This window comes from Lutjanus erythropterus, chromosome 14 (genome assembly GCF_056507025.1).
Source record: "Lutjanus erythropterus isolate fLutEry1 chromosome 14, fLutEry1.hap2, whole genome shotgun sequence".
NCBI lineage: Eukaryota > Metazoa > Chordata > Actinopteri > Lutjaniformes > Lutjanidae > Lutjanus > Lutjanus erythropterus.
The window spans coordinates 11,749,494-12,307,816 of NC_139330.1; the positions used below are offsets into that span (position 1 = coordinate 11,749,494).

At 40.6% G+C, this 558,323-nt stretch overlaps 13 protein-coding genes and 1 long non-coding RNA gene across 23 annotated transcripts; 9 read left to right on the forward strand and 5 right to left on the reverse strand.

Annotated features, from left to right (window-relative positions):
- Nucleotides 1–49,730: 49,730 nt before the first annotated feature.
- Nucleotides 49,731–113,372, reverse strand: plpp4 (phospholipid phosphatase 4). Its single transcript, XM_084735896.1, has 7 exons — nucleotides 112,818–113,372; nucleotides 78,415–78,523; nucleotides 70,182–70,272; nucleotides 64,396–64,459; nucleotides 64,082–64,206; nucleotides 52,471–52,641; nucleotides 49,731–50,871 (listed from the first exon to the last, which is right to left on the reverse strand). Exons 1-7 carry the CDS (start codon nucleotides 112,904–112,906, stop codon nucleotides 50,660–50,662), a joined length of 861 nt encoding a protein of 286 aa, XP_084592022.1. The 5' UTR covers nucleotides 112,907–113,372; the 3' UTR covers nucleotides 49,731–50,659.
- A 41,520-nt stretch (nucleotides 113,373–154,892) lies between these two features.
- LOC146315238 (cadherin-23-like) lies at nucleotides 154,893–304,772 on the forward strand. Its single transcript, XM_084736542.1, has 19 exons — nucleotides 154,893–154,987; nucleotides 160,762–160,836; nucleotides 198,646–198,788; nucleotides 199,088–199,135; nucleotides 199,528–199,620; nucleotides 235,274–235,468; nucleotides 236,884–237,012; nucleotides 239,579–239,617; nucleotides 242,663–242,741; nucleotides 261,774–261,886; nucleotides 265,201–265,389; nucleotides 274,035–274,184; nucleotides 274,922–275,080; nucleotides 291,972–292,036; nucleotides 294,836–295,073; nucleotides 298,220–298,325; nucleotides 299,205–299,332; nucleotides 304,177–304,249; nucleotides 304,687–304,772. Exons 1-19 carry the CDS (start codon nucleotides 154,903–154,905, stop codon nucleotides 304,770–304,772), a joined length of 2,193 nt encoding a protein of 730 aa, XP_084592668.1. The 5' UTR covers nucleotides 154,893–154,902.
- Nucleotides 304,773–304,995: 223 nt separating this feature from the next.
- On the forward strand, nucleotides 304,996–307,661 carry LOC146315239 (uncharacterized). Its single transcript, XR_014771831.1, has 2 exons — nucleotides 304,996–305,324; nucleotides 307,601–307,661. It is a non-coding gene; the product is annotated as an uncharacterized LOC146315239 (long non-coding RNA).
- A 210-nt stretch (nucleotides 307,662–307,871) lies between these two features.
- On the forward strand, nucleotides 307,872–316,253 carry LOC146315240 (cadherin-23-like). Its single transcript, XM_084736543.1, has 9 exons — nucleotides 307,872–307,880; nucleotides 308,458–308,565; nucleotides 311,672–311,861; nucleotides 312,176–312,321; nucleotides 313,542–313,761; nucleotides 314,770–314,922; nucleotides 315,167–315,280; nucleotides 315,820–315,968; nucleotides 316,221–316,253. The coding sequence occupies exons 1-9, from the start codon at nucleotides 307,872–307,874 to the stop codon at nucleotides 316,251–316,253; spliced, it is 1,122 nt and encodes a 373-aa protein (XP_084592669.1).
- A 553-nt stretch (nucleotides 316,254–316,806) lies between these two features.
- Nucleotides 316,807–322,216, reverse strand: LOC146315241 (uncharacterized). Of its 2 annotated transcripts, none has more exons than XM_084735935.1 (2): nucleotides 321,942–322,216; nucleotides 316,807–317,858 (listed from the first exon to the last, which is right to left on the reverse strand). In XM_084735935.1, the coding sequence occupies exons 1-2, from the start codon at nucleotides 321,970–321,972 to the stop codon at nucleotides 317,341–317,343; spliced, it is 549 nt and encodes a 182-aa protein (XP_084592061.1). In that variant the 5' UTR covers nucleotides 321,973–322,216; the 3' UTR covers nucleotides 316,807–317,340. The 2 variants fall into 2 exon arrangements, with proteins under 2 accessions (XP_084592061.1, XP_084592062.1); XM_084735936.1 differs by having other exon boundaries at nucleotides 322,025–322,206.
- A 2,760-nt stretch (nucleotides 322,217–324,976) lies between these two features.
- Nucleotides 324,977–355,677, forward strand: LOC146315242 (cadherin-23-like). The gene is made up of 12 exons (XM_084736544.1): nucleotides 324,977–325,135; nucleotides 325,385–325,520; nucleotides 326,621–327,009; nucleotides 327,396–327,497; nucleotides 327,793–327,942; nucleotides 329,555–329,683; nucleotides 330,966–331,094; nucleotides 331,272–331,499; nucleotides 353,605–353,826; nucleotides 353,926–354,045; nucleotides 355,404–355,588; nucleotides 355,674–355,677. The coding sequence occupies exons 1-12, from the start codon at nucleotides 324,977–324,979 to the stop codon at nucleotides 355,675–355,677; spliced, it is 1,953 nt and encodes a 650-aa protein (XP_084592670.1).
- Nucleotides 335,599–350,869, reverse strand: vsir (V-set immunoregulatory receptor). Its single transcript, XM_084736429.1, has 7 exons — nucleotides 350,663–350,869; nucleotides 342,350–342,763; nucleotides 341,178–341,228; nucleotides 340,980–341,090; nucleotides 340,708–340,735; nucleotides 339,736–339,911; nucleotides 335,599–336,090 (listed from the first exon to the last, which is right to left on the reverse strand). Exons 1-7 carry the CDS (start codon nucleotides 350,748–350,750, stop codon nucleotides 336,053–336,055), a joined length of 906 nt encoding a protein of 301 aa, XP_084592555.1. The 5' UTR covers nucleotides 350,751–350,869; the 3' UTR covers nucleotides 335,599–336,052.
- LOC146315244 (cadherin-23-like) lies at nucleotides 353,941–376,464 on the forward strand. Its single transcript, XM_084735360.1, has 31 exons — nucleotides 353,941–354,045; nucleotides 355,404–355,584; nucleotides 355,674–355,807; nucleotides 356,526–356,735; nucleotides 358,293–358,400; nucleotides 359,475–359,577; nucleotides 360,069–360,194; nucleotides 360,349–360,552; nucleotides 360,808–361,266; nucleotides 361,833–361,949; nucleotides 362,065–362,289; nucleotides 362,492–362,661; nucleotides 363,891–364,028; nucleotides 364,246–364,365; nucleotides 365,327–365,504; nucleotides 365,631–365,842; nucleotides 367,062–367,256; nucleotides 367,863–367,976; nucleotides 368,084–368,213; nucleotides 368,491–368,754; nucleotides 369,169–369,330; nucleotides 370,058–370,314; nucleotides 370,400–370,497; nucleotides 371,621–371,741; nucleotides 371,835–371,914; nucleotides 372,098–372,138; nucleotides 372,285–372,345; nucleotides 373,252–373,381; nucleotides 373,682–373,801; nucleotides 374,130–374,240; nucleotides 375,443–376,464. Exons 3-31 carry the CDS (start codon nucleotides 355,682–355,684, stop codon nucleotides 375,782–375,784), a joined length of 4,722 nt encoding a protein of 1,573 aa, XP_084591486.1. The 5' UTR covers nucleotides 353,941–354,045; nucleotides 355,404–355,584; nucleotides 355,674–355,681; the 3' UTR covers nucleotides 375,785–376,464.
- A 1,139-nt stretch (nucleotides 376,465–377,603) lies between these two features.
- Nucleotides 377,604–382,995, reverse strand: eif3l (eukaryotic translation initiation factor 3 subunit L). The gene is made up of 13 exons (XM_084735361.1): nucleotides 382,688–382,995; nucleotides 382,482–382,561; nucleotides 382,115–382,176; nucleotides 381,931–382,000; nucleotides 381,753–381,826; nucleotides 381,162–381,333; nucleotides 380,807–380,961; nucleotides 380,450–380,620; nucleotides 380,006–380,139; nucleotides 379,614–379,787; nucleotides 378,706–378,895; nucleotides 378,335–378,415; nucleotides 377,604–377,776 (listed from the first exon to the last, which is right to left on the reverse strand). Exons 1-13 carry the CDS (start codon nucleotides 382,978–382,980, stop codon nucleotides 377,699–377,701), a joined length of 1,734 nt encoding a protein of 577 aa, XP_084591487.1. The 5' UTR covers nucleotides 382,981–382,995; the 3' UTR covers nucleotides 377,604–377,698.
- Nucleotides 382,996–385,445: 2,450 nt separating this feature from the next.
- Nucleotides 385,446–416,577, forward strand: smoc2 (SPARC related modular calcium binding 2). Of its 3 annotated transcripts, none has more exons than XM_084736055.1 (13): nucleotides 385,446–386,077; nucleotides 395,436–395,598; nucleotides 398,598–398,704; nucleotides 398,934–399,033; nucleotides 401,129–401,173; nucleotides 403,364–403,444; nucleotides 404,280–404,354; nucleotides 405,854–406,040; nucleotides 407,380–407,462; nucleotides 414,061–414,160; nucleotides 414,424–414,671; nucleotides 414,905–414,942; nucleotides 416,045–416,577. In XM_084736055.1, exons 1-13 carry the CDS (start codon nucleotides 386,003–386,005, stop codon nucleotides 416,066–416,068), a joined length of 1,326 nt encoding a protein of 441 aa, XP_084592181.1. In that variant the 5' UTR covers nucleotides 385,446–386,002; the 3' UTR covers nucleotides 416,069–416,577. The 3 variants fall into 3 exon arrangements, with proteins under 3 accessions (XP_084592181.1, XP_084592184.1, XP_084592183.1); XM_084736058.1 differs by having other exon boundaries at nucleotides 385,447–386,077; nucleotides 401,129–401,164; nucleotides 403,397–403,444; XM_084736057.1 differs by having other exon boundaries at nucleotides 385,448–386,077; nucleotides 403,397–403,444.
- Nucleotides 416,578–456,394: 39,817 nt separating this feature from the next.
- Nucleotides 456,395–462,707, forward strand: dact2 (dishevelled-binding antagonist of beta-catenin 2). The gene is made up of 4 exons (XM_084736144.1): nucleotides 456,395–456,790; nucleotides 459,212–459,344; nucleotides 459,973–460,263; nucleotides 460,437–462,707. Exons 1-4 carry the CDS (start codon nucleotides 456,506–456,508, stop codon nucleotides 462,305–462,307), a joined length of 2,580 nt encoding a protein of 859 aa, XP_084592270.1. The 5' UTR covers nucleotides 456,395–456,505; the 3' UTR covers nucleotides 462,308–462,707.
- A 27,813-nt stretch (nucleotides 462,708–490,520) lies between these two features.
- lrrfip2 (leucine rich repeat (in FLII) interacting protein 2) lies at nucleotides 490,521–519,150 on the forward strand. 6 transcript variants are annotated; one of them, XM_084736269.1, is made up of 27 exons: nucleotides 490,521–490,719; nucleotides 492,663–492,823; nucleotides 500,306–500,392; nucleotides 500,867–500,926; nucleotides 501,579–501,638; nucleotides 501,782–501,820; nucleotides 502,069–502,134; nucleotides 502,909–502,956; nucleotides 503,068–503,136; nucleotides 503,797–503,886; nucleotides 504,443–504,499; nucleotides 504,885–504,938; nucleotides 505,053–505,109; nucleotides 507,029–507,100; nucleotides 508,190–508,303; nucleotides 508,761–508,802; nucleotides 509,620–509,751; nucleotides 510,163–510,234; nucleotides 512,002–512,172; nucleotides 513,478–513,570; nucleotides 513,981–514,073; nucleotides 515,861–515,962; nucleotides 517,171–517,303; nucleotides 517,586–517,756; nucleotides 517,855–517,934; nucleotides 518,140–518,244; nucleotides 518,327–519,150. In XM_084736269.1, the coding sequence occupies exons 2-27, from the start codon at nucleotides 492,734–492,736 to the stop codon at nucleotides 518,435–518,437; spliced, it is 2,268 nt and encodes a 755-aa protein (XP_084592395.1). In that variant the 5' UTR covers nucleotides 490,521–490,719; nucleotides 492,663–492,733; the 3' UTR covers nucleotides 518,438–519,150. The 6 variants fall into 6 exon arrangements, with proteins under 6 accessions (XP_084592395.1, XP_084592390.1, XP_084592392.1 ...); XM_084736264.1 differs by lacking the exons at nucleotides 502,909–502,956; nucleotides 503,068–503,136; XM_084736266.1 differs by lacking the exons at nucleotides 502,909–502,956; nucleotides 503,068–503,136; nucleotides 513,981–514,073.
- Nucleotides 519,151–519,592: 442 nt separating this feature from the next.
- On the reverse strand, nucleotides 519,593–531,280 carry mlh1 (mutL homolog 1, colon cancer, nonpolyposis type 2 (E. coli)). 2 transcript variants are annotated; one of them, XM_084736263.1, is made up of 20 exons: nucleotides 531,255–531,280; nucleotides 528,493–528,623; nucleotides 528,164–528,254; nucleotides 527,310–527,408; nucleotides 527,133–527,206; nucleotides 526,823–526,895; nucleotides 526,641–526,732; nucleotides 526,497–526,539; nucleotides 525,815–525,903; nucleotides 525,589–525,701; nucleotides 525,392–525,485; nucleotides 525,158–525,311; nucleotides 524,472–524,800; nucleotides 522,256–522,407; nucleotides 521,412–521,520; nucleotides 521,260–521,323; nucleotides 521,018–521,182; nucleotides 520,847–520,939; nucleotides 520,642–520,752; nucleotides 519,593–519,847 (listed from the first exon to the last, which is right to left on the reverse strand). In XM_084736263.1, exons 2-20 carry the CDS (start codon nucleotides 528,597–528,599, stop codon nucleotides 519,692–519,694), a joined length of 2,208 nt encoding a protein of 735 aa, XP_084592389.1. In that variant the 5' UTR covers nucleotides 528,600–528,623; nucleotides 531,255–531,280; the 3' UTR covers nucleotides 519,593–519,691. The 2 variants fall into 2 exon arrangements, with proteins under 2 accessions (XP_084592389.1, XP_084592388.1); XM_084736262.1 differs by lacking the exon at nucleotides 531,255–531,280 and having other exon boundaries at nucleotides 528,493–528,763.
- A 10,189-nt stretch (nucleotides 531,281–541,469) lies between these two features.
- sack1ha (scaffolding CK1 anchoring protein Ha) lies at nucleotides 541,470–555,333 on the forward strand. Its single transcript, XM_084735874.1, has 6 exons — nucleotides 541,470–541,758; nucleotides 544,725–545,176; nucleotides 545,286–545,450; nucleotides 548,614–548,738; nucleotides 549,361–553,345; nucleotides 554,085–555,333. The coding sequence occupies exons 2-6, from the start codon at nucleotides 544,733–544,735 to the stop codon at nucleotides 554,094–554,096; spliced, it is 4,731 nt and encodes a 1,576-aa protein (XP_084592000.1). The 5' UTR covers nucleotides 541,470–541,758; nucleotides 544,725–544,732; the 3' UTR covers nucleotides 554,097–555,333.
- Nucleotides 555,334–558,323: the final 2,990 nt, after the last annotated feature.

The following is a 558,323-nucleotide window of genomic DNA, read 5'->3' on the forward strand; positions in this document are numbered from 1 at the left end:
TAACTAATGTTTGATTAAAAAATATAACTGTCAGTGATAACTTACTGTCTCATTGTATGTACTGGTATGGTGACAATTTGTACTTATAATAAAGAAGACAAGTTGGCAGCACTTACTTGTGGAAATAAATTGTTTAACATCTCCTTCTGTCAATTCAGAAGTTGCCTTTTAGTTTTAAACTGAAATAAATCCAAAGTATGATTAAATAAAATAAACCAAATATCTATTTGTTTTTTAAATATTGTGTGAACCATTTCATTTTCAAAGGTACTATTTAATGTGCTAAAATCAGTGACTTCAGTAATGCATTTTATCACCAGAAATTTCTTATTCACTCAAATAGTGTCATTTCTTCCATAATTTGAAATTGCATAATAGCTTATTATATTCATTACAATTTGCCCCCTGTGTGGATGAACACTGATGAGCTCATGCCCACAGGGTGCATAAGAGTCTGAAACACTAGAGAGACCTCACGCGGTTTGCAGTGGGTATGCTGTTAGGAGCAGCGTCCTGCAGGAAGCGGATCTAAACTAACTCATAGTCTAGTCTGATGAGCCTGGAAGCAACACACACACAGGTTTCTGGCCACCACGGCTACGCAACTTAAATCTAAAAACCCTCAAATAACTGTTTAATTTTCATTTATCAGGATCCCCATTAGCTGCAGCCGAAGCAGCAGCTATTCTTCCTGGGGTCCACATGTTGGCAGTTCAGAATGTCAAAATTTTTCTGCTTTTCATTGGTGGCACATCCTCCCTGTAGTGAGCCAAGCTGGCACACTGGTTGATGCAGAACACACGACTCTGGGGAATACAGAAGAGAGTTAGGGCCAGGCAGAAGGGGGAAAAAAGAGGACTATAAAATGTGCATTTTGAGAATAAAGTCAAAATGTCAAGAATAAATTCAGAGAATAACTTCAGGGAATTATTCTCAACATTTCAACTTTTTACTTGACATTTCTACTTTATTCTCAACATGTAAAATTTTAAAAATCTTTTTCCTTTAATTTTTTCCCCAGCATGCCTAGCCCTAATACTCTTCAAATCATGTACCCTGGATGATCTATATAAGGGAGATGGACCCTGAACTTGCAGGTTTTACTGACAACCAATACACTTCATTAACAGTTTGAACAAACACAAAAAAAATCTGTAACCCCTGGCATATTCTCTTGTCCAACTCCCAACTCTGGACCCTCTGATTTCAAGTTTTCAAGTCCTCTAGTTGTCTCTGATTTGTTGAACAGCTTGTGCCAACAGCAACAATCAAACGTCTCCCACACAGCCCATATCACGCATATTTAAACTTATTATTTCAGTCCAATTCTCACTTGAGTTCTGTAATGCTACTTATTTCTGTGTAACATGCCCTCAAGTCACAGATAACAGGAGTAACTTCCACTATTTAACAAAAATTATAGACCAAATTTCAGTGGAGAAAAATGTTGCCATGAACTCTTTTTTCTAGATAATGTCAGACGATGACATTCTGGCAGAAGTTAGCCTTCAAATTTGTGATTCTTCCTTCTGGGGAAGTAGAATTGAGGCACAATGTGTGGCGCAACACACAGAAAACATATATAGTCAAACAACACATGTTAGAATGAGGAACTGAAAGTACAGAAAGAAAAAATAGCTGAAGCATGAACAAACAACATATCTATTATATCTTAGTGTATCTAGTGTAGTAGTGTAGTATCTGTTCAGTTAACTGGTAGATGACAGCATTTGATTGACGCTCATGAAACCTTGAGGTGAACTTTGAGACAGATTTTTCTGTTTTACCCCCGCTGACAGTTACATATTCAACAAGACACGTTTGTTTCTAACAATGAAGGACATTTTTCTCATTTGTGGAGTCGGTGTAGTAGAGACACTGGCTTGGGATGTGAAACAAATATTTTATATAGTCACAAGCTTTTATAATCGGAAAATGTTCAGGTTAACAGGTTCTTCTCTCATGGTTCACTGGTTGTAAATGCAGCTCTGTTAATGGTGTTTTCATAACACAAAAGAACTGCATTGTTATTTTGGGGCTGTTTTGCTCTGAGCATTCATCCTTTGCATTTTGATTATTCCGCATACTGCATTTACATACTTTATTATTTGGTAAAAACACAACAAAAATCTAATCTTTAAAAATAATTTTTGTTCTCTAGATATATTGTGAACTAAGTCCACTACACGCATTCAGCTACAAGGAAAAAGAAATCCCAGTGTTCTTGTATTTCCTTTGTTGCAGACTGAAAAAATGAACAAATGAAGCTCAGCATGACTTAAATTAGGAAGACTATCTTTATGCCTCATTCATTCCTAACTCTCTTTCTCCCCCGTTCTCTCTTTACCCATTTATTCTCAATCAGCTACCCATGGGCATTCACTCTTTTAAGTCAACCAACCAGATTTAGCCACAGTCTCCATCAGCCGATCATGTCATTGTGTCAAAACTTTGAATCTGTTCTCCTCTCTGCTGCTTTCAGCTGTCATTTCTGCTCCAAACTGTTGCAACCCTCCTCCACCCCATTTTCCCCCAGTTCTTCTAATCCAGTCCTCATGTCATCCAGGTCATCAGCCATCCCTTCACCACCATCACCAGTGTCTAGACTCCGTCAGGGGGTTTCCTTTATTAAGCCTGACTAAAGATTGTATCTCCCTTCCCTATCCTGGACGTTTGACTTTGTGTCAAAATCATCTTGTGGTAAGTCAGAGTGTTGAAGTCATGTTCATGTTGTTTGAACTTTGCAAGTCTCCGCTGGTTGCATCTGTGGCTGTCATGGCATTGCAGGAGGTGTTTCACCGTCTGTTGCCTGGCAGGGATCTGCACTCTAATGAGTGCACTCTTCTTATTATACTAGTTCTCACTCTTCCCTGGCTTTAGGCTTGAGAATGTCAGACCTTATGTGGTTTGCAGTGTAAGGGGAAAAGTGTCCAATAGATCTAATTTAATAATTTCTCATTCAGATTTTTTCTCCCCACTTGAACTGATACATTTGGAATTATGGAGGTAAAAATCCCTCTATAGGATTATATTTTTCAACTACTCGTTTGATGAATGTGAAACCTTTTCTGTCTTTGAAAACTCGGGAGGAACATTAGCCAGTGGATGCACAGAAATGAAATTTTTATTGATCCTCTCATCTGAATGCATGAGACCACAGCCAAGCATATTTCCCAAAATGTCAAAGTGTCCCCCTAAGAATGATCGGTCTGGGTTATCCTGGTCGGCTAATGTTGGTAAAACATGGACATTATAAGGAAAGCCTGGTTCTTTTCTGTCCAGGGATCCGTGCGAGCCCATGCTTTTTTCTCGCCTTTTACTTTGTACAATCTATTCTCCATTGTTAAACTACCACTTGATGTGCTTCTATTATTTAAATTAAACAGATGATGTTTGTGCCGTCACATCCATCTGCTGCTGTGAGCCTGTTGTTCACTATAGGAAACAGGTTTTCAGCTGTTACCTCATTCAGACTGCAAGCCTCTTTCCCACTTATAGTAATTTAACCTGCTATTCAGACCTCTTGTGCATTCCATTTTATCTTGACATAAACATACTGTACATATTTTATTTGCATGTTGCAAAGTCGTGGATAAGGTTCATTTTACATTAAATTGCTCAGTCGTTTTTGACCAATAGGGAGTTGAAAAACTGCAAAACAAACCTACAACAACACAGGCATGGCATTACATTGTGATATTAAGTTGTAAAGACCAACTTGTTTATGGAGCACAAATCCCATCAGCGTCATGGTTCTGGCACAGTAAATCAAATAATAAACAAAATTTCCCTCCAGAATGACACATAGAGAATTACCTGTCAGTGCCTTCCAAATCCCTCTCAAATCACATCTGCAAAACAGAAAACCGCTTTCACAAACCCAGTGTTTAAGGTTTGGCTTGGCATTGTGTTTCAGACATTTTGGGAACATGTGCTTATTTGCTCTCTAACAGAGAGATAGATAAAAAAGATTGACACCACGCTCATTCCTGAACGCGAGTGGTTCAGCGCAATGTGAGGCTACAGCCAGCAGCCGCTTAGCTTAGCTTAGCTTAGCATCAAGATGAGAAGCAGGGGGCAACAGCTGCTCCGGCCCTATAGGGGTGCACGACATGGATTTTTTTTTACTGTTTTTACCAATTATTTATCATTTTCAACTTTTTTAGTATTTTAAAACAGAAGCTCATATAGTCTGCAGTTCATATACACTTGAGGGTAAGAAAGGGTCAGTTATTATGAACAAAGATGGATGATTTAATGTTCTAAATCTATCCGATATCGCTATTACATTAAAAACAAAGAACAGCTCTGACTCTTCAAATGTTCATACTGGAGTTTTTATAAAGCATTTTACCAAAGAATCAAAATTAAATGCTTCAGCAATCTGCCCAGATATGATTATCGCTGATAAATATCAATATAGCCTGGATAGCATGCATCCCTACTATTCAAAAGTTAAAAAAAGAGACAAATTAGCACACTCTAAAGGTCACTGATTAATATGTTAAATCCTGTTTATTGAATCTGTACAAAAAGAGCATTGTGCCAAAATGATAATTCATTTTTGGACATTTGATGAAAGGACTGAGGCATTTTCTTGAGAGGACACTTCTGGCTGCTATTCACCTCCGTTTCAGATCTATTTTGGTAAATCCTGAGGAAAGAAAAATGGGTCCTGCACTTGCTAGATGCACAATTTTCTCCACCAGTTTACTCATTTACCTCAGCTCCCCCGTATTTGATTCTGAAAGGCAGTGTTTAGTCAGGTTACCCTTTCAGGACAAGCATTATTTGACAGGGCGAAAGCTAATAAATCAGTCTTTTATTTCTCTTTCTTGTTTTTCTTCCTAGAGCCTTTAAGTTTCTGTGGCAGTGTTGACCAAAGGGACCCAGGCAGCGATGTGTAATGAAGGTTCTATAATGAAAATGGAGAGCAAGGATAATCACACTTTGGGTCACGTAAAAACCCAATTAGAGCCTGAGTGCTCTGAGTGCACTTGACTGCTTGCCGCCAGGGCACCAGCCATGTAAAATGTCCCCATTATTTCCACCACCCATCTGTACGTTCAGCCTCGAAATCCACCCATATTTTAAATGTGTTTATACGCACGCTGAAATATTTTATTGATGTGCTGCATGCATTGTTTATTCACACAAACTCTGTTGACTTTCACTTCCCCTCTATGATGTTCCTTACAGGGAATAATGTACAATTATTTGCTCAAGACAAATATAAGATGTTGAGGTAAATGTTGGCAGTTTTTGGGGGATTCCCATGGTTTACTTTCACTTCAAGCCGTGGTTCCCAAGCTGTGTGCTGAGGCTCAGTGGCATGCTGTGAGGAAACTCCAAGTATGCCTTGGGATTTAATGTACTATCTCAGTACTCTTACAACTTACAACACTCTTTTCCCAATACAGAAGCAAATTCTACACCCTGAAAAAAAAAATATTGAAAAGCCATCCTTCAAAATGAACCCTAGTTTCCGCTTGTTCATGCAGTTGCAGAACAGTATGAATTATTAGTGAATTTCTGTACCTTCTTTCAGTTCCATGACCTAATTTTTTAAAGGTTTTTAAAGTTTCAGTTTAAAAAAAAAATATATTTCATGATTAATAGCTGTTTGTCAAATTTGATTTGGCATTAAAAAATGAAAATAAAAGCTTTCATCATATGAGTGATAATAAGTTATAAAGGCTATTTTGCAAGGATGTGAATATGAAACAAAGAATGATGTATTCCTTTGAAGGGTAGACGTATTAAATAAGAAAACATACAGGGATTTTGTTGCTCCAGGCTTACTTGTTCCGAATGACCATCCGCTTAAACCTGTATGTAATTTTTGTCTCCTGCTTCTGGCAGTGAAATGATCGAACTCTGTCGATGTGTGCTCATGATGTATGCAGTAATCCACCATGATGTCGCATCGCTGTGGCTGCTCTCTCCTTCAGCTATGGCAAACCAGTCATTACTGTACTGTAAATACTAACATCAAGTTTAATTACAAATACTGAGTTCACCTAACTCAGTTTTTATCAACTTGTTATTAACACTTATTTTAAATAAGTTACTTGTACTCTGAGTTCTAAAAAGCTGCCAAACTCAGTTTAGTTGAGTTGGGTTCACTTAAACAAACCAAGTACTTAGATGCTTGGCCAGGTCTTCATTTCCCCTTTTTTCTGTTTATTTTCTTCTTTCACAGACTTTTGGTGTTTTCTGTTTGAGCATAGACCAAAGAACTGACACTTGTCCAGAGATCTCTAATTAACTTTGTTGGCGAGTTGATTTACTCTTTTTACTCTTTACTAAACTGAAACGCTAAAACTTTCCCACAGATTCTAATTTGATTTGTTTCGGTGAAGAGAGTTCTTTTTGCTGTTTATTCCTGAAGACCTGAAAAGTTGTGTTTTTATGTTGAACTCTGAAGAGTTTCAGGGACTATTTATTTTAGACTTGATTGAAAATGACTTTCTCTCTCTTTTCTCTTGTGTCTCTCTGGTTAAATGTGTTTTTTCATTGTCTCATCAATACGCTGATTTATACTGAACTGACTTGTGCTGCATTGTCACCATGATTATTTGTGTGCTGTTGTTCAGGTGGTTCACTTTTATGAAAAGTGGGTTTATGACAGAGTGTATTCATGCATCCATGTGGGGGAATGACCTTTTAAGATTTCAAACAGGAAATTGTTAAATGAACTCTGGCTGCACCATAAAAACAATGCTGAAATATTTTGCTGACAATCTGCATCATAGTGATTTTTTGTAAAATGTTGAGCAGGGGGAAGCAATGAATGACAACTACTCAAACTGCCATGATCTAAACCTCTTTTAATAGATTAGGCCTCATTCAACAGAGTTTTTCCCACAGTTTTAAATGTAGTTACCCACATCCATCTTTTTAAACATGTTTTCTTATCATTCCAGTCTACTGACCTACATTTTCTATTCCTTCAGATGATCTGTGCTGCAGACTGTCGTCACTAACATGGAATCAACCGGCTCACTCCAGGATCTTTCGGGCCTCATGACTTCCAGCAGCTGTCACAGTTAGCCTATTTTTAAAACAGTGAAACACAAGGTTATGAGACATTTCTGAAAATAATTAATATTATTGTGGTTGGCATTATTTTTAAACCCTTATGTGCATTCTGTGTATAGTCGATCCTTATTTCTTAATGTTGTATACATGTTTAGCTCTATTCTGTATTTTTTAATGCATAGTTATTAAAAACACTGGTTAAAGTTTATGGTTTCATCACCTTTTCTTTTGTTACAATAAAGTAAACTAATGCCTCCATTACTTGTCACAAATGTTAATCACTTTTAAGGGATTATCACAAAAGTGTGTGTGTACATACATACACACACGCAGTACTGTGCAAAGGTGTAAAGAAATGCTGTAAAGTAAGAATGCTTTCAAAAATATAAAATGTAATGGTTTATTTATTTATTTATTTATATTTATGAAAAGAAAAATCTAAATCAAATCAATATTTGTTGTGACCACCCTTTTCCTTCAAAACATCAGAGAGCATCAGTTCTTCTAGGGACACTTGCACACAGTTTTTAAAGGAACTCTGCAGGAAGCTTGTTCCAAACATCTCGCCACAACAAGTTTTTTGGGGGGCATGGCCATGGCGTGGAATTGTGATATTTCGCCATGAAGCATGAGATGGCTCAGCAGGCACCTCCTGTTTCCAGCTGGCGTCTGACAGGTGCCTGAACTCGCGACATTTTTTGTTGGGGCGTGGCCTGCCCTGTAATTTTTATGTCTTGCCATGAAACATGTGATTACTCAGCTGCTGCTTTATTTTATTTTATTTTAGTTGTAAGAAATCATTTGCATTGTTAGATGTATTGTACCAGAGTTAGCATAAAGACAGTTTTTATGTGCAGTAACTTGTCAGGTCACAATTGTAACATACACACAGCAACAGAAAGGAAATGAGCAACCAAGACGGGACACATAATACAAAATAATGCTCAGCTGTACATCACACACCATGTCAGTGATTGTGATACTGTTACACTAATTTCAGGCACTCACAGTACCATTACCTGTCACTCTCAATTACTGCTGTCAGACAGAAAACACATAGTGCCCTTTAAGGGTTGAGATATTTCAGCCATCCTTGTAACCATTTCAAAATCCATCAGATCCAAGAGATAAAACATTCCTGTCATGTTAAAAAAAAAAAAAAAAACAAGGCTGGACAGAAAGATATTTCTACAAAATATAACTCAGTTTCAACTCTAAATCCCGTGAACTGCACAATGTGTAATATATTTTGCACAATATCAAAAAAGTAAAAAGAAAACATTAAAAAGTCACAGAAAGGAAAATCCTAATGGGTTAGAGCGCAATGAAAGAGTCACACAGTTACAACAGATGTACTGTCAGAGCCTAAATCGCCAAGAGGCTTATCATGTGGCTCTCCTTATCATCATCATCTGTCCTCCAAACTTTTAAGTGACACACAACAAAATCCAGCCCCGTCACGTCTGTTTTTATGTTTCCCAGAAAACAGAGAATTAATGACAAGCTGAAGCTTCCCCCCCGCCCGAGTCTGTGTGCTCTCATTTCTGCCATCCCGCCCGCATCCTCTTGATCTTCCCCACATCGGCAGAATTCCCTCTGCGAGCACAGTGGGCATAAGGAAGATGAAACGGAGGCAACAGGGCCATGAAATTCTCAGTGATTTCTCTAAAACCATAGCAGTCTATACAGCAGGTTGAAGTTAATGTTTTACTATGTCACGTCTTGGTTCGCATGAAAAGTTTGAGGTGGCTTAAAAAAAGCCAAAATGTTTCTCTTTCAAAGTTCTCATCACCTTCTGTTGCTCATGAAGCATGTCAGATCCCCATGAATAGACGGGCCCTCCAGAATGTGTTAACAGCTCCCTTCCATATTTCAAACAGTCTCGCTGGAGGGTTACAGCACGAGATGTCAGAATGAGTTATGGTATCACACTTTGAGAGGAGAGACCCCCATAAAATATCCCTGATTTACTTTTATCATCAGGCAATTGAACATCTGCCACATGTATATTAATGAAAGGCTGAATGAGTCGTACAGTGAGGACATTGTCATCTGTGTAATTGGCAGCACTGTTTCTATTACTTCTACGGGCATGAAATTGACTCTAAATTGCTGGCTTGTAGCTGCAAAATGAGTCACCGTTTTATGCTCAGGGTGAAATTCCTTCATACTGGATAAATTATACATAATTTATTTATTATAAATACATCAGAATGAGACGTGACAGGCAGGACATAAATGACATAAAGGCATAAATGACAAGGGTTATAATATACTCTAAATATACTCTGACTTTGCACCTATACAAGGGTGTGAATTGATAACCTCAGGGAATGTGAACAAGCCTGGGAAGTGATGGATTACACGCCTCAAGTGTCCAGTACAAATTCTTTGGGCATTTTTGTTAATGAGAGTTTGAATTGGTGGGAACAAACTGACTGGGTTAGTAGAAAAATCCATAAATCGCTTGGTATAATGATGAAGGTCAGTCATCTTGTTACCACAAACTGTCTCCTAACTCTTTATTACAGTCTGATTTATCCCTATCCTTTGTATTGTAATATAGTTTGGAATACTTTTCCGACTGCTCTCCATAAAATTTTGCTCCTCCAGAAACGTTTTGTTAGGATCGCAACCCGATCAGAGTCACACCTGCCCCCCACATCTGCCCCTTTATTTCAGAGACTTCAAATTATTACTTTTTATGACGTTAATATTTTTCAAATATGTGTTTATATTTACAAAATACTTTTGGGAAATATTCTCGAGCAGTTCAAGACTTATTTTTAATCTAATTCACAGTTACGTTCATATTCAACTCGCAAATCATCGGATCTTCATCTTCCTACATTTCTTACTTGTAGAAATCAATTTTCAATAAGATTTAGGGGAACTAAACTATGGAATGATTTTTTTCCACCTAGCAAAAGTGTTACAAAAGATGTCTAAGAAAGCATTTAACTGCTGTTTTGTAATGGATTTCCTCATGTATTATTGTCCATGTTTTAATTTGTTTTACTCATTGTCATGCATTTTTACAATTGCTCAAGGGTCAATACAGTATAAACTAATATCCCCCTCACACACACACACACACGCACGCCTAACACACTAACACACACTCCCTTATACATCACATACTTACATTTTCTGCTCTTAAATGGGAAATATCCCACCCAACCCTGCATGTGAATACTCAACATGCATTTCACCCTCAATACAGAGGAGCAGACTCTAGCAGAGCTTTTGGCTGAAAATATATATGTTTACTGTTTTCTCTGTTGAAAAGAGAGGCTGTGCCCCCTGTGTTGTGCATGCATAGATGTTTTTCACACTCAGAATTGTCCAAAATGACCCACACTGCAAGGTAATTTTCAACTGAGTGCAAATGAAGGCCACGTATTTGTACAATCTTTCTGCGGAACAATAAAAGTGTCTGAACCACATCAGGGTGCAAAGTAGAAGGTGAAAATGGGAGTGCTTTTGTGGGATGGTGGCAATGGATTAAAATGATGTGTTTTTTTTGCTCTGGTAATAAACATGCATTCAGAATACACATTTGAAAGTTCACACATGTTCATTGTTGACCTTAAAACACAGTCACACTCAAAGGTCTATTGAAAAGCCATCCTTGAGCTTTTAAGTATGTCACATGATATTCATCAGCAAATTGTGTCTGTCCAGTTGTCATGGAAATGTAGAGTAGATGCTTTTTTGCCTGGGAACCAGATGAATCTGCTGAGCTCATGTTTTCATTCACTCCAGCAGATACACATTTGTGAATTAGTCTGGCACAGGCAGGCTTTTAACTTTTAAGTCAACATGGAGTAAAAGTCAGGAGAGCATGTATAGCAGAAATAATGAATATTGAACATCCACATTTCCATGACAATTGAGCAGACTGCATTTGTCTGTTTTAGTTTGCATGTTTCACATTAATTTGTTATAATTAATGCTGAAGTTCGCTGATGAGTCTGTATATGGTCTGTAAGAAATCATGAATTGTCTTTTAGAAGGCATAGATGTTTATAACAGTTAAATTAGGCAATATATTAATGGGGTCTGGCAAGCAGTGAGACTCAAGCTCACAGCTCACTTCTTCCTATATTATATAGGAATTCAGCTTATTTAATGTCCTCTATATGGCTCCAACTCGCTATTTGGCTTGCAGTACTCATTTTTGCATGCTCTATAGCTACATATTGCTCTTTAAGTATCCATTAGACTATGCATTATACTTCTCACAATTCAGTCATTTGAATTAATATCCAATCCTTTCTTCTGCATTTCTGTTGCCAATACAGCTGTCCCATTACAAACAGGCCAATGAAAACCACAGCACACAGATGAAAAAACTGCAGCATTCACAGTTTGGAGAGGCGATTGTGACCACTGAGCAAACAGTTTAAAAGTAACTAATACATGTTCTCAAAAGGAATATTTTGTACTTTTATTTAAGTATTTTTAACACCAGTGGTTTTGCTTGCAGCTGAATAATATTTCAGTTATATAACAGTAGAGGTACTTGAGCACAGATTTTCAGGACTTTTTCCACCACTGTCTGCATCTGTCGATGATTATCATTAATAGACACTTGAGAAGCCTTCATATTTTTGAATGCACACATTCTCTTCCCTAATAGTGCAGATATGAGTGGGATGAAGCTTAGTTAAACTATCCATAATACTGTTCATTAAGGCCTTGCAGAACCATTATCTACAGACTCAAACCGTTCAGACATTAGAGGGAATGAGCCAATAAACCACTGAGCACTCAACAAAGAGAGCAATGAGAAACTATATGATGAAAATGAATTCACATAAATTGAAAGCACCAAGAAAAACAGACAATTAATGATAATGTGTTGCAGTTATATTTACCTTAAGCCGAGATCATTTTCCAGTGACTCTGAAAGGAACATTTAATGTGGTGGAAACACAGTGTCACAAAAACCTGACCCCGAGAGAACCATAAGTGGTGCTTTCAGTCTCGCAGCCACGCTCGATGCCTCATCAACACAAACCACATATATGCTGATGTATCTGTCAGCATAACTTATGACTCGTTCTCGCTGTGGCCTCCTTTTTGATGCTTTATTAACATCTAATAAATGACGAGGTGACGGACGGTCAGACATGAAATGCGGTTAAAGAAAACGAGCCGCTCCCAAGAGGAGTATAAACAAAATGAATTAGACCTTGGGTGTGTGATGTTTCAATAAAACAGTAAGACTATATTCAACATGCAGGGCAGACGAGGCTTCACGGCCTATTAGCTGCGCAGAGGAAGAGCCGCGTGGGAATGGTATAAAGGCCGAGAGAGCAGTTCTGAAAGTATTTCAGCAGCTTAATGTGATGAAGCCTATAAATCTCCAACAACATGATAAGCTTTAGATGTCTCACAGTCATGCAAATCATTTTTGTTAATCACTTGAATATTTTTCTGTGATCTGAACCATGCACGCTGAGTTTTATAAGGCAGAGTGCACAGCTGTGATCAGATGTGGCAAAAATACACACATTCTTTACTCAAGTAGTGCAGGTACTTGTGTAAAAAAAGACCGGTTGAAGTAGAAGTATTAATTCAACTTATTTATTCAAGTAAAAGTCTCCCTCTCAGTCTGTTTCTTCTTGTTTTGTTGATTATGTTGCTTTTGTCTTTTTCAAGGATGCAAGGACATTTATTATCATTAAACACAGGGTTATACAACAATTTATAGTTAACAAATAATTGAAATTTAACAATTTAGTCTTTGAGAATTTAGTTTTTTATGTAATTTTGTCTTGTTACGACTTGTTATATCTTTTAGGGCATTTTTTGTATTGCCATCTCTTTCATTGTGTTTAACTTTGTTTTTACGTTGTTTGTCTTTTTCTATGTCTTTTTCATATTGTTACATCTTGTCTGTCATTTTGGTCTTGTTACATTTTTTACCTCGATGTTTTGTTTTATTGTCTCTTTCTTGATTAATCTCTTACATTGTTTTCATCTTGTCTTTTTCATCTTGTAATATCTTTTATATAGTTTGTCATTTTATGTCTTTTTGTCTTGTTACATCTTTTACATATTATTGTATTTTTTAAGTTGTCTTCCTCTTGTTACGTCTGGCTACGTGGTTTTCATCTTCATTCTTCTTTTATGTCGTTTTTTTCTTGCTACATCTTTCATTCATAATATGCTCTGACGGATACACAAAGGAATTGTCTTCTCTGTGTGTTATTTAGATTTAAATCAGTCTTGATGTTGGGAAGCTGGCGGGCACTGATGCTCAATAGAATTAATCAATAATTACCCTCTAAAGCATTAAGACTAAAGTAATGAGCCTGTTTTGAAAATGTGAGGAGTAGAAACTACAGATATTTGTGTTTAAATGTAGGGAGTAAAAGTAAAGATTTGTCAGAAAAGTAAATACTCAGGTAACGCTTGAAAAATCTACTTGCATCTCTGGCTATGATACATTCAGTTACTGCCTTGGGTGCACACACATTCTTGATCCATACACTGACACTAATATGAGCTTATCTAACCCCCTAACAATGCAGTTTGGCTCTTTGCTCTGTACTCAGTATAAATGGCATTTTATAGAGTTAGTTTCTGTTATACACCTGAGATAAAGTGGATAAGTTTGTCCCTGGCAACCATACAGTTGTTGGTAATGGCAACAATAAAGATCCAGTTGCCAGGGATACACTTAAATCATGGCCAGATACGGTGGCCTAGAAAGACAAAGAGAGCGTAGAGAATAGAGGAGTAATATTTTTCTTTGTCTCAGTGACATCTCACAGCGTTCAAACACTTTGGCAGTATTGATCACGCAGGCTTTATAATAATAGAGAATATCGATTTGACGCAAAATTGAATAGAGATTGAATATAGAGGAGAGGGTGAAAGTGAGACGGTAGGGAAAAAGTCAAGGAGAAGCAGACAGTGAATAAAGAAAGCTCAAGGTTGATGCCTGCAAAAGAGGAAAAAAACGCCCGAAGTCCTTGGTGAGCTCAGACACTCATTATCACAACTTAGCTGCACAGCAAGAAACTGCTGCACTCTCCAGACTCCACTCTCCTCCTCTGCGAACGTAAATTTACCCGAAGAATTACACTGGAGCCACCTTTCCACCTCTTAATTGTGTGCATATCTGTGTCTATGCACATGTACACACGTTATGTGCACTCACATGTTCACTGGTTCACTGGGTTTGAATTAGAGGCACTCCATCTTGGACCAAGGACGAGTTATGTGCTAATTATCCCAGTTTCAATTAAGCTAGATTACTTTCCAAAAGCAAGGGTGCATGACAGCTCAATATTAATTGACCACCGCCTCGGTACCAGTGTGATTATGTGTGCCAGTGAGTGAGTGACTGAGTGAGCCAGAAGAGGGAACAATATGTTGGGCAAAGACAGGCAGAGGCCACCAAAAATAAACAGTTTAAGACAGAAAAAATAGCAGTAAAGAAGTTAGTTTGTTCGCAGTGAAGTAAATCTTCACCTCAGGCAGTTTATGTAACTCCTCTGTCTTATGCTCCCCCCTGTCAGAGCAACAGTCTCGTCTCTGTCAGGTCAAATCTAGATGAAAAGAGCTGGAAGGCTAACTGAATGCACTGCGGTATGGACAGATAGAAAATGGAAGATGTTTCAAACTCTTCTTGACTATTGTTCATTTGACCCCTGACCAGATGAGACCTCAGTACAGTCTGTTAATCTCGATATACCGATGTCACAATCATTATTTTCTCTGACTGAAGTGTTGATGTTATTGATATTAAACCTTTGTTTTAACCTCTGTGCTTTTCATGACTGGCAGCAACAGAATCATCGAAACATTCGTTCAAAAAAACTGCTGAACTGTACAATTATACAATTATATTACGTTGGTATTCATCAGTGTCATCTACATGTCAAGTCCAAACTTACAAAGAAGTTCAAGAAACTGCACAAGTTCAGCCCTGCCTCCAAGAAATTATATCTATATACAACTAATTTCCAACAGAAAATACATATGAGGGAAATGTAATGCTGACTGAATTTAATTTTCTATTAACATAATGAGGAAATTTTGTTAATTAACATACCTGGCAAGTTGCAAAAATGCAAAAGATGCCGAACTTATCAGAAAAATGTTAACTGACAACGTATTACATTGGTTTTCTGCCAAAATATGCAATCTTAGACGATTTTATTCTAACTCAAACCAGAGTATTTTATTCCCTAAGCCCACTCTAAATCACAATATTGACTTAAAACAAAGCCAACAAACCAGCTCTGATCAGAGCCAAATGACCACGCACCCCTGTAAGTGAGGATAGCGGAGTGTTAACTACTCAACAACACAACCCAGAGCTTGGCCAGAGCTCACTGGCACTTCACCCAAACAGATATCAAGCAGGTTTGATATCTGGTCATGTAAGGGACAACTTGAGGAGCCATGAAACAGCAAAAGCCAATGAGAGCAAAAAGGCTGAGAGCTGCAGACATCAGGCAGGGTGAGGAGAGGCGAGACCCAGAGACAGAGAGGGCAGAGCGCCAGAGCAGCAGCCAGAAAAGACCAAATATATAACTCCTGCAACTTTCACATAAATTTATATCTAAAATGAGCAAAAGCTAATCATACGGTTGCAGCAGTGGCTATAAAGTTACGAAGTAGTTCAAGCAAGCACCACCTCCAGCAGCTCTGTGGAGGCAGACAAGTCTGACTGCAAGACAACGCTGTAACATGCTGCATATTGATGCTTGAGTCTTAATGATCTAATGTTACTTCTAATGGATTTTCATGACAAAACATGATTTCAGTGTTTCCCCGCTATATGCAACAGGAAGCAACAGTGCTGCTGCTAGAATTATATATCTTTTCAATGAGACCAGAGGTGAGGGCTGCATATAAAAACAGAGCAGAAAGAAGCTCCGTCTTCACTTAAGAAACTTTATTTTGCTGCATGGATGCTTCATAATCCAGGTCGTATAGATCGGACTGATGCCAGATGACACAGTAACATGCTTCAGTATTAAATGTCACTCCTAGCACGTGTTAGTTTAGAGGAGATTTCTCAGGTGAATGATCTTGTAATGAGTGACTGCCTGTCTCTGATCACTTATGTAGTGTACAAAGAACAACAACCTCGAGACAGAGAGTTGCACTGTGTGACCAGCACAGTGATCAGACAACTTAGAAAGTTATTAAAAATAAAATTATGATATTGATTTTTAACCAAATACATTTTAAATCTTCCTTTTAACCTTTTAAAAAATATTCTTATGGTTGAATGAGCTGCACAGTGTTAAAATAACCATTTTAAACCTTACAAAACAAACAAAGAATGAATATAACAGCGTGTGGTGGAAATGTAAACAGTGGCGAGGCCATGCCAGCAAAAAAACCCCACAGTGAAACCTCTTACAGCCATGTATGAATAAGTTCAAAGTGCTTGGTGTATAGTAATTACCTTAAATAAAGGGGAATAGTGAAGAAGAAGAATGATGAAGGAGGACCACATGCAGCTCTCGCCCTCACCCTCACGAGCTGAGTGAGGGAAAGGAGTGCGACCCCCCTACAGGAGCCCCGAGGCTTCACCAACAGGTCGACGAATAATCGACCCACACGCAAGAATGTGTATCTGTGTTCCCCCTTTTATATCACTGGCTGCTTTAACAGTGTTTTAACAGTGACCAGTACCAATACACACGATACTAATAAAATGTAGAACCAAGTATGAAATGTTCATGTTCTGAAGATAGAAGAACTAATAGCTGTAATATGAAAAGAATTAAGTTAGCTTTTCAAATGAATTTCTTTTGCCTGAAAAGGAATTACTCTTTATAACAAACTACTTGTCACTTTGGCATTTCATTGAATGTAAGACTTCGCTAAATCGTCAATCACACTCTCTACAATCTCCTTTCCCCCCTTCTCAATTCATCTTTTACTACCATATAAATCACTGTGCCATTGCTGAGGCTTTACAATAGAGCTTCCCAGATTAATGTCAAACACCCTTTCTCTGCCCACCATTGTGTTACTCTATCGCAGCATAATGCCTCGATCCTCCACAGTTACACCAATAACGCAGTCATCAAACTTTCCATTCAGCTCCAAAAAGCCACTTCCAGCACAACAAAAAGAATCCTCCCTCAAGCATCCAGCAGTCACGCGAGGAGATCTGTATCGTTTCATTGCTAATTTCTCCCTCCTACACGTCAGTATTACACACAAACAACTCCATCTTCAGGGACACTGGGTGAAGTTATTCATCTTACACCACCTGTCACACACATGCCCATCTTCTGACTCTGACGTGTTATTGGTCATGATGTTTATTTGGTGTTTTTTATTGTTCTTTTGTCTTGAGTTCAACTCATACTCTTATATATGATATTCTATATTATTTATAGACTCCATTTTTCGCTGTATTGTTTATCTACACTGTTGTTATTTATTATTATACTTTTTTTCTTACACATTTCTTATTTTCTATTTGGTTTGGTTGCATTTTATTGTACAGTACTCTAATAAGAACATTGCAAGCTGTACTTTGTATCAAATTAGACAAAAACTACAAATCATATGTTCTTTATCAGACAGTAATTACAACTTAATTAAACACCGTATACCCAAGGATACACTAATAAGTCTTAACAAGACATAGCTTGTAAATAATAACATAAATTCATATTAAATTTATATTAAAAAAGACAAAGTGATAGAAAATATGGCTCATTACATTTAATTAGTGTATTGTTAGATGTAGGGTGCATAATTACAGTATAATTGTGTCTGTTTACACATTATTTATAGTTTTTGTCTAATTTGATACAAAGTGCAGCTTGTTATATCTTCTCAGTGAACTGTAAAAAAGGCGCAACTTTTGTTTCTACATATAATGCACATATTCTTGCTGTGCTCTATTTGAATTATAATTTTCTATGCTTATATGTATTTCTACTCTTCAGTGGAAGCAACAGCCCAATTTTCCCCGTGGGATCAATAAAGTATTTTTGATTCTGTTTGTGCAGAATGAGGAAATCTGCTGGAAAATGTGTTTACAATGTTTGTTATGAAATTCCAGAAACAACAATGATAGTGAGTACTGTCAAAAGAAACAGAATACTCGATTAAACCATACTTCAGTAGAGTCAATGCAGAGGTGAACTTTCAGTTGCATAAGACAATGTGATGCAGTCATGACTAAAAGATGACTTACTTGCTTTTTATAGAAGAGGAGGAGTGACTTTGATATTTGTAACTGAAGTGTGAAGGTCAGTCAACTCTTGGGGAGCCAAACGTTTAAATTAGTCAGTGTAACGCCAGAGATTAGAGGATTTTTATAACTCTGGACTGGAATCAAAGTCAGTCACACCCTTGTTTTTGGCTCTGACCAAAGCTGGACCTTAAAAAAAAAAAAAGACCAGCGACAGCAGTGCAGCAGTGATGGTAAGAGTAGATGAGCCTGGGTGCTGATGGGTAATCAATCACACTCACTGTCAAGATGAGAGCAGGTTCCACTGCAGTGATCCTGAGGCAGTGACAAGGAGGGAGGAGAGGGGAAGAAGCACCAGGGTGGCAGGAGAGAGGAGGTTAGTGAGATAAAGTGCAACAGAGTGGAAAAGACAAAGTTTGATCACGTCCCTACCAGGCACAGAGCCGAGGCCTGACCCACAGACGGGGAGCGCTGAGGGGACGAGGAGCTCGGCAGCGCAGAAGATCTCGGGTTGAACTTCAACCTCAAACTTTAAACCTCAACACTGTCTCAAACTTTAATGGAAAATGTAATAAAAAAGAGTTGTGAGGATCCTTGAGGTACAAAAAGACATCATTATCTGTATCTGTACCTGTTCAACCAACAAAATTATCTGTCTCTGGATCTGTATTTGGATAAAATACTTGAAGTGGGTGTGGTTTATACTCAAAAACTAGGATTTTGTTTGTTTGTTTCACACACGTGAATAGAAAAAGAAAAACATGATGAACATATAAAAGTAGATGTGAGGGAAGATACAAGATATGCAAAAGTTAAAATATAAACAATACAATATCACGATACATATTCAATGTTAAAGTTGAAAATTGCATATATAAAATTGCATATAAAAATAGTTGAAAAATACATTTGTTATAAATACAAAGAATACAAAGAGATAGGAGCAGTGGCCATGTTTACACATTGAGTAACAGCTTCTCAGAGCGGCCATATTTGTCCAAATCAAATAGTTTTGACAGCAGAGCTTTTGTGTACATAAACCACAACACAGAAGAATCTATTAAATGTTCATGGTCGTTCCACACAATAACTGAACGTGGGATTTTTCGTACAATGGAGGATGACTATTCTTTGCCCGCTGAGTTGAATAATGATGGAATTGTTGATTATTAACAAAATAATATCTAACACTATGAGAAAAATCTGTGTTCAGAGTAGTACTTTTAACATTACTGTGTTACATTTTGGAAATTATTTTTCCCAAATAATAATGAGTGACTTAAGGCAGAAGAAATATCTGTTTCCACTGGATTATTTTTTGCTGCAAATAACACATTTGGATTTGGGTGCATCCCGTAGCGCATCCCCAAATGTGCTGTGCAGGTTACTCCACAGTATTAAACATCCGGACCATTTTGAAGGATTTGTTAAGGATTTCTAGGCTTTCCATTTTTCCATTAACAAAGCTGTGTTTTCATCAGATGTGAAGGAAATAGGATTGGGTGTTATTCTCTGCACAGGTGGTGGATTTATTTTGCTTTGCAAACAGTTTGATTACAGCTTATGTCAGTTACAGCCATTTAGGAAGCGATTTGTGCCCTGCAGCTATTCATCACCTGTCAGCGGCTTGATGACTTTGTGATCAGGTGGGAGTTAAAATGACAAATGAATGCAAACTTATAAATAAGGGGTAGGCTGTGTATTTTCTGTAAGTGGCCTTTGATTGTATAGCTGGCGAGGTGTTTGTGTGAAAGCTGCCTACATGCAGTAAATCTATAAATGGGTAGAGCACGCATTCTTATATAAATCTGTGCCTATAGGCAGTGATCATTTGGACCAACTGAACATTTTTATTCTTATCTTATAATTCATTAGACACTTGTAAGACTTAATTAAAGGATAATTCAAAAGACATTACACAAGAACTGTTCTGTAAACTGTGTAAAAGTGCTTTATTTCCCACTATTAGATCTTTATTAGACTTCTTTAGGGACAGAACTGTCATTCTTGGTGGATCTGGTTCACAAATTGTTTTTAAACGGGGAAATATCAGGTATGTAATTTCATTTCTCATAGCCGACCCTTTATAATATATTGAGACCCGGGAAATGTCCAAAACATCAGAGCAGAAACTCTGATGTGAAAGAGGTCGCAGCAAAAATATGAAATAACTCAGTCTGTGGCCAAAAGCAACACTCTTGTAGAAAAGGAATGGACTGTCAATTTAACATACTGGCTTCCCTAAAGAAGTATATTGGACAACAAAGCAGAACAATTTGAGTACTTTGAGTTTGAACTCTGTGCTGTCAAAAAGAGGCAAATTTCTGCTGACTCCTCCTCCTCCCTCCTGCTTCCCCTGTCTCTCTCCTGACAAAACTGTTTTTATTCCAAGGTCTTTTCTTTCCAGAAAACTGTTGAATAAAACATGACACCCAACTCAGCTGCATTGTTGCTGATGCACTTTCAATACAGTTTTGCTGTATATTGGCGCTGAAGCACATTCAGATGTGGTCTCGCGTGCAACTCAAGAGGTCACCACCCGTCTGGTCTGTCAGAACTTGACTGTGAGGAAGATATTACCGGAATAAATAACGAGTCCCTCAAAGAAAAACATTTTGACTAATAAATCAGAACATATTAACCACAGTAGACTGCAGATTTGATTGGACTGTTTGTTCCTCTGAAGTTATGTTGTTTGTATAGGTGGTGAGTTAAAAATCAAGTGTGCAAAACACTCCAAAAGATGGTAAGCACATTAAGACAGAGTGTGGGTAGATACTGTCAGTAGAAATTAACTCAAACAAGCCTTATTTTTCCCCTGAATGTTTTGCTGCTGTTAGTAAATTCCACGATGCCCTAAAATATGGCCAAATAGCATTTTTACATGAATTATTCATTGCACAACCGCTGTCATTCAAAAAAAGTTTGCAATTTTAAAAAGCTGTCACAGCGAGATGGATAAATTGAACATTTAGACAGACAAACGTGAAGCGTTGCTGTTTAAATGTGCACGCTGAAAAGGATTGATGATAACCCTCTGAGCTGAAGAAAAGGAAACATTTTCCCCTATGCTGCTGCCGCTTACTGTATACATAAGCAAATCTGTGTTTGCCTTTCATCTCAGCAGAGCGCTTATTAAAGCGGACCTGGGAACTTATTAAGAGCCAGGTTGCAACAGGAAAACATTTCACAGCAGCGTGGTTCCGCGGTGACCCCGGCCGAGTCGGCTGTTTAACTGGTGTCGATGTGAGAAGCAGCGCTGACCTTTTAGCCGCTCAGTGGGGAAGGAGTCGTTAAAGTTCAGACGAGAAAAGGACCTCCTCCCTTCAGCTGGTAAAAAACAAATAAATAAATAAAAACATTAGTGAGATTATATGGTGCAAAAGAAAAATATTCTATTCCCCTTGAAAGTTGAAGATTTAAATCCTCAGTCAGAGACCTCTCAGTCAACTGAGATTCTTCAAGCTGAACAGTCATTTTTTGGCAGTCAGTGTGCAGTATGCATAAGAATAGTCATGAATATGGTTTCATATTAGGTGGCGCACTTATTAGATAAATCAATGTGACAGCATGCTCTGGTATTCAGCTGATGAGAGAAGGTGAAACGAGTGGTTTCAGCTCTTGTTTTTTAGCTATGACAGAGCAACGCAACGGCATAACAGGCTGTAAACTTTACAAAAAAAGGACTCAAAATAACAACAAGACACAAAAAAAAGAAAAGTGTGATAGAAACGGAGGACAGGTGATGCATTGTCAGCCACTGCATGATCTGTGCTGCACACTCTGAAGTGAACCTGAGCTATGAGCTGCAGAACGCACACTTTTACTTTCCCAGATTGTGTGACAGTCTGATGTTTTTACATCACAGAGGAAGAAGAAAGGCATTAAAGTGTTGGCAGGTTGATAAAGTGTCATTGAACTGAAAGAAAAGGAACAAATTGTTGAATCTTCATACTGAACAGTCAAATCTGATTCAGCTGACAAAATTCTGAGTCGTGCTAGCGGCGGAGCTCTATAGCAGTGGTTTTCAGACTTTTTGTGCCCAAGGCAATCCAAAGGGCAATCCAAAATCTCAAGGCTCACCTGTACTCATATCCAAAACAGCCTCTATAACAATCCTAACCTCCTGGAGTGGGGAAACTAAATAAGGCGTCAATCAATCAGGACCTTTGATGTGTCACTAATGTCATTAATAAGTCCCACCATCTGGCAACTGGCCAAATGGCTAAAATTGGACTTCACTTTGATGGGAGGTTTTTAAAGGATAAAGGGTAAAGAATTTGCCCCTGTATTTAGAAATAAGTGTGTACAAAGTACTGATACAGTAAATTAAAGTCCTAGATTTTTGTATAGTTGTCTGTTACAGTAATAATGCATAGTTATCACAAAATTCCAAGGCAGTCCATCATCAGCCTAACAAGTTGTCCTCTATGTAAGTTTATGACCAAATATAATGCACAAATATAATTAGTTTATGATGGCAAAAATAATGAAATTTCCACCAGCCTCATCTGTGCTTCATGTTTATTACTAATAAGCAAAAGTTACCAGGCTAACATGCTGAATTAAGAGGATGAACATGGTAAAAATATAGAATACTCAAAGTTACTACAGGGAACCTCAATATTCTGTTGATTCTGGAGGCCCCTGTGGAAAAAAACAGAAGTGTTTCCATTGCCATAACCACAAAATATAACAGCAAAAATAAAATTAGCTAAATAAAAATCACCCCCTGCTTCATTTTAACTGGCTAACGTACCACTCACTGTAACTTTGTCCAGGAAAATGTAAACTCAGGCTTGATTTTACTTGATTTTACTGTGAAGTCTGACCTGGTGGCTGATGTTGAGAATAAGTATAGAAACAGCCAGTCTTCTCTGGATGGTCTCTTTCTTCAAACTGAGACAGTTTCATAACTCTCTGTAGTAGCTTTAACATCAGAATATTAGCACTGCCGTTCAGCTCAAAGCACAGTCACTAGCATTACAGTTTTTTTCTCATTTATTAAGCCAGTGTCAGACTAAAAATGGCCCTTTTTTTGTTATCTGTGCACATCATTACTTTACAGTAGGAGTCCAATGTGTCAGTGTCATGGGGTGCAATAATTGCCAGCTCAACATCCCAGCACCTCAAATTTAATGACATTTCTTTACTGTTCTGTGCTGCTTCTGCTCTAATTGTCGCTATAAAACAAAGTCACATTTTTGTGTCATCACTCACACATATGGTGAAGTCCTTATTTTTGAGTACCAATGCCAGAACTTTGTGTTTGTGATGCAGCCGGTGTCCACTAGTGGCTAACAGTAAATTCCATTATCCAGATGCTAAAGAGAATAATATAATGCAGAAACGCTCTATCTCCCTCTGCCAGAATGTGTGGTGCTATTTTTGCTTTTTATGTCACCACTGTACGCTCACTAATGGGCACTCTTAATGCTTCTCCTCTCGATAGCGGAGTCGTTACCTTTACATAGGGGAACAGCATGAACCCAGGACAATGTGTGGCTGCATCTCTTCTAATGAGCGACAATTTAGCCACTGTGCCAACTAGAGCAGAAAAAAAGAAAATGAACAAAAAAACATTTTGTTTTACAGTTGCTGGGTTGAAAGTCAAAGCTCTGCATTTTCAGGGATGACGCTATATGCACAGGGAGATGAAAGAGCAAGGCCAGCATGTTTCTGCACGTGTGTAAAAGTGGATGCATTGACATTTGGATGTAAGACAGGAGAGCAAAAAATGAGAGGAAGGCTGGGAGAAACACGTCCCAGGGTCACTGACTACGGCGACTGATGAAGGGCTGAATGTGTCCTTGCGAGAACATCACAGCATACAACACACTCTGAGACCAATGTTCTCCATCAGACACAAAGACAGAGCAGATTTAAGAGTTTCCGATAATTAACACTACAAGGTTGCGGTGACCAGAAATTATGCAACTATTCAAAATTATGCATGCATGCTTAATTTAAAGAACAAACAAACACAGCAGTGTGCGTGATTGTTATGCATTATCAGTTTTTGCAGGAATGTTTCGCTCAATAGATAAGCAAACAAAGCTTCTAGCAGACAAGAAAAAGACCAGAACATGTCTGTGAATGTCTTCAGATAGTATAAGGCGGGTATCAGATGGAATCCATGGATATGGTGCAATTTGTGCTGCCAGCTGCAACTAAATGATTACTGACTGCATCTTCTGCCTGGACACACTCACGAGATGAGAGAGCTTGAGGGATGACGGAGAGGGAAAACACACCAAGGTTTATTCAACATATCAGCAGTCAGGTAATCCGACTGGCAGTGGAATAAGAAGATTAGCATTACACACTGATGAGTGTGAACTCATAAGAAATATTGCTGAGGTGTCTGTGCTGAGTTTAGCTGTGATCTTGGACAGGTTCTGCACCGGCATCCATATCAGGGACTTAATATTGCAGGATGGAAAGGTGGCAGCCGGGGAGTTAGCGTTTACGCGTTTCCTGACTCCTTATTCACCTTGACATGTTTTGCATGTCGTTAAGGCACATTTGAAAAACATGCATCAGTAAAACACCACCTTTTGCTGCTCTTCTGACTCCAAGCTGCTTTTATCGAATAGCTCCTTTTAAAAGACCTTTTTTCGCTGCAGCCGTTTGGACACGAAATGTAAGAGGTGTTAACAGTGATACTAATTAAAGTTTTAATCTGTCCAGATCAAAGAGTCAAGGTGCTGCTGTTGTGCCTGTTGGCTCAGTGCAAAATCTTCATCTTACCGAACATTTTTCTCAAGTACAAATTAATGAATATCAAGTTTATTTGTTTTGAATCATTATAAAATTACCTCAACTTGTCCTTTCAGATTAAAAAAAAACAGAACAAGTGTTAGGAATGATACTAAATGGAATTAGTATCATTGCTAATGTCTGCGTTTACCCTACACTGTGTGAAAAAAAACTTTTCAACTTTCAAAAGTTAGTGTTTGGGCTGCTGTAATTTTTTTTATATTAATTCAGCTGCAAATGAGAAAACACGTTCACATACTTGCCAACGCTCTGCCAGTTTCCTCCTGGGGTCAAAATTCTCCCGTGTTTCTCCTGCTTTATGACAATTTTTTTTTCAACCTTTTTACTTCTTTTGGTTATCACAACCTGTTTCTGGCATGGTACAGCATGCGTAAGCCCTGAAACTGTAAAACTTCTCGTTAATCCATGCTCGCGTCTCATCCTCCTCAGTGAATGAGATATGGAGAGAGAAACGGAGAGTGCTAAGAGAAACAAAATACTCAAGCAAATTTAAGATGTCTTTTACATAAATATTCCAGTTTCTTAGAGAAACTTTTAAAGGACGGGGCGCGTTTTTCTTTGAGCAGCCTAACTAACATAGTAAAAACATTTATAAAATAGTCTTTTTCTGTGTTATAACAACATTACAAAATAATGGAATTTGAAATAGGACCAAGTGAGGCTAAATGCAGTGATCTCATTGTGTTTGTGTCACTTACAGGTCATCTGCAGGCATCTGTTTGCCGAAACATGTGTATTTTTTTGTTGTTGTTGTTGGTTTCATTCTTTAAACTTCACCAGGATGTAGGAGACAGTCTATGAAATTCATTTTTTTCTGGGAGAGGACACCTAACTCCTGTTTTGCCTTAAAGTCCTTCCTATTTTTGAGGTTTCAAGGTTGGCAAGTCTGCATGTTCAGTAAGGTTAAATTATTAAGGTGAACCAACAACTCTGCAGTCACACTGACAAAAATGTTAAACATTTAACATTTCTTACAATTTATTAAGTTTTGATAAAATAATTCATTTCTAAACTCCATCATGGTTTGCAGTGTTCATTATGATGAAAACAGCCATGACTTATCTTAAAGTGTATGACACAACAAGCTTCACTTTTCTCGTTCAAATAACTCTGGGATGTTTGCTTATTTGCTGAGTTGATTGAACTCTGCACAGAACATTCATTCACTTCGTCATTTCAAGTCAGAAGAACTCACCTTTATAAGTTCTGAAGAGAAATATTTTATGTGTAATTATCTTGAACAAACAAAACTTGTTTCTTAACATTAAGTTTTTTTTTTTCAACAGTGATACTACTTCATATCAAGTAGTGAATGTGCTTCAGGCAAATGCAGTATCTTTTGCAGCTGCATCTTGATTGTCATCAAGACTATATTCGCCATGTTTGCCACAGGCCACCCTGCTGTTAACTGGTGCTGCGATGCATCAAAGATGTGTTTATATCAATGCAGCCATACAGTCTGGTATGTAATTGGCTTCAATTAACGATAATGACACTGAGTTGGAGCAACTTTAGTGGCTCTTTAATTACAAAATAAATGCAGATGTAGGATTCATACATTATTTCATTATTTAAGTAAGACCGACTAAAATAAACACAAAAAAAACTTGATTTGACATCTGAGCTTGCAGAAATATCTCCCACATTCCTAGACAGACACCTCCGAGGAAGCTTATGAGCACGTGGGATGTGACAAAGAAGACAGTGAGGCTACAGGGTGCTGAAAAAAGTAACATGTTTGTCATACTGATTAGCAGCGAGTTGTATCACTTGCCAGATGACATAGTACAAAGCATTAAAGATTCATGTACAGGAAATCATCTGTAAATCACTGTAATGATTCATGCATATTTAATGGAGTCTCGTAAGCTGTAAAAACCCTGAGCCAGAGTCGAGAGCCAATACGTCTTCTGCTTTATATGATAATGAACATAGGTGCTCTCAGCAGCCAGCTCCTCATCGACCAGCCTGAAGGCATCATCTTTCACTCATTCTTCACAAAACCCCTCTGAAGTATGAGAGGCATGTCGGCCTAAATGGAAATGCCTGGATAAACAAACCCATCTCTTCATGTGTGCATCCTTCTGGATTCTTCTGCAGCTAACGAAGCCCTATCCATTTGGAAATGGACTGAGGGAAAGCAAATTAAGAAATTAATTCAGAGCAGGTTTGACGTCTCATAGCCTATTACTCTACAGTAACCATTTTAAATGCTAAGTGCAGTGGAGATGGTCTTTTTTCTAAACACTATTGTAAGGAATACCATTACTGTAGAGTAACAACAGGGAAGTCGATGGTGTGGAACTGCATCTCATTACCCCTGATACAGTAGTAACCAAGGCAACAAGTAGACATCCTGTCCTCCACAATTAATGCACAATTAATCAGCTAGAATAACACAGCTCTCCATTTTTGTAGAAGTACTGTATGTGTAGAAAAACTGAAAAAGCTGAATAAGAACTTTTTCGTAACAGGGATTAAATCAGTCTTATGTGAATAACTGGTCTCTGAGGCACATTTGTTGAGCAAATGCAGCTTGTTATGAGTACCAGGTTTCATGCCAATTGACCTCACTGCGTGGGAGTCATAGCTTGTTAAGCCTTTTTATTTGGATGTAGAGGATGATCGTAGCAGTCAGGGTCCTCTAACTTTGCAAATCAACAGCAATATGTTTTATGCCCCTGGGGACATAGAGAGGGGTCAGATCCAGCAATGGAAAGAATTATTTTCTGACTTTCTAACCTTTCCAGGAGAACATAAACATATCAACTGAAAAGGTGATAATATCAGTGTTATGTTTATCCTGCTGTTCCCAAACGGACAAAAAAAAAAATCTGTGCAGGTTCAGAATGAAAACTTGCACGCTCCCGACTAATGCGGTTTCACGAGCTGTTGTGAGCCGCCAGGCAAGTAAAAAAGGGGATCGCTGATGTTGGGACTTGCATCGTCCCAGAGCCATAGTCTATTATCATCCAAGCGAGGGTCCTGAAGAGCCTCAATTCTGCAAGTACCTTTGAGTGTATATAAGCAATAAAATGGACAGGAATGATGGCACTGCAGGAGCAGAAGAAAAAAAAATAGATGAATCCAGTTGCAGTGGCAGGCATATTGCTTTAATGGGCAAGAGGATATCGGCAGTGCAAAGAGTACCCAGATGCACCACAAATGCCGCAGCAGATGACAGAACATTCAAAATTCTAATTAACTTGGGAAATGAACCACATCACACACAACAAGTGTTTACAAAACTGGTTTTCAGATGCACATCTGTTCACACTAAATGCATAGGCAACATAAAGTAACTTTTTTATGATTAAGAGTATTCTGCTGGGTTCTGTTACATTCACATTCTTTAATCCTTTGCACTGTTGAACATGCCTGGTATCCAACAAAAACAGCTCGATTCACCTCACAGTGAACTCTCTCTCATTAGCTTTTTTCCATTCTTGGCATACGTCTGTGATCCCCACACACCACTTGAGTTGATCTCAGTGTTGAGTCGATATTAGACAGAATCAGATTGGCTCAGATATCTGCTGAGTCGGTTAAGTTTCAATCTTTAAACCTCCTTGCTATAACAAGAACATATTTGTTGACCAAATTGTTGATCTTAATAAGGTTTCAAAAGAAGCATCTTATTAATTCCATCTTATTCTTTCGTATCTGACAGAGTAAAAGACAACAGCAGCATCAGCATCCTACAAGTGTCCCTGCATGGCCCCCGTGTTCCCACTCCCACTGAAGCCAGGTTGCTGTCGGTCTTGATGGGGAATCTTATCCAGGCCAGCTGTAGCCCCTTCTTCTGCCGGGCACCTCGTGGGTTTGGCAGAGTGGCGATGCCAATGCCCATCAGTGCTGAACATCAGTCACTGCATGCCCCAGATTCACACATCATCTCCACTTCAGAGGCCTGGCCGACTGTTTGAATGTCTGCGTGTGTGGAGGTCTGCGTGTGTCTGTGTGCATAAAATTAACAAACCGAGGCAATTAGAGATTTCATGAATAACATTTTTGCGTGAAAAAGACCCAACCCAAACAAACTTGATACAGCCATGCCACCTGAATAGTGCAGAGGAGATGAAGTTATCTTTTTAGAGGAGCAACAAGCAGGATTTAGTGACATCTGGCAGCGAGGTTTTAGATTGCAACCGACTGAATAACTCACCTCACCCTCCCCTTCCAACCCTGTACAGGAACCACCAAACAGAAAACACCAAAACTAATCATTTAATCATGAAAAACCAAAAGGCCGTATCTAGAGGTAGTATTTGATTTGTCTGATCTGGGCTACTGTAAAAACATGGTGGTGCCATTGTGACTGTACAAGGATCAGAACATACTCATAAATATTATGTTACATTTCTGTTGATGTCTGCCAATAGATCAATGTTTGATCAAATTCTATGAGGGTCCAGAAGCATGCATAACACCCTCAAATTAATATTTTGCATCCTCAGTTGAAATCTTAATAATAAATGCTGAGCACAAGGTAGTAGGTGACACATTTCTGTGTCCACAGTTGTCCATTTACATGTCTGTTTATTGGGAGGATATATTCAGGGTGCACGGACTGTGAGTCTCCATACACACCTTTGATTTCAGTCATGTTTGTGCTGCAATGTGCAAAAGTGATGGTTGAAGTTAAATATAGATCGGCAGGTGTTGTAATTATGAATTAAATACTGCCTCAGCCGTTCACATCACTGGCTGCATAGCTCTGAAACAGCTGTGCCAATCACAGTTAAATGTGATAACAACAGCACACGGAAAGCTTTGCCTCAGGAAATGTATGTATGCTTCAAAGTGTCAAGACTTGAATACAAAATCACCAAAAAAAAGCACCCAAATAGAGACAGACTATGTTTTCTGTGAGGTAGTTACTATAATAACCACAGACATAAAAAAAAATAAGGAAATTGATTTGGTGATGATTACATCTGGCCGACGTTATAATTCTAACCTATCCTCGTCACATACTTTATTAACTGATGTTACACAACAGTGTTCACAATGTAGTGTAGTGTCCTGATTAAACCCTCATTTGTGGTGTGTGTGTGTGTGATGTTCTGGTAATAGTGATTGTTATTGAAGTTATTTTGAGACATACACGTCACGAGTGTGTAAGTTAAAGATTTTCTTCTCATAACTTACTTAAGCAAGATTTTTAATGCACAGTGTCATTTATGAATCTTAAAACTAAGACTAAGTTCAAATTCAAATCTAAATCTAACATTTTGTAAAAGAGACCCCTGGTGTCATTTTCAGGAGGTCTAAAGAGGGTAAGCACAATAAACTAGTGTGGCATTGCCTCATAAAGCGATAGAAAAGCTGTTGCTGCAAAAAGGAACAACTCGCTGTATTCACAAGACTGTTTTCAACTTTCTAGTTGTGTTGCAGCATAATCTTTTATCAGATGCCACACTTGGACCTGTAACACCTACGCTGTTTTTCATTGCTTGCACTGTAGATATTAGTGCACCCCTGGTCATTTTGTTCTGGAGCTGGTCCTGCTGAATACATCTCCTTAAATCTTACTGGACCTTTAAGGTGAGAGGATAATTCAATCTGTGAATGCCTGCTCATACTGTAGCTGGCCCATAAACATCCACCTGCTTATCTCAGCTGGCAAATGAAATAAACAAATTACAGGGAGCAAAATGACGTCCCTGCCAGTTCTGACAAAACCTCCAGGAAATCATTTCTATCACACAGAGATAAATAATGGGAAAGAGATTGATGCAAGTTGTTATTGTGAAAGAACAACAGTTATTTAATAGTGAAAATCACAGACTGAGACCCGCAATATCTGCTCACAAAAAGACTTGAAAGTCTTTTCAAAAGTTTTTGAAAAATATCCCCAAACAATTGGAGAAATGATGGCCTCCTTAGTGAAAAAAAATTCTTTGACAAATTCACCTTCACAAACTCTTCAGAGAAAAAAAATAACACAGGCTGCGGTGCGTCTGCGATTCATCAAGCGGAACGAGGCAAAGGGACTGAAAGCCAATTAAACAGATAAAATGAATAAATAAGGAAAGAATGCAGACAGTTTAAATATTTATCCTATGTGTTGAGGCTCTGCTCAACACGTCCCTGTTCAGAGCTGATGTGTAGCTTCTGCCACTGATCTTCAAATATATTTTTTGAATATCATCTTTTCTTTTCTCTTTTGTTTTGAGAGGTACACATCAGCAGTACCACCCACCACAAAAACAAACACTGCGTATCTATAATTCATCATTAAAATACTGAAATACTAATGAAATGTGTGATGTTTACCTTAACCTGTTTAGTCTGATAGAAAGACAACGCGCGAGAGACAGAGCTTTGGGGCGCCTTGGGGCAGTGGAGCTGCCAGGCTGAGATGAGGCGTTTTTCTTTCAGGGACAGATATTTTTGAGACAGTTTTTTTGCCTCAGGCACGCTGCGGCTTTGTAGTAAGCAAAAGATTTTTTGCTTTATTATGATACAGCACAAATCAAAAGAAATCTCTTTTAAGGCTCTTTCTTGCAATGCAGTGTGAGAGTGGACCTTTATATACACAGCAGATTCTCCATCATGGTGGCTTTTTTAACCTCTGAGCTCAACTGCCTCTTAGACTGAATGAAGTTATGACTGACGTCTGCAGCAGGGTCTCATCCTTGAAGAAATCTGCGTGGATGAAGTACTGACATCAACTCACCGTAATGTTACAGATGCCTATATTTATTTCTGCTACCTCATTTAGCAGCTTTACACACAGAGAGTTTATCTATCAAAGCAGTTTGGAATGAACCAAGGCATTGTTGAAGTCGTGTCACCTTTTCACCTTTATGCTATCAGTTCTGATACAGTCTCAATCCATGGGTGCAGGGGTAAACTAGTTTTAGTGTTTTTTAGCACTGAACATGTACTGTGTCAAATCTCTAAATCTTTAGGACAGTTTTTTTTTAAGTTTGGAAAATACACTTCAGACCTTCGTTGGCCATGGAAAACAGAAAAACGCAAAAGGCCTATCTAGAGCCAGTGTTTACTTTACTTTAGAAACATGTTGGCCTCCATGGTAGAGGACCTGTCCTCCCTCTACATAAACAGCTCATTCTAAGGTTACAAGAGCACACTAACTCTTATTCTCAGGGGATTATACACAAATGAAAACATACTTATCAACTATATTCTACCAATAAATCCCTGTAAATGTCACACTGGACCTTGAACTGGATACTGCGTTGGAGGCAGGCCACCATTCATTTCTATAAAAGCTTCTCAGTGACGCATGAAACCGTCTTTTTTGGCATAAAATTACTTTGATCTTCTGTATCGTGCAGACCTTGGAGCAAGCATACTAGAGACTTCTGCCGGCCGAGCTAGCTAAGTCCTGGTTTAGTCCTCAGAAGATGATTGGCTTAGCGTAGCATAACTACAAAAAACAGGAGTAAATCAGCTTGCAAGAGTCTTGTCATCATCCTGAGGTTGCCAGGATACCCTAGACTCCAGGAACAAATAATTTAACCCTCTTAAAACCACACCATAATTTTTACACTTCAGTTTTGGTATGGCTTAAACAATATAACTTGTCAATTGGTGAGTTTAGGAGATGCTGACAGGCTAGCTGTTCCCACTCTCCACTTATTAAAGCTAAGCTAACCGGCTGCATATTTAACACACAGAAATGAGAACCATACCAATCCCCTCATCTAACTCTCAGCAAGAAATTAACATCTTTCCCCAAATGTCAAACTATTCTTATAAAATGTCGCAGATGGTCATAGCACCAAAGTGAAATGGTCACCTTTATAATAAAATGTGTAAACCAACAGTGAAGCAGCCAAACAAGCATTTAGAGGAAGGCTAAAAAAGTATCTCTGAAGTGTTCAATAAACTGAGATCAATATCTTTGAACAATCAAAGTACATGAAATGAAAAGCTAGACTGTATTTCAGTTGTTGAATTTCCATGAAGTGCATTTTAAAATACCTATAATCTTCATAGGCTGCATGACTGGTATTTTCAGGTAAATTTCAGTATAAATCAAACACCCAGTCATTATGTTGAGTAGCAGTAAGCAGTAGGAGGTGACAGCATCCATCACATAAGTTGTGACTAAGGTTATGATGCAGGAAAAGATATGCACAGGTATTTGGTCACAGTTTCTTGTTAGTCAGGGTGCAGGATGTTTAGATGTCTGCAAGCTCAGCGTGACAGTGCGAAACACAGAGGCAGGATGTTGTAAAGAAGAGATATAACCAGACTCACAGGTTTGTAACCCGCGATGAGCTATTGTATCTGTTGAATTATTGATGTTTCTCTGCTTTTAAGAGGCAGGTGGTGCTACTCATGACAAACTAGTTTTTCTTTACAGCTTCATCTTCTCATTCGGCAGTCGGTCTCTCCTGTTCACAGGCAGACCGGCAGGTGGACGGGAAGGCACAAAGGCATGCATGAGTGCATGCTCACCCAAGTATATGCATATGTGTGAGCTTGTACAGAGACATGCATGCTGGATCCCCAGACTGAGTGTGTCTGTAAATAGGATGACAGGTAATCCTGTGGTTTCTAATGTTCCTAGACTCAGCCAGTTGGAACAGATTGAATTTCAGGGTTTTTGCCACACACTTTCCCATGGACGAGCACCTGTGTGTTTTAGTGGATTTGCAATTTTGCTTTGCACTCTGCTTGTCATAGATGAATAAATGGAAAACTCAGATGCGTTGTAAATGTTCCATGAATATATAAGTTGATGTATGACAATAGATAAGACTATATCAGGTGAGCACAAGAATTTTCAGACGGTGAGAAATGATAGATTCACATAAGATTCACATTTTGTACGTGTTCTATGAATAGGTTATTGTTGCTGTATTTTTTCTGCTGTTCACAGTCCTTCCTAACACAAATTCACTGTAAGAGATGGAAGAAAAAATCAGTACAGACAGTACGCACACAGAGAGAACACACATTGTTCGAGGCAGCACCATTGTCCTGTACACTTGAGACCAACCTGTAGCCTGAGACCAGCCTTGGCCCTGTATCTCCAATCCGGTCAAAAGACAAATCTTTATTGTCAGTTGTCAAAAGATGGAAACCAGTGGGTTGTTTGATCATCTATTTTCCAGACTATATTGTTAGCACTCAGATCGTGGCTTGACAATCTGTGTAGTGGGAGCAAATAAATCATGAACTTTGGCTTTACATCACAGACAGTTTACTTGTACAGTAGGCGTTGGAATTAAACTACATTTTAAAAAATCGTGCAGTGTATGCCCAGCTTAAGTCAGACTGCTGACATCTGAATTTAAGAAAGTATTTTTACACAGCAGAAGATTTTGTTCCCCATCAGTAACATTGCAATCATGTTAGTAAGGGATGTGCATATGGGAACATGAATATATTGTTTTAAGACAGACTTTAAGATGTGTGAGCGTATCCTGCCCCGCGAACATCAACCCAAATAAGCACATACTTTTCACAACATTAACTTGTGGCACAGAGAAAATCCAATTCTTTCATTTCAAGCTGATATTGGAAAGGTAATTCTTGTTCCAATTTCTCCACAATGAAGGTAGCAAAATATGGACGACTGCAGATGTTGTCTCAGCAGGTGTACTGAATGTAAAAGAGACACATTTGACAACCAGTTCTGCTATCTTGTGCCTGATGATTTGAATTTTAATTCGGCACACAATATCTTCACAATCACTATTGATGTTTGGGATTGGATTTCCTGGATGGGTTTGTATGGACTCCAGAATTCCTCTTCAGCATTTACAGTCAAGTCTACCAGCCTGCTTCATGTTGGTCTATAGCATCATGAAATATTTATATTTGTTCCACATGGGGCTTTTCTGTTGCTCGGTTCAGCTCTTTTTATTCCATGATGTACAGATGTACAAACACATGTTTGGAGATCTTAAAAGACCTGTCACATGACATCATTGTGACTGTGGAGTTTTCATATTTACATGAAAGCACAAAGCGCAGGCACCACAAACAGAGTCATCACAGAGAGGATTCATGCCAAGTGTCATCAGTTATGGTGTTCACATGGTTGAGTTTTGAGGGAGCCGAGATAAACCCCTCCATTCCTCCGTGGCACCTTCATCCCACAGGTCTGCAGATAGCAGATAAGTCAGTAATTCAGTGGTGTTTCACCCTGAATGCAGATTTAAAGACAATGATTTGGGAGAGATCATGTCCATAGAAATGACTCTTCTTACATCTGTTCTGAAAATAACTTACCAGATGTCTATCAGTCAGTATCTCCAAAACACACACGATCCAGCCAGTGAAAGTGCCACCCATGTGTCAACTGCAGATAGAAATTACCTCCTATCATTTTCTCCTCCTGGACTCATAATTTTCAATTTTGTGCTGTCGGCTGAGCTGGTATCATATTGGCAGATATGTCATTTTGAAATGTAGCTCCCTAAAATAAATCAACAGTGTTGGCAAAATGAATAGTTGTCAAAATGTATGTTTGTTTTTTTTTTCTTTTTAGCAAAATGTTGTTTTTCTTCCTGTATGAGGAACAGGAACAGAGAAAAATCTACAACTCAAAATTTATTTATGTTTATGTAGGTTAATGTAAGGATCTCAGTGTTCAAAACTATGGTCTATTTGCACATTTATTTTGTTGTAATCAGGTGTTTCACAGAACAGTCGACTAAAACTGCTGTTCACACTTTGCATCATTCTAGACTAATTATTCATCTGTGGTCAGCCATGATAAACAAACAAAATTTAAGAAATTTGTAGGAGGAAAAAGTGCATTACTCCAACTTAGGTGTGTTTATGTGTTTTTCTGTTGTAAAAGTGAAACAGCATGGATGCCACTGAAGGTAGAGTGGGGTACGGTATATTATAATAACTTTTCTAACTAATCTATGTGGACAGCAACTAACGGTTGCAGCCTAACCACCATATTTCTGGATATATGACATCAGCAGAGAAACAACCTGATGTGGCCCATAAATAATTTTTGTGATCATTCCTGCAGAACAATGCTGCACCAAAGGACTCCTGCCATCTGTTCAAGACAGCAGTACCGTTGCTACTGCACTACACTCAAACAGCAGGAAGTGACAGAAATATCAACATCCTTTTAGATCCATCTGTAGGCTACATGTAGTCTGCAGACCACTTTAAATCGTTATGGCTGAAGAAATAAAGCATGTGTCCTTGATCACTGATGAAGTTGAAGCAGGAGAGACCCTCCTACTGTTCTCTGATCCTCTGTTCTCTTCACGTCTGCCTTGTAGAGCACTTTGGCATTGCTCATTTTGATAAGTCTTAATAACTATTATTATTATTATCAATTATTATTATTATTTTGCAGCAGTTTCCAGATTGAACATGTTTCTTCAAAATGGTGTGCAACGGACTGACAGGTAGGGGTGGGGGAAATTTCCGATTCTTAGATGCATCGCGATTCGGACGTGGACGAATCTGAATCGATTCACAAACGCCCAAATTTCGATTATTTAAATCTGTTAATTAAAGTGATACAGAAGCTTCTAAATAATGTGGAACTAAGAAGCGCGGTACGCGTCATCGCCGGGACACTTTGGGACGCGCACCTGGAGCGACACGCGCACAGCGGAAAACAAACATGGCCGACCGGCAGCCACCTCGCCATGAGGTCCGAACAGCTCCTTCTAATTTAAAAGCAGCCGTGTGGAAACACTTCGGCTTCTACAACGTCGACGGCGGAAGCGAACTGGACAAGAGCCACGTTATATGTAAGCTGTGTCGAGCTAAAATAAAATACTTTGGCAACACAATAAACATGAGAAGCCGTAACTCGATTCCACCCGACGGAGGAGTCGGGGAGACGGCAGGCTGCTGTTGCTGCGGCTACTAGTGGCTACTGTTGGTACTTTCCAGTTTGCACATATTTCCAATAGTTTAATAAAATATAATCGAAATGAATTCTTATTACAAATGCGCCGAATGCTTATTCAGTGAGACAAAAAGAAATGTGTTTGTGAAAAAGTGCATCAATATACATAAAGATGCATCAATAATCGTTTTATAATCGAATCGTAGCCCCTGAATCGTAATCGTAATCGAATCGGCAGGTGCCCAAAGATTCCCACCCCTACTGACAGGTACAGTTTATTTCATTTGGTGGGTGTGACAGAGGCGTCACTCAATCAGCAGCGATGTCTATAGAAATACACCCATATTAAAAAGGCAGTGCAGTGTGCTTGCATACACAACAGGGGCTCAACGCACCACTGTTTCAGTTTTAAGACACATTTTGCTGTTTTTGTAGGACTGAATGTGGCCACGATGGTGCTGCCAAAATTAACAGGTCAATTGGAGCCAGTCGTTTCAGTGATCAGGCAACAGACCGGTGGTGTGACGTTGATCTTTGGATGTTATCATTGCTTACTTGTGCATGAGCAAGCTGGACACAAATCTGTCCACTGTACATTACTTAACCCTTTACTGGTTGAATCTGAGACCTTTTGGACAAGAACTGATCATCATTATTGGGTAAAAAAAAAAAAAAAAGATACATGTCCCATGACTTGTCGACTACTTTTTGGGTGAAGTCAATGACCACTAAAATGCAGTAGTTGTGACGCTTATCGAACATTTGAACCTTTAGTGACTTTTAGTTCCTACAATTCCACAAAAATTGCAAAGAATCTCAAAAAGTCCCCGTAGTTTTCAGTTGCAGTTAGTGTGTAACTGCTACTGAGAAAAATACAACTTCAGGTCAACATGACTGCTTTCTGTTCAGAGTCCCAGCAGGCTCAGCTACTCTTCCAGTCTCCCACTTCTTAGAAGTGCTCACAAGTAGGTCAGTAGCTGTTAGCATAATGCAGCTCACCTGTGGCAGCAGTACCTGGTGCAGAGCAGATAATTTGGGTAATCCTTTAGCTCTCCTCCAGGAAAGTTCCCAGTTGCCTCAGCTGTGGGAGAGATGATGTCTGTGGTGTTAGTGATGTTGGTTCACTGCAGCAGTGCATCAGTGTTGCCTCAGAGGATGTGCTTATTGATTTTTCACTATTTTTAATGACTGACTCCTCTTCTGGAACAGCCCTCTGCACACTGACATGTTTGTAGAGGAACCTGTGTCTTATGCTGTTTAAAAACTCATTTAAGTAGCTTATTTCCGGCAAGTTTACAGTGGATGGGTTATATTTCCATTATATCACCAGTTAATTAAAGGAGCAATATGTAACAGATGTGTATCTAAAAATGAGCACTGCAGTCCAAATAGCGAATATACAGTCTGTGGTTGAAGTGAGTTGTTTCACTTATTCATTTGGCAAACATTTAGCATTAATTTTAACTCTAATTAATGTGAGGAGAATAGAATAGAAATTTCAAAGGAGCCACTGCCACTGTTGTTGTCAGGGAAGCGAGCATTTCAATTCAACATGTTTCTTTCTACATCTCTGATGGACATATTGTGGTAATTTTATGATTTATTATAGTAAATATGTTTCATATTTTAAGTATTTCCTGCATGATGAAAATGTGAAAAGTTTTACACTTCTCAAAGTTTTTCGAAAGGTCAGAAGTGTCGAACACTAAAATTCAGCCGTGCTGACTTTGCAGACTGGGTTTGTTCTCTCCGTGTGTCACTTAGCTCTTCTCACACTTCAGCCATCAATAACGCCCATGAAACAGCAACAGTAAAGAAGAGGATATAACAGTGTCCTCAGTGAGCCTCAGCCTGCCAATTCAACAGGGAATACTTTGTAAAGCCGAGATTTAAACTTCTGTACTTCAGCAGCACTGTTTATATTGTAGACAGTTCACCATTAAAGATTACAAGCAACTTATGTATTCACTGTGGTATTGCAGTCTAAGGAAAACATAGCATAGCCTTATTAATTTTACATGCAAAGTCATTTCAACATTCACGTTTTCGCATTAACGCAGTTACAGGTCTGTGTTCCCTCAGACGGAAATATGTGGGAGTAAAGTCAACAACAGACGCAGTGGGAGTAGAACAGACAGGGAGGAATGTGAAAGTAATGGAATTAAATAGAATAAAAGTGTCGTCTGATAATAGTTTAGGAAGATTGCAATGTTAAAAGGGAAAGCAGATCCAAGGATTGGAATTTTAAGTAGGAGTTGTACAAGATATTATTCAGATCTTAACGTGGATTTATGTGTGGTAGGATAATTCAAAAACTTATTATCATAATGGTAAAACATCTCTCCAGCTTGTATCAGTCCAGACAGTTCTTAGCCCATAATAGTGATTGTAACAAAACAGAGTTCTAAGCTTCTTGGTTCCCCTGTTTTTTTAATTTTCTTTTTCATTTTAGTGGATCAGTCACAGATGCATCATTTCCATTCAAACCGGGAGGCATGTACCTGACCAGATTTTTGATATCTGAATTCTTTTTTATTTTCATTTTATGAAGTTGTAAGTCAAACATATTCTTGTAATCATGTCATAGATTCTCACACCCCCTTTACCTATAGTAGTCTCTTCCAAGGGGGTTGCAGGATAAAATCTCCATAACAGCATGAACATATGCACACAGTACTCAATGCTATATATAGGGCAGCGGTTCCAAAACTGGGAACCCGCTGCTCGGGAGGCGTGGATGAGAAATATCGAGTGAAACAAATTCCAGTGCACATGATTTATGTAGAGGGAAATGAACAAGAGTTTGCTGAAGCCATATGCTGACCTTTATTTAATTAAAATTCAAGTTCAATCAGTTGGTTCCCTAATTATTGTTAATGACTGATAACAATTGTTGGGTTGGGGGGTGCAAGATTTTTTGGCTTCTGAAGGGAGGCATGACAGAAAAAGGCTGGAAACCACTGCTGTAGAAGATATAGAGTACACAGCATAGATCTGTTTTTAAAAGTGGGAAAATAAAATTCAGTTAGTTACAGTGTACACAGCTGATTTGCAAGACAATTAGCTAATGCTATGTTATGTTATGTTGTGTTTCAAGGATTCTATGCTGAGTAGTTTTTTGGAAAATAGTAAACAGTAAAGCCTTTATTGGTAGTGAAGCAGCACAGTCTGATCTGTACCCATACTGTTTTGCATATTGCCTTTACTTTTTGACAGATATTGCAATTGCAGTATAATTCACAATTCATGGGAATGATAATGTTTGCATAATAATTTTCATTTTCACTGAAAAAACTATTAAAGTCATGATGATGTGACTTTGTTTCATCTGGAGAACAGAATTTGTAGGCCAGGACATCTATGCAGCACTGCAGTGCTTCATTATGATGCCGTTTTGTCACACAGTTTTAGATGTTGCTCTACTGCCATATTGCCATTTTGATGATATTTTAATTAATTGCCCCGCTGCTTCCTCTACATTGAGTTTGAAAATACAGTGATTAGCATGTTGGTTCCTTTCATCTGTGGCTTTATTATCTGTGTTCTCTAAATTAATTTGCATTGTGGATAAAGTTTATAGTTTAATGTTAATTTGTGCCTCTAAAATTTTGTTTTCAGAGGCACAAATCAGTGTAGAAGTGAATGTCATTTTCAGTAACCATAACAACAAATCTCTAAATAAATAAACAGTATTTACCCTAATATAAAGTGTGTAGTCGTCTCACTAACCAGCCTTTCATATGAAACTAAAGAACACAACTTTGAGTTTCTAGATTTAAAATTGTATCTCGACTGACATTTACAGGAAGTTGATATTTCTCAGTTGACGTATCGACCAATTGAACCTCACAGGAGAAGTATACATAACCAGCCAATACATTATCTATACAAAAGCTCCTTTTCAGTGCTGCTTAAAGCTGCCTGTGCACCAGAAAAGAGAAGTTCATAAAGTTTCTCAAACTCCTACTTATAATTATTTCATAAGATTCCCCTGTGGAAAAGCCTCCATTCTTCCTTTCAAGTGTGTTTGTCCTTTGCTGACTTTTTTGACTGTGCCATGTGTCTGAACGGTGTGGATCAATTTCTCCCCCTGAGCGAGCCAAACAAGAGCGCAATCAGTACTTAGCATTTAAGAAACAAGAGAGCAAGCCTGCCACTCACTTTGCCGACAAATTCCCCAGACCCTTCCTTGTGGGTTTATACTGAATGTTGCACTTTGACAGAATTGTGGTTTGTGTATTAATGAGGCAGACATGACAGAAATCATTGAGTTCTGCGATATAGCACAGTACCCTGAGGAATTTACAGGAGCATGAAAGGTACATCTACAGCTGTCTGCTCATTGCTATTGATCTATTATGAATGTCAGTTTCCACTTCTGCTGTGATTCAAGCTGAGCTGGAGATTTATCGTGCATGCTACCTTACATATACACAGTTTTTATGATAATATAAGATATTACACAGGGGGAGCATTCCAACCCAGATAATATTGACTACTATACATATCTATATATCTATAGATAGATAGATAGATAGATAGATAGATAGATAGATAGATAGATAGATAGATAGATAGATAGATAGATAGATATAGGTTTCTTAATGCTGTCAAAATGGATGGAAATGGAATGGAAATCTGCATACAGGATAATAGTTGATAATTTATTGATGGATAAAACCTGTAATTAATTCAGACCGAGTCATAAATTCATGGACACAAAAATACGTCAGTGTCCCAAAGCCACATTTCAAAAAGTGTCATTAAATTGGGGACAATAAATCAAATTTACAAGAATTTTTTGTCGTTACTTTTTGACTTCTATGGTGACCCGATGAGCTCAGCAGAAACGCTCTTTGCCTGTTTTTCCGATATCGGTTACAACTCGTCAGAAGAGACTTCTAACAGACGAGTCTCACATTCCTTGGGTGATCCATTAATTATGAGCCAATCTGATGACTCCTTTCTTTGCCACATGCTTCAGACTCCAGATCCATTCATTATTCAGAAATGTCATCCAAAAAAGAGAAAAAAAAAAAAGACCCCAATTTAGACGAGTGGGAGAGAAAAAAGTATTCATTATTTAAAACTTACGCTGTAATGAATTGGTTCCTTATAGTGGTTATCACTTGCTGCAGTAGTGAACTTTGTCTCGGTTTGGTCATGACAAGATTTATTAATCCCTAAAAATGATATTAAAGGAGCAATATGTAAAATAAGGCCACCAGTTGAAGATTACTCCAAATGCACTAAAGTTAGCTCAGTTAGCTGTGCAGCCAGGGCTGCTGGTGAGTTTTATTTTGTTTCTGTAAAGTCTGTGAAGTGTGTTTTACCAACAAGTTTACAGTTTATTACAGACGGTAGGTGTAGGGATATTTCCTTTCTTGGCATCTTGTGTTTATTTTGTTTGTTTATTAGAGTAAAAACACTAGAGAGCTTGTGAAAGAGAGCTCCCAGCTGATTAGGACTGGACTCTTGAGCCACAAAGTGGTATTATTATTATTATTATTATAAGTTCAAGAGGTGTCGTCTATGACATAATGTCCCAACAGTTACTTCTTCACATTCTAGTGATAATGTTGGTTCTTTTTTTGAACATTTTAAAATTCTGGCCATAATATCCATATTGCTATTTTCAAGTGCAACTTGCAGTACTGAAAAAAAAAAACTTTTAACAGCACGGTATTACACAAATAAACCCTCACAAAGAGAGAGAGAGTGAATGAGATTTCCTTTACTGCTCCAGCATTGAGAAAATTAACTCAAAGTCTTTTATGCAAAATGTAAACATACACTAATTTTACACACTGAGATAAGATTACTCATCCTGAGGAACTCTGCTCACCCCCTGAAAAAAAAAGTTAAAGAAATTATCCTCAGAATTCACTCCCTGTTTCAGTAATTCCCTTCTCCTTACATAACAGACGCTCAGCAGTTTACTCAATAGTGAACAGGCACTCATAAATCAACATAAATTTGAGTCATCACATATCCCAACTTTATGAAAGCACAATAGCTACAAAATTGCATTTACCAACAAAACATTTGTAAGCACAAATAAACAACTACAACAAAGCAACAGCGGAGAAAAGACTTCTAGCTCAGTTAATCTTTTAAGCTTCAGCTCTCCTGGTGAATAATACTGTGACATGAGAGAGGCAGTTTGCTTTGTTGCACTTATTGGTTCCAGTCTTACAGTTTGTTTCATGCAACCTCCTCTGCATGAATGCATTTAGGTAGCACTGTATAATAAGCATAATGAATAACTAAATAGTAAATCAATAGTTAATTTAACTTGAGTCATTATTTATCGTACTGTAGACAAAAAATAAAGTGTAACTGTTGTAATTGTGTTTACTTATTAGTAGGAAGTAAGTAAGGATATAATAAATGTTATTTCATCATGAGTTTCATATTGTTAATAATTAGTTTGTAAACCATCTATAAACATTATTTGGCTTTCTAATATAAAGTTGCAACTGATGATTGTAATAGCTTGAGCTTACATAAGAAACATACTCATTTTAACCCAAAGCAAAACTACCCAGGAAGTTTCTGTGCCTTTATTTTGATAGTCGACTTTGAGGATGTCCATAAAGAAAGTTGCAATTAATGTTTATAAAACTTTACAGTTGCTTAATAAATGGCTTACAAAGCATATATAAACAGAATTCGAATGTGAAATCATTATTAAATTAAAGTTTAATTAATTATTATTAAGTGTTACCCATGTTTGTTCTGTCCAGCAGTTTTCAAGTAGTGAAGACTGACTAGAGTTTTACACGATTAACTGACCAGCAGGTTCTTTTTGCGGCTCTGGACTTAATTAGATGTTTGCATAACAGGAGTTTTATCTGATACCAGATGCCCGATAAATGTCACAATTTGTCTTGATAAGGCTGAAATCCATCTGAATTATAATTACTTTTCACTGAGTGTCATTGTTATCGACTCTAGCGAGTGTTACTTGCATACCTTACTGATAAATTTGGTCTGATGTCTGGCACGGTTCAGTATTTTGTAAGCTTCAATAAAATCTAATTACCATGTTAACGATTTCCTCATGGTGTGGACTAATGTAGCCACAGGTTCATGAAATCCCTATTTAAAAACCCCTTTGAAACCACTGAGTGTGATGGAGTATTATGTGCAGCGTCTTGAAGGGTATTGCAATGTTAAGTGATATTAGATGCCAGCTGACTGTTGATGCATTAGATTCGGGCTGATTTGACTGCCATAATGGCACCGCTCATCCAGATGCAGGGAGCTGCCCTTGACAGGAAAACAATATGGATGTTTTGGCGGGGGGGTGACACACTTGTCTTTGATTGAGCACTGTAATCATTCACATACTGAAAGGAAACCTTCTCCTCTAATTCCAAGGCAAACAAACATGTAAGTGACTGGCAGCTATTTGCTGCTGTATCAAACGCTAATCTTCTGCAGGGCTAAACAAGAGCAGCATTTTGTGCATAATTTACTTCAAGAGCACACATAATCTCACAGCATGTGGTGTCGTATAAGGTTTCAATGTGAGAGTTGCTCAGGAGCAACAATGGCTGTCTGTGTAATTGCTGCTTCGTGGGTGTTTTACTCTTGTGTAAATGCTCAGTGTGCCTTGAAACTACAGTATCCACAACACCTAACAGGAGCGCAGTCAATGCTACACCACTTTAACAATTCACTGTCAACTTCATGTGAAGTAAACTGGGTGCAGGAAGACTTTGGGGCAACTACTTGGAAACATAGACCAAACCAAAACTCATGAATCCCAAAAGCTGTCAAAATGATATCACATACTTTAAGCTTATAACGGATTGGATGTTTGGAGCCATGCATTCTCAAGTGAGAGGTTAAACCAGGATTTCTGAGGTTGTGTGAGGCTGCCTCAGCAGGGAGACTTGTTACAAGTGGCTGATGCAGCACTCTTGGGTCTGATTGGATGGGTTGTTACCACACATCACTCAGAAATTTTCTATCAGCCGAAGAGGGCAGATGTCTGGAGCAACAGGCCTATTGATCTGTGGTTTCTTTGTCTTGTTATTCAGCAGGAGCCATTTTTGTGAATAACAAGGTTAACGAGGTTTTCAGCCTTTCAGAATAACTGAATTACTGAAGTCACGTCAAATGATATTATTTTCAGTTTTTTGAAAGTAGGCTAATGTACTGTGAGAGCAGGCACTGTTGTGTCAGCTTGCAATAAAGGTAACTGGTGGCGCTGCAACAATTAGCTAATTAATTGATTAGTCAGTCTAAAGAAAATTGCCAACTATTTTGATGATCAATAAAACGTCTCCGTCGTTTTTCAAGCAAAAATCTCATACATTTGAAAGGTCCAGCAACATGGAGGAACAATTTGGGGATCTCAATCATGGACCTTTGGCTCTTTTAGAGGAAACCTGTTTATTGGTTTATTCAGTTAACGTCTTTCATCTTTACTGGTTTATTAGTGTTTTCCTTGTAGTTAGTTGCCTGATTAGTATTTGAAGTTAATGTTCATTTGCTTTGTACATTTGCCTTGGCTTCCCTTCTTTCTTTTTGCCTGACTTACTTTAAATTATTGTTAGTCCCCTCATCCCCTGGACCAGCATTATGGGAACACAACACTGAGACTGATGGGAATGGTTTTAGTTTTGCATGTATTTAGTCATAAATTAAAGTCTTAGGCAAATTGAAATTTTGACCAGAGGTTGGAGCTAATCAGGGAATCACCAGTGTTGAATTTATTTTCCTGGGACACTGAATATCTGTGAAGAAATCAAAAAGACGAGCCACACCAAGGAGGTCCCAGACTGAGGGAGAGAACAAGAACGTATGTCCAGAACATCCAGTTGTTAAGATGATTCACTCAAAACAAAAAATGTCAAATGGTGCAAGATGAAAAGTCAGGGGATTGACAAAGACAGCAGGATGCATCATCTGGGGAATATGAATGTCTATTTTAAAACAAACAAAACACAATTAATGCAATCTATATAATAGTTTTTAAGATATTACAGTCTGGACCAAAGTGATGGACTGACTGATATACCAACATCACGAGCATGACAAAGAAAACTAATCTAAAAAGTAAAAGTTAAAAAAAAGTGAATGAAAAGGTAGGAATATTAAAGGCATAGTTCTGATTATTTGAAGTGGCGCTGTATGCAGCATTTATCATTAGTTACCTACAGCAGATGTCAGATGTCTTAAAAAAGGCTCACATAAAAAAAAAATTGGTTCAAGTGTACACTATATTTAGAGTATTTTCACCATGTTGCCTTGTTGTCATCAGGCAGCCTTTTCGGACAGAAAACCACTGTTATATAAACCAAATATCACTCCCTCTGTCTCCTCCTTTGGCAAGTGATTTTAGCTTGCAGAACATTGGAGCTGCTGGTCTACTGCTGCCGCGATCGCTTTCTGTTATTTAGTGACTTGGGTGAATCCAAACTATTCATTTGAAACTGCAAAGTCATACAATAACGCAAACAAACTAACAGATCAAGTCAACGGTAAACCAGTAGCTCCTGTGTTCTCCAGGGTAAAATGACTGATTCTGCCAATGGAGTCAGTGGTTTCCTGTTGGAAAAGGCTGTATGACAAGAGGGCAAAGCCATGAAAATATTCGAAATATTGCATACTCCTGAACTAATATAGATTTTTTTTTAGATGGCTAAAATACATTTTGCTACTGACCCCGTCCACAGCAGTGCACTGCTCAGCTTTCCTACACCAGCACTCCTGCTGCTTTTTGCCGCCATGAACTATAGGTAATACTGTTAATAAATATCTCATACAACCCCACTTCATATAATCTGAACTATCCCTTTAATACAAACACAACCTGGAAAAGAAAATTTCCCCAGGAGTTGCCCTTAAGAACAGCGCAATTAAATCCTACTGATATGAAAAGCAACAGGCCGTCTTAAGCATACACACATTTATTGGAAACTCCCTAAACAAGAGTGCAACACAACCGATGCAGAAAAGCACAACACACACTTAGAACAGAGTTACATTCACACACATACGCTCAACTGCCTCAGTAGCACTGCGCAATCCGACAGCAGGATCATCGAAGCATGAACTCATTGAACTGAACTTGGAATATAGCTCATTCAAACATCTGCTGCTGCATACCGTAAGATTGTTCTTTTGCATATAAAGAATAATTTAGTAAGACCTATGTTCTGGGCACAGGGAGGACATTTTCCATACAAACATCCTCAAACCTCGATTAGTTTCCACTGATGTGTTGAATCCATTGAAGCGGCAAGTTCCCATCACAGCAACAAAGCGTAGGCTCCAGCAATCACACTTTGACAAGATACGTTAGGCTCCTTTGTTTTCTTCATGGACAATTTTCACACAGCTGCAGTCCTTTATTGTACATAAAGTATATAAACAGCAAAACACAGCTCAAACAGTTCTCAAGGCCAGACATGCTTATTCATAGAAAACAGTCTTTTCTCACAAATGGAACTGGCATGCCATGGACAAAGATTCTTACACTCTTTTTTTCTTCAGACATCTATTCATTATAATCGATAATAATTTCATTGTTCTTTGATATTTTTTGTATGCTTGGCTCCCATCAGTCCGTGGGAAGGTGAAATGATTAAAAAAAAGTATCCAGCACTGGTTGCCCTTGTGCATCTGATTAAGACATATGTATTATAATCTTTTTTTTTCTTTCTCTGTAGAAAATTATTGAACTTTCGTTTCAAAATGACACTCACCATTTGAAAAAAGTGACACCTACTGCTACAAAACTATCTATAGCACCAAATTAAAACAAATCATGGAACGATTCGAAGGAAAGTGGGCAACTTAAGTCCTTTTTTGATCAAGCAAAAATACTCTTACAGACATGACTTCTGAACAACATTTTTTTCCAATATACACTGCACCATCTAATAGGAGAAAACTAAATGACAAAGTACAAACATCAGGCTGCCAAGTCAGGCGAATGCAGGTCTATAGAACATGATGAATCTGCGTAACAATCGTTTTCTCTCCAAATCTGCCTCAAGATGTCGAAATCTCACAGATCTCCAGGCCTGTGCTGGAAAAACTCCAGCGAGAAGGTTCAAGTTACTCTCCGGTCAGCTCTCGGAGTCTCAGCGAGTCCCGTCACAGAGTCTGATGTGCAGAGTCGAGCACCTTTTTCCTCCTCTGGTGAAAGGTCCGTTCTTCGTAAAGTTTGATTTTGTATTGCATCAGTGTGGGATAGGCCTTGTCAAAAACCTGCACGCTTACGCACACACACACAGTTTGAAGAAGCTGCCAATGGGTTGCATTAGTGATAGAGGCCTTATTGTGGCTGATTTGAAGGAATGGTGTTTAAAATAATTTTGAAGCTTTCTTGTCTATTCCTGCCAGCAGAGGCATTCAACACACAAAAAAATGCAGTCTTTTATCAGTGGGGACAAACAAATGCACATATAGGCTTGACTAACATTCGGACAAGTTCATAAAATTACAAAACAACCCTCTACATTTGGCTTGCTGCTCATTTCATATCATGCTGTTTTTGTGTGCTGTCTTCTGTTTTTCACCCTTCACTTTTCAGTGCAAATATAATAATCTTCACCTTTTTTTAACGGAGCTGGGTTGGGTAAGAGGTAAACTGAGATTGCACTTTCCCATTAATGTCACAGCAATGGCGAAAAAGACAGTAACCAAGGCAACAAAATTATCTATAATTTCTGACAAAAAGTTGTAAGAGGCTACAAATTGCTTTGTTGACGATCGGGACCCAGTAACCTGGCTATGTGTCATCTCTGTTAATAAAGCATAACAGGGTGCGGACAACCCAAGCAAGAAAAACAGCTACAAGTCTTTGGTGTATTCTTTGTTTCAACGCGCCGTCCCTAAATTAAGGCTGTAAATATTAATAAATAATGGAAGATTAATGGATGAATAATTCATCAGAATCACTGTCCCGAGCTCAGGCCCGTCATCTCCTGAATGCTAGATTGTCTATTTGTGGGGCTACAGTAGGGCTGAAAGCCATTTGCAATGCTTGGGCAGTCCGTGGGGCACCTCATATAGTCCTAATGTGCTCATAAGCAGCAGTGGCTGACCTCCCTTAACGAGGATTAATGCAGGATCAGATTAGAGCTTGTGCCTGTCCAGACACACTTCCCCCACACCATTCCCACCTGCCCGTTATTGATTGCACTCATTGAGCTACAATTCAGGTTCATGTCCCCATGTAACCTCTGGGAACATGTGTTAAATGCCGGGCTTGTGAAAAATAAAGTTTGATGGCGAGGAGAGGAAGAGAAATAGGGAAAAGGTGCGAGATTGCCTGGTAAATTATATGAGCCTAGGAGAATGGGCAAAAGTTTAATAATAAAAAATGGGCGAATGTAGAAGAGTAAGGTTGAAGAACACTGAATATTGTCCTTGGCATGGACCAGTGCTTTTCTCCCAAGACTGTATTGGCAATATATGTGTCATTATGTTGCCATGGACAACCAAAAAGTATTAAAAGTTGTGAATTTTCAGCAGTGCCTCAAGTCCTTGAGTTTTAAACACATTGGTGCCCTCTGAAACTGCAGGGGGCAACTAAAGGTCTAACTGAAACACACAAAGTGATGATGGATTTCTGGCACTGGTTGCTATCAAATCCCACAGTTCTTTTTTAGTGTGAAATATAACAGAATATTCAGTAACACTTTATTTTATGGGGGTCTGCATAAGACTGTCATTACACTGTAGTAAGGGTGTCATAACACTTGTCATGGACTTGAAGGAGTCTTTATGGATGTTTATGACTGTCCAAAGTCCAAATTGTAAAACCTTACTTGAAGTCCAGGAAATTATTCATGACACAAAAGCACTGAACAGCGTTATAAAACTGCTGTTTAAACTTTATGACAAGTTCAAAATGATTGTGTGTGACAGTGTCATTACAAAGACAGTGACAGGTTATGTTGCCTTGGTTAATGTCAAGTTGTCATATCAAAGACATAATTGACTGAATGATGCTTGATGACTTGTCATAAAGATGTAATTAAGTTTTATTATACTGTCAAATGCTTTTGTTATGATGTCATGAATAATTTCCTCGACTTCAACTGAAGTGGTACCATTTACACTTAGACTTACTTAGCTGTTATTAAATGTTATAAGGCCAGTTTGACAACAGAGCACAGTACCACGGCAGTTCAACTTACACTTAGTTACTTAATTACAACAGCTATAAACATTCATAAAGACTTCTTCATGTTCATGGCAGGTGTCATTGACATGGTTATAACAGTTTAACGACAGTCTAATGCATACCCCTCCAAATTAAGTGTTACCAAACATTCTAATAGCATAACTGGTTTGATTTCATGGTTTTAATTGCTGTGACATTTCATGGGATTTCTCTGGGTCTCCCAAGCTTGCTATCCCAATCCTTTAACAGCCAAACATTTAATAAACTCCAGCATTAAACAAACTGCCAACCACATGTCTCATTAAGCAAAAAAATCCAGCAAAAACTGGCAATATTTTCATCTTCCTTCACACCCATTAGTAAGACTGCTTTCCTCAGGTTTTCGACATGTTTTTCTCTCTTCCCTCTCAGCGGTGATGTCCCATATTCGTAGGTTCCTCTCATACATCACATCTAAATATAGACTTTCACGGTTGCTGAGCAAGAACCAGATATAAAAAAATAAACACAAAGGAATGTAGGTGTCACCGAGACGGGGAGCTAACAGTATGGGGATGGGCGAGGTGTGTTACTGTCCACTGGAATGTATACGAGTGCCAGTTAGTCACTGGGAAAGGGGGGGCGGGCTCGGAGGCTTGGTAAGGGTGTTGGGGGGCGTCTCGGTGGTGGCCACTAGTCATACTGGCCCTTCAGTCAAGCCCTCCAGGGGAAGAGTGGTGGCATTGTCAGTGGGCTGCGGGTCATCTTGGGGATGTGAGGGTGTGTGGTGGGTGGCGGCAGCCAGACTGGCATAAGGCAGGTGGCAGTCCATGTGCAGAAAGGGTGGGTAGTGCTGGCGATAGCAGATGTACGCAAAAAGCAATCCAATCACTCCTCCAACAAAGGCGTCTGAAAAAAAAAAAAACAAAAAAGCACATATATTTTAAGGTATGCATCTTGGTTAATTTTAGCCTTTGTGGAGGAAGAAAAATAACACCCGCTATTAGAATGAGCATAATTAGGCATTACTTTATGCGTAAGAGTGTTTGAGTGAGCATTCATTGTCCCTGGCTAGTTTAGAGGGTGATGAAAGTAAACCGAAAGGCAAAGCGATGAATCTGTTCCACTGAACACTGGGCTCACTTGCCTCTGGACAGGCTGTCTCTGTCACTTTGTCATCTATGCTGAGCAGTTTCAATATTATACCTGCTGCCCCTTTAAGCTATAATACATCATATAATACCACACTGCCGTGCTGAATATTAAGCCTATATTGCTGGGTATAGATCAAAATGACATGGCCAGCTGGTGGCTGGAGCAGCTGAAGCAGAGGTTTCCTTAATATCAAAATTACGTATTACTCCGTAGGTCTGACCAAACTCCCTTTATTTTCTCCTTCTGGGTGAAATGAAATATAATACAACATCGATTTCCACCATTCAGAAACTATACAACACATGAGCTTGCTCCGTGAATGTTTCATCGACTCCTGTCAACTGAATTTAATAGACTGTGACTTTGTGCAATATATTAGTTTGGTGGCCTCATTGAGACAGTGATTGGAAGCCCAGCCTTTCCCCCTCGAGGACAGAGCGCACCTCCAATGTGCAAAGGGATGGTGAGAATATTAGTATCCATCAAGCAAGGTGCAACAGCCAGGCTAATGGGGGGCTCCCAGCTTGTGTTTACACTGAGTGTATATTGGGGGCCCCTCAAGTTTAATGGGCTGCACCGTAGCTGCTTACTTACAGTCTGCTGAGGAAGAAGAAGAAAAGGTATGTAAGAGGACTCAGTGTGGAAGGCTTGCCTGTTTCTGTGCATCTGCTATGTCTGTGCATGTCAGTGTTTTGCTTTGGATGTAAATAAAAGCCGGTTGTTAAAAGACTTGTCTGTTTTGTAGTTGCCCTGCTCTCCAGGAACATATGGCTCTCTAAAACTAATTAACACCATATGACAGAGCTGTCATCATATTACCACATATTCTCTCCCACACCCTACCCACATATGAATTCCCTTCCCTCCAAGTCTCTCTCCAGCTTTTTCAGAACAGATATGAAAAACAGAAGCTTGTAATTGTAATTTTCCTCCCGGGCTGCTGAATTAAATGCTACCTCACTGTCATCTGAGGCATTATGTTATAGCTGAAAGAAAACTGCCTTATGAAGCTCAATTTTCAGTCTGGTTGGTAAATAAGCAAGCTGCTCAGCCTGAATTTTATTAATTTTTTTTTTGCCTTCCCTTGATTCGTCAGCCATACTGATTAATATAAAAATGTGATCACAGCAGTACAGCTGTTTGAAATGAGCATCACCCCCAGTTTGCCTTATAAATTAGCTGTATAATAATTATAAAACAGCCTTGAGTCAGGTGTGATTGAAGCAGACTCCCTCTCAGGCTGACAACAGCAGATTTAACACTATGTAAGTTCAGAAGACACAGCATTTAGCTGACAGTAATTCTGATTGATGCAGGATATTCACATTCATGTGTCTGAGCTGTTAGGCAGACCTTGCCAGTGGTGTTTGTAGTCACAGGTCCGGGACAATGCAATCATCATGGCGCTGTAGAGAGGCAGCACCATGGCACAGAGACGCCAGCTACGCCCTCGCCCCTGATCCGTGAAACACTGCAGCTTGCCCGCCAGGTAGAAGGAGGTGAAGCCAAGACCAGAGAAGGCAACTAGCAGGCAGAGAAGCGGGAAGACAAAAGAGAAACAAAAGAAGGCTGTCAACATTGAACATCAAGCATTCAGAATTTCACATCCGCTCGTCTGTGGCTGTGGAAATAAAATGAAAATGAAATAGAATCAAACTGTAAACATGTCTCAAAGGGCTGTTTTGTAAAAGTCATTTACACTGCAGGATGAACAAGTGTCATACAAAGGATTTTAAACAAAACTAGAATCACCACCTCACAGCTGTATGCCTCCATGAATCAATCAGAATATTGTGTTCACAACCCGAAAACACAATGCCACCACTGATGTGGAACCATAAAACACCCAAAAACAACACTATAAGATCTATAGATGTACTTTTTTAATCAATCTATTTTTTGAAAAACCTCTGTCCAGGTGTTCCTGAGACATCACGCTCATGAGAATGGGACAGATGTTCAATGTCACAGTGACCTTCACCATTGGCCTCCAAATTTGAATCAGTTCATCCTCAAGTTCAAGCGGACATTCGTGCCAAATTTGAAGAAATTCCATCAAGGCGTTTTTGAGATATTGCATTCACAAGAATAAGACCGACATTAGGTCACAGTGACCTTTACCTTTGACCACCAAAACTGAATGAGCTCATCCTCAAGTCCAATTGAACATTTGTGCCAAATCTGAAGAAATTCCGTAAAAGCGTTTCTGGGATATTGTGTTCACACACAAACACTCACAAACATAATGCCTCCGGCCACGTCTGTCACCGCTGCAGAGGCATAAAAAAACACAATAAAGATAGCAGATGGGAGATTTGCAGCTTGTCCGCTGCCACCCACTCGCGGCTGAGCTTACTGAGGGATATATCAGTCTGTTAGGCAAATACCTCTGCACTAAATCACTGTGTGTGACAGGTGCCTGAGAGCAAGAGAAGGCAAACAGACCAGCAGATCTACACAGCTGTACTGAGAACAGCCCACACAATAAAGACTGGAGACTCATTTAGCGATGTGCATACTCTTGCCTACTCCTGTATATGGCATCCGTGTGCATCCCTGAGCCAACACACAGCACAAAATTAGATTCTAAATGACTGGCTTCTATGCAAACACTGCCTAACTGAGATAAGAGAGAGACTATGTCAGCCCTCGATTTCACCACATGTCAAGATTAGCATGGAGCTGATACATTAATACAAAGTTGATGAAATATATTAATACAGTCCAGCGGGAGGCTGAGGTCACAACAAAAGCTAAAGCCCTGTATGAGAAACAAATGCGATTTAACTGCTGGCCATGCTGTGCTGAAGGGGATCTGTGTCTTAGTTGATGTTTGATAGTGAAAGAGAAACAGCGGCAGTCTAATTGTATGAATTAAAGGTTGTGTGATGGAGCAGTAAAAGGTGGCACTGAGACAGGGTCATTAGTTTACTGCTGCAGCGGGCCAAACAGCACCCATCAGCACCCATCAGCTGCCCATTTGTCACTCAGCCCACAAACTGGCCGAGAATACTAAGGACGCTCGGACACGTGTGTAGCCTGTAGAGAAAGAGGGAAGATGGTGGGAAAAAAGAGGCAGAAAGTCCAGCTGTCTCTGTGGCTGTCCTGCTGTCAAGGAAAAAGAAGTTGGCTCCATTAAGAACTCTGCATTTTTCCATCAGGCAATTTAGACCAATATAGGACAGCTGGTATAGGCTGATATTGGGTTTCATTAAAAAAGGGGGGGTATGGAAATGACCAGGAAGGATGGATTTAATGTTGCATGATTGCATTTCTACTTTAAAATGACTCATATATTGAACAGGACTGAATCCAATATGGGAGTTTGGCTGGATTACACAAAAGAATGTATGGTGTACTGAACGTTTTCTTGTTGCTGCTACGCAGTCACCATCTTCATCAAGGGTTATGCAGGTTAAATGTGAGAGGATACATGTAAACCTTTCTGCTTATCTACGCAGAGAATGGTGTTTTGGGTAACTATACAGTAGGTCAAAGGGCCTTGTCAAAGGACAAGTTTGAGCTCTGCACCTCTGATGACAATGCGAGGTTAAAATGCGTGGTATCATTTGAATTTATCCCGCATTGACCTTAAATATCCGTGCACATTTCAAGACATTTCATTCAAAACCAAAAATGTCATCCTGATGGTGATGTCAGATGAAAATTGAGTCAGTAGAGGTCATCCACTGACTGTTTCATGGCAAGACATCCAACTGAGACATTTTTATTCTGGACCAAAATGGAGGATAGTTCATAGAGCCTAAACAGTAGAAGTGGCCAAAAACAATACGCCAGTGTCTCTGAACGACACCTGTCCAGTTGACATGGTCTGAGCAGGCTACATCTGACGTTAATAAAATGAAACCTCTATGGCAAGCTCATATTTCTGACTGTATGGGCCTCCTGGGTGAACTATACAACCTCACCTATCAGAGACCATATGGTAGTTTAGGTTGCAACATTAAATTTGGCCTCTTTTAATAGACTAGGCTTTAAATTGGGCCAGTGGTTGATAGCCTTTTGGAAACTGAATTTATCAAGGGCTAGATTAATCAAACTAATAAATTCAGCCAGTTAAATATATCCATATGGGGAGCAGGAAAAATATAAAATATGGTAAAGAATAAATTGATACCTTGTGGTATATAAAATCCAGCGCATAGTCATCATCACCAGTTTTATCACATAGGTTTAACAGAAAACAACACTTTACTGCTCAGTTCATCAAACCAGTCCATCTGCTCAGAGGTCCTGAACAAGCCATCTGAGATCCTCAGCCTCAGCATCCCTCCCTGCCCATCCATCTCGCTTCTGGACGACCTCTCCACACTTCCAATCATACAGCAGCTCACACCATTCATTTTAATAGCTTTAAGCAAAGCTAAGATGATTACATTACTCATTTGGATAGACAGAACTAAATTATCCATGAGCCAGTGACTCAGTCTGCTGACTGAATATTTTAACTTGGGAGAACTCGCAGCAGTTTTACATAACAAAATTACACACTTCCAGAACACCTGATTTCCCGTCTTACAGCTTCTCTTGACCCGATCCACCGATTAACTGACATTTGGTGATGCAGAGATAAATACATATTAATACATTGCTTATTGTGATTTTCTTTGTTTCGTCTCTTGCTCCTTGTTGATAATCAAATTAAGCCCCCGAATTTAATTTCTGTGTGAGGACAGCACAGAAAACAAAGATCCAGCAGGGACCCAATTTATCATTATTACTTGTTATCATTATTCATTCAGAGTGATGAGGGTTGGAGCTTATCCAAGCATGCTTTGAGAGGAGGGCAGGGAAACACCACGGACAGGTCACCGAACCCTCAGAGGGTGAGGTAATTTACTAACCCAGACTCACAGTTTCAAGGTAGACCATTTAAAATCTACACTACGGCCCCCCTAACGTGTCTGCCTTTGGACTGAAGGAAACCAAAGAAACAGTAAAGACTAATGCTTGAAAGCAAGTGTATGTTAGGGCAACCACATGAGAATATATACTAAAAAATGGACAGCCATGAAGAATTTCACAAATATTCTTTTTTCTTTTTAAATATCTCAAAATGCATTTTTATATAAGATTATTTTTTTGTGGAGCAGTTGTCTATGAAACCCTGTATGTCAGGCACACATCACCCAATCCTGGTGACACCAGACTGTAGCTCTTAAAATGTGTTATTAAGATTATAAATCGTAGCAGCAGTGGTTAGCACTCTCGCCTAATCATAAAAAGGACCTGAGTTTCAATCGTAGCTGTGGCAGGGCCTTTCTTTGCATGTTCTCCACCTGCCTGAGTTTCCCAGGGTGCTCGAGTTTCCCCTCTTGCTCATTTTACCTTGCAGACTATGGAAGTTGCTGATGTACCACTGCCTTGATCTGTTAGTTTGCATGTGACTTCAGTGAATCCCTGTTAAAACATCACAATAACACAAGCACAAACAATAACACACATTATTGTTTTTGCCAATGGAGTCTGGTGGCGTTCAGTTCAGTTCACGTCAGTTCCCTGTTGGAAAAGTCTGTCTGACAGCAAAGTAAAGAGGTGAAAATGTTCTAAATATAGCGTACACTTAAGGTGACTAAAATACATTTGTATCAGTGTATCACACGCAGTGGTACACAGCTTCCATGTTGGGACTCCTGAGGGGGCTGTCAATCAAGCGTGATCTGCCACAATATTAATAAATGGTCTAAACAGCAAAATATGCTGTTTTTAAACTTGGTTTTCTAATAATTTTGCATGTTTATTTTCACTCAGATTGTTGTGGAAGCTTAATGACAAACTAAACTTTGACTTTTGACTATCTGGGCACTGACATTTAAATAGTAATCTATGCATTTTGCCGTTTGAAACAACATTTCCTGAGGCCTGAGACCTTGTGGCAGCAATCCAAAATACACAATAGTTCAGTGCAGGAATTTTCAATATTACTGTGTCACAAAGTCAATTCTCCATAGTATGTTTGCTTTCAGGGTTCAAGTGATGTTGAGCCTTATAACATATACACAGTACTCAGTTCAGCTTGTTCATGTTATCTGTTACTGTTCATTTTCTGGACAAACAGAACAGAATTTGCATTAGAAACTGTATCAGCTGCCCCTCTCCAATCATAGTTGGTAAACAAGACAGAAAATATGAAGTATCTGAAAGTGGAAACTGTACACAATATTAGTAGGCTTTTCTCTTGAATCATAACACAGAAATGTTACTTAAATTGCCAATTTAAGTAAGCAAAATCATTGTAGCAGGAAATATGCATGCTTTAATTCCATAGTGCATACAAAAAGTATGTTTGCAGACAGCGAGTAAACATCTTAAATATTACTCTCATAAAAGTGTTGGAGTGATATGCATAATACATGAGGGAAGACAGCAAGTATGTGTTGCTCATGCGTATCTACACATACAGAGACACACAAAAACATCTCCTCATTTAAGCAGCTTAATTAACTGAGACAATATATGTGCAGCAGCAGGGTGATACTATGAATATGAGGTGTACCCAATAACCACTGAAGGATGCTCCCCAAGAGGCAGCAGGAGCTCCCGAAAGGCCAGAGGACAGAGGGGAGCCCGACGGAGGGAAAAACATCTTGGTAATGAATCTGCTCGATGCATTTAAAAAGCCTTGACGCGTGATTCCCCGGAGACAAAACAAAGACGCCTAATGAGAGTGATGAGCACGGTGCGATTGTTTTTTTTCATCTTCAAAAAAGCACAAGGTCTGTTCGGAGGTTGCAAGTGAAGAAGTCTGAGCACACTTCTTAGAAGCAAATGGGGAGTGATTTCTCTAAAGGGGGCATAACTGAGACATAAAAATTTGAAAAGATGGAAAAAAGGAAGCTGGCTGTCAATTTTACTTGGGTAGAGCATCATGGTGAATTGAAATAGACATAATTTTAGTCGTCAGGAGTCATAAATACTTAAAGGTTTTTGCACAGTTCATTCTTATACCCATCTAACGTCCCCTGCACCCATTTGCGCTTCCCTCAGGATAAATTACAGTAACTTTGGAGATCCTCTGAATTTTCATTCTGTTCCTTCATCACATCAAAATTTAAATGTGTCCAATATTTTGGTTCGTGTAAAAAATCCCAAGCAGCAATCTCCAGGGATGAAAACTGAAACCAACGCGAAAGTGCCAAATACTGTAGTTGAGGCTGCACTGGAGGCAGAGTCAGTCCCCACAGACTCCATTATTAAAATGCCCAACTTAACAGCAGAAATAAATATGTTTACATCCTGGAACAAAAAGCAATTTTTGTCTCTATGGCTAACTTTTTATACTCTTCACTCACTTAAATTATATTGCAGCTAAAAGTTATGCATGATTAAGGGCACCGAGTGACAAGTGGGTGTCGTCACCGATGCCTCAGCTCCACCCACAATCCACCTCTTTACCCATTTTTCAATTAAGCAAGGCGGCCACTGCCAAGATGGAGACGGTCAGCAGCTCCTCACGTGAACGTGAAACGTGAATGTGTGTGACATCACAGACTACATCCGCTATTTATTATTCACTTCATGAGAAATCCTTGCAAAACTGCTGACTTTCCCATCAGCCTCAGCCGCTTTTTGCATGCTGCTAATGAGCAAATATTTTTTTTACAATCTATTTTAAGGCTATACAATAATGTCTCTGTTTTCAAGTTGTGACCATGATATGTCAACAGAGATTAAGGAAGCGTCTTAAGTTGAAACGCTCGGTTCTCTGACAACAACACCTCAGTCGTGGCGTCCTCCTTTGAAATTTCTTTTCTGGTCTATAAATTGTGCTACTGTTTGCCTGTTTCACATCGATTAAAGTTCAAATGAGTAAGTGTTTATGAGTTGTAAGAAATCCTTAACAACCTTTTAGAAGAAGTAGATATTTTCATCGTTAAATTGAGCAATATGTTAATGGAGTCTGGCAGGTAGAAGGCAGGCAGTCACTGAACTATTTTTAGAGCAGCGGGCTTTAACAGTACTGGGCTTAGCTTTACATTGACAGACAACTGACAGTTATAAACAGCTGAGCAACTCACAGAGCAGGACTCATCATCATCGCTTGTTATTGTCATATTCCTTGAGTCTGTGGAGGAGGAGGCGGCGGGAAAGCAGCTCACTTCAACAGCAGACTGTATGTTAAATAGGATTTTAACCTCTTTAATATACAGGCTATGACTCCAGCGTGCGATCTGGACTGCTGTACTCACGTTTGGACGCACAGCTGTTACATATTGCTCCTTTAAAAATTATTCTTGCTTGTCACTTTGTGCGACAAGTGTTTCTGTCAACACCACACTCAGTGTGTGAGTGTATAAATGCATATTAGCCATTCTAAGTAGACCCCATTTAGTAATTTTTCCACTGTGAAAGTACCTTTCTGAGAACCGCATGATTTAATACTGTGTGTGAATATGGTGGAGGTGGCAGGGTTCAGCTGGCTCGCTAACAACTGGGCAGATCTAATAATAAGAGATCTAAATTAGCTGAGTTATGAGGCATAAAGGAACGGGTGATGAGAGGAGAAGAGGCACGGACTGTATGTTAAAAAAGGAAAGCTATTCTGTTGAGCCTGGTGTGTTTTTTCACAAGTTAGGACACATTTTAAAGCAGGTAAGTGTTTTGGGTTTTTTTTTTCCAACTCCACACTTTGGTTGTGGATTCAAAGAGTGGAGTCATGCTCCGGTCAGAGCTTCTGTGAAGCCTAATGATTTAGGTAATAGTAGTCTCTTTACCTTTCTCCCCTTTATTTCTGTACAAATACCTATCCTTGAACTACCTGACCACACACAGACGAACTCAACCAATCACCGACAGTGGTGTTTTTTTAATCTCCCGGCCATCTCCCTTCTCTCTCATTTCTGTTTGACCTCTGACCCCTGCAGGGAACAGCGTGACACCGCTCTGCCTCCCGGCAGAAGCGATGCATATTAACCGACCACTTAGGCACTGAATCAGTTTCCACCACTGACATACAAAAGCCCAACAGGAACTCATTATTAGCTCTGCATAATTGCTGCCGCACTCCTACACAAACTGCTCTCCAACCTCTTCGGACTCTCTAGACAGAATGAAGTGTGCCTGAGCGAGTCACAGCAAACACATGAGAGCACATTTTTCAGAGCTGCAATTCTCTATAATTGAAATAATGTGATGGACATTCCAAACTATGGTTAATTTAATAAAGAAGAGGTGCGCATAAGTGGAAGAAGCAATGTGAAGATTCAAAGATGAGATTAGGTCCGTCTCACAGCATTCATTATTTTTTAAAAGTGCGTGTTAATTGATCATATCTAATGGCTTAACAGGTGCAAGGGGAGACGGCGAGATGAATATGGATAAGAGGGAGACAATTTAAAGCTAATCGTTTAGGGTCTGCTCGCTTTACCGCCGTGTATATTGGTGCAACGGGTTCAGGGGAGTTTGTATTTATCTGTTTGATTTTCTCCTTCTGGGACCTGCCTTCTCCAATTTCTGTTACCCTGCTACTTTGCTTTGAGGTGAGGAAAATAAATCAAATCACACGAGAACCTGAGCGGCTTTAAAAACTTTGAAATGCAATAATAGTTTGTGCACTTTAAAAAATAGCAGTCTTCAAACAGTGAGGCCTAGTGGATATTTATATTTTTGTCCTGGCTGATTTTGATGGATTAGTTTTGCTTTTATTTTTGCCATGCAGATTATGCGGCATCTTTTTCGTGAGAGCCAAGTGTCTCTGCATATTAAAGGGGCAGTTCACCTTAAAATCAAAAATACATATTTTTTCCCCTGGCTATACTATTTATCCATGCAGATTTTTTTGGGTGTGAGTTGCAGAGTTTTGGAGATATCAGCCTTAGAGATGTCACCTTCTCTCCCCTATAATGTGACTAAATGGAACTTGGGTTGTGGTGCTCAAAGCGCCAAAATATATTTCAGAAATCCAAAAATCATGACCCAGTTACTAAAGATAATCCACAGACCTTGTTGTGAGCAGTTTTGTGTGGGAACTACTTTCTTTCTACAGTAGAATCTACCAGAACTGCTTCAGAATCTACCAAACCAGAATAAAGACAGTTCCCACCTTAAACTGCTTACAACAAAGTCTGTGGATTATCTTGAGTAACCATTTTTGGAAAGAGAGAAAGTATTTTTTGGGGTGCTTTGAGCACTTCAAGCTGAGTACCATTTAGTCCCATTATACTGAGAGTAAGCAGAAAAGGCAGACATCTCTACAGCTGCTATCTTAAAAACTTTCCCACCAAAACTATCGAGATGGACAAATAACACAACAGGCCTTTAAATTGTGTCTTTTACCTCTAGTGTGTGTCTCAGGCTTAATACCAGCCAGAGGTGATGTTGTGTTATGTCAAGATGCCACTTTGAATATGGCTTACACTCACTCTCGCCATCTGCCTGGCCCTATTCCCTGTCCATTGCCACATTCGTCTGGATAAAAGCTCAGTAACTTATGCGTGGTTCAACAAGCGTTGTCCTGGTGAAAAGGGACACAGACAGGAAATTGGATTTCTTGTGCTCTCCTAGACGCGCTGGCATATGGGTGCTCCCTGTGTCCCTGTCGCACGGTTCTCTCAATCACTTTTTCACTCACAGTGCAACAACATAAGGCTATTAGAGCTGTCGCGCAGATGAATGTAATCCATACACAGTGCTGCAGTGAATTACAGAGCGATGTCCCTCTCTGCCATTTCTAATGGGACACAGCCAGCACTTCAAAGAATTTCCTTCTTAAAGCAGGTGTCGGAGAAGCTGTAAGTATGCAACTTTAATGTTACGCTAAAACATCAATTTGAAATCAGACTGGACCATGAAATTACAGCCGTGTTTAGCATCAAAAAGATTTTTCACTATCTACACGAGCTTATCCATTATAGTATCTTGCCGTGTTACTGGAACACTCAAAGAGCCGCTAATCCCACGTTTGATTTGAAGCCTTTTATAGAGCAGTTCAAGGCAGTCGCACTCACAGCAGGAACGCAATTAAACACATCCACGAACCACTTCTTCCCGTACTCACATGTAACATTTTCACTTAACGGAGAAAAAGCAAACAAACGTGTTCAAGATGTTCACAGCACCAAAGATTTCCCTTTTTCTTCAAACTCTCACATTACATGCTTTAGTTGGAAGTAACCGTTTGCTTATTTGCACATTCCTGAAGTGCTTTGAGTGTGCATCTAGAGTGAAAATGTAATAAGAATTTTGAACAAAAGCAAATAATATAAATATCAAGGGGTTACAGCTCACTGCATGATATTCAAATACATTTTGCATAGGTATCTACTTCTATGCTGATGATATTATGATGCACTGCCTCTCATCCACACCAAACGAGGCTCTTTGTCAGCTTCACTTTGCTTTTAATACTGCATACTGTGATATAAAACTCATTTTAAATGCAGAAAAAACTAAACTCAAGATGCTTTCAAATACAAAATCAGAGCTCGTCCAGTTATCACCACTGAGTCTGTATCACAGTGCAAGTATCTCAGGATTATAATCAATGACTCTCTCACTTTTAAGCCTCACATTCAGCAACTGGTTAAAAAAAAAAGCTGAAACTGAAATTGGGTTTTTATTCGTTGTCATGATCCTCCAAATCCGCAGTTGGATATGACTTTAAATTTTTTAGGCTACTTAAAACTCTCACTCACCACTGTTCATAGTGTGATGGATGGTCTGTCCTCTCCACCCACAGTTTCAGTCACTGGTACTTTCTTATTTACAAGCCTGTTCTTGGACTGCTTCCCTCTCATCTATGGATAGACATCCATCAAAAATTTATGCAAACTCATTGTGTTTCTTCCCAGGACTTATTTCTACTAACCGTCCCCAAAGTCCGTACTGACCTGGGAAAAAGGGCTTTTAAGTCTGCTGCTCCCTCGAGTTGGAGTCAATTGCAGAATCGCTTAAATCTTCTGGACATTTTTAAAGTATTTCTGTGAAAGTGAAGGAGGTACAGCTGGGTATAGAAGTTTTGAATGTTGAAAAATGCTTATAATTTTGTCTTTTTTTTTTGTTGTTTCTCATTTTATATCGTTTTATGTTTGTCTGCAACAGTGTTATCTGCTATCTCTGCAAGGTTACTGTTGAAAAAGAGATTCTGAATCTCAATGAGTCTTTTACTCCCGGTAACAGTTAAATGAAAAAAACATAAGATAGCAGGAGGTCTTGTGTAATTCCAGTGTAAGCAATTTAGTTTTCTGAGGCACACAGTAACAGGAGAAAAAGAGAAAAGACACTTCAAAGCCATACAGTCAAGTATGGTTTGTGCTCACTGGTGGCGAGATAATTAAGTAAGGTGTATCGTCATGAATGCAGTCTTTACATGCCCAATGCGCCATATAATGCAGAGGGCTTCGTCAACATCTGTGTGGCCCACAGAAAACCCTCCTTGCATACCACTGAACATTCATCTGCTGGACAACAGAAAAACATGTGAATTATTTAACACGCTGCTGAAGTGAAAACAGCTTGGGAAGCAATATGGTCGAAAAGATGTCCACTGTCCCACATTGGTCTGCACAGCTGAACGCAACGGGAAGTCTGATGAAGCTGAAACAGCAGGTGTGCATTCAACACATATCCGCCTGTACACCAGGTGAAGAAGATTGAATACGCTCGACTCAATCAGCCAAACCCACGAGAATCTCGACAAGCTGCCTCTGGATGTGCAAATTGAATGATACCTCATCGCGACATGCTGAAACACCTCTGAAGAGAGGCAGCAACAAAATCATCACTTTGAAATATGAAATGAAAACCTTGTACAGCACACACCCAATCAGCAGGCATGGACGTTTTCTACTTGGTGAAATGTTGCTCAGGGCATCGAGATCAAACTGAGTAAACAGCTACAGTCGCATGCAGTTTTAATGAGTCAGTGTGTGTGAGTTCTGATATCTTTTGGCATTGTGTTGCAAGCACTGGCAGTGATATGCTTGGACTGATAACTGGCACTCACAGGAGGAATGGCTGCTGGGGAAGCTCTTGCGTCCCTCGGAGACAAGGTCTGGCTCCCCGGTGCACAGCATCTTTGCGTTCACTTGTCCGTCCGGGAAACAACGCTGGAAATAATCAGGCCTGGGTCTGAAAATCAGACACAACCCAAAAGATAGTTACTGCGTCGTCAGTAGAGCGCATTCCATTTATTAGTCAAACTATTTATCGCCCATAAATCTAGAAAGTTAAAGCTTAAAACTGTGATCTTCAGAGCCTACAGATTAACATTTAGCATCGCCGACAGAGCCTGTAAAGGCTTCAGTTTGTTTTGCATACCTGCCAACAATCAGCTTGATAGTATTTGTGAAGACTCCATTCAGGGCGAGAGCCAGGGACACAGCTGGAGTAGGAAGATTGACACACACATTCAAATGAGCATCTTACAGGTTTTTTGTCGACGTGATACAGACGAGGGTGAAACAGCATTTTCAATCTGAATGACATTCACAAAAACAGAGATGCTGTCATAAAATAATTAATATCACTATCAGAGCAGTACAGGTTCTGGCACGTGGCCCACTCTTCTGACATAATGTACAAATAAAACAGTCAGTTGGATTCATGGGAATTTCCCCTGCAGCTGGACAGATGGTTGTCCGGATTTATGTGTGAAGCCTCTCGTAAATCCTAAACAGCAACAGCAGCAAGCAGGTTCTAAACACATTGCATCTTAACAAACACTAACACACACATAGAACCAGACGAACACATTAATGCACAAGAAGTCCTTTGTGCAGCCAAATGAAATGAAGCTCCTGTGGTGCATACACTCTATTTCTTCCCAGTAATAGATTCAGTTTAATGTGAATGATGATTAAACAAGGCTAACGCTGCAAGGCTACTTAGGCACAGTGGGGCTTTGAGCTAAATGCTAACATCGACATGAAAACGCACTAATAATGAAAAATGCTGAATGTTTAGTGGTTAGTAGTCCTATTTTTGCCACGTTAGTTATCAGAGCTTAGCATGTTAGCATGTAACAGTATAAATTGGCCATTTAGACACAAAGTAAAGCTGAGGCTGATGGGAATGGGAATGGAGTTTTGCACTTATCTGGTCATTACTGTAACCTGCACCGAACTTCATGACAATCTTCCAGTAGTTACTGACAGAAGTGGGAGGAAGTCACATGTGCAAGTCTCAAGTCTTAATCTTCTAGACTCAAACAAGTCTGATGCTACTTTGAAAAGAACTGAACAAATCAAGTCAAGTCATTGGGAGGGAGATTTATGAGCACATAGCTGTGTTTGCTACTAACATGCCTGCACAGTTTAACTGGTTATACAACTGGTTTGCTGTTCTCTTCTTACTAATGTCACTGACAACATAATCCTTTAATCCATGTTTTTTTCTAACCACCATGATAATTGCCTTGTACAATGGCCCCTGCTGACCTGCTGCATTCTAGTAGGTTGCCAGGTTTGCATGCATTGCACTTAAAATCATCAAATCATGCAGTCCTGTTGAGTCAAAAGTCTCAAGTCATGAATTCAAAGTCAAGGTCAAGTCTTTTATCAGTGTTAGTCAAGCAAGTCTTCAAATGTGTGACTTAATTCTGGGCCAGTGGTGCACCAGTGAACTGACAGGCACACTAACATTGCCATCCCCAGAGCCAAAAACAGTCATCAAAATCTACAAAAATCATCCATATTGTATACTTTAATGCTGGCAAACATCTATCAGATATTCAATTCACAGAAAAAAAAATCCAGACAGTGTCCCTGAAGTAGTGATAGTAAAATGATTGCACCTACTTAGAGCCTATCTGACTGCAAAGCAATTACCACTTCAGCTGAAATTTGGTAATGGGAAACAGGGGATTGCTGTTAGTTGACAGGTACAGCAGGCATTGCACTGTAACTGTACATTCATTTGATTAGCTATGAAGCAAACCACTGGGGCTCGTCGTTAGCCAGAGTGTCTGCCCACACAGGTTAATCCCAGTAGTCCACAGGTCAATTGAATTCACCCCTTGTCGCCAAAGCTCAAATGCATTATCTTCCTGAGCTGCTGAGACAAGCGCAGTGTCAATATTATTTAACAGCTTGTTAATTTGGGCAAACTCTGTGCAGATCAGATGAAAGCCCAAAATGAGACACGTTCCGTTTGACCAGTTGAAAAATGGGACATTAAATTGCAATATGTTCCCTTTGTCAGATCCCTCTCGGTATGCAGAGTCTGGGCATTTACTGTAAAAACCATTGCTCCAGCTGCATTTTCTCATATATAGTCTAGCTTTGGGAAGTTTGCTGATGGTCATTAAAGTAATAATTAATTTATGTGCTGGCTCAAAGCTGACAGCAGCACTGACATAGTTTTGGCAGTCCATTTATTTGCACTCATGCCTGTTTGTGAAACTCCTGCCATCAAGCGCCTTGCAACTTTTCGCCTCCAGTTTAGCTATGACTTGCCTCTGCTGCTACTTTTAAAAGAGTTTGAGAGGAAATGATGTGACTGGCCTTTTTTAAAGTTTGCCACAAGTGCACCTGCTGATACTGCATTCCTCCTCCTAAACAGTATATTCAGCCTCAGTTGCTTTAGTAATGCTTGGTCTGTGCTGCATTTGGACTGTGCTCTGGTCACCAAAGTTGGTCACATTCCCATGAGAAATTAGAGACCTATTTGAGTAAAGACAGTATTGCTGCTGCCATCACTTTTTTTTAGTTAATTAATTTATTTAACAGGGGCCAAGCACAACACATCCATTGAGCCAGAGTTAGATATTAATCTAATAGGAGTGGGCAGTTTACCAGTTTCATTAATGTCACTGTGGAAATGGATTTTGCAGAACCATCCTTACTGTGGTATTGAAACTAATGTGAGTTAATGCAACTGCAATAACATGCAAGTACAGGGCTGCGCACCTACTTATAGAACTGGAGTTACATCCAGTAATTACTATCTTCCTTACTAATCCAGACTTCAGGAGAACGTGCAGACTGTGTAGCACAAAAATGTGGAAAGCAACGTTACGAGCAAAGCGCACCAATTTTTGTTGTTGGCATCCGAGGACGTGAAGACCCAGTGGATTGACTGTTCGACGGGAATGTCCCTACGACAACTGGAAAACTCTGTGTTGCTAAGTTTACCATTTGACTTGGGATTTCCTTCTTAACCAGTACAAAGCAAGCAAGCTTCAAAAATAGAGTTAAATTCATTACAGTATTTCTTTGGACTTACAAAAAACTTATTAGTTGATGAAATTCCAGGCCTGAAAACATCTGCTTCTTTTTAAATAATTATAATAATAATTTTTCTTTCATAAGATATGGTCCCCTATCAGCATATCGCCAATAGAGTTAAAAGAGGTAGAATCATGTTTTGAGTGGAATATCCCTTATTATTTTTGTAATACAGCAAAGTAATACCATCACCATAAAAACAACAACAAAAAAAGAGATATAAATCATTTACATCTGCAGTCCCTGGGCAAGAAGATTGTAAGAACAACTAAGTAAAAACAAACAATGCAATACAAATAATTACCAGATTTGTTCTCATTCTGCAGTTGCATTTGGCAGCAGGATGGCCTGGTAGTGTAGTTATGGGATATTTAGAGTTAAACTCATTAGACCAAATTAGGAGGGACCACACAAACGCCTATTATTGAACCTGCAGTCATTGTCTCACTAACTGGGAGATTACTCCCTCTGCACACACCGAACAATAATGCCTCTGCGTGCTACAAGATCTCACATTCAGATGATGAATAACATCCTTCATGCTTTGTAACCAAAATTAAAAATAATCACTGCAGAATTGTCTCTGTATCATTCTCAGAGTGTAGTCTTTTGGAAAATGTAATCAAACTTCCAAAATGGCTGCATTATATCTTGACTGATAGATAATCACACAATTAAGCTGCAGGGGTTTGGGAACGATAACAAGTTATTAGACAACAAAACAAAGAAAATGTTGTCCTTTTTATGCCTGAAAAAAAAAAAGTAAAGAGGCAACGTGAGAGCAGAATGCAGCGTATCAAACAATAAATGCACAGTATTAGCAAGTCCCATTGGTATTCCAAGGGTAAAAATCTAACTCACACCCTTAATTTATTCCAGCTCAATTATATCTGTTTGAAATTTTGATTCATGAATTTGGAATTAGAGGACCCTCAGGGATAACTTTGAACTCAATAAATTAGGAATATAGGGACAGCTGCGTTTCTGTGAATTTAGCTTGGGATGGAAAATAAATAGGTATGTAGGTAGTTAAAAAGAAGCTGGGCTGCACATTCAGCTGAAAAAGCGCTTTCATGATCTTTCTTTCTCATTAGGTCTAGAGGTAGCACTGGTTCAAAGCCATGTTCAAATCTGTGATCATGCAGGAACTTGTCAGAATAATGGGCTTCTTTTTTTATTCTTTGTTCTTCTGAATGATGTTGTTTTCCTGTACGGCTATAACCCTCGTAGAAGTGCTTCACTGCAGGCGGTAATGGGCCTGTTAAATTCTACACAGCAGTGTAATCTCTACACTGATGCACTGAGCCACCCTCTCTCCACCCGATTCATCTCTGTGTGTCTGTTTAATTGGATTTGTGTTAAACTTCCCTAATGCTCTCTGATGTGCCAAAGCCTCTGCAGGCCTTTCGACCCTGGGGGGGAAACAGGGAAAAAAAACTGTGTGAGAGACATGCCCAGATGTTTGAGAATTAAACAAATAGCATGAAATCGTAAGTGGGTGTAAATACTTGCAGCTTCTGTGATTAAGATTAACTTCTGTGGTTGTTGACTGTAAGACAGAGTGGAAAGATCTAAGTACAAATATTTCAACTATTATTGTACTTTAAGTAGATTTTTCAGGTATATGTACTTTACTTGAGAATTTGTTTTTCTGACAACTCTTTGTAACAACTTTGTACTCTTTATATTTTCAAAACAGGCTTGTTAGTTTTAATGCATGTGAGAGGACTTATTGATTATTTTTATTCAGCATCATTTTTATTTAGCGTCATTATGCACCACTTTACCAACATCAAGACTGATTTCAGCCTTAATGGATGGAACAATAACATAAAAATGACAACCCCTTGGTGTATCCACCAGAAATGAAACAACGCAAAAGAATTAAAGATGAAAAAACATAACAAGAAGAAGACAAAACGAGACAAAAACAACTTAAAAGATGATACAATGTAACAAGATTAAAACAATGTAAGATGAAAAAGACATATCAAGACAAAAAAAACAATGTAAAAGGTGAAACAAAACTAAAAAGATGTACCAAGATGAAAAAAGGTAACAGAATTAAAATAACATAAAAGATAAAACAAGATAAAAAGAGATTCTGGACCATGTATAAGCTGTAACAACACAAAAATGATGGAACAAGACGAAAATGGCAGAACGAGATGAAAGAGATGTAACAAGATGAAAACAATGCAAAAGATTTAACAAGACAAAGGATGTAACAAGACGTAAAGAGACAAAAAATGATGTAACATGACGAAAACAACGTAACAAGACGAAAACAATGCAAAAGATTTAACAAGACAAAGGATGTAACAAGACGTAAAGAGACTAAAATGATGTAACAAGACGAAATCAGCAACAATCTGTAACAAGACAAAACAGAGTTGGTGCACTCTAAAAGTTGCAACAAGATGAAAACAACGTAAAAAAAAAAAAAAACAGGAAAAACATAACAAAATGCAAACAACATAACAAGCCAAAAAATTATGTAATATGACAGCGTAAAGATGAAAACAACATTAAAGACAGAAGAAGATGAAACAGACAAGAGAAGGAGACTCGATTATGGAGAAAAGGTGAGGTTCAGTTGGCTTTGGACAGAAGGAGCTGCGAGAAATGTCCTTCAGAGAGCAACTTTTCACTTTTACTTGCGAAAAGAAGTTGAATCAGCACATTTTCCAAAGGCTTTTTTTTTTTACATAATAATCTGTACTTGTATTTGAACAAAGAACATGTGTACTTTCTGAAAAATGCAACAAATGAGCATGCAGCAGCTATAACACATACGCTGTCATTTTAAGCCGTCTCACAGACGAGACTGTGACTTACAGCAACAAATTCATGACATTTCCAGTAATTGGCTCCACGTACCTAAACATGCCTCTTTGATCTCCGTCTTGTCCGTCCTCTGAATGATCTTCACCACAAATATCACAGCCAAAGGGGTAAGGAATGAAATTGCCTGTGATGAAATAAGAAGAAAAATGTAGAGTTATTGTGACATTAGAGGTGTGCCGCAGGATTCCACGGGGTCCGTTTTGTAGGTTAATCATAAAATGACTTAATCCTCAGGGAATGACATGAACCTTTCCATTATTCAGAATTAATTTTAACAAGACAAACTAAAGGGGCCAAACAAGCTTCTTTATTGTTCAGTGGGGTTTTCTTGCCTGCGCAGAGAGGAATTTTGCTCCTCACTTGATAAGAGATTTGAGCCCCCTCAGCAACTACCTAATTATTCATGCCTCAGACTGTGTTCATTACTTTTCGGGAAAATCCAATATATTTTCTTTGTAACAGAGGTAGTAAAAACAAAGGCAGAGTTTCAGTTCCATTATCACGACGCGCTGAATATTGAATTTCTCTTGAGTGCTGTTCATCAGTTCAGTCGTGTGCACGCCTGTGTAACTCTGCCAGTTATTAGCTAATTTTGTACCTCGCTATATTCTTTGAAGTAGGTGGATTTAAACTTGTAATCGCAAATGGATTCACACTTATGCTAATAATAACATTTGCTGCCTGAATTGCAAATGAAATCAATTTATTTATGTGATTGAGACATGGACACAAGTGCAGCCAAAATGTCATTTTACAACATACAGACATCCCAGACTGCTAAAAATGTTTCTGATGATAATTTATGTATGCTTTATAAACCATTTATTACAAGCATCAGTTGCAACATTATAATGGAAATCCGAAGTACTTTAAATATCAACAACAACCATCCAGACAACACATTCTCTCTCCCAACTCATCAAATACAGCAGTTTGGTCAGTGGCCCTATACTTCAGACTCTGACTCTGTAGATACCCCTCTAACATCAGTTTTGCACTCGCAGGGCTCTGCGTCATGTGCATCATGCCGCTACCTCAATGTCTGAGTAGCCTTTCAAAATAAATGTCTGTTTGGGGAGGTTCAGCCAACTTCTTTATTTGGTTTAGCAAAGAAAAATACTTTTAGGTTTGAGAAAAGATCAGCTGTGGGTTGAAATAAATACATCACTTATGTAAATGGGGGAGAGAGGGGCATCTTATTGCATGGGTAAGTTGTCACCCTGGTTATATCTGCAAACACAGAGGTGCTCATCTATATGTCACCGGAATCTGAAGTGAGAACAATCTTCATGTTCTTCAATCATAAAAGTAATAAAAATAAACAATTTATGTCATTATATTGTGTTTGCTGAGAATAGAGGAGAGAAAGGTGTATTTTGATGCCTAAATCAAAGTCCTGAACTAAAGCTAGCTTGTGTTTTAGTTGACAGTTTCCCCCAACATGCGTTCTTCATTTGCAGCCGACTTTTCTGCTCAAGTTGGTGGTTGTTATAAAACATGTAAACAACAGTGTGTGCGTTGATATACTGCTTCACACGGTCTTACTAACATTGTTAAATTTGGCCACAAAATGGTTGGTAAGTAAAAGTAAAAGCTCTCCCCCACATAAGATATTATAATCATCAGTTGCAACTTTATAATAGGTTAACACATCATTTAGTAATCATTAACAAATACTTCATATTTTTGGATAGAGAGAAATAACTATTAACTGAAGTTTAATCAACTATCAATTTACCATTTAAAGTGTAACCATGTCTTGCTCCACTGGGACTGAATTGTAAGAAACTTGTACCTCTGGTTAAATATGTGGACAGTGTTCAAAAGAAACAACAGCAACAACAACAACAACAAAAAAAGGTCATAGACAGATTCAAATACTGTTTCCTGGCAAAAATGAATTGAAGCAACAAAACTGTGGCAACTCAGCAGCTTGGGGCATCCGTCACTGTTTGCGATGTATCAGCACCCTTTCTGTCACAGAGGTTGCGAGGGAATCCAGTCGGGGAAAAATGCCTTTTTCTCTGTTCGGCGCAGACTTTCACATCTCATCTTTATGCAGGCTGAGAAAACTATCTTGAACAGCACCAGCATCAAAGAGGGCCTGATGCTGGTGGTTGATTTGGCAGCTTTGGCGTTTTCTTTCACAATTCCTGACACTGTTTTACTTACAGTAGCTCCTCATAACCTAAAATTACACATTGGCAACCCTGGGAGCCTAATGCACTTGTCAAAGATGTGAAGAGTCATATGTAGATGAGGGAAGAGGTACTTCTGAGGATTTGAGTTGCCATGGAAACACATTAAAGTGTCCAAAAAAAGAAAAAAACATCTTAAAGGGTTGACAACCTAAATGATCTTGTCTCATAATAGTTTGCAGTAATTTAAAGACATTTGGTGCACATTCAACAAAAATAGAAATGCAACCCTTTTGTTTTTCCATTTTTCATGAGTTGAAGTAGAAGATCTGAGACTTCTCCACTGTGCACACAAACGGTTTATTTCTCTCAAGTTTTGTTCATGATTGAGAAATCTCACTCTCTCTGTGTCCTTTGCACTGGCACCTCACATTATACTTTACTTATATATTAATGAATCACTGGGGGAAAAAAAACACTAATAAAGCTTGTACAAACATAAAAAATTTAATTAAGCTAAATAAATTCACCATATTTGCAAGGTAAATTAAGGTAATTCAAAACAGAAAGTAAGTTTTCAGACCTCTCTCCAGAGGGTCAGCACTGGAGGGAGGTCTAGACATTCTGCTACAGAAGAAAAAAAACGTTGCTGGCTGTTTGTTTTTCTTCAAACCAATCACAAACCTCTTGGGCGGCGCTACGTCCAGAATGCAGCGTCGGTGCTGCTGCAAAATAGTGTCGAGAGGGAACTTCTTTTGGTGGAACATTTGCACATTTACAGCTGCTGGCTTGTTTACGTTTGTACCATTAGCATCCCAGGTGCCAGTCTGCTGCTTTCAGCGCGTAGGCTGCAGCTCGGAGGTTGTTTTTGTTTCCCGGGGTCTTTGAAAACGTATATAGTGGACACCACGATGCCTCTTGACTTATACACACATCCAGTGAGTCAGGCCAGTGGATGGGTTATCTTGGCAAAGGAGAAATGCTCTCTAACAAGTATTTTAACAAATCAGTGAACCAAATTTGACAGAAATAAACCTCCTGTGGACAGATAGAAGATCATTTACTTCAACTAAAGAAAAATAAAAGAAAAAACAAGTGGTGCTTTTATATTTCCATTAACAAAGAGTTGCATTTTAGCACATCAAAATACTTTTCACATTTCTACGTCCTCCTGCATCTTCACTTGACACACCTCCTATGAAGGCGTCATACTGCATCTGTTTAACTGTGAAATCCTTGCTAAAATTATGTGTTGCTGGAAACACTTTTTTTTTTTCCCAAAGGTCATGTGTCTCTTGGTTCGTGAACAACTGTTAACAACATCTCTTTCGCACGGGTGAAGAAACGAAGCCGACATCTTTTCTTGTGTAAATCTCATTAAACAATTGATCTGTAGGTGTCACCGAGCGCCTGCCCAGAGGGTGGAGATAGCCCTGCCGATAATGTGCAGTTCAGTATAAATAAATATCAATCAATTTTCATTTGTCTTAACGCTAAGTTGCTTGCTGCGTATCTCTCCTGGAAATGAGCATTATTTGTTTTACCTGGAAACGGGAACAGCAAAGATTTCCTCAAAGATGAGATTTTCAGGCTGAATTCTACAGTATTAACCTGTTTACTCATTTTTCAGACAGAAATGTGAGCTTTGGCTGTACTGATCATTGGGCCCAGCAATAAATAAGATGCACTGGGAACATTCCTGCCCCTCCTATAATGAGAGAATCGAGGAGTGCCTCTTGAGGCTGCACACAGACTAATCCAGTATATATCTTAATGAAGGTCGCAGTGAGTCATAATGTAGCTCCATGTAAATCCCCTCTTTGGACTATTTTTAATGACCAGATAAATCCTCTGCACCTTCAAGGCTTCTGTCAGCCTGATGACATTGAAGAAGCCTGACTGTTGGGTGTCACCACCGGGAGCATTTTCCCTAACAGGCAAGAGGGTGGGGGTTCTTCCTCTTCCACTCATTATCTAGTGGCCTGCCATAAGCAAAGATCCATGGACGTTGAAGTTAATATAAACTGTCAACATTTTTTTTTATAACGGATGTTGAAGAAGGAAACAGAAATAATAGAGTGCAGATAAGCTGCAGATAAGCTTAAGGGTTTATCATTTGCTTTTTGCTGGACGTTCAGCACCACATGAACAGCGGAGGGAGTTTAATTGTAGGCGTTTAATGTGCCTGTGTGTGTGTGTGTGTGTGTGTGTGTGTGTGTGTGTGTGTGTGTGTGTGTGTGTGTGTGTGTGTGTGTGTGTGTGTTTTCTGCCAGATTGGTGGAGGCTTTCTATGACTAATGCACTTTTAAGTGCTTATAATAAATACCCGCAAAATGATTTGTTGATGAGTAATTTAAAGCTTTTTCATGAGCAAAACCACTTTTGTTAATGTGTTAAGCCCTTTTGTTAATCACTGGTTAAATTGTTCTGGTACAAAGTTTTCTAAACATCATTAAGTGGATCCAAGCTGATCCTCAACATACAGTACCTCCTGTCTATATTCAATCTATTCAGCCTTGTTTTTAGATGGGAGGGGGGAGCATTACACATACTACAGTTTATAGAACAGCGAGGTTTACTGCTGCCTTTATTTCTTGCTTGAAATGACTGACAGTCAGCACGCTCCACCTACTCTGCAGCTGCTTCTGCTCATAATGAGGTGATTGATGTGTGTGGAGGCGCATTGGACGGAGCGGAGTGCCAGTCAGTCAAACACTGTCAGTTCGCAGAGAGGTGAGCTAAACAAGCAATGGGCAGAAAAGTCTCTGCCTGTTAAGATGATATTTTGATCAAACAATGAGACAAGTTAGCATGCAGACAAAAGTATCCAGCTGTACACAAATTAACACATTGGTACATAAGAGAAATTGAACTGAAACTGTGGATTATTCAGCTAATTCACTAAATATGTTACATAAATTTCTGGTGAAATCACAATAAATTGCTTTGTAATGTACTATAGGTTTTTCTAATACTATTATGAAGCTTCATTTGTCACAAAAGCTGCGATTGAATAGTGCAAACCCTGAGGGCAGCAGCCTTAATCACTCTCGGTATAACAACTCAGTGTTAAACCTGTGAGAGATGGCTTGATCACAGTTTGATGTGGTGGAAAAAGAGTTTATTATAGAAAAGAATGGAGCGCATAATGCAATCATCACGAGGACCTGATATCTGCCCTTGAGCACCGGTATGAAAAGCACATTTACAAGGTATTCATATTATAGCAGCTTTAAAAAGCTGCTCTGCCTCATATGAACCATATGCTGCTGGGTGTTCAGGGTTTTCTGTTTAAAGTTACAGAACTGTTGCAACTGTTTTATGTGTTTCCTTTGGCTGATTGCTGTGACGTCCTGGTGTCTCTGCTGGTTGCGTGGCAACCTCACGGTGAAGACATGGCAGCAGAAAGTCACTGCGTCTGGCCTCTGTTCGTTAAGAAATAGTTCCAGAACATAACTCCCCGTATGAAAACAGCTTGTTTTTAGATTTCAAGTGAAGTGATGAAGTGTAACTGAACGTGCATAGTTTTGAAAAAATGCTTAAGGGGATAGTTCACCCACAAATGAAAATTCAGTCATTATCTACCCACCGTCATGCCGACTGAAGAGCAGGTTTAGTTTTTAGCCCACAAATCACTGCTGGAGTTTCACAGGAAAACAACGTTGTCAAACAATGTAAAGTGAATGGTGACCAGTTTTCAAAAGTAAAAAAACAAGAAAATAAAAACATAAAATGCCTCCATACTTCTTGTCTGGTGTAATCTAAGTCTCCTAAAGCCCGAACATGCCAAACTGACAAAATTATTAAGTTATTTACACCATATTTTTAGTCTGAATCTTCACTGTAAATCCTTAGCTTGGAGCCACATTCACGTGCACATGCACACTATCTGAAGTGCGTGTGAGTGTTGCAACAGTGTGCAAACAGTATATTGTTTTTACAATTGAAAACTGGTCACCATTCACTTACATTTTTTGGGACATTCTGCAATGCTGTTTTTCCTGTGAAACTCCAGCAGTGTTTTTGCAGATTAACAAATTAAACCCGATGCTCAATCGGCATGAGGGTGAGAAGACAGTGACTGTATTTTCATTTCTGGGTGAACTATCCCTTTAAAGAGTGGGCAGGGGACTGTGAAAGGGGACAGAGCTGAGGTGCACAAGACAACCACTGTCGGGAGCTGAGCCTCATGTCTACATAGTGTTTTATGGAAGGAGTAAGGAGGCACTGACCCATGTTCAGCGCAGCAGTAGAACCGGCAGTCTGAGCTAACTGGCAATGAGCAGCTGCTGTCAGACGCTCCATGTCAGCGCTGGAAACACGGAGAGTTTGCAGGAGACTTGACAGCTTGTAGAAGCACATTCTATTCGTGGCCCTTTGTAAATATTTCTGTGTAATATGTTATCTGTGTTGTAGCTGAGCTAGTGGCTCAGAGAGGCTGAGAGGCTCTCTAGTGTGTGTGTCTGCGGGAGGTGTCAGCGTGTAGCCGTAGCCCTTCTGCTTATCATGGGAGCATCATCCAGGGGGGGAAGGATGCAGTCTGATAGTGTTTCTACAGCCATCAAACGCACCAGAATGGAAAAGGAACTGGGGCTGGCAGGGCTGTCAGAGACAGGCCTTCCAACTCAGATTAGAGGGCACTACCAGTCTTTTTTCATACAAACTTCATGACATAGAGCAGACCCAAAGAACTCGGTCTCGTCCCAACTTGTCTCTCATCTATGAGATGCTGCCAGAAGGCCTATTTTAAGTTTGTGCAACAGGTTGCAGGTTTATGCATGAAACTGCTTGGGTAGGTTTAGAATAAGATCATGTTCGGAGGTTATAATAAGTATGTTTTGTTATGTGACTTCACTGAAGACGAACAACATTTTGCTTTTCACATGAGCCATAAACCCTCCTCTCTCCTGGGTGAAAGTCCCGTGATTGTTTCAGCTCTCCATCCACCCCACCTCCCCCAGACGCGGACCTCTTTCTCTTTATACTATGTCAAAAGCCTGGTGTGTCTCTTTCAGCAGCTAACGGGCACTGTGCATTTGTACGAGTCGCCGAGGGGCAGTGACAAATTGTCCTGATTGGGAATGAGAGTAGGCTGTCCTAAACGGTCGACTCTATGTCAACATTGGCCTTCAGGATGATATAAAACAGGACGTGGCATTTTGAGCCATCCATATTTTTATAAATATCTCCAGCACTGGTATATTTCATGACAATACAGTAATATAGTGATATAGTTGAAAAATATGTGCAGTACCTCTTTTTTTAGCATTGATTTAATGCCTCTGTTATTTTGTATGTTGTTTTATTTGGTTTCTTTCTGTGCTTGATTTGGGTCGGTGGTGGAGTTTTATTTGCCTCATAGGGCTGCCTAAGGTTTGGGTTTAACAGTATGAATCAACTTCATTTTTTATCAAATCTATGGTAAGAAAGCACGTGTGTTTCCTGAATTATAATTATGAACTGTTTTACTAAAATATTTCTCCAAAACGTTTCATGTCATTAGATGCTCTGGGTTGCTAGCAGATGGAAATCGTGCTTGTTTGTTTGGCCACCACTGTTGTCTACCATAATCATTTTGAAAACAGGACCATCTAGTCTCTGCCATCTGAGATTTGAAGCAAAGTATGACTCACAGCTGCATCACAATGAGCTCTGTAATGACCAGTGTGATGTATTATAAGTGTAAGCGATTGTCACAGAGAACAAAATCAGCACAGACGCTCCAATATGTGGTTGACAGAAGTGTTTGCCAAGAGAAGCGTTGGGTTATTTGCTCAGTGTTTACAGCATGAGCCAGAGGAAAAAATAATTTCAATCCTTGCTTGGTTAGAAATTCATCTTAACCCTACACCACCCACTTCTGTCCAAGAGGAGATGATATTTACATAGGAAGCGCTAATCACCACAGGTCCGTTAAAGCCCTTCTCATATCTATCAACACAATTCAGGCTGTATGGAAAGAGGAGGCTTTACAGTATTGATAGTCTTAAATGAAGGATTTCTGCACCACACAGATTACTAAGAATTAAGGAGAGGATGTAGTTCATGTGGACACAATAATGACCACGTATTTAGTGGCAATCAAGACTGTAATAAGAGGAATCCATAATTAGACAGCAGGTACTTACGAACATGACTCTCTTGGGAATGTGGTCTGACTCAACGAGAGGATTCTTGTAGAGCCAAAGCTCCTCTGGTTGAATCACTCTCTCAAAGGGCTCCAGAAACTCTGTGAATCTGTGGCAAAGAAGAAAACGGACACTAATAAGTTACTCATTTTTAGACATTTAGCAGAGGCATTTACACAGAGCATAACATGTACCGTGTGTTCAGGCGTGGGGAGTAACGGAGCACATGTGACAGGATTAGGACAGAAACAAAGGTAAATGCATTTCAACACCACTCTGATCTCAGTGGAACCGCTAATTTTACAGTCAGTTCATTATCATGGCCTCGGAAAAGAGGAACAACATCACAGTACAGTGACAGTTCTACCTTCAGCTGTGAAATGCTGTCAACATCCAAGAACTACCTCATTTAAAGATATATTTGCGAGTAAAATGAACTTCTAATGTTAGCTACACAGTAAAAGGTGACACGGGAGTGGATTTTCACTCTTGTCCCGTCTCAATCCCAGAGGAACGATTCCCTTCTCATCCTGTTTATGTCAATCCCCAGCCCATACACGACATTACACACGTTTTTATATATAAATGCTGATCTATTGTTATCATTATTCCCATTTCCACTGACTCTTTTTTCCTGCTCCATCCCAGTCCCATGATGAATAGTTCATTCGACTCCCATCCTGTGGGAACCCTGTGTCCTCTTGGATTTTACGAAAAAATGTCAGCCTATACAGACCAATACTAAGGTTAGCTACACGGACCACGGTTTGCTAATTAACCTGTTAGTACCACTACTACAGAGAAATAATTTGGGTCTGACAGGGATGGTGTGAAAAAGCTTACAGCAGTTTACCTGAAGTTTGAGTATTAAGTGTGAATAGCGTAATAAACAAACCAACAAACATTAAAATGCACATAATTGTAGCTAAACACATTAGGCTGAACAATTTCACCATATTTGGTAGGCTACTGTAATCCAAAAGTAATGGAAAGTAATCAAGTTACATTACTTTAATATTGTTCTAGTTGGATTAGGTTACTGGCTGCACTTTTAAGAGGTGTGTCCACAGTCTGGTCATTCTTACAATTCTCTAATTGCAGGGCACAGCAAAAGAGGACCTGTTGGTCTTTCCACTGAGGTCGTGTAAGCTGGGCGGCTTTATCCAAGATCACCTGCGCTGAAGAGCCTTGCCGTTTCCTTCTGTTTCACACTCTCACCGAGAGGGAACAAATTAGCATGCTCCAGCTTCCTCCAGCCCTCCCTGGCCACCCAGTGATCTGTCAGACGCGACCTTGTTCTCTGTCGTCTCAACAAAGCCTTTTTGTCACTGTGCTCTAAAACAATTCAATAGGCTGCTCTGTTCCGCAGTTGGGTTGTGAGATACTGTACTTCCTAGGGCCACAGACGGCTCCAAATATTTAAAACACTAAATTCACCAGATACAGGTTTTTAAAGGGTTGCTGGGACCGTGTTGCTGGAACATTGTCTTCAAGCAAAAAGAACAGAAAAAAACGATCACAGAAATTCTGTCATAAGGGAAATTTAGGACACATTAAAATAGTGGAATGGGAAAGTTATTATTACGGTCTTCCTATCTCACCCTGTGCATGCAATTTAGAGTGACCAACTAAGAAACTGCAACTTCAAATATATATCAAAAGTATAGCTGCACACAAAGGGCTGCTGCAAAAGATTCTGGGACTGACTTTTTCACACCCTTCAGCACCCCAGCCCACAACACATTAATTATAACAATATATAGGCCTAATATTTTTTTAAACTATTTATATCAGTGATTCTATTCATTAAAAGTAATGGAACAGTTTAAATAAGTAGCTAGGTCAGTAGTAATGGACACTTTTTTTTACCATCTAGATCACTTATTCCATTTATTTAGAATAAAGAAGCATTTGAAATACAATAGGTAGCTATTTTTTGGTCAGCTGTGTGTGCAAACCTTGAAAGCACAGCTCCACCACTGATCACTACTGTGGCTACACATGACTTCACCAGCACAAGATGGCAGCACCCATATCTGGGATATTTTGCTTCGGTTTTCTACAGTGGGAGGAAGCGGAGCTGCAGCGTCCATCTTTATGTATGTCAATGGATGAGACATCCAGCTGTGACGCAGCAAGAGGTTGTGATGCAAATGAAAACTTGACCAAATCAACCTAAATATTGAAAAAAAATACTGTCGCAATATCTACTTTCATACAATAAATATTGTTCAATCTGTTCGTGTCATTTGGGAACGACTGATGTTGATGAATGGCTTATATATTCCAAAAACCAAATGGATTATTAGGCTACTTGGCTTGCTAGTAAAGGTTAGCGGCTTGACATTTACATCTATTACATTCATTCATGGCTTCGTAGAAGTACTGCTTAAATGCATAATCTGTAAATTCTGGCTCTAAGGGTCTCTCTCACATTAAAACGAAAACAAAAGACATGGTTTGATGATGTTGTGAAGTGTGATTGTTACCTTCATTCACCAAAAATCAGATTCATGAACAAGAAAGTGCAATTAAGTTTAACTCACATTACATTTAATCCCCCGACTTCCTTCTTCATTTTCTGACGTATCCTGTGATTTCCTGGAAGTTATAGCAACTAGCTCACAACGACCAGTAAGGATAAAAGCAGTTACCTTAAATAAGTGTAAATACAGGTGTTACCAATAATTCTAATTAAAGTTACATTCAGGTCAAACAGAATCAGGGTGCTGCCGGAAAAGCTCTGCTACACTAAATGGAACAGGACCTTAATGAGTACCACTGGTGACACCTGAGTTTACCCTATAATTTCATGTCAATATGGCTATCATGAAAAATATATTATAAATTATAAACATATCTTAATTTTAAAATCTTTGGAAAAAAATAATTTTGTGGAAGGATTCTCTGGTCCAGCAGTTCATTCTCCAGATGAACTTCTTCACCCTAAATGGAAAAAGCAATTTCTCTTTCCCAAACAACTACATGCCCTTCGGCGGGGCATTTATCATGCATCTGCTCCACTAGAGCAGCTCCCCGGCCAGCGGCAGAAAGTGTGAGGATGTCCTGGATCCTGTGCTGCTCCTCAGTGTGAATCTAACTGTGGAAATGTTGGCTAAAAGGCATATGCATCTTCTGCAAAACCTCTCCTTGATAAAAAAAAAAAAAAAAATTGATTCGTGTACAACAAATTTTCTTATTTTCCCCTCTCTCCCCAAGCTACAGGAAAATCAATTATACGTTTTTAATCTCTCTAAAAGACATGCAGCGTATTACACACTGTGGAAAGTCTATTTGTTGGTCCGCTGATAACTATGTGTCATGATGCTTTCACAAGAGAGCAGCCTAATCAGTACTAGCTCATTTTACACCTTGCTGAGCCCGGGTGCATGATTCACTTCAGCCGCATTACATTTACGGTATGTGGTGCACAATAAATTACGCTGTGCTAATGACACACAATATGCTTTGTGAATTACACTGTTTTCCCTGCTTGTCCTCTCCTCAGCTCTCTTGTTCAGATATCAGTGACAGGGAACGTTATTTTAGTCCCAAGGGATTAAAAACAGAGAGATAAAGCAATGACAGATAGAGTCAGTCAAGACAGACCCCCACCTGAATCCACACACACACACACAGTGACACACCCTCCACCTCCCCTATTATTAACACACACACACACACACACACAGCTCTCAAGTCATTAAATACCTGTCACTCTGCAAGGCTTATCTTGCATCCAACCCCTAACGTCTTAATGAGTTTGAGGCACACACTCCCCCCCAGGTAACTACGGATAAAATTCATCTTCACAATATTTGTTTTCATGGGTTCACATTAGAATGCAGGTAGCATGCACAGATTTGCTGCAACAGGAAAAGAAACATGTCGATTATCAAAAGATGGGCCCTTCTATCAGATTTTCAATGATCTGTCACCATTTATGGATTATTATGGATCAATATCTGTATAGGGGTTTGAGTTTAGCCAGTTTTCACTTGAGGTATCTTTAAAGTAATGTCTTTAACTTAAATATGTACATATATTTCAGGATGCGGTGCATCCATGGGAATAATCACTTTAGATCTAAAATAAACAGTTTGCAAAATATGACTTTCCAAAAGCCAATGAGGGGTAAATTAAGCCTAAGGCGAGAGCGAGTCGAGCCACATGGGTGCTCCTCTATATGCTAGCGGCAAGGTGATGATGCAGGTTTCCAGGGGAAAATAATTATTAATATTGCCAGTTTTTATTATGCATACTTAGACTAACCTCTCTTGGAGGGACATCAGTGTCATTTCATTGTGCCAACTCAAATGCCAGTTCACGACATTTCAAGGCACTTAGACCATGAAACATTGCCACGTTTTTTTATATGGTCTGCAGGCTCTGTCTCACATTTTTCATTGGAGATTTGATGACTTGAGTCCCTGGTCTAATTCAAAATGTCAAATAATTTTGGTGATAATATGCAAGAATGCATTGTGGAATTACGGTAAAATAATACTTGAATAAAGATTATAAGTTGGGACGAGTTGAGCCGCTGGCTCGTCTCCCCACAGGCCTTTTGTCTCAGATTACCTCACCGCTGCCTTTTTAATAAACTCATATCATCCTAAAGTTTAGAGCTAACATCATGTTAACAGTAGAGCTTCATATTGTAACTTTCTAAAGCTCTAACACGTGTGAGATTTTTTCAGTCTTGTCTGTAATTGTTCAAACACAAGAATCATGACAACTTGGACATGTAAAAATCACTTTGAATGGCAAAACCTTTTTTTATTTATTTAAAAGTGGCATTTCTTCCTGAGAGCTCTCTCCATCACAGGGTGAGTAAAGCGGATGGCCCTTCAAAAATGTGTAATCACATGACCAATTTTGTTTCTGGTTGCAGGAAACAAAGGGTGGCTCAACTTCCCTGCATTCTCAAATAATCCCCGTCCCATGTTGTGTAATTACCTCTTGATATAGTAGTTTAAAAGGGACAGTTCACCCCAAAACCAAACATACATCTGTTTTGTTTTTTTTTTAGAATAGTTTTATGTGTGTTGTCAAGTTTTGGAGACATCAGTTGTAGAGATGTCTGCCTCCTCTCAAATATAATGAGGCAAAATGGCACTAGGCTTGTGGTGCTCAAAGCATAAAAATTCAGTGTGAAAAACTCAGAAATTATGATTCAAGATAATCCACAGATCTGCTGTCTTTCTGCAGTAGAATCTACCAAAACTACTTTATTTCTAATTTAAATCATGTTGTTCCTACATGAGTAACTAGGTCCTACAGTCTGGAAAAAGACACCAATGTTGATTTCTTTCAAATGTATTTTTTGGTCCTTTGAGCACCTCAAGCTGAATGACATTTAATTCAATTACATTTGCGACAAGGTAGACATCTCAATGGCCAATAGTTTCAAAACTCAGCAACTATGGATAATTAACACTACAAGCCAGAGGAAAAATATGCATTTTGATTTTGGGATGAAGTGTCCCTTTATCTGGTTCTGGTGGATTCTGCCATTTCTGTGCTCGGCTCAAATTTAACCTCCCCTCATACAGCCATAAATGTTGGGCAATAATTTCTAACTGTTCCTCACGTATCTAAAAACAGCATGAGAAAATATTTTGTACTGACAAAAGAAATTCAATAAACTGATGCAACTAAGGATAGCAAAGAACATCTCGAAATTTCATACGGCGCTGTATTTTCTACATCACCTTGTTTGCCGGGGATGATCACTTTCATAAGCTCAAAATTAAAATGCCTTTCGGACGTGTAATTATATTCCTCCTTTTGGAGAATTTGTATCCAATCTCATCCAACAAATCAATACCACCCTCAGAGGGTCTCCCTTGGCTCAAGATTCAGATTGAGTTTTGCCTCGTCTTCTCTTTCCCAACGATATACTTTATTAAAAGAAAGGCTCCAATATGGTTTGGGCGCGCTTTAAGGGCTCCAGGCTCCAAACGTCAAACACAGTTGGAATTAATCAAGACTTCATCCCTGATTCCATGGGTAGAGGAGCCTATCCTTCATGGAAATTAATTTCACTTTTATTGTAATTTACAGCCTGAGATGAAAGCAGTAGGAAGTGCATCATTTACAGGGTGATGACAGGGGATGCATTTGTCCCTGCGAGGGAGGAAGGACAATGCGGATAACAGTCACATAAGTAGGGCTAATGTCAGAGCCGGATGGGTAATGACATACGCAGCATGCACCCCAATTTATCCTGCTGGGAAATAATTGTAATCACACTGACTCAAAGAGAGAGGCAGAGAGCGAGCGGAAGGTGATGGTGGGCTGCATTACAGAAGAACTGGCACGTTCACACAGGCTAAATGCTTGGTTAGATGCCAAAAGAGTTATATTTTACAGGACACGTCATTTATGGCTTTGTTTGAGGCGTTTTCCTTTTACGTTTCTGCTCTTTTCCAGGCTTGTAGACCTGTGGGAAGAGTGCTCTAATGTAAATGACCGTGAGAGCAGGAGCTATAGAGGAGAGACAAAGAAATACTTTGAAAGACCAAGCATGAAGCAAAGTCTCTCCAGAAATCCCATCTTTCAAGCAGACTCATCACTGCTCCAATGAAACCCAAGGCCCTCTGACATGATCTCTGGCCCCAACAGAAGAGCTCTCTAAGCACCCATAAACACAAGGCACACAAAAGGCCCTGAACTCAGCACCGCCTGCTGGCTGCCTGGGGAGCACCTCCTTCTGTTTTATCAGCCTCTGTTTGCTCTGTGTAGACACATTATAATGGCCTCTATAGGGGCCAAACTACAGCTTATAAATTAACTCACAACTTGGGAAGTCTAAAGATGAATATGTTCAGTTCTTAAAGGGTAACTTTGGTATTGAACCTGGACCCCGTTTTTGTTTTTTGTCTCTGAGCGACTAATTGGGATCACAGTTTTTGAAATTGGTCCAGTATTGAGGGAGACCACTGCAGAAACTGAGCGAAACTGAGCTGCAGTGTGATCCCTCTGGACAACTTCACACTGTCAAAACACACTCAAAATGCTTGATAATATATATATATTTTTTTTTGTTTGTTTGTTTGTTTTAAGCAGTGTTGAGCAAATAATTCAAGAAGTGCAAGACGTTACTTTTTCTTATTACTCCTTTAAAAAGTAACAATGTTACTTTACTTATTACTTGGTGTCAAAAGTAACTGGTTATATTACTTATTATACTACTTTATTACATGGTTTTGTTAAATATTCCAGACAGATTGAGCGATTACAGCATTCTCCACTCTGTTATTTCTGTATGAAGAACAGACTGTTGATATGGATGCACTTCTAATCATAGACTCTGGAGGAGCAATACAATTCTTTTCAATTATCATTTTATTATCTCGATTTTAATTAGTTTTTTTGGTAAGTAATCATGTAATGAGCTGTATAATAGCAGGTGATTATTGCAAAATAAACCCCTCCAGGATGCATCACCCTGTTGGGGTGCCGTACCTTGATGGCCACCTTGTTGCACTTCAAAGTGTAATTGTGGATCCAGTGAACTATTAGCAGCCAGAAAGCTTTTGTTGTGGGCTGATGTCAGCTGTGGTGGCGACGCCTGCTGCGGACTCGGCACATGGACCACATCGGGGGGGCTTCGCCGGTGAGAAAGAGGGTGCGTCCCCCCACCAGAGAGACAAAGGCTGTGTGTGCGTTTACATACAGGGCTGCAACTTACTTAATTATTTAATTCCGTTTCCTCTGGAGAGTTTCCCATAACTCTAGTTTTCAGTTTTGCTGTTTGAATCTCTCACATATTTGCTGCAGTGACGTTACTCACCTGGAAAGCCTGTGTTGCTCAACATCATTTAAAAAGAGTAAAGTGTACAGGGATGGGCACAGGTGCGATTCTCTAAATAGGAGAAAAAAAATCATTTGGGTGGATGGCAGGTGGATCATTTATGCAGACATGCAGAGTTGGATGAACATCACTACCTAGGACAAAAATCAATTCATATAACACAGGGTTACTTTATCAGTAACTGTAGTATAATTACTGTTTTAAAAATTGTAACCCCTTACAATACTTGTTGCTTCTGGGTAAAGTAATAATATGGCAGCAATGATAATGTGCCGAAACTGCTCATGCATTTAATTACCTTTTTGTGAAGAGTGATATGCATTTTATTTAACTACAAATAGCTGTATTATTGCTTATTGTGAACAAACTTTAGCAAAATGTTTAGCAAAATCAAAATGTTTCAGTGTGTTTAATTTCATTTCTGTCACATTCGAATGGAAGGTAGTTAGACTATTTTGGCGAAAGCAATAACACAGATGTTTCTGCTTAAACAAAACATATATTACTCTTTAAAGTCTCTCTCTGTAGTGATCATTTCCATAATGTTGTCAGACACTAAGTGGCAAAAACAGGCACTTTCAGCTGACTTTGACAGTGCTTAGTTGCCCACAGGGACAGTGTTATAGTTTCACTTCTGCTGGCTGCAGCACTCTACTTCAAGTCTGGACCAATTTCAGAAATTGTCCCCATTAGTCACTTAGACACAAAAACATAAGTTGCCCTTTAAGATGTTTGCATCAAACTTTTGAAAAACTAAAAAAAAACTGCAGAGATTTATAATGGTGGAAATCATTTTTCTGCAAATAGTTTAATTGTACATTCATGCTCAGTGGACACAGGGAAAACCGCATACATCCACATTAATTTACACAAAGAGCAGACCATAAGCACCCTGTAGCCTTGGTTTTAAATCTTCACATCTGACCTTTCCCAACTCGGGAACTTCTCAGCTTTTTGCCTCTTCCCTGTTCCTCTTCATTAAAGCTTTGCAATTGGGGTAATTTATCATCAGCAATTCCTATCCTTCTCTGTTAGATGCATATTCTATGTAAATCTGACAAGCCCCAGCCACAGCCAAGGAAATAAAACTGAATTATTTCTCCAGATCTCTCTCTTTCTTCCCTCGCTGAAACGCCTGGGAGATTTAGCACACAACAGCATCAAGAACAATACAGAGCAGCTAATTTGAAAGCTCTTGATTTACAATGCACTGTGGGCAGAATCTGTGGCTATGGCCTCGGGAATACATATCTTCTGCCGTGCCACCTTGACAGAGAGTAAAAAAAAGTCAAGAAATTTCTCCTTAATTAGTTCGTTATTCTGTGAAGTAATGAGGCACACAGAAGAAGAGCGGAATAGCTTACTTGTATTAACTTCAGGCAAGCTTTCACAAAACTAAGTTTGAAAATAATCTTTTGGCTGATTGATGCGTGTGTGTGCGTGCGTGTGTTTTCGTGCATCAGCCTATCACAGATATATCCAAACAGAGGCTGAGCGTTTTCATCAATATTGATCGCATTATATCTGCTAGCAGGGGTTGGCTGAGATGGAGCCAAACGCCGAGAGCCATTATTAAACTACAGTCACTCAGCATTTATCTACAGGTGCAGGAGGCCACAGAGACGCTTTAACACTGCACAGCGACACTGCACAGCAGACAGAGTGTGTGACCTTCACCTCTCAAGAGAAATGGCAAATATCAGTGAGCTTTACAATGTCCACGACACAGAGGTGCACAGCCCCACACAGACAGGTCCGTTCGGGTGTCTTAGAGTTTGCTCAGGGCAAGTCTTGTCCTTCGTAAGTGCCGAGGGTTAAGCCATTTTCCGAACTTTGTCGCACTTTGCACCAGGGCTTTTCACAGGTATGACTGCAAGAGTGCCTGATGCAATCCAGAGACATACTCAAAAGGATGCGGGGCATTGTGTCCGTCCACATTTGATTGCTTCTGCACTCTCACAAGGTGCACATTTATGGCGAGCAGCTGAGCTAGGAGCCAGTTATGTCTGCGCAGTGACGGGAATGATGGGGGAAAAAATTGGAGCTGACCATCTGCTAGATCTGGAACAGAATTTAAAATGACATTTTCCACCGAATCAGAGGTGTGCAATCACCACCGCCTTCCTCTCAGTCTGATGGCACCCACATGTCCCCCTCTACTTATTACTGCAATCTTTTAATCATGAAGCAGGGAGCTATTGGAAAGTGACTGTTGAGATTTACAAGCTATTAGGATCAGAGGTTGTGTAAAAGCCCTGAGGGAAATTCCCATCCTTCTCTGTTCAATGCGTCTTCTGGTTCATTTACTACTGGTAAATTCCCATTCCTCTTCTCACACGCTATCAAATCCTACTGGGGAATTTGGCTGTTCAATAAAGCTAAATGGTCAGTGGTAAATGTTGAGAGCTTTGGCCTCAGTGTGGCTTATATCTAAAAATAGGGATTAAAATGGTGGAAGTGACACTGAGGTGGAGAATTTCAAGGAGAAAGAATAAGAGATACAGAATGAAGGGAGGGAATGTTGGAGCGGACTATTTCCTGGCTGTCTGATTCCTGGCCGAGTTTTGTCCCAGTGGTGGCTGGCACGCGGACAGGCTGTTCTGGAGTGGACAAATCACCAACATACTGCTTGGACAGCCACTCAACACCTCTAAGCTCTCTGACACAGGCCTTTAGTTGTTGTAAAGACCAGTTTCAAACTAAAAGGGCAATCATGCAATGGATCAAAACACTGTACGAATATATTAAAACGCACCTTTTCTTTTAAGCCTTTCAGTAAATGATGTGTTTTATCAAAGTGTTCGGTCTCAGTCTCTTAAGTCTGCGTTCTCTAATCATCTATTTTTGAACTGGTGAGGAGCGCTACAGAAAATGTTTGGTGTTAAAGGTGCTATTATTATAAAACTGATGACTTCACCTCACACACAGTGCGTATATTAGTCTTTTAATTTGCATGAAGAACCAGAGAGGCAAGATGCACATTGGGAGAGAAGGACTAAGTTGCTGTAAGTTGGCATTAGTATCATGTTAATATGGTAACTAAGCTAACCAGTTTCTGGCTGTAGCTCCATATTACTGAGCAGACGTGAGAGAAGTATTGATCTTCTGAAGTCTTCTGAGTCAGTGTTTCTCAAATTTCTAGTATCCCTAGGGGCACTTTGGAGTCTGGCAGTGGGTACTTGAGGTTTCTATAAAATGCTAATTCAAAAATATAAGTCATGTATAATTCTGAAAATGAGTATACTATAATAAGTTAAATAAAAAATTTAAAGGTAAGTTCGATTAATCCACATTTTATATTCAATATTCCTATTTTCAATGCAATCACACGAGAAGAAAGCAACAAATGTAGTCATGTTCACTGTGAGCAGGAAGGCTTTTGATAATGAATGACAGATGAAAATCAATAAAATCGATTTGTGGTTGAAACCAAGAAGTAAATAAGCGAGAAAGAAAGCAGAAACAGAGCCAGAAAATACTGTCAGTATCAGGAGGAGTATGTATGGATTTTACCTCAACAAGCTGACACCGATGACACCGTGCTGTGTTGTACCTCCTTCTACAGGGGTTTTTTTTCTACCAAAAAATGTTTTGCACCAGACAGGACGTACTGACCGGGCAGATAGGGGAGAGAGAAAAAAAAATTCAAAGCGGTACATTATTACAGTTCATTATTTTTTTATTTGATCATTATTTTATTGGCAATGGCTGCGCATGTAGATGAGCGTCAAGTAGCTCCTTCGAACTATATTTTTCTCAGCCTTTAATCTGTTTTCTTCCAGCTTTACTGGTGAAACACCAGAACACAGAGCGGCAGATCGTTAAAGGGTCAACAAATGCAGTCGGCATTTCAAACATGCAGTCAGATCAGCTGGACGCGCTGCTACGGAGGTGAGCGGGGATAAGAGCCACGCTACAGCTGTGACTTACGGCTGCTCCTGGATAACATCTGGTAAGAAAAATTAATTGGGATTCCAAGCCAGTGGGAAAACAGTGACTGTTGTGCAAGAAAGAAAATAAGCATATTCCCTGAAATGTTGAACTATTCCTTTGAATAGATGTTATGGTATGTACTGTGTTGCACTATTTGGCAAATCTTACAGTGTCGACAAAAACTGACCATTATAAGGATCACTAATGCAATATTAGAGGCCATTTTACTGTACTGGGTTGTATCATAATGTGTAACTGTACCTTAAACCTGGTAAAAATGAGTCAGAAGCACATTTTTACCCAAGTGTATTAGGCACATTATGGATATTTTCAGTTCACATCAGCTTTTCTAGGGTTGTGTATCTATGAAATGTGCTGTCACAATGTTTCAACCAACAAAGAACAGTTTCTAATGATTGGTGGATGAGAGTCACAGCAGGTGGGTTGTGGGTTACAGCAAATCCACAGCTTACACATCGAACACTGCTGGAAGGAAAAAGTACAGTACAGCACAGGTTTTGCTTAAGTTTCCATTTCTTATTCTGTGCAGGAAAAAAAAAAAAGCCCTGAGTTTGCTATCCCAGCAAAATCAAATCTGTCTCCTCTGGCACTGCTGGATTAAAATAAAGACAACTGGGTATCAGTGATTTAATAAAGCGCTGCTGCCGCAATTTGATTAGGGGTGGGTCAGAATGGGGAAGGAGGAGAGTCGACTGACAGACTGTGGATACATCCTTGATTTAATTATGTCGCTTTATTTCATTCATTATTGAACCCGTAGACCAGAGCACAGCGCTGCTGCCTTGACAACTAATGTGTGCGTATGAGTGCTGCTGATTGCAGAGGGCTGGCGGATGACTGCACTTTTTAGGAACGGAAGTTTCAAGCAGGCTAGCAGCAGCAGATCCCCACTGGATTCCCAAAACCTAAAATCATCGCATGAGAGGCTGCATTTTTTTTGTCTGAAAAGGGACCGGACTGCAGGGGAACGTGTGGAAACAGAAGGTATTAAGCCCGGAGGTGAAGCTGTGTGGCTGCATGGCGACGCTTTTAAAGGCGGAATTTTGGAGACAGAACTAAAGCATGCATGGGGACGGGCTTTGAGCTGAGGGAGTAATGTGCCTCTGATGAGAAGCATAGCAGTTTTTTTTTTTTTTTACCCCTTTCCAACATCATAGTCACAGCCGGAGTTTAAAAAAAGAGAGACACAGATGGGTAAATTATATTGTTAGCCAACAACTGAATCAGACACCTGCTCTGGGGAAAAATACACTCATAATAATAAAGGCACAAGATGTAGCAATTGCATGTGCAAAAATGAGTACAGTGGTCCAAATAATGTATATTAAATAGGTTGAAGTCATATGTAATGCGCAGTCTATGGTTGGAGCGAGTTGTTTCTCCCCAGACTCGAGGACGGGTGCAGGAATGCTGAAGGAACGCAAGATGAGCACATCATAAATTGACAATAACAAGCGATGACTAGTCCTGCACTGCCAGTTGTCTGTGGATGTAAAGCTACGCCTGTTATCCTGAAAACAAAAGCCCACCGCTCTGAAAAAAAACCTACTCTGGACTTTGAGTTCAGCGACTGCCTGTCTAACTATCTGCTAGACTCCACTCTACAAGATTATTAATGATTCCTTGATCTCTGATGATGTATCATGGTCATATTATGATTTATTACAGTAAACATATTACAGATTTCTCCTTTAATAAACTCACCTAAATTCCCAACACAATAAACTGTACAGCAAACATAATCATTCTTAATAAACATAATTACTGGGATTTATTAAAAAAACATTATGTATTTTCCTGGAGGCCTCTGATACTCGACTCTATGCAAGCCAGAATTCTGCGAGTGCAACAAATGTCACATCCCCCCCTCTCTGTCTCTGCTCATGTTAGTGGTTACAGTCGGGGCCTTGACCAAAACGTGTGAGGAATGCACAGCACCGGCCCTGTCACAGGCAGCCAAGAGGAGGGGAGCGGGATAGATGCTGAGTGACACTCTGCTCGCTCTGGCTTCCCTGGAGATATGCCTTCTCAAGTTGGCTAAAAGGGAGAGAAAAAAAAAAAAGAAAACACCATCCTTCGCTTGTCACGCAAAACCCTAGTGGGGGATACGGTGGAAAATGCAGGGTCATTCTTTTAATTTTAATTACCCACTCACACCGGCTCATTCAAGAAGGTGCATTAAAGAACCTGCAATATAATGAGAAGCAAAATGAGGGCTGGCTTGTTCAGACTACAGGTGTCTGTTCACGATAAAAGCCCCGCGGACACTTTGAGAAAGGTCAGAGGCCCGTATTTGAGACAGCATTAGGGAATGCGGTGGTCTGAAGCTGGCAGGACATGGCCAACGGGACACAGAGGGATTGGGGAATCAAGGAAGCATGGTGGGGGGGCACGGCGAGATAAGTTTCCGACCCACAGCGGGAAAGAAAGGAGCCGGGCCGCCACGCACAGATGATTTGCCAGCAGGCTTTGCAAATGCTCCACAGGTCCACGGCTTATATTCATTGAGCTTGCTGAGTAAATGCATCGACTTCACCGGCCCATTGGAGTCGGCTCATCAGATTTGTTGTGCTTTCTCTCTCTCTTTTGCACAGTATAGAGGAAGCTGTCACCCCCGAGTGCTCCGGCAGTACACAGTAGTGCAAAGGAGTTATTCTCTAATGAAGTGCTGCAGTGCACTTTTCTGTGTACCTGACTTTCCCTCTCATCTACTTTAACCCCACTCACTGCATTTCAGGATGTAATTTAACACTTTGCGAAATATGCTTATTTGCTTTCTTTCAAAGAGTTATGTGAGACGATCGATACCATTCTCATGTCTGTGAATGTTAAGCACAGAGCTGGGAGGCAATTAGCTCAGCTAAGCATTAAAGGCTGGAAACACATAGACACAGCTGACTTCGCTGTCTCCAAAGGTCAAAAAATACACTGCAAACACCACCAAAATCTCACTAATCAACACACTGTACATTTGTTTAAACACTGTGTAAAGGAAATTCAGTTATTTGTTTCTAAAAACACTATACATGTTGGAAAATAATTGCTGCTAGTGTGAAAAAACTGTGAACTAGTACTGAAGAAGTTAGACCTGTTTTTCTGTGTTCAGGATTTTTTGGACGAGCCTGAAATCATGGCCCCATGATGCACTGGAGGTAAAGGGAGACTAATTATACGCACATCACGTAGGTGCAAGGCTATTAGAAAAAGCGTCAAAGAAAAAAGCTAACACCTGCACACTTACTCCAGACCACAGAAGTTTAATGATGACAATATTTCGATCTCAAGTCAGAATGTTTGAACAATGGAAACCACACTTTTCCTGGATGAGCCATACATCCTCGATCACTATATAACTAGAGTGTAATAGCATCGGTTTAAGTGATGAGAAGACTGTTTATATAATTATTTTTTTCCAATTTAGTTTTTAAGTTTGTCCTGAATGGAAAGGAACCTTCATTGTTAACACCTGTGTTTGCCCTCCTATTTCATGTCCAAAGGACTGCTGTGAAAATTTTGTTCTTAAGTTGTCAAATAAGCCTTTTTCACAGACATTGTGACCTGTCACAATAGGAAAAGCTTAAGTGGTATGAATAACATTAACAACGGCTCAATGTCAAGAGTATATTCAAGTCATGACAGTTAAACAGTGAGCCAAGAGGCACAATACCAGGAGCCTGAAACTGAAGCTGCTAAAGGGAATCCATTCATTTTATTATTTACAGATGTGCTTCTGTGTCCTCTGTTTTGCAGACTTGTCAAAATGTCTTTTGTAAAAAAAACTCTGATTTAATTGTGTGTCTTCTTATCTGCTCGCTTGTGGTAAGACAAGATTTTGGAATGGGCTAACATTAAGCTAGCTGTTAATGGTAAACTACAGTGGAGTTTTTTTCTAATTTTACACATTAAATAGCTTTAGAGTCTTTTATAGGACTTTTGGTAGAGCTAGACTGAGTGAAGAAAATAATCTAAGGAGTGATGTGACTCTGTGTTGTGATTTTCGGAGTCAGTTTTCTATCACTGAATCATTTTATATTCATAAATTAGCTCCATTCTAACACACACTATAGAAATTAGCATCACAATTGTGATTATATATTTCTTTAAACTGGTCCACTTTACTTAACACGCTTAACATAAAATGACATTTGTGCTCATACTCTCAGGCACTTATTTCCAGTGCTCTGTTGAAGTTAACTAATAGCTGATGACTCTGCTACTCTGGCTTCAACACTCCACAAAGACGACCTACAGCAACCTCAAAGGATCAAAATTCATATGCATAAATCACTATAGAAATGATGCTGCTAAGAATAACTCAAAGACTGGCTGACATGTGATGTGCATTGCTTTCAGAAATAACAAAGGAAAGAACACTGCTGCCAATAGCACCAATAGGAAGCGTTGGTCTGCAGTGTGTCGACAGAACACAGTGTACCGCTCATGGCTTGGGATATTTCTCGCCCTCAACAACTCATCTCTCCTAATCCATTGTTCTACAACGCGAGAGACAGAGGTGAGGAGACGAGGTCCTGCTGCTATGAGAGCAGAGGAGAAGCTGGTAGCAGGGTTAGAGGCTACAGGCAGGGAAAAAGTCATTTCCACAGCTTAAAATGTCCCCTGTGTTATTCTCTTGAGGCTACCATTTATTAAGAAACTGTGTGATTTTGAAATAGCTGCTTAAAGAAGCCTAATTTCTATTTTAGATAGAAACTATAAACTCCACTCTTTCCAACAGAAGAGTTTATTAAGAGTGCTAATTTGTTTGGTGGAATTTAAATTAAACTATTTGAACCTATTTTACATTTAGGACTAGACTAGAATTTATTCACACCACAGACACCTCAGTGGTGTAATTATCCTTCAGTTAAACCACTGAAGCATAAATACCCATGGGACTTATGTATTTATCAGTTAACCTTGAAATATTTTAATCTATAGTTCAAAGATCATATTTGACTTTCACTCCATTCCTCTGCTTTAAAACAGATGAATGTCAAAAAAAAAAAAAAAAAAACAGGCCTGCTCAGGCGCAGATAATGAATTCTGCAGGCGGAATAACTGACATCTATGGTCACCTCAGAGGTTAAGGAATCTGTTTTCAGTTCAAAGCAAACAGATCTCAGCAGAAAGTGTGTAAAGACACACGGTGGGTGTGCATGTGCGATTCTGCTTGCGTGCGGAGTTTATTAAGTTAGGCATGAAGGTAACCATGCTCGGAGAAAAAAAAAAAAGAGGGAATGAGGTGGAAGGAATTAGACAGAGACACCCTGATCACTCACGCTGGCTGTGATGTTGGACACAGATATGGGACTGGGACACAAGGCTGACATTTATCAGTGTTGTCATGCTCGCTGTTCATCCTGGCAAATGTCAAAGTCGACAGCATCAAGAGAGAGATTCCGGCCTTGTGCGCTTTGTTCGTTTAAAGGAAGGGCGAACATGCACGCCCCCCAACAACACCCACGGAGTGTTAAAGCTGGTCATTAGCAGCCTCAGAAGCCAAAGTCCACTAATAGATACCCATGGACATAAACACACTTTACCATGTATGCTGGCAGACACACACACGGCTGAAATGCCAACCAAGACAAAGCAAAAGTGCACACAAAAAAATACACAAATGCTCTTACTTTTTTTTACAAACACAAACAAACACACTGTGATGCTATACTTTCCTGAATCTATAAAAGCATACTAAACATCTGCTGATCTGTAAAGTATATATACTGAATGTTTCACGCTGTGACACTCATTTTCATTGCCTCAGGCTATTTACATTTCATGGCTACAGTTTGAATTTATCTTATTTCCCCTTCAGGTTATTGTTTTGTTTTCTGCCTACCACTCTTCTCGAGGATGAGTTTTAATGTTATTTGGATTTTCTTTCCAGAAAACATGCACATCCAGTCAGTATCGATGGCAAATGTAGCCAGCTGAAGCAATACATACCTCAGTGTGTGCTATATTGACCAAGAAAATTAGTTTTCTTGCTTATAGCCATAAAGCAATGCCTACATGTACCAGGAGGCATTGCTGGTGAGCTTCTGTTGTCGTATTATGATCACCCGAGCCAATTACTACTGCTTTGTTGACCAAAACATAGCATTAGGTGACGAAAAATACTTGTCTAGCACACCCCCTGGCTACCCAGACTAGATATCTCAGCTGAAATAGCCTGTAGTTCTTCTTTACATTCACTGACATCACTAGATGCAGCAGAAAAACCCTTCAATAAAGCATGCACTGAGGAATTTATTGGTTCCACTGACTAGATTTTCGATCAGCACACACATGAAAAGTGCTGAATTTTCCCTTTAAGGGGGTGATGTTGTCTCAGAAACCTTGAGGGATTTGTTTGTTCCAGGTGCAAGACGATTAACTTATTTCCCTTTTTTTTTAGCGTCCTCAGTCAACTTGTGCAAATATCAGTACCTTCGGTTAGTCACAGAATAGCCACTGAGCATGCAACTAGCATACAGAGATGTGAGGATAAATCCCAGTCAGGGCACTGCAAAGTAAAACAGGGATTTTACTATATGCTGGTTGATTATGTTCTTTTAGGGAAAAGCTGAGTGTGACCACCCTGCCAGCTCAGGTGCTCCTCATGTCAATCATTCGGTGCAGAATATTGTCTCCTAGACAAACATTCAACTGACAAACGCGTTGGAAATGGCGGATCGGTTTAATGGTGAAGAGGCCCACTCGGGGCGCCAATTTCGCAAAGAGAAGAGAACGAGACAAAGAAACCAAAGAGGCAGCGTGCAGGTGTTCTGAAAACAATGGGAGGTTAGTTATTGTAGTTTAGCCTGCAGTTGTAGCTGCAGCAGAGGCTGTGACACCCAGCTCATGAGGGTACTTATAAGGTACTTCCAACCCTGAGTGCCCAATTTGCCCAATGTGAGTAAAGCATTGTACTCCCTCTTGGAGTTATAACTTAAATAAACATAGTGACAGGATACACATATTTTAAGACTCGGTGTGACTTATACTCAGGGTTTTAAGTTTTCTCTGTATCACAAAGTAATCCAGCTATAGTTGTCCGACATTTACGGGTACAGAACTGATAATAGTTAATTAAGCATTCTTGGTGGTGCTCATGTAATGGGGGTGGGAGTGACAAGGCACAGGGTCAGACTCTGAAAAACCTGTGCTTCTGTCTGACTATAAGTCAGCTCAGGTTGAAGGTGGGTGAAGCTATAGGCAGGAATACCGTGAGGTCACTGACCTCCATGCACTAATAAGGACGATAAAGGCAACAAAGTTAACAGGAGTGAGGGAGACATCAGTCAAGCCCACACAGTCTTGAGAGGAGCACTAATTAGCCAAAATAATTGAAATCACCTGTGTGGGTTTACTTTGGCGAGCAGAGCTTTTAACTGGTGTCACAACGGCTGCCTTACAGTAAAGCGAAACCATTAAACGAACTGTGGACAATTTCTCACAATGCCTGAACGAAAATCTTTGTACAATTAAGCACTGATGTAATTAGTAACAGCATCAATTTTTGTCTATTTCATTTAAGTTGCAGGGCGCTGTAAACACTGAGTTTACCAAACTCTATAAAGAATCACAAAGAACTAAGTTGTACCCAATCTTACAAACAACTAAAGTCAAGAACAATTCAATCAAGCAGACTTTAATTACATGGTCCTGAGACGAGGTCTACACAGGCTGACTGATTAAAGTGAAAACCCCCCTGTGAGCGCGGCATGAGAGTGTCTTAAAACCATATTTGCATTTGCAGAATAAAAATTTAAGTCAGACTGATCCCGCATTGATGTGGCGCCGGAATAATCAGAAAATTAGTTCCTGACTGGGGAAATTCACATGAATGCCCTCTCAAGTGGGAACAACAACTCAAAAAATCAGCAGTAATTTCAGAACATGACTTTCCGAGTAGTTGTCTGTTGACAACAAGGTGAATGAAAGTAAATGTTTGGTTTGGTTGATAACTTTTTATTTATTCACATATTGCATACTCACATAATGTCTACATGACCTTGATTAGTTAGAAAGACTGCTTATTAGCATTAACAAGTCTGGGAAGGCAATATATTAGTGGTTTTAGAGATTAGTCATTTAATTGTCAGTAGATTACAAACAATGGGCAAAACACTGGGACACCACTGTTTGTTCTGACAGTGATGTAGGCTAGCTGCTGGCTAAAATGAATGACTAAAGGCAAAACAGCCGGCGGAGGATACCAAATTACGGACATGACAAGGCCACGACAGATGTTTAGGAGAAATTTGGTGTGCTCAAAGAGAGTAACATTGCCAGTGGCTCCGCTGCTTCTAAAAAGTTTCAAAAAGTATTAGCTTTTGTTAGTTGCAAGCTAGGCGAACACATCGACAGCTGCAGAAGCACAGCTGATGCACCAGTTAGCAGGTGAGTGAAAAATGAGTGACTATGTGTGTTCAATCATGGGTGCAGAATTTAGAGATAATTACGGGTAACAGGTCATGTCTGGTTCTCAGCTTTGCATGTGCGGGCAGCGGCGGATTTGGCAAAACTGGACCCTTGCAGAACTCTGCCTCCAGGCTCATACGCTTAACAGAGATAATAAAATTTCAAACTGTTTCTGCAACATAAATCTCCGTAGCATCCATGTTGTTTCCTCATTACGACAACTTATTAAGATGATGAACAAGTCGGGGGAATGCCTTCCCAACTCGGGAAATGGGAGCCTCCGAGGTGATATGAATGCAGCGTGAGTCCATTTCAGTGTGGGTCGGTGTCTGTTGACAGTAGGAAGATAGGATCAGGAAGTGTGCAGTGTTTAATGATTGTAATTGTAAACCTGATCCAGTCGTTGTCAGTCTGTCCCATTATGATTATTGTTTGCTTAATCTTTATTACTTAAATATGGGCCGCTGACACCATAGTTGTAAGCTGGTGAAATAATTATGAGTCTGTCTGATAACAGTGAGCCAATTGGGTAAATAGCATTGTGTGCCCTGAGTGAGAGTATACTATTTCATAATTGTAGGGTTTCATCAGACGATCAGATTTCAGTGGAGGGCCACAGTTCAGCTGAAGTTCAACTCACAAACTTCATCCACCTCCAACTTTCTGAGCATTTTTACAGTTTGTGTTGCCTCCCTTGACAATATCATCCGATTTTACCTTTTTCATTCCTGTCTCCGCTAGTCTTGCAGCCTAAATGAGAAAGCTGAGTAGTTTTTGATATATTTTTATTTTTGATTCGGTCATTCAGTGTGGTGTCCAACGTTCAATTTGTGCTTCTTCCCGCTGTCAAGACTAAAAATCTGTGTATGTGGGCGGAAATATAATGAGTTTTTGCTTGTGGAGAGTCTCGTCTTTTTCAATAACACCCGTGTCTGCTCCTAGTTTTTAGCACACTTGCAGACTTCCAAACTTTTAGGAAACTTAACTCAATGGTAGTTTACCTTTAAGTTAAAAAAGTTGTCAGAGATGTGTCTCTACCTCTTTCCTCCCTTTGACATACAGTATACGCTGCATGTGATTCACCTTGCGGTGGCGGAAAGTGAGCTATCATTCTGCAGAGCATTGTCTAAAAGGAAACCACCAAGGAGTCATCAAGGAAAGAGTCCTGGCCTGACAGCAAAACCCAGGGGCCTGAGAGGGACATGTACGTACACACACACACACACACACACACACTCACACACACAGGCATGATGAAAGCTTCTCCAGAAGGAGAGGGGTTTGCTTGTTATATATTTTGAGATTTGGGCCAGGAGACTGGTGCATGTGTGCGTGTGTTGGAGGAGGGTTCTTTCATCTCCTCAGCCCCTCATCTGTCTTTGTACAGATAAGAGTATGAAGCTGGAAATGACAGTAATGGAGCAGATCTAAGAAAATACCTGAGAAGGGGGCAACGAAGGGAAGAAGTGACAGAAAGAGAAGGTGAGAAAGACAAAGGGTGTATAAGAATAGAAATATCACAATGGGAGAAAAGTGTAAAGCGGCGCCGAGATCTTTCTCTCGGCTCCGACAGAAACTGTCACTTCCACACTCTGTCCACAGCTCCGAGGTCTACAGCATTCCTCCTACTGAGCACCAGTCATGGTTCAAATATTTCATCATCTACTAGACTAATGGGGAAAGTTTTTACAGTTCCTCTCCGAATAAATGGAGTGACTACACCACATACCATACATATAAAATCATACAGTATGTCTCTAAAATGATGCAATTATTGTGATTTCATTTCATAATTCTTTCTTTTAATTTGAGTTTTAACTATTTATTTCCCCTTTTGTTAAAATGACAAACATCTAAAAAAGTTGATCAAGGCTTAAGAGGAGACGGCTGTTAACAGCATCAATAACAAAACATATTTTAGCCTCTTAAAAACTCCACCTAAAAAAAACAAATCCATAAGTTTTTAGTTATACTATACATAAAAATGGGAAAGTGCCAGAAGTAAACAAGCCACCATTGCTGCAGTAGCGTCTCCCTCCAGTCTACGCACACTTGAATGCAAGCTGTCATGAGAAGTGCACATTTTCTGCTTTTACCTTTACTTTTTGTGAAACGTTATTTTTGACAACGATGTCTAGGAAGTCAGGAAGAACCTGTGCAGTTCTCGGCTGCTCCAACGCTAATGTCAAACTTCAGCTTTGGGAAAAATGGAATGTAAAATACAGAAGCCTAGACTTCAGGAAGAGTGGCCCTGTCTGAGACCAGACACTCTGCAGACGTTCACTGGGCGTACACCGAGAACTGTGAATTCCTGAAAATTTTAATACCTCTTCATCTTTGTATGAAGAGACAGAGGATAACAGAGTATATAAATGTTATCGAAGATCTGCGCCCTCAATACAAACAGTATTGGAGGCATTTAAATATACGATTTAAGATTCAAAAGTGAGATGTTGGTTCTCAAGGCAGACCTGCAAAAAGTAAATGAAAATTCAGTTGTTACATACTCACCCTCAAGCCAATTGAAGGTCAGGTTTAGTTTTTTAATCCACAAAACACTGCTGGAGTTTCACAGAAAAACAGCGTTGCAGCATCTCCAAAACCCTGACCACAGCCCAGTTAACTAGTGAGTGAAAGTAAACGACATGTCGGGCTTTAGGAGACTTGGATTACGCCAGACAAGCAGGACGCGAGAATCTGCAACGCTCACGAGACTTTCACAAATCTTGGGTTCCCCTCTAGACACAGTTAGTGATCCTGCATGATGTGCCACCGTAATGACAACGCCGCTAGATGGCGCAACACACAAACTGGTTGCTGAATTTGCCTAAAATTTGAATATTTTCACCACTTCACCTTCACCTTGCCGTCAGACAGCCTTTTTCCGATGTGAAAGTGAGCGAGCATTGCTCTCTCCAAAACAACAAGACTCAAGAAAAACAGCAATTTTACTTTCATTTTTGTTTGTGTTATTGTGTGGCTTCTGTAGTTTAAGAGATTAGTTCCAAATCATTTCAGACTCCAGGCAGTCGTAAACCAGCAACACGCTGTGAGGTATAATTATTGTTTTTCCTTACGGAGTCTGGTTGTTTGGAGAGAGCGATCTTTCACGTATAAAAAGTGCTTAGAAACGACTTCAGTGCTGCCTGTTTCTTCAAAGTTGAGAGCGTGCCGACCACTGTCTACCATCATTAATACACCGACTTTCTTTAAGTATCTCATACAACCCAACCTGAACTATCCCTTTAACAGAATATTGTCTTGCAGAAAGAACTTCTTCACAAGGAGTATCAGTTAAGTTCCAGCACATAAATATCCAGCTGAAAAGTAAATTCATGCCCACAAGCATAAGAACAATCCTTACTGTGACAGTAATGACTGGATTCTTGATTAAATACCCCCTGTAAACATGGTGGCATCTGATTAATTTTCTTAATTTTACTGTGTAATAAGAGCTATAGGGGTGGGCTGGGAATTAAGTCAGATTCAGGAAGAAGCGACTGCAGCTCTACAAAATATGAATAAATTATTAATTCAACATGTTTTTAAATACATGTCACAAATTACTACGACATAAAGTAAAGAAAAGTGGTTCTGATTCCTCCCAAAACTCTTTCCGATACAAGTGCAGACCGGATGTAACAGAAGCGAGAGCACTTAAACCTTCTTCAGACGTGATGTAATGAATTTATGGCAAAATTATGCAAAAATGTCTGCTTTGATTAACTTCAAGTTGACCTGAATCTGTCTACTGAGCAAACGTGTTATTTTCGGTGCCTCTATATGCTTGGATTCCTGTTTATCAGGCACACCCAGGTAAAATTAATACAGTCTACACACCAGCTATACTGTCATCGAGGTTTAAAGTTCAGTGTTTGTTGAATTATTTTTTTTGAGAGGTTTTGATTCAACGTTACTGTCACTTCAGAGGTGCAAGTTTCTTGTGGTGTTGTTGGATTATACTGAGTTAAACAGAAAGCTGTGTCTAATACAATATGTGAGTATTATCGATATTATGGGGTGGGAAAAATAGTGTACCAAAAACAACTGACAGTTGTATCTAGTTGCAACTAGTCTTCAGTGGTCTCGCATATGTCCAGAGCGCTGTGTCCGCGCTGGACACATTATCCTTCTCTAAATAGGTAGCCTCGCATTCATTCGTATCATTACGTAGGTTAGGGTTATGGTAACCTGCCATTTCCAACATGTAGTTTTCTAGGTTTGAGATTGTTGTTTCCCGTAGCAATGGGATGTTGAAAACAGTAACACACAGATAGCAAAAATCGAGGACAATGACACCTGAAATAGGTGGTCAGTGGCAGGTTTATACCCACAGTCTACATCAGATGACTCAGACGTTTACAATGAAGTTGTACTTTGGTCAGTGATGCATTGAGCTATGCTAACACCAATAGGCTAACATGCTCACACTTACAATGCTAACATTGCTAATGTTTAGCAAGAACGCTGTTTATTATGTTCACCATCTTAATATAGGTTGCTAATCTGTTGAGGGGAATGTTACAAGTTTTGCAGATATTTAGATATCAACTAAAGTATTGGACAAATGTGTATCTAATGATGGGACACCACAGGGACATGGATGTCTAAACAAAATTCCAAGGCAATCCATCCAATACATGGTGGGACATTTCACATAAAAACAGAAATGTCAGCCTCATGGTGGCACTAGAAGATGACCAAAGTCATTAGGATTCATAGTCTGGGAGCCATGAAAATTCCATGATAATCCATCATACAGTTTTTGAGATATTTCTCAGTTTTTTCTTCTCCTTTCCTGTCATTTTCACGCCTACGTAAACTTTCATCATCTAATGGATAAGTTAACCCACAGGGCAATCGCCACAAAACCTGGCATATTCCTTTAAGAAGAATGGTGAAAAGGACACAGGGAGCGTAACCGAGGGATTTGATGCCTATGGAGGGATAAAGAGATGGGGTTGGATAGATGACAGCGGGGACAGCGAGCATAATGAGCTGATCAAACGATTGTGGGAGAATGAAATGCCAGAGTAGCTTAGAGCGGTGACAGACTGAGCTATCAGGGAATTCCTGGTCTTGGGTGTGATAGTCAGCTGCCTCTGCTCTCATTGGAATCAGTTAGGCCTATTTTTTGCCACAGCACCTGCACGGTTTGCTGATCCCCACATTTCTCCCTTTTTTGTTTTCTCTTTTATATCCCTCTGCTAAACATAAACAGCTCCATTCTGTCCATTCTCTCTCAAGCCTTTCTTTGCATAAATCTTATTCTGTCTACAGGCCGTTTCTGTCTGTCCATTTTCCATCAATCTGTCCTCCATTATTCCATCTTTTTCCCATGGTCACTAATCAAATTTGGACACTAATCCATTTAAAAAGCTCGTGCCTCTGGCATTTTGTCCCATCTTTGTACTTTCACTTATGCTTCCACCTGCACTTGTCGAATTATCTTTCTTTTGTTTGGTTTAATTGGATGTCCTTGAATAGGCTGCCACTTTCCAAAAGTTACCTCACGAGGAACTCAGTAATTAATCAGGTTGATTTTACATAATCAGGTACAACAATGGGTGTCCTCTCCATGTTATTTCAGACAAAGATCAATAAATGAACACCCCGAGAGGTCACACTCTTTCAGTCATTGTTTCTCCTCTGTCCCTAGTCAATTTGTGTCAACAGTGTGTGAAGTGTTTCCACGTCCCTCTTGCTACAGTCAGTTGTCAAGCCTGCAATCTCAATTTTTTCCTTCTTCTCCAAGATAATGAGGGTTACAGATTGGATGACCTGTGATTCAGTGCCTCAGATGGTGTCTGCCAAAATTAAGGCACGCAGCAAGAGAACACACTGCAACAGCAATTCAGGCAGCAAAATGTGGTAGGAACAAGAGATTACTCTGTTAAAGATGTGTCATAGTCTTGGTTTATGATCACGACAAAACAGAAATACCTGAAACAAACTAAAAGCAACAAAGGTGTGCATATGGGCAAACAATCGACCCATCCTAAGTCCCACCCCTTTTTGCTCTGTGCTCCAATAACAGTTGAGCAAAGCTTGCTAGCCAGTCACCTCAGTCAATTTTCTCCTTTCCTGTACTTACTGTAGATTAGTTACATGACATTACTCACGTGATATTACACATGTGATTTATATTGTAAATCAGTCAGTTTGGTTATGTTTAGGCACTAAAACTACTTTTCTACATTAACTAGGGCACATGATGTGACGGAAGTGACATCACTCACGCAACGACATGACTGAAGCAACATCTTTTAATTACATTCATATACATATGTGTATATAAGAACAGGTAACGGGAAATGAGAAAGTTGACCAAGGTTCTGAAAGGGGACGGGTCTTCGAACGGGTCAGTTGCCTCAACATATATCAGACACTTTGAGTCTGTTTACGTGCACATTCGTATCCTGGCTCTGATCAGGTTTTTGGAGTATCCTGGTTATGTTTTGCGCATTTAAACATCTTATTCCAGTTTCATGAACCTGGATAAGACCTTAACCCGGTTTTGAGACACCTCACACCGTCCTACCTGGATACTCTGACACGTAAAACACTTAATTTGGGCTGAGATGTTGAGAAATCAAGACACATCTGCAACTAGAAACTTGAAAACTGTATATGAATAACCAGGTTTTTCATGTTTCATGTAAACAACATATTCTCTGTACAATTTAAAACAGGATACTAATGCACATGTTAACACAGTCTATAATCCAGTGCCTCATGTCTAGTTTCTGAGAAAAGTACCTGGTTCTAAATGCTAGATTTTGAAATTTCTTTGTCAGCAGCTCTTTTACATCAGCTCTCTGCCATTACCCACCATGCAGGTATCATAAAATCAGCCTGAGTGAGCTTGTTTGTTTGGAGATTTTGCCCATGGGAACAGCCATTTGGACGGAACCATATAGCCTGGTGAAGTAAAACAAAGAGCTGCAGAGTGGACTGCCTAAACCCTTTCAGTTTACAGGATTAATATCAAACACCATGTAATATAACTTTAAAGTGGCACTCACACCTGCAGGCTTTGACCAAACGTTTTCTATCAGGAAATCTACATCCAATATTAATTTTTTGTCATTTTAATATATCTTATAATTGTCTACCTAAGCACTTGGGGTTTGGTAATCCAGCACAGTTTTATTTCACTGATAACAGCCTCACTGTTTACTGTAGGGTTCGCTGATTAAACAAACATGTTGGCTATCATGGGCAATTTTTGTCACTTTTGTCATTTATATTATATTAATTATACAAATTGAATAGCTCTTCCCCAGCAACAGACTCTCATTCAGCAAGTTATCCCAGTGGCACAAAGAGGCCAGCTTCAGCAGAGAGAGACAGCGGGGAAAAACAGCATGTGGAGGACTTCATGGCCCCAGTCAAACCCAAGGACCCGAGACCCGATCCGGGAAGAATACGGGTTCCATCCCAGGTCTGTTTAACATTATGTGTAATGCCCCAGTGGATTTGAGAAGACCTGGCTGTAATCACACAGGGTTGATCATGATTAAAGTGCTGTGTGTGGGATGTAACTTGCAAAATTTAGCATCCGCAAGCAAACTGCAAGTTGCATCTGTGGCCACAAGGTGGCGCCAAGTGACCTGTGCGCGTGGGTGCCCCTGCTCATGGGTCAGACTCACAGGGGAGAGCACAGATGATAGCTGTTAGCAACGTTAATGTTAGCTCCAACCAGCAAACAGTTGAAATTATCTTTGTTATGCTTGATGCAACAGAACTGCACAGCTCATTATAAATAAGTGACATTGGTGAGCTGTCACTATGACAGGAAGTGGACTTTTGAGCTGAAATAACAGGATTCAATCTTGCCGTTTCAATCAGCAAGACAGGAGTATCAGAAAACCTGGATGTGTTTTACTGTCTTTCTTGTTGAGGAGGACGCATTATATGTCACGTCCAGGTACAGGGGAGGTTTGGCTCCTGAATATCTCGGCTCTGCATGAGTCCAGTTCCCAGCTATCAAGTGATAGATGGGTCTGGTTCAGTTCCGGTCGTACATTCCAGAGACTTTTTGGGTTTTGGCAAATATTTTTGGACCCGTGAAGATGTGTGTAGAGCCAGAACATTACTCTCAGATTACTTTTGCCTTTTATTAGATATGACAAGCGAAGACAGACAGATAGCAAAGCTGGTAGACAAAGAGGGAACAACATGCAGCAACGGTACACGCGGTGGAATCAAACCCTAGCTGCTGTAACATCAACTCAGCCTCAATATTAATTATTTTCACGACCAAACCCGAGTTGGTGACAGATTGATGTAACAGTGGGAAGACTAACCAAGATGGCTTCAGTAGATTTTCATCAGCAAGTCATGTTTAATTTTGACATAAGTGCAGCAAATGGAGCAAGAAGCAGCAGCCACAGTGAATTGTTGATGAAGAGCTGCAGGCGACAGGCCGGACACCTCCACCTCAGAGGTGTAGTGCTATTTGTTTAAGCACTGGAGCACACCTATGACACACCTGCAATATTTCCTCACTTGAAGGAAAAAAAAGTGGCTTAACACCACTACACCTATGCTCCAACTCCTCAGCACAGTAACGGAGTCCATCATGCCCTGCGATGTGGAAAATTGCTTGCACCGTGTGCAGCATGAAATCAAATTGCAGTCATTTTTTTAGTAATTATTTTTGGCTGACTTCTTTATCAATACAATATGAGCTTGTCTGACTGGACTGTAAACAGACAGCAGTTGCTCTTACGCTGTATTTCTAACGAAGCAGCAACCCAACAAGTGTTTGTCGTACTATTAAACTACCAAGGGAACCAAATTACAATAAAAATACAGTTTTAGGTTTTTCATCATTAATCCAATAACCATAGCTGTAACATTCTCCTTGATTAAAAATATATTTTGTTTATATCAGCTACACAGAGATAATGTGTTCTGATGACACTGCAGCAAATCCTCCACAAAGAGATTTCCTCCTCAAAACCACAGCGCAAGAGCTCCCATCCTTAACATGCAAGCTAAACAATCCGCTTATTCTTAAACAGTCTAAGGCCTGACATTCTACTCTTCCCGATCTCACAAGGCTGTCTGAGACTTGCCAAGGCTCTGGGCTGTATCCCAGGGCTGCTCCTAAACCTTCCTCTGAGAAGAGAGGATGATATGCAGCGCCGAACACTGTTTGGGGGGATGACTGGTGTTGTTTTAGAGCATGTGTTGTTAACCTCCTTTGACAACAACTATATTATGATCCTCAAAACTCCAAGATTATATCAATGTCAGAGGGCGTTTAGCTGGTCTCATATCGGACATTCTGGCATGCTTTAATGCAAATATGTGTAATACACAAAATCCCACCACAATCACCATAATTCTCGGCTATAAAAGAGGCAGTTCTGCTTAAATCCAAATTGTTCCCTGTGGCAGAAACAAATCTTTTCATTTTTGTTGTGTACATTGGCCCACAAAAATGCCCTCTTCTCTGGCCAATTGCTCTATCACCAAGACTTTAGATTGCACAGATAGCGGTTCTCAGAGCCTTTCTATTTGAGGTGCCTTGGGTCTTAATCTGTAAAATCTCCAAACAATCTAGATCTTCCTAATTCCACATCCTCCATCTTATCTTTCACCTCAGTCTCTGTCTTTTTTGTCTCTGCGTCCTTCTCGCTTTGCCTCCTGTTCTCCTTCGAGCCAGTATTCTGATATTTACTGAAATTTATATGCTTATTCAAGTGTCCAACTATGAGCTGAGGAACAAACACACTGTGCTGATTGATTGAGGACATGAGCTCCACCACACAACCATTCAAGGAGGAAATAACTTCTTGGTATTTGTCTAAGCTCTCGCTTGTTTTGTTCCAGATTACAAGGAAAGTGAAATAGAACCAATCTCATTATCCTCTCCTTCTATGTTGAGTGGATAACCGCAGAATAAAAAAATGACTTTATCTTTTTTCTGATTCCGTTTTCAGCTTTTGTTTTTTCCACTTTGTTAAATGTCAAAGATCCATTTCCATTTAGATTGAACTTTTTGCCTTACACTCGGGAGATCTGTGACTCTGTGCTATGATGGCTGCATGGCATTAGCAGTTTGATGGCGCAGGGTCGACCTAACGTCACACACTTGGCCCATCGCTAAGGTCAGCGTACCTCCTGAGGCCTGGAACAGACAGGCAACTTGGTGAGCAAGGGCAAATAACATGTAATATTCCCTTAAAGACAGGTCAAAATTTGGATGTGAATAATGCAGAGAATTCAGGGATTTTAGGCTTCAAATCCACACAAATACAAAAAACAACCTTCAGAGAGAGAAGAGATGTGGTTTAGATTAAGTGTATGCTAGATTTACAATATTTTCACTGCTTTACTTTGCCATTAGAAAACCTTTTCTGACAGGAAACAAACCAAACCCCATAGGAGTCAGCAATTTTACCTCACAGAACATGAGAGCTGCTGATCTATCACCACCTCGATTAGATAGTTTGTGTTATTGTGTAAGAAATAAAAAGTAATAATCAAAATTTGGATGTGAATAATGCAGGGAATTCAGGCTCTTAGGTTTCAAATCCCCCCCAAATACAGAGACATCCCTCAGAGAGTGCAGAAAAACTGCAGTTTTTGTGGTGACCAGCACAGCACAGCATGAAAATAAAAGTCACATGTGTTTTGGTGTTCCAGTCAGAATTATTTAATCAGAATCAAAGATAAGAAGAATGACAGATCTTGCATGTGATCTCTGATTAAAGACGCCTCTCTGATGCGTTCATTTCTGCTTGTGAGCCCAAACTAAAGGATTAATTCATTCATTCTTCAGCCTCCCTTGGCACTTGTTCACAATTATGAAGGAATATGAACAGCAAATGAGAAAACCAGTTCTTTTTTTTTTTTTCTTCCAGTGAGTAATTTGATACTGAGCTGCAGATGTAGAAAACAATAAAATTTAATTCCGCTGGGATATGATTTTAACTAAGCAAAATGAAGCAAGGAAATACATGACTGCTAAATCTTATTGGTAAACATACACAGATACGGCTGCCATTTTCTTCCCAAGATAAAACTGTACCTACGCTGAGCCGCAGACACAAAAGGCAGCAGCTAGAGACTGTCCTTTACACCTCCAGTGAAGAAAACAACAGATTCCAGTTGACCCCAATTATCCTGCCTTCAACTCAGGCTTCGAGGTGAAACAAGAACAGCGAACTGCTGCTCCACGAGGCCAGAGGGCAGCTCTCTCTGATCTGCCACGTAAAGAAACAGTTCAATACAATTACTGCTGCTCCCAAAGAAAAAAATATATTAGAAGAAATGCTCCCGCTGTCAGAATGTATGATTAAGACTTGTTCTTTTGCAATCAGAAATCAAGGTGGTTAATCTTAAGAACAGAGCGAAACAATACTTTTTATGTCTGCTATCTTTAAAGAGATAGTTGGAATATTTGATGTCGGGCTGTATGAGGTACCACTGCACATCAAAATCAGTTCAAGTATTTGTTCTATTTAAAATATTTTCACCACTTTACTATCACAAAGACTTTTCTGCTGGTGAAACGACTGTTATATAAGCAAGAATATATTGCGCTCTTCAAACCAACCAAACTCCATAGGAAAAATCAGTAATTCTACCTCACAGAACACGGGGGTTGCTGGTCCACCGCCGCTTCAATTGGTTAGGATGTTGTGTGTTATTGTGTGAATTCTGTATTTCAAAAGGATAGTTTGGATTCACCGAAGTCACACAGTGACACAAACAACCTAAACGGTCGAGGCGGAGGTAGATGAGCAGCTCCCACTGTTCTGTGAGGTAAAATGACTGATTTTTCCTTAGAAGTTTGGTTGGTTTGGAGAGAGCGATATTTGGCTTATATAACGGCCATATTTATAGGAAAGGGCTGTCTGAGGGTAAGGTAAAGTAGTAAAAATACTGTAAATGATAGCACACACTGAAGCTGATAATAATTTTTCAGGTGGAACTTTTTTAAATGGCTGAAATACTCTTTTTTTACTGAACTTGTCCACAGCAGTTTATTGCTTAGATTCTGTGCTGCTACTCCTCTCTGCTTCTCAAACTTAGGGGTGTGTCGACTCGTTTCTACAGTAGGTCTATTGATAAGTACCCCATAAAAGAAAAATACAGATAACTACTGGAATTATGCTTGCATGGCTCCTCCCTATCCAATCACAGCTGCCCATGTGGTCATGCTAATAGCCCTCAAAAATGTGCACAATATCCAGTGCAGGTATGACGACAATGTGTGTTTAATAATTTGATGTTGCATGCCTGCGCCTGTGCATGGTCACAAAGAAGGACTAAACTTGGCCGTGTAGCCAAATTAATTTAATGTGTTGTGCCCAGTTCAGGGCCACTGCTGTAAGTACAAAGCAGATCAAGTTTACTGACAGGACCACCATTACAAACACAATTTATTTGCCTTGTTTTCTGTGTGGTGAAGAGGGAATGCGGCGGGGCAAAACTCAATTCATTACAGTGATCAAGGACTTTGTGAGTGGGGCTTTTGTGGTAGAATACAGCAGTTAGTTGATGATGATGATGATGATATTGTGCGAAATCATTTTTTATGTGGCCTTGAGCACTGACACACAATAACAAATCGGCCACAAACGTGAGTCTGGCAGACTCTCACACACACACACACACACACACACAAAGGGCTACATCAGGAGGCTTCAGTGTGAGTAGACTGACGCTTTCTTTCTGACATATTTCATTCTTCAGACTAGGGCTAGTCAATTAATCGATTAGATAGTGTTATTATCACCAGCGATTTTTGACTGATCGATTTAAGTCAGTTTTTAAGAAACAAATATCCTAATTCTCTGATTTCAGCTTCTCAAATATGAACATTTTCTGGTTTCTTCAGTCTTCTCTGACAGTAAACTGAAATCTTTGGGTTTGGGACAAACCAAGACATTTCAGAGCATTTAGGGAAAACTGATCAACTTTTTCACCATTTTCTGGGACTTTATGGACCAAACAACTACTTGATTAATTGATAAAATGACTGAAGGATTAATTGTGAATGAGAATAATCAGTTGCAGCCCTACTTTGGACTGATCCCTCCAGCCGAGATGTCAAACAGTGTGAACGGTGCAGCATCAGCCTCTACTTGGCGATATAATCCTTTTAGGTTGACAGCACACATACAGCTAGACCACTTAGCTCAAGGACAGATATTAATGATAATGTACACAGGCTGTGCAGGCAGTGTAGCTACACACTGCAGACCAGAGCAGCAGAATTTTTACTTATTTCTGTTTTCTTCCAGAGAAAAAAAAAGAAAGAAAGAAAGAAAAGCTGCAGTAAAGTCATTTCAGATAACAGGACCAGAGGCTTTTCTGTTTTTTTAGATCATATCAAGCACAAAATCAATGAATGACACAATCATGATGCAAACAATGCATAGTACCTCCAGGCAAGACAAATAATTAATAATTCATATTTATGTTAGTTTTGAAGGCTGCGCCTGTGAGACACAACCCTCCAACAAAGTGTCAGATAGAAACCAGTGTCAGACTTCCCGTCTATCACTGTCTAAAACTGCAACAGTTAGTTGCTTAATCAATTAACTGAAAAATATTTGATAATCGATTAATTGTTCTGTCATTTTTTTAAGAAAATCGCATTATTCTCTGATTTCAGTTCTTGAATGTGAATATTTTATGGTTTCTTTTGACTGTAAACTGAATTTTATGGACAAAGCAAGACATTTGTTTAACGGTGACCAACATCTGTCACCATTTTCTTACATATTAATTGATTAATCAAGAAAACGATCGGCAGATTAAATGAGAATGGAAAGGGTTGTTAGTTGCAGCCCTGTACTGTATTTCTTGTGGAGTGAAGTGGTGTGAGAAGCTGCCTCTGCCTCTGTCTAAACCTATATCTAAAGAAAATGGCACTAGTTTATTTCCCAAGTGTGATCAAAAATGATGGCACACTGATTCATGGCATGAAGTGAAATGCTGCCGGATACACAACTTGTTTTTGCAACCTGTTAACGCAGCGTCTGTCTTCTGTCCTAGTCATCTAACAGTGGTCTGTCCGTCCAGGGACCTGTCCGTCCAGCACCACACCGCGGCAAACAGACCTGATTACAGCAGTTCACAGTCTAAAGCGTGTAAATACACCTTGATAACGTCAGTCATGAAACTGGATATCACACAATAGCAGACTAGACGTCTCAGACAACAGAAAACTCGCCCGGTCGACGCTTTTACTTACACAAAAACTCCGAAAAGCAGAACTCGGATGCCAATCTCCAGAGCCAGTTCTCGCATGTTTTTCCTGCGGTCTGGGGGCGACACGTTCATGATTCTCAGATAATCCGTCAAGTGAAAACGAACAAAGGCAGGCGGCCCCGGTCAGTTCTGCAGGTTGCTCACTTTGTAATCCACCTTTAAACAAAGCGAGCGCTTCCAGACGGACGCGGTGCTCCTCAGTCACACACGCCGCGCGCCTCCATCGCTTCTCGGTCACCTGAAGCAGCCGCCTTCCCTCCTCTTCCCCCCTTCGCCTTCGTCCGTTTCCGCCGGCCACAGTCTGTTTCAGGCTCCTCGGGCGATTTTCTTTATTGCAACTCTGTTGCTGACAGCTGCTCCTCTGTCGAGCTCAGGTCTCCTTCTTCCACTCCATCAATTACTTAAACTGGGGTTGGAGTTTTGGGAGCGGAGGAAATGGCAAACGTAGGAGACCATTAGAGGTGTGGGGAGTACTGAGACTGAAAGTGATGGGAGACAGCAAAGTAAAGAGACTCTGAGCGTCACCGAGTGAGTGGAGTCAGAGTGGATCTCTCTCTCCTTCTGTGTGTGTGTGTGTGTGTGTGTGTGTGTGTGTGTCTCCCTCTCTCTCCCTCTTGGCTTCACTCTGGAGAATCAGATGGCTGGAGGTTTCTGGAACACCACTCAGGACTTCACTGTAGGCAGGCTGGTTGAATGAAAAAAGTGTGAATTAAAGTGCCTTTAATTTCACGGCATGGTCATGTTAGACCTTGAAGGGAAACTGGCACCATTCATGTGGATGTCCAGTCAGTGCCGATGGTAAATGTACTCAGTTGAAGCAATAAATTCATCAGTGTGTGCTATATTTATATGCAGAAACGCTGATTTTTTTCTGCTCACTGAGCTGTGTGACACTGCCCCACATGTACCAGGATGCACAGGTGGACTCAAGTCGGGGCAGGAGGTTGATCGCCTCCTCCGGTGTCCCAAGTCTGAAACAGTCCACTTGGATGCCCCTGTGGTAAATGAAACATGAATAGAGTGATGTAATGTCCAAGACTATGTGATTAGGTGTCTCTAGGGTGCCCTTCCAGTGGAGAAAATGCAGTTGAGTGTCCTCTTGGGTGCCCTCCAGTGGACAAATTATAATAAAATGCCCTCTAAGGTAACTTTCCAGTGGACACAACATGATGAGGTGCCCTCTAGGGTGCAATGTCAGTGGACTAAACGTAATAAGGCGCTTCTCTTTTGGCACGCCACGAACAGCCACTGCCAGGACGCACTGCAGAAGAGCTTATGACTCCCACACCCATGTTGCCATGTTATCACCCCCCTATAGCTATTTCAACTGTAGTTTTTTGGCCAAATAATAGCACCAGGTGGCAAAAAAAATACTTATCTAGCATGACCCCTGGCTACCCTGAGACAGAGAACACCAACAACATCACTGGATGCAGGAAGAACAACAGATTTAGTCTGCTCAGTCAATACAGCATGCAGTAGGGAATTTATTGCTTAAATTGACGACATTTACCATCAACATCGACTTGGACATTCACCTGAAAAGTGCTTAAGTCAAAGAAACGACTCCCTGACCAAGGCTTGATGCCAAAACACATCACAGTTTGTTTGTTTTGGGGTCTAACATGACCATGCCGTGACAGTTAAGGTATTTTAATTGTTTTAAAAGAGTGTTCCTAGAGCTTTTTGTGATTTTTGTGTACACAAATTACTTTTGACTGGGTTGCACCAACAAAGATTCATTTCTATCAGACAACTCACATCTAAGAATGTTTATTGCAGCAGCAGAACATAGTTAGAGTTTGGCATTTTGGCTCCAACCTCATCACTCCTCGAAGATTATGTTTACATAGAGATATATGAGAGTAATGAACACATATCTTGGACCCCCTGTCAGAGCCTGCAGGTGGATGTGTGTGTGTGTGTGTTTTGGTGCAACAGAATTAAATTTAACATTGATTTAGTAAAAACTAAACTGAGGTTTAAAGAGAGGTTTAAATTCTTTATTGATTTTGAGCTAGTTTAAAGTTTGGTACAACATATTTTAAAGCTAAACCATCATTTGAACGGGTTTAGAGATGAACTCAGCCTTTTAGTCCAGGAGGCGCTCCTACCCAAACATTTTTTGAACCGTTCTGGTCTGGAGGCATCGCTTCTGAACAAACATCTCCTCATAAATAATGAGGCACTCGCAGTAAATGTGACAAAGCAGCAGACCACTCAGGTGGTGTTCATGACCGGAACATTGTCACAACAGTTGAACGCCTGGTGGGAGGTATTAGGATCACCTCTCAGCCTGACATATGATATTATATTGTTGTGCCATGAGAAGGCTGGTTCAGCTGCTGCTCCTGTTGGCTCTTCACTGACTTTCCAATCATACCACTATGAAGGATCCTGCACCTCAGGGTGTATGCATCCAGACAGTGATAAAGGAGCACGGGGAGCAGCATACCTACGGGCCAGGAAACCTGGCCAACACTTCATAGACACACATGAATATTTGATGCCTTCTAAAACTGGCTCTCCCGCATTACCTGCCAGTCCAATATGTGCCTCTGTGTATATATGAATATGTGTGTGTGCATGAGAGAGGGAGGGAGAGACCATCGTGGAAAAAGCCCCTGACCCAAAAACTTTTCTGCTGCCTTTCTAGGTCACAAGCTTCACAAGCTGGAAACTGATTCTGCAGATGCAATTTGAAAATTGTGCATTCCTGTTGGTTAATAAGGCATCCAGTATGACTAAGATAAATGAGCATATACATGCACATGCACGCACTCAGGTACACAGTGGAGGTTTTGATCTATTCCTCTCATTCCTATTCCTTTCATACAGTATAGTTCTGGGTGATGTGCCTGAAGTCTCTGCCAGTTCGCTAATAAGAACAAAACAAAACAAGAGGAGACATAAAATGGTGGTAGGTTAGGAGGTGAGATCTAACTTCAAAGCTTCCTGGCAGCTATCAGACTTTTCGGCTTTTAGAGAGTGTGGCATGTTTATTACAAGCCATCAACATGGTTTTATCTCAGAGCATCACAGCACTCGTGATCCAGATGATTCACTCTGGTCAGGAGGGCTTTCCAGACCTTTCTGAGCAACAGCGCAGGACTACGTAAACACTCAATTATAGGGCAAGAAGAAAATTACTTTGCTCTTTCTGTTTAATACCATGCCCGCCTGTTCTTTATTGTCAAAAAGAAAGCAAACAGGAGCTACATGAAAAGACACATCTTTCCTTTTCATCTATTATTTTGTTTCAGTTAATTGCAGTCAGCATTTTAATGTTTCTTCTTCCTTGACCCACCTCTTGAGATCCTTTTCTTTCTCTGCAGTGCATCCTATGAGTCACATCCCCAGAGGCTGTGGATACACTGCAGAGTTAGACATATGGCAAATACTAAAATAGGTCGTACTTCCATAAATCAAAGTTGAATGCATCGTTACAAAGTGCTCCTAATCACCTCCATGTCTATGGGTGTACTGATCACCGTTAAGGAAAGCATCTGCGACAGCCTGACTCATCGCGCTACGCAGGGATTGGTCAATTGCTCCCTGGGTTCTTGGTTTCATTGGACATCTCTGCTCATTACACTTTGGGTGAGGTTTTATTGGAAAACATCTCTCATTCGTGGTTTATATACAGAGTTATATCAGTATGTGGGCTGCATTTTTACATGCTGATCCACCTAAGGGGGTGTAAAGTTTGATACTGTTGTATAATACTACTATGTGATAACATACTCCTTCGCTGAGCTGAGCAGTGTATCTGTGACTAAATAAGATGTGCATCTGGAAGAAAAGTGATATGTTTGAACATGGAAAATTAAGCAGCCCAGTTTTATTCTTGGAGTTCTATAATTATTCCCTAAAACTTTGAATCAGCTCTTGAGCTAGAATTGCCAATTGTGTCAGGTGATTCAACTTAGTCCCCAAAGTGGAGAGAGAGACAGATTCACCACTCAGAACAGTTGTTATCAAAGACAATATGGCATTGCCCATTAATGTAATTAGTCTTCCAGCAATTTTTGTTGTTATTTAACCTCCATGAACTTGGTGTTTTCTGTTCTTGGCAGTTTCAGCTAATGAGGCAAAAACTGACTGTTAAATGACTCCAGAAGCAGCATGATACAAGTGTTTTAAAGCCAAGCAACTGCTGCTAAGCAGTGCCAGGACTACCTAAACTGAGACCAACTCACGACCAAAACCAGAATTTATCGAGATTGAGACAAGACCAAGTAATGACCAACACCAAGGCAGGGCAAGACCTTGTAAAGACAGTGTCATTTCTCTCGTAGGTTTGGACAGTAAGGTATTAAGGTATACCAGAGTGTTAAGAAATGGTGTGATTTTAAATACCGTCCTAAATACAGATGCTGTTCTTTTTGTTAAACTGTACACTTTTTGTTGGGAGATGCTGTTTTGTAGTGTGCAGCACAACCCACCAGGACTTAGACTGCAGCACAGCGGAGCAGATAAACATGACATCTGGGATATAAAGATACAGGACTAATTAGTAAATAGAAGAACAATGCCTCTGCGTCTGTCTGGGAGTATTTTGGATTTTGATGCTTCCTGCTGATAGAAGTTTGAAATGGTCCCAGTCATCTCAGTGAGCATTGCATTGCAAAATGTACATAATGCTGTGCGTTTTCTTTTGGATGCTGCTTTGCAGAAGAAGTCTTGGTGGTCTAGGTAGCCAAATTTTATTACAGAAGACTTGGCTGATATCTCTTCCCAGACAGACGGCCAAAGCTTCTTCTCCTGTCTCCCACATTCACTTTCTTGGAGTGCGTAACGAGGGCAGAGGCGGAATTTGGAGATGAGATCAAGACATTCAGAAAGTGGTCTTGAGAGCGCTCTTAATACCAAGACCAATCTCAAGAGCTACAGCACTACTACTGAGCTCAGTAGTCATATTTACACCACTATTTGGGCATTTTTTTAAAAATGTTCCTACTGTAGGGACATTTTTATCATCTGGCTATAATGTTTACGTATCTTCTCCTGAACAGCTGCTAAAGGATCATGCTAAATGTTAATCTAAACATTTTAGCATTTGCCTAAAATGCTGCTCTATTGTGACAAAAGCACAAAAGTGTAGACCTTACAGTAAGTACAGTAAGTACCACATACACAGAAAATGCTGTTAGTTATATATACACTAAATAATTCTGCTAATAACATCATGCACTCTGAGTCAAGGAGTCAAAAGTAAACATTGCTTGATGTTAATAGATTACAATTTAAAAGGTTTGGATCACTGCTCCAAACGAAGAATGCTGAGCCACTGAGGTTGTTCTGAGGTAGACTGACGAGGAGCTGTGCCAGCTAATTTCAGCCAGAGTATATGTTAAATACAATTTATTTTGGCATCAGGCTCTGATTTAATCACAGCGCCTGTGAGTGGAATTTTTAACCACACAAAGCAAAGAGTGGATGGAGATCAATAGTCTATTTCACTGGGATCGCGCTGCTTCAAAACAGCTCGAGTCCAGGTTTGCTTCCTGTGAACTGTTGATACCAACAGTTTGACTGGGAAAAAATTCTAGTTTCAAGTGAATTATTGCTTTTATTAGGAGCTTGTTTGACCCAGCGTTAATGAATTCATTAGCATACTGTGCTGCCAATGGTAGGGATATTGGATTGATAGCATATAATAATCCAATTTATTTATAATATTTAACACACACAGGTAGAGTAGCTAATGTTTTTGACACAAATTACTCTTTACTTGTGTGGAACATCTGTGAATAAGAATGAGAGCAGTGACCTGCCCTGTTAAAATATCATTTTTCTGCCTTTTGTCTGACCGTAACGTATGATAGCCTCTAATGACAAAGTGGTTTAATTTATGATGAGAAACAGCTGCAGCGGACCAGACTGCACTGACATTAAATTGTCGGCTGTCAAACTTCGAACAGACCTCTCATAAATTGTGAAGCAAGCCACAGCCAGATATTTCTACGGGTCCAACACTCAAGTTAATTGATTGGCGGCAGGAAGACAAAAAACATGTTGAGTTCTTGACATATAACACATATACACATTGCTTTGTTTGATTCCTGCTCAGTGCACATTAAAGCATATTTTCAGTTGTTGTTTATTAAGTTGTACTGATTAGTTTGCGGCTGTCCTGGTGAACAAAACCACCGACTGGGATTTCGGCCTTCGGTTTTTTAGTGAGGATTCAAAGTGATGATACGCTGTTAGCTGCACATTGTAAAGGTTAACAAAAGTCACTGTTTACATCCCAGTGAAATATGGTTTAAATGTGAATGTTCAATCAACATCTTCAAAGAATTGGTGAAAAGACTTTCACTGTTGAACCGATTCTGAACATTTTTTGACCAAAGTCGTTTTTTAAGTGTTTCTTTTCACTGAAAAAAAGTCTGGTCAATCAATCATTTTAATCCATTACGGCCAGTTAGTACTGTGCTTCACAAAAGTTTTGAATCGCTTGATTCAAACGAAAGAACAGGCCTCCACTCCAACTCTGTCATCGTCGTTGCACAGCATATCAATTACATCGAGTGGCTGGAGAGAGTGACAACGTGTACAGACCTGTGGGTTTTGGCACAAATAATCAGTTCACCAACATCACAAAAACAGCCTTTTCCATTTACCCTTTATGCTATCTCCCAATGCACAGTCTCAACTTTCGCTGCAAAAGTAACTATAGGAGAGTGAGACACAAGTCACCAAGGAAACAGGGGAAGTCATTTTAAAAGTCTTTCACCTGTAATTTGTTCTCATGCGGTGCTGTTTCTCCCCTCTCTAGTCTGAACAGTGGGCCAGCAGTGTTTCCCACATTTGTCAAAGCATGTGTGTATTTAGCAGGCTTTGAAAGTAATGGATTACATAATTAGGATACAATCAAAGGTAACCCCATTACAGTTACAGAAAAAAATATGTAATTAGATTACTGATACATTTAGTAAAAATTTGGATTATTAGCAGGGTTGCAATTTTAAAACACATTTGAAAATAAAAAAAATTTACCATAGCCAATCTAAAATCATGGCCTCTAGTGAAAAAATGCTTCACTGGTTGATGGTTTCAACATTATTTTGTCTTTAAATCAAAAAGCGCAGTGACAGTTCTACCTTCAACTGTGAAAATACTGTCATCATCCAAGAACTCAACATCTAATTTAAAAAGACATTTATAGGTAAGACCAGCAGCTAACATTAGAGATCAGCTGCTAACACCAACTACACAGACTTTTCACGACCCAGAAATCCAGTAAGTTAGCTAACGTATTAATATTACTAAAAGTGTTATTTTGGGACTGTAGGTGGTGAGGATGGCGTGTGGGTAAGAACACAAGCCCCAGAATAAGTTTTATGTCAGTTTTCTGAAAGTTTGAGTGTGAAGTGTGAATCGCATGCTTAACAAAATAGATTTAAATGCACATAATTACTGTTTTTAATCTAATCATGCACGCAAGCAACAAAGGAAGGAACAGTTGGACAAACAATGAACAAGCCAAAGGTTAAATATATAACTTTGGGTCAAATTCAGTGCCTCTTGATGGATACAGAGGCAGTTACAGCTAAAAATAAGTGAAGAAGCTGTCAGTGTCAAGCTTGTGTTGAACATTGTGGGATGCTATGAATGGAGAAAAAGACAGAATTTAGTAAAAAGTCTCTCTCCTATCACTGCCCTCCATTCTTGTATACTCACGATCTTGCTCTGGGTCTTTAAGCATAATACAGCTTGACTAATCCGATCATCATCACACTTATCAGCGCTAATGCCATCAGTGAAATTAGTAATTAATGTCAGCAATTAGTTCTGCCTTTGACAATGACACACAGTGATGAAATATTAAACAGTGACAAGAATAGGAATATTCATGCAGCTCTTTTTTTTTTTTTTTTCGCCTGATCAGGGCCTACTGAGGTATTATTTGATTTGTAACTCTGTCACACTGCCATCCAATCGCCTTATTGGAGAGGAAGTTCTTGGATAGCTATTGCAAAAGGGGTTTAACCTCGGGATGGATTTATTGTTGGTCAGAGCTGGAATAACTCTGCCTTTCAGAATGGCCCTTTATAATGATGTTTATAATGAAAAAATGACAATAATGTGTGTATATATATATACAGTATATACATTTTTCACAGTGCCCCCTGTTACTGACTACATTTACACACAGCATGCATTCTGTATGCACATATTTACAGAGTGTGACTGTGAACTACTCCATCATCTCTGCCTGTAATTCTGTCAGATACCGTGGCTTCACAGATAAGCCAAAAAAAAAAAACTGCTCAGAATGAGAATCCTGTCATTGATAAATCTCTGACACACCTAAAGCAAAAAAAAAGTGATTGGGATTTCAGAGTGGATCCAGAAGTCTTTCTTAAAACAAGGAGAAGAAAATGAATATATTGATTCACCTCTGCAATGTGCTTTTTTTGTTGAGTAAGAAAATGTATTGATTTACCCAGGGCTATACTTAGTTGTTGAGTACACAGTCTCATATGTGGTGGTGATTCCTCACCTGTTCTCCATGACTCGATCCACCCCGCTGCCGCTCTCTGTGGGACTTACTGTCTTTTATCAGAGGTGGGAAGTACCCAAGTACAAATACTTTGTTACTGTGCTTAAGTAGATATTTCAGGTATCTGCACTTTGAGTATTTATTTTTCTGACCACACTTTATTTTTATTCCCTTTCAAATGAACGCAAATATCTGTTTTTTCTACCCCTTACATTTTCAAAACAGGCTTGTTCCTTTAGTTGTAATGCATTTGAGTGGATTTTTATTTTGAATCATTGTGCACCACCCTTCCATAATCAAGACTGATTTCAACATAAATGGATGGACAATAGCACATAACAGGACAAAAAATAACATATAAGACAACAAGACGAAAAACTTACAAGATGAAGAAGATGTAACAATCCTAAAAACTACTTAAAAGAGGTAAAAAGAAGAAAAGAGAGGAAGACTCAATAGGAGAACATGTGAAGTTCAGTTAAATTTGGTAGAAATGTCCTTCAGAAGGTAACTTTTCCTTTTGTACTTTGAGTACATTTCAGAGCCTCTACTTTTTCTCTTTTACTTGAGGAAAGAAGTTGAATCAGTACTTTTACTTTTACTTTTACTTTTACCAGAGTCTGTCCTTCTACTCAAGAACACAACGTGTGCACTTTTGCCACCTCTGTCTTATATACAACAAACACCTACATTCAGTGTACAACAGAGCCATACTTTGGATACATGAGGACAGCAGGATTATGCCTTATTGTCACCTAAATTGCTTAAAATGTGACAAATGAATCACCTGAAATGCTCCAAATTACAAACTCTCAAAATAATACAAAGGATATATTGTTCAAATAAATGCAAGAGTAGTGACGTCTGACGTGCGTTACCTAATAGGAATCAGCTGCTTCATGCTTCACTCATCACAGACTCATTCACCGGTGGCTTGGTTGCCACCTGACCATTACATCTGTTAAATCTCCAATCATATTCATGCAGGTGTAGAGGGATGCATTATAAATCACCGCGTTCGACTCGGCCCAGTCCTTGTCAGCACCCTTCACTACCCCCGTCTCCACCTTGTGTACAGTTTTTTTGTGTGATGGCTGCAGCCCCGCAGGGTAACAGCCATGAATGGTGAAATCATTCACACTCTCACCTCATTACTTTGTTACCCACACAGGTTCAGGTTACCTACAGGTCACATTACATAACTTTATTTGATTTGTAATCTGTCTGTTTGCTTTTAGCAGTTTAGATGGAGTGCACACGTTTTCACGCTGTAAGGTTAAACAAACAATTTCCTGTTAGATTAATCATTGTTGTTGGGGGAGGTTGCTTCTCGGAGGAACAAAAGCTGTGGCTGAGGACAGAGGACTTTTGTATCCTGCAGCCAGTCCACCAGAACAAACCTGCCAAGCTATAGGGGGAAACTGGGTTTAGTTATTTTGTTGTTTTGTATTAGTGGTTGTTTGGTTTGACCAAGCCGCTATATATGTTCCCTCGTCTGCATTGTGTAAAGTCAATTTGTTCAGTTACCACCTTGTTTAGCTGCTGTTGTTTTGCCTCACTGCTTGTTCCCTGACAATTTGATTTAATTAAGATTAATGTCCATGTATGTTTATTAAAGGAGGGTAGTTCTCACAGCAGTAAGACGATCAGAGCCTTTTCTGCCAACGCTTCCTGTACATATACATACATTTGCAAAAAGTGATCGATTCCTAAGTGTTTCTGACTGAACTCATACTATTTAATCCCTTTTGTCCAGTCATGATCCACCCAAGCATCTGGTTTCTTAATCTACGTGGTCAGCGCTCTTCTCCAGAGTGCTTTGGTGCGACTGAAATCTCTCTGACTAACCCTGTCTCCTATAAATTATGTTTATACATAACTTAATCATTTTTCCAATTACACTGTAGTGACAAATGCAATCTCTGGCAATAAATGTTCAAAGAGAATGTCTGCCGTTTGTTTGCCATTTACTCTCAGGATATGGCAGTTTTCGTCACCATCGTTTTTAAAAAGCATAATGCTCTGAAAAATAGCACGCACCAAGAAATGTTAACTGGCAAATGAGAATGTTTGCATGATGAGAAAACACACAAGTCACTATTGGTTGAGCTCGTCTCAGGAATTCCTGTGAGCTTGCTGTCTCTCTGATGATAAAGTCTGCAGCATCAAAACAACAAGACAGTTTAACTTAACATCTAATGCTAAGGTTGATTTATTATCTTTAGCTAAAGTGGATGGTGTTATTCCCTCAGTTGTTAATATTTTGTCATATTTCATTGGAGCGATATTGGATATTATTATTATTGTTCAGGCTGATTGACATGCACCGGAGCTTATCTACAGTAGATGTGGTATTGGCACTGGATTGATTGTTACAGTGCTGCAGCCGTGGACATGATGGATGACTGATGTGTTGTCGATGTTGTTCAGCATTTTATGCCGAGTACTTTCATTTTGCCCACTCTGTAGCTGTCCACACTATAAAATCTAATAAGTTGGGTGTACATTAAAAAATTATACAGATTTGAGTCCACAATACTTAGACTAACTTGTTTGTTTTCAGTCCACAGTACTTTTTTATTATTATTAGTTTTTAGTTTTTATATTATTTGGGGGGCTTTTGCCTATTGAACAAGACAGGTGAGGACAGACTGACAAGGTGAGAGAGACAAAGGAGACGACACACAAAAATAAAACATATACACATACAGCATAATTAACAATTTATATATTCTTTTTTAATTAAAGCTAGAAACATCTGGTGGGCCGAATCAAACGTTATGGTGGGCCAACTTTGGTCCGGGCGCCCCAGTTTGGGCAGCCCTGATCTAACAGACTCTGCAGAGGCCAGATGAGTCTGTTTTTTACTTTCAGTAACTGGATGGTTTGACACAATTTTTCATTCTCATTTATGTAAAGTGCCTCTAATTTGTTGGACACTTAAGTACAAGAGTAATGTACTTAGTTACATTTCACCACTGAAAAAAGCAGAACATCTAAGAACTTGGTTTGCTTAAGTGAACCCAACTCAAGTACACTGAGTTTTTAGACCTCAAAGTACAAGTAATTTATTTAAAATGTGTGTGTGAGTGAGTAACAAGGTGATAAAAACTGACTTGAGTTGGTGAACTCAGTATTTGTAATTAAACAGGATTTGCCCTTTTGATGCATTATGCTTTTTTTTTTTCTGCCATAATGATCTACTTTGACTTGCCTCTGATCCCCCCATTATTTTGCCTAAAACTGCATATTGAGGACTGTTTAAAAATGCTTTTTCATCTGAACCCTTATCCCCAACACTTTTCAACACAAAGTGGCATCCTTGGGTTGAATATTGAAAATGCCAGAAATGACTCTAGCACAACATCTTTATTTTGTTAATTTTTATAAATTAAAAACCTAACCACACAGGACTCAGGATGCAAATCTCAGTATCTAGTCCTGTGTCTTGTGCTTTCTGCACCCACCATCTACTCCGACTGTCCCTTTGATTTGTGCTCAGTGTATAAATGTAGCATTTCCTACACTGGAAAAACGTAGCCAGGGAACTTATCAAGGTGGCATTTACATAAGCATCAAAAAGTATTTAGGAAAACAAAGCCATTATCATTCTAATTGGTACATGGACCTAACATCAACCTAACCAGAGGTCTACCTGTGTGAGTGTGTGTAGGACCTTTAAAATGTGCTCGCACGTTCGTTATTTCACAGAGAGTGTGTAAAATTTTAATAGTTGCAGATTATATGTCATGTCTGCAGCCGCACACCCAAACTGAGCAGAAGTTCTGGAAATTAAACCTGTCTCGGTTTGTGTGATATTCTTGTCACTTCTTTCTTTCTGAATGCATAATGTTGGGGGGTAAGAAATAAAAGCATCCCATTAATGAGGAGAGACAGTATTTCTAAGAGCCAGGAGAGAGAAAAAAAAAGATTTGTGGGGTAGAAAAGAGAGGAGCATAAATTAAGAACACTGAAGTGAAGTGCTTCTAGAAAAGAGTGATTACATTTGGTACAACTGGGCCATTGTTTCGTGTTCTCACATTTAGTTATTCATGTGTACAGGGGGAGAACTGTTGTAGAGAAAAAAGATATGATTCTCTAATTAAGTGAACAACGTGAATACTAAATCCTATCTCAGTTCCCTTTGGTAAAGGTCACTGATGAAAGAGCCTCTAGCCAGTCAGATTGTTTCTTTAAGTTCTGACAGTTTATCTGTAAGCAGTCTGAGACTTTCTGCAGCAGGACTTAAAATGTTAGAGTTATCTGCACGGATCTGTGCATCACGGCGTGCATATAGCAGATGCCGTGGGCAGAGTGTGAACTTTATCAAGAAGATAAAGAAAGCTAACACATTTATATGACAGGAATAAATAACAATAGTACAGGCATCATACGACATGACCTCACACAAATGGCAACAGAAACTCTTTCAACTGTTTTAGTCTCACAAATTCACAAAGTCATTTATAACAAATCAAAAGTGGATTTTCTTATTGCCACCCATGCATGTCTTCCAGTCTGATACGGTTACGGGATACGGTTAATATCCAGAAGGAAATTTTAATTATTTGATGCATACATGGGTCAAAATGACCTTGTGGGTTCGTTTTCTTGCAATATCTTTGTAATTAAAACAAATTTTACTTAAAAGCTTATGTGATTAAGTTCTTGCTCATCATTGCCAACATTTATGTCAATTTGTGCCAAAACTGGCAGTCACGAATATTTTTGAAAGTAATATAAAAGTTCTACTTGAAGTGATATTTAAATTAATTTTGTGTTAAATTTATCTGAACAGTGTCAACATGTATATGAATTAGTGCCAGTTTATATTGGCTTGTATACCGTGGTGATGTTGATTTTAATTATTATTTAAGGAACTTTTTAGCTTTGAAACATTATTTGAATCTGTAAGAATATTTTTGCTTATAGGGCAATTTGTGTGAGTTTGACAGTTTTGGGTAAAATGTCTGGGCCATAAATAATGCTGTGCTTGGTGGTTTTATGTGCCTGTTTTGTTTTTGTTTTTTTATCATGGACCTCTTATTTGTGACTTTTGACTGTGTAATTAAAAAACCAAACTAAATTAAACTGATAAACAAACAAATGAAAGCATAGGGACAGAGAAAAAAAAATGCTAGACGAAAGAGCCAAACAAAAAGCAAATAAAAGCAGTATCGTGTTTACAGAGCTGTTTTTACAGAAGAGTGTGATTTAAACTCCCTGCTGAAAGTGAAACTACATAGAGAATGGCATGCCTGAGCACGTGTAATTAAGTAAAGGAGAAACAGAAGCAGGATGAATATCAAACACAGGCAGCTATCCCGCCTGTGCATGTGTCTTCTTTCCTCTGAGCAAATTACGCTCTCTCCTTTCATGCCAAACTGCTCCCGGTAATTTCGTTTTAATATGATTCTAAGAGAAACAAGCCGGGGTCTGCCGTGTGCTCCTTGTTATTCATGAGAACTCAACCTGCCATCTGTTAGCGCAACAAAGTCTGTCAAAAACCAACTTAGATGTATTACTCTCCATGCATGATGGTAGACGCTTCTGTTTCAAAGACGGTCACTGTAAACTGGCCTTCATGCTTTTTAAAGTGATTTATGCCCTGCATGCACACACAAGCTCCATCAATTACACATATTACAGACACTTAAAAATCTAAAGAGCTTTACGAGATGTGTGACATCAGACAGCATCGGTGCAATTAACAATAAAACATGGGAAGTTTTTTGATTATTCAATTTCTATTATGAGCTCTTTGATGTCTGATGTGCCCATACTGATATAGATCCCTTCCTATCCTGCTTCACCATCCTGCTAGCTGTCACGATTTCTTGCCAAAAGGTGGTTCACTGAAATCTGAGGTAAGAGCGTTTGAGGTACATTTCATCATTAAGGCAGCTTAGCTCACATGTGAGGTTGTCATAGCAAAGACAGCTTTTGAATTTGGCACATTAAAGAGCGCTTTGGTTTTACTTGCCTTTGGTTCTATCAGTGGATCTCAAACTGTGAGGTGGGCCTGATGGGGCAGATAGTGGGGCGTGGATCAGTGGTGCTTTTAATCTGTCTGAGGGGCAGGGACACCAGGGCACCTAACGCTGGACGCTTTAACATGTGTTGTCTAATGGAAATGCACCTTAGAGGACACTTTAGCATGTTTTGTCCACTGGAAGGGCACCTAGAAGACACTTTAACATGATTTGTCTAATGGAAGAGCTAGAACGCACTTTATTATGTTTCATCTATCATAGGGGCATCCAAGATGACATTTTTTGAAGCATTTTTGCCCCAAAATGGGGGCAACAGGTGTGATTGCCCCACCCTTGTCCAATATCACATATTTGAGCATTACTAGAAATGCAAACTGAACGGTAATAACATATAGAAAACCATACAGAAAGGTTTAAACTGTATTTCTGAATTCAACTTTCTGGATCTGTGAAGGGCTTTGCGACAGGGATACGGTCACACGATCATAAAAGTATAAAGTTTGGTATAACTTTGTAAAATCTCAGCCTCAGTCATGCTACATGACACACTTCTGCTGTGTCATTGTGTATCAGGGTGTTTTGCAAGGGTCATTGTCATGGTTCATCGCTGAAGCTGCCTTTGAGACAATAAGTTTTCCAGCTCTATTCGACTGTGCAGCCCAGTCTGCCTGGCCGCTGACTGTGTCTCCCAGAGGCAGCTTCTCCTCTCTCATCTTCTCACAGTCAGTCACCCCATCACATTTATCTATTCCCCAATTCAACCCTTTCTCTCTCTTTTTCTACAAAATGTCTTTTTCCCCAGACAGTCGTGATGCAGTCTTTTAAGACATGGGTGAGAGAATGTTTAAAACTAAATACAGCAGGACACATTACCAGGTTGTTTATTTCTGGTGAAAAAAAATAAAACTAATCTAATCTAATTGTTTTCCCTTCTCAGAAAGTAAATGACCCACAAAGAGCTCTCATCTTGCTGACTATGAATTAAAGCCGACCAACAGCCATCTTGACTTGTAATAAGAAAATCTCAGGTGTTACTAATAACATTAACGATGGCTCTGTTCTATTTTAAGGGCCAGTGTGGAGGATTGTCTCACATGCTGCATTCACATGTTCCTGAGATGGTCCCATTTCCTGAGTTCGGGGGTTGTTCTTCTGACTTTGGTGTGTTCGTGGATGTTCCAGACAGTAGGGTGGAATAAGCTTGTTGTCGTTGTTGTTGTTGCACTTGTTGTAGATTCTAGATGATGGGTTGGCTGAGACTGGAGCCCCAGTAAATTACATTGGATTAGATAAGATAGATTCATGTTGCTATCAAGTACAACTGTATGCTGAAAGAGTTTTAAACTTTATATTATATTCTCTAAAACCACTAAAATATTGCTTTACCTGACTTGCCATTGGGGTTAATTCAAATAAATAACTTTTCTAACTAATCTAGGTCACTCTGTGGACAGCAACTAACAGTTACAACCCAGTGCTGTATTAGAAATTACATGTAACCAATATATATGAAATACATGAATTAATAAAATTATCAACCAAACATTGACTTTTGCTTACCATCTTTCTGTATATACGATGCAGGAGCGGGTTACGGGTCACGGGTCCCCAGGACAAAATCATCTGTTTCAAATGTTATCATTTCTTTTTCAAAAGTCAATCGTGTGACGACAAAGAGAAAGAAAATGACCACAAAGAGATACAAAAGTAGTACAAGGAGACATAAAATGACTACAGAGACACAGAGGACCTACACAAAGGGGGATAAAGGTACCACAGAGACAAAAAACTATGTCAAAGAGACAAACAAACACCTACAAGGACTCACCGTGTCTCTTTTCTTCTGGGTTTGCTGCTATATAGGAGGGATGAGGGGATTTTTACATGTCTGTGGCCAAGGGATCGAAATCTAATCTTCTTTTTTTTTTTTTTTTTTTTTTTTCTCCGTATCTACTGTACTGCTATTTTTTCCCCTTGTGCTGCTGCATCAAATTGAATTTCCCCTACAGGAATTCAATGAAAGTATATCTTATCTTAACTTTTATTCAAAATGCTGCCTTGGAAATAATTTTATTAGTAATAATAATAATAATAATAATAATAATAATAATAATAATTTAAAATGCTTCTATTTACTGAAAATGTCTTCAAACACCTGTGGCCTCACGCCCTCTTTATATAAACAGCTTATTCTGAGGTAACGAAAACGCAGCAATTGTTATTTTCATGTGATTATACCCTAATGAAAACATACTTATGAATATTATATTCTGTCATTTTCTGCTGATAGATCCCCATAAATCTTTATACAATGGATCTTTAAAGGCAGTCAATGATCTAAATGTCAGATTTAGATCTGCTATCACTTCAAACTTGATTGATTGATTGATTTACATCAGTGGTGTTTCTAGTAAAACAGGCCTTTATTTTCAGTAATGATGATTTGAGCAGTATAAAAAAGCTAATTTTATCTTCATGCCTTCAAATATATTTTTGCTTTATCTTATTTTCAGGTGATTACACACAAATGAAAACATACTTATCATTATTATATTCCATGTCATCCATATTCTAGTGATATATCCCAGTAAATCTTGCACACTGGACCTTTAAGTGTCCCAATAAGCTGAGCCAGCGTGCACAATACCAGGATCCTGAAACTGAAGCAGCTAAATGGAATTCAATCATCACAGATTTAATTAATTTCATCTGTGCTTTTCCTGCTGTGACAGGTCAAAATGTCTCTAATGAAATAGGCCTGTTGTGCAGAAATCAATATTCTCACCATGTTAATGCTCAATGAACACAGTCTGTCTTTCTTCCTTTTTTCATCATGCGTCTTGATTCCCACGCATCAACACAGGAGACGTCTGTCTTCATGCTCTGTAACATCTCTTGCCACCAGAAATGCTTTTATTGTCTCTCACCAACAAGCCTTCATGCTATCTCTGGAAGTGGGCAGAAAAGAGCACAGCAGCGCCTCTGAGGTGCAGGAGCAGCTCCGTGGAGCGGACAGAGGACACGCCTTCAGCAGAGAAGAATAATGGGACACGGGGAGCAGCACTGGAACCCCCGGTGCTGCCTGGCACAATCCTGTGGCGAGTCCCTCCAAAGGTGTTAGGTAACTGTCACTAATAGGAGTGCACGTTAACCCAGGCCAGCAATTGTCTTGGTATTCATGACTGCCAGGGGAAGCTGCGGTGGCAGTGCCAGTGTAATAGGCTGAGCTTTCTTCATCCTCCTGCCCATTTTGGCACCAGCTTCTTCCAGATGACAGCTGGGAAGTCATTAGCAAACCACCACATTGCTCAAAACACAGAAGGACCTCTCTCACTCGGTGTGTAAAGATGCAACTGTTCGATGTCGCTACGGGTTTCAGGGGACAAATGCTGGCCTCTAAATAATATGAGAAATGATGAGGTATTTCTGCATGTCCATTCTAAGCCTTATAACCCTAAAGGGGAATGCTAATCAATTTAAGGGATGATGCAACAGTTTCAAAGGTCTGTGACTGTCCATATAATTTTTCACATCTGCAACTGTCTCACAAAGCCAGAAATGTGAAGAAACTGGTATCAGTTAAGATTTTTTGTCATAATTAAGTCTTCTTTATGATGATGATAAATAATAATTATAAACTTTAGAGACAGTTTACAAAGTACTTTGACCGGCAAAATAAAAGTAGGATAGCCAGGAGCAATATAACAGCAGAAAACCAAACACTGCAAGACAAAGGTAAAGTAAAATTGAGTTAAAATTAAGCACAATTTAAAAGATACAAAAACATACTGGAAGAAGACAGGATAATAAAAGAGATTTAAAAAAAAAGAAGAAGAAGGAGGGGGAGAAAAACAAGAAAATCATGTCAATATAAATAAATAGAAATAAAACAAATAAAAAAAAATAAGAATTAAAAAATTACACAAAGTTTCTGGTCCTGCCGTTGAGTTTCATAACAAGGTTTTGTAGACATGAGAACCAGTGTGTTTTCTTTTTGGGAACAAGACGTTTTAAAGAAAATGAGCACCATTTATGCATAATACAAATATGAAAACAAACAAGGGTTATACATATTATATGGACCAAAAAAAGAAAAAACAATATTGAGACTTTGTTACTGCAGTGTTTCATATAACAAATTTGAAGTCAGACTCATAACTATTATAGCTATTTAAATGTATTGTTATACTGTGTGAATAATGTGTCAGAATTTTCAGGGTCAGAGAAAAACAATGCAGGTCATTTAAACTGCATAGTTTCAGCAGGGCTTATTGACAGCAGACATGGTTTCATGAAGGCAGGAAAAACCACAGGTGCAGCTAATTGACAACATTTAAGTTATTATGGCTGCATCCAATTTGTGTTAGTTAGTTTCAGAGCCCCGGTGCTGTGAATGATGGCTCACCGGCATGATTTACTGAGACACCTAAACTGAACACAGCCGCCCATCATTAACGTTATTAATTACACCTGTGTATTTCCTGCCACGACAGAATGACTACCATGCAGACGGCGTAATGGATGGCGACTTTCAGAGGTTACGGCAGTCATATGTGCAGTCACAGGCTCACAAGAATTTGGCAGGCAAAAAAGGTAGGCCGCTTTTATAATTTTGGTGAAGACAAAAATGTTAAAAGGACGGCGCAGAGCAGTAGTGAGCTGAGAGTGTGGTTACAAAGGCTTTTGTGTGGACCAGCAAGGTTGCATTTATTGTGTGATTCAGTTTTGTTGAATGCTCAACCACATTAGCCCACATTCTGCCCTGAGTTCAGTATTCATCCCTGCACTTTACAAATTGAAGTAGGTAAGCTAATTGTTACACGTCTACACTCACCTTAAAATAAAGTGCATTCATTTTAAAGTGCTGCAGGTTTGGAGTGAATGTTTCAGACTGAAAATTCAGTATTTCCTGTTGCCTTTATTTTGACAGATACTGTGATGTGATTTATGGTGTTAGTGGGAGGGATTTTTGTATCACAACTCTCATTTGATTTCTGATGTTACATTTGTTGGTTTCTGTAACAAACAAACATGTTTTCTTACATCTGGAACAATTTGTAGGCCTGAGCATCTCTGCAGCACCACAGTGCTTCATCATATCGGCTTATTCTTCTGTGATTTGGATAATGCATTTGGTCATATTGCGATTTCAGTTATATTTTAATTAACTGTGCTGTCGGCTTCTTTATCCATCCATCCTTCATCCTTCCATCCGTCCATCAAACCTAAGAGGGTTTTGGTCGATACCAGTGTCTTCTTTCAAAACACCAGACACTGTCTACATGAACAAGTGCTTTGTGAAGGAGAACAAAAATATATTGTATTTCCTACCAGCAGTCAAGCAAAAAAAAAAAAAAAAAGATCAGCTAAGCCAAAGATCGAATAAACCACATCATGTAGGCTTAAATACCACTCTTGTGGTATATGTTGAATACACGAGGTGCATATACATTAGTCATCCAAGTATTTATGCAAAGCACAAAAAAAAAGACAGCCATGTTTGATACTGAGAAATGCAACTGTTTTACTTGAGCTGGATTTGTTCTCTTCTTTGTTTGTTTGTATTTCTTGTCTGTCTTGTTTGTATTTCTATTTAAACTTTAACTGGTTTGCTCGAAAAAATCTCTAAAAAGAGAATTCAATATCAAGGGACTTGCTGGTTTGTATTGGCTGCTATTGTATGTGCCCCTTACATTTAAATCTGTTGTTCTTCACACTATGATTTAAACTGCATGTCTGTGTGACTCTTTTCTTGGGGCTTAAAAAAAATAACTTGAATGCTTTTCTGAGAGGCACCTCAGTGTAAAACTCCTCTAAACTGCAGTTGATGAAAAGTTCCACAAGAGAGCAGCAAAACATAACTTTAAATCTTCATCATACTGCGTGTATCATAAATATAAGGAGGAAGGTGGTGACAGCTTGGCTTGATTTAGGAATAATGTTTTCACCATGAGTGATTTTCTGAATAAATAAGTGCAGCACAACATATATTAGAATACTATATTCTGCATTTATCATAATGAATATTACTACTGTAATTGAACTAAAGTATTTTGGCTGCAGTGGTGAAAAACTTTAGTAACAGTCTGTCAAAAAATTCTGTTTCTTAAAATCTAAATTGATGTTCTATGACAAAGACTAACTAAGTGGTACAGGACTTTTTTAAAAACTGCTTTTGTAGCCATCGGTTTTTTTGTTTCTGCTCTTAGGTTTTCAGCTGTACCACATGCATCTGGGAAGAAAAAAAATCACCAGAACAGCAGCTACCTGCAGCAGTGTCGTGAGTGAAATATACTTTTACTTTTTTACCTGAAAACAAGAAAATCCAAGACCGTCATACTTCAAGCTGGTTTTATCTGACAAAACGTTGTCGTCTTCACTCCACCACAGAGCTGCATTTGGCTCCAAATTAGTCCATTGTCTTTCTTTGATATCTCTCTTTACTCTCTCTTTGTGATGAAATTTGTAACAGGTGTCTCATTCTGAGCAAGTGATCAGTGGCAGGGGATCAATTAACTGAAGCTGAATGGCCTGGAGGACCAATAAAAGGACATGTTGCCATAACAATCTTTCTTATTAAAAGAAAGCTTTATATGATCGACAAGAATTTGACAACAGTGGAGTATTGTCCATAAACCAACCGTGAAAGCAGAAGATTAACAAACTATATTTTATATGTATGTGGAGTCCCTTAATTGCCTCAGCACATATACAGTGTCAACATCATGATGGAGACAAGTGCTTTTCCCTTTGTAATAAGGAAAGAAATAGTAAAAAGGGAGGCTATTACTGCCTTTGTCTTACGCAAATTAGAGACAAATTCCACTTTGGCAGCCATCTGTCATCCAGGCATAACTGAATTTGATGAGGTTAAACTCGTTTGTCTGCCACAAGTTTAGTTTCTGACCAGGCCAACAAGGAAGTTTAAGCAATTTTAAGGAGCAAGGAGGTTTTTCCTCGTAATCGGGAGGTTTTCTCAAAGCTCATGAGTGGTGGCGATGCATTTTAGACCGCTGAGAAAGGAAGGAATGTCTGTTTGCATGAATGAAAACAGAAGACAACTTACATCAGGAGTGTTGTCAAGGCTTGAAAGTGAATGTGGTTGCAAGGTTATAAAGCTGTGAACTGAGTGGAAAAAAACTTTAAAGCAGCACATCGACTTTACCTGCTGCAAAAAAAGGAAAGTTTTCTGTTCTTGTTGGTGTAAAAAAGGAGGGTCAAGATTCAAATGTCAGATTCCATAAGGATGAATTCTATTCCTGTTGTGTCATGTTAGACCTTGCCATGACAACAAAGGCATTTTAATTGTTTTAAAAGAGAGTGTCTCTGAGTTTTTTTTGTGGTTTTGGAGTACTCATGTGTCCCTGTCCAAAGAGTACCTGAAGCACACACATTTCCAGGAAGTGTTCCTATCCAAACATTGTTTACTGATATAGTAAATTAAAATTCATAATTTTTTCTGTATATGAGAATAATAATGTATGGTTGTCAGAAAATCCACCAGTACACCTGGATTTGCATCATGGCATATTTGTTTGGGAACCACTTGGTAGTTGATCAGTGGTTGACAGAATGTAGGGGTTTCATATATCAGTGTTTCTTCTGCATTCAGTCAGCGGTGGTCATCACCACAGCATGAAAATTACCGCAACTGCAGTATGAATAAACATTGTAATTTAGGCTTAATGTTATCCATAACTAAGCTAAATTTAGTCCGGATGCTTAATGATTATATGGTGTATATACTTAAGCACAACTTCTAACATCTAACAGCTAATTGCAAAAGTCTTATCAGATGGGAAAAAATCTTATCAAATGGGGCTCTGTTGTCTAATTTGTGTCACCATCATATTTGAATCCAAGTTGTATCTCTCTGGCTGGACCTGCCAATGAGTAATCAGTATGAGTATATACAGTCTGAATGAATGAATGACCACTGAGACGATGTCAAATCATTTCTGACGCAAGGATACACTTTTGTAAATCCTAGACATTTTTAGTCAAACGTAAACTATAAGATCATATATACAGTTATGAAACACTGCACAGGCTTAATGATTCAAGTGGCTTTTCAGAATTTAAAGTTGGTGAATTAGATCAGATCTACACAGGAGCATTCATCTCCCTACATGCATCTTTTAAAAGTTGACTCATTTAGATACTGTGGCAGGTGCTTTTGTTTGTAATTCTCATTTATTACACTAGGTGGCGCTTTAACACTGACTATTGCGCTTCACATCCGTGACCTCTGTGGTTAAATAATGGATTTCAAATTTAATCTGTGTAATATATTAGCTCATAAGCTTATTTAGGAGGCTCATAAATAGATCTCTTTAATCTCAGTGAATTCAGCTCTCTTCCGTGAAGCTCGCAAATGATTTGTGAACACATCCGAGCGTAATTATTTTACATTTTTCACTGACATAAACGCAGCAGGGCCATGCCTTATGTTTGCCATCTGCAAAAACACAGAGGCGATAATAAATTCAACCCACACCAAATGCAAAATATAGAAAGCATTTCAGATTGCATGCACGGGCATTTTGTGTGAGATCTTTTAATTGAGAAAGATATTAAATCCTATGGATCTGCACCCGCCAGTGCTGAAATTACTGGAGTGTATCCCTGGATAAGGAGGAGTGGGTGTAAATGTGAGACATTATGTAGGAGTTCCAAACAAGTGAAGGCTTATTTTGGAGGCTAGGTGGGTTTTGCAGTTGTAGTGGAAGTGGAATTTGTAGTGACCAGGGCGTTGGTGGTGACAGAGTAAAGCTAACGGGAGAAATAGAGGGAGACAGGAGGGAGGGAGGGAGAGGCGAGGGGAGGGAGAGAGGGAGAGAGAAGAGGGGGTAGCAGATACTTGGTAACGCATCACAGCAGGACAGGCAATCGAATCTAAAGGCGCTCAGCCAGCGACGGACACGGACGAGGAAGGTAGGACAATATGATAATGACATGATCATCCTGCTATGAGTTGATAGACACGAAAGAGTGTTAGAGGGGTGACTGCGGCACAGAAGAGCTTTTCACATAAAGGATAATGTTTTTTTCATCATGTAGTGTAACATGTCCTATCCACTGCTGTGCGTAATTCTCGACTTTTACGCGCACTAATAGTTCTCCTACTTTGGCATATGGTAATGAAATGCCTGTGGAAAGAGTTTGAGAAGTAGTTGATGGATAATGTAAGTGACGTTTTGATGAGCTATCAGTTAAATGTGAGGACCGGTTCGATTATTGGCGATAAAAAATAACGCATCTGCGGTCATTTCACTCAACTTAGGCTGTCTTTTGTCCACTCCAACTGTTGCTGTTGTGTCATGTCATCTCGGGGTTATTTTATCAGAGTGATTAAGCAGTCAGTAATTGTGAGGCAGCGTGCAGTGCGTGCTCACAGAGGTGTCAGGTGCACGGTGTTATCTCAGGTAGCCCTGGCGACTCTGAAAGTGGCGGCTGGGAAGCGCCTCGGTGCCCATTTATTTATTCATGTGTCACCTGAACGCGGCAGCGACGCAACACCAGGTTAAAGGGGAACACCACTCATTTCGAGAATCTAACTGTTAATCCTGCGGTCTGGGTCTGTGAGTTTTTTTTTCTTTCCCATTATATGTCCTTCTTCTGTCTATAGATAGAGCTGTACCAGTTGTTTTGTGTTTTATTTAATGAAGCAGTCTAGACTTCATTTAGGAATTGCTTCATAGACTGATGCTACAATGACTTTGGTGCAATGTAATGCAGATTTTGCCTTTTATTTTACCATCCTGGCCTGAGTTCTCACATTTTCAGCCAGTTGCTCAATGAAAAATAGCTTAAAGTACTGTATCTCTAAGTCTGTACGATATTATGTGGATTGTAAAGTTCAGTGTTTTATGGAAATGGTTAAAAAAAATGTTGATCACTGTTTTCCAAAGCCAAGATGTAATCCTTAAATAGCTTTTTTTTTTGTCCACAACCAAAGATATTCAGTTTATTCATTTAATAGTTGATTAATAAGTGATTGATTATTGCAGCTCTGGTGAAGTTTGTGATATTTTTCCCAGAAAGGCACATTTACTGCATGTGGACCACTGCTGATTTGCTCAGCAAAACACTTTAAAGTTCATCTAAACTTCTACACAGATGAATATTTAATCATCATTGTAATTTGGTCATTTAAAATCTGAAAATGTTTTCATACACTATTACTTTTTTTTATATGTCCACCAGTACTGCAGTCTATAAGGGGGCAAATGAGTAGTCATCACAGTTGCAAACTACAGGCATACATGAATCATATTCAAGAGCAGAAATTCACAAATAATTTATAATATTGGGTTATACAAAATTAGAATCACGTGACACAAAAGGGATGATCAAGCTTGTTCTGTCTGTTTCTGTTTCAACTCCTGCTGAAATGTGATGGAAATTGTGGCTTCAGTAATCCTGGTTGTAGGTTCACTCTCATCCTCACTGTGGTGAAGCGCTGCTGTATCACCTCTGCTACAAAGTACACCATTAAAACTGTGCTATTTTTATACAGTATGCATAAGAATCAGGCATCTTATAACACTGTATGTGTGTGATAAGCTGGTGAGAAAATGCTGCTGTTTTTCATGTATTATATGGGGGAAAGCATGCCTCTGACAGTTTCTTTTTCTGAGTGTCTGTCACTCTCCATGAATTCATTCAGGATACGAGAAGGAAGAAAAAAAAAAGTTAACTGGAGAGTCCGTATCTGACAGACACTTTGACTGACAGGCTCAAATGAAACCCAATATGAGGGATAGAGGAATGAATTGCAGATACAGTGACTCTACTGGGCTACCCTATGAGGTCTCAGACAGGGAGAGGAGCAAGGTATGAGGACAAGAAAGGATGGAAGTATTGTGAAATTGAAGAATGGTAAACTTGTAGAAGAGGACGGGGAGAGAAGGTGATGCATGGGAAAGTGGTAGATGTTAAAATGAAGCATCTAATGTTTTCCCGGGGTGTTGATATTACTCTTGTAGCTTAGCCAATCCATGGAAATTGTGAGTGGAGCCATTGGGGATGGTTTGGCATCGATTACCAAGCGTGAAAGCATCTGAATAGTCTGCATACCTGCTGCTCTAGTAGAGTAACTATTAGGTGATGGCTCATGGATGTATTGTTTTAAGTTTTTTTTTTTCCTTAATTACTTGCATATATTTAGGATATTAGCATCATTTTCTTTAGCACATTGAGCTCATAAGGTTGCAGTTGTCAGGAATTGATTTTTATTGCAACTGTATTCATACAGTGCTTTATTATTTTTGCTGTCAGACTAATGCACCGTTGTGGTTTAAGCACAGTAGTCTGTATATGACAGCTCTTGACACAACTCACAAACCTTAAATGTCAATTTTCAGCCTTTTCCCAGTTGCTTTTGGTGTCCACACAACATTCCTCGTACTTGCAATTATTGTACGCTTCCCACTTTTCTCATTTCTGCACCCTTCTCTCTGCTGGTCCAGCTGTGTGTGGTCATTAAATCAGCCAAGGCAGTCGGGCAGAACTGAAGAAAACAGGTTGAAAAAGAGGGGAGGGCTTTTGCTCAGCCAGTTATATTACAGGTGAAGCACCACTTCCCGCATGCAGTAGTCCTTAATTATTTATTTATATTTTTAGGCTATTTCAGGATATACAATATATATCTCGGAATACATTTTCAAAAATAACGATGGTAAATTCTCAAATAGTATAAACTAGGGTTGGGCTGAGATGATTAAAGGCCACCCGGGGTCAGGAGGTACAGGGTCTGAAATTAAAACCAGGAAAGAACCAAATGTGGATAGATTTTTGTGTTAGCGGAGTAAAACCTTGTCTCTAAAAGTGCAATAAAATCTTTGTGAGTAAAAGGCCAATAAGAGTTATTCAGCAAAAAATTTAGCACTTAGAACCGATGAATAAGGACCCTGAGGGTGCAAAAATGAAGGTTGGGTTTTTTATTCTAATTATTATCAGGCTATAGCTCTTTGCACCTGATTTACTAAAGGAAAAACAGCTATAACCACACTATTCACTGCCCAGTGAAAGCATGTTTGAATATAGGTGCAAACATAAGATGTATTTTTTAAATCTACTATCTTTTGTTAGCTTTATTGCAGAAATAAAACAATATCATTGTGGATCACAGTGCTTCACTGTGGACGTTGTCCTTTGGCAGACATTGCCCAACCCTACCACAAACATATGATGATCTTACAAAATATGATGCATTGATGATTAAACTATCCAACAGTATATAAAGTAGTTACAGTGAGCTCAGTCTTAAACATCTGGAGTAGTAAAATGCAACATGCAATAAAATTAATCCAAAACATCATATATTATAGTAAAAGATGACCAGGAACCAGGTAAATTTTGCTATAATTCATACTTTTATTAAGGTTTAGATCACAGAACTGGTGTCAAAGCTGAGCATATGGACAACATCTCACAAATCTCACAATATCTTTGACCAAATACCATATTGTGGCAGTATTATAGAGCTAACTGTTGGTGCTTTCAGAAAACATTAAGACAATAATATTTTTGATAAATGATTATCAGAATTGAAAATTTCTAAGTGGATGAATGCAAATAATAAAACATCTAGATCAGTCAGGTGAGTTTAGTTTAATGCAGCCTTTAAAACCAAGAAAACACAACACTTATGTCATTTCACAATACAACAATATCCAAAATCTAAAATAAAAAACATTAGCAATGAATTTGGAATTGAAATTTCCTGAAGGAAGGGATGGAGGCCTTTCATTTCTCACTGTTAACACGCTGGGGATTCACATCCAAGCCGGTAGCATTTACCATATCGAGTCATATTCTCTTCTGAAAATAAACCGTGCCATGTAAAACAAACAAAACAGCAATTTAATGGCAGCTTTGTTGTGTGACAAATCCTCGTTGTTGGTATTTACGCATGGAGTGCTGCCCTGAAGTGGCTCTGAAACAGCTCGGAGAGAGAGACGGGACGGGACGGGAGACAATGAGGATGGAGTAAGACGGGAGGCGGCGCTGAATGAGGAGAGAGGTGAAGTGTTGAGATGCAAAGGTCATCTGTGCTGGAGAGGAGCTACTAAATGGTGTGTTTTGATCTCTCGACCGGGATAGAAACAGTCAGCTGTTGGCGGGATGGAATGAGTGCGCTCTAACAAAGAGAGAGACAAAAGGAGATGAATGAGTCTCTACAGGCTATCGGCTGCCCTCCTGACACAGCTGTCTGTGTTTATGTTGTCTGATATACACACAGGCCTCTGCTGGGACAGCTGTGCCAAGCTCATTGCAGCAAATAATGGCCGAGTGAAAAGAAAGCCCGGCTAAGACACAGGCGTTTTAAAACTGACATGAAAATTTGGGGAAGAGGCAATCAGTTCACATTATGGAAGCGTTGAATTTGTTTACTGGCCTAACGTTTGAGTGAGGAGGAGAGAAAAATCACAGGCTAGTCGAGAGTTGAGGCACATAAACATTGAGATGAATAGCCTGCTAATGCCATGATTACAGTATAAAACAAGGGAAACTCATTAACAATACATCTCATTGTCTCATAAAAAAAACAGTTTTAGTGCTGAAACAGGTGTTGCCGAAAACATTGTGATTCTGGAGAATGAAAGTGGAGTGGAGGACAAGAGGGGCATGACAGCGTATTGATCTGTGCTGTTTTTATCAGTAGATGGATGAGAGGAAAAAGTCACCAAGTGTATCATTATGTTCTCACCACAATTTTTTCCACAAAACACTAAAAGCCTAAAATCAGAGAGCTAAGATTGTTATGTCAGTCTGCACTCAGGCAAAAAAAGGATGCGGCAGCAGCAGCAGACATGCTTTGCTTGCTTTGCTTCCTGCACACCTTTTTGTGGAACGTTTGGATTTTGGAACTTGTATCTTATGAGACAAATGGCTGTGCTGGTTTTTCAGTCCATTTATGAGTTGTTTCTGTGGACCAGTACAGTTTTCAGCATCAGTATTCATTTGATGAATGAATATCACTGTGGTAATGTGTTCTCTCAGATTTCTTAGCATATGAATATAAAATATTTTGCCAGAAAGATTCTCATCACAGTTAACTGTTATAGCAAATTCTGGTGTTATGGAGTCATAACAAATATCTTACCTGCTCCGTCATAATCTTTAGGTGAGCAGCAGGATGGAGGTACACAGAGATCAGTGTTGTCTGAGCATGCATGACAACATACAACATGGATTAGACATGCATAAATGACCACTGACCTGGAGATGAGCAGTTTTAGCAGAGAAACTGAGACAAGCAGGGTTGAACAGTACTTCATTATTATCACTTTTTGTCTCCTCATATTAGAGCTGCAACCAACAATTATTTTCTTGATTAAATGATCAGTTGTTTGGTCATGAAATGTCATAAAATGGTGAAAAATACTGATCACTGTTTTCAAAGCCCAATGTGACGTCCTTAAATATCTTGTTTTGTCCACAACTCAAAAATATTCAGTTTACTGTCATAGAGGAGTAAAGAAACCAGCAATTATTTACATTTGAGAAGCTGAAATCAGACAATAAGATTACAAGGTTAATTTAATTGTCACAGCTCTCCTCCATTTCATTCTCAAACCTGAAATTGAGATTTCATGGCCCACGATTTCCATATCTAAAGGAACACTGACATCTATCACAAAATGATATAATAAATAATTGAGAATTAGAATAATATTTGGAGTTTTGTTTCGCAAACTACAATCATTTAAACTAATATGTTGAACATGAATTTGGGTTAGATAGAGATCAAGTGAACATCAGCTGGATCAGGAGTGGGTGGATTGATCTCTGCTGCTGTGCTGAGCATGCAGGCAGTGATCATTCACTTAATGAACTTCTCCTCACTTTCTATTAAAAACTGTGTTGTGTTGAAACATGCATGCAAATAAGTAATTAACAGAATATCAAAAAAAGAGAAATGCCTCATATTTGGCAAATTATTTGGTGGTAATATATTCAGAAGCAGAATAGTGGTAAATTAGGACATATTCTGCTCCTTTACATCAGAGGTTCTCAATTTTTAAGACCCCTTCATCTATGTATGTGAATAATTTGATGTCGCTTATTTTTGACACTTCTACTTAGTTATGTTAAAGAATAACACAAGAAATATACAGAGAGGAAGTTTCTGCCATTAATCGGTGACGTGGGTGAGACACATGCTTGACTGGTGGGAGGAAGGTTTGTGGATTGTTAGAACAGAATGTAATCTATGAACTATTTTAGATTTAAAAATCAAAATATCGTTACTTGAACTATGAAGTCTTTTGTAAAAAAAAAAAAGATAATCATCAGGCCTGGAATAAGAATAAGTAAACTTTTAGTGCCATATTTGACAGATTTATTGGGACATCAAGTCAAAATGAAGGGCATCAAGGGCAATACCAAAGGTGCAATAAAAAAAAGTAATAATTACATTGTATGAAGACAAAGCAGTATCAGTACAACTAACTGATAAGATCATCCACAGTCAGTAATCAATGCACACACATTATTAGACCGTAAACCATTAAGCAAACAAATAACCACAGTCCATGTCAGAGGACAGCATTACAGCATTTTAACTAATATTTTAATGACACATTTAAATGTGTAGTATTTAAGTTTCTTCTTCATGTCCCTCTTGTCTGAGAGCTAATTAGTTCCTACCTGTCATTGTTTTGGGGGGACAGGTATGAGTGTGGGGCCATGTGTGCAACAGTTTTGTTGACCCCGCTGTGAACCTGAAGAGAGAAGTCGCGTGTCCTGAGCTGTCAGGCCGTTTTGGTGAAGAATAAGTTCACAAAGAGAAGTTGTAGCAGCTTATTACGGAGAAGAGATGGTTACAGACTGGTGGCGGCGGTGTTTTTTCTTCGTTTTCGGATTAATTTGCCGAGGCATCAGCTAGTTTTCGCCCGCCGGGACTTATTGGACAGCGGCTGGCTGCGGTCCACAGGTGGACTCTGTGTGTTTATTTCAGTTTTTCATGGACTTTTACGGACAGTTTCCAAAGTCTCTGCGGTCATTAGTGGATGATGTTGAGGACAGCGAGTCTCTCGATGATGACGGCGCGTCCAAAAAAAAAGAAGGTAAGCATCAGCAAACGTCTGAGTATGAGTACAAGTACGCGAGGACAGTATCGGACCGATGCTGGTATCGGCATCGGTGCATCCCTGACTAAATCTCTCTCTCATTGTTGGTAAGGCTGATCCTGGCCCTGGTATCACTTGGATGGATGGCGCAATTTACCTAGACTGCAACCTACAGCGCAAACGTACAGTATATTATGACACCTTTTTGCGCATCATTTAAGTATTTATTTTATGTTAACTAAATAGGAATTTGTCAGCTTGATTTATGATGTCTCTCTTCCACCATGTCGCCTGAGCAGTGCGCACAGACACTGCAGTAGAGTACAGTAGCTGACTTGTCTAGAAGATAGAGTGTCGTCATCAACATGTAACCTCCATCACTGCACCATCAGTCTGTAATCAGGTCTTAATGCTCGTTTTGCAGACGCAGCTCCTCAGCATTCACTTGACAAATGCAGCACACTGTCACCCAGCTGTGTCTCAGTGTGCAGCACAGGAGGAGGCTTCTCTCCCACTATTTATTCCAAGTGAACACTAATCAACCCCCACCACTCCATCAGCCCCCAAGTCACTCACACGCATGCACACACACACACACACACACACACACACACACACACACACACACACACACACACACACACACACATACACACACACACCATAGTGGTCAAAACAGGACAGTGTGTGTATGAGTTGCGCCCGCTGAAGCGTTTTGTGACAGGGTGCTGTAATGCGGCGCCTTGCAGCGCTCCCATCCTGTTCCTGATAATTACCATCATAGGTCCTGTGTAAGCTTCCCCCCGTCTCTCACATAGTGTTTAGCTTTACTGTCAGTCCATACGGGATCAAAGACGTCGCAGGCAGCGTCTCCAGTGAGAGAGCACAGTTTGGCTTGGCATGTGTCCGATAGTCCCCTGTCTTCTGTTTGCCTGGCAGGGAGTTAGTGATCTTTTATTGAGAGGAGGTTCCAGTCAAGTCAGGTCAGGTCAATTTTATTTATATTGGCCAATATCACAAATTTGCCTCAAGGGGCTTTACAATCTGTGCAGCATATGAGACCCTCTGTCCTTCGGCCCTCTATTCAGATAAGGAAAAACCCTTAAATTACCAGCTGCTTTCTGTAGGAACCTCCTTCAAATCAGTTTATGTAATGTTAAAATTCATTAACATCATTCATGTAGTGATTCTGAGTAATTCTGGAAAAATGTGTAAACATTTAAGTCTTTGTAAAGGAAATTCAAAGATTTTCTTTTAATCACACTACACGTGTTTGAAAATAATTGCTGAAAACATTCAGTTCAATTTATCTGTGCAGTGCAAATCATAACAAAGTTCTCTCAGGACACTTTACAAACACAGGTTTAGACTGTACTCTTAATAAACCCAATTGTTCCCACCAAGAGAAAACACTGAGAAAAGATGGAGAGCCATGTCTTACTGAATTGTAGAGTTAGACCATCAAAGTGTCTCTGTTCTCAGGAATTTTTGGCCAGACTGAAATCATGGCATGATGACACACTCAGACCAAACATCCTCTAATAGTGGTCTGTAAACTTTTTATGCCCAAGGCTTGCCAAAATCTCAAGGCACATCTGTGTGTATATCCATGCACAGTAGCCTCTATGTTGGGCACAGATGCCAGGGGAGATGGAGGAGACGTGTCCATCCCAAATTCTAGCCCCCCACCCCCCGTGAATTATTCTGAAAAAAATTATCAACATGAATCACCTAATTAAAGATATATATTTGATAGAAGCCGACTCCACACACATTTTCTGTAGATTATTTTGTCTCGCCACTCTGCTCGGCTTCAGCATTCCCTCCTCAGAAAACAGAGCAGATAACTGTCTGATAAATGTCCCCCAAGTTGTAATGAGATCTGCACCCTTAGCCTCTATAACCAAGTAGCCTACTAGCAAATCAGAGATAGAGTTCCTGGAGTGCAGGTGGGGGAAAAAAAAAAAAATAGCTGTCATTGTGCAAATGGCAAAACCCTGGGGTTAGCCAACAGGTCCCCTGACAGAAGGTTTTTAAAGTTTTTTTTTTCCAGTATAGAATGGGGAATGAGTGCATGCAAAATAGTTTTTGTATAGTTGTATATTGCAATAATTGTGTATGGTTGTTACAAAATACCAAGGCACACCTGGACTTGCTTCACGGCACACTAGTGTGTCTGCCCACACTGGTCTAAAGCTATAAACTAGAGCCCCTTAGCATTCAGCATTAGCAGTGCAAATGATGAGAAGAACATTTCCTTTAAGTAACCTGGTTTGTTTTGTTCAGCTGTTACAAACACACCAATTTATGAACGTTACCTCCTCCCCCTGCCGATCATGAGTGACAGTGGACATGACCTGAGCATCGCAGAGCAGAGAAAATTACTCATGTTTTTCATGATCCATGAACCTAATTTTACATTTGTTAATTTTTTAATTATTCAAATTTTTGTGATGTGGCAAATTCAGAAGAAATATTTGTTACCACACAGACTCATATGGTTCTAACTCTGTGGAAAACTAAATTTGGGTCACTAATGGAAATGGTGACCGCATGCTGAATATGCTAACCACTATGGTTGCTAAACTTAAGTGTTGCTGTCCAGGAAATCTCACTGTCTGCATGTTGTCTTGAACTTCTTTTCCAAAGACCCTGGCTGCTAATTTGCTAAGAAAGTGGAACATCAGCAGCAGCAGTTTCACATATGACCCGACCAACATTAACAGTTTACTCAGCCTCGATGTGCAATGCCAGCTTGATTATCATTTCTACTTGGGAGGCACTACATGCTCTGCAGTCCAAATGCCATCCCGTTTACATTGCACTCTTGTCATGTGAGTGAGGCTTGCTGACTAAGGCTTTCAGAAAGTCATGTCATGTTGGAGATGAAGAGATCAGGAGGGCGGGAAGGAAGACATTACTCAGCTCATCAGCGCACCGCTGTCCCTCCCTCCTCCAAATGTCTGCTAATCTGTCTGTGATCACTGTGCTAATGAGTGATGGCTTTTTCATGAGGACCGAGGGCGGGCACAAATCTGCCATTGATTTGCTGCGATAATCCAGATTTGGCCGCCGGCTGAGACCCACCCCTCCCTCCGAGAAGGGTGCCTTTGAGGTTAAGGCAAGTCAGACACAATTGCCATGTAATCAATAATATCGAGTGCTGTAAGCCAGGAGATGTAGCCATGTGGGCAGGCAGGCCTCTCTGGAGAGAGCACAGCGGGTCCAGATATTACTCTTCACTTTACACTGCCTTAATCACACATTACTGTCAGATAAGATATAGGACCACAACTCATTAAATAGACCTGGATCTCAGCCACCCTAAGCTTTGCCCAGTGGGAGCTGTATGTGTTCCTAATAGTCATCTAGGACTTAAAATAGTCTGCCTTTAAATCAGGATCCAGGGCAGGATCTCGGGCATGTTGGCAAGTATTACAGGTGTAAACACTGGACGTGATTTAATGGAGTCAAAATAGTTTCAGCTTTCAGATGGCTGCTGCATAACTATGAGAAACTGATGATTCCTTAATCACATGTGAATAATAAAAACAAACAAGCCGCGAGAGCAGTCAAAGGTTATCCTATGCTTTTTACAGAAAAATACTCAAAAATCATAAGATATACTTTTCATTACCCCTTGGGCACAAAGAAATGGTCGTCTTGGACCCACGCTGAACATGACGACACAACAGATACACAGCCCACAGAAGACGTGTGTTTGTTCTGTTGACATTTTACATCAGGACACGGGAGACACAATTATCTGCCAAAGCTTGGCACAACGAAGGACAATTTGAAATGACTACAGAATGCATAAATAATTGGACGAGCCAAGTTGTGTGGTAAATCAAAAAAGGAAGAGACACGGGTCAATGTAGATTAGACCAAGAGTAGGAAATAGAAAGCGAGAGATGACTAAAAAGAGCGGAAAACAAAGGAAAACAGACAGGGAAAGGCAGGCTTGGGGAGAGTGGGAGACTGGTACGAGATGTTGTTATGGGTGAGGGGGGTGAGCAGAAGATGAGCAGTCACTCTGACAGAGTGAAGGAGGGGGTGAAGAAAGTGAGGGATTGATAGATGGTGACAGTGCAGCCAGTGGAGTGGGACAACGCTGCAGCGAGGCCCGGCTTGCATCGAGGACTACGTCCCTGCTTAGCGCTGTCCTCTGCAGTGTAATCGTCCCACACATAACTGACTGACTGGAACACGTCTTACTGTCCCACTGTGCTCCACTAAATGCAAAGCTAATCACGCTTTTGCACTAATTACTAACTTAACTCCACCACAAAGGCCCCTGCGTTCCTTTAAAGGGACAGTTCAACCCAAAATCAGAAACACATATTACTTATTACTCTCGCCTGTAGCGCTTTTTGTCCGTTCTGGGCTACCATAGATAGCAGATCAAGCTGTGGTTGTACTGGGCAGCTTCCAGGTGTGAATGTGATCAGAAGATCCTGCCAAAAAAAAGAGGCTTTCTCTGACTGAACTATTCCTGAACTAAGATTGACAAAAATATCAATGTTTTCAATACCACAAGTTTCAAAGCAGTTAATACTAACATTTGATAGTGTTGAAAGTATCAAAGCTATTATAAAAATGATCTAAGTGCTCATTCAAAACCTCTATTCAGTTCAGTTGAGTGTTCTGTCTGATGTTTAGCTTGCAGCAAAACCCGACAGTCCTCAGTCACTTTTTCTGCACCAGCACTGTGTGCAGGCTGTTAATGAAAAAGAAGAAAGAAAAATCCTGTTTTATGTGCCAAGGACTTCTTTCTCCTGCGATATCAAAAGAAGTATCAAGTATCATTTTTTTTAGAAAGAGTATTATATCGAAGTTTAAAATTCTGTTATTGTGATAAGTCCACCCTGAATGGTTAAAGGTTTTACAAATGTATGGATTTCTGTTCTGAGGATTCTGTAGAAGAGGACCCGTTCATTCTAAAGAAATGGAAACACAAAAACATTTCTTTTTTATTTTCAGCTGACTGTAGATGAATGACAATATCTTATGAATATTATGTTCCATTCCTGCCATATTATGCCAGTCACCCTTTCTAAATCTTACACACTGGTCCTTTAAAGGCACAGTTTAGGATCAGATTTAGAGCTTTAGAACTGACTGACTGAATGATTTATGGACTAACACTATGTTCTTTAATGCCACAGAAGGATTACAGCCATGAAGTTTTTCATGTAGTCAAGCAAGTCTGTATTTTCAGTTATGATCAACACATAAAATGCTCGTATTTAATCTGTTTGTCTTCAGTTCTGTGTTTGACTTTACCTTGAATTTATGTGGTCAAAAAGTGACCTGAGTATTTTGAGAAAGTTTAAGCCCAGTTCATATAAAGTCCATGATCAGCACACTGGGTTTTAATGTTTGAGTATGGAGACCAGGGTCATGCATGGTGCTCCTGGTGCGCTTTGATTACCACCTCTCACTTTCCCACTCTGCCTCCACTACATTGTTACTGAAGTGATTACAGTGGCACACAATGCCTTATAAACTGCACATTTTATGCTCACACAATAGCCTGAGTCAGCCATGTAATAACTAAGAAACTGTTTACTGTTTTCAATAATGTCAGTTCAAGTGGTGCTACAACATAACAATAGTAGAATTAGGAATATCGTTTGGCATCGTTTCTTTTCAACAAATTGGTACACCGAGCATTTCGAGGGTCAGTTCACCCAACTCGCAAAGAATATATGTTTCTGTTTGTTTTTTCCCCCAGTGAATCACACCATGGAGATAGTTTCACTTTGATTTGCTTCTGACATATAATATCTGCAGCGGCATTTTCTGCTACTGAACACTAAGACAGCTGAGTTAAATGGAACTTTTTTCCTGCTGCTGAAAGTATTGTAAGATGACATTTAAATGCCTCAGCAGCAAAGTTTCTTTTTTACTAATAACGTCCTGCTTACTCTAGATAACCCACAGACCTGCTGGGAAAAGTGTTCGGTACTTTTTAACCTTCAAAATAGTTACAAGGTTCCAATAAAAACTGCTGACCAAGAGTTACGTGCAGTCTCTCTGGAAAGATGTGTTGCTGTTTGAATTTTTCAATACACTGAGCATCATAAATCGAACCAATTAAATTCAGAAATTATGTTAAATTATGTTGGTGTAGTGGCAGCAGTGGATATCTTAAAAAACCTGGGCAAAACTAATTTTATCTGCATACCAAAATACCCAGGAGTATGTTTTAAAATGACTGATTTGGATGAACCTTTAGAGTTCGGTAAAAAACTTCAGTGTTTCTCCGCCCCAAAAGCAACTGGTCAGCAGTTTAAAAATTAAAGTTGTGATTTTCAAGTGCGCAGAATAGAAACACAATATAAATAATATAAACATAAACAACATAAACACAATATATTAACCTCTTTTGCGTTTATGGCAATACAAGGTGAATATCGTAACATTTAAAACTTAATGGATATCACCATGACCACCATGACCATCACCAACTGATTACTTACTTTAAGATGGTAATTTTGTGTATTTCAACTTTTCTGAGATGTTAAATGTAATGTAGATCTAATTAAATGTATGCTAATTAGCTAATATCTGATAAATTCTTGTGATTCGTGTATATTATACACTATATATAGGGTAATCATAAACTGTATTTTAAATGTTTTCTTTCTAAAGTTATGGAAGCAAAATTCCCCAAAATTGACCAGTGCATGAAAAAACAATGTTTTGTCGGCTATGTCTGGCAGTGCGCTTTCAAACAGTATAACATGCATAAAGTATTAACCACATCAGTACATAAGTTATTATCTTTAACCTTCATGTTCGTAATTCGCTCAGAGCAGGGTCCATAGCAGCTGCTTACTTTGCCTCAGTCAGGTTGCTACAACAGCGTAGAGTAATACACACAATCCAAGTTATACATTTCACAAGACTGAAGATAGGTAGGTCAGTGTGACCATCTGATGCTCTATTCATAGTGCGGTGTGTCTGTAACTTTGCAGGGGTGCTGTCTTTGTGCGAATGTTTAATATTGAATCCTCCTGCATCCTGGCGAGAGCAGAGAGACGGATTCTGCTGCTGCTGCAGGAGGACTGCTTGTATTTTCCATGGCTGCCTCAGCACTCTCACACCCAACATGTCTGTCTCAACCAGTATCCATCACTCATCTTCAACCATTCGTCATCTCAGAAATGTCCTTTAGCATTTGGAGGAAGGATCAGTGAGGAGGCTGGATAAGGGTGTGTGTGTGTGTGAGGGAGATGTAGTGGAGAGCAAAGGGGGGCAGTTGTATGGCAGTTAAGATCACACATAAATCAACCACTTTCCTACATTATATGCTAGAGCAGGGAAATGAAAAATGATGGTACAGTATACTTAAGGTCTCCCTAAGCCTCCCAACTCTGGGAAACAGCCCGGGAGACCTTAAAATACAACTTACGGCGCACGTAGCGCTACAAAGGCTCTGGGAAACGGGGCCCAGATTGTTACCAGCACTAATTTCATTAGCCAGCATCTGTGATGGTATGGGTGTGTGTTTGTGCCCATGGCATCATGGGTAACTGTCACATCTGTGAAGGCCCTGTTAATGCTGAAAGGTGCATTCAGGTTTTGGAGCAACATATGCTGCCATCCAGACACGGTCTTTTTCAGAGATGTCCTGCTTACTTCAGCAAGACAATGGCAAAACACACTCTGCAAGATTTTGGTGACACAAATGTGTGGTGCATTATGAAGCAAAAAATACAACAATGGAGACCACAGACTATTGAGCAACCAAAGTTACAGCTTTTTGGAACGTGTTAGAGGCATTACATTCAAAATTAGTGAATATTTATAAAACTCAATTAAGTTTATCAGTTTAAATGTTTTGTCTTTGTATTGTAATTGATTGAATACAGGTCGAAAAGGATTTGCAAATCATTGCATTCTGTTTTTATTTAAGTTTTACAGAATGTATTTGTTCAGATGTTCAGTTTCTAAAAAAAATCAATAGAGCATTGACTCTGTTTAGAAAAGATAGCATATAGAAATGATACAGAGAAAACAACTTTTTCAGTGAAATGTTTTCATTGAGTGAAAGGGATTTAAAAACAACAAGACCAAAAAGAGACTCAAAGCTTTTTCGCTGCCCTGTGTACAATTTTATTTTTTTCAGTGTGGAGAGCTGGGAATGGGCTTTATTGATTGTCCTCATCCAGACTGATCAACCCTAACCAACCATCGAGGAGGAACACAGGAAACATTGAGATCTTGCCCTGAGGTCTTGTAGCATGCTGTGTTGTAGTTACGTGGTTTGATAAACTGTGCGTGTCAGTACATGAGGCTACTTAAAGTGCTCCAGGGTGTCTAAGTCCTGCTACCTCAGGTGTGTTTGTGATACAAACAGGCCGGAATGGTGGAAGTGACTTTTTGTGCAAGAAAGGACAAATTGTGTAAGTCTTTTTAGGCTGTTGTTGTCAGCTTTCTATCTCCCCCCTGAGTCGAGATAATATCCTTTACAAGAGAGAGGGAACCACGACTGTATCGGAGAGGACAAGGAGGAAGGAAAGGGTATATGGGGGGGGGGGGGGAGACGAGGTCTTCAGGGCGCATCGAGAGAGACGAATGAATGTGTATGAGCAAAGACGGAAGGGAAAAGGAAATGAGGAAGGAATGAAGCAAAAAAGGAGCAGACATAGCCACGCGGGTTGCATTGTTACTGAAAGTGAAATGCAATAATGCTGAGGAAACCGGAATCCAAATGAAAACAAATGTGGCTATTCAAACTGACACACATGCGCAGCTATTATAAGCATGCACACATACAACCACACACACATATATATAATATACACAATATGCAATGACAGCCTATTCTTTACCTTGTGTCTCTTTCTCACTCACCTGTAAATTTTAGCTGCTTTGTCTGAATTGAATCCACCACATACTGTGTGTCTCTAACAGCACCACAGCGACACGACAGCATGCATCTGCACAAAGCAGCATCTGTATTGTGTTTTATTGCTTCTCACGCTGGTTTCTAGCTTTTTTTTTTGCCATCAGATACCTGAAGGACAAGCAGCGCTGTCTGAACACAAGTTTTACTGTGAGCTGAAACACAGTGGGCTTTGGGGAGAGGGGGAATTTAGAAAGATAACCCTTCAAAATTAAATTGTTACTGAATGAGTTTGCCGACCAGTGAGGCCTTGCTGGGACAAGTGATGACAGTGTAAAGAGAGGGAACAAATGGGAGGGGGGGAGAGGGGCAGACGAGGGGAGGGAGGGGGAAGGAGGGAAGATGGTGAGGGGTACAACATCGCCTGAGTTGCTGCCTTACAGGAAGCCTCACGTAACAGAAGACCAGTACGTGATTTCTAATGATTCAGAGGAGGCTTTGTCAGAATCTGTAAGTTTAAGGTGTGGATCAGGAGTTTGCAAACTTACTACTCAAAGGTCTGCATCTGATTTTTATTGAAGGTCAGAAGTAGGGCTGGGTATCTCTCACAGATTTTCAATACTATTACAGATACCGACACCGTGGCTTTGGGTTTGTTCGGTTCCTGAACGATTCCTCTTTCGATACAAATAAATTTTTCCTGCAAGCCTTGACAACATGTTAAATTAGAAACCCAGCATTATTAGATCTTGGTACGAGCATGCTGTCTGCTTAAGCGCTCGCTGACACTGATGAGATTTACTCCTTAGCTCTTGAAATTCAATACCCAGCCTTAGTCAGAGGTCTGCAACAATTTGCAGTATTAAAATAAAATTTAATGAACTCTCATATAACTTTTAAGCAACAGAAACTCAAGTTCATGACAGCTGAGAGAATCAAAATACATCAGAGCCTTGTGTGAGAAATGGACATTTATAAGCTGATAGCAAATCCTCCAGTGTAAAGTTAATAATAATAATAATAATAACAATGATGATGATGATTAAGAGTAAATTATCTTCACCTACTCTATATATTCAATTTCACACAATTTATTGATTAATAGAAAATATAGTTCAACATAGAAAATCTTGTCTGGGTCTGTTTATATCTATACTTGTGGTATGGGAGGTCAATAATAAGACTGTGCAGTAATTTATAGGTAATTAGAGATGAGTCTGTGTTCTCTATTTAGCAACATTGTCAGTAAATCCCTTCCTTCAGGTGAAAATCCTTGAAAACACTTTAATTTTAACATAATTTTTTCAAACTTTGAAAATTGCTTGGATTTTGGATAAATGCTTGAAACTGCTTGAAATTTTAATTGCATTACTTTCATAATAAACTCACTGACTAAATAATTAACTTCAAATAAAGAGATGTAATAAGTCAGAGAGAGAATTGTTTGCTTTATTTGAGGATGCAAAGCCTAATTACAGACAGGTGGCACATTTAAAAAAGATAATTTTTGTTGTGATTTGTTACTCTTCAGTAGAATTCAACCATAAAGCATAAATTTGGTTGTTTATAGCACAATAACATCGGATTATGAAATGAAATGGGGCCTAATCATTTTGAGTATGTAAGCATATAAATATGTCTTTTCACACAGCTGTAAAGTGCTTGAAAGCTTGAAAATGCTCCTTGAACGTACTGGAAAAGTGCTGGAATTAGACTTGGAGTGCTGCTCTAAGCAAAAACCCTGACCATGAATGAGCTCTAGACTCTTCACAAGTTTTTATTATTCATCAATTTTGACCTAGTCTGACTCACTGGGTGTAGACTGTGGGTATAAGTCTGCCATGTACCACATATTTCATCTGATATCTGCATTTTCAAACGGCCTCTGAGCTTGCAACACACACACACACACACACATTAGCACCTAATGGTATGGATGTGAGCGAGCTAGCAGCTGTTACCTTTGATTTTGCTGGGATTTAGCCACTGGGCAAATGTTCCACCAAAACAAGTTCCCCAACGCTATTTTTCAGGGGCACCATCGCTGCATCCTGGGCTTTAAACCGTCAGCCAGCCTGCGTTTTTTTCCCCTATAGCGGATGATAACATGTTCAGCCAGACCTGTTTCTTGTGCTAACACAGGGCTGTGGAGACGGGTCTGGATACGTGAGACTGATCTTGACCCTACAACTGGTCCAGTGAAGCTGCGCCACGCCCATCTTGAACATGTCATTTACATTTTTCCTTTTTGCACAAGATGAATGTTTTCAGTTTTTTTGTTTTCGTCAGACAATTAACGGTGCAACGTCTTAATTATGGCTATTTAACAGTATACTGTAAATGAGCTGTTGCTGTGAATTTTCCTCTATCAACACCCAGCCCCTCTAGACACACACACACACACACACACACGAGCAACACACAGGATCTTTTTTTTTTTCTGTCCTCTAATTGCACTGCTCACATCTCCTACTCACTTACACGGTAATCACCCAACATAAAGGCGCTGAAATGTGTTTGGACATTATGTGGCTCGACAGAAACTGCAATGTGGATAATCAGCTCTACCAAATAATAGTCTGACTGTACAGTATTGTGTGTTTGTGTGTGTGCTCCATCAGGTGCAGGTGATGTCGTGGAGTGTGGGTTTAGGCGGCAGGATGACATTTGCCAAGCTCCTCCTTCCCTTCCTCATTCTCCACTCTTTCTGTGAAGGTGAGTCCTCTACACTATAAAGAAGAAGGATGAATATGTGTAAATCTGCAAAAACTGGTCTTATTTAAAGGCATTTATGCTGCATCATTTAAATAATGACCCCACATCCTTGGCACAGTGCATATATTTCAATTTAATGTAGCTTCTCAGTGGCAAAAAGGAGAGGACACTGGTTTTACTTGGCAGCTGTTTTTGTGACTATGTGCAACAGTGTGAATTTGAAGATGAATAATTGAGAAGGACTATGTTCAGTCAGTGTTTCCTGAATACAGGAATGAGGGTTTAAAAATACCACTGTGGCATCAACGTTTAACTATAAATCCACCTTTGTGGAAGTGGAAGTGTTTTTTTTTTTTCTCCGGACATGCGGCAAGTGCGGCAGGCGTGGAGAGCAAAAAAAAAGAAAAAGAAAAACATACAAGTTGCAGATTCGGTTTGATTCAATTCGATTTAATCATTGAAATTGAAAGCTCATGTTGGTCAGTTTTTAATTTACAGACTGTAACAACGGTTTGTGTCATGAAGTCATTTACTCACTCATACATGGCAGTAAACAGAAAGTATAAAACATTTTCAGTTTGCGACGCTTATAGAAAAGCTTACTTCTGCGTCTCTGTCTGAAATACTCCCACACTGTTGATGATTGTGGCGAGGTTTTTTTTAGCTGCAGCTCATTCTCCGGATGAATCTATGCCCTGACCAGGTGCAGCAGTTCATTGCGACATGTCGAAGCACGTTACGCAAAACGAGGTATTTTCGTAATCGATGACGTCGATTACGTCAATGAATCGGCCCAGACCTAGTCGTGTACCTTTACACATTTCCTTACCTTTTCTTGACTCGTCCACCTTATCTTTCTGCCCTGTACCTGGTCTATTTCTTTTTCATTTCATTTTTCATCATTCATATTTTTTTACTTCACTCTTTCTGCCCCTTTTCTGCTCCCTCCCCCCGTCCCTCGCTTGCATAATGTCTCACATCATTGTTCGGCTTAAGAACTACTTTAAAATGTTTGCCTCCTTGCTGAGTGTGTCTCTGTGAGAGAGAGACAGACATAGTGAGAGAGAGCTTCGATGCTGTGGAAAGACTCAGTAACTGTCTCACAGTGACAAGCAGGAGACACCTCCAATCACACACAGCGCTGAAGCAGCGGGGAAAGTTATTAAGTGAATGCCACAACCTCTTTCCATCAAGTGCAATGAGTTTATCAAGGCATTTTTTTTTTATATCTCTGGAGTCCTCAAGCTTCTCGCTGCTCGCATTTGTGAGGTGAGTGTGAGAGGCTGAGGGACCTTGTGTTTGCTCTCTGTGTTACCTCTGTCTTCCTCTCCTTTTCTCTTTCTAACTAACCCATTAGCACACTGACCCCACGCTCCTCTTGAGCATTGCCTCCCTGATCCAGCAAATTGGATTGATGATCATTGCTGTGATTATTCTGTGGCTGTAATTTATCTGCATTCCACTATCCGAGCTTGACGCAGTGCCTCGTAGTAATTATGCCACAGGTGTGGGCAGGAGCTTGTTAGCCCTCCTCCTATCCCGCGAAGCACGCTCCATGTTTTTGGCACCCACAAAGAGCCACAACGGCGAGCCAGAGATAAGCATCTTCTTCCGCACAGACGGGCACAAGACTGAACGTAAAGCTCCCGCTTTCAAAGCACCAATTCACTCTATCAAGCATTCTGACTTCAAACAGGCCGGTCTCCCCTTCTCTCCTTTCAGTGTCTCTGTGGTCTGCCGCCCAGCTCAGCTGATCAAAGACCATCAGCTTTGTTCCCTGATCTTCCCAACAAAACAGCTTGTATCGCACTGCCTTCTGACACCACAGAACCCTGCCCAAACACGGCAGGCTATTAACCCTTAAACACCACCTCAGAAGCGTGGTTTTGTAGTGGATACTGCCTCCTACACTCAGCAATCAATATGAGGTGTATCACATTTTGGCCCGATTACACTTCATATATATACTCAACAAAATATAAGCACAACAGTTTGGGTTTTGCTCCCATTTTTCATGAGTTCAGGTAAAAAATTAAAGTCTTCTACCTGACAAGTGTGACATAGAAAGCTGCTGATTAAACAGCAGGAAAACAGCAGTAATCCACTCTAAACTGTGCAGTTTTGTCTTATTTGGCACTGAACTATAGTTATTTCATACAAATACCACCTGTGCGTTCCAATACTCATACTATCATAGTATTTAGTATGCTGGAAAAAGTACATCCCAATACAGAGAATGTCAAATGCAATATGCCAAAAAATACCAAGATGTCCTACTGCATTCAGTAGCATTTTGCAGTAGAGCTGCAATGATAAATCAGTTTTTAATCAATTATTAAATTAATCTCCAACTATTTTAATAACCAAGCATTTTTTTAAAGAAAAAAGGCAAAATTCACTATAATATTTTTTTGTTTCTTTACTTCTCTATGACAGTAAACTGAATATCTTTGGGTTGTGAGTAAAAAAAGGCATTTGAGGACGTCATCTTGGGAAACACTGAAAAAACTATGAAAGTAATCGTTAGTTGCAGCCGTATTTTTGCAGTATGCAAGCCAGCATGCTTTTCTGGCTATTCTGACCCACAATGCTTTGTGAAGGGTGTATTAACAAGTCAGACTCAAGGTTCAGGGTGTAATATTATGAGGAAGTCCCATTTGTATGCATACTGCATGCAACTTTATAAGAACAGCTGCAGTACTTACTAAAGTAAAGAGAAAAAGTACATGATTTGGAAAGCGGGGCACTTTTTTTCCCAGGAGGGCAAAGTCATGACTAGCCCTACTCTGCCCCTGATTAGCTTAAACTAATATTCGTACCCTAACCCTAACCGGTCACACCCCTCATGCGCAAATTTTATCAGTCCAACTCACAAAGGCAACAAGTATGAGCCAGTCACCGGCAGAGAAGGGCAGGTCATGACTTTGCCCTCCAGTGGAAAAATTTTTTATCTATAGCCCTTTGTGAAATAGTCACAATTCAGTGCCTAATAAATGTCCTTTTTTAAAGATAAAACTACATATTTTAGAGTGGCCTTTTATTGTCACCACTCCAAAGAACACCTGTGCAATTATCATGCTGTTTTATCAGCGTCTCTATATGCCACACCTGTCAGGTGGATGGATTATCTTAGCAAAGGAAAAGTGCTCAGTCAGACAGACTTCTACTCGTGAAAATAGGAGCAAAAGTAAAAGTGCTGCATGTATATTTTTGTTCAGTTCTGTTGTTATGATAGAAAATACACTCGCACTTCCAACATGTGCAGGTAATGAGTATTCAACATTTTATCCCTTTTTATGACAGCTTTCACATATTTAAAGCTTTAATTTGTGAAAAGCTCACTTTTCATAAATGATAAAAAAGGCTGGTGCAGTGTTACAAATAGACCATGTTGTTGAAGGGTTTTCATGAACCCTGGAGGCATGAATGACTCTACAGACAGACCATGTAAACGTTTTATTCAAGTTAAAGCATGAAAATAATGACCAAAACTGACAGCAGTAAATGCTTTTGAAAGTGGTTATCTGTAAAACCTCTTTTTTTTTAAAGAGGCTGAGTTTGACTAGTCTATACCTGCAGGGGGGTTGTTATGGTTGTTGTTCAAGGTTAGTTTATGTATTTGTCCCTCTGCTGAGTGATGTACTGCAGAGGTTTGTCTGACATAGACAGAGTCGATACGCTCACATACAGACGTGAACAGACGAAAACAGCCAAAACTCTCAACTTGCTAGAAGGATCAAGAGAAACAATTATAGGAGAACAGTAAAAGACACCAGCCTACAAACTGGCTGTCTGCACGAAAACAACCTTGGGTGAACCCAGGAATGTTTTAGTGAACGGTGGAAAACTTCAAAAACTTGTAACCGAGGGCGGTAATTCAACCTTGAGGGGATGGAGTTGTTCTCCACCATCACCACCTGATGTGAGCAGCTGTATAATGGACAGCTGCTTTGCTTGATCTTATAATCTTACCACTCTTGTTGACTGTTCTTCCCGTTTGGTCCGTTTTTATACTTGACACTAAGGTTCCAAACTAACAGATTAAACAGAGAGTTAGGGCGGATTTGATGTATAGAGGAGAACAATCAGCTGCCTCTCAACCTAGGATTTAGCCAGTTTCCTGAGACAAAGACAAAACCATTGACCCATTTTACATCACAATGCCTGTATTACATTCAGAGATACACAGGCTGTACTAGGTACACACCAGCTTGAACGTCTGGCAGTATAGTGGAATTAAAGGATTGCCTGCATTTTCCAAAAGGCCGAGATCAATGGTTTCAAGCTGGGAAAATGTACTAAGCAAAGCATTCTTATTAAATGAAGTTTAACCAGCTTACGTTCCTTACTCCGAGCAAGACTCTTTAAACCTAATGCTATGTTTTGGTCAGATCTACAGCTCTTGTTCAATAAGATTTAGAGGCTGGGTGTATTTATCTGTGATAGAAATAGTTGGAATGGAGGTGGAGAACTGAAAATTAACAGGTTGTCATATCTTATGGTTATTTTAGTGGAAACACTGCCGCCTTTGTCCACAGAAGCCTCCAGATCAACAAAACATGAAAGTTCCTTGAAATAGTTTTAAGTGTTGATATTTTTGCCTTTGAAATAAAATTTAAATTGTGGTTTCTTTCGACAGATACTACAATTGCAAAACCATTCACGATTAGTGGCAATGGTCATTTTTCCATGACAATGTGACATTTGTTGGGGTCATTACCAAACAAACATGTTTTTTTTTACGTTTGGAGAAAGTGATTTGAAGCCCGGTGCATCTCTGCAGCACTACAGTACATCAATATAATGCTGTTTTGTTACAAATTTTCCCTTTATCAAAAAATTGCAGCTTCTGTGGTCTGAATTTTGCACTTGGCCATACTGCGATTTTGATAACACTGTGATGAATTCTGCAGCCCTGCTTCGAAAAGTTCCAAACTTGATACGGTCTCCTCAAAACGTCAGTACAAGTGCCCTGGTGTCATTCACTGTCTTACACTGAATACAATTACTCCGCTGCTTATACATTGTCACACGCTCAATATATCTGCCACAGCCTCCTGGAGGGAGGGGCCTTGCTTTTTTTAGGAGGCAGTGTGAAAACAGAAAATGAATTAAACATGAGAATAACGGTGTGTGCGCTGGCATCAGTTGCATCAATTTGATGCCAAGTTTTTCAGTTCAGCTGCTCATTGCAGTGGTGTTTCTGACCCCGTACTTTCTCCTGGGCTTTCTCCTTTCTCCAAATGTTTCCTTTTATTGACAATAAAAGTAGACTAGTAGTAGTGTAAGTAGTAAGTATCCAAAAATCTCTAACTGTGGTAATTGTACCACTGATGGTGTGTAAGCTCAGTATCAGCCAGCTGTGTAGTCACAATTACTCACGCAGTACATGCACACTGGATCTATGATTATGGTACTTTTGAAGCACTCATTTTCAAAATGGAACTGTTACAAAAAAAGTGCAGATTAAGAGGTGAATATTTTGAGTAGCCATGTTGGAAATTAAGTGGACTAAGAAGTGTCAGTGAAATGCAGCACCTGCTAGAAAAAAAAAGTGGTACATGGAGAGCTTAGTATTTTCTGAGGTGGTGTGCAGTGTAAAAGGTTGGAGAAACACTGCTGTAATTCAATTTACACAACTGCCATAATGGTTATTATTTATACAGAACAGTTTATCATGTATAAAACACAGTTTAAACATTAATCTTGATGGATTTTTATGTTTTTTGGACATAATTTGAATTACCATTCTCCTTTCTCTCTTTATATCACAGGCTCCAACCAGCCGCCACGCTTCCTGAACTACTTCTTCTCAACCTACCTTCTCATCTATGAAGATATGCCTGTCGGTGAGTCTCTGTGGAGTGCCAGCATGTTGTGTTTGATGTATCTACACCGTCTAAGGAAAGTACAGTAAAGCTGTCTTTGTGGATTTCTTTGTCTTGTTTACTGCACAGAAATGGTCTGTCCTCTGTGCCCCGTGAATATAAGCTGAGAGAGAAAACAACAAGCACGGAGAGTTGTCAGAAAAGACACTGACGGTGATGGCAAAGGATGTCCTTTATCAGGACACGTGTATGTTTTTGTATGTGTGATGAGAAGGACACTCCAGAGTCTGGTTGTATGAGTGATTCTCTATAATATATAGCTGCCACAAAAGAAACCTGCGCTGCTTTGGATATTTCACATCCAGGTGTTGATGTGTGGATGAAAGTGTTTGTCCATATTTGATATGTCCATGTTATTATAAGCTAGCTTGTGTGTTGTGTGCCACTCCTGTTGGGGGTTACGGCATAAACACCAGACACGGTTGAGTCTGATTCCTGCTGGATCTATTATTCCCCTTCTTATTTATTTTTTTGTCATTTTTGTTGGTTGCAGTGATTGACAGAGCAATTTGGAGATGTCTGGCTTTTCATCATCTCTGAGGGTGTCAGTGACTTGGAATTAAAATCCTTTATATTGGATTGATTTTCTGGAAGTTTTTTTTTTTTTATCACATGACCTTTACACTCTGCCAGTCTGTCAACACTCCTAGTCTGAGTCAGGGAGTGATCGCTTACCATGCCTACACACTTCAGAGTTGCTTTATATGAGGGGTTACGTGTTGCAGGCACAGACAACCTATCATTTTTTTTTCCTTTTTAATGTTTTTTTTTCTTGGGGTCATTAAAGTTCAAACACATCTCAAAGCCTCCATCATTATCACTATCCCAGTCACATAGACTCCAGCATCATCTCCATCATCATCATCTAAGTTGTGTGTTCTGTACTGCAGCCAGAGAAGGTTACAGTATCCCGCCGAGCCTACAGTAAATCATCATCACCGTGACCCTCACAGTTGCCTGATATGGCATCTTTGTCCAACGGTGCTAAGCAGTTTCTGGCTGCAGTCCATCTCTTCTTCCAGTCAGCTTGTGTTCTAACCAGTGAAGGGCATGGATGTATTGGTGGGTGGCGTTGCTAATTTCCCTAACCACTCTGTCCAGGTTGCCCTCTGGCCATGAATCATAGTGTCCTCTCCTCAGGCAGCTGGGCTTCGGTCCAGCAGCACCTTCCACTGGTCCAGAGAGCTGTCAGTCATGTCTCTGGCTCGGCCTGTGATGGCTTCTTCAGTGGTGTGATGATGAGGGCGGGCTGAGTGATCAGACAACGACAATTTGTCAAGATTATTGTTTATTAGCTCAGCAGATGTCCTCGTCTAGGAGGCCCTCCAATTCATAAGCACATGAACACACAGACACACACTCACACACAAGCCACTGAGTCAAGTGTGTGTGTGTTTTGTGAGTAGAAGTTGTCACGGACAGTTTTTACACCAAAAGTGTGTGTATATGCAGGTTTTTTAAGCTCTTAAAAAACTATAAATCCACCAAAAACAGGTGAATAACCCTTTTTCCTACTGCACTTATACAAGTTTGCCTTTCTGTTTTTATGATGTGCACCTGACAGCCAAGAATGAACTCACATCTGTGCACAGAGATGTCGCAGGTGGGTTGCGAAGCCCTGTGTGAACTTTATGCGTGAGGCCCTGACAACATGCATGCACATGGATCAAGGACAAACGCACATATTGTACTTCTACTGCATTATTGCATATGTAATGTCGGTGCAATTCATTTTCATCCAGATGTAATAGGAGCAATGTTGCAGCAGTGCAGTGAGTGATTTTTCCCTCTTTTTATTCATAACTACCATCATTTTCTGAGGTCAGTCTTGTTTCTGTATAGTTGGAGGACCGTTTGCTTACTTATACCTCCCAACAGCTCCCTGTTTTTCTTCCAAACCTTGTCCTTTTTGAGGATATCCCTATAAACAGGCTGCTGTGGATCATATAAAAGGTGCCTTTTCTCATTAATTAGCATCTCCTCCTCCCTGTTGACTGCCTTGATGACGGGAAATATTAACTTGAAGAATGTCAGCATCGATTTTGACAAAGTGTGCAAACCTGTGCTCAAATAGAGCTAATCGCTCAGCCTATTTACTAATGCATGGAGCAGATTAGGACATCCCCTTAAAAGAAACCGAAGCAATGTTCGCTCGCTCGCCTAGGAAGGTGCACTATCACAAGAAAGCGTCCGTTATGTATGAGCTGGGGCTGGGGTATACTAACTTTGATTTTACTGTTTCATGTTCACTTTCAGCTGATAGGAGCTGTATTAAGTTACTGCCAATGAAAACCCAACATTTCCAGATTTTGCTGCTTCATAATAAAAGCTTTAAGATAACAAAATAACCGGGGACTTGTGAAGAATTTCTTGGAAATGTTTATCCATCGTTTTGAGAGAAGTAAATACACGCTCAGGCCAAGCAGCACATGTGTATGAAAAAGGTGCAAAAGAGTCACAGAAGTTACCGACGGAGGTGACAAGCCTTCATTGCCTTTGCCAAAAAGGGGCAAAAATTATCATCACTGCCAACTGGAGCCATAGCCAATAAATACCCGTGACTACTGTAGAGTCATTTGACCCGGGACTGACTGCTGAGTGCTCCCTTTTCCACTGACAACAAAGGCCAGATGTTTGTGGGTGTTAATTGGTTTTTTGTCCAGTTTAAAAGCGGGTCTAGTGGAGACAAGCATAAGATCCTTTTTGCCACACACACCCACATGTTTCCTAACACACAAACTCAAGATTACTTATCATCCAGCACACTGGCGTAATAGAGTAGCCCGGCAGCAATTTCAATGCTGACATCGCTCTTACTCTTGATTTGAATAAAGGGTAGATTGAAAATACATATTTTCTCATCTCAAGGTTCAGTGGAAAGATTGTGCAAAGAATAAAGAATTGTTAAATTGGACTTTCAGGGCACAATGGAGGCGGTTTAATCATATTCAAACTTTTATACATTCCTCCATACTTCATTAGGCCATTATTTTTATCACACATTTGATGAACATAAATGAGCACCTGTCTGACTGAAGCCAAAGTGCATGACTTGAGCCCAGTGATCAGGTTTCCACAGCTACTCCAAATGGTTGCATTCAGTTACCATGGAGGTTGTCAGGCTTCTTGGTAATGATGTAACAGCACAGGGTTCATGTGAGCAGTTTGCCACATGCACAATAGCACCATTGATATGATATTATAGGGATTAGCAAAGCAGACTTTCTTCGGTTAAATCTTGTCTGCATGCCTGTGCACACACTCACCACTCTTTCTGGCCTTGTCTAGGCAGCAGATCAGTGACTTCAGCTCATGGCCAGTAGCCTCAGCTCCGTATGGCAAGCAGGAGCACATGATTATTTATCAGAGAGATGAAGGAACACATCCAAACGCCATGGATATTTGATCTGAGACTACACCCTCCTCTCCCCAGCAAGGGGTTTGGTTCAGGATCCAGCACAAGGTGTTTGAAAGATGATGCGCAGATACAGGTTGAGCTGTAGAGGCACGTGTAACACAATGGGGGAAGGCCCTCACTCAGTGTGAACTCACACCTCTGACATATACTCTCCTTGGCCTCTGTGTTGAGTTCAGTTTTCATTGTCTTTTATGCAGGCAAACACAAGACCTGCGGCTTGATACACGGCTGAGACTGAACCACAGAGGAATTTGCGTGATTAGGCTGCAGTAATGGTTTGCTGCACACTGCGGTGATACGATGCATCAGATGATTAATTTAAATATTTACAAGAGGAATATTTTATGGTGTTTAGAACAAAAATCCTCACACTATTCATGTTCATTCTCTGCATGTCAGTGTTGTGCATCTGCATGGCTGGCTCCAGAATTTTTATCTCCCGGTGCTGAAAGGGGGTTTGACTAATATGTGGCATGTTAAGGAAATAGTCAATAATCGTGACTTCCAAGTAACTTTATACAGAAGTTCTTGTTTTTTTGTTCAATAAAAGCAAATATGCACACAGCACATTCCATATGAAGTTTTTCATTGCATTTGGATCAAGACCATTCAACAGAATAGCTATATGTAAAATGTGTCATGTGCAAAGATGAAAGACTTTAGCGAGGGGCAGCGCCAATGTGGCCACACAATACATGAGCAAGATCGTCCACTTGGAGAAACTTAATTCAAAATTGCAGGAGAAAGTACAGTGTTTGATAAGGCATTTAAGGGGTGAGATGAATGATTGGCATTATTAATCCTGTAACAGTGGTAGCTGTGTGTGTGATAATTTGTTTTATACTTTTTTCTTTCCTTGTTTTTTTTCCTTGGTTTTCTGACTATATCTTCTTTTTACTGCACTATATCCTTATTGTTAGAAAAAGAATAACATTTCTTTTATGCTCCAAAGAGAAATGCATCCTCCTCCTCCTCCTCCTCCTCCTCCTCCTCCTCCTCCTCCTCCTCCTCCTCTTCCTCCTCCTCCTCCTCCTCCTCCTCCTCCTCCAACATTCAAACAGGTTGGAAACAATCCTCCAGGATAGCCAAACTTATTTAGAAGGGAAAACTAAGGCAAACAGTAAAATTAGTACTCAAAAGTGTCTGTTGTTGACATCCGTCATAATCTACTGATGACTTACTGCTTCAGTTGTCTTACCTCCAAAAATGGTGGTGTCGATTTAGATTAAATGTCTAACAAAACGCAATACAGAAGTGCATTTATTCCATATGTTTAAATGGACAACTGTGCATTGGAAATAATATTTCAAATGAAATGGCTATCACAAAGTTGGAAAATGAAATGAATGATTTTTAAAAGAGCAACCAGAACAAAGTGCAATGCATTTGCAAGTGCATGCTTATTTACAGTGCACACACTTGTAATATGAACTGCTCAACTACTCGTCTTAGTTGTCAGACTCTCAAAGCGGGTATAAGTCTGCTATTGGTTGCTTGTTTCAAGCGGCATTGAGGCATCCGCTATCTAACTTTTCAAAATCCCTGGGAAACAACAACAACCTCCAAGCTGCAACCTACTCACTAAAAATGGCAAATTAGCACCTGGGACACTAATGGTATGAATGTAAACAAGCTAACAGCTGTTACCTTTTCTTTTGCAGAGATGTAGTCATTTTAATGCCAGAGCTTGCCTCCCGATGTGCGAGTGCTCCACAAAAACAAGTTCCCCCTCGACACTATTCCGCTTCCTGGGCTCAGCTTTGCCCAAGACAGTTGTGATTGGTTTAAAGAAATGCAAACAACATATGGCTTTTTTTTCCCCCTATAGCTGAATGTGCATGTGTGGAGCGCTGAGCGCTGTGGAGGGAGGGCTGGCAATGTGATGTTTTGTGATCATAATCGTGATTATATTTCTTTTGCGAACAAACAAAACACAAGCAACCTCCACCCCCAAAATGAAACTTGATGGTGGAAGATATGTGTCCTGCTGTGCATTTATTAGAATTTTATAGATTAAATGTCTATAACAACATCAGAAATAAAAGGAGTGCAGCCACAACAAGAAGTGCATTTACCCCTATGCCTGTCCACTGTGCACGCATGCTATAAAGCGACGTGGGTGGTGATTAACTTTTACATATTTTCACAGTTAAAAATAAGAAAATGCTAAAGTGCTTGTGGGAACTTAACTGGGCCTACGCAGATTTGCGCCTTGGCTGTAGCAACACCTAGCCAGTCCATCCATTTAGTGTGAGTATTCATGTATGTGTTGATGTTTCATGCATTTATGTCACATTCAGGCACTGGGATCATTCGCTCTTAAGGGAGGGGGGGGGGGCAGTTAAACAGAGGAGCTGATGTTTAAATGCAGTGGCAGATAACAGTGTGTGTTGTGTCAGGAAATGGGATGTGTAATTAGACTGAGAGAACACTTTGATTAAACGCTCTCATCTCCTAATCCACTTTGCCCTGATTCGGCAGATTAAGCTCTCTACTGAGTAATTAACTTGTGGAAAGAACACAACATTTGTTCGAAATAAGAAACTTCCACACTCTGCTGGGATGGTTTGTGCACGTCTTGTAGTGTATGCCAATTGAGCAGAAGGCTTCAAATTTGGCTTAGGCTAACGTTATTAAAGCATGTGTTCATTTAAACGGGATGAGTTATTGTATAGATTCAAATTCAATTATTTTTTTCCGAGGAAGTGAGAAGCCTCAGAGGGCAGGGAGTAAAACAGCAGAGAAGCTTCTGGCACTATTCATTACATGAGTGAATGAATTGAATTGAAGGTCTCATTTTCAAACGACTATTTTAGTCATTGTGAGTCATTCATATCCATCAGCACACTTGTATCTTTTGTCATTAAACAAAAGAGCATGAAATCTTCAATAGAAAAGGGCTATAAAAAAACAAAATGATACTCCTTTTCAATTTCCCCGACATCACACAGTGGACAAATTAGACATCCAAATGGAGGTAGTACACCGGCTCTTATTTCAACCCAAATAGATCTTTTTTCTCGGTTATATATTTTCTTTTCTTTTACAGTGCCAGCAGGGAAACACTGCTCCAGAGCCAAGACTCTTCAGCCAAAGCTTTAGGACATTTTTTTATGTTTTAGTCCTGTGCATCAAAGATGTAGATCAGAGGTTTTCAAAGTGGGAGGTGGGCCTCCCCAGGCAGGGGGGCTCCAAACAGTTTCAGGGACGCTCAGTGAATGGAAGTGAAAAAAAAAAATTAGTTATCAAAAGGAGATCACATAGAATACCCTAAATCTATGTAATTTGGCTGGAGAGAAGCTTTTCAGAGATACAGTAGTTTCGGGGAATTTAACTTTTTCAGAAACTAAGAAATGCTTTTAATCAGACCTTTTTTATGTATTTGGTGTAGTCTGAAGTTAAGTTAAACAGCAATATTAGAGTAGATTGACTCAGCTGTTGAGTGTCTGACCGAATCTGGCCTGGCACCTCATTTTGTGCAGCCTGTGAGAGAGTGCAAAGAATATAATTCACACAATAGAATCCAGCGCTGCGTTACAGAAGTATGGTGTCCATAAACTACACATGTCAGAATATATGCCGTTGTGTGTCTGTTTATTCATGCACTGAAGTCATAAGAACTGTGAATAAAACCACCTACAGAGAACCAACCAACCCACCCTTTATCAAAATAAAAGACCTAAAATTTTAAGACCTGGTCCAACTTCAAAATGAATCAAATCATGTCATCATTGGTATCCAGAGGCTGTTTCAAATGAGAAAAAGTCAACATAATTTAAGTGGAAATTTTGTGTTTAAAAACAATCAGCGAGGACCAACACTAAAAGCCACTGCGTAACAATCAAAGGAGTTAATGAAATAACTGTAAAATACGAAATTAAAACATGTCCAACACTGAACAAATTTAAAAGAACATGTAACAAAAACAGACTGAATGCGTATGGGAGGGAGGATTGGAGAGAGGGGAACTACTGCGGGACAGAATGTCTCATTGATTTTGATTTGTACTGTTCTGTTCATTTTATTTTGCTTATTTGCTCTTGCTGTGTTATGAATGTCAGTGTTTGATTGAGTTGCGTTTGGTGAAAATTGATGCAAAAAGTGTGAATACTGAGGCATTTCAGATTACTGATGAACAAAAAAAAAGGTGGGTAGGACTTGATAAGTATCCATTTCTTCCTGACTCCTTTTCGTACATGAATTATTTATTTTTTCTGAATGTTCGCTGTTAAGTGCATTTCTTAATTTTGGTTGTTTGTTTTTTGGCATTGTATACTCTATTGAATCTTAAGTCAGACTTAAGTCACAAATTTGATTCTAACCACAGCAACTTTGGACTTGCTTGTGACTTGAAGGTTAAGACTTGAGACTTGCTTGTGACTTGCACATGTGTGACTTATTCCCACCTCTTGGTTATATGCTAGATAAGATCTTACTAGTATACAGCCACTCCCAGCAGTGGCACTCTCACCTGGTATTTGTATCTAGTAAATGTAACCTAACAACATGCTATCATCTCATTTTTAAGCAAATATAAATTCTGGATTTGAAATCTTGCCTGTAGGCTATCCAAAGTGAGGCAACCCTGATTATTGTTTTGACTTTATTCCCTCCTAGACTTAATTAATTAAGTTACTACTTAAACAAATAACAATTGAAGACAGAGGCAATTATGTGATATGATAGATATATATAATCTTACATTTAATACCCGGTCCTGTGAGGTCAACTATAATGCTGATGTGGCGCGGGATTAAATTGTGTGTGGCACCCCTGGTCTGTGGGATCAAATAACAAAATCATGATCCCAGGCATTCAGGAATTGAGCAAAACTAAGCAAGTAAACTAAAGAGGGGTGTCTTTTTCTAAGCTTTGTCTGGGGGGAGGCCCACAGTCTCTTTTATAAAAAAAAAAATCCTGTGTTGGATTTTAGCTGGATGCACCAGCGCTGACGCCTTTTCTTTCCCACTCGCTCTCCTCTGCTTGCCTCACATTCTTCTACTGCCACAGTAAATACCTTGCACTTTTAATTAGCTCCGTGGCATTCCTAATTCAATAATAATTAAGGAGCAGGAAGTAGCCTCAAGGAACGACTTATTAAAGCCTTCCCCTAAACGTGTTGATAATGTCTGTGTACTTTCTCCCCAGCCAATTCCCCACTGTCAGCTGCCTGGTGCACTCCACATTAACTATGGCTTGTCAACACTCCCTCCTCCGGACACCGTCTCTGTTTCTCTCTTTTGCAGCTGTCTGACTCACTATATTGACTGTGTTAGCTGCAGTGATAAATAAAGCAGTATTCAAAACTATTGCCAACTATTGCAGATTGCTGATTTTGTGGTGTGAATGTGCTTTTATCTTGTTTGGCTCAATGCTTTCTGATGTAGAGGCTTTATTGGAACCACTTTACATTACCCTTATAAATGAATTATAAATGGTTATACTGGAGGTTATTACTTAAGTTGTAAACACTTGGGGCACCCTGGTAGCTCAGCTGAAGAGGGTGCGCTCCATGTACTTTACTGAGTTCTCTGCAGTGGCCGTGGGTTTGATTCCAGCGATTCCAAAATTCTTTACATTTTAAAATTTTGAAAGAACCTCAAAATTTCATGGTTCTCAGTTTCCCATGCCTCTGCTAGCTTAGTATGCTGGAAAATATCATGTTTGCCCTGTGTCATGAACTGTTAGTAATTTCTATAACAGTGAAAAAATTGCTTTTAGACTTAATGACTGCAAGAAGAACATACATGCTGCTCTGAGGCTTAGGCTTTTCTTAGCCCCAAGACTGTCTGGTGTTTGGGAATTGGAAATCCATAAGTGACTCTGTGCCAATTGGCTGCAGAAAGTGCTCTGTTTTTTTTCTGCTGCTGCTGATCAAATGATTGTCCAGACCATTACCTGGGTAGAGAGAACGGCCTCCTTACCTGGCTGACTCTCAAGGTACTTTCCAATTGGCTGATTTACTTATTGTTACACTCAGTGTTACATCCTGTTGTATTTTGGTTTTTCCTGTTGATCCTGCTGCCGATCCCTCCAGGTTGATCATTGACACACACACCTGTGCTAACTAGGGAGTCTATTTAGCTGCAGCAGCACCTTTATGGTGCTAGGTTTTTCTTCTCAGTTCATTCATTTATTTCAAAAATTGTACTGTAGTAAACTTCACTCCTGGTTGTGTGTCAATTATTATGTTTGGTGTTGAGCCAGCTGAAAAAATATAACATTTTTCAGATAAACCACCCTCCCTTTTTCATTCTCATTCACATTTTCACCCATTTTGAGACCCTTACAAGATGTCTTTTATGGAACGACAAACTGTAATATTGAAAATGTTGCTTGTGAAAGTGTGTACCAGGGTCTGGATTTGAAAATTGTTATTGCCGTGTTTAGACTAAGCATCTGCTCCAGTATTCACTGTCGCTGTCTCAAGTGCCTGTTCACAACATGCTTTGGGATAACTAAGCAAGTGATGGTAGGCACTTCACACCCATTTGCTCAAGTGGTGCTGTTTAGTGACCACAAGATAAGATTTGTCCGTTTGTGGGTGTGAGTGTGTGCAGCTGCATGAGTGTGAGCAGGCTGTCCTTGCAAAGGTATTTCCAGTCCAGCAAACAAACCCTGAGTAAACCAATGTGAAAAAAAACAACAAAAAAGTGATGCAAACTTCCCTTAACACTATTTCAGAGCAGTGTTCAGAGCTGTACTCCAAAATTTATCACTCTTACTTCATTTGTTGGCAGTAAAGGTCTTCATGGTTCAAAAAATGGTCCAAAATCTCTGCCCTAACCCAAAAAGACTCGTAAATGTACATCACGGATACAAACCAGACCCGTCTCTGATTTGAAAGCTGGGACCCACATCCATGCAGTGCTGAGAAATGTTGGACCAGACCCAGCCGGGGGACACAGATCCAGTCTGGACCAATTTAACAGCTGATTGCTATTTAGAAGTTATTGTATATTTAAAAGTTAAATGGTGTCTTAAGTAATGTAACGTGCTCCCATGTGCCTGGCTGTGATGCATATAATCCATCATCCCCGCCAAGAAAATTGGTAAAATGCATCCAGTTTTTCTATTATTCTACTCGTGCTGATTGAAACAGCATGGTTAATTATTATTAATTAGTTATTACAACTTAATAGACCACTTGCTGTCATGGTGACACATAACAAATGTGACTTGTTTAGTCAGCTTTGCAGATTTGTCGCATCTAGCCAGTCCCTCCAGGAAACTGCCGTGTTACAGTTGCAACAGTTTTTGCAAATTCGACCAATTCCCATGGATTCAGCATGACCTTGCAAATTTGACCAATTGCGCAACTTTTCAGCAAATTTGGCCAATCATAGTAGCTTTCTATGAGTTCCACCAATCATAGAAGTCCCCTGCACAAACATCTACGTCTTAATGAACCGACTCATTGTTTTATTAACTATTTTTTGTATTTCTTTAAGTACTCAGAAGAACACAAAGTTTGTCATTGTTATTGACATTTATCAGTGCTCTGTGCACTTGTGCTTGTTCATTCTCATGGCTGCTAACATTTGCATTACAGATCTGTAATCATTTGTTTTCTCTGTGACTGATGAGTCTGACCTCTGCTGTCTGAACCTTCACCTCCTGAGCAGACACTTGTTTGCACAGGTCATATTTGGCACCACCTTGTGGCCACCTTGTGCGTTTTACAGTTTGCTTGCAGTTGCTGAAAGTTTCAAGTTACAAAACACACATATTCAGCACTTTCTGGTCTTTCCTGATCCACTCGATATAATATTTTCTAATGTTAAACAGACCTGAAATAGAATGGGAACCGACCCGGATCTGATTGACCATATAAAACGTGGATGCAAACCCGTACAGGTTCCATGTTGGGTCGTAGGGTTTGGGTGGAGCCCTGAACCAACATAATTAACCAACTTGAAGACACTGAAGTCCACAGGTTTCTTGACATGACAGATTCACATGAGGTTAGAACAAAACATTATTGGTTGGTAAAACTTTTTCAAAACTTATGAGGTTGAGTTGGGCTCAGAGCTCAAAAACCTATTGAGGTAAATTGCCTTGAAATTTTGTGTTTTTACAGTGAACAAAGCATAATTCAGCATTTTTAAGAAAAACAGGAATCCATAAAGTTTGGTAGTTCTCCATAAGAAATTAAGATTAATTTGCAAGAGTCTTCAAAGTAGTGACATCACTTAAAGCAAACAACATATCAAAAAAGAAATTAAAGGGTCCTCAAGCATCACATCTTTGACATGTGAAGAATAGAAAAACAAACATAAAGCACTGAGCAGAGGAGGAGAATTGCTGTGCTTCCAAAGCTTAAAGCTGAACCGCCTCTGTCCTCCCTCTAAACGTGTTATGTTTTCTTCATCAGAAAACCTAGTCTAAAATCCTTCGAGTAAGTGTGAACCCTTAATTTCTTTTTTGACATTTTAAACATCTGAAATTACCTCATCACACTGGCAGACTGTTTTGCAGAAGACTCAAAAGACACCCAAGAATATTTTCCCTGTCCTTTGCCTCTACAGACCAGATAATCCAGAGCCGAAACAGAAGCATAATAAAAAAAAAAGACGAGCGGTGGTAAAATGAAAGGGTAATCAGGGTATTGTCAGGAGAAGACGAGTGGGGCAGGTCCTCCGAGAGTTGATTCAGTGTTTTGGAGATGTTGGCTGGTATCCAGGACTGTCTCTGCTCGCAGGATACGTGTTTTAGACATTTGTTGCTGTTTGACTGTGAGCAGGGCAGTGCTCAGGTCTGTTTATGCTCCTGCTTTCAGCCCTCATTTAGCCAAATTGGAATGCGATGTGTGTGTCCTTTCTGCATCTCTGGCAACTGCCGCTATATCTGTCACTGTTAGTGAGTTTGAGTTGGCGGTTGCGCTACGTGCCTGAGAGTGACTGTGTGTCTGTTGGTGTGTGTGTGTGTGTGTCTTAGTTTTATAAATCCTATCTACCAGCTGCAGGAGTGAAGTATCCCTCCCTGTTGAGGTTTGAACCACCTGATCTCAGCAGGAGATGAGTCCCAACATGTCCGGGAGATATTCTTAATGACTGGAAGTTTTTCTCTCCACATGAAGATCCGTTCCCTACCTCACTCTCGGAAGGGGATACACTTGATCTTCTTACTTCCTGTGACAGCTCTCTGCTGTCATTGACTCCCACAATGGCTTCCCAATAATGCCGGCACACTGCCATCCATGAGGGACCTCTGTTTTGGTTTAGTCAATCATCCCTTATCTCTCCCCCGTGGTGCCCTGCTCCCCCTTCCTCCCCCAGGAAATAATGGGGTCCACGGTTCAGCGGTGTCTGCAAACACACCATCCATCATGACGCTGTGCTGCGCTATATTGTCTGCACTTACCCAGCACGTGATGTGTTAGTGTTATTACGGGCCATGCAAACACTCACAACACTGTGGTCTCTCATTGCAACATTGCCTGTGAGTTTCCACAAATCCTAAGCATCCTGCTCATACTCAGATAATTTTCATTTCACTTTTTCATGATCTTGTCTTCTAGCTATCTGACTTTCTTGCTTCTCTGCCGGCACTTCGGAAAACATTTAATATAACCCATTAACTTTTGCGTGTTTTAACAAATGATTTATCCCATCTATCATTTTGGCAGTGGTACGAGAACACGATGTGTATTTCCAATGCAGCTTCTCATCTTAAAGCAGAAAAAGTCAGGTCAATCATCTGCTAAAAGGAAAAGCATATTTTATCTTTTGTAACTGACATTTAAACAACTTGATTTGCATTTGATTCATTCCGGTGTCACATTATTGAGGTTACCAATAGTACACACAAACATCAGGGATTCATTCAGGGACAGAGATGAAAAACAGAGGTTAAAAAAGTTAATATACAGTATTTATAATTTTTTTCCTGGCCTGACATAAGGGGGTTCTAACAATTCATTGGTGCACAGCAAGGCATGTCATCAAGCTCTTTGACTAACCACTACACTTATGTAAAACTGATTACATGACAAGAAGAGTAGCAAAAGGTGTTTAATACTTTCAGACAAGGGACACACTGTTTAGGATTTTTGTGAATGTCTGACACGCCGATATTTCCCAAGTCATTTTGGCCGATTGGCAATTCTGATATGGATATATATGCACATATTTTTTCACACCTAATTGCAGAGGAGTCTCTCCTGTCTTGGAAATTAACATGAAATTAACAAATTATTCTGCCTGCTCTTATCGTGTTGGCCCACTGGCAGATGCAGATATTAAATACAATGCTTTTCAAAATGTGCACATTCACTGAGAAAAATAAGAAATCCACTGCTGACAGATTTTTTTTTTTTTCACCAAATGCCTGTTTCTCTTTGTTCTTTACAAATTTATCGTAATGAGCGGGATGACGGCTCTTAAGATGGACAATTTAATTTGCAGTGTTGAAGGAGTGTGATTTGGCTCGTACTCGCATCACCAACACTCAGCAATCATTGCAAAAAGCAACTTTGCACATTGCATGACATGCCAATATGATCATGTATCTCATGTATTTCAGACGAACATTGACCTCAGTTAAGATTTATTCACTTTATCTCCCTCCCCCACCCCCCTTCTATTAAGACACATACAACTAGCAGCATTATATTAAATATATAATCTTTACTATTCAAAAAATAAAGCTCTGCCAGATGAAAACAACTTTGAGCACAAAGGGACAGGTTGGTTGGCATTTAGCAGCATGTTAAAAAAAAAAAATCACACAATCCACCAACTTGAGGTACCAGACAAACACGCCAACCCAGTGCAAGGGGCTCACAATCACTGCACCAATTACAGCCGCATGGGGTGAGCGTGAAAGAGAGCGGCCAAAACAACAAAAAGGAAAACAAAAAAAAAACAAAAGCACCAAGGCAGTCGCTCACTAGCTGCAAATCAAACCAAACAAAACAAAATTAAATACTTGGAACTACTCCTCACAACAAAACAGACCAAAAAGAAAATATATCCAAAACCCACAGGCTATACAGCAAATCCCTGGTTGGATAGTCCCCGATTACTTCTGTACGCACAAAATACAAAATATACAGGCCCAGATTAGCCCCCATGGAGGCCCAACAGGTGTCTCTTATTTTCTGATCACTGCCCACAGATTCAATAACTGATCTGACCAAACCTTCCGCCCCACGATGTCTGTTCCAGCATTACTGTAGTGTAAAAATACACTGTTGAAAGTTAAAGTCTTGCATTAAAAAGTGGCATTTGATTAAAATTGCAGCTTCAGCAGCAAAATATTAAAAGTACTCACTATGCAGGTTGGCTCCCTATATATTGCTGGGTAGCTGAATTAATTATATTTAGATAATCCTATTTGATTTAAAATTTTAATCTGAAAAGTAGGTAGTAATTACAGCTGTCAAATAAATCTAGTGATGTTAAAAGTACTGTTAAGTGGCAAAAAATGGAAATACCTAAATATAATGTTGAGGTAATTGTACCTTAAGCACTTAGGTACAGTCCTTGAAAAGATACACTTAGTTTCTTTTCACTGCTGAATCCAAACGGTTCCTGCAGGTGTGTCGCAGTAAAACACACAGTCCTGTCTGACTGTCACGGTCAAAACAGAAAAAAAAAAGTTTTGGTATTTGAAAAGTTCACTTTTGAAACCTCAGTTGTCTCTAGTCTCCTTTCGTGTCATGCATCTTTGCTACCTCCACCATTCTGTGTTTGTTTTTGCTCATTCAGTTTGCACAAATCTTGAATGTTATTTATATTTTAAACTTTTGATCTATACTTTATAAGAATCAGTCAAAACCCAAGTTTCACTTCAAGTTTCCTTTCTTACCGTGGGCATACAAATTTCTGTATGTTGGAATGTAAAGTAAATGTTCTCAGCTTCTCATGTGGCCTGTTTTAGAACTATTTTTCTCCTTTGGAACATTTTCTGTGAGGTATCTCTTCATAAGATATTTAGATGAAGCAGAGCAGATGTTTAACTTTCTCTGTCTGTCTTTCAGATTTCCATTGTAAATTTGTATTTAACATTTTTGAAAACTGACTGTAAAGCTTTTAGTCTGTTTTTGTGCTAGTAGTAGTTCCTGTCATTATGTTTCTAAAGCTGATTTACTGAAGGCCTCTTCATGATTGGCCTACATAATATACCAGTGCCTTTGTTTTTACTATGATGTTTGATCATGATGATGATTTCCTGCACTCCTCCATGGACAGACGAGGAGTCACTGAGTTTGTGATGTTGGGTTTGAGGACAGTTTGCCTGTCTGCTGTCCTTTCAGGCCCTCAGGAGCTGAAAGGTGACAGCTGTGACATCAGCTTTGGTATGCTTTACACAAATGGTAACTTAAGTAGCGCTATCATGCCTCTGATGTGTCACTTTGGTGTGAATTACGGTTAAGACAAAAAAAGGCAGAGCTCGCCCGACCCTGACCTCACATCTTAACGTGACTGACTGATACAGTCACTTTACTGTCATTTACTGGTGTGCTGAGTCACTGTAAGTCCACCTTTAAAACAACACCTTGATGATGTGATGTATCAGTGTTCGGCTTGGTTTTAAGTTTCCAACATCTTATGTAAGACGCGTTTAGTATTTCTACAGAGACACTATCTTAGACACTTCACACTGTTGTGATCTCTCTTCGTCTCCTTTTAAAAAGACGTCCTGCTCCTGTAGTGTTGCCTCTTCCTCTCGAGTTTTCCCGTGTTATGACCAGACAGCGAGTGAGAATACAGAGAGATGGAGACAAAGATAGGGGAAGCGTGTTGAATAGCTGCAGGCTGTGTGTGTGATATTTCTCTGGCTTGTAAAAGTTAATTGAAATTGTCTGTGGGAATGTGGCGCGACACCAGGTTGAGCAGCACTGCCAGGGCGCCCGGCGCTGAGCTGACAGGCGTCGCTGTGATGGCGGCGGTGGTTAGATTACCTGACCAGCCGAGGTTAGGCTCTCACACACTATCTTTAGTGTGTAGCATTTAGACACACCGTCCTGTGTCAGTGGGCAGGACACTTAACTGTAATTGCTCTGGATCTGTGTGTGTGTGTGTGTGTGTGTGTGTGTGTGTGTGTGTGTGTGTGTGTGTGTGTGTGTGTGTGTGTGTGCGCGTGTGTGTGATCAAGTCAGACAAGCAGAATCATCAAAGAGGACACCGCAGTATTTGTGATGGTGATTCTAGCTATCCTTTTTTTTTTTTTTTTTATCATTTCCACAAATTATCAGCATCGTCACAGAGTTCAGTTTGTTGACATGTTTGTGTGTGTGTGTGTGTGTGTGTATTTGTGTGCAGAACTCCTATCTGTAACGCCCGAGGTTTAAACCCAGTTTAATCCCAGCGATCCCAGCAAGTCAAATGATCAAAGTATGAAGAGAGTGAACCCTCTACCAGTGCAGCGCTCTGCATTGTGTACGTGTGTATTTATGCTGGGGTGCGCAACCCCCCCCCCCCCCCAAAAAAAAAAAATTGGAAGAATTGGTGATTTTTAAACACCACATCATTAAATTATTGGAAATTTTATATTGCCATTTTTGTATTGCTGTTTTTCCATTTTTTCCCCCTCACTTTTAATTCATTGTTTCAGGTTTTAGTATTTGTTTACTTATGTTTATATGTGTGTCTGTGCGTGTGTGTTTGTGTGTGTGTGTGTGTGTGTGCGCAAGCATTACTCCATTCTCCAGTACTGAGAGGTGCATTGCTGGGTGGCAGATCAGCTTCTTGCAGCTGCTTATCTGGCCCAGGTGGGTCACGGCTGATACCTGCCTGAGCCACGCAGAGCAGCTAACCTGGAAATTGATGTTTCACATCAGCGACCACCTCTCCCTGCTCCATTGCAGGGAAGCTGTAGGAGTGAGGAGGGGAAATGCTTATGTATGTGTGTGTGTGTTTGTCCGTTTTGTTGCTTGCATGTGTGTTTGTGTGAATATATCTGTTTTTTTTCTGTCTCTCTGTGGCTCTTTGGAGATGTACACGGATGCAGCAGTTCGTGTTTTGAGTAAAGTTGCTGCTTGTATGTTACACAGTTCTCGAATTCCTCAAAGTGTTTTAATGCATATGAAAAAAGTCCACTTTTCCAATTACAGATAAAAGAAATTAGAAAAAATTAAATGTCATGGAAACCTCCTAATGGTCTTTGAAAATCAGAAGGTTACAGGTCTCAAAGACGACCAGAGATGATTTTAAAAAATCTCTTACTGGAGCGTGCATAATGTTCTGAATATTACTTTGAAAATGAGTTCCTGCTGAGAGAAGGAACCTGTGTTTAGAGCACTTAAATCAACATATTTCACTTGGCCTGTTGTCAACCGTTTGTGCTTCATATGCAGCCCATTTTCTAATTAACGTTAGACCACTGGTCAGACGAGATGAATGTGGTCCTTTTCGAGGTGTGCTGGAATAACTTGTGGCAATTTTAGTATGTTTTAGTTGCCACCAAACTAGGGCTTTCATGATATCAGATTTCAGCTACATATTCAATATGATTATGACAGTTAAGAAAAATAATACTCAAGCTGAGAAAATTATTTGTTTTTTTCCCCATTATTATTATTATTATTATTAAGTTGACAGCCACTGCCACGATTTTTTTTAGCAAATTCATTAATCCTCCGAGAACCCTAGAATATTTTGTTCTATGAATTTACAAATAGTGAATTTATCAAAAGAAAGAACCGAGCTTCAAATTTTATATTCTAGCTTCATTCATTAAGTTTCAATCAGCACTTGAATGTTGGTTGAAATGTTGTTGGTGATACTTTATCAAACACAAAACAATTAAGAGAAAAGTAAAAGAAAAGGCAAAAAGGGAAAAAAAGATTTTGTATTTATATTTTTGTTGTTTTGTATTTCACTTCCATATAGTCGCTTGAACCATTTATTTTTAAAAGTATAATAATAAACCTAATGAAGGATTAGATCCAGGCCTGGACTCCCCTAACTCCCCTGACTCCCTTGACTCAATTAATATCATGTCACAAAATGAGAGATAAATCATTTTTATTTCCTCTAATTATCACACAACTCACGTAACACCATCATACTAAATAAAACACTGTCTATATTATAGTGTCTTACCTGTATCACCTCTGGAAGGTGGGAATGAAGAAGTAGATGTGGGACTTTAATCACTCGACTCTGAAACCGTGTCTAAAATAACATCACAGTATAAATATTAAACTGTCAACTCAATAAAATAAATAAATGATTGTCTCTTACTTCTTGCACCTCTGGCGATGAAAACACAGATTGCTAAATTGTCTCGTCAATGGCGGGGAATCCTTCTGTCGTAAGTAAGGAAGTAAGTAATTAAAGTTTATTTATATAGTACGTTTCACAGATATAAAATTACAAATAACATGTTTACCGCTGTGTTGCATCACCTGTTTTGTTGAACAACACCCAGGAAGCGTGAAAAAGATGATGAAGTCTGGATGGCAGCATATGTTCATCCAAAACCTGCATGTACCTTCAGCATTAATGGGGCCTTCACAAATGTGCAAGTTGCCTGTGCCATGGGCACTAACCCACCCCCACACCATCACATCAGTCCATCTCAGATGAGCTCGGGCCCAGAGAAGTTGGCGGTGTTTCTGGATGTTGTTGATATATGGTTTGCATGGTAGCGTTTTAACCTGCATTCATAGATGCAGCAACTAACTGTGTTGACTGACAAAGTGTTCCCGAGCCATGTCGTGATTTCTTCTACTGAATAATGTTGGTTGTTAACGCAGTGCTGTCTGAGGTTTCGAAGGTCACAGGCATTCAGTGTTGGTTTTCTCTGGAGTCTCTGAATCTTTTAATGATATTTTGGATTGTAGATGGTGACGTGCATAAATTCCTTGCAACTGTGCGATGATCAGCATTGTTCATAAACTGTTAGACCATCTGCACATGCAGTTTTTCATAAAGTGAAACCTCGCCCCATTCTTCCAGGTGAATGACTGAGCCTTTGGAGGTTTAATACACACATCATAATACTGTCACTTGTTACCAGTTAACCGGTTTATCTTTTAAATGTTCAAATTGATGCTTTTTGAATATTCCACAACTTTCCCGGTCTTTTGTTGCCCCGTCCCAACTTTTTTTTGCAAAATTTTGCAGACATCAAATTCAGAATGAGTGTATATTAACAAAAAACAATTGAATCTAGGTTAAAAATAATCTTTGCATTCTGTTTTTTTTTTTTTTTTACATTTTACCATGCCCCAACTTTTTTGGACTTGTATATGTTGTATTATTAACATGATATCAGCATTTATTTTTTTTTAAATATCATGGTTGTTGTTAATACCGGTACATCGTGACACCCTCACACCAAACCTGATAATTTCCAAAATAGTAAATTTGGTGAACCCTCTGAATTATTATCAGATGACATGCTGGATCAGCTTATGTTAGACAGCTGCAGAGTAATATCAGCGTTGGTCGTCTGAGGCTGGTGTGCATTGTATGAAGAAAGGTTATATCGTCCTTGTCTTGAAAGCTGACATTTGTTCTCATAAAGGCCAGCATGCTGGTGCCAGATAGGATTAATTGACAAGTGGGGTGCCTGCACTCTATGCCCCCCATTTGCAGACCAGTCTCTGGCTCAAATCTGCTTGTTTTTGTTTACTGGTGTCTCCGTGTCTTTGTCTTCTACGCTGGTGGAGGATGATCCTGCTCACGTATTTACTCTCCCTCACCCTGTTTATGCACTCATTATGCTCCCGGTGTGTCACCATTCACTGCGAGGTGATGCAACTGCAGCTTTTAAAGTGCTGATGCAAAGATTGTCAATTTGGTGTTTGCACTTATTATCTTTTGATACCTAAAGTTTGTGCCAGTCTTCTAAATCTGTGCGTGTGAGAGGCACGAGTGTCTGTGTGTTGTGCGTACATTCATGTGTGTTTATGTGTGTGTGGGACGGAGAGAGTTCGGTATAATTGAACTCTTCTCTTATCTCACAGCCGAGAAGGTGTTTGACATTTAACAGGCCTCCTTAGAAGCAAGGATCTTCTTTTTTTAAGGCTTGTCTGTTTGTCTCTGCCCATCTCTCCCTCTGCCTAGCACACACTCTTGTTCTTTGTCTTTCTCTCCCCCCTATTTGTTTCTCTGCGCTGCAGTTTGTCTCCAGTGAGAAGTTCCAGTTGCTAACAAATCCCGGGCTTTTCTGCTGTCAGCTATTGTGTGTGTGAGATACTGTGGTTTTTCTAGCTGTTCATTCTCCACTGATTCCTGTGTTCACACCCACAAAAACTCACACAGTGAACATATAAAATGCCTAGTTAGCTACTTGAATTGCACCTAGACTTCTCATTTCTAACCCAAACCTGCTATGATTGTTTAGCGACAATGATGAGAGCTTTTTCTTTACATCTGCTGTCAGGTTGGATTCTCCCATTCTGCAAGGCAAAGTATGGCAGTGAGTAGTGTGTTAGCCAGCTGAAAAGAAGCCTAAGTGTTTTTTCATTTAGATCTTTTTTTTACATTATATTTTGATGTTATGACTGATACTGGAGCAGGATCAGCAAAGAGAAAAAGAACAGAATTGAACAGAGAAAGGCTAAATGGGACAGTGACAGAGCACAAGCAGGACAGGAGTCAATCTTGGTCAGACAGTCAACACATGGAGACAGTTGCAGGATTTGAAAGCGTTCAGAAATAAGCCTGAATTGTCTCTCTTCCTCCTAGACAAGTATATAATGTCTGTTTTCTACTGGGTTTTCTATGAAATACATTGCAAGCCGAGAGAGGTTGTTTTACATCAATATATGAATTCACACCAGTTGCTAAAACAGCTAGCTAACGCCGGGCTAATGTGACTTTAATGTAGCTAACATGAGCTTTGATTATATGCATCAGGCAGTCGAAAGTACCTTGTATAAAGTTAAGAACTGTTCATGAGTAGACTTCACCCCACCAGCATGTGTAGCACTTTTAGCATGTTTTGATTAACCTTTACTAGGTAATTGCTACAGGGACACTGCATGCATATTGCACTTTTGTTATCACAAAGTAGACATCTAGTAGAAACTAATGCAATGATAAGTCATAAAAACAACACTATATTGGAGTGTGGAGGATGAATTGAGCAGTCTGACAGCCTGAGGCAGGAACCTGTCCTGTCGTCTGGTGGTACAGCAGTGGACATTTCCTTATCACTCGCCAGACAGCAGCACAACAACCGGTTTATAATGCAGCATTTTATGTTGGCCGTGCTACTGAGCTACCGCTGGTTGTTGGCTTATTATTATGAAGACATTACCAGGAAATGTTGATAACTTGAACTTTCTCATCAAAATTACTCTTAGTGAGCAATCAAATCTGTTAGTTGTAGACTTACAAGTAATCTACGTGTATGAAAGGTCAGTTTTTGGATACATTAGCCAAACCATAACCTAAAAAGGTGTTTATTAACTTAATCTTTGCCTTAAGCACAAGATTTAACCTGTAAGAGACCTCACACCTAATTGTAACTTCAAGCAGAGATTTTCTTTTTCTTTGTTGCAAATGTGACTAACATCAGACTTCCCTCATTCTCAAGACTGACTGTCAATGACTTCTCAAATTGCCATTTGTGACGTTATACTGGAAAATATAACTAAATAAGGGGTGTAGTGGTAATACAATATTTGTTTCCCCCATTGGTTGATGCAGTTGATCTGAAAATCAATGAGTAAACTGCCCCTCCCCATTACGGCCCTGAACTAAATAGTGCTAAAATATATTGACAAGATGGACTAAATTGTGTCCAACAACAACAAAATGGAAGTTCTTTGTATTTTCTCTGAGGAGCTGCTTTTTGGTGGGAGGAGTAGAGTTTGTGCAGGACACAGTAAGAGAGAAGGGGAGGGAAACTGATCAGCCGGAGCAGCTGTCATTGCCAAACTCTCCGTCTCACCTCCGCTGTTTTTACACTCTGTCCCTCTCTCCAGATTGACCAAGGAGGTCAATTGCCAATTTGCCAGTGCCAATGTCTTTGTCAGGAAACAATATTAATTTTGGCTAATTAGGACCTGAAGCTAATGAGCGCTACAGATAATGAGTTCATTTATAATCCATAAAACAAGTGTGGCGTGTTACAGGATGAAAAAGGCTGTAATGGCAGCAGCCGGACATCAGATTTAGGCAGCAGTGTAGCAAACAATCTGGACACACACTTTTAGAAACACACACACACACAGTAGACTCTGGCTTGTCTGCATTGCAGTCCTCTGCTGGTCAGCTTGAGCACATTTTCAGTCGAGCTTTTCGGACAGTGACAATCCCACGCCCTCTATCCCCCTTCTTAATGTATCCATCCTGTCTTCTTTCTCTTGTTATTCCTGTGTCTCATTGTCTCCCTTTCTCTCCCTGCCGTCACATGCACTTGTCTCAAGAGGAAAAAGTGGATTACTTCTGATAATGGCAGAAGAAAGACAAGTAGTAGTGTGGATGTAAAAGACAGGGATGAAGATAGGATAAGGAATGGGATGGGGAGGAAGAGGAGGAGGAAGGGGCACAGGGAATACAGCGGAAAGGTGAGGGAGAGAAGGTGGGAAGAAGCAGGATAAACGGATGGACAGCTGGCAGAGAACTGGATGTGAAAGTGGAAGGGATTCACACATGGAGAGATGGGAATAGATATTGGCAGAGGGGGAGATGAGGGTGAGAGGGGCTTCACAGCAGATGGACATGAGAGAGCGAGACTGAGATGAGGAAGATAGAGATGCACTAGTGAATCTGCTCATATAGATAAAGTCCAGCTGGCCTTGGCCTGTCCTGGCCGGGCCAGTCAGTCAGCTACACTGAGCTGAGCTGGACCAGACCAGGATCAGACATGCTAGTGTGGCATCTGGAGCACAGTGCAATTCTACAACTGTTACACCATATGGACTGGTGAGAAAACACTATTACAGATATGTTCCAATGGAGATCACCAAGCCTGCGCGCCACAAGTAAGTTATCTGTAAAAATGAAATGGGAAATAAAGTAGCAGCAGCAGCTTGATGCTAATCTGCATCCACTTGTCAGTGGCAAGTGGATCTTGCTGTGGGGCTACTGAACTTTGCCAAGGTGGAAAGTCATTTCAAAGCTAATAGAAGCTAAAATTTAACAGTATCAATATTTCACATGCCACAGAAATCAGATTGGACCTTCCATGTGGTGTCGTTCGCTCCACACGTGTGCTGCTTTAAAGCTGCAACATCTGCTACTTGAGAACTGGCTGCTGCAACAAGGGGCAAACAAGGGTTTTCCCTGTCAATTCAAATAAATCACAGCCGTCCAGTGTTTTCTTCCTTGTTTTGTATTTGCTTGTTTTTTTCACTTGCCTGAAAAGCACAGAGCAACACACTGCTGAAGTGAGAATGAAAGATTTAAGTAAATGACTTTTCCAATTTAAGCATGCTGGTGATGCAAATTCAGCACAGTATATAGCTGTTAACAGTAATATGTATATAGAAAGTCCTAATCTTGACATTGCTGCAAGTTATTCAAATTTATACTGTTCAAAGTGTTTGTTAAATTAAATCCACCCTACCACTAGCTGACAGGGATTGAAGTGGATACTTGATTTCAATATTAGCAGAGAAAACTACTTGCCTTTTACTACCACATGTTTATTACCTGTCTTATGTTAACTAGTACAAAAAGTCATACAGGTCTCCGTCAAGCTGCTTTTCATCAGTGCAGTGGAAAGACAGCTTTCTGGAAAAATTTAGCCCAGAACCCCTAAAGAAGGTTTAGTGAACTTTCAGTAGTCATTCATTATTTCGAGTCATGTGAAGTCATGTCAGATAAACTCGTAACAATTCTTGTAACTAAATGTAAGCTGACTTAAAAGTTAAAGGTCGGATCAGTTGGATTTGTCCGAGCTGTTTGTAAAAGCACCAGCATCATCAGTCCCAGGATGTCGGGTACAGATGTTTTGGGTTGGTAAGGCGTCCTGAGCACAGCGAAATAATGAGGAAAGAAAGGAAATGCAGGTAGAAGGCTGTGGGGTCTCTGCAGATAAACGCCACCATACACTCCCAGTGGGTCATAAGTGAGGACTGAAAGGGATTATAAATAAGTCAATACATTGTTTCTCAGGAAAATGTTGCATTTTGTGCTAATTATGCTCTTTCCCTCCTTATCATTAGTTGACTTCACAAAATAGTTTTTGACATTTTAAGCTCATTAGCACGTGGTGACGAGCCCTACTTCTTCCATTAGGCACACAGTGCTGAGAACCCACAGTTTTAAATTATTAAAACAACGTGGCAAAGTTGAGGTTTGGCTCTCAAAAAAAAAGAATTACGTAGAATGTCTGCCTTTCTCACGGTGGACATTTGGCCTTGTCAAACAAACTAACAATGACTGCATTCAGTGAACATATACCAGTGACAGGGCAGAGCCTTGATGTTGTGCTGGTTTAAACAACTAAATAGAATAGAATAGAGCACACTGTAAATGCTTCAGATGACCAGATTCCTCTCTCTCTCTTATTATTTCCATATTTTTTTCTTCTCTTGGATTCATTTTCTTGGATTCTTCACATGCAAGATACAAGGGATGCATGATAATATTGGCATGTCATCAGTATTGGTCGATAAAGGCTTTGAAATGAAATATACATAGAAGCCTGAAATGAACATTTCTGCCAGAATGACGGGCCGATAAGAGGATGCATTAATTATGCACACGTGACACGAGGATGTCTGCGGTATGGAGGTTTTTTAAAGTGATAGCAAAGCTGCTATTTGCAATGACTGGTCAGTGTAGGTCATTTGAGGAGGAGCTAAATTGCATTCCTTCAACACTACAAATATTCCATTCTCAGAGCTGTCATCCTGATCATTACAACAACTGAAATTACTAATTGTGATGAAGAGAAACAGGCACCAGCAAAAACCATTTACCAGCAGTATTTTTTTTTATTTTGCCCAGTGAAAGTGCACAGTTTGAAAAGCCTTGTATTTTACTCCTGGGTCTGCCAGTGGGCCATTATAACTTTAGGCATAATAATAATATGTTAATTCCATTACAGGAGAGACTTGATGTTCAGTTAGGTAGAAAATATGTGTGCACCTATCAGCATATGCAATCGGCCAAAATCGGCCAAAATCCAATATCGTGCATCCCTGCAGTTCTTATTTTCTCTTGTTGCTGTCTCAGTGTACAGACTAGTTTTTGTTTTATAGCTCTGTTAAAATGGCCCACCAGCTATAATACCTGACTAATAAATTGAATCTTTATGTCTTCTCTTTGGTATCCAGAAAGGGTGAGAACTTTTCTGTGATTGGTAGCTGCAGTAGAGTGAAATCGTACTGTACGTACAGGTAAAGAATAGGGTGATTAACATTTTATTAATTATCAAAGTGTGTGTGTTTTGAGAGCTGTGAGGGCTCTTGAATTTATTTTGACGTAACACCACCGGTAGCTGACAAGATGTTGGTCCGACACGAGGAGGTGTGGTGGACAAAAAATGATTGAGTGCAAGCAAATAAACTCTCCCTTTTTAAATACACAATAAATCCAAAGGTATAGTCGCGTCAACTTCCCTCAGTTCCTTACAGATACATCCCTGCCCTTTTCCTCTTTATGGATTCCTTGTCCAAAACAGAGAAACCGCTGTTCATTCTCAGAGATTTCACGTATTTGTTATAGCCATATTTGTCAAGAAAAGGAGCTCCTGTTTTCTGAGGCAATACTCCACACTCTCCTTTCCGATGACAGCCAGGGCTGGAGGTCAACTCCGAGTTCCAGCGGCTTCATTCTTGACCCCGGCTCCTGCCATTCCCCAACATCCCCATCTACATCCGCGGGGCTGACAGAAACAACATCAGCCTTATATTTCCGTAACACGCGGGCCAAATGATAAACATGTAAACGGCAGAGAAAAGGGGGAAAGGCCAAAAGTGAGAGGCTTTTGTTTCAGTGTGAGTGTGTTTACGTGTGTGTGTATGTGTGTGGGTGTGTGTGGCTTCACAATGAAGGTGGCATGTTCCATTACCCGACCATGATTTAGCTCACTCTCAGGTAATAGTCAGCCCCGGTGAGGTCAGCAGAGGGCCAGCGGAGGAGAGAGGGAGGGTGAAAGAGAGAGGCAAATAACAGAATAAAAACAGGATTAAAAACTGAGGTGAGCGGCAAAACTGGATGAAAAGAGCAAGACAGAAAGACAGAAAGAAAAGGAAAGAACTGGGCAGGCGTTACGAAATGCCAGCACTGATGGACATTTTGGCATGTTGGCGGGAGTGGTGCGGTTTGGGGTGGATGCGTGTGTGTTTTGGGGCGGGCGTTTTTACTTTTGTGACAACGACAGGCCAGACTGGCTCAGCCGTCACTCCAGAAGCCTCAGCAGCACACAGCCACCTGTCCACTCCTATCAGCGCTGCCTGTGTCCCTCTGTCTGGCCTCCACAAGCAGGACGGAGCGTGACGAGAGGATGACAAAAACGAAAAGAGAGGGAGTTGGGTGGGGGAACAGCGAGACTGTGATGGGATGGAATAGAAAATAGCAAGAGCAAAGAGCTTTCCCGTGTGATCGGAGAGCGAACGGAGCTGCGTGTGAATTTGCTGTGACAGGTCTGCCTCTCCTCACCAACGCGTGGGATGACTGTCCACTAATGTCCTTCACTGTCCCCCGACTTTCGCGATGTGATTGGTTAGTCACAGCCTTGTCACTCAGCGTTTTCATCATTTCACCATTTGGGTGTATTAGAAAGCCAATCCTGGACGTATAATCATACGCCTCGTCCTCCTCGGTTCGCTTTCGACTGAACTGGATCGCTCTCATTGTATGCGGGGCCAAATGAATGATTCATATCTGGACAGCAGAGTCAACTTCAAATATACTCTGATAACCAAATGTACTGATGTATTTCATGTAAAAAAAACAAAAAACATTTATTCTGCAATATTTCCCTAAGTGGATGGGAGTTGTTCTACCTTTAAAGGGATAGTTTGGATTATTTATTGTGGGATTTTATGAGGTACTTATTGATAGGCAGTGTAATATCTGCAGTAAATGCCTGCCAGCATGCTCACAGTTTGGAGACATGTTAAACAATGTACTGTTGTGGACAGGGTCATCAACAAAATGTATTTTAGCCATCCATCTAAAAAAATCAGTAACAGTTTAAGTGTAAGCTGTATTAAGAATATTTTCACCATTTTTCTTGCTGTTCAGCAGCCTTTTTTAGTGAAAGAAAGAAGCCAAATATTGCTCTCCACAAGCCAACCAAACTCCATAGGCAAAATCGGTCATTTTACCTCACAGAACACAGGAGTTGCTGTTCTACCATTGCCTTGATTGGTTAGTTTGTTTGTGTTATTGTAATTGTGTGTGAGTTGTTCGGATAGTTCAGATTCCCTGGAGTCACACAAAAACACAAACAAACTAACAGATTGAGGCAGCAGCAGACCAGCAACTCTAATAGTCTGCAAGGTAAAATTACTGTCTTCACCTAGTTTGGAGAGAATGATATTTGTCTTATATTTCGATTATTTTCCTTTCAGAATAGGTTTCTTACAGCAAAGAGAAATTGTAAAAATATTCTAAATGTAGGGTACACTTATATTATCATGGCTAAAATACATTTTGCCGCTGACTGTCCACAGCAGTTCATTGGTTAGCCTCGATGCTTCACCAAACTAGAGGCATCTGCTGAAGGTAATACACTGACTGTGGATAAATACCTCAAACAACCCTGCTTCAAATAATCTGAACTATCACTTTAAAATGATGGCATACATGATTGTGCATCTTGAGGAAATCCCCTGATGCCTCGTTCCTTTTTGGAAGTTTAGGAGAACCAAACAATACAGACTGCAACCTTTGCTCTTTTTTATTTTAAGCAACAGATACTGTACATAAAGCATTTGTTGTCGACGTTTTCCTCCTCCAGTTTCGGGGCTTTTTAAGTCGTACCATGAACCGTAGCCTAGTTTCTACTGAAGACGGCCATGTGTACACACACACAGTACATATACTATCCTGTACCCACACACTCACTCACAGTAACAAAAGCTCACTGAACAAAAGATTTGCCGCTCCCTTTGCTTTCCCCCAAGATGTTTCAACTTAACATTTCTACCAGATGACCTTCAGAAAATGTTTGTGTATGCTCAAGCCAACGTGTAACAGCATTTTTTGCACCTTTATAAATGCGTCCGTTCACTTAAAAGCTGTGTAGACACACACACGCACATTTCTGATGTGTGGTCTGGAAGGTGTGTATTTCTCTCAGGAATGGCTAAAGGAAAGGGAGAGGGTGTTCTCCTTCCATCCGTGACAGATTTAGTCATAAATCTGTTGGATTAATACACAGCCTCCCAAGGACTCTCGTGGTGTGTGTTGTTGAAACACAGGAGTCACTTAAAGCCAGACTCCTGGTACTATTTGTCTTCGGCTCTCTTCCCCATCACGGTTATTGATGTCACAAACACACACACATGCTCGCACACTCACACACAAACGCACACACACAAAGGAGAAAAAGCCAGTGAAAAATGGGGAAAGGGTAAATGAGAGGAAAATGAGATAGAATTTGGTAAATGTCTTGTTTCAAAGGAGCTATTAAAGTGTAAGGATTTCTGTGTGATAAATTAGCTTTTTCCAACGGACAAATCTAACCTCCTTTGAAGAACTCCAGTTGTAATTCATACACATTATTTAATATGTAAATTGTACTTATCTGCACCAGTTGTATCAATTTGAGAAGGTGCTGCATTTGTTTACTTGTGGCACAGAGGCTTGCAAACATAAGCAGCGAGCTTTTTCTTTCTTTCCAATTTTTTTTATTGCTAGCTGTCTAATTGACCTCCCTGGGGAAAAAGCTTTACTGTCACTCTCCATGGCTGTCTTCATCCTACAGGGAAATAAACTATCTGCATGCATCCTCCAATCCGCTATTAAAGATGCCCCCTGAACATATATGCCACTCTTTGTATGGAAATAGAGGTCCAAGCACCCCGTTTCTGGCCACCGCACTATTGTCATTCCAGGTAGATCTGCTTAGTTTATTTCCAACTGGCCTCCTAGAAGGAGCCTGAATCTCTAGACATTAACACAGCACACATAACCATAGGCAGGGGAAGCGGCGATGAGTTAATTTCAACTCATTTCCATATTATTTCTGAAGAAGAAGAAGAAGAGTTTAATTTATTGTGTGTTTGACTGGAGGTGAGGGTGCAAGTTAATGCATGTGCCCCCAAGAGATCTCTTAAAAGCATGAGCCTGAAACAATGACTTGCAGTAAATCCCCTGATGGTATCAGACTCCTAAATTACCCTCAAGCTGCTTCGTATGATTGACTGAAACTGTTGCAGTCATGCAGGTATGACTACAGAGGCTCTTGGCTCAGAAGTGCATTCTATTCAACACAACTACGCTGAATATTGTTCCCCTCGTCAGTCATCAATGACTGTAAAGTTCACACCCTCCTGTGTTTTAACAGTTGAAATACTTCTTTGTGCACAGTTAGTAGCTACACTCGACAAAAATCTGAATGAACGCTTTTGTTTTTGCTCTAATGTTTCTGACTATTTCACACAGGGCGACAGATGCCAGTTTTTTCCCAGAAGGACAAAGTCATGACCAGTCCTCTACCTCCGACTGGCTATTACTTGTTTCCTTTGTTGGTTGGGTTTGTAAGTTTAGTAGTGATTGTTTAGTGTTAGGGTAAGAATATCAGGGTAAGCCAATCAGAGGCAGAGTAGTGTGGGTCATGACTTGGCCCTTCAGGGAAAAAAATAGTATCTTTAGCTATATGTGAAATAGTCATAGTTCAGTGCCTAATAAACATCTTTTTTATAAGACAAAACTCCAAATTTTAGAGTGGCCTTTTGTTGTGACCAGTTCAGGGATTTCCTTGGATGTTTTTGAGACAAAAGTGGCAAAGAAGAAAGAGAATGTGGCGTGCACGGTGTGCACAGCGTGCATAAATGACAAAAACACAATTTGACAGTTGAAAATGTTTTAAATTTTATACCAAACTGGAATAATATGATAAAAAACAAAGATTGTGACATATGACACTGTTTATTTTGGCACAGGAATAAACATAGAAATCTTCAGCTGCAGGTTGTGCAGTTTTGTTGTGCTCATTTTACACTCCTGGCTCTATTTTTTGATAAAACAAGATGCCACAGAGCCTGATGGAAGAGTGAGGTAGGAAAAGAGTTTTCCAATGTGACCGGTGACCATGTATCGACAGGTGAGTCAAAATAAATGCTGATATTTGATAAAACATATAATAAAAATTAGAAATAAGCACCAAAATCCAATAAAAGCAGGTGCAACTTATTTGTCCAGTGTAGTAATAATGTTTGGTATTGATTTGGAGTCACTGAGTCACAAGCTATTGAATAAAACTGCAATTATTTTCAATTCAAATATTTATGTAAAATAAATCAATTACACCTCAGTAATCAACAAAGGTGTGCTACATGAGACCGGTCTAGTCTCATTTTTTTTAATTATAATGTTCACTAATTTGAGAAAATCAGCACAAAGGTATTGGTGTTAAAAATAAAACCTTTGCAGTTTTGTCAGAATTTTCAAAAAAAAGGTGGCGGCCAATAATACAAAGGTGGCCGACCTCTGAGTTAGACAGATAGAGAAAACCCTGCAGTCCACGGCTCGTGTGTCAGATGGATCATCTTGGCAAAGAACAAAATTTGAGAGAGATAAACCTTTTATGTGCACAGGAGAAGTCTCAGATCTTTTTTCTTCAACTTGTGAAGAATGGTTGACAAAAACAAAAGTTGTTTATGTTTGTTGACTGTTATATTCCTGTCTCATTTTAACAAGAGTAAAGTGGCATTTCTGCATGAGCGTGCCTCATTCAGGACCAGTTTAAGACTGTATACTGTAGATCTCTCAGTGCAGGGATTCAAAACAGATGCTGACACATGCTTGCTTTCTATAATAGTGATGTGCAAGAAACAGACCCATTTTGTTATAATGGCACACTAATTAGCAGGATGTGGTTTTGCTTTCTTCCTTCTTAGCGCTCTCCTTGTTATCCCAAACCTGATGCATCTGACACCGAAAAGTACGCAACATCGTGGCTTCGAGTCTCATACTCGCAACTGTGTGACAGATGTGAAGGTTTCTCTCCACAGACTATACTGTTCATTTTCTCTTCATAAAGTGGCAAATGCTGCATTATAAAGCAGGGAACAAAACACAGAGTGAACTGAATGAGCTCATGCTGCCAGTTAGCTGAAGACAGTATTTGCCTGCGTGAATTTCTGATGGCTTTGATTGATGTGAGGCAGCGTGGCTTCAGCTCGGTGTTGCTGATGTGTTTGAAGGCTCTCTTTGTCAGTGGATAGACAGTGTGGTAACATGAGTGGCATCATACTGACTCATCAGCCCACCGATTGTATGACTTCAACCCCGAGGCTCACTCATCCCGCCTCAAGACAATTCATCAAGTATTTATACAAAGCAGGTAAGATCAAGATTCTCCCTGGCCTGTCCTGCGCAGTCATCCCTCTGCTTTGTCTCGAGGTGGTTTCATCTTTTCTTTTGTTTGCTGCTGCTTTGCGAGATATCGTTCTGAACATTGGCCATATACCCATTAAGCCTCGGTGCACCACAAAATTCAAAGCTATAATTCACAACATGCCTGAAATTGCAGTCCTGACAGTGCCTGTCCCACTGAATCAGCGCTCAGATGAACGAGAGGTCTGGAGATGTCACCAACATAATAAACAGGGCTTTGGCCTATAGCCCCTTTTTCTTTCACAAGCCCGAGGCCCCAGGGCAGGGCCGAGCCTACACCCGTCCAACGCGCACGACTCCTATTGATCCAGCAGGGATTGATGTTCTCCAGCGGCTGATTTAGCGCCCCCATTGGCCCCCTTGCCTTTCCTAAAAGCCTGGGCTGAGTAAAACATGCTGCTGCTGCTGTGTATAGGTTAGCAAGTATTCCTACTTTCTTCTTCTTCTCCTCCTCCTCACTCTCAGTCTCGTGCCTCTTCAGGGTTTGTCATTGTGTATTTTATTGCAGTGTGTGTGCCACAGTGAAGCAACGATGCTTTGTCTTAAAGCACAAAGTCTTACTGGCCTGACTGTAACCTGGACCACTTTTAAAGAAAATGTAAAAGTTATTTAATAGTCAGTTTATTATGAACATCTGATTTAATTTTACATTCAAGAAAAGTTTCAAAAATGTTTGTGTATCCTGCCAATTATAGTTCTTAGACTGAAAATGTTGGTTTGTTTGTTTTGTTGGTTTGTTTATTTTTTAAATAAGGACAGATGGACAAGTGCAGCTGTGTAGAACGAGAGCTGTACTATTTTATTATTTTGTTTGTTTAAATTGTTTGTGCTTCAGCTTAATCTTTCACAAAACCAATGTACAACTAGAATTATTCAAATGAAACTGAGGAAAGAAAAACGTGTTTTGTTACTTATTAGTGATCAGTCGATTAACATGTTTAACTACCTGTTAAGGAAATTGCACATTTGCAGCTCTCACTGTAGCTTTAGATATATGATAATGGAGTCTATTTGTTACTTCAACAATTCTCACCTCTTTTGCACTTCACTCTTCCTGTTTTTGTTTATTCACTCGTTTACACGTTCTGGTGTACTTTCTTTCTCGCACACTTTTGGCTCAACCATTCTCTGCTTTTCACACCTAACCGTTTAAACCTAAATGCTTCCGATATTTAAATTTTCCCTATCATAGCTTCAAAGTTAAGCCACAGTGCAACATTTCATATCACATTTATTTATTTTTTATTATTAGAGCCCCATAAGTCCATCAGTCAAAAAATTCACTCATGCATTCTTTCACATGCTTTCAGTTAATATGGAAATATTTCATGTCAACACCTAGTTATTATAGTTTTGTAATTTTTATTTTTATTTTTGTTTTCTGTTTAGCTTCAGTTATTTTTGCAGAGTAGGATTGCTCATTTCTGTTTAGTTTTTATAGTTTGAAAAAGTTTAGTTTTTATGATATTGTGGGTGATATCAGTCTGGGGCAATATGTAAGAAATTCAGAAAAGGCATTACAATACAAACACTGACTCGAAGTCATGCAGACATCCCATTCTCAATAATCAAATGCATCAGTACCTCCTTATGCTTTTTTGACCAAACTGACGAATACATTGCCTGTATATTTTTTGTTTGTACATAATATCATTTCAGTTAGTTTTTGTTTGTTTTCTCATAAGTTTAGTTTTTATTTTTGTTTTACTTTACTTTTTTTTTCACACCTGGTTTTAGTTTTAGTTAACTGTAATAATCTTGACCACAGCTTGAGTCTGGAGTTTTAAGAGCCTGACTAAATCTGTGCATACTTGTATCCATCTTATCACAGAGCAGATATTGTTGGCTTTTTCTCACTTTAGTATCACAAAGAGAATACACGTATCTTTAAATCTACCAGGTCGGTGGACAGGGTTTCTGCTCTGACCCCCCGATGGTTTGTTGCATTTCGCTCAGCTTTGGTTGTTCTGCTTTGACCTCACTGTCTGAATTGGGCGTTTGAGTTTGCAGAGAGAGTGAGAGGTTCAGGGGACAATAGGGGAGAGAAAGGTGAGGCAGAGAGATGGTTCCTCCTGCCCATCGCTCTTGTCGAGAGAGCAGTGTTGCAGAGTAAAGGAGAAGGGGAGGGGCAATGTTAATGTGCACTGTATCATTCATAACAGTAATACTGGCATCACTTGCTGCTAAATAGCATCATTTGTCAGGGAAAGGGCTTGGTGCCACGGTGTTACAGATAAGCACCGGAAGGATACCTACACCACACACACACACACACACACACACACACCATACTTCATACTATACTTGTGAGGAATGTTTGTGATTACAGCAGTGCTCTAAACAAACTCTGAGCTTCACAGCCTTGTGTTCTTACCTTTATTCTAATCCTAAATCTTCCCTGAACCCAAAACCTAAAACAAAAATTTGCCTTAAATGGAAGATTCAGTATTCGGTATGTGGCTGTCCAGTCAGTGTTGATGGTGCACGTCGTCCGTCACAATGACCAAGACACTGAGTTCTCATGTTTGTGAAAAAATGCCAGAAGTGTCTATTAGGATTGTCAGATTTACCAGAACTTTAAACTTTGATGCAACACAAAAATCAACACTTGATACTGCTTTCAACACCATGGCAAAAAGAGAAAATAGGTTTCTTTTTCAAAGTTAACAACCTGCACACAGTGCTGGTGAAGAAAATGTCACTGAACCTGTCTGCTTTTTACTGTGCTGCAAGCCAAATTTCAGGCAGGAAACCTAATCTGATGTCTTAAATAAGCACATAGATCTTTTCTCTTTTTAGCTTTTGGACTTCAATACTATCAAATTTTAGTTTTGCGTTGTTTTAAAAAAATATGGCATTGAAAATTATTGAAGTATCGCTACTTTTGACAGTCTTAATGCTTACATTTACCAGTGCACAACAAAATATTAGATTTTCTTCAGCTTTATGTTATTCAACTGAGGAAAGTCAATAATTACCAAATAAACAAAGCAAAGTCACACAAGCATGCACAGATGATTTCACTACAAATCTTGTCAGAGTTGTTAAAGTTGTTCCATATCTCGATCTTTGAGGACAAACTTGAGTTCTGTTTTTTACATAAACCATCCATCCATTTTGCTTGCCAAAATATGTTATTCAGGGCAAACTTAAAGACAAGGAATAAGATTGAAACTGTACATAACGTGCAGTAACAAAACTTTATCTAAATATATACAGCTGCACATTGATTCAGTAGATATGGACATATTCTAGCCTGCAGTTCAACACATCCATTCTTAATCTGAGCAGAGAATCTAACCCACATGCCTAATGGAGTGGCCCTAGTTCGCCTCTTTTTTTTCCCGGAGTAGGAGTTAATCTTCCACAAGACTGTGACTCTCATACATAGTCTTAGTCTCAAATGATTTGTTATCATTCATTTGTTATCCTTCACTCGAGTGTGTGTCTACCCACATGGAGCAGACAATTCCTCCACAGTTGAGAGGGCTGCAAGGAAGGGGAAAAAAACGTTATTATTGATGACTATGAGGTAAAATGCTTAATTTGCACCGTCTTCAACCAAATTATAACTCATATTGAAAGCAGCTGAATTTGCATAAATCTCATTAGACGCAATGAGAGGGGTTCATAAATCGTTATATTAATTAGTCATTTTTGCCACCCTTTCATAGGAAAATGGGGTGTATTAATAAAACGAGAGGGGTGTGTGATTGTGAAGCCTAATTGGTCGTTGTGTTAAGCATTTTGGTGCACAAGTGACAGGCTTGATTTAGTTTGGCTTCACCTCTATTGTCTGACCGAGAACCTGCAGGGAGGGAGAGGGGATGAGTGTGTGTGTGTACATGCGCTCACTGCGTGTGTGTGTGATCTGTGTGTTTACTCATGCACTCATATTCAGCACCCTCTTTCTGTTAAGGGTGGAAGTGTGTGCTGAAGCCCATCTCAGCATGCATTGTGTGAGGTCAGCACAGGCGATATTGTGTGAAGTACATCTTTGGATCTCAATGAGGACGGACGTCTTAATGAGTTTTGGGTTCATTGTGGGAATTAATGGAACAGGAGAGAATGAGGATACAAGAGAGCTGCTACGGTTTTGGAGGAAGTTAAGTGATTTAGTTGTAAGTAGTAGGTGAAACTTTTTCAGCCCACCTCTGCAGGACTACGGTTCAGCACCATGGACAGCGTCTAATCCCTAGTGGGAGTCCCTGTTTCTGAAAAACCTCAAGCAAAGTTCAAGAACATCTGGTTCTGTTTGATTTCTACAACAAAGGGTTAGGGTTTAGTGATGAGTGCAGGTCATTTGAATGTCCTCAGAACTACAGTTTCTCTTTACTTGGATGTACACTCAACTGAAAGCTGAGCTAAGGTCAAATTAAGAAGTTTAAGACTTCTCCCATGCACACAAAAGGTTTATTTCTCTAGAATTGTGTTCTCTCTGTTCAAATCTGTTTTAAACAGCATGATTATTGCACAGGTGTGCTATGGACTGGTCACAACAGACACTGGAGCCACTGTAAAAACAGTTATATCCCAAATTTTTTGGCACAGAATTGCAGGTATTTCACATATGACTACACATACCTTTTTTTCCCAAGGAAGGCAAAGTCATGCCCTGCTCTGCTTCTGTTTGTACTCCTTGCCTGTTTGGCAATAATGCACCTACAGTATAAGACAGTTTACCAACCAACAAAATCAACCAACATGAAGACACTGAGATCCACAAGTTTCTTAACATGACAGATTCAGCATGAATTCAGTCAGATCTCCTGTCATTAGTGCAAATTTTAACACCATTTGTAACATGTATGTGCAGTGGTAAGCCAATCAGAAGTAGAATAGGATGGGTCGTCCTGTGTAAAATAGTAACTAATAAATGCCCTTTTTTCAAGGTAAAACTGCACATTTTAGAGTGGCCTTATATTGTGACCAGTCCAAGACACACCTGTGGAATAATCAGCATCTGCATTCCACATCTGTCAGGTGGATGGATTATCTCGATAACACAGTTGAACACAGATGAAGATTTTGGATTTTCAACTCTCTTGCAGCAAAAACAGAAGTGTTGCGTTTATATTTTTGTTGAGGGCACTTCTAAATATGTGCCCACATTTGAGCTGTGTGTGAATGTTCTGTGAATGGACAGAGAACGTAATGCATATTCATGGGGTTCATAGTGCGTGAAAGATATCAGCAAACCCTCCCCTTCGGCCCCTCATGATCCCCTGCCCGTGCAGTTTGACCCTGGACAGTAATGAGCCTTGTCCTTCTGGTTCGAGGGGTCCTGATGTTGTCATCCGTGCCCCTCCTAACCTCGGCCTTTTCCTTTCTTGATGCATCTGTCCAGCATGGTGGATTGGCCGACCTGATGGCGCTCAACCTCTGGGTTTGATTAGCCGTCCTGTCTGAGTCCTGGTGTCTGTGATGAATGAATCCTGTGAATCACTGCAGCTCCAATTAAAAACCCTTTACTCTTCTACTGTTACACATGCTAATGAGTTTGTACGTGCTCCGTGTGTGTGTTGTTATGCTATTTTTATCCTTAAAGCGATAATTCTGACCATCTGATGGGTTATATGAGGTATTTATCTACTTATCTCTAGATGGTAGCTGTAACACCCTCAGTGAGGCACCAGCATGGACGCTAAGCAATGTACTGCTGTGTGTAGTTTCCCATCAGAAAAGAACAATTGGACAGTGGGATTTAGACAGTTAACCATAATGTTAATATACAAGAACATAAAGATAAGAAATACATTTTTAAATACCAGTAACATCGTTTTATGTGGCTCAGCAGTAGGGGAAATACTAAATTTGAGTTTATTTCCAATGGTTGCATTAGATCTATTGCTCCTTAAATGAGCAAATACAAGGCCACATAACCAATTAAAACCATCTGACCTTTGAATCTCTGTCTGGCAGGTTCATCAGTGGCCCAGCTGAAGGCAACTGATCCCGAGGGGGAGCCCCTCATATATGGGGTATCAGGAGAAGAGGCCATGAGGTATTTTTCTGTGAACAAAGACACTGGCGTGGTCTGGCTTCGACAGCAGCTCGACCGTGAGGTACGAACGGCAAACAAACACACATACCGACCGACTGCTGCACGCACGCTCACACGTTACCAAAGCAAATAGCACTATATACGGGAAAAGACACTCAGAACAATTTTGAAAATAGGAGATGGAATGTAAATGATGGAATGATGAAAGAGCAGTGAAAAGTGCAATACTCTTTAGCGGGGAGGGATGAAAAAGAAAGGGTTGTGAGTTCAGAGTGCCATTTCTCTGCCTTGTTATGCTTTCGTGCACTACATGTCCATGCAGAGTTTATGCTGATGTCTGTCTCTGCCTGTCTCCACCAGACCAAGTCGGAGATGCAGGTTGAATTCTACGTGAGTGACATTCAAGAGGTAAGAGACAGATTTGCACTGTGATCACAGTTATGACACCTCCCGTCACACACTGACACCTGCATATAGCCTGACCACATGTCACGCAGAGACCTTCCCTCTCAATCCGTCTCCCTTTCAGTCTCTCGCTTCCATTCTCACCCTTATTTCTCTCTTTCTCACATGTAATCATTCTGACACCTGTCTCACTCAACGCAGTTTAGTTGCTGAAACATACTGACGTTCAACCTACTCTCCCCCGCGGGTAATTTATCACACACTTGTCCTGTTTTCTTTCGCTCTGAATCTTGGCTTGGTGTGGCTAATACACGTTTTCAGTGACTACAGTTCTCTGACAAGTAACGTGTGGAGGTGGCTTTGGAACCGTTTTACCAAGGTGTTTCCTCCCTCAGGTGGTGAAAGACACAGTAAACATCCAGATCGGAGACGTGAATGATAATTCACCAATTTTCCATGGGCAGCCTTACACCGTTCATATCCCAGAGGTAAGACTGGCAGAAAGCCATTTAACTTGTTAAATTATTGCATCCAAGGTAACAGTAAAATAAGATGTGAAGAACAATTTAGTTAGGGGAACCTGAGAGGAGCACCACCACGGAAGCCTAGCAATGTTTTGTTCAGCAGCCAAAGGTTTTTTTAAGGTCCACCTGAACAAAATCAATTTAAGTTTAAGTTTACACTCTTTTTAGAATATTTTCAACACTTTGCCTTTCCATCAGGCAGCCTTTTCCAATGGGAATCCACCATGAAATAAGCCAAATCTCCAAATCTCCAAACCAACCAAACTCCATGGGTGAAATCAGTCATTCTGTCCAGTAAAGTGGTGAAAGCAGTCTAAATATAATGCACACTTGAACTGATATCGATTTTTTTTTTTTAGGTGGACCTTTTTTAAAGGCTAGAATACCTTTTGATGCTCTCCTCTGTCTACAGCAGTTCATAGCCAACCTGTTTCTGCAGAAGATTTAAATAAAATGAACTTATTGTAGGACGATTGTTGCCTGATTTGCTGTTTTATGATCATCAAAACAATGAGGCAAGCAGAAAAACTTCTCCTCATAAATATCTGCTCCGAAGTGCTTTGACCGACAAAGCTTTCCTTCTGGAATTTAAGAAAAGGTAAGAAAACATGTATGAAATCACGGCAATGTTGGGAGCATTGTTACAGTGGTAACGGCATGGTGGCTGCATCCAGCTTATGGTGATCATCAACTATTCATAGTGTTTTTCGGTCTCTGCTGCCCTGGAAATAGCTGTGTTTATGCTGCACCTGTGATCTTCTCAAGATTTGAGGAGTTGTCCTCTAGCTCATGTTTAGAGAGTGTGCAAAGCCTCCTTTATAGGGAAGAAAAACACTCACTGCGGTGGAGACCTCAATCTCTCCTCTTCTCTCTCTGTGTCTCTCGCTTCTGTCCTCTCTCTGAATCTGCTACCTCCCTTCTCAGCTCTCACTTCTCTCCATCTCTCTTTCTCCTCTTTGCCCTCTCCCTCATCTAATCCTTGATAGAAGTAATTGCCAGAGTGGAGTGGAGGACTTCAAACAGGGGCTGAAATCCACACACGCAAACACACACACATCCACATATCTTGTTGTGTTGATATTGAGCACATACCCCTTTCTGAGTCTTCACCAAATCTTCAAAGCCAGTGGCTTTTTCTCTCTCCAATCCATAAAGTCAGGCAAATAAATAGGAGAAAGAAGCACTGTTTAGACGAGGCTGTTTAGACCACCCACCAGGGAAAGTTCTCTCAGGCCAATGGAACCACTGCTTAGTTGTGTGGGACTCACTTATAGTCCACAGACTTTCCGAGCTCTGCAAACAATAGGCTTCGGTTTAGCCTCCGGAAAGCCATTAAACAGAGCTGTGTTTGACCCTCAGCCGCTCAGATATTGTTCGTTCCCTTGCATCACTCAGTGAATTACTGCTTGTGTCAGTCCTGGCCTCCCGGTGCTTACAAAATGTACGTTTTTTTATTTGAGGCAATGGGATGTGGCAATAGATCAGATTCCTTAGAACACTCGACACATCCGTGAGTCTAATTCACTGGCACTTCTTTACATTGAAAATAGCTGAAGCCTGTAACAATGAGACATAACTTAGTCAGAATGAAATATGCAAAACTTGCATATGTGGGCACAGTGCGAGACTAATGCAGTTGGAATGTGTTTTATCACAAATCTCAATAAAAAAAAAAAACAAAGTGTTTGTGTGCCCTGCTTGATAAATGGGACACAGCAAATTGATTCACTGTTTTATGACTGTTGCTCTAAGCAGAGCCGTTCCTGACCTCCCTGGCGCCCTAAGCAAAATTCTGCTATGGGGCCGTCCTACCTGATCTGTGTGCCAGGTAAAACTTCTGCCACAGCCACACAGTCACTCCTGACACACCACGGCTCCCACTACAATCCTTCTTCCTTTAAAACAGTTTGCTCCATCTGTTGTTCTAAAAATAAGTAAACCTTTTCAGAATAGAATGAGGAATAATTCTGTTTATGCTCTGGCTTGGCTAAACACTTGGTTGTTATTATTTACTGAGTGATGTGGATCCATACTGTTGAGTCGGCCCAGCTAATCAGCATTTTACTAGTGTAAATCCAATAATAAATCAATAGTTAATGTCAATCCATTGCTGTCTATCTTGCATTAGTCCAGGGTTATAACTAAACCTTGACTGAGAGACTCCACAAGACGAGAGGTTGCTGCTTGAAAAGTGCAAGTTTAATTTTGTGCATATGAACGCAGACGCAGACAGACCAGGTGATGAACTGCCCAGCAAGGCAGACAGACTAGAGAGAGACGTTATTGTTACTTGCTGACATCAAAGTCGGAGAGAACACAAGTTTACCGGATCACTGCTGCCACAGTTCACGTCACTGGGTTTTTTCTCATTTTGTGACCAGAGGGACGGTTCAGCTTCACCCTGACATCGAAGTTATAAACACTGATATGCTCTCTTCATACATCCATGATCGACACCCGCTTTGACATGAGGGGGAGGCCCTACGCAATTTGCTCAGTGTAGGAGCATCTAGGGAATCCTAGCTTTGGCAAAAACAATGCAGCACACCGTCCAAGCTGTACACATAGATTCAACATTCATTAAAGCCTTCCAACTCCTCCACCTGGAGTTTTGGGAACTGTGCTCATTCAGGAGTGAGTTCCTTCCACATTGCTCCCTGTTCCCCCTTCCTCTGACCTTTTCTCCACCTTATCTTGTTGTGTTACCTGCATTTTTATGGCCTCATTACCTCTGGCACCCTAACTGACCTCTAGCGGGCGAAGCAAACATGCTGTGACATCGCTCCATCATGCTGTCACTCACCGGACATGCCAGAGTAACTGGGGGTGAGAGTACCATCAGCACTACTAGATAGTGCTGCTGAACTTTAGTACACAGAGAGAAAGATGAGGAAGGGTGATGGATGTGAAGGATGACAGTAGCAGCGATGACAGAAAGACAAAGGATTCAAATGATGAGATTTAACAGAAGTGAAGTGACACAGAAAACGAAACAGACTGACAGAAGCCAAGAGAAAATCACACAAAGCGCTTCAGGGCTGTTGAAACAGGAGACTAGTCGGGGAGGAGGTATATTGAGGTGGGCCTGACGCAGCTCAGCGGCGAGCAGATGAAGCAATGTGAGTGGCAAGGTGAGCAGTGCAGTAGGGAGAGCGGGGGAGAGTGTGTGTAAATGTCGTTTTAATTTGTAGTGCCATAAAGAGGGTGAAGGGGAGCAGGTGGGCTGCTAGCATTCCCTCTGTCAGTGCTAATGAGCTGGCCAGATTTACAGCATCCACACACTCAGGCAGCCAGCAGCAGAGACTGGATACAAGGAGCGACGACTATCACCAGAAATAATGTTTTGATAGAACAGCAGATGGGCCACAACCCAAATCCATTATTGGATGAGATGATGGAGTGAGCCCACAACATACTGAGAAGTGTTTTTCACATTCCCTAAGCGCGACAGGTAGTCCTCTATATAGCAAGCCCTCTATTGACAAACTCAAAATGTTTTGCCAAGTGTGCATCTGTGGAGTACAGAGCTGCCGTCTGAGCAACTCTGGGACCATCCATGTCTTAAAGAGCAACCCTCCCAAAAAAAAAAAAACACTCCCACACACACACACACACACCTCCCCCGACTTGCCTGACCCTCACACTCCCCCACTGGGAGTCGGTCTCTCCGTCAGTACCACTGTGATAATATCAAATGCCAACGCTAACAACTTCTCCCACTGTGCCCAGTGTGTGCCTCTTCTCCTGCGGTTCCATAAGCTGCCCCTGACACAAACATACTTTTCTCTTGTTCCTTTAGGCACTTGCACTCTTCTGCTCCTCTTCTGCTGCAGTCTTTTCTGTTTCTCAGACACTGGTCTGTCCTTCAGAAACAAATATGCACAAAACACATTTTTATCTTTATGCCGTTATTGGATCTTACAAATTAATCTCACATATATTTATTCATAGTTTAGAGATATTATCCGTACTTAGTTCCCGATGACCTCAAAAAGGTATAACCCCCTCTACTTATGCATCTCAGAATTTAAATACCATTCCTATTTCATCCTCTCGCCAATCCTCATATTATTCCCTGCCCACGGTAGATACGCAGTGCAGTGGAATCCCGCCTCCGATAACGCAGTAATGATGCACACAAGATTGTATAGCCGACATCAGACGAGCGCAGTAATGCAGCACACAGATGGATTAAATGTATTGGCAAAGAGGCAGACAAGCAAGAGGCTCCAGGTGATAGATATCCAAACTTTATCTGTTTACTGTCTCTCAGGTATGTCAGGCAGGTGAGCAAATCCCTCCTCAGCCTCTATTTTCTATCAGCCATATCTCAATGTCCCTCTCTAACCTACAGTAAGCTCTGATGAACTACGGCTGATGTTGTAGAACCCGGCCGGCCAAGGTGGAAACTCTTCAGGTGAAAGTCAGACATCTAAAGAAGGAAAAGCCCTTCAGTCTGATTTCTGTATTTGTTATGTTGTAACAGGAGTCGTCATCAGAAAACCGAGGCTAACTATTCCAAAAACAATTAAAACAAAGTAACCGGTGTTCAGTAAATTTATTTTTATTTTGTGGCATAGAGAAACGTAGATAAAGCATTCGCGATTTGACATACAACTGCCCGTCCACCATATTCACAGATTTCACAAAAAAATTGACTGTAACTTGCCGAATTCTGAAGTGATTTTCATGAAATTTTGTTTGTTATAAATGTGAAATACTGAGCATGATGGTGCTCATTGCAACTGGGGAGCTGGGGTCAACTTCCACTTCCACTCTGACGTAGATAAAGTAATTTGACACGTGTCTGCCCGGCTACTGCAAGTACACAATACAGTGTGTGTTGAGAGAGAAAATTATTAAGAATTTCAGCCTTTGTGACTTTCTCCAAAAAACCTGTATGTGTGTAAAGTGAAAAAATGAAGATGAAAATAAAACTTTTGAGATTTGCAATGTTTGTGACATTGTGTAGTGGCAACTGTCCAGTTACCATATGTGTTGTTTGGTTGCATGAATGAACTACATAGATGTTCTTCTCTTAATTGCAGTCTGGGAACAAAATTAGCCTTGTTAATTTCATTAATGAATTAATTTAATTATTACTGCAATAACAAGCAACCAGGCAGCTTTATAATAATGTAATAATATAATAGAAACAGAAATCTACAATGTTGGAGAAGCTCACAAAAGCTGAAATCCTAAATAATATTTGTAGATCAGAACTTGCATATCCCAGTGGAAAGTGTGCCTGTCTAGAAGGTTATTGTTTGTATGCAGCTGATTAGATTGGCCCCAGTAACTGGACTGAGTTCTAACAAGTTCAACAATTTCTCATGTTTGTACCAAACCAAATTTCATGAAAATCAGTGCAGAATTAAGCAAGTTACAGTTGATTTCATGGTGACTTGTCTTGACCTCTCCACCCAGCGAGGTACCTACATTTCCACATCTGTTAATACTGCCTAAAGCAAAAAAATTGGCCCCTGTTATTATATTTTTGGTCGGTTGGATAAATATTTGTTGGGAAAGCAGGTCCGCTGCTCAAAGGCAGTTTTGCAGAAGAAAGGAATTCAACCAGCATCATTTCTGTCCCCAACTTTTGGCTACTACTTCCTCCAAACAATTTTGAGTTGAATAGCATGACAGCATTTCATGCACGAAACACACAAACACACACGCACAAATGCACTCATATTTTAGATAATATTGGCAGAGGGTGTTTGAGAGCTCCTATTACGCCTGTGAATGAGCTGTTTAGTGCTTGATGTGGGCTCTGGCAGCAAAACAGAGGCACCTGTTATTTGATGTGCCCTCTGTCGCTGTCAGGTAGAACATAGATGAATCTGTTATATTCCTTTCTTCTTTGCCTTTGTTCACTTCTGAAAGCTAAAATTCAATCCCTAATCTTTTATCGCCTTCTGCCCTGTACCTCAGCAGGTTACGCCATCCAAAGGTAATTTGTTTACCAGGTTGCAAACAAATATTTCAGCTCTAAAGCAGCACCTACAGTATATGGATGACTAATGTCTTTGCAGTTGCAAGGTTGTCTGGGAACTTAAAAGAAACGGGTCTTATTTAGAGTGGAATACATTTATTTTGAAAATTAACCGTTATAAAATATGACTTAACGTCTGCACAGCCATCCTGTATACAGAATTCTCCCAAGCCAACAGCACATGGCATATTTATAAAGCGCAACACACACACAAACACACACGCTGCCTTCTAGAAGTTGGATTTAGCCCATAATGATTTCAGTATCATCGCTCCTGGTCTCTCCTGTAGTGTAATTGAATCTAGTGGTTACTGAGCTGAGTGGTGGCTGGTTGACAGGCGCAGGCCTCAAAGAGAATTCTGCCTGACACTAAGACCCTGAGCCCCGTAGGGAGGGATGGAGGGATTTAGGGAGAAAGAGAGAAAAAATGGATAAAGTGAGAAGGTTAAATGGGAAGCAGTCAATATTTTACTCACCTCGGGCTCAATTTATAACTTTCTCCCACATAGAATTGGTGCGTAGGACTCAGTTCTAAGCAAAAGTTGTGGTTTTTCGCAGCGTATCCTTACTCTGCTGTTCCTCTGCCTCATATCAATATATCAAGGTTATTTATTATCATTACGTAACACAGGGTTGTGAAATGAAATTAGAGTTGTAGTTCCTTCATGCCACACACAAATACTACATATATAAATAATTAAATTCAGAGAAGAATAGGATAAAGTCTAAAACAAAGTTGAATACTGTAATAATTATTGACATTTATACATGTACATGCACATATGGTCGACAGTGTCACATTAAAGATTCAACAACTGGGAAACATCGTCTGTCAACTTTGACTGTATAACTGTGGACACAAAGCTTTGATGTAAACACAGAGTCCTCCTCTCCTTGTCCTGCTGGAGTCTTGCGTGCTGCATCCTGTCAGCTCAGGACTGGTCCGGTCCCTCAACATGTGGTGGAGCAGGTCACTGTGAGATATGGGCACAGCAGTCCCTGGTTTCCCGTGGCTTGGCCAACCTGAGTCCCATTTTCATAGGCCTGGGCGATAAAATGACAGCAGCATAGACACGTCATCAATAGAAGTAAAAAAGTAGTTTGATAAAAATGTTCTATAGTTTCAATTAAAGAGTAGAACCGCTGCTCCTTTGTGTCGAAAGGAGCCTGCTGAGGTGGAGGAGCTTGAAAGCACAACTGAGGAAAGGGACGTCATGCTCGAACTGCTGCAACCGCGACCAGACCGCAGATAAGCGGATAATCAATGACCAATACTGGTAATACAACAAACTTATTTTAGCACCTCGGCCACTTCCAGACATTAGCATACACATGTAATCAGTCACAAGCTACATGATCGATCAATACATATCAATATGAAACTTCATTATGGTGACAGACTTTTCAGCTATATTAACCAGGCCTACCATGTCATCCATTTCATTTTCCTGACTGGATTTGATTAATCCAAACCCCACTCTTCATTTTTCAGTGGCTATGAGTGTATTTCTAACATAGGAGACACATATTTCAGCAATAAAGCAGCAAAAATGACAGATTAAAAGTTTGAAGGCGCTAGCGACCACAGCATCCACATGCGCCAATCTACAATCACCTCCTCTTCCTTTATGTTGAATAATGAAACCAGGGATACACTTACAAAGAAAGTGTTTTAGTAAGTGTTGAAACAGTAAACCGGTGGTTGTTCTGTTGAATATCTTTCTCCATCTGCCCGTATGATTATGTCTGACAGCACCGATTAGACCACAGCGCATGAACATCCTCTACAAACTAATCTAACTCCTACGCTAACTCCTCGTTTTTTATACAACACAAATACAGTACATATGGCCAGTTTATCTACAGGCCCAGGATGTTTTACCAGCTGTTTGCTCACATATTTCATGCAGAAGGAGTCCACTAATTTCAGTCTGCATTTCACTGATGGGGTTTGTTTAGGGTGTGTGTGTTGGGTTGCAATTTTCTATCTGCAGATATTCCCTCCATGTCGGCCCGTGTTCATGTGTGGATGCCACATTCTTCAAGGAGTGAGTGCAGTCATTCACTTCTATGAACGATGATTCATTTGTAGACTTCAGTAAGCCTTTCAGGGCAAATGGTTGCTTAAGTGAGTTGTCAAAGTGGATGTCGTTCCCGCAGAACAATTTTTCCGCGCATCCTTTCCAGTCCAGGGGTTAACGCAACAAATACTGCCTGGGCATCACATACGCTGCCACTCGTGAAGGTAAATCACCTCCTCTTCCTCTCTTTATCTTTCTGTCATTTACTTTATCCCGCTGAGCATGAAGAGCACCTTGATTTGCGTGCTATGCGGCGATGGGCGCAGATTTGTCTGTCAGGAAAAGGGAAGGCTTGTGTTTGTGAGTGACCATCGAAAAGTGCATTTCTGACAGAGACGGGGAGAGACAGAAGTATGGGAAGTAAGGTGCGAGCACACAAGGAAAGACTGAGTGAGAGGGGCAAGATTGAAGGGGGAGAGAGAACGGCTTTCACTCCCAAAAGCCATTAAAGTTTGATTCACCCACTCCTCACTCTTTGAATAAATCAACCTGTCGTTCCCTCTCTCCCTTTCTTTCAAGTGTGTGGGTCCCACCCTTCCATCCCCACCCCCACCCTGCCTTTGGCGCTCTGCTTCCCTCCAACACTCACTTGGCAGAATTGTGAATTCCGACAAGGTTTTGCTAACATGGCAGACAGTTGTGCATCTTGTCAGTCCCTCCATATTTTGCAGCTGCTCTTGTGTTTGTGTTTAAGTTTGTTTGTGTGGGAGAAGGAACGAAAGACGGAGCGCTCGCTCGCTTGCGGTGTGTATAATACCACGGTTATTGGAACAATACTCGGCTACAAGTCGTGCCTCCAACCTCACCAGGGCTCCATTTGGCATTATGCAAATTCCTCACTGATTTTTTTCCCCTCCGTCTTCCTCTGTGTCTCAATATGCACCTCCCTCCTCATTCGTCTGTTTTCTCCCGTCACTGTTCCTCCGACCGTGGCTAGATTTTCCTTAATAGAGCTTTATAGCCTTTCCAATTTGCTCAAATCTGTTTTGGCTGTCACTTCCACAATTGAGGTGGTAGGGAGAGAAGCATTAAAGAAAAATGATGCATTATGGAGAAGTATTGAAGAAAGGTGAAGAGAAAAACAGTTGCTTCCTACAGCTTCCCCTCTTACTTGTTTGCATTTTTATATGTGCAGTGCAGTATAATATTTTTTTTACTATAAAGTAGGACTGCACAATATGGAAATTTTGACTAACATTGTGATATGATTCATGATTACTGGGATAATATTTTCATCACAGTTTTCATTTTTGTTGCAAAAAATATTGTGTCATTTATCAGGTTCTCTAGAAAAACAAAAATATTTTCCTACATCTGGAGATCAAGGTTTGTCTCTGCTGCGCTTCATAGTAACACTGTTTTGTCACATATTTTTCCTTCATCAAAAATTTTGCCAAATTGCGATTTAGACAATATTTTGATTAGTTGTGCAGCCCTAGTATATAGTGAGACACATAAACAAAAGCTTGCCGTAGAATAAATATAATTAACTTGACTTATACCTTGTACACATGACTGACTTGGGCTCGTCTCATAATGCTTCTTGTTAAAAATAAAAACTTCTTTTACTGTTCAGTTTGCACCTCAGATTTCAGGGTTTACAGAGCCATGTTACAGCAGACATTCATGACAACCACAATATACTCCTCTCAAACTAATTAAGGTGACAAGCAGATGTTTCAGCTCCGACTTGCAACACATCTTTGTCTAATCTCTGCTGTGTTTTCAGGTTGTCATTCCAGTCGGTCTGACATTGTTTAGTATTGTGTTGTTTGGTTTGTTCCACAGTATCAGAGGCAGTGCCAGTTTCTTTGCCCCACTAGTTGAGGGGACTGAGGACGGAGATAGTCGGATTGTCGGTCTGTCAAACACCATGGTCTTTCAGAAGACATCACAACTACTGGCTGTGTTTTTGGCACTTTCTCTAGTGGCACCTCAAACAGATACACAAGAATCAAAAATATATGAAATCAACTTCACACCATTAATCAATTAAATTAATTTTCAATGAAATAATTATATACAGAAAAACTTACGCGACATATTACTAAAGAGCTCCTGTCTAACCAGCTATCTGAGCCATGCAGTGCTTCTTCTTCCATTATCATCAAATTTTACATTTTGGCCCCACTATTTGTGCGGCTAGAAAAGCAATTCATTTGTCATAAATTCAGTATATGGTCCAGCACTGCAGTGGCTTCAAGCAGGGCTTTCAACTTTCACTGTAGTTTCCTCTGAACTTTTGAACAATTACTGCAAGGACTTGGAGATATGTCCGAAAAAACAAACCTGTTTTTTACTGAATGTGGATAATGAATGTTCTGAAAGGTCCCCCATTAGCTGGAAAGACTTGCTTTTTCAATTAAAAGAAGTTTAAAGTTATTTAATCCATTGGCTTGGTTTTAATGAAAAAGGAATAACATATGAAAGTGTGTGTGGTAGCCTCTCCTTTCATCATGGAGAACAGCAGAACATACAAAGTTTGTAATCCTACTGTATGTTCAACTGCAGGTATTTGACTTTGTTCCACTATGACGCCCATGAAGTGAAAGAAAGTTGGGGAAATATAGAGATATTCTTTCTTTGATCACAGACTGTATGTAGAGATGGACACCACATCTCCACTTCCTCCTGCTGTACAAAAATGAAACCATAATATCGTGGACAGGAGCGCCGCCAGAGTCTGTGCAGTAGTAATCAGGGTTGGAGCAGCGGTCTGTTGGTCAGCAGGGTACCAGAAAACCCTCTGTCCCAGTTTCATGAAACTTGGTGGAGTGGCACAGCATGGGCCAAGGAAGAGTCCATTAAATTTTGGAGCGGATTCAAATCATGGGATGGGTACACAAATTATTTTTCCCTTTAGTTAACATAGCAATAAAGGGCATTTGGCCTCAGCAGAATAAATGTTATGGCCTAGATCTTAAGATCCGGTCAATAGTAGCAAAGTTCAGTAGTGAAAAAACTTTAATCAGTTGCAGCAGTACATAACTCTATATGATATTCTACACAACCCGCACATGTACAGGGGTTTCCATTTGGCTTTTTTTGGCTGCACTGAGTCGAACTACACTGGGTTGATTTGCATTTCCAAAACCAACTCACATCAGTGCAGGAGAGCCAAGAAAGACATTTTTAAAAGCCTCAGTACTTTTATAGCTTCTAATTGAATCTCTGTGGTTTGAAGTTTAGTTTCTCTCCTGCTTCCCTGCTTGTATTTTCAGATATCGTCATTATTTTACTGTTTCATGTTTCCATTCCTAATGTTAAGTTACTGCAGACGAGAAGCTGCTTCAGAATTAAAGCTTTTATATAACAAAACAACAAGGAATTCCTATTGAGAAGAATTTATAGAAGAATAGATTAAACTATTTTATCCACTATTTTATAGCTGCTTGACTTAAGCAAATAGTTAAGTTAGTTAGTAATAGATGTGCAAATCTTGCCGTGCTGGGCTGATGTGCCGAGTCAAGCCAAGTCAACCCACGCCAGCACGTGTCAGGAAATAATTAGGAATGCTTCACAAGAACATGTAACAGTATTTACCATGGAGTTTGCAGATGTCCATATCTTAAAAGACTGGACTGTTGGCCTTGGTGGAGGTCTGCGCTCTCTGAGTGCCCCTGTAGTTGGACATGTGTCAGAAATTAACAGAGAAATGACTATTTCTTCTACATATTTTCTCTTAAGTAAGTAAGGGCTCTTTTCCCAATAGTCACCAACTTACACTGATACCAGCAGCCGTCACCAAAGTCCCTTGTCATTGAAGTGAAACCCCTCTCGTACTCAACCGTCTTCCCCTCCACTTCCTTCTTGCCTCCTCCTTCTGTGGTGTCCCCAACATAAATGCTTTGATGTATAATTGAGTTGTGTGCTCTTTATCCTCTAGGACCCGGCTTATAGAAAAGGTAGGTTAAAAGGGAAGAGGAGAAAAAAGAAGGAAGCAAGAGAGGAAAGGAAATTGAGACATTGCTTATGAGGATTTGACGTGGGAGAGGCTATTGGATTGTAATGCAGTTACTTTATAAGAAAAGCGTGCGGCAGATAAGAGCTACCTTAGGCGAAATTTCAGGGGTCGCTACAAATGAATCAATAAAATGCTATTACAAAATGTTGTTGCTCGGGCAGAGGGGACTGAGACAGTCGAAGATGCAAACAGCACTCTTGTTGAGAGCTTCATAACTGGTGTCATGTCTCATCAACAAGATGTAAGTAAATTTGACAACGTCACATTATACTAATTGAGATGAAGAGAGAGATGAAAGGGGAATGAAATGATGGAAATAACAGGTTGGGATATTTGCTTTGTTGTAGGAAGTACCATGTTGCCATGTAATGATTGCTTTATACAGGAGATGATTATACACATTGCCATTCTACATTTGAGTGATTAGTGCTGCCAGTGTTTTTTTTTTATATATAAATCTGCCATCATACAATGTACAACCAGCCTAAACCTTGTAAACCTCGAGTACATTTAGGTCTAATAAACTGCAAGCATTTTTGTCTTGTTCATGTCCGTCTTCTTCCCACATGCGGTACTTTTCTTTGCTTGCTTGTCTCTGTCCCCACTCGTCTCTGCTGCAGAGCTACATGAAGTGATTGCAAACGGACCCCGGTGGTGCTGCGGTTTCTCCATACAGGCTGTCAGTCTGCTCAGATCTGTTTGTCTTTCATGAAATGAGACAAAATGCCATGGGTTTTGGATATCATGATATTGTGATGTGGCATAAGTGTTGTCTTTTCCTGGTTTTGAAGGGTACATTACAGTAAATTGATGTAATTTTCTGAACAGAATGTAATAGCTGCTCTATTATTTGCCTTTACCCTCTTAGATATTATATCCACATTACTGATAATTATTTATCAAAAATCTGACTGTCTTAATATTTTGTGGAAGCACCAAGACTCATCCCTACAATATATAAATTAAATTAAAATAATACTTAAAGCAGTCACAGAGAAATGGTCCCCGTCACTTCTACACCTAATATTTGTGTTTTTGGAATAATAGTACTGCTGCAATCATGTGTATTTTGTGTTTTACTTCTTTAGATGTTAAGGAACAGTTTATTATTTTAGACAGAATGTGTATATTGAGATATACATTGAATATTATATTATATTTTTGGCAGTATAGAAACTTGTTTCCTGACTGCATTTAGAAAAACATCCTATCTTAGGATAGGAATTTGTCAATTACAGAAGCATCTTCTCTGAAGAATATTATGATTGAAAGGCTTTTAGTAGCCTGTGATGAAGCTTCAGATTTCCCAGGCCACGTATAAATCAGTATATAATGAATTTGATTGACGTGCTCTGTCGTTTCATATCTTTAGATTGGGTCGATAATTGTCAGAAAACTTCCCAAATTTTTTTTCCCAACTTAGAAACTTTAATTAAAACTTAATGAGACCCCAGGGCTGAATTTCTTTACTGTCCTCCTCCCCTTGTAAGCCATATTGTCCAGCTGTATCTCTCGGATTCATCAATTGCCAGACTTCCGTCAATACTCTGGACCTAATTGTAAAGCTGAAACTAATGAGGAGATTTTCTTGCATTAGTGTTTAACTTGCTTTTTACATTGTGTCATGAAAAGACAAAAAAATATTCTGTTATATGTATTCAGTGCTGAGAGAGCAAATGTGTTACACAGAAATGCTTTTACTGGCATGTTTTCTGTGTTGCTAAAGCATGTTAGTACATCAGCTGAGGTAATACTAGTGACCACAACAGATGGTCAGTAAATGCTGTAAAGTAATACTTCCTCAGGAGTAGATTCAAACGTTTTTGGCAGATTGTTGTGTGGGGATTGAAATTAGAAGTTTCTATTCTAATTGCTCATAATTTCTACCAGGCTGAACTATCTGCATATCGTCTCTGCCTGTCCTTATTTTTCTCTCACGCTTACAGTTATTGAAAATAAAAAGCCTGCATACTAATGCATATTTCAGTGTTCCATGTTATTTGGCCCATCAAACATCCCGGTCCTATTAGCTGGTAAGCAGACGGAGGCATTTTAGAGCTATGACTGTGTGTTCCCTGCTGAGACAGTAGTGATGAGCATAACCGCGCTCACACATACTGTAACACAGAGTAACCACTGGCACTCTTAGAGCACTGGAATAATGCATAGGAAATTATAGGCTCCTGGGGTCAGAGTGCAGGAGAAAGGTTGTCTGAATATGTGTACTAAGATGTGTCTGCAATGGCTTGAAGTCAGTGAATTATGCATTGGATGGGAAGCATGTATATTTCTATGTGTTCGTGTGTGTGTGCATGCAAGTGTGTCTGAGGAGAGACACCTGAGACATTAAGACTCATGAAAGGAGAGCCCCATCTGCCCTCATGATACCCCATGCTCTAGGCTACAGATAGAAAGAGATGTTGATATAGACTGCAGTGTACCTATAGGACCAGACTGCAGGATGGAGAGATTCGGGGCTACAGAGTTCACAATGAAGTGAAAACACACAAAAGGCTTTAAAACAAGCACACACAGGGATACAAGGGCAGAGAGAGGAGAGAAAGGCAGTGAGCAGGATACCGATTGAAAAACAGTGGAGTGCACTGAATCCCATGTGATGTTGCAGAGATGAGATGGCCTCAGCAGCAACTTGGGCAGCATAGTTTGTCTGAGAATGTGCAGTGTAATGTGCAGCTTCTTTTGACCATTGGCCCTCAAACACATGGTGCTGCTACCAAAAGAACTAGCATGGTTAGCACTAGTCTAGTTATGTCAAGTCATGTTTTTTAGATTTTGCATTAAAGAAAAAATAGACGGACAAGAAAACTGAGATGTAAGGGAAATGACACAGTTACAGTTAAACAACAGTTTACCTGTCACATGATGTGCAAATACATTTTGAGGGAAAGTTAATTAATGTACCTGGCAAGTTTTGAAAATGTTGATACTGAACTTATCAGTAAACTGTTAACTGACAATACAGTATATTTCATTTGTTTTCTGCTAAAATGGGCAATTTTGCTGCACACTTTGTACTCACTGTGACTACAGCATTATAAGCAATGCAATGCAAACAGCTATGGAACCACATAGCGAATATGCCCCAGCTCATAAACAGCCGGACCCCCCAAATGACCCCAAACAGTGAAGAACAAATATGGACACAATGTCAGAAGTAAAAGCAAAAAGGCAATTCTGTGTCACTATCAGGCAAGGAGAAGACTGAGTCATTTCTAAAAGCTTTGCTCAATAAACTCTGAGGACAGTCTCCCAGCTTTTGATGCTAAAACTGGGTGGAAGCAATTAGAGAGTTTAAAAGAAATCCTCAGTGCCCAATCAATCCCATGTTTTTCAGATGGTCCTTCATAATGGGCCTGTGTGGTTACTACTGAGGAGAATGGGGACAGAGCATAGTTTCTGGTGAGGCATCTCCTTACAAAAACGTAATGAGGGTTAGATTTGTTAGTAGCTGTTCTTGCCCCCCATTCAAGCAACAATCTTGCATTTAGGAATCCCCAGATCTGCAATTGTGGCAAGACCAGAGCACCTAGAGGAAACCCATGGACACACGGCACCAGCCAGCAAATTCCACAGACTGGTGTTTTCAAATGTTCTTGCTGTGAGGCCACAGTGTGAACTAACAGATCATGTCGCGCCATACAAAACTCATAAGCACCGAAAGTGTAAAAAGATGTGTTCAGAGGGATTTTGCAGACAAAAAGACAGCAAACAGGAGCAACACGGTCTCTAATCTGGCCCCTGTGTTCTGGGACACTGCAAATGATGTTAGTTAAGTTGGTAAGAAAAAGGTGCATCAATGACACGGAAAAGCCTTGATGTCAGAAATGGTACATCTGAAGAAATCTGCTTGTCAAACCTCAAAGTTGATTAGCTGTTTTGGCTACAGTCTTTTGTTTCAAGTGAAATGTCAACCTCTCACAGGTTAATAAAAATATCATCAACCCTTCATTCAAGTATTGGCATCAAACACAAACTGCCCTTTTGGAAGTCTCTTTCCAGTTCTTATGTTGATTTTTTTTTTTCTGTGTTGCTCAGACTCTCTACTTTGTCTTTATCTAAATCTCTTCCTGCTACTTCACTTCATCTCTCCCCTCCATGTTAGTTCCGGGTAATTGCCTGAACAATGTTTCCCTCACTCCCATTGAATTCAAATCAGACCACTTCTCGTGGTGAGTGACTGGAAACATAATCCAGCTCCTATTAAAAAGCCTTTCCGCGGCTATGTAAAGTCACGGCTCAGGATTGGATTGTGGACCTTTATAACGCTGTTCCAGATGTGTACCTTTACAGGTGATTGCACTCAGTGTGAGCAGTAAAAAATTATGAACAGAGAGCAACAAGAGCGTGCAGCGCCCGGCTAATTGCACAATGTACAGCACCAGTTTACACAGCGCTAATGAAGCTGTGCAGGTGTATGGATTCTGCAGCAAGATCCCTCCGCCTCTTGCTCTGCTCTTGGTCACCTAACTCGCAAATGCACGCAAAAACACAAATACAAGCTGCCCACATACACAAACACATGCATCGCTTCAACCGGTCCCTGATTCCCCTATGTCTTTAAAAGAAAGTGTGGACTGATTAAAGTCAGAGTTTTATGGGGAGCTGTGAAAAATATGACAAAATAAATAAATAAAGCAAGAGTGTCTTGCCCCTCCAGGCAACAGCCGTTTATATGATAATCAGCTCTACTCTAATTTGCATTTAATTCTATTTTAAAAAATGACTTCTTAAAAAAGAGAAGAAGTCGAGACGAACAGGAAAAATATGTATGAGAACAAGATATTCTGTAGGAGGGAAAGCAAACAGGCTTTGTTATCATTTACCTTTCACTGTCTTTCATCAGGTATTTAATTTTCTTTGGTTTATTCTGACGTGACTTGCCCTCGAGGGCCACCCAGTTCATAATAAGAACACACATGCAGAAAATCATATGTATAATGATAAATCCCAGTTTGCTTCCTGAACAAAAGCACTCTGACTTTGGCACACCTTGTTTTGTTAAAAATACTGAATGTCCTTACTCATGTGAAAGTTCTGCTGAATAATTTATTCATATAAGAATTAAATTTTATCCGGCAGATTTAGATTAATGCTTATTGTCAATTAATGGAGTCAATAATAGAAATTTTCCTTTCACTGGTGCATGGCACATAAAAATATCAAATGCACATTGAAGTACATCACATTACTGACAGACTTCTGACTCTTGAAATGATGTGGAGCGATTAGCTCAGCTTACTTCACCCTAAGCAATTATCTCCATGACACCAAACCATAACCTATTAATCTAGCCTAAGTCAACTGTGGAGGGAAATGCTATTTGAGGGGAGGCAGACTTCAACACAAGAGCTGTTTTCAGAGAGTACACAAACCCGACAATAGCAGTTTCATTGGTGTGTCTTCAAGTTAGTCATGGAATCAACATTAGTTAGTGACGTTAAATAATCTTCGAATAAACGTTCATTTTTACTCTTTTGTGCAAAAGTGCTGCAGTGTGGAGGTCTGACTATGTTGAATTCCTGAACTATCTGAGAAAACAAAATGTAGGGGTTTGTGGCTTTCAGGTTTTGTAGTATCTGCTGTTGAGTCAGGCCAGAGCAGTGGTAGTGTTGTTCAGCTCCTAGTTGTAAGTGTGCAGTATAAAATGTCCTTGTCAGTGTAATCATTGTCACATACTGTATATTTAAAGCTAATTTATGCCCTTTTATGTCCCAAAATAGATACGTCTATTTCAAACCATGTAACCTGCATACTTCCTTGGCATGGATGTTAAGCAGTACATCCACTAGAGGGCGCGTCTAAGAGCCAAAAATTACTCCAACAAAGAAGAAGAAGAGTCAAAAATTTCTGATAACGACAAGCATGGTGACACTGGAGGAGGCTGTAATAATGTACCTCTTGAGAAAGAGGCAAAAGCCCAGGCAGTGGTGGTCTGTGCAGCCGTTAAATACATCCCCATAGGTGGACACTGACAGTAAATGTCATTTCCAATACTTTAAGATTTTTAAAACTTCTTTGTTGTTTCTTGCTTGAACTATTGGCTACACTGCAGCCATGTCTACCTGAGCTACTGCTCCATTTGCACAAACACAGTACAGATGAAATGAACGCAGAGTATGGATTGAAGGCTACATCCGTATCTTCATGGGTATCCAAAGTTTAGCATAAATAAGCTTTGACTGTAAAAAAAAAAACAAAAAAACAAGGCTGTTCTGAAAGGAGGTTGCTTTATGGCACTGAACATCAGGTTACAACATAGCTACAGGTACGCACTATAAATAAAGATTTAAAACAAATTGTTTACTTCCCCTTTCAGTATTCTCGATTGAGATGGATAACTTTCCTCAGTAGGTAGAAAGAAGGTGCCGGACTTGTCAATGTGGCCCGTCCTTGTACCCTTCCCCTGGGATCAACCCATCTGCCTCTCTCTGTCTCTCTCTGGCCCTGTGGATCCCTGCAGCATGCCGGACCTGATTACCTTTACATTTAAACAAACAGTCCCGGCTCTTTGGAGGCAGTCAGCCATGAGCTCTGACAGGGAGGCTGGAGTTAGGCAGCTGGGAGAGAAGACAGATCAGGAGATAAAGGCGTTATTTGTTTCTTTTCTCTACTGATAAAATACCCTGTCCATGCACACAAACACACACTGACACACACACACATCCTTGTACTAGTCTACCCACCATTGGATACACTGATTCCCTATTTCCTAACCTCTTACTTTAACCATCACTACTAACTCAAATTTCACCCTCAATTGAATTGTTTGTAACCTAAGTAATTCTGAAGGCACTAAACCACCTCCAAGCCTTGAGGCCATTAAAGAGGTGATTACCGGACAAAATGTCTTCCTCTTAACAAAATGTCCTAAATCTAAAGAGCTAAAGCTGAAAATACAGGAAGCCACCACATAATGCAAACACATACACAAGCACACACACACACACACACACACACACAAATTCATAGGCTGTCCTTGCGTTTCAAAAGTGGCTCCTCTCGCTGTCTGTTGGCGTGGAATCATTTTGTTCAGCTGAGTGCTTCTCTAGAAAATCGCCCATAGCTCAGCCAGGCCACAGAGTGGACACAGAGGAAAGCTGCGTAAGAGCAAGACGGAGTGCATGGAGAGGTTATAATGTGAGACATTTTTCGCCATCAGTTTTTGTACGGTACACAAAGACTTGTTCCATAATATGTGTTTTAGTATGAGCTCCTGACCAGTTTAACAGAAATTCATTGGGTACAGGAGGTCAAGTGAATTGCCGGAGAGAGGCTAACTGCTGTTAGAAAGGAAAGAAGAAAATGAATGGCTGCTATATGAGCGAAGTGCATACAAACGATATTGCCAGTCCATTCAGTGGAGCAATTGATTTTCTGACAAGACCAATCATAATCCAATAAAAAGAGCTCCTTCTTACTTACTGTCATGTATGTGGGGGGGGGGGGGGGGGGCATTTCTGTCGGTCTTTTAAGAGTGGGCGTAACTCTTTCACTTCATTTTGAGATCAGCTCTCCTCATTCTTCCATTCTTCCTTTGTTGCCATCACTGCAGGAATCCTCAGATGAGGGAATAAAAAAAAAAAAGTGGGTGAGTTTTGGTGCCACTGCTGCAGCACCACCGAATTTGCTTTTACCAAGGCTGTCTCGAAAAGAGACGCCGAAATACAAATAACAGCCCAGAAGCTCTGGGGGACAATCACAGTGAAAGAGACTCCCTGTCAACTGAGGGAGTCAAAAAAATAACATGATCAAATTGTGTTTACCAGGTGTTTGTGGTAGGATAGACAAGTTAGACAGAAGCAAACGCTGCTGATAAACAAAAGATATACGCATAGATCAACAGTTAATGTGTGGGTACAGGTAAAGGTAATTTATTTTTGGGCATCATTGGGCAAAAGTTCCATAACTTTTCCATGTTAACTACTGACTGGAGGAGTAATGTATATTAAAGTTACGTTGTGGACGTACAGAGAGGAGAGAGGAAAGAAGAGAGACAGGAGGGACAAAACAGAAAGAACCGTCTTTCAGAGGCTGACTCACAAACACACACACACACACACACACACACACACACACACACACACACACACACACACACAGCTGGTGCCTGCTGACCGGTGCTTGCTAGCTGTTAGCATGTTGCTCATTTGCTCACAGCTGCTTATTTGGGGTATATAAACACACTCGCGCGAGTACGCGAATAACAACAAATATTCCCAAAGTGATCCAACAATCAAACTTGAGTGAGTGATGTGAGGCGAATATTTACTTCCTGCTTCCAGTCTTGCATCCCTCATCACCTGTTGCTGATTGGCTGGAATAGTCTTGTGTCACTTGGTCTTAGGCCCGTTTATATCCCATTTACAGAGTCAGGACTGAGTTTTTTTTATTATTATTTCAGTGCGCATACAGAATAGGGAGCTGAATGTGATTTTAAAAAATACATTTAATTAGAACAGCTTGCCCCACTTTGAAGGTTTGTCATAGATTTAAGGGAACTTTGTTCTGACACACCTTTAGTTTTAGACTGTGAGACTAGACAGCTTTCATTGAGTCTGGATTCTTGGATTCATCACAGATTTTGAATAGCTTACTCATACACTCATCCCTCTGTTTATCTCAACTTGTACTGTATTTTGAGGATAGGCTTTTGCTTTTGTGCACTGAGACAAGCAGGGACCGAATACATGCAGGAATTCTCCACTTATCTTACTACATCGCTTGAAGTTTCATTAACCGACCTCAATTTGCAAGTACACAGACATGTTCTTACCGACTGTTTAACAGAAAATTTACTTTATACAAGACTGATCTCCATTTTAACTGGACCACTCGCACTTACAGACAACTAGCTTATCATTGCAAATTCAATGAGTCGTGCTTGCACAGCTGTCATCCCTCAGTTTCAGAGCAAAGCTCCCTAACAGCAATCTCTCCTCCAAGAAAGCATCATTCCTGGAATTGGACTAAAACTACTGATAGGCACACCTATCAGCAGATTGCGTGTTGTCACTCAGGCAGTCTGTCTCTTAGCTCAAACTGAGCTCAAGATACCACTCAACACTCAGGCTGCAATGATGGCATCAGCCACCTAGGCTTTACCACTGGGGCTGCTAAGATTAAAGGGCTTTATGAGGTGGGTTTCATACCTTCACCTCAGCCCCAAGCACAGTGTCCACCACGATATCTCAGGTACAGACACGAGGACTGCTGCCCGGTGCCACTGGGAAAGCATTGGCTTTAAAAGAACCCCTGTCACAACTGTTGCCATGAGTGGAATTGTAATGACAAATATCATTTTGTGGGTCTCATTGGGTTGTGGATGTTATCGCTATGATATATGATTTAAGGTTGTTACTACCTCTTTTACTACCCCCGGAGGGCTCATTTTACCAGGAACATGGATACATCAGGGAGCCGATTCCATGAGGTGTCTTTGCAAGAAATACTGTATGTTAAGCCACAAGCAGGGCTTCTGCACACGGTATACAGCACACTGGACTGGCTCAACTGTCCAGATGTTACTGAGATTCAGGTGGTACACTCAGTTCCACTGAGTCCTTTGGGTGTCAAATGAAAGAACAACCGAACAGCTCAATAATCTGACTTCTGCAATCTCTGGTATATCCTGAAGGCCATCTTGCAAGGATAAATTGGAAGAATAGGCATAAAGAAGTTATCATACAGTACGCAAACACAGATTATACGCATACTGTATGCATGTTTATTTGGAGAATTCAAACTGCTGAAAAGTCAGAGTGCGTTTTAGCTTCTTTTTGAAATGCAGTATAAATCATTTTTGTATAATTTTCCCCATTTACTGTAGGAGCCTTGCAGATGAAGGACACTTAGTCTTGTTTCAATAGCAGTGAATTATTGATAAGCTAATTTCAAATGTGAAATATAGCTTTGTGTGTCACCTCTATGATTAATTTAAGTGTTCTCGTGATTCACCTGCTTCAGCATCTCTGCCAAAGCTGCACACTGTGAAATCATTACCAGCACCCTGACCTGACCTATTAATATACTGGAGTCTGTGTTATAGTATATCCATCAAGTAGTTGAGGAGTTAATATATATTTTATGAATATATATACAGTGTATTGATAAATTCAGATGACCCTGGGGTATCTTTGTAATTCAGAGCTTTTTGACTTCTAGCATTATACTTAGGATCAACATTCTTCTTGTCAAAGGATCAATTGAAGTCCTCGCTTAAACATATAGGCCGACTCTCAAAGATGGGTGAAAACCTAGAGGCCTCTGCTGTGCACGGGGTTATGGTTATGTTTTTTTGATATGTTGGGGTTTACTTTGCTGTACATCAGGGTGCTCTGACATACAGAAGGGGAACTTGTGAGGCACTTGAGCATCATTCGGGAGTATCATTAGGTCAGTCATTGTTGTGAATCCAAATTCACGCTTTTTCTTCTGATGTTTTCTTCTAATGTTACTGCCCCCTCCACCCCGACATCAACCCTTGCGAAGCAATAGATTATCATTACTCAAAGTATGTTTTTATAATACAAAACACATCATTAAGGTAGCTTTCGATCTACCTCTTCGGTGAACCTGCTTCTTCCTTCTCTCTTATTTCCAAAGCGGTGTTGATAATTTCTTCACGGAGCGAGGCTCTGAGGAGATGCAAAGTGATCTGGTGTTGACTTTGTGACAGCGGCACAATCAATAATGTCACTTGGAAACTAGGGGTGGGAGGAAAAAAAAAGATTTTCTTTATCACGATTCTTTTTTTTTTTTCTTTTTTTTTACGATGAATTGATTTTTCTTTACTGCTGAATCAATTTTTTTTATCTGTATAAACAACTTGTGCTTAGTCCGTTAGCTTGATGCTAAAATATGATGGGAATTCCTACAGGCTTGCTAGCAGAAATTAGCATTGCATATGCTTAACATAAAACTACATCTGAGCTCATACTTTCAGGCATATATTTCCTCTGCTTTTGCTGACTTAATATTTCAGTGTATTACTTTGGCTTCAACACACTGACCAGCTACAACAAACTTAAACGGTAAAAACTCTAGCAGAAAAGTTCACAGTGTCAAAGTTCAGTTTCATATGTGAGTGTTAATTTCAGGGGGCTCTATTTATTTTAGCCCAATATCTTCTTTCATTTATTATTTTCTCATGGCACCAGCTGAATGAGCAGGAACAGCTAAAGATTACTTCAAAGCATTCTTTTTTTTTACTACTTTTCTAAACAGTATAGCAATGATGCTGCAGAAATAAAGCGTAGTAAGGCTCACTGCAGTGTGATGTGCATTGTTTTTAGAAACAAGACTCTGTTATACAGTCCCTAGAGGTGTATGATTCAACTTTTCCGTTGCTCAAGTGTTAGAAAAGCAAAAGCAAACAAAATTTGCGATAAATCATAAGACTTAAGAATCACATTACTTATTTAATCAGAAGATAAATGTATTGTCTTAGCCCTATTGGAAACACTAGGGGGAGAGTTAAAAAGTTGTCTGAATCCACTTTAAATGTCATAGTTGTATATAAAATATTTTATTGTTGTTTGTTTAGCTGCTTTTAAGCTTAAAAAAGCAATGATTTTTAGTTTTCAGGCAGTTTATACCAGATCCTTCAGTTAGAGTTTCAAGCTCTTTGCAGTCTTTCTTTCCTTCATTGACACATGTAAACAATAATAGTGTATATCAGAACAAAGCAGAGCGTATTGTGCTGTGTTCAAATCCTGCAAAGTTTGTTTCATTGGTTAGAACAATGGTTAGGTCTGATTCACCAGTGGCAGGTAGCTGATAACAGCTGCACTGTTTCTATTGTTATATACACAATAGAAATGGCACTACTGTCTTCTACCTTTCACACTGATTTAGAACAGCTGTTAAACTGTTGACTGGACCATTGCTTTAGGATTCCTCAGACATGATCTAATCAAAAACTAAAAAATGATGCATGCAAAAAGCCGTTTTAGTTAAGATCTTTTTTCTTCCTTTACCTCTCATTTCATTATTTTGCTTCTTTATGTCCTCATTTGCAGCACATTCTCTCACATAGGTCAGAATAATGCCAGCGGCAGTGTGACACGGCGCCACATGTGGGAGGCATTGATGGAGGGACAGAGGTTGTGAGAGGCAGGCAGTGAAAAGGTGAGCGTAGCTGGTACAATCACATGCCTGCTGGGTTGGAAGCGGAGAGCAGACAACCAGGGAGGAACTGAGAACCTTGCGAGCAGTGTAGGTGTAATCATGGCTCTATTGTAGTGAACAGCTGGGCCTCTGGAGCTGCGAGCAGCAGGGGGCCAAAGCCTGGGCACTGCCCCTGCAAATCACCATGTCTTTAACATTTCTGACAATATAAGAGCAGAACATTGTACTCAAAAAGATGTGGGTTTGCAATGGCTTTTACCAAGTAGAACAAAAAGTTGACTTCAAACAACAGAAATGGTATGCTAGAGACTGACTTTTGAGTGTCACTTCTCACTCAATTAACAGGGGGCAGGACAGAACGTAGGTGGAGTCTTGATCCAGCATATCTTTAAGTCCATTGCATTGTTATCCCCACCAGGCATAATGATCATTTGCATGTGTGCGTGTGTGTGCATGTGAGTGTGTGCATTAACACTGGACCTATTGCTTGTCATATTTGCTTAATATAACTTTAGCTCTCTATCAGTCTCTAAGTGAAAACAGCATGTTTCTCACTGGAATTTATTCACTTGAATCACACATGTATAGTGATAACTTACATTTTGCCAAAACAAATACCTTTGATTAAATTACCTCTGAGTTATAGGTGAAAATAGTGGTAAGTTCCATATTAAATTCCTTCAAATTCTTTACTAAACATTATGTGAGTCTGGACAGACAGAGATGTGGCAGAGACATACAACTGTGAGGCAGTATTTTATTTTTTGAATGCTCTGTTTTATATAACCATTGACAGCTAACTTCTCACCACAAGTGATAAACAGCTGCTTCAGTTTTAAGTCCTGCTCCAGTTAAGGACAAGGTATGTGGGGATCATGTAAATGTTGGCAGAATTTTGCAGATCTCCCCTGGTTGCATCTGCCAGCTGTGGTGGCATTGCAGTAGGTGCTTCGCCATCTTTTGCTTGGCGGGGAATCTGCACGCTAGTAAGTGCACTCTTCTGGTTGGTAAAGGAGCTCACTCTGTCACAGGAACAATCAATAGAACATTACAGTATTTAGCAGAACAGCATCTTTTGCTTATCGTCAATGATCTGTTTTGATTAGAAAATTTCAGCTTGAATACATGATATTTTCTGAGCACAAAATCAATGAAGTGTCTGTGCCGTTATAAATATCACAGATAAGCAAACCCTGAGTAAATTAAGCACTTAAGCATGAAGAGAAATGCTGGCATGGATCCGAAAAAGTACTTAGGGCTGTTTCAGGTCATTTTTTTTTTTTTTGTCGATGAATTAACTTAGTCAGAGTTTGATTGTCAAGAATGGTAATGAATGCATCCAGTATGCACTTAGCAGATGAACAGAAGAATATTAACCAGCTGTGATGGAACCGTGTTTATCCTCCACACTGCTCAAAAAATACAGGCATTATGGCATTAACACCATAGCTGATGGAGACCAATCTACATTTCCTTAGAGAGAAGGGAAAGTGCAGAGTAGAGGTGCTACTTTTGCAGTCCCCTTTTTTTAAATGAGTAACGGAGACATGCAACCATTATAAGATGTTTATAAATTCTTCCTATCTTTGAATTTCTATTTTTCATATCTTGCTGTCTTAGTAGTACTGTACTTAGTTCACCATTGCAAGAGTTTTGTTTGGGTGATTTGCATAATTTTTGGAACAAATCATACACTAATTTGGGGCTTTTAGCTTGTGCACCTGAAGAGCATAATTTGCCTTTTCACTGCAGTCTGAGCGGAATTGGCTTCAGTCCTTCCATCACTAGATTGATGTATAAATGAATTAAACTGAGTTGTTGTTGGACAGAACATTATCGTGTACTGTGGTGGTGACTACTCCCTCAAGGACTCCCGAGAGGAGAGGCAGCTGACATTTAACCACTGGAATCCATTATGCTTAAAGCTCCAGCCCTCAGTGGACTTCAGCCCCTGACATCCCTCAATGTCCCAGAGAGAAGCTGGGCCATGTAGTCCGCAAGTCTGGCTAGCCTCGACTCTCCAGGGCCCTGAAGGCTCCTTGTCATGTCGAACCTGAAATTTTGCCCGCAGGAGACAGGCGCTCGGCTGCTGCCTTAAACCAAGACAGCGACAGCAGGGCAAACACCACCATATTATACAGCAGAGGCACAGTTAAAAGCGAATAGGCTCTCCCTTCTTTATTAGAGATGTCTCATGGCTGTTAGTGACAGGCTTTGACTTTATATACTCATGTGCTCTCACTTTCTTTCTCTTCTCTCACCGCCTGTCTTCAGTCTTTGTTTTTCTCAATCTCCCTACAACTTGTAGTCTTTCATTTTCTTTCTTCTGACATTTTTTTTCTTTCTTTTGTGCCTGCAGTGAGTTTGGGAAGAAATCTGACTCAGTTTTTACTTTAAATATTACTTCCCCAAAATCACAACTACAAAGAAGGATGACTATATATCTACTGTGCTAAGTCATATGTCATAAAATGACTATGATATGTAATCAGACATCAAGAAATTTTAACAGTTTCCTCTTTGAATGATTGATTAGATTGGCCAAAAAGATCTTTTAAAAAGAGGATGAATTCGTCTTTTAGTATTCTTTGGGTTCTGTGTAGACACCTTACTTGCCCTTGCCCTGATGCTTGGTAGATGGGTACCGATGATGTTGTGGGTGGGTTTAATCACCCGCTGCAGAGTCCTTGTATCCTGGAGTGTTCACATCTTATGCCAGTTTATTTCTTTTCCAGCCAGAATGGTTCCTATTGCTCCTCTGGAAAAATAACAAATTAATAAATTAGCATGGGAATTTGGCTGTCTTAAGTGTCCTTAAGACATTCAGCTGTTTCTGAGCCTTCTTTACCAGTGTGATGTCCATGACAGATTTTCTGTGATGTTGGTTGCCTGGAACCTAAAACTGTTCACCTGCTCCACCTCAGCCAGTCAGTTTGACATTAAACAGTAGGTTGTTCAGTGTGCATCATTCTGCAAGATTGTTGATTTTGTATGACGTCATCTTCAAACTACTGGCTTCTCTAACACCAATGCTACAGCCAGCGCGTTCTCCCTTAAAATTTCCAGAACATCTGTTTTTGTTTGCCCTTTTCACATTTATCAGAGTTATGCCAAATGACTTGGTGTCTATGAGGCATAAGAAATTATTAATAATCTTTTAGAAGAAGTAGATGTTAATAACTGTTAAATTGAGCAATGTATTAACAGAGTCTTGTAGGCAGTTAAACAGGCAGTCAGTGAACTCCAGAGTGTGTATTTTTGGAGCAGTTGGCTTAGCCTTACATTTGACAGGCAATTGTCATTTATAAACAGCTGATCAAGTTACATTGTAGAACTTTTGCATCACTTGTCCTCGTCTGTGTCCGAATATAATGTAGTACCCGTCTTGCACTCCTGTAGATTCAGGGTGCCTGCAGCCTGCAGGTAACCTGCCTGAGCTTCAAGTCTCGGGGGAGAGGGTGGGGGGGGGGGGGGGACAGCTCGCTTCAACCATAGATCATGCTAATGCATGAAATAGGGATTCAGTCTATTTGATATACCATCTATGGCTCATTTTTGATCACTAGGGTTTTACACATCACTCCTTTAGCAATTCCAGCTTCTGTGTTGGTCTTTCTCCATATCCCTTTAGTGCCCCCCATTCTTCCTTGCAAATCCATCAATCTCTGTCAATGAGGACTGAGTGTATTAAGGGTGCAAAGATGTCTCCAGTATTGTCTGTACTGTGTTTCAAGAACTGAAATGTAATGTAATTGAGTGCATTTTGGAGCAGGTTTTCTTCAAGAATCTTCTACCTGTGTGAAGAATATGTCCTCATAGCACGCCATAAGCCACTGGTTCCCGAGATTAACTGGTGTGTTAGTCATAGAGGCTATTTTGCATGGATATGAATGCAGGTGTGCCTTGCCCTCTGGTGTGCCTTGGGCACAAAAAGTTTGAAAACCACTGCCATAAGCAACATACTTCACAGAAGTAATGTTGTATTAACCACTTCATAAAGTGTAGTGTGGCTTTCACCAGTGAGGACATGATGTGGCATTCAGGCCAGAAAATACATATTTTGTCTCATCAAATCAGAAAATCTTTTCTCTCATGCCATCAGTGTTTTAATTTCTGTTTGGCAAACATTGACTGTGTTGTCTGACTTCCATCCAGCCACACTACTGCAAAGATCTGATGGATGAAATGCTGCAAAGATGGCAGCCCCTCTGAAGCCATGTTAAAGCCACTGGGTCACTTGCCTGACCAATGCCCTCATTGTCCATTTACTGATTTTGGCTATAAGGCCAGCTCTCTGAAGAATCATGGCACTTCCAGACCTCTTGCTTTATACAATGATGCTCACCATGCTCCTGGGTGTGTTAATTGATTTAGCAATTTCTTACACTCCTCCATGGATCTGTGCCTCAACACCATTCTGCCTTGAACCTCTACTCCTTGGACTTCAGGGATTTCTTGCTTTAATGATGTACTGTGAACTGTGGGACCTTGTTTATAGTGGTGTGTGCCTGTAATTCATGTCCAGGCTACTGAATTTCTTGCAGGTGGCTTTTAATCAAGTTCTGGACACATTTCAATGGTGATCAAATAAAAGAGGATCATGAACAACAAAAAACAACTGGCACTGTAATAGCCAAGTTAAAATACTTGGGTAAATTAAGTACAAGGTGCTTTTGTATTTCAGTATCAACTAGAAGAGATCCTTACCAGGCAACAGATGGTGGAGCATCAACGGCAATGCCACCGTAAGTGCTAGGTGCTACCAGCAGAGAAGAATTACTGACTCACAGCTGTATGCAACCACCAACCAGCCACGTTTCAGTTTATGTACATGTCTGTACAAGACTTTGAAGGAATTAAAAAAAAAAAGTATTAGATATATTTTTGACTAAATGGGAGTTATCACTATATATGTGTGATTCCAGTGAATAATTTCCAGTGAGAAAACATGCTGCCTTCCCTTCGAGACTATTTTTACAGAGGAGTACAGAGGAGTGATGGAGAGCTGAACACTGTGATGTCACAGTGAAGTTGACCTTTGACCTTTTGGATATAAAATGTTATGTCTTCATCATTTTATCCTATTAGATATTTGTGTGTAAGTTTTAGCATATCAATCTTGAGTTATGGCCAAAAATGTGTTTAGTCAAAGCGTCTTTGTGACATTGTGTTCATAAGAATGAGATGAATAGAAAACATAATGCCTGTGGCCACAGCTGTCACTGCCATGTAGGCATAGAAAAAGGTTTTTTAAGGTTTTTCAAAAATTGTGAATCACAGAGCTCCCTCAGCATACAGTTATGAATGTGCACAAAAAAATTAGGCTGATCAGTCCTGTAGTATGTAAGATTAGTTGCGGATGAGCTGCAGGTCTGATGATCACACACACACACATGCAAGTGCATGCATGATCCAATCCAGGCTCAAATGAATTTGTGAAAATGATTATGAAGAATCAAGAGCAAATTAATGGCAACATATGAATGAATGCTCAATATAGTTTATAACACAACAAAACATCTGAATAGTCAATGTGCTCTTCCTTTTAAATCTCTCTGTATACTCTACAGTATGTCTCTCCTCCTCTCCATCCATAAGTAGTAGCTCTCAGATGGAGAAGAGGGCAATTCCTGCGGTGCACCTCAGATAAGACACAGCAGGGAACTCCCTTCATCCCTCTCTAACTGTCTCACATACTTAACATTCTGCTTCCCATAGGAAATATCCACCATTTATTTAAAAGCTACAAAGCACTGTCAAGGCACATATGCAGGAATATAAACCATAGCTAACCAAATGGCTTTTGCACTTAAATGAATAGGTCTCTGACACATATTGTGCATCTCAAGTGGCTTGTAGTGGGACCCAGTTGAGCAGCCACTGGTCTCGCCAGTGCTTGCTGGGCATTGTTTATTGTGTGACTTGTTCACGAAGAAGTAATTGGACTGTCTTATAGGATAATAAAGCAGAAGGAATCACTGCCTAGCATTTTGCGCCTGGTCACCCACATTGACTTCTAATCGGCATCACACTGGTCCAATCAATGGCCTGATAGCGAGGCTATTGAGACCCAGTGGAAGGTACAAAAGGCCAAGCAGAAGGCTATACATCTGATGGCTCTTTACTCTCCAATGAGCTCCACAGTGAGCTGCAAGGAGCAGATTACCAGACAGGTTGTAGTGCTCTCTGTATGCAGGCCACTTGAATGCAGATAAATTCATCACAAGTGGCTCATGATCGCAAAGCAACTACTTAAATAGGTTGTCTCATTGTTTTTTTCTTGGGAATGAAATGCACCGCTTATGCAAACGGCGCGTTTTGACCTTGAAAGCCTTCCAGGCAGGATAAGAGGAAAACAAGAAGATAAGAATGAGTAAGGTGAATGGGTAATGGTTATGCTGTGATTCTGTTAGCAGGCATCAGAGCCTCCAGAGTCTAATAGCTGCTCAAAGATGATCTTCACCTGCACACAGCCCAGCCTGCCAACCTCTGAAGTACCACACTGGCACACTGGCACATACCGTTGAGAGTTGGTCATCTGTGCTTCTCAGCAAAGCTTTGAACTGTTGTTGCTTGAACTGCTTTGAACACCGTGGCACTGTCAAATCTGGGAGATCAAAACTGGTGTTTGTGTGTGTGTGTGTGTGTGTGTGTGTGTGTGTGTGTGTGTGTGTGTGTGTGTGTGTGTGTGTGTGTGTTTACTTATTCAAGTGTGTGACTCTATTTACTGAACCTTGTGGCATTTGACACTGGGCGGTGTTAATGAGTCATTGTTTCACAGGCTGCTGTGTGGAGAGAGATAGAAACTGTCGAGCTTTAGGGGAGGAAAAGGATACGTCATATCACACACTTTATCCACACACATCCAGATCTCATCCGCACACACTCTTCCTCTTTGCAAAAAGAGGTACACACACACATTCACCTAATGCTCAACTGTCAAACTGCCTCCTTGACATCAAAGCAAAGTTGATAAAGCAGACACCCATGCCAGACACACATACAGGTATACAAGTGCACATGCACAAACAAGCACAAACAGGAATATTTAATTCATTCACCTAGAGTTTGATTTTGTGTATTTTTATCCATTTAATTTGTGCCTGTGCTCCGGTGTCATGCTGCAGGCTGTGGGGTACCTTTTACAGGTGTTTCCAGTTCTCTCGTATGCAGACAACTTGACAAGCATAATAAATATATCAGAGAAACGCAGCTTAGATGTTTATTCAAATGCAGTTATTGTTGCGGGGGAGTGGATTAGTAACTCTGTTCCTTCACTCACTAACTATCGATGAGGTTTACTTCAGTTTGACTTTGAAGTGCTGCACTGGAGCTTATGTGACCAGAGCAAAGGAATCTGTTCAGTCTGGTTACTGTTGTTCTGATAATTTCCCTTTTTTTTCCCCAAGAGAGATGTTTTACTTTGATAATAGACGTTTTCCACAGCAGGCATTTTGACATGAAATAGTAGGATAAACACAGTTGTTACCAATGATGCTAATTAAAGTTCTGTTTCTGTCAGGTCAAACAGATTCAGTGTGCTGCTGTTGTGCATCGTAAAACCTGTGTATACCCGACTATTTCGTATCAATATGCCTGATGTAAAAAAATGTCTGTAAGAGTGGCTCTTTATATATTTGTCTTCTTCTCTAACACTGATCCCCATAGTGCTTTTCCTTACGGTTGTAGCAACAGCACTGAAAAATTGTCGCCTAACTTAAAGCCAAACTATGCAGGATTTTCCCAAAAATCACACATTTAAACGTTATGATGTATAATATCCTGTTCTGGTTATAGATGACAACCTGACATATCTACAACACAAAGCTCAGGACTTTCTTTCCTCAATGTTTTAATGCAGTGGGAGTTATTTTAAAATAACAGGCGCTCCCAGGTGCTATAGTGAAATATAAAATGGACACCCTGAGGCACTATGGGTTCAACAGGGTTAAGTAGCAATTCTGACTTTCAAATTTGCCTATTTTAATCTAAAATACATAAACATTCAATAAATTAGTCACAGCAGTCACCTGCAACCTTGTCTGCATATATCAGAAGGGTTCCAACCAGGGCTGCACAATTTCCAAATCACCTGAACCGCAATTTTTTAATAAAGGTAAGATGTGTGACAGAACAGTATTGTAATGAAGTACTGTAGCGCTATAGAGATGCTCTTACCTACAAATCTTGTTCTCCAGATTAAATAAAACTTATTTATTTATTAAAGACCCAACAAATGTCACATTGTCATGATTTGAATTGTGACATTAAAGTTATGATGCAAAATATGATAATTCCCACAAATTGTGAATCAACTCCAAGTCTGGGAAACTGAGCCCTGTGATATCTGTTGCTCTCTCCAGCATCTGTTGCTCTCCTCGTCTTCCCCCTGCAGCTACACCATTCGGATCTCTCTGCTCTTTCTGTCCCTCAATCCCCATGTGGCAATCTGGCTTAATCTGGTTAGACGGACCAGTTTCCAGCGTTGCTCATGCATGTGTAGGGACCAATGGGGGAAGAAAGTTAAAGGAGGGAAATCGAGCGAGAAGGATGTCTGAAGCAGAGAGACTGGGGAAGTGTGTGTGCAACAGCGGCTGTAATGTAAAGTCATACAGACAGAGGCAGTTAGCCTTACCTTGCTGTTATGTTGTTGTGTTATCCGGGTGATGCCCCCGCGTCCTTCAGAGTAAGGCAGTGGGTCAACAGGTATAAGTCACACAACCACCCATTTTGCTACACAAATTGCAAATACATACACTCATATGTCCACAGACACAGTCTCACCCCGCAAACAAGCATACACATGTTCCAACTCAAGCATTCACACACAAACACACAGCGTTTTATAGACAGTGACACAGCAAGACAATAGCACAAGGTAGTATGTACACACACATACACACACACACATGCAAATACACCTTCACACTCCCCTGACACCCATGCAGACAGACTGTGGGGTCAACTGCTCTCTTACTGTGTCACTTTAGTTTTGGCTCAGGGCCCAGCTTGGTTCAACACCATGACCTCCCCATGTGGTCACACTCTCCCCTTGCAGTAAACAAGGCCACACACTCTCAACTGTGTGTTTGCATGCAGGTGAGTGTGTGAAATGACAAAGAGAGGGAGAGAACAGGGGCATTTCTTTCCAGTAATATACCTGGAATACCTCCTGCCGTCTTCTTGTATCTGTAGGCATTCTCATTTCTTATTAATTGTGTGTGTGGCTGTTTTAAGATAAAATTCCAATTAATGGGGATTTTCCTTAAACTTACAGAAAAGCTGCTCTGCAGTACCTGGGGATTGTGTTTCTTACCACTTTTTGCCAGGTTTGGACAATGACCATGACCAAGACAAACAGGACTCTGATACGGCGTCATGCAGCCTTTCTGCCCAGTCAATATTTCTTAGCTTTCAGGTTTTAGATACCCAAGGCAATTTTGGGGGGCAACGCTGATATGCAAGGCTTATCTTCACAGACAAGAAGGTGCGACAAATATTTTCTGACAATAGGATATCCCCATGCGATTGAAGCTGCACTTTAGTGGGAGTAAAATCTCTGAGGAAGTCGCAAAGTGAAGCAGACAACAACAGACAAGGGTGTTTCATTCTGCCTAAATGAGACGCCCAAATTAAACTCCGCTGCCAGCTTAGTATGGTCACTCTTCTGAAACTGTCTCCGTGCACAAAGAGTGATGAGAAAAGTTCAGCTTAAAATTCAAATTTAGGTCATTATCTTTTCCCACCCCTTATCAGTTGAGGTTCCAGTGAACTTTGTAGGACCCCACCACGCAGTGAGATAGCACCGTGGTTTCAGCTCAGCCTTTTTTTTAAACTTTTCAGTAGAAATGTCATGTTTTTTATAGCAGCATAAAACGTATTTCCCACAAATGGTGCAGCATGGTTCATTGGTTTTGTAGTAAAACAATCTCTGGATGACTCCCAACATTTGCATAATTATCTATAACGTTGCTGTTCTGACACACAACCCAACTCAAATACTGTCATCCAGGGGTTTCCTTAACTTTTTCAGCTCAAGACCCAAAAGAGAAATTCGATGTCTCTCGGGACCCAAACTTACAAAAATTACAGGTGTCTGTCTATATGTAGGCTCTGTATTGTCTTTGCATTTCAAAGCGTCCAGCAACACATGAACAGCCAATTTCTCTGTGCAGTATATGTGTGCATGTTCCTGATTTATTTTCCACCAACATGATGCATAAGCACTGCAGTGTGTGTGTGTGTGTGTGTGTGTGTGTGTGTCTGTGTGTGTGTATGAGAAAAAGAGAGATGGGAAAAAAAGAGCACTGCAGACAGGTGTTGGTGAGCAGAGCTTATCAGAGTGTATCAGTGAAGTTTTCTAGTGGCAGTAAATGTACAGTTTTCCCACAAAAACACTGCAGAAAAAGTCCAAGAAGTTTGAGTGTCTTGTTTACCAGCCGCTGGGTGAAATGAAGGGAGAGTCTGTGGGATTAAACCAGAGCAGAGTGAGCTTATCGCAGCCTGCGGAGCACAGTCTTCTCCGCCTGTGTTACAAAATGTGGATCAGATATGTTTCCAGTGCCTTTCTACAGAGCACCAGCCTCGCTGGACGTGAGACGCGCGGAGCTGATGCAGACCGCTGCACTGGTAAAAATGAAAGTGTTTCTGTTGTGTGAGATGTGTGAGTGAAAAACACATCTGACTTGCTTGCGGTGGAGATAGGAGGTAATACTGACGTGTAATGTTATCTAGCTCGCAACACACTAGTCACTAACTGACAGAGACACAAAGCAAACAAAACAGGTCTGTGACCCACTTTGGGTCCTGACCCTAAGTGTGGTAAAAGGCTGCTGCAGTCTTACAAACCTCACTGGATGTTTTGATGTGAGTGAATGATGACTGATGTGTCATTTTGTGGGAGTCTCTTCCTTTAAGGGAGAAGTACAGAACCCAGCGGCAGATGATTTCACCTTTTCCCTCTCTTGTCCGTTTGGTATCCAGTATGGTAAATAACAAAAACAGACCGCGTGTGCCGTTACCATCATCGCCTTTATTTATCCAGTTTGAACAAGAATGCGTTGCTATTTGCAGCCATGGTTCGGAGGAGTAGCTGCAGGGGAAGAATATACACATTCACTCTAATTCACATACTTTCCTCAACTAGGGCATTGTGTTCCAAAAATTATAACTGCATTGAATTGTCCTCTGTGGCTATGTATTTAGATAAGACTTCTGTGTAAACCACATATGAAGGTCATAAGTTCAGTCTCTACTTCAACAGTTGTCTATTAATCCTGAATATTTCTGTGTGGCTGTAATGCCAGAAAACATATTCTGCTCCAGAGTAAATCAGGGCATGTATTTAAATCATGTTTATCTTGCTGTTTGCCTATAGTCAGTGCTCAACACTTGTCTGTGTGTGTCTGTCTGCTCAACTGTGTCTTTCAGAACACACCGGTGGGCAGATCAGTGTTCATGGTGAACGCCACGGATCCAGACCAGGGCACCGGAGGCAGCGTGCTGTTTTCTTTCCAGCCGCCTTCCCCGTTCTTCGCCATCGACGGAGCCCGAGGCACCGTCACCGTCATCAGACCCCTGGATTATGAGACAACCTCAGCCTACCAGCTCACTGTCAACGCCACGGTCAGCGCACACATAACAGACACCAGGCCTCATGCAGCAGCATTTTCTTGAATTTCTCATATATTTTCTCTTAATTTTCTGTTAAGAGAAATCTTTTCCAAAGATATCATCTCCAGATGTGCTGAATGATGAATCCCACTTGATCATAAACTGGAGGGGCGTGGCCAATTGATTGTTTATAACATAGGCACGTGGAAATACTCTGGCACATGCCAACAAAAATGGTTGAGCAGTAGTGAAATCAATGTACTGTTAAATAAACTTGATTGTCCAGAGCATCAGTACTGCTCAAAAGAACCAGATTATTACTGATTAATGTATTTGGTTCTATTTTTAGTTCTATTTTTTACCTGTCTGATATCCTTTGATTACATTACGTCAGTTTTTGGGCTCCAGAGATGTCTTAAAATTACTTTTTTGGTCTGACCAGCAGCCTAAAACCTCTAAAATATTGAATTTAAATGATACAAAATAGATAGAAGCAGCAAATTTGTGAAGCTAGAAATAGATGTGAGAAGACCTGTAAAATATGACTCTTTTCAAATTCCTTGTGTGTGCACACCAGGGCAGGAGCTGCACGGTGGACACAATGACCACGTGATGGCTGCCGTGCCCTCTTAGTTTGCCCTTATGCCCCTCAAAAATTTCTATGCCCTGCGGCCAAAGTGGCTTTGATTCCCAACCCACACTGCCCCAGCTGTTTTCTCCTCTGCCTCTTTTCATGTCAGTATGGTTTTTAGACACCAGTGTCTTTTGTTGAAATTCTCATTGGCGAGGCAAGTTTATTTATATAGCAGCATTCAGACACAAGGCAATTCAAAGTGCTTTACAGGAGCATATAAGCCAATTCTGATTCTTTAACTGTTTGTTTGTTCAAGCCCTAATGTTCTGTAACTCTCCAAAGCAGTAATGTTTGGGGAAACGCTTAATATTTTTTGTTTAGCCTGTCAGGGCTCGGTCACCTAAACAACGAGAAACTGAGTATTTCCTTACAGCTCTGGCTCTAATTTGACACCAGTCACCCGGCCAGCTGACTCTCCTCAGTCTGTCACCGCTTTTCGCTGGTACTCCACTGACAGTTTTATAGACACAAATGACAATAAATACAATAAAGAATAAATTCAAATATTTTAAACTTACGTGTCCCTGCATTGGACAGTCAATTTGTGGACAGTGACAACATCAGTTTTTTGGGGGTTGTTTTTCTGATCATGGTAAGAGGGCTCTTGATCACTTTTTTTCTCTTACCTGAGGCCAAAAATAAGAAAACAGTAAGGATCTCAAAAATCAGTGGGTCCTAGCAAAAAAAGAGAAGAAACTGAAATAAGAGAAAATTTGTTTGCACCACTTTCTGCTTTAGCACAGTCAAATGAATGCACACACATATTCTGATCTCCTGTTTCTGTTTTGATCAGGATCAAGACAAACTGAGGCCTCTGTCCCGGCTCGCCAACTTAGCTATCAGCATCACCGATGTCCAGGACATGGACCCCATCTTCACCAATCTGCCCTACAGTACCAACATCGAGGAGGACGTTCCTCTGGTCAGTAATGCAATCCAGCTTGACATCACACTGTATCCTATTCATGCAGCTTTTATGTGAAACCCTGTAATTGGTCCATTTCTTCCTCTCCCATCCTTCTCTGTTGCCAGCATGTTCCACTTATCTTTCAGCGCATTGCTCATCCCCAGCTTCTCCTGTCCCATGTTCATACGCCTCTTTGATTATTCAGGAGGTATTTGGAACAGGTGCAAGAGAAATATGGTTAAAAAACTGGAGGCCTGAGTTATTATCAGGCCAGGATGCCTCACCTCTCATCCTCACGCCTGAGCCTTCCCCACCCCCCAAGGAACTCACACGCACACACCCAAACTGAGCCCGGGGCCCCCTACATACAGCACTGCAGGTGTTGGAGGCTGTAATTACTGCGTGAGATTTACAGTCCTGCTTCAGGGATGCAAGGCCTCCAGCAAAGGTCACTGGGGCTGGAGGATTTATCTCGCCATGCTAGTTCATGTGCTGCATGTGTGTGTGAAGTATGATTTCTGGGTATTGGTAGTCTCACCATGACCTTACTTTTGTCTTTATCATGCGTAGGTTTGTAATGGGTATCTAATACACTAAGTGTCTGTTTCCCTGTACACCATTATGTTCACTCCCCTGACTCAGCCTCTAAACTCGCCTCCCAGGTGGCTAATGGTCCAGCTATTGATGTTTCCACTCGTAGAGAGGGAATTACACACAGGGGCATAATACTGTCCGTCCTTATTTCTCTTCTCTCTCTCTCTATCACTTTTCATCCTGCCTCTCCCCAAGCCTCTCCCCCCGACTCACCCAACCCAGCCCTCTCCCACTCAAACACCCACCCAGCCGCACATCCCTCGTCCCCGGCACGCACGCGCCGTAGTAGAAATGTCAAGTGCTACATTTGCATGCATATTAACGGGGCGTGACGGAGTCGACGCCCGGTGTCTCCCCGACTCTCTGATTCATCAACTGTCACCAGGAAGGTCATAACAGGAGGAAGAGGAGGGTGTGTGTGTGTGTGTGTGGGGGGGGGGGTGTATGAAGAGAAAGAGAATGGGCCTGATTCACCAACCACTCTTAAAGCACCAGTGTGTAGGATTTAGTGGCATCTAGCGGGGAGTTTGTAGATTGCAACCAACTCAATACCGCTTTACTCCCCCTCCCCCACCAAACGTGTAGGAGAAGCTGCAATGACCACGAAAAGAGGTCGTAAAAGGCAGTATTTAGAGCAAGTGTTTGGTTTTTCTGTTCTGGACTATGGTAGGAACGGTTCAACATGGCGCCCTCCATTAGTATTTAGGGAGAGGTCTGCAGTATATTCATTGTAATAAATCATAAAATCAAAATCAATCAAAAATCAATATTGTTGATTTACGATGGTGTGCTCATCCTGTGCTCCTGCAGTAAACCATCTATAGTTCCAACTTGTTAATTGTACTTCTGTATTCATTTTTGCATGCTCTAATATTGCTCCTTTAATTTCTGGGGTTGTCTAGGACGGCATCTGAGATCAGAAGAGGGGTAGCTGCGCGGGGCCTGGGCGCACGCCTCCGTGTGTAGTTGCTGCATCTGTAAATAAATTACAAAAAATAATTATTGTATTGATTCTGGAAAAAAAACAGCTTACCTGATTCTGAGATAGGAGATGGCATCGGAGGCGAAACTGCTGACACAGCTCCACCGTCTTTAGTCTTTTATTTGGGGAATTTTTGACTTCTCTCTCAACTTTTCTGTGTGTCGACAGAAAAGTCCTTATATGGGCATTGGTGGAGCTTTAACCTATAGATCAGAGCAGCCACACGCCACTTCCCTTCACCGTACCGCATTTTGGGTGAAAAAATGATGATATTAGTGAATGAGGCCCAATGTTGTGTTGAGATGGAACAAAGGTGAAAGGAGAGAGGGGAAATTTTATGGATGGAATAAAGAGGAGACAGTTAAAAAGAGTGGCGTTACGTTGGATCACAAAGTTGACATTGGTGAGTGGCTTCCAGATTTCTCACAGCAGCTGAGCAGCGCTAAGCCTCGGTAATACTGCCTCGGAGTGTTGTAGCTCCTGCCTCTGACAGTAGGGGGCAGCGTATAATCCTGTTACTGCAACACTGTGGGAGGAGGTTAGGGCAGGCGTGCAAGCCAAAATCTGTTGCTGAGCCCCTTTGACCCCACAACAGATACAGACAGGATAACAACAGTGCTTCAAGTCAGACAGAGAAATGCAGGCCAACAGTGCACGCACACACACACACACATGTGCATGCACACACACTTCCAATGCCCTCATGCGCTATTCTAACAGGCATGTGTCATTTCCATTAGGCAGTGTTGGGCGGTGATAAGCCGAGGGCGTACAGTGACGGAGCGAGTGTCAACTGTTCTCAAGGCCCATGACATTTACACGTAAAGGGGAATCAAACTTGGATCCCTGTCATAGGTCATTTCTCAAAGGTGTGAGTGCACACGCTCACGCTCACACACACACGCGTACAGAAAAAAAAAAAAGAAAAAAGAAACCCTCTATTCTGCCTCTGTCTCTCTCAGTTCCTGTTTGTTTCTCTGTGTCTGTCTTTCTCTTTTTCTCCAGCCAATCAACCCGTCATCCGTAGAAAACTTTGACAAAGGAGTAGGAGAAAATATTTTTTTTTTTCAGATGAAATCACAGGGCAGGGTTTTCAGCTGTTATAGCTGTGAATCCATGCTGCTTGGACTGACGTTTAAGCTCCTTCTAGGACAAACACAATTTGGCTGTCAAATCAATGAGGAGAAAGAGAGAAAAGGAGAATGGGTTGGGGGGGTAATGCACTGTATAGCTAGAAATGAAAGGATGAAGAGCAAGAGAGGAGGCGGGGGTTGAGTTTGGTTTGGGGAGATGTACTGGTGTGTGTGTGTGTGTGTGTGTTTGCAGGAGTGGGGATTGTATCTTTGACGGTTGATTGAACATATTCCACTTGTGCGGACAGCCCGAGAATATTGCTCATATTACTTCAGCATCACTTGTTCTCCTCACTCGTTTTTTTCCCCCCGTCTCTTATTTCTCTCCCAGTCTGTCCCTAAATCTTCTGTGTGTATGTGTGTGTGTTTGTGTGTGTGTGTGTGTGTCTCCCTCTCAGCTAGTGATTGGTGTGAATCAGTCTCTCTAAAAGGCTTGTAATTGATTCTGCTGTAATTGGTCAATGACAGGAGATGCTTTGGCAGAAATGGAGCATAAACACGCCTTAGACACAATTTGCAGGATCAATGGGAGGCAGCTTGCTTGGGTGTGAGTGAGCGAGCTAAGAGGGAGGGAGGGAGGGAAGGAGGGGTGGGAGGAGGAGAGGAGGAAGGAAATTGGAAAGTAGGGAGGGTCTCACCATCTCTCTGTGCAGCACAGGGGTTTTTAAGTATCACCACCGTGTCTGATTGAGGCACGAAGGCTGAGAAAGCTCAGTGGATCAAAGACTTTTCAAACAGCTTTCTTTCTCTTTTTCTTTTTTTTTTTTCTCAACTGTCATACTGTGGTTTTGTTGCGGACTCACTGGCGCCGCTGGAGAGTTTTGAAACAATGAAAGGGTAAATAAACCCCAAATGAAAGGCTGAAAACACACTCTACAATGAAAAACAAATATTTGATTTGTGTGCCATGATGCTCTTAACCATTTTTTTTACATTGTTTATTGCTGTTCACTGTTTTGTTTTTCTTTCCAGCGTGGAAATACTCGTGTAAGTGCTCTTATGTTAGGAAATTTGGTGTGTTTTGTGGCAGAAAAGTGCTCATTCATTCAAAAGTGCCGGATCATGGGTATCTATGCTGGAAACGTTATTATACTTGCAAAACCCTGTTGATTTTCCCTGGGGACTGCTGTTTTCATTTCTCTTTCTTGGTTTCCTACCGGAGTCACAGTTAAGCCGTATTTTGACTCTAAGTCTACTGTTTCCACCTGGACAGAACAGCTACACCACGGGTTCACAGCCTTTTGTGATTGAAGGTCCATTTCTGCTTATGAAAAATTTCTGATGACCACGTTCACAAAAAAAGCAGAAAAAAAAAAAATAACTGGGCTGTGACCAGATTTGACCACATTAACACACTGAATGTACATATTTCTATATAAAAATAACTAGCTTTGGAAATTAACAACACAAACAAAACTTATAATTGTAATTTTATTTAACCACTGGGTGGTACCAGTGCCCCTGTACCCCACGAGCAGGCGCTGGCCTATAGGTTGAGAATAGTTGAGCTGCACCAGGCATCGTTTCGTGATGCAGAGAAGAGCTGCTGCTTCTCGCTGTGTGGCTGTGTCCAGTTAATACACCTGTGCTGGCTCTTCATCCTACTCTGCCTCCTCAGCGAGTGAAGGTTGTGTCTAGAAGATTTGCAAAACTCTTGTGAGATTTGTACACATTGTAGATCATTGTTTGGGTTAAAATTGTTTTACAGTACACTGTTTTACAAGAGAATAGAGAAAACACACAGGTAAAGGAAAATAGAAAAACAGTTAAAATATAATAAAATCCTTATTTCAATGATACTAGTAATACGAACAAGTAAATTACGATAAAATCAAGTTCCTAAGATATATATATATATATTTTTTTTTAAAAAAAGGTCAATTTAATTAAAAGTAAGTCCATAAAAGTTTGTTTAAAATTTTTGCATGTGCAGTGCAACTTCCACACGCCACAAAAGCTGATTCCTGTCAGGAATGCATTTTTGTAAACATGTTACCTACACACATGGTCAAGAGCTGTTTTCTTCATCAATACAATCAAGACTCCATCTCTAATTTGAAGAAGCACCATTTCGTAACTTTAAGTTCTCTTTTGTCACGCTAATGTGGTTCCAATGTTAAGGACAGAGAGTGTCATACGCTGTACAGATTGCAAAGCTTCTGAGGCATCGTGCGATTTGTGCATTTGAGGTATACATAAGTAAAATTTGACATAATTTGCTTGTTAGTTTGGTTACCTAGCTGGCTAATTAGCTTACCCAATTTACTGCTATGTTTTGCTAATCAGCCACAAATATAATCTGTTTATTCAACACAATTCACATGAGATTCGTTTGATAGATGTGACGTGTGTGAGCAGCTCTGTGTGACCTAGTGAGAACAGTAGATCTCTCCAGCAAAGTCATTTCTCAAAGTGTTAAAGTGTCGACTGCATTCTAGTCTATCCTTACTAGCTTAGATTTGCCCGTATTTCTATTCTTTAATTGTTCCTTATCTGTGTTTCATTCTCATTGCTTTCGCTGCTATGACACCTGAATTTCCCTTCAGGGTTTAATAAAGTCTTATCATAAACGAATGAAATATGTAACAAATTACATTTCAGTGGATAAATTCAGGAATCTGTAGTGGAACTTACTTACTTATATGTAGTATTATAGTATAGTATATAGTGGAATAACCCTCCCAACACTGTAATTTCTGCCATATTCTGCCAATAAATCCCTGTAAATCTTAAACTGGACCTTTAACATAATTTTGTGCACATACTGTGTTAGACGACAAAAACCATAAAATAGGAATCTGATTCAATTTGCTGATAGCAGTTTACTGTGATACAAGATGTCTTGTCTGTAGCAGGTCAGATTAAAGCAGAAACTACCGTAGAAAATGCTTAAAAATGCGACTGTGAAAGATTACATGCAGCTTATGCAGTATGTTTTGTGTGTGTCTCTCTGCAGGGATATGAAGTGCGGAAGATAACAGCCATTGACCAGGATCTCGGCCGACCGAGAGGCATCGGCTACACCATCATCTCAGGTCTGAGTCACATAATCAATCTGACATCCACAGCACAGAGAGGGGAATCGATCACTTCTTATCATAATCCCACAGCAATAATAGACAAGTCTCATCAAGCACAACAGTCAATAACAGCAGAGAGCAGCGCCTCAGAAATGGAGAATAGGCTCACCCGTAAGCACTTATTAATCACTGTTTGGTGCAGTTGTGCGGAAGTCAGCCGTCAGTTAGTGTTATCATTTACAAGTTGGCTCGTGCCATCAAAACAGGATTACGGTTCGTCAGAGTGACAAATTTCACCTTCGGCAGAAGAGGGTGATTTCATGATTTTCTTCTCGGTGCTTACTCTTGTTGTTACGATTGTTTTATTAGATGTGTCACACAAGCGGTTTGGGTCAAATCTGCTGAGATGAGAAGTGTTGGTGCTTAATGACCACTATGTTGAGCCTCCTCCTAAAAATCTTGTTGGTGTAACTATACCGGAGAGTTTGACTTTAAAGAAGGTGAGAGGAAGCTACAGTTTGCACGGCGCTGATAAGGCTATAGCAGTGATCCTGCTTTTAATACTCCTGAACTGAGTTTTCTTACCTCTGCCAAGGATGTGATGTTTGTGCCTGCCAGTTACTTTGTCTGTCTGTCTGCCAGGAGGATATCTCAGAAACTCATGAACAGATTTCCATGAAACTTGGTGGACAGATTTACCTTGGGGCAAGGAGCTCTAAGTTAGATTTTGGTGTTGGTCCATACCTTGGATTGTCGCTGTTCGACAAGTATCTTGTTATTTTGCCTTATCAGTATAATGATGTGAAAATACGTAAATGATTCCAAATCCCTTTGGTAAGTTTGCAGGATGAAGAAATCTATTTAGTACAAACTTTTAATGACAGAAATGATGCTTTGGGGAGTAACAGCCTGTCCGTTTCATGTTTACGCACAACCACACTGCACTTACTCTAAATCTTTGAGCAATGTTACTTGCTGAACATTTAGCGTTTTTGTTTAATGACACTTAAGTGACACTTAAGAGAGCATTCCTCGATAACTCTCAGATTGTCTCAAGTCTGGAAAAGTCTGGAAAGTCTGGAAAAACTTTGTAGAGCTTTTATTAAACATACCTTCAATAGTAGAAGGAGTACTTAGATCTTTTAAGTATAAAAAAGTAGTAATACCACAGTGTAACAAGAAAAACCCCAGCACTCAAACTCAGTACAGAAGTATTAGCATTAAAATATAACTAAAGTAACAAAAGTGAAAATACTCATTCTGCAGATCGACCCATTTCAGAATAATATATATTATATTCAGTGTTGGGCAAGCTACATGGAAAATGTAGTGAGCTCAGCTACAAGTTATTCTACATTCAGTGAAGCTTCACTACACTGAAGCTACCCACCAGAGAAATGTAGCAAGCTAAGCTACAATAAAATGACAAAAGTAGCTTAACTACATCAAAGCTATTTGATGAGTTTGAGTCAGAAAGCCATCAGCAGGAGGGCAGGTACCTGACGTCACATGGAAGAGATGCATTTAAGGTTTAGAAATGCGTGGGGAAATGTAGCTTCTGTGGACGCTACCACGTTATTTGATCACTAAAGTAGCTTCACTACTGAAAAGCTATTTGATGTAGAAAACAGCAACTTTACGACCAAGTTACTGAGAAATGTAGTTAAACTAGTAACGCCGCTACTGCCCAACACTGATTATATTACTGGATCATAATTAGTGATGCATTAATTTGTTTGTTTGACCATTACATGGCTGCCACACCAGTACATGTAGAATTAAAAGAGCATCAAAGATAACAAAAGAAAGTCACAGAACTTATTTGAATTGTAGTCCTAATTTAACATTCAAATATCTTGTATACACTTAAATGATTGGGAAATTATTTAGTTTGACCTCTTACCCAAATCTGGGTATTAACAGTATAGTTATTTGTGAAAGCTACCAAATGTGAGTTTATCATTGATATTAGTGTTGCAGGAAAATTACCTCTTGTTCAGCTGGTATTCACTTATTTAATCTGAATGTCTCCTGTTTGTTGTTGTCAACACATGATGTGTAGAGGCCTGTTTTTCTTTAAGAGTTAGCTCTCTTTTTTTTCTTGCTTCTCCTGGTAACCTCCATATTCCTATAAAGATAAAAAACACAAATGCTTTTGACTCCGCAGCCCGTGCGCTGATGTAATACGGCTTTAATACCCCCGTAGGGTGTTTATTTGCACCACAATCAACGTTTCGATCCTGAAGGACGAACAATCCCTCCAAGATCCTGCAGGTCTGAAACATTGATCTGCGTGGTGAAAATAAACACCAGTTGGGAGGATTACAGCCGTGTGTGCAGCGTATCCTTTAAACTCTGCGTGCCCCCTGTCGAGCCCAGAATGGTTGGGATGGAAGGACATTGGTGCCTCCAGTGTTGCCAGCTGGCTGATAAGGGCTGGCCCTGCTTGATAAACCTGGCGCATCATGGGAATTTTGGGTGATGAAGATATTCATTGTTCTGCCATCTGCTGAGTCACCGCCTGACCTCACAGCTGAACGGAGGAATTTGACCCCGTGTGTGTGTGCACGCATGTGAGCATGTGCGCACTCATGTATTATTTGCCAGTATCCGTGCTGTAATGCATGTGTGCACAGTCCACAGCCCAGCCCACTTCTCCATGGAGCTCTCCATAAACACTCTGCTCCCATTCAGTGCACACACCTACTCAGTCTTACTTACCGTCTGTTGCCACATGTTGTATTGTTGTGTGTGCTGTGTTTGTTGCAAAGTTGAAGGGCTGAGTTAAGCTCTAGAGGAGAAGAGCATTAAAAAGACATTAATTAGGTGGTGCGATGTATTCCCAGTCGTTGCAAAATCAAGAGTTATAGCGCCGCACTAAGCCCTTATGGAGATGGAGCCTGTAGGCTTGATAAAATCATTATAAGTTTGATAGATAATGGAAGTTGAAGGGTGATGCAGTGCCAGGAGATAAAGGTGGGAGGGTAAGGTTGTCAAATGAGGCATTTTCTAAGCGCGCGCGTGTGTGTACATGTGTACTTGCGCATATGTCTCTGTCTATCCGGGCTCATGTGCCCTGCTGCAGTCAGATTAGTGCGAGGGCGCGCTTGTTTGCAGACTTAAGTGCGACTCCGCGCAACACCTCCCTTGCCTTCCCGCTCCTCGCCCCGAGTGTCCTCAGAGAGTGCGGCTCACTCCTGCGGGACTCGTCTCATTAGTTCAGTAATTAAGATAAACGAGGTTTTAATTGCAGCTGTGATTTATGCTAATGATTGTGGGACTCAAGATGAGGATTTCCTCTCCCTCCTCCAATCAGAGGGCGAATCTGGGATTTGATTTTTGTAAGAGATACCATCACAGCCGTGTTCTGCCGCCAATGTTGCAGTTGTTATTGTTTGTCGTGATGGTGGAGATTCAGAGGGGCGGTTCTGATGCTAAATCTCTGGTCCACAGGGTGCGATGTATCACTTATTGGACCTTTGACCTACTGGTCTCATTAGATTTAAAAAGCTCTCACCAAAGAGCGACGTACAAATATTGTACTTAAGTAGATTTTTCAGGTATTTTTATTTATTTTTCTGACAACTTTTTACTTTTACTCCCTACATTTTAACAAATATATGCACTTTCTACTCCATACCCTTTCAAAATAGGCTTGTTACCTTAGTTTTAATGCATTTTAGGGTATTTTTATTTTATTATTTCGAGCATCAAGGCAGATTTCAACCTCTTAAGTTTAAAAAAAAAGTTTTACCAACTAATAATGCTTTGTTTCTTCTTTAGATAAACTTGAATCTTTGAGTTTTAGAAACACACACAAAAAAAAAAATCAAAGGTGCAACTTTGAACTGTAGATGAGCATAACTTATACATTCTTAATAATAAAAGTTATTTAGTTATTCAAAAGCTTTTATTATGAAGTAGCTAAATCAGAAACAACTCCTATACGGCTAAAAGTGACATGAAACAAAAATAAAGCCAAAACCTGATCGTACAAACAGTGAGGCAGAAAAGAAACTAAACTTCAAACCACAGAGATTCGGTTAGAAGCTACAGAGGCACCGAGAGCTGAACACACAGAGACTTTTAAAAACCTCTTCCTCTCTGCTCTCCTGCAGAGATATGAACTGAGTGTCAAAACACGCGGCACGTTAAAAGACGTAAAAGCCTCATATGTGTACTTTGCACCTCTGTTGTGCATTTCTGTCCCCTTTTTGTATTTTCTCACCCAAAATGCTCCAACAATAACAATGACTTCCACCACTGATAATGAAAATTAGGATTTTATTACATGCCTTTAGTGGTTGTTGCCCTAAACAAACTTAAACAGGCACACATTGGAGAGGTGATATTGATTAAATCACCTAAGACTCATCGATAGATGCTGCAATAACAGTGACATCCAAATGTGCATTTAATACTTAATGATGACGCTAGTCTCACTTGTGATTTACAGCATGATTATCAAAGACCAGCTTAAAAGCAGAATTAACCATGTGATGTGTGTTTGCAAAACCATTTAAACAAACAAGATAAAAAATAATAGTTTCCTCACTTCTAATCCGCCAGTAATCATGTTAGTAAGGCTCAGACTGCTGAGAGGCATGCTGGACTGAAATTAAATCATGGCTCTGAGAGATTGTAGTGATGAATGAATTTGTAATTTCTGCAAGCCCTTTTATGTGCGAAAGCTGTGCAGAGTCACTGACAAATCATTATTGATCGGACAGAAGTTATGGAGGTGCTCTGGCAATAATCATTATTACCCAGCTCTCTCCTGGTACTAATAATGTTTGGCCAAATATTTGATATGTGATAAAATCCAAATGCACTTCCCCTGATGTGAGACTCTCACCTAAAATGACTCCACATTTTCTTTGGAGCAAAAATGGGATGTGAGTCGGTCTAATTTGGCCACCGGCGAGATTATATCAAGAGATGCTTTTTACACTTGCTCTGTGTGATCTAAATGGGCATTTTAGTCCTGTTAAAAAATAAAAAATAAAAAATTTGTTCTAGGTTCATGCTGGTAATTGGTCCATTAGGGAATGCAGGGAGGACAGCCGAAGAATTCGCCAGGTGTTCTGGTGTCTGTTTTGAGTAGCAACCATGCACTCAGGGAATCAAATATCTGCTTGCTCAGTCTTGTTTCACTGGTTGCTATGTCTCCAGTCACTGATGGGAATATTAAATGACTTTTTTTTCTTAACGTGCCATTCATCTTATACCTGCATGATCTCCATTTTGAACCGGGTTGTCACATGTTTTTGAACAATTAACAGAGTCTGAAATAAACTCCCCAGCTCACCTGAGTGTAAAAAAAATTAGTGTAATATATAATAATATAATAAGATGCATTTTTTGTACAGATATATCAGCATGGTGAATGTTTAAGGAAAAAAAACACAAAAGTAAATGAGCTTTTCTTCACATATGCCTTGTGTTGCACTTTAGCTTTTGGCCAACAAGTCTAGCAGCCAAGAATCCCAAAACATCAGCCATTATTTCCAGTCAACCCCCGAGGACGACCAAGGCAGGAGCACAGACAGCTTCGGTCAGTCTCACTGATGCCAATGACCTGAGGGACTGACACTCCAGAGCCCAGATGGACGCACTCTGGCACAACGTCTGCACAATACACTCTTGTGTGTGCATACGTGGACACCACCCCCTTCGCACACACACAGAGGGATAAAGGAAGAAGTAAAAAAGGACAGCAAGACAGACTACGATTCTTTGAGAAATATGAAAATACTCAATATTTACCCCAGTGGATGTAAACTTTACCTCTGTGGTTTTTATCACAGAGACCTCGAGGCCAGCACGTCTTGTCTAAGAGTGCTGCTGTCTGTTCGGACATGAGTTAAACCCTCATGTAAAGTTTGTGTAGCCTCTCCACTGTGCTTTAATGATAGTGTAAGAACAAGCAGAATAAAAATCAGCCTAGCGTCTCACAGAATGAAAGGACATCCCCCAAGCCTTTCATATCAGCCTGTTGTTTATCTGTGTGCGCTTGTTTCTATCTCTTTTGTCACACGCAAGCACAACTAATCCCATCTTAAGCCCTTTTCCATCTCTACCCTTTTCTTTCCTTTTGGACGATTCCTCCTCTCTCATTGCACCGTCTCCGTGTTGGAAAACTGCAGCAAAGAAATTGTCACAATGCCAGCCAACTCCTAGTTCTCACATTCTCTTGCCTGACTGCATTGGATTTTAATTTGCAGCAACCCAAGCAGAATAATTGTCTAAATTGATAAAAGATGATAACTCAATTTTTCTATTTGCTAAAAAAAAAAATCTTACACTATTTTCAAGTTTGTCAGAGGCTGCGGAGTGAGACCGCAAACAGACACAGTGTAGCCACAGGCATTCACCGATTTCTGCGGCCTTTCTCTCGGGGAGCATATGAGCACCCCGTCTGCCCCTGCCACAGGAGTGAGACAGATGACCCCGTCCACTGCAGTGGGAAATGACTGGCCTTGTCTTCCAGCCTCCTTCTAAGCATACGGGTCAGACAGGTATGGCCACACCATTTCCCGCCTGGGCAGACTGATAAGTAGCAAAGGCGATTATTTCCCCTCGTCTGCCTTTCCACACGTATCTCTATCCTTCGGTACTGCTACACCCCGATGCTTTGATTCCATACTACCTAACTCGTATCAGCAGCCATGCTGTAATATGGACAAGGCTAATACCTGTTATTCTATGGGGAGGTCTTATTGTGACAGCCGCATCGCTGGGATTTCTTCGGGTTTTCAATTAGACGCTCTGAGGCTCTCCGCTGCCTGTTGCTATGTAATCTCTTAGAGAAGGCAGATAGTCTGCGGGACACTGATCACAACACAATCCGAAGTCTAGCTGACTCTTGTAGGGTCTAGCAGTCGTGTTCACAATCAAGTCCAAACCTCGCTGGGCTATGATACAGGTCTCATACAGTCAGTTTCCTCATTTGATCGCTTCTATCTTTATTCATTAAATTTAATCCAAAATAATAAAGGTTTCTTCTGTCAGCCCATGTCCCACAGTTACAAGCACTTAAAGGATAGTTTGGATTATCTGACATGGGGCTTTATGAGGCACTTATCAATAGTCACCGTATTAGATGCAGATTAGAGAAGCAGAGAGGTGCACCAGCATGGAAGCTAAGCAATGAACTGCTGTCAACAGGATCAGCAACAAAGAGTATTTTACACCCTTAGAAAAGGCCCACCCCAAAAAATTAGCATCAGTTTAAATGTTAGCTATATTTAGAAGATTTTCACCCCTTTACTTGCCACCAAACAGCCTTTCTGACAGGAAACTGCCCTTATACAAGCCAAATATCACTCTCTCCATATCAGTCAAACTCCATAGGCAAAGTCATTCACTTTTACCTCGCAGAACACGGAGTGATGGTATGGATTGTTTGTGACTGCAGTGAAAAAGCATAATCCTCCCAACTATGCTAAACACTGGCTTTACCATAGTGTAGCTCCTTTAAGGAACAGGGCAGTGCATAATATGCACGTGAGGGAGTGAATAAGCTGACAGTCTGGCGATAAATATACAGATCAGGTTATGGTGGATCAGTTAATAAATGCTGCAGCTTCTCAAGATCAAGAACAGTCTCGCCTGATGTTTCCCAACTGCGGGAGAAGAGAAGGGTTAGCCCTGAGGTAGGCTGAGCAGGAGAGGCTAACGAGCGAATGCTAATGTTAGCACTGTACTTTTACAATGCTGGTTCCAGTGTGATCATACTACTTTCAGAAGTTTTGTACTGTACTCAAACCATAAACTACAGTCTTTTTTTTTGGAGGTTAAGTAGAAGCATGTTGTTAGCATGTCTTTAGCTGCCTGCTGACAATCCCATGATGCCTTGGGTTCAATGTCAACCAATCAGAGGCTGTGTTTCTGACTCGTCCTGTGTTTAGCCCAACCCAGTGGTAGGCATCACATCACCACAGTAATTTAAATATGCATATATATATATATGTATATATATATATATATATATATATATATATTCAGACAGGTTCCTCTGTTCTGCCCTTTCTTACACATTGGTTGTTGTCCTCTCAAAATAAATTTTTTGAGCAACATTACATCCCTAACATATATATTTCAGCTTTATCTATTGGTGTTAGAGGTACTCCTTTATTTTCATTTATCTACGGGATAAAGGGGATGCTGCTGGCTTTGAGAAATGTTATCCTAAGCTATCTGCTTCTGAACAAGCACATTTCCAGATGTCAAACCCAATTTCCTCCGCTGCTGTCTTCCAGCCAGCTGTTGTTTTCTACAGAGTGTGCAGAAACAGAGTTTGTATCGTCTAGCAGACTGCAGAAAAATATCAGATAGGAAGGTAAATCCCGAGTACTGTAGTCTACTCTCCGAGACGCAGACAAAAATTCTCACACATGCTCTCTCTCACACACACACACACACACACACACACACACACACACAGAGGTGAAGAGATAAGACTACACTGCCAGCACAATGCTCGGTTGAAAAGAGAAAATGTGACACCTTGAGCTGACAGATCAAAGCCAGAAATCAATAGCGCTGAGTTTGATTATTTTCCATGAGACCTGAAGACTGTGGATCGATACTTTTGTCTGTGACCAGCTTGAGAATTAGTTTAGCCTTTACTGTGGTACCTGGAGCTGAAGTCAACGGAGGAAGCACTCAGGAATCTGTAGTGCGGTTCGTTCTAAGTAAGTACCATAATAAGTGGACCATTAGAGAGAATGGGTTAGATATTAAGTTGCATATTTGTGGCCCAAAACATAAACCTTCAAAATCGTTTCACCTCCCATGTGCAAATAGCGGACCTCTAGACTGGACTGGCGTTCTATTAAAGTGTGGATCCATTATTTTTTATATTTTGAAGTTTTTACATCCTCCTGTAGCTTTCCAATAGAACAATCATTATTTTCACTATTTTCCCAAGTCCCTCTGAAAACGTCTTTCCACACGACCTGATGTGTGTTTCTGCATGATAAGATTGATACTTATAAACCCCCCAGGCTGAGGGAGGGGAGGGCATCAGTGCTGCAACCTACATCACTGCTTTTTGCTGGAGTTGCCTGTAAACACAATTGGCCATGTTGGCTGATTCAAGGGTGGATATTACAGGGGGGGAACAGGGGTCTCTTGACCCCCCTCGTTCTGACAAACATATCATTGTGAACATAATCATTTTACATACTATAATTGTGCTACTTATAGATGAAAATCATGTGTTTGCAATTTTAGAAAGATTGCCTCCCCTATTATATGATGCACGGTGGTTTAGTCCACTGCCTGCCGTGCCCACACACATTAGCCCAAACAAACAAAGGATGTGTCAGATGTTTTTCTTTATTTCTTAATAATTTTCTTTCTTAAAACACATTCATAAACTGCAGTTTGTTTGCTCCATTACTTCTAAAGATATTGGACTGAAGTCTTTAGTCCCTGACCCAGTTCCATAGTGTGATGGTTTATTATGAATGTAGAATGATGCAATTTTAAGCATGTAACCAAAGTGTTATAGCACAACTTGTAATGTGTTAGGTTGTTGGTATCTGCAGATATCCAATTTCACTTATCGAAATGGATTAGTACTGGAAAAAAATGTATCTCAACAAAAAATTCTTCCCTATTCAGTTCCAATAAAATTCTTGCCATCATAACACCGGCCATCTGTCGTTGGACACATGTTTTTAAGATCATCGTATATGAAATAAAGTGTTGATGCCAGTTTGGAGAATCAGGGCACCGGGCACCATGATGACAACAGTCTCCACTGGAGCTGTGTTCCATGCAGTGACTCTCTTTGCTGGTATTTGAAAAAGCAGGCTCCGTTTTGTCACAAGGTGGAGGTAGCCGTTCTCTGTTCCAAGCTCAAGGGAAATGTAAGGGAGCCTGATCAAGAGGAACTCCTCAAGATGCAGCTGGTGGAGCTGCGAGTCAAAGCTGCGGCATCAGGACCTCGTAGAATCGCATTTAACCAGCTGCGTCAAACACACAGAGTGTGACACCTGAGCAAAAAAGGACGTTGCTTTCATCCACCATGCGTTGTATGATATTTGTCCTTGAACCTTATTTTTGAAGAAAAACTTTTGAAGAAACTGGTTCATTGAGTATTCATGAAATGCAGCTTGTCTGCCAATGGCAAGACACCCACAGGGCCATTATCACTCCGCATCACACACACAAAAACACGTACATATGCGCTGGTAGCTGTCACACACTGAGGGGTGTGTGTCACAGATGCGCACATGAGCATGTGCACAAGAAAGTCAGTGTATGTGAGAAGCTGTTCATTTAGATTTAGAAGTGAGAATAGTTTGAAGACAATAACTAAAACCTCATCATCAACATGATTTGCCTGTAGGCGTAATCCTTAAAAGTGACACTAATTTGTGTACATTTAGCAAAGTACACAAAATCTTAGCCCCAAGACACTGAGCACTGGCTGCATGCCATATCACATTACTAGAATGTTCCAGCGCCCCCATGGTGTTGTCACAAACTAGAGAAAACAGTTGTCACTGGCTTAGTCATGGTGATTACACTTGGAGAACTCCTGCTTTGGCTGTCCTCAAAAGCGTATTGCTTGGAGAAAGTCATTGTCATCCACTTGTCGCACATCCGATTGAACTCATCAGATCAAATGCCTTATTTCTTCTGTTCTCTTGGGCGATCCCCTCATAATAACTACACATGTATGTTTTTTACTTTTTGTAACTCAATACACTCTGTCTCTCCCGTCTCTAGCCTCCCTATTTTTCCCCCTCTGTCTCTGCACTCACCCTGGTGCTCTTTGTAAGTGGAGGAGAGAATTTCAATGAGGAAACTGTTCTCAGTAAATGAGCCTTCACTTCATTGTTCGTGACACAAGAATTCAAATGTGTTTGTCAATAGATGATATGAAATCCACACCCGTGCTTTGGTAATGCTGAGATTATTCAAAGTGGCAAATTACTTGAATTACTTTTATCTTGTAATTGTACAACTAGCTATTGAAGCTATTGCGCACATACTAAATTTGCACCACAAGGAAATAATGGCTGTTTGTGTGTGCGTGCACGCTCGTGGACATTTATTTAGGTGTGCGTGTGTGAGTGCATTTGAGTGTGTACTCCACACTAGACAAAATCATGGCATGGTTTCTCATTTTCCAGTCCAGTACTGTCGGTAATGTGAGAGCATGGCTAATCCCCCGGAGTCTCACATCATAGAATCAAACTCTGCCAGTTAGCACCACATGCACACACACAAACACACACTTTCACTACATCTACATAAGAATTCAGAGCTGAAACACCTATGCGTTAACACACACACGTGAAACACCAACACTCAATATGAATATGAAATGGAAATTGGAAGTGTGCATTTATTTGTGCTGAATTTGAGTGCGCGCATATTTGTGTGCAGCCATTTTCACCCCCTGGGGGTCTAATCACAGTGTCCTGGCAGATCACTGGAGAACACTTTCTATCAGCAATTAGAATATGATTATATTTTCCTCTCAGTGGGACCTGTGAGTCACTCTGTGTAATTTCAGTCTGTCTCTCTGGTCAAGCTCGACACACAGCGGGACTGAGGTGGAAGGCCGTTCTGTGGAACCCGAAGCAGTGAATCGGAGCCTCTTTACTGGATGCAAACAGAGAGTAGAACCGACGCTCTGCTGTTACTGTGCGCATGTACATTACTCCACACCACTTGTGTGCTTGTGCAGGTGTGTGTGTTTGTGTACAGCGCCAGCCTTTGCTTGGCCAGGTGAGTGCCCAGTCGTCCGGGTAAGGAGCGGCTGTCGGAGTGGATTGGCATGCAAGTCAGGCCACTGAAGCTGACAAACCAATTTAGAGGCATGATGCCCACACTGAGTGGGTCTGAGTCCCTGATGCACGTTACCTCCCACCACCACAAATTGTTATTAACATCATGCCTGCGCCTCCCATCCAGGCCAAAAAATATTTTGCAGTTTGTCAGCTTATTTTTGTTGGCGTATGTTTTTTTTTTCTCAAGTTCACTTTTACAACTGATACTCATAATAAGCAACTTCACCAAAGCAGTTACTGTAGGATTATTACATTGATTACATAGGGTCCTATTTTTGCAACATTCAATCTTATTGATCCCCTGTTTCATTATCTTCCTGTTTCTCGGAGTGTTCATTTTCTGCTACCCAAATTGTGAGACTGTCCTCCTATGAAAAATAGCATTAGAGGTTTCAGCAAATGGCCAAACAGAACATACAGTACATTCACATTCAAGCGGAAAAGCCTTCAAGCTGCTGCAGGAATAAATTCACAAAGTCAACAAAATGTCGGACTTCACTACAGTTCATTTCATGTTTCCTCCCAAAAGTTAACACTGGTTGCTTTTAACAATGGCTGTTCTCTAACCTTAAACAGGTGTTTATTATTGTAACTATGTCAACAAAGATCCCATAAATTTAACAAAGTACTAATTTTAGCAAATTTATGATCCTTTCCTAACCTTAAAAAAGTGCCATTTGAGCTTAAGCCTAACCAAACCTTAACCTTAGGTGTATATTCAGAAAATGAAACTGACTCGATGGCTTATGAGGCACAGTTGGTCCTGACCAATAATTATGCAGTACTTTTAATGCCATAATACACACCATTTTTCTTAAAAAATGTGTAGACTTTGATAAACATAATCCCTCTAATTCATGACCCACTAGAAGTGCATGGTGTCTGTATCTGCAGAGACCCTCTGCAGACCCTCTCCTCTGCCTGTGTTTCCATGTTTTCTCCTATTCCCCTGTGCTGAGGATGTTTCGGAGCTTCAGCCTGTTTGGCAGTGATGTGTAGCCCTCAGCCAGTACAGCGTGCAGGTTTTGAGGTTAGAATAAAAACCTAGCAAGCGCATTTTCCATCTCCTTTCTCTTCTGAGAGCTGCAGAAAGAGTTTTAAACACAAAAACCCCTTTGACTATCCAGAACTACCTGGAGGAGCTGCATGTGTGAATACAAAAGTCCACATTAATTGGCCCGGATTTAACCCTGCAGCTCCCTCATCCAAAGTCTGGGTGAGCCTCATGTGTGAACAGAGCAGCTCGGTGTCTGGAGCGAGCGGGTAGGCGTGTGGATGATGCTGCACGGTGTGCAGATGCTCGTCTGTATCCACTCGCATTCATTTCATTTGTTTTGTTTTCAAACAAACTATCTGCCTACAAGTCATATATTTTCACTTCACATTTTAATGTCTTCTTCTTTGTCATCTGTGATGTGAAAACACCAGATTACATTCAGAAATCACAAGATTACAGTCAGAAAAGTAAAAGTGTGAATTCTGCAAGTAGTGCACCACAAAGTGTCTGTCCTACAGATATGAGTCAGCTGATCTCTGCTTCTCTGAAAATGATTTTTTTTAGATTTGTTTTGTATTTGTCAACGCAAAAACATCATTATGGATGTGTCCTCCTCCTCCTCCTCCTGCACGCTCTGCAGGTGCCGCCCCTCACCTGAACCATGCAGAGTATTTCCAGTCAAGGCAGAGCAGACTGAGGATCGCTTTAGCTGCATGCACATAAAATCTGACGTTGTGCATAGATGTGGGCCTATTTTTTTGTGGTTTAGAATGTAACTGTTAAAGAATCAGAAAATAATGTATTTCTCTGAGTCATTTTGCTTTGCTCTCTCTATCACCAATCACTCTGTGATTATTTACACTCTTTTCTCAGGTCCCACAATTAAAGATATTATGTAACATGGATATAATCAGCAGTAGTTTTTCTCACTTCTACCTCCCTCCCTTCCTGCACCTTTTGGCCTCAATCCAGGCTAATTACCCAAGGGCTCTGCTCTCTCTGCTGGCCTGCCTCCTCTCCTCCACGCCCCCTCTGTGAGCTTTGTTCTGTAGCTTCCCTCCTCTCCATTCCAGACTAGGTACAGGGCAAGAACAGAGCAGCGAGCGGGGAACACAGGCACAGGTTAATCTGTTGACCTTAGCCGTTGTGTACTGTAGACTTACCATCTGACCATGTTTCTCTGGAGCCTAGACCTCAGCTATTACTAAAACTATCTGAAAGTGAGTGATTCTTAATCCCTCAAAGTGCAGCTCAAGGTTCATAGTGTGCTCTACTTACAAAGAAGTATTGTGAAATACACGTGTGAATCATGTTATCTGGAGGCATGTTGGATTTTGATATTGATATTGACTGATATTGAAAATGATCATTTTTAATTTGCAAATAAAATAAGAGGAACCTGCAAAAAACATTAATTCTGACTCCCATATCTCATAGGGTGCATGAACTTTATACTGACATTAAGCTTTATTCGGTTGAAAAGGCTTAGTAGTTGTTACACATTCCAATGCAGTAGCCTGTCTATTGAAAAAGAAGCAAAATAATTTTATGGTCAGCCATAAAAAGCTAATTGGTTGAATCTATGAAGACCAAGCTGTCAAGGAGTTACGCTTCAAGAGCTCAGAGAGAGATGTTAACTTTACAGGGGAAGTTTTGCCTCTCTGCCAGTAAATTTAGATCATTTCAGTCTAGTTTGTTTATTTTTTATTGAACAAATATGCACTTGTATAGTATGCGAGATTACTAACTAAGAACTCAGCGTGTGACTAACCTCCTCACATCAAACTAGATGAGTGCATTCAGTAGAGTGCAGATCCTCACCAGCCAACAGATGGTGAAGCACCTACTGCAATGCTACCACAACTGGTAGGTGCTGCCAGCAGAAGTTTCAGCCAACGTAAATATGATCCCCACATAAGTTTAAACTGAACTACTGAATCAAGGTTTCAGACTGAAGCAGCTGTTGATCACTCACAGCCCCTAGTGGCCGGTTAAGAAGAGCGAGAAGTCAGCTGGGAGCTGAAAATCCTATCCTATGAATATCCTGTTAGATATTTAGCGTATGTAGTCTTGAGGCCAGAAATGTGTTTAGTTAGGTCACTGTGATCTTGGTCTTTGGTCTTTGACCTTTGACTACCAAAATCTAATCAGTAAATCTTTGAATTCAAGTGAATATTTGTGTCAAGAAGAAATTCCCTCAAAATCTGTAAAGTACTGGTTTTCTGATGATTCAACTATTTGGTTCTACTGCCTGTGATATGAGCAACAGCATAAGGTATCAGACTGTAATCTGAGTGTGCACTTTCAGATGTTGGTGAGATGCTTTTATGATGCTTTAGCAATTTTATGACATTTTATTCTCTAGATATTACAGTAGGTTTCTCATGTATTTTATGGTTTCCTTTCAAAAACATCCCCCGTCTCTTGTTGGAGATTCAAGCACTGTATTCAACCTGGTATTTGTGGTGTGTATATACTAACACATTTTGCTGCTTTTACATGGATGGAGAATGATTTCACTGAGCATGTTTTTCATCCAGAGATTATCCTGTTAAACATATGGCAGCACAGAGAGTTGCTGTGCTGTCAGCGGGTAAGAGCTGTCTGTATTAACAAGGCATAAGTGAATTAGTTCCAGGTGGACTTGACTGAGCATCTGATAACATTCACATGTATGAAGTGCCTCTATCTAGACATCGCACAGGGGCTTCTTCGGGTTTTGTGCAGCACATGTGGCAGGCACAAAGAATCGCAGCGAAAGTGTGCAGAAATTTTTTGAATGAGTGATGATTCATCTGGGAATGTGTGTACAGTGGGTGGATGGGTGGGTGGGAGACACCGGCCAATGCAGAGCAGGGGCATTCACAGTGGAGAGGTGAGGGCGTTGGGGGGGGTATTTTCATTTGTTGTCTCCATCTGCTGGGTATAATTAGCAGGCAACAGCCACAACCACAAGATGCCTGAGAGAGAGCAAGACTGAGGGAGTCAAAGAGGAGTGTCAGAGAGGTGAGAAAGTTAATGAAAGGGACGGTAATTTGAAAAGCAAGAGAGGGAATAAGAAAATATGAGAGGAGGGCTCAAGTGGGTCTCAGTCTAATATTTTAACCTGTGTAATTGAAGTGAATAGAGAACACCAGGCACACTTGAACGTGTTAATGGGAACAGTGCAGCGCTCATAATTTGAAATGCCCCTCTTTGAAGGAGTGTACAGGCTATAACAAAGTCATTGCAATTCATCTGCCCGTGTGAAGTGTGGTAGTTCACATGAGAAATGTGCAGTCTGCTAACGTAGCACTCAGTCAGTCCTCTGTGCAGTCTTCTTGTCTTCAGCTTTAAATATGTGTCTTAAGTTTAAGAGTTTGGGGCGGAATTTTTTTTTTTCAGCAGGAGCTCGGCTTGTTTAAAGGTTGAATTTTATCCAAGTTTCACTACAAGTAAAACTACTTACTTAAACTACTTAAATAAAACCAAAAGAGGGTTATTATTCTCAGAGTTATAGTTAGTTTATCAATAGCAGGCATTCAATCACAGTGGCTTCTGTGTGTCCAAATCTTCAGTCTAAATTATTTACAACTCTTGCACTGTTCTGGTCAGTGGTCGTGGTCTCCTCTGCCTGTTGCTGAGCTTTTTTCTGTCCGTATGTCGTGGTTTTCATAGGCCTGTTTGTGATCAGATAGCCTTCATGGCTGCAGGAATGCAGATGAAAGGTTTGGATATTAATTCAAATTGTGGGCCTTGTCAAAAGTGATTTATGGTTTTAAAAGAAGTAAAGTGGTTTATGGAGTGTAATTTATACTTAAGAAAGACTATAATTACAAACTTGAAAAAAGTCCCCTAAAAAATTACTTAAGTACAGTGAGTTTCAAGTTCATCATTTATATAGCACTTTAAAGAGTAAGCAGGAAGCAAGCAGGATTTGCACCAAAGTCCTTCTCAAAAGATATAAGGACCCACATACATATGCATAAGGACTTGTACTGTATGTGCATAACAAATGTTATGTTATGTTGCAATTAAAAAAAATTCAAGGTAAGACGAAAATAGAGATTAGTTCAGCCACAGTGTAAAACCTAATAAATACATTAAAACAACTTAAACTCAATTAAAATCCAGAGAGTTAAAGTGGGTGTTAAGGTGCTTTTTTAGAACATCAACAGCCTCAGCCTGTCTAATGGTCTGATTGATTATTCCAGAGGAGCCACTACAGAAAAATCCCTGTCCCCTGCCTTTTTTTTTTAATGAATGGGACACCACCAGCATGCCATGGTTGGAGGATCTGAGGGGTCTGGTAGTGCTGTAAGGGGTGAGAAGTTCAGAGATATATGTAGGGATGAGACCATGGAGAGATTTGTAAACAAGCAGATGGATTTTGAAGTTTATCCCGAAGTGAACGGGGAGCCAGTGTAAAGATGCAAGGATGGGAGGGATGAGATGATGTTTCGTGGACCTTGTTAATAACCGGGCAGCAGCATTTTGAACAAGCTGTAAGCAGGAAATAAAAGCCTGGAAGATGCCTAGGTAGAGTTAGCTGCAGTAGTCCAGCCTGGATGATATTAGTGGCTGAATGAGTAAGTAAAAAAATATATCTGACTTTATCTTAATGAGGTATTACAACTAATATTGAGCTATATTTAACCAATAACATGCTACAACAATTGTTTGCATAAAATCCCAGCAGAGGAACAAGATTATTTTTCTTACATTAAGAGTAAGACCTTTTCCACATCTTCTCAATTTAATAACTTTATGAAATGACACCAATTACAGCTTGAATTAATCTATTTTTGTTCCCTGTCAGTGAGCGTGGGCGCATCAGACTCTACAGAGAACAGAACCTTCTGCTTCATATTTCACTTTATTAAGAGAACAGTGATCTGGTCTACACATCACACATACAGCAAAATAGAAATGGCAGTGCTAAACACAAACTGCATGGCTCATTAACATATTATAGTTGCATGGTCTATTTGAAAAATGCATGTAAGATAACAGATCTCACGGGAGTTTCTAGAGACATTTTCAGATCTGAATTCAAACTACAGAGTCACAGTGCAAGGATGCATTTGGTTCAGCAGGATCAGATATGAAGATATAAAAACCTTTCTTACTTCCAGAAAACTGTATGTCCAGCAAACTGTATGTCACCAAGTTTAACTCTCTCTCTGTTGTCTCTCACACATTCACTCCGTCCCTGAATGAAGGACTCATTTACTACAGTCATTTGTTTTATCTTGCCTTTTGAAGAAATTGTGTCTTTTTATAAGGTTTTTTTTTTTAGATTCTTTAAGTCAGCTCAGTGACAAAACCAAAATATTGAAGTTCAAGAAAAAGCATCTTGTTATAAGCTGTTTTGCAAACTGTAAATCTTAAATTAAGATAGAAGTCAGCTCTTTGAAGAGACCAAATTTCTCAGTTTTTCTTTAATAGGTGAAATATATTTTTCTAGTTTTAAGGCCCACTGCGGCATTTAACTTTCTATATTTATGAGCTAGTTTTAAGAATTCTAGCCGAGCAAAATTGTCTTACCCCATTAGCATTTTTTTCTTTAAAATGAGACAGTTTTAGTGTATTTAAGAATATTTGCTTCTCTCTAGTGGTGCTGTTTTTGCAGTGTGGATCTGACCAAGGAATTTACCTGCCTCAATTAAACAACACTTCTTAGCATGTGGTCTGATGTAAGCAGAAAGGTGATTGAGGCCCTGGGCGGGAACAGTGGTATGCTTTGCTAATGTATCATGAGTAATTTGTTTCTTCCACCCCTGCGATTAAGTTATGAGCTGATGTGTATGTATTTGCTGTCCTCTCATCAAACCTTATTGACAGAGTTATCATGTCGTGAATTAAAATTGAGCTGTAATAGATACACGATGCAACTTGAATTCAATGAGCGTGAACTGGCAATAACCCGAGCATACATCCAGTAAAGAAGTGAAGCTGATGAAGAAGCAGAAGCAGTGAAAGTCATGCAGACAGTGACAGATGAAACAAAGGGATGCAGGAGAGGCAGGCTGTGGACAGGTTGGAGGTGCTGGGTCAGCCTAAGGCAGGGTGAGAGACAAAAGCTGCATCCATATTGCATGAAACAGAAACATGCACATAGCTCATCCACCGCCTTCCCTCTCAGAGGCTCCTGGATGCATCCCAGAGGTTATGTTGAATTATCCACAACGCCAGTTGCGTTTGTCCCTCTGACTTTCTTATCTCTGTCTCTGTCTCTGCCTCTCTCTCACCTTCCAGGGAACACCAACAGTGTTTTCGCCCTGGACTACATCAGTGGGTCCCTGACAGTGAATGGGCAGCTGGACAGAGAAAACCCACTCTACTCAGCAGGATTCACTCTCACTGTCAAGGTGAGCTGCTGATCGGGAGGCATTTTGGGGGGGGGGGGGGGGGGTACTGTCGCAGCCCAGAGAAGGAATCGAAAGTCTTTTTCACCGGTGGATCAAGACAGAGCTTTGATATCATAGTATATTAAATCAATGAAGCGTCTGGGTTTGATATAGCCTCAAAAGACCAGCTAAATGCAGTACTTCACCCCGGCTTGTACTTCGGATGAGAGCAGCTATACATCATGTCCCCGTCGTGAGAACAACCACGCCACCCTTTGGGTGAAAACGAGCACTGTCACTGAGTAAATGACGCATGTGCTGATTGTGCCTGTAGATAGAAGTGAATCAAAAAAGAGTCTTAATAATGGTGTAACAAACGTTTTTGATGTGAAAAAGTGTGTTCCTTTCATAAAACACCTGTTTTTAGAATGGAGTTTGGTTCAGCAGTCTGTGCAGTCGAAAAACCACCAGGAGCAGAGGGTATTTTAATGTTATTAATTCACGTAAATTGAGCTGACCTACCTTCTAATAATGAACCTTGTGAACAGCATAAAGTAACCTAGGAAGTGAAGCTAAAAGCAAAATGTTTTCCTCTTCTGTTGACTCAAATAAGGCCGTATCTGGAGATGCAGGATATGTTTAATCTGCTGTCCACCGCTGCTGTATACTCTATGAAACACTTCTCCTTCAGTTCATGAAATTCCTGCCCAACTTGAAGGCAGCAGAATATGTTAATATCCTGGAAATTGCTGCACCAGAACGTAGTGCTGTTATGCACGACCAGCTACTACATTATAACCATACAGACCTCTACAAATGTCAGACTGGTCGGTTACTCAGTATTCTGCTTTTTTATGCAGGAGACGTTCAGATACCAGGGCTGTCATTCTATCCTTGAAACACATCGCAGTACAAACAGTGTTGTATAACATTAATTTCTCATCTATTTGACCATGTACAAGGTGATATACATTAGAATTATTGCTAAATAATGTGTTGGCACCATGCAAACATCACCAAATCCATTTATTTTTAATTCCCATTCTCATTCCCTGATGGAAATCATACTCCTCTGTCTTTGGGTGCAGATTTGTGGTCGTGTGTTCATGTCATGATTCTGTGAACCTGATTTCCTGAGATAAATCTTTTCTGTTTGCTGAGCGGTTATCACATTTGACTGTGATTGGCACAGTTGTTTCAGAGGTGTGCATGGAGACACGCAGTCCGTGCGCCGGACCTACCACCTCACTCTTGGGATTTATTATTTAAATCTCACCTGAGACTGCAAAATACTGAACTGAAGGTGTGACGCGTGCTTCTGCATCTTGAACGAGGCCTGTGTCAGACAAGCATACAAAACCTGTGCATCTGTTTGACAATTATTCATAATAAAGTTTGAGAGTCTTGGAAATTACAGGAGTTTTAAAAACAAAACGGGAGGGTGAAAGATTACCAAAACCACAAAATAAAGTGTCTTAACAATATAAAAAGTGACAGATGTCAGAGCGATATTCCCTGAAGATTAAATAAGATCGTTGTATATGTCAGGGTTGTCCATTGATGGGGGCAGACTGAAAGGACCCATATTTCTTTCTCTCTTTTTTTTCAGGATAATTGTTCACCTGACTGGCCACAGGATTTGGGCTCCTAATAGCTTAAAAACAATATGTTTTTTAAATTCTATTTTATGCATTTAATCTGGCAACAGCCTCGGAATTTGTATTTACTGCCAGTGGTTGTTTTCACCCAAGAACGAGCGAGGGCCTGACACATGAAGGAAATACACACAGCTGTAATTAGCAAAGATTTCAAGGTCAATACTTGACTTAACACTGACTAAACACAAGCTCCTGCAGCACCATATGTGTTTACAGATGCTTTGTCAATATGCCTCTGCGCAGATGTGACCCCAGCAAATTCAAGTACCATCATTGGGCTTGTCAGTGAAGGCATTTGTGTTTGTGATTCTGTGATAATGTCCCCTTCAGAGGCTTGTTCAGTGAACCACCAGTAGCCACGGAGGACAAGAGGAGCGGAGGAGGACAAGATAAAGGAACAGGATTTAGAGTCCTCAGTGCTGAAGGCTCCTTTGTTCTTCCCTCTTGTTCTTTTTTCTTCTGTTTGAAGCAGGTGCCGCCTCTGAATCCCTCCGTCCCTCCGCTGAGCCTAAAGTCTGTCTCGCTTGCCTTTTTAGAATGTTAGTCCTGCCCTCTCGCCCAACCCACGGCCTTCCCACCTTGTCCACTCCAATACTTTCTTTTTTTTGTCATCATTTCTTCTCTTCCAGTATTGTACACCGAGTGGCTCCCACAGGGTGTGAGGGAGTGCATGAAATGGATTTCCAAGTGCTCCTGAAAGTGGAAGGATTTGATGGCATGTCAAATCAAATCGGTTGCACCTGTGCAGCACAATAAATGGCCTTTAAGAGCACCTAATGGCCTCACGAGAACTCATGCAGCTGCAATTATCGCTCATAAAAAAAATGGGTTGCGTGACGTTTTTACATGAGAGACCAATTGAGATACAACTGTCTCTGAGGTTTAATACAAAAAAAGATTCTGGCTTACATATTCCAGTCTCAGTCTATCTGTTTAATTGAAATCAATAATTACATAGAAGAAAAGTAGAATAAGCGAAAGTGCTGAAAACGAAAAAATGTCGCCCAAAAATGTATTTATAAGATATGGATTTTTTCCCTCTGCATTTTCCCTCCCTCTCTCCTCTTGTGCTTTCTTAGGTGGTGCTACTATTGATTGCGGTGTGCCATAGTAATACAACTAATTTCTCAACTTCAGGCAGCTTAGATAGTGCTGAGTGTGGAGGTGGAGGTCAAATGATTCAGTGGCGTTGGGACGAGAGAGGCTAAACTACCTTGATTACCCAGAGACCAGCATGTTGTTCCTGGCCTCTTCTCCTATTGCCTTTGACACTCCTCCATCAATAAAAGACCACGGCTGCCCATTCCCATCTTGCTCACCTATTTTTTTCATTTCAGAGGTCTCACATCTTCGGGAGCCAGAAACAGAGCGAGTGTGTAATTGTGTCTTCTCAATGGGACTCCTTTCTCCTAAATCTCATTGTGTGTACGTGTGAATGTATGTGTATGTGTGGATGTACATGTGCTGGCCCTCTCTTGGCCTCACTTTGAGCCTATTTCTATGATTGCCTTGAGTCCGTCCCGCCACCTTTTGATCCAATAAATGAACAGCTGTAAATACCTGGCTGAGATTGCGTGCTGACCAAAATGACATTTTCGGTGCAATCAAATGCATCTCATGTCTCTCTTTTCCTCTCTCCCTCTGTGATGACCGCTTCCCTCCGCTGCTCTCTACAAGGCCACAGAGTTGAAAGATGATCGTAGTCCATCAGACGCAACAGTGATGACCACCTTTACCATCCTGCTAATTGACAAAAACGACAACGCCCCGAACTTCAACAGCTCTGAGTATCGGGTCCGCATCACTGAACTGGCGCAGGTGGGCTTTGCCCTTCCCCTCTTCATCCAGGCTGAAGACAAGGACGAGGTGGGTCCTCATGGCACAGTCACATTATTTTTCCCTTAAGACTGATACTCTTATCTTATTTTTACACCAAAATTATCTACGTATATGCTGTTTTTTTAAAATGTGGCTACACCCACTCTGCGCTGGAAAGCCAAGGCTGTCTGTGCAGGATAGCAAAGAAAAAGGTGTTTTTAAGTTTCTAACTGAATCTCTGTGGTTTGAAGTTTAGCTCGTCTCTGTCGCTGTTTGCACCTGCATGGATCTGCTTTACTTCACGTTTACGTTTGGATAACAACATTTTTCTGTGAAGAATCTATAGGAAATAAAATGTTTATCCACCATTTTGTCAGATGCTCTAAAGACAAGTGCGTACCAGTTAAATACACACCCTGAAGGTCAAACTGAATCAAGTCAAGCAGCACATGTGCACGAAAAACCAATGCAGGCGAAGCCTTCATCGAAAAGGGGCAAAATGTATGCAACGTTTCCATCACTGTTGGTCGTTTCAAAGGGCTGAACATGAAATAATGTATAAATATTTAAAAAATGTAAAAGGGAGACAACCTACATATAAAACATTGTAAGTAAAATATTTGAAACATTAAAAATATCTAAAAACGTAAAATACAACAATTCAATACATAGATAAGGTTGCAGTGGATCATAATGTTAATGGATCATTATCATATAAAATAACACTGAACAAAATCTGAATCTGTCTTTCTGCACTCTGTGGTTCTGACCGCCTCAGCCTTCTTACTGTCGCAGCACTGTTCTCCTTGACAACAGCCAGCCTCTACAGTGCATTTCTCCATATGCAAGGGAAAATTAAGAGTGTGTGAATGTGAACAATTATTCTGGCACACCGGTGACAGAGGATTCTCTAAGCTCCAGTGCTAACAAATCTGTTATCTCTCTTCTCTCTTTCTCATTAGCAAACGGCAGCATAAAAAAAACATTGAACTGGCTATTTCTAATTCTTAGCCAGCATTGTCTGTTGCTTTCTTCTGTAAAATGCTAAAACAGCCCAAAATGGGCCTTTTTCACATCGGAAATTTTGATATGAAACAGTAGGGTAAACACAGGTGTTATTTTGCATGTTGACTCACTTGAAAGACTCTGCTACACTAATTGGAACTGGACCCTAATTCGTATCATTTGTCTACTTCATCTACTTTATATCAATATGGCTGCCGTGAAAAAGGTCTGTTAAAATTGTTGACTGGCTCAAAGTGTTTTCTGCAGATGTGTCTGTACTTGTAATCGCTTGTGAGGAAAGAACCTCCACACTGAAACACCTCTTTACCCTGTAGACTGTTTCTGCAGTCCCAACAACTCCAACAGAGTGACAGAGTGAGACGTCCTCTCCAGTTTATCGCTTCATGTCAGTCTCAGGAGTCTCATTCCCCAGTTAATCTTTAAGGTTCCCATGAAGGCAAAGTTGATGTTTTTATCACATATGTACCTAACCTGTGCACAAGTATCCGGCCAAACAATAACAAAAAGTCATGTTTTAGGTATTCTCAGCAGTTTTAGTAGTATTTCAGAGTATGTCTTCCTGGAAAAAGATTTTAAAATGTTGACTCATCCTGCACTCGGGGACTTTACTAAATTTGCATCCAATGAAACACTTTCTCACTTATGACACAGCAAAGCATGAAAGAATATATCTGTTCCCTTGAGCGAGCAGAGTGGAGTGTTTCTGTGGGTCGGGCCTTACTGCACAAAACAACTGCACAACTTAATAACTTCATTCACTGATTTGGGTGAAACTGGATCATATTTTATGGAGAAAATATTTCCTCTCTGATGTCTTCCAGCTGCTCAGCTTTAACTCTCAGTCATTTAATTACAGAACTTTCTTGATGGACAGATGGCTTAAGCTCACTTGTTGCTAAAGTAGCAAACCGTAACTTTTAGCTGCTTTTAGCGGGCGGCTGACCTGGGCTCAGCAGCCTCCCTGTGAACACGACTGGTCACCTGGAAAAACTCAAACAGGGAATACAACATTGTTCTCGCTGGGTTTGACTTTCAGCACTGTGGAGCTAACTGAGCTAATGATAGTTAGCGTTTAGATGAGTAAGGGGTAATCAACGAGTAGATCTGCGTCAAATAGTTTGGAGGCACGACGTGGAGGCGAAGAACCACCTAGCTGATTTTGCTGCTTGCACCGCTGTAATTTGCCAGCAATATTTTGGTGAAAGTTTTGCCCTCAAAATCAAAAGTTTCTTGAACCACAGCACAAGGAACTGGCAACCACTTTTCCTGTAGCGTTTCAACATGATTTTAAAGACAGCATAGCTTGACTTGAACTCTGTATCACTTACTATATTGAAATGTGATGTACGGTAGTTTGTTCCAGCTGTAATGCTCATTAAAGTTGCCACACTCGCCGCCAGCCTTAGTGAACTGAAGCAAGGCATAAAATCCACATAAAGTATCATTAAACATGACCACAGTGTGTGCCTCCAAATCTGTGTTCTCTTGTTTATGGTTTAAAAAGTATTATCTAATAGTATATTAACTGACAATTTTGCTGCCTTTTTCATATAATTTCATCCTTCTCCTCATCTATCATTTTAACTCTTCGGGTGTCAGTTCAGCCAGCTAATAGGACCGCTCTTCCTCCTGGCGTTATATCCATGGACCACATGGATAACTGCATGGCGGGAGGAGCGTGACGCACAGCAGTACTGGCTACTGTAATCACCAATCAGTGTCTGCATTAGTCCCTTCCTAGCTCTCCATTTTACAGGACACATGTAACCAGTAAACACTCTGCTAGCCATTTCATGGGAGCTTTAATTCCTATTACAGCATTCATTTTACCGTATAAACGTTTGGACCAGGACCTTCAGTACTTCAGGATCAAGTGGCTTGTGATTAACTAGTCTAGACATGTTATTTCCATGTGTCAGATAAACATTCAATCAGCATTTAAGTAAATATAAGTATCGGGTCAGACTCTGTATCAGCAGATATCCACAAAACATTATTGGGACATCCTTAACTGTTCATACAAATTAAGTTATTATTACTATTAATGAACAATCTGGTGTTTGTGGGGACTAAAGGAGACACTTCAGAGTCTATCAGCTGGCTGTGACACAAGGCATCAATAAAGGGTTCATTAGTAAAAGCAGTCTCATTTGCAAGACGTTTTTCACTCTTGATTTGATCGGATAAGATCTTACATCAAAGATAGCCGAGACATTTGAGCAGTTTGTATTTTGTGTTTTCATTTCTAGGCTCAGATTTATCTTGTTTATAAATGCAGCAGCCAAAAAGCCACTCAGCCACTCTATGAAACTACTTCCATGGCAGCGTGTGTGCGTGTCTGTGCGTGTGTGCGTTCGGGCTGTCACCAGCCGTGTACAACAGCACACTTTAGTGTACTTTAGTGTGTCTGCCACTTCCCATTAGCTGTATCTATCAAGCTACTGTGGTGACACACAGACACACACACTCAGACACCCAACACACACACACCAAAAACTCAAACACTTTTTCACTTTACACTTGCTCCGCCACGCCGTCTCTCCCTCTCCTCCTCTCATATGTGCAAACGCTCGCTCACACCAGCGCATTGGACTCGACTACAATTTAATTTGCTCTGGAAGAGATGGGATAGAGCATCAAATTATACCTAACGAGGAAAATCAATCACCTAGGGTGCAGATAAGCCGAAAGCTAGTCAACTCTGATTGATTCAGGCACAGCAGCCGCCAGGGTGGAATTTGACAGATAACTGCAAGTCAAGTGGATAGAGAAAAAGGTAGAGAGCAAAGAGAGACAGACATACGCACAGGGAGAGGAGAGGAGGAAAATGGTTGAACAGAAAGTAGCCTGCAATAGAGCAAAACCAGAAGTCTGAATAATTGGTGGAGCAGGAAGAAACAGCAAGAACAGCAGCAAGGAGAGAAAAAGGGAGAGATAGCAGGAGTATTTAGTCTGTTTATTCATTCCAAGGATGGTGTGTTGCAATGGTGAGGCAGCGAGGGGAGTGAGTGTGTTTCTTCCTGCAGGTGGTGTGACGACCCAGACACCTGGCATGTGATAAGAGGTCCCTCTGTAGGTTATCACCCGACGTTTTACCACCACCAAAAGCAGCCGTTTAACATTTTAGTATCTCTAACTGAGATTGCTCAGCACAAGTGGGGGGATAAATATGGTAATTTTCAAGGTTTTAACCAGATTTACTAAAGATGGTGCATCAGAGAGCACTCGCTCAAAACTAGTCCATTAGCGGCCACATCTCACTTCTTATTCGTTGGCACATAACAAAACGAAACGCGTCAGGAGGAGCCTGAAGATGGAGAATCTCAAATAAAAATGTGCCACCCCAATTCCAAAACAGTTGGGACGTGATGTAAAATATAACCTCCTAAAGCCCAGTCATCCGCAAGCATGTATTGGATGAGATTCATCACTTTGTGAAAGATTTTGTGGGCAAATAGTCCAACAGTTTAAGAACAACATTTCTCAGTTCACAACTGCAGGGAATTTTCTACAATCCATATTATTGTTTTTAAAAACTTCAGAGAATCCGGAGAAATGTCTACATGTAAGAGGCTGAAAACCAACACTGACTGTCTGTGACCTTCGATGCCTTAGAATTGCATTATAACCTGGTATGATTCTGTAAAATATATCAATACACCTGGAAAACCAGTGTCAGTAAACACAGTGTGTTGTTGAATCTATGAATGCAATTTAAAACTTCCATGCAAAGTTAAAGCCATATATCACCAGCATCTAGAAACGCTGCAGAATTCTTTAGGCCCGACCTCATCTGAGGTTTTGGAAAGCATGTGCGTTTTGTCCTCTGAGCTAAAGAGGGAAAGGACCATCCAGATTCTTACCAGCCCAAAGTTCAAAAGCCAGTATCTGTGATGGTATGGGGGTGTGTTAGTTCCCGTTGCATCATTGGTAACCTGCACTTCTGTGAAGGCCCCCTTGATGCTAAAAGGTACATACAATGTCTTTTTCAGAGACATCTCTGCTTTTTTCAACAGGACAATGCCAAGATGCATTCTGCATGATTTACAACAGCATGGCTTCATAGTAAAAGAGTTCAGGTACTAGACTGACCGGACCTGCCTCCCACTGAAAGTGTGTGATGCATTATGAAGCGCAAAACACCAACAACAGAGACTCTGGAACCTAAAGTCGTGCATCAAGCCAGAATGGGAAAGAATTTCACTTTCAAAACTTCAACTATTAGTGTCCTCAGTTCCTAAGCGCTTACTGAATGTTGTTAAAAGAAAAGGTGAGGTATCACAGTGGTAAACATGCCACTGTCACAACTTTTTTGGAAGGTGTTGCAGATGTCAAATTCAGTGTGAGTGTATATTTACAAAAGAAAACAATAAAGGTTCTTAGTTTAGGTAAAAGGGTTTCCAAAGTATTGCATCTATTTTTATTTATGTTTTACACAACATCCTAACTTTTCTGGAATTGGGTTGTAAGAGGCAGTTGTGCTCTCAGGTTGTGTGCTGGAGACAGAAATTGCCTGCACTCTATACCACTCTTGCATTGTGACCCTGCCACCATAGTGCCACATATACATCCATCCCAAGGAGGAAAATCTGAGACATTTTTTTGTCTTGCAGTTTTGTATTGCTGTTTTGATCCTTTAAACCTGCATGTCAGTGCCGATACACACACTCATTCACACTCCGCTACACCTGTGCCGTAATCTCACTTTTTCCAAGTGTGAGGGATTATAGGCAGACGTTTCATTTCTTAGAATATGACACAAGTGGTAGTTACCTCCCGCTCTGTCTGTCGCTGCCTTCATATCCTCTTCTGCTCCGTTAGCATCTATAAAACTTTTGCTGCTGGAACTTGTCACTAAACTTTGTGGCAGTCGCGTCTGACAGGGTGCTTTTATTGGGGGCTTCTAAAGGCAGAAGCAAATGGACGGGCAATTACGTTTATGGGCAGTTTGAGGTGACATCCCTGCATATTGGATGGTCTTTTAAATAGGAGTCATCAGCCACAATGGTTCTCCCAGAGATGAAAACAAAAACAAGGGGGCTATTTCAACCGCCAGCATAATGCCAATCGACCACCGCACCCGTCTTCCTCTGTCTGCCACAATGGCTACATGATTGGCCGCCCTGCAGCTTTATATATCGAGACAGGAGGGATCTAGAGATGTGTTCTCAGCTCAAGACAGCCACAGGCTTCTCAGGGCTGTGGTGTCATTTTGACCCTGGCTTGGTTTTTATTTACCCGCGATGCCCTTGCACTTTGGGATTTATCTGAGAATGACAAGTAAGAGAAAGATTAAGTTTGTAGGTACTCTTCTCAGAGGTTATTGGGAATTTAATATACCAACTAATCAAATAATACTAACCACACAGACCCACAGCGCTTACTATTTTTAAGTCAGACTCCATGCTATTTAATGCAACATCTTGCCAACATACAGTACAGTGAGCTAGAGACCAAACCCAGACACGTGTATCTGTACTGAGGTAGATAGTCATGGTTGTCAGGAGGGATCATCATCTAGCATCTAAATTCACACCATGATGATTAAAGCACATGGTTTCAACCTTCGTCACTGGCTGGGTAATCCTCCCAGTCAGACACACTATACGCAGCTCTGTGGGCAGTATATGAGGACATGTTGCACTCAAATGACCATTTACATAATGTGAAACAGGACAGTGCAGCCTTCATGTAGTGGAGATAAAGAAGAATCAGATGAGGAGATGAGATGTAGTTATAGACTATAATTTGACTCTTTTATCTGTTTTACAGTCTAATCTTGTCATATTCATGTGTTATCACAAATTATTTCAGGCAGCAGGCTCTTTATATTTTTATTTTATTATATAAATCTTCAGCACTGTTCATAATGTATTGAACTTATGAACCATACCATCAGCTGGTTTCTTCCAGAACGGTTCACTGCAAAAACAGAGAAGCTGAGAAAACTCAAAATTTAAAGGCAGCTTGAATTAAAAAGATTTTTGAGGCCAACACAAACTTTTTACCAGCTAATAATGTTTTTTTCTAATAGACACAAATTGTTGAGTAAACTCATGAAGTGAGTAATGGTTAATAATTTAATATTTTCAGTTGCAGCCATTTTATTTACAAGCACCAAAATAATGACAAATCAAGTTACAGCTCACTGTGTACAATCTTTGCAATACAAATATTTAGGGATTCTTAAAAGTCCCGTCATCTTTAGGGTTTCTCATGAGAATTTCCTGTTTTATTTTATAGTTCTTGTCATCCCTCTTGTATCTGTCTTGACTTCCTGTCTTTGTCTGGCACGCGTTCAATCTGAAAACGTTGTGCACCGTTTTGCTATGGTTTCCAGATTGAACGCCATGTTTCCTCCAAACGGTGTGCAACGGTTTACATTTATGATACTTTTTCTCTCATGTAGTGGTTGTGCCACAGCGCTGTATTAACAAGGCGTTGCAGTGCAGCACAACAGGGTGCTCAGTGCAGCACCATCTCTGTTTAAACACGTTTTGCCACGTTTTTGTCGGGCTTGAACGCCTCCCTGGTTTCCCACCCCTCTGAGTTCTGGTTGTTTTCACCTGTCCTTGATTGTTTCCACCTGCCTCTAATTAGCTCCATGCAGTCAGTTTGTGTTTCCTCTTTCAGTTGTCTGCCTCTTAGTGTTTTCTGTGTTCCCATATTTGCCTGGATTAATCTTTGTAGTTTTTGGGCTCTTGTTGTTTTTTGCTGTCTGTTGGGCGGAGTTTGTTTTACACCTGGACTTTCCAGTTGAATTTTGTTATTTTGTCTTCTTTGCCTTCCTCCAGTAAGTCATTAAAGTTATCTTTTCATTCATCTACTCCTGCTTCTCTGCATTTTTGGCTCCACCTCAGGGCTGAATTGTGACAACTCGAAGATTCATCTTTATCTAAAGACAAAAGATTGTTGTTTGTGAAGATTGTGATGTTGGCAAAACATTTATTTTAAAACTTAGGAGCCTGAGATTGATTCAAAACACAAAAATCTAGTTAAGGCAGGTGCCTTGAAATTTAGTTTTTACCGTGTTTTTTTCGGGGGAGTTCCTTGTCCAAATAAGGGTTGAAGGCTCGACGGTGTTATATACTGTACACACTGAGAACTAGTACATAAAGTACCAGGTCAAGTATTGATATTAAGTACATCCTCACATTTTTACAATATAGTGGCAAAGACGAAGAAACTTTGAATGCCAAGATTACTTATATCATAATGTCATCAACAGGCTGACAAAAGTAAAAAATACAGTCGGGTTTTACAAACAATTGAAACCTAAACATATTTAATTTATCTCCCTTTAAAAGCTAAATGATAAGTTTACACAATATGATGATTGATTGTTTTGCTTGTGAAATGTGATTATTTTACTCTCTAGTGTCACAATCAATGTAAATAATGAGTACGACAATCATCTACATTTAAATGCTTGAAATTAATCTTCACATCTGCCTTTCTGTATGTTTATATACAGTATCTGTATCTTTGTTATGAATTATATCTTTTTTTAAAACAGTTATTCATAAAAACTCGATAGATAAAGCACAGCATAGATTTTATCGTCTACATTCATCACTGGTAGAGTATATATCAGCACCTTTCTCTTTCTCAATAACCCATATTTCTGTTTTTCTACTCTCACTTCTCTCTTATCCTTCCTGTGGCAGGGGGTGAACAGCATGTTCCAGGTGTTTCTGACAGGAAACAATTCAGAGTACTTCACCATCTCCCCCACGGCGGTGCAGGGGCGTGCCGACATCAGAATGAGGGTGGCCATGCCGCTGGACTACGAACACATCCGCAGCTACAGCTTCTCAGTGAGCTTTAAACCTATTATCAGTATTCTTACAGTGTGCTTCTGAACCCCGGGACACGGGGGAGTGAATTGCGGGATGGACTGGACTCCCTGAGACTCTGAAAAGAGTCAAATAATACACAGGACCAACACGAGGTACAGCTGTAGCTAATTTAAGCGCGAAGGAGTTCAACTTGCTGAATAAATTTCCAATCATTGTAAATCCAACAGAGATACAAAGTGGAATAAAAGAAGCCAGTCTCCTTTTGATGACCAAACATTGAGTAGTTGGACACAAAGCAGCTGCGTTGTCCTTCTATGAGAATGACCTTGAATGAACTCTGGACCAAGACTGATGTCTATGCAACAAGACTGAACGTAGCTTCATTATGTTTCCTGCAACTTGTTTTTATTTGTTCGGACACGAGGCTCAGTCGGACTCTGGCTATATCACTTTCTCAACACTGCAGACTTGTTTGAACAGTGAAATTGGTATTTTGTCACCTCAATTTGCCCCTGAGTCGTTTACAGAACCAGAGGGTGTCCTGCTCTGTATATAATCCAAGATCTCCAAATCCTAAACAAGTCACTTCTTTATGACAGTCACTATGGAACAGTGGCATTATAATTTTTAGCATGCCACCTCAAAATGTGAAATATTTTATATTGACTGTACCGTTTCTTCATTAATTTACCTGTAACTAGTAAGTTTACATTTAAATCTTTGGTGTAAACATACTCCTTGTTCTCTCTCCTCAGCTTTATGCGAATGAGTCCATGTCCGACCACGTGGGTTTTGCTCGTGTCTTCATTGAGTTAATCAATGAGAATGATAACCGGCCCATCTTCAGCAGACCGCTGTACAACATCAGCCTTCCTGAAAACACTCCCCCTGGTACCTCACTGCTACGCATCCTGGTGAGTCTCCTAAAGAAACACCGGCTACGTTTACATGCAGACTAACTTTCCACTGTTATTCAGAATATGAAAATATTCCAGATTTGATACAGATGCTGGTAACATTCGGGTTTTAGGAGCAAGGCTGGGGTCGAGATGCACACACAAAAGAAGTGCCCACATTTCCGGTTTGAAGGAGAAACACATCTGCTTTTAAATGTTATGAAAGACCTGGATATCAACAGGTTTTTGGATATAAGCAAGTAGCGCAACACAGACCTTTTCAAGAAGGGGTGCTAAAAAAATGAAATAGGGAGGCTGTGTTGATATCAACACAACACAAAAAAACATATTTTGGTGCACATAATGGGAACATGCATAACTGCATATAAACAGGAATATTACTGTATGGATCGTTTTCATTAGAAATGTTAACAGCTTAGTAGGAATACTGTCTTTTTCAGAATAAGGACAAAAACTAAATATTTTGTGCGTGTAAACGTAATGCAGGTGAACACAGCTGAGAATTTGATAGATTACTCACTGAGTGAATTCTTGTGATTCATTCCTGAGGAGAAATTTAACAGGAATCCAAATAGATTACAATAAAACCTGACTTTTACTAGTTAGTTTTATTGGGCTGTGTTTTTTTTTATTGGGAATGAAATCTTGGCTTGTTTGTGTACCCCATGTGACTCAGTACTCTGTTCACCATATGAGCTTTTTTTATTTACGGTGACTCGAGTTAGACTGCCTCAGACAAGATATCTTTTAGATGACAATCTGTGACTCAACTGTAGCTCCGTCTTAAACCCTGTTCTGTTGCTGAAAAACAGAATTAATTAATTAAAGGCCGAATAAACCACAGCATAGTCGAAAATCCTTCTATTCAAGCTACTTATAAAGTCCTTCAAGGGAAGTCCAGTCGTATAATTGCTTGGTGTGGAAGTCTAAAGAATCATTTCAGCAGGATTCAAGTGATTACCTTCAAATTGCTGCTTATAGCTCAGACAGTTTTATATTCTCCCCTTAAAATTATTTGCTTGTCGCAAAAAATTAAACATATTACAGCATTACGGAAATATCAGTTCAAACTGGATTACTATTATCAGAGGATCTTACAATGCAGTACTTTTATATTGGATTAATATTACAGATATCGATAATAATGTCAGGACCACCTCCATTAGAACTAATCCAATTAGAACACGGTTTAAGAATTATTATCAGAAATTATGTTGTATTATTCATCCCCTGCAGCTCTGTTAGCCTTTGTTCATTTTTTTTCCCACAGTCGAAGTGTCCTTGAGGCCCCTCCGCCTCATCTTCTCCGAGCACTGTCAGTTGTTGACCTGAGCAGCAGCCGATACTTTAACCAGATCCTCCCAAAAAAAAATTAAAAATCTCTGACCATCTCTCCAAAACTCTGCATTATTATTCATTACCAGTCATTCCTGTGACAGAACGCCCACAATCCACTAGATACAAGTGCAAAAAGCACAGTGTGAAAATCAATAGTGTTTATAGACTGGGTGCTCATGAAATGGAGATTGCAGGGGCAGTCTAATACCCGATAAGTCTGGCTGATGTCGGCCTCGTGCGGGAGCGTGCGGCCCGCCGTAGAATCCTGATTGCCGGCTGTAGAGAGTGAATGGGCTGTAAATAGAATGAGATGTGACGGCTGTCAGTGAGGACTGCACCGGCATGGATGGGAGCACCCCTATATATATATATATGTGTGTGTGTGTGTGCACTGCTAGATGAGGTTTTCAATATTCCAACCCGCCCACAGACACACAAACACACACATTCACACACACGTGCCAGTTGACGCCACTGGAGACAAAACACATACAGATTAAACAGGTGTTTCCAACACTTAGCTAACTTTGCTCTGAAGCTGAGAAATGGTAGTAGAAACACACACACACACACACACTCACACACACACACACACACACACATCCCCATATATACCACTCATTCTTGAGAACTGGGAAACAAAACTGTACTGGAGGGTGGGTTGTTTTTTACTCTTCGGTCATGCTGGGAAAATGTGTTTCAAAAGATCAAAGTATTCGCTATTAAGCGCTGTAACTCGCCAACCACCTAGTGATTAATGTTTTTTGTTATTAATTAGCATTTCTGGGGGGCTGGGGACTTGAATTTTGTCAACTCTGACACACAAAAATCATAGTGTTCTAATATATGACATGTAGGAAATATTTAATAGTTTTTGTTGCATTAAATACAAGATTATTTAATTAGCTTAACAATTTCCATTGATAATGTAATTTGTCTTTGTAATAAACAATGTATGATATCATTTATAACACAGAGAACATGCATTAGGTGTGCCATGAAATATTGTTTTTTTATGAACTATATAAAATAAATATATATATACATATATTTAATGAATATAGAAAAACTTTGCTATGACTCGTCTATGATGGACTTGGCAGCCAACTAACAGAATTAATGTCACGTACAGGGGCGTGTCCAGATGTTTACTGGGTGGCCTGAGTGTTTTTAAATTTATGCATTTATTTATTTTTATTAAATTGAAAAAGTACTCATTTCAAACACACTGTTTGATTGTTAAAAACAACTGATAGTTACGTCACCTGTCAGCAAAGAGGTCAAAACAATAAGACTGAAAATCTTCTGACAACAAAACAACAAAACATTCCATTTTTTTTTATTTCACTGCATAGTCGTAGTGAGTAGCCATTATATTTTTTAAAATTGCTGAGGATTTTTTTAATGGTTGAGACACATCTGACAGCAATATTATTTAGCGAATTTGTTTAAAAATAGAAAGTTTCCCAGTGCTTGAGCATTTTTCCCACCTTTTTTGAAACCAGGAAGTGAGACAGTGGAATTTAGGGTATAGCTAACTCTTTTTTATGCCTGATAAAATTGTGTTTTTATGATCACGAAAGTATGTTGATTTATATGACGTGCGTTGATGCGTCACATTGAGCTGCTCCGCCTGGTCAGCGCATCAATTCACTTGGAACAGAAGCTGCAGCGATCAAACCTCTCGCTCCAATCATCCAAAGTGTCAAATAATTAAGAAAATCTTTAGATTGATCAATAAAAAAATCCTTAGATTAATCAATTAAAAAAATAATGGGTGCAGCCCTAACAAAAAATCAAAACGAAGATGATTATAATATCACAGTTTTACGCATTAGTTATAAGTAGGTATCGTTTCAGGTTTTGAAGGCGTTTAACACATTTTTTAATCATCTAAAGTTGTGGATTCATGTCCAGGACAAGGGTGTGTTTCTGGTACAGTGGAAGTAGTAATAGTTTTATAGGTTTTTGGTAGGACATGATTTGCCCCAGTTCTCAAGAATAGATAAGCAAAACAATGTCCCTCGCACAAGGTCAACACATGGCTGAAAGCAGACGAGGTCACTGGTCATTTTAGGTGTTTTTCCCATTTGTTATCCCATAAGATTACCACTTAGTATGTATGTATGGTCGTGTGTGTGTGCGTGTGTTCAGTAATGTGTTTGCACAGACTTGTTTACATATGTGGGTCTGTCATAATTTAGTTCATTAGTAATTTAGACAATATGTTACGACGGCTGTGATCCAATGAAAATAGCTGAGACTGTTTATTTATGTGCTGCAGTCTGATCAAACAAGCCACGGCCGCCTCACTCGTGTTTGCGTGAATAATGAGGTATTTATTTTGGAATGGACATCGTACAAAGTAAGTTATAAAGTCTGAAGTGAAGCACAGACAGAAGTTAAATCCATCAGACTGCTTGTTCTCTGCCTCGTATTGTTCGGGCAGAAGTGGGAGTGGAAGAATGATGAAGGGGATGATGTCCCTCATGTAATTCATTCTTCTGCAAATGAATCACCTGCTCTCGCTGTATATTTTAAAGTATATCTTACAGAAATGTAAAACAAGCCCTGATTGCATTCAGCCGTGCGCTGGAACACTTCTCAACCCACTCCATGAGTCAGTACCAGGTAAAATAATAACTAAATCTGTCCATCACCCCGCTGTTAAGGACAAATAATTTCGCTCACCAACTGCAGAAAAGTACATTGAATTGAAGCGTTAATTATGACAAAATGAATGCATGAGACCCCCGACATTTGGTTCTGTTATTACAGAACGCTACATTTGTACTTCACTAAAGCACATTTTATTCTAAACCATATATTACGGCTCTCTGTACCTTTGCTTTCAAGTGTCGTTTGATTTGCTCACATGGCGGGCAGCTTTTCATTTTCCTGATACGCTGTGTACCTGTCTCACTCAATCTCTTCCAGCAGTTCAACCTGTCTGCTTGTCTAAGTGCAGCGAACAACTCGAGGCAGTACAATATAAGCAGATTGTTAGGCTGAGACTAGCCTCTCGGTGCTCTCAGTCAGATGGCTGTGAGGTGCAACAGATGGTGGCCAAATTATGTTTTACCACCAAAAGGGAGGACAACTCTTTCATTCTTAATCTCTCAAGGTGGCCTGGCCAGCCCTCCTCGATGTATAATAACACACGTACACACACAGGTTCATGCATTAAAGCAGGGATGTCAAACTCATTTTAGTTCATCGGCCACGTACAGCCCGATTTGATTTCGAGTGACCAGACAAGTAGAACCGCTGCATAATAACCAATGAATAACAATACCTTCAATTTTTCCCTCTTTTTTTAGTGTAAATAAAAAATAATGATTTGAAAACATTCACAAGGTTAGAGTTTACAAAACAAATGATGAGCAGCCTCAAATGGCTTCAGAAAAAATAAGGGCAATTTTACCCATATAAATCAGGAACAGCAGTGCATTTTATTGGAAAATTGGTATCAAAGACTTGTCTGCAATTTTCACACTTTGCAAAATGGGCCCCATTGGACCTTTTGGCAGGCTGGTTTTGGCCTGCAGGCTTTATCTTTGACACCCCTGCATTAAAGGAGTAGTTGTGCATTTTGGAAAATAGACTTGTAGAGACTTAGATTAGAAGATTAATACCACTGTCATCATTGACGTGTCTGTGATTTAATTAAGAAATTTTAACTAAGAAAGCAATCATGCCTGTTTCTTAAAATGTTGATCTGTGTTGTAATTGCTGTGAAAATGTGTCGGCCAAAATATTGTAGCACAGATTATAGCTTTTATGATTTTTAAAGGAATAGTTCAGATTATTTGACGCGGGTTTGTAGGAGCTACTTATCTTTAGTCGGTGTGTTACCTGCAGTAGATGGCGGTCAACACACCTCCAGTTTGGAGAAGCAGGAAGGAGTATCAGCATGGAGAGCATGTACTGCTGTGGACAGGGTCTGCCACAATACATATTTTAGCCACTTAAAAAGGCCCACCTAAAAAAAATCGACATCAGTTTAAGTGTACGTTATATTTAGAATATTTTTACCTCTTTACTTTGCTGTCAGAGAGCCTTTTCTGATAGAAAACCGCTGTTATAAAAGCCAAATATCACTCTCTCCAAACCAACCAAACTCCATAGGCGAAAGAAGTAATTTTAGCTCACAGACGATGGGAATTGCTGGGCTACCACTGCCTCAGTTGGTTAACTTGTTTGTGTTATTTTGTGCCTTTGGTGCTTTAAAAGGTTAGTTCAGATTCACCCAAGTCACACAATAACACTAGTAAATTAACACATCAAGGCAGCGGTAGACCAGCAACTGTTGTGTTCTGTGAGTTAAAATGACTGATTTCACCAACAGAGTTTGGTTGGTTTGAAGAGAGCGATATTTGGCTTATTTAACGGCACTTTCCCGTCAGAAAAGGCTGTCTGACGACACCCTAAATAATGATAATATTCTAAATATAATGTACACTTAAACTGGTAAAATATAATTTGTTGCTACTACTGTAAATAACACCAATAATTACCTTAGAGAATCTTACATTAAATAATCCAAACTATCCCTTTAAGTGATTGGCCGCTCAGGATCAGCTCTTTTCATTAATGATTTCATGACTGATGACAATGATAACAGGACATCATCATGGCCAATGAGTCAACAGTACTTAAAAGATGGGGTTGCATTACAGAACAATATAAGAAAAAAGCTTAAGTGTGCAATCATCTCATCTGTGGATTAGTTTTTGAGCTGAATTTGAGTCGGTCAAAAAAGGCCTCTTTGTTTGCTCACTGCTGTATTCAAGAACCTCTTCTCATCACAGCTTGATTTGAGAACATTTTCAGTGATGAAAACTCATCCATGTACCCACAGATCAAGTGACTGAAGTGCACACAAATGAGTTAATTACCCTTGTAAGGCAATCTGGACCTCTGTGTTTTTAGTACCAACAATAGCAGAGAGGATCATCAAATTAAGTTTTATCCCCCGCTATTGCAGTAACTATGAGACTGATAATAGTTTCGCTCACGATGATGTAGTTATTTTCAAGAGCTCGGGACATTGCAGCTTCCTGAGCATGAAAATGTTTGTGCAGTTGTGCAGTATATCAATGATGTGGTGGATGTGGTTTGTATGTAAAGAGGGTGGGATCTGCATGATGTTTATATAATACTTTATACCTATGCTAATTGAAATTATGCATGTTGGTTCCCAGTTGTTTTTAAAAAGTGCCCAACAAGCAAACTGATAATGTAATTGAAATGCTTTGTTTGGGTTAATATTCATAGCTCATCTGATCAAAGCTTATGTACAATGTATTACTCAGTGCCCGCTCCCTGCATCCCTGTGGACACTTGTGCTTAACATAGGACCACACACATACACAGAGAGAGAGAGAGAGAGAGAGAGGCAGTGGCTGTTTAATATTTATGGTCTGCAGCATTACTTATCATTATAAATATTTATTGTGATTTACTCTTTTGTCTGGGTCCTTTTCTTTCTCGCTCTCTCTTTCTGTCTCTTCTGTACCCTGGAGACTTTAGACACCAGCAGCTGCTCGTATCAGTGGAATCACTCTGATTTTCTCTCCTTGGGTTTCAGAGAATTTGCCTTCTTTCATTTCGTATTTATTGTATGCCCTCAGTTATTGTTGTTTTTCCCCCTTTCTCTGTTTTACCATTAGATTGCTAATGGTTTTCAGGTGTTGCATTGATTCACTCTATGGTTCCCTGCCTGCTTCTGCTTGGATTACACTCTCTCTACCTTTTCCTTACCCATCAGGCTCTACCTGAGGGGATATGTATATATGTGCTGAGGATATATGCAGTTCTAAAATGCATATAGAAATATAGTTTAGCTATATATTTATTATATATCACATGCAACAATCTTCTTGGGTCCAGGTCTTCTGTGTTTTCTACCGATGCGTTGCTGTGAGCTTTATGATGCTCTATGTTTGAGAGCTAAGGCACAATGATAAATGCTTCTAGCAGGAGGTTATAAATTACAGAGTGGAGGATGTTTCACTACCGCCACTGTTTAGACAGGCCTTTATAGGGTAATAGTCACAACAGTAATTATAATTCATTATTGTAATAAAAGAGTGCATGAGGCCTGGCTCTCTCCCGCATGTGGTAGCTCACACAGCGTCACTGTTAATAATTGGGCGCTTATCATGGGTGCGCTGACATTGTGAGATGGGGTGTGAATGGGCGTGCAGGACAGAGGAAGAACATGCGGGAGCGGAGAGCAGTAAAATGTCTGAACTTTCCCAGAGTTGGTTCACTATCAAAGTGCCAAATTTAGATGAGAAGTTGGAGAGCAAAGTGGAGCTAAAGGACTAGAAAACCAGCTGGTTGCATAAAACACCTTATGTTTTCTACTCAAAGGTTAAGTGTTTAACATTTAGGAGGATCTATTAGAAGAAATTGAATATGCATAATTATCTTTTCATGAGTGTAAAACACCTGAAAATAAGGATCATTGTGTTTTCATTAGCTTAGAACGAGTTTGGGTCCTCTTCCGTAGAGTCCGCCATGTTGTATCGCTATGTGTCTATAGTAGCCAATAACAGACAAATCAACATTGGCTCTAGTTGCAGCCCTTTGCGTATTTTGTGAGTTTTGTGGCCACTGTAGGTTCTGCTGACACAGTTGGCAGGCACTATTTCACCATTAGATGCCTCTAAATCCCACGCACTGGTCCTTTAAGTATGATAGTTGAGGTTTAATGTCTCCTTCGCTGATGGACTACACAGAATTCCTTAGGTTTTCTCAGTTAGGAAAAAAGGTTACGGCTTCATTGCAAGAAATTTCACGGTGCTGAAGTTCTGCAATATCCATGGAGACTGCTTGTCTGCTTGCAGTCATTATTGTGATACCTATTATTGCCTCACCTGTTACGACCTTGTGTTATCACCTCGTGTTGTGGGTCCCGTCTATCATCCCACACACTTTTGTAAAGCTGGCAACATAAATAAAGTGTGCCACTATCTCACCCTCCTCTTGTTTTGACGGGCTCTTCACCACAGTGTTCAGCAGATGAGTGAAAGAGTTTGAAACAAAGCGAAATGCCCTGCCTATTGCTGACTGGTATCCCATTTCATAAAACCATAGAGAAATCATTACTTGCAAAGGGCTAGAAGAGCACACGTGGAAATTAGAGCGGTCCAACTCTAGACTGCCAATCATATCCATCGGTTTCACCTGATCATGGAAGTACCTTACGTTGGTTGCTAAGGTCTTTTGTGCACCAAAGTAAAAGACTAAGATAAGTAGAAAACCTTAAATACATAAGTAAATATTTTAAGCAAACTCTAAGAATAAGACTTTTTATGTGGATGTCTAATCAGTGCCGATGGTATCATGCAGTAGTGCCTACATGTACCAGGATGCATTGCAGGTGAGCTTGAGACCACACTTATCTTGCCATGTTATCACCACCTTATTACTTTGTTGGCCAAAACCTACCATTAGGTGACAGAAATAGTCATCTAGCACATCCCCTGAGTACCCAGAGTTATTTAAAGAAAACTTTAACTCGGCCTTAAGGAAAAACTTAACTTGAGTTGTTTTGTTCGACCAGCCTGGTCTCCATCAGCTCCTTTCTCTGGTCATCTGTTAATCCATTTATCCATTTCATTCAGACAATACTGATAAAAATGAAACTTTTCACTTTACCACTGTGTTACAACATTTAAAAAAATAACATGAAAGGCCAAAAGGTTTGTTACAATAACATATTAACCAACTAGAGCTGCAACTAATGATGTCTATGCTGTAAAACAGAGCACAGTAAGCTGTAGCCTCAGCCTACACCTTTTTTGGACTGCAGAAATATTAACATTGTTTAATTGTATTCAACTGAGCTATTTAAGTAATTTACTGTTTTTGTACAGTTTCATGTATTTTTTCAGTTACTTTGATGAATCGTTTGGTCCATTAATTGTCTGACATAGTGAAAGATGTTTGTTGCAGTGTCCTAAAGCTCGAGGTTAGGTCTTCAAGTTGCTTAGTTAGTCTGATGAGAACTGCAGAACCCCAAAGATATCCAGCTTATTTTGATATAAAACACAGAAAACCACAATCGAGAAGCTACAATGAAGACATATAGGCATTTTTGCAAGTGTCCACTCTCTGAGATTGTTTCATTTCTTGCCCTCAGCCCTGCTCTCTCCACACATAACCACAGATACAGTGTACACACGTGCTCTCTTTTCCCTCCCCCTTATATCCAGTGTGTGTCTCTGTAGTATAGGCTTCACTCTTTATCATTCTCTACATCCTCCCTTTGCCCGTACTAATCTCATTCCTTCATCATCGAGGACGGAGACAGAGAGGGGAGGAGGGGGAGGACCGAGGCCTGTCGGCAAAGTGAAGCTGCCAGCCACAGAACTCTGCATTAAGCCTTTTCACTGGCAGCTCAAACTGTCTCCAGCTTATGCCCACAATGCAGTCCTCTCTCTTTCTCTCTCCCTCCCTCCACCTCTCTCCTTCTTATTCCAGAGGTAACAGCTGTTTTTTTCCAGTGGTTCACATGTGGTTGTAATCATTATATAGTAGCTGTGTGTATGCATGCAAACGGTACAATTTATCTCACAAGCTGTCACAGTATGCTGTGAGGACATCAGCTCCACTTTATCAGACTCTTCTTTTACAAGTATGCAATGTTTAAAAAAAAAAGTGTTAAAGTTGTCTCTCTGTCTCGCTGTTATCTGGGTGGTCAGGAGATAATAGAAACAGGCTGTTCAATCCTGTCGGCAGGCAGCAGTCGCTGTGAGCACCCCCACCTGCTCGTTAATGTTTTAGCGAAATAAAGCACTCGTAAACGTACGCTCGCCATCGCCATTACACTAAAGTGTCCGCAGTAAAAACACACACGGCTCCCATCAACCCCCGCAGGTGGACTAGGTCACAGCTGGGGGACTGGCGAGAAATGTGGTTGGCCTCGTTTGATCCGAGTAGGTGAGCCATTTTGCATCTTGTCTCTGCTGAAGAGGTTTGAGGGGTTTTTTTGTGTCACTTTCACACAATTTCAGGTATACATGCATGTGTCCGGTATGAAAATGAACAGGAATATATAAACTCCCTCATTAGTTTCCTGGTGTTGAGAGAGGCTGTTCAAGATGTGTGATCATTAATTGGACACAGTTCACCCCAGCACCCCACAGAGTTTTTTCCAGGTTACTGCTCTGTAGTATTGATCAGATACACAAACAGGCTCTGCACAGTCCCATGACAGTTTCATAGAAACAGAGACCCTGAAGGTAATTGAGATAAGGAGGAAGGCCAACATGCTGCAGTATGTGCAAGGCCTTAAAGTAAACCAAAACGGTGCACTTTTTTTTTTACCTTTTCTATTTGTATATTGTCATATGTAGAGTCTGTTTCTTGTTACCTGCCTATGACTACAAATGTAAAATAGCATTTTTGCACAAACTGAATAGAAGTGGCCAAATCAGTCCCTCATCTTTCTGAAAATGTCTCATATCAGATTTTGATTGTCTGTTGCATGAAACTAGTTTTACAAAGTTTAGGATTTTGCAACTGTTGCTGCTCAGTTTCAGCCAAGTTTCAAGTGTTTTGCAGTGGGCTTTACACCATGCAGCTTAGCTGCACATTAGATTCACCTCAGTTTCAACCAAGCAAAGTTGCAGTAAAGCTGTTAGAAATGCATTTCTTTGCAACCAGTAACAACAAGAGGTTTAATTACATCAAGCAATAGCTTTGTTAATGCATTGTTTTAAGACAGACTTGATAAATGTGAACCTGCTCTTTAAAACAAAGCTCTTTTCATTATTATTTCACTGTATACATCGATGTGAAGAAAGTGATTCTCTATACAAGAGTACTGTAAACTGTTGTGTGCAGTCTCATTTCTCACCCTGCACTGGATTCCCATGGTGCCTGAGAGTGCAGTGGGAGTCACAAAACTCCACACTTCACTGCTTAAATATGCAGAAGTGTACAGTGTGCAATGTGTCACACAACCAAGATGGTGCTTTGTGTGTCTTGCACATACATGCAGCACAGTATGTGAAATGTTAACACCAAAGAGTTGCTCATTTAAAGATAACAGTTCACTGTGTCCCACTTGTATAGCATTTGTGAAGATTGATCTATATGCTCTTGTCATGGAGACAGAACATGTGAGAAAGTGAGACTATGAAGTCTTTAGAGGAGACTGCATCAGTTGAGCTAACCAGAGCTGGGGAAGATAACCTGACAACCGTGTCTTCATCATTGTCTCTCCCACAATGATTGTCAGAAAACTGGACATCTTCACTGTGCTGGTGGTGGTAGTGTGTGCATGTGTGGGTATATGTTTGTTATCCAGTCTTTGTGGTTGTGTTTAGGTGTGCAACACTGAGACAGAAGAGGTTGTCTGTGTTTGGACTGGGGGTCATCTCTATTTTGACAGCAGGCTTTGACAGCCAGTAATTGGTTTCCTTTTCCATGCCTCTCAAAGCTCCTGCAGAAAAAGCAATTCTAGGAGCCAATCAATTCAAATTCCAGCTCACTCAAGATAGAAAAGCCTGTGCAGCTTTAACCTCCCTCGCTGTCCATGAGATAGCTGGGCTGATAATCTGCTCCTGTACCCCCTCCAACGCAACCCCAGTTTACACACACATGCACACACAGACACACACACACTACCCCTGTCTTTCTGTCGCTCATGTGGGGAGGCTCTCATTTCTGCTTTCTTTTGAAAGCAATTGAGTGTGATAATAGGAGTTTATACTGTAAATGTTTGGGGTGCATATTTAACCCAAGACTGAATGAACCTGGAAACACAGTGCTTCTCTGTCCATGTTTGTCCTTTTCACATGCAAACAAACATATGCACCCACACGCACACTATTCTTTGCATTCAGAAACACTTGCATCGCAGGCATGCAGACACACAAATGTGTTCCACAGGTACACCCGCACATACTAACACACAAACACACACAGACTTGAGTTTGCCTGCTGGCCTCGCCTCTCTGAAGGGAAGAAACACATCATTTAACCAAACTGGTCAACTGAGAACTAATTTCTCTTTTGTAGTTACTGCCTGAGGACCCAAGGGTTTGCAGAGTTTATATTGGCAATCAGCAGCGCACTGACTCTTTGTGCAGAAACTCCTTAACAACTTAGTTTGGATTTTGATCAGAACGCTGACTCTGATACCTCAGTGCCCCCCTCCTTAGCACAGGGCAGATTTTCATCACTGCAGTCTGGGCCCCACTATTCATCTACAACACATACTGCAGTCGTATCATTCCTGGGCAACTTGACAGTAAGAGAAGACGCACTCAAACAACAGATTATTATACCATCTTAGTCAATGGCAGGCATTTACAGCAATGTGCACCTCCATACCTCTTTCATCAGTCACATTTCATAATAATTAATAAATGGTAAATTCATAGTTAATATAGCTTTAGTTAATAGTTATTTCACTGTTAACAGTGAAATGCTAATTAATTATATTTGCTAATTATAAATAATGCTATAATTTATTACTTTATCATTGGTTTGTGTCATAAAATGATTAGCTTATAAATTATATATTGTATCATAGGTGATGAGAGATATCACAGTTACATTCTGATTAAATTCACTAATAGTTTGTTGTTGCACATATAACATTTTATTTACATATTAACTGTTTGTTAATATTACCAAATGCTTCTAAGCCTTGAAGAAATGCCTACATAACAAGATGCACCAGATTTCTGTAGTGCTTTATTAATTTTTAATAATTCTATTTTACGATCACTTAAGTTCCTTCATGTAAATGTGCCAGATTTAGCTAAACCTGCTGATTTTCATCTGAAGTCTCTGTCATGTTGATGGCATATAAAAACATTAAACATAACATGCAAAAGTGCAGAAGTACATACTGTAAGCACAGACAAAATCAGATTAATGACATGTAAAAAACATTAAATATAAACTGTACATTCAAGAGCACAAAACCACTTACAGAAAGCACAAAAGCACGATTAGTAAAACAATGACATAACATTCTGTACAAATTACATAAGCACAGGCAAAAAGTTTAATTAGCTGTTAATTAGTTTGTGACCATCTATAAATATAGAAGATTATATACATCTATAATATATTTGGATTGCTATTATAAAATGGCGCCTGATTATTAGAATACCTTGTCTTACTGGCTGATGTTTATAAAATTTTACAATTGCTTAATGAATGGGTAAGAAAGCATAGATAAGATATTTGAATGTTTATTAACAGAAAAGTAAAAATTAACTAAAGTTTAATTAACTTTTCTTTTTTGTTCTCATCTATGAGGGTTCCTAAAAATGTTTTATGACTCCATCAACATGAAAACTATTTATCCCTTTGACCCATTGTGGTACTTTAAAGGCTTGTTGTAATTGTCAGTGAGGTTATTAGGCACATTAGTTAGCCCAGCTTTATTTCCATGCCATTTCTCTCTTCATTAAATCTCACACTCACTCTCTCCCTGTGCACACCACCTCGCCAACTTTTCCATCGCCTCCAATTCCCCAACCAAAAAAAGTTTAAGCCACCATGGCAATGAGGGGCAAATGCATAATACCCTGGTGTCAAGGATTCAGACCCATGGTGTTTAAGTTACAGCAAATCCCTGCACAAGGCAATCTCCGCCATCCATCTGCTGCAGGCCTTCTGCGTCTGAAGTTAAAAGTCTTTGGCGAGCAGTTGGCAAAGTGACTGGGCCTTACAGTCATGGTGATTGTTTGGTAGGAGAAAGGGAACGGGTCGGTGAATGATGGAGGGGTGATGGCTATCGTATTTCTCGTCTCGCTGTCTGTCTCTCTCCCTTTCTGTCTGTCGTCATGGCGAGAGGGGCTCGGCCGCAGAGGCAGAGTTAGTATTAGCTCCCAGACTGAGCCCGGCTCCTGTCACCGCTGCGATAGCTGTCACGCTAACACCCCCACTGCTATCATTGGAGCACTTATGGGCCTGTCACTCACCTGGGAGAGAGGGAGCAAAGGAGGGGGGAGGGAGGCACCGAGGGGGCAAGAGTGTGCTAAGGGAGATATGTAGAGGAGAGAGGAGAGACTATAGAGATGGAGGCGGAGCTCGGGATGCAGGGAGGAAAGCGAGGTAAAGACAGAAAAGAAAAAAGGGAAAGATAAAGGAGGAGGAGGGAAGGATGGGTAGGAATGCAAAAAGAGAGAGGAGGAGAAGCAGTTGAGTGGCATTAAATGATGAGGTCATTGAGACACGACAGATGAAAACTCAAAGGTTAATATAGGAACCTGACTGGAGTCCCAAACACCTCACATGTGTTTAGCGTCCCAGTCTTTACTCTGTCGTTCAGCCGGATGTGCCTCGGTGCACTTGACAACAAAGCGAGGACCATCCGGACATTAAAAAAGACGCATCGACTCGCCGTCCAGGACGATGTGGCGGAAGCTCTCTGTGAAATTAGGGGCTCGAGCTAAACAGCATGGTGTAATTTTTAGAAGAAGGAGAAAAAGCACATTGATAGCTGCAGCCGTTGTTCCATCTGTGAGAGGCGTCATAGATGGGGCACTCAAGCACACAGACTCACACACACACACACACACACACACACATAAACATAAATGCATTCAATTTAAAAGGGACATATTTCCTAACACGTTTGAATTTGCACACATACATCCACATTCACAGCATTATCTAACACACACATTTTGGCCCATTTGCTTGTGCAGATGCCCTCACATCAGACTGGTATCATCCAACACACGTGAATACACTCTCTCATGAACTTGTACAGAGGTGGGAAGTAACTAAGTACAGATACTTTGTCACTGTACTTATTTTTCAGGTATCTGTATTTTCCCTGAGTATTTATTTTCCTCACCACTTTTAACATTTACCCCCATACATTATAACACAAAAATCTACTCCTTTACATTTTCAGTCTCATTACTTTAGTTTCAATCCATTTGAGGGGAATTATTGATTATTTTTATTTTGCATCATTAAGCACTGCCCTCTCAACATCAAGACTGATTTGAATCTACTAAATGAGTGGCACAATAACACATAGGAAAGTTTCTTGGTGTAGGTCAGAAGAACAAGATAAAAACAACATAAAAGACGTAACAAGTCAAAAAAGGCTTAACAAGACAAATACAACGTAAACAATGTAGCAAGACAAATATGACACCCAGACAAAAAAAAGACATTGCAAGACGAAAAAGACCTATCAAGATGAAAAGCGACATAAAAGACATATCAAGACAAAAATAACATAAAAGACGTAACGAGATGAAAAAAGGCATAACAGGACAAATACAAGATTTAACACCACAAAAACGAAACAGATGTAACAAGATGAAAAATAAGAAAATTAAACAGACTTGACTGTGGAGAAAAGGTGACATGCAGTTAGTTTTGCACAAAGACAGCTGCTAGAAATGTCCTTCAGAGGACGACTATTACTTTTATACTTTAACTTTGATACTTTATACATTTCAGAGCCTGTACTTATTTACTTTAACTCTTTTTTAACACAAGAATCTGTACTTCTACTCAAGTAAACGAGGTACATACTTTTTCCATCTTTGAATTTGTTTAGAGTAGTCCCCGCCACATGCAAAATGGCATGTGTCCTACACGCACACACACACACGCATGCACACACTCCTCCATAATAGGGTCGGTATCAGGGCATCAGTGAATCACAGTGACCAGCATCGTGGTTGACAGAGCAGGCTGCAGACACGTTCGAGTTTGGCCCTTCAACTGACTGCAGAGCCACTGAAGTGAAACTCTATTACAACAGCCTCTCCAGCCGCGATCCATCAGCACCGACACAACACCCTGTGTGTACGCGTCGGTGCATGCGCGCACATACACACGCCTGTGCTTACAAAGACGGATCATGTTAATGTGCCGTTTCATAAAGTACAAGATCCCTGAAAGTGTTGCTCTTTATGTTGCATTTCTTTGACACCCCTTTTATCTGCAAAACATATGACAGCAGTTGTTGCTGCTTTTGTGGCAGGGGTGGGTCATGTGGGTGAGGAAATGTATCAGCTCTCCCAGATTTAATCCAATCAACACCTCTGAGTGAAGCGTGGCTTGCATGTTTTAACATCAAGTCACAGACAGCTGTTGGGAGTGAGAAAAGTTGGAAAGTCACTGACAGATGATTTTGTGCATCATGTCATTTAAAACACAGTTGTTAACCTCAAGGATTAATATAACAGTTTCTTTAAGTGGCAACAAAAAACTGTATTTATTTATCTAGCTTTCTGCTTTAATGAACATGTCACAATCAGGAATTTCTGGTTGCAGTGTGTCTCTGGTGACTGACAGAACACCATGAACCTCCTCTAGTTAGTCCTCTAGCATTTAAAAGACAGCAACACATTCAAAACTTGCTTAAGAGTTTAGGAAGTGTTTTTTCCACATGACAACATATTTGCAAAATAATCCCGAAAGAGAACAGAAGATTTAACAGATACAAAAACCCAAAGAAGAAAACAAACAAACTGGAAAACTTTACATGGAAGTAAACGTGATTTTAAAAATAAATCCTTTTTTTCCTGTCTTTTCTATCCAGGCTACAGACGGAGATGCAGGCACGTTTGGGAGTGTGCGTTACTACTTCAGCGACGAGCCAGACCAGTAAGATACAGCTACACACACAAAAAAAAAAAACACGCCATCACATAAATTTTTCATTTATTTGGCCACTTGTGAAGGTTTCTGCCACACAGACAGCTGAGCAGCAATGATGCCTGGCGCTTTTCCTTACGTCTGCTCTCTTCAGGCCACAAATTTACAGAGTCGCACACAGAGAAAAACACACATTCACATAATCCATTCGTTCGTTCATTATCTTCACTATCAAAAGAACGCAATCAGCCACAGTGTTAAAATGTGAAAACGCCAGGAATCATGGTGCTGTTTAGCTCTGATAATAGGGTGTAGGATAACTCGCTGCCGCTGGAAAGCTGCCACTCCACTCCACTTTTAAAGGTACAGTTCACCCCAAAATCAAAAATACATATTTTCCCCCTGGCCAGAGTTTTATAGATATCAATCATAGCGATGTCTGCTTTCTCTCCAATAGAATGGGACTAAATAGCTTGTTGTGCAACCAGTGTTTCTTTCCAAAAATCACTACATGGTTAGAAAAATAATCCACAGACCTTGTTGTGAGCCAAGTGCCATTTAGTTCCTAGAGGCGGACATCTCTACGGCTGATATCTCCAAAATTCTGCAACCATCAACCACCAAAAAAAATCCAGATGGATAGCCTGGATTTGTTTTTTTGATTTTGTTTTTCATCAGCTGCTAAAAAAAGACTGTCTGGGTTACTGTTATGTTTGCATTAGAAAAAGGGAAGCCACGGGGCTTACTTCAGGCGCACTCGCGCAGATCCAAGGATGCAATTAAAAAGCCTTTATTAGTGCAGGCGTATCAAGGTTAGAAATCACAAAAGAACGGAGACAGATTTCAAACCACACTGGGTTTTGTTCAGGGCACGGCTGGAAAGAGGATTCAACCAGAGTGTAATGTTGTGATTCCTTACAAAGAGAACTTAAGTCACACCGAGTGGACAACCATGGGACCTAACATGAGGAAAAATATGAACTGTAGTCAGACTAATTATTTTTTTGATCCTGTTTGTTTCAAGTCAAGGCAGCAGCAGTTTGTCTTAAAACTGCTGAAGTATCAGACTGTGAAGATGCATAATTAGAAAGACTACAGTGACGTTGTGATTGTTTTCCCTAACATTAGCCGCTGAAGCTACAATGTTTATGTGTTTTCATACGGAGGCATAGTTTTACTTGTTCTTTCTCTTTATGGCTGATAAAAGAACCAGGAGTCACTGATAAACTTCAGGTAAGATAATGTTAGAAGGGACATCAAGACTGGTGCTGATGACGTATGAGGTAGTACAGCAAACTTTCCACAAACTGAGACTTTCTTCACTTGTAATATAGTGCTTTAAATTGGCAAACGTCACATTTGTAATTGTTTGTCTCTCACCATAGACTACTTTTCAGATTTTTTCCAAAGTAGGTCCAATGAGGCCCACTGAAAAGGGGCGTGACTTAGGCACTCTATAAACGATTGACTCTTCCTAAATCCCGCCCCTTTCTGCTATGTGCTCTAATAACAGTTGAGCAAACTTGGTACGTCGTTCAATCTTTTCCTTTTCCTGTAAAAGTGCCAAGTAAGTCAGCTAATGTTAGCAAAATAAGATTAGTTAGCTACATTTTGCTAAGATTAGCTAACTTAAGATGAACATATGTGGCGTTTGCAGCTCCCCCAGTAATTGTTCTCCTTATCATAGAAGAACCTAACACATAGTTTATAACACACAGAATAGGGTCAATTAGTGTCCATTAGCATATCACATAATAAACCTTCAGTAAGTAAGCTATGAGGCAAAACAGTTCATCTTCACAATTTAAATAAATAGATAAGTTATAAAGTTAAAGAAACAAGGGTTAAACAAGTTTACAAATAAGGTTTGAAATCTGTTTCCTGGATACACCATCAGTATTATTATTAATATTGTGTGTCTGTTACCCTCACTGAGCATCGTTTTTGTGTGTTTTTGCTCTGTTTGTTTTGTCATTTAGTCGCATTTGTTTAAAGAAGTTAACTATGTGAAAGTATTGCAGCAAACACGAAAAAGCATTTAGAATGAGAACAACTTACGCTTTAATTTTACATTGGTATTATTATTACAACATACAGACCCAAAGAGTTTTTTCTCTTTGTAAGAACAAATCATTTAGTGTAACAGTTTTTATCTTCAGTTAACTGGGACGACAGTCCTGAACAGCCATCATGAGAAACATTGTAATGTGCTTTTTACTAAGGCTCTAAGAAACCATTAACTATTTAGTATATCTCATTACTAGATAAAAAATGAACAAAAGACTCACAGTAGAACAAATGCCGATTAGTGAGCACCTCTTAACCACACACATATTTTTTGTCTGATATCCGTACAATGCCTACAATGTCTTTGATTTAAAGGAGGAATATGTAATATCTTTAGTGTAATAAATTCTCTGAGAATAATACAACAGCCACTATTCTGGGGTGGAATAACAGATTTAGTTTGCCTGTTTCGTGTTAATTAGAGTTCAAATTAATGCCAAATGAGTAAGTGTCCGTTTTTTGAGTTGTAAGAAATCATTAATAATCTTTTAGAAGGAGTAGGTGGAGTTAAACGGTTAAATTGAACAGTTTAATTGTTATTGGAGTCTGGTAGGAAGTTAAATTTAATATGTTTGCACATTTTAACAACACGCCAACTTATTTTCTTGAGCACTGGAAATAAATCTTGCAAAATTAAGCCCAAGTATTTAAGCATACATGATATGATTGCAATATCATAATATTAAAGTCATTATGACCCTTCTCAAACGTTTGGGAGTTTCACCTGTTTGTCTCTTGCAGGTTTACACTGGACGATGAGACAGGCTGGGTCAGTCTGCGAGCCAGTTTGGACTACGAGTTGATGCGGCGCTTCACGCTGACCGTGCTGGCGAGGGACGGCGGCGGGGAGGAGACAACGGGAAGGATCCGCGTCAATGTGCTGGATGTCAACGACAATGCGCCGCTGTTCCAGAAGGAAGCGTACGTGGGCTCGCTGAGGGAGAACGAACAGGCCGTCCAGCCGGTGGCACGAGTCAGGGTGAGATGGGTTTAAAACGCGCACGTGTGGAGTTTTCAAAGAGACAAATGAGGCCAAGAGTGTACTCTTGTTACAAGACAGTAAAGCTGTCCTGTTTATAGCTGCTGTAAAATACCCTGTAAACACACACCTGTGACCATCACTGGTGTTTAAATATTAATACGCTAAACCAAAATCAACTCTCGTAATGGTATTGTAGTGCTGCTTAGTGATTGTTTTGCTGCAGTAAATTAACCACATTGTGAGACCAAAAAAAAGAGTTTATTTATTATTGATTTCAAATTCAATTAAGATAAGATCTTAGTCCCCGAGGCTCCAAGATGGACAAGTGCAAATCATATGTGTGTGAGTGATAATGTTCCAACCATTCATGCAGTGCTGAGGAATTTTATGTATAAATGTATGAGTCAATTAATTGATTGGAAAAAAGCAAACTGTTATTGTGGATTGCCATGATTGTATTTCTATATTGTTGTCCTCATATTTTACTGTTTTTATTTTGGTATGGACCTATATGTAAGATAAAAATAGCTTATAATTGAAAGATATAAATTGAATCAAATTGAATACACAGATTTCATACATCTTTGACTTCCACAGATATAAAGATAATTATAACTGCACACATTGTAGCATTTTACTAAGAGAAAAAATATGAATAATGTTGCAGAGGTTTGATTTATTCCTCAAAAACTGAATTGTAAAGGTTGTCAGCAGTGAGTCACATTCGATTGGGGTGCGGTTCACGCACACACAAGCAGGTTTGGCAAACCAGTGTGCTCACACAAAGTTGTGTGTCATAGTACAGTGTGTGCACATGCACATGTTCAATCCATTCATATATGCTGTGTTCACACTGCAAGCCCTGGTGCTCAACTCCGATTTAAAGCTCAGACTTTATTTTTTTGTGAACTCAGCCTTATAAACTACACTTGCAACAGAGGATCTGACACAAATACCACCAGTCATCATCACACTCACAAGCCTTTGGTTCTGCCGCCCTCCTCCTCTTTCTTCCTTGTTTCCTCTGTGTTACTATAATCATGCAGTTATGTGTTTGTGTGCACCGTATCCAAGAAGAACAGGTCGGCCCGCTGTGTTCGCCATCAGTCACTGCCACACAAAAGGCAGAGGCACACAGGCACAATGGTAACTAATGGCTCAGCGTTTCCTTTGATTGCGCCCTCGAGAGAAAGACCATTACGTCCCTTGTGGCAGTGGGTGCAGCAGAGGCTCACCCCGCCACGGTGCACCGTGTGGCGCTGTGCCTTCATATTGTGGGAGTTGATCTGATGACTGGGCTCAACGCTTGGCTCGCTGTGTTTGATTAGTCTGAGCTAACCTTAAACGCTGCTGATATTAATACGCTGCCTGAGAGGAACAGGGAAGCCAGTCGCACAATTCTGTGTGTCAGCGTTTTGCCCCGAAACCCACTGCGCACACACACACAGACACACATACACACACATACACACATACACACATACACACACACACACACACACACACACACACACACACACACACACACACACACACACACACACACACACACACAGCTCCGGAAACCAGACGAGGAAAGAGGGAAAAGACTGAAATAGATTGAAGGAGCGGATGTGTTGAGAGACTGAGCAAAGAGAAGCTTTTCTACTGTTTGGAGGTTTGTGCCCCCTACACTCTCAGAAATAAGAACCATAGAGGGTTCTTCAGCTTGTCCAGGTAGAACCGCTTGTCCAGGTAGTGCTGCCTAGAACCCAGCATAAAGGATCATACCTCGAACCATCTGTGAAAGGTTCCACTCGCAACCTCCTATGAAAGGTTTTACAGAAAACCCTTCTGTGGTGTGATGGTTCCATCCAGAACCCTCTCTGGGTGTTCTATCCAGAGCTGTTCCACCTCCTACAGACACTTAAAAGAAGCCACCTGGGGGATTCTACCGAGAACATTTTTAGATTCCAAGGATTTCGTTTGTGAGACGTTCAGGGGGTTCTGCTGGGAACAAGGGTTTAATCTAGAACACGGTCGGGATTCCACTGAGAACCTTTTTTTTACTGCAAGGGTTTTATCTAGAACCCACCATGGGAGTTCTACTGAGAACCTTTTTAGGTTCCAAGGTTTGAATTTGAAACACAACCAGGAGGTTCTACCAAGAACACTGTATGGTACAATGAACCCTTGACAGAAGAGTTTTCAACAATCCTTTTTTTTCCAAAAATGTTAGGGTTCTTAATGGAATCTTACAAAGAACCCTTGACAAACCCTTTCTTCAATAAAGGAGGAGGAAAAAACGGTTCTGGATAGATCCTCAGCCCTTCAGGAAGAACCCTTTTTGAAACCCTTATTTCGAAGAGTGCACTACAGTCCGCATTCTTTCTAACAACTAAACCTTTTTAAGAATTTTCTCTACACTTCTTATTTTTTTTACTTCCTTTTCCACTCATCTATTTGATTTGCTGCCCCCAACTCCTCTTACCTTTGAGTGGTAAACGATCTAATATGAAACTGTTTGTCGAAATTTGATATAGGAAGACAGCCTGGAAGAGAAGAGCCACAGCTTAGGAAGTTGTGGGGGAAGAAAGGTATTGCTTACTCAACACTTTGGCATTAAATCAAAGAGTAGAGATATGCGTGGAGAGATACAAGTGAGTGTTTTTGACAACCTGTCCAGCCTCTAATGATGCCAGTGAGGCCTCGTAGAGTCTCCTCACAGCCGGAGGACTCATGTTTAAGTTGCTGCCAACTTGAGAATAATGAGGGGGTGTCATCATTGTTGTTGATGTTGTTGTGGATTAGCCCTGCAAAGTGTAGTTTCATCTGTCCCCTGCCTGATTGGCTTGTCTTGGCTCGGTTGGTGTTCATCCAGTATTGACGTCTGTGCCACTAATAGCCAGAATCAGCTTTAATCTGTCCAATAACATACCATCACTGACTGACAGCTTCCTGGCTGCACACATATGCACAGAATCACACGCACCCATGCTGCGCAAACATACACATGAAAATATTAGCACTGTCTACTGCAGCATCTGTCCTGTCGTCTTGTCTCACTCACTCAAAACTTCTTCTCTCTGTGGACTTTTGACTGTCACTGAGGCATATGTTAAAGGCACTCGCCGTCTCTCCCACCACTGTCTGCCCACCCACAGGCTACGGATGAGGATTCTCCTCCCAACAACTTCCTGACATACACCATCACTTCAGCCTCAGCCTTCCCCAGTTACTTCAGCATCATCATGGTGGAGGGATACGCAGGTACGCTCAGGCCAATGGACATGCCCGTTACTAGGCTGCTATCATCACACTGATGCTAATTCAATATATATGCAATTATTTATTGTTTTTTTTTAACACTAGACCATGGTAAAAAGTTGAGTCATACACTTCTAGAAACTGTATATCATGTTTCCTCTTTCCAGAAACAACGCACATCATGTCAGTCAGTCTCTCTCAGTTTTACTTCAGCTGAATCATTCCTATAATTACATATAGAAGTGGTAAATAAAATATTTTGAAGTGCCACATTGAGCTGTCACTGCTCGGCAAGCTGGTGCCATGTGAAAATAATAAATAAAGTAAGATGTCAGAACAAAACGAAACTGTATTTTTACACCCGTTGGGAATTGTGAGTTTGAATTTTGACCCTTTGAAGTTGCTGTAGCTCTTCACTGTGGAGCAGCAGATTGAATTAGCAGTGTGAAGTCAGCAGTTATTAGTTTGTTTCCACAGAGCAGGGGAAATAAATGCCGTAAAGTATGAGCGCACACGTTCTTTAATGTTAAGCGTCTGAAGTAAAACTGATCCATTTGTTTGTGAGATATTACCAGAATCACGATGCTTATTTTCATTAGAGCGTTAGTAGTTATTCCCACGATATCATGATCTTAAATTAATCAATTATTTTCTCCCACCCCTACCAATTACAGTATCGATTGGGATGCTGCTGGACTCATATTAAGTTATACAGTAGTTTCTGCATTTGTTTATGCTTATGTGATTTTGGTTTATTGTTTTGTAATTCGTCCCACAACTTTATGAAGCTTTAATGTTACAGCAGGTTCCAAATGAAAACAAATTTCGCACAAAACTCCACCTTTCTCCTTTTCTCTCCTCCTCCTCCTCTCCTTCCTTCAGTGATCAGTGTGACCAGACCTCTGGACTATGAGCAAGTTCCCAATGGGATGATCTACCTGACAGTGATGGCCAAAGATGGGGGAAATCCAGCCCTTAACAGCACCGTCGCTGTCACAGTGGAAGTGATTGTGAGTACAACCCACACACAAACGTTAACACTTAAATGGATGGTCATATCTAAAACACAATGTAAACTTTAAACGACACTGAACTCGTGTTCCTGACTCCTGCATGATATACAACCACAACAAAAAGTGCAGTATCTCTTCCAAATGTGGTGGCTGTCAGCAACCAGAGCAGCACTGCAGCTTGCAAGTACATTAGTTTTTTTGTTTTGTTTTGTTGTTGCGAAACATCTCTGTCATCTGCAGAACTCGATGAGCATTGCCCAAATAAAAACATTAGCAGTCTGCATTCATATTTTAGCTGGTTCTTTGTTTGTTAGAAACTCACTCTTCAGACTATGGTCAGAAGTGCACCCCACCTTAAAGGGGTAGTTTGGATTATTTAAAGTAGGGTTGTATGAGATACTTATTGATAGTCAGGTGTGTGTATATAGTGCAACCCCATTTCTTCCACAGAGGTCACTGAGGTCAGACCGAATCCAAAAGCCAGCAGAGCTTGTGTTTGTTTTAATTCATCATCTTGCATCTAATGCTGTACAGGATGCAAATGATCCTTTATATCTGACGGTGTCTTCTTCATGTAGACTGGGATCTTCTGCAGTTTTCTGTTTCCTGTTTTAGATTTCTTGTAAGCACTATAAGTGAGTCTACTGTTCAGAGTAAAGTTTTTGTGTTCAATCCTTGCCTCTGTCAGCGCCCTCCAGCTAAAAACCTTTGTGTCTTCCCTCCTTATGTGACAGTGTTTGTTTCTTGTTTGAGGTACTTGAATAGTTAAAAACTTGTTTGTCGATGACTCTTCGTCTTGGCTGAGAATATTTCCAATTCACACTTTTTTTAATATATCTTCAAGCGTGGTGTTGGGGTTTTTTTTTTGCAGAAAGTATTTAATGACTCTCTTGGTACTGCGGCAGACACACCCTGTGACAAATTCCTCGCAGTCTGCCCACGTTCAAAGGCACAATCTCCAAACTTTTACAGAAATCTTTTCATTTAAGTTCCCCTCAGATGTGACTCTGAGGAATTTGTGGGCCGAGGTTTGGGAGAGGAACTTATAGAGCAGGAATAACATGTGCACTGAATGAAGACTAAGCTGTCTTTTATTTATCTAAAAGTTGATCCGGTGTGTGACAGGTGTTGGATCGTTTTCATATGTCTCCGACTTCACTTACATATTGGATTCCAGTGTTTCCTCACTGTCTGAATTATTCTGAGTACCTTCTGATCCATGTCTGACTACAGCTTTGTTTGCAGTGTTATCGCCGTCTGTGCAGCTATCTGAGCTTCCAGTCCCGTTGCTTTTGTCAGTCTTATCGCTAAATGTCTTATTTTAAGGCACTGGAGAAAGTCACAGCCGTCTACTCGCACACACAATGGATCAGAGAGACTTGGAAAAAATATGATACTCTGCACAAGGTTCTGGGTCCTAATTCTACAAGATAATCCCACTGTTTCTGCTTCATGTACTCCTGCGACCTGATTTTATTCAATTGGGCTTATTTTATGAATGTTATGTGCCATTTCTCCTTTTTCGTGTGTTAAGACCATGTCATGATGTCATGCACCGGCAGTCTTTTGTTACTTGGCTTCATTTGTTTCTCACATAATGCTTTTCCATGTTTTTGGAGGTTTTATGCGCTCGCTGTGGCTTTCTGAACTCAGGTCTGACTGCGCTGTTTTTGTCAGAAGGCAGAGAGATTGTGTCTGTGTATTACGGATGTTAATCATTAATCATTAATCACATTAAGAATTTAACTGATTAAAAATGTATTAATAAATAATATATATAATAATAATCAATAGTCTAGAAGTGGCATTGATTTAGCCTCATCTGACATTTTATTTTCTGGCAGAGCCATTATTTGGATAAGGAATTTTGTATCTCCTTAATTATTAATAACTAATCAATTATAAGCATTTTCAGAAATCGGTGAAGGAAAATGCACAAAATGTGTAATCCATAATCATATGAAACATATTATACAAACAGTATACAGCAACTTATGTATATAGAGGCATCAGAAATAAATTGAAACTTTAGCATCACAGCTGGAACAATTAATAGATTATTAAACGACTGTTAGATTACTTAATAACTGATTACTCATTTTGAGTCATTTTCTAAGTAGAAAATTATCTAAATTCTCTGAATTTACATTTTAAAATGTAAATGTATTCTGGTTTCTTTAGTCTTCTACAACAGTATAGTGAATATCTTTGGGTTGCGGACAGAACAAGACGTTTTGGGACATCACAGTAGGCTTTTGGAAATGGTGCACAAATTTTCACCATTTTGTGACATTTTATGGACCAAATGGCTGATCGAATAATTGAGAAAATAATCACCAGATTAATCAATGATGAAAGTAATGATTAGCTGCAGCCCTAGTCTGCATACGACGAGGAATTGAAACTATCGTCTGAAAAGGTTTCAACTGCGTGCAGTTATCTATATGACACCTATCACTATTGGCAATAACATATAATCACTATAATGCATTGTTGATTTTGCCAGCCCAGTCATTCTCATCGAGAACTTTAATTTTAAGTCATTAGAAGAAGATCAGAAATTATTTATTCTAGAAACAACAGTAGGAGTGGTAAAAAAAAAAAATAGTTGTAGAATCTATACAGCATCTCATATCTCTGTTGCATAGTGAGTCTTACTCTGCATTTTCCAGAAGCTCCTGATGGAATTCATGTCAACCATTTGTAATGTAAAGGTGGTGTACACAGTGCAGTGCTGACTATTCTGTATAACAGACTGTGTCAGGGGTTATCTTTTCAATCTTTTTTTTTCTGTTTGTGTATTTTTCTCTCAACCTTTTTACGGTAAGCGTGCGTGTTGATCATAGCTAAGATACTATAAACACGGCAGTAAAAATATAATGAGCAACCTGAACTCATATCCTCATGTCCCTGCTGGCCCCTAAGCTCATTTCCCCTGATAGGCATCCATTATACGTGTAACTTTTCGTCATAAAAGAAGAAATGACAGAGTAGAATGGATGAATCCAGCTGGAATATTCTTGGATATGCGAGGACAGTAAGCATATCTATACACATCCTACACGAGGGAGAAATATTGTGTAGAAGAATGAGGGAATCTGTGCTGGAATGCAAAAAAAAACCAACGGGGATAGACGTGCACAATGCTGCGCTTCGTCTACGTCTCTCTGTCTCTCTCCCTCTCTGTCCTCCACAGTGTCGTGACTCACACCGCAGGGGTTTATCAGCAGCTGGCAGCATCACACACACACAATGCTCCGCACCAGTGTAACACAGAGCCCAGATAGATAATGGTGGCAGTGACTGTTGTTTAAAGTGTTAACATTTCTCGCCGGCTCACGCAGTGGGGAGCCTCTCTGCGAATAGCCACACAACTGGATGTGTTTGTGTGAAATGGAGTCTAATTCAATGAGTGGGAGGCTGAGAGGAAATATAAATTCTTTGGGAAAGTCCATGTGACGGTGGACGCGGTTCCATGTTGTAGTCATTCATTCCTGTCAAATTACTGGGCTTGATTACCCTTTATTTTAGGTAATCGCATTAGTAATAATGTTTTGAACGATTTTCTCGCCTCTCATCAGCAAATGTGTCGTCTTTTCAATATCCACCTACTTCAGCTTTCCCATAATTCCACTTCTTGTCCAGGTCTAGTTTTTCACACTCCTGCAGCACTAAAACAATCACACATGTACACTCTTAGAAATAAAGGTGCCAACTAGAGCCATCTAGAGGAGAACCCTTCTTGGTTCCTGATAGAACTTTTTCTAAAGGTTCCACTTGGAATCCTTTCAGAGAGTTCTACCTAGAACCCAACATGCAAGGTTGTACCTAGAACCATCTCTGAGAGGTTTCACCCAGAACCCACTTTGAGAGATTCTACTAAGAACCGTTCTGTGGTGCACGTGTTAGACTCAGAACCCTCTCTGGGGGTTCTATCCAGGGAGCTAACAAGAACACATCCAAGGGGCTGTACCAAGAACCTCCTTATATTCCAAGGGTTTATGTAGAACCCTCCCTGGGGGTTCTACTGAGAACCTTCTTATATTACAGCGGTTTCATCTTGAAACCACCAAGGGTGCTCTACTAAGACCTTTTTTAATATTCCAACGGTTTTGACTAGAACCCACCGAAGAGGTTCTACCAACAACATGTTTATATTCCACCAAGAACCTCTTTATATTCCAAGGGTTTTTTCTAGAATCCACCAAGGAGGTTCTCTCGGAAACCTTTTTATATTACAAGGGTTTTATCTAGAACGCCCTCAGGAGGTTCTGCTAAGAACCTTTTTATGTTACAAGGGTTTTATTGTGAACCTGCTTAGAGGGTTCTACCAAGAACCCTTTTATTTTATGGTACCCGTGACAAAGGAGTTTTTCAAGCATTTCAACAATCTTTGAAGAACTCTTTCTTCCTAAAGCGGTTCTTTGAGTGAAAAGGGTTCTTAACAGAGCCCATAGTCGTACAAAGAACCTAAGCTGGTGGTTCTAGGTAGAATCTGTCTTCAGGAAGAACTCTTATTTGTAAAAATGTATGATTAGATGACAGAAACAGAAGCCAGGATGATTAAAACAAGTTTTAAGCCATAAAACAAAGCGATATCTGAAGGTTTCAGTTTAATCAGCTGACTAGTCATCATCAAAATACTACTAGTACCTTTTTTCTATTTAAAAACATTTTGTGCTCCACACTGCCTTAATTCTCAAATATGTAAATCTCAGTGCTAATGTGTGATGACAGCTTCCAACCCATTTTAGTTGCTCTTTTTTTTAAGCACCATTTGCATTTTCTCATTGTTTAGCATGTTGATTTTGAGCTGTTGTTGATGTTTATACCTCCTCCAGGATGAAAATGACAACCCACCCGAGTTCAGCAAGCCGTCCTACATCGTCAAAATCCCCGAGAACATTATTGCCGGTGAGTCACATCATACATTTGGGGGTTACAGTTTAGTCGCTACAATGCATTTTCTGGTCTGCACAACCAACACAGCACTTAAACACTCCAAACAGCTCAAGCACTGTGTTTCACATACAGCCACCTCTTACTTGAATTGCCTTACTATTAGCATATTCAACAAATAGCTTTGCTTTCTTGGGGGTATGTTTTTTTTATGTTTGTATTTTATTTGCTTCCTCTGGCCTCTACTGTCTTATTTGTTTTGATTTTGCATAATGTTTTTAAATGCCCAGCCAGAATGCAGGATATTGACTATTCAAGGAAAAATCACTGGCTGCTATATTCATTGTCATGCATGCATTCAGAAGACTCTTTTATCCCAGACAATAGATTAGTTTCCAGTCGCTTGAGGGAAATGAGATGTCTGACCGCCCCGTTCTCTCTCTGAGCCGCAGCAGACGCTGGACACTTTTTTTTGTGTCTCGGACCCGGTTTGAAGGAGCACACAGATGAGCGGCTCGGGGCCAGGGCTGAGGTTTAGGGGACTATGTCTAAAGTGCTTGGCCCTGAGCTCGGGGCCTAAGGCTCGGGCTGTGAGGCTGAGCTCAGAGCTAGCCCTGCGGCTCTGGCTAGCCTCTCATCCCCCTGCCTGCCTGGGTATTGATCAGGCCTGTGCCAAGTATGGGCTGTGCCAAACAAGCTGATAATCCACTAATCCATAAACCCACTCACTGCCATGCCATCAGTTGAGCTGTGGATGGGGGCGGTGAAGAAATTAGCTCTCTGAATGCCATTTCAGTCTGTCTCTGCAGCTTGTCTCTCTATGTCTGCATTTCCTCTTTACTAGACTTCACATATTTTCCCCATAACTCTGTCTCTCTGCTCTTGTTTTTTTTTTTTTCCCTTCTTTCTCCCAGTCCATGAGTTGTAACTTTCTTTCTGTCTTACTCCCTTCATCCCTCCCTCTCCTCCACAGGGGCCACTGTGCTGCTTGTGAATGCTACTGATTTGGACGCCTCGAGGGAGTTTGGCCAGGCCTCGCTCATCTACTCCCTGGAGGGCTCCTCTCAGTTCCGTCTCAACTCGCGCTCAGGTGTGTGTGTGTGCATGCATGTGCAAGCCTGTGTATTTTCTGAAAGTATACTTGTAATTGAGACAGAATTTCTTTCTTTTTTTCTTTTTTTTTTTTACACCAATTGCATTTTTTATTCCAAATTTGAATTTTGTGGGACCATTCTGCTGTCGGTTCATACTCACCCTGAGAAAGATTTTTATGGATCTGTGCTTATTCAGTTCTCTGTCTGCAGTACCCTTCTCTGTTTCCTTCTTTGTTTACTACTTTTGCTTGTATGCTGGGTGAGAATTGTTGCAAGGAATTTCCCCCTTTCTGCTTTTGATATCTCCCCATGTGGTCATTTATTTATCTCCAGTGGGGGATACGTGGTATCCAGGGGCATGAAGTACATGTGTCTGTGCACATTAATTTACCTTTTGTTTTTTCTTCTCTAATAAAGTATGTTCTGGTTTCTTCCTGTGCTGAGAAATTTTATTTAGAAATATAACTAGTCCAACCCATTGCAGCACAATAGAGTGGCCCCATTCAAATATAATATAAAGCTTCCATACTCACTCTGTAAGTCCTCAAAAAGAAATCGTACCTCCATTCACCTCCACTCTTTCCTCAGGCTGCAGGACTTCTTAAAAATGTTTTATTTTTAATGATTTTCTTATTTATTCTCCCATTTGCTGTGTATTTTTTGTTTGTTTTTGGTTTTGAGTAGCATAAAACAATCATCTCATTATACAACCTTGTGTTGTGAAATGATCAATAAATTTAATAATCCTTGTAAAAAAAAAAAAAAAAAAACTAATTGCACATATTTTAAAATACTAATCAAACAGTTTGTTTAAACAAAGACTCCTGCCCCTTATTAGACAGACAGCTAATTATGCTTGAGGATAATGAGGATAATGGGGTGACACTTTGATGGGCGATCAGATTTCAGGGGTGGCCAGTGTCTCCCCTTTAAAAGAAACACTCCTATTGTTATTCCTGCTTCTGGCCAGACTGAGTAAATTTAATGCAGTTCTTCTACCCACCAGTAGATGGTGCAAAGCACCTTGAATTGCCTTGTGCATGAATGGTGCTATATAAATAAAATTGCCTTGCTTTGCCTTGCAAGTTGATAAGCCATACTAGCTGTTTTAAAAACATGTTACCCAGCAAGCAGTTTTGCATCTATACATAGACTTGGCGTCTAGGCTAAAACAGGGCTAAATTTGGGCTGCCGGTTAAAGTTAAGTTGATGTCATAACACAGGTATGACCTAGCCATCAGTTAAACGGCAACTGAATGACTATATATATCATCCTCAGCGTGTAAATAACAACTTATCATCACTTTGGACCCTCACTAAGACAAATTGCCACAAGCAGGCTCTCAAAACACAGATACTTGGATGAAAGTCCTGTGTTTAACCCGCTCATCCACTTACATCTTTAGTATAGTCCAGATATGACCTACCAGTGAAATAAGACTTTGAATGGTACGGTAATACTATTATAGGGGTGACACCATTTTGGCTAGAAGTGGGTTAAAAATAGCCGAAGTAACCCAGGGCTAATATGTAGCTGAGACACTGAAGTGATCTCTGTTGCTTGCTGGGTATGGACGCTCCTGAGCGATCAAGCGAGTGGCGATAAAGACTACGCCTCACACTTGGTCTAACACAACAAATCCGGTCCCACAGTTTGTCATTGCCATTGTCAAGTTTACTCTTGGCACATGAATATAAAGTAATTTCACAGACAGCTTCACTATTTTTCCATCACCAAGGCCCCTGCTCAAGGGGGCATTACGTGATTTTTCTGTCTCCACCACTAACAGACTGTTTCTCACCGTTTGAGTCGACTGCATGAGGTAACCTGAGGAACATTACGTTTCGTCGCTGAATCTCATTGGCTTGTTTTTGAGAGTCTGTCATAAGCCTTAAGGAGACTAAGTTTTTCACTGAGCAAATTACTTTCTTTTGCCGATCATGATTTCAGTTCACATCCACCGAAAGCCTACATGCTGTCATGTATGAAAAGACCCAAAATTAACACTGTAAGCAAAGTACTTAATTACCTGATCGAATCATTTAAGCAGTACTTGTATAGAGATGATTCTGTCTCAAGCTGTTTGATCCATATAAGAGGTTCTCACTGTATAAACAATAATAACTAGATTAGTATTGATGTTCGCTATCCATCGAAAGTGAATAATTTCAGTTGCCCCCCTCTGTTTTTTGTCTTGTCCGCCTATCGTATGACTTTTAGCTGAATTCATCCTGACGTTAGAAGCTGCTGTTGATTCCATGTGTGTTTCAGGAGAGATCACAACCACGGCGCTGCTGGACCGAGAGCTGAAGTCGGAGTACATCCTGATAGTCAGAGCTGTGGATGGAGGGGTGGGGCCTCAGCAGAAAACCGGCATCGCTACGGTAACCACTTTGCAGCCATCACCCTTCTGATCCCACCTGCAGCTGTCTGTGGTTACAACCGAATACCATGTTACAGTCAGGGTAGAAGTGAGCAAAAAAAGATGCAATACATGAATTAAATGGTTATGAAAACCTCAGTTTAATAAAGATGCTTCTGCATGAGCTACGTCAGCAAACAAGACCATCCACAAGAAGATATTTCTATTTCTACAATCATTTTTACTGCTTGTCACCAGGTTGGATTCTACTTGAAATCAGTGTTTTTAGATTTTCCCAGCTGAAGTTACTGTGAGTAGTACGTTAGCCAGTCAAGAAGAAGCAAGAATAGGTTTTTATTTAGATCATTTTATTTGTTGATGTTATATTTTGTGGTTATGGCAGAAGAAACAATTGTTCACAGAGGCCTCTAAAATCGATATGAACTTTTCTTGTAGTGCTTTAATAAAAATTTAGCAAGCAAATATTTACATTTGACCCCCATGTTTCTGTTCATATGACATGAACAGACTTGGCAAATTGTGTAATTTTCACCAACTTTCCAAATTGTTCTTCCAACTTAAGGGGGCATTTATGTGAATTTTCCCAGTTGGGAACTAATATTTCAGATTATTCCGATTTTCTGAGGCAGCGCACGATGTAGAAAGTTTGAGAAAGACTGTTCTAAACAATGACAGTCAAAGTTCTAGCTCTTATATAACTGACATCTTAACGTCATTTACTTTTCCTCAATCCCACTTTGTGCAGGTGAACATTACCATCCTGGACATCAATGACAACCCGCCTGTGTGGAGAGACGAGCCATACCATGCCAATGTAGTGGAGATGAGCCCAATAAACACTGATGTTATCTCTGTGAGTCCTAACTTCATACTTGAGTTGAAAGTTAATTAAATGGTAACGTGAACAGCACACTGGAATAACAATTCTGAGCATTTGTTTTTTTTTTAAGTGGGATGGGTGGTGTTTGAAGCAATAGAAATTCATTTAGTTGAAATGTTGGTCCCTGTTTTTTATGCATAAATGTGATGTAGAAAGAAAACAACTGTCCTTGAGTGGTGTTTTTTTTCTGTTTTGGTCATTATTTTTGTTTGTGGTTTCATTTACTTACTTTGAGTTTGCAAACTTGAATTAGGCAAAAGCTGTGTTTTATTATTCTTAAAAAACAAAACTTTAGTCAGAGAGCGGAGCGGTCAAAGACCTGAAGATTGTTGAATACAGCTGTCCTCATTGGAAGATCATTAAAGGGATAATTCAGATGATTTAAGTGGAGTTGTATGATTACCAGCATGGACACTAAGTAATGAAACACTGTTGATGGGGTCAGCAGCAAAACATATTTTAGCTACTAAAAGGCCCAACTAAAAAAAACAATATCAGTTGTTTATCTGGTGTACACTTAATTCAGAATGATTTCACCACTTTACTTTGCCATCAGACAAATATGGTTCTCTATCGTTCCACCAGACTCCACTGGCGAAATCTGTAGTTTTACTTTGCAGAACATGGGAGATGTTGGTCTACAGCTGCCTCGACTGGTTAATTAGTTTGTGTTTTTGACTGACTTTGGTGAATCTGAACTAACCTTTCAAATCATCAAAGTCACACAATGACACAGACTACTGATCAAGGCAGCAGTAGACCAGCAACTCCCATGTTCTGCAGGGTAAAATTACTGCCATGCAAAAGGAGATTGGTTGCTTTGAAAGGAGTGATATTTGCTGATCTTGTCCACAGCAGCTCATTGCTTAGCTTCTGTGCTGGTGCTCCTCCCTGCTTCTCCAGTCGCCATCCTACTGTAGCTAACACGCCAACTATCAGTAAGTAACTCTTACAACCCCACTTCAAAGACTCCAAACTATCCCTTTAAAATTGTCTGAATAACAGCATGAAAAACAGTACACATCTGCATTCATACTCCTTCACTGCTGATGGACAAATTGCCATCACTGCGTAGGTCATCACAAAGTAAACACTCTAATATTAGCCCAAACTCTCTCATTGTCCTGCTGGTGTCTTTGGCAGTGTGTTGTTGTTAATTAAGCCCTGATTGTCCATTAATTAAAGAGGCGTCAGTGAGTGTAATTAAGGGAGTCCGATTGCTAATTAAAATGTAGCCTGCAGTCATACGCATAGCAAATTATTCAGCTGCTAGGCAGAAAAGGAAGCGAGAACCCATCTTGCAGAGCAAGAGAGTGGAAAGGAGAAATAATAAGGAACGAGCAATGCAAGATACAAGCGTTGCACTGCTAAAATGTTGCTACATTTTCCACTTATTCCTGCTCTCTTGTAGCTATTCTTCAGTTGAGTTCATTCATGGTGCATCCAGCGATGCAATGCATACTGTATGTGACTCTGTGCTCAGTGGACAGACACTGTTACCCCTCTGACCATTTTTCAATAAATCGGACCACCCAGGCTTACAGTCCTGTAATTGGCCCCAATGTAGCCCTGGCCCGACCAGTGTTTCCATGGTGACAAGAGGCCACCTGCTGAGTCCTCCTGGAGGTGTCCAGCGAGCCGATGAATTTGGTTGCTTCGCCCGGTGCAAGGATCGGCCCACTCAAATCTCAGAGCACCCCAACATCACTCTGTAGCCTTTAACATTCAGCACCTATACACACACACACACACACACACACACATCGAGCCCCCCTCTAATATCTATTTCAAAACTATATTCTCTGTTCTGCCACTCTGCAGTCAGAGCAGAGCTGCAGCTCAATAGACAAGTCTAATATATTTGCTCACCATCATTTAATGTGCTCTGCTCAGGCCAGAATTGATTAGTTCAACTGGCCCCGACTTGGCACTTCCCCACATCTTATATCACCTACCTTTGTCTGTGCAGCTGCTAATCAATGGGCCTCTGAGATGCCTGCCTACCATGTCCCTTTAATAATTAAATACCTCCAAAACCTTTGTTCCTCTAATGACCAATTAACCAGTTTCTAGCGTTTTTAGTCAGCGTGCTGAATAATTGATCAGCTCTTTAAAAATCAGCCAGAGTGTTAGCCGGGCTCTCGGCTTCACGCATTCATCACCCATCGCCACTTTGTGTCAGAGGAGAGACGTTACCATTTTTCTTTTAGCTGACTGATGTGCTGGAGCAGCTGGAAGTGGCTGTGTGTGAAGATACTCAGGGGGTGGGATGAGGATGTTCTTATTACTATTAATATTACCATTACTGTTACAATTACTGTTATTCTTTTTCATTTTTTTTCCCCCATTCATTTCCTTATTCTCCCCCTCATTTCTCGCAATATTTCCTGTCTTCCTGGCCCCACGTCTTTAAAGGGACAGTTCACCCCAAAATCACAAATACATGTTTTTCCTCTTACCCTGTGGCGCTTTTCCATCTAGATTGTTTTGGTGTGAGTTTAAGACAGATCGGCCGTGGAGGTATCTGCCTTCTCTTCAATATATGCTTGTGATGCTCAAAGTGCCAAAAAATACACCAGTCTCTCTCATCAGAAGTTATGACCGGGTTACTCAAGATAATCCACAGACCTTATGAGCAGTTCTATGTAGGATCAACTTTCTAGTAGAAAGTAGTTCCAGCAAATTCTACTGCAGAAAGAAAGAGCTAACATTAAGGTCTGTGGGTGATCTTGAGTCATGATTTCTGAAAAGAGATATTCCTGTTTCAGTTTTTCAAACGTTTTTTTTTTAAGCTTTGAGCACCACAAGCCGAGTGCCATTTAGTTCCATTATATTTGAGAGATGGCAGACATCTCTACGGCTGCTTTCTCCAAACCTCTGCAACTCACACCAAAACAATCAAGACAGATAAATAGCTCTACAGGTAAGAGCAAAACTATGTCTTTTTGACTTGGGATGAACTGTCCCTTTAACTTACTTGAGGATTCTTTTATACAGGAAATATAGCTCCTGTTCAGCGGATTGTTGATTTAGTTCAGAAGATATAAAGAAAGGTTTTCCCTGTCTCTCCTCTGTCCAGGTGTTGGCAGTGGACCCAGACAACGGGGAAAATGGGACAGTGATGTACAGCATCAGTCCAGAAAACCCCTTCTACACCATCAACAGCAGCACAGGCAAGATCCGCACCAGTGGGGTAACCCTGGACAGGGAAAGCTCCAACCCCAGGGACGCTGTGCTCATGAGGACCATTATCATCTCAGCTGTAGACCGTGAGTAATGCAAGTGTGTGTAGTGGGATGTCAGTTTACGCCTGTGTTTGCCTTACGCTGTGTAAATGTGCCTGACTCATGAAACACCTAAACCATCTGTAAGCAAACTTAAAAAGCTTTATATCATTCTCAGCAGAGAGCTTTCAATTCTGAGCGATTAGCCTCTTTCTTCAAGCCTCATTCCTCAAGTTTTATGTTGACCATGAAACTTTTTACTGGGGCTAATAAACTCCTTTGACCATGAGATGTGGGGTGTGTGTGTGTGTGTGTGTGTGTGTGTGTAACGTTATATGTCCCGCTGGCGCCCTCTTTAGGTGGTACACCCCCACTGCGTGCATCAGCGAGCACCACAGTGTTTGTGAACCTGCTGGATCTCAATGACAACGACCCAACCTTCCTCAACTTGCCGTTTGTGGCTGAAGTGCCAGAGGGGCTGCCCATTGGATCCTCCGTTTTTAGGGTAAAATATACAACTATGTTAACTGCATTTTAAAAAAGAATAAAGTATGCCATGTTCTTGGGGTACTTTTCATTCAGAAAATTTGTCTCCTTCACTTGTTGCATGAGACACGAGGACGGAAAAGACGAAGCTGCCAAATGAGAAATCCTTGTTTCCTTAGTGTCAGTCTGAAGTAGTGTCAGTTACTGATGATGAGCTGCACAGCTGTAGTCAAACAGTCTGGAGCGAATGTCCATGGAAATCCTTATTTAAGAACAATCTCAAAACCTAAACTGTTTAATCTAGCTGAATATTAGTAGTATTCTTGCTGTTGTTGATTTAAATAATTTCCTTTCAAATCTTCTAATTTATATAATTATATATTTATATTTAGATATATCAGTGTTATTTGTTTAATTAGGCTATTTATTTACTTGTATTATTGTTATCAGCACAATAATTCACCCCATAGCTGTGTGAGAATGTGTGTCAACTTTATTGTGAAATAAAAGACAAACAAAAGAGAAAGTACTTCTTTGTGAGATGCCACACCTTGCAATTAAATTATCCTATCTATTATACAGTGTTAAATGTCTTACACACAAGGTGACGGCGCATCATGTCACATCTCCCAATCTAAGTGAGTTCTGTTATGTTATCTCTAAATCCCTGTACATGACACTACAATTAAGCACATCAGTGTGGGTATTTTCCCTGATTAGTCTAGTAAAAGGTGTGAGACTGTGATCCCACAGTAATAAGCTCTGAATCATTCTTGTACCAGATGTCTCATTTGTGTTTGTGTGTTATTCAGAACATGCAGCAATTTGCAGTCCCATAATTCTTATGATCGGTTATTTTTTCATGAGCAGTCTGTAACACCCAAGAACATGAATAGTATCATTAAAGTGTTGCATAAACAACTGTCAGTCACCAGAATTTAATTTCCACTTGTGGGTAATGATAACGCAGGATGACAGTCACTTAAACTGTCTTCTCTGCTCTTCCCTCTTGATAAAAGATTTCCGTGTGGGATACACCAATGTTTACTCTCTCTAAGGTCCTTTAGAAGCCTCCTCTCTCCATGCTCCTCGTCTCCTCCAGGAACCTGAAGATCCTTCATGATGGTGCAAGGGAACGACTTCTGGGTCGAGGGAGGAGAGAGGAGACAAGGAAGCATAATTCATCCATGGTCTTTTTCTCCCTCCCTCTGTATCGTCCCCTCCCTCTTTCTGCTCCAGGTCCAGGTGGAAGACCCAGATGAGGATAAGAACGGCTTGATTACGCTGGCGCTGCAGATGGGAATGCCTCGCCTCGACTTCTATCTTAACACCTCCACTGGCATTCTCACCTCCACGGCGGTCCTGGATCGTGAGCAGATTGGACAGTACCATCTGAGAATTATTGCGTATGATGCAGGGAAGTTCCCTCGCACCTCCACGTCAACCCTCACTGTCACAGGTGAGAGTCTGCAGATGTGGCTGATGATGAATAATCTGGATTTGATTTGACTCTGCTCTCTGTGACATGACAGTACATATGAAACTTACAAGCCACAGTATGATTGTATTCTTTGTGACATGAAGAGTTACTTCATTATGGCAGTTAGTTAACCACTGCTGAGACAGATGCTACCACCTGCTGGTGGGATGTGTAAAGTCCTAAAAGCAGACAAATGGTCTAAATGCTGGGAACTTGATAAAGACAATGGAAAAACTGAATAAGCTTTTCTGGCGTTACTCAAACGGATCAAATGAGTCAGAGGCATCAAAATATTTTGAACTGTTTCGAAGAGATCTTTTTTCATGTCGCTTAACTTGCAGCCTGCACCAGCTGTAGAGCAGCACACCCGAAAGTTTTACTTGACCCTGAATCTGACTTACAGGAATAGTTTGGATTATTTGATGTGGGGTTGTATGAGGTACTTTTGCAGAGTCAGCTACAGTAAATGTCAGTCAGCACGCCTCCAGTTTGGAGAAGCAGAGAGGACAAGAATGGAAGCTAAGCAGTTTATTGCAGAGGACAGGGTCAGCAACAGCTGGCATTTTAGCCACTTAAAGAGGATCCACCCTAAAAATCAGTTTCACTTTCAGTGTACGCTATATTTAGAGTGTTTTCACCTCTTAACTTTGCCAACAGATGCCTTTTCTGAGGGGAAATCTGCATTATATGAGCTGAATAGTGCTCTCTCCAAACCAACCAAGGTTAGGTGGGCCTTTTTTTAGGCTGCTAAAATTTGTTTTGCTGCCAACTCTGTCCACAGGAGTACATTGCTCAGCCATCTACTGTATGTAATAACAGTGACTATGCATAAATACCTCATACAACCCCACTTCAGATAATCCAAACTATCCCTTTAACAGCAAACTTTCTACTCACTGCACCACCCTGCAGCCTTATTTGTCCTCATGTACATCTATCTGTGTGTCCTCATGTCTTTCTGTCTGTGTGTTTGTGTGCGTGGGTCAGTTCTGGATGTAAATGATGAGACGCCCACCTTCAACCCTCGCGTGTACAATGTTTCCCTGAAGGAGAGTGTCCCTAGAGACCACATTGTAGCGCGCCTCAGCTGCTCTGACAACGACGCCGGCCTCAACGCCGAACTTAGCTACTTCATCACAGGTCAGAGGTCACAGTGGGGCTTGTGTTTGTGTGTCTGTGGGCTACAGTGTTGTACAGTTATGGGGACTATGTGCACGTACAGTACCTCTGTCCATCCATCCATCTATGTGTGACTTCGTGTATGAGGTGAGCTCCTCTTGTATGCATCTTTTAGTCTTATAGCTGTACTGTGTGTATGTTAATGAGTGTGTTTAGCTAATATTCTGTGAATTAATTTGGGTGTTTTTGTGTTCTGAATTTTTAGGTGGCAATCAGGATGGTAAATTCAGCGTGGGCTTCAGAGATGGGGTTGTTCGGACGGTTGTCGGGCTGGATAGAGAGACCCAGGCTGCGTACACTCTGGTCGTAGAAGCTATAGGTGTGTCATGAATTCATGCCTTATAGAAAACTTTTATCATCTTTTATCATTCTCATTACATAGTCTGTGTGTATGTTTGTTATAATAGGACTTGTTTTCTGACTTGTTTTGTTTGTGATCTTCAAAGCTGCTCCTTTGTACTTCTGTGCGACAATGATGGAGGGAAAAAAAAAGGCGATGCCTGCACATCTGCAGTGATTTCAGACTATTGCTCAACTGCCTTTGTTCCTGTTTGAAAAAAAAAAGAACAAAAACTCTGAGGTTTTCCTGTTTTGGAAACCAATGAGTCAGGCTGGCTTATCTGCAGAAGGGGCCAGAGACACAAGAGAGGGGAGAAGAGGCAGAGATAATGTAAAACTGTGCAAGAGAACAGAATTACACATATTGTCCTAATTCACAAGCGGCAGCTGAAAATGACCCAAGTTTTGATGAGCCGAGCCTATATCTATTTCAGTTGTTCTGGCATGAACCCTAAAATTAGCATTAACCTGAATGATTGCGGCTGATATGTCTGTGAATGTGTCTGTTTCTGCGTATAGACAACGGTCCAGCAGGCAGCCGGAGGACAGGCACAGCCACTGTATTTGTTGAGGTGCAGGATGTAAACGACAACAGACCCATCTTCCTTCAAAATAGCTATGAGACGAGCATATCAGAGAGTGTGCCCCGAGGGACCAGCATCCTCCAGGTAGAAAACACACACACATACACACACACACACTGCTAACAACAACCAGTAACAAACTGCACTTTCTGCAGTTAAACTTAAAACTTCACTTTATTTCTTAATGTAACAATAACAAAACATAAAACACAAAGAATCAGTTACAGTGTGGTCCCCTTTTGGCTCAGATTGCATTTGTCTTATTGGTAACTCATCAATGTTTTGGGACCTGCATGAAATTTTACTATAAAATAATATCTTGTATCTGTCTTAAAGGGATGGTATGGATCATTCAAAGTGGGGCTGTAAGAGGTACTTATCAATAGTCAATGTGTTACCTACAGTAAGTACACTTTACCGTCAGACAACCTCTTCTGATGGGAACCCACCATTATACAAGACAAATATTGCTTCCTGCACACCAACCAAACCCTATAGGTAAAATCATAAATTTTACATTGCAGAACAGGGGAGTTGCTGTTTTACCGCTGCCTTGATCTGTTAGTTTGTTAGTGTTATTGTGTGACTTTGGTAAATATAAGCTAACTTTTAATACACCAGAGTCACACAATGACACAAACAAACAAATACACTGAGGCGGCAGTAGATGTGCTCTGCAAGTTAAAATGACTGAACAATATTTGCCTTTTATAACGTTTTCTGGTCAGAAAAGGCTGTCTGATGACAAAGTAAAGTGGTGAAAACATTCTAAATATAGCGTATCCATCTGCCATCTACTGTAGGTAAATATACTGACAATAAGTACCTCATACGACTTTACATCAAGTCCAAACTCTGCCTTTAATGCATCGGTGTTCAGCATCAGAACAATTAGCAGTGAAACAGAGGGATGATAACCGTTGCCCACACTTTGAATGTGACTGAAAAGTACCTTAGTTTGGCCTCAAGAATAAGTCATTCTTTGAACAAGTGCCTTGATATAAGGTTTTTTTGAGTTTAATTACTGTTCACTGTGTCTGCTGTTATACGCCTTAGAAAAATTTGAATGTAATCAAATCAGATCCAATTTATTCCGGTGCAGAATGTGAAATTTGATGATGCATCATATCCTTTGCAGTCAAATTGAGTTGTTGCTGAATTAAATCACTTTCCTCTCTATTTAATATAGTGCAGAGCTGTGCTGAAAAAGAGCATCCATGCACTACAGTGTTACCTGCTATAGAGGGTGAGGTGATCAGTCCAAAAAATGCGTAAAACCTGCTACAGCGGCTTGTTGACAGCACTTGTTTTGTTGCAAATCTTATGCACTTAGCATTCAAAGCATGTTTTCATGTCCTCCCCATCTGTTATCAGTGATGTTCGCAGCACCAAGCATAACATATATAGTGTATCACTTGTTTTGGAGAGCGGTCAGTCAATTTCAGCCTGTCCTCCGTCAGATTTCAGTGACATAGTCAAATAGACAAGGCATAGTGAGGTGGGGCTCCACGCTGGCTTCTGGCTGGGGGGTCTGTCGGGCTGGTGATCGGGATGCGTGTGTGCTCTCACGCTCGTGCGGCCTGCGATGAGGCGGTCGTCTGAAGGAGAGGTTGTATGAACGCCGATATGAGCCCAGCCTCTTCCACACCTTGAGCTGGGGCTCACTGGACTGACTTCTCCCGCGGGTCAAGCTCTCCCCCGGGCTGCAACTCGCCTCCGAGTCCCCGTCCTGTTCTGAGGGCCGGCACACCGCCAGGAAGGCCGCTAGCCCTGCAAGCAGCAGTGATAAACCCAGCACCACCATGATGGTGAATTCTGGGTCATAGTTGCCTGAAGAATACGATGGAGTGTGTGAGATGGTGGGAGGGATAGTGGTGGTGGTGGCGGTGGTCAGGTCAGACAGAGTGACGTTTTCTGTGGTGGAGATAAAGGTGAAGTTGGAGCCCGGTTCACTGGTGTTCATGTTGACTTGCCCTGAGTGGAGAAAACAACATTAGATTGAAGCAGTGATGGAAAAAGTATTCAGATTCTTTCCAAGTAAAAGTCCTGTATGAAAAATCCAACTTAAGTAAAAGTACATACGTTCTAACAGTAAAATGTACTCGACTAGAAACTCTGCTGTAAAGATAAAAAAGTATATAAAAAAAATACTTCAGTTGAAAAGAATAATCTTGATGCATTAAATCAGTGATTGATTAAGGTAGATTCAACCTTTTTTATTATGCAGAGGTAATCATGGAGCAACTTTCTGCTTTCCCAAATGCAGAAAATCAGTTTTCAGGTTTTGGACATTTTTCTCTAATTTTTGATTATTTTTCAGGTAGTCATTTGAACCTTTATTGAAATGAAACCATATGAGAAGTTTAGAGGGAAAATCTTTATTTGGTAGAGCTGTTAACAACTCATACACATTTGAAATGTGGTAAATGTGGAAAAATGGATTAACCTTTAACAATGTGTTTTTAAAATGTGATTTTAAAAGCTTATGTTATCCATTATGCCAGATCCTCATTTGAAAAGTAACTCCAGCTGTAAAATAAATGGAAGTACATTATCTCCGTCTGAAATGTGGCAGAGTGGAAGTAAAAAGTGGCATAAAATGGAAATACCCAAGTTAAGCACAAGCACCTAAGTTGCTGGGGGCAATAAACCCTGTTGTCACAAAATGTCCCCACAAACCGAAGTAAAGGCTATCAGTCTCCTGGTGCGCAGTGTGAGGGGAGAGAGAGAGACGCTGTGCTGAGGACTGCTGACTAAGATTACAGCATTCTTGGGAGTAAATTCCAAAATAATAGATTGGTGTATATTTTTCACTAGACCCCTGGCTATATGTAGGCAGTGGACGAAACCACTGCAAGACATTTTAGGGGGGACTCAATCTTTCAAAACTTAAAAACACTTTGTTTTGCATCTGTAATAAGTATAGGTGATGTGTCACAATACTGAATCTCACTAATTATCATTAACTAGACCCTGAGAAACAATCAAAATTATTATCAAGGACAATTCAGTAGTCTCTGGACATTGATAGGGACATGTTTCTACTGTCCCTACCCAATTCTACACCCTTAGAATTGCGCCTTGAAACTGCTTGAGGTACTCAGTCATTTTTCACCACTGCAGGTCTGTGTCAGGCTGTTGTGTGGGTGTGTTTGTGAGTTTGTATGTGTGGTCAGCGTCTGCCAAAGTGCCACAGTAGCTCCCTGCCTCACTAACCACGCCTAACCAAGCTGAGTAGGTTCATTTTCACTTTATTGGGATCATACACTCAAGGGCTTATGATAAACATACACACACACACATACACAAATACGCACAGAAACGCCTGCATGCACATGCGGTGAGTGTTTGGCATTTGCGGCAATTATGTAGCTATTAAATCAAGGACTACAGAACAGTCAATGCTTGACAGGCTTTCTTCAATGTAAAACAAATTGGGTTTATTAAAATGCCCCTTGTAAAATGCAAGGCACCCACCTCTTCTACCCCGGTCTCCAATTATCCCCCCCTCTAATTCTGCGCGCCCCCATCTTCAGCATAGTAACATTTGTAAATGTCATCGTCCTTAATTCAGCGGAGACAAAGCATGGCTTATCGGTTTAAGGGAAACACATTGGGACGTGAAATTATTTTTAAGACCAAATGCCAGGAAAGCTGTGAAAAGGCCAGTGGAGCAGGATGGCTCGTTAGAGAGTCAGTTCATTAGTCAGCGCCTCCAAGCACATATGCCACACAGACACACACACACACACACACACACAACTATTCAAACACAAACTTTCTTTTTCACCCACACACTGCACATATTCGTGATTAGGCATGCTGCTCTTAAGCTTGGCAGCTTAGCTGTAAGGTGCTCTCCCTCTTGTTGCTCCTGCAGATCTGACTGCTCAGCTACTTTTCAAACAGTCATTTCTGAGCTTCTTTACGGGAAAGCTTTGTCTCACCTATTCACATTTGTAAAGTTTGACCAAGTTCTCCCCTCTCTTAGTAGCACACTTGCAAATGCTTATTAGATTTTTTTTCCTTTTGCGTTTTGATTTATGGTATTTTTCTCTGCATATTCTCTGTATTATCTGCATAGTAGAAGAACAAAATGAATGGGGAATACATTAACAGCTCTTAAATGTCAAATGTGCAGCCTCTATTCACTAATATTCAAATATAACCAGGTCTGGGGAGTAACAAATTACATGTAACAGGATTACATTATTTGGATACACAAAAAAGGTAACTGGATTCCATTACAGTTACAGATAAAAAAAAAAAAAAAAGATGTAATCAGATTAGAGTTTAGTTTCTGTGTTCACCACCTGTAGAGCAAACTTAGCTGAGGTCTGCTGAAACTGTCAGCTCATTTAAAACATTATTGTTTAATGCAGCTTTCAGATTAAGTCCATACATTATTTATTGTTCAAGTAATCTGTTGCTATTATTTTTATATTTGTTTGCCTTTTTTCATTGTCTTTTACATGCAATTTCTGTAATGTTTTAACTGTTCACCAGCTTGCTTTTGCCTTTTGTTTTTATGGTCTTTTAAATCTAATTTTAATGTTCTCTGAATGTTTTATTTTAATTTATTTCTATGCTCCTGTAAAGCACTTTGAATTGCCTTGTGCTGCTATGTAAATAAACTTGCCTTACAGATACATTTGGTAAAAAAGAGGGGGGGATTATTAGCAGGATTACAGTTTATAATACGTTTTAAAATAAAGAATAATTTACTACCATGCACTGTGCACGCACACAATACTTGATGAGTCTCACAACACCACTGGAGTGAAACCAGCTAATCTTACAGTTGCCAACTCATTATCATGGCCTCTAGTGAAAAGGGGCTTTCACTGGGTGGAAATTTCGCCATTATTTTGTCTTGAAATCACAAAATAGGTCCACAACATCACAGTACAGTGACTTCCAGCCAACCTGTCAATACCAGTACTGAAAAATATTTTGGAGACTGGGTGATGCTGGTGACTGGGATGGCGTGTGTATACTTCCCAACCTTCCCAGTTTTCCCAGGAGACTCCCATTTTTCATTTCCCTCTCTCGATTTCTTCCTCGGATCAAAATTCTCCTGTATTTCTATCCATTTTGACAAATTGTCACACCTTTTTTCCTATCATTATCACAACTTGTTTTCTGGTACTGCATGGCATGTACGACTCAAAGTCCACTGTTTCCACCCAGACACTAATACAGCTGCACGAAACCAGAATTGGGTACTGTAAAGAGGAATTCCCATTTCAGACAGGGGCATGCATTTTTCTTCTAGGGGCTGAACAAAAAAATAAGTGACTGAAAGAAAACTGATGAATATTAGTTTATGCCAGAGATTTATGCAAGTTAACGCCAGAGGGACGACTTATTCTGTGTTCTTTCCAGAGAATTAAAATTAAAAGCAATTAAAATAAAATGCTGTTGGAGTGTACATATTAATTTTTTTTAATTTTCATTCTTTTAAAGTCACCAAATTGCAGAGAGTGAAGTCTCTGAAACTAAACTTTTGGGGCTTTAAAATCCTCCCTATTTCTGGGGTGTGCCTGGACAGGATTAAGTTTATTTCAGTGTACTTGAAGTTTGAGTGTTAACAAGTATAAGTGAGATACGTTTGAATAGCATTCAGTTACTTAAAGTACATTTAAGAGGGCATTAATCAAAACATGCCTTCACACACAACAAAGGAAGTAATAGCTGGACAAATATTTAATAAACCTACAACAAACATAAAACGTGCATAAATCGCCATATTTGGTGTTGAGGTAATCCAAAACTGGATTAGATACTTGGATTAGATGACTGCATTATATCAGAAAAGATTTTTGAAGGAACCCTACCAGTTAGTCCTAATCATACTAAAACATATTCAGCAGGCTGCACATCCTCCCTTAGACAATGTGCAGTCACTCAAGCACATGTCAAGCAACTCACATGCTTTTTCAGACATTCACTCCAAAATGAGACGCCACAGCAGCCATTAAATATACATTATAAGAGACATGAGATTGTTAACAAGCTTAGGACTTTAAGATCTGAAAGAACAAAACTTATGTTTACCTCTAAAATGCTGAAAAAAAAAATTATTCATCAAATCGAACCTTTAGTAATTTGGAATAAACCCTTCAAAAATGTATACTCACACCCTCACTTTAGAAACTCTTTAAAACAGCACCTTCCTTAATTCCAGTAACTGAGGTCAGACCTGTTTCTTGGCTCCACACACTTGTTTTTCCCCCCTTAAACTGCTGCTTTCCCAGAGACGGAGGGGAAAACGCTGGCGAGGAAGAGGGGAACCAGGAGGAAACGGGGGTAAAATACGGGGAACAGTATTTACGATTAACATATCTCCCTGTTTTAATCCCAGGGAGCCAAAGACAATGGTGTGTCTTCTGAGCCACGCAGGGGCTTAGTGAATAATCTCTCAGTGGTTACACTCCACATGCTTACACTTACAACATCTGGCTCTGCAATGTAGTCTTACACTTTATACACCCCTTTTATGGCCTAAGTGGTGCAGTCCGCTGTGTAATACCCTATTCATCACTCACCAATCTGACCCCCCAGCCTCTTTTTTCTCCCGTCTCCCCCTCCCCTCTCCTCCTCTTTCTCCTCTTCTCTCCACATCTCTTTATAAAGCTAATGAGACTGAAGTTGGGCCCCTCTTCACAGGGGGAGCGAGTAAGAGCAAAGGAGGACACACGGGGCAACGGGGAGAGACTGTGAGAGTGTGCATCTGTATTTGTGCGTACCCGAGCGCACGTACATGTGCTCGAGTGTCTCTGTATGCTGTTGAATATGCACTTTGTGGACACCTCCACAAGGTTTTGACAGATCCACAGAGGAGCGGGGTGTGACATGAAGTCGGCCTCATCCAGTGCCAGCGGCTCTGTGCCTCTCTGGATTCAGAAGTCAGTCTTATGACATGGCCCATTCAGCAGCAGCCCAGCATGCTCCACTATTTATCTGTGTGCGCTGTGGAGCCGTGCTGTCTGTGCCGGGTTCGGGTTTTTGGCTGCTTTTGGCTATCTGCCTGTAACAGAGAGAAAAAGAGGGAGAGGTTCTGCCATTACACACTTGCTGCCAAGCCATGTTGGGGTTGTTGTGGCAACAAGACACTGGGCAACCAGTAGATGTGTGGTGAAAGAGGAAGAATACCGATTTATCCATCGGTTTGTGGAAAAAAAAACTGTATGAAATGAGCTGTCTGTCACAGATGTATGAATAGTCCAATCTGATCCCAAGCGGACTGGACCGGTAAAACCATGGTTGCATAATAACCTATAAATAACAACACCTCATTTTTTTTTCCCCTTTCCTTTAGTGTAAAAAAGTTAGGTGACTAACTCAGGGTAACTGCCCTCAGAGTAGGCCATGGCTTTGAAGCAAATTATTTATGCATTTGTTTGTGTATGTGTTGAAGTGGTAATTGTTGGGACATGAATGATTGATGGTTATTGGTTTCACAAATTATGTTTTTCTCTCTTTTAGTACCCATGTGTCCTGCATTTTGTGCCTGATGACTTTTCCGACGAGTTCACATTTTCTTTTGAACTGTTCATGATGGAAAAAAAATCTCAAGTGTAATGGTTCTACTAAAATCTGAATGTCTAAATGTTTCTTTTAGCCCTGCTAGAGGCAATTAAAGGCTGCTTAATGTGTTGTGTGCACTTATATTTCCTCGTATCTTAAATTAATATTTTTTGTTACGTTACAAAGAAAAAACATTCTGCATAATTTTTGTTCTGGGTCAGAGCTGAAAACTGTGAAATAAGGTAACAACAGGCAATAAAGCAGCTACTTTTCACAGCTGCATCTCTGATCTCTCAGCTACGACTAAAAACAGACTGCTGTCTCCTTCAATCTGCCAACAATTCATTTGTCTTCTCTGTTCTTAGTTGCCTTTGCAAGTTGTATTTTTCTCCGCAGTGAGTCTGATGGTGGCTCATAGTTTTGTTTTATATTACTTAAGAGGTTCTGTGAACACACTGATTTCCCATTTATTGCTGTGAAGAAATGGGAACTGGTCAATTTTTCTTGAAAAACCTGACACTCAACTTTTACAGTGGTTACTCCTGCATGATCAGTAGCCTGAGCTCGACAGTGTTGTGTCACATAGACTGTATGTTAGCTTTTGGGATCTATAATAGCATATAGGGACTCACAACCCCCAATGGACTGATCAGGAAAGGTGGTGCATTTTTTAAGAAGAAACTGTAATTAACTAAATGCTATGCAAAGTCATCCAGTGGGCCGGATAGGACACCCGGGCAGGTTCTGGCCCATGGGCCGTGTGTTTGACACCCCTGGTCCATCATGTCATGACCTCATGGGGATAAACACACACTGAACATTCAACTGAACAACAGAATCACTGATCATCTAATCCAATTGCTCAATTTTCACGTAATGATCGCTATATTGGCTATCATTAAAATAGGTTCAAGTATGCAATGATGTTAGTTAGTTAGTAGTTAGTAAGGGAGATTCGTGGCATTGCTGGGTGTTTTTTATTGACATATTGTCGATTTAGTTGTGTTTGGTGTCTCGGTGAAGTTTTCTTTTGTACGTACAGACTTTCTGCTTGGGTTTGTCCCAACAGGTTCAAGCTACGGATGCAGACCAGGGGGAGAATGGCAGAGTTCTGTACAGGATCCTGACTGGTAAGTGCTGCTCTACTTTTATTTAGATGGTGGGGCATGTGTGAAGAAAAGGCTCCCACGATGCACTAAATTTATGTGGTTAATCCAGTCATTCAAAATGAGACAGACAGAGTTCCCATAATTTTAGTGATTCAAGCTTGTTTTGTGATAAAATACTGCAAAATTGGCACTTATAATAATAATTCCAATGATGTTTCCAATGCAGTTCTCTAGACGCAGTGAAAATACCAGTAATGACAGGTTCTTTAAACATTAAATTGCAGTGGAAGAAACTGAAATTATCTAGATATATATAGACCCAGAGGCTGGATTAAATGTTTTGCTAAAATGTGCATTTTTGTAGAAGTCTCTTGCTCTGTCTCACTTTTTCCACCTTCTCTGTCTCTCTGTGTGTGTGTGTGTGTGTGTGTGTGTGCTCTTGATTGTGTATGCATGCATGCAGGGAACAGTAACAATCTGTTCAGCATAGACAGACAGACCGGCCTTGTGACAAGAGGCCTCAGGGCTCTGGACAGAGAAACCAGCAGCTCACATATGTTGGAAGTGGAGGCCTACAACAGTGACGAGGGCAGCATGAGGAGCTCTGTGAGGGTGAGGAAGAGGAGGGTAGCTGCAGCAGGAGGGAGGAAATGATGATTTCAAGAATTTCACGGGAAATGTGGCTACTGTTTTAAAAAAAATGGACAGTCTTGTTTACCTGTAACACATTTAGTCTCAAAAACATGGACTTCAGAGGATCCAGCCCCTAAAGTGGGACTTGGATATGTAATATTTATGTCTGTGGTCTCATTCCCCAAAAGTTAAAACGACCTTCCTCTAAGAGGATGTCTTCCCCTGCAGGTGATCATATATGTGGATGATGCCAATGACGAGGTGCCAGTGTTTACCCAGCAACAATACAACCGCCTGGGCCTCAGGGAGACTGCTGGCATCGGCACCTCTGTGATCGTGGTGCGCGCCACAGACCCTGACTCTGGTGAGTGCAGTCTTTTGATGTCACCTCTTGTTGTCAACCCTTCAGTCACAGGTTTTATCCTCCCCGTCCAGAACGCAGAGAGACATTTAGCTGACTGTGGCTTTAAACTTCCCCACTTCTGCTCTGCTGGCGCAGGCGTGAGTCAGTTGTTTGCAGGACACCAACCATTACACTAGTGGGTGCCATTCCAATGGGCAATATCAAATCACTTAACCAGCACAAAAGTGGCGTTCACTTTAACTACCATTTAAATCTCTACTTCTGCTCCACAGTGCAGACTTCCTCTATTCACTTCCCATGCTGTTAAGTGTTTCTTAAACGCATTGTGACGCAACTGGTGATGTGACATAAATTTTCCACAACATTAGAGCAGGATTGGAACTGAAATAAACACCACGTAGCCAACAGAGCAGGGCGTCGACAACTGTGTTAAATAAAACTCAGAATGAAGGAAGCTGTCTGTTATTGTAACTATAGCTTCACTGTAACTATGTTACAAGGTCTTCAGGTTGTTATTGTGTATTTATTGTACTAAATCATAAACTGGCCATGATGTGTCATCAGAGGAAACATGGTAAGTAGAAAGTTGAAATACAGCCACTTTGTTCCCCGTAGAGATTTCTGGGCCAGAACAACTGTTTGTTTGTCCATTTCACATTAAAAATTAATGCTGAATGATTGCCAAATGAGTACACGTCTGTTTATGAGTTGTAAGAAATCATTAATAATCTTTTAGAAGGAGTAGAGGTGTTATATTGAGCAATATGTTAATGGAGCCTATCAGACACTGAGACAGACAGTCACTGAGCTCCATCTCCAGTGTGTATTTTCAGAGCAGTGGGTTTTTGTTTTCAGGGTAATGGACTTAACTTTTCATCGACAGACAATACATTTATAAACAGCCGAACTTACAGTGTAGGACTTACTGAGGTCTTACAAATTGCTCCTTTAATTTTTGATGATATCGTGGTTATTTTATGATTTATTATATATTTCTCCTTTAAATATCTTAGTAACTATTTAAAACTCACACTAGCTGAAAAATTTTAAAGTTGCTGTTGTGACCTTTTCCCAACCAACCAACCCTTCTTCCTGCTCAGGTGATGGTGGAGCCGTTGCCTACGCCCTCATGTCCGGCTCAGACCGCAAGTTTGAGGTGGACGTGAGCACTGGCCTGGTAACCACTGTGGACTACCTGGACTATGAGACCAAGACCACCTATCTGATGAACGTCTCGGCCACTGACCAGGCCCCGCCTTTCCACCGAGGCTTCTGCACCGTCTATGTCACGCTACTCAATGAGCTGGATGAGGCCGTGGCCTTCTTCTCCGCCGGCTACGAGGCTTCGCTGCGTGAGAACATCGCCACGGGGACGGAGGTGGTCCAGGTGCAGGCCCAGTCGGCCGACAACTTGAACCAGCTGACTTACCGCTTCGACCCTGACACGTCACCTGCAGCTCTGGCCCTCTTCAAGATAGACAGCGTCACGGTGAGCTGGGGAGCAGTGGAGGAAAGGTCACCGATGATATGAGCACAGTGCACATGCCTCTTTTTTGTTCACTTCAAAGACTACACCCACCTTCTGTCGAATGTGTTCCATCCATTAACCACAGCCTGATTCAATAACACCTCTTCCTCTGTGATTTAAGCTAACGCTCTTGTAGCTGCATGACTGTAAGCTGATCAAAGAGCTTGTTTGCTTTGATGTCACTTGATTCCCTTTGATAGATGAGAAATGGGGATTTTTTTGTGTTGATTTTTATGATACACAGTCTTTCTTTATCTGTATCCCCATGTGTCACATTAAGGTGGTTTCTATCTTGTATCGAATCTTTATGGAGCTGGAGAGTCATGCTGATGTGTGTGATGTTTCAGGGCCGTATCACAGTGACAGGACTGCTGGACAGAGAGAAGGGGGACATGTACACCTTGACCGTTGTAGCTGATGATGGAGGACCTAAAAAGGACTCCACTGTGGTACGCTTCGTTCTGAATTCTGTTTATTTATTTATTTATTTCCATGCACAACTTTGTATTTATCACAGTATGTGTCATGTCTGTTCTATTGTAGAAAACTTAATGGCATTCCTCTTTTATTCATTGCATCTCTCATTGGAAGTGCAGAAGGTAAGACTCTGTTCTTTTTGAAGGCAACATGAAATTTATTTGTCTGCAGTGGCTTGTATTCTCAGGTTTTAGGTTCATCTCAAAGGTAAGTGTTGCATCAGTGTGGCGAGTTTTGGAGCCTACATTCGCTCTTATGTCTTGGCAGGTTTCAATCACCATTCTGGATGAGAATGACAACAGTCCAGAGTTTGACATCACATCGGATACTTCAGTGGACATCGCAGAAAACACACCCATGGGGAAAAAAGTGGCAGTTGTGCTGGGAAGGGACAGAGATGCTGGATTAAACGGACTGGTGAGAATAAAAAGGAGAGGTGGAGAAACATGGGCTCATGCAGACAGGTTAAAGAAATATCCAATTAAAGTTTAACTTGCGGCAATTAAAGTTCACATGAGACGGGGAAGGGAGCGTTTATTGCTTACATGCCTCCTGCAAAACAGACAGACTTGTCACAGACATTGATTGGATGTTTACAGCAGCCAGTAGCACTGTGTGTTATGCTCCCTGCCCACCATGCAGTCAAAGCGGTCCATGGATGTAACACTAGGAGGGAGAGTGGTCCTATTAGCTGACTGTTCCAGACTGAGAGCTTTAAGCAACAACACGGGGGCCACTTTGACAAGAGGGAATGGACTACAGTACTGAGCCTTGTTGAACTGCTGCATGTTCTCTCTCAAGGAGCCAAGCAAACTCGAAATAATGTCAGTACTTCCACCTGTGGAAAATACGTCTCTCTGGTCCAGATTCACCCAAACACGTGAATAAAGAATAATGAAGTTGTGCTTTTGTATGGTGAAGCGACGCCCTCAGACACATTACGGTCTGAATGGATGTATTATCCTTCCATGAGAAGATGTTTCATTGGATGCAGATTTAGTAATCGAGTGCAGGTTGAGTCAGCAACAGTTTCCAATCGTTTCGCAGGAAAATAAAAACCATTGAAAATACCAGAGAATATCTACAAAACAATTTTATTTCCACTGTTGTGCCAGATACTGGCTTATGGGTGGCATATAGAATATCACAGACAGAAAAACACTTTGAATTTTGACTTCATGGAACTGAAAACACCGATCGATCATTACCACCTATGCCTTACCAGGCCTCAGAACAGTGAATATGACATTTCCGAGTTACGTTTGACTCATTTCACTTTTTCATATGACGTGAGTGCCATAAATCTTCACTATCAGCAGACTATGAGCAGACTCAGCATACTGGTCCGCTAAAGTTGCCAGCAAAGCATATTTCTCCTCATTACTACCTACTATACAGGCTGCAGATTGCTACACATTGTTGTAAACAGCATGTTTTTTTTTTCACTCTGCTTGTGCTATTTTTTCTCTCCACTAACCCGACCCTCAACTGCCTCTCAAGTTATGATTCCTTTTCTTTTCATAAATTCAGGAGCATTTCTTGCCTGTTTGTTTGCTCTAAGTTCTGTTTAGAGCTGCCGTGCTTAATCGATGAATCAGTTAGTTGCTGACTATTAAATTAATCGCCCACTCTTTTGATAATTGATTAATCATTTTGAGGCAATTTTTGTTGAAATTCTCTGATTCCAGCTTCTTATATGGGAATATTTTCTGGTTTCTTTACTCTTTTTTGACCATAAACTTAACATCTTTGGGTTGTGGACAAAACAAGGACATCATCTTGGCCTTTGGGAAACACTGATTGGTATTTTTCATCATTTTCTGACATTTTATGGATTCTCCCTGTGATTCTTTAGCATGTGTTGTGATTCCCGTCGAGATTTAAAACCTGCAAGACCACACATAACTATTAGACTATTTAACTTCATGATTTGAGTTTCAGTCTGAGCCTAAGCTGATGTTATAGTGTACTATTTTCATTCTTTCACTCCTTTCTCCTTCTCTCATTCTGACTTATTGCTCTCTTTCAGGTCAATTTCACTCTGGTGGCAGGCAACATGGAGGATGTGTTCAAGATCAAGACAGTGAACCACACCTATGGGGAGGTTTATGTTAACGCTCCTCTCGACAGAGAGTCAGTAGACCGCTACCTGCTCAAGGTCAGGCAATAATTCACATGCAGTTATGACTTTTATGATGCAGTTATGATCTTTCACCACATATCTATATGGCCATATGACTCTTTTGCACTTTTTTAACACTTACACCACAACCCTGACTTGATTTCTAGCCTCAGCATAAAATAAACCATTTTGTTGTCATGCGTGTCACATGAGTGTCCGCACTGGACGATACAAATAACACGTGACCATTTTGTAGGTTTCGAATTCAGCCGATCGCATCAATATATTATTATAGGCTTACACCTGCAGAAAATCATGTATTGGGATGTGTGTGAGTGTGTGAGATGGAGCTGGGGGTGAACAGTTGTCTGTTCTGCCTAATATTTTTTATGCACATTTATGACTGTAGGTTCTAGGAATTCTCGTGGTTGAGGGGATTTTTGAAAAATGTATTTTATTGACCGTTCTGTTTTATAACCATCTGCTGACTCCTCGCTTCTCTTAACTGGCTGTGATCAACAACTGCTAGGCTAAAAACAAAGCTTGTCTATGAGTTTGTTGTAGGCCACATTTTGGCCTTTGTTGTGGCTCAAAAAGAAAAGACTGGTCTCATTTTAAACTGGTGCATCTGCAGATTAATTCCATACCCGACGTGTTATGATCCACTTAAGTTATTTCACCACCATTTTGCCTGTGCCTCATTAACCACTGCTGCACACCGCCACTGTGCGTCATATTGCATAGTCATATTGGAGTGTTTAAGATCAGCCAGAAGACAAACACATTGTGTACTGAAAGATGCAGACCTCACTATAAGATCGACTATAACTGCATTGACTCTGAACAGATTTTCATGAAATCTGGCTTGTTATAAATGTGGAAAATTGAACACGATGCTGGTTACTTGTTGGAATTAAATTCAGTTCCTAGATGCGATCTAATCAGCTCTTTGTTTCAAATTTCATCTTTTGTCAGTTTCTCCAAAAATGTAGATTTCTATATCTACTGTATTGTTGTAAAGCCACCTGTTTGCAAAACTTTGCACATCTCTGCTGGTTGCATCTGGAAGTTGTGGTGGCTCTGCAGAAGGTGTTTCACCACATGTTGCCTGGTGGAGATGTGCACTCTACTGGGTGTACTCTAATAGTTTAAGTCAATGTATTCACATAGAAGAAAGCACGCTGCATCTTGCTGTTGAACACATCAGAAGGAGATTAAGTGCGTACACTTTTTGTTTTTGTGATTTTATGCAATGGGTCCAAATACATGGGAAGACTTTTATTCTAGTACACACCAGTGCATGTGTTTGTTGTTACAGGTGCGTGCCATCGACAATGGCTCACCTCCCAGACACACAGACCACTCCCTCACCATCAACATCCTGGACGTCAATGACAACGCACCTGTTATTGAAAGCCAGAGGGGCTACAACGTCAGCATAAGCGAGGTAGGGACACATTTGCACATCACATGGCCTTTATCTTCTTTACCTTTCAGTCTTCAACTGAAACTATGAGCTGAGTCATAAGCACTGTTATTAAGTGGTAATAATCATTTTTAAATAGTCTGTCTCAGGTTTGTGATTGTTCTACCATAGCCAATAAATAATGAATGTAAATTTTAGAATGTTGGAGGTGGTACGTCAGTCCTCCGTGTCATGGCTACCGACCAAGACATCGGTCCCAACGCCATGCTGTTTTACTACATCACGGCCGGGAACCAGGACCTCACCTTCCGCATGGACCGCGTGACCGGAGAGATGGTGACACGGCCAGCGCCTCCTGACCGAGAGCGCCAGCAAGAGTACCGACTCACTGTCACTGTGGAAGACGACGGCACGCCACCACTGTCGGTAAGATACAAGGAACAGTCGCTGCTGTTGTTTTTTCAGTCTAGCAGTAAACCCTATTTTTTTTTAAAGGACCAGTGTGTAGCATTTCCTTAGCACATTAAGGAGCAATTCATCCTTGTGTTTATCAGAAACTTTCAAAATCAACAGATCAACTGCATAGAAAGTACAATATTTGCCTCTGAGATGTAGCGGAGTAGACCTATAAAGCTGCATGAAAAGGAAATACTTACACAGAGTATAAGCATCTTGACTTTGTACTTAAAGGACCAGGATGTAGGATTTAGTGGCATCTAGTAGTGATTCTGCGCTACTGTAAAGTCATGGTGGTGCAACATGATGGCCTTTATGGAAGAGGGTCATGTCTAGAAGGGAACCCTAGATTTGTGTACACCATTCCTCAGTCTGTAGATGCATCCAAAGTCTTACTGGCTCCACCAAAAAAATGTTTATTTACATAATTTTTGTTCTGTGAGTAGCATAAAGGAACTTCAACTAGCATTTTGTTGCAAAAGCATGTGTCATAAAATAAACCTCGTGTTATATGACATTTATTTATCCATTTATATGATTTTCATTCTACAAGGAGCATAAAGAGGTGATACTCAAGTGTATAAATATTTTCTTCCACCCCTCTAGTCTAAGAAGATATTAATACATATGTAAAGTACTTTAAAATAATTCAGAGATGGACAAAGACAGTAAAATTAGTCTTGGTGTTATCAGCACCATCAGCGAGACAAAGATATTTAGAAACAGCTCTGGGACTGTCTCCCAGTATATCTGCCATGGCTGAGTGTGCATGAGCATGAGAAGAGGAGCAATGCCCTCTGTTTATATAAATGATTATTATTTTCAGGTGATTATACATTACTACTATACATACTTAAAACATATTTATGCTTATTAGATTCTATTTCTGCCATATTCTGCCAATATATCCCCTTTAATCTTGCACACTGGACCTTTAATCCACTTATTACATGATATTATCTTATCAGTTCTTTATATAATGAAAAGTAATATATCTTTTAACGTCCCTCGTCGTGCAGTAACATCAACAAAAGGGTCTAAGTCTAATCTGATCTTTTCATGCTGACTTGATCTTGGCAGAGGGGGTCATTTGGGGGATTCAGTGTCACATTTTATTACAGAGCCCTCTTTTGGTCAGTCATTGTAATACAAACAGTCACACCTGAATGATGTGCTGGGGATTTCTACGTGCCTTAAGCTAAGATACAGTACAAATCAGACATGAATGTGGTTGTTTGATGTTCCGTGTGAGCTGATCAGCTGTGAAGGTACAGGAAACACCTTTGTAAACAGGAAAGCCACAATTCAAATTTCCATAAAGAGGAAGATGCGTTGTTGCTTTTCCTGTTTAGACGTGTCTGTAACATTTAAAAGGCTTCTTAAAATGTGGTTATGTGCTCAGAGTTATGCACTGTATTTGCATGAGTTGCGTGACAATTGTGTGTGTGGCCTGTATGTTTTGATTTTTTAGGTCACACAGTAAGATGCAGGCAGCACAAACTTGTAATAATGCAATTCCTGCTACTAGAGGATATAAGCAGCTAATAAAGGACTGCAGAAAATGCACTGGGGGGAGGAAATGGCCAGCAACAGGCAGCCCCTCCTCCCATCCAACTCTTCATCTCCTCTCATAACACAAGATACTAAGATTGTTCGATCATTTTCACTCCTCAATGCCAGTCTCCCTCTGGTGTGCACCATCTTAGAGGCACACAAGTGGAACAACCTTGCTCCGTCTGTAATGGCTCCCTAGGCAGCAAGTGCAGCACGTCCTTGTGTGGTGATAGTTTTGGAGACCTGCCAGTTCAAAGGAACAATGATTTCAAAGACTGGACACATTTACTTTAAGGTTTAAGAGCTCCACTTTATTATACAAGCTACACCTGGGACAATTTGAATGCAATATACAGAACAGCCTCTCTGGTTATGAGTAATGCAAGCCTTTTACACTTACACTTACAAAGATGCAAAATTGCATGCAAGTACACATGCACGTTTAAAACCACAGTTATTCTTGAAAGTACAACCCAATAAACACACACACACACACACACTCTCTCACACACACACACACTTGAAAACATTCAAACATAAGATCTTTGCTGAACAATCATAAAAGTATTCAAATCGTAGGAGAAGAAAAAAACAGATATATAATACCCTGTCCTATACACCTGCTACACATCTTTTTGACTTATCTCCACTGAGCAACTGCTGCACACATTTAACCTCGATATGGAAAAACCACCAGCGGTTTCTCACAATCACATATATACACAGACTAAGTAACAATATTATTGCAATCACTTCTCATGTTCTCATAGTCTACCTCGATATGATTTTGTCATCCACACATAGTATTTATGTACTAACATCCCATTGCACACATAAAAATACAAATGAATATTAATATACACATTGCAACAACAAATTGAGGCACATAAAAACAAAAAAAATCTGAAAAAACAGCATCTAGATGGCAGTTTTATAACAATGTATGGCTACATTCGGTAGAAAATCAATACACATTTTATTCTTAATTATTAAACAGTACACAAGCATGAATGCCATCATAAACGACTTTTATCAAAAACAACCAATATCTTCTGCACTTTTCAGAATGTATTTAAGGCCACTGTGAAGTGCTGCGATTCTGAGTTCAGGAAGGAAAGAGAGTATTTAGAGCAACAGAGCTGACAGTAACTGAGGTAGGAAAAAGAGAAGAGAAATGAAGCCGAGGCCAAGTGGAAACGACACAGAGGAACAGTGTAATGCCATAAAAACAAATTACTGTCAACTTGTACAAGAATATTAGGGCTTCTCTGACGATTGAGTCTCCTTTGGTATGAAGCTATTCGAGCACTTTGTTACAGTGACAGGGTTGACAGAGAGCCTCACGTTGCTTTCACACCTGTGGTTCAGTTCAAAAATGATATATTTATATATCTTTTAGTTACAGTTAATTCTGTGTCCCCACTGACTTAATACAGTTGAAGTGAGACGTGTTAACATGATGCCACGCTGACTGACAGATAACTCGCTCACTGGACATCCTTCATAATCAGCGCTACACGAACAAAGGAGAGAAAATCAGCACCAAGTTTACTCCAGTAACTGACGGCAACTGATAAATAATATTTATCACTTCTGTCATAAACATTGATGGAAACTGAGCAGAAACAAGGCGTCTTTCATTGTAATATAATAGGAGGGTTTGTTGCTGTTAGTGTGCCAACTATGCTATGAACTGCCAAATTATACAGAGTAGGACGCAAGCAGCACACACCAATGTTTAAAGGAGAAATATGTCATATATTTACTGCACTAAATCGCAAAATGACTATGATAGGTAATCGGAGATTAAGCTGAAATACCAGTTTCTGCAACAACAACACTACAGCCAGCATGTGTGGTTACAATTTCCATTCTGGACTGGAATAACTGTTTTTGTTTGCCCGAGAGTTCAAATCAATGCCGAATGCTCGCTGAATGAGTCAGGGTCTGTTTGAGTTGTGAGAAACTATCAATAACCTTTTAGTAGATGTTCAGAACAGTTAAATTGAGCAAAATGTTAATGGAGTCTGGCAGGCAGTCACTGAACTCAACTCCAGAGTGTGTGTTTTCAGAACTATGGGCTTTTATTTTCAGGATAATGAGTTTACCTTTACATTGAGGACAGCTGAGTATATCTGCAGGCAAAAGTGCCTGTGCTAAACTGTTCACAGCTCCCATTCACTATTTGGAATGCAGTACTTATTTTTAAGTGCTAGGATCTTAAAATATTTCTCCTTTAAAGCTCTTTTCACTTTCTGACGTGTAATGTTATGCCCCTACACTCGTGCGTTGAAGTGTATACCATGTTTTTATGGTTACCAAAGGATGGGAGATTGCTTCTTTGACAGTTCCATCAGTAAATGGATCGTGTCAATTTAAAAGTTTTAAATAGCATGATTGACATTACATCTCCATTACTTCAATAGAACTGACGCCAAGGTCTGGAGCACAGAATGTTCTATAGTGATGTGTCTTCCTTCTTTCTTAGTTTTCTTGACCAAACCAAACAAGTAAATGCACCATACATGAAAGGTGTGAAAGTAGCCACAGAGGCCACATAAGCTGTTTTTATTAGTCTTAAGGTGCTACCCACGCACATGGCGAGACCCCCACCCTCAACACTTGGGGTTCTTCTCAAACATCAGGCACCTGTTGGTCCATGAGTCATTGTCAGCGTTTAAAAGAGAACAGACGTCACACACAAGCCCAGCCCCCGCCACAACGCAAGTGCTCAGAAGCAAAAGTTCGCTTTTGGCCTCCAGCTGTTGTTGCAGGTGGAAATAGTTTTTGACTGAAAAACGTTCCCTCCTGCGGTCCAGACAATGTGCAGACGACAATCCCAGCAGAGGTTATTATGAGACAGCTCATAAGGGAAAACATCGATCCGGAGGCAGAGAGAAGAGGAAGAGAGTTGCGGGTCTGTCCTCCAGATCAGCAGTTAGAGGAGTGGATGAGGGTTCAACCCCCTTTTAAATTTGCACGAGCTCTGGAGACTCGAAGATTGTGTCTGCAATAGAGAACAGTGCAGGTCAGTGAGAGCATAGAAATGATAGCTGGAAATCCACGTGCATCAGTGCACTTTTCATGTCTGTGTGCTGGCACGTGGAAATGTAGATATTAAAGTTGTCAAAACTATCGAAGCATAGTGTCTAATTGCCCATTCAAGACCTCACCTCAGTCTTTATTTTCCTGCCTGAAATTTGTCCTGCAGCAAAATCTGTGACTTTTTCTGCACCAGCACTTAGTGCAGGTTATTATTAAAAGAAAAATAATAAAAGGAATAATAATATTTTGTCTGCCTAAGACTTTTGTTGACTCTTTTTGCTGTGGTATCGAAAGAGGTATCTTTTTTTTTTTTTTTCTAGTATTATATCAAAGATTGAAGTACATATGAGGGAGTTTGTATTTAAAATTGCACTGTCCAGCATGCAGACTAGGGATGGGAATCTCTTTGTACCTCATAATTCAATTTGATTCTGATTTAGAGGGCTACAACGTGTTTGGAAAATTACTGTTTTATTTCTATACATGATTTACACTGCAGGACTACTTTTAAAACATGGCGTATTTGTAACAATCCATAAAAAGTTTAGTTAAACACAACTTGCATAGAGTGTGACCTTGTCCAGGGTTAAGGTGACCTATTTTTTTTGGCTTCTAATGGGAGGGGGGCCTCCCAGAAAAAGTTGGGAACCACTGGGTTAGATGATTCATTCTGAATTTGATCAACGTTCTGCATCTGTTCAAATCTTTACCCTGGGCTAATAACTGGCAGAAAAACTTCTCAAAAAGGTGGTGACTGCTCTCTGATTCCGCACTGGCACGATTAATTCCTCCAAACTAAATTTTTAACTTTTCTTCATTGATTCATAATCTTTCAAAAGAGAATCACAATGCATCTAAGAATCTATTTTTCCCCACGCCTAACATGCAGATCTTATCAAGAGACACCGCTGCTTTCTTTTTCCGAACCTCCCACCCCACAGAGCGGTGTAAGCGCAAACTGTCTGATAGATTTTCTCAGAATAAGACGTGTTTCAGTGGAAACCCATTAAAAAGGGAACAATGAAGCCTCAAGTCTCAGTTGCGACATGTTTAAGATAAGAGGGAACTGCTGCTAGTTAGATTCCGCACGGCTGTAGGTCAGCGGGCCAAAAAACACGAAGAAGAAAGCTGAAGTGTGGCTTTTATCCACGTAACATGAAACCCTAAACCAGGCCGTGTATTCTGCATAGCTTCTGTCAAACATTGAGGGAAATGAGCCCAAGCAGAGAAAATCCACCTTGAGAAATTTATAAGATATGGTTTGGGGGTTTTTTTCTTGCATTTTTGATAGTTTTGTCAATATTTGTGACTCTCTCTAGAGGAGAAACGTGGCTGTAATCTGAGATACCATCAACCAACAGAAGTTTCCATCTGTCACTTCTTTCACACTATCAGCACTTTTAGCTGTTACCAGAAATCTATTTGGGCACATAGGGCAAAACTGCAGCATCTCAATTAGGACTCATTCAGTGAGGATGGCCTAGATTCACCTTATATTTATGCTTGTCACTTCTCACTGTGTGCTGTCAATGGACAAACTCCAGTGTGTCTTTCTGAGTGTGTTTAAGATGATAGAAAATGACATATGTGATGGTTTAGAGAAGATTTTCAGTAAGTCTGCTTCTGTCCTTCCCACTGTACCATCATCGACTGTGCTGCCAGGAAACGGGGCAATCCAGCTCAGTATGCCTGGAATGTCTGCAGGTGCCCCGGGAATCGGTAGAAAAACACTCAGGATTGAACCCCTTCACCGTAACTAATGTTTCAGTATTATTTCAAGTTGAGTCGCAGAGAACGGCTGAAGGGGCCATTAGTGTTAAATGAGAGTGCTGATGGGTGGAGAATGACTTGCGAGCGAGGCAAGAGAAGAATTCAGATGATGACAGCATAAGGAGCTGGTTTCGGTTGTGTGGGGGAGAGAAATTAAACTCCCTACGCTGAATACTTTTTTCACATCACAGACCCAAACCAGCTGTTTTGAGTGTGAGCGTGCAGGCTTTGCACAAGAATGTGAGCATCTTTCCGCCGGCACTACTCCTACACGCAGGATGTTTCAGCAGAAGTACAAAAAAGGCATAGTTATACTTTGATTGCATCAGTCTTTTTACCATACTGACTGTACATTTTGAAATATTCCCCGAACTATGTCCTTGTGCAATACTGTTTCGTGACACTACTCAAGTACTTTTGCACATAATTTGAGCATCACATGTGAATGAGAAGTGGGTCAGGTTTATGCATTCACAGTGTTGTCCATGAGGCATGACCTGACAATAGATACAGGACACACATTCCTTATCTGAAAATGTTCAGGTGAGATAGCTCGTACTCAGATTTCTTTGTGTTATGGTGCTGATTAGAGAGACGTTTGAGTCGGGCAAAGGGGCAAAAGCTGGACACCATGGAGAGTGAGTTAGATAATAGACATATATATACTGGATGAGGGGTTTGTACAGGTGCTGGAAATCCTTGGAAGCATCTTAAAATTCAAGTGTTTTCAGGGTGCTTGAATGGAAATCACTACCTGCCTGAATATCTTTAAAGATTTAGAAATACAGTGATATGGATATTGGCTCAACCAGGTTATTTAGGAAGTCTACTTATAGACAGGTGACACATTTTGAAACCTGAAACTCTGTCATGTTCTTTTACTTTGTCACCCTTCTGTATAATGCTGTCATGAATGAATTTTGGTTCGTTTAACCAACAGACGGTTTAATGTGATGAAGAGAAATAATCATTTTGAGTAAATGTATATAAATATGTAATTTACCACAGCTGTAAGGTGCTAAAAAAGCTTGAAAATGCACCTTGAAAATTCTTGAAAATATTTGAATTAGACTTTGGAAAAGCTGAATAAACCCTGTGCGCATAGATTCCACTCTGACGACCTCCGTCTGTCGCTGCAATACGTCAACGTTGGCACGTCTGGTCTGAAAACAAATACATGTAAACAGGGGAGCAGCATTTTCTGGATAAAATGCACCAAAGCATTTATATTTATCAACCAATTTCAATTAGTCTTTTTATTTTCACATAGACTAAGTTTTAAAAAAAACTTTTTTCATGTGCTATGTAGATAATAACCCTTTGAATATAACATGGCTCATTAATATTGGTTGAGAAATGTAAATGTTGTAGGGCTTTATGTCCAGGAAAATCACTGCACCCCAGTTTAATTGTATTTGTTGTAACACCAGGCTTGTCTGGACCAATATTACAGCGATGTTGACGTCCTGCAGCAAAAGGTTGAAGCCGTCAATGCAGCGTCCACGTATATACGTCTATGATCTAACCCAGGGGTTCTCAAACTTTTGTGACTGAAGGCCCAATTCTGAAATTTTTCCGAGGACCACATTCACAAATAAATGAGAAAAAAAACATTAACAACAAAAAAAAGGAGGAAAAATTTACTGGGCTGTGACAAGATTTGACAACATTCAACACACTGAATGTAAATTCTACAGCACAGATAAAAGTCTGTCCCAGTCTGAGCTGATAGATTCAGCATTTTTCTTCTTTTTTAGTGTGAGTTGCTGTTGTGTTGTCAGGATGTTCAGTTTTGTGTGTGTGTGTGTGTGTGTGTGTGTGTGTGTGTGTCTCCTACCTTCTACTGGAAAGAATACGTCCCCATGTGCAGGAGGGCTGAGGGGGGTTCCTGGCTCAGACAACAGGTGGCGTCCTGTCTCTGAGGCTTGCCTGGTCATGATCTGAGACACGGTGCGGGTCTTACTCTGTGGTGATCCGCCAAGAAACACGGGGTTCTCGTGGCCAAGAGCCTCGCTGGACACACACACGTACGCACGCACACAAGAAAGAGAAGAATCCAGATGAGTAAGATGTTACTGATATGACCGAGCAAACTGTTTCAACACTCATCTGTTACTCAAGATGTTTAAAAGCTTTATGTCCGTCACTCTTGTATTCTAGCAGTAATCAGGCCTTTATCACTTTAATGAACATTAAATATTACACTGTAATGGGGAGCAGTAGGCTGTGTGCACTTGATTTAATGACAGAGCCATAAAACTATCTCCCTTTGTGCCATAAAGCAATCCAACAGATTCCCCTCAAAATACATTCCAGGGGCGCACAACAGAGAAAATAATGATACCAGTACAGCAGGGGTGTCACAACTCTCCAAACTCATTCAATTTGACTTTGAATTTTAAGGTCACATTTTGATTTTTTTTTTATTTAAAACCTTTTTTTTTTTAACCATCACACAAGTGACATCAATGCACAGCCTTCACTGCGCCAGTTATTGAAATTGAAAGCTCAGTCTGATCAATTGAAATTGTCACACCCCTATTGTACAGTAATAAAGACCCCAAATGCATTTAGTCAAGACTTATCACCGTTTTAAAGCTCTCAGTAAATCTTTAGCAAACAAAAGTTCATAGGAATCATCCACAATGTTTTGGTTTGATCAGCTTGTTTGGCTGAAGGCATCTATTGTGTGAGAAATGTTGTGGTCATGCACAGTAGAATATCCATGCACGTGGTATTATTATTCTAAAGAGCAGCTGTGAAGCTGGTCTGTGTAACCAGCTGCCTGACAGACTGTGGGAAAACGTACCTGTCCATCCTCACCAGCTCTTGTGCACCTGGGAGAGAGGAAGCGGGAAATGGGCCATTGTAAGTGAATTGAAACAGAGCGGAACACTTCAGACAGAGTGTGAATGTGTTTCCTACTGTGTGAAATACAGTTAATCCACCTCGCTGACAGGAAATATGTGTCAGACAAAACACTACGGGGGACCCCCAGTGTGACAGATTTATATTTGACCCATAGCGTGGACATGGAAATGAACGTGTGCGCGCTTGTTTGTGCGTATCAGTGATACATACGTCTGCTCGACTGGGAGTTCTGCCTCTGTTTGTACACGAGCACCAGAATGAGAGGCAGAGACAGCAGAGCCAAGATGCAGGCCGCTACGGCCAGGGCCACTGGCACCGAGCCTGAGGAAGCAACAGACTGAGAGTTAAATAAACACCGTAACTGGCCAGTCATCCAATGGCTACGAAGGCTTGAATAAGGTGACATACCTCCAGGTGGCGCGGGATCCCAGACGGTACATTCTTGAGATCCATTTCTCCCTGAAAAGAGAGAACAAAGCACATGGTTTCTCACATATAATACATCATGACCTGCAACTGGTTTGGGTTTCTATCTGAGTGCAGCAGCTGCCATTCACCTCAACATTTGACATTTATGCACAGTCATAGACCGCAATGAGCACTCATAGACCACATTATGATCCTGTCCTACTTAGCAATTTTGCAAAAGACACAATGGATCTTGAAGTTACAATAGTTATCTCATACCTTTTCAATACCATATGCTCAAAAAGATACAATATCTGTTAATTAGAGTATTATATATATTGAATACCTTATTCAGGAAAACACAGATAATGTGCTGAAACAGATATTTCTTCTGTCCAAAGTTACTCATTATTATTAGGAAAAGGTCTGGTCCATGATTAAGTTGCATCTACCTAAATCAATCACAGACTTAATGCAAAGCAGTATCTTTCGATTTTATAAAACATTTTTTTCAGTTTCTGATTTTTCAATATCCTCCATTTAAAGGGGAGGTGGTGGACAGTTCATAATTAATTAAGCTAAAAAATAAAGAGAGAGATGAAAAGTATAGTGATGATTTGGTAAATATATTTCATAATTAATTATATATTAAATAATTTTGATCCTTTAGGCACAATTCCAATGCCAATGAATATTAGGTTAGAAAATACAAAATTTCCCCAATTCAATGTGACTTCTGGTATAAACCCACCCACTTCCCGTCTTCCATCTGAATACAAATACAGACTCAAATAATTTTTTTGGCTCAACAGATACAAATACTGATGTCTCTGTGCACTTTAAGCAACAAGTAGTGAAGCTATTTAAAAAATGACTGAAGTGCTCAATCACGACCTCTGTTCAGTGGTCAGTGATTTTATTCTGTACCAACTCTGTGAGAAAGCTGTTTTTATCCAGAATTTATCCTATTTTTAGGATTTGTGTGCCTAGAACTTTTTTCTTTTTGCCGTGGTATCAAAAGAGGTACCGAGTATATATATATTTTTAACTAGTATTGCATCAAAGTTTAAACTTCTGGTGTTGTGACAGCTCTATTCCCATGCCAGTTTACCATGTGCTAACATATGTGTTAGCTCACAGCACATTCACACCCATACATTTGATGTCCTTACGTGGTGTAACTTGGAGAACAATGTGGCTGTGGGGTCTCTGCACGAGGGTAGCGTGGTTATGATCCTTCTCGATGTCTAGGACCATACAGCAGTAGCGACCCTGGTCGGCGTGGGTCACGTTCTGTAGAACCACCCAGAATTCATGCTCAGCAGATCCGAATTGCAACCCTGGCTGCGTGCTGTGGTTGACATGGGGATGACCACCATGGGTAGCTTGGCGTGGGCCCATCCTTGGTGTGCAGTGCTGGTCGCTGTGGGGCGTGAAAAGCCAGCTGCGCCTCAAAACATCGGTGGGGTGCAAGGCAGCACCTCGCTGGTTACACACCAGTTTAGCAGTTGTTCCCTCGGGACAGGTGTAGTACAGGTGGGGGGCTGAAACGCTGATGGTGGAGTGGGAGTGGGACATCCCTTTAGCTAGAGAGAAAAGACAAGTACAATTGTAGTTAACATATGTAACTGGTTTTTTTTTTTTACCAACTTTAGTAATTCAGTGAACCTGATTTAGACCTTTCAGACAGCCCTTCCTCACTGGATGTAAACCTTCGCAAACAAGCTCTCCCAATCAAAGGCTGTAAATTACGATGATAAAGTTTTGGGTTTTGGCTGCGGTTAGGGTTTAAGTCTGCCAACCCAGGATTTGTATGCCATAGAAATCCCCTCTCTATATATTACAGATGACAAAGGAAAACCAGAGGAAAGAAGGGAGTATATTTAGTAGAACAGTCACATGTTTGTCACAAGTTTACTCTGGAGGCAATGGCACAAATCCAGGAGATTTATATTAAGAAACTTCATGAAACTTTACATCTAACAAGGACAAAAGGTTAAACAGCGAAAGCAAACATCAACATTTTAATAGTAATATTTAGATCCAGCTATCTTTAATTTGGATATGTGGTAAGGTTTTGTAAATGTATAGCCCTGATATCATAAGATAATATATTCAAAAAGGAAATTGTTTGCTAAGTCGCAGTTCACTAGACCTACAACAATGAACTGATTATTGATTAATTATTAAATTAATCACCAGTTGTCTGGATAGCTGATTTATAGTTCTGGGTAATTTTTAAAGAGTCAAAATTCTTTACTCATTTATGACAGTAAACTGAATATCTTTTTGGTTGTGTACAAAGACATTTGCTGACATGATCTTGGATTTTGGGAAACACTGATCATTATCATTATTTTTATTCACTGAACAACTAATCAGTTACTCGAGAAAATAACAGATTAATTGACAATGAAAATAACTGTTCATTGAAGTCTTATAGTTTAGCATGTAAGGGATAAAGCACAGTGATCAGATCATTATTATGAAATAAACCCTAAGAGGAACAGGATGATACATCCTGAAGGGCTCTATTTTAGAACGACGACATGCTCACTGAACATTATTCCACATATTACATGGTTTTTAAATTATTTTATGGATAGCGACAGTCTGCTCTTCATAGCAATAGTTTGTTATACATGGCAACGTACTGTGACCTTAGGATGCCCTAACTGACCAATCAGAGTGGAGTATTTAAGAAAGCCATGTAATAATCAAATGTAAATCATAGGTGAAGTTTATTGGTATGAAGTTCCTCCCTGACACTGCCAGTCATTACACAAATAACCAGAGAGCAAAAACTAATTTTAGCAACTACTAATCTCAACATGGATCTTAAGTCCAACACGTTTCCATAACCTACTTCCGCACACTACATACTTCCTGGTTTTGTGCTTTTTTGGTTAGCAGTTTGTTTCCTCTTCTGTATATTGCTATTGTGGTTAGCGATAGTACAGAGTGTCCTGGCTAAAGTAAATATACTAACCTCCTGTGGGAATTAAATTGCATGTTCTTCTCAGAAGAGAGATACTAGCCAATATATACAAGACCTCATTTGACATTTGCTGCTGACCACTGACAGCTACTGCTGTGTGGTACCATTACCCAGACACTGCAGTGAAGTAGCCCTTTAATTCTCAGAAGACTCAGCACATACCTTTTAAGTACACTCAGGAAACCAAACAGCTGTTTCTTTACATACTTCTCCATCTCAAATGCTGCTCACCCACATCCTGTTCTAACTTCTGTAGTGCAGCAGAGCACGAATACACAGCTCTTTAATGTGTGCTCTCAATGATTATTTCATTGTAATAACACAACAATAATAACATATTCTCAAGCTAAGCAGTGTGAAGCCACATTACACAGCCATAGTGCAGCATCAGCATATATAGCATTTTAAACAACAGAACAACTCTTTCACTCTGGTTGTCCCTGCTTAAATAGATCATTACCCTCCATTGTCTGCAACAGGTTGTGGTGTGGTTTGGCATCCTAGAATACTCAGCGGTGCAAAGACAGGAAAGCTTGCATGTGCATCATACCATGTGGGGGTGGACTGCAGCGAAAGAGGAGCATGCATGCAAGTGTGTGTTATTGCAGTGGCACCATTGATAAGAGATTACCACTCAGAGGGTGACTGGTCGGTGCCGGGATGTGAGGAGTGGACTTCCTTCCTGAGTTGTCTAGGCGTGCCAACGCTAACCCCCTCCTCCCGCTCCTCCTCCCGTCTGACTCCTTACTACTTAAAACTGAATTTGAAGGGCTACAGCTGCTGCTGTGTGGCTCTTTATGGCATGAAAATTCAAGCAGGTTGCACCCACACCCCAATCAGTAATGATGTCACAGCAGGTGTTCTCCATCTGCCGTCAAAGACAGAGCACATGCTTTTACATCAGAGATTAGACTGCAACAAGCTGCTGCAGCTTTGTGTGATTTACTGTAGATTTAACCATGAACTAATTATTGGCTGTTTTTGTGCACTACCACTACTTTCCTGAAGGGGCAGCAGATGCAACAGAACATAATTGAGGAAGCACATGAGTTGTTTTAGTCTAAATGTCAATACTGGTGGTAAGTGGCTGGTTTACACTCTGCTGGAGTGGAAATACAGTAGCCGACCGGCCAGCGACCTTTGCTTTTTGATTAGCTGTGCATGTTTGTATATTCAGTATTTCCACATCCTGTGTAGGTGTCACCCAGTGTGTGTGAGGTACGTGCCATGTTCCTGTGTGTGTCACTGAACTGTGGATGAGCCATTGTGTGCAAGGGAAAAGCAATAGGAAGACCAGGGAGGGTGATTAAAGTGAAACTGTTGCCCCCACGGCGGTTCCTGCCTGCCTGGTAGGACAATGAGAGGGGAAGCCCTTCTCTGCTCCTGTTTCACACCCCGCCCTGCCTTCTTCCCTGACCTGCTTTTTGACAACTCTAACCCCAGTTACACTAGCCGAGATGGATTTCTGTCAGAGGAGTGAGAGCCTCTGTTATAAAATATATTTCACACATGTGAAAGTCTAACTTTTGCCTGATTGGAAGCCAGATAATTATTAAAGGGATACTTCTAATTAGTTGAAGTGGCGTTGTATGAGATACTTATCGATAGAGTGTTTTACCTACAGTAGATGGCTTGTATGACAGGAAACCACAACTTATATAGGCCAAATATTACTCTCTCACACTCAACCAGACACGTTGGGTGACATCATTCATTTTATCTTGCAGAACAGGGGAGTTGCTGGTCTACCGCTGCCCCAATCTGTGCGTTTCCTTGTGGTATTGTATGACCTCTGTGTTTTAAAAGATTCATTTGGATTCATCAGAGTCACACAACAGCACAGACAAACCAACCGATCGAGGCGGCCGTAGAGCAGCAACCCAGTGCAGCTCACACTGAAACTGATTTTTACTTTTTCAGGTCAGCCTTTTTTAAGTGGCTAAAATATGTTTTTCTGCTGACTGTGTCCAAAGCAGGACACTGCTTAGCCTCCTACACCGAGACGCCTGCCACTTCCCCACACTGAGAGTTTGCCAGCTGTCATCTGCTGTAGGTAATGCACTAACTATTATAAGTACCTCATACAACTCCAATTCAGATAATCCAAAACTATCCCTTTAATACAGGGTTGCCAGCTGGGAAACACGATTATACACATTAGATATATTTCAGGAATGCTTACTGACAAGACCAGACTTTTCTATAATAGTTTTAGAGACAATGAACATGAATTTGTAAAGCATGTTAGGTGCCAACTGGGTATCTGAGCTGTGTTGGTGTGGTTGCAAACAGGTAAAAACATACGGCACGCTTTGCCCTTTGTCTGGTACAGACAGGATTTCTGTCATTTCTGTACACCAGACATCTGTGTTTTGGCTCCATTATAGATCTAAGTTTCCTTCTCTGATCTCTGTTCTCAGGATCCTGATAGCCCCTCAGGGCCCAGAAACAGGCCCTCCTTTGTTTTAAGCCTGAATGCCACCTGTTTGGGACATGTTGCCTCTGACAGCTTTCTTACATTCAGACATGCAGCATAGCCTGTGTGAATTAATTAAACATGCCTTCATACCTGCTGAAATTGCCCCAAGTTTAACTATTTGAACTACTATTGCAAGAGCATTTTTATTCCTTTACTGAGATGCCGCAAGATGCAGCCGAGGCTACACAACATGACCTACTGGTAAATCTGGTTTCCTTTTACTGGGATGAGTTCTCTACCTGTGTTTGTACGACACAAACTACTTCTCCTCCCACACACACACCTAACACTCCACCCTTTTTCACACCTTCTGTAATGGTAATGATTATCCAACCCATTACAGAGTAATAATGAAACCAGCAGAATCCCAGATTAGCCCCTCCACACACACACACACACAGTTTCAGTTGATGCTTCTAGCACCACAAACAGATGCATTATAAGGATCTTTTCAGCAACAGGAAGTGTTAAAATGTGGCACTATAGACTACCCACTCATATAAGGAAGTGGTTATGGGTCAGCGATGCAGATCGCCATGTTCAGGGTTCCATGACATTTAATTATAGTCATTTGCTGTGTCTTTTTGTTACACTGTGAGCCAGTTTGAGATCAACTTGTTTGTACAAGACATGCTATTAAAATAGTGTGCTTCCTCTAAATTTATCTCACGCGTTAAGCTTACGTTACAGGGTTACGTAATGACAGTTTCATAAACACATTTACAACATCATTACGACATCCTTTATTTTCACGTAACTGCTGCTGAAATGTCATTTTGAAAGCATAAATGGGTCTTTTTAAACTGTTGAAACAGTTAAAGTGCAATTATTACACAATTTTGGCAAAATGGTTTAATTATTATCAACTGGTTTGCCTGCTGCCTTTTTTGAAGGACTTTTTTGGGTCATTTCTGCTTTCCACTTTAAAATACATAGTTTTAAACTGCTCTGCTTCCAGTTGCAGCAACACAAACAGCAACTTCTTCATGCCTGTAGTGCTATTATTTAGTTTGTTTTTGTGTGACTTGTTGAGTTTTGGAGATATTTGCCATATTGCTCAAAGTACAAAAAAATGTTTTTGACAAACTTTCTTTCCAGAAATCATGACCTGATTACTCAAGATAATCCACAGGCCTTGTTGTAAGAATTTTCATGTTGGAACTATTTTCTTTATACAGTGGAATCTACTGGACCTACTTTCCTGCTACTAGAAAGAAAGTAGTTCCTACACAAAATTGCACCTAACAATGTCTGTGGATTATCTTGAGTAACTGGTTCATGATTTTTGGAAAGAGACACTGGTGTTGATTTTTTTTTTTTCAAATGTCAGGTGTAATTCAGTCCCAATTTTATCACATGGCTTTGTTAAATACTCACTTCTGATTGAGTCAATTAGAGCATTCTGGCCTGTTATTTGTGTATATCAGATTGTTGCTATGTGTAACAGACCGCTGCTATGAAGAACAGATCATTTCTATGGATGCCCTGCTGATCATAGACTCTGGAAGAGCAAGAAAACATTTTCAAACCATAAAAATCCATTTTAAAATGAATGTTTTTGTCAAACTATTGATTTTTTTGGTATGTTAACGTGTAATAAGCAACATAATGTACAGTGAGCAGGTCATAATTGCAAATAAAACCCTTCTAGGGTGAGTCAAGACCTGTGTCATCCTGTCTGGGTTTATTCCACTGTAATGATAAGCTAACTGTATGTTGTCACTTACATATCAAGAGAAGGCAGACGCCTCTATGGCTGATATCTCCAAAACTTTGCCACTCACACCAAAACAGTCTAGATGGATAACCAGCACTAGAGGCCAGGAGAAAGATATACATGTATAAATATATATATATGATTTTGAGGTGAACTGTCCCTCTAAATATTTTAGATCTTTACCAACCATTAGGTTGCTGTTTTTGTTGTTGTGACTTGAAGCACAGTCAGTCAAGGCTCTATCATTGACGGTCAATGCTGCATCCTTGGGTGGTTCTGTGAATAACCAGTGTGGGAGACACATCTTTACCAGAACTATGACAGCTGCTGGTGCGTGGGGATTTTTTTTGTCAGTCATTCTCGCTGTATATTGAATATCAACAACTAATATTTCAACTCTGAATATCTGACAGACCTGTGTGATACCCGAAAAAATCACAGAAGAATATGGGAGCTCCCCCTCCTCCATTATCTTCTTATTACTCAAGCACATGCGGTGTGCACCCACACACATGTGCTGTGTGTCAACTGTATATCCCTGGTGCCAGGCCTAGGGAACTAATTTTTTTTCAGTTTCGTTGGGTCAGACCTGTCCTTGTCAATGAGATCGACCCAGGAAAGCATTTTTAATCGCTGCCACCCTAATAATGACTTATTCATTTAGGACAGGAGATCAATGCACGACACAAGCTCTGTCACAACAGGAGGAGAAAGTAGAGTGCTCACATCCTGTGGCGTTTATTGACCATTTTTTTTCACAGTGCCATTGTCCGGCATGGGGAGCTAAATGCTTATCTCGTCTGAGGGGAAAAGAGCCGCTGATTATTGCTCTCTCTGTTTATCTCAGGTCATGTTTTGTGGAGGAGAAACCCATTATTGGCGCTGGCACAAACAGCTGTTTTCATCACAGGCTGAGAGGAAGGAAACTTCCAAACAAAGGAGACACAACAGGGCTGAAGGGAGGGCACCACAGCCCTAAAGTTAGACTTTGGCCTTGTAAGTCTTTTATTAGAGCCTTTTGAGTTTTATAGGCCTGCATAAATGGATCCAAACACTAAATATATATAAAGACACGGGCTGGGAAATGCACTTGGTTTATTATCTGGAAACATTTGAAATACAAACATGTTCTATAAGCGACATGTGTAAAGATTTTTGTCCAGGGTTGATCAGCCTCAAAGTTCAGTAAACATCTCTAGTTGCCTTTGACGGACTTAACGTGTGATCTTATCCAAACAGAGTAAAATCCTAAAGCCGAAAACTGATAACCTCTGCGAGGATTCAGCCTCGTTTGAAGTGAAGCACCCTGCACCCCGGAGGCAACAGCTGCTTCCCGTCTCCTCCAGCGTCAGTTCCCTTAACTTCAAGCAATGCCAAAGTCCTCGACAAATAAGAAAATCCCTGCATTTTGATTACAGATGATCACACACTGATTTTTTTTTTTTTTGTGAAACCGTAGCAATAACTGGTTCAGTGAGGGGATGAAATGCTGGATGCACAGGTCACCATACACGCAAAGCCCAGGAATGTTTCCCCTAATGACGTTTTATGTCACGTCTTGGGCATTAAATGTATATTTTGGGGTATTTTAAGACTCGGTTTCGAAACATCGGCAGCCACTGTTCAATTTGCGGCTATGTTGTAAAAAGTTAGTATAAGGTGGGTTTACGCGCTACATCCCTTGGGAGTGGCTATAAAACAGCTTCACACCAGATGTTCTGTCTCAAAACAACAGCAGCAAAAGTCCGAAAAACTTTGGATTCTCTACACATCCATGCATCTACGCCGTAAAATAAAAAATAATACGAAATAAACAGAAATTTCTGCAACTGTTTCTGAAAAAAAAATATGCAATGTGAGTCTGTGGTTCACATCAAGTTCCTGGTCCACCTACACGCACATTTTGTGGGTTGTTAGTACAAAGGAAAACAAAAGTTTTGGGCTGCCCGAGTTTGGAAAAAATACAGAAACTGGTAGGCTGTGAAACAGGCTGAAGTTACAGTCTATACTAAGTCTGTCATCTTCATATCACATCACTTTATCTTCCTGCTGGTAGTCAACTGATGACCTGGATGCTTTAAACGTTTTCGTGCTCGTGAAATAGACTTTTCGTCGCGTGCGGAAAACAAAAATCTCTCTTCCTCTTTACCGAATTCAGTCACTGGGTTTGTCACTAAAAGAAAGTTGTCAACAAGTTCAAACACGCCCGTTGGCCAGTTGGACGCGCCTGTTTAACATAACCTCTGCAGAGGTCATAATGTACGAGCTGTTGTTGTTATTTTCGTGCTTACCTGCAGCTGTGTACAACAGAAGAGAGCAGAACCACAGCAGTGACTTCTGTCCCCAGAGTGATGTCCGACAGGGTAATCCCCGCTCCATGGTCGACTGGATGTTGAAGATGTTGAACGCAGTTCAGTGTTTGACTCACACTGTCATCAACTAATTCTACAACTTGCCTTTGTTGGACTTTTTTTTTTTTTTTCCTGCTCACTCTTGAACTATACAGTTTCTCCCAACTTGTTGCCAAAACACGGAGAGGTGGTTGACAGCTCCTCGTCACTTCGTTCCCAGGTTGAGATGAGCTTACTGAACTTTGCAGCGCAAAAGCAACGTGATACAGAGTCTACACGCTCCTCCCCCTTCTGTCACTTCTCTGTCCCACCCCCACGAGTAATACTGAAACAGAGGTAGTGATGAAGTATCACCCCACAAAGTACACAGAAGAAAAAAAACTTTCTCCCACTTCCATAATTTTTTTAAAATAGAATTTGAATATAATTTTAACACAAATGTTAAAGGGATACTACACAATTTAGTATTGCAAGGGTACATATTTCATCTTGTGTGGATAATAAACACGTCCAAAAGTTTCAGAGCAACCATGGTAGTAAAAGCTGTCAGTGTCCTGATGCATGGTGGGAGGGGAGAGGGAGGGGCGCCCTGCTGCTGCCACAGGAGTGCTGATTGAGATTACAGTATGCGTGGGAGTAAATTACAGATTTGTGTATATTTCTCACTTTCCCATTGATGGTCTGAGTAACTCACTAGATTCGTCAATTCGTATATTAAATATTTTGGCAATAAAAGGACCCCTGGCTATAGGTAGATAGTGGACCAAACCACTGAGGGGTGCACACAATCACTCAGGACTCAGCACAGGTTGTTTTGTCACAATACTGAATCTCACTAACATTTACTAGTTGCTGAGAAACAACAGTGGTTACGTTTTGTTTATTTATTATCATCAGAAGTCCCTAGATATTGGTGGGGACATCCCAGCTGTCCCGACTGTCCCTACCCAGTTTTACTTAGGTCCTTGATACCTTATTGACTGAAATAACCCAGAACCAAGTAGTTTTGAAACTTCTTCAGCTTGAATGACACCTGCCTTTGATCCTTTTTGCACCAATTGTTTTAGTTAGTCTTTTGTTAGTGTTATTAGTAAAATGTCCTTCAGAGCATGGTGGTTTATGTTGACTGTCATTTCGGTGCTGGTTTATAGTTTTAACTATTAGTGAGGTGGCTGTCACATTTCTTGATACCAGCTGTACTTTAATGTGCACGCACAGACTTTTATTGGCCTCCCCACGTCTGAAGTTGGTCTGGTGCCCTTGGTGTGAAGGTGTGTGTTTGTGTTTGTGCTAACTGGCTATAAGGAAGCGTAGTAATAGGAGTGGCCTAACACAGAAAGCTGCATAACTTTCAAATGGATTTACAGACTTTTGTGGATAGATTGGTTATGAGACAAATGTCACATCTGTGAAGGCCTCATTGATACTGAAAGATTCATATAGGTTTTGGAGCAACATATGTTGCCATCTAGATGGCAGAGATGTCCCTGCTTATTTCAGCAAGACAATGCCAAGACACATCCTGTAGGTTTGGGTACAAGACTGGACTGACTGCAGTCCAAAAGTATGTGGTGCATTATGAAGCTTTAAATACAACAGAGACCCCAGACTGTTGAGAACCTGATATCACTTTTTCAAAACTTTTGATTAGTGTCCTCATTTCCCAAATGCTTGTTGGGTGTTGTTAAAAGAAAAGGTGATGTAACACAGTGGTAATCATGCTCCTGTCCCAACTTTTTTGTAACATGTTGCAGGCATCAGATTCAGAATGACTTGACAAAAAACAATCAAGTTAATCAGTTTGAACATTAAATATCTTATCTTTGTAACTCAAAGTTTTTGCAAATCTGAGGCTATGAATTGTTTTTATGAGGCTGAAATTTACTATGGATGTCACATGTCGTGTGTCAGTGCATGAACTTGTAGATGCATGCACGTACATTGTTGCAGCTATTGCAAATTATCGCTTGTTTTGCTATTTGTTCTAATTATGTGTCATTGTTGTGTGTAACACACGTGCGCACACACCTCTTACAGTATAAATCACAATATGAATCTGAATCATATGATTCCGTTTCAACGGCCTCTTTAACCGCCACAGCCTGAGGGCGCCAGGCAGTTGGCCCATCTTTTTAAGTAGCACTGGGAGGGGAACTGGGAGGGAAACTAGGAGGTCTGACTGGTGGAGCAGGAATCGACTCTTGACTCTTCTTTTAAGATGCACGATGGTCTTTCTTCCACTTCACTTGCATGTGAGATTTTGCCCTTTTTCCCAGAGGGAGTAGATGAAATGATAAGGAATCAGAAGTTTTGGTTACCTTGCAGCGCCTTCTCTTCACCTCACTTACTCCTTAAGATTTCCTTTTGGTTCTCACGAGATATGCTATCCTTCTTTATGTAACAAAATACTCTTCAATCCACTGTTTGTCCCATTCTCCCGTGTTAAATGAATCCTGGATATCACATGTCTCATACGCCCATCATAAGCAAAGACAGGAAAACCTGTAAGTTTCTTCTCTTCCAGAAAACCTTATTAGTCACGCTGAAGTGAACAAAGTATTCAGGTGTAGGAGCGGCTGGAAGATATAATTGTTTAGTTGTTACTTTAAAATAAAAAAAAAAAAAACAGATTAATAGACTGTATTGCTGTTTTGTAGGTTTTCAAGTGGAGTCCTGCTTTGTGATCTTTGTTCTCTTCTATGATGAAACATCACTTTAGATTCTTGCAAGACTACAAGATCAACCTTAGACCTACTTGCAGGCCCAGCTGTCACTGTATGCTGGAAGTGAATCACATGTTGTGAGCAGAGTTTAACACAATAAGCCGTAAATAGAAGATCCAGCTGTAAAAGTTTTCTCGTGTTTCCCTGTTTCTCACACAGACCTCAACCACAATCTACGTTCACATTGTGGATGAGAACGACAACGCCCCGGAGTTTCCTGAGGAGGAGTATGTCACAGTGTTGAGCGAGGGACCAGACACGGTGGGTGCCACCATCGCCACGGTAACAGCCATCGATCCGGATGAGGGCCTGAACGGCACCTTGAGATATGCCATCGCTCACGGCAACCTGATCCAGACGTTTCATATAAACAGCGTCACGGTAAGATGTTAGAACTGTTATACTGTGGTGTTAAGAGCAAAAAGCAAAACAGCAAAAAGCAAAAAGAAATTAACTTTCTGTGTATCTGTATGCATTTAGGGGAGGATTACTGCCGTGAAGGAGCTGGACTTCGAGATCAGCAACGGACACTACGCACTGGTTGTCACAGCCACGGACCAGTGTCCAAATTCTGCTTTCCGCTTGACGTCAAGCACAACAGTAATTTTACAACACACTGTTGTATATAGTTTGTTAAACTAAAATGGTATTTAACATTTTAGAGATAAAATGATTAATTGGTTGACAGAAAGTCAATTTTGCTAGTTGATCATTCATTCAGGTATTTTATAAAGCAAAAATGTCTATGAACACACGTTTGCTGATTCCTGCTTCTCCAGTATGAGGATTTGCTGGGTTTTTCTAATTGTAAACTAAATACTTTTAATCTTTTAATTTTGGTAAGACAAGCAATTTGAAAAATATCAGCTTAGACTTTTGATAACTTTGTTGTCTGACTTATGATTAATAAACATTATTCATAAAGTTATCAAAAAATCATAATATAGTTCTTCTAACCGTTACATATACATGGATCAAATTCATTACAGGAGATTTTCCTGAAATTTTTTTATTTGATTAACACAAAATAAGAACTCATAGACAGCAGAAGAAGTGTACATCACTTGTGTGGTGCATTCTTTCTAATGACCAGCAAACATTTATAGAAACATGATTTTGTGTACAAGAAAGCTTGCAACCAAGCAGCTGTGTTGTGTCTAGAAAGGAATCCAAGATTAACAAAACTCTTGTGAGATTTGTACATTTTGTTTCTTCATTGTGCACATTTGTACATTACATTGTAATGTTACAACACTGTGGTTAAGATCTGGTTTAGTGTGGGAAAGAAAAGATCATGGTGATCATGGTTTGGGTTAAAATATTCACTCTTACAAGATCCTTCACGGGTCTGAGGTTCCCTTCTAGACACGACAAGGCGGCCACAATGTTGTTTCTGGTTTCTCACTAAAATGTTTAGAAATATATTAGAAGAAGAAATAGAAATATATATATATATATATATATATATATATATGTAGAAATATATTTTATTTCTATTTTGCATTTATGATAAAATGCAGAAATCTGGGGAGGCGGGTCAGAGATTATAAAGGACAGGATTGATTGTAGTGCCCTTGTTTTGGGGCAATGTCATTGTGTTACCTTAATACTGCTAAAAATGATCAAAAAGATTATATAAAAAATGCAGACACATAATTAAAAACATACCTAAAATCCAACTCAAATCCATTCTTATATGTACACAAGTAATTTCTACATGCAGAATGATGAGTAAGTGTTTGATCTCAAGACTCGAGACACTTGAGAGTCAGTTTAAATTATAATGTCTAAAGTTTGAAAAATCCCCCTATTACCTCAGAAAGGCATTTATGTTATGACATAGTGTTGGAGGTAGACATACATGTTTAAAGCTGCATGTGGCAAACCGCAGGTGAACATTTTGTCACAGTCACCTCTGTCATAACACATGTATTAAAAACTCCCCTTTCCTCCCCCAGGTGCTGGTAAATGTCCTCGATGTGAACGATGTGACACCCACTTTCCCCAGACCCTATGAGGGGCCCTTTGAGGTGACTGAAGGCCAGCCAGGACCTCGGGTCTGGACTCTCAGAGCCAGTGATGAAGACTCTGGGCTCAACGGCAAAGTGGAATACAGCATCACCGGAGGAGATCACCAGAGTCAGTGCCTTCTTGCTCTGTGGAGACGGTGGTGTTTTGTTAAATCCTCACTATGTATCTCTGAATCTCTTTCTCTGATCCTCCATCAGATGAGTTCATGGTTTCTCCGGTGGAGGGTGAGCTTCGGGTGAGGAAGGATGTAGAACTAGACAGAGAGACAACAGCCTTCTATAACATCACCATCACAGCCCGAGACCTGGGAACTCCATCTCGCAACAGCTCGGTGGGCCTTTATTACACAAACACGGATGCAAGCAGATGCACACTCTCGCCATATCCTCTTGAACAATCAGGGTCTTGCAAGTTTCACTTCTGTGCTGTAGTTTCCAACAAATGTGAGATTGTTTGAGAGGTTTGTACGTGACCTACAAAAATGGTACCATTCTCACATACTGCGCTGCGCTAATAAACCCACCATCGTTCCAGTTAAACATGCGGTACATCTAAAAAGGTTGCTTCTGCTGTGGCAAATTGTGTGGGATAGCTCATATCTCATGTTAACATTTAAGCACATTTACAAAACAGAGTTTACACAATGCTTTGAAAGACAAAGCAAAGGTACCCAGAAAGCCAAACAGTAAAACCAAACAAAAGCAAGACAAAATTAAGATAAAATTATAGGTATGTATGATTTCAGACAGTGTTTCCCAGTCCTGGTCCTCTGGGCCCTCTGCTCTGCATGTTTTAGAAATTTCTCTGCTCTGACACACCTGATTCAAATGATCAGGTGGTTACCAGACATCTGCAGAGGGACCTGCAAGTCTCATGGGAGTTTAACAACTCCAGGGTTCCCTTCTAGACACATCCATTCCCAACGGACACACCTGAAACTCAGATCAAACTATGTGCATTATACGGCACAAAAACAATTTAATTGCATCATTTATTGTAGAAAGAACAGAATTTGAAGTTTTATGTTTGTCTTGACGTGTTTTCTTCAGGTGGTGGTGGGGGTCCAGGTCCGAGACATCAATGACAACGACCCAGTCCTCCTGAATCTGCCCTTCAACACCAGCGTGAGCGAAGGTGCATCCATACACACCTCTGTGGCCAGAGTTCGTGCACGAGACGCAGACAGCGGACGCAACGCGCTGCTCACTTATAACATCACTGCTGGCAACCGGGATGGAGCCTTCTACATCAATGACACGGTGAGACAGAGGGATGCTGTGGCGTGTAGAGGTGACACTGACACTGAAAAAAGATTCTGTTCTGCATTGGAAATAGAAACTCAGATGTACTAAAATATGTAGGTGTATAAAAACATTGTTCAACTGAATAATCTTTGTGTATTAAATCACTGACTGATTAAGGTAAGACTTTTAATAACTGTGCCGAGGTGATCATGGAGTTGACTTTGACTCCAAGTAAGAATGAGCAACTTCAGATTTCAAGATGTTGTCTTTGCTGATCTGCAGAGGTTTCAGGTTTCACCTTGCTGCAGTGATGCACGGTTCTACTCCAGGACCTGTTAACATCACTGTTGGGTGCGGTTACAGGTTGAATAGCACACACTTCTGAAAACACACAACCACACCGAGGGGCGATGCTGGGTGAAACCTCCCCGACACTTTCAGTCAGAGACGGCAGCTACTATTTAAAGGACAGATATGTAATGTGTTTACTGTGCTATATCAGAAGACCATGATGTCGTAAGAGAGTAAGGAAGCCTGCTAAGCTGAAATACTTGCTATTGCCAGTGTTCTCCTTTGAAATTAAACAAAGCCAGAATAACTGTTTTTGTTGCACGTTTCATGTTAATTGGACTTTAAATTAATACCGAAAGAGTAAATGAGTTGTAAGAAACTGTAAATAATCTTTTAGAAGGAGTAGATGTTTATAACGGTTAAATTGAGCAATATGTTAATAGTGTCTGGCAGGCAGCGAAGTCCAGAGTGTGTATTTTCAGAGCAGTGGGCTTTTGTTTTCAGGCTGACAGGCTTAACTTTACATTGACAGACAGCTGACAGATACAAACATCATCAATCCAATTATCTGTGCTGTCACTATTAGCGAGCAGCAGCAGGCACAGTGTCTAGAGGGGAACCCCAGATCTGTAACAGCTTGTGAAAGTGAACACTTTGACCAAATTTGGGGCTCCCTTCTACATCCACCCAGCAGACACCGAGAGTGACAGACACAACGTGCCACCATAGCGATGGCGACGCCACAAGACACCAGAATACAGAAAGCCTGAGTAGGAGGCAGCCATGACCTCATTGTCTTTGAATTATGTCTGTTAAATTGCTGCACTTCTCCTTTTTGGACATGCAAATGTTCCATATTGCACCTTTTAATAGAAAGCAGAAAAATCTGAGTTACTGTTGTGTTAAAGGTGGAGCAGGTGGTGGAACAAGTGAAGCGTGGAAGTGTGAGACATGTGACTGACAGCTTCCAGGTTTGATCACATGAGGCTGTCAGTATATCCTGACTTGGGACAGGTGTTCCTGCTCCCTCGCATCTACAGCCTTAGTGCTTGTACAACCTCACTACAGATATATTAACAGATCAGCAGATGTTGGCAGAATACAAGTCTGCGAATACGTCATGTCCTTTAGGGAAGGGAAGGTGAAAAAAACTGAAGAAAATACTGTAGTAGTACTTGGGTTTACAGGGGTAATGCAGTGGGTAATGTGATGACGCTGTTATACCAAGAATGAAACCTGAAACACACACACGGCTTACCTCTTCCTCTTTGTGTCTGTCAGACAGGTGTGGTGCAGGTGAATAGACCGCTGGACAGAGAACGAGTGGCTGAGTACAGACTCACCATCACTGTCAAAGACAACCCCGAGAACCCCCGCATCTCTCGCAGAGTAATCTCACTCTCCTGTGCACACACACGCTGCATATGTGTTCACGCTTTTTCTCACTGGTAGTTTCACTAGAGGACCACTGAAACAAATCATAATCACAGCCACAGATGCTAAACCTGGTATCGTTTCAAGATACCTTTTGGGTAATTCGTAACAGACAGTCATGAATTTTTAGGTGCACCTGTGGCATATATGTCGTGTCTCTTGCTAATAATAAGAATTTCATGTACACTATTTACTTAAAGGGACAGTTCAGCCCAAAAGCAAAACCAGATATGTTTCCTCTTACCTGTGGTGCTTTTTATTCATGATGGTACTTGGCTTGTGGTGCTCAAAGGGCCAAAAAAATACATCTCTTTCCAGAAATAATGACCCAGATACTCAAGATAATCCACAGCCCTTGTTGTGAGCAGCTTCATGTAGGAACTACTTTTTTTCTACTAAACTACAGAGCAAAACGAAGCATTTATCTACCCATGGACGAGAGGTGTCAGCTCAGCAGAGGGAGGCGCCATTAATGTTTACATCCCACCATGGATGTAATATATAATGGATAATTTCTCCAGATGTGTGTAAAACTTTTAACAGGACACCTCAAAATGCAAACAAGCTGAAGTATGACTCTTTCTATGATGAATTTTTGATCCATAGAGTTTTTAAGTTTGTAAAACTTTCTTTGAGAACATGCATGCTTCCTTCTGTGTGTTGATTCGGTTAGTGACGATAGAAAGAAGATCTAGATGGATAAATAGCACTACAGGTAAGAAAAATATGTATTTTGGGGGTAAACTGTCCATTTGAAGTAAGCACGAGTGCATGAGACACAGCAAGAATGTGGCATGCTTTTTACGTGTGTTGCCTCTGTGGTAAAGGTGAGAAACTTTTTTAACCAAGAGGTGCAAAAATCAACCACCAGCACTGTGAAAGCTAGCTGTTGGTTTGTGCACAGTGCAACAACATCACAGTGTTTGGTATCGGTTTTCTTTGCCACTTCTTGCTGACTATATATCACATAATCCTTTGCGCATATAATTTTTTTTTTTTCAACTGCCCGCTTCTGTCCTAAACCACCAGGATTCAGACCTCTTGGTGATCACCATTCTGGATGAGAATGACAACCGGCCTGTGTTCACCAGGACCAGCTATAGGGCCGAGATCACAGAGAACTCTGAAGCAGGTAGCACTCAAGCTCCTTTGTTTCCCTTGACTGGGGGCAATCTGTATCTGCAGCACAGATCATCGTACCAGAACACTGTCTGTAACACTGTCTCCCCCACTTCCTGACCTTGTTTACATACAGCTTATATTCATTGAAGTTTTTTTTTTTTTTTTTCACTTTGAAAGTTAAAGGTGAGAAAAGGTCTGACAGCCTTGTTTTTTTCAAATAGATCCGTTTACATTGTGAACCAGTCTGCAACCATGGACTCATAGCAGCTGTTAGTTAGAATACCTGAATGCAGAATATGAGTCCTAGTTTGTCATAGTTAAAGTTAAGGCAGCAACATTTTACCGGTGTCTCTTGGTTATTGACACAGATAGGAAGACAAATTATGCATTTGCCAAGACTGTTCTCTCAAACTAAGGCTTTGGCTTGCAGGCTTAGTTTAAAAATGTCTAACCTGACTGTGATCATTTTATCTCTCTCCATTATCTCTGCCCATCCTTTAGGCAATACTGTGACAGTGTTAAATGGGCCAGTTCTGGCTGAGGATAAAGACATTGGAGCCAATGCTGTGGTGAAGTACCGCCTGCTGGGAGCCAGGGTGGACCTCTTTACTGTGGATGCCAATACTGGTAACACTGTGACTCCTTATCCTGCAGACAGAGAGAGAGATTTAAACAGCTGCAATGCAATTCTTAAAGGGATAGTTCAGATTATTTGATGTAAAAACAACCCTACTTCAGAAAATCCAAACTATCCCTTTAATGTCTCTGTGTCTTTTTCCAGGTGTGATACGTGTGCGTCAGGGGGCGAAGTTGGACCGCGAGGCCTTTCAGGAGCCTCGGGTAGAGCTGTTTCTGGTTGGGGAGGACATAGGAGGTTTAAACAGCAGCGTCCCTCTCTCAGTTACAATCCTGGACCAGAATGACAACCCTCCTGTCTTCAGCCCGTCCAGTTTCAGTGTTCGGCTCCCCGAGAACAGCCCCACTGGTGTGTGGATTGACTTAATGATCTGTGTATATGGGTGGGCTGGGAGGAATGTGGCTTTTATATAATCCACATTCACCAAGTTTAAAATGTCACTGCCATAATAAGTATAATGAATTAACAATTTAAAAAATCCCTCCTGTGATTATCTACACTCACTTTCATTACATTCCCCTAGGTGAAAGTTAGGGTTGGGAATGACAATGACAGACCCCAAGAATACCAATGTGTGTTTCTGTCCTTGTCATTACTTTCCAGGTGTGGTGGTGACTCAGCTGTCCGCCACTGATGCTGACTCTGGCTCCAATGGCTGGCTCATGTACAGGCTGGAAAGTGGTGCTCAGGACCGCTTTGTGGTCGACTCGCTCTCTGGGGCCGTCCTGGTGGGCAACACCACCCTCGACAGAGAAGAGCGTGGCTCCTACCGCCTGGTCGTCATGGCAACTGACCGCGGCACGCCCCCTATGTCGGGCACAGCCACCCTGACGGTTATCCTGGATGACGTGAACGACTCACGACCCCGTTTTATAGACCCTGTAACCATGATAAATGTGAACGAGTCCACGCCACCTGGTGTGGTCGTGGCCACGCTGACCGCCGAGGACCCTGATCAGCATCCCCGGTTGGAGTATTACATCATCTCAGTAGAGGCAAAGGATGATGGGAACAACCCAGTGGATGGCCTGCAAGAGTCCTTTGGCATTGATTTACACACCGGTGAGTAGCGATGTAACAATACCAAAAACTCAAAGCGTGACAACACCATGATAAAAGTCCATGCGGTATTAGAAAACAAATAAAAACTTTCTTTTAAGAGTAAAATATGGTCGCCAAACTGAAACTGTATTTTTTAACGAACAAAATAAAACTCACCAAAAATGTCTTTTCGCTGTTCCAACAATTAGGAACTCTGGTTTGGTCAAAATAAAGCCTTAATTCATGGTGTGATGAAGCACCGAGCTTGCAGGTGACACCAAACAGTGGCTGCAACTTTTCTGCAGCCTGGGGTTACAAGCTCCGCTGTGCACTGACTTCATAACTGAACTATAGGAGGATGCACACTTTTACTTTCTCTGACTGTGGAAAATCTGACGTGTTGACATCACAGGTGAATAAGAAAGGTGTTAAAACATGAGTCTTAGTGGTAAAACAGAGTCTTGTAGGGTGATACAGGAATTTAGTGTGTGACACTGAAGTTGTGTAGAGACCCACCTTTTATAAAATAAAATAAGTAAACAAGTGATATCAGGAAAATAATGAAATGTGTTTTGGTTCATTTTCAGGTGCAGTGTTTGTACGCAACCCACTCAACAGAGAGCTTGTGGCAACATTTGAGATCATCGTGTCTGTCCATGACAATGCCAGTGAAGTTATTGACAAGTCAGGCAGTGTTCCCAACGGTGAGTCCGTTTTCTAACATGAAAGTCGTCAGTTCACTTTCATCTTCGTTCAGTTTTCTACATTTCTAACTTTCATTCTGTGTCTCTATTAACAATGTGACCTTCTCCGTCGTAGCGCGGCTAACCATAAACGTGTTGGACGTAAACGATAATGCCCCTCGGTTCCGGCCCTTCGGAGTGTCCAACTTCACGGAGAAGATTTTAGAAGGAGCTCAGCCGGGCACAACTCTGCTATCAGTGTCAGCCGTGGACCCGGATAAAGGTCCCAACGGCCAGGTCATCTACCAGCTGCTCCACCTGCCCCGAGGGGGGTACGTTAGACTGGAGGACCCTTCCACTGGTACGACCCCGGCACACCTTAACAAGCTGCTGTAGGCTGCAGGTTAAAACATTAAACAGCAATGAACAAATGTTCAAATTCACCAACACAGTAAATGCAAATTAAATTCATTAATTCTTACTTGTTGTCATGTAAGTTTATATTGATAGTATTTGTCAGATGAATCCTAACTCTAACCGTCACTGCGTTACAAATTTTTCAGGCAAGATTGTAGCCAACCAGACGGTGGATTTCGAGCAGGTTCAGTGGCTGAATTTCACAATTCGGGCTCAGGATCATGGCACTCCTCCAAGGATAGCTGAGCTGCCAGTTTATCTGCGCATAGTGGATGTTAATGACAACAACCCTGTCTTCCTCCAACCGTCTTATCAGGTACTGACATGAATACACAGCAGCCATATTGATATGAAATAGAATGGTAAACACGGGTGTTACCAAGGATACTAATTAAGGTCCGGTTCCATTTAGTGTGGCAGAGGCTTTTCAGTCGGCCCACATGCACAACAGCAGCACCGCTATTTTAAATTGTAAAAATAGCTGCTGTGAAAAAAGCCTGTATGAAGAAACAAATTGCACCCATCAAAGCAGAGTTGAAGAATGTGGTTAAGAAGTGTACATTCATTTCCTGTTTTTAAGTGTCTGCTTCTGTAATTTGAGATGTCGTAATCTAAGAGGTGTTCAAGACCTCACTCAGACATTTTGGTTTGTCATTGCAGGAAAATCACAGGTGTAACTAATAACAGTGATAATGACCACATGAAGGCCATGTTTATTAATTAGTTACACCTGTGTTTGAAAAGTCAAAATGAAATTAACTGCCAGTAGTAAACTCCAGATGAAGAACAAAGTAAAAGTGTATAAAGTTTTTTATTTATTGAGGTCACATTTTGCTTGTTAAAAATTTTTTTTTGAAGGGGTGTACATAAGACAGTCATTACATAAAGGAATCTTTATGAATATTTATAACTGTCTCAGTTATGGTCACATGGCCAGTTATGTCACTTTTAATGCAAAGTTGGCATTTTTATATGTCTTTTTTATGACAACAAAACATTAAACAAGACAAAAATGTCTTAGTTATGACATGTTGACATCAATTAAGCCAATAAAGTTTTTGTTATGAGACCTTGACATTAGCCAAGACAATATATACTGTCATATGTGGCTAGTTTTGACACTGGCCATCATGAGACCATTATAAGTGCATTATGAATAATCCCCTTGGCCTGAAATAAAGTGGCACCATTTTGACTTATCATAAAGGTGTTATTAGGTGTTATAAGGCCAGTGTGTTGAAAGAGTTAGCTGATGGAGAGAAAACAGTTTGCTATTTACTTGTTGCTAAACTAGGCTAACCGCTTCTTGCTGTTATCTGTAGCTGCATTAGCTAGTTAGCTCAGTTAGCCGTGGAGCTAGTGGCCTGCTTAGCTGACTCGGGCCCTGGGTGCCAGGAGCCAAACTCAGCAAGAGAACCACCTTGGTACGATATTCCCTGTCGTCAAACTGGCCACTGTTGGCCTCAGAGGATGTGTTTGGTTCCAGTCCGGGTGGGATCTCCGGTTTGGCCAGATGAAGTCAGATGTTTTTCTCTGTGTTTGTAGGAGCCGGTGTTTGAGAACGTGAACCTGGGCACCACCATAGTTCGTGTCAGCGCTACAGACGCCGACTCTGGCCTCTTTGCTGTCATTGAGTACAGCCTGGTAGACGGGGAAGGCAAGTTTGGCATTAAGCCATCCACTGTGAGTACACATATACACTTCATAACCACACGCCCCTAGCTGAACAAACGAAAGTTTAAACAAAGCGTTTGAGCGTACTGAAGACAATCTGCATATTTGACCTCCTTGCTCCGTTTCTGTCACGTACTAAAATAAATGTCTCGTTGTCTTGATACAACCACCACTCCCAGTCAGAGCCTGCACTTCCTTCCTAATCATTCCCTCTCCTCTGCATCAGGGAGAAATCTACATCCTCTCTCCTCTGGACAGAGAGACAAAGGATCACTACACGTTAACCGCTGTTGCCCGTGACAACCCTGGTGGCAGCTCCAACAACAGACGAGAGAACTCTGTCCAGGTAGTAGAGATCACCGAATGAGGGTTTGAACATGGATCTAAATAATAATCTACACTTATTGGGTTAGCTCATATAAACCTCAAACACCATCTACAGTAACCTGTTTACTAAACGTAAACATAGTAGGACTGGTGTAGGAAGGTAAGCAATGTACAGGATCTTCAGTAAAATGTATTTTAGCCACCTAAAAAATAGCCCACTTAAAAAAAATCAATATCAGTTTAAGTGTACACTATATTTATAATATTTTCACCTCTCTACCTTGCCATCTTTTCCGCCCAAAAACTGTGGTTATGTGTGGCAGACATTGCTCTTTTGCTCAACCAGGCTCCTTTGGCAAAAGCAGTATATAGTAGTATAATATAATATAAAAGATGCTGGTCTACTGCTGCCTTAAATTGTTGGTTTTGTTCATTGTTGTCTGAAGTCACACAACAACTGACAGAGGCAGCGGTAGACCGTGTTCTGCAACATAAAATTACTGGTTTTGCAGATGAAGTTTGGTTGGTTTGGAGAGAGTGATGTTTGGCTCATGTAACCACAGTTACCTGTCAAAAAAGGCTGTCTGACCACAAGGTAAAGCAGTAAAAAATATTCTAAATACAGTATACACTAATACAGATTGTTTTTAGGTGACTAAAATACATTTTAATGCTGATCTTGTCCACAAACAGTTTATTGCTTATCTTCCTGCTCCAGTGCTCCTGCTGCTTCTCCAAACTGGGGTTAAGTTTCTCATACCCCACTTCAAAAACTCTGAACTATCCCTTTAAGGAATCCTTAAATTTGTTTGTCTTTACTTATTATAACCGAGATCTGTAGGATCTACAGGAAAAATGTGTTCAGCTATAATGTGCAGACGATAAAGGTCATGCCAACATTTTGGACGGGCATGACCTTTGAATATTCTGAGTTTGACAGCATCCTCAAACTTATGCATCGGCCTGTTGGTGTTTGTCAGGTCCTGGTGACAGTTCTCGATGTCAACGACTATCGGCCACGCTTCACGGAGCGAGTGTTCAACACCAGCGTGTTTGAGAATGAGCCCAGTGGAACGTCTGTGATCACGGTGAGGGCCACTGACCTGGATGAAGGAGAAAATGGAGCGGTACTCTACAGCATGCTGGGACCCCATTCAGGTAGGAATAAACTAATAAAAACTAATAAAAAAAGTGATCTTTGAAAGCACAACTGTTCACTTTATTTAATAAAATGTTCAGCATTCATACCTTTACTTATTCCCTGACCCCTCTTTGTGTTTGTAGATGCGTTCTCCTTGGATCCAAACACAGGCCTGGTGCGTTCTCGCCGTCTGCTTCAGTCATCTGAGCGTTTCAACCTGACGGTGGTGGCTACAGACCAGGGACGTCCTCCACTGTGGGGGACTGCAGACCTGATCATTACGGTCATAGACGTCAATGACAACAGACCGGTGTTTGTCAGGCCCGCCAATGGAACCATCATTCATATATCAGAGGTAGCTGCTATTCACTTGTTGCTTTGCATGTCATTGCTGGTTGGTGCATCTGTGTGTCCTCCTCTTAATTTCCTCAAATTTTATTGATGACATTTTTAATTGAAGATTTTTTGTAGCAAAAAATAATGATTTATACAAAAGTAGGGATGCTCTATTGTGACTTTTCTCTTTCAAGACCTAAAACTGTGTATCTGCCATTCTGAGTACTTATCAGATTCTGTCTCTTTTACTCAAAATCTGTAAAACACATACTTCACTGTGTGGGACTGATTAGAACAAATTTGACACCAGTGAGTGCTGTGGTGTTCGGCAAATGAACCACTGGCCTTCTGTGCCTAGTTGAATGAAACTTTCACCAGTAACAGTAAATGAACACTGACACTGAAATTGTGTTTAATGTGGATCAGTCTCATCCAGCCAATCAGATTCAATCAGTTTCAGAAAGTCACTGCTGGGGCTGATATCAGTGAAGCAATATAATGGATCCTGACACAAAAGGGCTTCAATAAATGAGCATAAATTGATGGCGATAGAATTTTGAGTTACATATCTGTTCAGTTTGGCACCGAACAGCAGTCAGACAAAGTTAGCGACTAGTTGGCGCATTCAGCTGCTAAAGACCCAGTTATTTCCCTCAGGACTTACTGGAGAGCAAATCAGACTTAAAAGGAAAGTGAATATTGGACTTAACTTCATCAGGTGGGCACAAATGAGAGTGAGTGATAATAGGGTTTCATGTGTACTGGACCTGTAAAACAAACTGTTTGCCAAAAAGTGTACATAAATCAAAGTGTAATGTTTCTGTTATGACACGGTCTTTCAGTGGTTTGAATCCTTTCTGCAAAACGGAAAATTTATTGTTACACTTTGGAACTACCTATCTGAGAGTCGTTAATTATTGAGTGGAGTTACATTATCAGCAACCATAACATCAGTTACGGGCCATAACTGTGCCAGTGATACCCAGCTTCTTATCTCAAGTCTCCACCATGTGCCAAGAGCACTTTCAAGGTCCAGTGAGATGACTTTCAGTATTTATGCAGTATTATTCTTGAGCATTTTCTGAAACGAACACTCTGCTTTTATACACTGTCCTTGCTTTTATGTATGCATGCATGTATATATTTTTTATGGGTGTATGAATGTGCGCTTGACCTTTAAGATACATTTTTAGAAGTTTTACACAAGAACAGGCTGAGACTTTTTGCCCTCCGTGCAGGAGCAGCCCCCAGGCCTGCCAGTGTATGAGGTGCATGCAACAGACTCTGACGAGGGGGTGAACGGTGAGGTTCGCTATGCCTTCCTGCAGACTGGAGCAGGTAACAGAGACTGGGAAAACTTCCACATCGATGCCATGTCCGGAGTCATCACAACTACTGTGAAACTGGACCGAGAAAAACAGGCCCTCCACAGCGTGAGTGTGTGTGTGTGTGTGTGCTGTATGTGCTGTTAATGTAAGATAAGGTGGAATCTGCAACAGAGTTTGTAAACACACCATTCAAAGTCGGCCCCTCCTCCTTTGCTCAACGAACGAGAGAGAGAGAGGGAGAGAGGGAGGGAGAGAGCGAGAGAGAGAGCGAGAGAGAGAGAGAGAGAGAGAGAGAGAGAGAGAGAGACGTAGAGTGTGAATTAGGGGAGTGAGCACCAGTAACGAGAACGAAGCAGTGAATCAGAGAAATAAAATGTTATTTTTTGATTGTTTCACAGCGGTTTTGTTCTAATGCAGAATGCATGTCGCTACATTTTCACCAAGTTCTGACCTCAAAACCTGTCCACTGTTTTGGCTGAGGGCTACACACTACTGTCAAACAGCCTGAGGCCCAGAAACATAACAAGTAAAGCAAAACATGAGGAAATTAGGAAATACAGGCAGAGGGCAGGATCTCTGCAGATACAGACACCACCACATGTTTCTACTGCGTCATACGTGATGATTTAGAGCTATGATGTGTAGATGAGTCTGTACTTTGTGTGTAGCTATGTATGTGTGTCTCTAACCGAGTGCAAATGACTCTCACAGCTTATCATTGTGGCCCGAGACATGGGCCAGCCAGTGCCTTACGAGACCACGCAGCCTCTGCAGGTGGCACTGTTGGACATTGACGACAATGAACCCGTCTTCCTCAAACCACCGGTGAGTATGAAGCTCTCTGAAAACGTCCAACTGCGGTTATCTGCACATAAGAATTATTATTAAAATGCTTCTTTCTGTGTGTGTGTTTGTGTGTGCGTGCACCTCAGCGGGGCAGCTTGCCTTACCAGAAGCTGACGGTGCCTGAGCACTCCCGTCCAGGTACCATTGTGGGGAATGTAACCAGGGCTGTGGACGCAGATGAGGGCTCCAATGCCATCGTCTACTACTTTATTGCAGGTGATACAGTGTTATTCAAAGTGTTTCCTGTTAACCTACCCATCAAATTCCTAAGATCAAGAACAGAGGATAAGGAATTTCTCCTCATTTATATTCATGCAGTTTGACTGGAAGCTCTCATATCCTTTGTGTGGTCAGATGAAAGTCCTCTTACTTCAAAAGCCGATGAATAATGAGGACATTTGTATAGATCCATCTGTCTTTCTTTTCTATTTAAAGCTAATTCTTTCAGTGTTTTAGATGGCTGAACACACATCCTCTCCATCTCTTCCTGCAGGGGGAAACAGTGATGGAAACTTTGGCTTGAGTCTGGATGGAGAGCTGAAGCTGCATAAGGATCTGGACCGGGAGGAGATCCCGGTCTACTCCATCATCATCAAGGCTTCCAGCAACAGGAGCTGGACCCCTCCCAGGGGTCAGAGGGCAGCACGGGCCAAAGCCCTGGACCCCGCCCGGGACCCCAGCCTGCTGGAGGTCCGCATTGAACTGGAAGACATTAATGACCAGAAACCACGCTTCACTAAGCCCGAGTACACTGCAGGTAATCTATATTCTCTCATATATGTATATGCAATGGATGCACCAATTTATTGGCAGAACAAATGAGATGACACTCACCAATGGCAGTGCTTGATGTTTATCTGTCGTGCTGCATCAGTGTTGCATTCACTAAATATTGTGTTGTGTGGGTTGGACTCGGACAAGAGTAGCTAAAATACACAGCTGCTGGACACAACTCTGGTATGACATAAGAGCGCAGTGGGTGCTGTGTTTTATATAATGAATATTTACATGGCACAAAATAGGAATAAATAACAAAAACAAAATAAAAAACAACAGGAGCCCAGTATCTGCAACGGCTGTCTGGCCAGTGTGTTATTGTGAGTGTAAGTGTTATTTCGAACTGGTCTATGTAAAACAACCATAACCTTTCGTGTTTGCTTCTTTGTTTCAGGAGTTGCAGCAAATGCCAAGGTGGGCTCAGAGCTGATCAAGGTCATGGCTATAGATAATGACATCGGCAACAACAGCCTGGTCCAGTACCATATTGTTACAATCCGTTACTTCCAGTCACAGAGCAACGGCAGTGAGGATGTTGGCAGCATCTTCGTCATTGGTGAGCTTCTTTATGTACGGTACAACATTCAGGCTACTTTGAAACAGCCGTCCGTTTTTTTTCGCTTGACTGGGGTCGGGTTGGGGTGGCAGCCAGCTAAGCAGGGTATTCCAGACGTCCCTATTCTCAGCGACGTTTTCCACCTCCACCTGGGGGATCTTAGGTTCTCGCAGGACAGATGAAATGTAAATTCCAGTGAGTTCAGGGTCTGCACCGGGGTTTCCAGTTGGGTTATGTTTAGCTGTGTTTAAAAAAACCTGCCGCATATCCATACTAATTTGGGTGTAAAAATTTTGTAAGACAACATTGAACATCACCAGACTTATCCTTTAATTTCATGATCAGTAATGTCACATGTTTTTGAATAACAATTTAATGCATCTTATTAAAAGCAAAAGTGAATTGAAATGGTTTCAAAAATGCAGACTTTCAACATGACTTGACTCTCATGCTTCCTGTAGGTGTACATTTGCCTCCTGCAGACACTTCCCTCTCATCTTCTTTTGCATTCTGTTCCAGTTCTCCCAGTCAGGGATGGTTCCTTATACCAGTGCCTACTTTCAGATCTCCCCACAAGGTTTCAATTGGACGTTACATCTGGCCAGAGATTTAACAAAAACATTCACCATGATAAATCACATAGAATGCATTCCCACATTTTATTTTGCCATTGAGTCAAATAACGTTTCTTATTTAGAAACAATATTCACTCTAATGATTTCCACAGGTTTGACTGATGGCATCATCCGAACATACGACCTCTTCACGGCCTACAATCCAGGCTACTTTCAGCTGGAGATCTTGGCATGCGATTTTGCTGGACACAGTACAACGACCAACGTGAATATTTACATTCTCCGAGATGACCAGAGGGTCAAGATAGTCTTCAATGAGATCCCTGATTTGGTCCGTGAAAACCAGGAAGATTTCATCAACCTGCTGTCCAACATTACTGGAGCCATTGTCAACTTAGATGATATACAGGTGAGAGATGTGAGATATGTAACTTTTGTGTGGTTTTTTGTTTGTGTTGTGTAAATATCTGACCTATTTGTCTCTTGTTATCCAGTTCCATGTGGACAAGAAGGGCAGGGTGAATTATGCTCAGACAGACATGCTCATCCACGTTGTCAACAATCAGACCAACACCATCCTGGATGTTGAAAGGTAAGCTTTCCTTAATGAGATAAATCTGTCACACCAAAGCTACAAACCCAAAAAGTCTGTACGCTGTGTGAAACACAAATAAAAACAGAATGCAATGATTTGCAAATCATTTTGACTTGTAATCAATTGAATAGCATGCACAGACAAGATATTTAATATTAAAACTAATGTTGTATGCTCAAAAAAAGTTTGGAACATTCATGAATCAACGACAGGTGATAGCTTTATGATTAGGTATTAAAAGGGCATCCTCAAAAGGCTCAACTGTTCACAAGCATGTGTTCACCACTTTGTGAAAAACTGTGTGGGCAAATAGTTCAGCAGTTTAAGAACAACGTTTCTCAACACAAAACTGCAGGAATTTGGGGATTTCACCATCTACAATCCAGAGGAATCCAGAGAAATCTCTGTGCATAATGGTCAAGGCCAAAAACCAAGATTGCCTGTGACCTTTGACTCACTACATGGACTCAGGAACACTTTACAGTCACATCTGTGAAGGCCCCGTTGATGCTGAAAGACACATACTGGTTTTGGGGTAACATATGCTGCCATCCAGAAGACGTCTTTTTCAGAGACGTCCCTGCTTATTTTAGTAAGACAATGCCAAGACACATTCTGCACTTGTTACAACAGAGTAGCTTTGTCGTAAAAGAGTTCAGGTACTAGACTGACCTGCCTGCAGTACAGACTTGTCTCCCTTTGAAAATACATGGTGCATTATGATGTACAAAATACAACAGTGGAGGACCTGGACTGTTGAGCACTTTAAGTCGTACATCAAGCAAGAATGAGAAAGAATTTCACTTTCAATTCTTTGAGAATTAGTGTCCTCAGTTCCCAAAGGTATCAAATTCAGAATGAGTGTATATTTACAAAAACAAAGTTCATCACTTAGAACATTAAATATCTTGTCTTTATACTGTATTCAATTAAACATAGGTCAATGTTTTTGCAGATTATTGCATTCTGGAATTGGGACTGTACATCATAAATTGTCATTCACATAGTGCAGTGAGGCCTGTTTGTCCTTTGATTAGTTTATAGAAACCTCTGCTGTGTAAGGTCATGGACTGTGTTCTGACGTGAGTTAACCTGTGTCCTGGTGTTTCATGTCTTGCAGGGTAATTCAGATGATTGATGAGAACAAAGAGCAGCTGAGAAACCTGTTCAGGAAATACAACGTTGTGGACGTTCAGCCCGCCGTCAGTGACAAACTGCCTGACGACATCACCACACTACAGGTCTGCAAGGCCGGACCTCCAGAAACCCGCAAACTGTTGCAGATGTTTTCTGGTCTGGCGCTTTTAAACTTTCTTAATTTTTCTCTTTCACAGCTGGTCATCATTATCCTGGCTGTGCTGCTGTGCTTGGCAGGAATTTTGTTTGTCACAATGAACTGGCACTATCGCAGAGTGTAAGAACCCTTCAGCATCCTGTAAAATGGGCCACTTTGTATTGATGCAGATTTATGTTGAATTTTAAATGCGCTGTCATCTGAAATCTGCTCAGTCATGCACCGTGTTTTTATGCCGTGTGCCTGAGCAGCGACATCAACATGTTTACCTTGTCGTGACTTGTGCCTTTTGCTGTGTTGCAGACACCAGAGGAAGCTGAAAGCTATCGTTGCAGGATCAACAGGTGAGAAGCAGCTTTGTTGATGGGACGGCCCCACCAGCTGTTAACGTCAGGATGTGGCTTTTACCATCTGCTAATGTACAGTACAGCATGTCAGTTAACTGCAGCGAGGCTGTTTTTCTTACATTTATCTGTCCTCTACCATCTAGGGAACCAGGGCCTGATGGATATCCTGGATATGCCCAACACTAACAAGTACTCATTTGAGGGGTGAGATGATAGTATCATTTTCACACCTCTGTCACACATTGCCTAAAGCGAATTCACACTAAGTATCACTTTGTGTTGTTGTTCTGCAAGTATAGATTTCCTTTAGTTGTTTATTTTTCGGCTGAGTTGTTAGTTCTTAAGATCATGGACAAGATTTTATTTGACTTCTAAAATAAATGTTTTAATATTCAAGATTCAAGATGTTTATCTGGTTATACAATAGTAAGTACAATTGTATTAAATACTTTGGCTGGGATGCACCATTACAAAAAAAACTGTAAATTAAGCAGTGAAAGAGAGAATTATACTGACAAGATATACACTAATATAATAAAATATTGTTTAAGGAGGTAAAGAAATATAAGAACAGACAACTACACAAGGCAACAAAATGGGTGAATACATTCTTTGTACAATAGTGCAGATATGTTGAAGGAATAGATCACATGTGTAAGGATTGTAAGGATTAACCAAATAAACCCTAAAGGGTCCAGTTTGCAAGATTTATGACGATTTATTGGCAGAATTTGGCAAAAATTGATTGTAAGTGTGTTTTCACTGGTGTATAATCACCTTAAAATGAGAATTGTGTTTTTGTTACCATAGAATGAGATTCACCTCTGCAGAGGATGCTGGTCTTCTTCCATGGAGGCTGCCATGTTGGCCTTTCACATTTTTCATGATTTTCAAGGCCACTGTAGATGCTTGGAAGGGCAGGATGATGTGAGGCATTTGCTATCTGCAAGCTCACTGCTAGCTGCCACTAAATCCTACACACTGGTTAACTGTTTAATAAACAAAGTCTTGGCTTCAAATTTAACACATAGTCATGAGATTTGTATCAATCTCCTCATCTAGGTCTTGGCAAGAAAGCAATGACGTGTATAATGCTGTTTACCTTTGCAGGGCTAACCCAGTGTGGCTGGACCCGTTCTGTCGCAACCTGGAGCTGGCCACTCAGGCTGACCACGAGGACGACCTGCCTGAGAACCTGAGCGAGATAACTGACCTGTGGAACAGCCCTGCACGCACCCACGTCAGTACCAGCATGAATCTGAGTTCATTTATATTTCACAACAATACTCTGAGGAGGTCAATAGATCATATTTTACTCCAGGCGTTAATGCTGATGGGTAGAGAGTAAAACCATCATTGTATAAATCCCAGTTCCAGAAACGTTGGGGTTTTGTGTTTTGTACTGTACTCAGTTGAATACAAGTTGACAAGTATTTGCAAAACGTTGCATTTTGTTTTATGTACCTTTGATACAACGTTCCCTCTGAATCAACACAGCACACTATTTCTAAGTAATCAGGTGTGTTTGTCATTTCTACAGGGCACATTTGGTCGAGAGCCTCAAGCGAAGCCTGAGGACGATCGTTACTTGAGAGCCGCTATTCAAGAGTACGACAACATTGCTAAACTGGGCCAGATCATGAGGGAGGGGCCTATCAAGGTGAGACACCTGTGTATTGAGTTGTCCAGGGAGACACATCCAATCTCACAAGCCTCTTTTTTGTTGGTCGTGTTCTCTCTCTGTCCATCCCTCCCAAAAGGCTTTGGGAGACAAGGTAAGAGGACAGGACCTAAGACCTCCCCCAGTGTGTCCTGATAAGAAAGGCAAAGAGAGAGTCCAAGGACTCAGAGATAGGCTCTGAGAGCCAGCAGTTTAGATAAGGAGCTAGACATATCTGCCGTGGGTTCTCAGTTATGATTACAGTGAGGGTGTGTCATGTGGATGGTGTTATATAGACTCTGTTTGATCCTAACTGCCGTCCTGTCAGGGTTCCCTGCTCAAGGTGGTCCTGGACGACTACCTGAGGCTGAAAAAGCTCTTTGCAGCTCGACTCGTCACCGTATCCACCAGCCAGGGAGATCACTCATCAGTCACTGAGGTGAAAAACTGATGCGCTCTCTGCACCTGCTGCTGTGCTGTTCCTGTCTGACACCACTTGAGTGATCCTGCGTTTCTTTGAGTTGCAATGCTGACGCTTTCAGTCCGATGCTACGACGGGGCACCTACTCACTATTTCTGCTTTCTCTGCTGCTGTGAACCAGACTTTCACAAACAAGTGCAAACTCTATTTGACCCAGAGTTCAGCTGAGGATGGAGTTTAGCACAATGAAATTGCCAGAAGGTTTAGACAATCACTGGAAATGGGACATTGAGTGCAATCTCTGCACTTTCCTACAATTCTGAATTGCTCTTCCCCACCTACCAGACAACTTAAAACTGAGAATTGTTTGCAAGTATCATTCTCTGTTGACTCACTACATTTCTAAATTGTTGTCTTTTACAGAGGGGTCAAAATAATAAATTACAACTACTCAAATTACTAATTTTTGGGACTTTTGTGATTTTTTTTTTTCAGGCTAGTAATTTTACTTTTACGTAACACTACTACAAGGAGTTTTTCACTGATTATGAAACAGTTTCAGTTTAATACTGATGTCTCTATATGACCTAAGCAAACAAATACCATCACACTCAGTAACTTTGCCTGGGAAAAAGTAAAGATGGGCTTGTTTCATCTGCTGTTACTAAGAATCCACCCCAGTGGTAGGCATAAAGAGTAAAGAGTTGCATATTTGCTCATGTAGGTCATATAGAGGCATCAGTATGAAACTGACAATGTCTCATAACCAGTTAAAAACTCTTTGTCTTGCACAATGTACTCTGTGTAGTTACATTCATCTGCACTTTTGTAGTCAATAAGGCTATCATTACCGCAAATGAGCCAGTGAAAACCATGACAAAGGGACGAAAAAATGTAGCAGGAGGCGCCAGTTTGGAGAGGTGACTGTGACCAGAACAATGCAGGAGTTGGGAGTCATTTAGACTAAAGATTTGGAGAAACTTTCCATTTCCAAAGAATCAACAGTTTCGTATCATAATGAAACTTGTGATTTATACTCCCGTTACTTTTGTTGCATGTGATCCACTAATTTCTCTCCTGAAAATTTTTCTTCCACTAGTTTACCTTTTTCCAGCTCTTCCTCACAGCTGTCTACTGCACACCTCTGTTTTATGGCTGTCAACCTCATGTGTTTAACAGCAGCTTTGTATAAATAGAGCTCTCTTGTCCTCCTTCAACAGCTGATCCAGAGCGATCTCGACGATGACGAGGACGAGCGTCTGGGCATGGGTGGCGGCCGTGGAACGCTGCGCTTCAAACACAAGCTTCCTGTGGAGTTGAAGGGTCCCGAAGGCGTGCACGTGGTCCACGGCAGCACAGGCACCCTCCTGACCTCTGACCTCAACAGCCTGCCAGAGGACGACCAGCGGGCCCTGGCACGCTCTCTGGAGGCACTGAATGCTGACGGGGGGCTTTATTCTGAGCGCAACGCCCGCACAGAGTCGGCCAAGTCCACCCCGATGCACCGTCACAAGGATGGGGACACTCTGTCGGAGAGTCCCCTGGAGATCACAGAGTTATGACTAGCCGAGGCCTCGCTGGTCTGAGCGCAACCATGACTCGTGTGTGTCCTTGTGCCTCCACACCGCCACCCTGACAAGGTTGGAGAGGACTGGAGGAGGAGTGTGTGTAGTCTAGGGAATCCCATCTGCCGACCTCAGTGCATCAGTGAGACAGCCTGCAAGAGGACTCACTCACCATTGGGTTGGTTTGAGTGGATCTTGTGTTGAAGATCTCATGTTAGGTGCTTCAAGAGAAGGTTTATTCAAAAGACCTTTGGGAAATGGAAAATCATGAGCGGGGCACTTGTCTTCAGCAAGACAAATCCAACTGTTGTCATCGACTTTCATCCAAAGAGCTGCGTGGAAAAGAGAGACTAAGCCTCCCCGTGGGAGAAGCTTGTTGAACCATGACCTTATAATCGTCAGAAGGTGCCTCATTCTCGCTAATCCTTTTGAAGTCATACCTGGACTGCATACACTCACACAAACACAAATACACACACTCAAAAAAAATTTAAAAAAGAAGCAACACACACTCAGACCAGCGGATGGCCATCAATGGGACAATGAGAAAATGACGCAGTTCCTTATCATGTTCTGATACTTTTTCTTTTTGCAAGACAATGCAATCAGTGTTGAAGGAACAGTAAGACTGTTTTTTTTCCAAATATTAGGTACATTTTGTTGTTGGGAAATTATAGGTGGACACAAATGAGCACTTCAGATATTTTCCCCGATGACGCTTATAAAGTGTAATTTTGACCTGACCCCAAGAGCAAGAGTGGCCCTCGCCATCATGCAGTTGTCCACGAACTGCAGTCCTTTGATGAAAGAGCTTTTTTGGATCAATGGCAAGAAGACAAAACACTCCCAGTCTGCAGGGCAACAGTGAACAGACACTGGTCCAGCTCTTCATCTTCATGTACAAGGACAGTCCTCACATGATAAATGAAGATCTTGTTGTCCAAGACTGGAGCCACATGAAGAAAAAGAACTTTGCATCTTTTATGAGATATTTGATATTAAAGGCAGTCAAAAAGTCTTGGTAAAGACTTATAGATGGAATTTAAAAAAAAGATGAATTATCCATTTTTTATATACGTTAAGATGGCATTGTGCCCACAGACTTTACACTGCCACCTGAGGGACTAAAAGAGTTATGCTCAAAGTGAGCGACGTTTGCTTTATTTTTTTATTTTATAGAAAATATGATGGAATTAAAAGATATTTTTGAAGAAAAATGCTGGCTTACCAAAATAGGTAGGGAATCATTTTGGATGTTTGGAGTATGTGTATATTGTGCAATGGTGACATATGTCGTTCTGTTTTCCTTTGTATGACAACTGACGCTGTTTCTGATGAGTGGTGTGTTTTTAAGATTAATTTTTTATATTCCCATTTTGTAAGTTTTTATTTCTTTGTCATTATTGTCACCAGTCCTGAGATCTGTGTTGGGAAATGTTGGATGATCTGTGATAATAAAAAGAAATATGCAACGGCCTTTGACCTTGGTCAGTGGGGTGACAGGAGAGCAGCCTGGAACAACATGGCAACCACTGCAGCAGAATGAGCTCAAGCAGGATATTAAAAAAAGCCACCTTAATGACTTTTGACACTAAATACGTCCCCCAATGACTACTTAAGGTTGACTTCTGTGTTACTCACAGGTACCATTTAAACAGAATAAAGACAAACAAGCCTAATAATGTGGATATTGTTCCCTTTGGTGTAGAATTTTTTTCAAAACTCACCATCTGAGGAAGTGTTGCAGCTTGATGAATACTGCCCTCTAGTGGTTGCTAAGAGAAAACACTTGACAAGTAAGACAAAAACCAGAGCATTAGCACGCCACTCTCTCTTTATTATTTACCAGGTTACATAGAAAAGCTTTCATCAATAATAGCTGTCAAAAAACTTGAAGGAAACCGAGGCGGCTCAGACTCCTCGGCTAGCGGCAGTCCCGGATGACACCGTGGTGCCGGAGGCTGGCATCTTCTTCAGTGTCCTGTTCAACTGTAAGGACACGGAGACAGTTTTTTTTAGTCTTTGATACACAAAATATAACTGGAAGGCCTGTGTTTAAAACAAAGCTGTTCGCAAAGGAACCAGTGACTGACAAGCAGATTATATTTGAAAGATTTTTTTCTCGAGAATTGGCGGAAACCATGAGCTATCAAAAAACCCTGTTAAAAAAATAAACTATTGCTACTGCTCACTCTCATTCCGTGCCAGAATACCCTTGTCCCAAACATAAACTTCAAAATCTAAAACTAACAATACCTACTGATAACAGGTGTAAAATGTGTTATTATACTCCTCTTTCCTTTAAAATATTTATGAAAATGTTGGCCCTTAAAAGTCTTATAAAATCACTAAGAGGTTGACTCATTATAACATTTAACAGCCAAGAGTTTCATCTTTTATAATATGTTTTTCTAAATGAGTGATATCTGTATTGGTGATAATACTTTCAATTCCAAAGTGGCTCTAAATTTGGCTTAAAATAAACGGCAACTTCCAAATTCAGTGCTCTTCCATTTCTTTCCAAACGCATGATGAATCACTACTCACCTCCTCAAACTTGTGGATCTGTCTGATGAAAAAGTCTCCATACCGACGGGCAACTTTAGTGTCAGCGATGTGGATCATGTCCTGTCGGAGTGACACAGACAAAAAGCTCAAACATTTATAGCTACTTAAAACAAGGTGTAACAGTGAGCACTATTTTTTCACTTACTCATTAATATAAAGCATGTGCACATATGAATGAATTTGGACCTGCTGTGAACATTCATAGGTTCTATCTGAATCTGTCAATTTAACCAACAGCACTTTTGGCAGATCATTTCCATATAGTCCATCCGCCCCTGTGACGCTGTATTTACGGTGTATGTGATGCTATAGAGAGTTAAAAGACTTTCATTTAAAAAACATCAACACACCTTGTCAATGTAAAAGTCGACCTCAGAAGCAGACTGGAACTCTCCGTCCAGAGCTGAGATGCCGCTGGTCCACACCAGGTTCTTCATCTTGTGTTTGAACACGAGCAGCTGAATGCGGAACTCCTGCTCGGTCATGTCCAGAAATCCTGCCAGCTTGGCGACCGGCATGGTGGTGTAGAGCTTCAGGAAGCTGCGAGGGCACATTGGGATTTATAATGATGTGTATAGACACCCTGCGACCACACCTGAGTCAACAATTGTTTCTTAAGAGACAGATGAGTGAAAGAATAAAGTTTGGAGAAGAATTTAATACATTTCCTGCACTAAAGCTAAAAAAGCTGCATCCAACTTTTTTGTCTGTCTGACCAGCTCCATTAAGACTATAGGTGGGTATATTCCAGTACCAAATAGTGTTTTTTCCACCAAAACGTCCAAAAGTATGGTTGTATTACACATTTGTCATGTCTGATAAAAATAAACACATAAAATATAGAAGGATTACTTCAGGAAAAACAGTCAATATATTTAACATGATGAAGCCCTAAATAAAGCCTGAAGGAAATGTCAACATGGACAGCTGCACCGTGTAACAAAAAAAAGGGAACAGAGTACTCTATTGGTATCGGTATCACTTTAAGGGTACTAAAAATGGTACAGGTTTTGTAACTTTTGAAATGATACCAAACACTAATACAGACACATTAATGGTCCCCTGTGGGGTTTTAGACCTGTAGTAATACTATGGAACTGTAAACATGGATGTAAATAATATTGATACAACCTGTTTTTCAGACCTCACACGATGCATTTTGGCGAACACCACTTAATATAAACATAGCTTATTTGTTTACCAGAAAACCCCCAAGCGCCCCTTTAGCTATTGCCACACAGAAGTTGATTGGCTTTACCTGCGAATGGTGGAGAGCTGGGCCTGCTGCTGCACCTCCTCAGCAAAGACCTTCAGCTGCTGCTGGAAAGGCTCTTTGTGGTAGTTGGGGTGGACGTTGTCGTAGTTTGGCACCACGGGCGACAGGAACTTGGGACAGGCGAAGCTAAACAGCTCCTCAAACACCTGCAGGTCTCTAAGACGGAGAAAGGAACACTTGTGTCAGACAATATTGCTGCTGTGTGCCACAGTTACTAACATTAATAAAAGATGCATTACAGTGTCATAACATAACTGTAAAGTATCAAAAAAGGTTAAATGTCAATGGAATACACACGTTTTTAAGTTACAATTAAAGGAGATAAACACCAATTCTCAGTTATTCCAGCAAAATATGATGAGTTTCTTTCTTACCCTTTTTGCATTCGCAGCATCTTGTCTCCATACTTCTCCCTCAGCTGGGTGTGGATACTCTCATCAATGCGCATCGGGTACATGGTGAGAGCGATGGCCAGCAGGCCATGCATCTGCTCGTTTTGTTTGTTAATCTAGAAAAAAACATATTATACAAGTAATGATATCTGTTTCAACTATTTAACTACTACTTGATTATTCCAAGTCATGCCTGATATTCATTACTCATGCATCATAGAAATTTTGAGAAAAATCAACAGAACTCAAAAATTGTGGTATGAAGTAGTCTGAATTTTTCAGAAGACTTGACAAAAACTAAACCAACTAAAACTAAACAAAAATACTTTTATGTTCATACTCTGTGTGGAGGATAAGTGGGAGAATCAACAGCTGAAGCTAAAACAAAGCTGTCCAAGTTGTCTGAGGAACACTGCTCAGACTTACCATCTCATATTTATATGTTGACCTCTGGAACATGTTTCTTGTCCTCTGGATGTAGAGCAGGATGTTGGCAAACACTCGGATGGCATCCTGGTATCGCCTCATCATCAAGTAGGCAAAACCCACATAGTAATAGGTGGTGATCTGGCACTCAGGCACACGGGAGTACATACTCTGGAAACAGAAAACATTACAGATACAGGTGTAAGAACTGGGCAGAAGAAGAAGCAAGAAAATGCAGCTTAGAACCAAGTGAATATAGAGAAAATAAACAGGGGGCTCAGCATACTCAGTAGTCTCATCATTAGTGGTACTTGAGTGTGTCACTCTCTACACTAGGTGCTATTAATAAAGCCATACCTTCTTGTTGAGCTCAATGTTCTCCAGGACTTTGATGGCCTGATAATAATCACCAAGCAGAGAGTGAAGCCTCAGGAGCCCCACCAAGCTGAAGTAACCCAACATCTTGTACAGGGAGTGGCGTCCATATTCCCCGGCCACACTCTCTGGATCTCCTGCAACACGTCAACAAATAACATGTTAGCTGCTTCATGAATATTCTACGGAGAACCTAAACTGCATCATATTTTGGTAACTTTAATAATGCCCAGAGCCTTTAATTGAAATAATTTAACATTAATACATAACACAATCACATTAAGAATCCCTTTATTTACCCCCATCAACAAATATCCCCAAACAAATTCTTCCATACCTCCGCTGGTATAGACCTCAAGCTGGCGGTTAATGTTGCTCTTGTCCACCAGAGAGTGGAGAACGTTTAGGACGCTGTGGACGTTCCAGATCTTTGGGTTGTTCCTCAGGAATTCGATCTCCTCCTCTGACTTTTTGGCCGTCTTGCAGCGGTACTGACTGAAGGACTGGAACTGAAGAGGAAAAGGTGTTATTTCCATATCTGTATTAACAGTTTTTAAAGATACTTTCTGTGGGCTGTCAGAAGTAAGAACTACTCTACTCTGGTGCCTCATTTATAAAACTGTGCAGAGGGTTCAACTTAAAAGATGGTGTGTGTATGTATGAAACACAAAGTGCTTGTGCATAAAATATTCTGATTTATAAAGTAGGCCATAAGCACGTCCTACACCAGTTTTCCTTTATAAACATAATAAACTCAAAATGTAAGAAAAATGTTTACATTTATAAATCCCAACTTTTTTTTAGAAAGTGGCCTCCTCCTTTTGTGCATACTTCATGTTTACAAATGAGGCCCCAGGTCTTTATCACTGATCCTTACTCATGATTGTTACCTGAGGATATATGTAATAAAGAATATAATGCACTGTACCTGGTAGATGAACTCATCAATTATGTCCCAGAGCCACTGGTTTGGCAGCTCCAGGGGGGCAGGACCATCAGCATCTGTTCAATCACAAATATTCTCATAACTCATCTGTCATATGTTGTACTTTCACACTGATAACGCAATGCAAGAGAAAAATGTAAATAATATTCTGATAACTTACTGAGAATGTAGTTGAAGAGGTTGCAGTAATTGTAGTATGACTCAAACCTCTGGTCCAGAGTTGGTCCACCCTGATCAGCAAGAGAACAATATTTACAACAAAATACTGGAAAGCTTTTCACACATTCTGCAGGTTTCTCAGTAATCGATAAACTGACAAGTGTTTAAACTGAGCAGTTACTCACGCTGACTTTAGCATAGATGTGTCTGTAGTACAGTTCCTTGTAAAGGATGAGGAACACAGCATCTGCAGGAGATAACAGGCAGTGACATGAAATACTCCCACTGCTGAACTACATTGAGATTAGGGCTAAGAAACTTGAGTAACCCGATTACTAAAAATGATCTATGCAAATTCTTTGCACTGACGCTTTGTTTACTTCAGTGGTTCCCACTGACATTTTAGTGAATTAAGATCTGCATGATAACATCTGCAATCTCTTGTTTCTCACTTCCCCCACATAAATCAAGTTCATTTAAATGTTTTCTATATTTCTCTCCTGAGGGTGTCTGTGCAAAGGCAAAAGAACATTTGATGGATAAAACACTCACCGTTGCCAACGAGTGATGCAATGGCCTCAGCCTCTGGCCAGGGAGAGGTCTTGAAGAAACGGTCAGTCAGCTTATTCCAGCTAAATGAAAACAAAACAGGAAAGATGAGATACTCATCAAACACACACACAAACAGCTCTGATGTCTCTGTTACAGAAGGCAACAACATCACATAGGGAGAAGTTTAAAAACAGAGTCAAGCTCACCTGTTCTCGTAGACGTCCTGGATCTCATAGATCTTCTGCTCTATGCTCTCGCTGGACACGCGGTTAGACTGCAGCTCATAAACCTTCTGATCGATCAGGTCAGAGATGGTTTTGTGGAAATACTGCAGGAAGTTCTTGATCACCTCTGGGATGACGTGATAAGTCTGCTGCTCATACTGCCTCTCATAGGCCAGGTCTGCTTTGGGGTCACCTGCAGTGAGATGGGAGAATGGGAAGCTGTAACACCACTGCATTAAGTAAGTACTTAACAGTATACAATTATTGGTTGACATACTTACTTTACACCTAATAGATTATAATATAATATACTTGAGAACAAGAGTTTATGTAGAACATGATCCCACACTTTTGACTAAATACAAAGAGATGAGAGTGTACTAACCGGTGTGCAGGTCGTAGTCGTTTGGGTAGGTATAAGGATCGTACTGAAAGGAAAAGAACAGTCAGACATTTAGTAGTGATGCAAAGTTAACATCTGTCAAACAGGGTGTCAACCTTAACGTTAGCTAATTAGCCTAAATTGTTATCTTTTAGTCCGCCAAACTAAAAAACATCAGAGGCATTAAAGACGGTATGATGTTTCGGGTGCATTTTATTCATAAACAAGGCTTCAATAACAGTAGAATCATGCTAGCTCATCGCGAACCACTGTTACACAGATGGAGCTATACAGCTAGCTAGCTTAGCTAACCGGCGGCTTAAGCTACCCAGCGTGCCACTGTTATATTATCATGAAAGCATTCAAATGTCCGGAAGAAAAATATATACTAACCTCATCGTCGTCGTGGTATGACATGATGGTAGTTATTGGTCCAAGCCTGGTAGATCCCGAAGAGGAAAAGGAGAATATGTGCTCGGCTAGCAAAAGCCGCTAAACCACGCAGCTGGCGCTGGGAGACGACAGGAAAAGGAAGAACGAAGCTGTGACGTCAGAGTGAACACAGTGGTGTTGAAGCATTGTGGGAAACTGAGTCCAGGGGGTCCAGGGGCGCACTCTGGGACCGAGAAAAGTTTTCACATTTTTTTATGTATTTTATTTTAATTTCCACAAACAATTATAGGCCTATCATATTTAAGTCCCAGGCTAAGGCATTTATATTTTTTTTTTATTAGACCTATCTATTATTTATATGTTACACACATGCATAACCAATACTGCTACCAAAATAATATGTCTCCCCACACCCAACCTCACAGAACTAAACAATAAGGCCAAAGCATGCACTGCAATCACAATAGCACAGGATATCACACACCCACTCAACCGCCTCCTAACCTGCTACCCTCTGGGTGCAGGTAAAGAGCTCTGAGGTTGCAGAAGGGCTCGCTCTGGGAAAAGCCTGATCCCAGATGCCATTGCTGCCATAAATAAGAGACCTCACTGAGTGTATCCTGTTGTTATTATGTGCTGTTTGTTTTTCTGTGTGTTTGCTGACCAGTGTGAACAGTGTAGTGGAAATAAATGTCTCATTGGAGGACAATAAAGTCTAAGTCTAAAGTCTAAAAGTCTATATGTACATTAGATTTTATGTACATGCATTAAGAGTGAAACACACTCTTGATGTTTGTGTGCGTGTGTATTTTATGAGCAGTACTCTATGTTGACATGGTTAGAATATTGCATTTTATTATTACATTTCTCTTGTGTTATTCTTTCACATAACAAAGTCAAATTCTTAAAGTGAGTCCTTGAGAGCAAAGATTTTTTTTATATTTCAAATTTGATTGATTTTCATTTTCAGTCTAGCTATTAAATGTAACAACTTTCCATAAACCACCTGTTTTTCTTTCCTAACGTGCTGTTTTACATTTTAAATCAAACTAATATGTTTTTTTTTTTGCAGTTTGAACTAATAACATCAACAATGACTTCCTTACAGCGATTAATGAAGTTATCTGTGGTTGTCAAGTCAAAATGTCCCATGTTTAAGAACCACTAACCAGCATTAATAACAATTATTTATGATACATTCTGATACTTTCTTTCTTTCTTTATTACTTTCTTTACAGACTTAAATGTAAATATATGATCAAAGTCTCAGTTCATTTGGTGGGGAAGCAGGTATGAATCTTATTTATAAACTGAAAATAAAAAGGTTGTGATACAGTGCACCAAAATAAGCAAATAAAAAGTGAAAATCGGTGATTTGATCATGAGGTCAATATGCCTGGTGAGAGTGCTGTTGTGATAACTTGTAACTACTTGTAAAGACCGTTAGGTGGCGTTATAGTGCAAGATGGTGCCACTGTGAAAAAGACTCAGCAGGACTTGTCAAAAGTTATGTCAAGATGAGCAGCAGGAATAATCTCCCTCTAAATATGGCACCAATATTCATCTCATCATCTCATTTAATAGTAATTTAATATTACTACTTAAATTAGTTAATTGCCTTGAGGGGAGTCTGTGATTTGAATCAATTAAAGGGCAGTTTGCCAAATTATTTTGCATTTAAAGCCAACTACCAGATTGTATTCTCTCTGCTTGAGTGTTATGTTCACTTAAAGGACTTTGTGCGTTAAAAGCTAAGCGAGAATCGAGAAAATCCAAACTTGTGTGTGTGTGTGTGTGTGTGTGTGTGTGTGTGTGTGTGTGTGTGTGTGTGTGTGTGTGTGTGTGTGTGTGTGTCCAGCAGTATGAGAATTTGAGCGCAGACTGAGTTTCTCCTCGTTGACCCTCCCAGCAGACAGTAGCCAGTCTGATCCCCTCCTCTCTCTTTGCCAATCGAACATCATCACAAGGTCGAAAAAAAGGGATTTCTTGTTATGGTTTTGGAGGAGGAGGAGGAGGAGAAGAAAAGGGGTGAAAGAAACGAATACCTGTCGTGTTTGCCTCAGATACCAGCAGCAGACGCCGGAGTCCCTCTAAACCTACACCTACCTACCTACCTACCGGCTAGGGAACAGCCTGCATCCGATAAGGGATCTAGTCGACAAAATCAAGTGTGGAGGGAGGGGGTGTGGAGAAAAGAAGTCGAATTGGAGAGAGGGAGAGAGGCAGAAGAGACACCGAGGGAGGGGAAAAGGTCAGGGACACGGGGGGGTTTATCGCACTGCCAGAAATAAGGAGAGTGTCTACACAAACGGTTTGGCAGACGAAACCAAGGAGACGAAGTGAAATAAACCAGCAACCCTCCTCTCCACCTCTCACATTTTTGCGCAAGGACTACTGTGGATTTTTAACCATTTTCGACTTCTTCCAGAGACATTTATTGTGTTTTGGTGAAATCCGGGGCACCACGGAGTGAATTTTGGACCGTGCGTAATTTGGAGACTTTATTGCCACGCTGCGTCAGGATGCGCGTCTGTCCGCTGCTGGTCTTCTTCTGTCTGCTGTGCGCTGGACGCGCTCAGAAGTTCTCCGCTCTCACGGTAGGAAGAGTCACATAACTCCCAGAATGCGTCCCATTCATTGTCCATGTGTAAAACAAACTTTTAAAGTGTTTAAAGTGAATGATATAATTGTGCATTCCGTGCGTAATTTTTGGAAAAAACAAAAGGGACACAATCTGGCAAATTATTTTTTTTAAATGACAGAATCATAGTTCTGAAACAGGTCTTTCACTTAGTAAGGTCAGTAAGTTCATAAAACTCGCTTTCATCTTCCTTGCTCTAAGAATCAGATAATTAAGGTATAGAAATACATTTTGAATCTATTTTAACAGAATTATGCCCCAGGCTGACAATAGGATTTCTAGATAATCTTTCTCCAACAGAAGAAAGTTTTAATGTTTTAATATGGTTCTTAACTGGCAGATTTAGAATTAATTTAAAACAGAATTAATAGATCATCAGCTTGAGAGGTCTGGATTTGAAAAATAGGTCTGTGTGTGTCCTCCATGTCCCTGTTTCAGGGTCTGTGTAAAGTGTGTCTGAGATGGCAGAGCTGCTGTGGTGCCTGTAAGGACTTGACTGGTCTGTTAGCAGCACCACTCTGGTTTAGTGCCTTTACCAACCTGCCAGCTTCTCGGCTCGTCTGCCTCTCTGTCCTGTTCGCTCTTGTTGTGCCAGCGGCTGTCTGTGTAGAGGCCACTCAGCCAGTGTCAGCAGGTCTGCTGCACCAAAGCACATGGCATTGTTTACAGCCACGGCAGATCAGTGTAGTGTTCCTGGCAGAACCCAAGAACAGGACAGGTTCTCAATAAAACAGTTGGAATATAAAAAGGGTGTCGGTAGAACCCCCTGGGTGGATTCAACATGAAACCTTTGGAATATGAAAAAGGCTTTTCGGCAGAATCCTTGGATGAAATCCTATGAATGTACAAAAGGGTCTCAGTAGAACCTCCAGGGTGGGTTCTTTTTAGCCCCCTTAGAAGGTGGAAAGATTCTGGATAGAACTCCCACAGTGGGTTCTGGATGGGACAGCTGCACCATAGAGTTCTAAGGGTTCTCCACCTTTCATGTTAGGTTCTAGGTAGAACTCTCACCTTTATAAAAGGTTATAGCAGGAACTAAAAAGCAAAGGAACCTTTTATTGTTCTAGTTAGCACCTTTATTTCTAAGAGAGCATGTATCATTATATATTACACTCAAACTATTTATATTACAGTAGTTATTGTGACCTGTCATTACAGATGGATGTAAAAGGGATTTTTCCCACTAAGATTATTAAATTTGAAGGTTTTAGTGATCTGAAGACCTAAAAATTTCTAATATCTGGGTCACTCTGGTGGCCTAGGGGACCAGCCAGGAACCACAATGGCCCCTGTTTACTCTGCCAGTGTAAGTAGGTCTGCTGCACCCGAGCACATGGCATTGTTTACAGCCGCAGCAGAGCAGTGCATCCTGCCTGTTTTACAATAAACTGCAAGAGAAAGTGGAACCGAGAAAAGGGGAACTTCACTGTCACAATCAAGTGCAGGTACAGCGCTAAAGGAGGAATGATAGGGAGCGGAATCTACACCGTCAGAGGCTTCACGCCTTGATTTAGAGGTTGATGTGACAGCCGCCTCCCCCAGCAGCACCGTTATTTATGGTCCAAGTGAAGATGCCTTAATTTCCAATTGGAAACAAATGGCCATGAGTCGTTAACCTGCAGGTGAAGGGTCGGAGATCCTTTCTCCCTGACGGCACTGTGGAGCTGTGGAATGTGGGAGGAAGTGTGGCACTGAGCAGATGCTCCCCATGAATTTTCCCCATGATACACACATTTACACACACAGAACATGAGTGTAGATAATATGAGTGTTTTTTTTATTGAGGTGTCATGGGTGGTGACATTCATGGTTGGTGATCCCAAGGTCCTCAACCTCACAGTTGGGAGGGCAACTTTAAAAATGTATTCCAATACAGTTGTTAATCATGTGTTAAAAATGTAGTCAGTAACATAATCCAGGTAGCACAATATTAAAGTAACATTTTTTCTGTAACTGTAATGGAATACCATTACCTTTTGTTGTAACCTAATTACATAATCCTGTTATATGTAATCTGTTACTCCCCAAACCTTGTGATAGTGATACAGCTATATAGTGTGAGGGGTATGACACAGCATCCATTATGATCTGATATAACCATTTCATTGCGTGTTTCATTGGTAACTGTGTCTCTCTCATACGTCCAAACTGTGGTTCATTAGAGCTGCTTTATTGGAATAGCACATGGAGCACTGAACTTGTTCTTTTCCGGACTTTGCAAGTGATTAATGGCGTATTGTTTGAATGACACAGGAGAGGTTCCTGCTGGTTTCAAGAAAATGTCTCCACGTGATATTTTGTGCATTTCTGAGGTCAAACAGGCAGTTAAATATATGGGATATTTGCCCAGGTTATTCATGAGGCAGAGTTTTTCCATGGTTTATGGAAGTATGAAATAGTGTGTGAAAAGATGAGGGAGCATAGAAGATTTGCTGCCTCTTTGTCAAACCGGGAGAAAGCAATTTTCATGTAACATATGGCCTCTGTTGCCCCCTATGATTTCATAAAATTGTGCACCTGCCCGGGGAGATTTTTTTTCTTATCACTATCAGCGGCCTTTCACACCACCTCTCGTTCTTTTTAACATCTTTCACAGCAATTAAACGCCTTTTCTTTTGATTGAGTTAGTAGCCTGGTTAAAGGCTGTCACTTTCTTCCCTTTCCACCATGCTGGAAACTAATGATCCCCTTTGCATCCTAGCGTCCACGCAGGAAACTCCCGCCAAGGCCATTTAACACGTTTGCCACGGCTCTCAGCTGGGGCCCCCATTGACCCTGCGGGGCCGTGGTGTGAGGGGCCTCTTGGGGCGCTGGAAGCGGGGGCCTCCCTGCCCAGAAGGCCCTTATCAGCCCTCAATGTGCTCTCTGCTGGAGTCTCGCCTCCTCCGTACTCCATTCAATCCCACAATGCCGCAGAGCCAGGGGGAGGTAATAGGATTTGATTTGTATGCTGGTTGGTCTTGGAAAAAAAAAAAATTTTCCTTACACTCCTCCGCCTGTCTCGCCCTCTCTCGCCTGTCTCTTGTTCCTTTGCCAACCTCTCGTATTATTTGAGCAGATGCAAAAAGCATCTTCCAAGACAGATCATGCAAAGAAAAAAAAACAGAAAAGAGCAAAATAAAGAGAAAGAAAAACAGAGATAGTGAGAGCCAGCTGTCTGGAAGGAGACAAGAACAGGATTTGAGCAATAAATGGATCTGAGTCACAATATGTGTCCTGTCTTGTATGAGTCTCCTTTTATGATAAATCGGGGTGGAAGCTTGTGCTGCATGTAACCGAGGCGGAGGCCATCCATCACTCTCCAGCCTGTTGCTGTGCACGGCGATGGTGGAGAGGCTGGAATGAGACATCAGGGGAGTGTCAGGGCTCTGCTTCGGCCTCACCCATCCATCACCACAGGCCAAACACACAGAGATCTGCAGCAGACAGCTAACTACCATTAGAAGTACACAGGAGGAAGAGGTCCTCAACACACCATCAGTCTCTGACGCTTCCTCCTCTCACTGCACTCTGAGAAGTGATGGTCCTAACTAGAACCGCAAAGGGTTCCTCTGCTTGTGCCCATAAGAGAACCCTTTTTGGTCCCTGGTATAACCTTTTACAAAGGTTCCACTTGAAACCCTTTCAGAGAGTCCTACCTCAAACCAGCTGTCAAAGGTTTCACTCAGAACCCTTCTAAGGTGTAATGGTTCTACCCATACCCCTTTCTGGTGGCTCTATCCAGAATCTTTCCACATCTTAACCTGGGTGGGGATGACAAGAACCCATCCAAGGGGTTCTACTGAGAATCCTTTCATATCGCAAGGTTTTTGTCTAGAACACACCCACAGGGTTCTACCAAGAACTTTTTTTTTTATCTTCTCAGGGTTTTGTCTAGAAGCAATCACAGGTCTCACTGAGAACCCTTTCGTATCCATGGATTTCTATCTAGAACCCACCCAGGAGGGTTTTATTGAAAACCATTTTATATCCCCCGTGTTTTATCTAGAACACACCCAGGGGCTTCTACCAAGAAGCCCTTCATATACCAGTGGTTTTATATAGAACCCCCAAGGGGGAATTACCAAGACGCTTTTTATATTCCAACCATTTTATCTAAAACCCACTGACCGAGGGGGTATTACCATGGACCTTTTATATTTAGAACCATCTGGGAGGTTCTGTTGAGAACCCTGTTCTGTCCCAAGGGTTTTATTTAGAATCCACTTAGGGGATTCAATCAAGAGGCCTTTTAAATTCTAGCATTTTGTCTAGAAGAAGATGTAAAAGGTTCTTAATGGAACCATTAGTCTTGCAAAGAATCTTTGACAAACCCAGAGGTAGATGATTCTGGGTAGAACTTCAGCCCTCCAGGAAGAACCCTTTTGGAACTAAGAGTATGGCTTTCACATCTTATTTGTTCTCGTCCCTCAGTGTTGCCAACTGTGACTTTGAAATAAACTCTTGGATGTCTGATATTGAATCTGGGTGGCTGATTTCATGGGTGGCTGATTTCATGGCGAACTGTGTTTTTCCATGCTGCGTTCTTGGAGCTTTATCACAAACTTGCAGGCACTTGGCGCTCTGCTGTGTGCTGTACAGTGGAGGATGCTGGGCCGCTGAATAACTCTGTTTGGGTTGTCAGTCCGCTGGCTTGCAGGGGTTGATGCTGATAATGCTGGTGCAGTGTGAGCGCTGGGGTGGCCAGCATGAGCTGTGGCGAGGCTGGCGGTCCACCACCAAGCATGGCTGGACGCACTCAGACACTATCAGAGCTGTTACTGGCTTTGGAAGGTTGCTGTCTTTGCAAAAAAAAAAAAAAAAACCATCGTCAGACCAGTCTGTCACGCTGGCTGGACTTTATGTGACGGGGTGAGCTGTGAGAGACAGAGTGGAGGGTGAGAGGAGGTCACCGCCGCAGAGGGATGTCCTAACTGGTGTGGGAGGACAGGGTGGGAGGGAGGGAGGGTACCGACGGGAGACTGTCAGTTAGATGCAATGATGCAAACAATCCAAGAAACTCAGAGACACTGACGAGGAGGGGCTGCTGGGAGATGTTAGACCAACAGAAAGAGAATCTTAGAACTAAGGGTTTCAAAAGGCCTCTTCTTGAAGGTCTGAGGTTCTACCCAGAATCACTTGTTTCTGAAGAGCCCTTTTTTTTTTTTAAAGAAAGGGTTAGTCAAGGGTTCTTTTTTGTGGTTCGCACTTTCACCTCTCTGCAAGCAGGTTGTGGATTCACATCAGGGTTAAGACACAACCTTTGGAGTTTGCATGTTCCCCCTGTGCCTGCATGGTTGCCTCTGGGTACTTCCTGCACAATCAAAAACATATATAAGTCAATTCTCATGTCAGTTCTCATAAAATCCTTGAAATGTAAAAGGGTTCTCAGTAGAACATCCTGGTTGGGTTTTAAATGAAACCATTGTATGTCAGGTTTCAAGTAGAACTCTCTGCAAGGGTTCCAAGTGGAAACAAAAGGTTTTACCGGGAACCAAAAAGGGTTCTCCTATGGGGACAAGCTGAAGAACTCTTTATGGTTCTAGTTAGGACCTTCAAATATTATATCAACTATTCACAGTATCACAGCAGTTCTCGTGACCCATCGGTACAGATTATGGCCCTAATGTGGACATGAACGGGATTTTTCCTGCTGCTCAGTTCAAAGGTTTTAGCGGCACAAAGACCTAAAAATATCCTGTATCTGTGGAGCTCTGGTGGCCTAGGGGACCAGCTATGAACCACGTCCCCCTGTTCATGTCCCGCCGGGGACCTTTGCTGCATATAATTCATTCCCTCCTCTCTCTCCCCCCACTTCCTGTCATCTCTCTGCTGTCGTTATTGAATAAGGGTCAAAAATGCCCCAAAATAATAAATCAAACCCAGTATTTCACAAGAAAAAGCAAGTCTGAAAAATAAACAAATTTGTCTTTTCTCTCTCCTTTTATTACCTCGTAACCCCTTAGATTTATTTGAGGTGTTTTGTCTTGCCCAAATTAAAGACAAGACTTCATTAGATCCCCCAACCACTAGAAATAAACAACATTCACTCAATTTTGTTATACCCAGAGGACAAAGAGGTATTACTCTTTGTATTTATGTCTAGAAAGATGAAGGCTGTTCTCGTGAAGCAAACAGCTCTTCAGTGACAGAAACCTTTTTTTGTTCTTCCCATGACAACATATCATTTTTTTAAAGCCTGGGAAGAAAGGGCTCGTAAAAAAAAAAAAATCTGTTTTTTGAAAAATTTCATTCAGACCCAGCTTCCCTCCCTCGTGGCTCCTCTTCCGATGTGTTTGAACGGGCCTCTCCTCTCTGATCCCCACCAGGAAGATTTATGAGCAGGGTTGACAGAGTGGGCTGTATCTCCCCCTCTCTGGCCCAGGGCGACGCTACCTTCCCTGCCAACCCTCTTCCAGGTGCATGCAGCCCCGCAGCCCTGCTCGTCTGAATGCACCAAGCCTCATCTCTCACTTCATTTGTAAGATGTCAGACACAACAAATTTTTTTATAGGTGATCATCCCGCCCTGTTCTTCTCTCTATGTGTCTTGCCAAGCCTTTTTCTTTTGATAACTCATAACAGATTTTTATGGCTTACCTTTAAGTGAGGGCTTTGATTCTCTGCTTTGTGCGACAGACTGACAGTTCACTCTTAGAAATAAGGGTGCTAACTTAGAACCATTTGGCTGATCCTCATAGGAGAACCCTTTTTTAGTTCCAGGTAAAACCTAGTCTTAAGGTTCCACTTAGAAACCTTACAAGGCCCGTTTCCACCAAATTAGCTCTGGTTCTTGAATCGGTTCTGTTTCATGATTCTTGGAACCTTGGTTCTATCTATCGAAACAGGCTGTTTCCACCAGTTTCGAGCGGAACCATTGTAATCAAGGATGTCATCAACAGAGGGTGCTGCACATCGCACAACAACGTGTAGAATACGACGGGCCCCCTCTGGTTCTCAAACAAAACCTGCTATTTTTTGGTTCCAGCTGGGTGCCAACTTTTCAGGTTCCAAACAAATTTATTTTGGGTGTTACGCATTGGTTCAACATTAGGTCCTTGAACCAGAATGGGACCAGTTCCACGTTCGTGGAAAAGGCCTGTCCGAGACTTCTACCTAGAACCCAAATAAGGGGTTATATCCAGAACCATCTGTGGAAGGTTCTACCCAGAACCCCCTATGAGAAGTTGTTATGGTGTAATGGTTCTGCCTGGAACCCTTCCTGATAATTGACAAGAACCTTTCATATCCCAAGGGCTTTATCAAGAGCTCACCAAGGGGATTCTACTAAGAACCTTTTCATGTTATGGTACAAAGAGCCTGTCTATGGATTAATAGTTCTGCCGAGAACCCATCATGAGAGTTCTATCAAGAACCTTTTCACCTTCTGTGGGTGCTTACAAGAACCCACCCAGTGGAATCTATCAAGAACCTTTTTTATATTCCATTGGTTTTATCTAGAACCCACCTGGTGGGCTCTACCAAGGACCCTTGTAAATTTCAAGAGTTTTATCTAGAACCCACAAAGGGAGTTCTACTCAGACCCCTTTTATGTTATGGTACAAAGAACCTATCTATGGTATAATGGTTCCACTGAGAATGAACCTTTTCACTTTCTAAGAGAGCTAACAAGAACACACCCAGGAGACTCCCCCAAAAACCTTTTTATAATCCGAGCATTTTATCTAGAACCATCCTGGTGTTTCATCATGAACCATTTGATATTCCAAGGGTTTTCTCTAGAACCCAATGAGGGGGTTCTCCCAGGAACCATTTTATGTCATCGTTCAAAGAACCCTTGACAAACGCTGATTGCCTCTTGATCTTTCACATAGGGTTCTCTTGATGAAAAGGGTTATTTGCATTGTCTTACATAGAACCCTTGACAAACCCTTCTTCAGAAGCAGCTGGTTCTGGGTAGAACCTCAGCCCTTCAAGAGGAACCTTTTTTCCTAAGTGTGTGTGTGAGAGAGAGTGAAAGAGAAAGTTTGTGTCTGTCTGTGTGTCTGCTGTGAATAGTTGACAGACGGCATTCAGGCAGATTTTTGACATTCGTGCTTCTGCTGAAAACTGAACTGAATAGATCTGAATGAAACATTACAGTGTTTCATATGTGCAAATATTTTGATCACAAGAGGAGACAAAAAGAGTTCAGAGAGGTGTTTATCTTTGGATATGACTGACTGAAAACAGCACCTGCATAGGCCTGGGCATAGAGTTTGTTTTTTTCCACTAAACCCAGGTCATTATTCTGCCGAACTGAATGAATCACGCAAACTTTACGAACACCCAACACTCACGCTGTAGCTGCACAAAGCTTCCTGACATCTAGTTTATTCAGCCTCTCTATCATTCACTGTCTTTTCATTCATTGTAGCAGTCACAGCTTGTTGCCAGCCCCCTCACCGCCGCCGCCGCCGCCCCATTGTGTGGCCTGGCGAGGGGGTTTCATACCACGGTGGCAGATACAATGGTGGCATTGACACAGGTGATCCGATGCGTTCAGCCAGGAGTCTCCATCCTTGTTTCTCTTGTCATGGCTGAGTAAAACATCCTCAGGAGCGATTCCAGGTGAATACCCGTGCAGGTGTTGGCACAGACAAAGAAAAGAGGAAGCGTCAGTCAAGTCTTCTCCAGCCCCTCAGACAAAGACAAAGCGTGGCTGCACCCTGACAGGCTTGTAGTGACACCACCTCATCTTTGTGTCTGTGTGTTGGACTGTTTATCAGTGTATTTATGAAAGGATTGTGTATTTGGTCATGATGAAAGTTTTTAAACAGAATTAACAATCTGTATGTTTACACCCTTTAGGGGTGCTAACAAAAAAAAAACCACCCTGGGGGTTCTACTGAGAACAGTTTTATATTCCAAGGGTTTTTTAACTGCAACCCAACTAAGGGGTTCTACCATAAACCCCTATAAATTATGGTACGAAGAACCCTTGACTAAAGAGTTCAACTATCTTTGAAGAACTCTTCTTTCTAAAAATTATATTATGTAAAAAAAAATTATATGAGCACATATTGGACAGCTGATGCGATTATAGATCAATACAGCTGTGTAGGTCAATATGGCTCAATAATATCAGCTGACCAATATATCTGTCTGGCTCTAATGGCGTTGGTCATGGACACCTGTTCTGTGACAGACTTTTTGGTGTAGCAGCCTGTTTTCGTCCTGACACAACCCTCGTCCTCATAAATCCCTCCAGAATCACACCTGTTGTTGTGGTGGTTAAGATGTTTTTGGTGCAGAGCTCACTGATTCAAAAAAAAAGAAATTAGCTCATTTAGCAAATGTTTTCCAAGCTTATCTCCTGTTTTCTCACTTCTGCAGTTCCTGCGGGTGGATCAGGATAAGGAGTGCAACATGGAATGCAGCGGGACTCCTCGCAAGCCCCTGTGCGCCTCCGATGGCAGGACCTTCACATCTCGCTGCGAGTTCCTCCGAGCCAAGTGCCGCGACCCCCAGCTGGAGGTCATCCGAGGGCCATGCAAAGGTCAGGTCATGAGTCACGCTTCAGCGCCGCCTGACGCTCTCAAATGCACAGAGGGGGTCACAGTAGAAACTTGTGGGTTAAATTCATTTCAGCATAATTGATTCTTTGAGTGCTGGGTGGACGAGTGGGGTTGACACAGTGAGAGTGGGTAGTGGGGGGTTTGCTGCTGCCTGGCTGGTTTCATAAGTTCACACCATTTACCGATGAAGGAAATGTAGGTTAACTTGTCAAAATTGCTAAATTATTTCTTTTTCAGTAGGTTTTTTTTTTTTTACTTAAAGGGACGGTTGTGATGTCTGCCTTCTGTTGAATATCATGGCACTGGATGGCACTCAGCTTGTGCGGCAAAGTGCAGCAAAGAAATACATTTGATAAACTCAACAGCAATGTCTTACGGAAATAAATTACCCTGTTACTCAAGAAAATCCACAGACTTTGTTGTGAGCAGTTTCATGTAGGACCTAATTTCTTTCTGCAGTGGCACCTACTGGAACAACTTTCCTTCTACTAGAAAGAAAGTGGTTCTTCCATAAAATTGCATACAACAAGGTCTGTGGATTAGCTTGAGTAATAATAATAATCTTTATTTGTAAAGCACCTGTCATACAAGGAATGAATTTCAAAGTGCTTTACAACACAAAACCTAAACGCACCAAGTGCTTTACATGACAAAAAACACAGAATTAACCTAAAAACAGGAATATAATGCCATAATTAATGTAAAATAAGATGCAAAATCCAACCTGCATGTAAAAATAAGATAAGATGAGAATAGAACATATAGAATGCATCTGCACATCAATAAAACCCACTTGATTATACTGGTGAAAGTAAGATAAGAATAAGGATAAACAGAATTTATAGAATGCATAACATAAGATGGAAAATAAAAGCCATGGAGAAAATAATAATAAAATTAAAGACTATATAAAATGTGAAAAATCAATGAAAATACAACATTTTAAAAGAGGTGCAGAGCAAAAAGCAAAGCAGAGTCTCAGGCCTGTATTGGGAAAGTCATAACTAGTTGGAGGCTAAAGTGCAGAGATCAGTTTAGTCCCATAATATTCGAGAGAAGGAAGACATCTCTATGGCTGATATCTCCGAAACCCTGCAGCTTTTGGGGTGAACTGTCCCTTTAAGGATTTCATACTTTCTGACAACAGCATCACGGGACCAACAGCTTCCTTACTGGTTTGAAATGGCTTCAACTCTCTGAAATCTAGTTATTATGCAGGGTCGAGGACATTTGAATGAAATATCTTGACAAGAATTAATGGTCTAATTTTCATCATACTAGATGTAAAGCTGTATGTATGCGACCGATTGAAGGCTGGAGATGAAAAGCAAAAGGGGAAGGAGAGCCAGCGAGGTCAGGCGGCTCACAGACTCCCTCATTGTTAGTCGTTGTTGGAAGGAAGCACCCATACACCCCAAAGCTGCAGCCCCAAACCCTCTCACCCCCGCCCCATTCACTAACTCTATACTGCTACTTCATCGCTCTGCAGACTGGGGACAATGCCCCATTCTTACACATTACAATATTAGATCACTAATGCAGGGAGCGTGAGCGAAAGGGTTTGCTTAAAAAGAAGTCTCGTATGATGGAAAAGCATTCCACGATTTTATGCCCGTGCTGGGTCTCTATGGCAACGTCTCTAAGCAGACATCTGGATGTGGCGGACAGCGCCGGGACACAGAATAGAGGATTCCAGCTAGGAAGCTGAAAGGGACGAGAGTCCATGAAAGTCGTATTGTATGCGTCAATAACATCGGGTCTATAAGAGTTCGGACCCCCCTCTGCTTCTGGACGGCCGGGGTGAAAGACACAGCAGCGACAGCCGAGTCAGCAGCCGAAATAAACCAGAGGGCTGCGCTGGCCTAAAAGCACAGAGATGGGATTGTGTTTAAGGATGGTGAGACTGGCACCACATTTGTTTTCTATCACTGTGCTCAGATGATTCAAGTGTCCTGTCATTTTTTCCAGTCAGCTTTTCGGTCGGAGCCCCCTGGAGAAGGACGATGGTTTTGGGTTTTTCCACTGGAGCTAACTTTAGAGCTCCTCAACTTGCTGCTTTCCTTCATCCGGAACATCCAGCGTCTTGCCCCCTCTCCTCGTCAGTGACAGTGACACACATACACACACACACGCAGACAGAAAAGAGAGAGAAAACAGTGCACTTTCCCCTGCATGTGTCTCTAATGGACAATCTCCTGTAGGCCATGGCAGCGACATGCAGCCTCCTGACCAGACTGGTGAACGTTTTTAAACCTAGCATGAGTCATTGTTTTAATGTGATTTGAACCTGCCAGCCAGACAGGCATTGCGTGGCGGCTCAAGTGTCACACCAAGCTAACATCAAACCCATCACTAACCAACATTTCCTGAGAGTTTGCACAGCTGGTGCTGCTGGCCAGGTGAGATGGAGCAGCTGTGCACTGACAGGATGAGCCACGGCTCTGACAGACAGATGTGAAAAGACTCGAGGTGCACATAGGTGAAAAGTTGCTGACCCACATTTATATCAAGAAATAGTTAGAGGACAGTTTGGACTCAACTGAGGAGACAGTGGAGGTTTAGGAGGAGAGTGAGACAGGCTCAAAGACATTAAGGAAGGGTCAGGTTTTCCCTGTGCATCAGCCCTTTTCTTGGGTGACTGGAATGTTCTACAGGAGCAGCACGAGCTGCCTCGCTCAGTAATGGCTTTACCACCCGGCACTGTGCAGGCCCGTTCCTAATAAGATTGGGGGTGTTGGTTCTATTCCCAGCCACACAAGTATCTGCCGCTTCCGAAACGTCTTGAATTGTTTCCCCTGCGTCTCTCTTCTCCGCCTGCATTTTTCTTTCATTCTGCGTCATCTGTGAGATTCAACATCTTCTACTGACTTTTCAAGTATGTTGGTTTCATAGTTGCAGCATAAGAAAATAGTTGAGCTGTGGGTTGAATCGCGGGTCTCTGTGATGTGTAGTGATTCTGGTGATTTGTGGTCCTCCTCAGATACATCCAGATGTGTAGCAGAGAAGAAGTACACAGAGCAGCAGGCCAAGAAGCTCTTCCCGCAGGTCTTTGTGCCTGTATGCAACCCTGATGGCACGTATAGCGAGGTAACAAAAAACACAACATGAATGTTTTGAATATGAGGCACTAGACTAGGGAGGCCACAGCGGAAAAGAGCAGCTCTTTTGCACAACTTTCTGCAAGACTTATTCTTTTCTCCTGCATGAATTTAACTGTTCATGAGTTTTTAACAATGTGCCTTCAAAATTCATTCTCACTGATGACATTCCTGGTTTACTTTGTCCCGACTGTGTTTACATGACGTTTTGATTACAGGTTCAGTGCCACAGCTACACTGGATACTGTTGGTGTGTCACCCCCAATGGCCGACCCATCAGTGGCTCAGCAGTGGCCAATAAAAAACCACGATGCCAAGGTTGGTAAAAACCCAAGTAACCTATCATATATAATAGGCAACTTTCAGTGATGTATACTGTATTTGCAGTGTGTGAGAACAAGCAACTCACTTTTGGGTGGGCTGAGTCGTGTTATGCGGTTTCAAGCTGTGCTGAGTCACGCCTAACACAGACCTTGTCTGGTGTAGGGCCAAAATTTGCCTGACCCACCTCCAAGCATGTTGCAGGGTCACCTTAACCCATGATAATGACGGTCTCCCCCTAAAACAAGTGTGTGTTGTTAGAGTGAACTTATATGTGCAGGAGAGCAGATAGAAAGATGTTTTTTAAAATGTGTGTTCAGGTCTTTGTACTTTTGTACCTTCTAACCGAATGTCTGTGGTTTGAAGATTAGTTTCTCTCCAGTGCCACATCATGTTCGCTTTCAGCTATATATGAATCAAAATTTCAAAGCTTTTGATTAACAAAATAACAGATTTTAATTGTGAAGAATGTATTGGAAATTAAGTGTTTGTTGGCTGTTTCAGCAAAAAGACACACCTTGAAGCAAGTAGCTCTGTTGTAATGGAGATGCGAATCCCTGCTGTGCTGGGCCGATGTGCCAAGTCTAACCGAGTTAAACTGGGCCAGCACATCTGTATGGAAATGGGGTAATTTTGTAATAAGCCAGATATATGACATTTAAAATGGCTGATTTGTACTAGAATGCGGTTTCTGTAATTTTATGAAGCAATGATGATGAATTGAATTCAACGCAGCAAAGCCTGACATTCCACGTTTGGGGGGGGGCGGGGGGGCGGGTAATGCTCAGCCCCGTGGGAAAGTGGTCAGTGACTGGACTGACGGCCACAGGGTTTGAGAGCCACCCGAGGACGGAGAGTTGCTCAAGGCATGGGGCTGTGGTGTAAATAAGCCGAGTAGAAAATCCCTGCTGCACAGTTGTGCAACAAAGTTAAACTGTAAGGAATGTAAGTGTTGTTGGAGGATGGCGTCTGCCAAACAATCAAATAACCAATGCCACATGTCCTCCCTGTGCGGGTCCGTGGGGCGGCCTCAGGAGCTGCTGTCTCAGTAGTGAGAACGCTCCAGAAGCAGCAGCAGTAGTTAGATTGTAACTGACAAATGTACTTTAATCATATCCAACAACATGTATTGTGTTAGTGATTTGAGCCTCTTCAAATTGATTAATAACATTTGAAATAAAATGTCAGAAAACATAAAGGGTTATACCTAGAACCCTCCGTAAAAGGTTTCACCGAGAACTCTCTATGAGAGATTCTAAAGGAGAACCCTAATGGTGTAATGGTTCCACCTCAAACCCTCTTTGGGCCTTTTCCCACCAAATAGCTCTGGTTCTTGAAGCGGTTTTATTCATGGTTCTTGGACACTATCTAGTTTCCACCAGTTTTGAGTTGAACCATTTTAAACAAGGATGCACAATGTAACCTGTAGAATATGACACGCCCACTTTTGTTCTAAAGGAAAACATGCTTTTTGTTCCAGCTGAGAACAAACTTTTCAGGTTCTGAACCAATTTAGTTTTGGTGGAAATGCTCTGGTTCAGGATAGAACGGGTTCCATGTTGGTGGAAAAGGCCTGTCTCTGAGTTCTATTTGTAATCTCTCTACCTTTTAAGGGTGCTAACAAGAACCCACCCAGGGGGTTTTACAGAGACCCTTTTTATATCCCAAGGGTTTTATCGAGAAGCCACTCAGGGAGGTTCTACAGAGAACTAGGGTACAAAGAACCCTTTTCAAAAAAGTGCTTTGATGATGTCAACAATTCTTGGAGAAATCTTTCTTTTAAAGAGGGTTCTTTGGATGAAAAGTGTTTTTAATGGAACCCTTGGTCTGTCAAAGAACCCTTGACTGACCCTTTCTTCCCAAAAGGTTTCTTCAGAAGCAAATGGTACTGGGCAGAACCTCAGACCTTCAGGAAAAGCCCTATTGGAACCCTTATTTCAAAGAGTCTATTAAGTCTGGCTGTCTATTCATGTTCCACAAAATGAAGCCAAAATCTAAAAGTGTGGCAAAGACTTTCTTTATTACCGAGGTTAAACATGAAAAAGGTGTGTGGTGGTGAATTTTTAATTAATTTGAACTTGTTGATTTTTAGGTTCCAAACAAGAGAGAGCTACCACAAGAGAGCCAGGTAAAGCAGGTGAGACTTTAATTCAAGACAAATTGTGCGTGTTTGTCCATGTGCATGTGTGTGCCTATCTAAGCATGCATGTACATGTGTCAGTGTATTCATTTGTATCTCTCTTGTCTTTTTGCCTGCATCTGTGTCGGAGTTGTGCAGGGCGGGTCGCCTGTTAAGGCTTGCCTTTCTAATATTTTGTCAATTTGAGAGAGTGTGAGCAGCCTGGAGGCTGATATAAAAGCAGTCTGTTACTGAGTAACAAGTCGAAGGAGAGAGGCTGCGGTGAGCTTTAATGCGCACCGCCAGCAGCTGCAGCGCCTATAACCGCCTGCTGTCTTTACCAGGCAGCCAAACGGCCAGGGAGCAGCCAGAGAGGAGGAAAACTGACTTATCATCTTCTCTAACGTCTCTCGCTTGATCTTTTTCAGTGTCATAAGATACAAGGAAACGTTCACAGTTTATCCTCCACCCTACTTTTGCTCTCTCTCATCAACATCTGCCCTCTTCCAGATAGACAACCACTAAGTTTCCCTCTCCAGATATTGAATATCTTGCTCTCATCTTGTGAGAGATTATTTGTTTAACTGATGTGATTTGAAGGCTCACAAAGAAAAAGTGTAATTTGGGTTGACTCCGATCGATTCCTTATGTGATTGTGTCTGTGTGTGTTTGCATGCATGAATGTGTGTATGAGTATGTGGGAGAGATTAAGTGCGCATGCATCCACTTGTGTTTGTCACATGGGTTATTCCTGTCAGTGTGACATTTATGTCTGCACCTCTCTCTCTCTCTCTGTAAACAGTCTTGGGTATAGTGTCTGTCTGAGCCCGGCCAACTCATTACACATAGATCAAGTGGGAATGCAAAATCTGAGAGAGGAGGAGGGATGGTGGGAGACGGAAAGAGGGAGGAAAGGAGGTGGAGGGGGAGGGTTGTGGTTCAATCTGAACTGGTTGGATAAACAGGGTGGTGAAAAGCAGAATAAACTGTAGATTTGTGGTGTGCCAGCTCTGAAAATAGCAGTGATTGCATCAATATTTTGATTCAGCAGAAGCCCATCAGCGCCTGAGCATTCCACAGCGGCCATTGCTGCACTTTTATTATCAGAATATTGGTAAATGCTTTACCATAAAGCCATTTCTGGTACTTGACAAATTCATTCACATGCTGGAATCATATGCAGCTGACGACTGACAAACAGCAGTTAAACTAATGCCGTATGACCACAAATAGCGCGGGGGTTTCCTGGCAGATGCTAAAAGAGGTGTTACAGTCATGTAAAAGGCCGCAAAGTAAAGATAGGTCATTAGTGGTTTATCGTAAATCCGAATCATAAATACACTTTTTGAAATGGCATTTCCATCCGTTAAGTGAGCAAAGTAATAACATGTCTGCTTCAGTCACTCACACTGACTGTATGTATTTTTATCCACCAAGCATGCTCGAGAAAATGAATGCAATGCCAGCCATAACACATTTCTGCACTAAATGTAAAATCCTGATTTTGCAATGGAGAATTCATTGATAAAGTAAAGAAGTTTAAGCTTAATCTGTTTGTGGAGGCGTCCATTAGAGGTACCCTGACTCATGCATTAACAGAGGTTTACTTTGAGCCGAATGAGTGACCCACACTGAGGTTAACCACACCTACGGCCATGGTTTCACCCTAAGCGGCTTGAAACCTCCATCCCCGTCTCCCTCCTGCCGCAAATCAAACAAACAAACAGAGACCAAACAAACACCAAGCCGGCTTCTCCCACTGTTAATTGGTTTGTCTCAGACTTGGCCACTGCATTGTTCAACTTTTGTGTCTCTCCCCCCGTCATGCAGCTCTCATAACTCAAATGCAGGCAATGGAAGGATGGAGAAGAACATCAGGGACAACTGGTCCTCATCCTCTCCTCATTCATTTTAACTGACCTCAATCTGTCCTCCATAGCATAATGATCTCCCGTTGCATGAAGTGAAACCATGGGACTATATGACCACTATACTTCTGATTTTTCTTTCTCTCTTCTTTCACTATAAGTCACCTCTTTCAGTCTTCAACACACACATAAACACAGACACGCACACACACGCACACACTCCCCTGTCTCTTTCTCCTTCTACCCACCTCTACTTCTGCCTCCATCCTTCTTGGCCGGGCAACGTGCAAATCTCACATAGTTAATTGTTCTCTAATGTAGCTTACTCTCGTAATTGTAGTCTCCTTGCAAATATTCTCCATTCTAAATGCAGATGAGACTGGCCTAGTGGTGGATCCACAGCCTCCTGCCGATGACGAAGGTGAGCTTTTATCCATCATCTGTCTGTGAGTAAAGCGTGTTTGATGCTGTGCCTGTGTTTACTGAGACACGACTGATTCAAAAGCTAAGGCTTCGAAACATCCTTAAAAGGGAAAAGGAGTCTGCACATGAGGCAGTTACAGAATCGTGCTTCAAAAAGGTCACTGGGGATGATAGGAAAACATTTTTAAATTGATTTATGATTTGATGTAAATATAAAGGAAGTATAAAAACTTTTCCCCCCATATAATTTGAGACTGTGGGATTTTTGTTGAATAGCAGCCTCTGTGGACACAAGTGTCAATGACAGGATATCTGTCGCCTAAATTCTAAAACAAAGTCCAACAAAATCACAGAAAGTAGATAAGAGTCATCAGTTTAGTAAATCTGGTAACACTTAATTTGAAGGGGCATGCATGATGCTGACATGACATAACCGAAACTATGACATGATACCTTTTACGAACAAGAATTTATGAATGTCATCACTGTGAATTGGAAGTAGACAATCACGTTCTGCAAAGTTGTGTTTGAGCACTTTTGTCAGCCGTTTACATTTTGAGGAAGTAGTTTTTTATGATTTCATGTTAATGTGATCATTTGACAGGAGGAGGCTCATACTCATAGTTTATCTTCCTCTCTTTTTGCTGCTCTATTTCTGGTCGCAGCTGTCATATGCAATTTACTTTCCATCTCCACTCCAGCGGTTTGAGATACGATAACCTTGATGTGCATTTTACAGTCTGTGATTTTTGGAACCACCAGGTTTGGCTCACATGATATACGAGTGTGTTTTCGATTGAAGCTAATAAAGCTGTCTTGCTGATTCCTTTCAGACATCATTTCCCAGTACCCCACTCTGTGGACGGAACAGGTTCGCAGCCGGCAGAACAATAGAACCAGAGCACCATGTGAGTTTCAAAGACCACTTTTTCTTTAATGACAGCGATCGGGTGTTTGCAAACCTCAACTGAAAGCACGCTCTGTGTTTTTTCCTACTTGTGTGAGCAATCATGGTTTGAGTTCCTGTCTTTTAAGGACAGATGGTGGGTTGTGAAACCAATACATCTTGGTGTTGGAGTGCGTCAGGCTTTGAGGATCTGCTTCTCTGTGGTTCTCTGCGATGCAGCGTATCTGTAATTATCAGCACATGGCACAAACACAGGATCTCCTATTCTTCTGGCTGCTCTGTTCTGCTCTCCTCTTACACACACACACACACACACACACACACGTTTATCTTATTGCCCAGATCAGTTGCCTCTTTGCTCTTTGGGGAAATATGTTTCTTTTTGCATAAAACAAGGCTATTTTGAGGCCGGCATGGAGATGAGAAGCCTGTGTGCATGTGTGCATTTGTGTGTGAATCCCATTATCATAATTTACAACCAATAAAAAAAGCCAAAGAAATGCAGCATTGATGGTTTTGATTACCATGTGCTCTTTGGGGTATTGGGGTGAAAAAAAAAACACACCCGCCCCAACAAAGAGAGCCCATACGGAGGAACTGGAGCGAGGAGAGTCAGTTGAGAAAGCGGGGAGGCATTTCATTTGGTCTCTTTTGTGTGGGTAAAGATCTCTAATGAAAATAAACAAAGAAAAGGGATATCCATAATCCCGCAGTAGCTTCCGAGCCTGGAGGCGAGCGGCGAAGAGAGGGAGAGATCGGTGATGAAAAGCCCTCATGGCCAGAAGAGCTCTACTTTCATCCCTGAGTTTAATGCTCAAATCTCTGTTGGAGAGCCTCACGGCAGAGAAGGAGGCACAGAGAAAAAGTCTGATTAGATCCTGCTGAGGCTCTGCAAAACCCCATCTTTCTCCCATCGAGGCTTTCTCTGCGCATACGGATAAAAGAAAGGATCACGAAGCATTGCATATTTCCCTGGGAATTTTGAACATGTAAACATATAGATCCCTGGTACTTTACATTACCATGCAGTGGTGTGTCAGTGCATGTGGGTGTGTGAAGGTGAAGGCCCGACTGACCAGTGTTTCTGCTTTTGTCTTGTCTGTGTCTCTCTCTGACACACACATCCACAGAGGGCAGTTGACTGTCCAAATATTTACTTAACTTGGGGCATAGGGAGCTGTACTTAGTCATTAGCCCGTTAATGTCCGTAAACAGTGCCACGGGGGGCTGATATAGCAGTCTACACACACTGTCTCCCAGCACTCATCCTCCACCCCTTTGTCTTCTCCAACCTCCTCCTCCTCCTCAGAGTGTAGTGAAAGGAGCAGTGCATGCTTTTAAATAGGAATTAATTCAAATGTATGTTGTATAAATACAAAATAATATTAGCCAGTGTGTGTCTGGGGTGTGTATTTGCCAACCTAAACCACCTGAGTGAACATGGTGTGTATCTGTGTGACCAATCCAGTGACACCTCTACCTCTGACCTCGTCTTTTCAGCCTCATCATGTGACCAGGAGCAGCAGTCTGCGCAGGAAGAGGCGAGGCAACACAAGAACGACGCTGTATTCGTACCAGACTGTGCCCAAGGTGGACTGTATAAGCCAGTCCAGTGCCACCCGTCCACCGGCTACTGCTGGTGCGTGCTGGTGGACACTGGACGGCCCATACCTGGGACCTCCACCAGGTAGGAGATATGGCCGCTGTGAGGCGGGTTTATCTATGGTATTTTCACCCTAACTTACAAAGATTCTTGGAATTTATTGCTCCATTCTGTGTGGCAAACAAACCAGACAGTTGTTACACAAAGCAGCGTGTGATCATAGCAGAGGGGTCAGTTGATAGAGAGTCTGTCCAGCTGGATGACCCTGCTTTGTGGGCTCTGGGGACAAATATCTTCAGAAATAAAATGTCCTGGAAGCAGGGTTTGTACAGTTTTTTTCAAGGTTAGGAATATTCTTGAATTGACTATGCTCCTTGAAAAATATTTGATTTTCAGCATAATCTGGTCTTTCATCTAAATCTTCGCACAAACCAAACATCTTTGAATATTTGAGAATCTGTTTCAAGGCAGAAGGTCATTTCAAGTCACACACATTTCTCTGTCACTCGCCCTGGTCGCTCTCTTTCTCCTTCGCTTGTGCGCTGCTGCGAGTTAATCAATGGTCGATGATTTTTATAACACTTCCTGGGTTCATGATCAGGTTGTTTTGGTGCACTCGGTACATAGCATCACACATAAGAGCCACTTAAAAAGCTGCACAGACAATATTGAGCATCATCTGTCCTCAGATCTGAACATCTGCAGGTCTGCAACCATGCAAACATGATAGAAGATTCTTTAGAAATTGTGAGAAATAAACAACTTTCAGACAAACAAAAAGAAGCTTCTGTATTTGAGGCTGCACGTAAGTGTGACATAAGCAGGCAGACAGACATCTCCATTGCAGATGAGACAGAGTGACTCAGTGGTCTGGTGAGCGGCAGGTCAGGGGTCACTCAGGCTGGCAGAGTGGGGCACCAGTGCACCCTCATTGAGCAGCGAGGCTGGGTATCAGATTAACAAGGCTGCAGGCAGAGTGCCAGACAGCACATTAGCACACATATGGAAGCGTGGATTTTCCCCCTTCTCTCTCCTTGTCCCAGGCCAGCTTTTGGCCCGGTCGCACAGCAGCAATCGGGGCTCCGCCGGCTCTCCAAGGGAAGCCGTGAAAGCTTCCTTGTGTCCCACGCTCCCTGTCTGCTTCTCTCCCTCTATCTCTCTCTTTCTCCCCCTCCCTCCCCCATTCTGTCCTCATACCAGCCCCAAATCCCTCCCCTCTTTTTGGATGTGTTTCACAGCCTCTGGTTTGCCACAAAACAATTATTTGAATCCCTGAGATTTAGCTGTACGGGGATAATTGGAAAACATGGGATTCCTCTCTGATTTTACACTGAGGATAGTTTTACTGTTATCAACAATCCTTTTCATCCGCTTCACTGTGAATGAATCATCATTTTCTCACTTGTTGTATTCTCTGTCACAGGTATGAGCAGCCAAAGTGCGACGGCAATGCCAGAGCCCACCCAACTAAACCTAAGGACCATTACAGAAGCCGACATCTCCAAGGTGGGTCTCTAAAGACTGGACTCTGTTTTTCCTCTCTGCTCAGACCACATGCTGAAGTTCTTCAGCAGTCGGCCTCCAACCGCTGCTGTGCTTCCAAGGTTGTGATAACAGAGCATGTGTGTGTGTGTGTGTGTGTGTGTGTGTGTGTGTGTGTTTGTTGACATCATTAGCACTGTTGGTTGAGGAAATGCTTGATAAAGAGTTGAGGATTGCCAGATACTGCCCCTCACTGGTCAATAAGCAAGGAGACAGAGACGGATCGGGGGCAGAATTAATCTTCAGCTGACATGGGAGATGGAGGATAGTGTGATGATAGTGTGGAGGAGAAACAGCAGGCAGGAGAGGCGGAGATAACGGATAATAGGGTGCCAGGTAGTGATAGAAAGACTGACAACAGTGGAGATAACTAAAGGAGGAGAGGAGTTTGGGGGTGGTGGTCATGGGGTTGGCTTAGGTACAGGTGAGACTATTTGATGGATCCCAGAGGAAAGAGAAAGTTCAGAATAAGATACTGCTTTGTCTCGTTTGTGTCTCCTAGACCAGTACAAACTTTGACCATTTTCTCATACTTCTTAAATTCGGCCCTTGAGAAATGTTATCTTCTCTCAGTCTGAGATTAATTTGAGCCCAATTAAAAATCTTAAAATGTTCCTTTTTTTTTTTTGTCTCACTGCAGTGATCTTTAATTGGTCTTAAATAATCAGCACTTGAGATAACAGTGAGATCTAAAAGAAAACTCGGTGGTTTTAAATTAAAGTCTTGTTGCACCATGTGGTCATCAACGAGAAACCCCTGAGAGTTCACTTATGAGCTCAGCAAAAGATCTCCTGCTTCAAACTCCTGAAACAAAACTGTCCTCTGGGGATATTTGCTAGTGAGGATTTGACACAGGGCCAAAACCAGCAACTGTCATCCCAGCAACCAGCAATTTCCAATATATGTCGTTTCACACTACGTATGTTCATGACGTCTAATAAAGAATCAAAATAAACTCACAAAATGCCAAGAAAGGAACTAGTCTTGAACATATTTTCCTTATTATACAGAAAAATACAACTGAAAAACTTCAGAAGTAGGAGTGGGAATCTTTTAGCACCTGACGATTTGATGCAATTTCAATTCACAGGGCTATGATGAGATTATAAAACAATTACTGCTCTGTCAAAATTTTGGGCTTTTAATCCATTAGCTGCTGATCAGATTGCATCCATCAGCCATCCTCACCAAACCTCAAGGCATAGCCTAGTCTCTTTTACTTACCTAAGATAAGTTTAATTGCTATGTTAACTCATCATAAAATGCAGTGCTTTCAAACTAAAAAGAAAAACAAAGTAAAACTCACCAAAACCGTCTTGGTTAGTCTTTCCACTGTTCCAACAATCATCAGTTCTGGTTTGGTCAAAATAAACTCTTAAATCTCTACATTAGAAGTGAAAATATTCTGGCTCTACAGGCAGTTTTACTTCCACTCATCCTTTGGCTCAGTGGATGTGTGACGTGAAGTTTGAGCCTGTTCATGAGCAGCAGCTCTCGTTCTTTCTTTGGAGGCAGACCATTCAATTATAGCAAAGCAAAATGACAAAAATCACCCCCAAAAACCAACCAGTCAATGTATTTGTTCAGTCGCCCAAGCCTAATTTTTTAAAATGTCTTAAATACCTCTTAAATTAGGAATAGAGTTGAGGATTGATGAATCAATCATGTGTCACATTAATTGAAGCAGGTTTTGGGAAATAATTTAGCAAAAAAGTACTTGCCAAAAGAACAACATTCATCTGTCAAAAGCGGAGGTCAGGGTGGTTATGGGTCAACAAACCATCAGATTTTGACATGATCAGTGTTGCACAAGTTACTCAGGAAGTGTAATAAGATACTTTTTACTTATTACCCCTGTAAAAAGTAATAATATTACTTTATCACCTAGAATAACAACCATAATGCTGTGTGATTACTGTTTTGGAAATTGTAATCTCTTACACTACTCATTACTGGGTAAAGTAGCAATATTACAGTAATGTATTACTGAGTAATGCATTACTGCTCAGCACTGGACATGACAGACTGCTGTTCACTTTCTGTGTCCCACCAACAGTTAATTTTGGTTTCTGTTAACCATAACCACCAAATCTAACCTTAAAAGTGGAAAATCACAACTTTTATGTGGATATCCAGTTGATGTTGATGTTGATGATAAATGAAGCCAACTGAAGCAACAAATTCCTCAGTGTGAGCTGTTTTGACCAAGACAGCTGAGTTCTCCTGCTGTTGCCGTGTTTTCCCCACCCTCGCCTGGAGCTATTACTTTGTTGTTTAACCAAAACCACAATCTCTCCATAACCCAGACTATAAACCTAACCAAACCTTAACCACAGTCGTATCATATCAAACGGTTTTGGAAGGCACTGACTACGTTTGTTGGCCAACTGATACGGGGTTTCAGATAAGAAAGTTGTTGTATGTGTCATTCTGGAGGGCAATTACAAATTGTTTAATCTGCAGGATGTGTTTGAGATGACTGCCATTGCTGAAGGCAGTTTTGTGCTCAAACAGATGGTCAATCAAAGAAATTAAGTAATTTAAGGGATTTTTCTTTTTTTTCACATCCTGGTCTTGTTTTATGGCCTTCATTCCACCCACTGATCCTTCACTAAGCCCCTCCTCTTGTCCAATCCAAGATTAGCAACCATAACTAGGCTCCACAGGGCTGCCAAGCCTTGCACTTCTCGACATGATGAAGCAGTACGCACAAGACTTTTTTGGCGTTTTTAAAAAAATGTTGAACACAAGAGAACACTTGTGACAAATGGATTAAACTTTGTCATTATCTGCTATAAAGTTAGCTGCAAACATTAGCATTAATGCCAGCTTACTGGCTGCAGTAACAAACGTGTTAGATACCACTGTATTCGCCAGACTCATTATTAGACTTATTCTCAGGGGTTACACTGGGATTCGTTATGTGCAGGGTTTGCTCTCTTCAATCAAAGATGGGTTAGCTTGCCACTGCTATCACTGTGCATATGTACCTAAGTAGCTAAGGTGGGCAGGGCTAAGCAAAAGGTCAGTTGCAAAGTCACAGGGTCAAAAGCACTTTGCTCAACGTTGCAGTGAAACTGACATGGCATTGCAAACATGAATGATTTAATGACTGAGAGTGAAAATAATGGTTGGAACAGTTTCCCAAACTCTCTGTTGTAAATGTCTCATAAAAGACAGTTTTACAATTGACTGAGTGAGTTAACATTTATAAATACTAGATGATAAATCATGTTTAGTTTTGTCAGTAACTTCATGACTTGTCCTCATCATAAAACCAATGATACTCAAAGTAGAGTTATAGCTTTCAGGTGCTGCATACAACCAAATCACTGAGCGGTGCTTGGCAAATTAGCTGTTTTTTGGTGGTTTGGTAAACATGTTAATAATCCAGCAGCGTATGAACAGAGCTGCCACTGTTCCTGTCCCATCCATAACTGTTTATGTAACAGTGTGCCGGGCCAGAGCTGTACTCTCTGCTCGCAGGTGCTGCATTTAGCAGCAGAGCAGCACTCTGTCTCTTCTCCGGCATCGAGGACTCCTGTACAGTGTGTATAAAGCAGTGTGGACAGACGGTCACAGATGAATGCCGCTTAGACCAACAAATGTTACTCATCTTTGCCTTCCCATGGCACTGCTGGTGTATATTATTGCTAAGATATTGAGCAGGATTAATTACAGTGTGTAGCTGTCAGCAGAAAGGGTGAGGTGGTGATGATGGGGTGGAAAACAGCCACAACTATCCCACGAGAAAGACCTCAAGTCCAACCAAACACCTCCTAAACACATGGTGGTAGTACAGAAAACAATATACTTATTCAGCCGTGCAATCACCTAACGCAGACGCTCGCACGAGTACACAGACTTCATTCTAAACCTGTCAAAAAACCCTGCGCCGTATCAGCCAGGTCTGCAATTATAAAATACACCGCGACACAGTCAAAAAACACAGCATCTTGTTTTCTTTATGAGCAATTGCGTCAACGGCTGTAAACCCTGTTAGTGTATGAACCGGGGATAATTATAAATGTTGCCTTCACATCGCTGCAGCCCATTTGCTGTTGAAGCGCTGGTGTTGAGAGGTTTATGGGGCGAGATGTGAGAACGGAGAACTTTGCCCTGGAAGGGGCAGGAGAGGAAAGCGGAGTATTTGGCTAGCTTTCTCCCCAGAGCGGGATCATGGGATAGCATTGGGGCAGCCACTGGGAGCTGCGGCTGTGAGTGCTGACAGGGTTCTGCCCCATGTGGCTCCATAGACAAACACTGCTTCTTATTGACAGTAACACACGGGCACACACATGCAAACATGCACTTATTGGCCAACTTTTTACAAGCAGCAGATATGTGGAGGCATATGAATGAATGGTGCTGCAGCTCTGAGCTTTTCAACATGAAAGAATTTAATCATTTGAGGCTTTCTCAACCTGATTCCCTCCTGCATCTGTCAAACTTGGGAATTACATAATTGGGCCATTCTACAGGTTCAAAGTCAGTGGGGTAAATATCTTAAAATAAAAGTGTCTTTTTCCCAGAACTTTGTATTAATGTAAGTTGTGTAACATCCAAGGAACATGTTTCTATTAATTGTAGTTAATTCTCATTGTGTATTTTCTGACAGCTGTAGACTTTTTTTTCCTCTCCCAGAATTTGTCACTACTGAAACACAATAATAAATATTATTATAAGGTTTATATTGACCCATTAAAGCAATTTTGTTACATCTACATTATAAAACATATTTGTATAAAGGCATTAAATTGATCATACTGACAATGTAAAAATTTTCAGAAATCATTTTAGTATCATTCTCATGAGCTGGGACCGCCACCCCCCAGGTCAAAGTACCCTAAGTATACTGCTATCTCAAATTGTGTTTTGGATTATAATAGTCAATAGGGGGATCTTAGTGGACATATAAGAATTGCATACTTTAAATTTGTTTTTTGCTTGTGGGATAGTTTGCACCAGTTTGGTAGAATGGCAGAATTATAATCATTATGGAATAGGACAGCAGTCATTTACTGCTTCAACCGTGAACTGAACGGAAAACAGCCAGACTCAATTTCCTCTGAATGACAGCAGGAACATTCGTGTCCTGCCCCTCAGCTAAACGGTGTCCAGACAGACAGAAGCTGATCTGTCCCGCCCCCACATGAAAAAAAAAAAAAAAAAAACTCTGCTGGCAAGTGGAGGGAAGGGACTGGAGCCTTACCTGATGGCTTCCCATTTGAATGGACTGCAGACACGCTCAGATTCCTGCGGCATTACGGAGAGGACGTGCGCTGTCCATGAAAAACACTAAGCCTCAAACAAGTCCAACTGCATCCCACAAATCTCTCCTCAGTCAGAAGCCAGATAAAAACACTTTGCCTTCTGTGGCTGAAGTTTTGTGACTGTCTAGACTAATTTACCACAAGAGGCTCCACAAGGCACCGGTTTGGCCATTAACAGGTGGGTCCGATATTTTACTGGGCTACAGCCAGGGAGGGCCTACTAAAACTTAAGTGCAAGTCTGTTCAGCATGTAAAGGAGACAGTGGAACAGTTTGGACATGTGAATGGTTCATGTAGACTGCTGAAGCCGTGTGCTTCTTGGGGAAAGGTGGAGCAGAGGCTGGGTGTTTATGCCGATGCTGGTCGCCACCTGTTAGAGACGAGCAAAGCATGCTATTATCTCCAGCACAGGAGAATCTGGCCCCGCAGGCCTGGGCCATAAAAAGAGCAGCAAACTGTGGAGAATTTCTTCTTCTCCACGGGCAGAATGGCAGAGGGAAGCCGGACTGTGAGAAAGCAGAGGAGAGCCGCGAGAGGAATCCAGGAATCTCTCAGGCCTCCGTAGCCTTCAGCTCTTCCAGAACAACCTTGGCCTCACACTCTTAAAACTATACGACCTAACAGACAATTACTATCATTAGGGTCATTCCACGCCAGTTGTCCCTCATTTTTATTTTTTTCCCGTCATTCTGTGTGTACTAATGCTTGCGTGATAGGTTTATGGGCTAATTATATCAGTCCCTTCTTTTGGTGACATCAAATATTGAAGATCAGGTGTTGAAAAGTGTCTGTCTCTGGATGCATACCTTTAAATCAGACAAAATCCGAAGTAACAAAGTGTCTGTCAGAGCTGAATTTGCTCTCCTCGATGTCTCAAGTGAGTCTCAGGTGCTGTACGGAGCCTCGTTTCTATGCATACAATATACCACAATATTCAGTAACATCTTCTGCGCTCCAGCTGTCAAAGCCACTCAGGGGCCTCCAGGATGATTGGCAGGTACCGTCTTCCTCCTCCAGATGAGGGGAGGTCTGACGCTTTATGAGAGGGAGGAAAAGACAACTATGAGATTCTTGTTTTGGGTTTATTTTCTCCTCCGCCGTTAAAACTACGCTGCCTGTTACATGACGTCCCTCCCCAAACATTTATTAGGCCACCTATGATGGCAGCATTCCACATTGTTGCATTGCTGTTGACTGGTGGATCATTTTTCTGTGTTTGCTGACATATACAGCACATATATATGAATGCTCGCACACACTCATTCAGGTATCTGTGGCTTATTTTCCAGGCTGTCCTGGGGCAAAGAAAACAGAATTCCTGACAAGTGTTCTTGACGCGCTGTCGACAGACATGGTGCACGCCGTCACAGATCCAGCATCCGCCGGAAGGTATGACACTCGGAAGTGGATTTGTTCATCTTATGATTATTGATGAACATCAGTGGGTTCTGTCATTTAGCATAAAAGGCATAAAAGTATTCTGAGCTACAGTAATTTTGAGTAAATCCATTAAAACTTATTAAACTCCTGGGAGTTAATCATCATAATCTAGTTAAAGCCCCAATTCAGAATTCAGTACAAAAGCAAGATATTTAATGTTAAAACTGATTAAGTTTTATGTAAATATGCATTCTCTCTGAATTTGAATTTAGGATGGCTGAGCCCGACCCCAACCACACCCTGGAGGAGAGGGTAGTCCACTGGTATTTCAGTCAGCTGGACAAAAACTCCAGCGGGGACATCGGAAAGAAGGAGATCAAGCCTTTCAAACGTTTCCTGCGCAAGAAGTCCAAGCCAAAGAAGTGTGTGAAGAAGTTTGTGGAGTACTGCGACATTAGCAACGACAAGGCGCTGTCCCTGCAGGAGCTGATGGGTTGCCTCGGGGTGACCAAAGAAGAGGGTGAGCTGAACGACACAACCTGATGTCTAAATGTATTTTCTTGAGCCAAAACTTGCACATCAGTTGCTGTATTAGTATTGGTGCTCGCCCTCCCACTGTCCAGCAGACACAAAGAAGGCTTGTTGTGTCTAGCAACTCCAAGGGGTTAGGTTAGGTGGCAGCAAGGATTCAACTGATCTACAGAATTCCTCATGTTATGTTTGTTGAGATTTATATCACTTTGTGTCTCACAGGTGCCAAACCAGCAGAAGGCTTATCTTCCAGTAAACTAGTAAGTAAATGACTCTATCCAGTATTTTTTTTTCTACCAACATATTTTTAGGCACATTTTAAAGTACTACACTGGAAAAGCCTGATGGAAATGGCAACATTCAAGGAAAAAATATACTTGCTCAATATCACAGAAACTTTTTTACACTCCCTTGAGAATTAATGCACTTAACAGATGATGGAAACACTTATTCCAAATAAGTTCTGATGACAGTGTCCTCATCCACATCCTCATTTGTGGCCTTTTTGCCTTTAGTTGATAGCCTGGAATTTGGACAAGAAAAACCCACCAACATCTGGCTTTTCACTGCAAACAGGGTACAATCAGTGTTCACTTCTGGGCCAAATGACTCTGCAGTGGTCAAGGGTATTTATTGGCTCTGGCTCTGATTGGCAGCGATGAAAACATGACACCTGGGTGGACACGCTAATTTTCGCCCATGATGCTGCTTGACTTGACTCAGTTTGACTTGGAGGGTCAGTCCTGCACAGCGGAGTTTGCACCCACTTGAAGGTGTTTATTTATGACACACGTCTTTCGTCGAGTGCTTAAAACGTTGATGAACATTTTATTTCCTGTACATTCTTCTCAATAAAAGTCCCCTGTTATTTTGTTATGTAAAAGCTTTTATTGTGAAGCAGCAATATCAGGAAGTGTTAGGTTTTCATTTGCAGTAACTCAACACAACTCCTATCAGCAGGAAGCAAATATGAAACAGAAAAATAAGGCAGATACCTGAAAATAGAAATGGATGATGCAGGAGAGAAACTAAACTTCAAACCACAGAGATTAAGTTTGAAACTACAAAAAGTACTGAGTGCTGAATGCAGACGCTTCTCTCTCTCTGCTCTCCTGCATAAACGAGTTGAGTCTCAGCTTTCCAGCACACATCAGAAAAAAAACCCAGAAAGATAAATTGTCTACTGGCAAAGGGAAAGGAGTCAATCACCCATTTTTAGCAGCTTTGGCTGCATTTAAAAAAACTGCATGTATGCACTAATTTGGTTGAAAACAGGCAGGACTTTACAATCAGTTGTCAGACTAAGTGCAAAGAAACAAGCGAATGTGTTAAACTGAAAACACTTTTATTTTCTGTTCTCAGAATCCCTCGAAGAAGCAAGGCTAAGCGAGCAGCTGAGATTTCCCCTCCCACATGGAGAATCTGCCCTCACCAATCGGCAATAATGGAAACCATAGTATTTGCACTTTGTACTTTAAAAAAAAATGTAAATTCACTTTGTAGAAATAAGGTATTTAAACAGACTGCTGAATCTGTGAATGATGTAGTTAGCTTTTTATGTCCTGACAAACAAAAATTATTTAACACATACAATGTATGTGTGTCTTTGTGTGTCTAAAAAGTATACTTTTCAGAGTTGTACAAGTTTTCATGTTTGATGTTGCATTTTGTGCCCCTTCTCCCAGTGAACTTTTCCTCTCACATTGATGATGTTGAAGCAGATATATGGATGGTTTGCTACACAGCTACAATAACTTAGACCATACTGACCTATAGCATCTCCTCTTGGGCTTTGTACAGCAGTTCTCAAGAATGTTTTAAACATAGATCATAAAAAAAACGCCCTACATGTTCACATGTATTCATGTTTATTAGAAATAAAGAACTCTTTTATACGTTTTGTTTTCTGTGATTCTGCTAGTCCTAATGTGTCAAAGAAGCTTAAATGGGTCAGTAAATTCCTTTGTTTCTCTCTAATCCAATTAGCCTTTATATTTTCCTTCTGGTTATATAAATCGTGTAATGTCTTCATGTTTTCTTGCTGTGTCTTTAATAAAACACCTTGTTGACACAGTCTTTAGGAGCCAAGTATTAGTCATACATAGCAAAGGTCGTGTATCATCCCATTTTCAGACTGCCTGCCAGCTCCCCTGAGGCAACATTTTAGAATTGGAAAAACGGATGGTACTTATTTCTGTTCTCGTCACGGATTTCCCACATAGACTGAAGACAGATAAATGGACCAATCTCTGCTCTGTGTCGTATGAGTGCCCATTAAAAGGGCGTTATATGAGCCAGTACATGCGTGTGTGTGAGAACATGTGTATTTGCATAAGGTATACTTACATGTATACAGTAAATGTACACTTGAACAGTCAGTGAGGTTTGAATGGATTCTTTCTTAGAGAACAACATTCGGCTCAGGGCGGCCTTGACACATTACACTACTGTACATTGTTCCTGCCCGATTATGTTGGGGCTACTAAGTGCTAAACTGTGGCTTTTCACACAGAAAGTCCCCTATAGGGCTGAGCAACTGACCTCAGACTGACCTGCTCGCTCAGGCTTAGCCTCTAATTTATGATTAACACATCAGTCTCCTTTCTGTAGCATAATCCAGCCCAATGGTCTGGTTTTAACACCCCAGGGGAACACAGAGGAGAGATTATGACTGTCTGCTCTAAGATGGTGGATTAGAGATGGATAACCTATGGCCTTCTTAAGCACTTTCTCCATTCACGGCAAAGAAAAAGTTAAATCTGAGGTAACAAGTCCTACGCAGCAGGGATATATATGTTTTTATCCTGCAGGAAAAGCCCGCTCATAAGTATAATCACACTTTTCAATGCATCTAAAAATTATTTGGTGTTGCTTACTTGCTTGCTAAAACAAATGCCCCAATTTCAGTGAGTCATGTTATATACAAGAATTTATGATTTACATGTAGTAAGGTTTTTTTTCATTAAGGTCTGAAGACGAAAACAACACTTCAGAGATGATACAGCACAGCTTGGCAGCATGCAGCTGCACTTGTCATTTACAGAGCTGGAAGTGTATCCAGTATTTTGATTGAGCCGCATTGTCCACCATCACCATGGCAGCTAGCTCAGTGTTTCCGCTGGTCACTTTTATCCGTGATAAGTACGTTTCACACAACTCCGCTGTGAAGAATGCAGGAGTACGCTGCAGTAACATTGCATGAACATGACATGAGACTTTATTTCTCTTCTGTGACAGCGAACACAAAACACTTTCAGTAACTATTGTGCTTATCTAGTAACATTACGACTGACTGAGTGATTTTCCTACCCCTTTGAGCCTGAAGCATTTTTCTGTGACTGCAGCAACATGCTGGCACCAGGAAGGGGAGGGTGTAGAATTGGTAGGGATTTTAGGGACACTTACCTACAAGTATCCAGACTTGTCACACAAAACAATATGTTTTCAAATTTTGAAAGATTGCATGCCAACCAAATGTCCACAACTATTTCTATAGCCATAGGCCTCGTTTTACTGGCAAAATATTTAATATTTGAATTAAGCACCTGTCAGTCTAGTGAGTTAATCTATTATTTTGTCATTTATTCCCATGCATGCTGTAATCTCAGTCAGCACTCCTCTGGCAGCAGTACACAGTGTCTCTCTGTTGCCCTTCGTACTGCACAACCCAGTCAGGAGAATGACAGCTTTTACTATGGTTATGGGGTCACTCTGTGTCTCTGTCACTCTTAAACTTTGCAACAACAAGCAACAGAGGAAGAGGCAGACAACACAGATGGAGAAGAAGGCAGGGTGGTACAAAACATAGCTGCAACAGACTTTTGTTCACTTGCCACTAACGAACTGACCCATGGATCCCCTCATGTTTTTGTCCCCACCAACTGTGGTGTGAAAAATTCACCCTTGCATAAAGACTGTGATCTGCTGATCTTTGCAAATCAAGACACAATGGTAAAGATGGCATGGCTGTCAGTACTGAAAAAAAAAAATGTTTAAATCAAAATTAAAATTGAATTGTGGATTTGGAGAATTGTGACACCCCTGCTTCTAATTATAAACTCCCAAATCGGCTCCATCTTTTTGCAACATCCCTAATTTCCACCCATGTTCCTGGCATACACCCCTCTGAAGGTGATGTTAGCACCATGCCCAGAACAACATTTGCTTTTCCCAAACAGCCATGTAATCTGTTAATGTGGCCGTGCTGGTCACAGGTGTAGCGGTGCAGAAGCTCCTCGCTGCTGCTCTCCTCATCCAACAAACTCATCAACCTTCACCTAAACCTCTAGCCAACCTTTCAAATGCTGCTGAAGCTCCAGCCTCCACCCAACACAATGCTAAAGCCTTGTCATGTGTGATTTCTACTCCCCTGGGCTGAGATGCACGTAAACACCTTTTACGATTTGGCTGGATGTCAAGGCATGGTTTTCCGAATATGTTCCCCTGATGGCTTGGACTCCTGCCTGAACTGATGGAGTAGCTGAAGAAAAGCATCCAAACCTTTTGGCCCGGTTACCAGGACGTCTCACGATTGGCGAGGCCTCCCCCTCTCCTGCTCCTCAGTCCTGCTTCCTCACTTCTCTCACTCACACATGCACAAACACACACTCCCCGAGCACAGAGATACCATTCAGCGGGATTTGTGGGCACAGTTTGTGTGCTTTAATGGGCAAGAGGAGGCACCCGATCTCACCACTGGCAGGCCCCGCAGGCTGTGGACTCATGAAGAAATTACTGTCAAAAGCCATCAGGGCTTTAATAGCCTCTGGCCCAGTCGCGGCTTCCCCCTGGCCCTCAGAGGGGCTCTGGTCTGTGGGTAAACAGTGTGAGGACGGCCTGCACCCTGGGACCCTCTCTTACTCTCTTACTGCTTCCCCTGGTGTGGCCCAAACACCCCAGCAGTCCAGCCAGCGCCGCGGGACACCGCCGGTCATTACACTCAAGAAAATTAATTGCTAAAAGAGGTGTGACTTTTTTATGGATGGGGTGCAAAAGGAAAACAAGTGGCGTGTTAAGTGTTGCATGGAACTAGGTGCACTCACACAAGGAGCCTTTTCACAAACTTTATCTCCCCTCAAAGTGATTTCATTTGTTATGGGTGAGAAATAGTCAGGCGTTTTGGGAAATATGCATATTTCGGTTGGAAAAGAAGATTGATACCACTCACATGTCAATAAATATAAGGCTATAGCCAGCTAATGGCTTAGCATAAAGACTGGAAACGGAGAAACAGCTTGCCTGGCTCTGTCCAAAGGTAACAAATTCCACCTACCAGCACCTCTAAAGTTCACCAATTAAAATGATACATCTTGTTTGTTTAATGCTTACCAAACCAAAGTGCAAAAATGACAGGTTGTGCTTTCACAGGAGTTTATGTGCAGGGCTGGACAGCCAGCAGAGGCTCGAGGAAGTTACTGCTCCTGCTAAGAATTAGCACATACCCCCCCAAAAAACCACAACTTCTTTCACATTTTACACTTTGTTTTTTTAATATAGATTAAATAAATAGGATTTAAAGATTTATTTCGTGAGGTTTAGAGGAGCTGGTAGACAGATTTTCTTACATTCAGACAAAGCCAGACAAGGTGTTTCCCCTGTTTCCAGTCTTTATACTAAACTAAACGAGCTGACTGCTGTCATATTTATTCGATAGCCATCAGTGTGGGATTAATCTGTTCATTTAACTCTTGGAATGAAAGCCAATAAGTGCTGAACTACTGTATTATAAAGCAAACACAACAAGGCCACTTTGCAAACCATATAATATAATTTAAAAAAATCAGTAGTCTGCTTTTACCAGTGATGGGGTTGCACATTATTACAGGTCAACTGGTGGCCTGCGGGATGGATATGGCCCTTTCAAATTTTCTACGGCCCACAAAAGGCTGCATGCAAATCAGGCTGGCACATGTGTGATATGATAAATAAAACTAAGGTGCATATGTCTGAACTACTTTGAGACATCTGAACCACATGACCTGAACCAGTAAGGTACTGGTTATGTGTCTTTAAAGCACCTGTGTGCTGTGATTGGCTGCGTTAGGATCACCCTCGCTCCACACCTGTCATTCACTCAGTCAAGCCTCACTTTGCACTTGGGTTGGTGGGCCACAGAGAAACTCATGTTAGCTAAGCTAACAACAAGCTTCAAAATGTCTCTCTCGAAGCTAAAGAGATGTTAAGTTGACTGTCAAAATCTCCAATTCCAGAGTGAATGGACTGACAAGTAATTATTTACTTTGCCAGTTTCAACAAGTAATAAACTGGTGTGTTTATTGTGCAATGAATGCATTGCTTTGATAAAAGAGTACAACATGAAGAGGCACTACAAGTCAAATCATGGCTGCCAGTTTTCCTGAGGGCTCAGAGGAATATATATTGAGATTATATTGTAAGAGTTATTTGTATTCAAAGTACAAAGTACTCTGTGTGGCCTACAAAAACCCCAGTGATTTTCCCTTTTTGACTCACTTACTATTTGAGCTGAATAGCCCTGCTTTATAATACTTAAAGTTAAACTATTAACAAATGATCAAGTCACTATGACTTTATGTAATTTGTTCACACTTAAGAGATAATTAACACAATAAACATAATTAGTGTTACACGATGACATTTTTATTTAATTGAAATCCAGCCAGCTGGCATGTTATTTCATGTATGAAGCAACATCCCTTAACTGATGAGCAACAGGAATTAATGATACATCCTGCACTAATTTGTGCGTAGCATCACTTGAAGCTATAATATGTAACAATTCCACATCAAAATATCTAAGAATGCCCAACATGTTGTATATTTTGCTGAGTTGTGAATGTTCCAACAATATTCAAACCCAGAGAAATACATAATTTATTCAGAGTAACAGTGCATTTCCTACTAGTTGTTAGTTGCCATTTAACTCAAGGAAAAACACACTATACGTTGGTGAGAGAGAGAGTGAGGAAGAAAGTTGTCAAATGGGATAAAACTTCTGCTTAACTTTTTGTCTGTGAAGAAGATTTCCTCCTGAGTCATGTCAGATAGATTTTCATCAGCTATGTGGGTGTTTAACAATGAAAAAAAAAAAACAGTTCCCATGATCCCACACTACTTCATAACCTCATCAAACTATATCTTTTAATGTGAGGTCATCTAATTTAATGTGTTAATGTAAGAGGCCCCTAGCAACAGAACTTACATAATGTGCGTTCAAGTATATGACTTGTACCCTTATGCCTCCACAGCTGATATTTATCTCCTCAGTGCATCAGATGCACAGCAGTTACTGTTGTTGTTCAGACTGCTGCAAAGTTATATTAGCCTTCCCTGCTTGAGATGGACACAAACAGCATTAGCCGTCTCTGCCAAAACAGCCAACCGAGAAAGATAAAATGTTACGCTCGAGATAGAGTGTCTGGACCGTCGAGGGAAAACTGAAGGGAACGTCATCTTCTGTGCTTGTCGGGTGAATTGTGCAGCTTTTCTCATTTATGTGTTCCAGCTGAATGGGGCGGCTGCCAAGTTCAGGATCTGGCCTGACATCAGAATTTCCCGCGGTGATAAAGAGACTCTTGTTTGAATCACAGTTAATAGACAGTGGGAGAGAAAAAACTGTGATACTGAGAGAGTGATACGGGCAATTAGAGGAGTGAAATTTCCAGTAGACAAGAGACAGAGTCGTGTATGTTTGCATGGCCTTCACACCTACTAACAGCCAGTAATTACACACAGACACACATTCACAGGGTAGACAGAATAGAAAGCAGACTTCTGAAAATGGAAAGCACTCAACATGTGATTTATATTAACAGATTCATAATGTCACAGTAATAACATCTAAAAATTACTAAAATTAAAGTTTTGAAAAAGTTTTTCTTTAGATAAACTTGAACATAATAGTCAATAGTTATTAACAATAACAATAATAATAATAATAATAATACATGCATTTTCATTTAATTTCTAAACACCCAAATAATGACATATCACGTATATGGTTCACTGGGAACAATATTTGAAATACATTTTTTGTTTTTTCTAAATCTCAAAGATTCAAATTTATCTAAAGAAGAGAAGTAAATTATCTCAACATTGAGTTTAATTCAAAATGAAAAACTCTAGTGCGGACCGTTGACACGAGTTTTCTCAACTTTTATTATTTTGTTTTTACAGTGAATAGTGACTGAGCAACACAGGTAGAGGCATTCTGTACTCAAGTAGAAGTACAGATACTTGTATATAAAAAGACTGGTAAAAGTACTGATATAACTTCTTTATTCAAGTGAAAGTGGAAAAACTACAGGCTCTGAAATCTCCAAACCAAGCAAACTCCATGAGGGAAATCTGTCATTTTACCTGGCAGGACACATGAGCTGTTGGTCTACTGCTGCCTTGATCTGTTGTTGTGAATCCGAACTATCCTCTTTCAACACCAAAGTCACACAATAACACAAAGAAACTAACCAAATGAGGCAGCGGCTGAACAGCAACTCACATGTTGTGCAAAGTAAAATTATTGATTTTGCCCATGGAGTTTGGATGGTTTTGAAAGAGAGATAATTGACTCATACAATTGTGTTTTTCTGTCAGAAAAAGCTGTCTGATGGCAAGATAAAGCGGTGAAAATATTCTAAATATAGCACACGTTAAAACTGATATTGATATTTTTTTTTAGTGGACCTTTTTTTTAGCGGCTACAACACCCCTGTCCACAGCAGTACATTGCTTAGCCTCCTACACCAGCATTCCTGCTGCTATACACGGACTAACCCTAACTTTAGAAAGTTACAGTGATGTATTATGGGTCCATTTCCCTCTAAAACAAGCCTGCAGATCTGGACATAACAATATTTGCTTTCATTCTTGAATATTTGGGGGGATTAAAACCTCTGGGCCTGGGAGCTGGAGGGTGGGTGTGCATGTGGGGGGTACTCGTCCTTTAATCTCATTCTCACAGTGTCTACCTTTGACATAGCAGTATCCCATTTGAGCCTGACCAGGGCTGAGAGGGAGAGCCGCGAGGACGGGGCAACGGTGGGAGACAGACAGAACGAGAGGGGGAGGCAATGAGGGGTACTGGAGGTAGTGAAGGAGGGAGGGAAGGAGAGAGGAAAGGAGGTGGAGGGGCTGTCGGGTCTAAACTCAAGGGATTAACGGGGTGACTTCTCCTCTGGAATGTTCCACTGACAGCCAAGACCCGCCCACCCACAGCTGCCTGCTACAGACAGGTGCACGGCCGAGGCGAGGCGGGTGGTGGGTAGATGGGTGAGGGAGGCAGGGTGGCTGAGGTGGTGGGGAGGAAAACAGACTTCCATACGACTGACAAGTATATCAATAAGCAATTTAGCCAAAGATCCTCTCTGGAGCGTTTCAAAGCAAACCGCTCCATCAACCTCAGCCGTGGTGCGGACAGAGATTACACCACCTGCAAACAGGAATCTGTCGCAATTGTAGAAAGATTATTACGCAATTCAAAACAATTTTGGAAGTTTACATACTTCACAAACAGGCCGTGAATTAGTGGGAAAATGCTGCCCTCCTAAGCAGATTTAAGAGACAGCTCAATCTGTGCTCTGGTAAATGTGGAAAACCAACACTGAACCTCCATCAGCAAGCAAGCTGTGAAAGGCTACATCAAAACTATTAGGTTTGCTAAATTTATGACTGGTGTTGTACAACACATAAACATATGGACCCCTTTTAAGTTTTAAAATCGACAAGAAACAGAAATCAGAGTGAGAAGCAAAGCCACGCCCCTTCCGTTGTGCCCCGTGGGGTCTGTGGTGAGAGACAAATTATTTTTTGGTTGTGCGACGAATTATGCTTAAATTATTTGTTAATTTAAGACATTATTTTACAAGACAAGAAAGCTGCTGTTTGCTGTAGGTTTGTCATAATTCAGTTTAGTTTTGTGCTAAACAGTAAACTACGTCTCTCATCTTCGCACTCTTGAAACGTTATCTTACTTATGTGTTTTATCCGGAAACTCCTGGTCCTTTTTATCAGCCGTGAAGAGAAGAACGAGTAAGACCTGCTGTTGTGTGAGTACATCGCCATATGAAAACACACTGGCATCGTAGCTTCAGCAGCTAATGTTAACTTTTGCAGGGTTACTGACATGACTTCTGGGCATGTAGTCCTAAGAGACTAGCTGCACAGCAGACATTTTTGACTTGGCATACCAGAAACATTCGGAAATGGCACAGACGCCCACATGTGCTTCCTGATTGGTTCGTATCAGTCACAAAGTTTCAGAAGCCATTGCAGAAGCTGTGTAGCCAACAACTTTGGCATTTCTAGATCAAAATCCTGCATAAAAATTCTTTCACATAACTAAGTAGAAGAAAAACGTCAAATTACTCCAAGGGACATATGTGAAGAGGTCCCTGGTATGTCAGAGGTCCTCAGCTGAGAAAAACATAAGAACCTCTGGTCTATGTTAGAGATAAACCTCACACACAAACCCCTGTGTTGATATTCACACCAGAACAATAACCCGTGTATTTCAGTCCAGTCATTTAATCAGAGTGTTGTATACAAAGCAGACATGGCAGCATCTGACACACACACAACAGTCAGTGAATTCATTTGTCCTGCCATAATTTATGTTTGGGAATGTACGAGAGCTTGCCCATGCTTGCCGTGCAGGGTTAAGTATTACTTTGCAGAAATGGGAGACAAAGGATTAATTTTCTGCACTATTATTTCTGCGTTGCATTAATGCCGTATCGGTAAAAGCACCGCAGTCTTAATAACATCCTCAGGTTGTGTCAAGTAGCAACAAAGGACAACACTGCTGCTGATCTGCAACAATCCCACGTTCAGCGGCGAGGAAAAGTCCCTCACACGTTTCCCTTTGAAGCCGCTGGGATTCCTGTAGGTAGTGTGAGCGCGATTGTGCTTCTAAGATGTTTGATTGATAGAGGGTCTGTGAAATCTGACTCTTTGTTTTGCTCTCTCTTTGGTGACCTGCCCTGCCATGTCTCCCCCTGTTTTGAGAAGCAGGTAGTCTATCCAAACATGAGGCGAACACCGCGGGACAACAGGACGCTCAGGTGCTGGGACTCGAGTCTCTGAGAGGTCAGAGGTGATAAACCAGGGTCAATCTGCCATCCAGGTGGAGGCTCCGGAGGAACGTCACGGACTTCTGGTTTCTGAAAAAAATAAATAAATACAGGTGAGACGTAGAGGAGTTTCACTGCAAATACAGTACATTTTAAAGTAAATTTGACTTTATAATATGAGCTGTAAGCTTCAATTACTCTAAATTTCTATGAATTTATACATTGCTGTTTCAGCGGTCCGTATGCTGGTCAGTCCACAGTTTTGGTACAGACTGAAATATCTCAGCAACTATTGGACAAATTGCCAGTCCCTCTCTTGTAAAACTGGTCGCAGTATGTAGAACAATTACTTGTAATATCTAGTGAAGAGAAATCACCATTCAATCAACAGGCATCTGCAATACAAGAAGAAGAAGAAGAAGCACAAGGATGCAAGGATGGATGAATATGAGATGGATGAAACACCTGCCAAAAAGGCTAAAAGTCTGCAAGTCTGCAACTTACTTGATGTAGAAACCTGTCAGGGTTGCCAGATTTTATTGTACCTCATTTTCAAATACCCTACCAACAAACTAATTGGATCAAAAGTTTTTACTGTGACAGAAACGTGAACCTGGGTTTGGACCTTGATTTGGATGTAAAAAGGCCTTTAGTCTTGTTATCTCGTAGCTTATATGAATGATATACTGTTTATATTGATATTCTTTTATCCTGCTTGCTTCTGTTTTTAAATTTACTTTCAATACATTTATTTTATCTTCATTTAGAAGGATAAATTATATTGCTTTTGCTGATGCAATAAACACCTCTCCTTATAGGAATCTATAACTTTCATATTATACATTTATATCTTAACTTTCAAACAAGAAATGAAAAGATCTCCACACCTGGATCAAATTCCTTCCCTTAAGTATTCAGATTAAGTATTTAGTAGTATGAAACCGAGGCTACTTCAGATCTATGGTGCCTTACAGTCTTTGCAATTATACAGGATGGATTTTCAGTTGGCCACAGTAGTGAGGAAGATGGTGTTGACAAAGCAGGTGTGTCTCTGCCACCCCACCATCCAGGCTGTTTTGGGCAGATCATCCAGGCATGTGTGCAGACCACCAGGCAAGGCTTTGTACTTTCCCTGGAAGAGTCTGGCTGCTGAGCTCCGGCTTTAAACAAGTCCGGGACAAAGCAGCTACTCATCACATCGCTCTCCTCCAGTCACTCGCTGCACATAACCAGAATAACACAGCGGTACATTAACAGATCACTAAATCACACCACTCACAAACAAACCAGATGCAACAGGAAAGCAACTCGACAGGCCAGGAGTAAACTCATCTCATGATTCTTTTCTTCATTAATCCTGTGTCTTCTGACCAACTCAACATCTGTAACTGAAGTTTGGTGCCCTCTATTGAAAGACTATTGCCCTACTGCTTTATAAGGCTGTGTAGCATCAGCAAGGATTCATTTTTAACCTGATTAAATCATGGTTTAACTTCAAATTATGTTGCACCAAACTTTTAAACTTAAATTTAAGAATGATTCAATTTAAACCTCAGTTTAGTTTTTATTCTAAAGACAGATAGAATTTAATCATGTTGCACCAAAACTTTAACTCCAATTTAAAATGTGATCCAGTATTAACTTTAAACAACTTTTAAAACAGCTGCCTTATGATGTATCTCCTTATCTTTTTTTAAAATCACAGTTGATAATTTGGCCAACACGTTTTTCCCATTGGAAAAAATAGAGTTTCTCTGTCTATACATCACGTAGGCTTAGATGAAGTAAGCTAACAAACTTTTTACCTAGCCAGGAAACAATGCAACATTTTGTCAACTTTTTAGTGAGCTAACAAACAATGCAATGTTTTGTTAACTTTTTAGCTGGCTATTTTTAGCTAGTGAGCAAACAATGCAACATTAAGAAATACAGAGCAACTGAAAGTTAATTTCACTTTACATCAATAAACTTGGATAAACTAAACTGAGTTTTTAATTTTGCAACCTCTGCTTATTTTTTAATCTGGATTTACCCATGTAGTTTTGTTAAACTGTTGTTGGGGTAACCCAATCCAAATGTTGCGTCTTTATTGGTCTTAAGTCATACTCTACTTGAGTAAAATTCACCCAAATTCTAGCTTGTCACATGAACACTAAATATTTATGAGTCAAGCAGGGAACATACCTCCTCCTCTGTCCCCTTTGTCTTCCTCTCCGTCCCTGCATATGGTTCTCATGCTGCTCTAATCTTTCTCCCTCATTTTTCAGTGGTGAATAAGGTGATTTAATGATTTATTAGATCTGCCGAATCCAGCAAAGCTACAAATCATGAAGGCCTTGTGGTCACATTGTTCAAACGTACGGAGCAGTCAGCCGCTGTAATCCGCGCTGAAATGCCCCTGAAAGAGGCTCTTGTTGTTGCCCTCCCTCCCCCCCTCCACCGGCTGGAAAACGTTAGAAGTCAGGTTGTGTGAATGTCCAGTGTCAGAGGGCTGCTTAAATGGCATTAGTTTTGAATGTCTGTATCAGAGCAAAGACCCGCCATTCTACTGAAGCGCCTTCATATGTGGCTGCTCTCAGCCTGAGATGAAGAAACACTGTTGCTCCTGGTGCGGCTGGTAAAGTTACAGGTCATTCAATTTATTACAGAATACTAACAGGAGAGCATGGACTTACATCTCAACAAGTCTTAGAAAAATCTGTCCATATATTCTATCTATAGTTGGCTCAACTAATGCTGTGGATTGAGTCCTCACTAAGACCAGAAAAGTTTATCACATCACTCTTCTGTGTCAAATAATTTATTTCAAAATATTGTTATTGGTTTATAAGGCACAAAATGGTTTAGGACTAATCTTCTGCTAAATTATGAACCGTCTAGACCTCTCAGATCCTCTGGGACAGCTCTGTTTACTGTCAGGGAAAAACACAGGAGTTTAATGGAATCAACTAAAGTTTATGATTATGAAATTATGAGTTGAATGAATGTACTGTACGGTGAGTTTAACAAACACACTGAATTAAAGTTCCTATGAAGCGGCAGGCAGAGTGGTAATGTGTTTCCTGTAAAACATGCTAGTTAGGGAAGGACTTTGATTGCATTTTGCATTTGCATTGATTTGCATTTAATGTAGTCTATATCCTCTGTGTTACACCCCCATCATGCAGCTAAAGTGGTCCATGGATGTAACAGAGAGTGTCCCTATTAGCTGACTCTTCCCGGACTGAGAACCCTAAACAGACAAGGCTAAACCAGGAGCAAAACAACGTCCAAGACCAATGGAGGACAGTTTAACAGGAGGAAATAGGCTATAGTACTGAGGTGTTTTTCTGAGGTGTTTGGCTCCTGGCACACCAGGGCTGAAGTCATGGCTAACCAAGCTAACGGCAGTTAGTGGTTACATAAGTTGTTTTACTAACAACTGAAGCTGCCTGCTAATGGCAGCTACTGGCATATAGATGATGTATATTAATGCATATGTGTTAAAAACATCAATCTGACTTCACAGGAGCTTAAATTGGAAAGTGTGTTATCTGCACCAAAGGGTAAAAGAAAGACATTTTTCTGTTTATATGCCCAGAAATTGAGGATTGTATTTCTATTTATATTGAGGAAAAACTACAAATAAAAACAGTTGTTAAAGTGGTGAACAGAAAAAATGATTTCACAGTTTTCATGTTATCCATTTCTCCGAAAATTTGATCCCTGCCCACCACCATCAGTCAGACTCAAAGACCTGCAGAGGTGTGACCAAGTGATGAAACCTTCCTTTAAAGGTGGACAGGGCATGTCAACAAACAGCAAAGCATGTTATGACAAATTAGACAAGGCAATTGTGGCTCTATCATGGTTTGATGATTGCACACAAAGCGTTTCTTTGAGAACTTTTTTTTTTTTTCTCTTGGCCAGGAATTCAGTCACATCCTTTCACAGTGTAGGTCCTGCAGAGCCACTGACACCCCGACCCACAATTACACATCAGCCTCCACTCCCATCGCTCCCATGCCCCACCATCACCTCCACCGCCATCCCTATCAAAGGCTTAGCCTGGTCTGTGGACAGATGAAGGGGAAAATGTGATTTTGAAGAAAAAAAAATAAGGAAAAGAAAAAAAATGAAAGACGCCAATGAAGTGTAAGGGAACTGAGAAAAGCAGAGTGGAAGCGTTGATGGAAACAGGCCACTATGAATCAGGCAAAAGGCCCGTTTCACCCCATAATTCAACACATTTGGGGTTCAGCACACCAAGCTGATAAAATATAAAACCTGCTGTCAAAGAATGAGGTGCTGCACAGTTTACTAGAGGCAGTTTTAGACCATCCCTCATACTTTTTTCTGCCAAAACTGACAGAAAATAAGGAGCAAAGATATATATATATACAAAAAAAGATTGGGTAAGTTGCTAGTGTCTGAGTTCACAAGAAGAAACACTCAAAAAAGTGTGGGTCGGGGGAAGCAGAGGCGGTGGGTGAGGGGCTGACAAGGCTGATGGCGAGGATGAAAGATGTGTTGTTGACGGAGACAGCATCCGAGGTGTCAAAGCAAACAGGACTGAGCAGAGGGGCCACAGGTGTGCAGGTCTGCTCACCTGACTGCAGACAGGCTGTGGCACAGACAGCCCTGAGCGCCCAGCGTGCATACCATACAGCCCTGTAGTGTGCCCTGCAGGGCTCTCTCTGACTGGCCTCCTCCATCCACCTGGATTGACTGCATGAGCAAGGGAAAGAAAAACAAAAACAAACCTTTGTTTTGAGGTTTTACACACCGACAGTAACACATTACAACACAGAGAAAAAATGTGAGTTTTTTCCATTATGTTTGCAATATCATTTTATGTACAGAAGGATGACAAGGAGGGCAAAGTCATCACCTGCCCTACTCCGCCTCTGATTGGCTAGTACTCATTGCTTTCATTGGTTAAGTTGGTCAGGTTTCGGCATGAGGAGTGATTGGGTAGGATTAGGATAAGAATATCAGGGTTAAAGGTTAAAAAAAAAGTTATCTGTAGGCTTCTTTGTAAAAGCACATTTTAAAATAGCACCCCTGTGCAAAAAATCCTGCTGTTTGATCAGCATCTTTATTTACACACCTGTCAGGTGGACTGATTATCTTGGCATTAGTTAGTGAGTATAAGTGTTCACTAACATGGATTTTCAAAAGTTCAGGAACAAAATTTTAAAGACACCAGTGCAAATTTGCAACAGCTGCAACCTGCTATTAGATTCATACCCACAACCACTTGACTTCAGTGGCTGAAGTATTCGAAGTGGGACGAAGCTGCGCCAATTAACTCTACTGAGTCCAGTGATGTTATGTAAATCCATTAAGAAGTTATAAGCCACTCCCACTGCCACAGAGCCTTTTTGTCATTTGGCATGAACAGTGATCAGAATAAATCTTGTGCACATCTTTTGCAATAGGCCACTTCCCTTGCCATACCCTCCTTTTAACCAACTGGCATAAACACAAGGACACACCCTCTCACACATACACACACGTGTGACCTCCATGCCAAACTGCAGCCTCTAAGGATGAAAACTGTGGCCACTACGAGGCAGGACATTTCTGTGGCCCAACCAACGTATAGAGTCACTGGTTGCAGCTAATAAACCTTTTGTGTGCACAGAAGAAGTCTGGATTCAAACTCGTAACTTCTTGAGTGCAAAGGGATTCATGTTTACGAGTGTGCATGTATTGTATTAATTATTCCCTAACACAGAACAAAGTTCTGTTGTTGGAGAGTCCTGTTGTTTTCCTATTTGTAGCAGCAAAGTAACTGAACTGCTGAAAATTAAAATATGTCACAGTTTCATCTTTTACTGGTGTCTCCTGTTCCTAAACCTACACTTTAACTCCTACCTGAAGCTTTCAGTGTCTGACTTTTGCGCTCCAGCCCTCTACAATGATTTCTCTCCCGCTCTCTCACACTCCCCCTTTTTCTCACCGCCACAGTGCGTCCCCCCCCCGCCACCACCACCTCCCTCCCCCTCCGAGGATAAGCTGTGGTTGGGCCCTGACATCCCAAGTAATTTACTAAGTCAACACAGAGTGAAGAGGGCCCGTGTGCTGCAAAGAAAGCCCCTCTATGCAACAGCCGCAGTCCCTGAGGAGACATGGCACACCACAGCACAAGGCTGCCATGCTGGGAATCATTTAAAAAAGAATAAAAGTATTAATATAAAATATGTGTGTAAATACAAGGTAAACAGATAATAAATATATAGTAATTTATATGCTTAAAATATTTACTGATCCACACAAATGGACAATTTATCAAACATTTGAGGCAGTACGTCATCCCATTAGTTTAAGTTGTTGTGTGTTTCCATCATGTCCATACAAACATGTTAGTTAGTTTCTGTAACGTATCGCTGTACGGGCAGGATGTTACTTAGAGTATGAGCTCTTTCCTGTAAATTTAGTAAATAAACATACGCACAGTGTTTAGGTATGATATTTAATCCACAGACAGCTCACCATCATCCTGTTTTCTTTGTTGTGAATTAATGGAAATGGTCTCTTTGAAAAAATACAATTTTTGGAGGCCACAGCCTGGAGACTGCACTCCTCAAAGTGCTGAGTGAGCTTCTTTTAGCAGCTGACAGTGGTAACTCATCTATTTTAATCCTTTTAAATCCTACCTCTGCTGTGGATCATTCATTTATAGTTGAGCGCCTTAAAAATGTGTTAGACTGGTTTTCACCTCTGCAAAAATAGGCTTTTAGCATTGCTATTGGTGGTTGGAGATCCTCCGCAGAATTTTTGCTTTCTGGAGTACCCCTCAGGGGTCTGCCCAAGGCCCCCTGCTTTTCTACATTTACATGTTTTCACTAGGACACATAATCCGTAACCATAATATTAGTTTCCATTTATATGCAGATGACACGCAACTTTATTTCTCTGTCAACCCCAGCAGTAACCTCAATTAAGCACTCTCAGTGCATGCCTAAATGGAGTTGAAAACAGGCTGTCTTCTCCTTGTAACCATGTTTTGAAATGTGATATACAAGTAAAATTATTATTATTATTTTCTTTTTATTTATCTTAGTTTTTAAGGATTTGATTTGGTGTTTTTTCTTCTATCATCAGCTCTGTAAATATCCTGTATATGGGTCTGTAATGTACATATATTTACCTTTAAGATCTGTTCTTTTGGCTCTTTGAGTCTCTCTTAATGCACGTTTTACTTTAATGTGACTCTTCTCTTCCCTTTTTATTTGACCTGCACATTAGAGAGATGTAAAGACAAAAGGGGAGAGAGAGGAAGGATAACACACATTAACGTTCCCCTGTCCCACAGTCTGTGAACATCTCAAACTGATGCACATGGTAGTTTAGCCTTTTTAACATGTGGTGAACATTGTGAAAGGGTCACCATTTGGGTAGGTGCAGGCACAAAAACTACTTGAATATATGCAGGATAAGACCATGTTTGGGATTACAATAAGTCACATGATGTAACGTGGTCTTCTGGGTGAAAGTCATGTGTTTGTTTGAGCCGTCCATCCACCACCAGCTTCTCCTGATGCAGACTTCTCCCTATTTAAACTATACTGAAAGCCTGGTGCATCTGGTTTTACAGTCACCTGAAAGCCCAATGCATTTCTTTCAGCCACTAACAGGTACGTTATGTAAGTCATGTGACATAACTCACGTCCCATTGCCAACGAGTTGACAAGTCATTGTGATATCAGGCTAGCAACATTAACTTTCACCTGGACCACATTAAATGTACAACAGACAAGAAAAGGATTGTGGAACACTTATTCTTGAGAGAAATGTGGCAATTGTTGCTTTAAACAACAACAGTATGATATCTCTAATATAAAAATTGACTAATGTACTAACTTTTACAGAATTTAACAGTAATGAAGAAGCAAAACCTTACTCATGAACATGAATGTGCAAACACACACGCGCACATATGCATGAACACGCGTGCTTGTTCAGGTGCAGCACTCTCACTGCAGGCTGCTCCTTGTAAAGGGGCCTTGGTAATCACTGTGTTTGCTTTCCCATTAGACCGCTCTTCAGATGTGAGGGCTACCTGGGCCCGTTCACTCCCCGAGGAGAGCTTTTCACTCCTCTCCAAAATGCATTATGAAGAATTAGCCACATAAACACCTGCATATTAAGAGTCAGACTTAGACACACAGTTGAGACAACCTCCAGAGGTTTTATCTTTCACCCAAACGCCCAGAAGCATCTCAGTGGAGTTGAATATCTCTCAATGACTTTCACTCTTTCCTCTTTTAGCATTCCCTTGAGCAAGTCATTAAAAACCAAATTGCAACCTGACAGCTACTCAGCATTGTGTTTGTACTGGGAGGCTCTCAGATAAGAATGAGTGTAACATTGCTTCCTAACAATACTAACAATCAACCCTGACATCTTTGATATTTATGTTACTAAGACACAAGACTAACGTTCGAGGTCGAGAAGCAGCATTTTCTTTTTTTAATAGATGATCCGTAGGACCTTTTTTACAGTGATATCTTGGACAAAAAATAGGTTTAGAAGGAAAATAGAACCTGTTGGGACTAACAAGTAAGTAAACTTTACAAAGAAAGAATAGTTATAAATGAATAACTTAGACACTTAATTTACTGAATTGCAGAGAGAGAGAAATCAAAAGTCACTGCGACGTTGTTCGTAGTTTTTCACACTCCATGCTACAAAGAGGTGTAGTTCTACAAAATGTGGAGAAATTTCCTTAGATAAGTAAATGTTAAAGAAAGTTGGACTCAGAGTGGCTTTGGTTTGACTTTGTCCCAGTTTGTCTTCAGTTTCAGCAGAGCACAAAGAGACTTGTTCTGAATCAATGGTAAAACCCATGCAGGTGTTTACTTTTGATTATTTCCTAAGATTATCCACTTGAGTTTGTCTACAGCGTCACTGAGGTGAACGCAGGAGCTCAGGCCACAGATGTGTGCCGTGCGCTGTGGGCCATCGCTGCAGATGTTCACAAGAGGTGGATTAGGGAGATAGAGGCATCTAGGGAGGTGATGGAGCTTTCAACAATGAGGGCCCTGAGAATTTACTGCCTGGCTCACCCTGGACAGAAGAATGGGCTGCTTCACTAGCAGAGAGCGAGCTTTATGCAATGACGGACGATGAGTCAAGAGGAACCCCGTCCTGAACTCAGCGCGGAATGTTTCATTTACAGTCACCCACATGGACACCCCGCTCTGTGCCTCGTCTGCCAAGACACAAGAGGGATGGGGATTTCAAACAATGTAGATAATTCAGAGCTCAAACTTCCCCCGCTGCACAAAAGGTCTACATGCACTGCCCACTCTCTCTCGCTTTGTCTTCCCTTCCCACACTCTCAGTACCTCTCTGTTATCTCACTGTCTCCGTCTCTATCCTGTGCTGGTGATTTGTCATCTTTAAAAAGAATTCCAGGCAGAAAAAACACTGCATGACACCGTCTTTACTGAAATTATTAAAGCCAACATTTGCAGTGCAAGCAAACAGGATTTTCATGCACAAACCCTCCCTTGTGTGTGTGTATTTTGTTTAGACCCTGCACCATGCAGCTTCTCAGGCTTTGAGACAATATTTTGACTGTAGTAATTACAGTATATGAAATGTAATCATTACAGTTGTCAATAAAATCAGGTGTGACGCTCACAGTTGGCACCTGAAGATGGAGTTGAGATGTTGCCATGCTGGGATCGAACCCAGCAGAGTGAAGGCTTATCTTTATGAAAACATCAGGTTATGTTGCAACTGTGATGAATGTCTGGCAAACACCAGCTGAAATCAAAACCATGAAAGAGGCATCGACCCAGGTATGTTTTTCCACGCTCAAGTTCAAACTCTCCACTTAATCCATCCGGTTCAAGATGTAAGTTTTATGAGTCCTTACAGACAGTACTCTGGGTCGAAGCCCACCGTATCAAGGTGCGTACTTGTTTTGCTCTCAAGAAAATATCAACATTCAAGAAATATGGGGCTGCGTTCTGGCTCTTCTTACCATGATGTAAGCTGAGTAAAACCCTGTAGTGTTTAGTGTTGGTCAGTGCCGAGCAGGCTCCTCACCAGGCTAGGTCATGCACAAGCCATGGTCATCAATCACAAACAGCGGGGACTGCATAGTGACGAGCTGGCGAAAGGAGTTGACGGCTTGACACGACTTGGCCTTCGGTGCCTCCTCGAATTCCGAGCCATCGCTGAATGAAAGGATTACTTGCATAATCTAATATTTGGTGGCACAAGAAAGCATTCATGCCTCATTTTGCTAAGTTTTTATTGGCTTTTTATATGTGATTTAGTTATGTGTGGCTCCTCAACCCGCTTCCAATCCTGATATTTTCCTTTGCATATCATTAATACTTTTTCTTTAGAATTTAAATTTGTCGAGAGAATCCAAATTTAACTCTTCATTTAACCTGCTGAGACCCACCTTGTAGAGTGTATTCATTCTCCAGGCAAAGCCCTGTTGCATGCTCTTCTTTGTGGTTGTCGATATCCCTTCCATGCACATAAACTCACCTTGAAAAAATGCTCCTCTGTTTGAGCCAAGTCAGTGTAGCTGAGTGATGTGACCATTCATCAACACAGGGCAAGGAGTGTTTGGCAGGTTGGTGATTTGAAGCAGTGATACACAGTCACCAAGAACTCTCTGAGGCTACATCTACACTACTACATTTTCATTTAAATTTTCTTGCTATGTTTAGGCTTAGTGTCCAAATTATCTGGCATTTTCAAACCCCTAAAACTGAGACATTTGGAAACGCTGCAGGCCCCGATTTAATTTCAAAACTATGGGGTTGCTTTTCACTCTGGATGGGCAGACACAGAGATGAAGACTTTTGGAAATGATGAAGCAGAGACCCATGCTTCAATTTTATGCTCTTTTATTTCCCCCTCTTTTGATTACCCCATACTGGACTGTGTCGATTAAACAGCCGCAGCAGCCAGTGAGCATTATTTAACGTTACTGTTGCTGGTGTTTTTCTAGGAAAATCCATTCTGTGATGAAGGTGAACAACTGATCAACGACCGATCTACAATTCTGCATGACCTTACTTACAAATGCCATTGTAATCCATTACAGTTACTAATCGAAATGTTGGTGATTTCAAAGGGGATACATCCAAACATTGTTGTTGGGTTGCCTGTCTGAGATCTGCACTCTTCTAGATTTGGGCTGAAACAACTTGTCATGAAAAGCAAGAAATCTTTCACGTGTCAGTAGTTTGTGTTCATGTTAACTGACACAACAGCAGAGTAAATAACTTTTGACGAGTTTTAACAAGATTACGACTTTCCTGGCACTGGCAATCACCAATGTTGCTTTTACGGGTGTTATAGACCGTTGATAATGATGCGATCAATACCCATATTTGATATTCACCAGCCTTTCTTGCATCTTCCTGCAGTTGAGAGATGAGCAGTGGTGATAAAGACTTGGCACCCTGGCACTTCTTCATCTCATCACGGTGATGACACTATCTGTGACTCATCCTGCGGACCAGATCCATGAGAGTCATCTGTTATTCTTTGCCGATGTCACCGTCTCTCGTGCAGAGCAGGGGGGGAAGGAGTTGTTGCGCCATGACCCACAGCGGTGAGTTTACATAGCTCAGATACCCGAAGAGATACCCAGGCCTCTCACTGTGCACATCCCCGTCACACAGAGAACTGATAGGGACTAATCAGTGAATGGCGGTTTTAACTGGCAGCGGGATCAGACATGAGCTGGACCTCACAGGATCTCCACCATGTTGTCTGGATGTGGGACAGATTCTATCACAGCACTTTTTTTTCACTGTGTGAAGACTGAGTTTAACAATGATGTTTTATTGTACAGTTTTACAAGCAAGTGCCATTTCAGGATAAAAATGGTTCACTTTGCACATATAAATTCCAGTACAGTACAGCTACGTTAGTCACTCTGTGGGACTCTACCATAACTATATGATGACGAAGTGGATAGTATGCCAAGATGGCACCCATTCACTCCAGTGAGAGTTCCCGCTTGGCCCATAGGCTTTACATTGACGTCACAGATTGTTAAATAGCTTTTTGCACCTCGAGGAAAGTTTTCCAAATATAAAACCTCCATGGATCAAGAACTCATCATTAAAAGAGTCATAATTGACCTTGTTTGCAGTTTGAGATGTCATTTCAACAATTTTACAGTCTCTTTTATAACGGTGGCCTATGAGGGAAAATGCTTTTTCAGCTGGTGGGGAATTTTTCACTGAAATACTGCAAGTGACCACTTGGAAAAATGCGCAGTAAAGTTGAGCTGCAAAGCCCTGCAGAGTTCTATCATGAGTCTCTGCTGATATGTTGATGTTTTACAATGTTTAGGCCCACCAGGTTCACTATCTTAGTTTGTTAACATTTTCTAAATAGCATTATACCAAAAGTTTGAGGCTAAGAGTGCTGCAGGGAAGAGGGTATCTTTGTAGGCTAACCTGGAAGTTAGTATCACTCTGGTTCTCTACACAAAAAAAGGGAAATTGGATTAGCACAGAAAATAACATATATTTTGTTCAACAAAGATAATCTTCACAAGTGAACACCACTTCAAAAATCAACTGATTTTTGAAGCGTAAATGCAATAACCAGAAGTCAAAAACTAATATTAAATTGCGACTTCACGTCACCATCACTAAGTGACTAGTGTTTGCCGTGATGATGTTTCATGACCCCGACAGCCTCTGCAGTCTCATTTAGACAGACCTTTATTTCAGGCATAAAACAAAAAATGAAAGACTTCAAGATGAGGGAACAAATTTTAGGACTCTGTTTGGTCGGAAAGAAATTATTGCACAGATTTGAATTTTACTTGGCCTAGATGAAAAGTTAGAGGAAATTATGACAATTCATCCTGAATGTCTGTACCAGATTCCATGGCAATCCATCCAGTACAGTTTACTAAAAAATTACAAATGAGAATCTCATGATGGTGCTGGAAGAAAAGGTAAGTGGATCACCAAAATCAGTATGGATTCATTCTCTGGGGACCATGAATGTCCAAAACTGGACCAACTGACTGAATGTCATCCCTGGAACCAGTGCTGCTAACTGTGGCTTCAATAATGTTGAAGATATAATGGCCAATCAGTTTGCAAAGGTTACTCCAGGTCATATGTCACACTGCCCCCATTTTATGCCATTTTTACTCCATCCCATGTTGAATTTAGCTCTTAAACACAGCGTTGCACAGTCAGGACCTAGATAACATAACAGGAAACATAAACATAACATGAAAGCTTCAAATAAGCAGAGATGCAAGAAATTCCAACACAGATCTCGACACATGGATTTTGTCAGCTTATGATAGATGTCAACTTTAATTAGTGTTATTAGTTGAGGAAATCAGCCAAACATATGCTAAATATTTTTTTAATATAAAACGCGTGTCGTTCAAACAGCTGGTTACCAGACACTATTCAGTCCTTGAAGCTTTCTAGAGATTTCCTCTCAGATATTTTCACCTCATTGTGTGCAGCTTCTGAGAGTTCACGTCCAAAACTTTACAACTTCGCTGGATTGTGTGGTTGGTTGTTGCATTTTTCAGCCTGGAACATCACTGAAAAAAATGCTCGTGAGAAAAGAAAATCAATAATAGTCTCATGTCCGTATGGTAAATATAAATCTACAGCCAGCAGCTAGTTAGGATAGCTTTGCACAAAAAAATGAAAACAGCTAGCCAAACAAATACTGACAAAATCTGCTTTCCAGCCTTTTTCATGAGATCCCTAATTAATATATTGTATGTTGTTTGTTTAAGCAACATGTAAAATATGGCAACCTGTTGAAGGTAACCCTAAACACGTAGGGGTCAGCATTTCACTGCAGCTAACTGCTTCTCTCTGTACGTAACTATCTTTGGCAGTTGCTAGCAGATTTGCTGCCATTAGCTCAGTTAGCCAAGCAGCTAGAGGCCTTATTAGGACTTGAGGCCGGCCAGACCTGCAGCTTGGATCAAATAAGATGATGTCCAAAATATCAAACTAGTCTGTTAATGATATTCATGACAATATGCATAAAGATTCAGCCTACAGGTCTAATTAGAGTAATAATAACTTTTAATTTTACATGACTGTTCATTTGCAGGACAAAGAATAACCACAATAACCATGTGACTTTCAGCTGACTAACATCTTCTTATATCAGGAGCATTTATAATCTGCAAACATCTTTATGTGTGAAACAAAATGCAGGTGATGCTTCACAAATTAACAGAGTCAACATGTGGCTGTTGTGGGACGCTGTTAGCGACAGTGCACAGGGGTTTCCACGCAGCGCAGAGAGGTGACAGAGTTTCTATGGTTGGCTCACCACACAGACCTGCTCTGTCCCAACCCCGCAGAGCGTCGGGCTCCCTGCGTCAGACCTGGCCTTGGAGAGAAGGGCTATATTATGGGGCCTTGGCCCCTGCCTCTCCCCTGTAGTTCACAACTTTTTCACCACAAGAAAATGTCAGGGATGGAGTTTTTTATTTCACCCCAAAATTTCCCTTTCTAATCACGCGTCTCAGCTCTTGGCTCGGGCAGCTGGGAAACTCACCACCATGTCGTGTCCAGAAACACGTCTGTGCTATCAGCCACTCCATCAAAATCTATTTGCCCTCCAAACACAGCGATAAATTAATTCAGAGCCGGGACGCTGATTTAAATAGTCGTCTGGCTGTACCTTTACAAATACCTGCCCTGATATGTGATACTGGGAGGATTTACATAAGTGCTTTGTAGGCCTTGTCAGGAGAAATATGTGACCAATAAAGGCAGTCAAGACCTCTTACCACCCCTGCACGTAACATCAACCAGCATCTCTCATGTCCTCCTGCCACACTGGTATGGCCTTGACATTTATTGAGTGTGTGTGCGTGATCAATGGACCTCCACCTTTTCTGCGGCAAATTTCGAGTACTACTGGACCAATCACCCAAATTTTTTTGTGCACATTCATGACTGTATGCTGAAAGACCACTGTCCTTCACAATTTTAGAAAAACCTTTAAAATCCTTTTTGTTACAGCGACAGCTGTGGCCAGACGCATTATCTTTTCAGGCAACCCCCTTCTTGTGAACATGATATCTCAGGAATGCCTTGAGGGAATTTCTCCAAACTTGGTACAAATGACCGCTCGGACTTGAGGATATATTTATTAAATTTTTGTGGTCAAAGTTCAAGGTCACTGTGTTATGTCCATCTTGTTCAGGGGAAGGCGATACCTAAGAAACGCTGGGATTTAATTTTTCAGACTTGGACAAGCATCCATTTGGATTGAAGGATGACCTGATGAGATTGTGGTGGTCAAGGTCACGGTGACCTGGCTGGGATGTTTATGAACACAATTATCTAGTTGGATTATGGCATAATGCTAACTTGCATCTGACCTCAAATCTTGTGCTGCACATCATCAAATCTCCACTGGTTGCATCTGGCAGTTGTGGTAGCATTGCAGTAGGTGCTTCACTGTTTGTTGCCTGGTGGGGATCTGTACTCTACTGAGAGCTCTCATCTAGTTTTTATCTAACGTCCATAAACTTAATGCAAACTGAACCTACAGAGCAGGAAGAACGAGCAGAGACAGAGGGTTTAAGACGTCCAACAGATAACTTTCCCACAGCCTCCATCAACCACGCTGACATTTTATATATGGCTCCATGTGCTCCACAGCTTGACCTTTGGCTTCCTCTTTATAAGGTGTCAAGTCCTGGTCAAAGGCGGACATCGTTCAGTATAAATCTGAACTTTAACAGTCTGCAAGTGCAGTTTAGAGCTCTCATTCTTCAAATATGTGAGTGATGCAGAGGAATTTGCAAACATTTGCTGCACATTATCTTGTTACAAACACTCCTAATCCTCGCTCTCTCCCTGATAGGAGGGAAAGATAATTGCTCCTCCTCAGGGAAAGATTCATAGCAATTGTTTCTCTTATTGCACCGAGCCCTGTTTGCCAGATTCATTGTACCTTAAATGACAGATCAACTTGTTGATTTGATGTTTGTGAGTTGGCCTCTGAGATGAAAATACAATAAAATAAAAGTCTTGGAAAAAGAAAAACGCTCCAGAGTTATCCCTGTCTTCCCTGTGTGGGCCCCCGTAAATGTCTGCTCATAATTTTAATGACACGCAAGTTACAAAGGTTGTGGGGAAACACCTCAAAAACAAAAGGTACATTTTTCAGTGGACTTTCGCTCTATGATGGCTCTGGGAAAACGGCCCCCAAGTCTTTGTTTGTGCAAAATCAAACTTTAATCTGGTGCTTTTGATAGATGTAGCCTTTTATTTCAAATGTTTATGGAAATACCCAACAACAGTCTTGTGTGGTCCTGCGTCTAATGAAACACACTCACGTACGCCTCTCCTAGCCATCAGATCAGTGGCCAACACACAGTGTTCACCATGGAGTGTGGTTTCTGAAGGGGCGAGCACATGGTGGGCATGGCGTAGAGAACGATCGGGTTTTTCTCCTCAGCAGGGACCAACACATCTGTGAACGTGGGTGCTGGTGAGACTTTCATGACTCCATGGGCGGATCAATTCTGCAGGATTGATACATCGATTCTCACAAGCTACTGGTGTCAATCCCTCTCAATAACGACATTATTTAAATACGAAATGCGGGTGGCTGCATTACTTCCAAACATTTTCAGTAATTTAGTTTAATGTTTGTGCCCCGATTTGATTTAGCTGGCACGTGTCATATGACTGTGGAAACCTGTGAGACACGAGAACCGAGTCCACAGAGAATGGCAGAAAGAAAACGTGACAAGAAAGTGCCACACAGCAGCAACATGTGTAACCTCTTCAAATATTTAAAAACAACAAACCCTTAAAGTTATACGGAGGGTTTATTTTATTATCATTTTTATTATGGTATTTCTGTAAATATAGTCTAGTTTTTAGACATATTAGTACAACATTTTTATTGCATTGTAATCATATTTGCTCTCGTAATAAATTTGTTTTTAATGGCTGGTATGTGTCATGTAACAGGTGACAGTATCATGATTGGGTCTGAAAGGGGTATCCTTGAAAAGCTCAGTCATTCACAAGCATGGATGAAGTGAAATTCACCAATTCGTGAAAAACTGCGTAAGTAAATAGTCCAACAGTTTAAGAACAACATTTCTGAATGCACATTTGCCAGGAATTAAGGGATTTCACCATCTAGAATCCATAACATCATTAAAACTGCATTAAAAGCCCACATAACTATATAAAAGACACTGAATGGGCTCGGGACAATTTTGGAAAACTATTGTCAGTTTGTCGCTGCATCTACAAATGCAAGTTTAGACTCTACCGTGCAAAGTGAAAGCCATATATCAACTTTTCTCAGGCCCAGGTTCATCTGAGATGGACTGACATGAAAGTGTAAAAGTGTGCTGTGGTCTGATGACTCCACATTTCAAACTGTTTTTGGAAGTCATGGACATTGTGACCTTTAGGCCAAAGAGGAAAAGGTCCATCCAGATTGTTACCGGCACCAACTTCAAAACCCAGCATCCGTGACTGTATGAAGGTGTCTTAGTGCCCATGGCATCATGGGTAAATGTCACAGCATGAAGGTCTCGTTATTGCAGGCATCAAACTCAGAATGCATCCATATTTGCAAAGAACAATAAATTTAATCAGCTTGCACATTAAATATCTTGTCTTTGTACTGTATTTAATTGAATTTTTTGAAGTTTTTATTTACATTTCACACAATGTCCCAACCTTTCTGGATTTGGGGTTGTAAAAATTACTTGTATCTGTATTGGTATCAATGAAATCGTGACAAAATCTGTATCATATTAAATTAAAAAGGTTTGGTATCATTCATTTCTACTTTATAGGCCAGCTGTGTTGGTGCTGTCAGCCTCATCCTCCTCCGGTCCATCTCCTCTGGACCACATGAGCTCCCATGGAGGGCTTCAGGAAGATTAGCACACTAGAGGAGGGGATGAAGAGTTCAGGAGCAAGTGTTCAGGGGTCAGCCTGGGGTCTTACATTTGATCTCCTCTCAAGTACAAATTAATGTGCTCTGATGTATTATTTTGATTGAAGCGGCTTACACTGATATAAGGCTCAGTTCGTCAACCTATCAAGTGTAATTTACTCACACCCAGGCACTCACTGGGGATCCTGCTTGTCTGAGGGCCACGAGATCCCCTGAGTCTGGTGTTTTCCTGTTGAGCTGCACGTTGTTTTGGTTTGGGTTGATGGATGGGGGTTGGGGTGGTGGTCCCAAACCACACAGCACATTGAGTTGTCATCATCATATGCGCACAGTCTGTGCACCAGACCTACCACCTCGCCCTTTGCATTTATGTTAAACTGAGGGCGCAATGCATGTTTTCACACCTTGTACCGGGTCTGTGTCAAACAATCGTAAAACCCCATTTATTTATGGTGATTATTCACATCAAAGTCTGACAGCCATGCAAATTCTGGGAGTTTCCTGGGAGAAATAACAAACTGGGAGGGCACTGGGAGATGGCCAAGAGTTGGCAAGTATGTAAACATTATCCTACACTGCAAGCTTGATTATATCCTGTGTGTTGTACTTCCAGGCTTAGCGCTATATAGATATGCATTGATACTTCAAAATTAATTTATGCCTTTCCTATTGTATCATCTAACACTATCACGATCAAACGGTAATGCTAGCTAGCTAAGTTGTTGAATGCTAAGGCAGCAAATGGGTTATAAAATGTTGTTTTAGCTTGAAATACAACAATCAGGAAGCAGAACCAAACATTTAGACGACATTTGAGAGGAACAGGAGTGAAAACAGCAGAGGGAAATGGCTGCCGTGTGAATATGGCGAATGCTCTTATGTCTTGGAATCGGTCAGCTGAAACACAGGCCTCGCCTTTTTCTTCTATTTCTGAACAAGAGAAAGGGGAGTGGGGCAGTTGTGTGCACATTTGATGAATAACAATTCTGTGCGGACAGACGGATTGTAATGCCACCCTGAGGGCACTGGCGGTCCTGTCACACTCCCCACAGGTGGAAAAACTTCAGGTGATTCTGCAAATAAAGAGGCCTCTTAAAATCGCACACCTGCGTGGAAACAGCGGCTGCAGTATTTTCAACCTGTATAGCCTGTGGTTATATTCCTATGAACTCAAACCTCAAGGTTAAATATCTCAGCACAAACTCATCTGATGAAGATTTGATGCCGGAATCAGATGCTGATCAGACATGAGGGAAGTTTAGACAAGGGAGTTTGGTTCTCCTGAGTCTGAGTTTGTGTTTTAACTGCATTGTGATAACTTAGTGGATGTCTAAAGCCACGTCTGCTGGTGTTCCTGTGTACAAGAAGAAACTTGCTCCATCAAAATAGCTTCCCTTCTAAAGGAGGAGAGGAGATTTAGTTGTCGCAGCCAAACCTGGCTTTTATGTCTCTGCCACCATCTTGATAAACGTACGTAAACAGTGCACACAGGACAAAGGGTACAACAACTGGCATTGTGTTGTTGTTCTCTATGACAGCAGAGCTTCCTTTCACTGGGCGGCGTTCACAGATGCTGGGTCGCACAACAGACTTCCTCTCTACGTGTGCATCAGGTTGTACGTGAGACAGAGGGTGGATAAGGGACTGTTTATTTTAAAGCTATGACAAGGAGTTTTTAACTGGTTACGAAACCGTCTCAATTTATTACCGATGCCTCTATATGACCTACATAAAGAAAACAAGACCATCCACAATAAGATTGGTTAAACCTATATAGTTCCCCTTGAAAGCAGATGAAACAAGTCTGTGTTTAAGGTAAAGTTACTCAGTGAATAGTATGTTAGCTAGTTAAAATAAAGCAGATTTTTATTCATAGAATTTATGTTATATTTTGTGGAAGTTAATAGAAGTCTTTTCTTTTCAGACAGAGAAGCACATACTTTGCATCAAAGTCCTCCAAACCCTACTCTCCTGTGCCTAACTTATAAAATGTGGATAAAATATATTTTCAGTGTTTTTAACTGGGCACCAGCCTCGCGTTTATGCAGGTATTGTCGAGGAAACAGACTTGATGTCCGAAGAAATACTTCAGCGCGGCTTTAAGCCCGTCAGGCACAGCTGGGATGCGAGCCGTGCAAACATGGTGCACTGTTGATGAAAAACAAAAAAGATCATTTCTGTTGCATGAGATGTGCATATGAAAAGCGTGTCTGACTTGCTTGCGGTCCAGACAGGGGTAAGACTCTTCTCGCCAATGGTTTAGTTGATATTAGGGAGCAGGCAAATGTGAACCTCATGGTGATGCTAAAGGAATGTCAGGATCATCAGGATTCATCCTTTGGGCAACATGGGTATCTGCTCCAAATTTAATGGCAGTCGACTCAACAGTTGTTCTCTTTGGACTACAGTGGTGGACTGACTAACTAGAGCTGAAAAAAACAGAAACAATCCTGCCTTTAGAACTACAGGTCTTTATGCACAGTTTCACAAAACCTCCCTCTGGGGCAGCTCCACCGAACCGCAGTTGTGTTACTCAAAGATTTGCTGACTCAGCTACTGAAGCACAATGAACATCTTTGACAAAAACAAGAAATGTCAGTACTCTTCAATATGCTCTTTGTGCACATGTCGGGGCTGTTGCTCAACTCTGCTGTCCAAATATAAAGTGCCACCTTTAGAGCTGCAATAAAAACCTCAGTATAAAAGAAATAACTTCAGGCAGAAACCGAGCAGAGACGACAGCTTGCAACCCACAACAGACTGTGATATTGTGTGGACAGTCTGAAAATCTGTCATCAGCTAAATGTGATCTTCATTTTATGGACAGATGTGGAATCCGGTTTAGTCCCTACTCAGCAGAAGCAGTGTAGGTCTCCAGGGCTCTGCAGGCAGGGGTCACTTAAAGGAATAGTTCAGATTCTGACTTCCCCCCTCTGAGATAAATGGAAAAGTCAAACAATAACACAAACAAACTAGACATGCAACTCCTGTGCTTTGCAAGGTAAAATTACCAGTTTCACTTATGGAGTTTGGTTGATTTGGAGAGAGCGATAGTTGGCTTACATAAAAGCAGTTTCCCATCTCACAGCAAAGTAAAGTGCTGAAAATATTCTAAATGTAGCATGCATTTAAACTGATATTGATTTTTTTTAGCTGGACCTTTTTAAGTGACTCAACTACCTCTTGTTGCTGACTTTGTCTACAGGACTGCATTGCTTAGTACTCCTCTCTCCTTCTTTAATCTGGGGTCATGTTGCTTGTCATCTACTGCAGGTAATACACTGACTATTGATAAGTACCTCATACAACCCCACTTAAAATAATCTGAATTAAGTCTTACATGGCTCAGACGTGTCTCCCTGCCCATGAAAACCTCCGGACCATTCGAGACTCGCCATGATAAGTCTCTCTTGTATGGACTTTGACACTTTTACATCCATGCCTGAAATGCAGCCCTCCCCTGCAGGTAAATGATGTCTTTCAGACTTGAGCCTTGTTAATTCTGTTTTTCTCCTTTGGAAACAGGCACATATACTGTGCACACCTAAGTTATCTCCAACCTCTATAAAATACTTGTGGGTGAAGCAGGTGTAAACATATAAATATGATAAAATCTTCACATGACATTCACGCCAATTGTGCATGGCACACTGTGCCCCTTGACAAATCTCCTTGAGGACACACAGGGGAAAAAGACATTTTCCAAACAGCTCCCCCAGCCTGTCACACAAGAGGTATAGACCATCTACTGCCTTAAATTCTCCATGGGAACTTGGCTGAAGGCAGCACACTGCATTCATAGGTAAGGCAATGCTAAATCAGTTAATTTAGACTGATGTCTTTATGATTTGCAGGAGTACAGCATGGAAGCCAGTCTCCCTCACTTGCTGAATAAACAAAAATTTGTTCAGCTCAAATAAAATTTGATGAGGAGATAATTTTGCGAGCACGCAGCATAAAGGTCTCTCTCATGTGCTGGGGTGCTGCACTCTGAGGGCAAATCAACTGAAAGTCTGAAGAGGTAGTTCAGCACACGGTGGACAAGATGATAGAGGGAGATACGGCTGGTCTGGTCCACCATGGGGGGACAGGCCTCCACGTGCCCACAAAACAGTCAAAAGTCCTTTTTGTACCATCAAAAATGATCAAATGGATCTTTTCAAGCTTACAGGATTCAAAAATCTTCATGAGTACATTATAAACTCCTCAGAATCTGATGTATACCTGAAATAATAAATTTTATGACTGGTTTAATAATAAAATGTCCCTGTTGGATCAAGTTAAGAAACTCCAGCAACATTAGACGGTTCATTCAACATTTCTCAGCATGAGCAACTCTCAATCAAAGCTAAAACCCACAGAAACAAGCCTCTAATCTGGAATTTCATCAGGAGATAAATCCTGGAGCTGCTCCACTGACAATGAATTGGAAACTGACATGGTGGATTGTGCAGCGACCGTCTGAGCTTTTGCTCTCCAAGAGGATCTGACAGTTACTGAAGGTGCTACCAGTTATGAAGCAGAACATATCTCAAATACCTCCTGTAACCCTGGGAACTGTTATGCACAATGCTGCTATCAGTCAGTGTCAAAACACGGTGATGAGTTATGTTTCCTGGATGCAGCTTCGACTACGGATTTTGCTAGAAGAATCTGAGGCAACAAATGTGAAGTCTGCTTTCTGTTTCAGGACCTTAAAGGGAGCTCAGATTTTTTTGAAGTAGGGTTGTATGAGGTACAGGAGTACTGCTGCAGATAGCTCAGCAATGTACTGCTGTTGACAGGGTCACTGAAATGTATATTTATTCTATTTTATTATTTTACTATTCTAAATGACAATATGGGAAATGAAGCTTACTTAGTGGTTTACATTATCCTGATACATTTGAGGGTAATTCCAGTATTTTTAATTAAATACAGGCTCTATTTTTTCACGTATTTACATTGTTCTTAGGGGCAGATGTAATCCTTAAAATGTAAACACTAAAATGTGCATGTTTTTGTCCCTGACAGGCTCAGATTGTTATTCTAAGTGTCTGACAACAGTATGGGAGACAGATCTGTTTATTAAAGAATAAGATCCTTTTTGTTTAGACAAAAACAGCAATTAAATCTTTAAGTTTTAGCCGGTGGTCTACCGCTGCCTGGGTTGTTTGGGTTTTTTTTATATTATAGCAGGCTATGGTGTGCAGTGCATTACCTTTTCCAATGGAAAATCACTGTTATATAAGCCAAAATACTGCTTTCGGCAAAGTCACCAGACTCCTTTGGCAAAATCAGCAACTTTACTTTGCAGAACACAGGAGTTGCTGGTCTACTGCTGCCTTGATTGGTAAGTTCCCTTGGTGACCTCCATCTACAGTAGGTCATACACTGACTGTGGATAAGTGCCTCCCCACTTTGAAATATCCAAACTGCCCCTTTAAGACCAAAGACTTCCCAAACAGCCTACGATCCCTGACATGTGAGAAAGAGTTGGAGCTTTTTAGATTGAAAAAGACTTGAGCGCATTAAAAATACAAAAACACCCAAAACCATGGAGATGAATTCACTGGAAGCTTTTTCTTTTAAAAGGATATATCTATTTAAGAAGCTGCAGATGAAGAACAGATGCATTTAATTGCCAGTAAAACTCACTTGGAAATAAAATCTAATTCCTTAATCTCCCTCAGTAACTCAGGAGCACAGATCTCAGCGATTAACCCTTAAATGTTCTGCTCAACACACTGAGCATATTTTGCACCATATCTGATTGAAAAATGTGTGAGTTATTTCTAACACTTGATTTAGGTAAGTTATGCTCATAAATCCACTACATGTCGCTGTGTCTTTAAATGTCATGACTTTACAGGTTCAACTATGAACAAGAAGTTAGAAACAGAAAAGTCACTCCAGACATTTGGGACTCTGGTGTCATTTTTGAAGATAAACATATTTTTTTCAACACATTATCATGTCAGAGGTCTTACTGAACTTGACGCAAATGGTTTGTCAGTCATTTTATGTTCAGTGTAGTGAAGTTAACCTAATCTGATTAAAATTTACATTTGCTACAAGATATATTTAAAAGAAATCTCATAACTCATTGTTGATAATATTATACATTTAATGCTATTCCATTATATGAGCCCTTTTTTTTTAACTGTCTAAAAAACATGCTCCACAAAATGGGTTTTTTGTCATTGTCAGAATATGACAACAGAGACCCTGGACTGTTGAGCACCTGAAGTTGTATATCAAGCAAGAACGAGAAAGAATTTTACTTTCAAAACTTTCAAAAATTTGTGTCCTCAGTTCCCAAACGCTTACAGAGTTTTGTTAAAAGAAAACCTGATGCAACACAGAGGTAAACATGCTCCTGTCCCAACTTTTTTGGAGCATATTACATTTGCAAAAGAATAATAAAGTTTATCGGTTTGAGCAATAAACATCTTGTCTTTATGCTGTATTCGATTCAGTATGGGTTGAAAATGATTTGCAAATCATTGCATTGTTTCACACTGGATCCAGACTTTTTTGGGATTGGGGTTGTCTTTGTAGATCATATTTTGATACTTTTAGCATGAAGCAACATCTCAACCGAAATTTAAAAAACTGTGTGGTCTGTTGCAATAAAAACAATGATTTTTTTTTTTAAGAAAATGAAGAAAAATTGTTTCCATTGCTTTTCTCAGGGTGATGATACTAAATGGTTAACTGTTGAGTGTCTACATGTTGACATCAAAAAGCCGGTTTCTGTGTGTGAGGTTCATTCATTCATAGTGCGTTATAATTGTGTTTCAGCTCTGCAGCGGTCAGAGGTGGCAGAGCGAGGGAGGCTCTGCTGGCAGACACCAGAGGCCGCTTTGATCTCTGAAATTCCCGATCTTTGCCTTTGTTTGACGACAGAACACCTGAGACAGGGATTTTCAATCAGTGAACCTGCATGGGAATCCCCTGACACGCAACAAGAACAAAACACACACACACACACACACACACAGAGAAATATGTGAAAATACACAACACCCCCGGAAATAGCTCCAAATCAACAACACCCATCACAGGAATCCTGCTGCTTTTTAAGGGAGCGCCGTGAGAGTGTCTTCTGTATGATATCAGATTTTCCTCCTTTGAAGTCATAAGCTCATAATGCCAGCACGTGAAAAGCTTGTTTTTTTCCATGTACGCGGAGCTGACAACAGATTCACTCCACGGCTCTTCCTCTCACACATACACACAGACAGTCCCACATATGACAACACGCCGTGTTTACCCCCCACGCATCCTGTTTGTGGCAGCATCCTCCATTGTTCCCGTCTGTATCTACCTGAGCAGGTACACACTCTTTGTCACACTCTTTCTTTCCACTGCGGCTGTTTTTCGAGAAGTATCATGGATACAGTAAAAATACATCCCTGCCCATGCGCTTTTGTTTTGTTATCAACTTTTGGGCTGCTTTATCATTTCTTAAGTGGATGGAAAAAAAAAAATAAAGGAGGGAGGATGGAAACTCTGCTGATAAATGCAGAACACAAAGAAGAAGCCACACAAAGAGAAACCTCCAGTGAGACAAAACTGTTTGGATTTGGCTTTGCAAAGTGGTAGGTAAAAAGTTTTTCTTTTGTGAGGAGCCAGGGTGGATGAGGTTACAAAGTACCAATTCCCATATTTGATTGCTAAAAAAAAGAGCACCTTTTGGAGCAGCACCTCAGCTGATGTCACCCTGAAGGAAGTGCTTTGAAGGGGATGGGGGCAGAGGGACATCCAGGCATCACAATGCAGTGTTGTAAGCCTGCAGCATTACAAGGACGTGACGCTATCCCTGTGAGGAGTGGGCTTCACAATATCATATGAGCGTCCTGAATGAGGGGCCGACCAAAGCGCGCCATCAAAGTGATGGGGAGGTGTTTTTGTAATCAGGGATGTGTAAACAAATGATTTAACTCTCTGAAGTCCCCCGACCTGTCAGCGTTAAGCAGGTTCAGGGTTTCAAAACACTTTCCACGCCTGAAAAGTCCTGGTTAAAACTTGTCCAGAACTGGAATCGTGACACTAACTATTATTTGTATGCTTGAGTTCCTCATGTTTTTGTTTGTTTTATTTGCAGAGGTGGGAAGTAACAAAGTACAAATACTTAGTACCATACTTAAGCCGAGTTTTCAGGAATCTGTTCTTTACTTAAGTATTTATTTTTCTGACAAGTTTTTATCTTTACTCTAAAATATTTGTACTTTCTCCTCCTTACATTTTCAAAACAGACTCGTTACTTCAGTTTTAATGCATCTGAGGGAATTCTTGATTTTTATTTTATTTTTTTATTTTGCATCATTGCACGCTGCTTCCTAACATCAAGACTGATTTCAAGCTAATTGGATGGGACTATAACACGTAAGTGTATACATCAGTGCATATCAGCCATGACAGACATAACAAAAGAGAGTATGGAAGCCCATTTCCCCCAGTGAAAGAAAAAATATATCCTTAATATCCGTTTGTTTGTGTTGTCATGGTTAGTTGTTGTTCCTGCTCTTTTTTACCATATAAACTGATTTAACTGGAACAGCTTTATTTTGCACTCAAGGTCATTCAGTTTCATATTTATAGGAGAGAGAAATATGCAGCATCCATAAATGAACCAACTACCCAGCTACAACATATCAAAGTACAGAAGAAGATTGAGACGTAGTGCGACGCTGCCCTCTAGTGTCTGGTGGTTAATATTTTTTTTAATTGTTCAGACATGCTTCGCTAATGAAACTGAGATTTACTGATGTGATCCAGCTCAAAAGAATGATGTGGAAAAAACTGGATGCAGTATAAACATATATATATATATTTTAATCAAAGTATTTCTGACTTTGGTTGTGATTATTTATTGGTTCTTATTGTATATATTGTTCCTGTTTTTATATTCCCCTGCTTATATTGTTCATATTTTTATTTCTGGATTTCCTCTGTTTGAATTGTTCATAATTTTACATTTCCTGATGTTTATATTTTTAGATTTTTACTGATGTTCTTTATATTTTTGCCATCTATTTTGTTGCTGTAATACTGTAAATTCCCCCAGTGTAAGACTAATAAAGAATATCTTATCTTTTGTCAGTGGCACAGAAAGATCTGCACGAGGATAAAATGAAGAACATTTCTTAGAAAATCTGTTTTTTTGTTTTTTGTTTTAGTGAATTTCAACATGGCATCTCAACAAAAAAAATTGTAAAAAGTGCAGGTGCAGTTTGTTATCTCTAGAGAAAAATCATCAAAATCCGTGCCATCATTTGTGTTTTTGGACATACTGTATGTTTGTTCTCAACAAATGACATATAGCACAAATAAACTGGTTCATACTGTATTTTCTATATTGCTGTGCAGTGTGTGATGATTGATTGACAGAGAAAATTAAACTGATCTTAAGATGTGTTGTTTGATGGAAGTATTTGCTTTTGTTGTGTGTTTTTAATGTTTTGAGCAAACAAAATGTCTCATACTGGCTGGTGACTTTCAGTTCAACTGTTTTGAAAACTTTTAAATGGATAAATGTGTTCAAGCAAATGTGAAAAACTGCAATAGTTTCAATTCATTGTACAACTGCATGTCATGAGTGTGAATTAAAGGCCAAACTGTCCTTTAAACAGCATGTAATCCACATGTTGGTCAACAGAAAATTATATTTAAGCCACTTTAATCACCATATCTTTGTTCAGACTCACTCACACAGGTGTTCACCTCCTGGTATTTTGGTATTTCCTTTGAACTTCGTCTTCCAGATAGCTGCAGATACGAGCATGAAAGCATCTCCCCACCTATGATTCAGTACCAACAGCAGCAGTTTAAGTGAATAGTCTTCGGCCTATCTCGTGCTGCCTTCGCCTGTGATGAGGGCTCAATCACTCCCTTATTTATTTGTTATCAGATTAATGACAATGACAACAAGTGCTTCATTCGTCTCAGTTAGATGAACCGGAGCTCAGGTGGAAAGAAAACAAGAGTAATGCTTGTCCTATGAGTCATATTTGTGAGACGAAGGAATAACAACAGAGATAAAATAATTAGCAAGTGAGATCAGTGATGTGATTTCATGAGGCAGGAGTCTGCAATTAGGTTCAACCGTGGGCCAGAGGTGCAGCTCCAGATGTTGTCTCCAGGTGTTTCTTGTCTTTTTTATTTATATTTTTATTTCTCATAATGATATGATGAATATATTTATGAGTTTATTTATGATTTTAGGATTTTTTCCAGGGCATGTCATTTTACCCATTAGGAAATAGGAGTTTATAAAGCAGCAAATGTGCCTACTGCTTCAGCCGGAATTACTCAAATATGAAAAATGTTTGCCTTCAGTTGCACAATTAGCCTTGAAATATACTGACAGATTATGCAAACTCAATAAACAGTCACATTTATGGTTGAATAAAAGTAAAACTTACCAAAGTAATCAATAATTTGACACAAAATATGACTTCTAAAATCATTTTAAGGATTTAAAAATGATTTTATTGCTCCAGAATCTATGATGAGAGTAGACTAGTTACTGCAAAATGTACTTTAATTACTAGTGTTATTACACTGATCCCATATTGTAGCCTTGTTTCAGGTTCTGTGAGAGTATTTTCATCCATTTAATTTCCTGGCAACCATTAAAAGTGTGTTTGATCCCTGTCATTTAAATCTATGTGTTGTTCTAATAGAAGCCACAGTGAAAATCTGTTCTTTTATCTCATTTCAAAAGTCTTGAAACACTTTTTTAAGAAATCGTTTCAAGTCTCTGTTTTGGGTATCAATAAATGAGGTTAGACTGGCTAAGCCCTCCCTTCTCTTTGTGCAGACTTGCATTTAAAGATCATTTATAGGAAGCTGTCTTACAAGCATGTGGATGAAACTGAGTCCAAGGGACCTCGAGGGTCCATGTCTAAGCCAAGAAACTTGTCTTCTTGCCTGAAAAATATGTATTTTTAATTTGGCAGTGAACTGTCTGTATAAGTCAACTACAGCTGTGTATAGAGCTATTGCCCAAGCAAAATTTACCCTTGGGGACAATAATGTTACTTATTTCAGTGTATCTCAAACTTTTTGCACATTGGACTCTCCCTTATGACTGATGTTAACATACAGCGGTACAGGCAGATACTATTCAGCACTGGGCAGTTCATTAAATCTGATTTTAAGATATACTGTATATATTTACAAGACAAGACAAAAGTTTTTCTAAATTACATTTTCAATTAGTAGGATCTTGCACTGACCATCTGCACTGTGCTGACCTCTGCTTATACACACAATTACTGTACATACAGCTTATAACTTTTATATTGCTCTACCTGCTGTTATTTTACAGGTTTTGTTTTTTTTTACATTTGTCCAGTTGTGTATGTACACTGTAATAGTGAATACATCAACTTAACTATTTTCAACAGTCTCTTAACTTTGCACAGTCCTATAAACTTTTTTTTCCACTGTCAAGTAATTTTGCTGTCTCATCTTCAGGCCCAGCTCCTGATCCCGACACCGGGAAACACACTGAGACCAAACAACTAAAGACAGTCTGTGTAAAAAACTAAATAAATTTTTAAAAATGCTATGTTTATTTGTATTTATATATATTTTTACCCGAAATTCTACATTTTTCTATCTGATTTTACACCATTACATGTCTAAGAATAAAATCACATTTGTTCTCAATCTCTTTATGTTTATGAACATTTTTGCAGTTTTTGTTTCACACTTACTTTGGCAGTGTACATTTTGTTGGTGTTGTTGTTTTATTTCTCACTTACTTCTGCACTGTAAAGCTCTTTTGAATTGAAAATGAAATCAATGATCTCATTTTATCTTAAACTGTTGCATTCTTTACCGCCACAAGGGGGCAGCATTCACCTTTCACTGGTATCTAATGGCAGGGTCATCTGATTTTTCTGTTTTCTCCTTCAAGTCTATTACAGAGGCAAAATAGAAAAACTACAATGAAATGAAATTGTTTAGCTTTAAATCTAGAATCATGTTGCATTTAAGAAGATAAAAGGTGATTGATATGTTGCAGATCTATTCAGTGTAAATGAGTTTTACACAGAACTATAGTTACAAATTCAGTGTGGTTTGCCTGCCTCAAAACTGCATGAATACATGTTTTTTTCAGATGATTAAATTGTTAAATGGTTTTGGTGGGCGGTTGTGATGATGAGAGGACAGGCTGTATTTATTCAACCGTGTACGTCCCCTCAAATCACTCACAGAGTTTCACAAAGTTTCTCTGGGTAGCCCACTACTGGAGGGAATAATGACAACAAAGGAATATGTAGGTAGGTCTGTATTTATCCCTGTGGGGAAATTTCAGTCTCACGTCCCACAGCAGCAGAGATTTGAAGGGACAGAGAAAGGAAGGGTAGAAAACTAGACAATACAGCAAAACAATGCAATGCAACAAAAAAGAATAAAGAGTAAAAACAGTGCAGACAGTGCAATAGACATTATGCATCTATGTGTAAAAATGCGCAAAAACAGTGCAAAAAGCAGTGCAAACAGTTTAAATAGGTAATTATAGTCTATATAATAGTCTAAATAGCATAATAATATGCTGATCATGCCATGTGGTATTATGCAGATGAACTTAGTACATGCCTGGGCAGTTCCAGTGAGGACCTGAATGTGGAAGATTAGTACCAGATGTTCATTGGGAGCCAGTGGGCAGCCAATAGGGAGGAGGGCCATTTGGTGTGTGGGAGGAGCTCAGTCTCTCCCCTGAGCTCAGGGTTTATTCTAACAGGTAGTTTAAAAAACCAAACAGGACAACAGCAGCAGCAGGAGGAGGACAGTGAGTAACGAGGTGCAGCGAGGAGGGACGCGTCTTTGATTGTGGATATACCCGGACGCGCTCCTCAGCATGCTGAGCAGGAAGGGCTCCTATGCGGGGATGATGAGCGCTGCAGCCGGCGTGGACCGCAGCAGGGTCGGGGAGAGGCTGCAGGCGGCTCTGGCCGGGCTGCAGGAGCTGCATCTGCTGCGGGACAGACAGAGCGACATGGTGAGCTGGGCGCTGAGGGTGGACCGAGAGGAGCCGGTCACGTCTGTCCACGCCGGCCCGGAGAGTCCCACCACCACCGTGATGATGATGGGGGCTGAGGAGCAGCGGCTGGAGGCGACCCTGACAGCCCTGAAGCAACAGCTGGTAGGAAGTCATTTACACCAAAAGCCATAAAACAGAATAGATAAATACCTCTACGGGTTTTCTGTTGCGTCTAGGCTTTTTTTTTTTTACCTTAATATTTGCATTTTTATAATAGCTCTTATTTATAAGGATGGGATTAACATTAGGCTCTTTAACGTACAGTTTAATTGTCCTTGTCAGCTGATGCTCATGTGCATTCCGTCTTCAATTATTACCAGACACACTTTCATGCTCTCAGTTGGGGGTAGGAAGTAGGATAGGTGTCATAAATCAAGGTTCACTGCAGGACCGAGAGGACTTTGAGTGCATGTGCAGGCTGCAGGGGGTCGAACCTCAATCATTAACCACTAATGACTGGATTTTTTTTTTATATCTATAAATGATGACATGTTTTTTAAAGATGGGTGTTTTGCAGTGAGAGTCTCTGTCCTGAGAGTCTCTGTGTGGCTGTGTGTATTTTTTTCCATGACAAGATTTTTCCATGCAGGCAGGCTGCTGCTATAACGACAGGAACTTAAGGGATTAAGGTGCTAGGTTTGACTTTTAGTAGAACTGGGTAGAAATGCATCAATGCATTAATTGTAAAGCCGGTTGCACAAAACACCTTGAATTCAATTCCTCTTTCAGGTTAGCTTAAATTAAAATCAGTTGCACAAAACAGCCTTAAGTCTTCTCCTTAAGGTTTCCTTGAAATGTTCACATTTATGGGTTTCTCTTAATTTGTAAAGAGTCCCTCAAGGGTAGTTAATAAAAGTAAAATGGCATGTCAGGCTAGTCAATCTAGAAAAAGAATCTAAAAAATAATTAAACTATTAAACTACTTTGATAATTGATTAATCGTTTCAGCAAAAAATGGCAGAAAATGTTTTCAGCTTCTTAAATGTGGAGATTTCCTGCTTTTCTCTCTTTATTGTCAGATCAAACTGAATAACTGAGTTTTAGACTTGACAAATCAAGACATTTAAAAACATCACTTTGGACTTTGAAAAACTGGGATGGATGCTTTTCACTGTGTTCTGACATTTTATAAATGATGCAGCCTTAGACTGAACACCACTTTAGTGTTTGTTTTTATATGATAAGGGCTAATGGATGAAACAATTTGTGCACAGGCAAGTAAAAATTAGTAGATTTCTGACCCACTTGCCCAACCAGGCAAGTGGAAGAAAAAAAAAAAAAAAAAAAAAAATTCACGTTGGAAAAATCTTAAGGGACCTCTGACTCTGTCTTAACGACGACATGACTGAGTTTATAGGGATAAATGAATAATGTATTGAATAAATTCAGTTAATTTTGTTTTCATTTATAGATTTACAGTCTAATTAACAGTCTGTAGCTTAAATATTTATACATGTAATGACATCAACAATAAATAAATAACTCATAGAGGAAGATTATTATGAACAATGTCTGGACAGAGCTTCCTTTCACTGTTAGCCATATAGACTAACAGTTTGTCCAACCTGAAAGTAGACATTGTTGGATTCCTTTCTGTAATTAGTGATCTCCTTTTGGTTATCATATTTTTTTGGACCTATTCGAAGGAAATTGTTATAGGCATCACAAACAAATGGTCTCCATGGAAACTGTAGCATTTTAACGCTGCAAAATCTCTTGCAGTGCAGTAAAAGGTTTTTCCTTAACTAAGTTTTTTCTTAGCTTTTAAAGGATTCTGTGCGTAACCCAAGGTAAAAAAAAAAAACTCAGCTACGAAGAAGTAAAGTCGTAAATGTAAACTTAAGCAGAAACTTAAGGTGTTTTGTGCAGCTGGTCCCTAGAAACATAAGATTTGAATGCAATTTAACATTTATGCAGAATGCACCGAAGACTAACCACAACTTATCTTTAAAAACACAACTAGCTACCTAATAGTCCAAAAACACTCTGCAAAATCTTTTCTTGCAGCCCTCATTTTAAGAACAACTGTAACAGTAAATGCCCTGCCCGAACTGCAAAGCAAACAGTCGTTCACCCCAACCCCCAAGCTCTCCTCCTCCTCCAGTAGTTTACACAATGGCCAGGCCCTCGCTGTGGGGGAGAAATGAGTTACCCACCACTGCTTCTTCCATGCTCCCCCATGTCCTGCTGAGGTTAATCATCAGCCACAGCTGAGTTGCTTTTGTTTTCCTGATGGCTGCATATTAGAGCATCTTTTATCTGAACTAAGACCTCATCTCAGTAAGATTCCACAAACCTTCATGGTGGTTTTTCTGCTTAATTTTCCTATTAAAACACCCGTGCAGAGAATTTCTGTATTTGTGTGCATGTGTGTGTGTATATGTGAGGAGCTTAGTTGCATAATTTTATCATTCTTGAACTCCATCCTTTCCTGAGGAAATCTAAGACTTGCCCATTGGTTTTGTTTGGACCACCCATATTTTGTAAGATTGGCTAACATTTTGTGTCTTGTCTTTTTTGCAGTCTCGTCTTCGGAAACAGGATGTTGGCCTGAAGACTCACTTACAACAGTTAGATCAACAGATCAGTGAGCTGAAGCTGGATGTGAACAAAGCATCCACAGAGCAGTTGGAGAGTGACAGCAGGCCAAGTTCAGGTGAGTACACAAACACTCAGTTGTTTACTTTTTAGCAAGTAATAAAGCATCCACCCAAGCTTCCTTGGAAATAAAGGTGCTAATTAGAACCAATAAATGTTTCTTCGGCTTGTTCTTGTAGACTGGGTGTTGGCACTCACTAGTGTGAGTAGTGAGAAGTGTTCAAACTTCTCCAGTCAAACAACACCTTTATTCAATCCCGTTTGTACCCAGATCTAGAAAAATATGACCATAGTGTTCTTCAGTTTAATGTGACATTTGATCGGTCCAACTCTGCAACTACACTTGCAGCTTCTAGCTTCAGTGTGCCAAACTGCCACCAAAACTGGCAAAACTATTGACAAGCCTTTTATATTACAGAAAAAACCCTTGATGAAAGAGTTCTTCAAGAAACAATCCATGACTCTTTCTTTGCTTGGAATAGGTTCTAAATTGAACCTTTAAGGGCCATCCACGCCAAGTTCAGAGTCAAGTAGATGGTGGAGCCTGGACCACAGCTTTATAGTTTTGGTGTGGATGGTCCTTTAGTCTTACAAAATTCTACTGGAACCCATATTTCTGGGAGTTAATATGAATTAATGTACTGAGAAAAATGCTCATGTGCTTTTTTTGTCTCTGCCCTCCGCAGGTTTCTACGAGCTCAGCGATGGCGGCTCCTGCTCATTGTCCAACTCCTGCACCTCCGTGTACAGCGAGTGTCTTTCATCCTCCCAGACAAGCCTCCTTCTCCTTCCCACAAGTCCTGCCAGTTCCCATGTTAACCCTCCATCACAAGTTGATGTCTGCCGCCGGCGTTCTGCTGATGAGAGCACAACCCAGCCCAACCCTCCGCGGGCCACAGGCCTCCACCTGGGCAGCAGCAGGATCCGAGCAAGCACTACTGGCACTGAACAGGCCCGGCCAAGACCTGTGTCAACAGGTAACAAAATCTCTTCATCTGTAATTGAAGATAATCTCTCATGTATTGATGGGAACCATGCAACTGTTGTTACCAAGTCTAACTAAATGTGTATTTTTCTGCATAATAACATGTAATTGTTCAGTGGATGAGTGATTTGAAAGGTTAATCAGTGTTTTTGTGTTGCATACCAGGTGATCTTGATAAGATGATGGCTCAAGGGCTGGGCTACTACAAATCCGTGGATGCAAGGAAACCCTTAGTGTGCACAACCCTGAAGACCTCTGCAGTGGACCCCAAGTTCCAGAGCAACCTAGTGTCCCGCAGTGGGACTGAAGTGTACCACTACCCCAGCCCCCTGCATGCTGTGGCTCTCCAGAGCCCAATCTTCTCCCATGGGGCTGACCCAGCCACACCCGGACTGCTAGAGGGCCAAGCACCCCCAGTGAATGGTTCTGACACTCTCCAGAGGGCACAAATGGGCTATGAGACCAAGACCTTGGGTTACATTGACAAGCTCCTCCTGCGCAGCTTGAGCAAAATCCAGAGTGAGACAGGCACTGAGACTCTGCAGACACACAGGGACTATCACAGGAAGCCCAGTGAAGTTTTAACTGTGTTTCCTGAAGTGTCACAGAAAGAGGTATCCATGCTGCAGCCTCCTCCAGCACAGACCACAAACATCATCCCAGAAGAAAGCGACCAGAAGAGACATTGCATGACGTACTCCAGCCACGAGCTAGCTGATAATCCAAACCACAAACAGTCAGTGAGAGCCCCGGAGGTTTTATACAGATACTCCTATCCTGCTGCCATGAGGGAGTACAGCTCTGATGAGGTCACCACATCATCCCTGAGGAAGAACGATAAACCCCAAGGAGAATATGGTAGTGTGGCAAGAAGCAACTCGGAGAAAAGATGTGGGGACAATCCAGAGAGGAATGGCCAAAGGCAAAGATCGGTGGTGACCCACAGCTCCAGCGCAGAGGAGAGTCAAGGCTTTGAAGCTCCCGCTGGTCACACAGCTTCCCCTGAGTTTGTCCATGCCAAATTTGTCCCTGCTGGATCTCAGAGAGTCAAGGTGAGGCAGGCAGACCGTAAAACCAAGGCTGTGAAACTGAGACGCAAAAGCAGCGAGAGGCCACGAGCAGTGAGGCAGCAGCATGGCTACTCCTCTGGTGAAAGGATCAGAGAGACCAGTGGTGGAACCAAGGGGGAGCAGAGGAGATCAGGGAAAGGAAAAGTGACCCAGAAATTTACCACCTGTCACACAGAGGAGCGCAGACAGGGCTCCGGCTCAGACTCCAGCCACTGTAGCCCAGGACTTATGTACACCCACAAGGTCCACCCTAAGCCACATCCCATCCCTGCTGTTATGAAGTCCAGCAAAAGCCGCAGACCGCAGAGCATGGAGTATGAGCAGCCTGTCGAGCAGAGGAAGAAGAGGCAGGGAGCTGCCAAATGGCCATCCGATGTGGAGATGTTCCAGGCCTCGCAGCGTCAGAGGTCAAGAGATCCCCATGTTCAGGCACCAGGGAGCTTGCAGATGGTCCGTAGTGTGAGTGCCAAGACAGGCCAGTGGATAGGACCTCCACGCTCCTTCCAGTCTTCCATGTCCTCCACCTCTTTCCTTCATAGTCTTAATGCCAGATACCCCCCAGCACCCTTCCACATATCCAGCCACTACCCACCCAGGTGTGAGTCTGAGTATTCAGCCGAATGCGCCTCACTGTTTCACTCCACCATTGCTGAAAGCAGCGACGGGGAAATGAGTGACAACACCACCAATCGTTTTGGAGATAGCGAGTCCAGCCAGAGCTTCCAGTCCTTCTCGGACTCTGACAGCAGCCTCTCCCTGGACGAGGACGACCAGGTGGACAGCCAGGGGGAGGACAGAGGTCTGGTGTGGGCTGAGGCTGCTCTGGGGCCCACCGCAGCTGGACTGCCCCTGCAGCAGCTCCCACGCCCTGAGCCATCAGCCTGCCGCATCAAAGCCTCTCGAGCCCTGAAGAAGAAGATTCGTCGGTTCCAGCCGGCCTCCCTGAAGGTCATGACCCTGGTGTAGCAAAGTTCACCCCGGGGCAGAATGAGAACTGTTGGGAAAACACAGAGAACTGTGGGAAATACTTTCAGAACTGTTTGGAATGACCTCACCTGGTCCTTTAGCACAACACCCTTAATCATCGTCACTGAGAGCAGCAATTAAACTGGACTGCATTGTGCACTGATAGTTTTGTTAAAACAAAAAAAAAAATGTTAAGAATTTGTGATGGTTAAACCTGAAACTGTACAAAATGGTGTGTTGTATAAAACATATATAACTCAATGATTACACTTACACTTAATTTGTAGATATTTATGTTATAATTAAAGTTTCTCATTGCATGTGGCTGCATTTGACAATTTCATGGACATTTCTGTCATATAATTGTATTTACTGGAGAAATAAAAACAATCTTTTTACATTTCTGATGCAAAGGACTGTTTATTCTCTGTTTTTTCATGTTTTGTTCATTTTTTGATTTTGCACATTGGTTACAACTACCTTTATTCAGGGTTTCTGGAGGTCTGTAGGACAAAGGGAACCAAATAATGGAACCTTAACCTTAAACATTTAAAATCTAACAATCTGAATTTTAGGCGTTAAAATGTCAGACAGACAGATCTTTCATTGACTTAGTCACTATATAAAGCTGCATTAGTTTCAGTCTCACTTGCAAATGGGTTCTTGGAGAAAAAAATTATTGAAAATTTTATAAAAAACCTTAATTTGGTTACTCAAGATGACTCACACACCTTGTTATGAGCAGTTTCATGTAGGAACTACTTTCTGTTTAGTAGAAAAGAAAGTTGTTCCTGTAGATTCTAGTGTAGATGTATTTTCAAAAGATTTTTTCTTATACTTTGAGTAGCAAAGGCTGGGTACCATTTAGTCCCATTAAATTCGAGAGAAGGCAGACATCTCTACTGCCAAAATAAAACTAGGCAATTCAACTGGATGGTAAAATAGCACTACAGGCCAGGAGAGAAATGTGTATTTTTGATTTTAGTGTAAACTGTTTCCTTTAAAAAGGCTTAAAAAGCCTTAAATTTAACTTGTTGAAAATTGCAGAAGCCCTGTTATTTATCTTATTAGAATAAACTTATTTAGTATATATTGGCACACTTTGCACTGAGTATCTTGCACTTTAATTCCATCTTAAGACAGCTAATGACATCACTGTCTATGAGCTGATTGAGCCAAGTTCAATGTTTAGTATTAGTAGCACGCAATTCCTCTTCATCAGCGAGTAACAAATGTTTGCAACATCTCATCTGCCAGCTTCTCTCCTGGTCTGGCGACTATTGATCGCACGTGTTGAAAAAAATCTCCTCTTAATCCTTGCAGGCGTCCCACTGAGGCTGACCAATTTAGCACAGATAGCGCTAACAGCATCTTATCTGGTTTCCTTATTCTGCCCAGCTGTTGGTTTAATAAGTTGCAGCTTCAACAATCGACCCAGACAGTCGTATTTAATTAGAGGGCGAAACTTATCAGCCTCAGTCATTTAAATGTAAGTAAACACACTTACACTGAAGCACTAAAACACACAGTCACGCTGCTACAATTGCATAAACAGACATTGAGATGACGGCGGTGGAAGAGACTCGGGTTTCTGAGGAGAGACCTGAGGTTTTAAAACAGTTGGTGTATATGGCAAGGGGCACATGGGATTTAGGAGGAATGACAGATGATAAGAGGCTCCTCATTTCTGAGCTGTCATGAGGAGATTAGACAGTGGGCAGCTGCACAGAGTTGCCCAATAATCTCATTTCTAAAATCTGCCTTGGTATCTTTCCATTAAAATTCTTTCAAAGGCAGGGTGAGCAAAAGGACACTTGGGAAGGTAAGTAGTCCGGTGAATGGCCTACCAACATTAGCGCTGTCTCTCGTGGTCGTAGGTAATAATGTTTTCACCTATTAGGCAGCCACTGTGACCTTAGAGCTCCCAACTAAGAAGCTTACAGGGCTGACAAACATTTTCATCAAATTTTCCTTTGAAGTTGTGTTCCCTGCAGATTTAATCACTGTGGAGACCATTATTTTTAAGACTCAGGCATCATTCATTTATTCATTTTCTCTCCTTTAACTAGAAATGTTCAGCTTGCATTCAAAGGAGAAAAGGCATCATTCTTTAAATAAAAGTTCTCACTAAAGGGCATGTGTTAATTCAGCAGCATTCCTTTTTCTATTCATAACACAAGACAGGTCTAAAGGGCATCAACTCCAATGCGCATCAAAGACAGCATTTTAAGTTTAGCGAGTCGCCACAATTGAATCAACTTATTAGGATTTGTACATGGAGCTGACCTCTGTGCTGTGGTCGGTGGGATTAGTGCTGCTGTTTTCAACCCGGCTCAGAGGAAGCATGACGGCCGCTGGACTTGCCTTTGATGTTGAGTGTAGCAGGACCGTGGCGGCTTGACCTTGTGCGCTCGCTGACCTCTCCAGATGTAGAGCTGGCTCATCTCCGAGGGCACAATAGAGAGGTCAGGGGCCATTTTGTACCCTCGCTGTCTCTGGGCTTGTCTTTTTTTGTGTGTGCAACATGTCTGCCATTTACTCATTGTTTGAGTCCGTTGTAAAGAGGTAAGTCCACCTGTCCACCTCCTTCCTGCTGAGGCTCTAGTTCTTTCAAAATAAATGCAGTGCAGAATCATCAGAGCTACATAATGTAATTGGATGCTGGATAAAGATAATTCAGCGAGGGAGTGAAACCTCTGGGGGTGGAATTGGAAGCAGCAACCTGTGCAGCAGGTGTACAGGTGCACCTGCGAATGGCATTTAGCCATGATATTTTATAGGGTATAAAATTAAGTCCGGGGGTGGTGGGTGTAAAATATTCCCTATGGGTGGCTGTCTACAGATGTCGTGTGGGATCTCATTACACAGAAGTGCTCTGACTTTGATATCATATACATGAGAACACACGGGCACAACAGTCACAGTCTCTTTTAACCACAGACAGAAATCTGATGGCTTTTTCACATGGTCATAGACCCGTGAATACAGCTGCAGTTTACCTTTTTATTGTTATTAATTTATTGCAATGATGAAGTTCATCATTCCAGACAGTTGAGCAAGCCTAGTTCACAGCAAAACCTCAGCCAACTCTCTCATTTCCTGTTTCTTTTACTTATATAATTGATGTAAATTCAACCATACTGAAAAAGGAAAAAACAGAAATAAAGGTGCAAATAACCACTGAATAGAAATAATTCTTGACTACAAACACCTGGGTGCTTGTCTCTCCCATGCCAGGCTCTATACATCTGTGTGTAAATAGCCACATCAGTTATTCCAACCCGCGTGCAAATAGCATCTGCCATAACTTAACAACCAAAGTAAAAATAAGAGATTAGAAACTTCACACTCGCACCCAGCTTTTCTTCACAAACACTTTCTAAATCAGACTGCAGTTGAAACATTGTCAGCGCCCAGTGAGATATAAATAGGTGGAAGTGTCATGCCAAACTCGTCCTGAGTACTGGGACAGGTAAACACTGAGTTAATGCAGTGAACGCATGCCTCTGAGCTGCTTTGCACAGTGATCTTATTACGCATCAGGTCACTGTGCTCCTCCTGTCCTACGTTAACACGCATCTTAAAAATTTCATTCAAATCTCCATATCTAGAGTAATTTTTTAAAAAAAAGTTATAAAATTGGATCCAAATATCAAATTGTTAGCATTGTTTGATAGATTTAATAACACTGAGACACTGTGGCATCCGTAAAACAAGAAAAAACATTGCAAACAAACTCAAGAGAGAGCAGAAAATGGCATGAGAATAACAATGGTTGCACCATAGACAGGTGCTAATTAAACTTTGACTTGGTTCACATTAGGTCACAGTTGGAGGAGGGGTTCTCCTCTTGCGCGTGCATGAGGTAATCCCAAAACCCAACATGCACCAGCCCTTCCCAGTCTGTCTCCACGCTCAAAAAACACATAATACCCCGTCAGGCTGTCTGTGCTTTCTCTCTTCATCATAGTAGTTTCATCACTATTTCAGCCGTCTGTTGCAGCATGTAATTTTTCTGTTTACATTGAGAGCTTATCTTGTAGTTATCTTACCGTTTCTTGTCTGTGTATCTGTGCGTCGTAGTCTTAACATATTTTTTCACTGGATGTTCTTTAGGGTTCTGCATTTCGGATATAAGCTCTGGATTTACAATGTTGACAAGTGGGAGCTCAGAAACTCATTACCACCCCGATGAGAGGAGCTTTCCACTCCTACCCACAATGCACGCCTGGAAACACACAGGAGGTCGCGCTTTTCTGGAGTCTTGGTGAAGCAAGAAGGATTATCTTTAGTTTGACATGTTAAATATCCACCGAACCAAATCTGGTCATGGAAACATATGAAGCTACAGACAGATTCAGTCACTGCCACAGTTAGACCCAAACCAGTTATTTAAAAGTTCTCTAGACAGAATCATTAAAGATGTGCACTCTTAGAAATATGGGTTGTTCCCTAAGGACTGAGGTTCTACTCAGAATCATTTGCTTCTGTAGAAACCTTATCTGAAGAAAGGGTTAGCGGAGGGTTCTTTGTAAGACTAATGGTTCCATTAAGAACCCTTTTTATCGAAGGGTTGTTGGAATCCTTGAATTCTTTCCTCAAGGTTTCTTTGTATGATAATAGAAAAGAGTTCTAAGTGGAACCACCTGGGTGAGTTCTCTATAAAAGCCTCTTAATGTGAAAGGGTACTCTGTAGAATGTCCCAGGTGTGTTCTAGTTAATCCCCCTAGAATATAAGAGGGTTCTTGATGGAACCTCCTGGGTGGGTTCCAAATGAACCTCTTTGAATATAGAAGGGTTCTTGATAGAACCCACTGGGTATGTTCAAGATAAAACCCTTGAAATATGAAAGGGTTCATGTAAGAACCCTCTAGGTGGGTTCTAGATAAAACCCCTGAAGTACAAAGGGGTTTTCAGTAGAACCCTCTGGGTGGGTTCTGGATAAAACCCTTGGGATATGAAATGGTTCTCAATGTAACCCTTAATGTTGGCTTCTAGATAAAAACATTGGAATATAAAAGGGTTCTCAGTAGAACTTGTAAGAACCCTTAGATGGTAGAAAGAGGACCATGGCACCATAGACGGGTTCAAGGTGACACCTTTCACAGACAGACAGATTCTAGGTGTAACCTTTAATGTTGGGTTCTAGGTAGAAATCTCTGAAAGAGTTCCAAGAGGAAAGGTTCTACCAGGAACCAAAAACTGTTCTAAGGGGACAAGCCCAAGAATCTTTTATAGTTCTAGTTAGGACTTTTCTTTTTTGTTGGATGCGATATCAGCAGGTGAGGATGAGGTTAAGTTTAAGCACTGACACAGTAACAAACAAGAACAAGATCAGAAACTACAGACTGAAGGTTCTACGTTCCAAAGTGTAATTCACTTGCATTGTTTACACCAACAATGTAGTTTCGTCTGTGGTGAAACAACTGAGATTTCACTGCGACCCTCTGCATGGGGGATGGGCTCTGTAGTGTGTGAGGTGGCTTTTGTCCCTTTGCTTACTGTACATATGAATGGCGCTGGACCGGAATGTCCAACCTCATGAATGTCAATTGTCTGAGGCCTGAGTTAAGGAGCAGGCTCCTCTGGTTGTGTAGAGGAGGACAAAAGAGATAGAGAACGGGGAGATGAGGAGATCGAAAGCGAGGGAAATGAGCAGGAAGGGATGAGCTACCGGAGACAAGTGTGAAAGATGGAGAGCAACAGAGACAGAGCATGAAGATGAAGAAAATGGAGAGAGAGAACCACAGCGAGGTGCGTGATGTTCCACTCCTGCGAGGCTTAGCTGGTCCTTCCTCAACCACCACCTGCTCCTCTTTAAGCACATCCTGTCATTTAATACCTAATCCCTTCATTCACTCCAGTGTGTTTACTAACCATTGTCTCTGCTCCCTTCAAGCTGTGGTCAAGAGGTGGTTCAAAAGTTCGCAGTGTATGGAGAGCACGCACTCACAGTAACAGAGGGCATTGTGAGTGTCTTCATCCCTGCCAAGCAATTGTCTGATGCTGAGAGAAATCCCTGTGGATGCAACTGGAGGAGGCTTTGGGCTCCTGCTTTTGAGTTACTGTCTTTAACGTGGACAAGCCAACATGTGGGGACGGATAATTGGACCATAGTGCACTGTAACATGCCCTGTATTACCAGTGAATGCAACACGGTTATTTTAATGATTTTGCCCTGTTCTGAATACAACTTAACATTTGAGCATCTGTATTTCATGACCTGGGAATGAGATTCAACAATCCAGATGATCAAACTCCAGAAAGATTGTGTTAAGCAACATTAAATGTGTGTTCTGAGTTTGTCACACCACAAAAATGTGTTATTAACCACCCAGCCAAATTTCAATGAATAAAATATTGCTTAACACAAAAAATTAGGTCTCAAATTATGAAAAAAATAGCAGTCTTCTCTGCTTTGAAATGCTGGGGGCGTGTCTGCTCCACTGTCTCAGTGTCAAACACCACTACGACCTGAAAACGACCTGAAACATGGACACTCCATCGATCAGCGTTACTGGACATGTGCAGACATGTTTGAGCCACCAGAGCCAGAGGACGGTGACAGGATGGTAATTTTTGTGTGTGCTAAAACGTAAGTGAGTTGAGGTGAACTGTTGGACGGCTTTGGACTGAGAGAATCCCTTAAAGCAGTCATTTCCAAAGACTGGGTCATGACCCACAGGTCACAGGAGCCTGTTCATTCTGCCTAAATGCACTTATTTTGTCTCAGTTATGGCTAAAATGTTTTATACCATACAAACAAAAGAGTTAAGAAAATTCAAAATTTCAAGCAACACTTCTTGAGTTTTGAGCCCAACTCAAACACTTACATTTTAAAAAAGTTTTTAAAGTAATTTGCGGTGAAATTTTGAACAACAAAAAAGTTTGTTTTATTGATGAGAGGAAATAAACAGATTGAGATGGCCTGTTAACACAGACTTTTTTTTTTTTTTAAGTTATAAGGTATTTCAATTTTATATGCATGTGTCAAGATGATATATAGTGATGTGGAAATGGCAGTAAAAATGGCCAGGAACAATCATTAATGCACAAATTAAGCCCTCCCAACATTTATTAATAAGGTCTATTGTGAACTGGGTCACGACGGTTTGTTATTTTTAAAAAGCAGGTCCCCAGAAAAAAAGTTTGGGAAACACTGCCTTAAAGTATGTTCTTAACTGATTGTTAGGGAGGGTGAGAGGAGGAGGAGATGGTATCATTTGTGTGTCGGCTCGTGGGGCTTATATAGTGTTGAGGGACCATGGGACATCACCGTGCCATGTTTCAGGTCCACCCAATCCACAATTCATTACAACATAGTTCTCAGTCTTTTCACATGTTTTCAGAACTATGTTCTAAAATGTACAATGTGTTTAGAAAAAAAAATCCCCCTTTCCTTTGCACAGACTTTAAAAATACCCAAGAATACCTACAAAATTACTTTTTTCGTCATTGTTGGGCCAGATGCTGGGGTAAAAGCCTGCTAAAAAAAATAAAAAATTCAACATCGATTTTGACTTTGTGGGAACTTTATCCTTTTAGTTGTTTATGAGAGGGAGAAAGATGGGATCAGAGTTTTATCGGTACCAGCAGACAATCAAGGTTGCAGTATCAGTTTCAGACATGAGAAAGTGGCATTGAGCCGTCCCAAATGAAAATCACTGTTGTGTTGTTGATATGAGCGTGGGCTGTCTGTGGATATGAAGATATGGTTGAGAAAGACAGGAGTCTTGAAACCGGAGTACACGTGCCCTCTGAACTAAAAACAGTCAAGCCACAAGATTATACAAATGAGCGGGATCTGAAAAAATAAGAGTAGTAATCCTCTAATCCTCCAAGCGAGTATATTTACTCTTATTTGGCTGAAACATGTTGGTGCTACTTGAGCCTCAAACTTTACAAAATCAGTCTAGCCGACTGTTTCATGCTTGGGTAGGCAAAAATAATTACTCCACAATCGCCTCGTAGCTTATGGGGATTCAACCCGAAGTGTGCAATTTTCAAAGGAAGACATGAGCTCATGAGGTGGCAACAGTGGCAAGTGCATTTGTGAAGAGGTTTCAGATGAATACATGGCGTGTCCCCTTTTATCAGGCCCAGTGTCTCTGTGAGGACGTCCTGGCTGTTTTATGAGCAGGATGTCCTGTGTCAGTTCAGAGCACTGCCTCTCTTTTGTCAAGCCTCAGGCTCTAAACAACTGAATTGAACCGCCCCGGCCCCACATATCCTCAGAGAGCTGTAACTATCTTGCTTTATCTTGCTTTTTTCCCCCCTCTGCTGCGGGGTTCGTCAACTGGCTCACCAACAAAGCCACCAATCCTCATTATGAACAAAAACAAGCCTTGACTCTTCTGAAGCGGTGTGTGAGAGCTCTGAAGGAGGACATCAAAAGAGCGGCGAGAGTGACAGCTGGTCCTCCTCTTGGTCAGGCCCCCTGATAAGATCACAGTGACAGGAGAACATGGGACCCCACAGGTACCTCCCTCCCGCCACAGCTCCCTCCTTGCTGCTCCCATATGGCCACTAACAAGTCCCTCACCTACCAGCATGTCACTTCTCTTTTGACTCTTTTTTTTGCCTTCTAAAAACTGAACAAAGCATGTGTTCCTGTTTTCCATATTCACACGGCGGCCATTTTCCTCTGAAGCCACACCTTGGGTGGGAAGCTAAAATATCATGCTGCTGCTTTCCTTGTTGTTTGAACATACAAAATCTGACAAATCGTTATGACTTTATCACTTCCCACTTCTGATTACACAGCAGCTAACATCTGCATTCAACCACTTCCTAGCTAACATCACTGCTTGGTACTGTTACATAATATGATAGGAAAGACGTAAATAAATTCTGGAACATCAATATACATCTTGAGCACATTTATATAATGCAAAGCCTGGACAATTACGCCACAGCTATCATTAGCTTTCAACCACTGCCTAGCTAACGTTACTGCTTGAAAGTGACAACAACAGTTAATGTTACGCATCAAACATCTCTTAGCTAATGGTGTCGTTTGGTAGATTTACAGATTTGGAAAGGCATTTAATAGTGAAACATTGGTGGAAGAATTTATTTACACCTTCCTGATGCTTTCAAACCGCACCGTTTGTCAGAAAGTGGCTCAATGTGATATTAGATGTTGTCTAACAGAAACTAATGGAACTATGTTGTATTAGCTTTAAATACCATCTGATTTCCTCCAGATCTGCATCATCCACTGTCTTTTCAGTTGCTAATTAAATAAGAAGAGGTGAAATGACAAGGATTTGTGAAATCCTTTAGATCAAGACAACTTGCAATATCTGAGCCTCCCAAATGGCTGCTGTGTGAATTTGTGGTAAGCTTGGGGAGTAATGGATTACGTGTAACAAGATGATATAATTAGGATACAAAAAAGGTAACTGTAATCCATTACAGTTACAGAAAAAAAGACGTAATCAGATTACAGATAAAAATAAAGTTAAATAGTAAAAAAAAAATAATATTAACAGGCTTAGCAACTTTACCATATTTGATATAGAGGTGATCCAAAATAATGGAAAGTAATCAAGTTATATCACTTTCATACTGTGATGCTTGGATTAGGTTATTGACCTAACAGATATCAGTAACTGTATCAGAATACATTTTTAAAATAACCCTTTCAACTCTGAATATGCTGGACTGAAAGCACGTATCTTCAACCGCAGAGCTACGTGGGCATTTTATCTTTGTTTTCTGGCTATCTCTACTTATCGCTTCCACACTATTTGTCCGCCCTTCACGTGTGACTGCTCTCCGTCTACAAGACGCCATAAACCCGTTGGGTGTGTGCTCACAATGACCACTTGAAAGCTGGGGCTTCCTACAGCTCCAAGCCTAATGGACTCCAGTCTAACACCTATAAAAAATGTTTTAAAGTTTGGGCAAAGACTCCTGCTTGTTTCTTTTCAGTGCATGTGCTCCAGTTAAAGACGGGCTCAGCTGGCATGTCTCAAAGAGTCAATATTCTATTAATTTTATGAGCACGAAACAATTTTATGGCCCCTCATCCTCCTCTTTCATTTCCATGATTTTCCCTTTTAAATGATTTTTTTAATTGCCTCTTCATGATGTAAGACAAAGCGCAATCAATGTGGAAATAATTATCTAAATTAAAATGAAAAAATCGCCCATACACATTCATGTTTCCAAAGCATGGTAGACCGCCCAATTAAATTTTATTCAGCTGGGGGGAAATTGCTTGTTATGGGGCAAACTGCAGCATTTCCTTGGGGTCAGTAGTTGCTGTTTGGTTTGTTTGCCTTCGTCTCCCAGGTATAGTTAGTGGTTAGCTCGTGCTCCCCCATCTGAGACAGGTCCCAGCTCGCAGGTGCAGTGGAAAGGATCCAGCAGAGAGAAATTGTGCAAGATAATAACGCTCTTTCCTCAGCACACCCTGACTCTGAATTATACAGTTTATCTCCTTTCTGCCCTCTTGTTTTGCCTTAGTTTGGATTTTATTCTTTCTCTTTTCTTGGCAAGTCTCAAGACTAAATGTAAACAAACATGAAACTGAGGAGCAGATTAATTTAATTTCAGCCGGCTCCACTAACACATTGCGGGACAACCCGAGGTCTTGTCACTGGACTGATTTGGACAGGCAGGCCCCTATCTCAGCACAGGGGTCAGAGGTCATACAAGGAATAGACTGATCCTCCATACAGCATTAAGACTCTGCACCTACAGGAAACACGATGAGGACAAACAGATTCAAACAGCTGTCACATCACACTAACCCGTACCACTTTAGTTTATTATATGTAATTAGTAAGAAAGCATGCGTGGCCTATAAGGCATGCATGATTCAACACATTAATGGGATAGTTCAAATTATATGTGGTTTTATGAGGTATTTGTCAATAGGTTATCACAGCTGGTACAAGGTTTAGAGAACCACAGAGGAGAGACAGCATTTTCTGATTGGAAACCACCATTATATAAGGCACTCTCTCCAAAAACAACCAGACTCCATGGGTGAAATCAACAATTTTATACAACGCAGAACACGGAAGCTGCTGTTCTACCGCTGCCTTGATTTGTTGGTTTGTTTGTTATATTGTGTGACTGAAATGTTTTAAAAGTAAAGGTTGGATTCACCGGAGTCACACAACAACACAAACTAACTAACAGACTGAGGCGGGGGAACCCATGGAGTTTGTTTGGTTTGGGAAGAGTGATATTTGGTGGTGGTTTCCCTTCAGAAAAGGCTGTCTGACTGCAAAATAAAGTGGTGAAAATATATATAAACATAATATAATTACAACCCTTACTCTTACATTACTTACCCTCTGTGCTGGTGCCCCTTTCCGTGTCTCCAAACTAGGGGCGTGCCCACCACCACCCACTGTACTGTAGATAATAAACTGACTATCAATAAGTACTGTACCTCATACAGCCCTGCATTAAAGCTGCATCAGTGAACTTTCATACTTTGTTGATTTTGGAGGCGCCTGTGGACAAAATCATTTGTGTTTTCACCATAATAACCACAAAACATTACATCAAAAATAAAATTATTTAAAAAAACAAATTCCTCTTGCTTTTTTTTTAAATGGCACTATAACTTTGGCTGGTAAAATGTAAACACAGGCTCATTTAATCTGATTTCAAGGAGAATCTGACTCACTGGCAGCCGATAAGAACAATTAGAGACAGCCAACCTTCTTGTGGATGGTCTTGCTCATCACATTAGTGATAAATTAAGATTTATAGCCAGTTAAAAATGTCTTGTAGCTTTAAATAATCCGAACGATCCCTTCAAAATGGGTATTGGCATGCAAACACAGTGATTACCAGGCAGGGATGTTTTACACCAAAATATTTAGAATTACATGTCACGTGAAACTTAATAATTTCATGTTGAAGAGGGCAAAAGTTTGAAATTAGCATGGTATTGTCATTTGTGTATGTTATACTGACGAATGGGTCTTTGAAACATGACACAAAAGCAACTGATGGGGGAGGGCTGGTCTTAACCCTTTGTACTGGGGTATTAGGGAAAGTTGAAGGGGAAGACTTACAGACAAGAAACGGATCTTGTTGTGAGCAGGGGTAGGAGCTATTACAGAAGGATTCATCAGTGGATTGCAATGCTAAATACTATTTCTTCATTAATTATGTTGATTTTAAAAGGAATGTCAGTGTGTTTTTACAGTGATGCCTACAGGCAACATATGGCAAGCCTTCCTTTATCTGCTCCGGGCTGTTAGCACCACTGCTTCCTGGCATAAATATGTTAAAAGGGTGGCAACTGAACTTCCCTTTATGGCTCTTAAGATAAACATTAACACCTGACAGTGAATGTGCTTTAAGATAAACCAAGATTAGTATTTTGATCTATGTTCTGGTGGCAAAGATGAAGGCACTTCTGAAGAAATCCTATCACAGGCTGTGGCTAATGTTTCATCATGTTAACAGCGGAGAAGTGGATAAATCTTTGAAATCTGGACCGCAGCTCCGTGAAAAGTCTCCCCAGAGGCCTGGATGATGACATGTGGATGATATGTTTATATGGGCTGTGTGTACCGAGGCAGTAAATCAGCACAGGCCTGCGGTGCGAGGAACGGTGACAGTCTATCTGGGGCCCCATGTGTTTTTACAGAGACGGGGGCGAGTTTGGGGGTAAACTCTGTCACTTTGAGAGAGGTTGACCTGGCAGGTTTGACCCCGGAGCTCCTTTGAACAGGACAACCCAGGGTGACACTCGAGGCCAGTTTGGTGAGGGATTTGCACATGAAGGACAGAGGATTTAGAGTAAAGAAGGACTGCAACTGAGATCCATCATCTCTTTTTGTCTCACATTAAAATGAAAACAGATGAGGTTCACATTTATCAAAACATGATTCCCTCTGGGAGGAGAAGATACACTTTTAGAAGTAAGGGTTCTGAAAGGGTTCTTACTGAAGGCTGGGGTTCTATCCAGGACCATTTGCTTCTGAAGAACCTTTTTTGAAGAAATGGCTCATCAAGCGTTCTTTGTAAGACTTCTGAAAGAAAGAGCTCCAGCAATCCTTGAAGAACTCTTTTGTCAAGCATTTGTCAAGGGTTCTTTGCACCATAATATAAATTGGTTTTCTCTAGAACCACCTGTGTATGTTCTGGATGGAATCACTGGAACATAAAAAGACTCACAGTAACACCTCCTGAGTGCATTTTGGATAAAACTCTTGGAATAAAAAAAAAGGTTCTCAGTAGAAACCCCCTCATCATGTTCTAGATAAATCCCTCAGAATATAATTAGGTTCTCTGTAGAACCCCCTGTGTGTGCTCTAAATAAAACCCTTGGGACATAAAAAGATTCTCAGTAGAACCCCCTGAGTGTGTTCTGGATAAAACTCAGAATATAAAAAGGTTCTTGGTAGAACCCACTTGCTTCATTCTAGATCAAATCCTTGAATCATAAAAAGGTTCTCTGTAGAACCCCCTGAGTGTGTTGTAGATAAAACCCTTGAATTATAAAGAGGTTCTCCATAGAACCTGGTGGATCCTTGTTAGTACCCTTTGAAGACTGAAGGGTTCGGGTTGGAACCCCCAGAGAGGGTTCTGGGTGGAACCAACACACTATAGAAGGGTTTTCCTATAAAAACAAAAACTCTCAGAGGGGGTTCTGGCTGAAACCTTTCACAGATGGTTCTAGGAATATGTTGGGGTCTAGGTAGAACTCTCTGAGAGGGTTCCAAATGGAACCTTTATGAAAGATTCTACCAGAAACCAAAAATGGTTCTGTTACGGAGACAAACAGAAAAAGCCTGTCATGGTTCTTGTATGAAACTTTCTTTGTAAGAGTGTGTTTGAGTGTGTTTTTACACGTATCCTGATGAGGTCAAGTTTTAACATCAAAGTCTGGTTGAAACTCTATCTGACTTCAGTTAATCTTGTGCTCAGCGGGCAGTGAGACGCTGTGACGACCTACAGCTCACAGAAAACAGGTTCATCGATACAATCAGCGGCTACAAGACAAGTTTTACAGAAAATGCACATTATATGGTTTAGATAAAAGCAGCACAAAGGGTGGGAAAGAACCATAAAACACTTGCCAACGCTTTGCTAGGACAAAGTACACTCTTAGAAATAAAGATGCTAACTAGAACCATAAAGAACACCTGACAAACCCTTTCTTTTAAAAAAAAAAAAAAAAAAAGTGATTCAGAAAAAAAATTATTGTGGGTAGAACTTCAGCTCTTCAGGAAGAACCCTTTTGGAACCATTATTTCTGGGAGTGTAAGTGTGTGGGTGTCAGAGCCTTTCAAACATATTGAACAAACGCAGCTCTATTTTTCCAGCTAATGTGCTAATTTCAAACAATATAAGTTTGTGGTTCTTACATGCTACAGTACTGACATGTTCAGGATCAAAACAACAATTATAGTATTTTCCGTGGGAACTGTGCACAGTATGACCTCAGTCAGGATTATGTAGTCACGCTACTACCTCATGGCGCCACTTGACAAATGCCATAATCATTAAATAAATAGGACAAAAGATGACAGATAGGGTGACAAAGGCCTCCTAGGCTCCTGTCCGGCTGCTCTCCAGCAGCCGTCCGCCCTCATTTAGTTCTGTTTGACACCACTACACTCATGGCTCCTACGCAGATCTATTCTATTGATCAGTGCAGGGTGTGTGTTTAGTTGGATCAATGCACATCCCTTTTCACTGCTCTTTACAGCCTGCACCAAAATGCATATCCTCCCTCGGTGGGATCGATGACAGTTAGGACATCCTCTGCAGGATGTGTGTGGATTTCCTCCTCGCTAAGCAGTGAAGCGTCAGCAGGAAAACTTATTTTAACCACCTAAAAAGTCCACTTATCACTGATTTATTAGCCAAATATTGATCTGTCCAAACCAACCAAACTCCACTGACGAAATCACACAATTACACAAACAAACTAACAGATTTAGGCAGTGGTAGACCAGCGACTCCTGTGTTCTGGGAGGTTTAATTACTGATTTCACCCATGGACTTTGGTTACCTGGGAGAGAGCAATATTTGACTCCTGGGTGGGTTCTAAAGAAAACCTTTTGAACATAAAAAGCATCTCTATTGGACCCCGTGAGTGTATTTTATATATATATGTATATATGTATATATATGTGTATATATATATATATATATATATATATATATATATATATATATATATATATATATATATATATATATATATATATATACACACAATATTAAAAGGTTCTCGGTAATGACACCTGGTTGAGTTCTAGATAATACCCTAGAAATTTAAAAAAGGTTCTTGGTAGAACCTCCTGAGTGGGTTCTAGACAAAATATATAAAAAGGTCCTCTGTAGAACCCTCTGAAGGTGTTTTAGATGAATATAAATGGGTTCCCTGTAGAACCCTGTGATTTTAGATTATTGGCAGAACCAGCTTATTGCATTCTATATAATGCCCTTAAATATGCAAAAGGTTTTTGGTGGAACTCCATGGGAGGGATTTTGGGGATCTTGGTAGAACTCTCTGAAAGGGTTCCTGAAGTGGAACCTTTATAAAAAAGTTCTACCAGGAACCGGAAATGGTTCTCCTATGGGGACAGCTGAAAGAACCATTTATGCTTCTTGTTAGCACCTTTATTTCTGAGAGTGTAGGTAGTACACTGACTATTGATAAATACTTCATACAACCCCACATTAAATAATTTGAACTATCCCATTAAAGCCAAAAGAAAGAGAGATTATTAAGAAAGAGGAAGATGAGGCAGAGACAGTTTTGGAGGGGGAGCGTCCAGCTTTGATGGCGGCTCTGTGTGGATCTGGCGTCCAGATGACCTGTGCTTACAGAGCAGATTAGCCTTGACAGTTGTTTCTGGAGGAAGAGAGAGGGGCTAATCTAAAGCTGTCTGGAGATCCTCAGCCCTGCGACATGAAGGCCAGAGCAGGTAGGCTGAGTCAAAAACCCACAGAGCAGCGCCACAAGCCTTATCTGGACACTCCAGTGTAAAGATCGAAGGAGCAGATTAGAGTGTTTACATTTAGTTGAGATTTTTATCCTGACATTCCTTCAGAATTAGGCATGCTGTGAGAGCCAAGAGTGGATTCCTGTCTCAAACAAGTGCTGTGTCCCTGCAGAGAGAGGCTCCTTATTTTGGTGGTGTGACAGACAGTGCATGAGCTAAAGCTTGCATGGCCTTGCACAGAAGGGCACTGCTTGGGCATATCTCAGTGTGTATCCACCTAACAAACACCCCGACTCTCCAGGAGATCCACTATGTGTTGTCATGGCAGTCCTCCAAACACAGCAGGGATGTATTTAGGGGCTTTGTATTTCCTGTGTTTACCAAGCGTCTTGGGCAATCCTGCAGTGAGGCACAGGATGCTGGTCTCCACAATGGCAGCAGTGAAGTCTTTGGATCCTCTTGGAGCAGGGAAGCTAATCTGTGATGACAATTGTGTGCAAGGACTGAGCCGTTATGTCACTTTTCCATCGTACCGGCTAGAATGCTAATGTCAGACATCCTCTCTGCTCTTACCCTTCCTCCTCGTCGCGTCTTACCTCACCCGTCACATCAGCAGGACTCAACATTTGGCACACTCTTACGCAGAGGTTAGAACATCTCTTATGTGCCATAAGTGGATTTGAAAACCAGGAAACCGGGCTGTATTTATAGAAGGATCTAAGTAAGAGTCAGAGGCCCGTGATCTGACCTGTTTTAGCCTGACATAGAGCCAACTGCGATCTGGGCTGGAGGTGTAAGTGGCTTTTCCAGGTGTGAGATCAATTTCCCAGGCATTGTCCCTGCTCACCAAACACGCATATGCACCAGTAATGGACTACTGTAAATCCTTAATGTACCATTGAGTCTGCTGGAGTGGCGGCAGGGGAATAATTGTCATCAATCACCTTTTGTAAACATCAGCTCATTTAAGGCGCAGTGTGTGCTGGTGTTTAGCATAATGAAAGGGCAAGACTGCTCCCCTGTTGATGAAAAGATCTTTACTGTTTCGTAACACAAGAGTCAATATGGTGGGTTGTTAGCTCTCATTGGAGAAGAAATTTTTACAATGAAGGAAGTGATTGTTTCTCTCTTATTGTTTGAATAAACCAAGAAATTACTGAGTGCAAAGAATTATAGTGTTTTTTTTAGTTACCAATTTAGTAAAATATTTTTTACTTGGTTAAAAGTTTGGCAGGAAAGGGTAAAAGTCTTTAGTTTATCTGTGTAGCATCACATTATTGAAGTCAAAACCAACGATTAGGTGTTTATATCACAAATGTATTTTGCTATATGTCACCTATATACCAGTATCTGGCTCAACCATGTCAACCATGTTTCAGATATTTTAATAGTATTTCAGACTTTGTCTTTTCCTGAAAAGCTAATTTGAAACTGTTGATGACTCATTCTGCACTTGGGGGACATTACTAAATTTGCTTCTGATGAAATGTTTTCTCACATGAGACACCATGGAGCATGAAAGAATATATCGGTTTACTGAAGCATACTTGACTATTTCTGGGTTGGGTTTCACTGTACAAAAGCACAATTTTATGAGTTTAATCAGTGATTTGAGTGAAACTTGATCATATTTTATTTAGAAAAAGAAAATCTGTTTTCCCCTCTGATGTCATCCGGCTGCTCAGCTTCAACTCTCAACTATTTAATTACAGAGTTTTCCTGATGGACAGATAGCTTTAGCAGCTTACAACAGCTATCATTACAGCTAATTGTTACCGTAATCATAACGGTTAGCTGTTAGCTGCTTTTAGCTGGCAAAATGGCATACTGGGTTTAAATTTCAAAATTATTTTGTCTTTAAATGAGAAATTACACAGAAATCCAGCTAGCTAGCTAACATTAATGAAAAATTTTGGGCCTGAACCCAAGCATCCGACATCATTTGGACGTCTATTATTGGGTTAAATTTAGTCGGCCGTCATGGATGTTATGTAGTCCAAATTTAGCCCAATTTTGGATGTGTTTTTTGTAACTGATTACTTTTCTTGCAGGCAATTGGTAATTGTATCAGAATGCATTTTTAAAGTAACCCTTCCCTGTTACTGTAATTACAGTAGCCCTGTAATTTGCCTGCAAACATGATAAACTTTAGATGATTAAAATGATACCTTATGTCTGCTTAACATCAGCATGTAAGCGTGTCTAGTAGCATGCTGACATTAGCACTTAGCTCAAATCACTGCTGTGAGTACAATCTCACACAGCTGCTGCCACAGTGTGACTGTAAGGGCTTTTTTTCTTGTGCTGCTACATGGTGCATTAGCTTCAATGTTACTCAAATGTAAATGCGAAGTGTTTCCAGCCAATGGAGAGAAATATAACAGGTTATATATGGGTATAAATACATGAAAATATTGCACTGTTAAAAAGCACTGTGAGTTTTGTACTTTTTAGAAAAGCTAAGCCAGAGGAGGAAAATAAATAGAAGAGTGTTTACTGAAAAGAAGGAAAGTCAGTACAAAGAGCAGTCAGCTGACTTTTACTTCACTACACATTCCTAGTGCTCTGCCATTTCCTCATGGCAAATCTGACATCGCAGCCCCCCTGCTGAGTCCCATCCTCCCTTCCTGGATGAGTGTGTTGTCTAATGAGGGGCTTAGATTCAGACCCATTACTTCTCTGCTGTCCAGGGCCTGTCTTTCCCATCATGTTATTCAGCCTCTCTGCTCTCGCTTTCTCTCTGCTTTGCTGTTCAAAGTGTTCTGAAAAGCAAGCGCTTCAAATTGGAGTCACTTTATTCTCAGATATGCCTAGTCATTATAAAGTGCATTGCTGAGTCCATATCGCGTGACGCAAGAAGAGGATTGAGCTTTATTAGCCTCAGGCCGCACCGTGATACCACTGAATTTAACTTGATTTGCTGCCAGTATAAATGTGCAGGAATAGGAGGACCAGTAACTACCTTGTTTCAATACATTATCCTCAAAATGAACTGAAAAAGAAACATTTATAGATTCATAAATCAAGTCAACAGATCCTTGAACTTTAAGGGACAGTTCACCTCAAACAGAGATGGGTACAAATCCATCAAAAAGCTCATCAAATATATTTAAATTAAGAAAAAACGGTATTGAAAATGTATTTGATTAAAATACCAGTCATTTGAAAATATTCTATAAATTCTGTAAATATTTGAAACGGATATTATTACATTTTCGGTAGTCTTCATATAGGTCTGACTCTAATCTCCCTACATTGAAAAGATGAGCTCTGATAATTTCACATCATAGATTTGAAGTGATCAATCAAGATATTTTGGAGGTGGGAAGCTGTGAGGTTTCAGCCTGTCCTTGCCAGAAAAATGTCCATAGAGGTCGACTGTAAAAGCAGCTTATTTCTTATTGACATTCATTGTTAGGTGACCTCTAGTGGCCGTAGAAATTTTTACAGGAGCAGAATAAAGAGCAAGAAAGCCCTGTGTGAAAACACAGTCAACATTAAGTTATTTAAAGTTATGTATCATAAGTGACATACATATTCAAACCCAAACCATGATTTTTTCCTCAACCAAAAAAACTAGTTTTGGTGACTATGATGTTCGTTTAACATGACATGACTTATGTGACATGACTTACATCACACACTTAAGGTCTTGTAGGCCTTATACTCTCCAAAGGTCATATATCGTCGCTGCATAACTTGCATAGCACTCTCCATCTCCACTCTCGTCTCGTTCAAATGTAGTTTTTACCACTTTAAGCAACACAAGCAAAGTGCCATCTAATTCCATTATACTGGAAAGAAGGCAGACATCTCCAAAACTATCAGGATGGATAAATAGCACTAAAGGCCAGAGAAAAAATATGTTGTTGTTTTTTTTATTTTGTGGTGAACTGACCCTATAAACTAAATCAGGTTGTCAGCTGAACCCTTAGCTCAGAATAATGATCATGCATTAAAATAGTAAAAAAGTCTACTGAAGAAAACTTTTGGATTTTATTATATAGACATTTATTAGGGATTCCTCATAGTTCAAATGCATTTTCAATGTTATATAAGCTAAATGACCTGAACTCATCAATATTGCACAACTGCACCCATGTTTTGTTCCACTTAAGTAATTACAGGGTAAGCTAGGTAATCACCCTGTGCTTTTCTAATGATAATGCTAAGATAACAGGTCCCAAATACAGGTTAGCAACATGTAATTACACCCATTATGCTGTCTAAACAATTAAAAAGAAGCAAACAGGCTTCATTTATTTACATAGACATATTTTTTTTGAAGAGAAGTTTACGGCAACGGATCAACACACTTCACACAGCTCAGAGAGAGTGTGCTCAGCTCTGAGCGATAAAACGAGCCTCTCTTTACACTTAAACACAAGTTCCTCTTTACACACAAACACAACATGTCTGAAATGAGTTTGGGTGTGAGGCCTCGGCCTCATGGTGTGAGGTGCTTTTTTCATCTAACACCCCTTCACCAAATGTCAATTGGCAAATAAGCCCAGCCGACCCCCCTGAAAGAAGACCCTGATTAGGCTAACCATTCTCTTTATAATGACAAGAAGATGCTAAATGTAAGCAAATAAAGAATTATAGAAGTTTAAATGGTTGCTGCCTTAAACAATACTAATCATTTAAAATCCTGCACACACAGAGATGCAGATGAAGACACACAAACAGAGCTGGGAGGGTTACTTTAAAAATGTATTCCGATACAATTAGTGATTACCTGTTAAAACAAATGTAATCAGTATCACAATATTAAATTAATGAAAAGTAATGCAATTACTTTTCATTAATTTACTACTACTACTTAATAATTAAGTAGTAATTAGTAATTGCATTACTTTTCATTACTTTTGGATTATTTGTTAGGTATAAATGTACATTTAGATTAATAGCGGTAATCATGGATATTTAAATTTACCTTGTTAAGCTGCTATTCATTTAGCAGTTGGTCTATGCAGCTAACAGTTGTGGCTAGTCTATGTAACTGGTCACTGTAGCTAATGTTAGCAGTTGGTCTGTGCAGCTAATGTTAGCAGTTGGTCTTTCCCGTAAACTTTAATTCAAATTAGATACTGAATTTTTGGATGATGATAATATTTTCACAGTTGGACCAAAACTGTCACTGTACTGTGATGTTGTTCCTCTTTTCTGATTTCAAGACAAAATAATGTTGAAATTTCCACCCAATGAGGCACGTGCTTCGCTAGAGGCTATGATAATGAATTGCCACCTGTAAGATTGTATTTTAAGATCATAATTCTGCAACATAATTCCTATTTTTACTAAATGTAACTGTAATATGATTATGCCTTTTTGTTCCGTAACTGTGGTGAGTTACAGTTACCTTATTTTTGTATCCTAGCTACATAATCCTGTTACATGTAATCTATTACTCCCCAAGCCTGCACACATATACACAAGGCAAACACACACAGTCACTATCTGCATGACAGTTGTCTTATTTATGGTGTGCTTTTTACACAAAAACGCAGACTTGTAGTGTTATCATCCAGCGATCACAACATGAATGGAGACAAACAAGTTGAGGAAATACGCGAATGTATCATCTGCAGCACAAAAGGTCCTCATCGCTGACAAGATAAAGACACATTGTGACCAATGAGCCCTTCTATAAGCCTCTGGTAAGTAAGTGGACAGCATTCCTTCATTGGCTTTTGAACTAAATCTGCTGCAGGCCTTTTCTGTTGCTCTGAGACTACACTATTGTTCCGGTGTGGTCATCAACAATGTCTTGTCTGCAGCTCCACGCTCCTCTGATTCTTGTTTCACCATCTGAACAGGCCTGAACGACACACCCCACATTGCTAATACGCTCCCAGGGAAGGCAGGAGACATCAGACCTGTGTGTGAGAAAACCAAGACATCCTCAATGCTTGACTGCCAAATGACAATTCAGTACAAATAGAAATTTATCATTAATGACAGTTAACTGATAGACGTTACGTTTTTCAGTTTGTGGGGGGTGAGGCAGGATTGCACAAACAAAATCTCAATGTATGCAACAAGTTTTTTATTATTTTAACCATTTATCAGTCTATATATAAACCTTTCCCCCTGCATAGAGCAATTACTACACGCTTTCACTGCCTTAAGCGTTGTCTCAGGCTTTAATTCAGCTTCTTAACAAGTAATGACCCAATTACGTCTACTCAACATGCTCACATAGGACAGCCAGTCACTGGGTTCAACCCCACAGGTGTCCAGAGTGCAAGCCCAGAAACATCAAAAGACATCTTTTATGATCTTTTTTTATGGTCTACTTGCTTTGCCCATTCTGTTTATCAGAGATGTCTTTCTCAATGCTAAACGAAGCATCATCTAAGAATCTACTGCATGTCTGGCTGTGTAGATAAAAACTTTGCACAGGCTTGTTAGTCCACACAATTACAGATAGCTGTGTTGTTGTCATCTCATATCGCAACACTCTATTCTGCTAAGTGTTTTCCATTTAAAACATTTGGTCACCCTGTTTTTGGACACTTAACCGTATACAATGTAAGAAAATAATATACAAAATGTGGCAAAGAAAGAGCAGCAAAAATACAGGTTATTACATGTAATTATATGTTTCACAGGGACAAGCAACCATTTCCCATGAAAGGCTATGAGAACTCATTTTGTGTATATGGCCTTTTTTAAACAGATTTTTTGCAAAACAAGCTTCTGCATGTTCACCATATAATTATGTGGTATTAAAGTGACATACCCAAAATATAATGGAAGTTTTTGTATTGAATGTATATCATGCTGGCCATAATCATGTAAGACAAAATACACAACAATTCTATGTTGATGTACAACAAATATAAATTCAGATATTTAACACCATGGCTGATTTGCACCAACAAGGATAAAAAACAAACAAACAACAACTTTAAATTATGGTGCACAAACTTTTAAACTAGTTACATTTAAAGTTACATTTAAACCTTTCTTTAAACCTCAGTTTACTTTTTACTCTAAACCTGCAATATATTTCCATATCACCAAAACTCCAGTCATCAGAAGTAACAAGGCTACCAAGGATAAAACTAACACTAGCTAGCTGGCAAACACTAAAGTTTTGTAAACTTTTTAACTACCTAGCAAATAATGTAACATTTGGTTAACTTTTCTGGCTACCTAGTAAACACTGTCATGTTTCATTTTGCTTTTTAGCCAGCTAGCGAACAAAATAATGTTTTGTTATGGAATACAGAGTAGCTAGCTAGTTAATGGAAGTTGATGGTTTTTCCCCTCTTTCATACTTACTTGCTCCCAACAGCATGCTAATGTATTTTTTATTTATTTTAATTTGAGTAACCAAGCATCTCCATATTGATTAATCTCTATTTAATTTCATTTTACATCAGTAAACTTAGATTTGCTAAACTGAGATGAATTTTTAATTGTGCAACGGAGCTCTGCTGAATATGTTTTCTTTCAGTTTTGCTAGTTTTGCAGCCCAGTCCATATGGTTCCAATACTGTGTGTTTTGTTAATATTGGATGATACAAGGGTTTCCTTTAAATCCACCAGTAAACCAGATGCATTCACTGATTAGTTCCTCCTCTCCCTGGCTGACATTGCACTAATCGGTGCACTAATGAGTTTGGCTGGAATGACAACCTGCAGACTCATGGCCTTCCTTGGCATATGGTTGTTCATCCTTGCCCCAGACGGTAATGAAAAACCACTTTAACAGGACCAACTGAGCTAACCACCAGAAAAACAATGCACATCCGAATGTTTATAGCATCTAATTTGTGTCCAAGACCCGGGCCATGCTGTCCATCCTGCATGTGCACCTCCGGTCTCTCTGCACAGTCTGAGGGGACTACCCTCCCCCTGCTGCGTCCACTCCTTGTGCTGTGTTCCTGGAAGACTGCAGAGGAGTAATCAATGAGTCATGTGTCCTGATTACAACCAACTCCCTAAGGGGCATCTTCAAAGGGCTCCAGAGGAGATGGAGAGAGGGAGCAGCATTGCCCTCCATGGGGTAATTACAAGTTGGGGCTCCATGGTTTCTACTCTTTTTCTGTGGAGAGTCAGGCTTAAAGACAGATCAGTTAACAATTCAGTCAGGCCTGTTAGCGCAGTGGGAGGCGCTTCCAACCGCTGATCACCGACTGGTGGTGCATGCCATCCAAAATTATACAAATCCGCCCTCAAGCACACACAGAAAAACAAGCCGTAGCAAAATGTTTACTGGGCAAGAGAGTAACAGATGTGGAAAAGGTAAAAACGATACTAAAGGAAAAGTTTTCAGGTTTGCTGCAGCTGAGTATGTTCGTCTATCCCAGGAAAACAAGTCGAGTGTTTGAGTGTTTATGAGTTAAAAGGGCCATAAAACTAGACAAACACACTTAAGCACTGTCTGGCTGCCTTTAGGCCTTCTGTTTTTCTCCACTACTTCCACCTACACTGTAAAAAAGTCATGCAAGAATTTGGTGAAATCAACTAACCCTTTCTCAGTAACTTGAAGCTACTACAATAAGTTTTTAACTGGTTATGAAAGAGTCCCAGTTTCATACTGATGCCTCTATATGACCTACACAAGTTAGCAAGACCATCACTGTGACTGTTTTTATATAGTTATTCTTAATGCCTGCCGCTGAGTTGGATTCGCTGTTAAAACAGATGAAATGAGACCGTATTTATATGTAGAGTGAGTTGTACATTAGCCAGTTAAAATAAAGCAGGAGGAGATTTTTATTTCTATTTAGATCATTTTATTTTTGACTCTATATTTTGTGGTTATTATTGTGGAAAAACTGCTGCTTTTGTCCACAGGGGGCTCCAAAATCAACTAATTAAATTTCAACTTTGCCCTTCTTCCTCTTCAGTGTGACTGAAGAATTATTTGTTCAACTTAATAGCTTAAGCTTATGGAACATGTTTTCTTAGAATTTAGTTTATTTGACTAGAAAACTTTATTTTCTTCAAATTTTTCAAAATTACCTGCACTCGTCTTTTCAAATTCAGTCAACAGTCAAAACTTTAAGGCAGCCTGGACACTAACTTTTTTGTTTAAAGGTAAAACAAATTGTTTTTACAGAGTTGGGCTTGTCTAATCAGTCGTGTTTTGTTTTCTTTATGCAGGCATGTCTTTATTTTGTCTTGTTACAGTAAACCACAGTGTAACAGGTCTGAACAGAGCCAGCAGTGCCAGTTTTCCAAACAGCAGATTTCATAATGATATGTATGTTAATAATTTTCTTTTCATTTTCAAAAGGAGACTGCAGCTAAAAAGGTCATAGAGCAGAGTTGTGATTACTATTATTACAGTTTGATCAGCAGCTGCACAACTGAATGCAATGTTATTCATCTGCTGTCTGTTTAGATGTGAACCTTTATCATTATGACTGTGAAAGGTGGTTAATTTGTGCTGAAAATGATGACTACATGAAAAATTTACCAGGTAGCATGGAGACCGTATGGCTGACGGTGCCTTTGGGTTAAGACTCCAGTAAACCCTGTCTGCACGGTAGCAAACAGAAAGGGTGATCAGAGACAAAACAGTCATTAACTACCTGGTATGAGAGAGAATAATACAGCAACTCAGTGTGTGAATATTTTCTTGCATGCAACCAGTGTTATGGGTGTCAATCAGGGGATTTCCATGCAGGTCGTGTAGGTCCTCTGTGCTCTGCCAGCTAAAAACAAGATACACAAGGAACATGCATAATACTTGTTGATTTTCTTGTTCGTACTGTTGCCAATAGAAGTTATTCTGTTGTGCAGCACCCATGCAAAAATATGGCTTGTATGTACCATTTAAAATGCCATTTGCTATTAATTTGCCACAATACTCTGTTTAACAGGTCATTTTAAATGTTTCTGCCTCATTGTAACAGTAGAATAGCATCTTTGCAACCAGAGAACTTAAAGTACATTCTGGAGTAGTGGATCAGATCATTTATTTTGATGGCTGAAATGCAATTTTATCTTTGACTATATACAGTTACATGTAATTAACTACACACTGTATTTTATGCCATTTCACACAAGCAGACACGGAGAATTCATGATACGCTACTGCCCTCTTGTGGACAAAACATAAACAGCTGCTACAGAAGAAAAGAGCAGTGGTTTTCAACCTGGGGTCTGGGGACCAGCAGCGGACCATGGGTAGGGTTGTACAGGGTTGTCCTCTCCTGCAGAAGGAGGAAAAGAACATTTAAACTTTTATCACACTTTCTGGGATTTGTAACAACAAAGGAAGAAATAAGGTCAGCCATTTTGTAATTTATAGTGATCCTAGTTTGATCGTTGATTGACTATGAAGACTTTATTTTCCTCAAACCTAATTTTAAAAAACTCATTATTTACATTAAATTTAATCCTCCCAAATACAGGGTCTGTGGTCTAATGTGCATCTATTTTCAGAGTCCTTGGCATGAAAAAGTTTGGCAGCCCTTCGACTAAAGCGGCTTTTGCCCTCCTCTGGTGATCTAGTGACCTAGAATAGAGATACGTACTTTGTTATTTACACACTACATACTATACAAGGTGCAGGTACAGGTGAAGTCATATGGAACAGCTTTTCTTCTTTCACTTCACAGTCACTCCTCATATATGACTTTTAAAAACTACCTTTTTGAAGGATAATGGTGTAAATGAGGTATGATAATGCTGCATGAATGCATATATATTTCATATTTTATATTTTTGTGTGTCTTGTTTAGATTTAAAAGATAAAATAAAATAAAAGTACATCTGTGGCAGTGTTTCTGTCTTCAATCTCAGTGTTAGGTCAGATTCCTTTACAAGCCCTCAGGGTTTTTTTTAATCCCACCTGTGCATTTTTATATTAATATTCTTTTGTTTTATTATGCACAATTACATAACTATGTTTGTTGTCACTATATATTTTTCCCTCATAAGATATTATAGGTGATAAAATATTACATAGCCCTATTTTGCAACCTGCAGGCCTGTAACAAATAAAACGTGTTGGTGTTCTGTTCTTGCATTCAATTAAAACTATGCAAAAATAATGTACTCTTTGGGGTGTCAAATGTGTATTCGGTATTTTGAATAGGTGAAAAAAAATGACCTGAAAAAAGTAGCGTGACATTTCCAATCTGACTGATGCTCTGAGCCAATAATTTTTACCCGGGGCCATTTTATGATTAATCATCATCTACTGTACAGAGGCTGCTAAACTTACTGTATGTTGTTATATATATTTCATTCTTAAGTTATATTTAGAAATGATATTCTTTCCTCTATCTTCTAGGCAAATTTAGCAAGAAATTGTGCATTATTATGGAACCTAATTTCTGTCAAAAAAGATCCTTTAAGTCTTTGTAATGATTAACTTTCTCAAAATGTTGAGGTGCTGTCTCAAAACAATGACTTACATCAAAATAACAACTTACTCCAACTGAGAAAGTTGCTACTATACCATAGTTGGAGAACTTAGCAGGCCTATTTCAAAAGAGGCTTTCTCAAAAAAATTAGTTATAATCTCAAAATAATGACCCCCCCCAAAAAAAAAAAAAAAAAATTAAAAAAAATAATGACTTAGTACTTAAAAAAAATACATCAGTATCTCAAAAATTCCTTAGTATTTCAAAATAGAAAACATTCAAAAATAATAATCATAATAATGACTTAATGTCTCAAAATAATGACTTTTTTATTTCTAAAAAAAAAAAATGATTAAATAGGTCTCTCAAAGTTCTAAAAAAACAAATTGGTCTCAAAATAATGAGATGCTTTCTTTAAAAAAAAAACAATGACTTGGTGTCTCATATAATAAGAAGCTTTCTAAAAATCAATGACTTAGTATCTCAAAATAGCAAGTTAGTATCTGAAAATAATTCGTTAGTAGGCCAAGTCGTGAGATACTAATTATTTTCTGAAAGTTTCTTATTAGCTTGAGCTACTGTCTCAGTATTTCGAGAAAGTTTCACATTATAATTACATACAGGATCTTTTTTTCCCCCACAACATTGGCGGAAAAGGGCATCTATTTTATGGTAGTAGAGTATTTATATAACAACAATAATACCAGCAATTTGCGTCATTACTCGTTTAAACAGTTTCCATGCTGTCAGTCCCTAAAGACAGAATACTGGAAAGTCGCTCTGTATGTAGTTATAGGCTACAAGAACTATTAAGTATCACTCAATGGAAAACCGCACTCTCTCTTTCTCTCCAGCCGGTTTTGGCAGTTGATATTTTGATGTGTCCGATGGTCCGTGAAGGCAGCATCACACCCTAATTTTTCCCAACATCCGGGACCTTCAGATCTGAGCAGTGTGTGTGGAACTGGGTAAGGAGGGCAGTGGAGAGCGGTGGAAAGGCGGACTGATGACAGCTGTCAGTGTGGACAAAAACACTACCAATATCTGAAGAGAAGCCGAATGGCTCTCCCCTGAAGCTGCTGGAGAAAAGGGACAACACCTCGGCATCGTCGCGGGTTATTTATTTAAAGGTGTCGTGAAGGTAACGTTATATTTTTGCGGGTGGGAAATATGACGGGAGGATCAATGCCAGTTTGCCCTGACTGCTTCTCTCAGGAGAGTCGAGGTTAGCCCCACTGGCTATCCAAGCTAACTACTAAACTGATCAGCTAACATTGGTCGTCCGTGTTGGGGGTCATTGCCGTGGAAAGGACGTGCCTGAACCGTTCTCGTCTTTTGTACGTTAAACCGCTAGCTTCAGCGGAGTAAGGACCTGATAGGGTAACTTTTAATGAGAATTTCGGGAGGGTGAAATGCTAGTTAGCACTCCTAGTTAGCTTACCAGCGAGCTGGCCAAGCTTAGTCAACGTTAACGTTAGTATAACTAGCTAGCTAACGCTAACAGGGTAGTAATTGTAGCTTTAACCCAGCTACAATAGTTACTATTCCTTTTCACTGTTGGACACGGTTTAGGGACAGAAATGCTACCTTTGTTAGTAAATGGAAAACATTTCTAGTTAGCTGAAGTTGTTTGATTGACGTTATCTGATTGGAAATTGTCCACGCAGTTGATCAAGGATTGTTTGAATGCATTGGATTGTTGTTAGCCAGCGTTTCTGAGGTGGTCAGACCGGTCATTTTGAATTTTGGATCATCAAACGTCTTAAGAGAGAGCTCATGCTTCGCTTGGGTCCTCTGACTCAGCCGGGTCCTAAACTAGGCGTTTTCCCCCCCTGGCTCTACCAGCCAGCCAGAGTACTCTTTTGTCTGTGTGGTGGTCTGTTAACTTGATATCGTCTGGATTTCCAGTGAACACATGTCATCATGTTGATACTGAGGAATGAATGTATCAGCTTTCAATGCAAGCTTTACCGGTGAACAAAAATTTGTCAGTTTTAAATGTGCAATTCAATATCATTATTCCCTCTATAGACCTGCTGACTTACCTGTTGTTTATGGGGTTCTTATTTTAGCTGGATGTAATGTGTAAATGCTGTGGGGCTGCACAGTTAATTGAAATATTGATAAAATTGCAATCTGACAAAGTGCTATCGCCTTATGACAGAAGCTGCAATTTTATTATAAAGGAAAAATGAGTGACAAAACAGCAATTTATCACAATTAAATGTTTCATTTCAGTTGATAGTGGTGGTTATTCGTCATTTTTCATGACACATTTTAATAAAGACCAGGAGAAAAAGGTTGATTTTTAACCACCTTACTCCACCTAATTTAACCAAGACACACAGGTAATAGCCAAATTTTAATAATAAATAAGGATAAATGAGCGATCTCATTTTGCTATACATTAAATTCTGACATAAGCTTTTTTATTAATTTTTCTCAGCATCTGCACTCATTTTTTCACCCCCTGCTGTTTCTGTTGTTGTGTCACATGTCGATGGTGCAGCTGAACTACACACATGATAAATGACTGGCTGTTTGCTTGTCACTTGTAGCACACTCCATTATTAAGGTATATGATGGGCATATTTGTTATGTTCTTTCATGGCAGAATTTAAAGCATTTAAGTAAAACTATTGAACATTTCATGGAACAGTTTTCTCATTGCTGTTGATGAAGTGTCAATTGACGATACTGGTCAAAGTAAGCTGCAGAGATGCTTTAGCCTACAAATTTTGTTCTCCAGACTTAAGAAAACAAGTTTGTTTGCTACATCATTGTGATTTTTTTTCAGTGAAAACATGGAGCAACATGTTACATTAAAGCTAGTTCACATCAACCACAACTGTTTAAAGCCACTGTAGATGCCACACATGAGTAACTGTCTGTTTTTGCAGAAATGGAAGTAAGAGATGGGGAGTTTATGGGTTGTTAGTGAAAGCAGAGAGCATAAAACCTTCCACAATGAAATGTAGTGGAAACTGGAGACAGCCTTAATGCATATGTGAGGTTATTCTAACACTTTGTTTGCTTTGTTCACAGACCTGTTGAAATGAGTTTCCTTTGTCTCTTTTCCTCTAGGCATTTGCATTCAGTTCTGTGTATTCTCTGGCCTTACACATCACTGTGGGAGCTACAGTTGCATTGGCAACATGGGGACACAAGGCTCTGGTAGAAAGCGGGCCCCTCTGAAAGATCGGTTCTCAGCAGAGGATGAGGCTTTGAGTAGTATCGCTCGAGAGGTAAGTTCATTCTCCATCACACGTCTTTCCATTTTGGAGCAACCTGGGATGGATTAAAGCTGTATTCTTGCTACATTGCTCCATTCATGCATTGCTTAATCAATGCTAATATGATTTTATCCAGCTCAAATATTCTTGTTTATCCTTATCCAGATAATGGGCTCTTCAAGCATAGGTAGAAAATCGATTTGTCAGTTGTGGATGTTGTTAATTTGCACATCACATTTTAAAATAAAGGGAAGATGAGTAGACAGTTTAAGCCATTATCAGCACTCATATGATTGGCTGACACTGCACTATGGCTGCAGGAGAGACCTTTTAAACTAAAACCAATGTGAAATTTTATATTGCCAAAGCCTGAAAATGTGTATGTGTAGGCTATTTTCAGTTGCATTTATTGTCCATGTTATATCATAATCTTTCCCTAAACCGGGGTTAAATGCTTTGGTAATTTCATCAAGTGTTATCCATTTTAATTGTGTGATGCATTTCTAGAACCTGAAGCTTTTTCACTCACATAAATCGACTGGGATATCCTATCATTTAGGAAATTGATTTAACACAGAACTAAAATAAATAGATATGGAAAAAATCTAAATGTGTTTAATTTGATCATGAGGCATGATTGTGCAGTGTTTTTATATTAAGCCTTCTTTGCCAGTAACTGTAAAAATCATTGTTTTTGAGCATGTCCAGGTTTTTTGTAAATATTGTGGAAATTATTCATCTATAGTCCTTTCCTTATCATACCTTACCTTTAAAACAACAGTGGATTTTGATAATTTCTTACATTTATTTATGTATTTGTTTTAAAAATACTTACATTCATTATAACAGTGATATTGAGTCAGTCAGGCAGGGAGGATAAATATATTAAAGTCATTTTACAGATGGCATGAATGTAAGTAGTTCTGATGATAATCAGGTTAGCTTTGAATAACTCTGTAATTTAATAAGATTTGGCTTAAGGACTTGTTGCTTGGATAACAGCTCTGGATAGACTTTTTTTGGGATAGATTAAAATTTTAATGCAGAGTGCAACCTGGCTTTAGCCTTGCTTACAAAATTTACCATTCAGCACTCAGGTGTCAACCTGAGACAGAAACATTCATCTGTTACGTAATAAATTATGTTAATGTGAAACATGGTGGTCGAAGTTGTGTCAGCAAATTGTCTTTTGAAGCACGTATTTACAAATTAACCAGCAGAACCTGAATATCCGCATGTATTTCAGCTCAAGTGAGCGGAGACAGCTGTTTTGGACCACAGGGAGATTGACTTGACTTGTAGTGTTTTCGTTTGGGGGGAAAAACACAGGCAGAGGAGAGAAGCTGCCTTGCCTGTAACGACATGCCCTGGGATTATTCCATTTTGTTCCACAGCAGGGCTGTCATTCCTTTACCTCTTTTCAGAATGAGGTGGCTAACAGCATGAAATACAAAGATCATTTTTCACAGTTTAAAGGTCTTTTATGTTTGGTTGGTTAGATTAGCCACATTTTCTGCAAATTTTTCTGTGAAGACCTCTGGTTAAGTCAAATGATTTCTTGCTTTCTCAGGTAGAAATGTAACACTGAATGAATCCTCTTTTTGCCTTGGCCCCTTTTAAGAATGCTTCATCTGTGCTGTTTGAAAGCTGTTCAGTGCTGTTCTTCATTCTTGGGCACTAAGCACAAGGCTCCATTTGCTCTCTTTATAGTCATGCAGGCCGATCATAGAAACATGAGTCATCTGACCCTCCCAGTCAGGTCCTAAATCTGAATCTCTTTGTGCAGCAAAGCAGAGATTAGATCAACTGTGCAGGCAGTTCAGGGGGTCAGTGTCTAACTTGTTGCACATCATCGCCCTCCCAAACAAATGTTCAAAACACTGCAGCTTCTGCCTCGTGTTGTCTGTGCCTGATTAAGAAAAGTTACAGCCTGCCTGCCTGGCTGTGCTTGGCACGGATCACTGCTGAGAATGACTGTGAATATGAGCCTGCACCGTCACCAGCCCAGTTCTGAGGCCTCTTACATTACTGGGCAGTCAGTCCTTTTGAATACCAGCAGCTTACTTACAAATCTGACAGTGGCCAAGTGTTAGAATTAGATGATCATCTCATACCCGTTGTCCCTCAGATTAGGATCTAAGGGAGTTAATGGTACTCGAACAAGGCAATCATTGACTTTCTTTAGTATACAGAAGGGGTGTGTGTTTTGTGTGGACGCTATAGTTCATAGTCCATGTGATTTCATTTGTGATATCAATAAGTAATTATTGCAATGGAAAGTGTCACACTTTCTCTTTCCATATATGGTTAGGAGACTGTTTGGGCTGCAGACAACAAAGTACATATTACAGTGTGTGTTTGTGTGAACAATTAATGGATAAAGTCTGTCAATTTGATAACGCAAGCTTTTTAACACTTAATGTATTTTATGGTGCAGGTAAAAGATGTCTAAAATGTGTTTTTGTCATATTAGAGGCAAGTAAACAACATTTTCAAGGACCAAAGGTCTGGTGTAATTTTAATGTTGCCAAAGGTTAGTCATTTACATAACATACACACATGTTCAGTGCACCTAGACTGACTGTACAGGCCTATTTTTAAAGTGATGATCTTGTGTATCTAAACAAATCTACCTATTTTTATGAGCTTTGTCATACTTATTTTTTTTACATACTTGGTATGCTGTCTTGTAGGGATGTAAGGATACATTGATCTGATCAATATATTGATTCAGTGTTCAGGTCTCTTAATTGAATCAATTTGAAATTGTATCGTGGCAGACTGATATCAGCGAATATTATATTGTTGTCCAAGGAATCAATATATCGATGTTGTATCCTGATGAAACTTGTGATTTACACCCCTACTGTCTCAGCTTTTTGATGATGATGATATTGGTGAGAATTCTTGAGTTGGTTTGGCATTAAACTGTTTATTTATTGTTAATACTGCCAGAGAATTGTGCTTGATAAAATTATGCGTGTACTTTCATTTATTATTGAGAATGTTAAAGTATTTCTTATCGGCACTTTCCAGTTCATTTATCCATTTTAACTCACTTCTTACAAATTTCATCAATTTTTCATTTGCAGAGTATTGAGATCATGAGTGGCGAGGTATTTATCACAGTAACAAAACACATACTATTGATCGGTTGTGCAGTTAGTCACAATATGTCAAAGCCAGGATGTTTTTAAGTTGCTTTTTTCCTGATCAACAGTCATAAACCCCAAAATAAAAAAATGGTATTATTTACAGTGATCTAAATCAAGAAAAGTACTAAATGCCTACATTTTTTTATAATTACTCTCACTGGGTTATTAGATGGGGCTGTGTATTGGCAAGAATCTGGCAATATGATACAGGGGTTATGATTCAGTATATTGTAGGCAAGGTGATTATATTACTAGTTTTCATCTAATTTTAGGAAAAGTCTCATGGTATAATGAACACACTACCACATGCATAAAAGTTTAAAAGAGTTAATAAGAGTTTAAAAGGTTTAAAAGGTTTTAAAAGGACAAATAACATTGCTGCAGGGGTTTAAATCCAACAGAAAATGAACCACTGTCACAAGTTTTTGCATGAATCATGATACAGTGTTTTTGAGAATCACTATAGTATGACAAAACATAATATCAAGATAATCAAGTGTATCAATATTTTCTTACACCCCTAATATTTAGCTAGTATTTTTCATAGTCTCAGTGTCTCCACAATTCAGTGTCAGAGTGCTCCAGGTGATCTCATGGTGAATTGCAGGACTCTTATTGCAGACCGTGTTGGAGGTGTGTTTGATGGTGAACTTCTGCTGCTCAGGTTACCCTCCCAGCCCCATGATATGGCTGTCAGAGTGCTGGGGCCGGATGGGCCAGGCTATAGATAGGACAGAGACAGAGAGCTCAGCTGTGCTGCTGTGCGGACCAGGTCATACTGTCAGACAGCTCAACAGGTGCAGAGCACAGGGGCCAGCCATCTCTCATGTGCTCTGTCTCAACATACATTAGAAACTTTATTTCCTTTTCCACCTTGTACCCATGTTTTATTGTATGACCATCAGTTAGACTCAGAAGACCACAGAGGGGCCACAGGAAATGGCCTTTTTTAGGTTTTTGTATTCCATAGCTTCTAGCTTCGTAGCTAGTTTCTTCTGTATTAAAATCTGACAATCAAAGTCTGAGTATTTATGTGTTAGCATCAAACTGCTATTTTCCCAAGCCCTCCCAAAAACTTTTTCCCGCGTGACCTGACGTAGGTCTCTGCATGAGTCATGACGTTGCTACATATAAATGCCCTCAGTTAAAGGAGGGGAGGGGAGGCGAGGGGCGGACATCAGCATTGTAACCTATGTCACTGCTGTCACTGCTGTCACTGCATGACTGAGAAGGAGTTTCCATTTTAAAAACTAGGAAAAGTGTGCAGATGTAGTCGTCCTTTAACCATAAGGTTTTGGTTTGGTCTTCATGCAGTTTTGGCAAAGTATTTACCCAAAGATATTCACTTTACTGTCACAGAAATGTAAAAAAAACCCAGAACATATTCACATTTAAGAAGCTGGAATTTTGACTTTTGTTTGTTGGTGGGGCGTGTGCACCATGTGTTGAGGCTGTCGGTCCTCTGCAGCGGCTGCTGGTTCGCTGCATGTCATCCCCTCTCTTTCTCCCGCTTTCCTGTCATGTCTTCAGCTGTCCTATCTAAGTGGAGCCAAGGAGCCCAAAAAATAACCTTTAAAAAAAAAAAAAGAAAGAAAAGAAATAGATAATGGAAAATACCTGTTAGTTGTAGCACATCTATTTACATAGTAAATTTGTTCACACAAACAGAATCACAAATCATTTGATGATTTTCCTTTATCGGTACACATTCAAGATTTGTCTGTTAGCTACTAAAATGCACATTTTATGTCATGGTCATAACTGTTTCTTCTTCTTCTTTTCTATTACCCCAATTTTGCTCAGACTGTATCATTCTGCATTATATTTTTCAATAATTGCCTGTCTTGGGAAGTTAAGATATCTTAATAGGAGTGTCAAGATTCTCCAAATCCACGATTCAGTTTGACTTTGTCTGATTATGTCCTGATAGCTGTCATTTACATTTTCAAGTTCTTTAAAATGGCTTTATGCTGCCAAGTGTGACATAACGGCTGGTAAGATAAAGTGTCATCTTTAGTGTTGTTTTCTTCTGACAGGTGCCAGACGTTGCAAGTAGGCGGGGGTGGAGAGAGGAAAAAAAAGGATAATCTGTCTGACTTTGATTCTAAAAAATTATTGAAAGCTTACTTCGTTTTTTGATTTAATATCAAAACTGTGACATGCATATATCTTATCACTGTAAAACAAAGTGGTCTTCATAGTCCTATTTGACTAAAACAAACATTTGTCCAACTGAATACAGGTCACTTCCTCCTACTCTTGAGCTCTTACCTAAATGTCAGCCACAAGTGTCTTTTTTGTTTTCTAAAATATGTATAACAAGGTTTAACAGTTTGCTTTTACACAAAACTACATGCAGAGGTAAAGAACCTGGATTTGTGTGGTTGTTCCTGATCTTGCTATAAAACAATGTTTGTTCACTCCAGGCTATTATTGAAACAGGAATAGTCTCTATACCCACAGGCCGACTATTCTGGCAGTGCAGATAAGAAATTGCTGGAATGCTGACAGTGTTTGTCTGCAGTGAGATACTGTACACACCACGCACTGTATTTATGGACTGTCTTTTAGTCAGAGATAAAGACTGAGGCTGTGTGAACACATGTGCCATTCTTTGTTGGAGGGATGTTTAGTTTCAGAGCATGTAGGGAATGTAATTGGACGTAATGGAAGGACAGTCTGCATAGTCACCTGTGTGACTCCTCAGGACTGTGTATTGACTTGCCTAAATTAGCTTCTTCTGCTGAAGTACTCTGTAAAATTAGCTCCTGTTCATATTCTGACTCAGTTGGGGGTAAATTGTGTGATGACTCTCCTCATTTTCCCCCCAGAGGAGAGTTTATTGGACTCAGTTTGGCTTTAACATATTAGACTGGTTTGTGCTTCATAAGGTTGAACTAGTTAGATGTTGTGAAATCGCCTCCATGTTTACAGCCTGAGCAGAACCACACTAACGTGACTCACTTTGTTTTCTGTTGATGCTGTACTCCTCTGTCAGTTTGTTTGTGCACTATTGGCATGTCCCCCATGAGGTCTCTAAATTATTCCTCCTGAAACTGATGGTTAGCACATGTTGTTGTTGGTGATGAGGCATCCCAAGCACTCACTCTTGGGACACACTAACTCTGAGCTGTGACTGGTCAGCTACAGTGCACTGTCCATGTTATAGCCTGATAGATAATGTGATTTGTCAGGCTGACATCGATTAAAAGATCATTACAATATAGTAATGGCTTAAGGGCTTTGATAACCCCTCCAGGTTGATTTTTATTATTCGTGTATTTATTGTTTTTTAAATATTGAGACAGGAGAAGAGATGAATGTGATCAAGTCAATATTTCTGTAGAACAAATCCCAAAGTTTTGTTTACAATAAATTCCACATAGAGACCTCTGCGTCGCATAAATAGAATTTAATGGCAGTGTAATGAATGTTTTGTTTTTTTTAATTATGTTTCATCTTATTCATCTAATATACATGTTTTATGCTGTCACTAATATTAGGTTAGAGACCTAATTTACCTGTTGAGCCACAGAGGAAAGAAAATGACAGCTTGAGTTAACTCAGAACTAGATACAGTCAGACTGTATTCAGACCAAGTCAGGCATTGCAGTGATTAGCACAGGGTTGTGCGGCTGTCTAGAGGGTTAGGGGTGGGTTGTTTGTCGTTAGAACACGACCACTGTGAAACAGTCTGCATGGATAGTGCCCAATTTCACAGATATTACAGATTCAGGTAGTCCGACCAGCTGTGAGATGTCACTGTTGGGTGGTTTATCAGAGATGCTAGCAAAGCATCAGAACACATAAAAGAAGCACAGCAGAAACATCAGATAGGTCAGACCACTGTGTTTAACTATATATCTGTAAACATTACAGTTACAACTGAAAATAACAGCAGAAACAGACAAGTTTGCTGCAAATCAAATCAGTTGCCATTTTTCTAGGTGGAAGTGACTGTTGTCGTTAGCATGACATCATGCTGATTTGGTTTGTATTTCCTCAAATTTATGTTTGGCATTTCTGCACTGTTGTTATTATTGGTTGGAATATACATGATATCTCTACAACTGTGCTCATGCTGTTTTTAAAAATACTGGAATTACCCTTTAAGCATCTGTGAAGAAATTAAATCAACCCATTTGTACATTTTCCACTGTCTTTTCTCTTACAGGAAACAGATGACTTGAGTACCCAAATATATTCTTGTGGTGTTTGATCGAAGCCATTCCCTTCCTTGTGCTTTCTCCTTGCACTCGATGGGCGTGTCCTCAGAAAAAAGCACCTTCTACAAGTTTCCATTAATGGCTAACAAGTGTGTTCATGTTGTGTCTCACAGGCGGAGGCGAGGTTGGCGGCAAAGAGGGCGGCTCGGGCCGAGGCCAGGGATATTCGAATGAGGGAACTTGAACGGCAGCAAAAAGAGGTATAAAACACAAAAAGAGCCTGACTGGAAAGATGCACTGTGACCATAATTCAGCCCATCAGAGAGCTAATGTAATGGCCCATAATTGCTGCTCTCTACACAGATCAACTGTAGACTCAACATGGAAATTGGCCTTGTTTTCTCCCATTTATTTATTTTTTTAAATTTGTTGTTTTTACATGGACGTTGGCCTGTTGCTACAGTAACTCTGTTTGCAAGCTGCTCATCTGCATCCACAGTCACTGGTGCAGAGGAGCTGTTTGGCTTTATGCCTTGGAAGATTCTTTTAGACTAATCTAACAGTTCATACACAAAAATATACCCACAGAAAGAAAACCGAAAGTGCTGCATGTCCACAGATGAAACCAAAAGTTCTATTCCTGAAGTAAATGTCACCCAGTTTTTTACGTTTCAGCAGTTTTTCCTGAAGTATGATTGTATGTTTTTCCTGGCACTTCCTCTCCCTCTGTCCAGCTTTCTTACCACTCATCCAGCGGTAGCAACAGAAAATGGGGTCAGATCCACCAGTGGATGGTAGGCGAGTGTGTGAGAGTGCCTCTCACTCCACTAACAGCCTGTTGTGTGGGATTGAGCCCCAGTCAGCCCTGACCATTTAGCTACACTTGACTCACAGACTACACTGTACCTCATTGTGGAAAAATGCTTCAGCGGTGTATTTGCTTTGGAGACACCGTAATCTGTGACTGTGTGTGTATTTGTAGAGCAGGCATTGGCCTTTGACTTTATTTAGGGTGGGTGAGTCTGCATGCAAGAAGGTGGTTTGGACATTGAGCTGGACTCCTCAAACCTCCTTCAGAAGTGATGGATGCATTTGGATGGAATTAATCTGTGTGTGTGCTGGTGTATTGACACAGCAAAGAGAAGCAGAGATTTTTTATGTGTGCCGTTATGTTGCTTTTTTAAAAGAAAAGATGAGACAAAAATGTGAAATATATTAGCTGCTCTTGTATATCATTAATCTTGCTGCTGCAGAGCTTAAAGTGGATAACATTTGCAAATGTTTATGACATCCATTTGGTTATAAACATAATGACAAAAGTTGTTTTGCATGGTTTGGGCTTTTGCATAGCAACTGTTGAGTATTTCAGTGACCTTGGTCACCCCTGTGATTGAGCCTCTCTACTTTCGCTCTGTAATCTTTACCAACTTTCCTTCCTTACTCCAGGCTGACACAGAAAAAGCCAGATCCTCTAGTAGTAGTAGATCCAGCAGCCGTCATCGCCGGGTCTGTATCTCCCCCACACACTTCCTCTTTGTCTGCCTGTATTTCCTTTCTTCTTTCTCTTTTAATCCTGCAGTTAATCTCTCATCACCCATGTTCCTCTCTGTCTGCTTTTCTGCTGTGACTCTATGTTTCCACATCAACAGGGGCTGGATGATGATGTCATGTCAGTCCGCAGCTACAGGGTGCGTACATAATACATCCCTGCCAGTTTTATTATGACCGCGTTGTCACAGGGGCACACTGATGTGTGAAAGTGTTCTTGCCAGGAAAGCACTTGTTTAATTAATACATTTGGGTGACAAAACTTTCATTCGGTTGTGCTCATTTGGTTCATAAAATATGTTTCTAAAAGAAGATTTCTCATGATGTTTGCTTTTGTCTGTTTATTTGTTGTTGTTTTTTTGTTTTTTTTTTGCTTGTGTTTTTTTAGTCATCAGCCTCGTCAGCAATACGTGATTTGGGAAGTCGATCCAGTTCTCGTAGAAAAGATGCCTTGGTGCGTTGTGTGTGTGCATGTGTGTGTTAGAGCATAATGTATTTGGTGGAGTTTGGCAAATGACTGAATATCTGGATTCTCAGCATGAGAGTTGAGGTAAACTTTATTGTGCTCAGCAGAACTAACTTCTGTGTCTTTCGGGCTGAACGGTTATATTTACATGCACGCTCCACGCAATGGTCATGTCTTGCACACTGTGAGACAGACAGTAACATCGCAGACATATGTTACGATACTGGTCACAACATACATGTGCTAGTAAGTTGTCAGCATTAAGAGTACTGATAGATTCTAAGAACCCGATAAAGAGAAAAGACAGTCTACAAAGTCTACAAGGAGGTGGAGCAGGTACCATGCTTCCATTCATAGACTGACAATTACAATTTAACCTCCACGTCAGGCCGAAGAGACTACTTGTTGATTGAGTTTTCATCTGCTGCCTCATGAGATCACATAAGATCATGTTTCAGGATCATGTGATATTGTGTTTCTTCTAGTACATAATAATAAATGCATTAATAATATAATAAGGCCTGGCAGTAACCTGAAGGTCCTTTGGGGAAATGTAAATGTTAGCTGTGGAAAAATAACTAGTTTGCTTGATCTGTTGGGTGTATTGGATTTCTTAACCTGTTGAACAACTAAGATACTGAGCTTGTGTTGGTGAGACACATGAAATGTGTGCTGTTGGTGCAAACCTAACAGCAGCCTAACATCCTTTCACGTGTTTGATCTCCTCATGATCATAACTCTCGAGACCCCTTCTTTCTTTAGTCTGATGGCCTCTCCACTCGCTCCACCCTCAAGAGCTCCCGCTCCACCGTATGTACTTGTATGATCACCATTTGTTTATCACAGTCTCTATGCTTTTCGCCTTTTGTCTCATTTTAGCTTCTTGTTTTTTATTGTTACACTTTTTCCCGGGCTGAACAGAGTTCTGTGTACAATGACCTGCATGGCCATAAAAAGGCTTCATCCAGTTCGTCGAAGAAGGACCTGCTGGTCAGTGTACTCCCTTAGTGTTGGTGTCTCTGCTGCAGCCTCAAGCATGGAGGCAGTGTAGACTAATCAGAGTGGCTTGCGGTGGTGATTTATTGTTGATCGACTTTACCCCTGTTAAGATCAAGTATTCATTATCTTGTGAGGCATCATATCAACTTGTTCTCGTTCCTAACTTGCCCGATATCCAAGAGTTTGTCACTGCCTCCAGGCTGCTCACACAGACGTACATGATACCCATTTGCAGCTGTATGAGACGCATCAGGCTTTTGAACAGGGTTTACGTTGGCCAGCATATGCTGTTTTTTTGCCTATATCAAGTGTAAATGTTCAGCAGATGGAAATATAAACTGAAATATGCCAATTAGATTCTATAAACGGCAGCGCCCTATCTAGTTTTATACATTGCATCTATGGTTCAAAGGGAATTTCTGGAAGTGTCTCATACAGCTGCTGAAAGGTACTTTGTGTGCATGTATGAGACTTTAAGGGGCGGTGACAAAACATAGCTATCTGACAAGTTTGGATGAGAATGGGTTGGTCACATAGATGTTGGACTAGCCATGTTGAATGTGTCTGAAATAGATATCAGTCTGACACTTGAGGATAAAATGTGTTATGTTGTTGTTTATTTGAGGTCAAATTATGTTACTACCCTTCCAGACTGGGCTGTACCATGATCAAAGGAACTACACCACCCTAACGAAGACCAAACCACCGCCTACTCCCTCCACTTCCACCTATCAGCCTCGGGTCTGTCCTCCTCACAGTGCTGTCCAACCTTCAACCTCTTTATACACAGGCTGATGTGGTTAAAGGACACTCAGTGAAACCAGAGCCAGTTTGAAGCAGTATATATTCCTATCTGCATGGCCTGGTTTATTTGACATTTATATGCCTAACAAATGTGTTATATAACTGCAATAAGGGATATTGTTTGTGTCATAAAAACATAAAAGCAAAGAGAGGTTCATTGTTTTGTAGCTAGTGTAGCTGATGGTCCCTGGTATGTCACAGAACTCCAAAGCTCCAATTTAATTCTTGTGATCATTTGAATTTATGTAAATTTACTTGCTGACTGGAAAAGCTGGTGCTCTGCCAGCATTACAGTAAAACAGTCGACAGGGACAGTGTCACCTGACCTCACTTCTTCCCCTCTCTACACTTTTTGGCCTTAAATGTTACATGATCAGCAAAACATTCATCCTGTTTCCACTTGCTGCAGCTCTGTAGTCTTCCTCCACCTCATTTTCCAACTCCAGCTTTCCTCTGTCCTCTAAACTGACATTTCCCCCCCCCTCTCTGACAGGCAACCACTTCCTCGTCCTCCACCACTGGCACAGGGCTGTCTCGCAGCTACAGCGTGGTCAGTTTCTGTCCACTGAGTGGCCAGCATCTCTGTCTGCATGCCTTTAGTTACCTCCAGAAGTAGACCTTCCCCCTCTCTTGTGGTCACATACATCTGATAGGATGCCCAGGGTGGCTTATATTTAGCTCCCGGCCACTCTGGAGCACTTGGCCGTGGTTAGACATTTGTGCTTCAGTTAGATAAGGCAGGAGTTTGTGTTAAGCTGCAGCTTTTGTTGACGAACACTGAAACAAATGGCCTGCTTGATGTTGGAAATACAGAGTGTTGTTGTGTATTGCATGACCCAGAGAAAGTCATTCTACTCAGCCTGCTTAGCTAAAAGATTAATGCTCCCTGTTTGTGTTTTGCTGAGTCCGGCGTTGTCTCCCACGTGTGTCCTCAGGCCTCTATTTATGATGACACCGGTCTTTACGGCTCGGGGTACAGTTCAAGAGCTGTAAGTCTTCTGAATGCTTGTCGAACAGCGTTTCAGCAATGTCACTGCCACAGCAGCTTACTGTTGCTGTCTTCATGTTGATTCCCTGTCCTGTCCTCCTCCCCAAATCCACAGCCCTCTGAATACAGCTGGTACTCCTCTGGAGCCAGCTCCACCCGCAGCAGCCCTGTGGTGAGCACCTTAAAACCACTGCCTGCACCCTGCATGGTGTCAGCTAACATCACACACAGGCCCTGTTCAGACCTGATATTAACATGCGTCATCGGTCATCCGTTCACTAGTAGACATCTCTGAGTATGTATATTCACACCTGGCATAACAATGCATCTCCACATTCATGGATCAAATCTTGTGATCAAATCTCACTTCCAAGCTCCATATGTAACACTTGGGCTGTTATGTCAGTTGAATGTCCATTACCATCCATTAGGCTGTTAAGAAGTTTAGTGCCAAACTTAACTCCTCTATCAGCACACAATCAGCCTCCTATCTACCTGTGCTGTCAGCAGCCTGACAGGAAAGAGGCTCTGTGGTGCATGGGGATTTTATAAATGAACTATGAAGATGACGATGCATACTTTTACTCTTTTCCGACTGTGTGGAAATCTGTTTTGTTCACATCACAGATGACAAGGAAAGGCATTAATGATGGAGTCAGAGAAAGTAAAAGCTTGCATCCGGGCCTTTCTCTTGTCTGTTTCTCTCAGCAACATGGTGTGTTTTTACGAGGAAAGAAACAACTTAATGTATTGCATTTAATGCCAAATTTACAAGACAATAATGATAAAGAATTTGCCATCGTTTAACTTCTCTGCTCTGTATGCAGATAAACGCGTTGGCAAAATGTGCTGTTGTTTGTAACTGCTGCTCGCTGTTATTTTCCACAAAGAAAGACATAAAATTAATGCAGTAGTTCCCAAACTGGGGGACGGGCTTCTCTTGGGGGGCACAGAGCTACTGCAGAGGTGCATGGATGACCAAGAGAGAACTATAGAGTGAAACATGGTTAACTGCTATTATGATCAAATTCAACTTGAATCCTGTTTTCCTGTTTTATCAGTTGCTTCCCCAATTATTGTTAATAATTGATAATAATTGTAAAGTAGGGCAGCACAAACTTTTTTTGGTCCTCGAAGGTAGGGAATGGCAGAAAGGTTTGGAAACCACTGAATTAATGTATATCACTTGCTGAATTCATGAGAAAGCCCAAATAAATAAGACATTGTCACTGACAACATTTCAAAAAGTTTAGAAAGTTTATCAGCTCTCAAAATAGTGGGTTTTTTTAATGGAGTCTGGAATTTCTAATGTCTTCACAAACACTGTAGTCAAAAGAGCCCATGTGTAACTTGTATGACAGTGAAACAATTGATGTATTTACAGGACGTCACATCAGTAGGCGGTCTTTCTGTGTAGCCCAGGCCACATTTGCATATACACTGCTGTAAGAATGTGGTCACAGCCACCTCTGAATGTGGTCTGAGCGACTGAATCTCAAACGCATCCCAAGTGTGTTTAGACTTGCTCTTGGAGCTGTCCACTTGTGATCGAATTTCTCAGGACACGTGTTAATACCAGGTCTGAACAGGACCACAGATACCCAAAACTAACAAGTTTCCCCTCGCCCCCTCTCAGCACCAGGTCTTCCTCCTCCTAGGGACAGTTGATCTATCAAGCTGGTTACAGCTTGCATAAGGGAATAGCATCATTGATTGACATTGAAGTGTGTGAATTAAGACTTTATTTCTGCAGTGCAGGCTAAGATGTTGTTGCAAGGTTGTTTTATCTGACTAAGCTCCAGTTGGTTCATTTGATGAAGTTATCTCAACTGCATGAATTGGCATTTCTTACATGGTTAGTCTTTGGGGTAATCCAATAATCTCTTTAATACAGAGACGCTACTGGATGTTTACAGATAGCTGTTTGAGCAAGAAGTGTGTGTGTGTGTGTGTGTGTGTGTGTGAGAGAGAGAGAGAGAGAGAGAGAAAAGCCTTGGGCATGCAGCCATCCTACATTACTTTGGCTCCTCACCATGTACGTGTGTGTGTGTATTTTTTTTATGTCTGTGTGTGTGTGTGTGTTCCTTTCAGTCTTCCTCAGATGATGACACTGTCAGCAGTGTGTCCCAGGAACGCGCTGGCAGAGGCCGCAGGGACAGTGTGGTGAGCTGTAGGAACTGAGCTCTGCAAAATCTAGACTGATGCTGCTCTGTCACCATAGTCACAATTGTTGATGAAACTGTTTTTTTGCTGGTATCTTTTATTTTATTGTACAGTGTAAGAGTGACAGCTTAAAGGGTATAATTTGGATGATTTTAAGTAGGGTGGTATGAGGTATTTATTCGTTGTTAGTGTATTACCTACAGTATATGGCAATCAATACAACCTGAGTTTACTGTTGTGAACAGGATCAGAAGCAAAATGTATTTCAGCCACCTAAAAAAAAAAATCAATATCTGTACACAATATTTATTGGAATATTTTCACTGTTTACCTTGCTGTCAGACATCCTTTTACAGCAGGAAAACTATAGGAAAACTGCAGTTATATAAGCCAAATATCATTCTCTACAAAGCAAACTCTTTTGGCCAAATCGGTAACTTTACCTTGCAGAACACAGGAGTTGTTCATCTATTTCAGTTGGCTAGTTAGTTTGTGTCATCGTGGGATTTCTGTGTTTTTAAGTGTTAGTGCGCATTCACAGATGTCACACAATAACAAACTAACCGATCAAGGCAGTGGTAGACCAGCAACTCCTGTGTTCTGTGAGGTAAAAGTTGAGGTTTTTGATTATGAAGTCTTGTTACTTTGGAGAATGTGATATTTGGCTTATGTATCAGCAGTTTCCTGCTGGATAGGGCTGTCTGATGGCAAGGTAAAGTGGTGAAAATATTCTAAATACAGTGAACACCTACACTGATGCTGATTTCTTTTAGCTGCACATTGCTTAACTTCCTACACCAGAACTCCTATTGCTTCTCCAAACTGAGGACATGATAATTGCCATCTACTGGAGGCAATACACTGACTATCGATAAGTACCTCTTACAACCTAACTTCAAATAATCCAAACTATCCCTTTAATATCTAACATGAGTATTGAATTGTTTGATCTTGCAGAGTGGTCTGTATATGTCATAACTTTCCCTCTGTTCTTTCCCTCTTTTGATGATTTTTCTCTTTGGCCCTCTGTTATTCTTTATTTCTCTGCCTCTATTTCTGTCCTCTTCTTCCTGTGTGTGGTGTAAACAGTCGTCTGACTTCTCGGACATTAGTGAGTCGGCTGCTGATTATTTCAGCCGCTCCAACCGAAGAGGCAGCATTGTGTCTGACCTCGATGATTTGAGCATTCCAGATCTGGACGCTGTAAGTGGCAATGCACAGTTCACAACAGTGTGATGGGAAGTGCAGTGCAACACCGATGATGGATGGCTTCTTTTATAACTGGAGCATGATTTAAAAATAACATTTGGTTTTCAAAACTCATCCCACATTCCACGTGTGTTTTTTATGCCAACCAGATAAATCAGAGTGGACTAAGGTTACCTTAAGTGGATGTAGCTGCAGTGGTGCAGCAGCATGGACTTAGAAAAAGTGTATTTTTTAATGGAGTGGTGTGATTCACTCAGTGTTTCATTTGCTGGTTTGGCTGTCAAGTTTTTAATGATCTGTGAACATGCAGCACTTACCCCAGACTCTTACTAACTCCTGGATTAACTCCCTTTTTCACAGTTGAGGACATGGCTCCAAGCATGACCACACGGGACGAGGTTCTCAAAATAGTCTCTGTCTCATTTTAAAATATTTCTTCTTTTTCTTTCAGCTGGATGAAAAATGTGACAAGCAGTATTCAGATTATAGCCGGGTGAGTGCACCAATATTTTGTATTTTACTTTATTAATTAAAAATCTACATGTAACTGGATTTTTGAGGGTCATACTGATATTACGGAGTTAAAAAAATCACTATCTATACAGTATCTAGAATATAATATATAGAATATATATGTGGTTATAAGTTCAGCATAAGTTATCATGGTGGTCTAGCCCAGTATAAAGAGAGCTACCTTGAAATTTGAAACTCTAACTTCAGACCCACCATACCTCGCTAACCCATTAAACTTGCTTGGTAGTACACCGCTCTGGTACATTTGTTTTAAAACTCAGCAGCTACACATAGAAACCACTGAAGCAGATTTCCTCAAGAATGTAACTACACACAGGGCCATGTGGACCACAATAACAGATAGACAAATTTGTATTTATTTTGTGGTTTAAAAAAAGCCTTTTATTGTGCTCACTGCGTCCGTCTCTCTGTTACATAGTGAATAATGGAAATATGAATGCACAATGATGAGTTGGTGTGTTGAGTCTCTAACTGAGCTATAAATTGATATCAGTGGCATGTTAGGCAGCTGCAGTGTAACCACAACACACAAGCAGAGAATCGTTATCTGGCTTTTTTACACGCTGCTTGTGGAGGGTGTAAGCTAGTTTGTCAAGTTTATAGAACACACTGCAGCACATGACAGTGACAATACCTCCCTCAAGGGAGGCTTTGAATTGGGCAGGATCTCTTAAAAGCCCTGCGGTGTCACATGATGGTGTTGAATAACATGTCGGTGTTGTGTTGCTGTGCTCTTTCTGTGTTTTCCTGACTGGTGTTGTTCTGTGTGTTCTCAGCCGTCTTCCCGCTGTGCCACCCCCGGCCTCTCAGCAGCCACGTTGGCATCACTGGGTGGCACCTCGTCACGACGGGGCAGCACAGACACGGGTAGCGTCTATGACCCCGACACCAGTCTGAGTGAACTTAGGGTAAGGTCCACAATACATGTGTGAGTGAATAAAGTGATGAAAAATGCTGGCATATGAATCAAACTTACTTGATTTAGCTCTAGATGTTCATCATCACATTATCATAGAGCTTAAATGCTAATCTGAGCAGTTTATCTCCACATCTGTTCACTCTGCATTTGAATGTCCCACAGCATCTCCTCTGTTGTGCCCTCCCTGCTGTTCTAAGTGTCCTGCTTTAACCGTTTTTCTTTATGTGTGCACGGGAGGACTGGATGTGACATGTGTCCTGGGTGGGCTGGTCACGTGTATGCCAGCTGGACTGTCTTTGAGATGGCAGCACGGGCGCTTTGTTATCTCTCCTTGATACCCCCCACCCTCTCTGATGCCCCAGTCTGATCACCCCAACCATTCCTTCCATCTGCTCTACAGGATATCTATGAACTAAAGGACCAGATTCAGGATGTAGAAGGGCGGTACATGCAAGGGCTTAAAGAGCTGAAGGTAGAGGGGCTTGAGCTCACAGCATGCCTTCTCTTCTTCTCTGGGAGCAGTATGGCGTCACTAACCCCCCACCTACCCTTACCTCCCCAGTAGGGCTGCATGATTAATCTTTTTTTGTTTTAAAAAAAAAGTAATGTCTGTGTTCTCATTTCATAACAATTCACTCGCTCACAGCGATGAGTTTCCCCAGAGCTCATACTGGCAGGAGGCTGCAATAAAATCTTCCAAACAAAGTAATTTTTTTTTAATGTAATCCGCTTAAACCCAAAGGTAGACAAATCCAAACCAGTCGAGCCAAAGCCAGTCCCTTTCATTCCCTAAAACAACCGTGTTTTATGGCTCAACTCATGTCACTGCAGCAGCCCAGAAAAATCTCTGTGTTCAGCTCTCAGTATTTTTGTAGCTTCTAACTGAATCTCTGTGGTTTGAAGTTTAATTTCTCTTCTCCGTCGCTGTTTGTACTTCAAGGTATCTACTTTATTTTGCCATTTTTGTTTGTTTTCAGTGGAGTAGGAGTTGTGTTAAGTCTCCGAAAACCCAACATTTCATGTTTGTGCTGCTTCATAAAGCTTTTAAATAATAAAACAACAGGAATTTTATTGTGAAGATTTATAGGAAGTAAAGCGTCCACTGTTTTACAGCCGCTTAACTCAAGACAGGCGTCAGTGTATGGATTATTTATTCTAACGCTGTAACTTTACGTTGTATTTCTTTGTCTTCAGAGTTAAGTTAATCACATTGATATTCTGAACTATTTTTTTCTTACAAGAGACTTTTAGGTTTAAGTCCAGCATTTTGATTTGTCTTACATTTATGTCATCTGTTTAAAGTCCTGTCTAGACAGCAAGCATGTATATGATGGTGGTTTTTTTGATAAAATGAGAATCGTGTGAGAGAATAGTGAACTCAGTTCTTAGGGAAACAAATCGTAATTCGCATCACAGCAAGAATCGTGCAGCTCTACTCCCCACTCATACCCCTCTGTCCCCCCCTCCTGTAGCTCCTAACACCACAGCCGTGTCTCTGCGTGCCCCCCAGTCTGAATTGCATAATGATCCTCCTGTTTTTTTGCATGATCTTCCCTCCACTTCCTGTTTTGATCCAACTCACTGGTTGTGGCCTGAAATGAAGACACTCCCACAATTCAGCTTGGTTCAGAGTTGTAAGAAGAAGAGTTAAAATGCTCCACCTGCTGACAGATAACGGTCACACATTCAATTTTGAGGCTCTTCTTCCACCGCCACAGTGTTGGATGGCCTTCTGGCTGGCTGGCTGACTGACTGACCTCTGCAGTCACCTTCAGCAGCTCCTGTTCTCTCTGAAAGGACACTGTATGTTTTATTCATAAGAGTAGTTTACTAACAAACCTGACTCCTGCCTTGTTCTTGGTAGAGTTTGAAACAGCTGATGCACTTTAGCTAGATTACTTTTCATCATCTTGTTTCCTGGTTTTACTTCTAGTTCTCTCTTTCAGATCCTCTTTCCACACCATCGCCTTGTTTCACTCCTGAAAGTGATTCAACGCATTTCTCCTATTGTTGTGTGATCAGTGTCACCACTCGCTCATCACATATTGGTCCCAAATTACTGGTTTAAAATGGAAAAATACCAGACTTTACTTAAACTTACATTTAGAAATAAGAAACAATGTATGTATCATGTTTGGCCAAGGTGTGTTAAATGTGTGAGAGCCCGCCTGGTGCATGTGGGTGAGCTGTGCTTTAAATTAATTTATTCGTTTTATTAACACACTCACACCTCTATCAGGAGTCACTTGCAGAGGTGGAGGAGAAGTATAAGAAAGCCATGGTATCGAACGCACAGCTGGACAACGACAAAGCCAACCTCATCTATCAAGTGGACACACTAAAGGACGTCATAGAGGAGATGGAGGAACAAATGTCTGAGATGAAGAGGGAGCTGGAAGACAAGTCAAAGGTGAAATATCTGTCACGCAAATAAAAGTTCTCTGCCTGGTTGTATAAACCACCTTAGGTTTGTCCTTTAAGGAAAACATTTCCCAAGCTGAGGGGTTCATTCAGGATTTTGTCGTCTCCTTGCATAAGTGTTTAGACTAAGGCTTACTAAGGCTAAGGGTAGCTTCTTCAAAATGGACAGTAAAAAGAAAGGAAAGCCACACTGGGGATTAGATGTGAATGTTGTTCTAATACTTGAATATGAAAACGCCAGCACATATTGAAGCAGAATAAGTGCAGGAATTTTTGCTGTGAAACAAACTGTAGTTATGAAGAAAATATTATACATGAGACAAATGTTAACATTTGGCTAGCTAGCTACAATGTTGTGAGTGCTAACGTCAAATCTATACTCTCTAACATCATTCATAGTGTCCAGTGGGTTTTCCCTGTCCTGAAAAAATGTCATGAATTCAGCCAGTGTCTCCTCCACAAAGTATTTCACTTTCAAGAGACTTGTATGGGTCCCTTAAAATTGTCAGAGGAAATTACTTATTAAGGACCTGCTAGCATTGCATAAGGGGAATACCTAGGTAGCTAAGGGCAAACAGTAATCAGAGTTTCTCATTTATTTAAATTTTCAGTTATTTATTTTGCATGACTCAAGACCATGATTACATTGTATGAAGCACAAATAGCAAAATGACAGCACACAACATGACTGAAATACAACAAGTGTTAGGCTCATCTGGCTGTAATAACAAAATTCATTTAAACATAGATGGATGGTTTAAATAATACTTTGGCATATACTTTGCTCTATAACTCATGATGCCTACATTCTTATATTCAAACAAAATATGATACTCGTCTCCCAGATGATTGTCACTACACAGGTTGCAAATCCTCTGGTTTCTGTACAGCCCTTTATATCTTCCAATGACCTCAGGAATTATGGTATGGTTCTGCACTTTTGCATGAACTGGTCTTTCATCCTCTGGTCAACAGTTAGTTCCAGCCCATTGATGTTGCTTTTTTTTTGTGAAACAGACCATAGTCTTCCAGTATCGGCTGAACTGGCAAGACCCATAGCGATGAATATGCACCTATACATCCTTAGGAAATCCATGATGATTTTAGGCAACTTGATTCTTCCAAAGATATCTTAAGATGATTATTTAGGGGAAACTTAAGCCTAAGTGGTTTCATGCAACCCGACACAGGACCTTATTATCATGTCAAATCATTTGTCATAAATCAATTTCATGTAGTTACAAAATATTAATAAGGAAGGGATGTGGCTGAAACGTTCTGTCTGTGTTTCCAGGAATTAGAAAGACAAAAGCACACGTGTACAGTCCTGCAGCATAAACAAGAAGAACTGAAAGAGGGACTCCGCCAGAGAGATGAGCTTATAGAGGTGAGGCTGCCCTTGCTTTCAGAAAAACAAACTACTTCTGCCAGCGTGACCACATCAGACTGCTATTCTGTCAGCACCGTGGAAGGTGTTAGTGCCCCTGTGCAGGGCTGCAGCGGCGGCTCTGTTCTGCAGGAACTTGATAAGGATTGATTGGCACTGGCCTGCCTCTAGGTCCTCTCCCACTCGGTTTCTCTGTTTCTTTGTCCTATCTGACTTTGAACACTCTCATTCATTCCTTTCTCAGCATTTCCTCCTCAAATGAGTCTCTTCTCACCCTGTTTCACCTGTTTATATCTCTCATTTTTGTATCTGTATGTATTTATGTGCATTTTCACCTCTTTTGTCATGTTTCATTCAGTTTTCCTATTCTGTTCTTGTTCCGCACTGTCATCTTCTTGGTGCTGCTCCAGGAGAGCCAGCGAATGCAGACTAAGTTAGATGCCCTCACCAGAGAGGTGTTTGACCTGCAGGAAACGATAAACTGGAAGGACAAAAAGATCGGGGTAGGAGGTCCCGCTGCTCTGACAGCAGATGAGAGGCAACAGATGGTTAGACGTAGTGTCCATCCACCTGTTTCGCCTCTCGTGCCGTCTCTGCATGAGGGAGACCCTTAGGCATTAGCACATACCTGGACCCATCCGCATTCACAGTTTGGATTTTTGCATGTCAAAATAACAGGGTTTTTTTTCGGTTTGGATCCCGTAACCTCAGCTAACAATGCAAGTGCACTGGCACTGTGTTACAGCCTGCAGTTGACGGCCTGTGAAGTAAAGATATCTTTGTTTAGATTGTCATGTAAAGCTTACAGAAAAATCCATATCTTTTAGCATGACATGCATGTGAATGAGTTGAATCTTTAGGTCATGAAGTTGGAGTCTTAAAAGGATAGTTTGGATTATTTGATGTGGAGTTTTATGACATACTTTTCAATAGTCAGTGTATTATACCTACAGTTGATGCTCGTTGAGACGCCCCAAGTTTGGTGAAGTTTGGAGAGAGGAGTTTCAACACAGAAGCTAAACACTGTACTGCAACAAAAGGTAATTTAGCCACTTAAAAAATCAATATCAATTTAAGTGTTCTCTATATTTAGAATATTTTCACTGCTTTACTTTGCCATCAGACAGCCGATGGGAATCCACCGTTATGTAATCCCTGTATCACTTTCTCCAAACCAGAGATGCCCAAATTATTTCCAGTGAAGGTCCAAAAATTAAGTGCTTTAAGTTAAACAGCTGTATTGTCCTTTGTAATCAAGAGTAGAAATTTGACTTCAGCTTAGCAAATATCTAAAGTTCAGCATCCCCGTGACAACACTGAATAACAAATCAATACTGGATTTTATGTTTAGATTGAGTGACATTTAAGTTACACATCATCACAAAATGTCTCTGTATTACAGACCTTTTATTACATGCCTTGTACAGTCATTTCAGTAAGGATATATTTATTTATTTAAAATGAATGTGAGCCAAAACAAAGAGATCATCAGTGAAATGTGACCTGCAGACCCCCAGCTCTGCTCCAAACCAGCCAAACTCCCATCAGTGAAATCGGAAATGTTATCTCAGAGAACACAGGCATTGTTTTACCGCTGCCTCAGTCTGTCAGTTTGCTTGTGTTACTGTTTAACTTTGGTGAAGTCACACAATAACACAAGCAAACTAAGAGGCAGCAGGAGTCGAGCAGCTGATGTTCTGCAGTTTGAAAGGACTGATTTCACCCATTTAGTTTGTTATTTTTTGGAGAGATTGATATTTTGCTTTTATAATGGTGACTTCCCATTAGAAAAGACCACCTGATGGCAAAGTAAAGCAGTGAAAATATTCTAAATATAGCGTACACTTAAACTGATATTGATTTTTTTTTAAGCTGCTAAAATACCTTTTGTTTCTGACCCCATCCACAGCAGCTCTTTACTTAGCTTCCGTGCTGAAAACGCCACATCAGATAATCCAAACTACCCCTTTAATCATGAAAGTATCATACTTGTATGTAGTTTTCACAAAGTGCAAAGTCAAAAAGATCTTCCTCCTTACGTTGTCAGTCCCTGTGCTCCACCACACCTTTTAACTTCTCCCTGTAACATCTTCTGTGAGCATGTAGCCTCGTCTTTCGTCTGTGTGTTGTTTGTTTCTTTGTGCTCGTCGTTGACTTGACGTGTGCACAGTGCTTGTAAGTGTGTGAAAGATGTCCTGCTGTATGTAGCATGTGATGTTGCATGTCTATCCAGTCTTTCCAACTTCTCCTCTGCCTCTTCTCTCTTGTCTCTTCTCATCTGTGTGGCCAGGCCCTAGAGAGGCAGAAAGAGTACTTTGATTGCATTAGGAATGAGAGAGATGAGCTCAGAGATGAGCTCGCTGACATCAAGGGGAAGGCCAAAGCTGGAGAGGTAGGTCCACCTAAAGTCCCAGAAAGAAAACAAAGCCACAAAACTGTTTTTCCATGTGGTTGGCACTGAGCCAGTTACTCCTATCAAACCGGATACAGTGTTGTACTTTTCACTGCTGCCTCTTTGTTTTTCTCTCCATTTTATTTTCTTGTCAACTTTTTCACCTCTTGCTGGTTTTGCAGAACTCATTTGGCTCATGTTACTCTATACTTGACGATGACTACAGTGTGATATATCCAATTACTGGTGGATTTATTGTTTTTATAGAGTATATGCATTGTACATAGACGTCACCATGGTAACTTCCCACAGTGACCAGCACTCAACATTCAGCATCTACTGTTGTTTGTTCACAAGAGCAACGGACACACCACAATATGTGGTTTAATCAATCTCCTTACTGACCACCATGCATAGCAGTCGCACTCAACTTGAGGCCCGAGAGCAACATCTGTCCGTTGATAGGGTGTCATGAACTTTTAGGCTTTGCAAAGTGCTGTAGGATCAGACGGTGAGCTGTGAAGAAGAATTACACAGAAATTAGTTTATGTTCATGGTTACTGTTTATGAACCAGAGATTCATGTTTCAGGGATTACATGATGGAAGAGATTCTAGCTGTTTAATGTTGTATAAACTGTTTCAAATGTTACCAAAACATTTACAACTTAAGTGCAGCTGCAGTTATTAAATGCAATAAAAAATCTGATTTATCTGTTCATCCTTGCACCAAGTTAATTTGATTTATTCGAAAGTAAAGAATTTCAAAGAAAGATCAGAAGAAGATTCCTGTAAGATTATGTTTAACAGGTGTTTCATAAATCCAGAGCAGAGCAGAGAAATGCAGAGGCAAAGATCTCCACTCAGAACCAGGTTTTGAGTGCTGTTCCTCAGCCACAGACAGGACTTCACATTATCAGGGGCAATTAGCAGCTGAATTTACATTAATGGGACAATAATCTATTACCCTGCATATCAAGCAATAATATGTCAGCCACAGACATATCATTTAAACACCCACAGACCACAGACGGTTCAGTAAGTCGTACAGATCGTTGTCTTTCACAGAGGTCTTTACCCTTTCAAGATCTTTGTTTACTTTTTTGTGTCACAGCTCTATCCGTTCAGCCAACCGTTGGTTTGTTTGGTCAGTGCGTACCCTCTGTACTAATGGAGTCAGTCCTAAGTCATGTGTGTTCTCTTGCCACAGAAACACGGGCTGGTCATCATCCCAGACGGCACACCAAATGGAGATGTCAACCACGAGCCTCAGTCCTCAGGGATCACTGTGGTCTCCCAGGAGGCCGCCCAGGTGCTGGAGTCTGCAGGAGAGGGCCCGCTGGGTGAGTCAGGGATAATACTTCTGCCCCACAGAACAAAACTGGTACACCTCAGAATATTTACACACATTCAGAAGACTCCAAATGAGCTGTTTACATGAGTGCTAAATAAACTGACCTAATGAGGTGTGTGTTTACAAGCAGCAGTGCATGTGATCCTGTATTTTAGCACGCTAAACTGCTGCACACGCTCCAGTTTGTCCAAGCAGCAGCTGCTGCAGAAATATGAATCCCTCCTGCAACTGTAACACTCACGGTTTAATGTATTTTCCCTCTGTTTTGTAGATGTCAGGCTACGGAAGTTGGCAGAGGAGAAAGACGAACTGTTGGCTCAGATCAGGAAGCTGAAGAATCAGCTGGAGGAGGAGAGACAGAAACACTCAAAGATGGACAGTGCGTACACAGACGGGGAGAGGATGGAGAACGGTACAGATCTACACTTTATTGAGATGCAGAGTAAGTCGGCCTCAGAATTATTTATCAGCACACGCATGAAATTAACTTTTTTTTTTTTTTGTATTTTCACACTCACTGGTTTCTGTTTTTCTCTGCAGGAGATGCCAACAGACAGATTAGTGAATACAAATTTAAGCTTTCTAAGGCAGAACAAGAAATGGGTACAATGGAACAAAATGTAAGTAGAAAGGCCACATTGCATTCTTTTTATTTACGTTTTACATACCGTCCCAACTTTTTTGGAATTGGGGTTGTTCTTTAAGAATTTGGTGCAACACAATTTAAAGTTAAACTATGTGATTTGAGCGGGTTGTAAAATTAATCCTGGTTGGTTCAATCAAGCTTAAGTCACCAAATTATTCTCTTTTGTGTCCATTTTCCAGATTAGCAGACTTGAAGGACAAGTGTTGAGGTACAAGGCATCAGCAGACAACTCAGAGAAAGTAGAAGACGAACTTAAAGCAGAAAAACGGAAACTTCAAAGAGAGGTAAAGACACAGACTTGTGTTTTATAATCTGAAACGTCAGCAGCAGCAGCAGAGTGTAACGTCTCCCGTCTGTTTCCCACAGCTGCGCACAGCTCTAGATAAGATCGAGGAGATGGAGATGACCAACAACCACCTAGTAAAGCGCCTCGAGAAGATGAAGGCCAACAGGAACGCCCTTCTGTCGCAGCAGTGAGGCAAGGCAGCATCACCACGGAAGCCCTTAAACTCGCACCTCAGACCTCTGACTGCCATACTGCGTCTGGAGCACATTTCCATTTTTAGCTGTAACACTTTAAGATTTGTAGCTAACCAAAAACACTTAAACGTAGCACAGGCAAAAAGAGAACTGTGTCTGTTTTTTTTAAAAAACCGGAAGCATTGGTTTTGTCTGGCGAGCTGCCGGCGTTTTTGGAGGAATGACTCAGAAACTTAACTAATAAAACTTTAAAGTTGCTGGGAGATACATCTGAGGACATTTCTCAAGTCACTACTTAATTTTTCAGAGCTTTGTACTACATCATGTTATCCACGAGATTTTACTTCTCTCTGGCTGGGTGCTTGGCTGTACTTTGTTTTTGTTGTTTTTTGTTTTTTGTTTTTTTGATAAGTTGCATGAATGAGTATAATGTTGCTTTTAAACTATTCAAACCCTCACGGCTGCTCCGGCCCCGCACCTTCCCAGCTTCCCCCTCTCACAGTGAAGTGCCTTTTCACACCAGGAGACTGGAGGGGTCTGCACCACTCGATGAAACAATAATGGTTTTAACAGGTACAGAATGATGATGTATTTAAAAAGGTGCAGTCATTATTTGAAAATATGTAGAACCAACTGTGTCTGCTGCGGTTTCATTGAAATTTTTCAAATATTTAAAAGATTTCTTGAAAATAAATGTGTAATTTACAGAACTGTGCACACATTCTTTTCTTTTGTTTCGAATCCAGAGTTTGATTTCCAGGTTTAGTCTTTCTGTGACTGGAATAACGATAGAGGCACGCTTCAGAACGAGTCATGGAAATACAGTTCTGCAGGTTTATACAGGTGTTACAAACATGTCCGTAAGGTATTTGGAAACATCTGTGGTGGTGTTAATGTCCTCCACACGTGTCTCAGACTGACGGGCTGTAATAAAAATCCAGCCCGTGTGTTGGCACGTTTTAGGTATCGTTATGGGACTCATGACCCGATTCTATTTTTCCTGGCTGCGTGTCCCAAGTCTTACTTTAGGAAACCATGTGAAGGCTTGGCATGTTTAAATAGGTTATTCAGAACAGGATTTCCTGTGACGGACGCTCTCTCATACATCATGGAAGATGTTTTTTCACTCGTAAAAGACAAACCTCTAAAGTCTTCTTTCTTACAAAGTATTTATTTACAGTAGAAAAGTTACATCAAGTTTAAAAGAGCAGCATGTTGTGTGGATTTTTTTTCAGTCACGTTTGATCAGATTCAGCACCTCTCAAACACTTTGTAGAGGTCGGGTAAGTTGGCGATCTGCAGCACGGTGCCGTCCTCGCTGAAGTTCTTCGGAGGACTGAAGAGGGTTCGGAAAGCTTTGAAGAGAACGTGTTCAACTTTCCAACGCCACGAGTTCGCCTCAGCATCCTGAAATGATGAAACGATTACACATCACACTTGAGCTTGTTTAAGTTGCTTTTCACACAAAAATGTCAAACATTTCTTAGTTCAGGCTTCTTAAATGTAAAGATTTGCTACTGTTCTTTGTCATTTCTAAAAGTAAATCAAGAGTCTAGAGAAAAGCACACATTTCTGGTCAGTAGGAGAAACACCTACTTTTTAAAACAATATGAAAGCTTTGATATCAATAGGTTTTTGGATATATGCAAATATTGTAACGTTTACTTTTTCACGAAGGTGGATGAACAAATGAAGGAGGGAGGCTGTGTTTGCACAGTTGAACAAGTCTGCTACCAGTGGAAAACTCTAAAAAAAAATGTTTTTTATTTTGCTTCAGAGAAGTGTCCAAAATCAGAATATGTACGGCTGCATGTAAATGGGAATATTAGAGGAATAATAATTTTCATTAGCCAAGTAAACACTTTGGTAGGAATGTTGTCTTTTTCACAATGAGGGCAAACCTGAAATATCTTGAGCATGTAAATGTGGTCACAGTCACAAGAACGAGCTTCTTGTCAAAGACTACATCTACAACAAATTGAATGTATTTTCTTGGCGCCTTGAGCACCACAAGCTAAGTGCCATCTACACTCAAATATAATGGATCAGTATTTGAGAGAACACAGAAGTTTCCATGTCTGATATCCCCAAAATTTGGCAACTCACACCAAAACTACGAGTAAGAGTAAAACAGAACTGTCCCTGAAATGTTATTGTAAAGCAAACGAAGTCAAAACATGTGTCCAGCGTTTCCTCCATACCTGCTCCTCTCCCGGCTCGGCCTCCAGGACGAACTCCTTCCTGATGGAGTAGAACATGCTGCACTCCTTACTGAAGCTCCTGAAGCACTCCTTCTCATCGTCCCAGTTCACCTGCACGACAACACCGAGCGCGAGACTTTAGATACAGTTTGTGTTTCCAGAATCTCAACATAAAAGAGAAACGTAAAAAAAAAAAGACGTTCACCTCAGTGGCCAAGCGTAGGATGAACAAAGGGAGACCCTCCATGATAGGGGTGTACTTGTCAAGCAGTAACGGCAGCCCAGTTAGATTTCCTTCCTACAATACAGAGTTTTATAACATGAGGAATAAGAGACTTGTGTTTTTCTGGCAGCAAAAAACTTTTTTTGGACTGACCTGGTCGATCTCCATGGAGAAGTAATCCTCCAGCATCTCAGCTTTATTCTTCAGGAAGTCCACTATGTACTGAGCCAGACCTTCTTTAGGACCGTCCTCCTCCGTCCAGCCGCTCCCCTCAGAGTCCAGAGCCAACATGGCCAGGTCGTAAAGTGGAGCTGGTGTCTGAATTGGCAAGATCGGTCGTAAATATCAGAACCTGTACCTGCAGAATGTTAAAATACTCTGCAAACTTTACTTACAGACAGCCTCAGTACACCGAAGTTCCCAAAGTCGTAGATCAGAATTTGGTAGAAAAGCTCCTGGCTGCGACAGAAACAAAGAGAGAAATGAGACACGAAGCAGCGGGCGGAGACATCTGAACTGGACGGCGCGGGTTCGCTGCGTCTCTGACCTGAGTTTGGTGGTGTTGAGCAGGTACAGTTTGGTGTGATGTTGGATCAGAGTCCACTGAGGGTTGACGCAGCCCACAAACGAGTGGTTCTGCAGCATTTCTTGAAGACCTGGAGGACAGATGTGCACACTCAAAAGAGGCGCTGACACGGTACCTGCAGGTCTTTGACGTATTTAAGAAGTAATGAATTTAAAAGTCTCAAAATATTTTTTTTTCTTGTCCTTTCATAGACTTTTAAAAATACCTTTATATTTTTTCCATTGGTATTAAAAGGGTCTTTAAAAGTCTTGAATTTACCATAGAGAATCGTTTTTGACGAGTAAAATAAAAACCCAACTTTATCTTTTGACAGTAGAACGTTAAAGGGATAGTTCAGGGTTTTGTTTTTTTTAAGTGGGGTTACTGTTGTGCTGGCCATCAGCTACTGTAGGTAATGCACTGACTATAATAAATAATAATTTCAAAACACAGGTTTACAAGTGATTCACAGACATAAAAATCAGAAAAAAATATAGAGTGAATTGATGCAAGTTTAATGCAAGAGACAATGGTTAAAAAGGATAAAACAAATACCTAATTAACAGCCACTGGACTATGAAGTATCTCATACAACCCTACTTCAAAAACTAAACTATTCCTTTAAAACAACAACAGAAAAGGTTTGATCAGTACGCGTGGATGCATGAACATGACGTGTCAGTACAAGAAGTTGCTTAAGATTAGTTTTGGAAATGAGTTGAAAGTAAAATCACTTGGAAATTTAGGTGTGGGGGGGGAAGAAAACAACAAAGTGCGTTCGTGGGATTTCTCAGGAAAAATTACACATAGTTCATGTTTGTTTTACCTTTGTGTGTGTCCTCAGTGATCTCAACTCTGAGCTCTTTGATGCTGTTCAGTTTTATGACTCGTCTCTTGGGCGTGGCTGCGGCCGTCAGGTCCTCTCCTCCTCCTTCCTCCTGCTGTGGCTTCTCCTCCTCCTCTCTCCTGGGTCGCTTCCTGGCTCACAACACACACACACACACACACACACGCCTGTCAGACCTCCAGCATACACACTCACATGATGAACATCCTCTGGACAATAACTCACACCGACTTACAGAGGACAAACTGTAAAACCCAACAGGCTGTGAAAATGTTTACGTTTTATCACCAACACAGAAGGAGGGAGATTTTTGTCTTGCAATAATGAAAGTAACAAGGACCTGCCAAGTTGAGGCTGCTTGACTTACTTTTTTCAGCCACATGGGGGCAGAGGAAACCCACATTTTGATGACTATAGCCTCGCCATATGATCTTTTTATAAAGTTGTAGCAAAATATTTCCAATTTGCACATCCAGCAGACACAGAAACAGTGGATTTAATTTGGGTTTGTGTTTTTAGGCATCTGATGGATGCAACTTCCATATTCAGCTGTTTTTGGTTTCTACCAACTACTGAGAGAAATATCTGCTGGAGGCTCGGCATTTCTTCCCCAGCTGGTTCCTACTGTTGTCTCTCTGCTGTTTAGTGCTGAGCAAGTAGTGCTTACTGGATTTATTAAACCCACATGCAGAAAACTGGATTAATGAGCGCACTGAGACTGAAACAATGAGGCATGAGGCTGTAACTTCAGCAGTTTCACTCTTTTCAAAGGAAAAATATGCGAGTCCCTAACTTTCAAAAATGAGCAGTGCTGTCCAATGAAAATTAAATATACAATCTATGGTTGAAGCGAGTTGTTTACCCCCTGCCCTCTCCTCCCAAGACTTGGAACTTAGTCAGGTTGTCTGCAGGGACAGAAGCTACAGGAGCACAAGATTATAATCAGACAATGACCAGCAACACTGAGTCCCGCACACTAAGTTGATCAGCTGTTTATTACTGTCAGTCGTCTGTCAATGTAAAGTTCAGCCAATTATCCTGAAAACAAAAGTTTGATCTGAAAATACACATTCTGGAGTTGGACTTGAGTGGCTGCCTGTCTCACTGCCTGCCAGACTCCATTCACATTTTGCTCAGTTTAATCATAATAAACATCTACTCCTTCTAAAAGCTTATTGATGATTTCTTATGAGTCATAAACAGACACTTACTCATTTGGCAAACATTCAGCATTAATTTTAACTTTAAAACAGGTGAAACTGGCACATTGTTGTGACACAACAACAGATACAGCGTGGAGTGACAAAATGAGAGCAGGCGGTGAGGAAACTTTCAAAAGGACTGGTCAGCTCATCAGTATAACAGGTTTTTAAAGTTAAAATCTATTAAGCCTACTGAAGAATCCATAAATAAGTCAGTAAAAATGATGAAGTATAAAGAGATCAAAACTTTAATCTAAAAAAATCTCCATAAAGCTTCAACACTTCTACAGAGAATTAGTGTTAGAGGGTTGTTTTCTTTTTTTTTGCATTGTGGTTTGTCCTCCTTACTGTCATTTAACAGTATGTCTGTTATAATTAGAAATGTTTTAAGTCACTAAGTGTATTGAATCAGTATTTAGTCTTAAAATCAAAGTATAATTACTTATTACAACTTCATGAAAGCGATATTGTCACATGGGTTTATTTGAACAATAGACTGTTAAGACTAATGAATGTATGAGCCTGTTGTGAAAACTAAAATAAATACTTGGAAAAAAAGAGTAAAAAAAACTCTCTACAGATCTGTGGAGGGTGATAAGTCTGTGTGGGTTCCATGAACATAAGCAACACCATAAAAAATAAGAAAATCACCCTGTGAAATCTCTCAAATCCTTCAACAAACTGTCAGACTGCAAAACTATAACATGCAAATTCAGTAAAGGTCAGTACCAAGAAAACACAAGGTGGCATTTGTTTCCCTCTTGCCCCCGAGGAAGTTGACGTCATGTATAAGTGATGATACATGTTCACGTTTGTTCAGCTCATCTGCTGCTGGCAAATGTTCAGATTTGCCGATGCTGCGGGATCAATAACACACTGAACACCTGTGCTGATGTGACTTGTAAAAACCGTGTCAGCATTACTCATGATGGTACAGACTGACTCACACGCTGTAGTGCTGCCATGATTCATTTATAAACGGAAGATAATCACCTTTGAAGGCCATTAGCGTCGTCTTCATCGCCTTTTGGCACCTCTGCTTCCTGCTCGGCGAGGGCCTCCAGCAGGTCCACATCATCCGCCTCGTCCATCTCTACGCTCTCAGGCTGGACGGGTTTGGACGCAGCGTCCGCGCTGCTGGGACCAGCTGGTTCAGGATCGGGAGGCGGCTTCTCCTTCGGCTGGAGGAAGGCGTCCAGCTTCTGCGCGCGACAGTCGGTCCTCACCATCTGATGTGCGTAGACTCGTTCACCGGACTCTGCTGCAGCGCTGGAGGATTTGACCTCGCCGCCACCTGAGACGGACAGCGCCGGCAGCATCGTCTGCACAAACACATAGTATGTGTGTCATTTTTTTTTTGTACCTTCAAGGCAAAGAAAACCCACAAATGGACACACTGTGAAAAACGCAACTAAAGTCAGTCAGTTTGAACATTAAATGTCGTCTTTGTACTGTATTCAACTGAATATGGGTCGGGAAGGTTTTGCAAATTATTGCCTTCTGTTTTTATTTTTTGTTTTGAGGTTGTACACATGACTGTTTCACAGACTGATAGAGGATCTCTGGGAGGGGTGGAGGTGCAGCAAAAACATGTCACCATACAACGATATGGACATCAGATTAACCACCGCGGCGAACGCCAGCGTCTTCACAGAGATAGTGATCTGGTCACATCATACCTGAGTGAAATATGTGCGTGACGAGTTGGAGCCCAGGAGTTTGCTCTCGATGTGCTTCTGGATGCTCTCGATGACGCTGTCTTCGTGCAGGAAATGCACCTCGTGTTTTGTGGGATGGACATTCACGTCTACGTTCTGCGGAGCGATCTCCAAGCTGCAGTAATTATAAAAGCACCAGTGAGCATCAGATTCATTTAACCACAACAGAATCAACAGAAATGCGTGTCAAGTTACCTGAGGTATAGAAAAGGGTGCGTGTTCTTGGGAAGGTACGCGGCATAAACCGTCTCGATTGCTTTCTTCAGAGCACTTGAGTCCACCAGACGATCTGAGACATCACAGATCACAACCTCCATTTAGCAAAGCGCTAATAAGATTAAACTGTCTTCACCGGCGAGCTACATTTCCAGTAACTTTTCTGTGTTACGTACGGTTGATGAAAAGGATCAGGATGCATTTCTTGACGGAGTAATTGGCGTTGGAGATGTAGCCTTTCATCTTGTAAGCGAGCTTCTGATCCTCACAGCCAACTTCGATCAGCTCCCTGGGAACATGCCACAGAGGCAGTCATGCAGTCAGCGCTAACAGTGAGAACAGGTCACATAACTGCAAAGAGCATGAAATAATTATTTTTCTTCTTTCTCAGTTGATTAATACCTGCTGACTGCATTCCCAAAAACCCCTCGAACATTATCCACCACAGATGCGTTGGGTAGAGTCCTCACATCTGCCACAGTCTCTCCTTGCTGGGAAAAACGGATCATAAATAACACTGAAAAAAAACTTCATAGCTTTATCTGAGTTTTTTTTTTTTTATCAGCACATTCATAAACGCATACACAGAAATGCAGTATAACAGTGATTTATTTTTGTCAAATGGTACTCTGGAGCCAATCAGGGTTGACCTTCTAAAACTATTCGTGAACTTTGAAAATATGAAGCGAGTTCTGTAAACACTTCAAGTTAGTCTCCATGAGTCTCATTAGTCTGTTATGCAATAATCATCTATTTCTACCATCCAGACTCGACTCACATTCTGGAATAACAAAGGTATTAGTTCATTCAGTGGCCTATTTTTAGATGGAAACTTCCCTGATCTCAGACGTTTACAACCTTCTGGGAAATAACTTTTTCTGCTACCTCCAGCTTTGCAGTTTTATTAAGGATCACTGCACTGTTACTACTGTTCATCTATATCCATATCTGTCTTATGTGCAAATAAGATGTAAATCTCCCAATAAAACTAAAAACAAATGTAAAAAGATTTTAAAAAATAAATAAAACAAAATGATGTGTCGGTTGTTTCTGAGTAAGGTGTTTAAAAAAGAAAGAGTCTCACCTTTTTGACAGAAAAACTTTTTCCTGAGTTGTGAATGGCGTACCTTCAAAATAACATGTTAATAAGTGAGTTGTCCAAACACAGCGAAGTTCATTAAAGAAGCAGAACTAATGAGACACAAACAGCGAAGCCAAGACGACAGACCTGCTGACCACCTCGACGATCCTGGAGTACTCATCGCCGGGGCTCTTTAGAGCTTTCCTCCTGGTGGACACGTTATAGAAAAGGTCCTCCACCTGCACACGAGGAGGGACAGCAAACTGTTGAAGGTTTCTGAGCTTTTGTAAACTTCTTTCTTTAACAGCTGATGTGATCCACAAACTCACAAGAATCTGTGTCCCCTGGTTGCCAGCGCATGGTTTGGGAGGACCTTTTAATTTGCCGTCGCTGTAGCTGGCTCTGCATAGTAACAGAATAAAGCAGGGTTCACGCAGCTTTTTAGTAAAATTTAGCAAATTTCAAGAACTTTTAAAACATAATGGTTAAAAAAAATACTTTTTTCAAACTTTCAAGACGAACCCTGAGAAGAGAATCGAAGCAACACACGAGTTCTGCTCATCACTTTACATCTATTATCATGACATCAAGGAGGAAAAAGAAGTGAGGAGTGAACCATGACTCTAAATGTTGGCCTACCTGTAGGCACACTTGGCGTCAGCGGTCTTAGTCGTTATGGTAACATGTGCAACATGGCTTATGCTAGCAAGGGCCTGCAAACGAGAACACACACACAACAACAAATTTAATTTTTATATGTCAACATTTAATAACCTGAAGGCTGCTGCAGAGCTCAGAGTTAGCAGCGCTGCTCACCTCTCCTCTGAATCCATAGGTGGCGATGGTTGAGAGGTCCTCAAACGTCTGGAGTTTGCTGGTGGTAAATCTCTCACAAACGATTTCCATATCGTCTCTCTGCTCCGAGCAGGAAACAGACAGCTTAGACACTGATAGGGTTGCAAAGTTTTTACATTTACCTTACCTGATAGTTGAACATGTTAACAATCAATAATTAATTAATCATTAATAATTAATAGCATACAAAATTCATGTCTTTTTCTCAATTATTGCAGCACTTTAGTTTTTTTAGATGAACAGGATAATAAAACAATAGGATTCTCTGATTGATGTTTAATCACATCAGTGGGTCTGCAGCTGACCATTATTTACATTTTAGATTAATCTGACGACCATTATTTGATTGGTACATAAAATTTCAGAAAAAGGTGAAAAATGTTGATCACTGTTACCCAAAGCCCAAGATCAAATGTATTATTAAGATATTATATCAGTTTACTGTCATGAAGAAGTAAAGAAACCAGTTGCACATTAGAGCTGCAACAATTTGTTGATTAATCAATTAGTCAATCACAAGAAAATAAGACAAATTTTTGCTGGTTCCAGCTTCTTAAATGTAAGGATTTTCTTTTCTTTGTCATTTCTGACAGCAAATGAAGAGTCTTTCGGACTGTTGGTTGGACAAAAGAGGCAATTTAAAGGCACTGCTTTGGGCTCTGATATTGTGATGAGCATTTTTCACAATTTCCTGATATTTTATAGACTAAACAAATAACCATTTAATCGTGAAAACAGTCAGCAGATTAAGGAATAGAGAAAACAGTCATTTTTGCAGCCATTTTTGGGGGCGGGTCTTGGCTCCTGTCACTCACCCTGATGCCAGTACCGTTGTCCTGAATCTGAAGGAGCTTCAGTCCACCGTCTTTCACTGTCACCTGAATGTTTGTGGACTTGGCATCCAAACTGTAACATTTTTAAATAAAAATTATAGCAATTAGACAACCATGATACATTTTATATGAAATCATTCAATCAGTCTGCAGTATCAAAAACTGTTACTGTGCTACAGGTGTGTTGATAAGCGGATTTGCAACAAACGTGATGTAAACAACTGTCACCTTTACTGGTCCATTACATTAACATTAACTACCCAACTAAGGTTATCAATATTAACTGTATGTGCATGTTGCTCGTCAGTTACCAGTTTTCAATCAGTTCTTTAACGGCGTTGGCAGGACGCTGGATAACTTCCCCTGCAGCAATACGATTGACAACAGTCTCGTCGAGCCTCCGGATAACTCCCGCCATGTTCACAAAGCTGCCGATTTAGTTCTAGAGTAGTTAAACAGCAGGTAAAAGCTGTGACTACACATATATGCGAATAAAAACGTATATCAACGGGCTAAAATGTAGCATCACAACTTGGGCAAGACACCGAGCACGCATGAGACCAGAGATGAAGAAAAAATGCAGAGGTCCCACTCTCGCTTAAAATGTCAAAGCACGTCGAAAGTAATCGATTTTTACAAATAATCACCCTATGAGCGTTATTGAGAAAGTTAGATATCTTCATTTCCCCACAAAAAAAGCTGGAACCACGCAAGATTTATTATTTCATGTGACGCGTGATGGTTGATAAAACAACGTTATTTCAGCGACCCTATTTCTCACGAGTGATTCATCCTCAGAAATCTAAACGATCTTTGGTGATTCTGCGCGGGGAGAAAATCTGGGGGCGGGGCCTGCGGCCTGCAGTAGGAGGACGTGCCTTGTCGCGTCGACAAGGGAACCCTTGATTTGCGTAACTCTCGCGAGATTTCTATGCGACGTGATCAATTTTGCACTTTTTATTATTCATTATGTTTTATAATATGATGACCATGTGTTTAAAATCTGTATGGGGATCGAAAAACTTGGTTAGGGTTAAGGAAATGTTATGGTTTGGGTTCAAATGGTCACTCTCGCGAGATCCTTCGGGGGAATGGGTTTCCCTTCTAGACACAACCAACGTCATCCGCCGTCAAGTCTTCTTCTCTGGTGCATATTTTGGGACACTTGTAGCTTCGAAATATACACAGTGCCTCACAACAACGGCTTAATTATTTCTCTGTCTTTGACACACATTTACAATATCTTTGTACATTACACGACACCATCCCCTTTTCTACAAAGCAAAAAGACTAAAGGTTATTTAAAGGTTTTTATCACAGTACTTAGAGATTTGTATTGTTCACTAGTTTTCTTTTTTTTTTTGTTAGAGTGAGTTTGCTCTAGTTTTAGTTTATTGTTTAAAATGTTTAGTTTAGTTTATTTGTTTCAGTATTTGTTTTTGGTATTATAATATAAGGTATTTGTCAAAGGCAGATTTAATAAATTCAGACCAGGTATTACAATACAAATACAACACTAGATATCCCAGTCTCATAAACATATGGACTAATACCTCCTCATTGTTTTTGTGTTGACATATTTGACCAAGCTGACAAAGATACTAAAACTAAAACAATTTTATCTATATTTTTGTTTTATTTTATCTTAGTTTTTTTGTTGTTGTTTTTTTCAGTTAATGTTTTTTACACCTAGTTTTAGTTATTAGTTTAGTTTTTACTTGAAACTGCAATTTCTGTTGTAGAATAATAAACAAATTAATTCTTGAAAATACCCCACACTGTTTTACTGCTGAAGTTTCTTTTTTCTATTATGTCTTAGTACTGATACTGCTCTGATATAGTGTGTGTGTGTGTGTGTGTGTGTGTGTGTGTGTGTGTGTGTGTGTGTGTGTGTGTGTGTCTGGCATGTCCAACTCTGGAATGTACCACTTTCAAGTGGCTTCTTTGCAATGTAATATGATAAAGTCAATTGTCCCCCTGAGGAAGGTATCTTGCTTGGTCTGCAAAAAGGTCAGAGGTCAGAATCAATTACAGATCAATACTTGTCCTTGACAAATATGCCTGTCAATTGTTACAAAATGATCTAAATGTTTTACTGTCTCTTTCAGGTGTGAGCTATTGAATAATTTTGTCTAACATTAACAAAATGATAAATTCAAATTCCAGGTGCATTAATCTGTACACACAACATTCCAACTTAATCCTCTGAGTGTAACGTCGATTCACTTCTCCCAGAAAATTTAACCCATTATGGCAAATCTCTAGTGTTTACTATCTTAGTAAAATGAAAACAAAATGTAATCTTTCAACATGGAAAATTCTTGAATGGTTTGCAGTTTTTTCGCCTTCTTCAGCACAGTCACTTAGGGATTCACAATAATCTTCAACTGTGCTCATAGCCTAGTTGGCCAAACCACAAAAGTGTCTGCATTCCTCACAGAGCCACACATGTTCTGGAGGAGATTTCATGTCAGCTGAACTGCGGTGGTCCCAAATCTGCAAACATAAAAAGCTCTCAGAGATATTTCTCGATTATCTTTTTAATTTTCAGTGATAGTTAATCTACCCGTGACTTAACCTTTGAGAATGTTACAGTCAAAATTATGTTGCTAGGCTGCTAAACTTTGGCCTCAGGCAGGATGACCTCAACACAATGAAATGCTGTGAGTAGGCCGTCCGGGGAGTGGCGCTGTTTGGATGTCATGACCGGGCTTCTCAATGCAGTCGAACCTGAACTCAGCTATGGTTTAATGAGAGGCCATCAGCAGAACAAACTATCCTCAAATACTTGCATGAACAAAAGAAGAAAAAAAAACTGAGGACAGGTGGTGAAAACTAAACATGGGCTGAGTTTCGGTCAATTCAAATTAACTAATACTCTCTAATCCTGATTGCCCCAGTTAGTTTTTCAGGCTCTGTATCTGCAGTTACGAGAGATGCTGAAACCTGGTTAGAAGACCACCTGACAATAATATCTACTGTCAAATGTGAAATAAATGCAGCAGAATTTTCTTTCAACTTTCTTTTCAACAAGCTTATTTTGACGTTTGTGCAGAACCAGCATACTTCTTACCTGTAATCCTTCTGGACCTCGCGAATCCCACTGCATTTCCACGAGAGCATCTGAACAAGAGAACTGCTGTTTTCTTCTGTGTAACCTACCACACTTTATATAAAAGTAAAAGCCTATTCCTGGCACCCCCGAGAGCTAACTTGGCACAGTTTAGTAGTTCAGCAGCTTGTTGTGCTGCTCCCTGAGACTGTGCCAACACAACTTTACTGCCACAAACCAGCTAACCACATGAAGACAAAGGCAAACAACACAACCTGAAAGGTCACTGGAAGTATGAAAGGAAGTCACCTTGGAGCTGTCAAACAAGATGCACGAATGTGATAAATGTCCTACGGTAGACTGGGGACGGTTGCAACAAGTCCCAGGATTGGGGTCAGTTGCAATATGACTTTTATTTAACCAGGCAGGTCATTAAGCACAAAGTCTTATTTACAGCAGGAGCCTGGCAAAAGGCAAGAGCCTCCTGAGGAAAGGGTGCAGTGACTAGAACAGTATAAAAAGTTAAAAGACTGCAACACACGCAACAAGCATTACATGAAGGACATACAGTTTAAAACACAGGCACGGGCAGCTGGCTAACAGCAAAAACAAAAGCGTGAAACAAGCAACAAATAGCAAGACAGACAAAAAAAAGCACACAGCAGTATTAAAAAGAACAAGAAACATGCAGGGGACAACAGACAGAAGTTTTGAATGTGTAAGTGAGTCAAGAAGCAGCTGCACGTGTCAGCAAGAAAGTCACTTGGGGATGAATCCAGTTTTACTGTTTTTTGGCAGCTCGTTCCAGTCTTTAGCTGCAGCAGCCTGGAATGACGGATGACCAAGTTCAGCATTTGTTTTGGGAACTCTCAACAGACTACAGTGAGCAGAACGAGTGTCATAGGCAGCTACAGATGTAGTTTTCAGTGAGCAACACAAGTAAAGAGGAGACAGTCCAAGAGAGTTTTGTGTGTAAGCATAAACCAGTGAATATTACAATGGGTGTGTGAGGATAGCCGGTTAACGGAAGATTAGAGAGTGCAGTGGCGGTTCTGAAAGGGGCTTTTGTAGCAAACAGGATAACAGAATGATAGAGAACATCAAGCTTCTGATGCAAACCCTTCCAAGCTGATCTATAAATAACATCATGATAATCTAGCATTTGAAGGATGGTCATTTGAACAGGAGTTGGTTTAGCAGGGGTAATGAAAGTAATGGACGTTGTAGCATTAAGTGATCTAACCATTCTGCTCTGTCGCTTCTTTCTGCAGCCGAACCACCCAAAAAATCAGGACTGACATCGTTATGATGTCAAGCACATTTTCCTATATTAACCGTGCTATCATTGAATCCAGATGTGTGCTGCATCAGTCTGGCGTCGCTCTCGTTTAAGTTGCTCCGCCGCACCCTTTAGGCCTTGGGGGAAATCGCCGGCCATTGTGTTGTCTTTGCATCTAAGATGTATTTGAGGGGGATGTGATGTCTCTCCTGAGACACGTGTCCCTGACTCAATGCAGGACGTTCCAGTATGTGCTGTGGCTGCAGGAAGTGCCACAGGATGCAATACAATAGAACTGGAAAGAAATCTGGCAAGTAAAAGAAACGAAAGGATGGAGGACGACGTTGTAAAATGTAAAGTACAGTTGCTGCTCTCAGTTGCTCAGCTTTTCTGCCACCATGACATCATGGTAGACAGCTGTTCTCCGTCTAGTCTGAGTAAATTTACTCTTTGAATGTAAACAATGAACTGTAAACAATGTCTTACGGACAATGCTTCAACCAACAAGACTCTGGGTGGGGTCAGAACTGGTTATGTATCTCACAGGTCACAAAAGGCCTCATTCTATTTTCCTCATAGCATTTTTCCTGTCTCCTTTTTTACTGCACCTCAGATCACAACTGTTTCAAAGAGCAGTCACTGCCACTCCTGTAGCGACCTGCCACACGCGATGACAGCCACACACAAGCACGCACGTTACTGTGACTGCACACACGCTTGCAGGTGCACTCAAGCTGGAGCGCATACAGTACATGCATGCACGCCAAACAGAAACAACATGTGTCTAAAGGGCATTCTTAAAAAGGAGGTTATAAATCTCTCAGTGCAAATTGCTTGTCATAATTCACTGATTCACAGAGCAGAATGCACTCCTAAATACACAAATACAGTCAACAAGCAAAATGACAGTCAAATCACATACAAATACACACCTGCTGCTCAGGTAACCCATTGTGTGCCATGGGGCCAGCCCCTATTTGAACAAGTGCATTAGCTACGGTAGATGCAGGTTGGCAAACTCAGTTTGTAGAAGCAAAAAGGAGCGCCAACACAGAAGCTAAGCACTGTTACTGCTGTGGACAGGGTCAGCAGCAATCAGTATCAGTTTAGGTGTACGCTACATTAAGAATATTTTCACTGCTTTACCTTGCTGTCAAACAGCATTTTCCAACAGGAAAACGCAGTTATACAAGCCAAATATCACATGCACACTCTCTCAACCAAACTCCATAGGTGAAATCAGTCATTTTACCTTGCAGAATACAGGCGTTGCTGGTCTACGACTGCCTCTAAATGTTTGTTTGTTTGGTTCATTGTGTGACTTTGGTGTTTTCAAAGGTTAGTTCTGATTCACAGATGTCCACACAATAAACAAACAAGCAAACAGATTAAGGCAGGGTTAGACTGCAACTCCTGTGTCCTGTGAGGTAAAATTACTGATTTTGCTTAATGGTGTTTGGTTGAGTGAGACAGGGTGATACTTGGCTTATATAACAGTGGTTTCCTGCAAAGAAAAGGCTGTCTGATGGCAGAGTAAAAAACTGAAAATACTCTAAATATACTGTACACTTAAACTGATATTCTTTTAGATGGGTAAAATACATTTACCATGTATTTACCACGTGTTTAAAACCAATAGAATACTAACATTTTGCAGCAACCAGACTTTGATCAGTGTTTTTGTATGTACTAGCACTGTGTGCAGAATGTTAATTAAAAAAAAAAAAGAAAATAACTCATAAAATAACTATTTTTTGCACTGATGACATTTTTTTCTTTTTGCTACGTTATCAAAAGAGGTGTCCAGTATCATTTTTTAATACTACAAAGTTTAAATTCTGATATAGTGACAACTCTAGTGTGCTGGCTGGCATCTACTGTGGGTAATACACTGACTTTGGATAAGTACCTCATACAAACCCACTTCAAATAATCCTAACTATACCTTTAACGCAGAGGTGCTTGTCCTTAAACACAACTTGGAACCATTCCACACCTGCTTGCTGCTGTATGTCGATACATTCCTCACTGACAAGAGCCTGTTGTCTCTGCTGCTGCGGTTTTGTCTCACCTGTGTGTTTATGTCTGCTTCTCTCCACACTCGTGAGGTGACAACCCCCCGCCTCCTCTGACAAAGCTGCAGAGTGATCACTGCCATCAAACCCCATGAAGGGGCGGCTGAAACGCGCATCTCTTAGAGACACCGAAATGTTGTGGGAATACAGTCATCTGTGGAATTTGCCATGGCCTCTCCAAGTGACAAATATAGAGCAGCCTGTTTTTCCCTTTAATGATAAGAGTGGTCTTTCTCATTTTCAGTACTGATCTAAAATCAAATTAGACAAGTGAATGAATTTTATCATCACAGCTGAATTACTGGTGGGTTATGCACTTACAAATTATGTATCATGGCCAGTCATCACGACATTACAAGTAATACTCCAGTGACTTGTGCTAATTCATCATCCTCTTAATCTCTTCATCATCCCTGTAGGCAAGCATGATCTCACCTCCTTGAGAAACTGCTAAGACTTCCTGTTCGCTCCATCAAATGATGCGTCCAGCGATGGATTCTGCAGCTGCTGCTCTTCCCTCTTCCTTTGTTTTCTCATCCTCTTCCTCCTCCTGTGACAGTCTTCCTCTTCCTGCTCTCTCCTTATCTGCATGTCAAGAGCCTGGAGACACAGAAACAAAACATAAACAGAAACTTTCCCACCTAAAAAAAGTGGTGGCACTGAAGAACAAAAGTACTTTAACAGCAGCTGTTCCAATAGTTCTACTGACCGCAGAGCAATTTTTAGGCCACATTTTTTAAACTTGGACACTGATAATCTGTAGATGGAGTCTGCTTTATATTACAGGCTTTACTCTGAATAAATGTTAATGTCACTTTGCCAACATGCTCATAAAGACAAAGCTAGCATGCTGTTTAGCAGGTACAACATTTATATGTTGGTTTAACCTTTTAGCATGCTTGTATTTGTACAGTACAGCTGAAGCTGATGGGAGTGCCATTAGTTTTACAAGTATTTAGCAAGAAAAATGAAGCTAACTCTGAGCCAAAAACTCCACGTCCTCAAATGGTCACTTAAGGCTGGCTCCAAAAGCGAGTCAGACGAGACCAGACCCTCCAACAATGAGTTGGACACAGGCTTTTGTGAACAATTCAAATTGCCACCTGGGAAATACCTCAGTGTTCAAGGAAGAAGAAAAATGATATGCTTATTCTACATAGACTATTTGAATTTGGCTGGTGATGCTGTCCAATCTCAAGTCTCCATTTGATCATGTGACGACCGACCGTCTCTGACCGTTCTCTAACTAGTACATAGAGTGCTTTAGGGCCCGTCATGATAGCGTGCACTGGGGCCCGTCGTAACAACTTCACCAGCTACTGTAGTGCCCGCAAAAAAAAAAAGACTTGCCAGCACCAGTCCAGCCCCACCCTGCAATTGAAGTTATGCTCTTAGTTCATCATTAAAGCATTTTGTGGTCAACTATTTTTTTGAAGTCATACAGTCATCCTTGTGTTTCCTCTCCTGTTCTGAAAATGTGAATTTGAACATTTCCTGTCACTGTGTTGACTTTAAAAATGTTTGAATCCCAAGCCTCTCAGGCTGGCATCTGTCACATCTGCATTTGTGTTGAAGTTGTCAACGGTTTTTCAGCAGGATCACAGTCTTTCTTTTTGGTGATATTCCCTGGTAATAGAGAGAGTGCAGGGACAAAAGGGTTGTTTAGTTGTGTAGTTTTAGTTGGCATGGCTCTGAAATATCAGTAGCCTAACTGTGCTGTGTATTGATAAACCAATGGCACTGCAAAATTTGGGATCTCAGAATTGCATTTTTTTTTGTAGATGATGTGGTTCTGTTGGCTTCAACAATCTGTCTGGAAGGAAGGAAGTCTGAGACCGTTTCTCTGCTGCAAACCAGGGGATTTCCTCCTCTGGGTGGGTGGGGGGGGGGGGGTGAATTGCTGCCGGAACTGAAGGATTTCAAGTATCTCAGGATCTTGCAGCTTGATGCAATGTCAGTAGTAATGTAGGTGTTTGGCATGGACCATTGTGGTGTGGAGACGATGGAGCAGAGTTGGAAGGCAAAGCTTTTAATTTACCAGTCGATCTTTGTTCCAATACTCACATGTGGTCATGACGAGTGACTGAAATTAGTTTTTTCTTTAGGGTCTCTGGGTTCAGCCTGGAGCTTTTCAAGGATTCAAGGATTCACAGTAATTTATTATCGTTATACAGGGTCGTACAACAAAATTAGAGTTATAGTTCTTTCAAAATATCTAGCCAATTTTTACCAAATAGGGTAAAAATATACAACAAAATAAATATGCACATTGATACACACATACACCGAGGAAATAATTCAAGATGATAATGATAATATGGTCCACATCTTCACATTACAAGTTTAACATCTGGGAAACACTGTCCATCAACTGCCACTGTGTTTGAGCGTGAAGCATCATCAGTGTAAATGTCCTGCCAAAGTCTTGCATGTTGTGTCCTTCCAAATCTGAGTGTGATCCACCTCTCAGGGTTTAACACCATCCAGGATGGTTGTTTTCCTGCACATCCTACAGGGGAGGAGACCCCAAGGAAGACCCAGAACCCAGACCCAGAGGGATTACATATCCAGGTGCTGGAAAGGTTTGCTGGGGCAAGGGATGTCTGAAATACCCCACCCTGGATAAGTGGAAGACAACTGATGGATGGATGTCAAGAAAGTCATGTCAAGAAAATCACAGGATGTGGTAGGTTTGACAAAGTTTAGTTCCGCCCCACCTGTTGAAAATGAATTAATTACTCACCTTCCTGCTGAGTAATATGTCATCAATCTGGCTCCAGGTGAATAAGACTATGTTGGACAGGCATACTCATGCATAAGCATACTAACACCAACCCTAATCTTAACCTTTATGAATGTGTCTCCTAGTATTTTGAGTGAGCCAGACTTCTACAACGCAGCCACAGCTGTCAGTATAATCTAATCTACTTTGTTTACTCTTTGTTAACCACAAGAGATACTGCATCTTTGTTCGACTTTGACAATCATGATTCATTTTGAAGGACACCGCGTTATCACATAAATCATATCAGTTACACTTTGTGTGTTTGATTCATACATTCCTGGAGATGTGTTATGAAGGAGGTGGGTTGCAGCTCTGATTCAACGTTTGACCAAGATGATGTTTCGTAATCAGACATCCGTCCATCAAAAAACCAAAAGGCAAGACACCGTATGCGTGTTTTCCTGAGAGCCGCAGGGTTTAAAGAGCACAGCGCCGAATGCTTCCCTGTGGTATGTTGTGTAGCAACTATCTATGAATGTTCATTTTGCTCCTCTGTGTGCCTTGGGTGTTGCCTGAAGGGAACAATGTGGGATTGTCTTCATGTCTTCACTTGAGCAGACGTTTCATCACTTCCTCCACTTTGGTTACAACGGATTTCATCCTGGCGAGGCTATTTTAGGTCTTGGTGTGGGACGACCATTAAAGGGAATTCACTGTATTCGGCCTCTCACTGTCTCTTTCTCCTTTCAGGGTTTAACAAAACATGTGCTTCAAGGTCCTATCTGGACACGACCTTTCTTCAACTTCAAAACCAAGGTTTCCACATGAGCACTCTCACTAAAAACCACAGGATAAAGATTCATCACAGCCTGTCTGGTGAGGTAATGTCATTACAGTCTGTGGCCAAAAATTAGAAATGTTGCAAGAGAAATGGTTAATGAACCATGAAAAGAAACAAAACAAATGCATGTTGGCACCGTGTTGGCAGGAGGAGAAGCTCTGAGGCTTTGTCCCACCTCTTTTGTTTATGTTACTCGACTGCACCCTCATCAAAGTACGGCAGGGAAGTCTTTATGATAATCATCCTCACCCAGTACCTCCATTGTTTGTCATATCATTACTACATTTAGAGGTTTGAGGTTTTCTTTATTGTTATCTGGGCCTTTAATCATACTAACACTCTAATTTCCACTTTAAGAGCACCTTATTAGTCCATACAGGTCTGATGATGCCTCATGCAATCATAAATGTCCTTGTACAGCTAAATGGGACAGAGTCTCTGGGCCATATGGTGTCATTAATCCCTGGCTTTGTAATAAATGATAAATAAGAAAAACTGAGGAGACTCATACAGTTTAAGAGGGTCTAACTCTATTCACAGTGTCATCTCCAGTGCTATAATTACTAAGGAAAATCCTGTAATAGCTTTCAAGAATTACATTTAATTATCTATTGCTAGCCATCTTCCTTATTGTGACTTGATGTAATTTGTTAACGCCTATAATTAGGCGCACCCCTTTTTCATAATAGTGTCTGACAAGTCATCCTTTAAAGGTCCAGTGTGTAAGATTTAGATTGTTTGGGTCCAGACCTTCAAGTCTGACTACTCCACTGACACGTAACATCAACTTCTCGAGTAAAAAAAGAAACAAAAAAACAATGAGCATTGCAGGGGGATTAATAATTGGGCAATGAGCGCCACAGGGCGAGATTAACGCCACTGTCAAGCTGGAGGAGTAATAACAACAATGACGCCCGCTATAGAACCGTGTTGGTAAATATTATTACTTTTTTTGTGGGTGGAGCTTAGCTGGAGGCAGAAAAAATCCCTAAACATGTTAACTTACACTTGTTAGCATTCACACAAGCCAGACCAGAGACTGTATATTATGTTGGGAGACCAGACAGGCCAACCTGTATATACTCGCTCAGTGGATGGACGAGCTTTCCACATCTGCCATGCAGTCGAACGATTGGACGAATACATAAACAGTTGGTTTAATCCGTCACTGGTTGTCCATCACAGAGCCAGATGGTTTTCACATCTAACTCAGTCAGTTAAGGATTTATTTAGACCAAACCAGAGTTGCTGGTTGTTGGAACATTGGAAAGACTAGACAGTTGTGTCTGTCCGATGAATTTAAATAAAGTGTATTTTGCAGAGTTAAGAAAGCAATTAATTTATTTCACCTACCCAACTAAGTTAGTACCTGTTCATGCAGCTGGTAAACATTTCCATGGTAACACTGAGCTCGGCCAATCAAAGATGTCGCTGCTACACTTCAGGGTTGTGGGTGTTGTGTGGCGTGGGTGTCGTACTTCTCCACGACATCACTAATGAAATGTATTTTTTCTAAAAATGAGGTTGTGGCTTCTACAGGAGTATAAACCATCATTTCACAACCTCGTAGCTTGTGGCGATTCTACCTTGGATAGTTATGAAATTATGACTAATAATTCACATCCTCTATTCAGAACATGAATGGGATTTTCACTTCCTGGAACCTCACTGTTGAGCTCTGTAGAAACAAAAACAAAGTTTGCTGGCGTGGCAAAACACCACTGTCAACTCAAAATGACCCTCGTATCTAGTGATTTTTTAGAAAAAATTGAATTCCCCCATCCCAGGGTGTGGGATCAGTAAAGTTTATCTTATCTAATCTTATCAATAATGTTGGGTTATACTGTATATTTGTAGGAGTAGAGGGAGCCAAGACACAGTTTATCTACACACTGCATTGCTGACTAATGTAACGTAACCACCCCTCACACACTCACTCTCTTACACAACAATAGACCTGGGGCCCATAAACAAAGTATGTTGGCATGGCAACACATCAGTGTTGACTCAAATTGACGTTGGTCTCTCGTGATTGGTTAGAGAAAATCAAATCCCCTGTCCCCCATGGAAATCCCTTAGAGTGGAACTGTGGATTACATGTAATGGGATTACATAAATAGGATACAAAAAAAAGGGTCACTGATCGCAGGGTCACAGATTACAGTTACATTTAGTAAAAATGGGGATTATTTAGCTGGATTATAATTTTAAAGTACATTTTATAACAATAAACAATATACTGTCATGCATATTGGCCACACATTATAACACGTCTGAATGAAACCAGCTAATCTGGCAGCGGCCAATTCATTATCTCTTGAAAAAATGCTTTCATTAGGTGGGAATTTTTCAATTATCGTGTCTCAACATCTAAGTTAAAGACCAGCCGCTAACATTAGCTACACAGACCAACCACTAATGTTACCTACAAAGCCCGACTGCTAGTGTTAGCTACACAGACAAATGGCCAGCTATAGCTGCACAGACAACCGCTCACATTCGCTACAAAGACCAACCACTATTGCTACTTACACAGACTGACTGCTACTGTTAGCTACACAGACCAACTGCTAATGTTAGCTACACAGACAAATGGCCAGCTATAGCTGCACAGACAACTGCTCACATTCGCTACAAAGATCAACCACCAATTTTAGCTACACAGACCAACCGCTAATGTTACCCACACAGACCGACTGCTAGCATTAGCTACACAGACAAATGGCCAGCTATTGCTACACAGACCGACCGCTTACATTCGCTACACAGACCAACCACCAATTTTAGCTACACAGACCAACCGCTAATGTTACCTACACAGACTGACTGCTAACGTTAGCTACACAGACAAACGGCCAGCTATAGCTACACGTACCAACCGCTAACGTTCGCTACATAGACCGACCACCAATTTTAGCTGCACAGAACAACTGCTAACGTTAGCTGCACAGACGAACCACTAACGTTAGAGGTAATCCAAAAGTAACAGAAAGTAATCAAGTTACTTGCATACATTTTTTTAAACAGGTTATTAACAACTGTAGCAAAACACATTGTAAAGCAATCCTTCAAAACCTGAATATAATATTAATATTTTTTCAGATATTACTCAATATAAAGTTGGGTTATATATAAGAGTACAGTGTGAGGATTTTGTGATGTAATTAAGATATCAGTTATAAATGATTCATAGACATAAGGTTAATTAAGCAGGGTGGTCGCAGGAGTAATAATAATCAGTGTAGACAGATAAGAGGTGTGCAGAGTTCAGGACATGCACGCAGCTGTCAGAAGCAGAAGTGAACTAACAGAGGAGCTGAACTCGAGGCGGGGTTACAGTCTTACAGTCGACACAGTCTCAGCAGCAGCAGCAGCTTCTCTCTGTGTGCTCGACACTCTCGCCAACATGCCTCAAGCATGACAATAAACTGGTTTTGCTGGGTGACGGCGGGGGAAAAGCCATGTAAGAGCAAACTTTTCGGCAAGTCCCACCTGGACTAGGAGCGCGACACACACAGCTGTGAAGAAAAAAACATGGTGGAGAAGGAGGGATGACTGGGTTAAAGTTTAACCGACGAAAACCTTGACGAGTGAAGACAAGTGTGGTGAGTAAGGTTGATACCAGCAGCTGCGGGTTTATATGGTTTGAGGATATAAAGTTTATCTTATGGCCAGCGCGTATCGGCTTACGCTACAGTGTTAGTTACCTGTGTTTGTTTAACTTTTCTGACTTGTTATCTCGGTCTCAGGGGGTGAAAAAAAAGTTAGATAATGTCTGGATTGGACTTTACGCGCGTCCAACAGCTGTTTAATGTGTAGCTTATTCTCTGATGTTATGTTATTCTGTATTTTCAGAGAGGTTGTTTTAGTTGTTTTGCTCGGACTGGGTTTTATCTTCACATATGTGTGCCTTCACATGAACTTGCAAATGGAGACTTTGGTTTTTGGCCAGAGGGAGAAGCCACACCCATAACCCATCTATCCTGTGGTTAGTTTCCATCTCCCCTCATTCATTGTGTAAAATGTACTAGTATAGTATTATAACTGAGCTGTGGTGAGGGTTGTATCTCTGGTATGAAAGATACAGGTCTGAACAGAATGAACTGAAACATTTGACTCGAGGGTTTTAGTGTCAAACGAGTTGTAGTACTGGGGAGAAATGGATGGAAATGTCATAACATTACTGAGGTTAAGATTTTAGAAGAATTAATTGTTATTTTCTAATGTATGTAGTAGGTCTGCACAATTGATAACAATAAAATTGTAATCCAAATTGCAAAACCGAATTGCAGTTTTGAAAAAGGGGAAAATATATGAGAAAACAGCATTATAATGAGGAAGTGTAGTGCTGCATAGATGATCTAGCCTACAAATCTTGTTCTCAGGATGGCAGAAAACATATTTGTTGGGTGCAGACCTCAATAAATATCACATCATAGTGATTTTATTTATTTTTTTTACAGTGAACTTGAAAATTGTAATGCAAAACTGATTATTTCCACTAATCATATTGCATATCTCAATTTCAGTATCAATATCAAAATTTCATGATTTTTCTTAAAATATGACCTTTATTTTCCAAATTACACTCTGTATCTCCTGAGATAAATTGCCCATAGCAAAGATATTTAGTTTACTGTCAGAGAGGAGTAAAGAAACCTAAAAATATTCACAATTAAGAAGCTGAAATCAAAATGTCTATTTCTTGTTTTCTTAAAAAGGTTAATCATTGCAGCTTTAAATTAATTAGCTACTTATTTCATGTTTTGCAAGCAAAGTTATGAAAGGTGAAAAAAATAAACAATAGCTATTCACATATGTTTTGAATGCTGGAAAAAATCTTTGATCCAAATCTTTGAATAAAGAACGGGCTATTAACAGTTATAAACAAAACCTCTTCCCTCTGGTTTTCCAACACTGGCAGTATCCTATCAACACTAGTGACTTAATCAGTAATACACGTTTAAGAGAATAATCAGGACTAATCAATGTTTCACACTTTCATATTATTGATTATCTGTAGCATATTTACCTCAAAATATAAGTCAATCTGACTGATTGTCCCTGTTTTATACCCTCATCCAGGAAATGTATCCTGCAAAAAACAAATACTAGATAGTACAAGGCAATTATCAGTCCAATGAAGTCTGTACAGCTGTTGTGTGCTGCAGCTGTCAAACATGAAACAAAAACTGAAGTAACTCCTTTTATTAGTTTTCAATAATTTGTTGCTTGTGATTATTCGTACTGGATGTGATCATATCACAATATAATACCTCTGATAATCATATAAACACAGCTGATATTCACATTTGAGAAACTGAAACCAGCATTTTTGCTTAAAAAATGATTTCTAACTATTAAAGGGACTGTTTGGATTTATTGTAGTGCTGGACTCAAAAGTCTCTTCTAACAAAAATACCTCAATTATCTTTTTCTCTCTTACCTCTGAACACTTAAATAATTAAATTAAATCCTGCTGAACGTTAAAAAAAAAAAAAAAAATAGAAAGGCGATGCACCGTATAACATTTGCCTTACTGAGGTTTGTGTAATCTGGCAGCAGGGATTTTGTGACGTGGTTTGCTTGCCCCATAGGAGCGAGTGAATCCTCATCTTTTAGAAATGGGATTGCATAGATGTATATCGAAATAGTGATTCTTTTTTTTACGATTAATCGTGCAGCCCTAGTGTGGTTGTATGCGGTACTTTTACAGTAGATGCCCCCCCCCCCCCTCCCCGTTTGGAGAGGCAGCAGGAGTACCGGTACAGGAAGCCAAGCAAAGTCCTGCTGTGGACAGGATTAACAACAAAAGGTATTTTAACCCCTCAAAAACTGAATAGCAATTTTAAGTATACCCTGTATTTAGAATATTTTCATTACTTTTCCTTGCCGTCAGACAGCCTCTTCCGATGGGAAGCTCTCTCTCCAAAGCTACCAGACTCCTTTGGCAAAAACAAGTGATTTTACCTGACAGAAGACGGGAGTTTCTGATCTTACGCTGCCTCAATCTGTTGGTTTGTTTGTGCTGTTGTGTGACTTTGGTGGCTCCACACTTACCTTTTAAATCACTAAAACCACACAATAACACAAACAAACCAACAGATTGAGGCAGCGTAAGACCAGAAACTCCTGTGTTCTGCGTGGTAAAATTACTGAAAATGGCTGTTTTTCCTCAGTGATTCTGGTTGCTTTGAAGAGAGCAATATCTGGGTTATATAACAGCAGGTTCCTGTTGGAAAAGGCTGTCTGACAGCAAGATAAAGCAGTGGAAATATTCTAAATATAGTGCACACTTAAACTGATATTGATTTATTTGTAAGAGGACATTTTTAGGTGGCTAGAGTACTGACCCTGTCCACAGCAGCACTGGTATTCCTGTTGCTTCTCCAGACTGGAGGCATGCTGACCTCTATCGACTGATGACTGATTATGGATAAGTACCCGATACAGCCGCACTTCAAATAATCTGAACTACCCTTTAACTGGTAGTCAAATGGCTGCAGATTTTTCAGTCAAGTGTTTCATACTATAGACAGTAACTTCATCACGTGTGTCGTTCTCTCTTCAGACTACAGTATGGCACGTCGCTCTCAGTGTTCCTCTGCCGGGGATAACCCCCTGGACCCCAACTACCTCGCTCCTCACTATCGGGAAGAGTACCGCCTGGCTATAGACGCCCTGGTTGAGGAGGACTTGGAGGGATACTATCAGTTCCTCCAGAAAGCAGATGTGGTGGACTTCCTGTCGTCAGCTGAGATTCTGTATATCCAGGAGTCTGTTCAGCTCCCACAGCAGATCAACCAACCTGAACAACGTTTTCTGGAGCATGGCGGAGATGGCTCCTCGGACACTTACTGGCCGATTCACTCCGACCTGGACGCCCCGGGTTTGGACCTCGGCTGGCCTCAGCTGCATCACTTCATCGGGCCCACGGAGGTCACCACTCTGGTCAACCCCCCTGAGCCTGACATGCCGAGTATCAAGGAACAGGCCAGACGGCTGATCAAGAACGCTCAGCAGGTACATCTTACACTTTCTTTACAGATGGATACTCCCTGTCAAACTTGTCTTTGAAGTCTCATTGTCCTGACGGTGTTGTTTTTGAATTGGTTGTCTTTTACCTCCTCAGGTGATTGGTATTGTGATGGACATGTTCACTGACGTTGACATTCTTCACGATATCCTCAATGCTGCCATGAGAAACGTTGCCGTCTACATCCTTCTAGACAAGCAGAATGTGCATCACTTCGTCAACATGATTTCCAACTGCAGAGTCAACATACAGAACATTCAAGTGAGTACAAAGTCCTTGAAAAACTATTTCACTGTGGTAAAGCTGTGTTGTAATTTTCAGTCCAATAAACAAAGCAAAAAGGCTGCACACACGAAGTAGTTAATCACTTTAAATATTTTAATGGATCAGTGTGTAGGATTTAGTGTGGAGAAAAAGTCTTTCTACGCTTAATGGTGCCCAACAGCTGTTTATCAAGTCATTTATTCTCTCAAAGTTGCCATGAAACGGCTAGCGGAGTGCTTTTTGGTTATTTGTTTCCTGCAAAACCGACATTTATAAAGGGACTTGTCTCAGACATTGATTGGCGTTAACAGCAGCCAATAGCGTTGTGCGTATGCTAGATTTTAGAGCAGTTCTAGCCGACTCTTCCCGGACTGAGAGCTCGCAGCGAACTCGGCCAGACTGGGATCAAAACAGCTTCTGAGATTTCTCTGCTTCCCAAAATGTCTGTGCACGTCCCTGGTTTCTATAACTCTTCTCCGCTTCCATCTGTTAGTTTGTGGTTTGTGGTGATTTAGAAGCTCGGTTTGTTTTTGCATTTCTGCGTGTACAGTGATACAGCTCAAAACAAGAGCTGAAACTTGTTTTCCAACGTCCGCTTTCACCTTCTCTCCTCAGTTAACCACCAGCGCATGTTGTCACATGTGCACCAGCTAATAAAATTATAAATAAATATTGATGCTTCCCCTCATTTATAATGCACACTGACTGACAAAAACAAAAACAAAAACACAGCTCAACTTGAAGAATCTGAGGTGTCTATGACTCATGATTCAACTCAGCAGCTTTCAATTCAGTAAAGTTTAAATATAAAAAAAAAAAAAAAAAATCAAGTGAAATTTGAATGCAATAACATTTAACTAACTACCTTGATGTTCATCTCACTTTGAGTACAGTTTGACTACATAAGCTGAAAAACATGAAATATGCTGATGTCGCAGTAGGTTTTTAGATACTTACAGGATAAGTATTTCAGTCTTATTCTCATTCTGGTTGGAATAAATTAATTCTTTTGTGTGCACATCATGGGCATAACTTTAGGTTACATCAATGAGTTTCTGTCAGGGACAAACAGAACTGGTCTGTAGCAGAAACAACTTTTCTGTTAGAAACCTTCAAATTTTTAAAGCTGCTAATATCGCTCCCAGGACACGATGTGGGTCCGTTTTCAAAATTATAGGGTGGAATTGCTTTTTGTTATTCTTTGTTTGCTGGCGGTTGGCAGAGCAGAGCCACTTTTTCTTCTTCTTTTGTTACATTTCTGGCATCATTAGATGCTTCCCTGTGGGCAGAGTGAGTTTGGACATGTCAGAAAGTTTGATTAATACTTAGGCATCCAAACAAACATGTTTTTCTGGATCACTTTATTTAGCATCCATGTACACAGTAAAGTTAAAATTTCTAATCAGAATTATTTCAGTCAGATTGAAGAAATATTGTCTTTGTAAACATCGACTGTAAATACTCACTTGAACAGGGATTACAAACTTTTTCATGCTAAGGACCCCCTCCTACAATTAATGCACATTAGAAAACGGACTTTCAATTTACGGAATCCCTGCTGTGCCATTTTTTATTTATGTTTTTAGGTTTGAAAATACATGGTCAATCAATGATCAAACAGCCTTTTGGCTATGAATTGTAGCCAAAAAGGCCGACCCTATTTCTTTCCTTGTTGTTTCAACTTCCAAATAATTGTATAAACGTTAAAATATTCTATTACTTCACCTTGCAAAGTCTGCCGTTGGCACTGGACCACAGTTTGAAAACCACTGCACTAGAGCATCACATGTGTATTTATCTCTAGCTGAATAATAGTCCCCAACAAATGCTCTATTGAGTAACTTTCTCTGGAAACTACAGAGCCCAGCTTTGTGCTGTGTTGTGACTAATGGGGCTTCCACGTTAGAGACCCAAACCTGGATTCAAGTGCACTTGGCCCCAAAGTCCAGTTTATTTGATGAGTGTGAACGCTCTGTACGTTTGATTCATACCCAGGTCCACTTAAAAAGATGATCTCAAGTACAGTCCATGTGTACTTGGATACGGTCCACATTAGGTGTGAAAGCAGACTGTGCCAAAACAAGGAAGTAGACTGCCATAGGGATGTTGCGATTGGCAGGCTTTTCTACACCATAGCAACAACATAAACAAATACTATGTAGGTGATGATGATGCAAGTGTACTCAGGTAAAGAACAACATTATTAATGTGAGCGCTGTACTCGAACATGGTAGGAAGAAATCCTGCCTAATGTGAAAACACCCTAATTTATTAAAGATTTACATCCAGGATCTGGAGCTGGGAGCCACAGACAGAAAAGGAAAGTCACAAAGTACTCAGGCAGACTAACACACGGTTTGTTTTGGTCTTTTTGTCATGGCATTAGTTGACACTAACAAAAAGACAGAATAGACCTGTCCTGCTCCGTCCATATTAGGAGAACTTCTGAAGAAAAGCACAAGTACAGACACACACTGCTGCTGTTGCTAGAAGTGACTCAATCATACAAATAAAGAAAACAGCCTTTTCTTTCCAGACGTCACGTGGCTGACATGCACTTCCAGCTAACTTGAGAAAACTATTATTAGAAATGTATTATATGCTATTATTATAGAGCTACTGAGAAAACAACTGTGAACAAGATATCTAATAAAACCTTCATCTTTCTTTATCCAGAAATGTTAATCTCGCATGTTATAGCCTACGTCATGAGCAGCTTCTAGGCTGCATATGATGTTTTTCCCTGTATATTTTTAGCTGTATTTTACATGTTTTCTTTTACTGTATATGTACTTTGTGTGCCTGTAACACTGTGCTGTGCTTCTAATGTAATGTTCATGTTCTGTCTTGTTTGCTTTGTTTGATGAAAGTAAGCCATGTGAACAGATTTTGCACACTAATGTTACATGATATGCATTGTGCCTGATGTATACAGCAAATATCTGTCAGTAAAGCATTTCCCCATTAACAGAAATCACTGCATATTACTGTAAAAGGGAACTTGAAATGCAGCCATTTTCCATCTCCTGTGTAGGAAGTGTTAGTGCTAATGCAATGCTGCCACCTAGCTTGGATAACAATTAAAACATTAAGACCATTATATGTGCTGCTTGGGCTTACATTATATTAATTTTTGTGTGATTTGATTTGTGTCTTTCAGTTTCTACGTGTGAGAACAGTGTCCGGCATGACGTATCACTGCCGCTCAGGAAAGTCCTTCAAAGGTCAGATGATGGATCGCTTCTTGTTAACAGACTGCAGGGCTGTGCTGAGTGGAAACTACAGGTGAGCTACAGAAAGCCACAACCTCTACACCTCATAACTCATAACATAATAAGGATTTGAGTGATTTATAATGTATTTTAGGGGTGGGACAGTACACAGAGTTCATTATTCTGTATGTACCTCAGTTTTAGGGATCCTTATGTTTTCGTTACAGCAGCAAAAATTGAAAAAAAAAAGATTTATATTATTTATTTTGAAACATTTCAAACACTCAACATTGTCCACCATTTTCACTGTTAGCAGTTAAGTAAATTTCTGATACACAAAATCATAAAATATATGTAAACAATGTGGATCCAGGAGGATGTTGAACAACTTGGTGTTGCCCGTTTGACCTAAGCCATACAACCTCCTCTCCACCATGGAGACCTAGAAGAGGACAGGCCACAAAATCATATCTTCTACAGATTCTTAATAACAATGTGACTGATATAATAAACTATAAAATATATGTAGAAATATGTGGATCCAGGATTTGGGTCACAGGGCATAATGAACCAAGGATGAATACGTGTACAGTTCCTCCCCTATTTTTTTCAGTTTGTCTCTGTATGCATATAAACTGACATGCCATGAATTAAGTGCTTCTACTAATTCCACTTCTTGTCTTGTCTTTGTCCAGCTTCATGTGGTCGTTCGAGAAGCTCCACCGCTGTATGGCACACCTTTTCCTTGGACAGCTTGTGTCAACCTTCGACGAAGAGTTTCGCATTCTGTTTGCTCAGTCTGAGCCGCTGATAATTGAAAACATGCTCCCTCAAATGGAAGAGTTTAGCCTTTTACAAAAGAGGCAATACCCAAGTGAAAGAACTCCACTGTACAGGGAGCCATGGAAATTTCGATCTCTGGACGCCGCTCATCCAGAGGAATGGGCGAGACACTCCTATGATGAACGTATGGATGTGGATCGGAGAATGGGACCCCTTAAAAGGAAGGAATATGCGCACGGCCCTGGAGAAATTTACAACAGGCTTACACCGCAGCATTCTTTTGATCACGGCCCTTCCAGGATGGATCCTGCCTTCAAACGTCACAGTTATGCTGAAGGTGGTCATGGTAGATACTCTTTCCCATTCCTGCCACAGCAGGGAATGCCAGAGCCTGAGAGCCAGGGAAGGCCGTTTCACAGGGGGCAGCAGCCGTATCCAGGACCAGGAAAAGAAGCGGATCACAGTGCCTATGACAAATTCTGGAACCAAGGCTATAATGTAGCAGATCAGTATTCTGAACCGGATTTACCACAAGAGATGGAACCACCTGAAAACTTTGACCCTGTGCTTAACTATTTATCCTCTACCAGGCATGCAGACTTTGACCAGGGTTCGGAGAAGTTACCACCTGCAGCAGATTTACCTTTTAGTTCATCTCGCCCCAGACGGCTGAGTTTAGGCCAGCCATTTGCCTGTCAAACGTCTCCCACCTCCTCAAATCCCACTGAACAGAAACAGTTTTTCCAGGAACCAGAGCACACTGACCGCAAGGATCCTAAGGTGAAACGGGGGCTGAGAGACTGGAGGATTAGCTCATACCTCAGTGCATATGATAATCCAGCAGATGAAGGCCTGCCATTGGCACCACCTAATGTTTCAGATGCTTTTGAAGAGCCCTCAAACCTCATACAGAAAACAGCACCAGGCATCGATTTTTCAGTCCCCAAAATCCCTAATGTCAGGGAGTTTAAGATACCTGCAATACCCAGGGCAAGCCAGATCCCAAGTTATGCCAAAACCACTGCACAAGAGCAGCCAAAGAAATTGCTTGATGAACCTGCAGCAGTGGCGGCAGAAACCAGAACAACACCGACACCCTCAGAATCATCCTCCACAACTGAAGGGGAAAAGACAGAGGAGGTAGAGCAAAAGGAACCAAAGACTGCCATTCTTCGTAGAGACGAGTCCTTCCGTCGGAAATACAATGCAGCAGTGCCAAGGGGCTCTAGGTTAAGATCATCTCTGTTATTCAGCTCTCTGGACCAGCAGAGTACTTCTCAAGATACCAACACTGCTCAACAGGATGAGGAAGATGACAAAAATGAGGCTGAACAAACAAAGCAACCTTTTGCCTCTCAGGTTCTCAGGAGGTCTGCTGCAAGAGAACCTTTTGAATGGAGCCGTTATGTGAAGTCAGCCACTATTGATAACTCTGCCGCAGACTCATCCAAACCAGATGATGGCAGCAGTAAAGCAGATGATAAAGACTCATCAAAGGACCAAAATTCAAAGGATCTTTCAGAAAAACCTGAGTCACAAGGGTCATCAAACCCGCAAGATGTAGGGGAACCAAGCTCTTCACCATCAATGCCTCGACCCAAGCCTTCTGTAGCAGAGCTGGCCAAAACTGATCAACCACCAAAATCTTTGTTCACCAGTCCATTTGTAGATATGAATGATCCTGATATGAGACTCATGTTTTTCAAAGAGTTGGCAGCAAAACGCAAAGCTGCTAAGGCTGCAGAAGCTGAAAAGAGCAAAGAGAAGGTTCCGATGAAACCACTGACTGAACCAAAGGACAGTACTACTGCTAAAAAGGAAGAAACTGCAGAAAAGGTGGCAGATACTACAACATCTGAGGATTCATCTGCAGAGGATGCAGGGAAAGCAGTATCCAAAGAAGCATGCAAATCAGTCAGTCCATCTTTAGATGCCAGCGACAAGGCTCATGAGGACAATCAGGTCATGAACGATCCCAGTACCACCCAAAGCTGTAAAGATTTAGAGGAGATAGAGCCAAAGAACAGACAACCAGCAACTCTGCCTCTTTCTGCAGAATCAGAAGGACTGCAGAGCGAACCAAAGCTGTCAAATCCTGCTGTAGAAAAGAGTAGCCCCAGTGATCCACCAACACCAACGAACACTGCTCCTGCTAAAGTTCCTTCTCTTGCACAAGGTACTGATGAAAGTGCATGCATTGATTCTACCTCAAAGAAGTCTAGTTTGCTCATGCTCAGTCCAGTAGAGCTACCACCATCTTCTGCTAATTCAAACACCCAAAAACCAGAATCGGTTCAGTTTAAAACCAGCATCTCCTCACCTTCACTGTTGTCTGAACAAAACACTGGATCAGACTTTAGCCCTTCAAACCAATCAGTACAGTGCTCTTCATCTGATCACATTATGCCGGACTCTGGTTCACAGATTAGTCCAAGTCCTTTAGCAGGGACAATTTCCTCTAAAGTTACCCCAGAAGACTCAAGCTCAACCATAACTTCCAGCATTTTGTCCTCAAATGCACAGGAAGCTGTCAGCCCTGCAGCCCAATCAAATGAGGAAACTTCTGTCAGTCAAGCAGAATCTGAGTCAGTGCGACCTCATCTAGATCCTATTTCCCAATTGACGTCACCCGAGTCCCCTTCAGCAGTCGACTCTACACATGTGGAATCTGATATGTCTCTACACGCATGTGCTGCTGGATCAGAGCCAAGCACATTCTCATTAGAGTCTACTACAAAGACAGACTCTGAAGAATCTTGTGCTCCCACAGCTTCAGAAGAAGATGCTCCCGAATCAGAACATATCTCTGAACTGGAGGTTCCTGCAACATCAGAAGATGTCAAAGCCAACAGCACACCTTCTAGCCTTAGCCCTTCATCACCTCAATCATGTTTACCTAATGTAGCTGATCTGGAAAGTAAGTCCAGATCTGATGAAAATGAGACTGTTATTCCTACTCCCTCCCTACCCGACCCTGTGCCTGAGCCTTCTCCAGCAGAAACAAGCTCTCCTGTCCATCCAGACTTAACTCCTAATGGCTCCCAGTCAGCATCTCCTCAAGATGCAACAAGAGAAGTGACCCATCCCACTGAACTTAACCTGACAAGGTCTGTGACCGACTCTCCTGCAGGAACAGCATCATGTTCTCCTCTAACAGAGTCAGTGGGATCAGTTTTGTCACCTGAGGCTTCTCTGCCCAGCCCTTCAGATACTAACTCTCTTCCAAGGCAGGTTACAACAGACTCAAACGGAGCTACAGTGGTTACAGCAGCAGAAACTTGTAGTCCAACTGAGCCTACCTCAAAAGTCCCAGCAGACTCAGATCTGACATGCAAAACACCTGAATCTGTGACCTCTGAAACCCACCTCTCAGAGTCAGCTGCACCTGCTGAAAACAGTGATATAGACAATCAGAATGAGGCAGGCCAAGAAAAGTCTGATGATACTGAGGCCCCAAATAAGGTTAACCAAACTACTACACAGGAATCCACCTGCAGTGAGAAAACAAATGACCAAGTAAGGCAAAATAACGGCTCCGAAATACCAGAGATCACACCAGATGAAGTCGTTCCTCTATCACCACAGTCCAAGCAGCCAAAGTCTCGCTACCAGTCATCAACAGCCAACGTGCTCTCGAGCAGCAACCTCAGAGACGATACAAAGCTGCTTCTAGAGCAGATTTCTGCCAATAGCCAAAGCAGGAGCGAGGCTACCAAGGAGGCTCCTGTCACAGACGACGAGAAAGAAGACGAAGCTGACAAAAATGCCAAAAGGGAGAAAGAAAGAGGGATCAGGTCACTCAGCAGAGTGCCGCCTAAGTCAAACCAGGAACGTGAGAAGCTGCTGGAGAGGATCCAGAGCATGAGGAAGGAGAGGAAAGTTTACAGTCGATTTGAGGTATGAATGCATTAAAGGGACAGTCCACCCCCAAATCAAAAACTTTCCTCTGGCCTATAGTGCTACTTATCTACTCACTAGTTAACAGGTCATTATTAGGGTTGGTATCATTTGGGTTTTTTCTGAGGAGGGAGCTAAAATGATAAAATGTTACTGTGACAAAACAGTAAAGAATACTTAAATATATTGATAAATAAAAAACACATTCATATAAATAAAAACTAATCAAACTACACTAAAACAGATGCTCAAATCAGCATAGTCAGTTATTTGTCTGACACCATGTGTTTCCATGCGAAACGGGGTAGAAAACTGCCCCACAACATAAATACATTTTTGATTATTGATTATTATACATTTTGTTGGTAAATGTTGTATAATTGCAATAAAACATGAGAGGGTGTGCCTTAATGTTATCAGTCCTGTCATGCTTATAATGATGTTAAAGCACACCCTCTTGTGTAATATTGCTTAAATAAATAGTTACACCACAGGCAGAGAGCCATCTAGTACCATTATGTTTAAGACAAGGCAAATATCTGTACAGTCAGTATCTCCAAAACACTAACTCACATCAAAACAATCTACATTGATAAACAGCACTACAGTTAAGAGGAAAAACTTGTATTTTTGACTTTGGTGTTGCTGTCCCTTTAACACCTCTGTTCCTATTACTCATTTAAATGCACACTTTGTGGCCCCTGGACTAAATTGTTTTGTGTCTCTTGTATTTTCACAGATGGGACCTTGAAGGGGATCCAGAGAAAGTTGAAAGGATAAACAGTGCATACGCAGTTGGTTAGTTAGTTTATTATGGTTTTGGTATGTGTAGGAAGACGCTAAAGGAAATACAAAGCTGAAATGATGACCAAGACTTTTTTTTCATCAAAGATATTTAATAGAAATGTGATTTCACCGCGGGTTCTTTGCAAACGAGGCATATCATGCAAAGAAGAGGCCGGGGACCTGTATCAGTATCGGTGGCACTGAATTTTTAAGGATAAAACACAAACCTGACGTCCAAACTACATGTGCCACGACCAACAAAGGGATTTTTACTGTAGGTGAATCATCAAGTTGCTACCAGTGTGAACAGTACATGGACTGAGACTGTGTGTGTGTGATCAAATATGTTTTACTGACTGCATGGGTAAAGTGCAATGTTTGCAACAAGTTGTTTTTATGATGAGGCCTGTCCTTGCCTTTTTTGCAGCACTGACAGCCATTACATTAATGTCAGCTGGTTTTAAGACAAAATGTGATGTTAAAGTGAAATAGATCATCTAAAGTAGTCTGAAAAAACTGTAATATACTGTCGTTGATATTGTAGCATTTGACAATCATGTTAAACAAAGATGTTGATAATTATGTACGTTTTTGAAACAAGTGGATATATAATATACAACTCCACATCCATGCAGGACTGTTATTGTTCTGCTGTAAATAAATTGTAACTTTAATGGTTTGTAATCTGAATCAAAAACAGAAGAGCATCTTAAATGTGATGTATCTACAATATTAATGTGTAAATGATTTTACACCATAGAGTGTACTCTATTTTTTGTTGCTTTTTTCTGTTGATCATTACCTGTAAGAGTCAGTTATTCAAGCTGCACCTGGTTGGATCAGCTCACCCAAATTATTTGTATTGATTATAGATGATTTGTGAAACAAACAAACAAGAAAAGATTTGTTGCTTTTAAAGTGTTTAAATGTAATTTTTGGTCATGTAAAGCCTTAGATACATGCAAAGTGACAAAATATGATCTTACTTTTTGTTATTTGCTTGAACCAACCCTTTAACTGTCTCTGAAAAGGTGCCTTTTTTTAAAAAATCAGAACTTGTCAAACCTGTACATTGAAACAAGAAATTCTTCAACTGTAAATAATTTGCATAAAAGTGTGGTATTATTAGAAAAGTTACTCTTTTAGAATAGATTTATGATACAGCAATACCTGCCGTTTGTAAATAAAACTCCTTAAAAGAGGTTGTGTTTTTCTGACTTCTTTGTGCTTGACGTTGCAAAAGGAAGGGGGTTTTTTTATACATAGTTAAAGGTATTAAAAATAAATTACTGGCATTAGTCTTATAAACCATGAACGTCTAGCACATGAACATGCAATTCAAGCTGTGCTTTTCTATGATGTTTAAAATTACTACAAATCTAATTGTTTGAAAGTAGCATGCTGATGATTAGTCTGACTGCAACTGCACTCAAGTATACTATAATTTATTTTTCACCAGGGTAGCCGCCAACACTGCAGCTACAGTTTTTTGTCGCTAGATGTCACTGCGCTTCTTGATGACGTCAGGTCTGTACAGGTTAAAACACCGGTGAGTGAAGCTGCTCCTCGCCGGGTGCGGTGGCGCGCGCCTGTAATCCAAGTTACTGGGAGGCTGAGGCTGGCGGATCGTTTGAGCTCAGGAGCTCTGAGCTGCAGCGGACTATGTCGATCGGGTGTCCGCACTAAGTTCGGTATCGATATGGTGCTCCTGGGGAAGCCCGGGAGCACCAGGTCGTCTAAGGAGGGGTGCACCGGCCCAGGTCGGACACGGAGCAGGTCAAAGCCCCCGTGCCGCTCAGTAGTGGGATCGCGCCTGTGAATAGACGCTGTAGTGCAGCCTGAGTAATACAGCGGGACCCAGTCTTTTTATTCTTCAACAAACAGCTGGGACAAAACACAACATCAACAACAATGTCTGCACATCTTACGACAGCTTCATCACTGCTGCTTTATTTTCTGGTTTCCATGAGAAACCCTCACAAAATCAGCTCAGTTTGTTTGTTCTACAGCGCCTCCACCTGGAGGAGAGGAGCAATGACCACCAGTCACACCAGTCAATGCAACTATATTAAATGTAATGGTGTCAGATGCAAATGATAGAATATCTTCAAATAAATATTTTATACAGAGATATTCAACAACAATCATCAAGATTTGTTGTTCATGGGAATATGTTTGAACTTGGTGCAAACACCTCAGACCAGCTTTAACTTAAAGTGGAATGATATTCTTGAAAATATATATGAGACCTCTGACATTTCTCAGTTTGGGTGGATGACATTTAATTGTTCCCTTCATAAGCCAACAAAAATTAGCACCTTTTGGAGCTCATAACTCTTCGTACTGTGCAATATTTCACACAGGTGATTTTTACTTTTTCTTTGTGCAATATTTAGCACTTCAATCAAGGGTATTATCATTCAGTGTGCAATTTCAGGATTTCATGCAGGTGAATTTTAACTTCAGCTTGCAATAATCAGGTGTATTATCATCATTCTATGTGCAATATCAATATTCCATCTGTGCAATAGTGTAAATTTAACTGTTGAGTCTGTTAATATTGTATATACAGTTCCCATTTTATATTTCCCCTATTTATATTTTCACTGTTTAAATTGTTCATATTTTTATGTTTCCTCTTGCTTATATTTTTTATATTTTATTTTTATATTTTGATTGAAGCTTTCTTATATTTTTGCTATCCACTTTTCTGCTGTAACACCAACAATTTCCCTGTTGTGGGGCTGAAAAAGGAATATCTTATCTCTCTTATCTCTAACTGATTGAGGTATTGTTGTCAGTATTTTTTCAGTTGCACAATGCATATTGTCAAAGTATTAAACTGCAATATGAACATGTAAAACGTCATCTGTATATGGCCTGTGGTCTTTGCAAAATGATTGCTGAGAAAATGTTCTGTGTCAATTTTTCAGAAGCATCAGCATATAATATACAAAGGTAGTCACGTGTTTAATTATCACTCATGTAAACAAACCTTGTACAAATACATAAATGACTTAGAGTTAGTGTTATCTGCAGTACTGGTGCAACTACTGTGAAGATCTGTTATTTTATTTGAGAGTGATGGTAAAGCCCTCTGCAGTGTTTTGAATGTTTGTGGTGGAATGACATTTTACTGAGGACACAGCTTTTTAAAGATATGTGATTGGAAAAAAATGTTTATTACTGTTTAAATCAGGTGTTGTCAGTGATCCAGTCTGCTGGGAAAAAGTATAATGGAGCATACTTTTACTACATACTTTTACTATAGTTGAGTTCCATGTTAGCAAAGAAAAATACATTAAATACACTTCAAACTGTGCTTTTCTATGATTTAATTACAACTAAATATAGTTAGTACAAAATTAGTTGTTCCAAAACATCAAACTTTAGGTTAACTTACCATTAAAACACTTGACCTGTGCTAACTACACTCAAGTATCAACACTGCAGCTACAGTTTTTTTGTCGCTAGATGTCGCTGCGCGTCTTGATGACGTCACGTTCGTACAGGTTAAAACACCGGTCAGTGACGCTGCTCCTCGCCGGGTGCGGTGGCGCGCGCCTGTAATCCAAGTTACTGGGAGGCTGAGGCTGGCGGATCGTTTGAGCTCAGGAGCTCTGAGCTGCAGCGGACTATGTCGATCGGGTGTCCGCACTAAGTTCGGTATCGATATGGTGCTCCTGGGGGAGCCCGGGACCACCAGGTCGTCTAAGGAGGGGTGCACCGGCCCAGGTCGGACACGGAGCAGGTCAAAGCCCCCGTGCCGCTCAGTAGTGGGATCGCGCCTGTGAATAGACGCTGTAGTGCAGCCTGAGTAATACAGCGGGACCCAGTCTTTTTGTTCTTCAACAAACAGCTGGAACAAAACACAACATCAACAACAATGTCTGCACAACTTACGACAGCTTCATCACTGCTGCTTTATTATCTGGTTTCCATGAGAAACCCTCACAAAATCAGCTCAGTTTGTTTGTTCTACAGCGCCTCCACCTGGAGGAGAGGAGCAATGACCACCAGTCACATCAGTCAATGTAACACACATAAAAGAAACTAAGGTTTTCTTCAAACTTTCTTTTTTTCTTTAAACTTCCCACATGTGTGTTACCTTCAGGTTCTCTTTACTGCGCTATATACAGTGTTGGGCAATAATAAATTACTCGGTTGCTTCCCAAGAGTTCAATATATTTTC

Coding starts and splice junctions, on each gene's coding strand:
- LOC146315244 (XM_084735360.1), top strand. CDS start 355,682: ATGGTTTCTCCGGTGGAGGGTGAGCTTCGGGTGAGGAAGGATGTAGAA. Junction 362,662..363,890: donor TCCTCCAACCGTCTTATCAG/GTACTGACATGA, acceptor CTGTGTTTGTAG/GAGCCGGTGTTTGAGAACGT. Junction 368,214..368,490: donor CGTCTACTACTTTATTGCAG/GTGATACAGTGT, acceptor CTCTTCCTGCAG/GGGGAAACAGTGATGGAAAC.
- LOC146315240 (XM_084736543.1), top strand. Junction 312,322..313,541: donor TTGGATCCTCCGTTTTTAGG/GTAAAATATACA, acceptor TTTCTGCTCCAG/GTCCAGGTGGAAGACCCAGA. Junction 315,969..316,220: donor GAGGGACCAGCATCCTCCAG/GTAGAAAACACA, acceptor TCTGTCTTAAAG/GGATGGTATGGATCATTCAA.
- smoc2 (XM_084736055.1), top strand. CDS start 386,003: ATGCGCGTCTGTCCGCTGCTGGTCTTCTTCTGTCTGCTGTGCGCTGGA. Junction 401,174..403,363: donor AAGAGAGCCAGGTAAAGCAG/GTGAGACTTTAA, acceptor TCGTAATTGTAG/TCTCCTTGCAAATATTCTCC. Junction 414,672..414,904: donor CGGGGTGACCAAAGAAGAGG/GTGAGCTGAACG, acceptor TGTGTCTCACAG/GTGCCAAACCAGCAGAAGGC.
- vsir (XM_084736429.1), bottom strand. CDS start 350,750: ATGGAGCGGGGATTACCCTGTCGGACATCACTCTGGGGACAGAAGTCA. Junction 339,912..340,707: donor GAGCTGGTGAGGATGGACAG/GTACGTTTTCCC, acceptor GTGTGTGTCCAG/CGAGGCTCTTGGCCACGAGA. Junction 336,091..339,735: donor CGTATTCTTTCCAGTAGAAG/GTAGGAGACACA, acceptor TCTCTATTGCAG/ACACAATCTTCGAGTCTCCA.
- plpp4 (XM_084735896.1), bottom strand. CDS start 112,906: ATGAACGTGTCGCCCCCAGACCGCAGGAAAAACATGCGAGAACTGGCT. Junction 64,460..70,181: donor GATCAAAGAGGCATGTTTAG/GTACGTGGAGCC, acceptor TTCCTACTCCAG/CTGTGTCCCTGGCTCTCGCC. Junction 52,642..64,081: donor CCCCAGCAGCCATTCCTCCT/GTGAGTGCCAGT, acceptor TCTGCCTGCTAG/TTGCCTTCTCTGGTCTTGGC.
- LOC146315238 (XM_084736542.1), top strand. CDS start 154,903: ATGTCGTGGAGTGTGGGTTTAGGCGGCAGGATGACATTTGCCAAGCTC. Junction 199,621..235,273: donor ACACCGTTCATATCCCAGAG/GTAAGACTGGCA, acceptor TGTGTCTTTCAG/AACACACCGGTGGGCAGATC. Junction 292,037..294,835: donor TTCAGCGACGAGCCAGACCA/GTAAGATACAGC, acceptor TGTCTCTTGCAG/GTTTACACTGGACGATGAGA.
- LOC146315242 (XM_084736544.1), top strand. CDS start 324,977: ATGCATGCAGGGAACAGTAACAATCTGTTCAGCATAGACAGACAGACC. Junction 329,684..330,965: donor TAGACCGCTACCTGCTCAAG/GTCAGGCAATAA, acceptor TTGTTGTTACAG/GTGCGTGCCATCGACAATGG. Junction 331,500..353,604: donor ACGGCACGCCACCACTGTCG/GTAAGATACAAG, acceptor TTTCTCACACAG/ACCTCAACCACAATCTACGT.
- mlh1 (XM_084736263.1), bottom strand. CDS start 528,599: ATGGCGGGAGTTATCCGGAGGCTCGACGAGACTGTTGTCAATCGTATT. Junction 527,207..527,309: donor CCTATGGATTCAGAGGAGAG/GTGAGCAGCGCT, acceptor TCTCGTTTGCAG/GCCCTTGCTAGCATAAGCCA. Junction 520,940..521,017: donor TCTCCATGGAGATCGACCAG/GTCAGTCCAAAA, acceptor TCTGTATTGTAG/GAAGGAAATCTAACTGGGCT.
- sack1ha (XM_084735874.1), top strand. CDS start 544,733: ATGGCACGTCGCTCTCAGTGTTCCTCTGCCGGGGATAACCCCCTGGAC. Junction 545,177..545,285: donor TGATCAAGAACGCTCAGCAG/GTACATCTTACA, acceptor TTACCTCCTCAG/GTGATTGGTATTGTGATGGA. Junction 545,451..548,613: donor TCAACATACAGAACATTCAA/GTGAGTACAAAG, acceptor TGTGTCTTTCAG/TTTCTACGTGTGAGAACAGT.
- lrrfip2 (XM_084736269.1), top strand. CDS start 492,734: ATGGGGACACAAGGCTCTGGTAGAAAGCGGGCCCCTCTGAAAGATCGG. Junction 505,110..507,028: donor CCACCCGCAGCAGCCCTGTG/GTGAGCACCTTA, acceptor TGTTCCTTTCAG/TCTTCCTCAGATGATGACAC. Junction 512,173..513,477: donor AGCTGGAAGACAAGTCAAAG/GTGAAATATCTG, acceptor CTGTGTTTCCAG/GAATTAGAAAGACAAAAGCA.
- dact2 (XM_084736144.1), top strand. CDS start 456,506: ATGCTGAGCAGGAAGGGCTCCTATGCGGGGATGATGAGCGCTGCAGCC. Junction 456,791..459,211: donor CAGCCCTGAAGCAACAGCTG/GTAGGAAGTCAT, acceptor TCTTTTTTGCAG/TCTCGTCTTCGGAAACAGGA. Junction 459,345..459,972: donor TGACAGCAGGCCAAGTTCAG/GTGAGTACACAA, acceptor TGCCCTCCGCAG/GTTTCTACGAGCTCAGCGAT.
- LOC146315241 (XM_084735935.1), bottom strand. CDS start 321,972: ATGAATAATTTTTTTTTTCAGCATTTTAGAG. Junction 317,859..321,941: donor TTTTTTTCAGCATTTTAGAG/GTAAACATAAGT, acceptor TTCTCCACTCAG/GGCAAGTCAACATGAACACC.
- eif3l (XM_084735361.1), bottom strand. CDS start 382,980: ATGTCAACCAATAATTGTATACTGTTAAGTACTTACTTAATGCAGTGG. Junction 382,177..382,481: donor TGCATCACTCGTTGGCAACG/GTGAGTGTTTTA, acceptor TATCTCCTGCAG/ATGCTGTGTTCCTCATCCTT. Junction 380,962..381,161: donor TGAGGTCTATACCAGCGGAG/GTATGGAAGAAT, acceptor GACGTGTTGCAG/GAGATCCAGAGAGTGTGGCC.